The 576,716-nt window shown below is 44.2% G+C and overlaps 1 protein-coding gene across 4 annotated transcripts; it reads right to left on the reverse strand.

Annotated features, from left to right (window-relative positions):
- Positions 1–97,565: 97,565 nt before the first annotated feature.
- On the reverse strand, positions 97,566–450,618 carry LEMD1 (LEM domain containing 1). 4 transcript variants are annotated; one of them, XM_069238551.1, is made up of 10 exons: positions 450,570–450,618; positions 281,101–281,218; positions 260,872–260,994; positions 221,112–221,194; positions 212,940–213,050; positions 195,544–195,627; positions 159,011–159,094; positions 157,566–157,658; positions 157,030–157,103; positions 97,566–98,858 (listed from the first exon to the last, which is right to left on the reverse strand). In XM_069238551.1, the coding sequence occupies exons 2-10, from the start codon at positions 281,177–281,179 to the stop codon at positions 98,591–98,593; spliced, it is 999 nt and encodes a 332-aa protein (XP_069094652.1). In that variant the 5' UTR covers positions 281,180–281,218; positions 450,570–450,618; the 3' UTR covers positions 97,566–98,590. The 4 variants fall into 4 exon arrangements, with proteins under 4 accessions (XP_069094652.1, XP_069094650.1, XP_069094648.1 ...); XM_069238549.1 differs by having other exon boundaries at positions 450,521–450,608; XM_069238547.1 differs by lacking the exon at positions 450,570–450,618 and adding an exon at positions 353,527–353,802.
- Between the last annotated feature and the right edge of the window lie 126,098 nt (positions 450,619–576,716).

Genomic DNA, 576,716 nt, shown 5'->3' on the forward strand with positions numbered 1-576,716 from the left:
GCACAATATATGCTATGGGTGGCAAAGTAAAGGTCTTTCTGAATTGCTTTTGCTGCAAATCATTGTATTGCTGTGCAAGAGTAAAAGAAAGAATCCAATGAATCTAAAATGTCTTTGCAAATGCTCGAACAAATGGTCAAAGGAGGACAGGGTAGACATGACATGATAGGTAATCTGGGCAAAGCCAGGGGTGTGACAGGGGGGCGCCACCCCACCTAGAGGTTAGTCCTGTTCAGTTGTGGTCATTTAGGACAATGGGAATTAGATTGTTTTGTTTAAATGTGAATCAAACTTAAAAGATCATTCCAAACGAGCGTTGTTCTCCTCCTTCTCACAGAATCAATAACCTATATTTTAGGACAACCCAAAGGGAGCCAAAAGCTCAGCGAATGCTTTAATCCCTGTAGATCAGAAGATGCCTTGTATATGATGTGCCCGTAAAGGAAACCTACCACATGTCTTGTTGATAGTGGTGTTAGCAGGTTTCTTCCATAAACAATTCTAAACCTCCCTCACTACTTCTCTTGGGTGAAATAATAGGTGCAATTAGCATGTCTATCACAGGTGTACCCTCCACAGTACTGATCTTGTGTCTTTCTCTTTGACTGCAATTACAGACGAACATGCATTTCCCTTGAGTCCTGCCTCACCTGCCAACCACCTGAGGCGAGACCTCTGTGTAAATTGAATTGTACTATATTTTGCACTAGTGATGGTGTCTTGTTTCAATATCTCGAGTGGATATGAAAGGGCTGTCCTAGCTTTCTTGCCTGAAGATATAGATTAATGTGAAGCTGACAATACTGTGAAAACTAGAGTCAATGTCTGATGTCCTTGATCAAGTGAATTCTACTTAAGGGTCAGAACATGCTAATAGTGTAAGGTGCTTTCTAACCGCAGAACCTTCTAAGATCAGTGTTAACCATACAAAAAAGCTTCCATGCGTACGACAGTCACACTTGAATCCCGGGACAGAGGCGGGGATCCACCCGGTTATTTCTGCCATGATAAAACTACAGATTGTACTCTCAACTCTTGAGTATTTTTAATACTCCAATTTTACTAATAAAAAAGCCTGTTAAAGAAATCTATCATTTAACTTAAGATTCAGGTGCTACAAATGCCATTATATTGCCAAGTGTTCCTGCTGTATCACCTCCTGCTACCATTCTGCGATGCATACAAGTGGCTGTGGCAACCTTTTTTGTTAACTGTTGTAAACGTGTGTTCTGTGGCATAATCAAGCAACCCTAATTTGAATACAGAGGACAACGCCTGTTTCTGAAATACAAAATGATTGTTCTGCCTCCTTGGGCAAAGTATCAGGAGAGTCATTTTTAACAAACTCTTGCAGTGGTTTGACAATGTTAGCAACACCCAAAACCCACTGTCTGCAGTGCCCCAACATCCCCCAAAAGAGTTCATACATGGGAGATGATAACACATCTTTGGGTAGCTTTCGGATGGCTTTGAGTCAGTGGGTAGACAGGTGTCATTTACCACTGAGATCTTGTGATCTAAGTTGCAAACAAGGGGAGGCCTAAACTGCAACCTCTTTAAATGCTTTTATGTCCCCAATTCGCTCAGAAGGCACAGAGAATTAATTGTGTATTGGTTCAGTCAGCAAGACGCAATGAGCAACTCATCAACATGGTGAACTAGCTTAGTGCATTCTGGGAAGCAGAGGGTGTCAGGATTTTTCTTGAGTGCCTATGAGAAGATAGAAGCAGACTGCAGGCAATCAAGGCCATGTGAGATGTCCCCTAGGGAATTGGAAAGTGGAAAGATATTGGCTATAATGGTGTGTGGAAATACAGAACCATTCACATTATTTTGCTATGAGAGAGACTGCTTTGCTTTCAATGTGTTAATACAACATCATGGCGACCAAAAGAAATCGATTACTTATTACCCTTTTTCCCTTAATATTTCCTTTTCCCTTGACACTGCTGCCTTGCTTATGTAAAGTGACTACTGCTGCCAATTTAGTTGAAGCTTCTGAAATCATTGCATTAGGATCGCCTCTTACTGTTGCTGTATCTCATGCGGTGGCTGCACTATTATCGACTGGGAAAAACTCAGCACCTTTCCATGTCCAGGTTGTCAAGATAGGAAATGCTGTTGCTATCCGCTTCTTCTATAGTGTTGGTATAAAGTCCTGTGTTGAATCTTGGTTTCCTTTTCCCTACAGCTCTTGATGAGGAACCTCATGATTGTAGCCTGACAACTGCCTACTTGCTCAAACTTCGCATTGAGCAAGATAATGCATCTTCACCAAACTGTGATCTTGTATATTATGGTACTGGTCGCTGTCTTCAAAATGAGAAAGGAGTTTTGGTTGCCAGTTATGCTGCTTGTACAGTACATGAAATCATAGAGAGTTGAATTTTACTGCATGGGTATTCTGCCCAAGTAGGTGAATTTGTAGCCCTTACCCGTGCTTACATCCTAGCTGTTCAAAAGACTGTAATCAACCATTTTCACGGATTCTAAGTATGCGTTTAGAATGGCCCACAATTTAATTCTCTTCGGGGCAGCAAGGGTTCCTTGTCGTTGCAGGCTCCAATATGAAAAACAGTTTTTTTTGTCAATAGTTTGCTCGATGCTCTACCTGCCTAGTTGCCTTTCAAAGTTGCTGTTGTCAAATGTGCTGCACATTAATCCACTCAGGAAGAAGATTCTAAACTGCTAAATAGGCTGTATTGTCTCTTAAATCTGAAGTTGCTCTCTACATATTCCAGGTTGCTGAGCACCTTATGCCCACTCCAAATGATCTCGCTGAATTGCTAGTGTGCGCCCCTGACAGTTGAAGGAATACATGGCTAAAATACAAATGAAAAAGAGATTGAGATGGAGCGTAGTGGAAGAAACAGAAAAAGGTAGTCTCTCCAAGAGAAGTGTTCCTACATTTAGTCCTGTTATTCCATGGTGTTAAATATGTCAGCTTAAACGCCATGATATGTGCCAGATGTACCCCCTCCCCTGGTTTGCTCACTATTTCCCCTCCATTGCCCAACAGTACAGTCACACCTGTGCCAATGTTTAAATGCCAGTAAATGTGTCAGGACACCCCTGCTTACCACCTTTCTCCCTGGGGTCCTATGTCAGCATACAAATACATTTAATTCAGATGTCATCATGTTGTTCTTATGTTTGTTCTAGTTTTAGTGTGCATGTTCTCTAGATGGGTTGAAGCCAGCCTTTGTGCCCAGGCTGATGCTATCACTGTCGCCAGGAAATTCCTCACAGATTTTGTCCAGAGGTTCGGAATCCCACTTTGGATGGGTGAGTGACAAAGGAACCCACCTTCACCCTGGTTACAAGTGTGCTGTTTTGGGTGCAGGTATTCCAGAAAACCAGAATTCATGATTCTTGCCAGTTCCCCTCCATCAAAAAATGGCTATTAAGATTTTTCTCCCCAGAAAGACCAGGGGCCAGATGTAGCAAAGGGTTTTACTCATTTTGTGTCTATGGGAAAATGTGTTCGTAAATATGGCCCCAGGTCCTTTACTGTGCATTTTTCAGCATTCTGGGAATAAAAATGCCGACATACTCAGCCTCCTCTGTGCAGGGGAAAATAGACAGTGGGAGGGGCATGAGAGGGCACTTGTCTGGGGTAGGAGCCACGCTTTTGTCTCTCAAAGGGGAAGCTTCGTCTGCCTGAGTCAGACAAGTGCTGGACTGAGCTGTTGACTGCAATTCCTGCAGCAACAAATTGAGGTCTGGTGTTTCCGTGCTCCAAATTATAGGATCCATAGTTTACAGACCCAAAAACACGGGCCCAGAGACACTCTGAACTGCGGGAGGTTTACTTTCACCGACTGTGATTGCTCCAGATGTTATATCCCAACTCGTAATGAGCGCGTTATGTCCTCTGTAGTTCAGGAACTGTGTAATGCTTTAGGGATTAAACAGCATTCTCACTGCGCTTTTCTCTCAAAATCCTCTTGGAAGGTTGAACATTACATCGGGACTCTGAAAAACAAAATATTCATGATTTTTTGCAGAAACTTGGCTTAAGAACCTGATTGTCTACATTTGGTACCATGGTCAATTCAAGCCACCTCTCGTCAAAAGACTTATGGGGGGCTATTCACAAAATTAACTTACACTTGTGAGTAATTAACACGTGTAATTTATTCTTATACTTTTGAGCAACTACTACTAGCTTGGTCTATTCACCAAATCCGAGTGTAAAGTTACTCAAAAGTGTAGATTTACATATCTACACCCCCTTGAAAAACAGCGTGGAGCGAAATTTACAAATGTATATTACTACTGAAAAAAATACAGTACTAGGCCCAGCACCACACATGGCCTAAAACTGGTAACCTCCTACAGAAAATAACAGGCTCAGGGGCTTATATTTGAGCCCCGTAGGAAATGATGTTAAAGTAAATTATTTAAAATAGTTAAAAATATAATTAATTATAACTTAATGTTAAAAAATATGTCAATTAGTACACATTTATTATTTTATTATATAATATTTTAATAACCATTTTTGAATTGAGAGAGTACCGCAACAATAAATGTTATACCATTTATATATTACTTTTATTCAATTCTATATATCACTATATCTCTATAGATCACTTTTAAAAATTATTAATTCATAATAAAAATATATATTTTATATTAGAAAAGTATTTTTAATTTAAGCTTAGAAAAATAATTTATTTCATATATTTGCATTAAATTATATATGTTATTCAAAATTAAAGGGCTCATTACAAATCTGGCGGTCCGACTGTTGGATTACTAAACTTGCGGGGTGAGGCAGCCATCATACCGGTGGCCTCAACATCGTCGTGTTTTGATATTTCCACCGGGCTCACCAGCAGACAGTGCGCATTCCGAGGGTGCTGGCAGGGTTCCCCTGTGGCCCCTTGCAGTAGCTTTCTGCCAGCCTTTTAATGGTGGTGAAACTGCCATGAAAAGGCTGGTGGAAAGTGGACTTGTGATCAGCATGGTGGTGCTGCAATGGCCACTGCCATGGCTGACCACGACTCTGACCACCGCTTCCCCATCAGGATTTGTGTTCCTGGCGGTGGCGGCGGTCCGACTGTCAGGGTTGTAAATTGGCGGTTGGACTGCCAGGAGTGCGGCCATCTGACCGCCGCAGTGAGTTTGGCGGTCCTAAGACTGCCAAACTCGTAATGAGGCCCTAAGTCAATAGTGCTGAAAATATTTTCCTTTAGTTCTACATTTAAAATAAAAATATAAAATTAATGTATTTTATTATTCAACATAAAATATTTTTACAAATGTTTCCAGGGTTAGTAAACTTTTAAAATGTTCCCTGTACTTTACTATTCACAGAGCTCAACCACCAGAATGGAGATTTCTCTCTATGGTAAAATATAGCAAAAATTTGCTATTCTTTACAATACGGAGATCTCTGCCAATACTGCAGAGATAACCCTGAGGTAAATATTGGGAACTCTTCCCTATATTTTACCATATGGCAATCTCTGCCCCAACTGTGGAGTCTACCTGTGATAAAGAATAGGGAAAAACAAAATAAAGTTTATTAAACTTACAAGAAATTAATAAAAATATTTGTATGGTAAATATTATTGTAAATTAATTTGATACAACTATTTTAAATGTAGAACAACAGATAAAAACACCACAACACTAAAATTATTTTCGAATTACAAATACATTAAACTAAATATACTAAATGTAATTCTTTTTATTTTTATGAAGGTTAAATAAAAAAAAAAAATCCCACCTATGGTAAAAAACTAATATTTTATTCGGCATTAAAGATTATTAAATGTGTTTTATAGAATTAAAAGTAATTTAATTTTATTCTATTCAAATTTAATTTTAAATTAATATTCATACAAAAGAGGTTAATATATTTTATCGTTAAATAATACTTGTGTATTATTTTTATATCTTAGTTTACCTTAAATTATAATTATTTATTTACATTTTTTACTAGTTTAAATAATGAAAATTAATTTAGCATTATTTCCTATGGGTTTTATTTGAAGCCCCCACCTTCACTGATTTTTAAGACAGGGTGTTAGAGTACCAATGAACTGAATATGTGCTCCTGGACATAATTAATCACTGAGAATGAGTAATTTACTACAGTTCTGGGTCCCTTTATGGCTGTAGTAAATTTAGAAGGGCAATTTGTGGACAACAGTGGGCTTACTCATTTGTGGATGTGTATACATCCCTCCCTAAACCTCTACCTAACTCCCCCTTAACCCCTCCTTACTCCTCCCTAAACCCCCCTTCTTTAATATTAAAGTATTCCCCTTTTCCAGACACTCCCCCTGTTACTCCCACATTTACTAATGAAACCTATAATTATGCGTTCAAAGACTCTGCAGTCAGGGTGGAGATCCCAACATAGAAAAACATAGGAGAAGCGGAATCTCCACACATAGGTTTGTAGCGAAGTTGATTTCTTACCCATGCTTTATCCGGCCACCCATCCAGTGTCCCCATGTTTACTTGAGTTGCTCTTGAATGAGAATGTAACTCTAGAGTACAGCAAACAACTGATTTGCTGTCACAACAGCTTCTGCTCCCAAGTTAAAGCTACATCGCCCACTAGACCATCAGAAGCCTGCTATGTACAGAGGCTGGGTCCATGTGAGGGCTCATCAATAAAATGTAATCCAGCAATCTGGCGGGAAGGCCCATACCAGAACCTGTCCACCACAAACATCATTGTCAAATGCCACTGACTACTTGTCTGAACCACACATCACACTCAAAATGTAGGACCAAACTGAGAGACACTGGACCTGCAATCCAAAGTACATCTTAGTCTGTAAGCTAATGTGCTCCTGTATCTGTTGCTTGAAGGGACACATCATCTGAAATCTGAGGTGTGCCTTCATCTGCTCTGGCAAATTGCAGACTTACTGCCCCCACAACTCATAGTGCCCTTGCTCCTGCCATTGTGCTGCAGCAACGTCATCAGAATGCAGAGTGCTGCCCACACTGCAGTCTACAATCTGGGTAATGGGAAGCCTCCCTGCTAACTTATCCCTGTTTTTTGCTGACCCCCTTCACCGCGCTGCCTGGTCAGATGGCTCACGATGTGGCTGTGTCATAAGGAAGGGGTGGGTGGTGGGCATGAATTAATCAACTGTACTGAGCCTCCTGCCCACCTCCAGAACAAATGTTTAATCTATATCAACAACACATTTTTTCACATTTTAGAGCATTGCAAGTAGAATATAAAACTTCCTTATGTTCAATCTGTACTTATCTGCCTATTGCCTCTAATGGAGGAGTGCCACAGGTTCCAGACCACTTCAATGAAGAACAGTGCCGCTAACTGCACGCACATGAACATTTCATTCTTGAATGTGACAATGTCAACACTCCTGTCCCACTCTTAAAAAAACATCTGCACTTACCTGATCAACAGATCTTGCTATCCACTTTGTGAACACTGCTTATAGACCAGGTTGTGAAACTGGAAACGGTCTTCATGGGGTATAGTAAGTGTGATGAGTCCCTTTCAGTAGTTATTGAATGAACCTTCTCTTACTCTCATGTGGTGCAATTGTGAAGTAATTTTCATAAGTCTGACTGTAGCAAATGGGAAACTCTGGCCGGCTGGACCTGTGATTCACAGGCTATTAATTTTTCTTTTTACCAAACCCTTTCTGGTAAGTTGCATATTACCAGTTTTACCTGATTTTATTATAGCAATGCATTAGTATCTGATTTGTATCTATGGGCCATATACTACAGGTACAATATATAGCCTATGATGCCACCAACCATCCTCCTGGAGGGTGTTGCCAGGCCTGAGAGATGATGACGACCTCTCTGTTCTCTCTTTCTTTTCCCTTTTTAGGTCAAGCGTGTGAGCGCTTTTCGACTTGTAAGTATTCTGTAGGCTTTTAACCCTGCCCATCTTGCACCCATCATTTTCACTTGTTCGTGGGCTCGCCTTTCAAAAATCCCTTGATGTCTTTGGTAAATGCTTCATGTTTGTCCCGCCTTGGGTCAGTTTTGTTACCACACAGCAGAGGGACCCTGTTACATGAGTTATTTCACGGTTGCTGATATACTTCAGTGTGGGTGAACTATTTTTTTTTGTCTCTCCCCTTCGTGCTCCATGGCGGCCATGATCCTCATTGCACGAACAGCTCAGAACACTGCTAACTTCAGCGGCAGTATTGAAGAGCTGGTCACATTGTTCACACTGTTACCTAATCAGAGTCATTTCTTTTGGCTTTCCCCTTCATGCTCTATAGCTTTTACAAAAACACTTGTAATTGATAAATGCTTTACATAAAAACACAGAAATCCTCAAAGCAGCTCTCCTGACACAGCATGAGAGCCGATACTACAATATTCACTACACTCTGGCAACTCACAACATAATACTTTGCAGGCCATTACTTTTAGAAAACATAAACTTGGGCCACCACCAAAACCTTCAGGACAATGTGCTCTTTCTGTTGGCATCATCGCTGGGTCTCCACACTAGGTTAGTGGGGACCCAAAAATTATAACCCCTCCGACTGTTGTGTCTTTTTAGACTCTTTCATGGCTGGAACATTTGTTTTACAGCTGGGAGTAGTTTGTGTTTAAGGGCCTTCTTTGTAATATCATTGCAGTAGGCTTGTTAGCTCAGCTCAGAAAATGTGCAAGGCACTATGCCCTCTAGGGACTAAATATATGGTTACAGTTCATTACTTTCTGCCATTTTCTTTTCATGTGATTATGCTCTCTAGGGGCTAACTATGTGGTTACATGACCATGTTTCTTACAAACCCTATTTTCATTGTGGTGTCCTCTAGGGGTTGTTCTAAGCATTACAGTCAACATATCAACATAATACAATATTCGCAACATGGAATCTCGCCCCATAATGCTTTGCAGGGCATTACTTTTACAAAACGTTTTTGCTCATAACGCAGCCTGTGGTGGCCCTAGGACAATGGGACCACCATCAAAACATTCACCATAATGTTTGGGTCCCCATAATAGGTTAGTAGGGGGCCCAAAATATTAACCCCTCCCACCATTCAGTGTCTTTTTAAGTTCTTTCATGGCTGTAACTTTTGTTTTGCAGCTGGCAGTAATTTTGTTTTCAGGGCCTTGTTTGTTATATCATTGCAGTAGGCCTGCTAGCCTTCAAAATGTGTAATGCACTACAATGCATTAATTTCTGCCATTCTCTTTTCATATGGTTATGCCCTCTAGGGACTAACTATATGGTTACATGACAATGTTTCTTACAAGTACTATTTTTATTGTGGTGTCCTCTAGGAGCCTTTATGAGCATTACAGTCAACATACTACACTGTTCCCAGGTACAAAAACTCACCCCATAATGCTTTGCAGGACATTACATTTACAAAACATTTTTGCTCATAACTCAACATGTGGGGACCACCTTCAAAACATTCACCGCAATGTACTCTTTCTGTCTACATCATCTCGGGGTCCCCCACTAGGTTAGTGGCTATCCCAAAATAATAACCCCTCACAACCCCATCACCCTAGCATTCAGTGTCTTTTTAAGTGCTCTTATAGTTGTAACTTTTGTTTTACAGCTGGGAGTAGTTTGTGTTTTAAAGGCCTTGTTTGTAAATTCATTGCAGTAGGCCTAATAGCCCTAAAAATGTGTAGTGCGCTATGCCATCTAGGGGCTAAATCTATGATTATAGTGCATTACTTTCGGACATTTTCTTTTTTATGTGGTTATGCCCTTTAGAGGCTAACTGTATGGTTACATGACCATGTTTCTTACATGTGCTGTTTCATTGTGGTGTCCTCTAGGGGCTGTTCTGAGCATTACAGTCTAATACAAAAGTTTATTTCTGATAAAGGTTTTTATTGGGTATACATGACAATTGTATATATTCTATTAATCTCTCCTTATTGCAGTTATGGTCATGATTCAGGCCAACTTAACATCCTTATTACACTATGACTGTTAGAACACTCTTGATATGTTTGGGTGACCCTTCTAGTTTATTTCTCTTGTTACTCCTCCGTAGCTGTCTTGTGTCTTTTTTTGGTAATTGTCTTAGCCCCTCAGCAACTCTGATATTGGGGTGGTGAAAGTGGCATTCTATTGGAATTAGCATGGCCGATTTAAATTAGGATGCTAAATGGCAACATTTTCATTGTTGGCTGCAGATAAAGAAGAAGGCAAATGGAAGTGCTTCAGTTATATGCACGGCCACTGGAATTATGTGGCAGGAAAAGACCAAAATATGAGGCAGGGTTGACCAATTTATGTGGCAATAAAAGTCCAGTTAAGAATTTACAACTGCAATAAATCTAACTCAGGCAAATGCGAGACCTATTGCATTGCAAATGCTTGTTACCCCTGGGGTCTATCCATGCACTGCGTTACAACACAGATACAAATTGGACCATAAGAGGGAGGGTTGGGATGGCATCAGTATCCACTGCCACAATTTCTTACACACTGCATAATACACATTGCAATGGGTTGCTCCTCCTACTGTTCCTAATGTTGACTCCAGAGCATATACTACAGTTGAAGCAAGAGTGTAACTCTAAAGGTAGCACCCAACAGTTCTGAGAATGTCTCTAGTCACCTCAGTAAAAGTCATAGTCAGTGGGGTGCTGCGACATAGACCACTCTGCAGATAATAGATATTGGTAGCCATTAACAGGTCTCTTTTCACAGGTCTGTTAAATCCATGGTTCTGCGCATCTGCATGCTTGTTTGTGGTGCCATAGGCTAAGCAGGCTCTGCTAGACACGCACAACACCAAAAACCTTCACACCTGACCAGCCTGCACTTATACACTTTTCTATCAATCCACCTTATGTTTAAGTGTACTGCCCTCACATTACCACCTCAAATTCACATATGTGTAGCACAAAAAAATTATTTAAGAGTTATATACTACCCATGTATGCCACATGACAGACACACACTCTTCCTTCAGTAGATCTCCAGGGGAGTAGCCTGCCACCCATCCTCCTGTTCTTTGTGCCTCATCATGGAATTACAATACAAAACGATACTGCCTACAGCTGCCTTTTTCTCACAAACCCTGTGCTTTCTTTAGAGAGTGGCTTCAAGATTTCTGAGTCCTGCAGAGGTATTTCACTTATTTGTGCTGCCCGCCAGTGCAGCACAAGGGACTACTGGACTGAGAGTGCTCCTAAAGTATGCTCATAGCTGTAGTTAATGATGGCTTCTGGCCCTTACCTCTGAGGTAATGTCTGTGAGCTCCAACACCAGCCTTTCTGGAGATTGACGTGGTGGCTGTTGATCTGACAATGCTTGGGTATAGGCCATTTTACCTATACCCCTGGAAGATGGCATAATGATTCACCCCTTTAAAATGTGTGCTTCCTTTCCACCAAGTGGTGGGTGTGTGAATGTGCTTGTGTGTGTTAGTATGGAGATTGTGTGTAGAATAAATGATGTCCTCTGTGAAGAAACATTGCATTTCACACAAGCTAGTAGCTTTCAGCATCAGGATTGAGGCCAAATCTCCATGGTCTTTGTAGGAGCCTTGTGGGTCTGCACCTCCGATACCCTGTTGGTGTTTCTACTTTGTCTATTTTCTGGACAGCAATGTTCAGTTACCTAAAAGACATGACTAAACTTATGTACAGGCCTTCTTCCAAATCTGCTAAGCAACAGCTCAACTCCATCACAGATATATGACCTATGGCACCTCAATAAACCTGCTGCTGATAGTTGTACTGGCTGGTCTCTTCAATCTAAGATGTTTGGGAATAAGACAGTGAGAGCCTGCCCTCTGCTCTGTTTTGCTAAGATTAGGGAATTTGGAAAATGGAACAAAGTACTGAATACTGTTTTTTTTCCCCCAGAATCAGTAGTTTGTGTTGGACTTAATTTGAAGATGAGTGCAGACAATGGAGCCGGAACTCTGAGTTGCTATTTCTGCTCCCTTGCCATAGGCTGGCGCAATGAATAGATCCAGATGAAGAGACCTCGCTGCTGTGCTCTGGTTAATTGAAAGAACTGCGTAAAGTAGCAACGTGCTCCGATCTTGGAGGGCAGATCAAGGCCTAGCATACGCAGACCCGCAAACAGGAAGGCTCCAAGAGAGACAGCCAGGCCCCATAAGCACCAGTGACCCATGTAAGCTGGACCAAGTCTGAGGAACTTTAAGGACATTTGAATAACAAGAGTCTCGAGCAAATACCTGGACACCTTAGAACTGACTTGCACGTGAGCCTGCAGGGCATTTCGATCTGACCTTTGTGTGCCTGCTCCAGCTCTTTGCAGAAGTTTAATCAACTGCTTTTGAATTTGTGCGAGTCTGTTACACCTTTATTTGAGCCTGATATAAAGGATATGGTATAGGTAAGAAAGTCATTAAATTGTACGATAATCTGTACCACCTTACCCTGTGTTTTCCTCATTGGGCTCAACATTGTGAATCCTATACTTTTGCTCTCCTCCCCTTCCGTCTCGCCACCCTCAGCAGATCACAAGCATCTACTGGACTTGAGTGCTCCCAAAGAGAAACCACTGCTATAGACAAGGATGGCTAGTGGTGCTCACAAGGCTCTGGAGAGATTGCAGGTTGGTGACAGTTGATTTCACTGTGCCTCTGGAAGTGGGTCTACAGGTCCCTTAATTTATCCATATACATATTACGTTCCTTGTCCCTTGGCTGGAGCTGGGCACCCTGAATAAAAAGTACTGGAGGCACTGTAAAGCCACTGATGGCATGTGCCACCACAGTTCAAGGCCCAATTGCATCCCATCTCTAAACCACTGTACCGGATAGTAATAGCAAATCCAGTGGCATCGAGATTCTAAGCCCTATAAAACATTGATCACAGCCAGCCTTTACTATGAAACAGTCCTTAGAACGTGGCAACAACAAAATACAGTTCTTCTCTAGAAACCAGTTGGGACAATTGACCTGTGGTTAGCAGTATTTTGAACACCCCAGCAACTTGAGATTCATCCAGTTGCTCTTCACCTACCAGCGGCACACTGTTGTCTTGTTTGGGATTCATTTCACTTTCAAGTGGTTGTTTAGGTCACTACGTGCATTACCTTTGCAGCATTGATTAAAGGTTACTGAGCTGCCCTCTTTAAAACAGTTGCAAATGGAACTAGGACTAAAGGCAGATGTATTGTGGCAGCTCACGTAGATGAGTTTTCATACCTTGGCTGTAGAACTAGGACCCACACAAGGCAAGGAGACATCCCTAGTGACCTGCATTTAAAGCAGTGACCATAATTGCAATTGTGAATTGATATACCTTTTATTACCGCTGTGTAGTCAACTCTATGTATTTCATTATGAGACTGGCAATTCCTGACAACAAAACACACAACAATAAGTATGTCAATATACATGTGCACTAGGGTTTCTCTCGCTGTGTTGGATAACTACCAAGCTCTGTCACTACACACTCTTGTGGAAAATGAATTATAATTTCTACTTAACTTCTGTAGTTTGTAGAACTGCAAACCTGCTAATACTGGAAAGTTTCTGCTGTTTCATAATCATAGCAAATATATGTGCTCACTAAAATTATAATACTTTGCACACAACATCCATAAATACATACGCAATAATACACTTAAGGAACTATACCTGCTTCTTCACAAGGTAACCTTGGTAGAAAAAGCCCACTTTTAACAGTTCACATAAATATTCAATAGAATAGTAAAACGTTTATTTTTATCAACAGCACAACTTCATGACACTTCTCTGTAAAACAATTGCACATTCAAAGCCATCTTCAAGGAAGCAACGGCAGCAATGGCTCTTTGCAAGGATAACTGGTATCCATGCAGCAAGGTCGTGCCCGAGCAGTATTGCAGCCCGATTGCCTAGCACAAGACATCATGAGTATCCAGGAGCGTTAAACCCGATAATCCAAGATGGCTAAGGATTCTCTAGAACACACAAGAGTTTGTGGTCTGATGGGAAATGTAGTTCATTGCCAGCATGTGTCCTCCACGCATTCACAGCCTAGGTTTAAAAAGCACCTGCACTCCATGATGACCACCAGCTTTTCCTTCATTTGGAGTACTGCCTTCATATGTATGATTTACACTGAGGTAGTAGCTCTTCATGACAAATACTTGCTTTAACAGTGTCATCTCTCTCCTATGACTTTGAGAACTACTAAAGGAGCTGAACTAAAAGTTCTATCAGTAAGTACCAATCTTGAGATATTCAGGGTGGATTTGCAAAAACCAAGGATATGTTTAATGAAGGAACAACATGCATTCAATATAATCTTTTGTTTGAGGCCAGTGCAGATGGCGGCAGATCAATTATTTGGCTAAATCAAGACATGGCCCACCATTAGAGGATCTTCCAGTACTGAGTCCTACCACAGTTTGAGCAGATCAATTCAATAATCAACATTTTCAATAATTTCAATTTTTACATCATGCGCAAAAGGCCATGCCAGACTAGTATCTGTCATCAGGTGGTGAAGTCAGAGGTACTGCCTCTTCAGCTTCAGTGACCTACCATCAATCTCCAGAATCAACACAGACATCTTGGTATAACACAGCATCTCTCTGCCTCCAACCCATGTAGCAAAAACCCTGCTTACCATGCAAATGTACTTATTGGCTCCCTCAGGCGAGCCTCACTAGGATCAATCTTATCTCTGGATGTGGAATCTGGAAATTTTATTTTCACACCCTTTGTAGTTCACAGATCTCCTCAGCCAAGGAAAGACCAATATAAGGATCAGGTCTCTTGTCATTTCAGCTATCGCCTGTACAACCTAGGAGTCACTGTGAGACCCTCTTTCTGCCATTAGCCATACTTGCATCACATGAATTTAAGGGAAATGGACCAACTGTGCAAATGGCTCCCAAAATAGCCAAGCTATTACACAGCTTTGTGTTATTCTCATGTTTGTTCTCGAGATGACCTCTGATGACATTGATCTAGCCTCAGAACTCAGCCTGCACCAACACTTGTGCTAGCAGTTAACAGTTTCTACTTAGTAGTGATGCTGATGCTTCGTCGCTGCTTGGCGCCATGATTTGGCTAAATAAACCCCTTTTAATATTCATATTTGTCGTGCTTTAACAAGTGCCCATCTCTATTGTGACCTCTGCTATCCCCACCTCCCAAGCCTGTTTAGGAGTCTTTAACCTAGGTGATGACACTTGTGCAATTGCATTCACAGATTGAAACTATGCCACGTCGGAGAAAGCCCCTCTCCTCTGTAGCTACTCTCACCAGATTAGTTGGCTGTTTGCTGGTCCAAGGGACACCATGGGGACTTTGGAAGGCTCTAGGAAGACTTCATTTATACCTCTCAAATGTTGAGATTTCGAGCAGATTGAGAAGAAGTGGTTTTGGAGGGTGATGTCAGTAAAATCAATGCCTATATTTTTCAAGGGTGATTGACGTCTATGGGAGGCATTAGTCTTGTTTGGGAGGGGAATAGAAGTTCATTGAGGGTAACACTCTTTAAAAATATGTGTGATACTCACATCCCACCTTGTAAAACATTATGTTCCACTTTTTGATTGTGTTGAATCATATATTGTTTCATCATTTCTGCATGCTTGTAGTGTCTCAGCCTTCACTAAAGCACCTGAAAGGGGCAGGGCCAGTAGTAGGACTTTTGGGGCCCCAGGTAAAAGGAAAGATGTGAGGCCCCTGTAATTTGCATTTGACATCATAAGAAGTGACATCAGAGAAAGTGACATCGCACAAATTGGCATCATAGGACTATTAATCTCCTAGGCATCGCTGAAGCAGTGGCGGCTCCTCCGTTTGGGCGGAGGAGCATGACCCCCCCCAGTAGCAGCAGCTGCAAAACCTTTACCAGAAAACATTGTTTTGTATGGTTTTCTGGTAAAGGGGGCAGGGCCACAGGGGTGACGTGCAAGGAGGGGGAGTGCACAGCACTTCCCCTCAGAGCTCATGTGTGTTTGGCCGTCCGACTCAGGCCGGCCAAACATACATGAGCACAGGGCTCTCTGAGCCTGCACAGGCTCCCAGTCTGCCTGGGAGCATCCAACCTGGGCGCTGCCAGCCAATCCTGACGCTGCTCTGAGAAATTCTCTGAGCAGCGTCAGGATTGGCGCAGGGCAGACAGCGAGGAAGCAGCGGAGCGCAGCATCAGAGAAGGTAATTTTTTTTTTTTTTTTATTTCATATTTATTTCCTCCCGATCACCACTAATCCTTTGGGTTCTGGAGTAGCATGCCACTTGCCGAAAAGCGCTTCAATGCCTTGTCAGGTTTAGTAAACGCTATATAACTACAATTATAATTAGGTTTTGTCTTGAGACTATTGTGGAACAGCTCAGATTCTTAGCTAGAAACTGGAATGTAATCACTTACTCAACCCAGGAGAATTGGTCATATATGTTCGTCGAGTCATTAAGAAGTTCATGCATCAGGGGGGAACATGGTGCCCTGCTGCCCTCCGAAATGCTTGTTTGCTCACCGTAGTTGAGGGACCTCCTGGCCTCGCAGAACGCCATGAATGCACCCTTGTCAGATAAAATTCCATTTGCAGAGGGATTCCTCCACGGGGCGTGGATCTCCGCCTCGCTCCCCGCCCTTACTGTTGCAGTGGTTCCAGGCAGCCTGGCTGGTCCGTCGGGGCAGAAGTTCGGTGGCCAGGCTGAGATTCTGGGGCAGCCTGGGCAGAGTCAGCACAGACTCCTTGCTGGCTCTGCTTTGGCTGGGAGGAAAGCTGCCTGCAGAGCCTCTTCCTGGTGGCGGAAATCAGGTTCATTTCTACGCACTCCGGGATACTCGGGCTGAATATGTCTGCATGACCCCCCAGACGACCAGCCAAGGCCCGGGGCCAGGACAAGGCAACAGGGGCAGAAATCTTGTCTATACAAGCCCATTTTGGACCATCTGGGTCCAGCACCTGCCTCAAATCACTCATTGTCGAGCACTGTGGCAAGAAGTAAGCAAACTGCTAAAAGTAAGCCCCCTAATTTACCCACCACACCACGAAGGAGGGGCCCCTTCTCAAAGTAAGCAAGCACCATCAACAAAAACTATTAAGGAAACAGGGGTACTGCAAGCCTACTACCTGGAGAGTGAAAATAAGCCCTTGCTTAGATCTTTCTTCAAGGTACATAACACTCAAGACCATACCAGGCTCCCTAACCAACAGGACATGTCAACCTCCATACCAAATACGGAGTCTATCTCGGCAGGAGCACTTTCAACATCTTGATCTACTACAGAGCTCTGCTAATCAGGAGGTAGGACCCCACGAATATGGGAGGGGCCCCTGTATTGTTACATGAGGCAGGGAATGTACAGAGTAGTATAACCCACACCAAAATTATACTACAGTCATTATCAGAAGAGATGAGAGATACGTTTGCAACATCGGAATCCAACCAAGCTAAAATCCAGGGATTATGTGACTTTCTTGACGCAAAAATTACTAATCTGACAGACAGACTAGGGGCTATGGAATCCTCCCTCGGAGCATTGCAGGCAGAGGTGGCATTTAATAGGCACAAAGTTCAAGCTTTAAAGTGCAGCAAGAAAGACCTGAGAGATAAACTAGAATCCCTGGAAAATAACTGTAGCCAGAATAATCTTAGATTTTTGAATATCCCAGAAGGAGTAGAAAGTGATAAAATCAAAGACTGCCATAACTTGAATTAAAGAACATATCCCTACAGTAGCCTCCATCAATCTTGACCTGGAAATACAGAGGGTCCATCGGGATCCCTTTAGGAAGAATCCTAATAGGGATAAACCCAGGAAGGTTTTGGTCAACTTTGCCTCATACCGAGTAAAGGAGCAGATCCTCACAGAAGCTCTTAAAGTTCGGGACTTCAAGCATGAGGGCTGGACTTTTTTAATAAGATCAGATATTTCCAGGGTAACTCGAGATCGACATTGGAAATGGGGAAATACATGCAGGAGCTTAAGTCTTTAGGTGCTACTCCGCAACTGAGATTCCCCACTACCTTGAGAATAATGTGGAGAAACAAAATGCATAATATTAGGGATCCCCAAGAAGTTGTGGCATTAATTGAACAGATATAAGGGGGGAGCTAGCTGGCTTCGGAGAGGCTGAGCTCAAGGGTAGGATGTATTACCCAGTTATGGTTAAAAGGAGGGCTCCACAGGGAGGGTTGGAGGAAGGGTACCTCAGGGAATAGGGGGGCATGAAGTAAAATGAATTGGTTCTTTTGGGTAAGTTTTCACAGGGTGGGGAGCATGTGGGAAAATAAAAATAAAAAAAGAAGAGTCCTCATTTTTAAACACAACTTTTTGGTTGGACAGGAAGCAAGCACTAGAAATAGGAATAGGATGAAGGGGTCCGGGGTCGGTCTTAAACTTAACATTCTAACTTGGAATGTAATTGGACTTATGGTAAGTAGCAGGAGAAGGAGAAGTTTAGTATTTGTAAGACTATCAGACAATCAGATTAGGGACACATTTAAGACATGAGTGGGCGAACATTCTCAAGGGGCAAAGATGGATTACCCAGTTTGTTTGTACTAACCAAACCTGTAATGTGAAAGGGGTGGCAATTATTGTAAAAAATATGGTCCAAGGTCGTTTAACAGATGTAAGGGCAGACCCTAGGGGAGGTGAGTGATTGCGAATATTAGATTAGAAGGGGTCGAGTATACCTTGGTCTCCTATTATGCCCCCAATATGGATGACCCAGTCCCTCTTATGGAACTTTCATAACCAGCTGTCAGATGCTAGGAGCCTGATAATAGTTGGGGGGGAGGGACTATAATGTATTGCTAAATCCTACTTTAGATAGGTCCACCTCTAGACCAACAGCTAGCACAATCAGGACGAGAAATTGTCTATGTAACATAATAAAGAATGTGGGGCTGATAGCTCCCTAGCGAACTAGAGTGGGGCAGATTAGGAGCTCACTTTTCGAAAATAAAAAATATAGACAAGCTTCTAGGATCGATTTCTTCTTGATAGAAGCAAGGCTTAGAAATAAGTTAGTAGGGGCCCCCAACCAGCCTAGCCACCTTTCGGATCACTCAGCCGTACAACTCGAGCTTTTACTAACTTGCCCTCATACACGTACCAGATGGACACTTGACAGGTCACTCCTGGGCGAGGAAGAGATTATAAGTCCGTTAAAAAGGGACTCAAAGGACTTTTTTTTAGATTAATGAAGGTTCGGTGCCGATAAGCATAGTATGGGAAGCATATAAGGCCTTTATTTGTGGGAAGTTGATTAGTTATGCAGCTTTTAGGGCAAAAAGAACCAAAGCCACAGTGGAGACTCTGGAGGGTAAGCTCTGTAAATTACAGGCTCGTATGGATATCTCTAAGGATCCGATAACACAAGCTGACCTGCAGAACCAAATTGAGGAAGCTAAAAACTCACTCGAGGTATTCCTGGAGTCAATAGTAAGGAGTAAATAGGAAGCTAGTGAATTAGCACATTTTGAGTATGGTGAAGGCTGTGGGAGGTTACTAGCTTGGAAAACCAGGTCTGACAATACCAGAAATACTATTGAAGAAATAATGATCGACGAGTCGGGTAGTATGTCTCTAGAAGATCGAGATATTGAAGGGGCCTTCATTAAGTTTTTCACTGAACTTTACAGAAAAGACATATCGACCTCAGAGGAGGAGATTGAAAACTATTTGAGAGTAGATACTCTCCCTAGGCTAGAATAAGATAAGAATCAGATTCTCAGTCAACGGTTTCAAATAGGGGAAGTAGACAATATTATTGCTGGATTAAAAAATGGTAAGGCACCGGGCCTAGATGGAAAACCAGCCGAATTATATAAAGCTCTGAAAGAAGAAGTTAGCCCAGTTTTAACTCAGCTGATGAACTCAGTGTTTATAGAGACTTTCCCGGTTTCATGGAACGAAGCTACTATAACTAATATTAAAACCACAGAAAGATGCTAGAAGGTGTGAGTCGTATAGACCTATCTTATTGCTTAATAACGACTATAAAAATTTTGCACAAGTGCTTGCCAGGAGACTGGATAAAGTGATTGGTGGTCTAGTACATAACAATCAGAAAGGCTTTATGAGAGATAGGCATTTAGGAGATTTGATCCAGGACCTGGTTTCCGCAATTGACATTGCTACTACTACTAACTCTCCTTTTGCCATCCTGACAATTGATGCAGCAAAGGCATTCGATAGAGTGAGCTGGCCTTTTTTGCAGGCAGTAATGAAGCAAAACAATTTAGGAGACAATTTCCTTAAGGCTGTTAAAGCAATTTACAAACCACCTACAGCCAGGATTCTTGTTAATGGTAATCTTTCGCCACACTTCGAAATTGAACGGGGAACACAACAGCGATGTCCACTCTCTCCACTCCTTTTTAACTTATGTATGGAACCGCTGGCTAGGAGAATTAAACTAGATCAGAGAATAGTAGCCTTTCAGTATCAAAGATAGGTTATGAAGGAAGCTTTATATGCAGACAATCTTTTGATTTACACACAGGACTTTCAAAGATCCTTTGCAGCATTTTTAGAGATCATAACAGGTTTTGGGAAAATTTCCGGCTATTTAGTCAATACTGGTAAGTCAGAGCTAATGACCTGGAATGGCTCACAGGACAATACTTTAGAGAAAGATGAAATTCGATATCTAGGGGTAAAGGTGGTTAAGAACTTGGCAGAGATGGCCCAGGCGAACCTTTCAAATCTTTTGAAGGAAACAAATAGACTTCTTCATCAATGGTGCCATCTACAACTCTTTATTTTAGGTAGAACAAACTTAATAAAAATGGTGGTACTGCCTAAATTTACCTTTATTTTGAATGCTTTGCCCGTACTTTTTTAACCTGACTGGCTATGGAAATTGCAAGGGGAAATAATCAGCTTTATTTGGTCACAAAATAATCCAAGAATTGCTTGGAAAAATTTGAGGAAAAAGAAGCTTGATGGAGGAATTGCACTCCCAGACGTTCAGCTATATTATTGGGCTTTTCAACTGAAAAACATCAGACCGCTATTGTTCAAGGGATATAAACCCTACTGATTACAGACTTTAACAGAAGGTTTCCGGGAGCAGGCCCCAAACTTTCTCTATAAATTTGGTCATCCAAGGTACAGCAAAAAGTAAGATTAATAGTTCTTAATACGGCCTGTCGGATATGGTTTTTAGTGAGAAGAAAATTAGGAATTCCATATTACAGCGAGTTGACTCCAATCTAGGGCTTGCCCGGTACACTGATATGTATACAGTATGCACTAGCTATCCCATTAATAGAGGCGGGAATCTCACAATGAGAACAAGTAGCTATGGGGGGGTTCTGCAATTTCATGGGAGTCCCTATCAGACGTGACAAATGCCAGGATATTTAGGTTTAAATATCTTCAAATCAAAAGTTGATTACAAGGAGAACCTGAGGTAGGGCTTGTCACGGACTGGGAAAGTGCAATAATAGATACTCAGAAATTAAAGAAAAAAGTTTCAAAATGGTACTGATCATTAATACAAGCAGAAGATGCTTCTCTTCCACTACAGGTTGATGTTTGGAAATCCGACCTGCCGGACCTTGACCTCTCTCATCATTGGCAGGTATCAATAACTAAACTGGTCTGTGGTGAAATCTGCACCCCTAAGGAGGAGGCCTACTAGACTCCCCGAAAGTTTGCTAAAATTGGACGTCACAGGAAGAGTAACTGCCTGAAGTGCGACCTAGAAAATGCGGATGACATACATTTTTGGTGGCAGTGCCCAGAAATTCTAACTTTCTGGAAGAAAGTGGGTAAGACGATTTCAATCATTACAAACAGACAAATAGAGGTAAGCCTATCAATGATTGTATTTGGACCATATTCGAGGGGTTTGGTAGGAGCTCACATGATAAACTGGAGAAACTTTTGGCTCATCTTATCTTTTACCTGGTGTTATTAGCTCGTCGGGAAATATGTATTAAGTGGATATCTAGATCTTCCCCTACTCATACAGACTGGCTGTTGTTGGTGAAGAGAATCTCTGACCTGATTGCAGTAACAGTTCAGTCAAATGCCATGTAATGTGGGAACCCTTCCTAGCTTTCTACATAAATAATTCTTCTAACCTTAGACTGGGGGATGCATAACACGACTATGTCTCTGATATTTGATTAGGTAAAAGTCCAATGATTGAACATTCAGACTCAACACAGAGGAGGTGAGGGTATGGGACTTTTTCTCCCCTTTCCCCCTCACACCGCCATTCCTTAGGTTGATGAGGTTACCTCTCTGGTGTCAACTTTCTGGTTAAGGGTCAGACCAGAGTTGAGACACAATTTAGGCTTCTCCTGTCTTTTGTAATAAAATGAGGACTTCATTTAAGAAAATAAAATAAAAAGAACTTCATGCATCACATTGCTGCTGGGATGTTATTAAAGAACTCTTGTTTTGGTGTTTAACTAAGGGGGATTGCTGTGACGGACAGGGAATGCATTATGGGTGTGTCAGCAAGTGGGACTGAAAATAGGGAGTCAGACTTTGTTTTTGGGTGCTTGCAGAGGGCTGCAACATGTTTGTCATACCGGGAGGCTAGCACTGGCTGACAGAGTTCACAAAGTTGCTTTTCCCTGTAGGTTTCTTAAAGAAGGCATTGAAGGTACATTGTTATACAGTTAACTTTGGACACCTTGCCTATTGTTCCAAACACAATTTACATCTCAAGCTCAGCTCATGGCACTATAAGGCTGTCTCTTGAAGCTTACACTCGGAAACAAAGCATGCTAAAATTGATCATTACTAGTGTAACATTCACATAGCAGTTGGGTGTCACTCAAAATGTCATACATATGATGGGGAGATGCCACACGTAAACACACGGACCATACAGAAATGTCACACATAGGCAAGGGAGTAGCCAGAAAATTAAAAGACTCCCCACTTTGAACCAAAGCTCTCATGACACTAAGCAAGCAAAGTAAGTGATCACAACCATCTCCAGAAGAGCTCTCTTCCATCCAAGCATCTATCCATTCATCCTTCCAGCCACCCGCTTATATTTACCATTTCACCTTTAAATTCTGTCATCCATTCATTCTTTCATCCATCAGTCAGTCTTTTACCATTCAGTCAGTCCATCCATCCGTGTGCCCTTCCATCTCCAAACCTATCCATCCATCTCCAAACCTATTAATCGGTCCACCCACACTTTCACTCATCCATCCCTTCACCCACACTTTCACTCATCCATCCAGCCATCCTTTTGCTCATCCATCCACCCTTTCACACACACACTCACCAATCCACTGATCCAGCCATCAATCCATTTACCATTTCACCTGTCCAGTCATCCTTCCATTTCTCCACCCTCCCTTTTACTCATCTATCCATTCTTTAACTCATCCATCCTTTCATTCATCAATCCACCTTTCACTCATCAGTCCACTCATCCATCCATTTACCTTTTCACTCATCCATCCTTTCACTCAATGATTCAGTCATCCTTTATCTCATCAATCATCCATCCATCCTCCCTCTCACTCATCAATCCATCCATTCACCCTTTCACTTATCACCCATCCTTTTATCCATCCACCCTCTCGTTCACTAATCTATCCATTCTTTCACTCATTTACCTTTTCATTCATATGTGCCTCCATTCACCCTTTCACTCGTCCATCCATTTTCTCACCCATCCATCCCTTCACTTATCCTTTCATTCTTTCACTCATACATCCTTATGCTACTTCTACCATTTCAATCATCTGCCCATTTATTTAACCTTTCACACATCCATTCACCCATCCACTCATAAATCATTTCACTCATGCATCCATCCATCCATCCACCCTTTTACTTCGTCCATCTATCCACTCTTCCTTTCATATATCCATGCATCCGTCCTGCCTTTCACTCCTTGACATCCATGCATCCGTCCTGCCTTACACTCATCTATCATCAATCCTTTCACTCAACCATTCATTCTTTCACTCATCCATCGACCCTTCCATGCATCCATTGACCCTTTCTCTCATCCAGCCTTTTACTCATCCATCCTCTTATCATCTATCTACCCTTTCAGTCATCCATCTATTCACCCTTTCACTTATCCATCCTTTCATTTACTCACCACCTACCCGTTCACATTCATTGTAAGCCTTTGTCTGCGGAGTTGCAGAAAGAAGAGGCCCAACAAGAACTCTACCCCTGCTGTAGCTGCTAACGCAAGGAGGTGAGGGGTTCACGTGCCCCTGCACATGGCAAATTTGAAACCTTAGAAGTCATGAATCTTGCATGATGCACAGTACCAGGACGTGAGGTGACATGGAGTTGTGTTTCTTTTTTCTTTTTTCAGTTTTATGTAGCGTGAACTCGGTCCAAGGTCTTTGGAGCGCTTTACACAAGTACCAGTTACATTTCAAAAGTTCAGATTTTTTTTTTTAGGCATGAGGAGATTTAAGTGATTTGCCTAGAATCACAGGATTTAGAGTTGACCCTAGCACTTGTACCTGGTTCCCCAGTTCCATTAAACCTACTCCCTGTGCTGGAAGGCTCAGGGGAGGGAGTTTCATTCCCCTGGGCAGCACAGCCATAGTGTAGCATTGCGAGGCCAAAGAGCAACGGCCCCTTGCCCTGGGCCTCGTATCTGCAGCTAATGACTGCAAGGCCCAGGGAAAGGGAGCCCATACCTGGACCTTGAGCCTGATGCAGCACTTCAAGGTCCAGGGAAGTGCACTTTGCTAAACTGCAGCCAGTCTGATCTGGCTGATCCCTCCTCTCCTAACCCTCCTCTCCTCACCTGAGAATGTCCCGCTGATACTTGGAACATAGGGGCCTTCAGTTGCTTGGAAACAAAAAACAGAAGCGGCAGATAAGGCTTCATGGCAGGTTTTTAGTAAATATACTGCCTTGCCCTGGACATTGTGAGCCAAGACAATTGTTAGCTTTACTTTTTCCCTTCCCCCCACACCTGCACCACTAGCAGCACCACCACGGCCTTGGACCTAGTGATCGGATGAGGGATGCGGCACTGGAAGAGCAGATGGGCTAACTCTAGTGTGGCATTTCACAGGGAAGTGGAGCCCCATGTTTTCGACCTAAGCGCCGGGCCCTGGGTAGTTGCCCACACTGGCAATGCCCCTCGCCGGTCCTGGAAAGGGGTACATAAAGACTATTTAACACAAAAGCACCCAAGCAGTAGCAGCTTCTCCTGACAGCCAAGGTACTTCTTGAACAGGCATGCTTCTTCCACAGGGCCACCCTCCTGTCTGTCCCTCCAGGGCTATCAACTTACCAGGCCAATTTCAAGACAAAAATGCTGGTCCTAATAATCAACAAGATCCCCAGCACCTCATTCTCCCAAGCACTCATCAGCCATTCCTGCCCCCGCCTCCTACCTGAAAAGAACCTGTGTGAACCATGGTACACAAGATAGAAGTATAGGGCTGTTTCCAGTGAATGGCATCCGTTCACTGTTTTACAGAGGTATGGCATACCCTTTCCCACTTAGCCCAGAGGGACACTCTTCTTTGAGAGTCAAAAAGTAACCTGAGCTCCAAGCCCACAAATGTACATAGGTGAATGATTATATAGTATAGGATACTCATTCCATGCGACCTCCTAGTTTGATTTTTAAAACCTTCTTGATTGCATCCAGTTCATCTGAAAGGGGACTGCCTACTATTTGATCACTGTTCTCAAGCATCAGAGTGGTGAGAATACCACCCCAAGGGCTTGAGGAATGCCTTGATTTGCTTAGTCTTAAAAACGTATTACCCGGTACCTTAAATAGGCTTACAGATGAGAATACATATTACCCGTAACACTATGAAAGAGACAAAATTAATATTATATATTGGTTTGAATATGTGTTTTTATTTAATTATGTTGTGCTTTTAGGTACTATTAATTATTGATCTTAATACTGAGTTCATACGAATTTAATTTGGTGTGCGAGCTATGGTTTTTGCATGACTGCTGTGTGAGTTATGGATTGCATAGTTAGCCATAAACTTGTGGAATTCAGTATTTCTTTTAAATTTTAATTCACAACCATAACTGCACTTTAACTGTGTTCTTAAGTACATCTCTAATGTTTTTGAATGCATTTTATGGTTTTATAACAAAAGCTAACCATAACATCATTTTAATCTTGTTTTGTTCAGGTTTTGATCATAAAACACTTGTAAACAATTTCCTGCTCCCAGTCCAGCATGGGCGGCCAATCCTTGTTGCACACGGCTACAAGGCCTATGTATTTATGCCATGACAGTGAAAATATGTGACCAAATCAACATATAATTCGAAGCAAATGTACTAATAACACACATAAGTACTATGCAAAGGTGAAATTACACTTTATTACCCCAGTATATCAAAACTAACGTGTTTTACCGTTTCACAGATAGCATGTAACAAACACTTTAAACAAAGAAACAACCCCCTTGTAGTCACATTGCCTATTTGATGTGATTTTACGTTACTGCACAAATGTAACCCCTTGCTTTGTTGAAAAAACATTTGTTAAAAAAAATACATATGAAAAATGTTATTGCATCTTTACGTCTCTTTATTTCTCACTTATTTGTTAGGTCTTAGGTTAGGTTTGAATAAAGCCCAGTGCCCCAAAGACAGTGTGTCCCAGCAAGTCATAGGTACATATGTCAATATAGTCAACTCAGCCTTTCAACTCAAGTTTTCAAAATTCGTAGGAGTGAGAATTAATGAGAATACTGATGCTTCTACAGGAATCGATAATACACATCTTTGGACATCATCCATGAAGCCAAAGATATTCACGTGATGAGCAGACATTTTAAATGTAAAAAACCTTAGCAATTTGCGTGTTATGGTTAGAGTTAGCTCAAGTAACTAGAACTCGTGCCCCAAGGTAACTATAACTCGCGCCCCTGGTGTGCAAATTTTTCTCATCAAAAGTTTTACTGCAAATATTACATTGATACTATCAATTAAGTTATCAAAGATGTCATGAGTGCCGTAATTTGAGGGGTAATTACCAGTGCATGGTGAGGGTGAGAGTTATAGTTACCTTAGGGCAGGAGTTATAGTTACTTGAGGTTATTTTAATGATAACAAATGAATTTCTATGGTTTTGTACGTTTAAAATGTGACCCTATCTATAACGTCCCTATAACCATTGTTTTTTTTCATTGAATTTCTATGTTTTTTTTAACGTAAAGTAATTTTAATTATTATACGTTAATCCAACCACGGCCATGCGCTGAAGTGGTCGGCTGCATCAACCTGCCTGTGGGCAGTTCCTGTGGCCAACCCTCCTAACCAACCCCAGGCTGCACACTGCCTTTGGCCATGCACAGCGAGAGTTGGCCACAGGTCAGCATGGCTCCCTCCCCTGGCCAATTTCGCCCCTTGGAACCCCATCCCCTGGGGCCCGGCGTTAATATATGTATTTTTTGGGGGGAGGAAGGGACCACATAACCCCCCTCCCTGGGCCGATCTTGGCCTCAAGGACCCCATCCACCAGGGACGAGGCCTTCTAAAAACTTTTTGGGGGACACGTGACCACCCTCTCCTGCCGGATTTTAGCCCCTGGGACCCAATCCCCGAGGTCCCAACATTGATATATATATATTTTTCTTGTTGGGGAGGGGAGAAATGCTGCCCCCTCCCTGGTTCAATCTCAGCCCGGTGGTCCCATCCCCTCTAACATTTCAATTAGCCCTGGGGGTTCGAAACTGACCCCCCCTATCTTATTTTAATTTAGTCCCTAGTAGGTGTGGTCTCCGAGGTTGTGGGGGCTGGGCAGCCCCCCTACATTTAATTTGATGTTAGCCCCGGGGAGCTGGTGGTTCCCGGGGCTGTTGGGGTTTTGGGCACCCTCCGCACTTCATTATATATTTTGCTCCAGGGAGGTGGTGGTCCTTGGGGCTGTGGGGGGTGGGCTGCCTCCAGCATCTAATCAGATATTAGCCCCGGGGGAGGTGGCATTCTCCAGAGCTGTGGCGTGGGGGCAGGCGTCCCCCCCACATTTGATTATGTCTTCTGCCCCAAGGCAGCTCCCCCGCATATAATACTGTGTTTGACCCGGGGAAGGTGGCAGTCCCTGGAGTAATTTCAATGCCCCCTGGACCTGGCACACCCAGGTGTCCGAGGTTTCAAAAAAAAAAAAATTCACCAGATCTGACATGGCTCCCGCTGAAATTTTTTAACAAATACTTTTTTGCTCTGGGGGGCAGGTCCCTCAGGGACCTCAGCACCAGAGCTAAGGGGTCAGGCTGTATCTACCCTGGCCCCTTAAATTTTTTAAAATCTTTTTTTCTGGGACTCTAAAGCCGAGTCTCAATATGGCTGCCAACACTCCCTTGTTGAAGTGTTGTCAGCCAGTCAGATCTCAGTACGAGATCGGGAGGGTTTTTTGAGCCTTCTCCTCCCTATATATACAAATTTGTTTTTTATTTCATTTCTCAAAAACTACAGAATTGATTTACACCAAACAAGAAGAGCACTTTTTTTACCAATAGCTATCTTTCAACCACATCTGGTGTAATTCCATCCAGTGGTTCGGGCGCTATTCCTGTTCAAACTCCCTATGGAAAAATGCATGGGGAAATAGCCTTTTGGGACCTCTCCCTCCCTTTTTCTCGCCCCTGCTTGAAAGATCACCCTGAAACTTTCCAGACAGCAGCAGTGAATGTTGTATTTTTGGGGGAATTTTTGGGAATATTTACCAAACAGTATCATCACTGTGCCACTGGATTCAAGCTAGCCTGGCTGATGAAGGGTGATACCCTGAAACCGGTCCCAGGATAAATGTTTCTGGTCCAGGGAGTACCTGGCCTGGCAGTTTGGCTGAACTGTTCCCATGGGGAACAGGGCCAAGACTGATTTGTATATGGTTGTGTCCAAACTGGCGTTGCATGGTGAGCAAAGGGACGATGGATTAAGTGTTTGAAAAGTTTCAATGCTCTGTCTATCATCCTTTTGTGTTTTTCATCAAACAGCACCAAAGTTATTAGCAAAACCAAAAACACTTTTTCTATAGAAACCAGGTCCTAACTATACCTAGTGGCGAAAGCCACTAGGTAATATATATATATATATATAATATATATATATATATATATATATATATATATATATATATTACCTAGTGGCTTATATATATATATATATATATATATATATATATATATATATATATATATATTACCTAGTGGCTTTCGCCACTATATATATATATATATATATATATATATATATATATATATATATATATGTTGAATAATTGGATAGGGGCAATGACTCATGAGAGGAGAAGCCTCCAGTGGGTAGGAATACCCTCCCCTATATGAACAATGTTAATAATTAGCATATTATACTCAGTGTACCTGCATATTTGATTTATGCCATGGCTGTTTTCATTGGTATTACTGATTATCTAAACTCATTTTTATCGTTGGGACTTGATGGAATGTTGTTGTTAGAGTGAAATAGTCCGCAAAAAAGACAGGATTATGGTAGGGCAACATTGTGATGTGCACACTAAGTAGCATTAACCTCGGAAACCCTAGCAACATGTTATGATTGCCCCTGAGTCTCCCATATCTCACAATAAATCATTGGCCTTGGGCTGAATAGGGCCCTTTGAAGGTTTGGTGGCCTCTAGAAGGGTTGGGGTCCCCAGTTCCGCAGGGGCCAGCGTCACTCCCCGGGTGCTACAAAAGAACATCATAGAAATGAGTGTGGGAGGTCTCAACGCAGAGCTGGTGACAAACTCCAGAGGGCGCAGATTAACACCTGAAAGGGAAGGCGGACATTTCTGGTGAAAGAATGAACGGTTTACATTTTGGCCTATTTTTAGAAGATTTATAATGTTTGCAAATGTGAATAACATAGAAAGTCACCACATCTGTGCAGTGTCTAAACAGCAGCGAAGCGAGAGATAACTGAAAGGCATTTGGCAGTAATGCACTAACCAAGCCACACACTGTGCACCAGAACAGTTCTGCACATCTACGGTAATGTGAACCACGAAAATCAGGCCACAAGATATCTGCATGACGACAGCCAGGACACAAGCAATGTGCACTGGCCCGTCCCAGCTAGAATGAATGTACATCATTAAAGTGTACCACGACAGCCAGGCCACAGGTAATGTGGACAGCTATTGCGCACTTAATAACCAAGCCACAGGTAACGTGCATCAAGCCAGCCCAGTTAGTTACATGTACTGTGCACAACGACACCCTAACAGGAACAAAACAACAGCAGATGCTCGGATTTTGTGGCGTCCAGAAGCCGGGGTCTAAGCACCACGGAAGGTATAAATGACCTATCTCTAATAACATAGGGCCAAAGAAGAAAAATACATTCCCATCTGTGTTGTGATCCACCCACAAAATACTCCAGTGATTAATGTATAAGCCTCTTGTGACTGGTCTCCAGACAGTGCCATGCTAACATCCTTTATTCGCTGTTGTCAATAATTGAGGCCTGCCCCCTGGGCAAATTAGCCATTACAGTAGCTCCTACGGCTGTCGTAGTGGGTTTGTCCCAGTGCCCCCCTTGGCACCACCCCTTGCATTAGGTTCTAAAGGCACCTTGGCTTAACCCTCTAGTCTTAGAACCAGAGGTATTTGAGCTGCGACATGTAACCAGTCTAACAGGCCCACAGGTAATAGTATAGGTTTTTGGGAGTGGGCCAACAGTAGTGACTAACAGAGTGACCAGTGATCAAGGTGTACCATTTGAAAGGCAGGGTACATTGGTTTTACTTCCATCATTTTCAGGGAGAAATGCTACACCATGGTGAGGTTTGAGATCATGCAGTATATTTTGGTGTTTTATTATTGTGTTATTCTACCCTAGGGTTATTTGAAAGAATTACAAGCTCATTGGAGACCAGCATTAAATGTCAATTTGATGATCTCTGACTTCCCAAGCTTGGCGCACATTGTGCTAAGACCGGGGTGATATATAAGTGTAAATCCCACTAACTAATATTACCTTGGAGGAATTTGCACAGGAAAAACAGGTTGAAAAAAGGGAAAGTATGACATTTTAAAACCAAAAATCGCATGTTATCCCTCATTCCACCCTCTGAAACTCAACCACATTGGTCATTGACTGGAACAAGATAAAGTCCTAGAGGGTGCACAGAGCCATTTTCGCCTTTTCAAGTTCGTTACAAATGTGAAGCTTTGAAGCAGGTTGGGCTAGGACTTTGATTGTGATGGGAAATGAAGTGAAATTTGAATTTAGGTGGGTGCCACATCAGCTGACTCTTGATGGACTCTTGATCTGGATTCAGGAGCAACCACAGACCGAAACCGCACTCCTAGCAGCCACAGATGACATCCGCACTCTACTGGACCACGGTGAGACAGCTGCCCTCATCCTCCTTGACCTCTCCGCCACCTTTGACACCATCTCCCACAACACCTTGTGCACCAGACTACACGACGCCGGCATCTGCGGCAACGCCTTGGAATGGATCCACTCCTTACTCATCTGCCGAACCCAGAGAGAGGATCCCACCTTTCACCTCGAAGCCGACGGAAACCAATTGCGGAGTTCTCCAGGATTCCTCCCTGAGCCCCACCCTCTAACATAGACATGGCCCTGATCACCGGGATTGTCAGGCACCATGGGCTCAACATCATCTTATACACCGACGACACCCAGCTCATTCTCTCCCTCACCAACGAACCATCAACTGCCAAAAAGAACTTTCACAACAGAATGAAGGCTATTGCTGACTGGGTGAGGGACAGCTGCCTCAAGCTCAACTCTGACAAGACAGAGATCCTCATCCTGGGGCCCACCACTTCCGCCTGGGATGACTCCTGGTAGCCCAGTTGCCTCGGAACTTCCCCAACTCTGACCGATTACGCCCATAACCTCGGCATCATCCTTGACGCAACACTGTCCATGGCCCGCCAAGTCAACGCCATCTCCTCTTCATCCTTCCACATCCTTCACCTGCTCCGGAAGATCTTCAAGTGTATCCCCTTTGATATAAAGAGAACAGTCACCCAGGCACTCGTCAGCAGCAAGCTCGACTATGTCAATGCACTCTATGCCGGAATCAACAACAAAAAATCCAAGCAAGACTCCAGAGAATTCAGAACTCCATGGCCAGACTGATCCTGGACATGTCCCACCACAGCCACATCCACACCTCCATCCACCTGAGAGACCTACAATGGCTCCCCATCAACAAACGCATCACCTTCAAACTCCTGACCCATGTACACAAGGTCCTCCACAATGTCGGACCTGCCTACCTCAACCACTGCCTCTCCTTCTACACCTACTCCAGGCAACTCCACTCAGTGCAACTGGCCTTGGCTACCATCCCCAGGATCTGGAAGAACATGGCTGGAGAAAGATCCTTCTCCTACCTCACCGTGCAGACCTGGAACACGATGCATCTCAACCTCAGGCAGTCCCCATCGCTGACTCCGTTTAGGAAGGAAGTCAAGACCTGGCTCTTCGACTGACCCACGTCCCCTGCTAGTGTCTTGAGATTCCTTGGGTGATAAGTTGCGCTCTAGAAATGTCGCTGATTGATTGACAATTAATGGCACTTAGTATGTTTTCAATCACTTTAGGTTAGTAACATTTCTGCAAACTGAATGGAACTTAATAACTTATTTAAGGAGAAGCCTGGGGGACCGTCATTTCTCCCACCTGTCTTCTTCTTCTTTCTCTCCCTACTGTCCTTATCTGTCAGTGTCTTCTCCCCTCCTTTTCTCTCTTCTGATTGTCGTTTTCCCTTTCATTGCCTTCTGTCACTCTCCTTAGCTCCTTAAATTGCCACACTTCCCATAACATTTCCTTCCAAGTGCAGCCGTATGACACTGCGAAAGTAGTTGCGACAGTTTAAGACTTCTTAATCCAGGTACTTGGTGCAGGGAAAGATCCAGCCCTGCAGCACCTTTACTCATGAGCATTGGAACACACTCTACCATAGCGTACCTGTTGGTCCTGAAGAGGTATTACTTTTATCTTTATCCGAATTACGGCAGCACTACTGCCTTCTGCGTAAAAGTACGGCACCCCCTATTGAGAGGTAGGCGTAAAGTTTCATTTATAGTTTAGCCGTCCCCCTGCCACCCCGTTCTCCCCCCAATGAAGTGCTGGCACTTTCCTTTAGAAAGTATTTCATCTCCTGCTCAGGTGTGCCTGTAATGTCCCATTAAATCAGTGACTCACAAGAATATGAGTTTTGCCTTGCTCGGGGACTGGAGATCAATACCAATAAAACAAAGCTGATGTTTAATCCCCATAAGTCGTTTAGGAAGACCATTGTTTTGGCAGAGGGGTGAGGGGGGTACCTCTTGATAGGGTGGACTACTTTAATTAATTAGGGGTTATGTTCAGTGGACGCATGTTCTGAAAATCCCATATTAACAAAGCTGCCTTAAAGCTCAAACAACTCACGGTGGCATTATGTAAAGAATGTTGCGCCTCATATTCCAAACCTATTTCACCTGCACTTCACGTTTATGGGACTAAGGTTTTGAGTTTGATCCTTTGTGGGTTGGAGTTATGGGTTTTTTCTAATACAGAGTTGCTAACCAGTGCTGAAAATAAATTCATACGCCACCTTGCTTCCCTCCCTCCAACTAACCCCTGTATCCGCTTTTCCAGGACATGGAAGTAAGAAGCCTTGCTGGCAAGGCCAAGCTACGCCCTATGTTATATTGGCGCCAGCTATGGACAACTCCAGAACTTGCTCACTGTGCAACAGGCCTCCAAGATGTAATAGCCACTGGTCAATCCCATAAAGTTCCCTGGCCTGCGAACATTAAAGAGTCGTTCCAGCTCCTTGGACTGACGATCTTTAGTAGCATCCTGCAACTACCAGCTTCCAGTGTGCAAACTCACTGAAGATGTCTTATTGGGCAGCCAAAGCAATAAATTACTCTAGAAAAGCTGCGTCTTTCAAGCTGGTCAACGACTTCCTTGATTTCAAACCTTTGAGTATGTATGAGATATACTGGGACCAGGTGATTGTCTCTATAGAAAGGCAGCTATATTTCCACTTTAGAGTGGGCACCCTACTACTTAGAGCACTTACAACTAAGTGGTCCAATGGGACCACTGATGGATGCCCTGTCTGCACTTCCACAGAGAAGAAAGTAGCACATGTATTTTTTGTCTGCCCATCCTATGCCCGCCTACTCAAATCCTGGCCAGCTCCTATATGTAGACACATAGGTGTCTGTAGCCACTCTGCTGCACTTTGCATCCTGCAGTATGACTGCAGCCTTACGTTTGACATTCCAGTAGCCAAGTTTTTGGGCACCATGTAGACACTCCGCAGGAAGCTATTACCCCCTCCTGTTAGATCACGTTGATCAGTTTGTTTTACTCTGTACGATTGCAATGTCATTGGCCTCCCCGTATCAAAATGTACTTCTTTGTGTAGGCTTTTGATATTTAATCCTTTTTTGTACTAACTTCGGATTCAAACTACAAAAAACATGAATTTGTTATGCCATAGATGTACTGGTTTGTCTATTTATGATGTAGTTTATCTGCACTTGTACTTTTATAGCCCTGGTGGCCGAAAGAAAGTTATTTTGACTGACTGACAAACTCACAATAACTTCTGGGAATGGAAATTGCTAATTAGAGCAACATAGATGCAATAATCAAGTCCGCTAAAGTTATAGAATTGACATCCAAAGATGTACACTAAAATAGTGGAACAAAGAAAAATATGCAGATCAAAAACAAGAGGATAGCTGCAATTCATTCTTTGTCCTCAAAGTATAATCCGGGAGCAGGATTTGTTGATGATGCTTGGATAGGAAAAGATCAGACAGATGCGATGAAACAGTTAAATGAATAAGACAATCAATCTCGTAGGCACGGGCGGGAAAAATACAAACAATAATCATCAACATTTTTTATGGGATGGATAGTGCCCACCTCCGTTTCTTTAACAAAATTAGTGCTTTCCATCGCGTATTCTGAGAAAAACGGAGGCTCATATTATGTTTGCATTAATAAGTGATAATGAAGTATGGATAGAGGCTTGTTTTACAGTAGAAAGTGAGAAGTGCAGAATCAAAAAAACAATCAGGAGCTCTAAGGATGTTGATTGCACAGGCCCCAACTAGAAGGCTTTAGAAGACGTGACTCCTCATCCCAAAGGAAAACCCGTTAATCCCAGCCAAACTCATTATCCATTTAACAGATATCACCAAATTTGGGAAACAAACGTGACCCTAAGGGTTTCTGAACGAATTTCAGAGTTGGGAGGAGGACGTTCTAAGAGAACTTGTGCAAGCTTCATATTCCTGTAAGTGTCTTAAATCACAGACTTTTTCATGATCAGGAAGAATTAATAATTTGCAAACTAAGGTGGTCATTACAACCTTGGCGGACGGTGTTAAAGCGGCGGTAAGCCCGCCAACAGGCCGGCAGTAAAAATTTTGCAATTATGACCGTGGCGGAAAGCGCCAACAAAGACAGCCACTTTAACACTCCGACCGCCACGGCGGTACAAACAAACAGCGCGGCGGTCACCGCCAACAGACAGGCGGAATACAATGTACCGCCCACAGTATCACAACCTACCAATCCGCCACCTTTTCCGGGGCGGATTCACCGCGGATAAAAACACAGCGGAAACAGCCATTTCAAAGGGAAAACGCTCACCTCTACACACTCCACGAGGAAGGAGGGCACCATGGAGCCAGAACTTCATATTCTGCCAGCACTAGTTTTCTTGCTCTTCTATGAGGATCATCAACGCCGGCGGCGAAGACCACGATGAGTACTGCACCTACGACATAGGGGAGGGGGGAGGCAAAAACACAGGGACACACACACTCAACACCCCAACCCCCACCCGACCCTCACCCACTACAACACACACACCAATGCTTATCTATACATTACAGTAACACCCCCCAACTCCCCCTGAAGAATGCAAAGACAAAAGGAAATGAGTGGAACCATTGTAATATATCAAAATACAGTAAGCACATATATACATATATATATATATACACAATAAACAAAATATACACCACGATTAGTAGTGTAGGTATTGCAGCATTCATAGTCCGTGGACCACTGGGCCCAAAATGCATGGGCGAGGCCCACACAAGATACCCGATCCAAACGGAGAGAACACTGCAGGGGCATCAGATAGAAATACAACAGGCACCTCAGGGGGAAGGGAAGGGGGGGCACCTCAGCCGGATGAGTGCACCACGCCAGATCCACGAGGGGGCTCCATGCCCATTGATGTATCCTGGGGAGTGCAAAGCCACAGTCTCTGAAGTCTCTATAGTGGGTGGGCTGCCCACTGTTCAATCCTGGGGAGTGCAAAGCCACAGTCTCTGAAGTCTCTACAGTGGGTGGGTTGCCCACTGTTCAATCTTGGGGAGTGCAAAGCCACAGCCTCTCAAGTCTCTACAGTGGGTGGGTTGCCCACTGCTTCATCCTGGGGAGTGCAAAGCCACAGTCTCTCAAGTCTCTACAGTGGGTGGGTTGCCCACTGTACCATCCTGGGGAGTGCAAAGCCACAGTCTCTCAAGTGGATGCACGTCTCCACTGGTTCTGGAGGGGGACTGGTGCCCAGAGTGCTTCATCCTGTGCAGGACAGACGGAGTGGATGCATGTCTCCACTGGTTCTGGAGGGGGACTGGTGCCCAGAGTGCTTCATCCTGTGCAGGACAGACGGAGTGGATGCATGTCTCCACTGGTTCTGGAGGGGAACTGGTGCCCAGAGTGCTTCATACTGTGCAGGACAGATGGAGTGGATGCATGTCTCCACTGGTTCTGGAGGGGGACTGGTGCCCAGAGTGCAGCACTCACCCCGTGACGGTCCCAGTTGCGTCACTGCCCCTACAGCAAATGGGCTAGCGGTGCTTTCCATGGCAGTCTTTGCCCTGTTCAGCAGTCCTTGGCCTCTTCAGCAGTGCTTGAGTTGCCAGTGTCAGACCTTTTTCAGCGGTGCTTTCCATGGCGGTCTTTGCCCTGTTCAGCGGTCCTTGACCTGTTCAGCGGTGCTTGAGTTGCCAGTGTCAGACCTGTTCAGCGGTGCTTTCCATGGCGGTCTTTGCCCTGTTCAGCGGTGCTTGAGTTGCCAGTGTCTGACCTGTTCAGCGGTCCTTGCCAAGGCGGTCCTTCATTGCCCAGCAGGGCTGTGACTGGCGGTCCTTCATGGGTCAGCTGGGTTGCGGCTTGCGGGGCCCTCCTGGCCAGCTGGGCTGTGGCTGGCGGTGGCCTCCTGGGCAGTGACGATGGGGCTGGCGGTGGCCTCCTGGGCAGTGACGATGGGGCTGGCGGTGGCCTCCTGGGCTGTGACTCTGGCGGTGGCCTCCTGGGCTGTAACTCTGGCGGTGGCCTCCTGGGCAGTGACTCTGGCGGTGGCCTCCTGGGCAGTGACTCTGGTGGTGGCCTCCTGGGCAGTGACTCTGGCGGTGGCTTCCTGGGCAGTGACTTTTGCGGTGGCTTCCTGGGTAGTGACGATGGGGCTGGCGGTGGCCTCCTGGGCTGTGACGATGGGGCTGGCGGTGGCCTCCTGGGCAGTGACGATGGGGCTGGCGGTGGCCTCCTGGGCAGTGACTCTGGCGGTGGCCTCCTGGGCAGTGACTCTGGCGGTGGCTTCCTGGGCAGTGACTTTGGCGGTGGCCTCCTGGGCAGTGACGATGGGGCTGGCGGGGGCATCCTGGGCAGCAGCGATGATGGCGGTCTTCTCCGCTGTGCTGCTCCTCCCAGACTTTGGAGATTTCTTCTGCCCCTTCCCCACCTTGGGAGGAGTCACAGCTGAGTGGACACTCCCCCCGGGACCCCTGTGAGTGGCTTGGCTGGCTGGAGTCTTCCCCCTCTGCTGCCGGGCACTGTCCAACTTCTGGTGCTTCACGGGGGGACTGGCTGTGCTGTGGCTCTGTGCCAGCCTGGCTGGCCTGGTGGCCAGTGCACTCCACATACCTGTAACAACAGGCACCACTGGTCCTGGAGATGTTTTGGCTGGGGTGCTAGTATGGGACCTATGAGTTGGACGGGGGGGTGGTGGGAAATAGGTTAAGGGTGGACAGGAAAAGTTTTTGGGAGACACTGGGACGGGTAGCCGGAGGGGGTTTGGAAGTGGAGGAAGAGGTGGTGGTTGTAGGAGGTGTAACTTTTGTGGATTTGGGTGCAGGTGCATGGGCTGGAGGCTGTTGTGAGGTGAATGGCTGTTGGGTGGGTGGGTGCCTGCGTTTGTGTATCTTCGGAGGGGGCGTCACAGACACACTGGGAGAGGACACAGGGGACGTGGAAATGGTAGTGGGGGAGGTGAGTGCATGTGAGCGGGGTGTGTTGGTGGGTGTGCTGGTGCGGGACATAGTGGCTGTAGTGGTAGTGCATGCAGGTGTGAGTGTAGACGAGACTGGGAGGGAGACGAGGAGGAGGGGGACACAGTGGAGGCGGTGGATGTTGGTGTGTCTGTATGAGTGTGATGCTTGCGTGAGTGCCTGTGGGATGTGTGGTGCTTATGTTTGCCTGAGCTTCCCTTGTGTGTTGAGGTGTGTGCAGGCTGGTCTGATGGTGTGCTTGGGATAGGCAGAGGTACAGGGGATTGGGTCTGGGTGGAGGAAGTTGGAAGGGGGAGGCTAGACACAGGGAAAATGGCTGCCATCAGTGCTGAGGCCAGTGTTTGAAGGGTTCGATGAAGGGCAGCCTGACCAGAATGAATGCCCACCAGGAATGCATTTGTGTGTTGCAACTCCCTTTCTACACCCTGGATGGCATTCAAAATGGTAGACTGCCCAACAGTGAGGGACCTGAGGAGGTCAATGGCCTCCTCCCTGAGGGCAGCAGAGGTGACAGGGGCAGGGGCTGAGGTGCCTGGGGCGAAGGTGATGCCCACCCTCCTGGGTGAGCGGGCACGGGCGAAGGCTGAGGGGCTGCTGGGAGGGCGGTGCTGGTAGGGGGGGTGGGGGCTGTACCTGTAGAAGTGGGGGGCACAGATGTTGCAGCCACCACAAGGGAGCTCCCGTCGGAGGATGAGTCCGTGTCGCTGGTTGCAGATCCTGTGACCGCCGTGGTGCTCCCCTCGCCCTCCGTCCCACTGGTGTATTCTGAGTCTGTAGGTTGGCCCTCCATGGCCATGTGGGATGCAGCTCCCTCATGCTCCGGTGCCACTGTACCTCCGCCTGATGATGCTAATGCACACAAGAACAGGGAGACCACAAAAAGGGGGGGGGGACGACAGAAGAAAGACCGGTTGAGTGCATGGCTTACCGCTACCGTTGGCGGACAATACAGACACAGCAGCCCCCTGCACTACATCGCGCTGTTGGGCTTTACAGATGCAATTTCTGGGAAATGGCCTACAAGGCTATGGACGACATCTGCACACATATATGACACAGGGGCATGAATACCTGTACTTGGCACTCTACAGAGGTGGGGTGGGGTGCCACATGGCCTGCCTTACGGAGGGGCCTTGCCTACGGAACTCGCCCTGGCCTAGGGAAACCCACAGCCCTCCTCCCCCACCCAGACACCTTCACTGCGTGCAAAGTCCGCTGAAGGATAGAGTACTCACCCCCTTGTGTCTGCTGTGATGCCCTCAAGCGCCCATCCAACTCAGGGTAGGCCACAGCCAGGATCCTGAACATCAGGGGGGTCATGGTTCGACAGGCACCCCTCCCACGTTGGGAGGCCATCCCCAGCTGAGCCTCTGCCGTCTTCTTGCTCCAGCGGCGAATGTCCTCCCATCTTTTACGGCAGTGGGTTCTCCGTCTGTGGTGGACCCCCAGGGTCCGGACGTCCTTGGCGATGGGCGCTGACCTACATGACATGTACAGGGGAAGAAGAGAATTCATTACCAACTGCACCGTCAAAGTGAGTGGCCCACATCCCTACCCTTGCCATATGGCACATGCATTCACAGTCCTTCATGCACGCAGAACTGTGCCCCCTTCCATCTTACAACCAGCCCTCTCCAAACAGGCATAGCCCATACAACATGCTCCCTGTGTACTTACCTGTTGGTCTGGAGGACCGTAGAGTAGCGTGTACTGGGGGAGGACCCCGTCGACGAGCTTCTCCAACTCCTCTGCAGTGAAGGCAGGGGCCCTTTCCCCAGACGCATGAGCCATTGTCTCTTCCAGACCGAGGTCACAGCAGCACTTGCAGTGTAGGTCCTCTCCTGTCGAAGATCAGGTATCGAGTGATTCAACAGTCAGAAAAAGGTGGTCACGTCCGCTGCGGTCACGTCCGCGGCGGTGCGTACGATCACCGCCGGCGTACATCGTCATTGGCTCCTGGGACCCATAGGGTCCAATGTTAACCAATGCAGCATTGCGCTGCGGTCTTCGAACGCCTACCGCAACGGTGTACAACGCCAGCGCAGTTACCTCACATCCCATTGTCCCAGTTTAGAGGTCAGGCAGCTGCCATTTCAGGGGCCCACATGGCCTAATTACCAACTGCGTCACACATACCTACGCCTTGTCTCACAACACAAATACAGGCCACATTTTGTGTATGAATGGTGTTCTGTGTAGACTGTGGGTACATACCTGTGAGTTGTTTGACTCTGTGGTCGCTGTTGTCCTTCATAGGCACCGTCCGCTGGGACATGGGAGGAGATGGCGGCATCCTCCGGTGTACCGACCGCTGGTGGACCTGTCGACAATGGAGGAAAGAAGTTTGATCATCACCTACAGGTTTGACCGTGCCACAATTCAGGAACTGTGTACACAGTTGGAGCCTGACCTGATGTCAGCAATCCGCCATCCCACAGAAATCCCCCCTCAAGTGCAGGTGGTATCAGTGCTCCATTTCCTTGCAAGTGGGTCATTTCAAACAACAGTGGCCATGGCATCAGGGATGTCCCAGCCTATGTTTTCCAACGTGTTGTCCAGAGTGTTGTCTGCCCTGCTGAAACACATGCAAAGCTATATCGTTTTCTCTCAAGTGGAGGACTTGCCTACAGTGAAAGGTGACTTCTATGCCATGGGACATATCCCCAACATCATAGGTGCCATTGATGGGACCCACGTAGCTTTGGTCCCCCCCCACAGGAGTGAACAGGTGTACAGGAACCGGAAGAGTTATCATTCCATGAATGTACAGATGGTATGTTTGGCAGACCAGTACATCTCCCAGGTAAATGCTATGTTCCCTGGCTCCGTGCATGACGCCTACATCCTGCGGAATAGCAGCATCCCTTATGTGATGGGTCAACTCCAGAGGCACCGGGTGTGGCTATTAGGGGACTCTGGTTACCCCAACCTGTCATGGCTACTGACCCTAGTGAGGAATCCCAGGACGAGGGCAGAGGAACGCTACAATGAGGCCCATGGGTGGACTAGGAGGGTGATCGAACGCACCTTCGGCCTCCTGAAGGCCAGGTTCAGGTGCCTCAATATGACAGGTGGATCCCTATTCTACGCACCAAAGAAGGTGTGCCAGATCATCGTGGCCTGCTGTATGCTTCACAACTTGGTTTTGCGACGACAGGTGCCTTTTCTGCAGGAGGATGGTCCAGATGGCGGTGTTTTGGCAGCTGTGGAGCCTGTGGACAGTGATGAGGAGGAATCAGAGGAAGAAGACATTGACAACAGGGACTCAGTCATCCAGCAATATTTCCAGTGACACACAGGTGAGAAAACATTCCTGCCTACTACAAGTACTTTAACACTTCTACCTCTATCCTGTCTGTCGATTTCACTCAGGGTATGGTCACTGAGTTGTCATTTTCTCTTACGGTTTCACAGGTGTGGTTTCCAACGTGTGTCATCTGCTTAGATTCCTCATGGACTTGAGCTGTGTGACATGGGTATGTTGACATTACATTTGAAAAAGCATTGTGTCACTGTCATTGCTAATACACAATTTCGAAATCACAGACTGACTCCAGATTGTTTTGTGCTTCAAGGGTGTTTATTGAAGTGCTCAATATTGGAGGGGGTTGTAAAATGGTGAGGGGGGATGGTGGAGGAATGTCCATGGCAGAGTCCAGTCTATTAGTCTCACAGGTGCATTGCCCATATGGGCATAGGAAGTGGAGCTGGGGCAGTTCCAATATAGACAGGATTACAAAGTGGGACAGTGGTTTGACAATCAGGGTGGTCTCATTTCTTGGCGGGGGTCTTGGCATCGTGCTCTGTCTTGTTCCTGGATCTCAGGGACCGCTTGCGGGGTGGTTCTCCGTCTGCAGGTGGTGGGGTGCTGGTGTGGTGGTCCTGTTGCGGTGCCTCCTGTCCACTAGCGTCGGCGGAGGTGGTGGGCAGTTCATCGTCCATGCTAGTGTTAGGGGCCCCTTGTAGTGCCAGTGTCCCTCCTGGTGTTAAGTATTTCCTTCAGCACCCCTACGATGGTGCCCAGGGCAGAGCTGATGGTTCTGAGTTCCTCCCTGAACCCCAAATACTGTTCCTCCTGCATGCGCTGGGTCTCCTGAAACTTGGCCAGGACCGATGCCATCGTCTCCTGGGAGTGGTGGTAGGCTCCCATGATGGAGGAGAGGGCCTCGTGGAGAGTGGGTTCCCTTAGCCTGTCCGCCCCCTGTCGCACAGCAGCCCTCCCAGTTCCCCTGTGTTCCTGTACCTCCGTCCCCTGGACTGCCACTGCCCCCAGGTCCCTGTTGTTGTTGGGGTGGTGGGTTATCCTGGGTTCCCTGTAGTGGTGGACACACAGCTGATTGACGTGGGTGCTGTGCTGGTGTTACCAGAGGGTGGAAGGCCTGTGGTGGGCTGTGCCTGTGTGAGGGGAACCGACTGTCCCAAAGCCCATGATGGTCCGGGCTGGTCATCTGGATTCAGTTGAACAGAGCTGCTGTCATCACTGTGGGCCTCTTCTGTGGGTGGGGTGGAGATGTCTGGACCCTCCTGTCTGGTGACGTTGGGTAGTGGTCCTGCAGGGGTGTAAAAGCATGATTATTGCATCTGTGTTTGTCACGGTGTGCAATGGGTGGGTGACCGTGTACCCCAGTGCTAGCATTCCTGTGTGGGGGCTTGTGTGATGATGGTTGAGGGGGGTGTTATGGGCATGTGCAGTGGGCATGCTTTAGTGATGGGTGTCCATGCTTTGTTGTGTCATGCAGGGCTTGGTGTTGGGACGTGTGGTTTGTGTTATTAGTACATTTGTGAGTAGTTGGAGTGATAGGGGAGGGGGCGAGGGTGTGGGTCTGCAGGCATGCAGGTAGGGTGGGGGATATGATAGTTAAAGGTTTGACTGACCAGAGTCCATTCCTCCACCGACTCCTGCGAGGCCCTCAGGATGCAAAATCGCCAAGACCTGCTCCTCCCATGTTGTTAGTTGTGGGGGAGGAGGTGGGGGTCCGCCGCCAGTCCGCTGTACCACCAGGTGGTGTCTTGAGACCACGGAATGCACCTTCCCCCGTAGGTCGTCCACCTCTTCCTGATGTCGTCCCGATTTCTTGGGTGCTGTCCCACTGCGTTGACCCTGTCGACTATTCTTCGCCATAGCTCCATCTTCCTAGCTATGGAGGTGTGCTGCACCTGTGATCCGAATAGCTGTTACTCTACCCGGACAATTTCCTCCACCATGACCCTGAGCTCCTCCTCCGAGAACCTGGGGTGTCTTTGCCGTGCCATGGGGTGGTGTGGGTGATGTGTGGGGTGGTGTGGTGTGTGTGGTGATAAGTGTGGTGATATGTAGTGGTGTGTGGTGTTTTGTGCGTGGAAGTTGTGTGGGTGATGGTGTTGAGTGCCTGTGGCTGCTAGTTTGTGGATGGTGGTGTCTCTCTCTGGCCTTCTTTCTGAATTTTTGGTAGTAGGGGTTTGTGGGTGATGTGGTTGTGTGTTTTATATTGTATTGGGTGTGGTGTGTGTATGTGTATCAGGTGTATGTATTTAGAATTGTCCAATGTGGCGGTGTTTTGTAAGAGTGTGTGTATTTTGAGCGTGGCGGTGTGTACCACCAATGGAATACCGCGGTTGAAAGACCGCCGCGTGGATTCGTGGGTCGTGATAGTGTGGGCGTATTTCTGTTGGCATGACGGTGAATGTTTTGTTTTCGCCAGTTTATCACTGACCTTTGGTGTGGCGGACTTGTGTGGGTGTCTGAATTTTGTCGGATTTCGAGATGTGGGTCATAATAGCTGTGGCGGAATTCTGCGTCCGCAGCGGTGTGTTGGCGGTCTTCTGCACGGCGGTAAGCGGCTTTTACCGCCAATGTTGTAATGACCACCTAAGTCATTGTCTTGTATGCCTCAAAAGTCATCCTGAAGGAGTGAAACGTGTGCCATAAATGTCCAAAGTCCTGATGCTTAAACTCTTTATAAGAAGTAAGATCTTAATAAGATGGTACGTTTCGAAGACAAAGCTCTTAAAGAAAAACTCATTATCAATCCAGTTGTTGAGCCGTTGAAAAACCAAATTGTCTTCCCATTTTAAGGAGTATTAAGGATGAGGAAGAAGGATAAATGGATACCTCTGAGTAACGCATGCACTAAAAGAAGTGACCCAGTAGGTTTACCATTCACTAAAAGCTTGATTTAGATATTGGCGGAGAGGTTACTCCATCACAATGGTGATGGATAGCCTGCCTGCTGAAATTTAGATTTTGGCTGACGGGATACCCATCACCATTGTGATGGAGTAACCCCCCTACCAATATCTAAATCAGGCCATAAGTCACCTTCCAATGATATTAATGATTTATGTGTATTTATTGTACGTTTGAAGAAACTGGCCGAAAAAGTTACATGTTGAAATAGGACAGATAAGGTAACACCCAGCATCTAGAGTCTGCAAAAGAGCGCAGGAGATGTTGTCCTTTGTGCTATTGGGTCGCAGTGCAAGCTGTTAAAAGTCCACTTGGCTAATTTGAAGGCTGTGCCCTGCAGGCTTTGGAAACAAGTGGACTATGAAGGGGGGACTGGGCACAAGGATTGGTCCAAGCATCAAACGCTACACTCATATTCTGCAGAACATGCCCAAAGGTAATGTTCTGCTGGCAGCGAGATTGGGCACAGAAAAAGTAGACAAAGGCTATGCCCTGTACTTTGGGCAGGGGTCTAAAGACATTATGAGAATTACTAAAAAAGTATATTAAAATTAAAGGGTGGCGAATGCCCCCTTCATATGTGCCTGTGAAACTGACATCGACTTTTTGTTGTCCTAATTGGCATGATACACTGAGGCTTATACCTGTCCATAGAAATTCCAAGGTCACAAACCTGTTCCGCGAAAAGCAGGTGCACACCAAGGGCCATAATTACAAGCAGCTTGCACTGCTGTTGCGTCACTTTTTTTTGATGCACCAATGGGGTAGGCTGCAGACCACGCAAAGCCATTCTGCAGCACACAAACAAAGAGGGATACATCTTTTGTGATTGTTTTTGTGCAGGGAGGTGTCCCTTCCTGCACAAAAACAATCATCCCGGCAACACAGACACCCTTCCACCATGGTGGTAGGGTGCCTGCGTTGGCGCATGCCAGCCCATTGTGTGCCCGTGCAGGTGAAAAGGAAAGTAATGTGCTGTATATTGCAGGTAAAGCACATTCCTGCCCTTTTCTTTTGACACAAGACAGCGCAGCAAGAAGGTTTGCGGTGCTGCCCTGTGTCAAAAGATTGTAAAAATGCTCCCAAATTTTGCCTCTGTGATCACATGGGACTACTGTCTATGCCCTAGGTTGTTGACCTGAAGCAGTGGTGGAAGCATGCCCATCTTTGGGAACATATTATACTGAACATACCTTTGTTCGTGGTTCAAGTAGACTGAAATGACAACTGGTGCTAATTGTGTCAGGGTATAGGAACTCAGTCCACCTATACTATTGGGAAATGTTGGCACTAGCTCACAGTGCCCCATCTGAACCTCTAAACACACTGGGATACAGGATGGGTTTTACAACGACAAACATGACTACTCAGATTCCCAAGGAAATCGTGGAAATAGAGTTAGCCTTTCGTTGCCACTCAGCGTACCCAAGATTAGACACAAAAAGAATGTGAAAATGTTTAACACATTTATTGCAACAATCTGATTGTTTCATAAAAACACATGATTAGGCAAATGAGACACAGCATGGTAACCAGCATTACCAAGGTGACAAAAAAGATAAACAGTTCAACCATGGCTTTGTGATTGTGTTGGGACACTCCCATACCTTCACCACTTACAATGCTGAGAGCATAGTGAGAGCACCCTCTGCCAGCTGAGCTGCATCTTGGGCACTGCATGCCACGTTCCAGGATAAGGCTAGTGGAAGTGCTCCTCTAACACATATGGAGCAGAATCAGTTTTTATAATACAAGCATCATCCGTGTCACCCTGTGTCAGAGGTGCAAGCTTGATGTCTACAAATGCAGAACTGTCTCCAAGGACAATCAAAATGTTTAGACATTATGTTCTGTGTGTTCAGCTTTGTATTGAGTGTACAGACCTCACTAGGAACAAGCAACATGTACAATGATTTTGCAGTACATTATCACAAACAAAAGGCCATGTCTGGTTACTGACATAAAAGAAATGCCAAGTTAAAAATGTGCATTTGAAAAACAGACTCTAAGCAGGCCCTAGCATGCTTAACTGCAAGGCTCAAGTCTGCTCGCAACTTAATTATACACCTGCAGTGACTGCAGATCAAGGTAAGCCAGCAGGTAGGAAAGAGTGGTGGGCAGTCTAGGACACACAGGGTGGGGGAACTGCTTCAAAAGCCTTCTAAGTCTGTAGGAGTGGGGTGATTGAAGGGGCTGGAGCACCATTGAAAGGGTGCAGAGATGTAAAGATGGGGTGGGGGGGAATCCACATGGATTCTCCTAAGGAAGGCGTGGTGGAGAGTGAGGAGACCAAGGAAGGTGGAGGGCACAAAAAGAGAATGCCATATATGAGGTAGACTATGCCGCTAGGTTGTCACCTCTAGAAAAAACTAAGCACAGGATATGGAAACACGAGTATGTGGACATGTTCAAGCTGTTGCACAGGGACATCCAAGCTAAAGAGGTGTCCAAGGAAGAGTAGTGTGAATTGGAAAGGAAGCCAAGGGTTCCTATTACAACAGAGAACTGGGATTTGGCATTTTTGATCTATGCCAGCATTTATTGTGAAAAATATCTGGACAGGGCAATTGCTTTATTTATGTGTATGGACAATATTAGGAATGCCTAAATGTATTTTGGGAGCTTTGCCTGGCTCAGTTATGACGAGGAATTTAGGGCTAGGGTTAGCTTGAATCCAGAAAAACCTTGGGGGATATTGATTCTGAGTTGTGGATGCAGTGGATGTCCTCCACACAATCTACTGCCTCCACCCATACGGTGAGTGGCCTACCTATTGACTACAAGCCCTTTCAGTCACATCCCGCTCAGCAAGGAGTGGGTACTGGGGGTTAGGAACATTTTTGCAGGGAATAATTCAGGGGTATGCTGGAATTTTAACAGGGGATTTTGCAACAGAAACCTGTGTAAATTCAAGCATAAGTGTTCTAAATGTGGGAGCCGGCATGCCATCACACAATCATTCGCCTTGGCCAGCCCTAAGCAGTGGAGGGCAGGTAAGGGTAGACGACAACAGGGCCCTATTGGTCCGAAGGGCTCCTATTCGAGTTAAGTTGGACGCACTATAACCAGGGCTGATGTAATTCCTGGACAGAGAGGTGTCTGTGACATTTGAATGGGGTTTTCAGGAAGGCTTTCGGGTAAGTTATCACGGTCAGAGAGGACGTAGGTGGGCCGACATTTTGCAGTCAGCCAAAGAATTGCCAGAAGTGGTGGAAGCAAAGTTGCATAAGGAGGTGTTAAAGGCAGCAGGATTGCAGGCCCATTTTATGATTGGCCTTTGTCTGACTTAATATCCCCATTGGGGGTGGTACCCAAGAAACAGGAGGGAGAGTACAGGTTGAGACACCATTTGTCCTGGTCTGAGGGGGCGTCCACCAATGATTTCCTAGGCATGGAAAATACCAGGGTGGTATATGCCGCAGTGGATCATGCTATCAGCCTGATCAGGTTGTGTGGGGCAGGGTTGATACTGGCAAAGTGTGACATTAAGTCAGCATTTCGTTTGCTGCCAATACATCCTGAGAATTTTCCGTTACTGGGCATGCAGTTTGGTCATGCCATTTATATTGACAGGGTCTTACCAATGGGATGTGCACTTTTTTGAAGCCTTCAGCTCCTTTCTGCAGCGGGTATAGAGCGGGTATAAAGATGTAACACACTATCTGGATGATTTTTTGTTTGTCAGGAGACAATGATTCTGAGGAATGTCAACAGGCTGTGAATCAATTTGACGGTTTTTGGCATACCTCTGCCACCTGAAAAAACTGACAGCCCAATGTGCTTCTCACTTTTTTGGGTATTGAATTGGATACGGTTGAAATGGTTGCAAGGTTACCACGGAAGAAGGTGTAGGAGATGCAGACTTTTTTGGAGGAGCTGATAGGGAAGAGACGTTTGGAACTTCATAAAGTGCAGAAATTGTTGGGTTTGTTGAATTTTGCTTTTAGAATAGTGCAGGGAAGGTGTACTTTCTGTAGACGGCTGGGCATGGCCATGTCTGGCACAACACTACCTCACTACCTCATCACAGGGTACGGGTGTCCATGGAGGTCAGGGCAGATTTGACAGTTTGGCATTCCTTTCTTCATGACTTCAATGGTGTGTCTATGTGGTTTTATGAGAACAGAATAGTGTGGCAGGTCCAAATATTTGCGGATGCTTCAGGTGCGCATGGACTTGGTCTATTTTAGAATGTAAGGTGGTGTACAGAGAGTTGGCTCCCAATGGATACAACAATGGTGCAGCATAGCCTTTTTGGAGTTGTTTCATTTGCTGGGGGCACTGGCAGTGTGGGGCGCTGAGTTGATTAACAGGACAGTAATGCTTCATGTGGATAGCATGTCGGTGGTTGAACTGGTGAATCGACAGAGGGCGGGGTATCTGAGAGTTCTTCACCTACTGCACCATTTCCTGTTGGTGTGCTTGAGAAACAATAGTGTCTTTAAGGCTAAGCACGTGCTGGAAGAGAACAATTCTATAGCTGACTTGTCTCGTTCACAGTGGCACTGCTTTTGCAGATTGGCAGCCGGAGCAGAGGACGAGAATACTCCAGTCCCTACGTAAGTCTGGGAGTAGGAAGCATGACAGTGCTTAGGCTGGTGAAGATGTCCTTAGTGGAATCTACCAAGAAGAGTTATCAGCAGGCGTGGAAGCAAATTCAGGCATTTAATGGTGAGTCAGTGAGGACTTTGAGTCAGGACCACAGCAACAGGGAAGGAGGGGTCATACATTTTGTTTTGTATTCGATGGATGAAGATTTGTCACATACTATAATTGCAGTCAATTTGGCTGGTTTGTCATTTTATGGCAAACCTTTTTGGGGTTTTGATCAAGCCACCAGTGAGATCTTGGCCAAGATGCTTAATGGCTAGTCTAAAGAGAGTGATATCAAGGGAAGAGTGAGGGACACCATTACTTTCAAGCTGCTGGGTGAGATTTTGGAGTGTTTGCAGGACTGCTGTCACCATGAGTTTGAAGTGGCATTGTTTCGACTGTGCTTGATTTGGATGTTTTTTGGGGAATTCCTGGTGTCTAAAATGCTGGGCTTAGGTCAGGAGGAGGGGGTGCGGCATGATGAAATATGTCTGGAACAGGGGAGGGTGGGCATTTGGTTATGAAAATCAAAAATAGATCAAACAAGGAGAAGGGGATGGATTTGGTTAGAGGAAGAACTTTGCACAATGATTTGCCCTGTGAAGGAATGGTGAAAATTTCAGGTCTGGCCGGGTCAAAGGCAGGAGGCAGTTTCTTGCAACAAGGGTGGTAACAGGTCACAGCGTTTCAGCTGTTGTCTGTTCTGTGTAAGGCCTTGGCACAGCTGGGTTTTTGACAGGTGATGGGGGAGCTATTTGTGAAGTAGCATATACAGACAACTAATATATTTTTCTCCTTTTGAGAGACCCTCTGAGTCCCAAGACAGTTACGTGGATAGTGGGGCACTTGTTCATCCACTGGGCAGCACAATATGCAGAGTGACAGATCTATGGATGGACTCTTGGATTGCCTAGCAGCAGACATAAGGTGCTATGGTGGGGAAAGGGTGGGATGCTGCCGTTCTTGGCTACCATGGTGTCTAAATGGGGATGCCCGGACATGCTGGTGATACACTTGGGGGAGAATGACTTGGTGCAATTGTCTGGCTTGACATTTCTTGCAACATGTGCAGAGATACTTGACAAATTTAAAGCCCAGTTTGGCTGGCACATGTTTGGTATGCACAGAATTTGTGGCGCATAGCAGTTGGAGTGGAGCAGTGAAACAGGCAGCCATCAATAAGCCGAGAAGGAAAGTCAACAGAAGTATGGGGGGTTTTTGTTCAAAGAAAGATATCAAAGTGATGGCGCCTAGGGTTATAAGGGAGGAGAAACAGGGACTTTTCTGCTCTGATGGGTGCATCTGTCAGACCTGAGTTATGCTTATTACATTGGTGGAACTGAGAGAATTTTTGAGGAAATTGTGGAACGAACTAGTGTGGAGTGTCTGGGATTGAATGTGTTGCAGTAGTAAGAACGGGGAAAAGAAATGTGGGGGGTGGGGCAGAAAAACACCCTCTGGGGTTTTTCTGGGTGACTGCTGTAGTTGGGGGGTGGGAGGAGGAGGTAAGAGTCAGATGCAGGCAGATCCACACCCTCTGGGAAGTAAGGATGAAGTACAGGTGAATAAAGAGATTTGGGTAGGATGTCTGGAGCAGGAGAAAGAGATGGTGTTTGGAGTTCGTTTGGTTAAGGAAGTGACGAGGACGTAAGGAATGGGGGGAATTGTGTGAGAGTAAGGTGCAAAGAAAGCATGGATCTTTATGGAAAAGAAATGGGGTAGAGGACAAAGGGAGTACAGGTTCAAGATGTTTAATGTTTCAAGAAATGCTGTCTGGTTATATGTTACAATGTTTTTGCAATGTTTATGATATAATAATAAATGTCCTTTTGCACAATGTTTGGAGTCTGGAGTGTGACTGCCTCACGAATACCGGCCCTCACTTATCACACAGGTTTAAAATCCCTGCACGAAGTAATATTAGATTCTTCTAAGGCGCCTGCTGAAGGAACGTCTCACAGAACTTTGCTACTCGGAAGGCTTGCCAGCGCGCCACACTAATGAGCACACCAAGTTCCAAGAGGCTTGCAATGATTCTGAAGTAGTACATTTAAGTCTCCCACCAGCCACTCTGCTATCTTATTAGCTCTTCCTGGGGAGGAATGCATTTGCATTTAAATGGGCATGCATGGGAATTGGGCCAAAAAGAATGGCTCATTACCACAAAATCACGAGCAACACTCTTCCTAAATTCACACATGCACATTCAAGCTTGTTAATACTTTATTAATGTAAACTTCATCTTGTTTTAAGGAACTATCATTAGACATATTTTTATTTGTACATTAATAAACACTTAAAATTCGGAATAAGGATGTAGATTATAATCCCATCACAATGATAGTAAACTAGGCCTATAGGCGAATGTTGAATGCACACAGTTAAATGTTATGGCTTTTAAAAGAGCATTGCCTGCCTGTTCCCCCTGCCAAAATACCTCAAATTGTTCACCTGACACAACAGAATGCTAAAATGAAGCGATCCTGGGCAGCAGGTGCAGTGACACCCAGACTCATGGATGTAAATAGCCCTCGAAACCTCTGTTATGATGGCGTTTAATACTGTAACTGGTGGAAAGGGGCAATGGAGCATTTTTCTTGTTTGTGATAGGACCAGTGGCACCCTTGCTAACCACCTGGACATGTGGGTATTGTGAAAATATCCACCCTTCTTGTGGTTCTTTACAATGGTTGTGTCAGGGCCTTTATGGAGAGGAGGAAGGGCGCAGTAGAAATGATGTACTGGCACAAAGAGAAAAGTGGTAAGGACAGTCATGGATTGACCGACTGATACCAGCAGGGCACTGGATTGGCCGTTCAAAAAAGAAGGTACTCTGTACCGTCTGTGACACAGAGATAAGAGCAGACCAACTCAAGAAACAGACCACCAGTGTAAGTGTTTTATCCTCAACCGTCTAACTTCACTCCCGCCTTAAGCTGACCTGAAGAGGAAGGGGAGAGTGTCCGCTGAGCCTCACAATAAGAGACGCAAAATTGTGCTTTGAGATTCTTATTTAATATATGTCAAGCCCAGAGGCTAGCTTTATGCATTAGAGGCCATCTTTATGAGATTGTGGCACAGCACAGCAAGTCACCTTGCTTCCCCTCGTGACAGGCAAAAGGCAGGAATGTGGTGTAAACAATAGGGTGCATTCCTACCTTTGTCCCTGCACTGGTGCCATTCTGGCAGCCTAGCACCAACGAAGACACCCTTGCACCATGGCGCAAGGGTGCCTGCTTTGTAAGCAGAGGATTGTTTTTGGAAGGGGAACCCCCTGAGACATTTTCCTCTTTCTAGGTGTGCTGCAGAATGCAGTACACACAGATAGAGGAAAAAAGAGGAGAAATAAAGATATTTCTCCTCATTACGCCTTAGCTGAGAAGGCATACATTTTGGTGCATTCCATGGTCTACCAACTGTGGTAAATCTGGGAATGCATCAAAATCCACGGATATTGTGTGGAACACCCACACAACACCCATGGAACACCTCCCTGGGGCAGAGTAGCTCAACAGAGCAATTTGTGTTGCATTACATTACTCCAGATTTATGAAGCTACACAGGGCCACGCAAGGTGGCCTTGTGTGGCTTCATAACCCAAATTTTTGAGTTGCGTTGTGCATGCACCATGTTGCGTGGTGCAAGTGCGATGCAACGGGGTTCATAAATTTGACACTAGGTGCTTCAATGCTACATTCTCTGCTGAAAAGGTAAGGTTGGTTTACTGCTGAAATGTTATAAAGTGGGCAAGTAAGGTTGGGCAAGTAAGGTTGGGTATGGGGTCAGTTAACTCTTTAGTACCTAAAATTCAATAGACAGCACTTGGATCATTACCAATAAAGATCTGACCAATATGGCTTGAATGGAGGATAATAGGAGACATTCCAGATATAGCAGGAGTTTCTGCCAACTTTAGAAATTTGTATGTTATTTGGACAAAACTCTGTGTGGTATTGGAGAAGTAGACACATAGAAAAGAATGAAGCCCGGATTTAGGTGTAGAGAGAGAGGATTACTTGTGGAATATACTGTGCAGAAATTGGATTTGCCCAACCGCTTTTTTGAGAGGGCGGGGGCACAGACAGGGGCTACTGGGCCTAAACCATGGTGGCCAAGTTTGTTTGCCACTGGTGCTCTGGGGTCTGTCCTGCTATGGCTGTGCCAATTACTAGTCAATAGACACAGTAACACAGAAACCTGTCATCGAGCCCAGTGTTCACCTTTTATGGAAAAAGTACTGTAATCACACACCATAACTAAATATCACACATGATGGAGAGTGCAATACAGGGTGGTAATCAGCTACACTTAAGAGTGAAGCACATAGCCTCCTTACCCCTCAATCAATCAATCAAAGAAATTTGTAGAGCGCGCTAGTCACCAGTAAGGGTCTCAAGGCGCAGTAAGTGGGGGGGTGGTGGGGGGGGGGCAGGGATGGGCGGGCCAGGGAAGGTCACTGGTCGAACAGCCAAGTCTTGAGGTTCTTTCTGAAGACTAGCTCCTCTCTCTTTCCTGCTTTGTTGAATTTGTCTCTATAGTTTCAAGTGCTGTACAGGGTTGGCTACAGGTAAATATAAAGCATACTGGATAGTGCTTAATTTGTAAACATATAAGTGCCAGGCCCCTCGTCAGGAGTACACTGCATCTTGCAGCACTCATTGCCTCCGCCTGTGCTACCAATGACCGTGTCAACACAACTACTAACCATCACGCTGCTACAAGTGTGACAATTCAGACTACTCTAGGGCACCCAAAGCTATAAGACTGACTTGGGTGGCAAGTATTAGTCATTTTTAAGGTATGCTGACTTAACAACTGTTGTTGTGCTTATTTCAAAATTGGACAAACACAACTGCCATGTGTCAGACTGTAATAAGTGCCAGTGTTGAAAATTAAGTGCTGGCGCTGAGCACTGTAAAGTACTGACTCAATATAAGCACTGATAGTGGAGTGTTTAAAAAGATGAAAGTGATACAGCAGTCTTACCCATTCATGTCTCTGCCCCTGTATGCAAGCTAGGCTCTCATTTACCTGGTCTTGATTGTGTTGCAGTTTAGGCTGTATGTCGGGCACAGGAACAGCTGGCACCCTTACGGTGATGGTCCTCTCTTCATAGAGGCCTCAGAGGCAGACTTCCTCAGGTCAAGGTTGCAGAGTGGACACGCTGGGCAGGTCAAACCAATCTTTGGCAGAGGTGGCCCTTACGGCAGGCTGCAGGCCATAGCAGTTGTTCTCACCTCGTTGAGTTTCCTCACAATAATGTCTTTGTGGCAGGTGCAGCCCCCAGGCTTACTGTGGCTCCCTGCTTCAGTAGTGGTGTGACTTTCCTTTTCTCTGCCAGAAGCAGCCATACAAATATCTAGAGCCCACGCTCGGCTGTCAGTTAAAACAGGAATCATCACTTTGGTGCAATCATGATACAGTAAACTCTTGAACTGCCGGAGAGACCGAGGGGCCCTGTTCAGCATCGGTGACTCTTATCTCACTCGGTCAGCCTTCTCTGGGTGCTCCATATGCAGAGAAAATCCTTGGTTTATCCTTCTTCAGGTCTAGGTGCATTTTTCCATCTGTCAGCAGATAGGCAGGCTTCTAGGTTGCTTGGGCAGATTCTCAGCTCTTCCAGCAAAACCTGCAGAGTTCCAGTAATGTCTCTGTCACCTCAACAAGGCTGGCTGTCAGCAAACACCAGCACTGATTATACAGCAGTGCTTAACAAATTCTATGGCGCACCCCATTAATTGATCATGAATAATTTGGGGCTCAAACAAAGTGGGGTGGTTTGGATCCCACTGTTATACACATTTTCCAGACAGATGTGGATCCAATATCTAAAGTTTCAGAAGTGGTTTGGGCTAGTTCTCTTCTGAATGTTATTTTCAGACTGCTCTCCAGACATGGCCTTTGAATGAAGTGATGGTTCTTACGGTAGATAGCAATGGGGGGTTGGCTGCAAGCAAGAGTATCCAAGGAATGGGCACAATGAAGTGTGGGCTCTCTGTACCTGGCACTCATCAGCCTTCCTGAAGCACTAATCAAACAGAAAAAAGGGTAGGCCCTGCCTAGAAACTTCTTCACCTTGAACAACATAAACTTCAGTCCAATCCGTCACCTCTAGCAGAAACAAAATGGCAGTGCAGATGAAGAACTAGCAGTCCTTTTCTAACTTGGTCATCATGGACTTTCGAAAGGAAGCCCTTTCTCTGCCCTTCAGTGAGAGAAATGTATGCAATACACTTCGACTGTTTGGGAAAGCACTTCTCACCCCTCAAATTGTGCTATGCTTAACCAAGATCAATCCAAATGGATTACACTGGTCTCAGTAATATGACACACAAAGTCCTACTATCACACATGTCCAACACGTGCTGCACACACACCCAACAAACACACTGAATGCAGGCACAAGGTTCTGGGTTTCATATCGAAACAGAACTTTACACGAGAGGTCAGTAGAACACACTGACACAGAGAAAAAGTTCTAGTTGCACTTCAGATTCATAAGGCACAGCATGCTCCCACCACCACTCTACATAATATACAGGGCACACCAGTAATTCAGTGCCTACTATGAGGACACAGTTGATCTGTCCATCTAGGTCACAACAGATGTCCTGGACTTCACTTTCTAAGGCACAGGCCTAGGCCTCCTCACATATTAGATCAGTGTGACACCAAGGCCAAAATAAAAGTCAGAATACCACTTTTACATGCAGTTGGGCACTCAGGGCAAGGGTACACATCATTTTACTTTGTAGGGGTCGTTCCCATCATTACATGATTTTCAACTGTATTTGACCCACAAGAGGTAATCTATGGACTATACAGGATTCCAGCTTGCATATCGGCTTTGGCATTAATGTCAAATTGTGTTGGACCTGCTGGCAGGTTGAGACGGTAAGAAGATGTATTTTATGGATCTAGAAAATAGTGACCTCCCACCCTTCTCAGGATCTGCACAAAACATCCCATGCGGAACCCAAATCAGAAGAACATTTTATTTTGGAAAGGATTGTGCAGATTCAAATGGAAAAAAAAGTTATTAAGAAAGCAAAAATGCATATTCAGTGGCAAATCTGACCTAGTCATAAGTACTATTGCTGCATCTGTAATATATATATTTATTCCACATATGAATGTATATGTGAGTGCATGTGTAAAATATGCTCTGTTCGATACAAGACGAAAACTCTTGGAGGATCTAGAAGTTGGTTGCACATAAAGCATTGGTAACATTTGCCGTGATTTGTAAAATGTTATGATTTCCGTATTTCTCCAGTGTAAGTTGGAGTTTAACCACTAACCACCTTATTTGGTGTTGGAGGAATGGTTTTAAAATGGATCATATCTTACCACCTGATTTGGTGTTGGCGGAATGGTTGATTGAAATGGCTCAAATCTTACCTGGATTACTGTTGAAAAGTGAATACTTACTGTCCCTGTTCAAACTGCTTAACAGCTCCGTTTAGGGCCCCTCAAGAATCTATTCTAGCTTCTCTCATTTTCAACTGATAAGTGGAACCTCAAGGTTAGTTACTACATAAATTGGGCCTCCCATACCATTGGTTTGCAGATACTAACCAACACTCTTTTTTGATTATATCAAAGACTGCATGTCCTATCTAGCTAATATTCCTTTCATTGATTACATGATAGATTACCTATCTACAATCCAGGAAAATAAAAATAAACAGCAATTAAAGCCGAACCAAAACGAAACAGAATGATTTCTAGTCACATACCTACAAATGACTACTAAAAATAAAATAGCACACTTTCTTACAAGACAATCCAAACAGTTAACAAAACCAGGTCTCCTGAGGCATAGCAGATTAAAATTAGACGCTCACACCAACGCTGTGTGAAAGCTACCCACTATCAGCTAAGCTTCCTGTCAGTGGAGAGATCCGTACCAACTCAGCATCTTAATCAATTAGTTCAGGCCTTGGTATTCAGAGTGGAAAATGGGGGGTCTCTAATAATCGGTCTCCCTGACATTAAGAAAGCCACCTTAAAAGAAACCCTTAACACAACTGCTAGGCTGTTCAGTAGCACAAACCACTGATCACGTATGCCTGCATTATTCTAGCTCAACAGGCTTCCATTCAAAGCCAGTGGCACTTCCAGATCAGTCTGCGCCATCTTTAAAATGTAGAATTTGAAGGCACCCTATCACCTAAACACACGAAACAGGACTAAAATGCTATTTTGAAGCACAAAATAAATTGTATTTAGGAACCCTGCACTGTGAAAGGACTGCAACACTATCTTGGTCTTCCTCTGAACAGCCTGCTCTCTGGGATGCGATAGGACAAATGTTTTGTATCCTTCAAACCTGCCTGAATATCCACACACTCCTCTAATATCTTTCAGCGAACTGAAATGTATTCATCTGCCTCTGATTACTACACCATCTCAGGAGAACAAATGTAAGATTTGCAAATCGTGTCTTCAGTTTTTACTTTTCCTTCTGTATATATTAGAGACATGCAAATGTCTTTGCATACATGCTTGTTTTCTGTGTATTTATATGTAACAAATGAAAGGAGAACAGTGTCTCTGTTAGAAATGGGGTTCCTAGTTGGCAGTCGGTTTGCACCCTGTCCAATTACGGACCCTTACTCTAGTCAGGATAAGGGAGATACGTGCTCAGATAACCCCTGCTCACCTCCTTGGTAGCTTGGCAGGAGCAGTCAGGCTTATCTCAGAAGCAATGTGTAAAGCATTTGCACATAACACACAGTAATACAGTGAAAACACTACAAAAGTACAACACACAAGTTTTAGAAAAAATACCCAATATTTATCTATGTAAAACAAGACCAAAAAACAATAAAACAACATACAGTGCTAAAGATATGAAGTTTGTAAGATTTAACTTAAAAATACAGTTCCTTGAAGTCGATAGCTCCACCTGGGGCTATCACGGTATCACGATCAACAAAACCAACAGGTCAGGCCGGCCGCGGTGTCACAGGCCAGCTACGGTGTCAGGAAGACCTGCAAACAGTACCTTTGGATTTGCAGGGCATTGTGATCCTCGCAGTGAGTTGTCTTGGTGACGGCATTGAGCCCCCAATAGTCCACACTGAACCGAAGTTCTGGTGTGGCACCAGGTGCAGTAGCCTTGGGTACCAAACCCACAGGGCTGGACCAAGGGCTGCTGGAGCGCTCAATCACCACTAAAGCCAACGTCTTGGAGAACTCCTCCTTGATGCTGGCCTTCATTCTGTCAGTCAACCTGTAAACCTTGTTTTTCAAAGGAAAACTGTCCCCAGTGTCTACATCATGCATGCACCTGGAGTGAATGAGAACAGAGTAGGTGGCAAAGTGTCCTAGTCACTGGTGGCACTCACTCTGCTGCTCCAGAGTCAAAGAAGGGGAGAGGACAACGCCTTCTACTGATCCATCCTGCTCCTTGGCAGACAGGATGTCTGGGAGAGGTTCACTCTCCTCTTCCGCCCCATCATCTGTAGCCAGAAGCCTGGTTAACTCAGACCTCTCAAAGTGGAGCTTGAGGCGTTCACATGTAGAACCCTCAAGGGGTTCCTTGGAGTCTGCAAGTCCACCAAGTAGATGACATCGCTCTTGTACTCCTTCACCTCAAATGGCCTTGACCACCTGACCTGCAGAGTACAAGGCTTGACGGGGGCCATGACCCACACTTTCTGGTCAGGCTGCAACTCAACCAAAGTGGTATTCTGGTTGTACCAGCATTTCGTGTCCTCCTGGCTTGCCTCTAGGTTCTCTTGTGAGAGTTTCCTGAAGCAGGCAGTCTGGTTTCTGAAGGCCAGCATGTAGCTAAATACATCCTGGGGTGGCTTCCTAAGAGCTTGCTACCAGCCCTCTTTCACCAGACTCAGAGGTCCTCTGACCGGGTGCTCATACAACAGCTCAAAAGGGCTAAAGCCAATCCCCTTCTGTGGTACTTCCCGATAGGCTCAGAGAAGGCATGGTAAGAGGACATCCCACTTACGTCTCCTGGAGTCTGACAGACCCCAATCATGCCTTACAGGGTTCGGTTCAATCTCTCAACCAACCTGTTACTTTGGGGGTGGTAAGGAGGGATGAACTTGTAGTTCATTCCACATTCCGTCCACATGGTCTTTATGTACATAGACATAAACATGCTATCCCGGTCAGATGCCACCTCCTAGGGGGAAATCCACTTGGGTAAAGATCTTATCATTGCCAGGGCCACAACAGGCGCCTTCACTGTCCTCAAGAGGGATAGCTTCCGGGTACCGGGTGGCATGGTCCACCAAGACCAGGATGAACCTGTTGCCTAGGTCCAAAGGCCCTACTATGTCAATGCCCACCCACTCGAAAGGAGTGCTCATGACAGGAAAGGGATGGATGGGGGGGGGGAGGCTTTGCATTTCACTCCACTTTAGCTACTTGCTTGGCAAGTCTGACAATTTCTACAGAACACATCAACATTTTTTCTCATTTGGGGCCAGTAGAAGTGGGTGACAAGCCTGTCAAAGATCTTGCCCTGCCCCAAATGTCCTGCCAGAGACACATCATGAGCCAAACCCAGTAGGAAGGCTCTGAAGCGATGGGGTACCTCCAGCACACGGGCTGCCGTAGGTTCAGCAGCCTTGGGCCTGCTATACAGGAAATCATTCTCCCAATAGATCAGGTGATCTTAGGGCTCAGCGCTAGCTGACTGGTCCTCAGCCTGCTGCCTAAGACCTATGAGAGTAGGACATACCTTCTGCTCTGAGCAGAAGTCCTCCCTGGTGAGGCCCCCTTCTTGCTGCCAGTGGGTCAGTTCAGGTAGGTCTTCCGGTTCAGCCACTTGTTCCACTGTAGGTGCCGGGGTGTCCCCCTCGAGGTCAGTCTCCTCCCAGAACGTGGGAACTTCTGGGGTGGGTTTCCTGCACCCCTTGCCCTTTGTCTTGGCAGTCACCTGGGCCACTGTTTCAGGCTCCAGGTCTGTCTGATCACCCTGTCTGGCTGCCATGGATGAGTGGTCACACACGCCCACTCTGGCAACCTCAACATCCTCAAGTGCAGCCTGAGCTCCACCTCCTTCCAGGCGGAAGTTTCTAGGTCATTGCCCAGTAGACAGTCAACTGGCATGGGGGGACTCACAGCTACCTTCAAGGAACCTGAGACCCCCCCACACTCAAAGGGAACCAGTGCCACCATACATTGGTGCTCCAAGTTGTGCACTGCAACTATTTGGTGGAAAACACCAAGGACTATCTGCTCTTCAGGCACAAGGTGACACCGGACTGTGGTCACATTGGCTCCAGTATCTCTCAGAGCTTCTACCCTCTGCCCATTAATGGTCACCTGCTGCCTGTATTTTTTTGTGTTTTCAGGCATTATTTTTCTCTGGACCATCTCACCGTCCTCTAGTGAGACAAGGGTCATCTCTGTGGGTTCCCCACACCCACCTGGGGCCAATGCCTCCCCAAGCGCTACACTGGCTAACCCCTTGGTCTGCCACCTGCTGGGTGGCTGTGTCCACTTGGGACATTTGGGATCCCCCTTCATGTGACCCACCTGGCCACAAGCAAAGCACTTACGGGGTCCCGCCTCTGCAGGCCTCCCTGAAGAGGCTCATGGTTTCTTATCTCCTGGGGGGTGGGAGTTCTTACCAGGGTTACTAGATTGGGGCCCCTTGGAAGACTCCTTTTGTTTACCCTTGCCCCCCCTCCTCCCACGCTGTTGCTGGGAACACTGCCCACCCTTGGCAGAATCTCTCCCATTCACCCTCTTGTGGACTCTGGTACTCACCCAGCGGTCTACCTCCATAGCAAGCTTCCTGGGGTCAGTCACTTACTATCAGTCAAGTGCTGGTGCAGCTCTGCAAAACACAGACTAGACAAGTGCCCCCATGCAATAAAGTTGTACAACCCCTGAAGATCTGTATCATTACTGCCCTTCACCCAACCATCCAGTGCTCTGCAGAAAAAATCTACACATTCTAACCAGGTCTGGGGATCAGTTTTCTTACTCTGTCTAAACTGATCCCTGTACTTGTCAGGAGTGAGACCATACCTAGTGAGAAGGACCTCCTTCATGTCAGCATAGGTGAGGTTGTACCCCTTACCCAAAGCTTGCAAAGTGTCTGTCCACTCCTCTGAGAAATGGTTCCATAAATCTCCTCCCCATTTCTTCTCAAGGACCCCATTCACATGGATAGATACCTTATATCCCAGAAACACCTCTGGATGTCATCTCTCTTCTTGTCCTCTCTTCCCTCATTATTGGGAATGTGTACTATTCTATCTGACTGCACTGAGGTATTGCTGCCACTGTCATTGCTGGATCTAGCATTGCTGAAGCGCTTCGACGCCTCGTCAGGGGTAGTAAGCGCTATATAAATACGATTACAATACAATACAATCTACTTCTCTGATCCAGCTCCTTTACTCTGAGCTCGTGGTCCAATAGCATATTCTCCTCTATGGCTCGCTGCTCCCTCTGAGCCTCCATTTTTAATCTCTCTAATTCTATCTGATGCCTCCTGGTTTCTTTCCTGTCCTCCAACTCCCCTGGAGTCAGGCTTTTTGATCCACCATTGCTGCTTGACCCAGGGGGTACCTCCCCCCTAGCAGCTCCTGCGCCCTCAGCACATCTTCTCTAGGACTTGGGTCCACAGACTCCCCCATTGGATCCAAAGACTGCCCACTGGCAGTTCTGGCTGCTACCCAGGCACTCAGCGCCTTTTGTAGCTCCTCCTTCTTGGTGAGACATCTGACTTGGACTTTGAGGTTTTTGCAAACTGCCTCCAGTTCCTTCATGGTGTAGGTTTCCAACCTGTCCTCCTCAAAAAACAAATCCTAGGATGTCACTGATGATGCCTTTGACTGAGACATGATGTTGTTGGCGTTCACTTGAACTCAAGATCAAAAATAGGTCAAAGAGAAAAAAAATCCAAAAACAAAATTCTGTACCTGGCACGTAGTGGTATGTGATTATGGTAGTAGTGTACACCCATCACTGTAGGTCAAGTGCAAATGCAATTCCTATCACCACCGCTGACAACCAATGTTAGAAATGAGGTCTCTAGTTGGCAGTCAGTTTGCACCCTGTCTAAGTAGGGACCCTCCCTCTAGTCCAAATAAGGGAGATACCCGCTCAGATAACCCCTGCTTGCCCCCTTGGTAGCTTGGCACGAGCAGTCAGGCTTATCTCAGAAACAATGTGTAAAGCATGTGCACATAACACACAGTGATACAGTGAAAACACTACAAAGGACATCACACCAATTTTAGAAAAATACCCAATATTTATCTACATAAAACAAGACCAAAACGAGAGAAATCTTACATACAGTGCTAAAGACATTACGTTTGCAAGATTTAACTTAAAAATACAGTTCCTTGAAGTCCATAGCTCCACCTGGGGCTATCACGGCGTCATGATCAACAAAACCAATAGTTCAGGCCGGCCGTGGTGTAGTGGGCCAGCTACGGTGTCAGGAAGACCCGCAAACAGTACCTTTGGAGTTGCAGGGCGTCGTGATCCTCACGGTGAGCTCTGGAGAGCGGCATCGCTGGCGTCAGTTGCAGAGTTGGTGCGGGGGTCACCGGGCCTTTGAAGTCACATGCATTGCAGATCCAGGGATCCAGGCTGATGAAGTCTGGAGCTCTGGTGTCGGACTGAGGTGTGAAGCAGGACGATGCGACGTGCCGTGCCTACAGATCACGGTGCAGGCAGCGGCTCAGTGATGGCGTCCAGTGGTGTCGGTGATACCAGAGTTGTGGTGTGAAGCGGGTGGTGCGATGTGTGGTGTCACCAGGTCACGGTGCAGGTAGCAGCATTATTGTTGCTGAAGCGCTGTCGGTAGGCCCAAGTCGGTGGCATGGGACAGCTCCAGATGCTGTCTACGGGTCACCTGAAGCTGACAGGGACGTCTGTTGATGAGACTGGAGTCGATGGTGCTGCCGTTGGTGGACCGGGCTGTTGTGCGACACGAGACAGGACGCTGCTTCATGCTTCTCAAGAGCGGTGTCTCCAGGCCATGGTGCAGCATTGGTGTCAGCAGGATCAGCGTCGTCAGGGATGTCAAGGCTGCGATGTGAGCAGGCAATGCAAGAGCATCAGCTCAGTGAAGTCGTCTGATGACAGCGTTGGTGAGACCAGGGAGTGGGGCAGTGCGGCTCTGTATGGTGTCAGCAGGTCATGCAGGCCAACGGCATCGTTGACAGCATCGCTTTGGTTTTTCTCCTTAAACAGCACAAAACACACAGTTCCCAGTGCTGTAGGAAGATGAAACTGAATTGTTTGATATCCCTGAAACGTCCAACAGGAGGCAAGCTCTACTCCAAGCCCTTGGAGAATTTTCTCGAGCAGGATACACAGCATCTTTTAAGGCAGAGGCAGCAACTGCAGGCCAATCCAGCAAAGAAACAGCAAAGGGACAGTACTCCCCCTCCAGCTCTTCAACTCTTTTCCTTGGCAGAGGTTCCTCTTGATTCTAGAAAAATTCTAAAAGTCTGAGATTTTGGGTCCAATACTTATACCCCTTTCGGCCTTTGAAGTTGGCAAACTTCAAAGGAAACTCTCAATTGTTTGCAAGATCCTTCCTTGTCCAGGCCAGGCCCCACACACACACACCAGGGGGTTGGAGACTACATTGTGTGAGGGAATGCATAGTCCTTTCAGGTGTAAGTGACCACTCCTCCCTCCACTCTAGCTCAGATGGCTCATCAGGATATGCAGGCTGCACCCCAGCTCCCTTTGTGTCATTGACTAGAGTAGAGATGTAAACAGCCCACCTGCCAAGTTGACCTAGACAGGGAATCCACAAACAGGCAGAGTCACAGGATGGTATAAGCAAGAAAATGCCTACTTTCTAAAAGTTGCATTTTCAAACTAATAATGTAAAAAACAACTTCACTAAAAGATGTATTTTTAATTTGTGAGTTCAGAGACCCCAACCTCCACATTTCTATCTGCTCTCAAAGGGTATCTGCACTTTAAAGTTATTTAAAAGCAGCCCCCATGTTAACCGATGAGAGAGATAGGCCTTTCAACAGTGAAGACTGAATTTAGCAGTATTTCACTGTTAGGACATGTAACACACATCAGTACATGTCCCACCTTTAACATACACTGCACCCTATCCATGGGACTACCAAGGAGTGCTTTACATGTATTAAAAGGGAAGGTTTAAGCCTGGCAAGTGGGTATACTTGCCGAGTCGAATTGGCACTTTAAAACTGCACACACATACACTGCAGTGGCAGGTCTGAGACATGTTTACAGGGCTACTCATGTGGGTGGCACAATCAGTGCTGCAGAACTACTGCAATTGATGTACAGGCCCTGGGCACCTCTAGTGTACTTTACTAGGGACTTACCAGTAAATCAAATATGCCAATAATGGATAAACCAATCAACAGTACAGTTTATATAGGGAACACTTGCACTTTAGCAATGATTAGCAGCAGTAAAGTGCACAAAGACAATCGTGGCTCACCGCTGGTGGAAGGCAAGTGCGTCTCCATCACTTGGCAACACAGGTGGCTGCCCACACTAAAGCTGCTGCAAAGTCCTGATAAGACAGGCTGCAGGTTGCGATTGAGCCGCTAGAGGAGTCTGGATAAGAGGATGGCAGGCTGCTACGAAACCGCTCAAAAGTCTTGATGAAAATGAGTTGGCAGGCTGCAACAAAGCTGCCACGAAATCTTGATGAAATGAGTGGCAGGCTGCAACAAAGCCACGCTTGAGGTCTTTGATGTACCGAAGACCTGTCATAGAACTGGGGGGGAAGTCGGCAAGCCCCTGGAGTGGCTCTGGGGGGATTGCTCATTCTTGGGTTGCAGAGCAGAGATCAGCAGACAGCATGGCAGCTCAGCAAGGCAAACTGTCAAGCACAGCAAAGTGGTGACTCTCCAGCACTGCAGTCTTTACTCCAGCAGTTTTTCCTCAAGCCAAGAAGTGTATTGATTTTAGTGGGTCAGAGACCTAGTACTTACACCAAAAAGTGCCTTTGATGTGGGGGATGACTTCAAAGGGTTTTTGTGAAGTGCACAAGTCTCCCTTTCAACTCAGTCCCGAATACAGACTATCAGTGTGGGACGGGCAATCAGCCCCTTTGTTTGGGCTCGTCCACCACCCTTTGAGATGTAAGTGGGAGCCCTTACCAACCTCCTCCCCAGGAAAACCCATCAGTATACAGATGAATGCAGATGCAGTTGAGTATCCTGTGTTGTGGGTGTCTGAAGGGAATGCACAAGTGTAGCTGTCACCTAGCTCTGGCTAGAGGTGTATTAAAGACAGGCTATGGGCACACAAGACGGAGGGGGCAGAGTAATGCCCACTTTCTAAAGTGGCATTTCTAAAATAGTAATAATAAATCCGGCTTTACCAGTAAAGAGGATTTATCGTTACCATTCCAATGATACTAAACATGATACAGCTACTCCTCTCCGATCAGGGATTACAGCTTAAAAGTATTATAAGGATTTCCCAATGCTGGCCTATGAGGGAGACGGGACTCACAGTAATGAAAAATGACTTTGGGAGTTGTACACGTCCTGCTGTTTGCCTACTTGGCACCCTGCCCTAAGGCTACCTGGGGGCTACTTTAGGGGTGACATATATAGGAAAAGGGGAGTTGAAGGCTCGGCAATAGGGTTTGAATGCCAAGTTGAGATGGCAATGAGACTGCACACATTCAGGACTGCAGTGGCAGGCCTGATAAATGTTTACAGGGCTACTTAAGTGGCTGGCACAATCAGTGCTTCAGGCCCACTAGTAGCATTCAATTTACAGGCCCAGGGTATGTGGTTTACTACTTTACAAGGGACTTATATGTAAATTAAATATGCCAGTTGTGGATACACCAATGTTACCCTGTTTTAGGGGATAAGCACTTGCACGTTACCACTGCTAACCAGTGCTCAGAGTCCTAAGGCCAACAAAAAGTTACAGCATCAAAACACGAGGTAAATACAAAAAGTCTGGGGTAAGACCACCATAAGGATGCCAGGTCTAACACATCCCCTGTAAGCTCCTAGTAGTTACACTGTAGTCGCTGTACAACCATTTTAAGTCTCTTGTATCTTTAGCTTCCTAATGGTGTGTGCTACTGTACACGACCGACAGCCACCACAGCAGGTATAGAAACTTACACTTTAAGATAATGTTTTGCATTAGTGGTGGCTTGAGGAATGATTTTACATTTTTACAGTTTTGTTTACCCAATAAACTTTTTTCTTTAGACTTCCTACATAGGTAAAGGTGAAAAAAGTGTTACACTGTAGCTAATTATAATTGTAATTGGTGTTCGCTTGCTTACATTTTGTGTAAGGCCCTTCACTGTTTAGCATCATAGATATATATATTTCTTTTGTACATTCATTTGTGAAGAGCACTGCATGACATTCCGTTTTATTAAAATGTTTCAAATATTATTGTATTAGGTCTAAATCTGCTGTTATGGGCAGAATTTGTGTAGCAATAGTTTCCTTTAGCGCCTGCAAAGTAACACGTTTGCATCCTGGTGATGTGAGTTGTTTATTACCAGGTTGTCTAGTTCACAGGCATAGCAATGACCTTAGGAATTGTAAAATAAAAAACTATGCATTTAATTTTGTGCAGTGCACAGTCAGAACCGTACCTAGTTTAGGTGCTTCACTTTAGAACATAAGCATATTTTCTAGAGGGAAGCATGCAAGGAAGCTGCAGGGGGAGCAGCTTTGAAGCAGCTGCTCCATGTTTCACTGCAGGCGGCATTGAGTGCCTGCACCAGCCTGGAAGGAGATGTCTGGGAAGTCCACAGGACCTCCTTCACCCCCTCCAGAGCGCTGCCATCAGGGGGGCACACTGACAGTGCACCACCTTTTTGTGGTGCACTGTCAGTGCGCCTCCTGATGGCTTCTTTACCTTTGTTTCAACATCTATAATTCGGCGTGGGCACGGAGGCAAAGAGGTTCTTTCATTTGCACAGGGCCACACCCCATGCAAATGAGAGAACACCCTCTGATGATAGAGCTGGTGCTATATGCGCCAGCACTACCTGAATTACAGGAGGGCCCGCACAAGCGTTTGAGGCCCCATCTGTAATACCAAAGTGCTCCGGGGGTGCGCAAAGTGGGCACAAATACCAGTTGCGCCCTGCTAGGGGCACTTTCTATAATACAGCCCCAGGTATGTAAATGCTTGGTACATATTTCCTACAAGTAACTCGACAAGGTGTCAAACTCAAAATTGTGCCTTGATCCTTCCCCAACTCCCCCACCCCCGCAACATATGATGAGAGTACCCTTAATCTCCCATATCTCACAGTTATTCAATGACCTTGGGCTAAGTGCCTCCCCTCCCCCCTGACTTCCCTCACCCCTCCCAAAAGTTGGGACACTGCAGACACACAGACAACTGCCTTATCCTTGAGATTAGTCCAGGTAGTTATCTTTTAGCTGTTCGGTGTGGAGGGAGTCCCTCAACTGAACCTTTAACCAAGTAACATGGGAATGTAGTTATTTTGTTCTTTTAATGCTGTTTAAAACACAAGCACCTGCCACCAAACCAGTAACCCTTAAAATCATCCACTTTTACTTTAATAATTGAAAATTGCTCAATTTATTTCAATTTCTGCCACTTTAGGTATTTTCAAAACTTGAAAACTCTTACCTCTTGAAAATAGAGTAATGACTTTTAAAAAGTGCAATTGAAATAAAAAGTTAATTTCACATTTTGATTTGTGATTATATTTTATCCTTTTGGAAAGCCCTCTATCAGTCAGGGAGTCACTTCAAATCGCTGATAAAACATAACCTGATCAGTGCAATCCCCAGCCTTAAATGGTCTCAAATTTTAATGATAAAAACTGCATTGGAATTCATATGTACTAAAATATGCTACTTATTCTCCCCATCACCTGAAGTGTACTATTTAATGTAACGTGGACTTCCAGGACAATGTTTGGCATTGAATTAACCCTAGTGTTTCTGCTTAGACCTAAAGGCAGCTTTTGATTGTGTACCAAAAACCCGCCTATGGGAGAAAATGAAAGGTTGGGGCTTACCCTGCAGCCTTCTTAATGCAATGATGGACATGTATACAGGCACTTGGGTGCAAGTAAAAATCGGAGAGGGTGGCCACCTCACCAACAGAATATCAACAGCAAAAGGATTAAAACAAGGGTGTGTATTAGTTCCCACGTTGTTCAATTTATATCTTGCAGATCTAGCTGAGGCTCTTGCACCTGTAAATAGCCACCCACCAGTATTGGCTGGGAAAGGAATAGCATGGCTACAGTATGCAGACGACATACTTTCACTCAGCCAAAAACTTGTCGGACTACAGCATAGCATTGATGCGCTTTATACATACATAACAATGCAAGGTCTGGAACTGAACTTGAGTAAAACTAAGGACGTCCACCTAGTCGATAAGAAGTTTAAATCTGCTTCATGGTTCATAAATGGAACCCGGGTGGAGTCTGCCCCCACATACAAATATTTGGGATTTACTATGGATCGCCTCTTGACTTTCAAGCCACGGCTGGCTGTTGCTCAAGCTAAAGCCATCTCATTGACCTACGGCTTTAAAGTACTGAAACAAAAATTGAGCTGCCTGTCGCACACTCACTTGCTTTGTCATGGCAGCTCGGCTAATGCCCACCGTCACATATGGAGCCCTAAATCATGCTGGGGAAGAAGGCAGTTTATTTCAACCAAGTCCAGACAAAGGCTTACAAAACGTTTTTTAGGATACCACGACCAGCATCTCCAGCCCAGGTCCGCCTAGAATTGGGTCTGTAAAACTAAAGAATTTCAGAGTAAATGTGCCTTCACCAAGTTTTGCTGGAGAATGCGTGCAGCAGAGATCGGTACCTTAAATAACCTATGTTGGATGGAAATTGAGGAGCAACAGCGTCAAAACGATAAAGTCACCTGTGGTCATCATTTAAACAACTGTATTAAAGCACTAGATTTGCTAGAAGCCTGGGAGCGGAACCTGGGCAAAACGGAGTTTTATCGGAAGGCAAATGCTGTCACTAAGATGAAATCTTTAATTTCTGACAAACAAACTGACAAGAAGACAGCATGCCCGAACTGTAATAAAATCATACAAAACATTATGGGCCCAGGAATATCTAGCAGCATCCTTCAACCAGTCGCTGAAACATTAGTTCATGCTTTTTCGATTTAGGCTGACAGAAACGAAAGACATGGTCCCTTCATGGAGACATCAAGATCCGACACATTTCTGTCGACTGTGTAGGTACAGACAGGAATCATTAGAACACATCTTTTGCGTGTGCCCGGCTTTGCCAGGCCTCAGGACGTTGTATCTGAAAAACATCTTTAGGACATTGAATATACACTCATGTAGGCCGCCCATCATCAGTTGGCTTAGTGGTCTCTCAATTCCGTTTTCTTGTCGAGGGACCAAATTCATGGTACAGGCCCAGAAAGAATTAGAGAATAAAGTCTAGCAAGCCGAGAGTGCATGGTTTACCAATTTCTGTCAGAAAAGCTCCCAAATGGTTATCTTCAGCCAGAAATAAGTCACAGGTATAACCTAGTGTTAATTACTTTAGGATATTCCCTGAGTCTCACTTTCAGCACCAGGACACAACGTAGTTTTAACATGGGAGTAAGAAAATCCTAAATTTAAGATCAAGAGTAAGGTTGAAATCAGTGCAGCAGGTTTTAGTCATGCACAATTATTACCATGACAATATTTAGTTTAAAACAAGTAATATATGTTTTTATGAGTTTCTATTTAATATAGAGAGTATGCTAAATTTATGTATGTCTGAATTTGAGATGGTTTTAACTAACTGTGTCAATAAACTTAAACTTGAAACTGCTTATTTCTAATTAGCACAAAAGGGGGAGATTTGTCAGATTCCACTCTGTTACCCTCTGGGCCAGAAATGCCAAGCAAGTAAGTTAAAACAAGCATTGGCAGCTTAACTTCTGTGCAACACGGCTTATAGTAAAAAAAGATTTTACACAGGCAAAGCCTATTGGTTTTGCCAGTGCTCGTTTTATGGTGCACTGTTTACAATATGTAGCCTTATTTTTAAACACAAGTCCTTGACCTGATCTAAAGTAACCCATGACAGTAGGCACATTCAAATTGAGTTTTCGAGTAATGGAATATATATATTTTTTTTTACTAATTCGTAAATATGTTTTTGCAAGCATATACGTTAAACGTGGCCCTTTTTGCAGCTCAGTAAGCCTTTGATTACCTATCACTACCGCCTATTCAGCCAGATTGAGCTGCATGCAGAGTATTTCTGGTCTGCACCGAGGGTCTGTGTGCTGAGTATCTTAGGGCCAGATGTAGGTTTTTACCCATTCTGTGTCTATGGGAAAAAGTGTTCGTACATATGGCCCTTAGTGCATACGGTTGCATGTTCCTCTGTGGTAGTATGTGGCAGCTTCCCACAACAAGCATTGGCAAAACCAATACGTCTCACCTCTACAAGAACTATTGGCTTTGGTAATGTGTTTTGCCATGTTGTACACCAGTGTGGCTGCTGTCCAGCATGGCTAATAAATAGTGGCGTGGAGTGTCATAGTGGAGCGGGAGAGTAGAATGTTGTAGAGTGGATTTATAGGAGTGTCAAAGAGTGGAGTAGGTGTCAGAGGGGAGTAGAGTTCAGTAGTTCAGTGGCAGAAAGTGTTGTGTAGTGGAGTCAGTGGAATAGGGTGGGGTGGGTTGAAGTGGATTGAGGTACTGGGGTGGATTGGGTTGGAGTGGAGAAGAGTGGGGTGGATTGGAGTGGGGTAGAGTGGTTTGGACTGGAGTGGGGGTGGAATGGAATGGAGTGGGGTGGATTGAAATGGGGTGAGCTGGATTGGATTGGGATGAATTTGAGTGGGGTAGAATAGCTTGGATTGAGGTTGGTAGTTTGAATTGGAGAGATAGGGCAAGGGGTGGACTGGGTTGGAGTGGGGTGGATTAGATTGGAGTGGGGTGGATTGGATTCAATGGATTGGACCAGAGTGGGGTGGATTGGACTAGGGCGGGTGGACTGGATTGGAGTGGGGTGGATTGAAATGGGGTAGATTGGATTGGAGTGGGGTGGATTGGATTGAATTGAAGTGGGGTGGACTGGATTGGATTGGGATAGAGTGAGGTGGATTCGAGTAGCGTGTGGTGGACTGAAGTGAGTGGTTTGGGGTGGAGACAGGTAGATTGGAGTGGGGTGGATTGAAATGGGATGGGTGGATTAAGTATGGTGGGCCGCAGTGGGATGGTTTGGGCTGGAGTGGAGGTGGGGTGAGGTGGATTGGACTGGGGTATATTGGATTGGACTGGAATGGATTGGCGCACGTGGATTGGAGTGGGGTGGATTGTATTGAGGGGGTGGTTTGGAGTAGGCTGGGGGATGGATTGGAGTGGGGTGGGGTGGATTGGATTGGGGTGGTTGGATTGTAGTGGGGTGGATTAGAGTGAACTGGATTGGCACCAGGTGGTTTGGAGTGGAGTGAGGTAGGCTGAATGGATTAGATTAGAGTGTGGTGTACTGAAATGGGGTGGGTGGATTAGATTGGAGTGGGGTAGATTGCATTGAGGTGAGGTGGATTGGACTGGCGTGGGGTGAATTGGATTGGAGATGGGTGGACTGTAGTGGGGTGATCCCATTGGGGTGGAGGTGGATTGGATTGAGTGAGGTGGATTAGATTGAGTGGGGTGAATTGGATTGAGTGGGGTGAATTGGAATGGGGTGGATTGGATAGGAGTGGTTTGGATTAGATTGGTATGGGATGGACTTGATTGGGATGGGTTGGAATGGATTAAGGCTGGATTGGGGTGAGGTGGAAGGGAGTGGAGTGAAGTGGATTGGAATGGGGTGAATTGGGTGGGTTGAATTAGAGTGGGGTAGATTGGATTGGGGTGGATTAACTGGAGAGGGGTGGACAGGATTGAAGTGGGGTAGATTAAAGTGGGTAGGAGTGGGGTGGATTGGACTAGAGCATGGTGGATTCATGTGGATTGATTGGACGAGTGGGGTGGAGTAAAGTAGATTGTATTAGTGTGGGTGTATTGGGTAGCAGCGGACTTGATTGGAATGGGTTGTATTGAAGTAGAGTGGGGTGGATTGGAATCAGTGGGATGGATTGGAGGGAGTGTGTTGGATTGGAGTGGGGTGGATTGAGGTGGGGTAGATTTGATTGGGGTGAGGTATGTCTGATTGGAGTGGGTAGATTGGCTGGGGTGGATTGGATTAGTGTGAGGTGGATTGGATTGGTGTGGGGTTGATTGTGATTGAGGCGAGTTGGCTGAATTGGGATGGAGTAGGGTGGATTGGATTGGAATGGGGCAAAGTGGAGTGGGGCAGATTGGTTTGGATTGAAGTGGGTTGTTTGGGATTGGAGTGGTAGCAGGGTGGGGTGGGGCAGACTGAAATGGACTGGAGTGGGGACGGATATGAGTGGGACAGATTGTTTTGGATTAGAGTGGGGCAGGCTAGAGTGGAGCAGATTGTTTTTGATTGGAGTGGGGCAGAGTGTATTATGGTGGGTGGCAATGGGGTGGATTAGATTGGAATGGGGTGGATTGGGATGAAGTGGGGTGGATTGGATTGGGGTGAGATGGATTGGAGTGGGACATTGTTTTAAATTGGAGTGGGGCACATTGCAGTGGGGTGGATGGTAATGGGACAAATTATTTTGGATTGGAGTGGGACAGACTGAAGTGGGGCGGATTGGAGTAGGCCAGATCGTTTTAGATTGGAGTGGAGAGAACTGGAGTGGGGCATATTATATTGGAGTTGGGTGAGTTTGAAAGGACTGGAGTGAGTGGTTTGGATTGGAGTGGGGTGGATTGGGGTGGATTCTAGTGGGGTGATTGGGGTGTACTGCACGATTATGTGTTAAAGCATCATTTTAGAAATTACATATAATAAAGAAACAGTGTTGCTATTTTGAGAACAGCACCCACGAGCAAAAACAAAAGAAAAAATGAGCGTAAAGTGAGAAAAGGCGACTTGGCAAAATGAAAGTAAGTTAGCTATAAAGAAAAAAAAAACCTTTGCAATGTGGTTTGTCTTGCAGGGCATGTTTTTGCCAGTCACAAGCCTTCTGTTTGCAGGGCATTAGAAGGCAAAAAGAACAAAATAGTACCTCAATCATGTCGGGAGGAGCAGACAGGCAAAGATTAAGTTGAATCAATCAGTGCTTAGTCCCTGCTCCACGGACAGGAATGGAAATGACACTAGGTATGCATTGACGAATTACTAGGCTGTGAAGAAAAGTGCAAGGCAAGTCTACAAATGGTAAGTGACAGGTGGGCTCTGAGCCCTTAACTGTACACAACAGTCTTGCAAGCGAGACGCATGTGCTAGCGCATGCCCTCGCAGGCTCGACCCTAAAAACTAGTGTTGCATAGGCACAATACTCTCTGTGTTTGCTCATTGCTGCTATTTAAATCAGTGCAACACAAACTTGCATGAATTCTGATAATGTCTGACTGATTACTTGAAAATTGGTGACTGCAATAGCCAATGTCAACCCAGACATACGTCTGTGAGGATTGTTAATTTAGAATTTGATAGCAGTCGTGAGTTTCAACATACAGCAGTCTTGACGGAATTTTGTCTGACACCAGGCAGAATCTCTGCACAGAATTCCTTCAATTACAAGTTATATCCCCTTACATTGCGTAATAGCTATGTGGAAGAAAAGTTACTGCTTGAAATTCAGCACAGTATTCACAATTCTAAGGGATTTATTGCAGGGATTTTTCCACCTGCTCTGAGAATGGAGTAAATGCCTACAGGACCCCTGGGGGTGGTGTGGAGAGTCTTGAGAGAAGCTCTCAAAACTGGCCAGATCCTCCCACTCCTAAAGAGACATACACTACACCCTGATGACCTTACTGACAACTAGGTACTCACTCGTCTACCATTCATCAGCTAGATCATTGAAAAAGCAGTCTATGTTTAACTCCTACAAGTCTATCAGTCTGGCTTCAGATCACACTGCAGAACAGAGATGGCCACTTTACACAACACAGACGATGGTCTCTCGAACACAGACGAAGATAACCCCTGCCTCCTTATATTGCTGAAACTCTCAGCTGCATTATACACAGTCGACGATCCCACCCTCATAGGCATCCTCGAGTCGCAAATGGGATTCGCTGAGAATGGCCTTCTCTGGTCCTCTTACCTTTCCAACCGAAAACAGTTTGTTTACATGCACACCTCTAGGGCACAAAAGATTCCTATCACATGTAGAGTCCCAAAGGGTTCCATTGTTTCTCCTGTCACCTGGAGCCATTTGGGACTCTACTCACAGATAACAGCACCAAGATTCACCAATAGGTTGATGATGTACAACTCAACTTGAAAGTCTCCACTGCTTCAGATACTCAAAGCCTCAAACACTACTTGCATATGAGCCAGACCTGAATGTTCAGTGTCTACCTGAAGTTTAACCCCAGCAAGACAGAATTCCTACTATGTGCCAAGAACAACAAACAAGATACAGTACAAACATGGCTCAATGACTTGAACCTTGTCAGTTGGAAACCCCAGCTCTCCTGGAATGCCAAGTCACCTGTACTACTTTTGGACACCAACCTCTCTCTCAAGCAATACATTGCCAAAAACACAAAGATGGACTGGTACCAGTTATTGCTTCGAAAGAAAGTCAAACCGTTTCTTCTAGAAAGGTAATTCAGAACTGCTGTTCAAGGGCTTGCACTCTTGCATCTGGATGGTGGTAATGTGCTACCCTATGGATCCTCATACTCCACACAGGCACCTCTTAGGGGCATTTTGTACACTGCAGCACATTTCATCCAGCACCTGAAGAAATATGGTTACTTCATATCTCTCCTCCCTCCCAACCTGATGGAACTTCATTGGTCCCCTTGCTGGCCCACACCATCTTCAGAACTAGCTGCATAAGTTACAAAGCCACCACAACCAGCACCCCTCCTTATCTTGCAGACACTCTCTGGTGGTTTTCGGCACACCTGCAGCAAGGACGCCATCAGACTACAGACTGTGGGCTTGATTACAAGTAAAGGTGCTATTTATCACACCTGAGAAATAACATTACCATGGAGTTTGTTATTTATTGGGTGTGATAAATAGCACCTATTACGAGTTTCTGGGGAACAACATGCGGATCTTGATGTTTAATGCACCAAAATCTGCATGAAATGGTAATTAATGTATGGTTTTAGCCTGTTAAATTTTGGCTGGTTTGACCTGCCAAAATTTAAGGAAGGTTGAGATATTTAATGTATCCAATGATTATATAATGTGTTAAATACATTCAAACTTGTAAATTCAACCCATGCATAAACAGGAGTTCACTTATAGGTTGAAATATTACAAAGAACTCATAATCAGGCCCTAAGAAGTCTAAAAACGTTTTGTTTTTTTTTAAACCAAGGCAACAGGCCTTTTGCATCTGTGCATCGAGAATCTGGAACAACATCCCAGGACCACACCATTGCTGCTTCAGTCCCTAAATTGAAGAGTTGAAGACTCACCTCTTTAAAGAATACTACATTACAATGCATTTGTGTTGAATTTTTCCTGCTCTGCAGAGTCATCCCCAAGCGTTTTGTCTTCCCTCCAATTTTTGCTGAATTTGTCTTTTGTTTCCTTAGGACTCTGCATTCCTTACCACTACTAACCGGTGTTAAAGTGCTTGTGCTCTTTCCTTTAAACATAGTAAAATGGCTTACCCCCAGTTGCCACATTTACTTTACTTGTAAGTTTTAGTATAGTTGCACTACATGTACCCAGTGTCTGTAAATGAAATGCTACTAGTGGGTCTGTAGCACTTCTTATGCCACCCACTTAAGTAGCCTTTTAAACATGTCTCAGGCCTGCCACTGAAGCCTGTATGTGCAGTTGTTAACGACCAATTTGACGTGGTAAAATAAACCTTTCGCCAGGCCCATGCCTTCCTTTTTAATATATCAGTCCTAGGGATGAAGTGGGTTTAAACAGTTGGACATGTACTTTTAAATTTTACATGTCTGGCAACAATGGGTTCCTAAATTTGTTTTTTTCACTACTGCAAGGTATAACTCTCTGCTATGATGACATTGGGCTACCTTATTACATTTAGTAAGTGATAACTCCTTATTGGGAGCATTTGGGAAAGACATGTTTGGTGTCTGAGGAATTGTAACTTAAACCTCTTTTTAATGGCATAGTGGGATTTTAAGTCACAATTCTAAAAATGTTACTTTTAGAAAGTGGCCATCTTCTTCTCCTAACCATTTGGAGCCTGTTTCTGGGTCACATGATTAGGCATATTTGGCAGTTGGCTTTTGTGTATTCCTCCCAAACAGGATCACAATAGAGGGTGTGGATGTTGGCAAGATGGGTCATCTGTGGCAAGATAGGGGGTGGAGCTGTCACCTACCACAACTGCTCTTCAAAGGCACTGGCTCAGCTCACACACAAAGGACATCACACTAGCCTATTCTGCCCCCTGATAGACTAGGATGAGAGCAGGGAGGCAGGAAATTCCACAGACCTCTGTAGGCCCAGGAACTTCCCCCATTTCAAAGTAGGCACCAGGTATAAAAAGGGGACCCTGAGATAAACTAATTACACTCATAGACCTGTGGATACTACAGAAGAAGGACCTCCTGCTGCTTGAGATCTACCCTGCTTACTGAGAATGGAGACTGGACTAGCTGACTGACCACCTACTCTGAGCTACAGTGACACAACAAGCTCTTGAAGCCTCTCTGCAACTGCTCGCCTGACCTGCTGCAGCCAGACCTGCCTGAGCCTTGCTGGCCTCTGCTGGAGAGAATTCCTGATCACCAAGTGTTGTCTTCCAGTTCATGGACCCTGGGTGCAGCCTTAGATGAACTCATCCTTGAAGAAAAGTGGAAAGTTTTGGGCTCTTTGCGAACATGAATGGGCCCGTTTGCTCAAAGATTTTGCTGCCGACACCATGATGCTCCTGTGACCCCCGATTCTTTGCACTACAGCAACCACCAGCGATGACAGGCAATGCAAGATCTGTACTCATACTACAGCATCAACAGCCTGTGGAGACCTCCAACACAAATCGCCAGCAACATCCTTCCACGACGCCCAACAGGATCTTCACAATACGTGACACCTGGTGTGCTCTTCGAGCTACGACAACCATATAAGATACTGTCCCCCATCCTTGCGGCCTCCTCCACCACAAACTTTGTGCAGGACATTTTGAAAATAACTCTTTCAGTGGGATTAACCTGGTCCCTGTATCAAGCCAGCGCTCCTTCGTGGTCAGCTTGAAATTGTGACTTTCACTCAGTCTCACTCGACCAGATAACTGTGAATGGCACTTTCTGCTTTTAGGAGCTATACTTACCTGAAATTGTATATCTCCAGTTCAACTGATTTTTGGCATTTTGGTGTAAATTTATTACATTATACTCTATTTTTCTAAATTGGAGTGGGATTTTTCAATACACATTCCTCTAAGTTAAACTTGATTACTTTCATGCTCAGCTACCAGAGGGTTAAGCACAGCTTAATTTAGTTACTTTTTAAGATTCACCTGGATGAGAATTGTGGCTGTTGCTTAAGTAGGTTTTCACTCCGCCTCAACCAACAACCCAATTTTTCTCAAAAAACCATCAACATCACAGTCTACTTTGCTGTAAGTCACTGAATTAGGCTTGCCTTTGACCACGTACAGAGTTCTGCAGCCTTTTGGCTAGGTGTGGGCTATAAAAATAAGATATGCATACATACACAGGTGCAGTTCCTAAATTGTAATAGAATGAGTGCCGGTACCCAAAACTCTACTCTCAAACCTGCAGCCAGTGCATTAAAATGCCAGTGCACTGAATGCCAAGGCTGCATAGTCCTGAATCCATATCATGCCTCTTTAATCAACTGCGAGATACTCCCTGCCCCCTTTATCTCACTCTCACAGGCTCCGGCTGCCTGTATTCCATCTTTCACTTCCTCCGTCTTTCCGACTTCTTTTTGTGTTTCCTGTTCTCTGTAATGTAAGATGCAGAAAAAATAACTGTTGGTCCTCAAAAATAAGTGCTGGTGGACAAATTAAGCACTGCACGTGAGGAGGGCTTTACCAAAGTCATTTTACTGGATAGGTTTTCCAACCAGTAAAATTGTGCCCAGTATTCTCACACCTTGGAAATCTGGGTGCGGAGGCACCGAGCCACTAATAATACCATGGAGCAGAACTACACACTATAACACTATAACTTGTATTCAGGGCCAAGAAATCGGTGTTGTATTATGGTGGACAAGGGAATCATTCGAAGTCATCGTTTCTGAAAATAGACATGGAGATGTTTGTCCAAGTAGAGACAAATCGAATTGAATTCGAATGTTCATGTAGTACAAGGCTTTCCAAATACAATTTAAAGAAACAGGTGTATACAATAATGCTAACACAAATCTACTTGTGTTGTGTACTCAGTGATTATATGAATAACAAAGTATCCTGACATACGCTAACACTGTCTCATCATAATCAAGTAGTCAATCATTACTGACACATATGTCAATGTAAATGGAGTCCACTCTTACATTTTAAAGTCCTTCTTCTCTGAAGAATAAGCCTTTATTAGATGAAGATCTTGTTACTGTATGTATAACAAACAGATTTGTGTTTGCATTGGTGCATACGCCCGTTTCTTTGAATTTAATTTATTTGTAAATCTTTATACATACGTGAGCTTTCGAACTAAATTCCATTTGTCAGTACTTGGACACACAATTCGTGATCTATTTTCACAAATGAAGACTTCGTATTATTCCTTTACTTTAGTTCATACCCAAGCTCGCAAGGGATTGCTGGGTTGCCCTTTTCTGTGACAGTATTATGGTGGATGGAGCAGGATTTATTATGATGCTGTCCTGTCCGCACACTTTCTCCAATGGTGCACGGATAATGTACAAACATTGGAGGGGCACATCCCTTGGTGATCTCAGTGACTCGTGCCCAAGCCACACGGACGTGCAGTGCATACTTTATGACATTTACACACACATCCATAGTGTTATTTTGATCAGCAGTCGTTTAGTAGAGTGATGGGCAGTTACATGGGAAAGGGTGCTGGTCAAGAAATATCATCAGTTAGTGAGTGAGGCTGAAGGCTACTTGAGGAATATCCAGTAGGAAATGAGGTCATTTATAAAGAAGGCTGTCAAAGCGCCTTTGTGAAAGCAAAGAGAAAAGGTGACCCTTCAGAAAAGGAGGACTGGTCGCTTTCTGGAGTGGACAGTGCTTCTCTGGGTGGGGGTTAGGGGAGAGGCAACTGAGGCCAATATTAGGGATATATAAGAGAACAAGGAAACACCTAGAGAAACACACGTCGGAATAAGTAACACAAAACACAATGAATGAGGTAAAGTGTTAGAATTAATAACCTTGTACAGCCAGGTAGGCCCGGCAGCTCATGAAAAAAGGACAACCTTGGCACACTAAAGAATAGTGTGTGACCCACCACCCAAGAGATCTAGAATGGGCCTATACCTTCGGCTTATGAAGACATTAGATTGAATTATGATTGTCTCGATGGAAACAATGCTGAAAGATGTTCTAGATGGCTGCATGACAGAGCAGTCCAGTATGAGTTAGGCGAGATATTCTCAGGTAGAAGAAATGGTAAACAGTGCTGACATTCATCATATTAGAAGTGCAGACTGATAGTCACTGGAACACGCGAGGAAGTACATATAGAAACAGATCAGCAAGACCACTAAGAGACTAGGAACATTAGGATCGCAAATCTTTAAGACCATATTAGCTTTCTTTTTTGCTTCAGTAGAGACCCATGCAAGGCACTAGAAAAGTATTTCTAACACTGGCATTCGTTTATTGGACGTGGTAGGTAGCACACAGGTTTTCTGTGGCCAAGGAAGCACACGTCAAAGTACAAGTGGACATCACCTTTTTAAGGACCGGGATTAAACAAATTTCCTTGCTTTGTAATGCAAACTGCTTTGTTTACAGACAGCACTTCAGAAAATGGCACCACAGGAGCAGGTTGCCGATGATATTTTGGGGGTATTGTTAAGACAGATAATGCTATTTGCATACTTTTGAGTGGCATGCTCTGGTGCTCTGTGATTCACTGGTAGTAAGCAGCGGGTACCTCTGTGTATCTGACTTTTTCCCTTCGTGCACACGACAATCATGTGGATGACTCAGCTCTTTATGTATCACTGGCATGAGACCAGAGAGCATGGCTCATGGATTTCAGAGGTGCACCAAAAGAGTATCCCTCACAGTATAGTCCACTAACCAGGGTACAAAAGACGGACAGTAGTAGCAGTGATTCCAAAATAGAAGAGATTGGTCTTTTTTTTTTTTTTTTTTTTTTTAAGTGAGCCAGGCTCCTGTGACTACAGGATCGGTGACTACTACCCCCCTTTGAAGTGAAGGGACAGCCGAGAACTCTTCCAGTTTCCTTCAGACCTGTGGATACAGATGATGTTGTAAAGTGGCTAGGGTGAGCAGACTGATCCCACTTTCTATCTTTGATTCACATCCTCTATGAGGCAACACACAGCTCCACCCTGCAACCTGGTGCATCAGCAGATCAAAGCCTACAGTTGGAACAGCTCCTGTAAGACACCAACCTCCGGTAAACCACACGATACGTGGTCTCTTGGAATCTGCCTTAGTATTTATTCTGGTTTGGCAGACACAGACAGAGCACCTAGGCCTGTGTGCAGGATTCTCTTTACCTAGGGCAGGGCCACACAGTATCAGTGAGCTCCAGGGCTGTGACATGACAATAAGGACTGTGTCCATGTTGGAAACAAGGTTTGAGGTCCTGATCTCTGCTAGAAGTACAGTTTGAGTCAGTCTTAAAGGAATGTCATTGCTAAAGAAGGCATACTTATAGAATTTACCTGCTGAAGAAGCTATCCATAAGAGATTACAGCCCACCAGCTTATAACATGAGGAGCTGCGTGTGTGACCAAACATTAAAACACAAACTCACTGAGATGGCGTGGGGTGTATTAGCCTGACCAGGAACATCATGAGACCCTAGGATTCTTACTATTGTATTATGTGATCCAGTTGACCTCAACATGGCCTTCAGCTTGCTCAGTACTTTCTACTTGGCCTATCGTCACACAGGGCAACTACCCACATCAAAGAATTATCACAACCCTTGTCAGGGTGAACCCTCCAAGTCACTAAACTAACCTGTGCTCAATCAGTCGGTACAGAGTAGACAGGCTTAATTTTTGGGCAATGTGTAAAGCATTTATTAATGACTAAAACAGTAATAAAGTCAAAATGCAAAACAATAAAAATCCCAAAATAAATTAGAAAAATAGAGTACAATTTTATAAACAGAAAGACACTAACATTTCAAACAAAATGGGACCCAGACAAAATATCTAAAGTTTTAAGGAGGAATAGTTCAAAGTGCCATGGTATTCAATGGTCAGGGTAGACAGGGACTTAGTAACATTTTTGACTAGGACAAACTTGGTTGGTATATACAATCTGTGCTCTGTCACAGCCAGCCTTAAATTGCATCTTTCTAATTTAAGCATTTTTACCACAATCCACCAAAGAAGTACGCTTCTAAATCCCTCCGCCCCTAGGACTGCAAAAACGTAGAAACTCAGCATGTCAGGCAGAGGAGAACTGCAGGGTCTAGTCCAGATCCAGTTGGCAATGGTCAGCTGGGCATGTGCAGGAAAGGTCTCTTGTAGCTTGCATCCCTGTAGCTTGAACAGGAGGCCAGCCTTATGACCTCTGGAGTCAATTTCTTTCTCCGGGGTACAAAAGGGAGCAGGCCCAGTCCTTTAGGGCTCCTCTCAGGACAGACACAGCAGGTCCAGTCGTCTTGCTTTTCTTTTCTTGGGTCCATCAGTGTGCTGAAATGTGAGCCTGGAGGTGCCACAAGCATTCCTGGCACTTGCTACTGAGTGGAAATAACTGCTAGGAACACCCTAACCAATGGGGTAAAAGTTCCCAGGGTCAGCCTTACCCACTTTGGGCATTTCCAAGATGGCGAAGGATACTGCACACACTCACCTTTGGCTCTGAGGACAGGGAATGTGTGTAGGGATTGTACCATGGTAATCGTAGGGTCCTCTTACATCTAACACAAATTCAATTTGAGGGAGCCACTGTGCCCCCTAATAAACCCAAAGACAGCAGTCTGGTAGGACAAACTAAGGGGTTTCCAGCAGCCAGATAGGAGATACACAAGAACTGTTATGGCATCTTGTACTCTTGCTCTGAAGTGCCCCCAATGGTTATGTGTGAACCCAGCAAACCTGCCAAGCAGGATTTGGTACTGTAATTTCAAACGGTCTGCCAGCAGCCCCCACTCTGCATATTTTGTGAGGTTCAGATCAGTTATCTTTGCCCTTTCAGGTCTACTTGTCAATCACAATTACCTATTTTGCAGCCCATATGAGGAATAGTTCAATTATTTTTCTGGCTAGTCAGATTCCTGAGATACAGTATTAATAGTTTAAACTGCACTGTAGCTTTTATAAATGACAGCTAGGTCTGCCACAGTTAAAGATATATATATATATATATACACACACACATATAGCACTTGGATGTAAGGACATGTTAACATTACAATTCTACTAGTCCTATTTTTAAATATCGTGCATCCTGCCTTGTGGACCACAAGGTCTAAACAGGTTGACCTATGAATGTTTAAAGGGGCAGTTTTGACCTGTCAAAAAAGTTTATTTTGAAAAGTCAAATTGTGGTTTTTACACTGCTACAGTAATGATACACTGGCATGGCTGAAGACACGCTTTATACTGTCACTGCAGCTGATGGCACAATAGGTGCTGCAGTCCACTAGTGTGATTTAACTTATAGGCCGGGGGTACACTTTGTACCACATCCTAGTGATTTATAGCTAGGCTAATATGCCAAGTAGGATTATACGAACTTGATCATGTTGAACAGAAGAGCACAGGCACTTCACCATAAGTTAGAAGGGATGAAGTGCAGTGAGTTATCCAGCCAGCAAAAAATAGTTAAGGCAAAACTCTGAAGGGATATCACACAGAGTATGGTCATTTCCTACACCCTACAAATAAAATCCAAACATACGAGCAGTTAAAGAGATACAACTACCTTTAAATTAAGTTTTAGTGCACATTTGCAGCAACTGTCTTCAATTGACAGCACTGTAGGTGGCTTGAATACAGGAAAACATTACTGCAACCAGCAGAAACAAAGAGGACCGAGTCTTTCTTTTCAGTAATTTTGCATCATTTTTGCAGAGCAATCTGCAGTATGAGGAAAACTGGTAACTGGTGAGGTCAGTTATCTTAAACCTATCTCTTAGTGTCATTTCTTGAACAAACTGAGATATTTGCAGATTTCTTTTTCCAGCGCATTCCACCCATGGCCAGTAAAGTGTTTAGTTGAAAAGCAAGCTGAACTTTTTTTTTTTTTTTTTAAGTACTATATTGGTTGGGTATTGCAACTATTTCACCTGAAACCACATGACCAAATGTTCTCAGTTATCACAATAGGGTGTAGTGCTAACATCCATTCTTGACATAAAATATCAATTCATCAAAAGAGACTTGCAAGTCAAAATTTCATTTGAGATACATTATCTAACTTTCCCGCCCGTAACCTATATCCAATTGATTACAGGAACTTGGGGACACTGAGACTTATCTATTGCTGTAGAAGCTGGTTTGATAAGCTGTGCTAAGATTACATTCAAGACTAACATTTACGGATTCAGAGATTTTATTCATATTTTATAGAGGTTATAGATGCTGAAGTTAGGATATCTCACAGGTCTTTCAATACTTCTCATAGGTGGATATCATGTTTTTGATGACGTTTCGAGAATATGTATAATGTATTATCCAGGAAGACTGTATAATATAACATGATGCTATTGTGCTCTGCTGGGGCTCTATGTTGTTGTGTCACTGCTTTTCTTTTAAGCTCCCTGCCGAGTGTGTAGCATTAATTGAGCTAATGCTGAAATGCTAGCCTCTGTGCCTCTAATTAAAATATATTCTGCACTAACACTCATTTGGAGAATCAATACTTATTCGATGTTCTCTAAAAACAAAAAAGAAAGAAAAATAGTCTTAGTACAAACGCTTTTAAATGCCATTTTTAGGATACTATATTGTCCGAGCTATATTCCATCACTTCCTTTTGCCCTTATAAAAAATGACCCAATAATTACAAATTAGGGTGATCCCACTTGAGAACAGCAGTCCCAAACTGCTAGGCATGGTTTACTCATCACAAACAAGAAACCTTAAAGAAGTTTCTGCCTCCAGCTGTCAGTGGGGCAGCACTGAGGTCAATGTCTGGATAATCTATACAAGACAGGGTTACAGTAAAACACATCTAGAACAAATACTTGTCCCTGCTGTGTAAACAACTATATGGAAATAAGCTCTGAGCTGCAATCTATTACTTTCTTAGCAATGTATTGTACTGAAGGATTTATATATGGGAAAACATACCCCCATGCCATACGGTAAAAACATACTGCAAGTCACTGAGGAGTTACATGACCATTTATAGAAATAAGACCACGGGCAGAGTACCAATAAAAGGTAATATGACTGATGTGTCTTGCCTTTTAATGTGAGGCATGGGGGTATTTTATTCTATAAAAAAACATGGTCAAACCATCACCAGTCCCACAAGCTGACTAAATACTTGGTTTCTATTCTTTTGTATGAAAGCGATTGCTTGTATGCTTCATGTCTGTGCACACACACTGAGTATGTAGTGTGAAATTAAACCGCAAACAGTAGTTATTTGTTGCAAAATATTATGTTCAATACTAGTTTAATGCAAGCTAGAATATTAACTTTTGTAGCTCAGCATGTGTAGAAACATGCAGAAAGAGCATTCCTTTCCGCAAATGACTTATACTGTCAAAAACGAAACATGCTGCCTTAAGTATTTTTTTTCTTCTGCTGATCACTATTCATTTGAGAAAAACAGACCAGATGAAAGAAAAGCCAGTGCCAGTTTTTATTGTTTATACTGCATCAGTAATTATGCTCTGTGACCCGCCTTTTACCTTGGCAGCTGGTTTTGGCAGGAGACATTAGAAGTCACAACTCAACTATAATGACTTATTACAGTTGAGCAGCTACTTCATTTTATTACAGATGACTAGATATGATCCAGCTAGACTAGAATAAGAAAATTAGAGATGGTTATTTATACAGAGCGTGCAGCCTCCCATGTTTTCAGTAGTGTTTACTACACTTATGAGGGGTGATAAAGTACTTGTCTACATGGATAGCATGCTACACTGAAGTTTATGCCGTTGGGAGAGTTTTGTGTTTTTATTGAGCCTATATGGTACGTGTTTCCATGTCATAGGTAAAGTACACAGTGCAGTATTTAGGAAATGGTGTGTGAGACAGACATTGTGACATTAAAAGGTTAATTAGCTTAGGCAGTATTGAGGAGTGAAAATGCATGCCCGAAACCCATGTACCATGTTGAGACAGCAGATCTTGTGATGCTGTTTTTTCCGGTTCCTAATGAAAACACCTGTATGTGCTGCCAAGGTGCTATGTTTTCTGTACCAGGCCGAGGAATATGGTTCCAGGGAGACATACTGTTGACGTTGTGCTGACCCCGAAAGAGGTTGGGGAGTAGGGTGAAGGCCCAGGGAGAATGACTGATTGGTAACTGAGAGGAAGAGGCGAGTAGGAGGATCCCGGGTTAGTAAAAACACTGAAAATACCATTGGTCCAATGGTGCAGGAAAGGAACATGATGCTGTGCAAGCCAGCTATTAGTGTATAAAAGGAGGGGTATAGGTGCCTTGGGGAAGCTCACAGATAGAGCCGTTTACATTTGCCCTGTTGGACTAATCTCAGAGAGAGTGGACGAGAGGTTGGACTGGGCTTTCCAGTGCCAGCTGCTAAAGTTGTAATTGAAAGGCAAAGGGCCAGGTTCTCCTACTTTGTTTTGATTTATAGAATTATTACAGTTGATTTACTGCATTGCAATTGATTCAAGACTGTTCTTTTTCCCTATTGTTGTGCTAGCATTGCACTATACATATATATGTAAACTTTCTGCTACTGTTCAGCCACCATTGCCAATATACATGCTTGTGCTATTGTTTTATTAAAGTCACACTGCATGAGCTACATGTTTGTTGCTCCTTACTGTCTCTTTTGATTTGTACTCAATTGATATTGCTTGGGTTGGTTGCCAGCAACCTGTCTAACACATCCACAGAGGCAGGTTTATGTTAGAGGATGCTGCTCTTAGCATTGTGGCAAGTGAAATGAGTGTGAGGGATAGACATGCAATATTATAGGTTTCGAGACATACTGTCAGTATTATGTAGCCCTGCAGGTCCCCATTGTCTGGTAGATCTTTATACAGTATGCCTGCATTGTAGCCAGCCTCTCAATTGGCTTTAGGATGGCTAGCTACAGCGACCTGGGTTAGACGCTAGCTCAAAGAGCCATTCTGAAGCTGCTCCATGACAAGTCTACCTGTGATAAAACAGGACTGGTGTATATCACATAGCCTGTCTTGGTTACAAGTGACTATGTGACCCTTGGGTGTTAAAGAGAGCAGCAGGCCTAAAGGCGGTATGTGTGTCCAGTGGTGACAATCCCATTATCAGAGACCGTAGGGTACATTACATCAGGGAACAACTATCTTTCTCTCCCCCCCCTCCCCCTCCAACACCTCCTAGACCTCTTATGGGCTGTACTGAAGAGACTATGCCATCTCCTAGAGAGCTTATTGGCTGCACCAAAGAGCAACTATCCCACACCTCCAAGAGATCTTATGAGCTCTACCCAAAGTGACATTTCCTGACCTCCTAGAGATTATATTGGCTGTACCCAAAATAAACTATCTTCCACCTCAGAGGTATCTTATGGGCTACAGCCTAGAGCGACTCTCCACTACCTTATATAGATTATGTGGTCTCGAGCTACTATCTTCCACTACCTAGAGATCATATAGCTGTACCCAAGAGCAACAATCTGTACCATTAGGTAACCTAGCCTTTAAGGATTGCTCCTTTTGGGGTATGACCGGATTGATTTGGCATCCAGTCAGTCCACTTTACTAAGAGTAGAGCACACAAAACGTCATGGAAGAAAGACTTCCTAGGTTTCAATTGAAGTTAATAGAGAAATAATCCCCACCCTTTATTTTACATATTTTAAAAACCTTCCCATTGTAGGTTTCCAAATATTGCCATGTATTAATTTATGTCTCATTGAAGTAACATGAGCACTAACATCAAGGCCACATCGTCAGAAGAATGGAGCACGAATTAACATATCAAAGTAAAAACTACCATCTGTGAATTGTTAAATGCAAAACGTGTGATTTCCAGCGAGTGCCGTTTGCGTTTTGAAAGATCAGTCAGGTGCACCAGGAGTTGGGAAAAGTGTAGAGACAGCACGCATTTAAAGCATTCCACTGGCCTCTCCCACCCCTAAAATCCCCCATTAACTTCCCCACGTCTCGCATTCAGCGTCTCTAGAGAGTTGTTACAGCATAGTACACCTTTGGCATACCGCTCGACCTTTCAGGGCCGCTTGGAGGATGAGCGCCAGGCCACCAGACCTTTAATTCCAGCAATATCACAGGATGTTAAATCACACAACCTTTGATATCATTAAGTGATATGCAGAGGTTCTCATGTTTTACCAACATACATTAAGAAATAAACTCCTGTGCCATGAGTATTCAGTAAAAAAGCCAACACATCGTTTGTTACCCTCAAACCATTCATCACACTTTACTACTTTCCATTAAAAGTCCTCGTAAATATAAACTTTAGAATATAAACGTACCAGACTTTTAGTAACAGTTGTCAAATGTATGCACGATACTTGTTGCGTTTTATTTAGGGGTATCAAAATGCAAACATCCTCACAGAAGTGAATACCAACTGCAGCCCTTGAAATTAAATGACTTAAGTGTTTGTTACATAAAAGCAGGATGGGGCTATGATATTTGGTATAAGGGTGAGCGGCCGACTTTAAAACCTAGTGACAAATTAAAATCCACGAATTCTGAGAAATCACAATCCGTCAGTGCCTATATTGTGAACTCTGTGTATATCAAGTGAGGAGTAACCTTTTTGAAATATGTTTCAGATAAATAATCATGTTCTTCCACCAAATATGATGCAGTCGTGCTATTTAAGACCAGCACAAGGATCTTTTCCGTATTGTTGAAGTGGGTGTAACCGTCTGTCACAGCCTGGAGCGAAGCTTCAGAATCTAAGTGAATAGCGCTTGGAACTTCCTGTCTCTGGCTGGCTGCTGGTTTTTGGATTCGCCTCAGGTCAAGAGCTCCTGGAAGGCAGACAGTCATGTGCATACCTTCACATGCATAATCACTCAGGCAACAGCTCGATCAATCGTTAAATATTTGTAAAGCGCAGCTGGTCACCTGTGAGGGTCTAAAGGCGCAGGGGTGGGGCCAGGGGAGTGGGGCAGGGAGGTTGAGGGTTAAGGGGGCCTCATCCGAAGAGCAACATCTTGAGGTTCTTCCTGAAGATGGTGAGCGACCAGTTTTGTGCAAGGGGAGGTTGTTCCAGCTCTTTGCTGCAGTGTAGGTGAAGGCTCATTCTCCGGCGGTGGCTTTGCAGATGTGAGGTATGGTGGCCAGGGCCATCTGGGCAGAGCAGATGATCTGGCAGGGGTGTGGAAGGCGATGCAGTGGTTAAGGTAGGCTGGTCCTGTATTGTGTATGGCCTTGTATGTGTGGGTGAGAAGCTAAGAAGGTGATTCGCTTCTCGACTGGTAGCCAGTGGAGGGTCCTGAAGTGTTGGGAGATGTGTTCTCGGCAAGGGAGGTCCAGAATGAGTCTGGCGGTGTTCTGGATGATGTTTTTTGATGTTTCTAGTTGAGGTGCCGGCGTAGAGGGTGTTGCCGTAGTGAAGCTTGCCAGTGAATAAGGTGTGGGTGACTGTCCTGCGACAGTCTGCTGGGATCCATCTGAAGATCTTCCGAAGTTTGCGGAGTGTGTGCCAGCAGGCGGAAGCGACCGAGTTTACCTGGCGGGTCATGGATAGGGAGGAGTCGAGGATGATTCCTAAGTTGCAGGCGTGCACAGACAGGGCGGGGGTGGGAGGGTGGGTGCTGAGGGATGTGGGCCACCATGAGTTGTCCCAAGCTGACGTGGCGTTTCCAAAGATGATGAGCTCAGTCTGGTCTGAGTTGAGCTTGAGGCAGCTTTCTCTCATCCAGGTAGCGACAGCTTCCATTCCTGAGGGGAAGTTCCTTTTGGCCGTGCCCAGGTCTTCGGTGAGTTGCGTGTCATCAGCATATGACATGATGTTCGTACCGTGGCAGCGAGAGGGGTCATGTACACGTTGAACAGTGTGGGAGCAGGCAGTTGATGAGGTTGTTGGTATCTTTGTGTGCGGCGAGTACCTTCGGCTTGTTGAGGCTGGCGCTGCAGTTGCAGTTCCTGCAGGTGAAAGGTCTGAGTGTCTTTGGGGGCGATGGTGCAGCAGTTGCTGAGACATCCGGTGTTGAGGCGGAGGAGTGAGGCAGATGCCATGCCTTGAGTCATTATAGCTGGGGAAAGGGCTTGTGGGTGAAAGAAAGGTAATGCAGCTGGTCACATCAAATCCAAGGGGACAGCATCTTAGTGTTGCTCCCCTGTTAGATAGGATGGGCAGTGTTTCCCAAAAATGTTACTGTAGGTACAGAGTGACCCCTCTCTCATTGTCTCACAGCATGAGGAGTGGGCAGGATGAGGCCATGGGGTCTTATAAGGGGGCAGCAAGTATGACAGAGCCATTTTTTGTGGTCAGTGTTCACTGTTTTTAGTTCCAAATGACAATCATAGAACCTTCAAATGTATTGTGTGCGAGGTTTCATTACATTGAATTATCAGGATTATGAAAATTACCCTGCGTCTCCAAGGCACACTCCGGCCTGGACCCGTACATTCATTAGCCTAGCAAAACTGTGTAACAGGGCTGATCACTTCTTGTCGCAGACCTGTCAAATTCAATAAAAAATTCACCGTGCGAAGGGGAGATGGGCCTTGTACTGAGAAGTACATAAGTGGTACTTTTGCCCCAAGTCCCCCCAACTCCAAAAATCAATAAATGCTTGTTGAGGCTGCTGCTGATGACATGGTGTGCTTTCACACCATTAATGGACGTCGGCACTTCAAAGCCTCAGAAAATGGGCTGAAAACCACAGCTTACAGTGGTTTTCAGATCGTTTTCCATGCCATAATGTGATATCGGCTCCTTACTGGGTGACCAAGTGATGGGAGCCAATATAGTGTGTCACACAATGTCATCATGCAGAAGTCAATCATATAGGTAATGATCAAATCACTTAACCAGGGCACTACCCTGGGCCTTGGTGGATGGGGAAACCACAGGCTCTCGAAAAATGAACTCTCCTTGGTGGGAACCCCAGGAATAGAGTGGGCCATCCTGCATCAGCCATTAATGGGAAATTTATAAGTATGACACATTTATGTAATCTGTCTGGGTGGAGCTACATAACATCCTATGAAGAGGTCCCTACAGCATACCATGAGATACTCATACCACCTGAAGGCTGTTGAGGCACTCACAAATCTGGTCAGAAATCATCCCAAGTATGGAATTTAGCTATCAAGGAGGAGGATTCACCTCGCTATGAGGAAGTTTATGAATTATTCTGAAGTTTGGCTTCATTAGACAGCGACTCCTGAGTAGGAAGTTCCTGTGAAAACTGAGAATCAGATGTAATGAATGTGACAAATAAAAATGGCTATTTTCCTACTTAATGCTCTGGACGTCATCACAAATGGCCTAGATGCGCATAATATGAAGGTGCTAGCACCGATGGGGCAGCCTTCAATCTTCTAATCAGCTATCTTACAGGCTGGAGGAGCTGCAAGGCAAAATTAAAGATTTCTACTATGGCTTTACTATGACAAAGGCCTCCGGAGAGTGGATCTTGGCGCAAAAATGAAATTCCCCAGGTCATTGGCTGTCATTGAGCCAGCTCCCTAATCCCTCAAGGGACAGCTGGAATCCTGAGCAACTGTGAAAACAGTCCTGTGTGTCGCTCTGACTAGTTAGGAGTCCTACAAAGAAAAATAGGGTTGGAACCTACATTAAGTGAATGAGCTCTAAAGGACTGCAATGGATTGATGTTGATACCACCATACTCAGGATGGGTCAGCTGTTCAGTTACCTCGTCACTGACACCTGGATAGGCCATAAGCAAACCTCATCTGTGTAATCAAACGTGCAAGAGAATTTCACTCAGAGTTGCCAGTGTCCTCTATTGTGTCGTGTGCACAGTATTTGACAGATCACCTTTGTGGATCCTCCAAGGGCTAGAATTAGTGCTCAGGGTTACACTGCCAAAGGCTGGTAAGTTAAAAGGTATACCTTTGGCAAATGATGTACAACCATGGCTCACCCGGTGTGCGAGTGCGTATATATCTGTAAATGCCAGACTGTTTGTTGTATGACAGTGTAGAAATCACTGAAATGTTTTTTTCAGTGTTAAGCGAGAAAGGGGATGCCTGCTTTGGGATCACAGCTCAATATCGGTTTATTCAGAGATTTTAGGCCAGCTACCCTAGCTCTCTGCCACTGAGCTATCCTACCAACAGGGCCACTGGAAAGGAATGAGACTGTAACCATAACATTTTTTGTATAATTAAAGATTTGACGCATATTCCATCCTCTGCTGCATAGTCTGCAGATTTTAACCAAAAATATGTTTCTAGATCAAACAGTTGAAAGGTTTCTGAAAACACAGCAACACGTGTTGCCATGTAGTGGAAGGCTCTTTGCAAATTTTGACTAGTCACCTTACTCTTGCTTATTGCTATGTGTTAAACTGGTTCTAATGAGGTGCAACCAATGCTCAGGCAGTGTTAACAATGACTAAATAATGAAGTAATACCATCATAAAATATGCAGCATTATGCCTCATCATTTTCTTGATGCAGAATTTCTTCAACCCTGCCACATAATTTGGTGCTTTCCTGTGGCATAATCCCAGTGGCCCTGCCTATCAACCAACAAAGATGTGAGCACTCAAAGATTCCCAGCAACTTGTGTAGCAAGTCATAAATATCCAACCTACGTTGATGCTCAGGACATCTGCTGATAGGGTAGCTGGCAAATCAATCAGTTTGTGATACAGGGCTAATGGTGATGTTAGGGCCATTCAAATTGCGGCTGTGGTTATAATAGGGCCTTGTTTTGGCCAAATAAGTCACATCACCTACTTTTAGCTCACCAATTAAGTGGCTCAGAAATTTAACAGGAGAGCAGCAGGAAAAAAATAAATAAAAAAATAAATAAAAATAAGAATTAACGACCTTAGGGTCCATTAACATTTGGAAAAGATGATTATTCTGATTCTTTTAAGGTTGCAACAGAGGTCTCGAGCCAGCAGGAACAAATAGGAATCACGATAAATACAAAATGATTGGAAAACAGGGCATAGATCCAAAACTACAAGGGTGGTATGTCATTAGAAAATAAGGACAAAGCCAACAAGTCAACATTAGGTAAGGATTGGTTACGCTGGTTGCGTGTAAATTACTTCATATAACCCAGAGGCTGTCTCAAAGCAGTGGGAGGAGGAGAGTCTAGGAGGGATAAGAGGTAAAGGAATTGAGGGAGGAACCTGCTCCTGAAACATACGATTTCTAAAAACTCTTCTCTCACACTGCTTAGTGGATCAATAGGGCAGAACGGACAGCCAACTTTTGATGTCTGCTTAGTTACACAAGAAGGTGGGAGTAGAAGAGGGGAGGAAGGGGCCAGAAAGCTATGGAACGAAAGAAGAAATGAGAACAAAACAGACAGGGGCAATGCATTGGAGATAGTAACAAGCCTCAGTAGCCTGGAGAAGATAAGGGTCAGAGACCACAAGAGAGGGTAAAGCTGCTTCTATCAAGTAGCAATGTGACCTGCCATCGGATTACTAATCAAGGTAGCTAATTGGAGTCATGGTGATCCAAGGGTATTAGGAGACCTACCACATCCTACCCCCTGTAACAGTAGCTGTAATAAGAGCGCAATGAGCTGCCTCCTCCTCAATATATCTACATGCAGGGTCAGCAAGCGAGAGGGAATTGGTGGGATGTGGACTCACCTTAGTAGGCACATGTTAGAACCCCTTGCAGAGAGTCAAGAAGGAACTACTGGGCCCATCCAGTTTGAGGCCTTTTACTCCCAATGTCCCAGAGACAGATCTACTATGGATCCTGAGCAACAAGGCCATTTACAACTTCTGCACTTGACTCTCAGTAATGGCCAAGGTTGAGCAGTCCATGGGTCTCACTGGGCGGAGATGGGGTGGAGGGGGTGTACTCTGGCACAGTCTTCAATGCTTGGTGATGACCCACTGATCATACGATTCACAGTTCTTAGGGACTGCCTGATCCTCAGCAATCCTTGATAGCAGCCTCTCCTTGCATATGGGGTTGCTGTACAGTTACCAGCCAAGGCGCCGGCCCTCACCACATGGTAGTCTGTACCACAGCTGCCCCACCTCGCAAACAAGGAAGTCGCAACTGGTGCCATGCAAACTTCATTCGGCCCGCACTCCACTCCACTCACGGCTATCTTAATGGGAGCCTACATTATGGCATACAGGGGGTGCAGATGAAAATCTGGAAACAGCCAAAGACCTGATTGGTGCAGCAGCTGTCTCCTCAAACCTTGCACCAGGAGTGCACTCGGTTGGGGTCCAAACTGGACATCACTCCCTCCAACACTCTCCTCTCCCTCTCAGGGTACACTGGTCTTGGCAAGCAGGCAGACGCTGGTGCTTGAGAGCAGGTGGTTTTAGTTTCCTTGGGTGATGTCCTCTCACCCATCAGGGAGACTAGCAGGTGTTGGCCCCCAGCCCTGGTTTAGGCAGAAGTCTTGCAGAGCTTTCCTGGGTCTTTGAAGTTTTATATTGGGGTTCTGCTTCTTTTGAAGTACATCCTTCTCTCTCTAGTCCTATTGAAAGGCTATCAGTCACAGCAAGCGAAACTACGAAGCTGATTGTCCCACAACACAGGCCACTGGAGTGACATGTCACATTTGGATGTCAGCTACAGTGACGTGCATCAAAAGGATAATCCCAGGCTCCCAGCCCTACTCTTCATGATTCCCATATCAGCCCTGTCTCCTTCATGAGATGTGTCCCGGCCCCTTCTCTTGTGATCCCTCACCTGGGCCTCTGGGATGCTTGAAGAGAACTGAACACGGCAATCAAAGCTTACACCTACTCCAATCTGCCCACTCTTAAATTGATTATGTACTTATGTTAGTAAGCAAAGCCCTGCTTGGTCTCATTCAGACCACAGAAATCGGACCCAAATCAGTCTCCAACCACGCACCAGTCAGACAAGCTAGGCATGGGAAAGAGCACACCAACAGTAACCTGAAGATTACGCCCATCCCTTCTTAGGGACCCCATTACTAAGAGTGAAATAGGGCAATGGAGAGAGGAATATTTTGACCATAACAAAAGGGGGGGATGGGGGCTGGAAAAGGTCCCTGTTCCAGGAGTATGGGATGCATTTAAAGCAGTCATCTATGGCCACTGCATAGCAGTAGCTGCTGAACATACAAGCTTTGGAGGTAGAGATCGAAGGGCTCTTATAAAAGAGTGGATACAGAAGCCTTCCCATCGTAATACCTGCGGGCTCACTCACAATGCTCAGAGACCAGTTGCACATGCACTATACCTAAATAGAAGAGTTATCCTTGTTACACCTTAAAGGTGTCTGATCCTCTCGGAAGACAGCCGATTAGCCTGAAATCCAACAGGACTCCCGGGCCAAACGGGCTAATTCTATAAAACATACTAAACCCAGTTAATCCTGGAAATCACTGACCTCTTCAACCATTGCGCTGCAGAGAAGGTTGCCCAAACAATGGGAGAGGCAAAGGTGACAGTGATTCTGAAACCCCAAAATACCATAAACACTGCACATCCTATCACCCTATAGCACCATTAAATACTGACACTAAATTATAAAACAGAGTTTGGCAACCAGACTTAACACAGTGCTCCACACTTTGATAACCACAACCAATGCAGTTCTATTAAGAACGCCAGGCCTATGATAATATCCGAATTTCCATCCTCCTGACAGAGAAGGTCTCTCTCAAGAGTATACCAGCTGTACTGCTGTCAGACGCAGAGAAGGCCTTTGGCAGGGTGGACTGGACTTTTACGGCTCATGCTAAAAAATGGGCCTGGGACCCACATTCTTGCAGATTATTTTCACCATTTATCACGAGCGGGGCACGGAAGGGGTAGGGCAGGGCACAGGTGGGAATAACATTTTTATTTATGAAATAAAAAAATAAAAACATACATGCACAGTGAGGGGAAGGCTGTGCACACCCTCTCACTGCTAGTCACCCCTGTGGGCCCGCCCCTTTAAAAGAAAACAATAAAGTTGATCATTTTCTTTTAAAGGTTTTGCAGCTGCTGTTGTGGTGGGAGTGAGGGGGGGTGGGTGGGACGACACTTCTCCCGATATGGAGCAGCAACCCCTGCCAATTATTCCTAATCAGTCACCAGACTTACTTTGAATGGCTACCTTTCTAGGCACTTCCAACGAAAGAGGCACCAGGTAGGGCTGCCTCGTATCACCACTCCTTTTCTGCCCTTTTCGTAAAGCCCCTGCTGTGCCTTGTACAATAGAGACAGTTACAGTGATCACATTTGTACCAAGGAAGTTTTGTATCTCCTATGTTGATGGTGTGCTTTGGACCTTGGGTTCTTCCGATACCTCGATTCCGGCATTGGTAGAACTTGAGAATTTCAGACTCATCGTAAATCTTACAGCCAGAAACCTTCTCAAAGGCCTCAACTCGACCCTTATTCTCAAAAACGAGAATGTGTGTGTGTGGGGGGGGGGGGGGGAAAGGGGGCTATTCACAGCTATCTTGCCCCCCACCATTGGTTACAGCCATCACAAAAAACCTCTTCTGCTCTGCTTAGAACCCCCATTCCTGAAACATTCAACAAAAACTAATGGCATTTATATGGAAGGGCAAAGCCTGGAGTCTCCCGCAGATACTTATAACACAACCTAAAGTGACTGGGTTGCCTGTCAGTCCCTAGCATTCCACATTATTGTCCAGCACTGCAACTAAGAGCAGTGGTGGTTTGGTCTACCATGTTTTCAGACTAACTGGTGGGAGTTGGACCCTGTCATAGTCCGATGACTTCTTTGGGATTTACTGTGGGTTGGGTGGCCCATCTTACCAGACCTGTAGCCATAATATTGAGACTATGGGAAAAATGTTAGCGCATGAGGACTGGTGTTCTATCCATCCCCATACAATCCCATTCACTACAAACTGGCACTCTAGACGGTCACAACTTTGTGACTGGGAGTGAGAAAGGGTGTAAAATGACTGCAGACATGTTTGACGCCCCAACGCTGAAGAATTTTCAGCAATGCAAAATTGCATACGGCCTACCTGACACTGAGGGACTACGATATGTCCAGATTAAACACTGGGTAGCTCACCCTAATATCCATTTGGGAACCAATAGAGCAAAAACTCCATTCCAATTATAATTTTCGAAACTTGTTAGCACCATCTCAACATTGTACAAACTTCTGCTGACAATACCCCACAATTGAAACATGACAATTGAGTGGGAAAAGGTTCTGGCACCACAGGTGACATCGAAAGGGTGGAGTTGGATACAAAGGGCCATCCATTCCTCACCCTCATTATTGGGATGGGAGATCCACTGCAAGGTATGGTAGGCACTACACTCCTCCCAAAGGTTGTATTGCATGTACCACAAGGCTTCTCCTAGGTGTTGGTGTGTTAAGGGAAGATTTTGATATATGGTGGGAAAGCTCAGTGCTCCAACCATTCCGAGAAAAGGTCTCTATAAATTTCTTGAGAAAGTCCTAATCTTTGTGAGATCTTCGAAGCCAGAGGCAATGCTTCTTGGCCTTAAGCCCCCCCTCTCCCCAGGCTCGCGCATTTGTCCAAAGATGAGTGGCACATGTGCCTGCAATGCCTAGATGCCGTGACCATAGTCCATCATTGGCACAAACCAAACTGCCCGCAACTCACACTTGTATCATACTTTAGCTATGGAACAGTTAGCCAGCAACATGCACGGACCTCACCTAGCTTTCTAAGCTAAATGGATGCAGCTAGTGCAACAACTGAGCAAGGGACTGCTTAGTCTGGTCCTCCCATTGGGATGGAGGGTGCTAGACATTTCACTGATACACATGGGGCGAGTTCATCTTTTTTTTCTTGCTACTGCTGACAAGAGCATAGGTGGGACTAAGTGGAACATCTCCATTCATGAGATGGCTCAACAGTTCTATTCTCTTTGTATGAACACAGTGGGCAGGGTCAACCTTCTGCAGTTGAGGAGGGCAGAAGCAGGGACTAAGCAATCAGGTAGACATTAGGAATGGTGCAGACAATGGGAGCCTTTGTTGTGGAATAATGCTATGCACCTTCTATAACCATCTTAAGCAGGCTGCGCACGTTGCTGACCACGACTTGTTTTTGGATTCTGTCTGATTCTTTATACTGCACTCAAATTACATTCATATGTTACATTAAAACTGATAGCATGTCAAATTAATCACCTTATTGTCAATGGAACACACTTAATTTAAGGGCGTTCTCATTCATTGCTTTTTTTTTTTTTTTTACATCCGCTTTCGCTCATACGCACTCCACTCAGATTTAGTCTGACAAAAAAAAATGAAGAATAAAACAACATATGAAAAACAAATCTTTATTCAAACCTTTCAATAGAGGCGGTTGAAATAACAGTCACTGGTTTAAAATATCAACAGCTTTAGTTGTCTGCAAATAGAACAAAATACTTTTATTTTTTGCAAAAGGAGTACACACTGTCTCTTTCCTTCACTACTTTGGCGGTGTGCTCTACATGTACACAAGCACACACATCTGTTTATCCACAGCAGCAGAAGTGACCCCATTTGTTAGCAGAAGCAGTAGATTTACACACCTTACCCCAAAAAATTTAGTAAAGTGCCATCAATCACAGGTGCTCCCGTTTCCTGCTGCAATGTTTATAGAAAAAAAGTCATCCTTTCACATACACATTGTGTTTGGGCCAAATGCACTGGTTTTGAACAAAGGTATTGGTGTGTGCGCATGACTGCCAAAAGTGTGCAGTTCAAACAGCAGCCACCAAAGAGGTATTCCATAGCGAAAGGTAAGAAGGAAACATGAAGGCCAAAGAGTACGCTTCAGGATATAGACCGGTCTGCTGAACTTTGTGGTTCACATACATTTTGTGTCCTAGTGTCATGAAAAAATGCTGAAGACATGCATGCACCATGCTCTTCTCTTCAGATTAATGCAATATAAATATTAAATAAAAAATGCAACCAAGTTAAGAGAAAGGGTATAAGACTATAAATAAAGGGATGGCCCCAGGCTGGAACAGGATATCTTTGAGGTGGCATCAGGTTAGGTGTTATTCACAGGGACAGCTATTCCTTTTACTATCAGAACTGTATTGCAGGACCGCATGTATTTCTAACCCTGGAAAAAGTCAGCAACACCTAAAAAAAATATGCTTTTGCTCTCAGCTGCTAGATTAAAGAAGTCATATAACATAAAAACTCATCTATGGAAAAAATAGCAAGCAAATTTGGATTTCTGAGTGCAACTTTCCTTAGTTAAGAAATGTAAACTTATTTTTGTCCACAACCTTTAGTGCAGGCAGAGTCCTTGGCACGCGGCACGCCACTCTGCGCCTCCCCCGGTGCATTTCACTGAGGTTGGTGCACTTCCACTTTCTCAACAAAGGCATGAAACGGGTTTTCAGGGTTGTGCTCCATGGTGAAAAATACCAAAGCAAGGAAAGCCACAAAAGCAAACAGTGCCACGTGCACGTACAGCGGGACCGCCTTGCCCGGCAGGACTTTCGTTGTTTGCGCCTTCGCCTGCTCCACCAGCTTCGCCTGGGTCAGGATGTCATCATACTTGAACTGGATGGGCCGTCCAGCTGCACCTTTGATGGGCTTTCTTCGGGTAGCACTGCAAAGATAAAGCATGATTTATCTTTGAAAAATCAGAAGGCTTAATCTTAATGGACAAAACAATAAATGAATCTGCAACTCTTGGTCATTACACTCAGTCCTTTACAGCTAGTTAGAAATTGTTTGAAAATTAAGAAAGGCCATAAAAAGAAACAAATTAATTCAGGCACTTACAGGAATGGGAGCATTAAAAGTGCTAGCGTCTTTCCTCCCCATAAGTCACCACCACCACCACCACCACACCTAGTTCCTATATGATTTTTCCTCATTCTTAGCTGTCTGGGAGTTTTTTTTTTTTTGTTAACAGCTTTTAACATTCAGGTTGGGACAAATGGATAGGTTTTACTAGCTTTAACGCACACAAATTATACAGATGTTCGACTGAAAGCCACATCCTTTGTGTAAGATGCACCCAGACAGTAATGCGTCAGAAAGCATGAGAGGTAACGCACACCACTGCTCTACAAAGCCATTCAATGGGAACAGCTCTCTAAAATGATACTGCCATTTCTCTGGTGGAAAACGCATGAGTGCTGTAAGGAACCCCAACACCCCGTAATATAAGACACTGCAATGCAAAAGATTATCCACCCAGAAAAATTGCCTTTAGGAGCTGTAGTGACTGGAGAAGCCCCACCATTTGTTGCAAGCAAATGATGACCTATTTCAAACATCTTTTGTCCTCTGCACATTCAAGTTTAGATCTACAGAGGCATTCAGACTAGTGTTCATCCAGTGAAGCAGATTAGGATCTAAAATGAAAATACATGAAGAGTAATTTCTGTACATTTTGTTGTGCTGTACAGACATTTAAACATTAAATATAATCTAGAACAGATGTGAGTGTGCAACCTGTTCCAAAAAAGCATGGTTCCATTATATTTGATTGTTACATTACAACTCCCCCAACAATTCAAAAATCAGTCTTTTCGAGTGGATCAATGTCGGGGACAGTACTGAATAAAAAATTCAACTAAACTGTTTGCAATGGTGGAAGGACGCATCAGAATGACAAGTTTGTTCCTGTGGAACATAATGTAAGACTTTTTGTAATGCAATGGCTTGAGCTCATTTGTCTTCTTTGCAGATCTGAGTGACACTAAGAAGGGATACTTGTAAGTTGGAATGTTCACATCACTGGAGGCCAAAGTTATGTAAAGTCTCTAAGGCCCAACCCCATCTTAACTAGGCATCCACTCCATCCTAGCTCATGGATGGTGCCATCTTCCCAGTCTTTAACGGACAATGCCTTATTCGCTGTTTTTGCAGAATCATGGTCATGTCTAACTTTTAACACCACTGTTACCAGACCGTTTCTTTCTAGGAACGGTGATACTGTCAAGTTCTTTGACCAATGACCCATACAAGATCTAACGCGACAGTCATCTGTGCAAAATGTGGATTTCCCATCAGGTCAAGAATAAATAAGAATAAATAAGAAAAGATAGACATATAATCCAAATAATGTCTGAATTGATGTCCTTTTGCTCTATATGTCGATAAGGAGATAAACGCATACCTTGACGTCCATAATCTATGTCAGAAATGGCAATCTCCGATAAGATTTAGAATATAAGGACTGTCACTTGACCACATGGGGAGAGAGTTATTTAATCCAGATTAGTGCCTGTAGTTATGCCAGAAAACAGTCTCACCTACTGCCAGCACACTTCACATTTCGCAGAAGATGCATCGTGCCTGAAGCTGAGAAAGCCAAGTCCAGGAGAAAGACCGACTGACTGCTACTCGTAGTATTCATGGTTACCACCTATTGGAAACAAGGGAGCACCTATTCCCGTAGGTTCATCAAGAGTAACTCATTAAAAGGTAATCCCCATTCTGTACATTTTCTAACTTTTATTCCAATTATAAATTGAATCCATTTTATCATGGCAAAACCTATCATTATAGGGGCCCAATTGTAGGGACACAGTTACTCAATATTTCAAAGCCCAAGGTGTCACAGATGGGATAGAGGAGGGGGGAGCTTGCAGTTTTTTTTTTTCCATAGTAGCTGCACATCCAGCGTATGCCTTTGAGACTTTTTAACCCCGGGTGGAGTTCAAACCCACTGAAGCTGCCTCAAGGCAGTTTTAGGAATACTCAGTGGTAGATCCACCTGTACAATACAGTGCTCATTAGGAATTGGAAATCCATTTAGCATATCAAGAACACCAAAATTGGTTTCGTAGCCAATTGCCATACACACACAGATATCTTTGCCTGCGGCCTCTTAGCAATGAGGGGGCTATGTGGCCAGTTTTGGCTGGCTTCACTCCCTTCCTTGCCATGAAGCATTATTCCATGCAGAGGTAATATGGGTCTTAAATTAATGAATTGCCCTATGAAGGAAACTCGTACAGTTTATGCAATGTACTCTGAGCTCCAGACCTGCTGTCATAGCAAGACCTGCTGCTCCCACACAAACACAAGCCATTAGTCAACAGACTTAACACAGTCATGGGCAAAGCACCTGTGAAGCGTGATGAAAAATGGCATTCTGGATTGGCCGCAAGACCAACCAGCTAGAAGCAGTGCCTCCATATGCTACTCCAAGACAAATGCACTATACTGATTGTCTTCATCTTAGGATGGTCCCTCCCACAGAAGTGGGACTGCCGGGAAAGCATTTTTTCCATGCATTTATATCAGTACGCATGGCACACTCATCGGCAACTCTCCCAGAACTGCTCCAGCTCTGCAGTTAGGAAGGAAGTTAATAGAAAAAGTCTCTATAGTTTCCTCCATCATTCACAGTAACCAAGGGAGAGGCCTCAGTTCTGGCTATATGTCAGACTGGAAGCAGTTTCAGTTCAGGACCATGAATGGGAATTACCAAAAATAATTGTGGAAGTTTATACCTCCATAAGTAGAGATACCTTAGATACTAGACTAGTTAAGCCACACTTAATGGAACCCTCAGTATCATTTTTAGGTTTTAAGGAGAAAGCTGCAACCGAACAGAAGAAAAAACAAAAAGACAAAGATAAGACAGCTTGGATCACCCGCTTCTCAGGAATCCAGCATGGATGGTTAGAACTTAAGACCGCAAAAGGATTACAAAACACGATCAGTATCGTATTCTGATAGCAGTTCTTCACATTTTTTTTCAGGACACTGAAGGTAAAGGGACAGAAAGGGGAGCCAATCAGTACAGAAGAAAAGAGGAGCACAGCAGGAAAAGTGAAGGACGACGCAAGGCTGACATCACCATAAAGAGGTTAGAGAAAGGATTGGACTATAGAACCCCAGTGAAAAAAGTTCCAGGACTTTAAGAAACATGGTGATTCAACTTCGAGCCCCATTTAGAAACAGGATTTGGGTGATGGTGCTTCTAGACAGCGGCACAGTCACAATAGTACATCAGACGTTTCAAGGGTTTCTGGATGCAAATCTAACGGAGGACTTCAAACAGACTCCAGATCAACATTTAAATCCTCCTTATAGGGTTCACAACCTTGAAGGGGACATACCACAGATAATCAAAACACTTTTCTGGACTCAACTATATGATGATTATGACATTATCCTAGCAGAAGACTGGCCTCCAGCCTTCATTAGGGAAACCCCACAGGGGAAGGAAGTGATAAGGGTAGGCTTATCCCCAATAGCACCTGAAAATATCAGGGACATTTATGCTGGGGAATGGGCCTCAAGACAGGCTCTTATACAGAAATCAAGTGGGGTGGGATAAACTCTAGTCCACATGTCTTTTCCCCTATGTAGTGAACCAAAACCTAAAACACAATATCCTTCAAACCTAGAAGCAAAATGTGTTATTAAAGAAATATTAAAACAATTTCAGTATCAAGGCTTAATAAATCCATGAACATCGTGAATACGTCCATCCAGGAAAAGGCCCCTTTTTCCAGTTTGTAAGCCAGACAGATCCTATAGAATAGTTTTAAGACTATAGAAATTTGAATTTGCATACCGAACAGGTGCAGTGCAAAATACACACAGTGCAGGTGTAAGGACGAACTTGGTGTGGAAAAAATACAACCAGACCCTGGATATCTCCAATGGGTTTTTCCAGTCAGAATCTAGTGTCTGAAAGTGAGTATCTAACTCCTTTCAGTTTCAACTGAGTGTAAGTCTCATTCAGACCATTGCCTATGGGCTATCAGTATAGCGCTGGCTTTTTTTTGGCATACATGGAGATCTTACAACCAGATCCTGGGATATTGTCATACACCGATACCTACTTAACTAACAATGACTTGAATCTACACCTTACTAAGGTAGACAGTTGACTATTTTATCACATGGTTATAAAATTAATTTTAAGAAATCAAAGATTACCTACCTGATGGTGACCTTCCTTGGATATGAATTATCCAATGAGACCCAAGGTTTACCTCAGGACTTTCTCCAGAAGTGTGCTACCTTGCAGTCTCTGGGTACACTGAAAACATTTGTAATCCCTGTTGGGATTTCTCAACTTTGGACAGACTTATTTGCCTCCCTACATGTGAAACCTCTGTATGACCTGATTCCTTCCAAGCTTTCCTCTAACCAGTGGTTGAGTGCACATAGTGATATCTTCTGTGCTCTACAAGCACACATGCTTGAGATAAAATATTTACAAATTAAGGACAACAAAACCAACCTAGTTATCACAGTAATACCTAGCCACTATGGTTACACATATATGACCTACAATGAAGAACATACTTTCACCACTGCCTACAAGTCTCACTAGTATTCACTGGCTGAAGCATGAATCACTTCAGTTGAAACATCCTGACAACTGTACAAACAGCTATCCTAAAAGGTGCCCTTTGGAACAAATAAACAAATCATTGTTTCTCCCGAACCAGCACTAAAGGCAGCCACAAAGGCAACCATTTCCAATGCTCGCACCCTACACCCAAAATGGGTACAGTGGGCCTCTTCCTTGAGTGCAGTGGATGCAAAGTTTCAGTATAATCCCTCTCTTCGTACTCAAGGTTTTCTCCCAAATAAAAAGGACACTGTTCCAAAATCAGACACTTTACCTGTCGAGTCTTACCAGAGTATTTTGTTCTTTTACCATGATGGCTCTGTGCAATCTGTGGTAGGAATCAAATATAAGTACTACATGGCCTGCACAGCAGCGCAAGGTGTAGTGAAGGACGATGAGCTCACCCCACAATGGATGCACACCAAACTCTTCGGTGACAGTAGAGCACAACATGCAGAGTACCATGTCCTGCTTCTTGCATTACAAAAAGCAGACTCATCAGTTTCCACTCTTATTGTGTCTGAGTCCTCCTGTGTGCAAGGCTACAATGCTGTTTTCCAACATTGAATCCTTATATCCATTCAGCTGCCAAAGGGAAAGCCTATAAAGAATAAACAGCTTTCGAGTAAGGAAGCTGTCTCACAAGACAAGTTTCCATAGGCCTATGTGACGCATGCTTTGGGTCTGTAAGAGTAGTGATATTCACACTAAAGGGAACTGTGAAGTTGACAAAGCGGCAAAAGCTGCAATCCAGACTGCCAGAGTAGCAGTCTTATCTGGATCTCGAAAGAAGATCAACACCGATATACTGACAGTTCTAAATGCAACTAAGCAGGCTGGAAATCCTCCGGCAGGTTTTCCGCCCAAATACTACTACGCCCTTAATTCAGATAACATTGTGGTGGCTACTATACCAGAAGTGGGAGACCGTAATACCTAAATCTGTCTAGACTAGAATTAATCAAAGAAGCACGAGGGGTTGGCTTCTGCACACACAGAACTAAATGTAACCGTGGCAATACTACAGCAATGTTACTCGTGACCGAATCTATAAAAACAAACTAGGGACTATGCTAGACAATGTGATTTGTCAGCAAATTAAACCCTCTACAGTCAAGATCTTCACCAGTTCCCCTCATGATCTCAAACACCCCCTTCGGGTTGATTTATTTATACTACATTGGTTCCTTAATCTCACAATTTATATAAATATATATCGTTAGTTATTGATTCATGCTCTCAATTCCTATGGGCTTGGCCACAGAGAAATGCAAACGTTCGTCATAAAAGATATGCAGTGTCTTGTGTCAATGGGGGCAGTTCATTTATTTCACTAAGATAACTGTCCTGCATTTGCCTCAAAGGCTTACAGGGATTACACTTCTGCTCTGAGAGCGTGGCTCCAATTCAGCAACCCATTCATAGCTGAATTGGTCAGCATTGTAGAGGGGGCCAAAGGGATGATTAAAAAAGCTTTCAATGCTAGTTCTGAAGTTCAGGTCTTAGTTGGTATCAAAATCTGTATGGAGTTCAGAGAAAGCTGAATAACTTGCCTAGACAAGTATTGGGAGGAGGTACTCCATATGCGGTCCTCTTTGGAGTTCATATGTATGTGCCTGGTTTACATAATTCTGGGAAGGTGGCCGATAAAGATAAATTTGACTTGGAGAAACGTCAACTTGGAGAAACTCCAAGAAGTCAGAAACAAGCTGTTTAACACAAACCACTCTGATGTTGCCATTGGGAACAGAAGGTTCATAGTGCTGCCCACAGGTGGGTTCCCAAAGTTGGGGACCCAGACCGGGAGAAAAAACACACCAAGAAAGCTTTTGAACCATCCTACAGACCACATGTCATTGTTCTTGTGGTAAAAGGCAACAGAACTGTTATCCTGCCTCCTCCACCTGGATGAAGAAGAAACAGACAAGTGTATCGGCCACGTTAAAAACACTGGGGCCAGTGGTTCTTTACATTCGGACTGCAAGACTCCAGCAGGAATCCTCTGCAGCCTCCACTTCAACTTCTCACTGAAGAAACTGCATCTGGACCCTCCAGGAAATCTACAAACTGCAACTAAGAAGCAAGACACCTTCAACAACATTGTATCTTCAGCTCTTGCCAGCAACTGCAACAGCTTCCCGGTTGTGCATCCTCAGAGGACTGCCAGTCTTCAGCCTACACCAGAAGAGCGAAGGAATCTCAATTGGGGTGAAGGAGTCATTCCCCTGCTTCAGGAGGGACTTACTGCAACGTTGACTGGCTGCGTGGATCCCCTCTCCTGCTGAGCTGCGTGGATACTGCATCACGAGTGGTGGACTGAAGTGGCCCCGATGGTCCTGACGTCCCACTGTCCAACTTTGGTGAGGTAAGAGCTTGCCTTCCCACGCAGTTGCCAAGGCTTGTTGGACTCCTTCCTTGAAGTCCTTTGTGCATCTTACGGCTCCTGCCCCCAGCACTTTATCCTGCAACGGCCATCCTCCTGAGTGGTTCTCCGGTGGCGTGGGAGCATTTGTTGTAGTGCTGCGTGGGCCTTGATTTGCACCTTTTGTCCCAATACTGTGGGACTCCTGTGCGCGCTGCCTGGTCCTTCCTGGTCCCGGGCAGCACCATTTTCTGCTACCCACAAGATTTGCGCGTGGCAAGGCTTGTTGGTGGACTCCAGCGATGCAAACTAGACTGCAATCCTCCATCCGGCATCGGACATCACTTGCACCAACCAGGAACCAGACTCCATCTTCTTGGGTACAATACTGACTGTTTCACCAGTGGCTCTTCTTTTGCATCTTCATCCAGGTTAGCAGGGGCTCCTGTTCTCCCTGGATCTTCTGTGCTTCTTGGACTTGGTCCCAGTCTTCCACAGGTCCTCAGGTCCAGGAATCAACTGTTGGCATCTTGCAGTCTCTTCTGGTTCTGGCATAATCCTTTTCGTTTGTGTCTCCTGGGAAAGCCTCTGTGTTTTACTCCTGCTTTCCTGGGCACTGGGGTGGGTTCTAGTACTTACCCTTGGGGTTTTCTAGTACTCCCAGCACCCCTCTACACACTACACTTGGCTAGGTGGGAAACCGACATTTGCATTCCACTTTTAGTACATTTCTAACTATTGTGATTTTCACTAATTGCACTGTTTTAACTGTTTTTATGCCCATATCTGCATACTTGTGTATATAGTGTGTATTACTTACCTCATAAGGGAGTATAGTACTGTGTGACTACAGTGGTATTGTATTGCATGAGCTTTTCATTTCTCCTAGATAAGCCTTGGCTGCTCATCCACAGCTACTTCTAGAGTTTGGCTTCTAGCCACTGCCTCCATTTCACTAATAAGGGATAATTGGACCTGGTTAAGGTGCAAGTATCTTAGGTACCCACTACAAACCAGGCAGCCTCCTACAATGGGTTTTAGAAACCGCTGCTGAGTTAACGATAGAAGTCTGGAGAGCTCCAGTACAGATCAAGCAACCAAAATAATTGGTATAAGACTCAGAAAAGATGGATCTGATAGAAAGAGGTGTCTTTGAATTAAGGAACCTTTTTCCAACATCAAATTACAGGTGCACAAAGGGAGAGATTAAGGGTTTTGTGGCTACAGTTTTTTTTTTAGTAAAACAGAAGGACAGAGGTTGGCGTCCTGTCAAACTTGAGGGATTTGAACACGTTTTTGATCTACAGGCACATCAAGAAGGAGGGAATCCATCTATTGAGAGGAATTTTGCCGTGAAATGATTGGTTGGTGAAGTTAGATCTAAAAGACGCATATTTCACAATACCTATGGCAGAGGACAGCAGAGATTCCTATGTTTCAAATGGAGGGGGGTTCTCTATCAATTCCTATGCCCCCTTTGTCAGTCTATCCTCAGCTCCATGGTGTTTCACCAGAGTGATACGTCTACTGGTAGCCTTCCTCAGAGAAAGGCGTGTCTGGTTAATAATTTATTTAAAGGGTATTTTACTGTCTCAGGACAAGTCAGAACTTTTGAAACTTTTGTCATGGATAATCAAACTTCTGGAGAGCTTGGGCATTTTGTTAAACTCAGAAAAATCCATCACAGTTCCAACTCAAGAGTCTAGAATTCTTAGGATTTCAGGTAAATACAGTATTATCATCTCATATGTTTCTTCCACACAAGAAGGTGACAAAGATAAGGAAGGAAATACAAGCAGTATTGCTTAAAAGAGGTGCTCATTTTAAGGGACCTTGCAAGGATTTCGGGACTACTGTCATTGACCATCTCACTGGGACCTTTACATTGCACAGGCTTTCAGAGACTGCAAGCCTTGAGTCTGATAAGAGGTTTATGGTATGTGGACTGTCTTTGCCTATCAGCAGACAGACACTCAGGATTATTTGGAATTGTGGTTAAAAAAAATTAAAAAAAAAGTAGAAACGTGGAGTTTAGGAATATTCCCAAACTTGTACTGGAGTCCGATGCAAGCAGTTTAGGTTAGGGAGCTCATCTGGACAGTTTGGAAACTGGTGGAAGATGGTCCAGGGAGGAACAGTCACTCCACAAACTGTCTAGAAATGTTGGCAGCTCTGAATGCATTGAAGAGTTTCAAAGATGTGCTAAGGAGCACTGTTACATTGATCCGCTTAGACAATTTAACAGCAGTTTCACATGTGAACTGATTGGGTGGTTTGAAGTCAAAGGTTCTGGCAGACCTGGCAAGGCCAATTTGATATTTTTGTTGGGATCACAATAATTGTGTTGAGAAGTATTTATTTCAGGTTGACAGAATGTAAGGGCAGATTGAAATTACAGGTTCCTCAAGGACTTCAGCAATTGGAAACTGAATCCAGAGGTTTTCAGTCTGATTCAGAGACTATGGGGTCTGATTCAAGTAGATTTGTTTGTGAGCAGGCTGACTTCAGGTACGCAGATATTTCAGCTGGCGGCCGGATATGCAGGCAATAGCAGTAGACGCTTTCTGCAGGATTAGGGAAGAAAAGGTCGTTATGCCTTTCCCCTCTTTTCAATGATCCAGAGGGTTTTGATGAAATAAGGTCGGAAGGTAGCAACATTATTCTGGTGACTCCTTTTTGGAAATCACAGATTTAGTTCCCACATGTGATGGAGCTTGCAGTAGCTATACCTCATTTGATTTCAGTATCTTTGGGTCTTCGAATGGGTTCATATGGAGAAGATTAACCTTGTTTGGAAGATTAAGAGTTCTAACATATTCAGGCCTTTCAGGAAGAGCTAAAGAGTTAATGGATGAATCTTGGGCCCCAGGAACTAAGAAGAGGTACAAAGGTACCTGGAAGAAGTGATGAAGTTGGTGTATGGGGAGGGGTTTCAATCCCGTGGAAGCGCCTGTAGCTGAGGTAGCTATTTACTTTGCAGATTTATACAATTCAGGCCTCAAATACAGAACTATTAATTGTTATAGATGTTAAATTCTGCTGGTCATGCGTTAGTTATTAGTTTTGCAGTTGGAAGTGACCTTTTGATCAGAAGGGTCATGAAAGGTGTAAGATTAAGGAGACCTAGAGCACATTATGAATCTGTATGGGATGTCAGCTTAATATTCAAGCTTTTTATTTCTTGGCCAGGTAATTACCGTTCGCATAGACAGATCTCTGCGAAGCTAGCTACTTTCATCTGTTTGATTTCTTTTACAGGGGTTTCCGATGTCAAGGCATTGGAGATTTTGAACAGATCCTATTCTCCTGAGGGGTACACTTCGATATATGGAAGAGGACAAAACCTATGTCCGATTCCATCTTTTACCCTTATTAGCGTGACTGTGAGAAACTATGTGTTGTGAAAATGCATGAGAGCCTATGAGTACAGATCATCAGAGACCAGACTACATGGTGAAGATCAGCTATTATTGTCTTATGTTAAGCCTTTCAAAGCAGTTTCTACTGCTATGTTAGCTAAATGGGTGTGAGTAAGTATGAGAGACGCAAGTGTGGATCTTTCAAGATTTGGTGCCCACTCTTCAAGAGGTGCCATGGATTGTAAGGTCTTCTGGTCCGGTGGGTTGCTACCAAAAATTCTTAAAACTTCAGATTGGTCAAATGCTAATATTTTTGCAAACTTCTATTTGAGGCCAGTAGAACATGTAAGCAATGTAGTGCTAGAAGGCTTTAAACATGCATAATGGTAGACACCGGTCTTGTAAAAAAAATAAAAAAAAACACAAAAAAAAAGGCGATTCTCCAATTATGTAGAGAGAATCTTGATTTCATTGAAGACAACGGAGGCTATGGTTATCCCACCCTCACCCTATGAGAGAAAAGAAGTTAAGAAGTAAAAAAAATATATATATATATTTTAAGTAAAGTTTCGTAGCGGTAATTCAATTACACAATGTGTTGAGTTATCGTTGGGTCTCAGTTATAGCTCAGTGCTTGTTGACATTCCAAATTCCATTCACGCTCCGTGCTTGCTGAATGTTTTGGTGGAATGGAAGGTGGGCGGTTAAGACTGAAGCAGAGAAAAGAGTGGGTTGAAGGAGGTGTGATAACGACACTCTGGATCATCCTGTTTGTCAAACTTAGATTTTGGACCACACAATTTTGTACTGGCGACGAAGTGCTGTGGACAGGAATATCTTCCATGCATGCAGTCGGACTCTCATTCAAGCTGTGGCAGTGCTTGCAGGAGCGGAGGAGTTTAGCGTCCTTCGAGCCTCAGATCTTCGGAACCCTGACTTAAAGTTCCTTTTTCTGAACACCCTGGCAGATCTTACGACCGGACAATGGAGTTTGGGGTTGCGCTTGGGGACCTTGCAAGCGCAATTATCTTGCACATAAAGGTTGCGGGAAGTGACAGAAGTGGAAAAAGATTTTAACTGGCAATTCAAGTTGTATAACTTGGTAGTCATGCAGCATTCCATAATTCCACCACCTGTTTTTACTGCGGACACTGCTTCTTGTGAAGCAGATTGGGAATTATGGAAAGAAGGTTTTGAAGCTCACCTTGACACCCTGGATGGTGATTCTTTTACACATAAAAAAAATTACATTCTTCAGAACTGTTTGGGACCTGAAGGCCGAAAATGTTTAAAACATACAGCAGAAAGAGGTTCAGTTAGAAGGCGAAGGAGACAGGAATTGATGAATTTGCTTCTGCTATTAGATCCATGGATTCTAGGTTTAAAGCTTGCAAGAATGTCTTAATAGAGGCATAAGTTTTACAAAAGAGCTCAAATATCTGGTGAACCTGTTGCATGTTTTGTGGGTGCTTTAAGAGTACTTGCTGTCATGTGTGAGTTTAAGGCATGTGAAGACGAAATGATACGTGATCAACTGGTAGAGAAAACTAATAGTAAAAAGGTACAAGAAGCACTGCTGTCCACCCCGAAATTAACTCTTGAAAAAGCGGTTGAAATTGCTACTAGAATAGAACACAACTGTGTATACGCAACAAATGAATATTTCAGATGAAAAAGTATTCTCAGAGTGTGACATTTGTGAAAGGGAAGATAAAAAGGTAAAGGGAAAGAAAGGTCTGAAACTGTATCCAAAAAAAGAGAATTTTAGGAAATTAGAGTGTTATAGGTGTGGTAGTGTGTTTTATTTAGGCAATGCAAATGTGTGCCCAGCAATGGATAAGAAATGTTCCAAATGTATGAAAAAGGGCATTTTGCCAGGGTATGTAGGTCTAAAGGCAGTTGCACCTTGTAAAGTCCTAGGAGTAATCAAGGACGGAACATCGGTAATGAGGCACCGACTAGTGACGAAGATAAAATTTTGACCATCATTGATGTATGCGAGTCACAGGAAGGAAATGTATGTAGTATAACATCCAACAAGGACAAGAGACCTTTTTGTGACCTACTTATTAATGGGAAGGGTGTGAGTGATGGCTGATCCGCGTTCACCCTTCATCTTGTCGAGTCAAAAAAAAAAAAAAAAAAAAAAGAGAATGTTTTAATCACATTTGCCTTAAAGATTCTTGCATTAAACCTGTAGGTTATGGAGGAAAACCAATAGATGTTGTGGGGGAATATCAAGCAGAATTCAATTGTCAAGGCAGTATTGCGAAAGGTGTGGTGTATGTTGCAAAGGATGACACGTGTTTGTTGGGATGGAATGATCAAAAGAATCTAGGGATTTTACTCGATCCTAACAATCCTGCACAGGTAATTCTAAGTAAGGATTATAAGCGCGTGCTTTCGATTAAAAAAAATATATGGAAAGATGAGTTTTCGGAAGTGTTCCAGGAAGGATTTGGGAAATTCAAAGATTTTTCTCATAAGATCAATTTGAGGGCAGATGCTACTCCAAAAATACATAGGGTGCTTAGAGTTCCTTCAGGCTTAAGAGGGGAGTTAAGAAAGGAGCTGGACAAATTGTGTCAACAAGGAGTAATAGAAAGAATTGAATCTTCTGATTGGGTTGCTCTCATCGTTATAGCTTGTAAGGCCAATGAATCCATTTGCATGTGTGTGGACTTGCATGATTTGAACGGGCAAATTTGGGTTGACAGTCATCCTTTACCAAACATTTCTGAGATGTTGTCTACCTTGAAAGAAGCCAGTAGATTCAGTTTGTTGGATATGGCTTCGGCATACCATCAGATCAATCTACATCCGGAATCTAGGCACCTAACTGCCTTGATTACTCCTGAGGGTTTGTTTCAATGTAAATGTATGGCGTTTGGATTGGCTTCTGCCTCTGCTGTGTTCCAGAGGGTGGTGGATAATTTGTTTAACAGTATTGATGGAATTGTGGCGTTCCAAGATGTCGTCTTGATTCGGATTCTTTCCAAAAATGTACATGAGAGGTTGAGACGAGCATTATCCATTTTAAAAGAAAAGGGGGTCACACTCAGTGAGGACAAATGCAGATTTAATGTAACTTGTATTGATCATTTGGGGTACAAGATATCAGAGCATGGGGTAGAACCTAAGGCTAGCTTGGTTAAGGCCATTGATGATTTCCAATCTCCAGAAAACAAGGATCAAGCAAGGTCTTATGGGATTGATGGAATTCTATAGTAGATTTATTCCTAACAGTGCTGAGAAGTCATTTAATAGGAGAAATCTGTTAAAGAAAAAGGTCAGGTTTGAATGGGACTTGAATTGTGAACACGAATTCCAACTAATAAAAGATGAAGTAGCTCAGGCAATTCCGTTAAAACCATTCAACCCCAAAGATGAAACCATCATTATGATGGATGCCAGTCAAAGGGGCTTAGGTGCGGTTTTGTTGCAACAGAAACTGGGTAAGGATGAAGTAATTGCGTTTGCCTCTCGCAGTCGGAGAGGTGCAGAACCTACTTACTCGACGATAGAAATAGAAGCCCTTGCGTGCTGGTGAAGTATTATGCATTTTAAGGCTTACTTGTGGGACAAGTGTTTTACAGTTCGGATGGATCACAAACCCTTAGAGCAATTATTTTCCACAAAAAGAAGGGGAACATGCTTCTCCTAGACTGGCATGTGGCAATACAGACTGCAAGTGTATGATTATTGCATTGAGTATGTACCTGGTGGTAGAAACTTGTTAGCAGATTGTCTCTCTGCTTCCCAGTGTAACCATGAGCAGTGAAGATGAAGTAGGATCAAGGGAGGATGATGTAGTATGCTCTGTAGAGAGCTGTCTGGAAGGTGTGGGGATGGAAGATGATTGGAAGGATGCGTGTGATGCAGATGAGCAGGTATGTGAGATTAAATGTGGTTTATCACAAGGATGGACAAAGTTGAAACATAATGAGAAAATAAGTGAAGCTTAAAAGCAGATTTTTTTAAAGAATTATCAGTGGTAAATCATATTTTGATGCGTTTAAATGTATTGGTTGTGCCAGGAAGTTTGAGGAACAGGATATTAACTTTAGCTCATGAACGGCAAATTGGTATGCGTGCTATGAAAAGGAGAACTCTGGGAGAATATTTGGTGGCCAGTATTGGATAAAAGTGTGGAGCACTTTGTGAGGGATTGTTTAATGTGCGCTGTGAGCGATAAATCTCAAGTCACATTACCTACTCCAGTTGAGGAGATAAGTGTACCAGACAAAACGTGGAGCAAGATTGCCATTGACATTATTGGTCCCATGGTGCTGTCAAATGGTGTGATGGAATATGGGTTGGTACTTATGGATTTTTACAGCCGTTGGCCTGAACTCAAGTTTGTGAAGGTGCCTAAAACTACTAAGGTTATTGAATTCTCTGAGTCAGTTTTTGAAGGGAGGAATACCAGATGAAATCTTGACTTATAATGGTTGTCAGTTTATGTCAGCTCAACTAGCTAACTATGTGGCATTCATGGGCATCAAGCACACAAAAACTTCATTGTATCATCCTAGAAGCAATGTCTGGTGGAACGATTCAATAGAGTCATTAAGGATAATGTAGTTAGCTAAAGCAAGGGGTTTAAATTGCAAGTTGGAGCTCAAGAAATTGTTGTGGGCTCTGCACATTACATCCAATGCGGATACAAAAGGTGTCACTGTGTGTTATTGAGGGGCAGGGTTCTGGCAACTAAGTTAGCAAGACAATGAATGGGAGAGTTTGTCATTGACAGAGAACTGGTTGACAAGGTGGGTGAAAGAGGGGTGCAGGTTCTGAATAGGTATATTGAGAGTCCAAGAAAGAGAATTTTTGTGAAGGAGGGGGATTATGTGAAGGTTAAGTGTCTGGAAAATTCAGAAAGGTGAATCAACGTTTTTGTCAACTAAAATGGTTGTAAGAATGTTTAAAAATTGTGTTAAATTGGATGATGGAAAGTGGTCGAACAAGGAAAAGTTGTCAATTGCAATGCATGACAATAGCAAAGGAAAAATAAATGGAACAACCTTGACAACGAAGAAGAGGCAAAAGTAATTCCAAGAAAAAGGAAATTGCAGAGAAAGTATGAAGATTATATACTTAATGTGCCCAGGAAAACCCAATGTATATCTTCTGTTATGTCACTGTGTCTCAATGGAATATGTATAGGTTGTAATATTAGTATTCTATGTTTAGGTATTGGTATTATTGTAGTAAGGGATTTGAAGTATTGTGGAAGTTTAATATGATTTTAGTTGTTTTTTGTGTTAAGGGGAAGGATGTGTTGGGTCTCAGTTATAGCTCAGTACTTGTTCACATTCAACAAGCACTGAGCGTGAATGGAATTTGGAATTTAATGGTGGAATGGAAGGTGGGTGGTTAGGACTGAAGCAGAGAAGAGGTCGGGTGGAAGGAGGTGTGATGATAACGCTCTGGATCATCCTGTTTGCCAATAAACCTACGGTTTTTGGACCACACAACTTTGTAGTTATGTTTGTGGATGAATTTTGTTTTTTTTTTTTTGTTAGCCTTCGTTGTCTTTAATTCTCTCTGCATAATAATTTGAGAATAGCCATTTACCAACAGGTCAAGGATAAATTACCAATATAGACAAATAATCAACATAATGTAGTGAAAAATAACATCTTTTTGGCTTATAGGTCCATAAGGAGATGTCAGAAACACACATTGATGCTCATAATCTATGTCAGACATTCTAACCTCTGTTAAGATTTAGGATACAAGGACTGTCACTCGACCACCTTTTTTTTGGAGGGGGGTGTCCAGTGGGGCTGAAAGGTCCTTCGCCCACATTATCGGCCATGATTCTGCCAGAAAAGGTCTCGCCTACTGCCAGTGCACTTCGCCACAATACATCTCACCTTAAGCTTGAAGCTGATAAAGCTAAGTATTGGAGGAAGACCAACTGACTGCTACTGCAATGAGTCTTAGCCCTTCATGGAAAACAGTCTTCATGCCTCCGTTGATACGGCAGTTTTTGCTGCCAACAAGGTATGCAGTGCACCTTTTCTTCCTAAGAAACTTTGGACTACAAGTTGCTCTGCCTTTCATGCTCTCATAGTATAGAAGTAGGCATTTGGGTGTAAGGTTCTAGATGACATTTTAATGACAATCCAACAAGCTAGACATTTTAATTGTATTCTTGTTACTGTTTCCATGGTGACCCTGATCCCCTCATGGGATTATCAGTAACCCAAAAGCAATCCATCTATGTCAATTACACATTGAAAAGTGTCTTATGGGGCTACAATAACTTGTCTTTCACATTCATCGCTGGTGCTTTGAACCAAGTTCACCCGTGTCACCCGTGGCTGGGAAAGGACTTCTTGTAGAATCACACCAAAGTCGTAACTTAAATAACAAAAGGCTCTAATGGTTTGTGCATATGCAATGCCAAGACTAGACTTAAGTCCACACCAAGGTTAAGTCTTCCAAATGGGAGGATGAAGATGAGACCAACGTTTATAGTATTTCACCAGTGCATTCCTCAAAGAGAGGACTTCAAAAGTTGTATTTAGGTAAACAGCAATGGCGTACCTAATTCATGTCCTGGACAAAGAAAACGAAAACCTTTAAAGCATTAATATTTCTCACCTAAGCATAGGGACAAGGTCTTAACCATCTATGTTTTTTTTACATTTCTCTTTAGCTCACATTTCATTCTAGTTAACACAAGCACCAACATAAAGAGAAACAAATGCTGTGACAGTGTTGTCGGGAGAAGTGGCGTAGTCATTGCCAACATGCCAATGGAGATCAAGTTGGCCAAAAGACCATGGAGGAAAAGTGGTTGCAGTGAGCAGAGGTAAGGAAGTTGACAAAAGTAGTAAGGACAATCAGTGGTGTAGAGAGGTAAAAAAAAATTGAAGGCAAATGAGTGTTTGAGAGAGTAATTCTTACTGCCTTATCATTAGGGTCCATAAGAAACAGATCGCTTGAGCTGTCAGGTGACAGCTGGATGAGGAGAAATAATATGCTCTATCTTTCTTTATAAAGGGGAGATGAAAATTGGGACAGACTAGAGAAAAAAAAAAATTAAAGAGCAAGGAAAGTCATAAGTACTTCAGAGGGGCTTTTGATTAAAAAGGAGGACAGAGGACCATTTTTTGGTTAGAAGAGGATGAAACATCACGGAGGGCATGGAGGTCACCCTAGAAGAATTTTACTGATGAGGGAGGATGTCAGTAGATGACTAGGAGATGCCAGGAGAAGCCATATCCAGGCTAAAACCAATTAGAGCAATTAAGTAGGACTCCTAACAAAGCATACCATATTTTGAGATTTATGCACCTTTCAATACCCAAAAACTGAAAAACAAGACCCCCAGGCAGCCAGTCAGGAAGGGTGGGTAGGTGGGTGGGTATTAGGAGAATGGAAAGGGAAACACACCATTAAAATAAACACTGCTCTTTCATCACCCCAATAAGAGCAGATACAACTACCCCAGAGAGACATCTCGGAGTCAAGAAAATGCAAATCACAGTCTATAGAAAGACCCAACAGTTTCCCAAAGTGTGAAAATATCTTAGTTATGGGTTCCACTTTGAGCCAGAAACAATGTCTTTTTGACAGCAAATACAGTTTTCTGCATCAAGGTGTCCATGCTCATATCTGGAAACAGCAGACTAGTGAACTCAGCAGAACTCTTTGCCGAACCACCACTTTCAAAATTCATTCCCCAAGTTAATGGCCCTCGCCATTGGACCATTCCTAGTTACCAATTTAAGCTTACTTAAAGAGCTTTTGTAACCTCCAAGAACAGAGTGTTTCTTCACAGCATGTTAATCATTCAGGGTCCTATGAATCCCTTGCATCTCCTCCTGAAGCAAACTGTCAATGATTGCGCCCTAAAGTTGTCCAAAACCTCAAACCTGGCTTCTATTCCAGTGTCAGCCATGTGGTTCTGAAACGCAACTGATCTTTAGGCCAAGGACTTAATTTCCACCTTATAGTACTCTTGAGAATCTAGGCAGGCTGCGGATTTTCAAAAAGACTACCCTCTCTCCACTCTAGCAGTAAGGCCCTCAGATTTGCCATCTACAGCCCTGACCGTCTCAGCAATATACTAAGTTGTACTCACACCCAGGTCAGTGTGGAATGTTTCAATGGACATAAGCAGGGGCCCGTCACCCTGTGTTCTGAGGCACTGCAGGTGTCATGCTCATACAAGTCTTCAGGGACACAGCGCCACAAGGCTTAATAAAAAAATAAAAAAATCCTCCGTAAGGCTTATTCTTCATTCTCGGCCATCACTCAGCTAGAAAGCATCAAAAGTCAGATACAGAAAGGCAACCCCTGTTAATCAGCAGGCCATTCTTTTGTTCCAGGCATCAACAAGTGCTCTCCCACCCAGGGTGCTGCAGGGGTTCAGCAGACCCATTTCCTCATGACCGGGCCCACCTTCCAAATGGAGCTTGTAAAACGGGCTCAGGGCAGGGAGAATTTTATGTCAACAGGCTACCTCAGTATTACCACTAGTCTCAACAATCACCTCAACCCATCAGTCACATGCCTCAATCTCTTTTGCAGTACCTCTGCAGACCACCAATACAGTCAACTGGTAAGGGACTATACTCCCATTTTAGTCATCCCTAGCATCCATGACCTTACTTCACATCTAGGACAGCAGGTTAAGATGAGATACAGAGCCCGCTAAAAGAGCCAGAGATCACAGCAGCCATCTTTGGGGTTGGCTTGCACAAGTAGCTTGAAAGAACCTCTTGTAACAAGGATGACATGCAGTGGACAGTTGAGGACCAACAGCCCATGAGATTGAGCAGATGAGAATTGGTAACCAGAATGTAGCATAAAACAAGACTTTGGCTTAGTTCTACAAAGTTTGCTTTCATACCCACAGATGATGGGAGTGAACTTAGTTCAATGCACCGGCGATTAAATGTGAAAGGCAGGTTATTGTAGCCCGCAGGACCCCCTCCCACCCAATACACAGATGAAGTGGCGTCAGTGCTCTTGGGTTACTAACAGTCCCCAAACAGGGATTTAGGGACTCAGTGGTATTTTGAGCCAGAGTTCTTTCTTTACAATAACTCACACACAAATTACATTTAGAAAATGACACTAACTAAAAAGTGTTAATTTCAACATCCTCATCATGTTGCTTGGGATAGTTAAAATAACCACACAGAACAACATTAAAAACAGCACAAATGCATGCTGTGAATGAGAATAAAATGTCACTTTCTACCATATGTAAAATGTCATCTAGCAACCTAACACCTACTTTTACGCGCTACACTAGGAGAGCATGGAAAATTGTGATATGCATCCAGAGTTTTAGGGAGAATCCACTAACTGCATACCGATTTACAGTCAAACATTGTAGTTATCAGCAGTTGGGAGCCAGTTTTCTTCCCCTCCCCGCTAGGTAGAGAAGTGGGGGGGGGACCACCCCAATTCATTCCAGAGGGGCAGAAAAACTATTGCTGGTTTTGTTGTATGGGTTGGGCCCAGATTCCTTGGCGGGTCAACCCACCTCGTTTTTCATACATGCTTTCCTGGTGTCTAATAGGCTTTCAGCCCCCACTGGGAGGTAGTTTAGCAGTAAACACTCATCCGTCCCACTGGGGTGGCAGGCTCATTCTCAGGGGCACCATCCCCACCCCTCCCACTAAAAAAAAATCTGTTCTGGTGTTTAGTCCCTCCCCACCCACTGGAAAGGAAAAATATCCTTCTTACCCGACAAACGAAATGGTACTCAATGGGCCAAGCTATGTCCCCAAGCATCGATTGAAGTGAAGGTAAAATGAGCAGATTGGCTCATATCACTTTCAAGTTAATGGCGTCAGCACTCCATGCATGCTGAGCATGATTATTAAAAAATAATGAAGATACAAAAACAAAAAAAATAAATAAAACCTGAAAAACAGCCTCTGGCTGCAGGGGAATCTCTTCTCCAGCAGCCAGAACAAACACTAAAAAGGGAATGTCTCTGCTGACAGCACCAGAGGAATTATCTGTCCTGGCTGCTTTGATGTGACCTCCACATCAACAGCACCTGTGGCCAAGAGCACTCCTGATATGGAAGTCACATCATTAGTACCCAAGCAGTTACGATTTATGAAAAAGCACTTCAAGATAGCCGTTGCCTGTGTATCCATGATATTTTTTCCATAATGATTTACATAAAGTATTCCAGAGATGTTTGAGTCACATAGGGCTCTGCATAAGGACTATAGACCTTCGTTCAATTTCCGGAGTTAAAAAGATCATTCTCCAAATATTTTCTGCAACATATACTAATGGGAACGTGGTGGAAAGTTCAGAAGCAACCACTAAAACCAAATAAGCTCTGTAATAAGAATCTGTGTGTCTGACCTGTAACTTAATGTAATAAACATACACACAGACCTCCATTACATATACATTGTCAGATGAACAAGGTTCTAACCACTGGAACCACAATTTGATCGGCTAAAATGCATGACTTGATTTGTCTGCTAAACATGGTCAGTGAAACCAAAACCAAACAGTCTGGCGCCAATTAAATGTAACCCCTTTCAATAATTTGCTTCACTTTTCTTTTGTCAAGGATGTTAACTTTTACTAAATGAGGCTGAGGCACTAATAACAAATGGGAATTCCTAAAAAGGAAAAAAAAATTTAAATAAGTTATTTATTGATTTTAAACATTAGTACCATACCAACCATGTACAGCATTATTAGGAGTTTATTACATACTAATCACAGAGCGTATGATCAGCAACAACACAAACAAAACAAGATAACATCAATTTTGTGTGTTAATTGAATCCCATTCCTTACAGACATCAGAAAGGGGTTATGCGAGTCGTGTGTAGGATTTCAAGTGGAGCAACAGTACATATCAATATTACTCTGCTGAACCCTCAAACAATACGATGTGACTGCCCAGTATGCAGCAGTGTCAGTGGAGGCTAGCCCAACACAAATCAGAGGAGATTATAGTAGGGGAAGCAATTGCAATTGCACCAGCTAAAGTCATTCTCACATGGAGTGGCTTCTAATTATATGTAGTGTTCACATAGGTACTTCACTGGAGAGTTATCCATTTTAGGCTGTTGCAGAAAACTTTGATTTAGTGACCATGCTAATTGTTGAATATTGGGCTGTTAGCTATGTGGCCATCACAAGTAACAGATTCACATTATGTCCTCAGTGGAAACCAAATATCCCATTGTAGCACTTGACCCTCACAGGGTAGTGAAGCGGAGCAGTCCAAGGCCTACGCATGGGAGGTGGTGTGGACTACTAATCACCAATCACTTGCAAGCAATAACACTAAAATTATTTTGCAGTCGTTATGTTTTCTTTAGAAAAAGAAGTACATTTTACACACACACCTAAATAATATGCAATAATTTACAAATATATATTGGCAGATGGAACATACCATAGATGACATTGTGTAATCACCGGTGACAGACTAGAGGGCTCACCCAAACATATCAAGTGAGTTTCAACAGTTGTTTTGTAATAAACATCACTTTTGCACAAGTCATTATTACAAATGCTGAACCAATAAACCATGATCAATCATTATGATAGCCTTATAAAACATTTATCAGAAATAAATCTTGTATTTGTTTCATGCATCAGGCATCAACTGTAATGGTAAAAACAACCCATGGAGGGCATCAGTGTGACAAAGTATTGTGGAAAAGCAGCCACTACCTATATCAGGGCCCTCCTAAACCACGGTAGAACAGCAGTCCACATCCTCTTGGACCGGTCAGCCACTCTCTAAACTGTTTCCCACCACATCCTGATCCACAGACTCCACTAAATCAGAATCCAGGGAGATGCCCTCAAATGGATCATCTCATACCGCTGCAGAAGAATCCAGAGAATCAGTTTCCCACCATTCACCTCATAACCCAAGAAGATCATTTGTGGTGTCTCACAAGGATCGTCGCTCAGCCCCATCCTCAACACGTACAAGATTCCCCCTCGTCAATAGTCAGATTGCACAGACTCAACATCATCTCCTATGGTGCCAACACCCAGCCCATCCTTCTGCTGTCAGAAGACCCCCTCTACCACCAGAACCATCTTACACAGATATATGATGATCACCGACAGCTTGAAGGACAACTGTCTGAAGCTCAACATGGACAAGAAAAGTCCTCATTTTTGGGAACACCTTGCCAATGGACAATACTTGGTGGCCTACTGAACTCTGCCTTTACACCACCCAGACAGACCCTGCCCGCAACAGCGGCATTAATTTGGACAGCAAGTTATCTATGCAGATACAGGTAGATACAGTATCGTCTGCCTGCTTCCACACCCTACACATGCTCTGTAAGCTCTTCAGGTGGCTCCCAATCAACATCAGAAGGTCAGTCATTCAAGCTGTCCTCAACCAGCAGGCTGGACTACAGCAACGCTTTACATAGGAATCACTGCGCGCCTCCTGAGGAGACTACAGACAATACAAAACTCAGCAACAAGACTCATCCTTGACCTCCTCAGATGGACTCGCATCACCCTGCATCTCAAAAAGCTACACTGGCTCCCGATCCAGAAGAAATGCCAGCTCAAGATGCTGACGCACGCATACAAAGCCCTGCACAAAAAAAGTTCAGCATACATCAAACGAATCACCTACCATCAACCGACCAGACACCTGCAATCCGCTTCCCTCTTCCTCACAGATACGCAGATCCAACAGCAGAGGACACTCCTCCCACCTGGCAGCCAAAGCCTGGAACCACCTTCACCCCTGCACCTCAATTCAGAAAAAGACACAAGGCTGCTTAAATGAACAGATCACCGCAAAACAGCTACCAACTCCAGGGCCTTGAGACCCTCACGGGTGCTGCGCTTTATAAACCCTGATCGACTCTTTGCATTGCAACCATACAGGGAGCCTCTAGAGGGCATAACCTCATGAACCTTGTATTCATAAATATTTAGGTCTTCCAGGTCCTCTTGGAAGCCATCATACACAAGGACCTCAGGGGGAGAAGCTCCAGCTATGGGAGAACTTGAAAATTAGTAAAGGTGATCATTTTTATCCCCCAACTTCCAAACTTAGGGTGGGGGCCAAACAATACCCTGGAAAGAAAGGCTGTATTGATTGATTTGGTGGTGGTCCCATCGTCCTGGTACCACCACAGGCAGAGATATGGGTGAAAATACCTTTAGTCTGAAAGGCCCCACAAAGCATTGTGGGGCAATTTCTCCGGAGGCAGTTAATAGCTGAAAAGCAGTTCTCCAGTTGTGCTGTGTAGATCCACATTGATATTTTTCTTTTTTGTTTTCAAACAGCCTCGTGGTGTTTGTTTTTCCAAATCAGGGTGCCTGGGTCCCTGCTTTGGAAGTTCAAACCCCCCAACCCCCTCCCCCCCCCAGCTGCCTTCGCTGGCAGCACAATCGCGTGCTGCAGCAGGATCCAGCAGCCTTCACTTGTGTCTGGCCACTACAGTGGGCAAGTGTTCACTTGTGTGGCTGCCTTCTGCTCACGCCAGACGCGGCATGGGGGAATGGGGAGAGCTGACCACATCCTCCTACTCAATTCAAGGCCCAGAGATAAGGTCCTGGGCCCCTTCCACCTCCTGAGGGAGAGAAATGACACTCCCCCAATCCTATAGATCATGGGGAAGCCAGACAGCACTTCCCCGCATCAGAGAGCGGGGGTGGCGGGGAGGGGGAAGGGCATGGGGTCCTGGCCCTCTTTAGCCTAAATACACCTGAGGGATGGGGTCCCCAGGCAAATTAGAAAAACCGGGAGTGGTCCCACTCACACCCTCTTCTCCAACATGCATCACAGCTTCCTTCCGCCGTCCCCTCGGCTCTAGTCCACCCCGGGGGAAAAGGATTAAACCGGGAGCAGAGCCCCACATGCTCAGAGGTAGGAAAGTAGGTCAAACACCACTAAACTTCATAATTACATAACTTTGGCCTCGTTCAGCTGAATTGGACAATCCAATCCTGGGCTCACTTTACTCCCGGTGGCGAGCAGAGGCAGTTGCATCAACCCTCCTTACCTCCCAAGCAGTGCTGCCCTCAAAAAGCTGGTCCTCCTGGTCCTTCTCGTAACCCCCCCACCCGAGGGGGTTGGCACCATTTATTTGGGTACTTTCCTTTGTTCAGTGGGTTTGGGCAGGTCCATCCCTGGTACAGTGCGACAGCTGGGTGATTGATACAAATCATTCTGCCCCACCTCTTTCCTCATAAGACGCTGGGAGAAATACTTCTAATTGCTTCTTTTGTGTGGGGGTGGCCTCTGGTTCTGCTGCTGGAGAAAATGTAATTGCTGGGCACAGCAGGGCCTGGGCTCTGATTCTGAGCTGAGCAGGGAAAATATGGAAACTAGATATACAATTATCAATTTGGGAGTTACAAATTTGGTTTTCTCGCACAGGTTACACTCCAATTCAAGATGTCAATGGTCTCTGTAGGCCAAGGGGAAGTGAAACTACATTGTAAGGCAGTTCCCTACCTATATGTATAATGGAATGGGGTGTCACTATAGTTTTTTTTTTACCGTTTTATCAAGTTTAATCAAACAGTACAATATCACATACAGTGCAGGTTGTCAGAGGCACATTTGTACTCTTCAGATGTACATATTATCAACAGCTTCAGATATGAATACCTTCAAAGTGACATCATTATAGAGCATAAATTGGCTGGAGTAGGTAAGTGAAGAAACCAGGCCCATAAGCAGCATAGCAATGGGAAAACATCACATTATCTCACCTGGTGGTCCCATGTTTACTTATAGTATCACCGAAGACAGTCACCCTGCTACATCAGATTCGCTCTCAATCCGAATTTCTGGTAAAATTAGCCAACAACTGTGCCCAAAGCCTGATCTCTTCTGACGCCCTATAATCAGATAGGGTCATTCTTGGGTGCTGCTTTTCAGCTGCTCTCCACTCCAACAAGTCCCCCAACCATCAAGAAACCTGTTGAGTTCCCGTTCCCAGCCAATGAATGGCCAACTGGCATTTCACCAAGACAAGGGCTAGTTGGGTGAACTTACATAGGATTTTCCAGCCTTTGATCTTGTTTACAGCTTCCAATAAACATGCAAGGTATGTCAAGGGGATCACCAGTCGAGTAGCTCCCTCAATATGCGGCACCACTTAGCTTGGGGCTGTGTAGGAGTCCAGAGCGTCTGGAGCCAAGTGCAGGAATGTGGCAGTGGCACCTACTGACAGGATCTATCCTGTTTAACTTGTGGGGTGTAACAAAGGTGTGATGTAGGAAGTGGAAGTGCAGCAATCTATACCACCCCCCAATCTCTCTTAAGTGCTGCCAGCACCACTCTGCTGAGTTTTCCCACCCACTTTAGGGAGCTCAACAAGCTGTCTAACTTCTTGAAAAACCTCAGCTCATGTGGGAAAAGTGAGTTTTGGACTCGATATAGACAGCACAGGCGGAAAACAATTTTTGCAATGCCTGCTCATCACAGAGAGGGAGCCTGTTCCAGAATGCAATTTAACAGGAGACCCTGTACTATCCTATCCACATTTCTGAGCTTATGTTCTGTTTCGGTATGTGTGACTCATATCCCCAGGTACCTGAAACTTCCCAGCAGAGCCCCATGTCTGGAAGCTGATCGATGGGTTTCCCCAACTATCCCCTCCAGTGGGGAGGGGAGTGATATGTGAAGGGTCAGTTCTAAGCTGGAGATCGCACCAAACTCTCTCAGTAATTGCATTAGGAGCGGCATTGACTTGGCTGGGGACTGAACATGTACTAATGCGTTATCCACATACAGAGACACGATGTGTGCAACATCACCCACATGAATTCCCCAGCGTTTCAAGTCACTGTGTAGCAATAATGCAAGCGGTGTGATTGCAATCACAAAGAGAAGCAATAGGAGACAACCCTGTCTGGTTCCCCCATCAACCTGTCATGGCTCGGAAAACGTCACCTCCCACCCTGATATGAATAAAGGGCCCAGTGTATAGAAGCTGCACCCAGATGCAATACTTAGGCCCCAATCCCATGACCCTAAATACTGCCATCAGATAATCCCATTCCACTGTGTCAAACACTTTCTTGAGTTTGAGGGAGACTAACATCTCCTCATCTCTGTAGACAGTGTCAAGGAGAACATGTGCCAGTCTGTATAGAATGTGAGAGGTGCTTCGTGCAGGAATAAAGCCACACTAGTCATCATTTATCAGTTATGGGATCACTGCCTGTAGACGAGATGCTAGGAGTTTAGATTATATCTTAAGGTCTGAATTGAGCATGGTCAAAGATCTCTAGGAGGAGGGTTCCATGGATTGTTACCCGGCTTTAACATGAGGCAGGGGTGTCACTATAGTTAAAACTGTAAAGCACACTGACTGTCCCCAATAGTGCACATTACCCTCATGAACCTATTCAAGGGAAATACCTAATCCTGCAAAGTCCTCATTACACCAGGCTACCTGTGGGCTGTTACCGGGCTGTGCACAGTCTCCCACGTGCAGCCCGCACATGCTCAATTTGTTTGCCATATGATCACCGTGAGACACCGGTAGTGAGGCTCACCCACAGTAAAAAGTCCAACAACCAAGGCAGAACCCAGCGTAACTCTAATGCAGAGCAAATTGTGGAGGCAGTGCAATATCTCCTAGGTTTCAAACAGATTTTGTGTGTCTTAGTGCCCAATATGCCAGGAACTGGCCCACCGGCACTTGCATTCACTGCCTCAATTTATCAAATGTTAAGGATTTGTGATTATCATATAGGCCACCCAGTGTAGTTATGTTTACACTGTTTCAGCTCGTCCTGCCTAATGTGGACCCTATTTTACATAGCTTAGGATTTATACACAAAGGGAGCTTGGGAGAATGTTCTACCGCTGGTTTGGTGTGAAAAATACATTTTTCCAGCAATACTTGGCCACAAGCTATGCTTTATGTCTGGGATCCATCACTTCAGACACTAATGCTTCCCGGACTTGGACAAATGTACATTCTGCCATCTTGGTGTTCCCCATCTACCCAGCACCCCACTGAAATTGCATCACATGGTGAAAATTTCTGTATTTGGGGGCAGCCAACCAATGGCAACTTGAACAATGCTATTTTGTTTCTGCAGCCTTCCTTCCCAGACCGTGTCTAGAAGCATCTTATTGAATTCCCTGAAAAAACTGCCAGCGAGCACCAGCACACGGGGAGGGTTTGATCATGAATATATATTAAAACACTGTCTGCAAGCAGCAGTAGGATGTGCGCAAAGACAGTTAGTCACTCCTTTGATCAGTTCCTCCACAGGTCCATGTCCTAGATGGACAACAGGTGGGGCCGATGGCACCCCTGCCATGTCTCGCTCTGCACCCTCCAATCCTTGGAGATAACTTAATTGCAAGGGTCTGAAATGCCAAGGTTATGTACAACACTCACTCACCCTATGAACTCCGTTTTGAAACCAATTTCCTCCATAACCACATGTAAAAATCTCAATTTACAGTATCAAAGTTTTTTCCCTGTTGATTACAACCACTGCCAGATCACTGGCACTCTGCAAAGGGTTACAGATCAGATGAGTCTGCAGATATTTTGTGATGTATCCCTACCTGGAATTAAGCCGGATTGGGCAGGACAGGATTTCCAGCAGAGGGGGAGACCTTGGATTCACTAGCAGTTTAGCTAAATATTTATAATCTAGGTTTAGTATAGAAAAAGGGAATTAAGATCCCACATCCAGGGGGTCCCTCCAAAGCTTCAATAGTGCAATAATGGATTCTTTCATAGTGGAGGGTAGAGAGTTTGCTTCCCTAAATGGTTGAAACACTTTCAACAGCCAAGGTGCTGCCAAGGCCATAAGCACAGCACAGAGTAATAGCGGTAAGCCATTAACTCCACTGCAGTTTTAATTTCTTTGATTGTTGGGGCATAGTCCAGCTACAGTACTTGCTACTGTATTATCTGTGCCAACCAAGCACTACTAACGTATGTTTTTTGGTCCTCTAGGTCATGTGTACTAATCTGTTCATATAGCTTAGAATAGTAAGCACACAGGGTCTTGTTAACGCCAACCTGGGTGTTAACAATAGGGTTATCTACTACTGTAAATAAGGTATAGATTGTGCTCGATCATATCCTGCCAGCCTTGCTGCATTTAATAGTTTTTTTTTTTTTTAGTTAATTACGCCTTGCAGTGATTGAGTCCTGATATATCTAAGGATTCCCTATAACCCTTTATTTGCCTTTAGGTGGGGGTGTTTTGTCACATCATTATTAGTCGATGTTATAAATAGTAAATATACAAGTGCAGGTACTCACTATTTAGAATACTTACCTGAGCATGAGAAGTGCAAGCGCTCTCCCATTTAAATGTATTGCAGCAGTGCTGAGAAGTGCAGGCACTATCCCTTCCAAATTGAAGTGCAGACAAGCAGTACCAGACAGTATCTGGCCATGAAAAGCACTGGGAATAGCTTAAGTTTCTAGTACCTTAACCATATTTTCTAGATTTATTATTACCCTCTCCAAACACCTTCTGTACTCCACGACTCATTCCTAGGCATGTACCCCTTATGGTCACCTTTACTGTTTTCCATTCAGTGGTAGGATCACTGGTTGTGCCTGTGCTTTCCTCAAACTGTATGATCGTTGCCCAGAACGTTCCTTAGTACAATATATCTAGCAATGCTGCAGGCGTTACATTCAATTCTAGTTATGTTTACGCACCATGTCATCAACAGTTTAAGAGGATCATAGTTTTAAAGAGTTTTACCTAAATATTTGAAGTGTAGGAACATAATCAAATTGTGGGTTACTCAAACATATCAATGCTCCTATGAAGCGCACACATGCCTGAACAGCAAGAGTACTCCAACTCCTCAGGGTGCAATATGCAAGATATGTAGCAGGCCCCAATTATTCAGCCATCCAGAAAACTCAGACACCAGATGAGTCGCATAAGTATGTGGAAGCTACAGTAATGACCAATCCTTATCTGTTTACGACACAATTGAAATTGCCCCCTTAAACGTTAAGCATTCTGGGTCATGCATGAGCAGTCTGGCCATGGGGTCCAGGAAGTATGGTGGTGTGATATTCGTCGGTGCAGATACGTTCATCAGTCTAATTGATTGTCCATCCAATTAGCCCTAAAATTGTGAATTTACCCTGCCACTCACAAAAAATGTTTGGCGAGCTAAAAGGAGTTAGCAACCAAATAAGTAGTTGGAAGAATGTACAGTGCCAAATGCATATCCTCTTCACCGCCGTCAGAGTTAGTCTATTTCAATTCTCTTAAGGTGCGTCTCCTGCAAAGCAATATTAAATGAATGCCTTTTCTTTTGATGTAGGCATATTTTCTAAGCAGTTTTGTGGATGCCACAACCTTCTTAGGGTTCTAGATAAACTACTTTTGAGTAGCCGTGATCTACAATGGTCTAATAATAAAATTTAAGAATGGTTCCAAACTAAAGGGTTCGGAGCTCAGATCCTATTCTCATCCCAAATTGAAATCTATTGGAGGACGATAGAATCACCCATAACTATATCCCCACTGGCCTCTATTCACATACTCCTGATAATTAGTATTCAGGAGCACTGGAATTATGCGATTGTGCAGTCGCTGCATTTTTCGCATAGTTCTAGATTTGGAACCGAATCCATCATTGGCAGCATAATCTGCAGTTTTTAACAAAAAATGCTATTTCTAGCACAAACGATTCAACGGTCACTAAAAGGCAGTGACATGCTGCCGCGGTGAATGCTCTTTGCAAAGTCACATGTCTGTTGCTTATTGCTGTATTGGGGTATTAAATTGGTTCTAATCAGGTGCAACCAATGTCAAAACAGCGTTAACAAGTGTAATAAGTAATAAAAAATAGCAAAATAATGTAATACTATCAAAAAATGGGATGCATTACACTGCACAATTTGCTTGTTCTTGCCACATAATTTACTCAACCCTTCCTCATAATTTGTCCCTACACGGTCGCATAGTTCCAGTGGCCCTGCTAATACTGAACTAAGAATACCCTTAAGAGTTTACATCCCCAGGGACTCGTGCCAACCTACTGACACCCATAGTAATCTAAGTAATAACGTAAAACCACTTATATCTAAGACATGGGTAAGATGTTAAGGGGCAAGGCTTTAACGCCCAGCACATTCCACAGGTGATGTGCTGTAGTGTCGGCTTCCCTCCAGCCACTCCTATTGTACTTTCCTACTGATAAATCATCCTGAAGTACATAAGTGAATTTTACAGTGTTAACTAGACAAAACGTTACTCGATAGATCAACCCAATGGTCAAATAAGCGTCTCCCTAAGGGAGACTAGGAAGATATAGAATGGCACCTTTTTCGCATTAACTAATTATCCAGGGCAACAAGTGGACGTGGGCCCTCTCAGAGATGCAGTGTTATGGCAATCCCTGCTGTGCAAACTTGTCCACTAGCCATGTTTCAACAAAGGCCACCATTTTGTGGCCCTTTCCCCGTTCTGGCAATCAGACAATCCTTAAGTTAATGAGGCAGGACCTCCTCGCCGCATCTTCGGCTCTGGCTTCCAGAGTGTGGATTTTACTTTGTATGGCAGACATTTGTCACTGAACCCCCATTAATGCTGGTTGTAGTTTGAGGCTTTTCTCAACTATTCAAATTTTTCCGTTGGTCGGCTCTTAAACTGAGCTCCACAGCTATTGCGTCAATCTTTTTCTCCTACACTTACCTGGATTCCCCGATTGTGATCAGGTGCTATTAAGCATATCTGGTCCTGCCATCGGCTGCTGCCAGGGTGTTACTCAGCAGCTACCCCTCAGCTGCAGAGCTATCAGGTTTCATCATTATGTGCCTCCCCATCTTTATTGTCTAATTAATTTCTCCGGATAATAAGGGTCAATTCATGGAGTAGATCCTCTTATGCGAAGGCAACCCAAGACGACCCCCAATCGTTGTCAGTGTCAACCCCAAAGCTCTGAGGTCAGAGAATCTCAATCGAGGCAGGTTCAAGGTTCAAAGACTGGTCAATTGTTCATATCCAACTGGAAATTACTCTGCACGTCTGTGTGCGCTCTCCTCCCCTGCAATGCTGCTTCCTAGGTCCACACCAGCATGGCTTTTCGTGAACCACAAGGAAAAACTAAAGCTATGTTTTTGCCTTATCACATGTTCTAGTAGGTCAGGATCACTCACATACACAAAAGTGGACGTCAATGTGTCTAACCTCTGGCAATAGCTTGAGGTGGCAGTTCACGCTGGACTGCTCCTACTGGAGCACAGTAAAGACTGATTTGCATACGTCCGAGTCCAAACTAAGGTGCCAAAATGAGCAAAAGAATAATAGTTTGGAATGCTACCCTGAGCGTCTACCAGTGGTTAGACAAATTGTAAGCATTCCTCCTCCCATCACCTTTTGTGTGTTTGTCGTCAGGATTACTACCATACTTCCCACAATGCTTCCGACTGGAACAAAGTGATGGAAGAGAAATAAGGATGACCATTCTTTCTTGCAAACATGGGAGAGCCCACACTTGACAAGGTACACTTTGAACATTTAGAGGCAAACATTGTCATAAGTTTAAGCACCCAAATGAAAAACAAAACAATAAAGGACTTTGTTGCACAAGGCTATAAATAGACTGAGAAGAAAGATTCTTTAGAAGAAAACTTGATTTCCACGATTCACCCCTATGTAATGTAATGCACCATGCTGACTGGAAATAATCTAGATACTTATATTTTCCAGTTACTCAAAATGCCAGAGGCAAACGGCTAACCTCAAAATGAAACCAAGGTAGGCAAGGCTGAGGAAGCCCCGTGAGCATAGGAACAGCCAGAAAAATTGCTTCTGCAACAAAACAAAAAAACACAAATATGGTAAGGTAGATAGAGCCAGGAGACTCACTTTTACCTCCAAGAGAAAAAAACATTTATACGCATTGTGAGCACAGCAGGTCAAAAATACGGAAAAATGCCAGCTGCAGGAGATAAAAATAATATCTAGACTGCCATAAGATTTCAAACGTTGGAGACTTAATATGAAAAAGGGTGAAAAAAAAAAAAAAAAAAAATGCTTGCAGAGAAGAAAGGATTTGATAGCAATGATCACATTCGACTGCTTGACTCCATTTAAAAATAAATAAAATAGAATAATAGCAGCTACAACTCACTAGTTTGAAGATGTTGGAGACCATAAACCAGAGCTCCTCAAAGGGGAATCCTAAAAAGCAGATCAACACTGAGCTACTACAAAGATTGATAAGAGGAGGGGAAAACAGTCTTCAATAGGTCTGTGGGGAAGGGAGGTAGATCTTTCAAATATCAACACAAATAGATTTATCATCGCCTCACTTGTTATTGAAAATAAACACCTTTGTAGACATTTTGAATATTAGAAAATCTGCATTTAGTTTGGCTCGCTCAATGTACATCCATTGCAACGCTTCTGTGAAACAGACGCTGCTGAGTGGCAGATGTTTTTGTAGTAAAAAAGGGTAGAAAAGCCTTCTTGGAAACTGAAAACAAACGAACAAGAAATCCTACACCGGATACAGAAAGTTAAATTCAATAGGCACTAGCAAACTGCTTCTCCAGTTATCGAAAAACTGGAACTAGTAAACGGTTGACAATGATTGGCAACTGACAGATGCCGAAAGAAAAGCCTTTAAAATGACAAGATCGGATAAATGGAATAAAAAATAGCTAGATTGCATGATAAACTAATAAAACGCACCTGCAAAGTATTCCACAATTAATGGCATATTTACTAGTCATTAACTCTGTAAAGTAAAGCCAATACTAGAATTTACCGCTCGACACACTTGAGCATTTCCTGGGCTGCTCTAGAGAAAGGTATGTAGCCAGTCGCACACAGGTTCGGTAGGGGTCGATCTTTCATGTTTTTGGCACTTATAGCACAAACGCACATCCTTGCTCCAACCTCTTTGCAATATGGTCCCAGAACAGAAAGCCATCATTACTTCAGATGGATACAATTTGCAGAGGATGCTGAAAGGCAGGTCTTGCCCACTCATGTCTTGCCAAAGAGGAGAAAATCCAAACCTGATCTAGAAAATACAGTTGAAGCGGTCCTGCAAGCTCTGCTGAGTGGAACATTTTGATCCTTAGCCATCAAAGACCTCTATTTTTGAGTTGAGGAAAACTAGGTTGTGTGTAGCTGAGAAGGCTCTTCAGTCACCGTATGACACTCATGAGGTTGAGATTGTTGGCATGAACTGCAACAAACAACAAGGTCTTATAGAGCACAACAGCTGCTCCGAGGAGTATTCGGCGCTGAAGACTACAGAAAGAGGAGAGAATCATGCCGGATCAAATATTCTAGTCTTAAGATTGTTCTTAAAAAATGATTCCAAAGATTCAGAGCGGCGCTCAGAAGGAAGTTTGTTCTAAGCAAGAGCTGACAAAAAACAAAGCGAGGCACCCCTTCTCATAAGCCTTACCCTATGGACCTCAGCCTAAGGCACACTAGAAAAACGTAATTCCCTCACAGGGCAATAGAGATTATTTCTGGCTTTCAGGAATGGATGACCAGAGTGGAAGAAAGTTCTGTGCATCAGAACCGGTGCTTTAAAAGGAATCCGCATCTTAACTGGGAGCCAATGAAGATAGCTTAGACAGGGGATATTGAAGTTCTGAATGGGAGTTTGAGGATGAGCCCCTGTGTTCCACACAATCTGAATTAAATAAATAACACCGACGTTGTCCAGCCGACAGGTAATTAAGGTGTGGACAACAGCATTTCTTGCAGACAGAGAAAGGAGATGCAGGACGTTCTTTAGTGTCCAGAGCAGACTGAAGCACGTTCAAACCACGGCTGAAACTTGGGGCTTGGAAAAAAAAAAAAAAAAAAAAAAAAAAAAGGTTTTTCAAATGTAACTACCTGATTTTTACCATTTCTGATTGAGGCGGCGGTGCAGGTGAGCTGTCAAGCCAGAGGTTAGACCACTTACATGGAGGGAGCAGCCCGTATAAAGGGACCTCTGAATTGATGCATAGTAATCATCTTATGTGCAACACTGATAAGACAAACACTGCCGAAAGGCAGGGCTTAAGAAGATCAGAGTATATCTCGTCCACCTTGAAGAGAATCTGCTTCTTGTCCACATAGTAAATTACCTTCCTTACAAAAGACCCTGCAAGCTTTGCTTAAAGGGCAAGGTAAATATTAAGGAGTGGGGTCCATTGGAGATCCCTGTGGCACTCCCACCGAAAGAGCCTTGGAACCTGAAGAAAAAGGGGCCACCCTGACCACTTCCTCTCTGTTCTGCACAAAGGAGTTCAGGAACTCCAAAGCGAGCCCCACCAGATCAATGGCCTGCAAGCATTGAAGAAGCAAGAAGTGTGAATGTATCAAATGCCGCCAAGAGATTCAATTCTAGCACCTTGCCACCCTCTTCTAATAAGCACTTTATACAGGGAGTGCAGAATTATTAGGCAAGTTGTATTTTTGAGGATTAATTTTATTATTGAACAACAACCATGTTCTCAATGAACCCAAAAAACTCATTAATATCAAAGCTGAATATTTTTGGAAGTAGTTTTTAGTTTGTTTTTAGTTTTAGCTATGTTAGGGGGATATCTGTGTGTGCAGGTGACTATTACTGTGCATAATTATTAGGCAACTTAACAAAAAAAATATATACCCATTTCAATTATTTATTATTACCAGTGAAACCAATATAACATCTCAACATTCACAAATATACATTTCTGACATTCAAAAACAAAACAAAAACAAATCAGTGACCAATATAGCCACCTTTCTTTGCAAGGACACTCAAAAGCCTGCCATCCATGGATTCTGTCAGTGTTTTGATCTGTTCACCATCAACATTGCGTGCAGAAGCAACCACAGCCTCCCAGACACTGTTCAGAGAGGTGTACTGTTTTCCCTCCTTGTAAATCTCACATTTGATGATGGACCACAGGTTCTCAATGGGGTTCAGATCAGGTGAACAAGGAGGCCATGTCATTAGATTTCCTTCTTTTATACCCTTTCTTGCCAGCCACGCTGTGGAGTACTTGGACGCGTGTGATGGAGCATTGTCCTGCATGAAAATCATGTTTTTCTTGAAGGATGCAGACTTCTTCCTGCACCACTGCTTGAAGAAGGTGTCTTCCAGGAACTGGCAGTAGGACTGGGAGTTGAGCTTGACTCCATCCTCAACCCGAAAAGGCCCCACAAGCTCATCTTTGATGATACCAGCCCAAACCAGTACTCCACCTCCACCTTGCTGGCGTCTGAGTCGGACTGGAGCTCTCTGCCCTTTACCAATCCAGCCACGGGCCCATCCATCTGGCCCATCAAGACTCACTCTCATTTCATCAGTCCATAAAACCTTAGAAAAATCAGTCTTGAGATATTTATTGGCCCAGTCTTGACGTTTCAGCTTGTGTGTCTTGTTCAGTGGTGGTCGTCTTTCAGCCTTTCTTACCTTGGCCATGTCTCTAAGTATTGCACACCTTGTGCTTTTGGGCACTCCAGTGATGTTGCAGCTCTGAAATATGGCCAAACTGGTGGCAAGTGGCAGCTGCACGCTTGACTTTTCTCAGTTCATGGGCAGTTATTTTGCGCCTTGGTTTTTCCACACGCTTCTTGCGACCCTGTTGACTATTTTGAATGAAACGCTTGATTGTTCGATGATCACGCTTCAGAAGCTTCGCAATTTTAAGAGTGCTGCATCCCTCTGCAAGATATCTCACTATTTTTGACTTTTCTGAGCCTGTCAAGTCCTTCTTTTGACCCATTTTGCCAAAGGAAAGGAAGTTGCCTAATAATTATGCACACCTGATATAGGGTGTTGATGTCATTAGACCACACCCCTTCTCATTACAGAGATGCACATCACCTAATATGCTTAATTGGTAGAAGGCTTTCGAGCCTATACAGCTTGGAGTAAGACAACATGCATAAAGAGGATGATGTGGTCAAAATACTCATTTGCCTAATAATTCTGCACTCCCTGTATGTTCTGTCACCTCCAGTAGAATAGTTTTAGTGCTTAAAGTAGGGCAGAAACCCGACTGACTGTGGTGCAGGAGATAATTAGTCTCCAGATAATTAGAAAGCTGCTGATTAATAGATTTCTCCAAAATACTGGTTAAAGCTGGCAACAACGAAATACGTCTATAATTAGTCAAGACATTAGGATCAATGGAGGTGGTTTTTTTTTTTTTTTTTTAAGCGGGAGTAATTTAGCCTGCTTCCAAATTTAGAGAACTGTGGCAGTAGAGAGACGCCTTTAGCAGTTTATTCACGGGATTAAATCACACCCACCAACTTGACCAGCAGATCAGTGGGAGATCCCGATTTCACATCATAGACAGACTGAGTCAAAGGAGACCAATTTAAATTGAAGCAGCAAGCTTTTCCTGCAGCACGCCATAGGGCCTGCAAGTTCGCAACAGGAGCACTGCATACATTAGTTTGTATTTTCAGGATTTTATCCTGAAAGAAGCTAGACAGTCTTTCAGCCTCCTGAGAAGGACTACCTCTATCATAGGTTGTCAATGCAAACTTTTTTTTTTTTTAGCAATTTTATAAGTTGAGGCTTATTTCTCTGTGGCCTCAATTTTCCTACTGAGAAAATACATTTTACTAGGTTTGACTGCTGCATGGTATTTCCTCAGGGCAGCCCTATAGGCAGCTTAATTCTCTACCTTATAATGCCCGTGCCAACGTATCTCTGCCCTCTTTTTCTTTTCAGTTACCAAGGCCTTGGTGAACCAAGGGGCCGAAAGATCACTCCTGCATGATTTACAGGCATTAAGTGGGGATCCCCAATTAATTGCCAAAATGAGCCAGCTAGTCACAGCAGTGGCATCAGGTCGTATGAAATAATTGGAATGGAGCTGGAAAGTACATTCGCAAACTCATCAGGCTTAATTGGCTTAAGCCCGGATACAAATTCAGGGCCTCCCTAAGGGTTCACTCTATTAAGAGTGAAAACAGACCATTGAAATTTAATTAGAAAATGATCTGACCAGGGCGCTAGAAGAGTCCAACAACTACAGTTAGGCGTTAGAAAGAAGAGAAAAAAACAAAATCAGTCGTTTGACCCATCTGATGGTTGGGGCGTGTGACGAACTGAACCAAATTGTAGGATAGCATTTTTATCAAGCAAAGTAGCTGCCGCTTCCTCTAAGACCGTTTGCATGGATATTAAAATCACTGAATACAAGTTAGAGATCTGAAGTGAGCCGTTGCCTTAACAATATATATGGCAATCAACATACTGGCTAAAGACTGTTGGGGAGACCAGGACAAACAGAAACCCAGAAAATGTCATCTCCTTTAAACAATGTAACTACACAGAGAGGAAAAGTAAACTTTTCCATGCATACCTAACATACCATTGGGTTTGTCAAAAGACTTCATACTTTGGGCAAAGTATCCTCCAGACTTCTAGAAGAACAAGTTACTTACCATAGGTAACACTATGTGGTGAACACTGAGTAAACAGGCTTTCTGATAGTTTCAGCCTCATTTTTCCTGTCCCTATGTAGACTACTAGCTGCTGTTTTTTTTTATTTTTTTTATCCAGAGCACTGAAGCCTGCTAACCAGACCATCAAGCCCTCCGAGACAGAGCCTCAAAAACATTTACCTGCAAGTAAGTGCAGATCTCTAATTTGGGACCTCTTCAGATAGACAAGAGTCCACTCCACAGAACAGAGAGGAGATAGGGCTGTTAGGAATCCGAGGTTGGATAGAGTATTTACCAATAAGTGCATTACCGAGGGCAAGAAACTTCTTCTGATGTATACTTCCAACTGCAATTTCCTTATCTTTAGAATCAATACCAAAGCATACCACTTCCCCCCTCCCCCCCCCCCCCACCTCCCCAACCCACCCAAGGAGGTGGATCTGTAAAATGGCTCAAATCAATAAATCCTGGAGGACAGATTGGGCGAAACACCCTTCCGACAGACAGGCTGTTAATGCCATTTGATCATATGCACTGACGCACATGTTGCATCCTAACAAATATCGAGGGCAGGTACTATTCGTGCCTAATGAGCCTTCAGTCCTTACTGAAGCCTCTTTTTGGCCAGTGCATAGCAGACCTTAATGCAGAGGACTATCTACCTGGACAAAGTTATTTTCTACACTGCCTTGCTTTTCTTTGAGAGTCACAGAAAGAGGTGATCGTCCCCCAGTGGTCTTCAGTGCAATGAATGTAACCTCTCAATGCTATTTTGGGGTCCTAAAGATGGAGTTTCTCTTCCTATTCAGAGGATGCGGTAGAGCAGCGAGTAAGAAAGTGCAATGGATGGTCTGACAGGACCTTTGGCAGAAAGGCCACTCTGGTCCTCAGCACCAGTTTATCCTGAAAGAAGGGGCTGTAGGGCGGTTGGACTGAAAGAGCCTGAAGCTCACTCATATGACTGAAGATGGTCTTACTCTTCACAATACCTTAATCTGAGTCAGGAGACACCAGTGAATGGGCTGCAAAGGGGTTCACATACGAAAAGTGAGGACCAAATTGAGATCATTTTGTTGCATCATAAGGGGTTTGGGAGGAAACAGGAGGTAAACCTTTAAGAAATCGCACAACTGGTGATTCAGTAAACGCAAAAAGGCCAAAAAGGCCAAAACAGACGACGTTTAAAAGTGCCCACTCTTAGGTCCATGTTGGGCTAAAGACAAAAACAAATACATCCAACAGTCTGGCCTGCAACGGGTCTGTATTACGGGTGCCACACAAAGCCACAAACTTGTCTCAGCTCCTGGCATAAACAATCTTTGTAGACTTGGCTGGAAGGATATCATCCACTACTTCAGGGGAGAGATAGAATGCAGTCAATGGTCACTGCTCTCTCTCCCTACGCATGCAGATAGAGATTGTGCAGGTGTAGATGCAAGACCCTGTCCTGCTGCTTTGACAGAAGTTTCTTCTAAAGCAGCGCCTGATTGAAGGACAGATTCTCAGGGCTAAAAGATCCAGGTGGCACAGTCTCTTGGAGCAATTCAGAACCACTAAGATGACTTGAAAGAGGTCATTCCTAAACATCTTCAGAACTCTGAGCAGGGTAGGTAGCATAGGAAAGACATACAGAAGACCCATGATCCACTAGGCTGAATGGGTCTCCGATCATGAGCCTTTGATGTAACTCACTCATAGCATAGTAAAGGCACGCAGGAGACCTGTGCTCCATCCTAGGCTGAATGGGTCCCAGACAGTGAGTCTTCGTTGGAACTAAGTGTGCCAAGTGCTGACCCAGCGTGTTCACAGCAGTGTCAAAAATATGCAAGGCGCTGCCAGCTGAGTTCGTCTGCTCAGGTGTTTAAGATCCCGCCAGGTGTTGAACGACTAGGGAAATGCCTAAACGATTTGGCCACTTTGTGGCTCAAGGCCTCCTACCTGCAGTTGCATTACCACATGTTGGTGGTGTGGTCTGTGAGGATCCAACGCCAAGCCAATGGCCAGCAACTCTAGAGACCTGAGTCCTCTGATCTTCACCTCCGCAGATGATCCCAAACCCAGGAATGATGTCTGTCACCACAATCAGCTCTCAGTGGGGTAGGAAGGGGTGTCTCCCCACTCGTCCAATTGCAGTCAAGCAGTCACCACTGCAGACCTCACAGGCTCCTCGGAAACCTGAACTGAATCAGACAGGCTCCTCAGGTGCTCGGCCCATAGGGAAAGACCTGTATACCAGACCTCCAAAGATATGCGGTGACCATCACCATCACTTTCATTAACACCAGAGGGACACTGGTGAGGCCCAGGGGAACATGCAAACTGCAAATGTTTCTCTCCCACATTGAACCACAAGTAGCACCTGTGGGCCAGGAGAATAGGAACATGAAAATATGCATCCTGATGGTCCAACGCTACGATCCAGTCTCCTGCGCTCAAAGCATACAGAACCTGGACCAGCGTGGGCATCTTGAATTTGTCTATCCGCAGGAAGAAACTGAGAGGGTTTGAGATCTAAAATGAAGGTGGCCTCTGCCTTTTTTCAGCATTAGGTAATAGCAAGAATAACACCAATTTCTGAGGTAGGGACCCTCTCAGGGGCTCCATTTCACCATAAGAACTTGTACTTACAGTAGCAAAATGGACAAGTATTCCTCCAGAAGCCATCTGATGAGGGTGGAAGATGCAGCAGGTCTGAAAGGAATTGCAGGGCCTGACCATCATTAACTAAATGCAGGACCCACGTGTTATATGTTGTTGTTTCCTCCCCTGGAGGAAATGACTAAGGGCCTGATTGTGACTTTGGTGGAGAGGGTAAATCCGTCCCAAATGTGACGGATATCTCGCCCGCCCTATTAAGAGTCCATAGGATATAATACTCGTAATTTGGTGGGTGGGATATCTATCACATTTGGGACAGATTAACCCTCTCTGCCAAAAGTCTGAATCAGGCCCCAAGGCTGCCTCCACAAGGTGGTCATATTCTTATGAAGGGAAACTTAAGTGGCTCAGAGGCTGCGGGTGAACAGGCGGGACACTAGGAGACTTGCTGTCACTGCAGACCTGTATGCAGTTTACTGGATCTCCCAACCCAGACCCGGAAACATGATGGACCCTTGCTGAAGTAGCTGGCCAAGGCATTGCCTGTATGCAAAACCACTGAAAAAGGGTTGGGGATAGTGCCTTGTGGGCATAAAGAGAGGGGGACTGCTGTAACTTTGCTTTTCTTTAGGAGCCATAGTGCAGAATAGGCCAAAAAAGGGAAACCTGTGAAAAGGCAAATCCATGAGAATGACCTGGGATTAATCCTGCTAGTAGATATCTGAACTTCATTATCAAGTGAATGACCTGGATAGATACCTGAAAATCCAGGCTTACAGGAATAGGGTGCTGTGTCAGAAGGCAGGGTCACTCGGAACAAATCTGTAGTGCTATGCTGTCTATTCGCAGGTGGACAAGTTAGTCCAGGATCTCATGAGTGTTAGTCAGGGGTTTCTTGAATGGCAGGAGGTGCTCTGTTGATATGTTCTATTAAGTTGAAAACGAATGCCATTACTGAATTTTTGCAGCCACGCAGACAACTAAGTCTAGGATTTCAGCTGCTCATCAGATGACTGCAGTAAACAAGTCAGTCTCTTCTGTTGACGGGCACTGGTAGAACCCAATCTGTCTAAGTATCCAATCCACTGGCTGCTCGGAGGTCTAAATAGAAATTGTCAATGCAGGGATAATTCATCAACACCATCTTCATCATCACCAAAAGCTGGATGACTTTGTTCAGAGTTGGATTCAAAAACTTGCTTGATCACTTGAGGCTGGCTCCAGGCAAACGTACGGTATCGCCAGAATCAGAATTAACTGGTAAAGGGGACACCCAGGATGAGATCTTGGTAAAGGTCAAGCGAGATCTGGGTGAGAGCCAGACACGACCACAGGAATGGCATTATTGGTGGTGGTATTGATGTGGAAGGAAACAGCAAGGATCTCAGCGCTAGGTATGGAGTCAACTCCATAGACTGAGTTGAACCTGAAACAGGTTCTGGAGGCACAGATGGTAAAGAGGATGGATCGGTTGACGATAACCTGACTGGAGCCTCTGTGGACCAATGGGGTCCAAAAGCACTACACAGTGAGGTTGCAGGGTGCCAAGGATTAGCAACATGGCTCACTTGAAAGCTAGCTCCATATTTGTATACAAAGGCATGGAAAGAAAAGAGCGGATACTTGTGCACTAGTGTGGCACGTATATGCAGCTCCGACATCACTTCCAGGGTGGAACAAGGTAAATTGAGTCACATGACGGCACCTCCCAGTATGTAGGGGCTATGCTGAAAAATCTTGGCATCTAGTCTGGCACCTGGGGATGTTGTAAAGGTTGGGTATCTGCAATTGTAGGTATATATCCGAAATGATGGCCCCATAATTTATTTTCTCCCAATGTTCCTACTGACCTCTGGAGGACCTAAAACAATACAGTCTTTTTTGATGAGCTTAAAGGGGGTGGCACCAGTGGTGAAACGGGGAGTGAACCTGAACTCTATCACTATTAAATATATCACTCCTCTAAGCCATTCCTTTGCTTTAGGTATTTTAACCCATCCTTCAAGAACTACTGAAGTAGCCTATATTTCACTGGCTGGTACAATGTGCACCTTTAGAAATTCCATTTTTTTCTCAAAAACGCCTCCATTTACTTGCAAGTCAGTTGGGTTCTATTTTTCATGGAGAGCACCTTAGGACTGATTTTCAGTGAAAAGACTTGACAAAAACCTAACCTCTGACTCAATGTTTAGCTCATGCACTCACCATTCCTGTCTCTGGCCATCTGGAAAACAAATCCTTTAAAAACAAAACAAACTTGGGGATGTAATTAAGTCTGCCCTGGAGTCAGAACTAGAGGCCAGTTCCAAGGGTTCAAATGGCAATGGGCATGGCTCCGCAGATCCACTAGTAACTGGGGGACTCTACAACTCATTAGCCAGAGAGTGCTGGAAGAGTGACAACTATGCTGAATGGCCTCCTTATAGTCATCAAACTGCTGTGGCATCATTGAAAGGCCCAGGGAACTCTGAGGGCATCAGGATCAACTGTGGGATCAGCTCTCAATTGAGACCTAGGAGCAAGATAAAGTGCACCCTGATGCCTTCTCTTTAGCTAGAGTAGCAGGATTTGCTCAAGTTCTGCTTCTCCTTAGGTTTCCTCTTAGACATTTACTTTGACATACCTGATGATTTAAACTGCAAAGAAGACCTGTCATAGGCTCAGCCTTTGAGAGTGGAAACAGGTCCATACCATCAGTGGACCAGGACACGGGGTCTATGACTTCTTTTCATGGTCAGTGACATACAGCTTCACTTTATGGTATCAGATTGCCTTTGGGTGAATGAGGGCACATTCACCACACAACTTGAAGTTGTGTTCTGAGCTCAAACACTAAAGGCACACCTTGTGCGGGTCCAACATTCACAGCATAGTTTGATCCCTGTAGTTTTAGGTGGGGACATCGTTACATTGCACATTAGGATGCAATCTGAAGAATTTGTCAAAGCGACGAAAAGGGAGAGGAGCTGGAAAACGCAGAAAGAAAGGCACTGATGTGGACGTGAAGGAGTGGCCCTTCTATGAAACTTTGCTTTATCTCTCCTGGGCAGAATGAAATCAACGCAGAACCACAACTCATCGCCTAGCAGTGCACAGAAACACTGCTATGAAAACGATTAGATGCAGTCTGGCTCTTGCAGAGTATTCTAAAGTTAAGGAATCCACAATGAAAACTATGCATCAGAAAAATATATACAAGTATGGGTAAGCTATAGTAAGCCTGACGACTAGATATTTGTTAGAATATTATGCCCACGAGTGTTGTAAGAGGATAAATACTGTCTTCCCACTAAAACCACAGAGCAGAAGCTCTATGTCTGTTATGGATTTAATATGGAACATAATCTCTTTGAAGAATCTGTATGTGGGCACATTTCCCCTCACATACGTATATATGGGCCAAACAACTTGCATCCTTTCCAACAAACTTCAGATTGAAAGGGATGTTTGGCAGTTCAGATAAGTGTGAAATATTTTTTTATGACTATAGACATTTCCTTTTTTTGACAGCTTAGAGTGGACCTTTACGGTCTGTCCCAAATGTTGAACCACACCTCCTCCGAAATCCCTCCTTTACCCAGTGTACAATGCAATTATGATTCTTGATTGGTTAGGAGTTTTCCAACATGATTTAGAGATCAGAAGAACGCTTTTAGTGCGAGGCTGAGAGAAAAACGATCCTCTGGGAGTCAACTTCTCCACTGATGTCCCTTGTGTTTGCCCACTATAGTAACGGAGGTGAAATTTGTCATCCTGTATGAATTGGAACAGTATAATGCAGTCATTTCTGCTCATTTCTGCTCATGGTAGCTCCATTCAGCTGTAGGTCCCCAACTAACAAACCCCTCCTCCATATACTGGAACCTGGGTCTGTGACCCCCGGTCTGAAATTAGGATTTAAAACTAAGTTCAACGCATTTCTAATGTTCCTCAGCTCACTTATGAGACGAGCCAACTTATGTCAGGCCCTAATTGCTTAAACTGGGCTTCCAAGTTAGTTATGGCAATGGAAGCAAGGTAAATGTGTCCACATATACTATAAACTCCTCATGTTATCGATTTGCCCATATCCCACAATTACTCACATAGTTTTGAATCCGACAGAGTCCTGCAAAGCTGGGTCAGAGTGCTATATCACTGATGGACACAAACCACCACTGACACCTAGATATAAATTGGTTTACAAGAGCATCACAGGGGCATGATTATACTGGACTTGGGAACCTATTTCAGTAGAAGGTAGTAGCTGTCAATTAGGAAGAACTATATTCTAGTCTACAAATTGCAAACATTGGGGACAAACGTGTAATCTATCACCTAGGTGTTACACTTGCTAGACACTGAGATCCAAGTTCTCCTTGCCCTCATGCAGTGCAGGTGTGGAGTTTTGAGTGTGGAACCGTGTCGTGAGACAGATGATTTGCTAACTAAAAATTACAATCCTCCAGTAATTTTCACCATTGGAAAAGTCTGCCACAATTGGAAAAAAGGTTTTGACAGAGCCCGTTTTTAGGTTGAGCATAGCAGCGCGTAAGTGCTGCTTTTCTACCTGTTGTAATCTATTCTGTGGACTTTAACCACGCCCATCACTTTCATTTGTTCCCGGGCCGGTCTTTCAAAAATCCCTTGATGTCATTGGTAAATGCTTTACATTTGTCCTACCCTGAGGCTGTTTTGTTACCGCCTGGGAGACTGACCCTGTTACATGGATTAGTGCACGATCAGCAATCTAGTGCACCGTCATGAAGCTATTTCTTCTTTTCCTCATTGTTTAGCTCATTGCAGTAGGTTTCTTCATCTTCTTTGGTTTCAGGCATCTGGCTGTTTCTTTGCAACGTCTTTAGTGTATTTTTGTAGTTTTATGTAGCATGAACTCGACACAAAGGTATTGGAGCGCTTCATTTATTTTTTTGCAGTCTGGGAATAGCACATTATTTTCATTATAGCGCTTGGTAATGCAGGTTCTGCCATTTCATAGCACTCCAAAGCAGGTGCCATTCTTAAGAAGAAGAAAAAAAAAAAATCAACTAGAATTCATTTACATTGACCTTGCAGAGGTGAAAAAGCTATGTCAGGTTTGTAATCTGTGACATTCTCGGTGCATTAACCAACTGACTTGAGTAGAGATTAACACTAGGCAATAGCACATGCACTTGATAGCCTCCAGAGGGTCACCAAGAACATAGGTTAGTTCTAGGCAAGAAGATCGCTAAAGGTGTGAAAAGGAGCAGTGACTCCAGATCAAAGCACTTCACTGCCTCAAGCTTGATGGCAAAAAACATCTAGCCTTTGGATGTAAATTGGGCCTCTTCAAATAGAAAACTTGATACAAAGGTATTACAGCACTTTACATGAGGACCGGTTACATTACACAAAAACACAATTATTTTTGTTAGCAAGGTGAGATGAAGTGATTTGCCCAGAATCACAGGATGTTGAGCCAGCTCCGAAACTCGAACCATGGGTCTGCAACTCTGGCCCTTACGCCACATCCTCTACCCTAGGATTCTTTGTCTGGTGCGTGTTAGGGCAGTCTGGGAATAATTATTTTTTTTTTTTTTTTTTTTTTTTTTTTTTAATATAGCCGTTGGTAATGCAGGTTCTGCAATTTCATAGCGCTGCAAAGCAGGTGCCATTCCTAACCAAATTGCTATAATTCATTTGCAGTTTTCTCTTTGTATATAGTCAATGTTTTTAAAAGTTAGGCTGGTATTGCCAATGTAGAAAAATAATGCCTTTAAAAGTTCAACATATAGAAATATATGGCTGCCCCCTTTTCTTTGCTCTCAACTCTTTTGACTCCCTGATTCGCCGAGTTAAATGCCATGAAGGTGCCTCTTTATGGCTTGTTTGGTGCTATAAAAGTTTAGGTAAACACACTTGAAAGGGTTGCAACCCTAGGGTATCATGGCCAGTCTAAGAATGAGACAAAAACACTCCCAAGGTGGCAGCCTTGTTGTGTCCTCTCTCTCCTGCAGCATCAGGCCTGGGAGGGCTGCTGTGGCACCTGGCAAACATGCATTATACTCCAAACCAAAACACATAGGTAAAAGACATTGTCATTTACAACGCTAATAGCTCTATCTCACAAATGCAAGACCTATTGTATTACAAATGCTTGTTGTCTTTGTTCCCATTATATAAGGAAAATAAAGTGATAAATAGCATGCAAATTACCCATTCAGTCCAGTGATTCTCCCTTCTTTCCAAGAAAGGTGAAAAATAAATACCGTGGTAGCGTCTCACCACCAGTCTTATGTACGTGGGCTAGAAAACTAGAACTGGGGAGGGTACCGATATGAGCAGGGCTTGCTTTAAATCAAGACTAATCTACTGGAGGTGTAACCATCGTAAATGTAAGTTGTAAAAAAAAAAAAAAAAAATGCCTTGTGATTGGGGAGTTAAATCCCTGCTCATTCAATGCCGCAATGGTGACTGGTTCTATATTGGTGTATGGTTAACACTACTGTAGGTGACCCACCAGAGGACCCAGAATGGTAGGAGTCTATCAACCCTTTTTTTTAAGCTTTAATGTAAGCACATGAGAAAACCTGTCTTGTAATAACGAATATTCATCCCTGTTTGATTGCAGTAAACATTGCTCTGTGTTTTATGGCTCAAACTAAACATGTGTACACATATATATATATCAAAACTCAGATCTACGTATGTGTGGATATGTGTATAACACTGCCAACTGCCTCAGTGTAGTTCTAGTTACGTCAAAATTTCATATGAAGCGTTTTTTGATTTGCTAAAAAGGGTTTTTCAAAAACATTGTTTTTTCATGTAAATTCCCATAGGAAATTTTGGGAAACTATCAACAAAAAAAATGAACAGAATTATAACAAATTCTGCAGAAACCTAACTCTCTACTCTGTGATTTTTGTGAACTGGTGGAAATCAGTTCACCCATTTGAGAAATATGCATATAAAGAGGAGCTCAGGATGATCATGAAAGAGTTAAAAATAGGTATATCTGAGTGGCTGGACCAGCTGGAGTAACAGTTCTTCCAGGATAAAGTCAAATTTTTAAAAAAAACAGAGTGATCCGATTGGCCAAGAGAACTTTCCATCCTCATCCACTAAAGGTCCTTTGAGACCTACAGGACCAGTAGGAGCAATCTGACTGGCCACTGGCCTGCAGCCAAAGCCCAGGGCACGCACGGTCATAGGGTGTTGGGGGGGGGGTGATTTGTGATTGTTAACCCACAGCAGATTGAGTGCTGGGCCTGGCCATATGCCAGGCCCTGCAGCCAACTCTTTGCTGGGCACAGACAATATTACTTTATATACAGATAGAGGAATGTGCCCCCCTCTCCAAGCCTCAGAGGCCCCAGGGCCCCATTCCCCAGGGCCAGTGCATTTTTGTTGGGGAAGGAGGTGTGCAGGGTTCGGGGCTCCCTTCCCCGAAGATCAGCTCCCGTGATCTCATCCACCCCAAGTGCACAACCGCAGTGACACTGACTAGCGCTCACTTTAGGCCTAAAAGATAAGCCAACTGCCCTACCACTGAGCAAGAACAGCATGATTAAATACTCCAGTACATCAAGACAACAACCACTTGCTCAGTTACTCGCTACATAAGGAGTCTTAAGACTTTACTCGAATTACACCAATGACAAACTGACCTAATATATAATAAATAAAGTCACTTACTCAGTGTACATCTGTTCGTGGCATGAGAGACTGCAGATTCACATGCTGTGCATTATACTGCCATCTAGTGTTGGGCTCTCAGTGTTACAAGTTGTTTTTCTTCGAAGAAGTCTTTGAGTCACGAGACCGAGTGACTCCTTCCTTTCGGCTCCATTGAACATGGGCGTCGACTCCATCTTAGATTGTTTTCCCCGCAGAGGGTGAGGTAGGAGTTGTGAGTATACTAGGAGGTGCCCATGCAATGGAGTAGTTATGTATGTACCTAATGTCTATTAAAATAATATTTATTTACATATTTACAATTTTCATTCTACTCAAAAACGGCTACAGGCTACCGGGGAGGTGGGAGGGCGCATGTGAATCTGCAGCATCTCAAGCCACGAACAGATGTACACTGGGTAAGTGGCATTTTCCGTTCAGTGGCATGTGTAGCTGCAAATACACATGCTGTGCATGGACTACCAAGCAGTAATCTCCCCAAAAAGTGGTGGCTTAGCCTGTAGGAGTTGAAGTTGTCTGAAATGTTCTTAATACAGCCTGTCCTACTGTGGCTTGTTGCGTTGCTAACACATCTACACCGTAATGCTTAGTAAATGTATGAGGCATAGACCAGGTAGCTGCCTTACAAATTTCTGCCATAAGTATATTCCCAAGAAAAGCCATTGTGGTGCCTTTCTTTCTAGTGGAATGTGCTCTTGGTGTAATAGGCAATTCTCTTTTTGCTTTAATAGAGCAAGTTTGAATACATTTAACTATCCATCTGGCGATGCCTTGTTTGGATATAGGATTACCTGCATGAGGTTTTTGGAAAGCTACAAATAATTGTTTTGTTTTACGAAATTCTTTCGTTCTGTCAATGTAATACATTAGTGCTCTTTTTATGTCTAATGTATGCAAGCCCCTTTCAGCTACTGAGTCTGGTTGTGAAGGAAGACTGAGTTCCGCAGTTTGGTTGAGGTGGAATGGTGAAATGGTGAAATGACTTTTGGTAAGAATTTTGGATTGGTATAGAGAACCACTATGTTTATATATTTGTATAAAGGGTTCTTGAATAGTAAATGCTTGTATTTCACTTACTTTTCTAAGTGATGTGATAGCTATTAGAAAGGCTACTTTCCAAGTCAGATATTGCATTTGACAAGAATGCATGGGTTCAAATGGTGGGCCCATGAGTCGTGTTAATACAATATTAAGGTTCCATGAAGGTACTGGTGGTGTTCTTGGGGGTATGATTCTTTTTAGTCCCTCCATAAATGCTTTAATGACTGGGATTCTAAAAAGTGATGTTGTATGTGTAATCTGCAGATAGACCGATATTGCAGTGAGATATATTTTAATGGAAGAGAATGCTAGATTAGACTTTTGAAAGTGTAATAAATAGCTTACAATGTCCTTTGTGGAAGCATGTAGTGGTTGAATTTGATTAGTGTGGCAGTAGCATACAAATCTTTTCCACTTGTTTGCGTAACAATGTCTTGTTGTAGGTTTTCTCGCTTGTTTAATGACATCCATACACTCTTGTGTAAGATTTAAATGTCCGAATTCTAAAACTTCAGGAGCCAGATTGCTAGATTGAGCGATGCTGGATTCAGGTGTCTGATCTGTTGTTTGTGTTGAGTTAACAGATCTGGTCTGTTTGGCAGTTTGATATGAGGCACTACTGACAGGTCTAGTAGTGTTGTGTACCAAGGTTGTCGTGCCCAAGTTGGTGCCATTAGTATTAGTTTGAGTTTGTTTTGACTCAATTTGTTTACAAGATACGGAAGGAGTGGGATAGGGGGAAAAGCGTAAGCAAATATCCCTGACCAACTCATCCATAACGCATTGCCCTTGGAGTGAGGCTGTGGGTACCTGGATGCGAAGTTTTGGCATTTTGCGTTTTCTTCTGTTGCGAATAGGTCTATTTGTGGCGTTCCCCAGGTTTGGAAGTAGGTTTGTAGTATCTGGGGATGAATTTCCCATTTGTGGGTCTGTTGGTGATCCCGACTGAGATTGTCGGCTAACTGGTTTTGAATTCCTGGTATGTATTGCACTATTAGGCGAATGTGATTGTGAATCGCCCAATGCCAAATCTTTTGTGCTAAGAGACACAACTGTGGAGTGTGTCCCACCCTGTTTAAGTAATACATTGTTGTCATGTTGTCTGTTTTGACAAGAATGTGTTTGTGGGCTATTAGTGGTTGAAATGCTTTCAACGCTTGAAACACTGCTAATAGTTCTAACTGATTTATATTAAGTCGTTTCTGCTGAGTGTCCCATTGTCCCTGGATGCTTTGTTGGTTGAGGTGTGCTCCCCACCCTATAATGGAAGCATCTGTTGTGATCACGTATTGAGGCACTGGGTCTTGGAAAGGCCGCCCTTGGTTTAAATTTATAGTATTCCACCATTGAAGCGAGGTGTATGTTTGGCAGTCTAGCAACACAAGATCTTGAAGCTGACCCTGTGCTTGTGACCATTGTGTTGCTAGGCACGGTTGTAAGGGCTGCATGTGTAATCTTGAGTTTGGGACAATGGCTATGCATGAGGACATCATGCCTAGTAGTTTCATCACTAATTTTACCTGAAAACAATGGTTTGGGTGCATGCTTTGTATTACGTTTTGGAATGCTTGTACCCTTTGTGGACTTGGAGTGGCAATCCCATTTTTTGTGTTGATTGTTGCTCCTAAGTATTGTTGTATTTGACACGGCTGCAAGTGTGATTTTTGGTAGTTTAGTGAGAACCCTAGTTTGTGAAGGGTTTGTATGACGTATTTTGTGTGTTGAAGACACTGTTCCTGCGTGTTGGTTTTGACTAACCAATCGTCTAGATACGGGAATACAGGTATGTGCTGTCTTCTGATGTGGGCTGCTACTACTGCAAGGCATTTTGTAAATACCCTTGGTGCTGTTATCCCGAATGGTAACACTTTGAATTGGTAACGTACTCCTTGGATTACAAACCGCAAGTATTTCCTGTGTGAAGGACGTATGGGTATATGGAAATGCGCATCTTTGAGATCTAATGTTGTCATGTAGTCTTGTTGTTTGAGCAAGGGGATTACGTCTTGAAGTGTTACCATGTGAAAGTGATCTGATTTGATGTAAAGATTTAGTGTTCTGAGATCTAAGATGGGTCTCAGAGTTTTGTCCTTTTTTGGTATCAGAAAATACAGGGAATAAACACCTGTTCCTTTCTGATGGTTGGGTACCAGTTCTATTGCATCCTTTTGCAACAACGCTTGGACTTCTAGGTGTAATAGATCTAAGTGCTGTTTAGACATGTTGTGTGTTCTTGGAGGCACATTTGGTGGTAATTGTAGGAATTCTATGCAATAACCATGTTGGATAATGGCTAGGACCCACAAGTCTTATTTCTTCCCAGGTTTGGTAAAAATCTGAGTCTCGCCCCCCACTGGTGTTGTGTTGGGGATTTGTGACACTGAAGTCACTGTTTATTTTGAGGGGTCTTTGGGCCTTTCCACCTCTGTATTGTCCCCGAAAGCCTCCTCTTTGATACTGGCCCTGGTATGTGGGTCTGCTTTGTGAGGTTGAGGGTTCTGTGCTTTGGGCACAAAACCCCCCTCTAAATTGTGTCTTCCTAAATGTGCCTCTGCTCTGTGGGGAGTAGAGTGCGCCCATGGCTTTGGCCGTATCCGTGTCCTCCTTTAGCTTCTCTATAGATGTGTCTACCTCCGGCCCAAACAACTGCTGTCCATTAAAAGGCATATTAAGTGCAGCCTGTTGGATTTCTGGCTTAAATCCGGAGGTGCGTAGCCATGCGTGTCTCCGAATAGTGACCGCTGTATTCACAGTTCTTGCGGCTGTTGCCGATAGTATCTGGTTGTTTGAGATATTTTGGCCCTCTTCCACCACTTGTTGTGCACACTTTTGGAACTCTTTGGGCAGATGTTCTGTAAAGTGCTGCATTTCATCCCAGTGAGCCCTGTCATATCTTGACAATAAAGCCTGGGAATTGGCAATGCGCCACTGATTGGCCGCTCGTGCTGCAACTCTTTTCCCCGCTGCATCAAACTTTCGACTTTGTTGAGTGGTGGTGCATCTCTAGAGGTGTGTGAATTAGCCCTTTTGCGTGCTGCGCCTACTACTACTGAGTCAGGTGTCAGTTGTTGTGTGATGTATACAGGGTCTGTAGGGGGAGGCTTGTACTTCTCCACCCTAGGTGTGATGGCTCTGCCTTTGACGGGTTCTTGAAATACTTGTTTCGCGTGTTTCAACATCCCTGGTAACATCGGGAGACTTTGTCGTCGACACACAGTCAGTACCAAAGTATTAAATAAAAAGTAATCCTCAATGGGTTAAGCGTGCAGTGCCACATTGTGAAAAGCCGCTGCTCTGGACACCACTTGCGTGTAGGCAGTACTGTCCTCAGGTGGTGATGGCCTCGCTGGGTAGCAGTCTGGACTATTGGTGCATCATATAGATCCCAGGCATCTGGGTCATCCTGGCTCATCCCGGTGTGCGTTGGAGATTGCATCATAGGTGGGGGTCGCAATTGGTGATGGTTGCGGTGAGCGGTGTGGTGATGGCGAAATCGGTAGTGGAGTTACTTCTTTTGCCTCCTTTGATTTCAGTTGTTTCTCTGTCTTTGAAAGCAAGTTTTCCTTTCATCCTTATAGGAGGGAGAGTTCTTATTTTCCCTGTTTCCTTCTGAATATGGAGCCTTCTTTGGGTATAATCAGGCTCCTCTGCTTCTAGCTCTTGTCCAAATCTATGGCCCTGTAGTTGTTCTGAAAGGCCTTGTTCTTCAGAGTAGGAAGTTGTTTTCGGCTCCGAAGCTGGGTGTTTCGGTACTGAAAGTTTTGACATTCTTTTTCGGCTCCGAAGCCACTTTTAGGTTTCGGTTTGCCGATCTCTCGGTGCTGACTTATCTTGGAGCCGGTCTCCCGGTGTCGAGGCTGGTCTGAGCCAGGTTCTTGGTATAGAGTATGCTGCGTGCCGGTATCTCGACCGGAGCCGGAAGACTTCGACACGTGCGTGCCCTTTTTCGGTGCCGATGGTTGGTCACCAATTGTACGGGTTAAGCCATGGCCTGCCGGCGGTGGCGTCCCCTGGGCCTTTATGATCTTGGCGTGAGTTTTGGTCGGGGCTGGTTTACTCACGGTTTTCGGCGCCTGCTCTGTTTTGGGCTCGTCCGAGTCAGCGATAGAGAAAGTCTCCTCTTCCTCGACGTCGCGGTGTCCTGACGGCGCCAATGCCATTTGAAGCCTTCGAGCTCTCCAGTCCCGTAGCGTTTTCTTCGACCGAAACGCCCGACAGGCCTCGCAGGTATCCTCTTTGTGTTCGGGGGACAAACAAATTACAGACCAGATGTTGATCTGTGTAAGGATACTTGTTGTGGCATTCGGGGCAGAAGCGGAATGGGGTCCGTTCCATTAGCCTTGAAGACGCACGCAGTCGGGCCGACTAGGCCCCGCCGGGGAATCGAAGCCCCGAAGGGCTACCGGAGCTCTTCTTGATTCGGTGTCGATCTGCGTTAACTAACCCGATACCGAACGTTAACAATACCGTCTAATTTTCCGAGATTTAACTAACTTTCCGAACCGAAACATGGAGCGAAGAGGAACACGTCCGAACTCGATGGCGGAAAGAAAACAATCTAAGGTGGAGTCGACACCCATGCGCAATGGAGCCAAAATGGGAGGAGTCCCTCGATCTCGTGACTCGAAAAGACTTCTTCGTAGAAAAACAACTTGTAACACTCCGAGCCGAACACTAGATGGCGGGATATGCATAGCATGTGTATCTGCAGCTACACATGCCATCGAACATATATATATATATATATATATATATAAATAATCACCCAAATCTACTCAAAAAAGGTAACAAAAGTCAGTCTCACTAATAAGGCCAATGAAGACCTCTTAGAAATATCTGAAGCAAATAAAAGTTCACATATTACTGTATACATCCATTTAATCGCCATTACAAGTTCTCAGAGAATGTCTTTCCTAAACCAGATGCCATCGCTGCTATTGATGCTGCACGTCGCCTTGACGCGGACCCCGTCTTGATGTCCCTACGGAGTCTGAGCTAGAGACCTCATTCCAAGGTAACAGGGGCTGGGGTACTCTTCTCATGGACATGGCATTGGCAGATTAGGTTGAGTATACCTTGCTCTCTTTTAGGTTACAGATTAGGTTTACATTATTAGGGTACTAGGACAGATAGCACATCTCATGTCATTTCATGATATTGCAAGATGGTGGGGGTATTTATATTAATGACTCGTCTTTACAATTCTGTTTCTTGCACTGTTCATTATTATCCTAATCATTGCAGCCCATGCAACTTATCACAGATTGCAGTTTTGTTAAATAAAAAAACTTATTGAAACCTCACTGCATCTTCTACATTGCCTGTGTTTGATTGAGACATGTTGTTCACATGCGAAAGGGGTAATCTCCGTTTAACCACAACACGCCCTGAGATGTCACTCTTGAGCCCATGCGTAAAGGCTGCCACAAATCACCTTTTACCGTTTGGGTTTTTGGTGAGGTGCTGCTTGTGAGCCGGGAGAATTGGGACGACAGTTGCGACTTGTTGTAGGATCGGCATAGTTGCCTACAAACCTAAGTACTGTCATCCTTATACCAGCAGTCTTGCCTTTAGTAAGAGTCAAACTACGACAGGAATTCACCTAGAAAACCTCACTCTGGTCAAAACAGTTTCTTTCCCTCCATCAGCAACAGGCAAAATCACCGTTAAATGCCATCTGCATGACTGCAGATGTAATCACTTCAAATGACTTAGATCTTCTATTCCTGAACGAATCAGGTTTGAATTAATCCTCAACCTGTCCTGGACATACTAGTTCCTAAATTCTCCATCACCTGCCTGGACAAAAAAATAAATAAAAGACGAAATAGATGTGGGAGTAAAAGAAATAAAGGCATTGTGAAGCCCCTCCCCCCCCCCCCCCCATGTTCCTGCTCAGTATACAATCTTCTAATGCTTCTCTATCACTGTAAAAACCATTGATCCTGACCCAATAAAATGTAAATTGTATTTACCTCGAATCAAGAGACAAAATCATTTTAAACCAGACTGAACCAGTCACAAACTCCCAATCAAGTTAGGCAACAAAAATTCTAAAAGACTTAACTCTCCACTGGAGCGAGTAAACCGAATGCCACACATCCCTATTGACCAAGTTTCTACACAACAATCGTAATTAACACTGCTCAACTTCCATCCTCCACAAAATACCTAGTCATTATAAAAGAAGATTCGACACAGACCCTCTAGCCTGGTCACCCCACATCCTCACCCCTGTCTCTCCACTCCTTGAAACCGACCAAGGCTGGGCAACCCAGAAGACAAACAATGGTAAGGGACCCGAGGAACCTGGGTACATCCCATCTCAGAGGTAAGCAGCGGTGCTTCACTGTTCTCCTCAAGATTGGAAGCTAATTAACTCAATCATTACAACAAGAGTACAATTGAGGTTATGACAAAACTCCACAATCTCTTAAAAGATAGACCTTTAAGTGATCAGAAAAATGATTTCCATAGGAACTGAATGATGCCAGGAAAACACTTGAAACCTAAGAATGAATTTAGCATTAAAACCCTTAGCCAACAAATCCACTTCATTGTGAGCTGAAAGGAGTAAATATAAAATACTTTTTAAAAGTGAAACCTTCACATATACAAAGAGAAATACAATGAGCCCAACCTGCCTCAAAATACTTTTTGAAATTGTGATGAAACACCCTTACCAAGCAGGAAAGCCCACAAAACCTTTAAAGATTAACAAGCAAGGTAATCAACTCACATATATAAACATCTTTTGACTGGTTTCTAACCTCCCATTCTAGACGAGCGTTTTAGGAATTTCTGTAGTTAAGGATAATCTTTTTTGATGAAGAGATGCAGCTCGGTTTTCAGCACAGACTAGAACGTTAAAAATATTAAGTGCCTCGATATTCTTGACAAATGTGCCTCACGCCACTTTAGCCTTTTAGGCCAACAGATGTGACCTTTATAAAGATCCTCCATGAGAAACTGGAGGATGAATGGCACTGTTCAAGAAGTCGTCCTCTTGTTTGGAACATCGAAGCCAGTGCAGTAAAATGGCTAACCTCTCCAACATCATGTTTAATTAATAATGCATCTCGCAGGGCCAGGTGTTCTCTCGGACACTTCCCAATCTACACATGTGAGCCTTCATCCTCAGCAACTAAGGAATATAATTCCATTTCTATGATGACACTGCTCCACGTGAGAAAAACCTCTTCAGGATATGTTAATTGTGTGGCCTAGTTACTGGTGAATACCTAAGAGTTGTTACATTACCACCTGAAACGTAACCCTCCTACATCTAAATTTCTTCTGGGTTACCCTGCTCAACTGTTTGATCCCAGTTCAAAAGAGGCTCAGCTTACTAGAGACACCAGACAGCGATTCCACAAAACCACATGGCAGCTACCTTAAACACCTCACTCTAAGTGCACATGAATTACATACAAAAGGGACACATCTGTTACTTAGACACCCCTGTTGAATTGCACGTCATGTAGTACATAACTATTTTAAACTAATCCAATCAATTGTGATTTTCAGACTTCTATGAAATGCCCCACTAAATGGAATATGCAACATACATCTTCAACCTTAAAGCTGCTTTTCATACCGCTGCCAGAGTGGCCACAGGCATCAGAAAGGTTGACCAAGTACCACTAAATCTAATGTTGCTGAAGTAGCTCCCTGGTGAGCAAAGAACAATCTTCAAAATTTGCCTACATCACACACTGTTGTATTTTTAGCACTTCGAACCACCATCAAAACCACTACTAAGGAAAAAACTAACCATCTCCGGTGTTTAATGAAATCTTAGAAGCTGTGACAAATTGCTCTTAGTAATACCAAGATTTAAGAAAACAAAAACCTTGGGACCCGAGGATCTGAACTCCATTCCCCCATCTAATGGACGTATTTTCCCTGCATCTTGTAAAGCAAAGCTGAAGGATGCCCCCTTGCTTAGTCTTCTAAAATGTATTGTTTAGGCAGTATTTGGCTTATGTGTTGACGTGTAGTCTTTCAGCTGTTAATTCTAAGAAATGGTTAGTAAGTGAAGCACTCTGCCATACACTGGGATTTCATCTTGCTCTAGACAAATCAATAGACAGTTTTGCAAATATTCAGCTATAGCTGACAGATGAACATGAATGTAAGTATAATCCAGGCCTGCCTTTTGAAGCCCAAGCAAACACTGAACAATGACAGATTCCAAAGAGTTTATAGGTTCCAAAATATTAGGCACAGTTAAACTATAGAGTCTGGGTCTGCTGCCATTTAAGGCCTTCCTGGGAGATCCCTGGATGCAGTACCCATTGAGGACACAAATGGTGTTAATGCATCAGGATAGCTGAACTCACCTTAATGTAACTGGCCTGGAAGGCAGCAACCAAGTACTAGAGTAGTAATCTATCAAGTGAAATCATATTGTCATACACTCCTGAGTAGAGATTTACGCCATTGTGATAATTACCTACATCATGCTCCACCATATGTCTGAGGATGGTGACTCACACAATTACAATTTGTGGGATAGGAAGAGGTCCAGTGGTATGACCCTATATGTTACGAATTTCCACTTAAGGTTCAAATGGGTATTCAATAATATCTTAATCAATGAAAAACACCCAACAAAATACCTGGGGTTTCCCAGAAACTGATCATATATGCATAATGCCTCTAATGATTAGGCTACCCTCCATGTCTGGTCTGCAGCGGGGTTGGTTATACGAGGTTGCCTCATAGGGATTATATACCACCTGTTAAGTATTTTAGAGGAATTCTCCCTTTCTTGGATGCATATTGAGACATTTGCTGACTTTCGACCATATATGTTTCTGTTAAAGCAATAATCTATCCCCTATCCTCCTAGTATGATGATTATTTTTTGGGTTTAGTTTATCTGTCCAATACTCTTTGGGAAAGTCTGTGAAATGTAAATACTTTAATAAACACATTTATCAGGCAAATGCAGGTTTACAATTGGAATACATTTGTTGCATGTATTACAATAGCAGTGTTCATACGACAAAAAGGTAAGAAAAAAGGGCAACCCGGACAATATTACCTTAGTCCTAAGGGATTCGGGGTAGAAGGAACATATCGGCCTGCTAGGTCATCCTTCTGTAAAAAGTCATCCGCCTGCAAATATAATGGGATCATGTCAATTTTGTGAAATAGAGCATCTTTGATCGATCTTACTAGCTTTCTGCAGAAAGCCATTACGCTGTGCCTGAAACCTCCAAATACATGGTACACTTCTCAAAGAATATGGTGCTCATTAAATAATTTGTGCTCATGTGTCATTTTGTGGTTTGCCAATCAAGTCCAAGACTAATTAAAAGAAAACTGCCCCAGAGTAAAGAATTTTGAATTACCAAATGATTATTCTTCAAGTATGGAGAAATCGAGGAAATTAACTTGAGTACTGCCGTCATAAAAAAAGTAATTCATCCCCATGGATTGTCACCAAATAGTGGTTCGAAGCTCATTCATGATTAACAAAACTCTGGAAAATCTGATACTGTCACCAGCACAACCACCACCATGTGCAGTTGGACCCACAATCCATGGCCAAGGAAAAGAACAGAAAGAGCTAATTGCCTGTAATCGAATCTGTCTGGCAAACACGCAAGCTTTTGGGGTGTTGGTTGGCGTTCGATAGGTCATTGTGTTCTTGTCAACCATGAGGGCATCCTGTTGAACACAAACATGAATCAGAAACAGAACTTGATGGCGGGTGAACCAGACATGCCAAATAAAGGGCATCAAAGTAATAAAGACAGTGAAATAGCCGAAAAGGTGAGGGTGAAGTGAGAAGGGATAGGATGTTTTTGGGGTGGTGGGGCGAGGGGTGGTGCTGCCTTTGGCACCAATCAAATTGAATCTGCCATTAGTAGGGCAAGCTGTCACTCCTATAACAGAAAGACAGGTGAGAGATAAAGAATATATGGGCTGTAGCATTCCCAGTTGTGACAAAAGAGAACATCTTATAAAATGTATGAGTAGCAGAGGGGGTCGTAGATCCCAAAAGACCCAGGTCTTGAGGTATTTTCTGAAAGCAGATTCAGACTCGATAAACCTTAAGTAGCTGGGAAGAGAGTTCCAGGCCTTGGTCCCCCAAGACCATGAATGGTTTGCCCCCTCTCGTTTTTAGTCTAAAATAAGAGCTGTTAATTTCCTGAAGTTGGATGCAGTTTTACAGTTTAAGTGAGAACGGAACTGAAAGGGTTCTACTTCCCAGCATCTATTAGTCTCTGCAGTTTAGTGTACTCTGCAATGACAGCTACTGGTGCAACATGCAATCAAGTACATTGATGGAGACCAATGTCACTTCATGTACTCTAATGTGGCCATTTACACTCAACTTGTACTATTGGGTGCAAAAATACATCCAAAAGAAATTGAGTTGCAGGGGTGCGCCTTCTGCTTCTGGATCAGATTTACAAGCTGGGCTTCACATGCAGAAGACATCTGCGCCCAAGTTGCTTACTTTATCACCACTAGTGCCAAAATATGCATGGGCAAGTATCACTGCTTAGTATGTGGAAGTACTTGAGAGCCCATAGACTAGAGTGAACTTTGTGCTCAACTCTCCAAATCAATTAGTACAGCAAATAGGCCCAAATTGTGATAGAGCCCGCTGTAGTACTTGCCCATGGGCTTACCTAACCACCTAAGAGCATGTATAACGTGTCATGGATAGAAGGTAACTGCCAAAATAGAAGTTCAATTATGGCCGTTTCTGCTTCAAGGGTTATCTCATGAGGGACACCTTTAGCAGAACACAAACTTTAAGGTGAAGGCAAGGTCTGCTTTACAAGCCTGGTCACTAGCCTACTCTTCAGGGTTTATTCAGATTCAGTTGAAGTGGCCACCTTGAAAGGTCCAACAATTAGCATTTAAGATAATAGTTCCCATACAAGGCCACCCAGTGCCAAGACGTTAAGCAAAGTCAGCTGTAGGAAAAATAAAAGGCCCCGATTACACGTTTAGTAACTTTCCTTCACACATGTAAAATGTAGAAAAGGAAAGGTTGCAAAGCGAACCTTAGCACAGTAGCTACTGCGAATCCCACTCCCCGGTGTTTTCTGGAGTCCCCCTGCGTGGCACACTGAGGGTCTTTGATCCATCTGTTAAGTGCCCAAAACAAGACAATCACGGATGGAGAAACATTCAAATATGCAAACACAGCTTTCCCCAGGTCTTAATTAGAGCATTAAGCAAATTAAAAGCAAGTTACTCAAAAGGAAAAAACAATCAGTGTCAAAATAACCTTGCATTAACAGAAAATGAACGCCCGAATTTGCAATTTTCAGCCATTAAGAAAATACAACATTCCCATTAAGATCACGTTGGTGCATTTCAAATGACTTACAAATCCACAGGAGTCTAAAAGCATCATTATCCTCTGCATCAAACTGCCTGCATAGAATTACCACTACAAATGCATATTTATAGCGAATACTTAATGTAACATATTCAAAGCTTCCCCGGCCAATGCCATCTTAGACAATGCATCTTGCAAAGAACATTATCAAAAGGCTTCGGACTCCATGAAACTCCTTACTTGTGGCGTCATGTTCTGTTACAGTATGTGCAGCAGGCCCACCATGATACGATGCCATTGAAGGTGGGAAAATGTTCTGATGGGTAGGCAAACTGATTTGAAGGACGTTTTATGTGCCTTTTTCTTTCTTTTTTTTTTTGTTTTGGAGAAAGAAGACTTAAGCTACTGTGAGGAAACCTACCCTTATGAGAGTGCGTACACTATTACTTCTATCCTATACCCACTACTCTGGGACCACGGGTGGAGAATGCTGGGTTCAGGCTGACTGGAGGGGGTCTTCGTGGATTTTCGAAGGAGTCGGGAACAGTACCTGAAGTCATTAGCAGGTCCACAAAGGACCCGTAGCGGAAACCTGGGCTAATCTAGTCTTTTTAGGATTCCCTGGACAAGGGATGTCATATTTTGCACTTTTGTTTTAGGTAGACCAGTCGGTTTTCAAGAAGCCCAAGTGATAATGTCTCATCTGTGTAACAGTTCAGGCCCTTCACAAGTAGTACTGTAGGGGTTACCAAATGACGTTATAACCTTTACTTCATTTCAAACCACGACACTCAACAGGGCTTCTTCAGAGCACATGCTTGTCAATATGTAAAAGTTATCTCAAGTTAAACTTAATACCCAGTGTCAGTCTCAACACTTTCTATCATCAAGGTTGCAAAACCACCACAACATGCAAGTGGGTCTAACCCTTCTTCTGAGGTTTGCAAGTTCTTCAGTCAGTTGTACAACACTAGGGAGGGAAGCATACTGCATGGAATTCAATTTGTGACTAAAAGCAATCAGTAGCTTCTCAAAAGACAACATTCTTGGTTTCTCTGTCTCAATACAACAAACATTATCAAAAGTAGCCAAGAATGGGATCCTGGGCCACGTTATATAGGAAGTTTTAATCAGCCTGCAAGTTAGGGAAATGGAGACTACCGTAGCGAAGCTGAGCAAAATCAACTGCCTTAAAGATAACAAAACAATACATTTCTAAAGCGCACAGCTACCGCAAGGAGGTGTCCCGGCGCTAGCAGAAGAGGTCACTGCATGATACCAAGAAGGCAGCCATGTTTATCAACTTAATACCAGAAGCAAAAAGAAGCATTTTTAGATTTTTTCTAAACGCTGTATCAGGACCGCGTTTTCAGAGCAAGTGGAAGTGCATTCCAAAGCCTGATAGCCACAAAGGCGAAGGATATGCCGCCCCTTCTGTCTTCAAATATACGCAGTGTTTGGAACAGTTTAATACTGTTGTACCGAAATCAGCACACCTGAGAAGAAAACTTCAAGCAGTGCCTAAGATATAGGCGACTCTTTTGATTGAATATCCTAAAAGCTAGGGTGAGGTCTTAAACTGGATCCTTCTGTTCACCGGAAGCCAGTGATATTGGCCTAAATAACTTGACACCGAAACCCTGGGGGGAAATTTACAGATCAGCCAGGCAGCAGTGTTCTAGATGGTTTGGTGACAGTGAATGAGAAAAGCCAGGAGCCTCAAGTATATGCTGTTGCAATAGTCCAGCTTTGAAGAAAACAAAGCATGGACAATCGTTTTACGATGTTCGACTGGAATGAGGTAGAGCATCCGTCTCAGAGATATTACAATGAAAAAACAAGAGGCAGCTATTGCTTTAATCTGATGCTCAAAACAAACTCACAGATGGAACATTTTCCTGAAAAGCCAGGAGGGGTTGAGTATCATCTGCATATAATACAACTCTCACTCTTCAAGGCTCGACAATTGTAGCCAAAGGGGACATGTAAATATTAAAATGAATTGGGCTAAGACCCGAACGCTGAGGAAATCTGCAACCTAGAGGTTTCACTGCAGAGGTAAAAGGAGTAAGGAAAACAGCCTGCGTATGACTGCTAATGAAGGACTGAAGCCATAGCAGGGCATGGTCTCTGATGCTGATTATTTTCAACCTTTCAAGCAAAATAGCATTTGAGAAAGTATCAAATGCTGCAGAAAGATCTACAGGCATTACCATGACTGGAGTGTTTAGAACCAAGTTTACATATTCAGAGACCTCAAGAAGAGCAGTCTCAGTGCTGTGCCCTGAGCAACATCCTGAGTGTGAGTCATGAAGCAAATGGATAGTCTCCAGAAAATGAGTGACCTGCCTGTTAACGTTTCTTCCAGATGTTTGGCAGCTGTAGGAAGACGGAAGATAGGTCTAAAATTACTGAGAATTTTAGGATCAGCGGATGGCTTCTTAAATAGAGAGAGCAGAAGAGCCTGCTTCCAACCAGAGGGGACAAAAGCCTGGGCAAAGGAATCATTGAGTCATCTATTCAAAATTGGATTCACCACCAGTTTGAGAACAACCAGGGGGGGGCAAGGGTCAAGCGGAGAACCTGACTTGCATTTGACAAGATCCTTAAAGGATTCTTCAAGGGATATGGGGACAAAACAAGACAGCATGGGAACAGTAGAGGATGAAATCCTTCGCGAAATAGAGATCGGTGCAGGGAATTGATCATAAATTACTTGAATTTAACTATTAAAAAAAGTTTGAAAGGCCTTTGCAAAGTTCCACCAAGGGAGTAGGAGTATCTTTGGAAGCTGTAGGTGAAAGAAAGGGGTTAATGACCTTGAACAGTTCACAAGGTAGATTATCAGCTTCAGAAGTGGATGTAGCAATATATGTTTTTTTGACCCGTCCTAACTGCTGCATGATACCTTTAAGGGCAGCCTAATATATCAGTTTTTTTTCCTTATCTGTAGACTCCATTGCCTTTCTCATATTTGGCAATGAGATATGTCTGCTTTAAGATCATTGGAAAAGCAAGGTCCTGATGGCTGAGATCTCCTGAAGTGGGATTTCATAGGTGCAATGGTGTCCATGGCATCCTCAATCCAGTTGTTAAAAAGGCCTCTTGTTCAAAATCACCAGTTAGGTCCAAAGTGACAAACTGGAGGGCCTCTGTAAGAAGCGAAGCATTAACCCTATGCCAAGGTATTTGTAATCAAACAAGGCAAGATGTGAGGCATTGGAGTTATAATCTTAAATGCATCTAAAATTAATCGCGACATGATCAGACCAGACTTACCACTAAAACATCTTTAACCAGTAAAGGGTTGGCCAGGGTGCTATCAAGAGTATGGCCAGCTATGTGAGTGGTCACCTTAATGAATTGCTCAAGATTAACTCTCCAAGGCGCTTTTGAATTGCCGTGCAGGTTGTGACAAACTTAAGTGTTACAGTAATTAGGGGGTAAGTGCGCGCTCGCTCTGTTGCCTAATAATTCACTAGAAGACCCTTCACTATATCATCTTCTAAATATACTGAGCCACAGGCGTCTGCACACTTCTGTCTTTCAAACTGTATACGCCCCTCTCTCCAGTAATCTCACTCTCAGCTAATGACACAAGAGGAAAATTATAAATGGATAACGTTGCACTTAAGAGTGGCAAAGAAAGACTGGCACCACAAATTGTGAAGAAAACGATGGATAAGGTGTGCTGGCATTACTATAGAGGATAGGTTTTGTTTAATATATTGGCAGGCTCCTATTCATTCACAACATCTAAGAATCCATTACCAGTCACAAAACTGGAATATGGAAGCTATGTACACCTAAGTCAGGTGTAAAGAAAAAGTTACTTGCCTTTGGCGATATTTCTGGTGGATATATTTTCCCATAGATTCCTCAATTTATGAATAGCCTCAAGGTGACCGACTAGATCCAAAGCTTTTTTTCCTCTAGCAATAGATCTATAAACATAATCCAGGTAGTGCCACAAGGCTTCATCTACCCCAGATGTGAGGAAATCATGTTACAGTTGGCACTGATTTCTGACCTAGCCGCAGTTCCTACAGCTTTTTCTAAGCCGCAATGAGGCATGTGGAGTGGAACCAAAAGTATTCACGACAGCAACTCTCAAATCAATCAATATTTTTGCATACCTTGGGATCTGATTAATCACATCACTAATGGGATAAAGGAAGGTAGAGCGCAATTTGCATGAATAGATTGTATCCACCAAGGTATGTAAGAAGATACTACATGGCTGGGGTCCATTCTATGGAATGTCGTCCCCCTTCCCCCCCACACCATTATTAGGGGAAGAGGAAAGTCGATGTAAGAGTGATGACCTGGTCCATGCTGAAGGTAGATGAAACTTTTTGCAAGAGAGAAGGACAGTTACTAAGCACCAGTTTTTCTGGGTAAAAGTGAAGTGACTTGACCGAAAAGGTCAACAGTTCACCAACTGTTTCAGCAAAAGGTATTGCCACCAAGAACATTGTTTTTAATGTCAGCAAACATACTGGAGAACAGTGAATGGTTCAAAAGGCAGAGGCCATGAGAAGTGTTACAACCAGAATCAAATACCACAGTGCAACAATAAACAGCATGCTGGGGAACAAATACAGCAAACCACAGCAATACAGCATTTAGAAAATGCACCACCGTGGGTGAATTAACAGATGGTTGTTGGCATGTGAAACCAGACAAAGCAGCCAAATAACCACTAATGGTGGCAACCTCAAAACCTTGCTGTAGAAGGGATAGCAGAAGGTGCAGTATATAAGATTGGCTGAACCAAAAAGAGTTGACGACTCAACCATACTACATGTGAAAGCAAGCTGTTCTGTGTGGAAGAAAAGACTGAATGCAGAGTCCCCATAGATTAGTGTACCAAATGCTGCTGGCCCAGTCTGGGGTGTTAAGGATTTGCTTAGCGAGTCCTTCCCACATCTTCTGTGTGACTTTTGATAGAGGAGGGATTGGGAGGAATAAGTAAAGCAGACCATATGACCAGCCCAATCTGACAAGTAATGGGGTTGGGCCCTTGTAAAGTGGAGAAGAGGCTGCGCCACAGTACAATATATACAACAAGGAAAATGCCTCTCCACTAGCATCAATGCATTTTCAAATGAAGTGAACAAGAGATTTAGGGCCCGATTTATAACTCGGCAGACAGGTTACTCCATCACAATGGTGACAGATGTCCCATCTTTCAAAATCTAAATCCTATTGTATACAATTTTGGTGGACAGGGCATCAGTCATCGCTGTGTAACCTGGCCGCCAAGTCCTAAATCAAGCCCTTAAGTCAGTGCCAATAACATGAATTGCTAAGTAACAGCAGATTTTGCTGCATTTTATAGTATCCTTTTTAAAACCCCAAATGGAGCACCATTTTAATATTCAATACATTATGTAGGCACACTAACACCCTCATTATTCATCAATTACAAATCAAGTGCTTACACCCAGGTGACCAGTAGTGCATGCATCCCAAAAAATAAAACAAAAACATAGTGAAACAATACTATGTGGTCATACACATATCGGTCTCTCAGATATATCACTTCATAACACCACTCTCAATGCAGAATAGAACAAGGTACAGACAATGACGTTCAAGAGGTCCCAGCAACTCATCCCTTTTGCCCTTTAATCAAAGTCCTTCCAAGGGAAATTTTAGTCTAAATTAATTGGCCTGGATACAGTCAACACGTTTCCGCCTCAGTTGGTTAGAGGTCTCCTCAGGACTTGGGCTGATGTGACATTACTACAAAGCGATGTAGAAACACCTTTTAATGAGTGGAATACAAACTCAATTAACTCCAAGTTCAATTAGTATCTCTTACTCACTTATTGTAGGAAAAGCATATCATATACTTGAGATGGGGTGAGAAAAGTTTAATCAGTTCGCTAGTAATGGGGTGTAATGAGACATTGTCTGAAGGGCAGTTAGAAGCAGCTTCCATAGGACTTTCATGCATACTATCTGGCACAACTAACGTAATTCAGTTAAAAATAGAAGCAATAGAATTATTTTGCAAAATTAAGCACCAGGTCTTTCTCCCCCCCCACAGGGAGAAAGTGGTGGGATTACGTGGAGGGGAAAAAAAAAAAAAATACACGAACAACACCCCTTCATGCCTCAGAATTCACAAGTGCCACCAAAAGTCCTAGCCCTTGAAACTGGGGTGAAGGCTTTCCTTACAAAGTTGGAACAAAAATCAAGATGCTACATGCCTAACCCTTTTTCAACCTTTGATCCAGGCCATGTAAGAATTAAAAGAGAAAAGTAATATCGTAATTAAATCCACAGACAAAGGAATAGTGATAGTCATTCAGAATAAGGCTGAAAGAATGAAACAAGTATTTGATAATAACAATTACCAGAAACTGGAGCATGATCCAAGTAAAGAATTGGCTGCAACAATCAACCTTATTTTGGAACATAGCGAATTTGAAAGCTGGCTAGGACTAAATGAACTGGAATATTTGAAAAATAAAAATCAAAGAATCCCAAAAAACCCTTATAAAAGCCTATATAAACATTGCATCTAGACCAAACCCAAAGAAGGTCAACCTCTGCATGGGAATGAGATGGGAGTTCTGGGTTTTAATGGTAAAGTCCAAGCCACAAGAAGGGTCAAAGGGTGCTGAAGAGGTTCCCCAACTAGCACACATGCCTTCTCCAGCCAGTTGTGCAAGCATGAAAATATATAGCCTTCTGATCTCCTTAGATAAGTAGTCACTGCAGCCAATATTTTGGTGACGCCCAGTGAACTGAAACTGCTGGGATCCTTTAGTGAATCAAACTTAATTTTCAACAGGGGAATCCTGGAAATCCAAGAACAACCAATATCTATCATTGAGGGCAAGCAAAAACCAAGCTCAGGGACAGCATTCTGAACTTGTCTGGTTAAACAGAGGTTTAAGAAAGTGTAGGTCCGGGATCGGTCCAAGGGCTGTCCTAGAAGTAAAGGGAGAAAAATCCAGTGCTTTTTGCTTCCAAGGACCCCATTTGTACTGCCCATTGTTCAAAAGTGTAAGACCGAGGTATGTGCTGCAGGGCATGTCTTGGCAGAAAGGCAGTCCAGTGGGAGGAGATTAAGGGAAGCTCAGATCTAGCAGATAGTGTGGAGCACCCAGTGATCCATCATAATAGTCTCAAAGTTGTGGCAGAGTTGGAGAACCTACCTTTTAATGGAAGAGGGTGGTGACGAGAGGAAGGAGTCAAGGCAGAGACCGGAACTGCTGTTAGTGGTGATGATGAGGTTGGTTTGGTCCATCCTGCCCTGAAAGAAGTGATCTAGCAGCTGGGAAGGTCTAGAGTAGACCATCTCGAAAGGCTGCCATTTTTGTAAAAGTTGCCCCTGTTAGAAACCCATATTCAAGGATGCTGTTGGTGGAATGGCTTTCCTGGGCAGGCCAGGTATGTGAATGTGATGGTGCAACTGTTCTTAAAATAGTCCAGAGAGGAGTTAGTTTTCTCTTAAACGAGCTGTTTATCATTAAATGGTATGTACATGAGGGCCACCTGTACATCTCCTGGGAAGACTAAAGTAAATTCATGCCTGCTGGCACAGAGTATTTATTGTAGCCATGGATTGAAACACTATCAGAAGAAGCCAGGGCACATTTCAAGATCTGTATGAAGAAATCCAGACCATCCCAGACTATCAGAGAAAGACTGTGTTCAAGACTGCTGATTAGCATTATTTTCACCAATTCCTATAAAGCATGTACCTAAAAAGCGGTTGGTACTGGCAGTGCAGATAGCTCCTCTTACAGAAGTGTATGTTATGCCCATAGAGTTAAATCTTTTTGATTCATGGTCTGGCGCAGCTGTAGGCAACCTGCCACTAAACTCTGGTGAGAGGTGAGCAGACAAGAATTTGGGATGGGGAGGCACAATTGTAGATCACAATGAGATTGGTTTGTTAACTAATGGGCCCACAAAGGACTTCAATCACAGGGGGCCAGAACTGGATCCAAGAAGGACTCACTGAAAGTAAGCAAGTATTGCAAAACTGCTGAGAGCAGCTGTAAAATTTCAATTAGAAGGCTGGACCTCTTTTTAAAAATGTTTTAAAGCAGCGGGCAAGGGCAATTCTGCAGCTTTTCGAAACAGAGGACAAAGAACAGATTTCCTTTGAGGGAGGTCTAGAAGGATAAGGCCCGTCTCTTCCTGGAAATATGTCTAGCCTACTAACCTTTTGTAAAACTATAAATAGTTCAGAATTATAAGAAAAGGGAGGACCTCTGAATCATCGTACTCCACAAGCCCATACGCCCTCTTGGACATTTCCAGTACTTTGGAATCTGATTCATAAATTTCCACCATCTGGGGAAATCTCTGGGCCCGAGGTAGGTGTTCTGCCACACCACATCAAAGCATGCACATACTTTCTTTGGTCACCCAGATCATGTCTGCATACAAACGGTTAAAGCAGGAACGAAATCTGCTCTGAGCAGCACAAGAATCATAGAATGTTTCTAAGGCACAAGGATCGGGCCTTAGTAGTTAGGCACTACTGCACAGCATGTTAGGCTGTGAAATCAGGCAGAGTCTAGGTCAGAGTTGCCAGAATCACCAGTCATTAAGGATCAGGATTACCTTTGATTAGTGGCCCAGAGGGACAAGGACCTTTCCTAAAGATAAGATATGCAGCACAGCCTGCCGGAAAACCTTGATCAAAGAGCAGCTGGCCAACGGTGTCAAATTCAGTCTTCATCTTTATTTTTCAAACACCACTCTGCTCTGGTGATAAGGAAGAGACCAGAGTCTAAAATGGCATTGAGCTGACAAATAGTCCCACAGAAAAGACTTCTTTCTGTGGTACTTTTGAGTTTTTCGGGAGGATCCCTTGGGTGACTCAGTGGACTATCTGGGCACTTACCGGAAAGAGTGAAGGGACTGCTCCGGTGCCTTTCTGGGGCCCAAATCAAAAACCTGACCTCATTCTCTGATGATGGTGACGATGAAAATGTATAAAGCGCACAGCTACTCCTCAGTGTCCTGGTGCTAAGACTCACCGGTAACAATATTTAGCTTTGAGAAAAGAGCCATGTTTTCAACCTCTTTTTGAAGATTGATTCAGATTCAACTAGGAGGAGGGCCAGGGAGAGTTTGTTCCAGGCAGAGGGACCCAAATATGAAAAAGATCAGCCACCTGCTCTGGAGCAGCATATCTTGGGAACCTTGGCTAATGCCCAGTTAGAGGAACACCGATTCCTAACAGGGAGATGCACTCAAATTCTGGATGTGAGATAACAAGGACTAGTTAGATGCAGGGCTCAATGGGTGAGTACGAGGGCATCAAACAAGAACCATTTCCTCACCGGGGGCCAGTGAAGACAATTATGTTTTAAAGAGGAAACCCAAGTTCTCATTACAAACTTGAAGAGCAAACAAGTTGCTGCGTTTTGCACCACCTGCAATCAGGGAGGTTAGGTAAAGCTAATTTTACTAATCCAGCCTGGATGTGATGAGTGCTTGAATAACTGTTTTCCTGGCTGCTAGAGAGGAAATTAAGAAACTTTTCAATATACAGAGAAGGCCAAAGCAGGACCTAACACAGCATTGGCTCAGTCCTGGACGGACAGGAGTTTTGTCAAACTTGACCCCTATCTTCTTGACCACTTCTGACTGCGGGCCTAAAGGAGCACCCTCCACCCAAAAAGTCTGCCAAACTGAAGGTAAGTTGTGGTCATAGAAGAGACCTTCGGTATTATCCACATTAACTGGATGTGCCTTAACCATCTTAAGAGTAAAGACAACAGTTAAGCAAGGTCCGATTAAATCAGGGCAATATCTTCTTTCCTGAAGAAGAGCAGCTGTGTGTTGTCCGCATAGAAAAGTACTTTGACACCAAAGGATTGCGCCTGGTATGCCAGTTGAATGAGATAGATGTTAACAGTGTGGGGCTAAGGGCCAAGCCCTGGGGAGCCCCTACTGTTAAGTCTTTTGTTTCTGAAGAGAACATGGGGGTCCAAACCTCCTGCCCTCTGTATTTGAAGAAAGAGTCCAGCAATTTCAATGCTAATCCCTCAAGTCTGATAGTGTGAAGGTGGGAGAGGAGCCTAGAGTGATAGATTTTCTTTGAAGCACCTGAAGTCAAAGTCACAGGTGGGAGAGGGGGAGGCCATAGTCCGATCCAAAACAGCACACACATCAAATCCACATGCCAGCATCTTTCTGACATCTACAAAGCTTGCACCCCAAACAAGTAAGGAGGCACCCAAGTTTGTCACTGCCAGTTGCTGAGGAATTTCAGAAGTCAAGCACCGATGAGATCTTCACACATGGTTGAAGCCTGGATAACAGGAACTGACCTCAGCTTGACAGTCAGTCAAACAGATTAAAGCAGTGAGGCACAACCGGGCAGCACTGAAGAGCTGCAGTAGTAAAATGTTTAAGTCAGGCATCTGAAGGATATTCATAACGTGAGGCGTCCCGGGTAAGAAATATCCATCATAAGCAAACGGTTTGTAAAAAGCATGACGCTGTGAAACTTGCATCTAGAGAATCGGGTTAAAAGCAGGTATGATAATCCATGAGAATGCGATAGAGATCTCAAATGAGTACATGTCTTAGTAAATTCAGAAAAACGCCCTAGCTCTAACGAAATGACAATTCCATGTAATGGTCAAGAACCCTGGGACATCGCGTCAGTGCTCTTAGGTCTTAAACTGAAAGAGGAACTTATGATACAAGGCTAAGTTGTTGAGTATCACAAAACGGAACAAATTTAGGCTTCCAGTCTGTCAGTGACTGCAAACTACATGTGCGATCTACAAATTAGCAAGAGTTGCAGCAACTTAAAGTGAATATACCATACTGTATTCTAGACACATATTGTGGCCCATTCTGTCCCACTTGCTAACACTGAAAATACATCTGTAAGTGTGTGTCGCCAAAGTTTTACTTTACCGGGTCAAACTGTAGCACTAATCTCAAATATTTGACGGGGGCATTGGGAAGAAAAAACATATACTTAATAGTATACCATTCTGATAATGATGCAAGGAATGCCGTGTCTTCTCATGGAACCTGGCGACAACAGCTCAAACCCAAGAAGCCATTTCCGTTCCAACGAAAGATAGTTTAATTTTGCTCTGGCCCGTTTAAGCATTGCAGTGCTAATGAAACGCCAATAAATAACCACCACTGCATCAAACCTGCAGCGCGGCAGCTGCTGTTTTCAGTGGCTTTCGGACAATGTACTTTCCACTTTCTTTGGGCTTTCCCACCCACTGCCTGTGTTTTGAGAGCTGAACACCGCAGCTGCGTATGACCTTTGGAACATTCATACTTTCAGTTTGATATACAGCCGCAAAAATTTCAATTCTCCTCTAACTCATGCTTTTCTTCTTTTTTGCCGGCCTCTATGCTGAAGCCAGGGCTAACAAGCTGTTGCTAGGAAACCGAGGTAAGCCGTTCTCTTCGCAGAGAAGCCACTGCCCTGGGATGCCAAGTGCTTTTGAATGACTTTCAATTCTAGGATTTCCAGCTGAGATTGTTGATTCCTCTCTTTAGTTTGAGACCTGATCGGTGGTGAGAAGCTCCCTTAGAAGTCTGACCAAGATTCCACCAACTATGCTCAGGAAACTTCAAAGGACCGGTCTACCTATACGGAGCCACTATTCTCAGGGCTGGATAATAGTGAGAATCTGAGTACACAGCACTTCAACCTCTGAAAAAGTAATTCATACAACTCATGACAGGCATTGAAAGGGTGCATACTCTTCTCCAAAATATCATATTTGACATGGAGCCCCCTAACAGAATGTATAATCTACACACATTTGAGGGAATGTATGATGGAACAACTAATGCAGGAACCACGCATGCCTAACAATGCGGTCGGAACAATGATCACGTTGTTTCCACAAATGCCTTTACAATGATTTTTCGTTGTAAAAGCATGCCTAGTAAAGACGTGTGGAAACAGCATGCGTGGTTCTAGCATGCCACCACCCCACCTGCCCTAAGGCCCAGAAGTACCCCCACTCCTAATACTAAAACTATCCGACCCCCCCCCAACCCCTGCCCCCACCCCTAAAAACAAAACTAACCTGACCCCCTCCTAAAAGCAAAACTACCTCGATCCCCCACACCAAGCCCTTAATCTACCCCACCCCCAAAAACTAACCCCCAACCCCACTTCCCTGACCGCATCCTCTCCCACTCCACTCTGCCTTTTTCTCTGCCTTAACCATGCATATGCATTGTTCAGCACATGCGTGGGTAAGGCAGAGAAAAAGGCAGTCACTGTTCTGGCAAGCCTGGTTACGCTTGCATTGTTCATGGCATCATTCTTCCAGAGTCATCGCTGAGGATATTTCCCTTGGAATATTAGTGTGTGGGTGAAAGGGAAGGTTACTTATAATCACACTTCATCCCAGGTATTTTAATAATATAAACATCCTTTAATGATAAAGGGGATCAACAGGAACCCTACAACACTTCTGAAATAACAAATTTCCTGTTTTTCATATTTTATAAAGAGGGTTTATTACCTTCATGACCATTCCAATATTGATAGTCCTTGCTTACCCTTTCTCACAAATGGCTGCCTGTGCCAGAAAGCAAGATGATAAAAACTTCTAAATAGCATACTGTCATGCTGAAAGAATTCAGGATCATCATTTCCAAGGAGCTGCTCAGTGCAGGCGACCTGAGCCTTGCACCACCAGGTCACTCAGTTTCTGACATGCTAGGGTATGGGACTCCATGATGAGGGGACTGCTGAGTGAGGGGGTTGTGAAGGAGAAGTGAGTAATATCTTCCGAGAACTGGAATTACAAGGAACGCACTCTTTCTTACTGGGTTGTCCAGCTCCGCTAGAGATCCAACTAGTGGCAAATCTGATTTTACAACGGTTAATGCTGGGGAGAGAAGGCTATCAGAATGTGGCGTTATTATTTTGGAGACTTGCTTCGTACGAGGTATTCCAGGCCTCTTTTTTTAGGAATTTTTTCCTGTTTTTTTACGGCCTTCTTATACTCATGTCTGAGTGTGGGAATCTCATTCTTACTTATGCTCTGATTGTGTAGGGTTCTTTTAAGTTTTTTTATAGGCCCGTGTGCATTCAGTATCAAACCACCCTTTTTTTCCGGAATCCTGACATTCACGTTTACAGTAAGTGAGTTTTTAATTCCCGCTGTGATTACAGTAAGAGCTCTAATACATTCCTGTGGACATATTGTCAGTGAGGCAGATCTCAACCTTTTTAATGCAATCACTCAGCAGCTGTTTCATAAACCCTATTGGATCAATCTGAGACCACCGTAGGAAGTATCCATTTCTTGCACCCAATTCTATGTTGATAATATTATCCATAGTTTCTTTATGTTTCTTTTTATCTAAAGACAATGCGAGATGTATACTGTGAGGATAGTGATCCCTGAGTGCAATGTCATACATTTGGTACTCAGATGCACCATAGACAAAGTGATTAGATATTAGAATGAAGTCTATTGTAGTATTTACACATCTGTCGTTAAATGGGTTTAATCTGTAATTTATTATTGTGTAATCCATTTGAAAGGGAGAAGTCAAATTTAAACATTGTATCGTTCAGTATGCTACCGTATGAATTATGGCTAAAATTAAGTTGATCATTTCCTCCTACATATAGACAAGCTTTCTCAGCTAATTGTGTGCGTAAGTGTGTGTTAAAATCGCCTTCCCATACAATCAGTATCTCTTTCTGCATAGAATTACATACACACTCCAGGTCATGCTGTAATTGTCTAATATGTGTAGAATTTTGTGTGGAGAAGCATTGTTGTAAAAGTTAATAACCAGCAGGAGTGTATTTTTTAATTCACATAAAATTGGCTGGTAAAAGACATTTGAAGTTAAACTAATCACCTTTATCTAGTCAAGCTTGTTAGAAATATAAGTACACAGAACTCTATTATTGGTAGGGACAGTATCATTACTGTAAGTTCTACTCTGTGCAAGTAAAAGCTCTTTTTTAATTGATCCTGGCTCCTATTACCTTGGTAAAAATAACCTAAAGGAAGAAATGAGATACCATGATTAAATGCCTGTCGGGAACCTATACCTCTCAGGATATCTTCCACCAATTTTGGGGTTTTAAACGAAAGTACCACAGTCTCCATTTGTGTTTTCTGGCTTCTGCCCACCCATTTGATTCTCCTAACCATTTTTATTTCATCAAATAGTGTGCAGGTCATACCAGGTTTCAGGCAGGATCCTATCCAATTTAAAGATAGGATTCTCAATGCCGTCCGTGTTTCCCGGTTTTTGCTAGATATAGTAGGGACATTTGCAAGAACTACTGCATAAGGGGACGCTGCGGGAGGTAAGTGTATTATGTCACTTGATGACAATATTGTGACCGGAGGGGAATAGGGTGTTTTCTGAATCTCCAAACCCTTTGTGTGTACCATCATGGCTTCATTTACACTGCTAGTACCCCCTACATGTGTGGAAGATTCTATGTGGCACTGATTAGCTAAAGATGTAATCAGTGAAGATTGTCGCTCTGTAGCCGAGCGCCAGTTTAAATCAATTGCGCCACTAGATTGAGGGGTTAAACGAATTGGATAGGTTATTCGTGCCTTCACTAAATTAAGAATAGACTCCACTTGAATAAGGTGTTTTAACAGTGTACCAAAGGAAGTTTTAACTGTATGTTCCAGAGCTCTGATGATATCTGGAGTGTTTGCTTGTGCATTTACTGTAATTCCAGTTATCTTCTGGTGGGGTTTCGTAGTGACAGTTTTAATTTGGGGCTGTCCAGAAGGTTGGGTACCTGTGTTACCCTGATTGCCACTTTCGGCTATCTGAGAGCTTAAAACACTTCCTCTTTGAGATACTCTGGGTTTCCTAATGCATTTGGGTGGCGGCGAGGAGTCTTTGGCCTCAAGTATAGACTTGTTTATATGTTGGATACACCCATTTGGGCCCTTGTCCTGATCCCTGCTATCTATTACCTTTAGCTGATGTGGGGGGGAATGGTCTTATAGGTGAGGATTTTTTGTGAAAGGATAAGACAGCGAAAGGGCCCCTCTGTGTTGATATCCTTTCCACAACGTTTGTGATCTGCTTATCAATAGCCCCCATTGCTCCGGAGATATATTTTAGTATTGAAGTATGATCTTTATAGTGAGATGTATCTTTTACACCTAATTGCTTCCTCTTACCCATCTCTAGCTTTCAATCCTACACTCAGCTCAGTTGATATTGCTTATGAACGCTTCTTACTAACTGAAGCTCCTATTCGTACACAATAGCGAAAATTCAATCTATACAGACTAAAACGTAAAAGATAGAACTGTGAGGCCTATTGAATTATGTAAGATTGTATAAAATTATAAAAATATAATAATTTAAAACTTAAGTTCAACAGTCAGGGGCGGCCAGACAACAAAGTCACTCTGGTGCGTCCCGCCAAGTTTAAATTTTTAGCGTGATGTTTATAAGCTAGGATTGGCCCATACTACGGAATACCTGTCCAAACGGCCACCGAGAAACAGATGCACCAGCCAGGGGTCCTGCAGGAAGATACTGGGGACACACCTGGTCCCACTCTTTCTTTCCCAGTAGGCCGAAATTTAGGGGGGTAGCCCAGCCTCATCCAGGCGATGGACGGGCCCGCCCTAGGCCCGGGCTTTGTCCGGGAGCGTCCCGCAGAGTGGGAGGGCAGGCATCGCTTTAAGCGTGTTCGGAGCAAGTCTGGCCCCGCCCCCAGTCTCCTTGTTGCCGGGGCTTGGCTCCCCCCGGTTTGGCAGCGCGTTAGTCTTTCCCCCTTAATAGGAGGATAATAAGGGTGATCACAATTATATCTCACAACTTATATTTTTAAGGTGCCTGTACATGTAAGTAACCCAAATCCAAAATCATTCCATTTTCAACCATCTACAAGCCAAGAGGAAAGCTAAAGTCAGAGCCTATTTTTAAAGTTCCCTTAAAGAATGTAAACTCCTTTCTACACCTAGCAACAAAATATCAGACATTTTCTCTTATGTAGCTGCATAGCAAAATTATTTCCAGAGACACAAGCTATTGCTAGAACAAATGTATGCAAAATAGTTTTGGGACTTGGCTCTCCGTTCAGCAATGGAATGAATTGATATAAAACAATTCCTCCTTGGTGGATAGGAAGATCTGCTAGAAAGCATCAGAAAATTGTTTTGCAGCCAAAGCAGAAGATGAGCGACAAGGCCAGCAGTAAGGAATGTGAATTAGCCCAGAGGTAGAAAAACTGAATTTTAAAGAGTCCAGTGTGCTAAAGAAATGCTTAAAAAATTCCCCAATCAGTACAAAAGGAGGACATTTCTCAAGAACTTTTCCCCTAATCTCAGGTGGAACACTAAATTTGGATTGCATGTGGTGAGTTGGAAGTTGTTAAAAAAAAAAAAAAAAAAAAAAAAAAAAACACAGTTGGTGGAAATGTCTGAATGATTTCACATGTGTGGAGTGTGATAGTCTCCCAACACGGTCTCCCTGCATTTATCTCTTCTTCGAAGATGGGAAGCGATTCTGAAACTATTGTTTGAGACCAATACTGTGTTGATTAGATTGGTTCCACTGAGAATTAGGCAATTCCTCCTTGCATCTTTGCATAAAATAATGCAGTGGATTTTTCAACTGAACAGTGTTTTTTTTTTTTTTAAACATTTTTTTTATTTTTTTAATCTTTATTTATATTTTAATGCGGGCACTTACAACATAACAATGTATTCATCTTGTTGCAAACATATCAATCACTTGATGTACTTTAAGAGGTCGCATACATTAAACAGTACTACACATTTCCACCTTACCCCGAAACATCGGGTTGTTAATCTAGCCACACTTACTACATATGTTCATGAGATTCAATTTTACTACGCCCCATCAGAATGTCTCTCCTGTTTCTGGTTCCCTTGTTTCCTTTCCAGCAAGGTAGCGGCTATAGGCCTCCCAGTATTTCTTCGACCTAGTGGCAGGGGGGGAGCATCTTGTTATGGTTGTCTGACTGTGTTACAATATGCCATATCTCTATGCCACTCTTTTACTGTAGGGACTGGGCCACGATCCCATCGCATTGCTATCCGCTGTTTGGCCAATAGGAACCCCATCGCCACTAGCCTGCGACTATGCACTGCTAATTGTTTATCCCAGCCCAAAAGTGCTGTCAGCGGCTCACAGGTCATCTGCACTCCAGCAATATTGTTTAGTTCTCGTGTCACTGCCCTCCAAAATTGCTGCACCCCCACACACCCAAGACCTGTGTAAGAATCCAGCCCGTTCCTCTCCACATCTGGGACAATTATCTGTCTCTCGTAAACCATATTGATAGAGTCGCAGGGGGGTATAATAGACTATTCAGATATTTAAAATGTATTAGACGGTGTCTGCCGTTCAGGGATATAGAACGCGTTCTAGAGCAGCAGTAGTGCCACTGTGCGCCCGAGATCTGCACCTCCAGCTCTCTCGGCCATCCCAGACGGGCTCTCGATAACTCGTGCTCCCTCGACCTCTGAACATGTGCATAGAGACAAGAAATCAGTCGGTGAGGCTGTTTTCCCCAACAGTACCACCGAGAGATCAAGTACCTTCGGGGGCTCTTGCACACCGTCTCCCAATAATTCTGTCAGAGCGTGTCTCACCCTGTGATACTGATATCGGTGCAAGGAAGTTGGGGTCTCTGTGTCCCTCGCTATTACGTCCCAAGTCTTCACTATGCCCTCTTCGAAGATGTCCCCCATCTTGTCAATGCCTATTTCACGCATGGATTGCACCAAACTACGGTCTCTCCCAGGAGGGAACCAGGCACAGCATTCTACCACGACATGTGAAGAATATAATAATCCCAGTCCCTGCTTGCTAATGAGTTCGTGCCATGCACGCGTAACCGAATTTATGAATGCAAATTCCTTATTTCGTCTATGGGGGTATGGAACAACCTACTACTCAGCTGCTCTGGGGCAGCCAACTCCCTCTCAATCCTTAGCCACAGGGCCTCTCCTGTCCCATGAATCCAGTCCTGCGCCACTGCTGCATGCGCTACTATGTAATATATCTCAAGGTCTGGGGCGCCCAGGCCCCCCTATCTCATATGGGAGCATCAGAGTTCACCAATTCATGCGCGGTACCTTGTTCGCCCATGCCAATTTAATTAATAACATTTTCAAAGCGGAAAAATATGTCTTCGGCAGGACTATCGGTATATTTTGAAACAGGAATAAAAAGCGCGGCAAAACCACCATTTTCATCAGCGCTATGCGTCCAAGTAATGACAACAGTAGTTTTATCCACCTCTCCACATCCAACGACAATTTTTTCAATGCAGTTTCAAAATTATCCTCTATCACTCTCTTAGGGTCAGTATGCACCTGTATCCCTAAATATCTGACAGTGTTCGTCTCCCACCCTAGTGGGAAGTCCACGTCGACCTGCATTGTTACTGGAGTCAAGGGAAACACAATGGACTTATTCCAATTTATTACTAGCCCTGACAGAGCCAAATTTTATGATTTCCCGAAGTATTGGGGCAACATTACGCTCAGGATTTTTGATGTACAATAGAGTATCGTCTGCATACGTAGACAAAACCAGGGTGTAATTTTGAAATCTGAGACCCCGGTGTCCATGGTACTCTCTTAATGCGCACACCAGGTGTTCCGCCACCAATGCATATAACAGGGGAGACAACAGGCAACCCTGTCTGGTACCCCTCGTAACCCCAAACGATTCAGTCACCGTACCGTTGGCGCAAACTTTGGCTCGGGGGTCACAATACAATGTAAAGATCAGTTGAAGGAAGGTGTCGCCTACCCCAAATCTGCGCTAAGTCGCCCTCAAAAACTCCCATTCTACCGAGTCGAACGCCTTTTCGGCATCCAGGAAGACTGCCACTGCCCTCAATTCTGGGTTAATATTTTGGATTGTGCCAAATAATGTGCGAAGATTCATGGACAGATTGCGGCCAGGGACAAAACCAGCCTGCTCAGGCCGAATCAGATGTGGCAACACTCCAGCCAAGCGATCAGCCAAAATCCGGCCGAAATTTTTTACGTCTACATTTAACGGTGACAATGGCCTATAGGAGGAGCAGTTTTCACGGGGTTTACCCGGTTTGAGCAGGGTGATTATCATTGCTTCTCTCATTGATGGGGGCATGCTACCTTTCTCTACCATTTCATCATATACTTCTTTTAACTTTGGGAGGAATAGGTGTTGATATGCTTTGTAGAAGTACACTGTCAGCCCGTCTGGACCAGGAGCCTTTCCCTCAGCCATACCCCCCAGCACCTTCGTAATCTTGCCTAGAGTCAAAGGTGCACTGAGAGCCTCCCTATCCTCCTGTGTCAGTCTTGGCATAGTGATGTGTGAGGTAGTCCGCTATTGCCTCAGAGTTTGAGTCAACCCTGGAAGTGTATAATGATTGATAGTATTCTTGGAATCTATCAGCTATATGTTCAGGATCTCTTATTTCCTCTCCCCCCTCAGACTGTATGATTTCAATTGTATTTTTGCCTCGCTGGGGACGTACCAAACTCGCCAGCACTGCCCCCGGTCTTTCTCCCTCCCCGTATACTCGGGCTGTGGTGCATTTACCCAGGTGTTGTATATCTGTATGAGCTGTCTCTTGGTATTCTTGTATCTTAGCGTGAATTTGGTTCAACACGTTGGCGTCTGCAGTGTCACTGTGGTCTTGCTCCAGTTGTGATAAGTCGCTTTCTAGTAGTTGGAGCCGCCGCCTTATCAATCGAAGCACCCCGCATGTTTGGCTATGGTAATCCCTCTAATGTACACCTTAAAGGTTTCCCATACCATGCCTACCTCAGGGACAGATCCCTCATTAATCCAAAAGAACTCTGATCTGAGGCCAATTCGGCATTAAAGACAGTATCTAAAAGTGAAAAGGGAGCCATTATCGTTTCAGTTGTCAACAGTATTGGTACTGGGGAGTGGTCTGAATATGTTAGAGGCCAAGGAGCTTCCAGGGTCAGGTTGCTCAGCAATCGGCAGGCCACTAGCCAAAAATCTATACGCGTATGCAGATTGCGCGCAGCTGAATAGTGTGTATAGCCTCCTCTCTCAGGGTGTCTCTCGCCACACATCTACCATACCCAGTTCGGCGGCTAGACGCAATGTCTGTCTGTCTGTCTGTCTCCCCCCCCTCCCCGACCTGTCCAGTGCTGGGTCTAATGTACAGTTGAAGTAACCGCACCAGGGTTGTGGTTGCCCTCCCAGGAGTCTGCCTTGAACGCCAATTCTCGATAAAATAGGGGGTCATCATAATTGGGGCCGTATATGCCTGTCAGTAAGAATGTGAATGTTCGCACAGTACAATGTGCCACCACATATCGCCCTCCTGGGTCCGCTGCCACCAAGGAGAGACCAATATCAGTTTCTTTTGATGCCCAGATCAGTACACCCCTGGAGTGTGAGGTGTATCCTGCCGCAACAAATTGTCCCTGCAATCTCTGGGACGTAAGCATAGGGCTATTTGGGGCCAAGTGGGTGTCCTGCAAAACTGCTATATCTACCTTATGATTACGTAGATACGCTATTACCTTACGAGTCTTCCCCGCGTCATTGAGGCCCCGAACGTTCCAGGTGATCAATCGAAGCTGTTTGCGATTTTTATTTATGTTGGGGGGGGGGGGGGGGGGGGGGGAGGGTGTGTGTGTAGAGGTTTGTCTTCTCTATTATAGTGCAGTACAATATTAATCCTACCTGTGTTGTAAATTTGCAACTCTATATCTTTGTGTAATAGTATGTACTCAAATAAGTGTCCCCAAACAACCCACTGCCAACCCGCCCACCTCCCACGATAGGCAATACCCCCAACTAGGCCATCTTAGCCATCCCTTACCCAACTTCGTCACTCCCCTCCACCCGCCCAGAACGACACTTCCCTTTTTCTGGGGTATAAGTGGGGCACACATCAGGGCGGATGTTACCCTGCCTTGTCTGTGTGTTAGCGTGCCGGCCACCTATGCTAGTGAGTAATCATGTCACTTTTTGCTCCCATAATGCGGCCAGATTGTTCAGTAACGTACAGTACATGTGATCTCTCTGTTCCATTGTATCACAAAAACTCCATCTTCTGCAGGTTTGATAGTGTATCGAAAATGACAGTGGTAGTGGAAACACCACCCTCTTATCGCTACCTACATGTCCTCGTCTGCGGCAGCTTCCACACCGTTGTTCGCCTTCCTGCGCTTCATAAATTGTTCCAGTTTTTTAGGGTCTGTGAAAAAAAAAAAATCAGACTTCCACCCACGTCAACTCTCAATTTTGCTGGGTAGAGCATTCTGTACTCCAGGTGCATGGACCGTAATTGTTTTTTCCCCTCAACTAATTTTCTCCTCGCCTCCTGTACCTGTACTGTAAAATCCGGGTATATCGACAACGTCGCGCCCTCATATTGCAATTGTTTAAGTTCTCTTGCGTGGCGTAGGGCAGCATCGCGGTCCCTAAAGTTCAATAACCTAGCAATGATGGGTGCGGGGCCCCCGGAGGCGGGCGAGCTGCTAAGGATCTGTGCGCTCTCTACTACAAAATAGGTCCGAAAAGGTAGTACGAACCAGTAGTAGCACCAGTAATTGTTCAATGTAGCTTTCCATGTTGGTAATCGCAGTGGACTCCGCCAGGCCCACTATTCGTAGATTATTCCTTCTGGACCGGGCTTCCATGTCCTCCACCTTTAGCTTGAGCGCTCCCAGTTCTTTGCTGAGTTTCATTTGGCCGCCTGTTAGTTCTGTTTGCCAGTCTTCAGTCGGAGACACCCTATTCTCCACATGATCTAATCGCTCCGTGTGCTTATCTATGCGTTCAGACATTCTGTCCATTCGGTATGTGAGGGCGTTGATCTTCCCGTCTATCTGATTAAGACTGTGCTGCATTGAAACTAGGAGCTGCCTTAAGTCCTGTTCCTCCCCTGCTGTGCCCTCCGGGCCTTTCTCTGAGTCCGTCACTGTTCCGTCTCCCGCTGGGCCCTGCGTCTTCCGTCGCTCAAATTGCAGCCAGGCTTGCGTTTTATCTGTCTTGCCCATGTTTTAGGTGTTGTGGAGATTCTCCTCACGGTTCCAAAAGGCCCGCGCCACCAGCGCACCCCGCCCCGCGATGGTTGGTGCTGCGCGCTGATAATTACTGATGTTGGTTGCAATCACCTCGTTTCACTCAGTTGTGCGCTGAAAGTGCTACGTTTGTTGATCAGTCTCTTTAATGTTCCAGTCGCGTTGAAACAAAGTGCGCCAACAGCGGGGCCCTCCCACGGCACCAGAGGCCTCCAGGGCCCGCCAGCCCAGATGCTACACCATCTATCCCAGCGTTCTCCGTCGCCCTTAATGCGCAGCTTCTAACTTTCCCCAAAAGGCCTTCTTTGACTTGAGGAGGAAGGGGGTGCCCACCTGCATCCACGCACTGTGTTTCTCAAGCGCACTCGTGCCACCGGTGCACTCTCGCAACGCTTGCTGGTCCTCCTCACCGCCCTCCGTCACACGGTGTCAGAGGTTCGCCACTGGGGCCACCCGCCGCCGCGGGGCTCGAGAGCCACTCCGCCTCCCCCTGCCGCTCCGGGCTCTTGTCTCCGACCATCCTTCCCCTGGGGCCGCACCCGTCCGCTCATGCGGCCCTCCACGCGTCCAGCTCTCAGCTGGCTGCCAGCGCGTCTCGCATTACAGGGCTCCCGTTCATCCTTTTTTTCCCCCGGAGAAAAAGGGCATCCGCACGTGCCCCCTCCTCGTAGTTGTCCTTGGCACCACACCTGGTGGTATAATTTGAATGCGACATGTAGGATTATGGACGGATTTTACGGTGGCTGGCAGAGCTTCACTACAACGTGGCCATCTTGTAGCCGGGCAAGCTCCGCCCCCTTTTTAAACATTTGTATTATTTTTGATACATGTCATAGTATTATACATTGGGTATTTCACATCTCTCTCCTGCCTTTCCCAGCCAAGGTAATAAAGACCGTCAACAAACAGCTGACCACCTTCCTGGAAAACAACAACCTGCTCGACCCTTCACAAACCGGATTCCGAACCAAACACAGCACGGAAACCGCCCTCATCTCAGTCAGACGACATCAGAACCCTGATGGACAACGGTGAAACAGTCGCCCTCATTCTCCTCGACCTTTCGGCTGCCTTCGACACCGTCTGTCACCGCACCCTAATCACCCGCCTCCGCTCCACCGGGATCCAAGGCCAGGCCCTGGACTGGATCGCCTCCTTCCTCTCAAACCGTTCCCAAAGAGTTTTCCTCCCTCCGTTTCGCTCAGTACCCACCGAGATCATCTGCGGCGTACCCCAAGGCTCATCACTCAGCCCGACACTCTTCAATGTCTACATGAGCCCCCTCGCCAACATCGTACGCAAGCACGACATCATCATCACCTCCTACGCCGACGACACCCAACTTATACTCTCCCTCACTAAGGACCCCGCCAGCGCCAAGACCAACCTACAAGAGGGTATGAAGGACGTCGCAGATTGGATGAGGCTCAGCCGCCTAAAGCTGAACTCTGAAAAAACGGAAGTCCTCATCCTCGGCAACACCCCGTCCGCCTGGGACGACTCCTGGTGGCCCACAGCCCTCGGCACCGCACCGGCCCCCGCAGACCACGCCCGCAACCTCGGCTTCATCTTGGACCCTCTTCTCACCATGACCAAGCAAGTCAACGCTGTGTCCTCCGCCTGCTTCCTCACTCTCCGCATGCTCCGCAAGATCTTCCGCTGGATCCCCGCCGACACTAGAAAAACCGTGACCCACGCCCTCGTCACGAGCCGCCTGGACTACGGCAACACCCTCTACGCTGGAACTCCAAAATCGCCTGCAACGCATTCAAAACGCCTCGGCCCGCCTCATCCTCGATGTACCCCGCAACAGCCACATCTCCGCACACCTGAGACACCTGCATTGGCTCCCAGTCAGCAAAAGGATCACCTTTCAACTTCTCACCCACGCACACAAAGCCCTCCACGACAAGGGACCGAAATACCTCAACCGACACCTCAGCTTCTACGTCCCCACCCGCCTCCTCTGTTCCTCTGGCCTCGCACTCGCTTCCGTCCCTCGCATCCGCCACTCCACGGCAGGTGGGAGATCTTTCTCCTTCCTGGCGGCAAGGACCTGGAACTCCCTCCCCACCAGCCTCAGGACCACTCCGCTTTCCGGAGACTCCTAAAGACCTGGCTTTTCGAGCAGCAGTAACCCCCTCTTTCCCCTAGCGCCTTGAGACCCGCACGGGTGAGTAGCGCTCTTTATAAATGTTAATGATTTGATTTGATTTGTATTCTCCTTAGTACATAATACACAGCATTGTGAACTCGGTAGCGCTATTTTACATTATTTACCATATGTGTACTCACTTTTGTTGGTACAATACACTGTATTTATACATAAGTTTATACATTGTAACCCTAATTAACTCAAAGCTTTTAACATTCATCTCCTTCTCTCTATTTCCTTACTTGACATCTTGTTCTTGTAGGGGGACCTTGGCATTGGTGTAGCATAGTTCGATTATTAGTCTTTACCTCAGTGTTCTTGTTCTACATATTTATGGAATTCTTATCAATTACTTATGTCTAGTGGCATTGTTTCAATGTCATGTTTCCACTTGCAACAAACCACTAGCGTTAGTAGTCATATTTTTCCAGTTGCAGCGGCTAGCCATGAGTACTTCTATATTTTAACCTGGACCCCTTCCCCTTCACACGCTGTTATGAAGGTGTCCAACAACTCATCCCAGTCTAGAGCCACCGGCAAGCTTCAGTTCTCTACTCTTCCTTTCTGAGGGAGGCACTCTCTGCTCTTCCCCATTCTATCACTTCCATACTCCATTGTGTCACCGAGGGGGCTAGTGTGGCCTTCCAGCGCCTGGTCAGTAGGCGTTTTGCCAATAACAGTGCTAGGCTTATCAGTTGTGTGAGCACTTTCCCTTTTCTTGAGCGTGGGCGTAGCCCAAGCAATTTCAACTGAACAGTGTTGACGTCGTGGAAAGAAAGGAAGAAATAGAGGCCAAGAATATGGCCTTGATCACCAGATGAATTATGTGCAAGTCTTCCCCCCCCCCCACAGTCAAAAGTGAGATTAATGATACTCACAAATAACCTTCTCACATCTGCGCTAGAAAGAATCCAGTAGGAGTCTCTGAAGGAGTCGGAACGTGAAAGGCAGATTCTTTCAGAAGGCTGCACTCCAGAGGTCACCAACAGATTCCTATACCTGCTTCAAAAAGGGAAAATGCTATGCTATTTATAGCACATACTGCTGTACATTTAGTTGCTGTGCATACTCCTGCCATCTAGTGCTGGGCTCTGATGTATGCAAACTGATTGTCTTCAAAGAAGTCTTTCAAGTCACAAGTGATAGTGACTCCTATTACTGATAATGGGCACCAGCTCCATTGCTATATTGATTGTTCTGCACAGCAGGTGACGCTGAAATGGAGCAGATAAAAAGAGAATGAACATGCAAAAAAGCAAGAAGGAAAGATATCTGCAACAAGCTGAGGTTTGAGGAGGCTGGGTGGGCACATGTGAATATACAGCACCATGGCCACAAACAAATGCTTACAGAGTAAATAACATTTTCAGTTTGTGGCATGTGTTGCTGTAGATATACATGCTGTGCACAGACTGTAGAGCAGTTGTCCCGTAAGAGGTGGCTAGCCAGATGATGCTGCAGAGGACTGGAAAAATGTACATAAAACAGTCTGGCAAAGGTTAGCTTGTTGGCAAGCTAACACATCTACACAGTAGTTCTCCGTGAAAGTGTGTGAGGTGGGCATGGTAGCTGCTTTACATATGTCAGCTACAGGGCAGTTACCTAGGAAAGCCCTTTTGCAGAAAGAGTGAGTACTCAGTGGGGTGGGCAATCATCTCTTGGCATTAGACGCTGCAGGATGGAATGCGTTTACTAACCACTAGGCTATGCCTGCTTGGTAAAGAGCATGGCTTTTGCCTGGTTTTAATCGAGGCAAAAAGCTTCTGTGTTCCGTGGAAGGGTTTTGTTCCATCAATGTAATACCAGAGGGCTCTCTTAATGTCTTAGCTTGTGAAGTACCATCTCTGCTACAGAATTTGGGTGTGGGCAGAAAACGAACAGTTTGATGGTTTGATTAAAATTGAGGGAGGATACTACCTTAGAGGGAAATTTTGGATTTGTTCAAAGGACAACTCAATTGTTGTGCACCTGAAGGGCTGCTCTAGGGTGTGAACTTGAAATTCACTAAAGTGCCTGAAAGAGCTTTAGGCCACTAGAAAGGCCACCTTCCAAGATCGAAACTGTGGTGGGTTCTATGAAGGTGGAACCCTTGGTATAATGACCCGGTTAAGTTCTTCCATAAAGGCCTTAACAGGAATCCTGAAGTAAGAAAGGTGGCCCCAGTTCTGCTGGAGGCAGCAACTGCAGCTAAGTGCAGTGGCACAGATGTGTAGGCGAGCTGGACACTTGCAAATGAAGCAGGTAGCAGATTTCTTTTTTGGACTGCTTACTTGAGGGAAAGTGTGTTTAGGGAGACAATGGCAAAATCTACTCTTTTTGGCTGCATAGCAGTCCTCTGTTGTGGGTCTGCGAGGACCCTCAAGGATGGTCATACACTCAGTAGGGAGACTGAGGTAGCTGAACTCTAGAACTTCAGTAGCCAAATCACAAAATTGAGCTGCCTGGGGCTTGGGGTGCCTGACTGTGCCCTGCTTCTGGATGAGAAGGTCTGGTTGGTTGGGTAGTTTGTCACAGTGCACTAGGGAGAAGTAGAGAAGGGTGGTGAGCCAGGGTTTCCTGGCCCACATAGAAGCAACCAAGATCAGAGGAAGGGATGTTTGCTGAAACTTCAGAACCAAGAATCAAAGGAATTGGAGAGGTGGAACAACATCCCAGACCACTTCATCCATAGTGCTTTATCATGGAATCAGGTTGTGGGAACCTGGTTCCAAAGGTTGGGCATTTAGTATTTTTGGCAGTGGTAAAGAGGTGTATATTAAGGAACTCCCAACGACAGAAGTACAGGAGTAAGACTTGCGGATGGAGCTAACTCATGGGCTTGTTGCTGCATCCTGCTTAGCACGCCTGCAAAGTCCACCTCTTGGCAAATTGGCCACAACCAAATGCCTTGAGCTAATGCGGACAACTGTGGAGAGTGAGTGTTGCACTGTTTCTGGAGGTAGTACATTGAGGCCATGTTGTCTGTATGGATAAGGACCCCCTTGTGCTGAATGTGGTAGAACACAGCTGAGTCCTAACTGGATGCCAACAGCTCTAAGTGGTTGATGTGGAATGTCAGTTGGTGCAATGTCCGCATGCCGTGAATGGTCAAGTCCTGTTAATGCGCCCCTAACCTGCTTAGGGAAACATCTGTTGAAATGGTCACTTGCAGCACTGGGTCGAGAAATAGCAAGCCCTGCAACATACTGTTGCTGTTTCACCACTGCAGAGAGTGATAGGCGCTGGATCAAATCAACATTAGATGGTCCCAATAATACAGTACTTGTGACCATTGTGCCACTAGGCACTCCTGAAATGGACGCATTTATAAGTTTGCATGGGGAACTATGGCAATTCAGGAGGCCAGCATGCAGAGGAGGTACATGGCCGTCCTGACACTTATTTGTCAATCTGGCTGAAAAAGGGGCAGTAACAACTGGAAAGCCTAGATCCGTGCAGGACTGGGATAAGCTTTTGTGATGACTGAGTTGAGAACTGCCCTAGAAATGAATGAACCTGAATGGGTGGACGATAGGATTTTACTGTATTGATGGTGAAGCTTAGATTGTGCAAGGGGTCTATGATGGCCTGGGTATGAGCCAAGCACTATTCGTTTGTGCTCTTGATCAGCCAGTTGTCCAAGTAAGGGAGCACATGGACGCCACTCCTCCTTAGGTGAGCGGCTACCACGGCAAAACACTTAACATGCTGGAGGCCGTGGTAAACCAGAGGAGTTGAAGTTTGAGCTGAAAATGATGGCCCCTTGTCACGAACCAGAGATACCGGCGATGTGCATGATGGATTGAGGTGTGAAAGCAGGCATCCTTCAGGTCCAGTGCGGTCATAAAGTCGCCTTGCTGTAGGAAATGGTTGACATCCGCGGGAGTGACCAAGTGGAAGTGCTCTGATAGGATGTATTTGTTGAGGGGTCTGAGGTGGAGTATAGGCTTGGAGTGTACAGGGAGTACACTCCTTTGCCATGCTGTTGTGGTGGCACAAGTTCTACGGCTCCCCCTTGCAATCAAGAGCCTTTACTACCTCCTCAAGGAGGTGCACATGTTCTGGGAAGCATGGTCTGTGGTATGGGAGCCAAGTGTTTGGAGGGGGTCTTCTTCCGACTGGTGTAGCATGATCTGGGTGTTGGGGAGTTTGGGGGAGGAAGGGGAAGGGATGTGATGCCCCAATGGGTTGCTGAGTGGTGACCCACTTACCCGTCGCATCCATCTTCCTGCTCTCCTTGCCTGATGTATGTGCGTCACTGCTGCCTTGGACACTGGTACACTTATGTGCCATATGGAGCACGAGGGAGTTCTCACTTGATGTATGCAGTGTCTGAGGGGAGAGGATTTATACTTGTTGTCTATCCTATGGATGACCACCCTGGCTTTAATGAACTCCTTGAATAGTTCAGGAATGGTTTTGAGCTGGGTGGAGGCCAGTGCCTCACAATGAAATCCTCGTCCTCCTGGACATTACTTCTTACCATGAGGTTCTGCATAGGGACGCCTCCTTTTACAAAAGGAAAAGATGCATAGTGTCATAAGTGGGGATGGTAAGCAGGGCAAAAGTCGGTCAGTGTGCTTACAGGGGTCAACATCATCATCCCACATGTCATCATGCGGCAGAGGGTCAAAAGGAGTATTGTGGGGGTGCAGTGGATATCATGGAAACCCCCTCCCCATGTAAGGGTGCGAGAAACCCTCTGGTGATACAGAAGGAGGCTCCTTGTGGCCGAGGTGATAAAGAGGAGAGGAGGCAGAGAGTAAGGAAGAGGAGGAGGAGGGATGAGGCAGACAGGAAGGAAGAGGAGGCGGGCTAGTGCCACGATCCTAGTGCTTCTTAGTCTTGGCAGTGGTTCAGGCTCCAGGGCAAGAACTCCTTCAAAAGTCAGTTTCCCCTGACAGGAACAGGGGCCTTAGCCTTTGGCAGAGGGTGAGAGGATCCTAGCAGTTTGTAGATGGATGAGTTTCTGCTTCTGCCTGGCATCTAGTTTTTCCTTGTAGGCTAGTCCTTGGATGAAGTGGAGGAGGATAGGTCTGTGGGCACCGGGTGCTTCAACATCAAAGCTGGTTTCTGACTCACTGGTGTGGAGGTAGGTTTAAGGGCTGACAAAGTCTTTAGAGCCAAAGATGGCCCAGAGGATGTCTTCGATGCCACCGTGTAAGGTGTTATCAGTGCTGGAAGTCAGGTCTTCTGTGGCTGTTTCAGTGCCGGAGACCAGCTCAGCGTTGGATCAGAGGCATGTTTGGTGCCAACCATTGCCATCAGGCAATGAAAGACTGGAAGCCTGACACTGGTCTTCAGGGCTTGATGCTAGCCCTCCTCAAAGGCAGTGCTTGGCCTCACTTTGGTGACCAGCAGGTGGAGGAGGGAGGGATGACATACTCCTGGTCGATATCTTCCGTGGCTGAACCTTGAGAGCCTGGGGTTCTTTGGTTTCGGACTCCAGGTGGGAGCTTGACTCCGGGCTGCAAAGCAGAGGCTGCTTTGCCGAGGGCCCAATCTGTGGATCCTCCCCAACCTCTTGATCCTCGAAAAGTTTGGTGTGTCATCTCCCTGCTACTGCATCATTGATCGTCAAGTGAGGTGTCAATAACCAAGTGTCTTTTTAGAGTGGAAGGCGAGGCAGGCAGAGCTGGAAGTCTCATTGTGGTTTGAGACCAGACAAAGGTTGCAAACCTGGTGACTGTCTGTCCAGGGAGACTTCTCTCAACACTGTTCCATTCCAGACTGAACATTTTCGGGAAAGATGGAGTAGGCTCCAAAAGGGGCAGCAGCCAGGAGCGTGCCATCAAGCAGTTCTAAGCTGCTGAGCCCGACAAATGTTGCAGGAAAACTGAAAGGCTACTGGATGCATCAACTGTTAAACAGGTCTGGAGAACACAAACAGGCCCGAAGACAGATCATCACCATAAGATATCAACACAGAGCTCAGGGGAGACAAAGCCAAACCCAACGGCAAAGAAAAAACATTCTAGCAATGGAGCGAATGCCCATGCACATTTCAAGTAATAGGGGTCACTAAAATGTGCTATTCGAAAGACTACAAAGAAAAACAACTTGCACATGTTTGAGCGCATGACTAGATGGCAGAAAAATGCATAGCATTTGTTGTGTATCTATGGATACTCATGGCACGAAACAATGTTTTAGGCAGACTACATACACAGACCGATTCCAATTTATAATCAAATGGCGCTGAAGAACGAAGTTCAAAGATATTTCAAGTGTCACTGCAACCACCACCCTAAGGTCACATACGAGAGGAAGAAAATAAGCGTGCAGAGAAAACACTGTCTGCTCTGAGGTGGTAAAACAGATGCCTGTGGGATGGACTCAGGAATGACCTTTGTTTTCAGGAGAGTCACCGGTCTTAGAGTGTTGCTAACGCAACAGTTGCTCTCTAGACAAATGAGCAAGACAGATTTGAGCAGCCAATTGCCTAGGTAGAGTATACAAAAATCACAATGGGATAGAAAATGCTAGGTTGATAGGACTTCGAGAACTGCCAGAAACACTTTGGGAGTTTGGTTCTGGCTAAAGGGCAGACATCTACATAGATCACCTTCAAGTGTAAATACCAAAACAGCCAACAGAGGTAATAACCAATACACACATACCTTTTCTTTATTTAACACTACTGCCACAACAGCGGCCTGCACCGCAAAACTGGATAACATATTATAGTCCAAAGAACTGAGCACGGTAGAGCCGGGCCTAGCCTGTGACTGACTGTTGCGTAATCACCTATAATAACGCTAGAAGTGGTTTTGGAAGAGTAAGCGTGCATAAAAGGCCCGTAGCTGCAGTTGAAGAAAGAACTAATTACAATGACTGCACTGATTTCAGTACGACTAGACCAAATACATTTTGTGGGTTGATTAAAAAGTACGAGTGTGATAGTGGTCTTGTTGTGGACTCGTACAAATGAAGTTACATATGCATTTATATGAGGGGCGTCTTTCCAGGAGTGCTCTCCTTTGTATCAAAAATTCGAACGCAAAGGCCCTCACGAGAAGAAAAAAAAAAAGAGCTTTGTGAAACCTTCCTAATGGAAATCATCAATGTTTACTCCTGCTCTTCTTGTAAGGTAGCTCCTGGAACACTCTTTGATGGGACTATTCCATTGTCTGGCCCACTCTCCGCCACCCAAATAAGGCTTTTTTCTGACTTTTTTTTTTTTTTTTACATTCGAGTGTACCATTTTCAGCTATCCATCTTAGTCTGTTCCCCTTGCGGCTATCTGTCTGTGGTAGTATAGGAGGGGGACATAGGGTGCTTGTTTTGAACCATGGCTATAAGCTTCTTTATGCTCACCAGCACTGACCACACATATACATTATGGGCAGGAGTGTTGGAGGCGCGAGAGTCACAAGTTCACCGCTGGTATTATAGGAAAAAGATGGATAAGATTTTTCAAGAATTACAAATTTGCACTGCAGGTGCAGTCGTGCCCAGCCGGGTCAACAATAGCCCTTTCCCCACAAATCTAAGTGCGCATCAAAGCATTAGGATGAGAAGAATGTACTGGCAGGTTATTTGGTAGTCTGAATCCTCATGCGGTGTATTTTTGCTTGTAATTTTCTTATTTATACCGTTCCAGCTAATAAAAGCTTTATAAACAAACAAAAAGAAAGTTGTGTTGATTAGAATGATATAGGTCTATTATTAAACAGTCTTACAACCAGTTTCTGAAAATCAATGGTTAGCAAGATAAAAACTCAAAAGACCAGAGTCAACCTACAATTAAGACCTCAGTCACTAAAGAGTGGAGTGGTAGTAGGGTCTCAAACCTTTCAAGAGGAAAAAGGGAAACATTTTATATTACCTTTTGCATAAAAGTGGAGCACAAATTTCTTTATAGTGAAGTCTTTTTGGGTGCTACTTCTTTGAACTGTTCACTTCTGCTACAAGTTTAAACTCTCTCGAATACTTTTTTTTTTTTCCTTATCACATGGCTGTTGATCATCTGGGGCCCCGGTTACCTTTGTCATTAACTTCTTAGCAGAAATGGCATGCAGTGGCTTAGGATATTTTTCCGTAAACAACTATCAATCCTCAATTTCCGCGGCTCATTGTCTTACTGAGGGAAAACCGAATGGCTAACATCCTTTGGTAAGTAATTATGAGAGGCACTCGTCTATCTAATCCTCTCATCCCAAAATATTCCAACCTATGGGATGTTAATATCATTCTAAAATTCCTCCAGAGATAACTCGCCAATTCACACCTGTCTAGTAAGAAACAGTCAGCTAAACAGACTACCTTGTTATGTTTGGTGCCATGTAGGAGAGTGTCAGATGTTAGAGCCTTGACATTTCAGGCAGTGTTTACATGATAGCATCACCTTTTCTATATCCTGAAGGACTAAAACCTTCTCTAGACATTACTTATCCCAGCTTTCCAGATAATCCAAAACCACTTGTTTGAAAGAGTATGTAGATCGTACCAGGGAATTCAGTCAGCGTAATGGTGGTCAACACCTCATCGCTCTTCAGAAACTACTCCATCCTGTGTCTTCTGCCACTCTGGCTTGGTAGGAGAAATGGATTCTCTCAGAAGGAGGCACAGATACCTCAAAGTTTGGCACCCATTTAGCAAGAGATGTTATGGCAGAAAATCTTTTAGCCTTGGTTCTCACCTTCAAGGCATAATGAGAGCAGCAAACTGTTCTATAGATTCTACATTCAAACCCTTTTATTACAAACCAATTTTAGATGTGGCTTCTGTAGTCCTGAAACAGCTTTGAACAAGCATGAGCCGAAGCCTCTGGTCCTTACATAGAGTACATTTTTTTTTCCAGCTAATGCATCAAGAATTTTCAATTCTATTAAGGACAGGGAGGCAAGGATTATTCCACCCCATCATGTCACAACATACAAATTCCATGCAATTGTATTTGATTATGCTGTTGATGTTTTCCCTCCCTCCTGTATACATTGTTGTGGTTTTAGCAATGACCTTTTTCCTGAAAGCCCAGGTGTTACAATGCCTTTTTCTTAGTCTTTCTTCAGATTCTGATCAGAAGAATGGGTAACTGAGGTATGAGTCTCGTCACACCTTTAAGCTCCAGACCCGGTTGGTCCTTCAATGACTTCAAGTTTGTTCTGCCTGGTTTTGCTGTGGTTTCTACAGAAGGCGATAGAGGATTGATTCAATATGGACGTGAAAGTTCCTCAGCGGTTAGGCAAAGAAAGAGGACAAATTATGGCACCAACAAGTTTATATACTTCTTATGGGAAATTAACTTTCAAAGTTTAATTTTCAATAGTTTACTGTTGTCTGGTATGTAATAAATACCAAAGGAGAAGCATAATCCTCGCCTGTGAAAATTCTTGACATGTTACCTAGAAACATTTTTAGTCGCTGAGCTTCTGATTGTCGATGTTATGTTCAAAAGCAGTTCATTGCGTCTCCTGTGTTTTGAATTAATACATGTTTTTTCTGCAACATAATTGCACTGTTAACCAATAACTATAATGGGTGAGTATGTGCTATTTTAGAATAACAATGCAATTTGTTAACTGTGCAAGTAACATTTCAGTTCTGCCGTTACATAAAGATGTGCTATACAAACTACATGCTCTTTTTGTTCACAACATTATAAAAATACATGCATTTTGTAGAGGAGCCAGCGTTTTCTCACTTTTAGTAGACATGCTGCTTTTTGCTTAGAGAGGGTTAAATGCTCAAGGTCCAGTCTGTATTTAGGGCCTATTTACTATTATCTGAATAAACTAGCCTTGCAAATTTGGCAATCAATTTCTGAAAGGCATATTGCTTTTTATTGATTACATTTTTTGGTATCACCTCTTCCCTTGATTCTAATGGCTTTTGTTTTCTATAATTAAACTATTATTTAACAAACCTACAACATTTGAGAACTGTAAAGCCTTTTTGGGCAGGCTTAATGATCTTAAATGATCTTTAATATTTAGGATTCTGCATTTCCTGCCTATTGACCCTTCAAAATTAGGGGCGGGGTGTCAGTTTATGGAGGAAAATGCAGGCAATGAGTAATGCTAGGCGGCTTATTAATGGATAATTAGACCTTTAAGCTGGAGAATCCTGTGTGCATTAAAGTGGTGGTCGAAGGTGATGGCAGTGCAGTTCAGAAGATTGGAAGGGTGAATGTAAATAGGGTGGTATGTCTTACATGGTGTGATCTGCGATGGTTGTGTGTTTCTCAGATTTTTCGTATTGTGTTATGGTATTGTGTTTTGAGTGTTGTATAATACGTGGTCAATAGCATGTTACAGTCTGCTGATGAATGTCTATCCTATTGTTGATTTATTTCCCTCAACACTATTTTATGTAAAACTATTGAGTTATGGAGATACAGAGTTTTGGAGAACATACGTTAAATATAGTTAGTCTCTGTGGAATTTTAAAAGTGGAGCTGAGATTTGAGTTTATGAAATCCTTAATAGTCTAGTTGTGAGTGAGCACTAAGAGAGGAAAAGTGGTGGTCATTCTGTGCACAAGGGTAAACTGTACTGATTGCAAGTTAGGGCAATGTGGTCAAAACCTAGCTAGGCGTGTATGTGATTGGGTAGTACCTAGAAGAATTACTTCCTTCTTGTGGTGAGTGATTTCAGTCCTGTTTCCCAATATACAGATTTTAGTTTATGAACCAATGTGTTTGAAGATACAGTTTGTGATCACACTGGTGTTTGATTTAACGGTAAAGTGTGAAGTTTGAAATTACAATTGGTGTGGATCTGGGTAAATCTAAAGAGAATTCAGACAGAAAGGCAAACTTCTCCACCAGTGGTACGTCGGGTTCTTGAGATGTTTGTAAATTCTGGTATGGTTACTTGCTTATGGCTTAAAGAGTGGCACAAAACTACTGAGAATGACAACGTTACAATTTCCTGAGAATAGTACACTTGAATTAAAGAAACTTGCTTATTCAAAACTGAGATGTAGATTGACAGGAAACTCCAACTAAGCCCTGTTTAGTTTGACACAAAGCATGAATATGATTTCGTAGCCAATCTGAAGGCACAGCAGAAACGTATTAGTAAAAAGCACTCCTGTAATCCCACTTCATAAATATATTGTAAGTACATTCATAACTGTGGAGGCACAATACCCTGAAAATCTGTCAACAACTAACATTAGCAGCACAGTGGTTTTGAGATCTTCCTCTTGAGTGGTAGTTTGTGAGGCTAAACTTGATCTTCATTTACTACAAGACCCTTTCTACCACAGTGTGATCTCAGACACCCAAAGACTAAACTCACCTGAACACTTGTATCTATATGAATGCAAACTTAGGGTAACCAAGGGCCTCATTTAGATGTCGGCAGACGGGATACTCCGTCACAACGGTGACGGATATCCCATCCGCCGAAATACAAATCCAATTATTTCCTATGGCATTTATATATTTGGCGAACAGGATATCAGTACCTCTTCTGATGGAGGAACCAGTCCACTGACCTCTAAATCAGGCCCCAAGAGAAGAATGTTTAGATAGCTTACTGAGGTGCAATTTCAGAATAGCAGTGGTAGACCATAAGGGAATCCACAAAAGGAAATTGTTTTACAAACTGAAGCCAGGAAACAAAATAAAATAGAAAATCAGTTTCTCATTGTCAAAAAGATTAGAAGACTAGCTGACCTCTGGGCTGATACAGTAGAAACTATAACAGATCTCAGACCACCTAAATGACAGAAGGAAAACTAACACTGTGCCCAACAAGGTCCCAACACTGGGTTGGCTCCGAGCACATGCAACATTGTATACAACGTGTACACACCTCTCGGTCTTCAAGGCTCACAGAAATTAGCAATAAAGGAGATTAATGACCAAGCACCATAAAATGTGAAGAAATGCTGCCATTTTCTCTGTTAGCAAACAGAGTAGCACAACTAAAATATGTTGCATCCCATGAAGGACAAGCAACTACAGATAACATGGAAACACTGACCACCTTCAACAACTTGTGTTTACAGAAACCTATTTGGTTATGTAGCTATACAATGACTGCTCAGTAAATTCATTACGAGCCTCAAACCTCCCTTTAAAGGTCACAACATGTGTCAGTAGCATAATTAACAAGTGTTATCATATGTGGTACTTTCCTGCTCCACCATCCTAGTGACACTGAATGAAGAGTCAAATGCTGTGTTGGACTTGCTGGCTTCAGATGGAGGACTGAACGGTGTCTGAAATAAAAGAAGAATAGTTATAGTCCAAAATAAATGTAATTCAATCCTTTTTGCACATAGCAGGCTCTGCTCCGTTTTTACCAACACAGAGAGGAAAGTTCCTATTATGCAGGACAATGTCCAAGACTGAGACCAAATATATGCTCTGCAGATATATCCCAGTCTTACAGTCTAGCACCCTCCCTTCAGGTAAAACCCCCCCTCAAGACATTTTTAGTTAACGCTCCCATCACCATAACCACCTTTCTTGAAAGTTTGTTGTTAATTTACAGCAGGCAGATAATCAATGTCCATTCAGGCCATCTCCCCTGGCCTGCACAAGCTCAGGCAGGCAGTTGAGAACCCCAGAGGGCAAGGCGGTTATCAATATAGGTTATTTGGTGGCTTTTTATGTTGTAGGTGCTTTTCAGTTCTTAAAATTCACATTAAGGGCGTTTGCTGAGGGCGCTGCCTGAAGAATGTGTATGGCACTGCAGATGCAGGATGATGGACACAGTTTTAAGGAGGAAAATAATGTAGTTAGTGCGAGTACCAGGCCTCTCAGCTCACAAAGGTCATTATGCTCTTTTACATTGAAGAAAACAAGTGTATGAGTGAAGACCTATGACTTTAGGGCACAGGGTGCTGGCATTTGAGGAGTTCGACAAGGGAACTGCTATAGTAAGTCAATGGGCAGGATTTCACAGTGAAAAATTGAAAGAGAAAAATTGGAGGAAGAATTAGGCACACTGTCTCCTCCACTCCACCAACCCCCCCCCCCCACCAAACAGCTCACCAAGACTAAAATCTAATCACATTTGATGAAGATGTGTCCTTAAACCTGGTATTAGATTGCCAGTATACCTTGGACACAAATGGAGACTCATTAAGGGCAGCAGTGTAAGACACAGCTCTCCTGACATTACCCTAGTTGGCCAGACATTTTATTAAAAAAAAAAAAAAAAAAAAAAAAAGTTTAAGCCTGGGAGCTCAGGGGTTAAAACTCAAAGATGTGATTGGCACAGGGTTTCTATCCAATAGTATATTGATTGTCCCATCAGCAAGGGACACAGCAGAGTACTTGGTTTCTGTTTGAACTAGATATGCAATACTATGGATGGGTGGCTCCAAACTTAACCAAAATAGTTTCAATCAGATCTAAACAAGGGTCTAAAAAGTTAGAGTAGATCAGCAGAAGCTACTCGAGATGGGAATACTCAGTATACACTCAACGGGCATAGAGGACTACACTTGAAGATAAAACGGATGTTCAGAACTAGGAAGGGGTATTTCTCAAATAAGACTAAAGAGTCAGACAATTCTGAAAAAGATATTTAAATTGTGTAATAAACTAGCGAATTCAGACGCACTGACCTCCAATATTCTTGCATGTCAGAAGCTCTGCAATAATCTTTTTTTGGATATAAAAATAAAATAAAAAAAATAAAATAAAAAAAAGGATACCAGATATCTATACAGCAATTCACTTTGAGGGCCGTGCAAAGAGACCCATTGAGAGGAGACCGACTTCAACTATGAAGAGTGGACTAGGCTATCCCCATGCTAGTTGATTGGGCGCACTTTTAGATCTATATCCAATGCATCTCGCAAGAAAGCTGTGTACAGAATCGGCACAGCCTTTGGTGAGATACACCATCACTCTTAAAACTCAGGGATTGTTACGTATCAATTTATGCAATGGTAGAAAATGTGCTGAAAAGCTGGGGTCGGATCCCTCGGAGCCAACAAACATTAGGCCAATATTACTGTTTGCAGTAGCAGCAAACTTATAACGTGCCGGTGAAAATATATCTGGAGCTTAAGGATTCTTTTTCTTTTGGAGTACACCCAAGTAGGAATCAGCCTTATCATAGCACACAACTGTTCCTAGTAGCTGCCCTGGAGGATCTTGGGTTGATGCCAGATGGTGGCATGTCTGCGCTCTGATATTGCTACTCTTTTGAGCATTTCACACTACCTGTCATTGTCTGAGGAGTTGGGCATTGAGGTTTAGCTTGGAGCTAGATTTGTTCAGTCATCAAGGTCCACTCTCAAAGGATCTGTAGATCTCTTTACAGAGAATGCAAAGCCATTCTTCAGTGGCCTCCTCAATTTCAACATGCCAGTTTAAAGTGTGTTTTAGGCTGCTGGCCAGACTTATTCACTTCCCATGATCACCTTTTTCGAGGTATGCTGATGGTATCCCAATCATCCTGTGCCTTTGCCTTGACCAGATGGATTGTTGAGGGGGTTGAGGGGATGGGGTTAAGGGAGGGGTGTAGTTTCAGCAATGTATGGGGGAGACCTAGGAGTGGATGAGTTCTGTCAAGAGTAACGAATCAGCACCAAGGTAACCAGAAAGGTGGCATGATTTTGAAATCAAACTTAATACTATTACAACTGGACTTACTAAAATGAGACATCCAAAGATTAATATTACGCATGATGCTAGTGGTCTGTTGTCTAGGCAAACAGTTAAACCTGATGTATAAAACTCAAAGTGAACTTGCTGTATGCCTGTCTGTTCACCCAACGAAACCAGTTTAACATTCGTAAAGTCCAATTTGTTCAGGACACCTACTAAGCAAAATACATAAGAAAGAAAACTTATAATCCTGGGCCTACAAGAAAATACCTTTACAAGAATGAGGACAATACAATTAAAAAGCATTTTAGCTACTTGGCTTGTGTCATTCATGGAAGGCATTAGTCCCCTACTAGGTTAGGTGGTGAAATCAAGGACTACATATACACATTTAGGATTTGGGGGAGTGGGACAAGAGAAACAGAAGGCTCCTTTGCAGGGATTTCTTATGTAGGATTATTTAGTAGGTCTAAAGAAAACATTCACTTACATAGGAGCACAGCAATTGTTCTGCGCTCTTTATAGCAGGGTATAGAATGTGAAGCAATGCTGTTGGATTGCCACAATTATTTACACGTACAAACCAGTGACAAGTCGGATCATTTTGGGGGGGAATCCCACTCCTCTTAGCTATTGTTCACTTATTCCATTCGTCTGACCACTGCCAGTGCTGTATCACCGCTAGAAAATGGTTTGAAAACTGTAATCGCTTAAACACGAGTGGGGCATCTCTTCACACAAACGTAAAATGTCCTTTCCTTGAGCTCTGCACTGCCAGCTACCTATGAACCACCGCCTACCAAGCCGAATTCCAGTGCTTTATTTTGGCATGCACTGTTGGAAGCAAATAATGAGAATTGTTGGGACAGCCACATTAGAACTGAAAAGGAGGAAGCGCACCAATAGTAGTGGGATGGTCGTACACCACTTCCTTACTAATTCCTCCCGCTTTTCAGCCTTCCCAACTGGTTGGTGTCCTCTTCAGTCGAAAAATTCTGCAGATAACCAGACTGCAACCAAAATGAAGGTGCAGACCTTACTCGTCAAATGTGCCACCTCCAGGGTGCAAGACTATTGAATCACGCAGGTACTTAATTAAAAAACATTCATGAGGCTTTTGCTCCTGCTGTATAAGCCTGAAGTCTGGTGCCACGTGAACATTCTTATATTACACGATTTGCAGATCCAATTGGCTATCTGCAACCCCATTATTGCTTTCACTAGTTTGCTGAATGGGACAAGATCATGTATGCAATACATGATCACAAATCTTGAACATCTGTGTCTTTGAGGGAGAATCTCATGGCTTTCGAGACAGGATATGAGGTTTTTCTTCAGCAGAGAAAGTATAAACCCTGTGTTGGAATGCCAATAGAAAAGTAGTTTAAACTGAATGAAAAAAACATTTGGAACGAAAGAAGAACTGTTCCAGACTACACACTTCTCTTTATGGAAGGAAAGGCAATGTAATACTTCAAGAAATCTGACTTCAGACTATTAAGGCGGCTCCAATGCCATTAGGCCAAAGTATCAAAAATGTAGCAAAGAGATATAGACCCAAATTACTTCTCTATCAGAGTGGCTAGGTCTAGGACAAAGGGTAGGATCCCACTATACAGCTAGACCTCTGGTGGAATGGTGTAAATTATTTAAGTTATCAAAATGTCTCTTAACTGACTCATCACAGAGAATCAATATCCTGTTCTAGTTAAGATAACCCCTGCAATGGCTATCACATTTGCAGGAATCCGTTCACTAATCCGTAGCAGATAAATACTGTTGGAAATGGCCCTTTTTGCAGGGTCATCGTTCAACTTTTTGCCTCCTTCCTCCTATTTTTTCTGACCTGTTTGTTGGTTTTAGGACTCTGCATACTTTACCACTGCTAACCAGTGCTAAAATGCATATGCTCTCTGTAAATTTTATTGTTGATTGGTTTACCAATGATTGAAATATTTGATTTACTGGTAAGTCCCTAGTGCCTATAAATCAAAAGCTACTAGTGGGCCTGCAGCACTGGTTGTGCCACCCACATGAGTAGCCCTGTAAACATTGCTCAGACCTGCAATTGGTGGAGGGTGCAGAGGATGGGGCAGAGGGGGGAAGAGAGTAGTCGACTTGCCAAGTGCACTGACTTTCCTGGCCTAAACCTTCCCTTTTTATACAGGTAAGGCCCCCCTAAGGTAGGCCCTAGGTAGCCCCATGGGCAGGGTGCAATGTATGTTAAAGATGGGACATATACTTGTGTGTTTTATATGTCCTAACAGTGAAATACTGCCAAATTCAGTTTTCACTCTCACAGGTTAACATGGGGGCTGCCTTTAATTATTATTAAAGGGCAGATTACCTTTGGGAGCTTATAGAAACAATGAGTTTGGGGTCTCCGAACTCACAATTTAAAAATACATCTGTTAGTGCATTTGGTTTTTAGATTCTTAATTTGAAAATGGCACTTTTAGAAAGTAGGCATTTTCTTGCTTAAACCATTCTGTGACTCTGCCTGTATGTGGATTCCCTGTCTGGGTCAGTTTGACAGTTGAGCTGTTTGTGTCACTGTCTAGAAGAGAGGTGCAAAGGTAGCTGGGGTGTAGCCTACATATCCCGATGAACCATCTGTGCTAGAGTGGGGGGGAGGAGTGGTCACTTACACCTGAATGGGCTGTGCCTGCCCTCTCAATGCAGTCTCCAACCCCGTGATGTGTGTCTGGGACCTGGCCTGGGCAAGGCAGGATCTTGTGAACAGACTTTCTTTTTAAGTAGGCCTACTTCAAAGGCAGAAAGGAGAAGAAGTATTGGACCCAAAACCCCTGAAAATTAGTTCACTTCTGGATTCAACCTCTGCCAAGGAGAAGAGCTGAGGAGAAGTGCTGTTCCTGCCTATGACTGTGCTGTGTTGGGCTATCCTGCAGTTGCTGCTTCCGCCTATGAAAAGGGACAAAGACTGGACTTTGTTGTGCATGCCCGCTTGAGAAGAACCTCCAAGGGCTTAAGTTGAGCTTGCCTCCTGTTGTTGAAGTCTCAGGGCCATCAAAGACTTCCTCTGCCAGCACCTGGACTCCCTGGTGAGATTCCTGCCCTGCCAAGTGGTGCCCCCATCCAATCCCTGGGCCCCTGAAAGGTGAAGCTGGTGGAAAAGGACTGACATCCACGCAAAGAACACCGTGCAGGGGAGTGAGGGGGTTGCTACAGAGCCGGCAACCAAGACTGCCACACTTGTGAGGCTCTCGCAACCCAGACACTTAATCCCTCATAATCATGCCCAAAGGGAACTTTAGGAATTGCAGCGCTTGTGAACACCGACCTACGCTGCAGTAGAGGAGATGGAGGGGCCCATGCAACTGGCAGGAGAGAGCAGATCGTGACCTGCTGCTTTGAAGCTGCAGCGCGGCCTTAAGCCTAAGATATTGCCTGGGTGGGGGGGGGGGGGGGGGGAGGGGAGGGAATATTACCAACAGAGCCGCCAGAGCCTTGAGGACTAGATAGAGGGACAGACTCAACACTGGTGTGGCGAGGGCTGTGGAGGGGCTGGGCCTCAACTGCCTGCACAGCCACTGCCAGAGGGGGGGGTAGAGCTTCCAGAGCGAGGGCAGCAGTGAAGCCCCTGGCTGATGACAGGTCCCAGGGCCCGGCAGCCAAAACAGAGCGTCTGGCGCTAATTAACAGCAGAGTGAGGTGTGGCCTACATGAAAGACGGGAGGCCACTGCATATCACCAGCAGGAAAAGCAACGTATACAGCTGGGCCCGGCTGATGGTTGGCAGGAGAGGACTTTATGGCTGATGGTGGGTCCTGCGGCCTGGAGGCAAAGAGAGCTGCTGGCACTACATAACAGCCGAGTGTGGCGCAGCCTATATGTGGGAGGCCACTTCAGGTCATTGCGAACAAAAATGAGGACCTGGAAGCAAGGTCCAGAAGGAACAGTTTACGCATAGTAGGTATACCGGAATCCAAAGATACCAAGCGTAAGTAACAGTATGTGGAACGCTTGCTTACTACATTGTTTGGAGCCGAGGCCTTTTCCAAGATTCTGGTGGTAGAGAGAGCACATAGAGCCCTGGCGACAAGGCCGCCACGGGGGCTCAGCCCAGACCAATAATTGCACACTTGCTAAACTATAGCGACAGGGATATCACACAGACTAGTTCGCGAACGCCACCCTCTGCAGTTCGAAGGTAATGAGATCGATTTACCCAGACTTCACAATAGTAGGGCAGGAAGCTCTCAAAAAAGATACACCACCATTAAGCAGAAACGGAGACAAACAAATATCACTTATGCAATGTTGTAGCCAGCCCGCCTAAACATCTCACATAAGAGAAAATACTTAATTTTTACCTCACCCCAACAGGCTAGTGAGTACCCGAAACACCAGGAGAGGGAATCACCGCAACGTCGCGCGCACGGAATCAGGAATGGCCTCCACCCTATCAGACCAAAACTGAGCTTGCAGGATGCTGACAAAATGACCCACGGTGAAGGAGTGGGGCAGCTCGCCTTTGGAAGACTAGGAAAAGAGCCAGACTTACACACACCACGCCCCCCCACCCCCCCCTTGCAGGAATGAGCGCGCAATCCCTCAGGGGGTTGCTTCTTAGCCAAAGTGAAGCACATCTTAATGCAAAGAAGTACCCTTCGAGAGATGGTACGTGTTTGTACTGCCTTCCCTTTCTTCACACCAACCTATCCAACAAAGTTGACCGTCCACCCGGAAATCTTTAGTACTATTGAGATAGAACACCAACACTCTTTTTGGATCCAAGCGGTGGAGTCTCTCCTCCTCATGAAAAGGATGTGGGGTGTGTGTAAAAAGTAGGCAAGGTGATGGACTGGCCAACATGAAAAAGTGTAACCACTTTGGGAAGGAAGCCTTAGTGCATAACACCACTTTGTCAGGGTGCACAGACAAAAATGGAGGCTTAGAAGAAAGAGCCTGAAGCTCACTCATGCTGCGAGCAGAAGTGATGGCAATAAGAAAAACAGTTTTGAAAGCAAGGAGCCTTAAAGGACAATTATGCATCAGCTCAAAGGGAGTACACATTAAGTACAAGATTGAGGTCACACTGAGACATGATTTACTGAGTGGGAGGAAACAGATGGGTGAGACCCTTAAGAAATCAATTAACAATAGGAGACGTAAAGAGTGAAGACTAATCAGGCAACCTAAGAAAGGCTGAAATAGCTGATAAATACCCTTTAAGGGCACCCAAAGCAGAGCCCTGCTGGGCTAAAGAGAAGGGCAAAAGAACCTCAGACTGAGGAACAGAGGGGAAACAGATCTGTTGGAACACCATGACACAAATTTATGCAAATGACAGGCGTATACCGTTTTGGTGGAGGGACGCCTGGCTGCCAAGATATCAGACTTCAGGTGGAAGGTCAAAAAGCTGTCAACTGCTGCAGCTCAATCTACGCATGAAGGCAGAGATTGGATACATTCAGGTGGAGAACTGTCCCCTGCTGTTGTGACAGACGATCCTCCCGAAGGGGTAATCTGAGTACAGGATTGATGGCTGTGCACAATAGCTCTGGATACCATACTCTTCGTGCCCAGTCCAGAGCCACCAAGATGACTAGGGCCCAGTCGTTCCTGATCTTCTTGAGACCACTGGGCAGAAGTGGTATAGACAGAAAGGTGTAAAGGAGGCCGGAGTTCCACTCAAGACAAAGTGTCTCAGGCGAGTGCAGCCTTGGAAACTCAAACGCCCAATACTGCTGACATTGCACTTCTCTGCGGAGGTGAACAGATCTAACCAAGGCTCTCCCTACTGCTGAAAGACCTTGTGCCACCTCCGGATGGTGACACCATTAGTGATCGCTATGCATCGATGGCTGAGTTGGTCTGCTCTGGTGTTCAGAAAGCCCACCACATGTTGAACCACCAGGGTAATGTCCCGATGTATCAGCCATGTCCAGAGGCATAGTGCCTCTGGACAAAGGGTCCAGGACCCTACTCTGCCCTGTTTGTTGCAATACCACGTGGCAGTAGTGTTGTCTGTGAACACTTGCACTACTTTCCCTTTGCGAGAGGGAAGAAATGCTTTCAACGCAAGCCTGATCGCCTGGAGCTCCAGAAGACAGATATGAAGCCCAGACTCCACCGGAGACCAGAGGCCCTTGATCGCTGCCTCTCCCATGGGGCTGCCCCATTCCAGAAGTGACGCGTCAGTCACTATGGATAGATCTGGTTGGGGGAAGGGAGAGGGATTGTTGACCCAATGCAGATTCAAAAGCCACCAGTGCAGGTCTTTCGCAGTCCCTTCCTAGATCTGGACCATGTCAGAGATGTCCCCGTTGCTGCACCCACTGGAACTTCAAGTCCCACTGTAGAGCCCACATATGCCATCTGGCATGTGTCACTAGAATGATGCAGGAGGCCACGAGGCTCAGCAGCCTCAGTCTCACCAAAACCCAAGACAGAGGTTCAAAGATCACAATTGTAGCCTGAATATCCTAGACTCGCTTTGTGGGAGTATAGGCCCGAAACTGCACTGTGGCCAGAACATCTCCAATGAAAGGGAGTCAGGTGTGACTGCAGCACATCTTTAGTGAACCACAGCGTGTGCAGGAGGTTCGCCATAGTCTGAAGGTGGGAGACTACGTTCTGGGGCGGGACCGCCTTCAACAGCCAGTCAGCAAGGTAGGTGAAGACTGAAACACCAAAACTACACAAATGAGCTGCAACCACTGCCATCATTTTTGTTAACACCCGAGGTGCTCTGGTAAGGCCAAAGGGAAGCACAATAAATAGAAAGTGCTCGTGACCTACCACGAATTGCAGGTAACATCTGTGGTCAGGCAGGATTGGAATATGGAAATAAGCGTCCTGCAAGTCCAACGCTGCCATCCAGTCTTCTGGGTCCAAGGCAGACAGGACCTGAGTCAGGGTGAGCATTCTGAATTTTCTTCTGGAGGAAGGGATTGAGGTCCCGAAGGTCTAGGAAAGGACATAGGCCTTTGTCTTCTTTGGGCAATAGAAGGTTGCAGGAATAACAACCACAACCTACTTCTGGTGCAGGGACCCTCTCGATGGCTCCCTTGGCCAGGATAGCTGCAATTTTCTGGCAGAGAAGTGCTAAATGATCCTCCGGTATACGGCTGACTGATGGAGGCATGGCTGGTGGGGCAGATTCAAAGGGCAGGGAGTAGCCCCTTCGACCGATCTGCAAAACCCACCTGTCCATAGTGATGGATTCCAAGAGGGGTAGGTGATGGTGAATCCTGTCACCAGCTGGAGCAGAATGAGGGGACGGACTAAGAGGGTTTGGAGGCTGGGGCAGAGGTGGACTGGGCAAACCTCTGGTTGCCTGTCCCACAACCACATAGGATTCTGTGTCCCAGGCCACGCAGTGGCTGAACAGCATGGGTGGCATGGTGACTGGGAAAGGGACACGACAGGGAGCCCCTTCCATGGCCATGAAAGGGGTGAAAGGCAGACTGCTGGGGACGAGAGGCAGTGGAAAGGCCGAGGGACCAAGCCGTAGCCATAGTCCTTGAAACTCCAAAGAGATGGGAGTCAAAGGGCATGTCCATAAGAGTCTGTTAGATATCCCCTGAGAAACCAGATTTATGTAACCAGGCGAAGCACCTCACGGCCACCATCGTCGCAACCAATCTACCTAGAGTCTTGGTTGTGTCCAGCCCATATCCGATAGTGAACTTTGCCGCACCTCTCCCATGTGTGACAGCTGGAGATGATAGCACGGGTCTACTCTGGTATCTGCGGCAGGACTTGTGCTACGGTATCTCACGAGTGGGCACAGTTGCCCAAAAGGCATGTGGTGTTAACTAACCGCAGCGCGAGACTGGAGGAAAAAAAAAAACATCGTTCCAAATTGTTCCAGCCTTTGATTCCCTATCCGGGGGTGCAGAAGGGAATGCATCCAAGGATGAGGATGCCTGTATGAGAAGGCTCTCAGGTGTGGGGTGTTGGGACAGGAATTTAGGGCCATTTGGGGCAGGCCGATGGCAGAGTGCGCTAGTCCTGTTTCCAGGGGCCCCTGTGTTGGGTTTGGACCTAGTACCCAAAGGGACATCAGTGAAGGCTTCATTGAATGGAAGAAGAGGCTCAGATGTGGAAGCCCCTGGTTGAACCACCTCCGTCAGGAGATTAGACCTGAGGTGAACAGTAGGCAGCTCAAGGGTGAGGTCCTCAGCAGCTCTACTGACCACCATGGAATAAGTTGCTCCCTCTGTTGTAGCCACGGTAGGAGGAGACAGCATGCCAGTGTCTGGAGTGGTTTCCAGACCACTGGCCTCGCCAAACTCCTGCGCCCAGTCCAAGTTAGGTTCATCCTGGTATTCATAAGAGTCCAGGGACTCCTCCAATCCTTCCCCTAATTCGAACCCAAAAGAATAATGGTCAGAATCCAACCTGGTTTTTCCCCATCAAGGAAGGAGGCCGAGTCAGTGATCAGGTCAACGTCGATGATGTGCACCAGCAACGTCTGGCAGGTCGACAATCAAACCAGCGCCAGGGAAGGTCTCAAGGGTACAACTCGCATTGGTGCAGATCCGAGAGTGGCTCCAGAGGGGACTTCAGTGGCCAGGGCCTCCGGCACAGAACCTGAAGGCCCCCCCTGACCAAACCACTTGGGCCCGAAGGCACCGTATCTGGGGCAGGCCGCCCAACAAAAAAAAAAAACACAAAAAAAAAAAAAGAGGGGCATGGCCTCATAAAACTCGTTTAATTGGGCAGGGGTCACCCCGGCTCCCGGAAAAATCAGGGAAGCGCGGAGCAGATCCAGAAGCAGGCCCCGAAGACTGAGGCCTCAAGCATGGACGCTTTTCCTGCATCAGCCGAGTGACGGGATCTCTTAGACTTCTTCTTACCATGACCTGAAGACTTCAAAGAAGACGAGTGGTGGTGGCTCCACGACTGGTCGAGACCTTCCCCTCAAGCGAGGCCAGGACCTACGCGGAGTCCAGCGCCGGGCTGCCATAAGCTTGAGGGACCGCTCCCTCAAGGCCTTCGGGTGCATGGCCCGGTACTCAGTCAGACTTCAGGTCGTGGTTGCGCTCCAGGCACCACAAACTTCCCGATGCGGATCCGTCACTAACATCATGCGGTGACAGTTCTCACACGGTTTGAAGCCAGTCTTCGGGGAAATCCCTCAACGCACAAAAAAAATAAAAAAAAACGAAAGAGTCTAAGTCGGTCAAAAAGTGACCAAGGGTAGCTCTCTCCAGATTGGCGTGTGGCGCGGAAAGAAAAGAACTGATGTCACTGCACTGAGGCTGTGTCTATGTACATCATCATCACAGTGACTACGACGCCAACGATGCCTGCAGAGTCGACCAACGCCACCTACCAATGCGCAAGGGTATTGCTCTCAGAAAAAAAAAAAAATTCTACGGATCCAGTTTGATGCCTGGTGGAATCTGCAACATACATATATTTATATACACACACACATACACACAGTTAGTGTTGTCAACTAGAATACTTTTTAATGTGGTATTGGGATTGATATCTACTGTGGTCGACTTCTAAAAATATATTTAAAAAAGTAAAGAAATCTGAAAGTTAAATGTTGGATAACTAGATTTACAGGCAAGACACTACTCCAGCATAGGATAATCCATATTCACATGCTCAAATAATAGCAAGCAGTACATTAAAACGTTTATCACTATAAACAAAAGAACACAATATTGAATAGTAGGTGGGAACCAATTTCATTGTACCCTAACAGGTTGTGAAGGACCTCTTGTCCAACTGCAGGTTCTCTCACAACTTCCGTTTCCAAAGAGGAGTGTTTTGTGAACATGTAGGCACTTCCATGTGGCAACTCAAAATGTCCAAAAGTGATACCGTTGTGTAGGGGGCTTTTGCCTCTACCACAGCTTTTGGAGAATGAGTGGTCACTCTTCCCTGAGCTGGGTGGTTGAGTTAGATATGACAAATGATGGCTGCAGCCAATCGCTTCCCCTGGTTGGAAAGATGGCTGTTTCCTGGATGACCAAAAGTCACAGTTGGTCTCAGCCTTAAGACTTTTGTATTTGTCCCTTAGAGCTTCAGGCATCAACGCATGTCAATTGATACAGCAAAATCTCAAACGAATAGGTAGTATTTGAGGGGAAAAAGTCTATAATGAACCTCCAATTAAGTTGAAATTCTGCATCAGCAAAACCCATTTAGGGTTCATTTGACTACATTTAAAGTTTATAAAAAATCAGCTAAATTGAAAAGGCACCCCTTGCCCCAAACCAGCCTTCTAATTCCTGGTGTTGAACCAGCATTTCTTGTTGGCCTTAGTGGCAAAAAGGGCCATTTCTTGACAGCCTCACCAGGGGAACACATTCAGCAGACTCTGATACAACTCCCACTCATGACACTTAGTTGACCTGCTGACTGCCTTGGCCTCGACGTCCAAGGCTTGGTAGGTGTTCTGCAGTCAGAGAAATATCATATGGATTAACTCATCTACAAAGTAGGAGCACCTCCTTCAAAAGTGCCTGCAACTTCCCTTCTTTGGTGGTTGACAAAGGAAATGCAGGCGTGGGCTACCATGATCAACAAAGACGATTCATGCATGCATAGGAGCTAAGTATCCTTCAAAGGAATGTTTGTAGGATGCTACAAAATGGCCATTAGTTCAAGGACATTGATATGTCACGGTTTCCTAGTTTTTGTCAACAAGTCTTGGACGTGGCCCCCTTAGGCTTACGTTGACGTATTTGATGTCAATTCAAAGTGTGGCGCTTTAACTAGAGACCATAGTCCTACTGCAGACTGTATAAAGCAGGAAAATCTTTGCTGATATTTAGAGTATCCAAGGATAATAGAATTGGCAGTATTTTGTCTCCTTCAGCTTCCAATATTGCCGGTCTGTAACCTGCAGAAGATGGGTTTGCAGCCAAACTTCTGGCATCCCAAAAAGACTTCTGATGTCACACTTAGATACATGGGGACTTAGATGTTCTCCGTACCGCCTTTAACCGCTGTATCAGTCAGTTGGAGCATTAAAAAAAAAAAAAAAAAAAAAAAAAAGGACTTAGATGCAATGCTTGATAGAACCTTTGCTCAGTGCTTCCATCTGGAAGGTGATGCTCCTCAACTTACTCTGGTGCTGAAGCAAAGGAGATCGCAATCGAATGTCTACCTAGAGCCAGTACTTGCCATGTTCACAGCTGCAATGATGAAAGAGAAAGATGAGCTCCATCTCCCGCAAAATGATCGCTCATCCACCATCCTGTCTCGAGTGTCATAGGGATACAATTGAAGGGGTGGTGATTGATCAAAGATGAGTGTCTGCCCTTACCTTGAATTGTTTCTCTACACACAGGAACTACTATAAACAATTGTAGCAGGAGTTTTCCTGCTCGTTCCCTCCTCTTTTATGTGATCCCGCATGGCAACAACCTCCTCGTTGTCCCATGGAAGCAAAACAGGCAGTCGGCCCTCTTTACCAGTACCTGGTAGGATGAATCTTAGAGGCTTTTTGAACTAGAGTTAAACCATTACGATATCATCAGATGAAGAACGTAGCTGTGCCTCTGCTATCAGAGGATTGTAGTCCTTTCCTTCATCTTCTGGCTGACATTTTGTCAGAGCGCCTTCCTTTCCTTGGTCCTCATCTTCAAAGTTCATTCTCCACGGTGTCTGCCACAATCTGAGGGGCAGCAGGAGTAGTGGAGGGGCAGATGGCAAAGGTGGTCGCAGTGTAAGATTGTGGTGCTGGTTGAGGTTTTTGAAGAGGAGGAAAACTGGTTTAAACGTTCTGCATCATCCCATTCAAGTACATATTTAGGTTCGCCGAGTCCTGTTATACAGCATATCCTTGTATCAAGTTATAGACTCGTCCCATGAAACCTCCATATCTTGGACCTATTTCAGTGCAGTGCCCTCCTCTTCAAAGTAATGATCTTTGTTGCAAACCTTCCGCCTCCTTCCGAGTCACCCACTATCTCTTTGACCTCCTGAGGACCTCCATGATGCTATGCTATATCATTATGCAAGTATAGAGATCAAGTGTCCTGGGCTACAAACTGGCTCACAGGGGTTTCTCACTCCTATGCCTTTTGCTTCTCTTCCACTGTCTTCTGCCGCGACCACCTCGTGATTCAGAACCAGAGGTGGAGTTTTTACTTTGCTGTTCACTTATTTGTCAGCAGCTGGGACAGTGTAACCCTATAGATGGTGGTAGCAATCAGTTTCTTTGTCATCCGGGATATCCTTTTGTGGTTTGTCAAAGAGGCGGTCGCCAATAACTAATCAGTAGATGACGGGGAGGCCGTCTAGAATGCAGTGGCCATCACAGAGTGAGAGTCGAAGAGGCTGGACCTAACTAGGTAGCCCCATGTGGGGCAGGGCAAGTGTCAACAAACAGAGCCAAAGAAGTGAAAGCTGAATAAGGCATTAACTGAATTCAAACATTAGTTATTGACAAATTAAGTTAATGATGTCCTTTCTGATTAGGTCTCTGGTGATCGGTTCATTGAGAGCAGTTGCCGATTGCAGTTTTGTTGGGAAATGCACAGCTCTTCGAGTTTGGCGATTTCTGAGGTCTGATCTGCTTGTTACTCATCTTTTCAAAAAGGTCCCATGGAACTGGAAGGGAAGTGACCAATATTTTTCACTTAATGCCTTTTTTGTAGGGTGCAAAAGAGAAACTCACCCCTGAAGGTGTCTTACGGTTAGGATGAAGACAGTTAATCCTTTCCTTGTATGGACCATTCTGAACGATCTCTTTATTCCCACATGAGCAAGAATTTCCTCTCATTTGAGGATTCGACCATCAGAGGAAAATGGATTTACTTGGCCAAAGACTAGCAAACAGCCCTTCTGGGGCACACCTCCCAGACAGAGGCTGCTAGAGGGTTTGGTAGGACATTCCCTTGGGAATATTTGTAGGTTGTTAAAAAAAAAAAAAAAAAAAAAACACAGCAACGATCAACACTTTGCGAGATGATGTTTGCTTTTTAACTTTCACATAAAATACGAGGTATAAATATAAGCTCTGGTAGCCCCTAGGAGCACATTCACCTCAATCAGGAACGTTTGAATGTTTTTTCAATAATGTGAATGTGTTATTAAACACATTATTTAGCTTTTCTAGCATATTAATCCCGTACTATTGCAAAGTACTGCTGTGACACTAGGAATGAACGGATAATGTAAATTGATGAAAGATCCAATGCTGGAGCAATGCTGTATTTGGAAATCGCTGCAAACTAACAGAATACGTTTTCCTTTGAGATAGTACTTTGAATACCCAAACAGTCATGTGAGTAAAGGTGAACTTCCTGTAGTCAAAGCTGAAAGACCACAGCAGGGCATCTCATGATTAGTAACGAGGGCATTAAAAGGAGGATCCTTATCTCGCCAACCTTTGCCCAAAATATTTCAGAAGGTTCTAAACTAATGAAAAGGAGAACTCAAGGACTCAACTGCAGATCGATCGCCAGAAACGGTGGACATGTTGAAGAACTTAGTGCTCTCCACCTTTCGACATGTTTTGTGCTTTTTGTGATGTATAAAAGGATTGTCCAAGAAAGGGTTGGATACAGGTTCCCATATCGGAGAAAAACAAGAAAAAAACCTTATCCCCCTCATAAAATGGTACTCTTTGGTGCCACCAACTCAAGGTTTTGATTTGGTGTGGCCAATAGAGCCAGGCCAAATCCAAGAAACACTGGTATAGAAGTAAGTCTGTGGAGGTAGTTTGGCCTGCGGATGGGAGGGATTTGACAAAAGGGTCCCTCTACTTTCCTGCAATGTCTGGTCAACTATAAAGGTGCTCAGTCTGTTGGGTGGCGTTTAAGAGAAAAGCATGTCTCTGCAGAGCTGTAAAACTTATATCCGCCAGCCTATTCAGATCTTCTAAGGGACCCCAGGAATTGAAAGTAGGTATTTTACCACCAATAGGCACTGTGATTTGCAAAGACAGTGTCCGCTCTTCATGGGGCAGCTGAGGGCCCTGGAAACAGGTAGGCAACCGTGACAACTAATGGAAAATGGCAATATTTGTGCTGTTGTGGTTAGCTGGAAATTTCAATTAACCAATCGTGACAGACATTCAGTCACCAAGTCAATAGTCTCCTGCTGTATTGATCTAGCTTCAGCATCATGCCTCGTCCTCAGAAGACTTGGCCGAGGTTTTGCACACAAGTAGTCAATGGAAATTCCCCAAATATGACAGGTGGTTCTTGAGAGATTTAGAGGCTAAGAAAGAAAACATTGCACCCTATGTATTGCTTTAGGTATGTTTTCAATGCCAATCGAACAGAGGCACTTTATTTATGGCCAATAAAAATAAAAAAGAAATCCCACTCTGACACTCCTTCCTGAAAGGGTAGGTCGCAATCATACAGTAAAATGCCAAAGAAGATGGCTGGCAAGAAGCCTTTTGAGGAGTTGACAAAATCCAAACTGAGCTGGGATAATTGGGATACAGACAAGGAGCAGGATACACATGCAGAGAAGGGCGTACTCATGCTCAAATTGACAACATCCTTTAGAAGCATTGTTCCACTACTCCTGCGGTAGAGGCAGTCCTGAAAAGTTTTAAGGAGGAAGAGGAGGATGAAAGTTCACAACAATGTACATTTTTTTTTTTTTTTTTTTTTTTAAACAAAGCTGATTAATTAAATCGGGGGCATAAAAAAATAAAAGAAAACACATGCGAAGAAAGGTTGAGCCAGTGACGAAAGAACAATACTGTTTAGAGTTCCCTCAGATGAGGCAGATCGGAGTCTGGACTGCTTGTAGAGAAATGCAGTCGCTCTAGTTAAAGACTTGTATTCAGGAAGGTGAACAAAGCACTGGATGAAAAGCTTATCCGGATCACACATCAACCCATTCCCCTCACCCCACGTGCACAGAGACTACGAAATCATTTATGGTATTTTTATAACATTCCAGTGAGTTCCCACATTATTCCACCACAAGTGAAAAAAATAAAACGCCGGTGAACTTTTCCCACATATGCAACCCCAGTGATACCCCCAGTGCTTCGTTTATTTACATCTCGATGCGCTGTGCGAGGAGAGTTTGTACAATCGCTGAGTTTTGGGATGGGCGTCAAAGAGGAGCGCCTAGGCACAGGGACCACCACAGTAAGCATTGGACGTTTCTGCTAAGGAAAGTTAACAAGACATTAACTGCACAGAACACTCAAGCAGTCCAGGATAAGCACATACAGTTGTGAGCTATAGTACAATTCAAATAGTCGGATAAAAACAGAACATCTCCCAAGTGCCTCAATCTGCAGAACACAATAGACCACGGACCACAGAGTGGACGTATTTTTTAAAATCTACATTCATTACCTTTCCTCATACGAGAGGGTAAAACACAGTTGCACATTAATAGGAGACGCACGACGTGATAGGGTACCATGAAGTAGAATCAGCAGCTAAACTTAACCTACGACTACGGGCTAAATGTGACGATAACTTTAGCTCTTATTAACCTGTTCCAACTGGCTTCATTTGAACAGGGACCACACTGGCATGGAGCTGCAAAGTAAAATATGGGGCGACAAAGAAGGGAATGTAAGGCATTTGAAAGGTGGGGGGCAAGGGGGCATGGCAATATTTATCTACGAGAGTAGCGGTAGCCGAACAGTTAAGAAAAGGGAAGTAGCACAGTCATACTGGTACAATGGAACCGGAAGTGGCAGCAGAAAAACTTACCTTTGGCAACCTTATTTCTGGTGCATACTACATACTCTCAAATATTCCACATTCGATGCTTCTTCTCCAGGTGCCAAATAAGATCTGCAAATTGTTTCCACAGTAATAGATCTGTAGAACCAGCAGTTAGTACCATAAGGTGGCATCATAAGGGGGTAACCGGAGGGGGTACAATAAGGTTTCAGCTACAGCTTGATCAGGTTCAGATATGATATGGTGCAGAATGGTGTGCTGATGTCAGTACCCGTCTTTTTTTCCGCCACCATCGAAGCACGCAGAGTGTAATTAAAAAAGTATTAAAAACAGCAACTACATTACTGTATAATATTGATATAAATCTTATTCACAGCGCTGATTGTTCAAAGGAGGAACTAGAGCAGTGAGGAATCTGTTTGAAGGCTTAGTTAGTATACACCGTAAATAAAAGGTAACTTTGCCTTCTGTTGACTGCTTCTTCCCGTAGAAGCCTCGCCCTATGAAACAGCCATAAAACAATCCCAATCCCCTTTATGAGTCTGGCTGGAGTATGGGAAGGCATGCAACAATACTAGCTACGTCTGTCACTGTGAGCCTGAGAAGTGGTGCAATAATGCTAACCAAAAGTAAGGTGCTGCCCTACAAATCGCCATCAGGACACTGCAAAAGCAATAGAAGTTGCTAAGGCCCAAATGGAGTGGGCACAAATACCAGTAAGAGTTTCATACTTGGCCAAAGCATAAGTAATGTTTAGACAAAGGGTAACCCAATGCGAGATCATGCACTTGGTTATCACTTTAAACTTCTTGGCTCGAGCAAGTCCCACAGACAGACTCTCTTTGTCCTGTAGTGTGCGGTCGATGTAATACAGATACTACATGCCTGTGATCAAATCTATGCAATCTCTTCTCTCCTCTTCCCTTTCAGAGGTGAGAGGTAAAGGATGGAAAAGCGACCAGCTGGTCCATGTGAAAGGCAGACAATATGCAAGAAGGAAGAGCAGGTTATTGTACCAGTTTATCTGGGCAGCACACAGTGAAAGGTTGCCAGTCCAAAATTGTATTAGTTTTCGTTCAGTGACCCTATGGGCCAAAGCTATCGCCGTTAAGCATACAGTCTTCAATGTCAGGAAATACATTGGTCAATTGTTCGGACAGAGGAAATTAGGAATGTTAAGACTAGATTCAGTTCTCACCGAGGGACGATAATCTGCATGGGAGGGAACAAACTGAGTAAACCTTTCTGAAAATGTACCACCAAGGGTGACAGAGGGCACAGGAAACAGACAAATATAACCTGTTATTCTGGCAATGCCCAAATGCTGCAGAGGAAGGGCTAGCGCAAAGCACAGAACATATCAGCAAGGAAAGAATGGCAAGGGCTCAAACTTCCCTACTTGTAGTTTTTTCAACATGGCAAAAATCTCCCCTTCAGGATTGAGGCAGGTACAAGAGAGCATCTCCTGACAAATGGAAGGCATTCCCTTGAGGAGAAGAGGAAGGCTGAAGGCTGTGTGGATAAATTGGTGTACCCAAGATCCAAAACAAATGTCTCCATACTTGTGACAAAGTGGGAGACCATTCCCTCAACTGGAAATTGGCGATAAAGGATGGGTGCGTGGGTTTGGAGACAGCAGACAAAGGCAGAGTGGAGAGCTGTTGCTGATTTTGGCATTCCTTATGTCGACCCGTACTTCGAAAGGAGAGCTATACATACTGTGACTACACCGGCTGTGAAGGCTGCTCTTGTGGGGAGACTTGTCCCTTAAAGTAGCTCAGAGAGACAGCGCTGTTGGTGAAACTTTCGGTGGCGACACCAGGCTCAGCAAACGAGCCGTGGGGCAACATTTTTTTTTTTAATGTTCCAGGAAGGAATGTACCTTCTATACTGAGGAGCCACTGGCAATCAAAGGGCATGTCCATTTAGGCTGCCGGACATCTCCATTTTAAGTTTGTCAAGGGCCTCCAGTTGTGCCAGTAAATAACATTCAATGATCATTGTGTTGATAAGATAGAGGCACAATCCAAGATCTATTGTGATAAATGAATCTTTAAATGGTCGAGAAGAACAATTACAGTTATTTTGGCAATTCACAGAGCACTGACACATTAGTGAACACAGACATTGGAATAGTACAAAACTAGGCTGCTTGAAGCAAAAACTTATCTGAAGGCACCACATACAGATGTCACATGAATCTGATAAGAACACCTGTGCTCAATATCTTCTGCATGATTTGAATAAAAAATTCTTAGGTTGAGACGGTTGATCTAGATGCTATTGATTTGTTGAGTAAATACTGGGGTGAAGTACCGAGAAGAGCAGACCTGCGTCAATGAGGTGTGGAAAAACAGATACTAGCATGACCATCGGCACCACACATACACCAAGTCACCACATTCAGATAAAGCTGTGGGTGGTGCTTCGTGGCATAACCTGGCAGCACTAGAGAGCTTTTGTTGGGTGAAACAGTTTCTGCATCCAATCTGGCATCAGCATGATATTCATAAGGTGAGAAATCTTCAGGAAGGAGAAATGCAAGTTAGTTACTTACCTGTAACTGTAGTACTTCAGTGTAAGAAGCTGACTCTGTATATGCTACATCAAAATGAGATCTAGCGTGCACAGAGTCCAGGGGTTCCCCAGAGGCTTCTCAGAGGCAAAAATAGATAATTCAGAGGCAAAAATAGATAATACTAATGCTCTATTTGTGGTAGTGTGGTTGAGCAGTTAGGCTTATCAGAGGGGAGTGTTAAGCATTTGTTGTGCACACACAAGCAATAAAGGAAACTCACTCAATGACTTAACTCCAGAACAATAGGATTTTATTTGGAAAAATCGCTTTTGTTAATTTCTAGAACCACAAGATTCAGTTTGCAGGTAAGTACATTAAATGGAAGGTACTTTGCATAGGTAAGTTCAGGACTTTGATTCAAAATTGACAATACATACAGTTTTCTTTAAAATGGCAAAATGCTATTTTAAAAGTGGACAGTGCAATTTTCAACAGTTCCTAGTAAAGCACAGTTTGAGGTAAGTAACAAACTTACAGGTTTAGTCTCCGGGGCATAGGTAGCCCATCATTGGGGGGTTCAAGCTAATCCCAAGCACCCAGCAACACCGGGCCGGTTAGGTGCAGGGGTCAAACAAGAGCCAAAATAACGTGGGCCCCTATGGAGACAGGGGGTACTCCGGTTCCAGTCTGCTTGCAGGTAAGTAGCTGCATTGTCCGAGGGAAGACTGGGGGGGGGGGGGGGGGGGGGGGGGGGGGGCCCAAGTAGGCACCAATCCCACACCCTCAGCGGCAGCCGGGTGCAGAGTGCAAACAGGGCATCGGGTTTTCAATGGAGCTCTGAGGAAACACCGGGAGGGGGGTCACTTAAGTGCTGCAGACAAGGCACAGGGGGGCCTCTCAGGCAAGCCACCGACTGGATAGGGAGGAGGGACTCCTGCTGGTCGTACCTGCACTGGTGGTTGGGTTCTCTCGAGTCTGCGGGCTGCAGGTGCAGTGCTTCTCCAGGTGTCAGATATCTTCTTCCCAGGCAGACACAGTCAGAGGGGTCATTGGGATTCCCTCTGCAGGCATCGTTGAGGGGTGAAGCGGTCGGCCCAGGGTGGATACGCTGTTGGAAGTGCCTGGGGATCCTCTGGCTAGTTGGGCCACCTGGACACAGGCTGTGGGCGTAGGGTGCAGAGTGGTTTAGGACTCGCGCTTATGGAGTGAGGTGGGAGCCCTTTAGAAGTAGTTTTTTCTTCTTTCTTGGGACAGGTCCGCTGTCCAGTTTCTTGGTCCTCTGTGATGCAGGCAGTCCTCTTGAGGCTTTTCAGTGGTCGCTGAACCTGCAGAGCGCGTCGCTTTTCATTTGCAGCTTTTTGAAGCAGGAGACGGACTGGTAGGGCTGGGGCCAAGTCAGTTGTGCCCTTCACTTCTCTGCTGGGTTGTCAGCTCAGCAGTCCTTGTGAATTTGTCAGGAATCTAGTGAGTTGGGTTCAGGGAGGCCCTTAAATCCTAGATTTAGGGGCATGTTAGAGTCAGGGGGCAGTAGCCAATGGCTACTGTCCCTGAGGGTGGCTACACCCTCCTTGTTCCCCCACTCCTTTGGGGAGGGGGGCAGATTCCTATCCCTATTGGTCCCTGTCCTCCAAACCAAGATGGAGGATTCTGCAGGAAGGGGGTCACCTCAGCTCTGGACACCTTAGGGGTAGTCTTGGCTGCAATGGTCACTCCTCCGTTTTCCCTAACTTTCTCGCTGTACTCTGAACTGTTGTGTAGCCACTTTAGTTATAGCTCCATGCACGTTATTGTAACACACTAGGCCGCTGTGCACTTTAACCTAGATATATTTTATTCAGCTTCATCTTATTATTGTTACAATAACCATTTTTACGGTCTTGTTTTATTTCCGTCTATCTTACTGTTTTTGACTAGGCCAGCACTCTGTTCTCAAACAAGACATTCTTGATCACTGTGTGCTTCTTCCAAGGCTACAGCACGCTACATTGCCGGTGAACATGGTAGAAGTTTAGTCTCCAACATTCGTAGAAACACACATCCTTACGTAGGGATATTTTCCCAGAACATCAGCTTTGTTATAAAAACACTACCTTGTCCCTTTCATATTGGAGAGAGATTCCAGCCAGGGAACCACAAATGTATGCTGAATGCTTTGCTACAGATGCGAACGCAGACCGCAGGCCTTTGCTCAGGTATGCGGGGTTGTCTTTCCAGGGGAACCTGAAGGGCAGAATTAGAGCTTAACATGATGTGCTCTATCACAGTGTAGGTAGGAGCGAGTCCATTGATTATAGTGACAATATGATAGCATTGTTTCTATGCTTCACTCTTCTCGTCACAATTTTAATACTGTCATGTCCTGTCGTCCTGGTTATTGCAGCTCATGCTTTGCTATCCAAGATGCAGTTGTTTTATTAAACTCATTATTGAAACCTATACTGCCTCTGTTTGTCATTTATATACGAGACTGAATTGTAAATGAGAAACAGATGAGACCTGAGTGACCACGACTTCCCTGAGAAGCCAAGTATGTCTTGCGCTCGGCGGCCCAATCATCCCTATCCTTGGTTACAGGAGGCACTGCTAGTTAGCCAGCGCAAAACCCGGATTGGAGCAACCGGTGTCACCCGCAGTAGGTTAGACAGTCTCCCACACCACAGGCGATTCTGCTGCTCAAAATCCAGTAGTCTCATTAGACTAATGAGAGCCTAAGCGACACAGCCAAAAGTGGGGCTTTGTTGGGGGGGCGGGGGAGCGGGCATTTCCACTAGCTGGAGTGCCCCAGGGCACTGTAATCCAAGGCTTGAGCCTTTGAGGTTCACCGCCAGGTGTTACAGTTCTTGCAGTGGGTGAAGAACCTTCACCCAGAACAGGCTTTGTCTCTGACCCCCGTGCGGTCAGCAACTCGTCAAAGTGGCAGGCTGGCACAGACTGGTCAGTCCTACACTAGCAGTTGGGCTAACCTACAGGGGGCATCTCTAATATGCCCTTTGTGCGCATTTTTCAATAAATCCCACATTGGCATCAGTGTGGGTTTGTTGTGCTTAGAAGTTCGATACAAAACTTCCCAGAATTCAGAGAAGCCATTATGATGCTGTGGAGTTCGTAATGACAAGCTCCCTGACCATATACTCAATATGGCTACACTGCACTTAAAATGTCTGGAAATGGATTTAGACACAGTAGGGGAATTTTGCTCCTGCAGCTATGCCCTCACCTGCTGTATAGTGCACCCTGCCTTAGGTCTGTAATGCCTGCTAGAGGGGTGACTTACCTATGCCACAGGCAGTGGTTTGTGGGCATGACACCCTGAGAGGGGTGCCATGTCGACTGTCTTTCTCCCCACCAGCGCACACAAGCTTCAAGGCAGTGTGCATGGGTTGAGTGAGGAGGTCCTCAGGGTGGAATAATACATGCTGCAGCTCTTAGAGACCTTCCCTGGCCACAGGGCCCTTGGTACCATGGGTACCTTTTACAAGGGACTTAACTGTGCCAGGGCTGTGCCAATTATGGGAACAAAGGTACAGTTTTAGGGAAAGAACACTGGTGCTGGGGCCTAGTTAGCAGGGTCCCAGCACACTTGCAATCAAAGTTGGCATCAACACTAGGCAAAAAGTGGGGGGTAACCATGCCAACAGTGGCATATTCCTACATTCAGTATTGATATCTTTAATAGATTCACGGGCTACAATTATTACACATCAAAGTGGGAGTCCCACGGTCCCATGATACCATAAATAGTTTATAACATTATAATAGGCTATAATGCCAACGGACAATCACTTGATTAAAACATGTGAATCTATGAAAGATTCAATACTGGAGAACTAAGGAATGTAACAGGGTAAAAGAGGCAAGGACAAGGTGGGTGAAAGAAGTACAAGGGAAAAGAGCACATGGAGATTCAAGAAAGGCAGGCACAAATAGGGGAAAAGCAGGAGCATAGGAGGGTAAAAGAAATTCAGAGAGCATTCAAGAAGGTCAGGGCACAGAACAGCCATGAGTAATGGGACGTTGGTGGCAATGGTAGGCCAGAGGGCATATGGAAGAAATGGTAATAAAAAGGTAGAATTGTGGCCGGTAATTTAGGCAAGGTGCGACACCGAGAAGCAGGGAAAGCTTATCACTGTAGCCCATTCTGTGGCTCACTTCTCCCTTGAAACCAGGCTGCTCGCCTGGAACTTTCTTGGAATGTTCCAAGCAACTGTTAGTGTGTACCATTCCTTCTGTGTTCATCTTTGATCGATCTAGCCACAGAATAAGGACTACAGAAAGACAACTGTTTTAGTTCCAACTGACAAACATTAGTGGCTCATGGGCCAAGATATGAGCATCCCTTTGCATCAAAAACGTAGATGCATCTTACTTCTGCAGTAAAACACACATCAAAATGCACTACAATGAGCACTTAACTGGAAGAGGCAGAAAATAGGAGTCTTACAGCCATCTCTTTTCTAAGCCATAGCAAACAAATTTGACAAAGATAAAAGTAACTACCTAACTTTGATAGATAGCATGTTATTATATGTGGACCAGGTAGTTAGGCAGCTGATTTTTTAAAGTAGATCTGTTCCGACTTTGGTCTACTTTCATCCAGAAGGCCTTTATTTCCAAATATATATGAATTCTGGGAACTGAGCTGTGTGTATGCATTCAGATTCTAAAGTGCCACAGCATTTGAGGCAGGTGCCTAGCTGCTGTGCCAGATGTTGATCAAAAAGCCTCAGCTATTTTAAGCAATGCTATCCTTTGTTCAGATTCTGGTCCGTGGCTCTGGAACACTTTGCTCATTGAGGGCTCTGACTATTTCTAGTCTATTATCATGAGGCTACATTTTATAATTTTTGAAAATTAGAAAATGCTCAAACACTAAAGTCATTTATCCTGATCCAACTTAATCTATGCCAATCTTCCTTTTCTTGGAACAAACATAACAAAATGAGTCAATCTTGAAAAATACCAAGGAAAGTACATAAAAAACAGCTTGACAGTTTGCTTTGCTACAACTTACTTTACTGTGATTGAAAATGCTACTGTTGGAAACATCTGCAAGGGTGGTTTCTCTTGCCTGTTGTGCTCTTCTTTCACGAGGATCTTGGTGAAAAACAAATTTCGGAAAAAAATTAACAGATCGCAGCGCACCATGCTTTCCTGTCACTTTCAAGCCATAATTATGGTAACCAGTAAGTGTATGCAATCCAGAGTTAAATGGTTGTATTAGGTTCTAGGCTCTCTGGTGTAGTCCACAGATCGCCCAAAGTGTACCATTTGTCATTGTAGTGGTAATAATCATAGCATCAAAAAGTGATGAGAGAAATGCTTGTAATAAGTCTAACCACTGGCAATCGCGCTCTGGGTAGCAGTTACGCCCATCATTCTTTAGCCTGCTATGCCACCTCAGTTTGATTTGCATATAGTTGGGGCCAATCTTGACCTCCAATAAGAATATTCCAGCCTGAAAAGCAAGGCCCTCCCTGAAACCAGAACAGAGGCTACCCAAGACAGATTGGGGTTTTTCAGTCGGGTGTAGCTTGTTTCCAGGGGAACAGTGAGCACAATGCAAATCCATGGCAACTAAGGGCATTACATCAAACACACAAAACGTGATGAGGAATGCTTGAAAAAAGTGTTATCACCGACAATCACTTGGGGTAGCATTGGAACCAACTGCTCTCTTCCCCACCTAGCCAAATCAATTTGGACCCAGCCATATGCAAATTATTATTTTGCCTCTAATAATGGATCACTAACCTGGGTGCTTTACCGTTACTGCAACTCTTTGCAGGAATGAGGTTATTTTCCCTTAGTTGAACAAGCCTTAATACATCCTATGGAATCCTTTGAGCGTAAGAGCATAACTTTATGCAGAGGGTAACCCACCTTAATAAAGCTATTGTTTAAGCTTTTTTTTTTTTAACCTTTGATTGCATAAGGGAAACCAAAAAAGCTATCGCCCAGATGGTATCCCTTGGTATGGGAAATTGTAGAAATTAGAGCACAAATAGCATAAAAGAGATTTTTTTTTTTACTTTGAAGAACAGAGTAAAAAACGATAGCAAGATAACCATTGCCAACAGGCAAAACTCTACAGATGCCTACAAAAAGCAACAAAGATCTACCTCAATACCATTTTGTTAGGCAAGAACAAGAAAGACCAGGCATGTGCTAACGCCGCCTACAACCATTTGAATATTCAAGCCGAAGTTATGGCAACCAAAAGAACAGTCTTTAGTCTTAGAAACATCTTAGTGGGTAAGAATACAATGGTGGTACTGGAGACGCCTTTAGAAAAATCAAATCCAAATTATGTTTCCAAGGTCTCCAAACACTTCGGTCGGCAAGGCAAACTGAAGATTCAGAAAAAAGTAGTAATAATGCAAGTCTGAAGCAAACCATGCTCCAAAGAATATGGAGGTCATTTTTAGCCAAGGAAATAAGGAATTCTAGTAAGAGCAGAGTCACAAAATAAATGGCTCCACTTTATGATCAGGAAACTAAGAACAACTTGTCTCATCAGTAGACATAAATGACTTAATGTCAGACTGCAAGCACTACATCAGCCACCTGTTAAAAGAGCTGTTGTTACTATGGTGCCTTTTAGCCTTCACACGTGCAGAGACAAGGTGTAGACATCTACATGCAATACCTCAAACCTCTTCCGATGGAAAGGAAGAACAGTCTTGTATAAAAGCCTTTTGAGCGAGAAACTGCTGAAAATAAGTTATGCATCTGTTTAGTGGAGCATAAGAAATGTATGGAAGGTGACTTGAAAAGAAGGGTGAAATCCTTGTCTGTTCACTTCCACTGAGAATGTCTTTGAACTTGCAAAGGGTCAACAACCATACTAAGAGTGGACTATTAGAAGAGCTGATGAAGGCATTACCATTTTTAATTAGTGGTTGTTGGTATTTAAGTTGTAGCGCACTGAGAGGCATAAGAATATACAGGCGTACGCAACAAAGTACATGCAGTCCCTACATGCCTGTACATCCACATAATTCATTAACCACTAATACCACTACTACTTTTTGCCTTGACCTCCAAGCTGAAGAATCTGCAATCACATGTCCAGTATCTGCTCCCACAGAAGTACTATATCTAATGCACAGCCATTCAACTAAATACACTTTCCTAAGCCAGCAAAACCAAAGTGCAGTCCAGACTGCAAAAACAGCCTCCCACTCCTGCCCTGTTGCTCAATCATTAGCAAAGACACCAATTCTTTAATAAACAGAGATTTGGAGAGGAGAGTCAGAAAGCCCGAAGGGAAACTAGGAGGCAATCCTGTTGACCCACTTGAAAGAAACTCAACTGCATAACAATGTAGATGTTCCCTTAAGGCACAAGTTGCAGACAGAATGCAAAGTGCCTTATAGGAGAGATTTGCTCAATGGGATGTGCAATGAACTCCTGGCCAACACCAACTTCAAATTAACCAGAAATGACAAATAGCAGCAGCCTCACAAGTCACACCTGGCCACTCTATGCCACAATTCATAGAGTTACAAAAGCAACTGCGGCTATATTCTTGGCTTCTATTCTATTCTTTTCTCTTGCATTTGATGTCAAAGGGGCGCATTGCCATATTTGCTATAATTTATAAGTTCACAATAAGGAACATAACTGGAGGCTTCAAGGGTCTTAGCCGATATGGGACTTAACTTTCTTGCAGAGAGCATATAAACTACATCTTTCAGGGATATTGGGGGGCAGTGGTTGGTTAAGGCACCGGTGTCCAGCGAAAGAGATTAGTCTAATTCGGTCTAGTACATGAAACAAGCAGAAGGCATGCCTGCCACTAAGAATCAGTATCATACTAAAATGCGTCTCATGGAGAAGCTGCCTCCAGCGAAGGTGTGGCCCAGTGTGTGCTCAGTGACCAAGGATCAGGGCATCCTGCAAGAGATTACTTCCTACTGAGTGGGTGCTTTAATTTGGAGCCTTAAAGTGAAAGTAAACTGAACAAGCATTTGAAATGCAACCGGTCGCACGTTTGCTCGTGTTAGAGCTGATAGCGTTGTAAACTCCTAGCCTGACTTTTCCCTGGTAATGAAACCTATCGGCAAAAGTGCATTTATGTACGTAACCCGAAAAAGTGCAATTAACTGTGTAACAGGGCCGATATTATGTAAAGTGCTCGACTTCTGCCAAGCGAGATCGCGCTGGGAAAATAGAGAAAAAGTAGTCCACGAGCCGGACAGAACACAGCGAGCCTCGCATGTTTTCTGTTGACACGCTCGAGGTGGGCTATCCACCAGAAAAGGCATGACATGTGCATGCCTTCCACTAATGAAATCAAGCACATTTTAACAGGCAAGCCCAAAAGCCAATGACTGACACTGACGTGGACAGGGCTCCGAGACCTTTTTAATTATTAAAGCGTCTTGCTTAGCGAAATGCATGCGCAAGCGCATGCGACGCAGGCTCGACCCTAAAAATGACCCGTGCTGTGGCATAACTGCATTAAAAAGGACTGGAAATTCAGTGCTTCCTCCAGGAGGATTGTCCCATAGGCCCTCAGGAGGATTTATAAATATGCTTATTTGCCTGGTGGTACCCACATTTGCAGTGGCACCACCAGGAGAGTCTGTTACCTTTGGAAGGTCTGTCAAGAGTGGCAGCCTCCTTTCGAGTTCCACCCTCCCACTCACCTCGCCATGTCAATCCCCTCCTATCCACATGGAGCTCAACAATTTTGGTGAGTGTCACCCTAAGTACACGTACAGAACCAAATGTAGGTGATTCGCACAGCTTACCGGCAAGTAAAAACAAGAGGACCCATGCGTGGCGCATTCCCACGAAAATAGCACTACATCGAAATTTGAAAGGAGATTGAAAAGATATGAAAAGAACGGTGAACGCTACGAGAAAAATCTTGACGAAAGTGAATTGCATATATAAAGATAAGGCATTGTTCTGATGTCCTGAGGAGGCCGTAAATTCAAAGGCTGAAACGCTTCGACTACACTTTTTTTGAGTAATGGTTCTCAAACTATGGAACAATGAGACAACGAAAATGGGATTGTAGCGTATATAAATGTCAGGAACAAAGAACCTAGGAAAAGCGATGCCAAACATCATCACCTCATATCACAAGACTGCTTGCTTGGAAAAAGTTTAGCACCTCATATTTGGAAAGTTTTCAGTGCAAAAGAGACATTTTAGAAAATCATCAGAAGATGGGTTGCCAAATGGCATTTGTTTTAGTTAATTTTCTATATTAAGTGTTATAATGTGTATATGTTTGTATATATAGTTTGTGAATAAGGGATTGTATAGTTTGTTATAACCAGTTTGATTTATGAGAATAAGACACAAAAATTTATAAATAATAAGAATGGTAAAGAAAACAACTTTTACCAGTGACTAATTGATTTTTTCACTAAGAATATTAAGATGCATCTATTCCCTCTGTACGTTTATATGTTGGATTGATTTTAGGCCCAGATACAGTCGGGTTAAAAGGGATTCCACAAATTCATTTACACTGCATATTTTGACACCTCTTCAAATGTTAGTGGAAATACATTTAGAGTTGGTGTTTAATTATTGCGTTTGAATATAATGACCCGCTGACAAATCCGGTAGGCCTACTTTTTGCACTAATGCACCCGCCGTGGTGTGTTGAACACATTGGAGGAGGACTGCATTTTTAGAGGATTAGGGCATGCTGGCGCACAACTGGTACACTTATTGGGGTTACTTCACCTGGGTGACATATTTAGTGTGCCCATGCTCTATCCTTATAGTCAAGTGCTAAAAAGTTGTATTTTGTTCCCTGTTTGGGGCTGTGCAGTATAGAGATCCCAGGACACCAGAAGCCAGTTCTTGCAACTGGAACCCAGTACCTCTGACTACCTTGGGGCCCTCCCACCCAGATGTATCAAACTTGTTCCTAAATATGGGCCCTTGCCGACGAATACTGCAGCAGCAAGGCCTTCCTTTTTAAAGGGAAGACCAGATCCACTGACATTGTTTACCCCATCTCATTGGTGACACTGTAGTTAATGAACATGTTTAGATCATGGTATGGCAGCATTAACAACTGAAAGACCCTCTCAAGCATATTTTTCACCCATCAAATTGTCCAGGTATCTTTTGTTGATGGCATTTTGAAGACCACATCGCTCTAAACCACTTTAGATAACACCTCCTATGCAACTAATCAATCAGTTGTCACCTGTAGGAATAACTATGCAGCTTCCTCCATAATTCCTACAAAAATAAACCATGGACGACCTTCTGCAAATGAGTAACGGATGCAAGACCAATAGACAATTTAATTCTTGTGGCTGTTGTTCAGTCTGTTGTAGACCACCACTGATCAACTGGCTGAAACATTCAGCTACGAGCTCTTAGTGTCCATAGCGTCCAAGTATTTCACACCTGCCCTCACTGGCTAGTGATCCAGCACTGGTAGAAGACCTTATCCTTCAGTGCCTACAAAGAGGCAGGTTCTCCAAGCTATACACAGACCTGTACGAACGCTGGTATGAGAGCCAGGGAGAAATGGAAAGCAGACTTTGCTCTGGCAGGAGTATACCTTGAAAAAAGTGAAAAGATTTTTCTTATGAGAGGTAGAGTGCACAGCCTTGCAACAGAATCAGAGAGCCTTACAAAGGTGTCTTTGCTATATACGAAGCTAATGGAGTGACCCAAGATGCCGAGAAATGCTAGCACATTTAGGAATTTTCAGCAATAAACATGCTGTTTCATTTTGAATAATCGGCAACTTTCGAGTCAAGTAGAGAGGGAGACAGACATATAGGGCATTACAGCAGTCCAGTCTACTTGTCACCATTGACTGGATCAGCTGCTAGCTATACTACCTAAGTGGATAAGAGGAAGTATCTTTTTGAGCAGCTTCAGGATCACAAAACAGGGTAATGCGAGTTTCTGAATATGCTCTTCAAAACAGATTTACACGTCAGAAGTGACTCCCAGACTGCAAACCTGTGTGTCTGGACCAGGCAGGTCCCAAAAGAATGGAGCCACCAGGAAGACGACAAGGGAGATACTTTACCAAACACTGAGTTCAGGCAAAGGGAATTAGAACTCATCCATTCTACTACAGCCACCATGCAGATTTTAAAATGATCTTGAAATTTGACTCAGTCTTCTAGTTAGAGAATCAACTGCGTATTGACTGCATGTTATGAGGTCTGCTAAAGAGGACACATTATGAATACAAAAGGTCAGAAGAAGGGCAGACCCCTGTAGCACTCAACATGCGTGGCATTTGACTAATGAGTGACAGAACACTTGTGACTTGGAGTCTTAAAAGGACCTGCACCAGTTCAGAACCATATCTTGCAGACCTGCCAGGTGAAGTCTCCCCAGCAGGATGTTGAGACTGTCAAAAGCTGCTGATAGATCTAACAGAATTAGGGCTGCCGATCCACCAAAAGCTAGTATCATGCAGATGTCATTACAAGCGGCTATTAAAATAGGTTTCAGACCCATCTGATTACAGAGACTGAGTGAATCTCATTGAGAAGGATGTTACTCTCAATGTGCTGGGGGAGTTAACTGCTTTCTGGGATTTTAGCCATGACTGGGAGTAGGGAAATAAGGGAAAGGTTAGCAAAAATGATTACATCCCGAGAAGGCTTTTTCAGAAGTGAATTTAACAATGGGGTCATACAAAACGACGGGACCGAACCAGTTTTCAGCAACTGATTGCAGAAGTAATCAATGGGAAGATCGATTGCACAATCGTGTTAAAAAACCTTAGCCAATAAGGGGTCAAGAGAGGAGCCAGACCTGGACGAAAGCTTAGTTTTAACTTTCACCAGGGGTATCAGGTCAAACGTTGACCAGATCTTTAGGTCTGAACAGATTAAATCAGAGCGAGGAAAGGACAAGGCAGCAGAGAGAATTCTTATTTTGAAAGAAGTCGGCCATTTCCTTACAGAATTGTTGACGTCTGAACTTTCGGGATAAAAGTGTCCCGTACGTTAAGGAAATGTAGAGAGCAAATAGTTTAATGGAATTTTGGGCTAACAATGTGGTTCTGATAATATTTTGCACGTGCAGAAAGTACAATCCCTTCATACATTTTTAATTCACTTTTGTAGAACAATGTAGCAGACTGAATATATGCAGGGCTACAAGCTCTCTAGCTTTTTACATTTACTTTTGGCTAGACTCAGATTATCTGAGTAATAAGGGACAGAGAGAGTGCCACGATAAGAGTTGCCCATTTTCTTGGGTAGTGTCCCATTAAGAGCATCAGTGATCCATTTATTGCGAGATTCAGTAGATGTGTTGACCGAGTTGTAGGGCCAGCTGTAAAGCCACAAATGTATCACTTAATTTCGCCTAGTCCAGATTAACTAAAACCGATACTTAGTATTTGCTTTACTTAAAGAACCGTTTGATCTGTCAACCTCTCTGCACATCGTGACGGTGATAGCTTTATGGTCAATCCATGTAAAGTTCAGACATTGACAATTATTAATCAAGCCATTTTTTGCATAGATCTAGTCTAAAGTATGTTCTCCCAGAAGGGTGGTCTTATGTACATGTAGAGCGACATGATCGGTAAATAAAATACTAGGAAGCACAATTGCATCAGTATCTGAAGTTATATCTATATGCATATTAAAATCACCCAAGATAATCATATTGTCAGTGTCCAGGAAGGCTGAGGAAATGACCTCTTGGAGGGAGGATAAAAAAAATGCTCTTAGGTGGCCCTGTGAATCTGTACAGCAATAGAAATCTCAAAGAGTGCTTAAAGGAAGTTGGGAGCATAACAGAGCATCTCAGCCTTAAAAAGGGGCAGGGTGCTCCAAGAGGATAGCAACAATTCCTCTTTGTAGATCACTGCTAAACCTCCACCAACAGACTGGGGGTGGTTAGCTGCACAAATTGTAACCCCAGGTAATTGCTGTCTCTACATCAGGTCCCAAGTAGTCTAAGCCAGGTTTCAGTCAAAAACAGGAGGTACATTTTTCGAAACGACTGAATATTTCGAACATATGCTTTACTCAAGGGCTGGAAATTAACATGGGCACAAACCAAATTGTTGTGGCCATTTTTGGGACTTGTTAGACTGGGACCAGGGAAGGAGGACAGGGAACAACGCTTGCAGCCGAATATCGCAGTAACAGCATCTGCTTGTTGCTTACCATGTTTTGTGTTTGGGTCATACAGTAGTTATACTGACTCAGCCCTCCGGCATGTGTACAAGTGTGTATACATGTTCTCACATACTCTTACCCTGCTACATAGCAGCGGACCTTATTTTCAAAAGCCTCCAGTGATGAAGCTTGATGCGTCATTGTAATAGTAGGTTTGTGTCCTGCGGGTGACGGTCAATAAATGTTTAGGTATTTTGCACGTCATTGTGAAAATATTCCCTTAACCTTTAACACGGAGTCCAAGTTTCAGGCTTACCCGACTCTTCCACGTGTAAAGTTTATCTGCATATGCGATAACAGATTTTCTAAGATGAGTACAGAAAAAAATTCTAAGACTTTATTCAATACAAGTAGGCGGTTATTACATGCATCTTTATTTATTAATGAAGCCCTGAGCAGGGCTAAAAAAATAATTCAGGCTATTGTGACATGTCATTACACAAGACTACTGGACCAGTCCATCATTCGCTTTACTTCTGCAAACAGACAAGTAATAGAAGACTTCAGCCAGTCGAAAACACTTCCCGAGATGAGCCTGGTCAGAAGTGCCATACCAGTTTGTACTAGGAGCCTAGAAGGGAGCACAGAAAGAAGAGGCTGTAAGGTCAAAAAAGTCCAGAGAGACGAGAAACAAACTCCTCTTCGAGTGCTAGCAAGTGCCAATAAAACATTTGAAGTTTAAGAGTACCAAAACCGAACACCTCCAAACAAAAAAGTGCACAGAGGATCATACAAGTGATTGCTAAGCACATCCAGAATCATACTCAATGTCTTTAATACATTCTTAAAATGTAAATTTTCAAGATCGAGATCAGAACAAAATCTTAAGTCAACACTAGGAAGCATACATTACATGGACGTTCAAAGCTCCCTAGTGAGCCTTGGAACAATATGATCCACCTCATTCAGAGAGAAGGTTAGAACGGTGGAGGAAAGGGAACAGTCCGTTGCCCAGAGGTTCTCCTCCAGCCTAAGACCAGCACAAAAGTCTGAAGCCATGACCTTTCCACCTCCGAGTAGTTGGACGGTCTGGTTTAGCTAACATTCCTGGATATAGCCGACAACTCACATTGAAGATGAAACCAGTAAATAATTGTACATAACTGACCACAATCAACTATCTGGGCATTCTTGGCCTCTAATTAGTAGTGGAGACTTTACACAGAACGTCTGGATAGCATAAACCAGCCAGAAAGAGCAGGCAAAGAAACAACCAGTTTCAGGGAGATGTCCCCGACGAACAGGTCAGATTAAACAACTCACTCGTCCAGCAATCCAGGATGGAGAATAGAGCCCAAATAGAGGAACAGAGGTTTAGGATCTTTCATTCTAAGGGGAGAGGTGTACAGCGAAAGCAGAGAGGTAGACTGTGGTAGCGCTGTAGGACAATAATTAGGAGAAAAGGTCACTTAGAACATTCATTAGTAAGCAAGGAAAGGGAGGAAGGGGAATCCCATACCATCCCCAGTAACATCAGATTGCCAAGGAAGACAGGCAGGTATGTCGTTTTGTAGCATTTTGTGAAATGTCTGCCCCATCATGCAGATCCTGAGGCTAGTCATGCAAACAGAACTTAATCACCTGGGAGTCTAAAGCATTTTCAAGCAAAAGCAAAGAAGGACCGAGAGAAGATGTCCATCATCCACTCCAGAAGACTAAAACCAGTCTTGGGAAACCATACTCCTGTATTCATGAATATTTAAGTGCATGAGGATCCTTAGGATGAGGAAGAACGGAAGGGAGGATGAGGTGACAGAGGGCGGGGAGGGCGGGGAGGGGGGGGGGGGGGGGCTTAGGGCTTTGCAGGGAGACTAATGCTGCATTTTCAGTCCAGTTTGGAAGTAAAGTACCTGTGGGCAAGGCCTCAAAGCTCGGATGCCAACTCACAAATTTCAGAAGCAGATGAGCTAATACACCAACAGGTGCGCACTCAAGGGACCTTAGTCTATTCACCTCAAAGTCTTTATCATTCAACTGCTCGAGTCCCAAAGGCATTTTGAGTAGTAGGCTGTTGTTGAATTGGAAAGCAGTAGGAGATTGCAATTAGGATTTCCTTTAGCAGTGTTCTGAAAGATTCATTGTAAGAATTGAAAGCTCCTTTGAGAATGCATCTTCGACTTCGTTCACACCTACATGCAGGACAAGTTAACATGTAGTCCATTCTGTCAAGGAGGCCGCAAAGGTGCTTTTGCTAGGTCAACCTGATGCAAATGTACCAGAAAGATGTTCCAAGGAAATATTGTGAAGGTGTCACTTTGCTGACGCAGACAACCCTAGGACATCATCCAAGCAACCACTACAGTCCAGACAGCTCTCAGACTCGATAACGGTCCAAGGAGGATTCAAAATGGCACTGATGTGCCTGACCTCCGTCATGGCAAACCACAAACACTGACAGGCAATTCAGGTTACTGGTAATATATTCAGAGCAGTCAGCACCACAGAAGTAGTGGCTGATTTTTCATTGCTACGTCACATTAGCTGGGTGGGGGAGGAAAGATCTCTTGAACTAAGTCAGTACCAGACTGATGCACTTAGTCAGAGCCCCCAGGGTAAGCAAGTCCACTCAAAACCTTCTCACCAGATCAATATTTTTGGTGATTGGCAGCTTCATAATACACAAGGACATGGCCGCTGTGAACACCCTAATGAGTCTGTGACTCACAGGGTTCAGAGGAGATTTTTAGGTTCGGCAGAAACCCTAGATTTTGGTAAAGTAAAATCATAATTTTGAGACTGCTTCTTGGAATACGTGTTAATCATTAAGATGTCGTCCAGGTAAAAAAAAAAAAAAAAAAAAAAAAGGCAGAAGCCAGGAGGCAGAAGGTAGGCATTCTCTATCTTCAGGGGCTTGATGAAATACGCTGGATGGTGGAAGAAAGGTGTAAGTCAGGCATCACAACAACCACAACTTGACATCTTCCCCTATCTGTTGAACTTCTGAAACCAGTGATGGCCATTCAAGAAAAAAAAAAAAACTGCATTTTTGAGATCAAACAGATCTAGTCTTTCCCAGTACTATCGTCTCTCACAAATTATGGATGATTAATTCCTTCACAAGGTGACTATAAATGGCTCAGTTACTGAGGGCCTTACCTTTTTTTTCCTTTTTAATGGCCAAGAAAATTCTAGAGCTCCAACTAGGAACAGAACGTGCAAAGTCACCCTGTAAATGAGAAGTGACAATGGCTGCATTGCAAACCCTTTTTCCAAAGTCCTGGTCCACAACGGCACACTCTTTGCAGAAAATAATAGTGAACAGATGGCAGATGCAGAATGGAAGGTCCAAGTGTCTTTGTGATAACTTGACACTATTGAGGACAAAAAAAGCTGAAAGGCCATTCCGTCATAAGGAGGGTTCAGAAGGAAGTAATAACCTGGCAACTGTTTTTCCCACCATGAAATAAGAAGGAATAAGCATAGTGCTTTCTACAGGTCCCAACATTAGACTAGATGACAGAGGAACTAGCCCCACTGTTTGGACAAACGTGCCCAGACATTTAAGCAATTTAAAATAAATGTTTGGCTTTAGGAATAGGTGTTTAATTTCAGACTGGACTTTAACTTAAACTTTTGTTTAGGTGTGTCTACACCTAAAACATCTAATACCTCTCTAAAGAGCAGGTCATACATGTCCAGATTGTCTTGGAACAATAACTCATGAGCAAATTCAGCAAACTAGGGTCTGTTGGCATCTTCCAGGAAGAAGTGTTTGTGCTGAGGTCAGCCAGAACCACCTCTCTGGAGCAAACAGTCACTTACACAAGGGAGCCAACTAGGAGCAGAACAGTCGAGTCATGTTAAGGACCCAGTTGAACAAGTTACTTACCTTCAGTAACCCTCTTTCTGGTGGCTACTATAACCACAGATTACTCACTTTAGAATATCTCCCTGTGCCAGACTCGATACAATTTGTGCATTTTTAGCAATCCTCCTGTGTTTTGACAAATGACACTTTGCAGCTCTGCAGTGACTGTACCGCCACAGGAGTAGCAGAGTGGAACTGCATAAGCATCACCCCAGTGTACTATTATCAGTTTACTAATCTTTCATCTTCCGGTCTTCAGACGTAAAGAACTCACATTATAGATGATAATGTGCCAAAATACAATTTGGAACCTACCTAGGATATTCAGGAGTCCACTCCGCAGAACAGTAAGGTGGTAAGGCAGTGACAAATTTATTGTTAGATCAAGAATCCGCTAGAAAGCGTTACAAGGCAAATAACATCTTGTGATAGATACCACTAACTGCAGATTACTCACCTTCACAATATATAGATATCCTCCAAAGGCAGAGGGAAGGAGTTGTGGACTCTGATTAGAAAGTCTTATAGGATCAAAATGGCAAAACAAACTTCCTGTCTGATCAGACTGCTGAGGCTGTAGTCTTTTGTGAATGTAAGACCCCTAGTCCAGAAGACATGCCCCCTGCCAATGTGCTCAAATTATTGAAAGTGCTCATAAACCATCCTGAATCGTGCGTCGCACCTGAGACAGGGATGTGTAAATGTGTGACCTGCGGGTCCAGGTTTCCGGGATCCAAGGCAGAAAGAAACTGAGCCAGCATGAGCATAAATAATTAACCCTTTGTGCATGAAGGCATTGACCCAAACCCAAAATAGGATGAAGACCTCTGCCCTTCTTTGGCACAAGTTACTTGAGTGAATAACATCCAGTCTCTACTTTCGAAGCTGGTCAGATAATTGGTACATATGCTGCCCCAGACCATTGGGACCTAAAAAGGACTGGAAGGTCTGTTGCGCAGGTGGCATAGACTGATGATCTTGATATGTCAAACTCCTGACATATCCAGGAAAAAGGAAATAATTGCTGAGGGGTAGTGGAGAAGGCAAGTGCTATTGCTGGACAGTGCTGAATGGCAAAAGCCATGACACACTGTTTGGGCCTAACAGGCAAATACATCAAAAGACATGTCCATTAAGGACTCCTGGACTTAGTCTGAGAATCCTTTGGATATCATCTATGGGTGGTGCCGGAGCACCACATATATACCAATAACACTTAAACAATCAGTGGTGTCTAGCCCCGATCGGATGACAAACGTAGCTGCATCCCTGCCATCCTGAATGGTTTGGGCCAAGGAAGCCTGCAAGACTTCTGGAACTGCAGGTAACATCTTACCAACCATGTTCCAAAGTGCACTGGTGTAATATCCAAGGAAGCAGCTTGACCTACCTCAAGGGAAGCCTGGCAGAGAACATTCTCTAGTCAAACATTTCCATTTGTATGGACTGTGAGGAGTGGTCGTTGGAAAGGCATTAGAGTTGGCTCTGCTGGTGGACACCTCCACCACAAAACTCAGGATTTGGATCCAGAGTTAAAAACTTAGAATGTCCTATGGCGACCTGTTGATTGACCAGAGGGCCAGAAATATGGGTTTGTGCGTCTGTAGGGCATCAGTTAAAAGAAGTTTGGTCTTTGCCTGGCCAGGCTGAAGGAACTTAGTGAGGACATCAGTTTTTACCTTCACAGTGGAGAGATTAAGCCAAGAACTTTAGCAGTCCTCCTAATCATAGAGGCGACAGACATACTTTCTTCTGTAGCTGGTCTGCGAGGAAAACTAACCCAATATCAGTTGAAGAATCCAATGTACTGACATCTTGGAAAGAAAGGAACGGATGTCAACCCACACAGGTGATGCTTATATGCAGCTGCAATCATCCCTTCTGAAGTGGAATGTGGTAGAAGCAACACTGCATGGCACTAACTGCACAGTGGTAAAACACCTCAAAAGTGGTACACAGGAGCACAGTGTAGGAAGCTGGCTCTGTATATACTATGTCAAAAAGAGATAGTGTGCACAGAGTCCAGGGGTTCCCCCAAGAGGCTTGACAGAGGCAATAATAGATAATACTAGAGCTCTATTTGTGGCAGTGTGGTCGAGCAGTTAGGCTTGGGGGTAGTGGTAAGCATTTGTTGTACTCACAGGAGATAAAAGAACACACACGCAATGACTTAACTCCAAGCCAATAGGTTTTTATATAAAAAAATATTTTGTTAATTTATTTCTAGGACCACAAGATTAATTTAGCAGGTAAGTACATTAAATGAAAGATACTTTGCACAGTAATACTTAGGTCTTTGAATAAAATCAATATTGTACACAGTTTGTCAAAATGGCAAAAAGCTATTTTAAAAGTGGACACTACTTACTTCCCCCAGAAACTGTTGAAAATTGCAAAGTACAGTTTCTGAGGTAAGTACCACACTTACAGGTTCAGTTTCCAGGGCATAGGTAGCCCACCATTAAGGGTTCAAGGCAACCCCAAACACCCAGCACCAGTAACGCAGGGACGGTCAGGTGCAGAGGTCAAATAGGAGGCAAAATAACGTGGGCGCCTATGGAGACAGGGGCTACTCTGGTTCCAGTCTGCTTGCAGGGAAGTACCTATGCTGTCAGAGGACAGACTGGGGGGGCGAGGGGGGGTTTGGAGTACTGGAAGAGCCCCAAGTAGGCACAAAAACCACACCCTCAGCAGCACGGGGCAGCCGGGGGCAGGTTTGGATTCTCAATAGAACTCTATGGAGGGACCCAGGGGTCACTTGGGCGCGGCACGCAGGGCACAGGGGGGCCCCTCTGGCAAGCCACTGACTGGGCAAGGTTGAGGGCTGCCTGCTGGTCGTTGCTGCACTGTTTATGGGTTTCTCACAGGCCTGAGGGCTACCGGTGCAGTGCTTCTCCAGGCGTCTGACATCTTCGTCCCGGGCAGTCGCAGTCAGGGTGGTCCTCGGGATTCCCTCTGCAGGAATCGTCATGGGGGTGCAGAGGTTGGCCTAGGGTGGACATGCCTCAGAGTCGCCTGGGGTGTCCTCTATGGATAGTTGGTTTCTCTGGACATGGGTTGGGGGCATCTGGTGCGGAGTAGTTGGACTTGCGCTTCTGGCGTGAGGTGAGTCCCGTTGGTTTCTTGGTCTTTTCTTTGGACCAGTCCGCTGTCCATGGGAGTTTCTTGGTCCTCTGATGCAGGAAGTCCCCTGGAGGCTTTTCAGGGGTCGCAAGTCCTGCCGAACGTGTTGCTTCTTTTCTTCCAGCTTTACGAAGCAGGAGATGGGCCGGTAGGGCTGGGGCAGTCAGTGTCTCTTCTCTGCGGGGTTTTCAGCTCAGCAGTCCTTTCTTGAGGTCCTCAGGAATCTGAAAAGATGAGTTCAGGGTCACCCCTAAATACTAAATTTAGGGGTGTGTTAGGGTCAGAGGGCAGTAGCCAATGGCTACTTTCCCAGAAGGTGGCTACACCCACCTTGTGCCCACTTCCTATTGGGGGGGGGGGGGGGGGGGGGGAGATGGGGGCATCCCTATCCCTATTGGTCCTAATCCTCCAAAGCAAGATGGAGAATTTCACAAGGAGGGGGTCACTTCAGCTCTGGACACCTTACGGGTGGTCCTGGCTGAGGGGGTGACTCCTCCTTGGTTTTCTCATTATCCCTCGGGACTTGTCTGGGGCACTAACACCAGGCTTGAACCTTTGTGGCTCACCGCCTTGTGTTACAGTTCCTGCAGGGGGAAGTGTGAAGCACCTCCACCCACGACAGGCTTTGTTTGACCACAGAGTGTACAAAGGTACTCACCCCATGTGGTCAGAAACTCGTCTGGAAGTGGCAGGCTGGCACGGACCGGTCAGCCTTGCACTAGCAGTTGGGCTAACATACAGGAGGCATCTCGGATATGCCCTCTATGTACATTTTTCAATAAATCCCTCACTGGCATCAGTGTGGGTTTATTGTGCTGAGAAGTTTGATACCAAACTTCCCAGTATTCACTGTAGCCATTATGACAAACTCCCAGACCATAAGCTCATGCAGCTATGATACTGCACCCTGCTTTAGGGCTGTAAGGCCTGCTAAGGGGGAGGGGGGGGGGGGGGGGGGAGAAACTTACCTATGCCATAGGCAGTGGTTTGTGGGCATGGCACTGAGGGGAGTGCCATGTCGTCTGTCTTCTCCCCACTAGCACACACAAGCTGCAAAGCAGTGCACATGTACCGAGTGAGGGGTCCCTGATGTGCAGCATACATGCTGCAGCCCTTCGGGACCTTCCCTGGCCACAGGGCCCTTGGTACCAGGGGTACCTTTTAGCTGTGTGCCAGGGCTGTGCCAATTGTGGAAACAAAAGGTACAGTTCTAGGGAAAGTTCTAGGGAAAGAACACTGGTGCTGGGGCCTGGTTAGCAGGGTCCTAGTACACTTCCAATCAAAGCTGGCAACAACACTAGGCAAAAGGTGGGGGGTGACCATGAGAACAGTGGCATTTTCCTACACACTGCTTTTGAGTTTTCTGGATACAGACTGGCACCTAGGGATATTTATAACATGAGGAATCTGCAGATAAAAGTATTCCGGGGGGGGGGGGGGGCGGGGTGACCTGAGTCCAAGCAGAATGGCTGCCTGAGCAGTCTGCTCCGCACCGGATCATCGGATTCTACATGCACCAATCAGACAAATATGCGTGGTGATGGCTTAAGGTCTTATGCACATTTATGGGGATCAGCATGAGTTATAATCCAGAGGGCAGATTTTAAATGTTCTGCTACGGGGCTAATCAAGACAACATGGCGGCCGTTAATGGAGCAACGTGACCGAACACAGGCAAAGACGGACACCATTAGGGCTAGCAGAAGAGAAAGAATCTTTAAATCTCCAATTGTGCAACCTCTTGGAGGACCACTTCTGCGTTTGTTGCCTGTTGAACTTACAACTGATGACCTCTAGTTTCCCAGATTGCTCTACATCGCTGCAACCTCTGCGTCTCACAATCCTGCTCCGCTGCATGTTCATCTCTCTCCCGCTTCAGATTTGGGTAGAGTTTTAATCATGTTTTACCTTCAATCTCAACGTTTACAAGTGAGCCCTGTGTCTACACCCAATTTCTACACCGAAACAAGGATTGTACATATGTCTTCACAAGATGGCAGCCATCCCTTTATCTTCGTGCCTCGTTCTTTTGGGGGCTTACAACTTTGAATGAGCTGGTTCTTTACTACCTCTCCATCTAATTTATGACTACCTTATTTTAATGCTGGATTTTATATTTTTTGCTGTAATGCTAGTGTCCAATTCATGGAAACCTGCGCTGCTATCCCTCACAAATGTCTACATTAAGTAAATGATTCATACGTTAACGTGTGAGCTTGTTGAAAAGGACTCTTGCGACTGCTACCTCACCAAGTCACTGTGTCCTACAGCTGTTCTTGTGCAAATTAGGTGGTAAATAACTTTTTTTAAAAAAAACTTTTTTTTAATGACAGATTACTTCCCAAATCTATTGTTAATATCACACATTTGTATATATTGCTGGTCGTTTTATGTCACTTTGTCTCTCCCAACTAGAACTTTTTGATAACCATTTTTTGCGATCCAATTATGCTCTTTGTAACATTACTTTACAAATATGGAGGATCAGAAACCCAAAGCTCTAAAAAGTACAGTAAGGATCCTAAAGGCTCCAAAGCAAATCTAATACGTCTAAAAGCAGATCTGCCTCTACCAGACTCTCCGATTAAGAGAGCAGGGTGCTAGTCTTGACTATCTTACAGCACTTGGGTGCACTCCACAACTTGGCTCAAGAGACTAAAACAGATACTATGCACCAAGACATACAAGTATTGTGATCCGACTTCAGAAAGCTTGCGAGGAAGCAGGATTGGGATGCATAAGTCTTCTCTACCTCAGCTAAGAAATTGAGTGACAATCTACAATATAGAGCTAAAATTCTTTCTAGAGAACTATCCGAACTGGAAGATCGTAATAGGAGGGGAAATCTGCTCTTTGGTTTGTCGGAGAATGCTGAAAATGAGGCAATATCCTGTGCTGAATTCCTTGAAACCTGGATACCTTGCACTTTAAGCATCTCGTTTGATGGAGACTACGAAATTGAAAGGGCTCAGAGTTACTATGGTTAAACCACAATTACAAGCTACTCTAACCCTCGGGCTATGTTTTTTCATCACAGATACACAGAAGCAATATTGGCACACGTGAGGAAAGTACAAAATGTTCAGCAGAATGGCTCCAACATCAGTATAGCCCTAGAGTATTCAAGAGAGTTTCTCTCAGAAAGGGATTTCGCGCATTACTTCAAAGACAGAGACCACTCCATCCTTTTTGGCTTTGCTGGCCAAGCCAGATTTCATATCACTGTTAAAGGGAAGAATATCTTCTTTACAGAGCCAGCTGCTCTACACAACTTTAGAATCCTCGTTTGACTGATATGGTGGCCTGCGTTTTATGATCTTTATAAAATGGTTGAGCTTTGGTTTATAAATGCTCTATACAGTAATCTTACCTGATCTTTCGCTGATTGCTTATATTATGCTTACTCAATGGTACGGTCCTTTATTCTGGGATGTCACCTAGATTTGTACTGTATGGTGGGGTGGACCTTCATTTCAACAGTTTTTCTGCTGCATTTTTCCTCTTTTGCCATAAACTATTACTGTTTACTTATGAGGCGGGGAAATGGTTTGATGAATGTCTTACCATTCAGTATTTTGTGTTGATCTGCTTTATAATTGTGTTTTAGTATAGTTAGGTTGCCACAATAGGTGATTTAGTACTCATGAACGCTGTTTTGAATTCTCTGTTTTAATGCCTATATGAGGAACTGTTGTAACTAAATTGCTCTAACCTTCTTCAATGTTTATTGGATTGTTTTTCGTTTCTCGTCATGAAGAAAGGATGCGTATTTAATATATATGTTAGATTTAACTGTTCATGATGCGATTTGAATATCGTTCTCTTAAATGGGATTTCCGGTGGGACCTTGACTGACTCAAGTCGCCCTGCTTGTGGCCTTACCGTCCCTAATCAACAGGGGGTGGATAATGTGTACTCGGCACATTTCAGGGGTTGGGTGTGTAAACATCAGGGAAATGGCTTCCCTTTGGTTACATTTTTATCTATTTGGTTTTCTTTGATTTTTTTCTTGCTGTTTTCTTAAATCGCCATTTTCTCTTTTCTTCAGGCTACTCCTCTGGCATGCTGGCTATCAATGTATTGCTTTCCACCAGGCCCGCGCCTCAGTTTGCTCGATGCTTAGCTATATTTATACTTTCCGAACATTTAAACACAAACACAATCTTATTTTTAGCTGAGGATACCTTCATCATCCTCAAATGTATTAGAAGTCACTTCTGAATGGTTATTGTTGCCACAGTAGTGTTAAGACTTCCCCTATTAAGAAGTATCCATCAGAAAGTTAACTGTAGTATGAGGTCACTCATCCTCTTGAAGCAGATATGGCCTTTGGGGTGGATTTCGATACGGTCCTCTTTGAGGTCAGTTATTATTTGTTTGGCCACACAGGGATTTCAAGGTCAGAGTCTCTTAAAGTTGCACTTTAGAGTGAAATGGCACACCATCAAGTGTGTTTTGTTTGTTTGTTCCTTGTGCAGGACTTTCATTGCTGATGGTGCTGAAATCAAAACCCAAGGTCATCAACATACTTTTGCTTCAGTGTTCTCTCTGCAGTGTGTAGGGTGTCTGAGATACAATGACTTTGGTGGGTGTTCTTTAGTGTACTGTACTGAAGTATCACCTCTGAAAGAGGTCTGTTGGCAATAGGCTCCAAACCTCATTGTACATGTAAAGTTTCCAAATAAAAATATTCAACACCTTCATTGCTTTTGTCTTCTTGAAACGCTTCAGTATTCAACCTGCCCTATCATGGCATTTTGAGCCAATATGCATTCCTTTCTTAATTTGTCAGCCAATGCCTTAACTCCTGGGCTTCCTGGGAGAGAGCCAGTGACCTTGTACCTCTTTGCTTGTTTATGTAATGCATACTGGTTGTACTGTCTGTACGTACCGCCGCTGAAGATCCTTGTATGCAAGGTAAGAGCCTGGAGGGAGAGAAACACAACTTTGAGTTCTAGGCAGTTTATATGCATGGACCTTTGGGTGGAAGACCATTTCCCCTGGATTTGCAGGTCCTAGAGATGTGCACCTCAACCTTCCAAGGAGGCAACTGTTATGGCGAAGTCTGGCATTAGTGGCAAAACCATGAGGTCCCTCAATCATGGTATTTATAGAGCGCGCTACTCACCCGTGAGGGTCTCAAGGCGCTGGGGGAAGGAGGGGGGGGGGGGGTCACTGCTGCTCGGAGAGCCAGGTCTTGAGATGCTTCCGGAAGCCGAGGTGATCCTGGGTAGTCCTGAGGTGGGTAGGGAGGGAATTCCACGTCTTGGCTGCCAGGTAGGAGAAGGATTTCCCTCCAGCGTTGGTTCGGGGGATGCGAGGGACGGTGGCAAGAGCGAGGCTGGTAGAGCGAAGAGGACGGGTGGGGGTGTAGAAGGTGAGGCGACTGTTGAGGTATTCGGGGCCCTTGTGTAGGGCTTTGTGTGGGTGAGGAGCCTGAAGGTGATCCTTTTGTTGACGGGTAGCCAGTGCAGGTGCTTTAGGTGGGCGGAGATGTGGCTGTGGCGGGGTACATTGAGGATGAGGCGTGCAGAGGTGTTTTGTATGCCCTGAAGACGTTTCTGAAGTTTTGCGGTGGTTCCTGCATATAGGGTGTTTCCGTAGTCCAGGCGACTTGTGACGAGGGCGTGGGTTACAGTTTTTCTGGTGTCGGCGGGGATCCAGCGGAAGATCTTACAGAGCATGCGAAGTGTGTGGAAGCAAGAGGACGAGACACTGTTGACTTGCTTGGTCATGGTGAGAAGGGGTTCCCGGATGAATCCGAGGTTGCGTGTGTGGTCTGAAGGGGTTGGAGCGGTGCCCAGGGCCGTGGGCCACTAGGAGTCGTCCCAGGCGGACGGGGAGTTTCCGAGGATGAGGACTTCTGTTTTGTCTGAGTTCAGTTTCAGGCGGCTAAGCTTCATCCATTCTGCGATGTCTTTCATTCCATCCTGCAGGTTGGCTTTGGCGGTGGCTCGGTCTTTAGTGAGGGAGAGTATCAGCTGTGTGTCGTCAGCGTAGGAGATGATGTTGATGTGTTTGCGAGCGATGTCGGCGAGGGGGCTCATGTAGACATTGAAGAGAGTAGGGCTGAGCGAGGAGCCTTGTGGGACGCCGCAGATCTCGGTGAGTTCCGAGCGGAAGGGCGGGAGGTAGACTCTTTGGGATCGGTCCGAGAGGAAAGATGATCCAGTCCAGGGCCTGTCCTTTGATACCGGTGGAGCGGAGGCGGGTTATTAGGGTGCGGTGGCAGACTGTGTCGAAGGCAGCCGAGAGGTCGAGGAGGATGAGGGCGGTTGTTTCTCCGTCGTCTAGTAGTGTTCGAATGTCGTCGGTGACTGCGATGAGGGCGGTTTCTGTGCTGTGCTTGGCCCTAAAGCCGGACTGCGAGGGGTCGAGCAGGTTGTCGTCATCAAGGAAGTTGGTCAGTTGCTTGTTGACGGCCTTCTCGATGACCTTGGCCGGGAAGGGGAGGAGCGAGATGGGGCGGAAGTTCTTCAGGTCGTTGGGGTCCGCTGTAGGTTTCTTTAGGAGAGCATTGACTTCCGCGTGTTTCCAGCTCTCTGGGAAGGTGGCAGATGCAAACGAGCTGTTGAAGATTTGAGGAGTGTGGGACCACCACCTCAAAGCTTGGACCATTCTTGGAGTTATTTTGATGAGGTTGAACGACCCTTCGGTCTGAATCCATGGCTGTTGTAGTTCCCTTTGCAAACATCTCATCTTTAGGCATACTAAAGGGACATTTCTTGTTGAAGACATCTTCCCTAGCAATGACTTGCATAGAAGTACTGAAGTGGATTTTCTTTTGTAAATCTTGAGGGCCAGATGAGTCAATCTTTGCTGTCTTTCCAGGGAAAGAAATGTATTGTCAAATTGTATCTAGGGTGGAGCCTAGAAACAATATATTTTTGCTGTACATTACTTTTGACGGTTTAGTGTGAGCCCCAGTTTGTGAAACGATGCAATACAAGTCTGTGCAGATGACTGCAAAGGTGTTCACGCTTTTAGCAGCCAGTCGTCCAGGTAGGGGAATACTCGATGACCGTGTTTTAGGAGGATGACTGCAACTGGGGTGAGGCATTTGGTGAAAATGCTGGGAGTTGATTTGAGGCTGAATGGGATGACTCTGAACTGGTAATGGGTGCCAGCTACGATGAAGCAGAGGTATTTGCAATGCTTTGGATGTATGGGAATGTGGAAATATGCATCCTGCACATCAGGGGTAGTCATCTGTGATTTTAGGTGATGCAGGATGTCTGATACAGTGACCATGCAGAACGATTGCTTCCTTAGAAACTTGAGCGTCCTAAAAAAATTGTTGCGCTTTCAAACACCCAGAATGGGTCTTCACCCTCCTGATTTCTTTTGGACAAGGAAAAGAACAAGTAGAAACCTGTGCCCTTCTGGGTGAAGGGTACCTGCTAGATTGCACCCTTGGCGAGCATGATGAGGGCCTCTTTTTTCAGTAAGTAAAGATGAGGGGGGTTGGTGCGCACCTCTGTGGCATATTTGGCACTCTTTCTAAACTCTAGGATATGACCATAGATGAAAAGATCTAGTACGTGCTTGTCTGCAGTTATTTCCAACCACTGGTGAAGATGGTTTGAGATGTTTGCACCCACTGGATGAAGGTGATGGTAGGTGGCACTTGGATGAGGTCACTGCTTACGGGAGACGCCCCTTAACTGGGTGGACTGTTTACATTGTGCATTCTGTTTGGTATGTGACGCTGATGGTGGTGGCCGGAATGGCTGCTGCTAGTGGGCAGACTTATATTGCGATTGAAAGGGCTGGTATCTTCCCCTGTAGGTAGAGAAACCCTTACTGCGTGCTCCTCAAAGGGGAAGTTTGCAGAATTGCAGTGCGCCCAATGATTTTGCAGTATCCGTATTGGTGGCGAGTAACGAGTCATCGATTTGTTTCCCAAATAGTCTCTCCATCATATGCCATGTCCAGTATTTTTGATCGTACTTCTGGCCTAAACAATGTAGATTTTAGCCAGCCTTGCCTCCGTAAAACTGATGCTCCTGCTGATTGCCAGAAGCCAGTGGAAGCAATGGCCATCACACAATCAATGATTTCAGAGTGTGTTCCCCTTCTTGTAATAGTTTCCTTGCTTCTGTCTTCAGACACTAGATCAATCAAGGTGCTAATGTCTGACCACATCTGCCCATCGTAACGGTCCAAGATGGCTAAAGAATTGGCAGCACAAATTGTAATGGCAGACATAGTGGAGAAGCGTTTCCCGAAGTTAGTTAAGCTCCTGCGCCCTCTGTCAGGTAGAAGGATTTTTTGAGCATCGCTGCGCCACATGAGACCATGGAATCTGCTTTAGGATGCCCGGTTAGGCAAGCAGAGGAATCCTAAGGGGGCTTGTATTTCTTTTTGATAGGTGGAATCACTGCTGCTGAGTTCGGCATCAGTGTAATACCCTCTTCCCAAATATAATCAATTATTTGGATAACGAACAGACTTTTGTGCCTGTTCTTTTAAGTCGTAAAGGAAATGATCGGACTACTTCACCGAAACAGGCAAGTCAAACATCGCTGCATCTCTTTCCATCAAATTATGAAAGCCTAAGATGTTCTCAGGAGGGCAATCTGAAGGATGCGGTGCTAGTGGTGATTAAGTAGGGAGCAAGTAGTAAACCCACTCATCACAAGGTGAACGGACTTCTTGGAGCTCACCCTCTTCACAGTCATCTTTAGAGGAGGATGGATCATCTGTTTGATCTGCAATATTGGAGGCTGGTGTCATTCTTGGCATCACTGGGGGGGGGGGGCAGTCGATGAGGGAATGTAAGCATGGGGTGACAACATGGTGGTCGATGGTGCTGTCATCAACGGCAGTCTTGTCAATTGTGGTGCAGTCGGCGATGGTCTCATCAACGGTGATGTCATTGCCCGAGGCTTCATTGATGAGGAAATCTTTATCTATGGCCGAAGCAGTCGTCATCATTAATCTGATCAACGAGATCGTGGTAACCGTCACTGTAGCGATAGACGACAGTGTTGCCATCTCGTCAATGGTGCCTTTACATGGCTTTTTGGCCTAGTCGTCGACAGTTCGGATGCGGACGGTCTAAGGACTTAGTAGCTGGAGTAGTAGGCTCAGAGGAAGTTGTTAGAGTAATTTTGAGATTTAATTTTTTTAGTATCTTTCAGAGACCCATGATAGGAAGTCTTTTGGGCCTTCCTCAGATGTCCCCTGGTCGTGGGACCTTTCTCTTGTGAGACTTAACAGAGGTGTTACTTTCACCGGAGGATGCATTTCTCTGTGGTTTGACCTTTTGAAGCCATAACAGAAGTCTTGCCTGTCTCTCAATGTCTTTGATGAAAAGGTGCAACACACCTTAGTCCTCCACTTTGTGCTGAGGATAAGGGCAGTAGAGGCATCCACATATAATCTTTTTCTCCACATGATTTGCAGGATGTATAGAGTCCTTTCATTGAAGTATCAGACATTTTTAACACATTCAAGATAGAATTATGAAAAAAATCTGAGGCACGCTGAGTAAGACTCCCTTCACACGATGTGTGATAGGAAATCTGAGAGTCTGGAGATTCTGTTGTGAGGGTTCTAAAGGATGCCGTCGTCTGATTGGCTGGACTTCAGGTCTTTTCAAATTATGACAAGCTGTAAAAGTGAACACGTACATTGTTTTATATGTAAATATTTCTTTATAATGCTATTTAATTTTACTGTGGGACTCCCACTGACAGGTAATGGTTCAAGGATGTGAATCTATGAATGATCCAACATTGGAGAACAAGTCATTTCTCGCATGCTGCAGCAATTATGTGATGGCAACAGAGTGTACTGAACAGAAATTTGCAATAGGTGTATGCTACAAACAAAATATTTCCAACTATAAAAAGTTAAAGCCTAAAAAAAAGGCACGCTGATCTTTTCAAGCATTGGTACTCCCTATAATATATAAATCAAGAAAATGCACAAGGGTTTAAAAAAAATACATGGAATATCAAGCAGGAGCAAGCATGTTGTCCAGCATTTTGATGAAATTATTTGGATGCTCCAATCCATTTTCTGTAGTTTGGGAACATTTTGCAGCTCCTTCTGTAGGAAAGGGTGACCGACATATGAAAGATAGGGACTTTAGCATGTTCAAGGGTTTTTACATCACCCTGCTCATCACGCCTGAGAAGCAGGAATCTAAAAAGGCTGTGGGGAAGTGTGGACCTATAGATTAGTTGCTTTGTTAAAAGGAATTGCAACGGTGGAACCAGATGCTGACCAAGTTCCCCATTTTCTAGAGCACTCTAAGACCTCCCCCCCCCCCCACACCTTCTGGGCCTACGCCATACTCTTCAGACAGAAATGGCAGATGCAATGATGAATCTCGCAGTGAACACTAATAAAGCAGCTGTAGCTGGGCTGACAATGAGCTATTGTTGGTGATTATCATAGCTCAAGGGTGTGGTGTTGCCATTTCAACCCAATCAATTGCCATTGCCTTCTGCATTCAGTTATGTGGGCTGAGGTCCTGCACCACATCTTTGAGGCAACAGGTTACTTGGTGAGGAAAACACACAAACCTCCCCATCCATCTTGCAGATGCTGAGACACCAACAACTTGGAGACACCTGCTCCTTACTGTGTTTATGCTCAGTCTGAAGTGGAGATGAGTGGATACATCTGCATATTATCTGACTTGTTCGGCAGGCACAAGACAGTACAGCTCACAATGCTTAATGTGGAACTACAGTTGCAAGAATACTGAAACATTTACCAACATGTTTAAAATCTTTCCTTATAAGATAGATTTGAAAGACTGGGTTTCTTCAAACATTCTAAGAGCAACAAGGAAAGAGTCCATATGGGGCAAAATTAGGACTTACCCATGCACAAGAGGCTGGCGAATGAAAGGCAAAGTACACAGGAATGCAGAATTATGGAATTGACTTTAGAAAATAACACTCCTCTAAAGGACTTGCTGCTGAAGATCTAGAAAGCAGCTAGAGAGCAGGAAGAAGCAAACACACCGAGTTCTTTTTTCTTCTCAAATGCAACGTACTTTGAATACAGTAAAATGTAGCCCTTAGGGGCAGGGATAAAAAGCTAGTAGTCTTTCAAGAAACAAAGAATCCCGATCAGTCATACATTATGGTCTTTTATACTCAACCTCCACTGAAGTTACATCTGTACAAGAAGTCTGGCAGAAGAAAATTTGCTAGAAATGTTCTCTCTGGGACTGTTGAGTAATGACAGTTGCCAAGTGGATTGTGAGATTAGCAGCCATCAGTCTGCACTAGCCCTCACAAAGATAAGAGGCACAGACTCTGGATATTTCTGTAGTAGAACATTATGCAAATTACAGGGCCCTTTTTCTTCAAATGCCAAAATGCTAATTTTGTGATGCCAACCTTCATCTTTTCTTCTGAGGGGCAGCTCTCCCAGATGCAATATGCACACACTATTAGACCCATTGTGGCAGATTAAGGATGATCACTGGAGACATTAATCTCAAAAGAGAAAGCATTTAGCTGCAGAGTTGTGATAGATCCTTTCCAGTATGTAAGAAGTGAGTGGTCTTGTCAATATCTTCCACTTAAGTCTGGCACAACTGGAGGTTTCCCACTGACGTTTGCTGAGAAGAGGGAGATGGTTTCCTTTTTGTTTCTCTCGTTACTGGAATCTCTGGAAACTGCCATTAAGCTGTCTATTTGTAGGTGTGTTTTCTGCATAGTCATCCCAAATTCTGCATCTTTTTCAGGACCCTGTTTTGCTGAACCTAAAACTTTATGCACTGGTAATCTTGCTAAACAAGATTAGAATGCTTGTATTCCCCCTGTAAACAGTTAAATTGACTTATGACCCTGATTGGCATATTTAACTTCCCTATACGTCATTGCATATGGTGCAGAAAATGTACCTGGAAGTTAAATATCACCTGTGGAGTGCTGCACCTACTGTGCCATCTTCAGGGCTGCCACATAAAACAGGACTTCAGGCCTTCCACATATAGCCTGACTGCTGCAATTTAAACCTGTGACTGGTCAAAAAAAAAAAAAAAAAAATTAGACAGGAAAAGACCTGGTTTTTAAATATTGAAAAGTCACCTTAAATAGGCCTTGTAGCTCACAAGGGAGGTTATATTGTATTTATAAGTGAGACATGTTGAAGATTAATGTCACCATTGGCCTACAGTGACATGGCCCCAAACACCATTTTCAATGCACAGGCCTGACTGAACAATACAGAAAACCAGAGTACAGATTCAAATATTTATATTGCTATCTTGGGCTCGTGTTCAGCTAGGAAACTAACTAAACTATTTTCAATGCAAATTAAAAATCCAACTTCGTCATCGATTCTATTTCAGGACCGGAGGCTCAGATTGTGCTATCTCCTTTACTGACCCAAAAACAGCAGCCAATGAAAATACTGAAAAAACATTAACTACACATCCCATGATGCTCAGTCTAGTGTCACATGGCCCAATCACCACTCGTGCCCTCTGTCCATATAAGCCATGACCCTCTATATCACTTCCTCTTTCTTTGCTGCTCCGCAGCAGATAAGTGACAGCGCTCCAGCACTGAGTCCGCCTGGTCTCCAAAGAGATGAGTGCCAAAGGGCCTGTCCTTTAAAGATTGCTGGACATCCTCCGAAAAGCCAGACATCCACAACCAGGTGTGGCACCTCAATGCCACCGTTGATGCAACCAATTTGCCCTGTGAGTCTGTTGTATCCAGTCCACAACGTATCATGAACTTGCCTGCATCCTTCCCATCCGGCATGGCTTGGGAGAGAACATTCCTGGCCTCTTCTGGAACTTGAGGCAGCACTTGTGCAACCGTATCCCAGAGAGTATGGGAACAGGGGCCCAAAAGGACCACAGCACTAGACTGGCAGAAAAAAACATCTTCCCTAAATCGTCCAGTTTTTTTAAAAAATTCCCTGTCTGGGGGAGCAGGAGGGCATGCACCAGAGGAAGATGAAGCCGGGATGATGAGGCTCTCAGGTGTAGGGTGTTGGGTAAGGAAATTTAGGTCATTTGGTGCAGGCCAATGGCGGCAGGCAATCATCCTATTCACAGGAGCCCCTGTGCTGTGCTTGGCCCAGGTCCCTAATAGGATGTCCGTAGGTGCTTTGTTGAAGGAAAGAAGGGGTTCTGAATTGGAGGCCCCAGGCTGAAGCACTTCGGTCAGGTTAGGCCTGACCTCCACAGAAGGAAGCTCGAGGTTCAAAAACCTCAGCAGCACTTCTCACCACCATAGAATATGATGCGCTCTGTCCTCCGTAGCCACGGTTCGGGGAGAAAACATAGTGTCAGGTGAGGTTTCCAACCCACTGGCATCACCCAAATCCTCTACCCAGTCCAGTTCAGGCTCAAGCTGGTCGTCTAAAGGGGCCAGCGATCCCTCTACACTATCCCCATATCCATACCCATAGAAATGGGGTTCAGGATCAGCCATGGGCACAGCAGAGCCCACTGAAAACTGAATTGGCGTGGAGCGATGTTGTGCCGGCTCTGGCTCATTGGTAATAAGTATAGGGTTGATGTTGATTGTGGACCCAATCAAAGCAGGGAGCGTCAACGTCTCACCAGACACCAGGGAAGGTGGCGTTGGCATGACTGGCATTGGGACAGATCCAGAAGCGGATCCTGAGGTGCTCTCCGGAGTCGGGACCGAAGTCGCTGACTTGGAACTCGAGGGGGCCCTCACAGACTCCCCTGGGCCTGAAGGTGCCATGGGTGGGTTGGGCTGCCCAAATATGAGGCGCACGGCCTCACAGAACTCTAAGTTGGGCCGGGTTAGCACCGGCTCCCAGAATATCGGGGTGGCGCGGAGCAGACTCAGAAGCTCTGTAGACTGAGGCCTAGAGTGTTGACGCTCTTCTTGTGTCGCTTGAACGGGTTGACGACTTCTTACCCGAATGTCCAGATGACTTGGACGAAGATGAATGTTGATGACTCCGCAACCGGTCTCCTGCCCTTCCTCTCGAACGGGAACGCGAACGACGTGGAGTAGAATGTCAGGCCGCCATGAGCTTTAGGGACCGCTCCCTCAAAGCTTTCGGGTTCATGGCCCGACACTCTAGCATGACTTCGGGTCGTAGTCGCGCTCCAAACACCAGAGGCACACAAGGTGTGGATCAGTCACCAACATCATGCGGTGACAGGAGTCGCAGGGTTTAAGTCCAGTTTTACGTGACATTCCTCAACGCAAACCAGAACTCGTCAAAAATGAATGACAAAATGTTGTAGTTAGTAAAAATAAAAAAAGAAATGCCTGTGGTAGCTCTTCTCCAGATCTGCGCGTAGGCTGGTACAGAAAGAAAAGAACTGATGTCAGCACGCCGGGGTGGCGCCAATGAGACAGACAGACAGAGAGAGAGAGACAGAGACACAGAGAGACACACACAGACCTAGACATATATACACACACATATATACACATACAAATACACATACACATTTTTTCATTCCCAGTCAGATAGAAAGAACTGTGCAATACGTTCATTTTTAAAGTCGTAATATTCAAAGTGTACAACAGGCTGCTGTAAAATATGCAGAAGATAAAGGGCCAGATATCCTACAAATGGATTTGATAAAAGGGAATGCTAACTGCGCACCAACTTTATCCGAATCCATTGTTTTTTTTTTTGCAAGCCAACCTCTGTTCTAATTGGTCGGTTTGCAAAAATCTGATTAGTAGAGGGTTCAATATCTCAAATATTAATGAGGTAGGAAGGAAATTGAAATTGACTAGGTTTCTGAGCCATCACAGGGATGGTGGTGTACTGAAGTCAGAAAACCATCATGTCTGCGATTGCTTTTAAATAGTTATATATGGAAAATGTCACTTACCCAGTGTACATCTGTTCGTGGCATTAGTCGCTGCAGATTCACATGCTGTGCACATCCCGCCATCTGGTGTTGGGCTCGGAGTGTTACAAGTTGTTTTTCTTCGAAGAAGTCTTTTCGAGTCACGAGACCGAGGGACTCCTCCCATTTCGACTCCATTGCGCATGGGCGTCGACTCCATCTTAGATTGTTTTGCCCGCAGAGGGTGAGGTAGGAGTTGTGTATGCTAGTAATAGTGCCCATGCAATGGAGTGAATGCGTATGTACATAATAAAGTTAAGTAATATATTTTCAAATGTACAAATGTTTAAGATCTACTTCTAAACAGCTACAGGCTCCCGGGGAGGCGGGTGGGCGCATGTGAATCTGCAGCGATTAATGCCACGAACAGATGTACACTGGGTAAGTGACATTTTCCGTTCGATGGCATGTGTAGCTGCAGATACACATGCTGTGCATAGACTAGTAAGCAGTTATCTCCCCAAAAAGCGGTGGATCAGCCTGTAGGAGTTGAAGTAGTTTGAAATAATGTTCTTAATACAGCTTGACCTACTGTTGCTTGTTGTGCAGTTAGCACATCTAAACAGTAGTGCTTGGTAAATGTATGAGGCGTAGACCATGTTGCTGCCTTACATATTTCGTTCATTGGAATATTTCCTAGAAAGGCCATGGTAGCACCTTTCTTTCTGGTTGAGTGTGCCTTTGGTGTAATAGGCAGTTCTCTTTTAGCTTTAAGATAGCAGGTTTGAATGCACTTAACTATCCATCTAGCAATGCCTTGTTTTGAAATTGGATTTCCTGTATGAGGTTTTAGAAAGGCGATAAATAGTTGTTTTGTCTTTCGAATTAGTTTTGTTCTGTCGATGTAGTACATTAGTGCTCTTTTGATGTCTAATGTACGTAGTGCTCTTTCGGCTACAGAATCTGGCTGTGGGAAGAACACTGGTAATTCTACCGTTTGATTTAAGTGGAACGGTGAGATTACTTTTGGTAAAAATTTAGGATTGGTCCGTAGAACAACTTTATTTTTGTGTATTTGAATAAATGGTTCTTGAATGGTAAATGCTTGAATTTCACTCACTCTTCTTAGAGATGTGATGGCAATTAAAAATGCAACTTTCCACGTTAAGTATTGCATTTCACAAGAGTGCATGGGCTCAAAAGGTGGACCCATGAGTCGTGTTAGGACAATGTTGAGGTTCCATGAAGGAACTGGTGGTGTTCTTGGTGGTATAATTCTCTTTAGGCCTTCCATAAACGCCCTTATGACTGGTATCCTAAACAATGAAATTGAGTGCGTAATTTGTAGGTAAGCAGAAATTGCCGTAAGATGTATTTTAATGGAAGAGAAAGCTAGGTTAGATTTTTGCAAATGTAGTAAGTATCCTACTATTTCTTTTGCAGATGCGTGTAAAGGTTGAATTTGATTATTATGGCAGTAATAAACAAATCTTTTCCACTTATTTGCATAACAGTGTCTAGTGGTAGGTTTTCTAGCCTGTTTTATGACCTCCATACATTCCTGTGTGAGGTCTAAGTGCCCGAATTTTAGGATTTCAGGAGCCAAATTGCTAGATTCAGCGATGATGGATTTGGATGTCTGATCCGTTGTTTGTGTTGTGTTAACAGATCTGGTCTGTTTGGCAGTTTGATATGAGGTACTACTGAAAGGTCTAGTAGTGTTGTGTACCAAGGTTGCCTTGCCCATGTTGGTGCTATTAGTATGAGTTTGAGTTTGTTTTGACTCAACTTGTTTACTAGATATGGAAGAAGTGGGAGAGGGGGAAAAGCGTACGCAAATATCCCTGACCAGTTCATCCATAGTGCATTGCCCTGAGACTGACGTTGTGGGTACCTGGATGCGAAGTTTTGGCATTTTGAGTTTTCTTTTGTTGCAAATAGATCTATTTGTGGCGTTCCCCACATTCTGAAGTAATTGTTCAGTATTTGGGGGTGAATTTCCCATTCGTGGATCTGTTGGTGATCCCGAGAGAGATGGTCTGCTAATTGATTCTGAATTCCTGGAATAAATTGTGCTATTAGGCGAATGTGGTTGTGAATCGCCCAATGCCATATTTTTTGTGTTAGGAGACACAACTGTGTCGAGTGTGTTCCTCCCTGTTTGTTTAGGTAATACATTGTTGTCATGTTGTCTGTTTTGACAAGAGTGTATTTGTGGGTTATTATGGGTTGAAATGCTTTCAGAGCTAGAAATACCGCTAACAGTTCTAAGTGGTTTATATGAAACTGTTTTTGGTGAATGTCCCATTGTCCTTGGATGCTGTGCTGATTGAGGTGTGCTCCCCACCCTGTCATGGATGCATCTGTCGTTATTACGCATTGTGGCACTGGGTCTTGGAAAGGCCGCCCTTGGTTTAAATTTATACTGTTCCACCATTGAAGCGAGATGTATGTTTGGCGGTCTATCAACACCAGATCTAGAAGTTGACCCTGTGCCTGTGACCACTGTGATGCTAGGCACTGTTGTAAGGGCCGCATGTGCAACCTTGCGTTTGGGACAATGGCTATGCATGAGGACATCATGCCTAGGAGTTTCATTACTAATTTGACCTGTATCTTTTGGTTTGGATACATGGCTTGTATGACATTTTGGAATGTTTGTACTCTTTGTGGACTTGAGTGGCAATTCCTTTTACTGTGTTGATTGTTGCTCCTAGGTATTGCTGTGTTTGACACGGCAGAAGGTGTGACTGAGTAATTGATTGAGAAACCTAGTTTGTGTAGGGTTTGTATGACGTAATTTGTGTGTTGTGAACACTGTTTTTGCGTGTTGGTTTTGATTAACCAATCGTCTAGGTACGGGAACACATGTATTTGCTGCCTTCTGATATGTGCAGCTACTACTGCTAGACATTTTGTAAAAACTCTTGGCACAGTTGTTATTCCGAATGGCAACACTTTGAATTGGTAATGTATCCCTTGGAATACAAACCTTAGGTACTTCTTGTGTGAAGGATGTATTGGTATATGGAAATATGCATCCTTTAGATCCAGTGTTGTCATGTAGTCTTGTTGTTTGAGAAGTGGGATTACTTCTTGTAATGTAACCATGTGAAAATGGTCTGATTTGATGTATGTATTTACTATTCTGAGATCTAGTATGGGTCTTAGAGTTTTGTCTTTTTTGGGTATCAGAAAGTACAGTGAGTAAACTCCTGTGTTTAGTTCTTGTTTTGGTACTAACTCTATTGCTTCTTTTTGGAGCAATGCTTGAACTTCTAGTCCTAGAAGATTTATATGTTGTTTTGACATTGTGTGTTTTCTGTGGAATGTTTGGAGGGAATTTGATAAATTCTATGCAATAACCATGCTGGATAATTGCTAAGACCCAAGTGTCTGTTGTTATTTCCTCCCAATGTTTGTAAAACTTGGTTAGTCTCCCCCCCCACAGGTGTTGTGTTGGGGATTTGTGACCTTGAAGTAACTGTTTGTTTGGAGGAGTTTTGGGACTTTGGAACTTTCCTCTGTTCCTTTGAAATTGTCCCCCTCTATATTGTCCCCGAAAACCTCCCCGCTGATACTGGCTCTGGTAAGTGGGTTTTGTTTGTGAGGCTGTGGCTTCTGTGGTTTGCCCTCGAACCCCCCCTCGAAATTGTGTCTTTCGAAATGTGCCTCTGCTCTGTGGGGAGTAGAGCGCGCCCATGGCTTTGGCCGTGTCAGTGTCTTTAAGTTTTTCGATCGCACTGTCCTCCTCCGGCCCAAACAACTGCTGTCCGTTGAATGGTATATTCAGCACAGCTTGCTGTATCTCTGGTTTAAATCCTGATGTACGCAGCCATGCATGTCTCCTTATTGTTACAGCTGTGTTGACAGTTCTAGCAGCTGTGTCTGCAGCATCCATTGCTGACCGTATCTGATTATTTGAGATACCCTGTCCTTCTACTTCTTGCTGCGCTCTTTTGGAACTCCTTGGGTAAATGTTCAATAAGGTGTTGCATCTCATCCCAATGGGCCCTATCATATCTGGCTAGTAAAGCTTGCGAATTTGCAATACGCCACTGGTTTGCTGCCTGTGCCGCCACCCTTTTGCCTGCAGCATCGAATTTTCGACTTTCTTTATCTGGAGGTGGTGCATCTCCTGAAGTAGGAGAGTTGGCTCTTTTGCGCGCTGCTCCCACTACAACAGAGTCTGGTGTTAGCGGTTGTGTAATGTACACTGGGTCTGTTGGTTGCGATTTATATTTTTTATCTACTCTTGGAGTAATGGCTCTCCCTTTAACAGGCTCCTCAAACACTTGTTTGGAGTGTTTTAGAGTTCCGGGTAGCATAGGAAGACTCTGATATTGGCTGTGTGTGGACGACAGTGTATTAAAAAGAAAGTCGTCTTCAATGGGCTCTGAATGAAGGCTGACATTATGAAATGCAGCTGCTCTTGACACCACTTGTGCGTAGCCTGTACTATCCTCTGGTGGCGATGGTTTAGCAGGATAGCATTCTGGACTATTGTCTGACACTGGTGCGTCATAAAGGTCCCATGCGTCAGGGTCATCTTGGCTCATTCCTGTATGAGTTGGGGATTGCATCATTGGTGGAGTGGCTACCGGTGATGGTTGCGGAGAGTGATGTGGGGATGGTGGTGGTGTTACTTGTTTAGCCACCTTTGCGTGTGGCTGTTTGTCTTTGTCTTGGAAGGCAAGCTTGCGTTTCATTTTGACTGGAGGAAGAGTGCTGATTTTCCCTGTATCTTTTTGAATAAAGAGCCGTCTTTGTGTGTGATCTGGCTCTATTGCCTGTAATTCCTGTCCAAATCTATGTGTTTTCATTTGTGTGGACAGTCCTTGCTCCTCAGTGTAGGAACTTGTTTTCGGTTCCGAGGCCGGATATTTCGGAACCAAAACCTTTTCGGCTGCTTTTTTCGGCTCAGACTGAACCTTTTTTTACTTTCGGCGTCGTGCTCTCTCGGTGCCGAATCTTCTCTGAGCCACTATCTCGGGCCCGAGATTGCTGTGTGCCGGTATCTCTACCGGAGTCGGATGACTTCGACACCAGCTCGCCCTTTTTCGGTGCCGATGAACGGTCACCTACTTTTCGGGTTAAGCCTTGGCCTGTTGGCGGTGGCGTCCCCTGGGCTTTAGCGCTTTTCTCATGAGTTTGTTTTCGACGTCTTACTCACGGTTTTCGGCGTTTCCTCGGGATCGATCTCCTCAGAGTCCGACTCCTGGGTGGAGAATGTTTCTTCCTCCTCCTCGAAACGCTCTTGTCCTGTCGGCACCGACGCCATTTGCAGTCTTCTTGCTCTTCGGTCCCCGAGTGTCTTCCTGGACCGAAACGCTCGACAGGCCTCACAAGTATCCTCCTTGTGTTCTGGTGACAAACACAAGTTACAGACCAGATGTTGATCTGTATATGGATACTTGTTATGGCATTTTGGACAGAAGCGGAATGGGGTCCGTTCCATCAGCCTTGAAGAGACACGTGGCCGGGCCGACCAGGCCCCGACGGGGATGGAAGAAAACCCCAAAGGGCCACCGGAGCTCTTCTTAATTCGGTGTCGATCTGTTGTAACTAACCCGATACCGAACGCAAACAATACCGACGATTTTTCCGAGATTCTAACTAACTTTCCGACCCGAAACACGGAGCGAATAGGAACACGTCCGAACCCGATGGCGGAAAAAAAACAATCTAAGATGGAGTCGACGCCCATGCGCAATGGAGTCGAAATGGGAGGAGTCCCTCGGTCTCGTGACTCGAAAAGACTTCTTCGAAGAAAAACAACTTGTAACACTCCGAGCCCAACACCAGATGGCGGGATGTGCACAGCATGTGTATCTGCAGCTAAACATGCCATCGAATATATATATATATATATATAAAAAAAAACCATTCACAAAGGAGGAGGGGTCTCTTGCAGATCCCTACCACTTCCTTTCAGTACTCAGTAAAGTATTAATGTTTTGCAAACTAATTTTGGTCCCAAAACATTATAAAAGGCTTTCTTGCAGCCACAAATGACCAGAATCTGCGACTCGGACCCTTTGCAAATGTTAAAAGGCGGTGTGTAACTGGAGGTTGGTGTTTAGCTAAAACAAGTGGTTTCAAAATATATATTTTATGAATAAGCAATCACTGTTCTTTGTACGGACCATGTTTACACCTTTTCATAAGAAGGGTACCACCAAAACTCAACTGGTAACTACTCAACATCACTCCTGCAAAGGAATACATCTGTCATAATGAAGTCTCAGATGACAACACCAATAAAAGGCCTACACGGACTCCGAATAGCCTCTAAATCTGCACATTAACCAATAGCACAACTTACGTTTGTTTCTCTTAGATGCAGGCACCCTGGCAAGAAGATGTACGTTTTTGTTTACCACAGCTTGTCATTGGAAATGTGTTACCAAGGGACAATTTGAGCATTAGCATCTCCCCTGTTCACCATCTTTTCAAAATATAACCACCAACTATCACATCTGCAAAGTCCACCATTTTAAAATAAAATGTGAATAGTTAAACCATTTATTCAGTTCACCACCCATCACAAAATAAAAGGCCACATAACTACTCAATGTCACTAACCGGAGGCGTCACAAAGTTGCAGCAAAAAATGCAATAGTGTGCCACAAACGTTTTTGTGCAGCGAAAGTTCCTGGTCCATGCCACCATTTTCATGGGGAACATGTCCACATCCTGCCTAAAAAGCATGTCTAGGTACACACAAAACGTCTGACCTTGAAAAGGATCGAGCAGGACCAAATCAGCAATAAGCTGGCGATACACTAGAATTGTGGAGGATCCTGCTAAGTAAATTTTAGTGTTAGATGTGTGAAGACAGTAGTAATTTCCATAGTACACCCCACACACAGCCTCAGTTCTCAGAGGCCAGGTTTAGCATGGTTAAAGGCTTTGGCCATGTTATAATTGCCCTGACACTGTCTTTTTGGCCTACTTGCAGTAATGCAAACAGGAACTAATGAATTGTGGGTAGGCCAGTGCCTGGGAACGTTTATCCCACTGACTATAGAGTGCCCAGGAGTCATCCTCACCCACTTGCTAGTGTCAATCATGAATGTGGCACATCAAGGCATCCTCACCAAACATTTTCTGGACCTACAGAAAATAAAAGCACTATATCCGCTATATGTGACCTGAGAATAGCCCTGGAGGGCTGGACATGCTCCCTCTTGTACTCAGGACAAAGAAGTGGACTCCAAGAGGTAGTTGGCTGACGACCTGTATGGCTCCAGGGACACAACAACCTGCAAGGAGTCTTTACTATGATGTCCCCAGCTGACCAGTGACAACTGGACCTGGACAGGACTTTGTTGTTGGACTCTGCCCAACACCCTGTTAGCATCTACATGTCTTCCCTTGAGGTTCTTGGGGCTTTAGAAGGGTAATCCTGTAGTTTTTTTTAGGCACCAGAAAAAAAGTTTGAAAATATTTCCTCCAGAATTCCAGGGAGACCAGCTGGGAAGAGTATCCAAGCTGCAGTTTCACAGTGTTGGATTGTATTTTACCTTTTCAGAGCTGCCGAAGGTCTCTGCAAAACAACAAAGTCTCACTGAGTTGGGACCTAAATGATGATCAAGAAATCCTGAAAGCACCCGAGCGTCAATGAGACTAGCCTGCTTCAGGTATCCAGGCTTCGTTCCACAAGGGTGGCTGCAGTTCAGCAGTGGAGAGGATTCTTCTTCCAAAAAAGTGACAGACTATCTGAAGTGGGAGTTGGAAAGGAAGGTAAAACTACCAGTGTTGTATTGGCAGGCAACAGCTGTCAAAATGAGCCATAGCAGATGTATCACAAATGAGTCTTGAAAAGAATGGGACAGCGATGGAAGATTTCCCTCTTCAAGCCCCTTTGGTACAAAAGACCAAATTCAGACAAGAGAAGTTTCACAGAACACTGAAAACCCAGAAATGCTTTTTAGTTTTCCCCCTTATATAAAGGTATTTGAAAAGACCACCTCACTAAGATATGAGCGTTATTTACAGTAAAAAGACACCAAAAATGTTGAAGTGAATCAATGCACAAGACTACTGGCATGGAAAGAAAATACAGATGTAACTGGCCAAAGATCAGTGTTTGCGATCTGTACTGCACATTGGAAAAACTGTACGACTGATTGCTCTGCATTCTCCATCTACGGTGCTCGTTGACTGCATAACAGTGATGTTTTCCTCCAAGTGGCTGTACGCCTAAGGAAATGTTTTCTTAATTGTTCCAACCTTTAAAAGTAAAAAAATGAATTTGGGCGGCAATGATGCATTACGTGTTTTAGCCCCACTTTTAGGGCCAAGCACGCACAAGCGCTCAGGCCCCTTTTCTGATCTCTCTGTGGGCGTTCAATCACGCCCAAGTCACAACCAAAAGTTTTGTTGGTTCATGGGCTTGCCTTTAAAAATTCACTTGATTTCATTTGTGAAAGGCATGCATATGCCATGCCTTTAGCCATCCGAGAGCACTGGTAAACTACTGAAAACATACAAAGCTCCATGTTTTCCACATGGCTTCTGGACTACTTTCTTATTTCCTACGCAGTGTGATCTTGCTGGGCAGTAGGGAATGACATCGATCCTGCTACATAGATAATTGCGTAACTGCCAATACGTTTGACTGCAAGCAAACTTTTGTAAAACTGTATTACTTTTCATTTTCAATTTATGTGGCAAGAAAAGTCCGGTTAGGATTTACAACACTAATCGCTCTAAATCGAACAAATGCTAGACCCATTGCATTGCAACTGCTGGTTTTTATCTTTCTAGTTTTATGTAAATCTACACGCACATCCTATTAAAAAGAAAAATTTTGCTTTTACATAGGATTGATGGCGATATTTATGAATACTGATGCATAAACTAAACTCACAGCAACGCTTTAGCGTAACTGTTAGGAAAACAGACCATATCAAATAAATAACTTGGCAAACTATTGAGAGTTCTACATTTTTCCAGATATTCCCCAGTTCAATGTCAATACACTTTAAAAAAAACAAAAAAAAACAAGCACTGGCACACCCAGTATGCCTCGTCTTTGGGACCCATTGGCTTTGTCAATTGGTTTTGTTGGTGCTGTACAGCACAATGACGTTGTATAGCACGGTAGCACTTGTCATTCCACTAACACATGCATCAGGACACATGGCGCGACAATTGTACCATCTGCTTTAAATATTTTATTTACTATTACAAAATGGCAGACACCATATGAATCTGGGAGTGGTGGAGAATTCAGTACTGCGAAAGCATCAATAAAGGGGAAACAAAAACTGTTCATGTTATGGGTGGAGATAATGGAGGAGACAATGGGGGAAGAAAAGGGAAAAGCAGCACACAAGGGCAGGGGTTGGGGGGGGGGGGGCATAAGGAGGAGGTGAGAACATCACAGAAGCACACAGGCAAGAGAATGCCACATGGGGCACATGGTGGGGGACAGAATCAAAAGGGAGAGCACAACACAAGGTGCAGGAGTAGGGGGAGAGGGGGTTGAGCAGCACATGTGTAACAGCTGGAAAACACATGCACTCATGTAATGCTTAAGCAAAAAGAAAGTAGTCCTTGAAAGTGACTAGTCGAAGGGCAAGGGATAAAGAGGTTTTACGCCAAGGGATGGACAACCACAAAATGAAGGCAAGCCAAGGAAGAAGCAAACATAACAGTGAAAATAAAGCCAACCAATGATAAGCAAAGGGTGGGCTTTATGGCCCCTGATATAAAAAACAAAACCAAAAAAAATTAAAGGTGAAATGTGCAAAGATCGTAGTCTCCGCGTATATCTGCGCATGTCCCTCACCCATCATGTATTAAAAAAAATGCTGATGCATGTTAAGGCTTTGATTAAATGATTTGTCACCAGGACATTTTTTACAATATGGCAATACGCTCATTACTAAGTGCTGCAAACTTGAGTTTCTACCTTCCTCTTCACTGTCCGAATACTGCTCCATATCTCCGTTCCCATTCTGCCTTGTCTGTGGCACTGGCGGACCCTGATCCAGCAGCTGTTTGAGCTTCTTCTCGTATACACAGCGTGTGGTGGCTAAAGGACATCAAATAAGTAATGCACATTAAATTAAATGGAAACAAGTGAATAAATACAATTCCAAATATATTTACAATTACTTAAAGCACCAGAGAGTCAGAGATCAAGTAACCTTTCCTTTAATCAGGCACGTTTCTAGCAATTGTATACACATACTTGGAAAACAAATATTTACAACCTATCTGTTCAGTTGGTTTCAAAGTGCACAAAAATGGTCAACGACCTTCTGAGGCGGCACATAAATCACAATTCTGAAACAGTTAAGATCCCTTTTCTTTGTGGAAAAAGAATAAGATAAGATGGCAAAGTAACTTCCTTTGGAAAGAACATGTCATTCTAACGAAGACTAGTGAAGAGAAAGGAACAGTCAACTGTGAGCACCAATGGAGATCAGAAAGCATAACTATCATGCAAGAAGGTCAATTGCACGTAACATAAAATAGGTTTCCTGTATCATAGTGAAGGCCAATCAGACATTACTGTACTTTGAGGAACCTCTGTAGCCTGTGCCTTGGACAAACTGTGGGGATTTCGTTCTTGTCTAGCTTACAATCATTGTCAGATCTCCCTGAAACAAGAAAAGTGACCAAAAAATGGTTCTGACTTATTAGTCAGACTGGTCCCCACATCTACACTAGTGATGGTGCTTTCTGTGTTGAGTTCAGGGGTCTCTGGATATGACAGCTATCCTGGCCAAGGATTCTATACTACTCCTCTTAAGTAGGAATGGATGAAAATATAATTTAGAAAATGGTATGCTTGTGACTGGACTCATGTTCTTACCACTGCTCCACGTATATAGCTCAGTGAGAACTGACTCACGTGAGCCAGTGCTCTCCATTAAGGCAGAACTCTGAAGGGGCACCGAATTCAGAGAAAGCTTGTGTGTGGAACTTCATGTTGCATCTCCCTTGAAAGCCAAGAACAGTCTGGGTTATTTAATAGCTCCTCAGTTGCATTCGGTTTGGAATACTGAGAGCTGAACTGCCCTGGAGAAGAGACACTGCCCTGACCAGAGGACAAAACTACTGACCATCTGAACTGAGGCCTGCATAGTAGCAAAGTCGTCCTGCAACACAGCTGTGATGATCTGAACTCAAGAAGGATCTATGACCAGCACCAGAATATAAATAGATCAAAGGACCAACTTAGGGGGAACCAGTGTTACCCAGGAATCAGTGCTTCCAATTTCCCAGGCAGAGAGAGAATGGTTTACTCTTTTGACCACAATATTGGTCGTGGCTAAACCAATCTTTTGAACAGTCTCCATATCAAGTATAGCTCTGAAGATTTCACTGTTTCACAGTTGTTTTTTTGCCGGTAGGTGTTCCCAGTCTTGTGGTCCTTGTAGCCAAGAAATTGCAATTGTAACCAACACTTACAAAATATGGTCCTCTAGAGTTGAGGTGCCCTCAAGAGCCTACTGTGGGTGATATTCCACTTCTTTGCATCCATGCCTTCACTGAAGATTGTTTGGATCAGCTGGAGTAGACAGTTGCCCCTTCTGAACCATGTTCTGTACTTTAATGTTCTAAATTAGGAAACTGAGGGAATAGATTCCCAGTGGTACTCTTGCTACTTAAGTAGGACTGGTAAGCCAGTTTATCCTTGCTAGTCAATCTCGTTTTGTGGGTTAGATTCTCAGATTTCTGGAGATTGGCTTTTGGTCAACATCGCAGCAGACTGAGCCACTAAGCGAACTCCTTTGCACCCAGAGCTGTAGAGACACTAAGCCACAGGGCAAGCATATTGCAGGACACTAGACTGTGCCTGGCATGGTGATGTATGGTGAAACAGAATCCATAATAGAACAGAGCCCAGGTGACTTGCTAAGAATTTGTTGCGCCACTGTCTACAGAGGTTAGAGCTCCCATAGGAAGAGCATTGTTTTGCTAATAACTAGGGTGCTGTTTGATGACTTCATGAAACTTATAAAAAAAAAAAGAAATGTTAAGTGGGGTGCTAAGAAGAAGGAGTCCCAAAACATTGATTTCCCATGTTAATTCCCATTTGGGAAGCAAAATGACTCAATGGTATTACACCAAATTTGACAAAAAGTTAGAAGTTTACTCAGAAAGCGTGCATTTCATTACTTGGTGTAAAATCTGTTCGACCACTTGAGAAATTTGTGTTTAAACTGTTCTTGACCACCTCTAGCTGCTTTAAAGAGTGATATCTAGACTGTTGGTGTTCAGACATGCTCTGATTGGCCATTTTGAAAGGGTCCAGTCAAACCAGATTGCCTGATCTCAACTTGATCAACACGTTGTGGCAGCCATTAGATGACTAATTGACATGATCCCTGCGTCCTGAAAATTATTTTAATTAGTGAGTACACCCTGACCCGCCCAGGGGCATGTAGGGGGTGACAAGGGCTCCTTCTCCTAACCTTCCCCATTTGACCCCTTGAAAGGGACTTCTAGGAATGCCAGCTTTAGAGGGTCACAAAAGGCAGGCATAAACAAAGGGTGATATATTTTAGTCCCAATATAAATCATTTGCTGGTGGCATTATACCAATTTTAGGGATTGTGGCATATCCTAAAGCGATTTTAGCATGTGAAAAATGCTGACCCCACCCAGGCTGGGATTTGATGAAGCATGTTTGAATGAAAAGTGTTCTCTCGATTTTCTGAGGTTATGAAAGGTGCACCAGCATCTAAAATAACATTTTCATTAGGTTCACGCTAGCTTTCTCAACCACGCAAAAATAAAGTTTGATATTCTGAACAAAACATGTACCTCTAACAGCAGCAGCAATGTGTCATAACTCCCCACTAATATACAGCAGTTTTACAGTGGTCTAATGACAAACTAGAACACCAACATTCAGTTTGTATAACAAAGTGCAGCACATCTGAAGCCATCTTGAGAGAATCAAAGCATTTCCTTTAGGAATTAACAAAGTGAGAGGGTTCTTTTTGTTATGGGACTTCCATATGTAAACAAGATTTTCCAATTCTTTTAGGGACATGGAATGATTGTGCATTTTCTCTTGCTTTAATAAACAGCAGCCATGTAACAAACTATAAAGGAATCATACATTACAAAGAACTAAAATGACCATGATTCTTTGGTTAAAAAAACTACACTTCCCTTGACAATTTAGTAAAACAAATAGTATATCAGGTGTCAGTATAAGTACTCAAATAACTGTGGATCCGCCTCTTATTTCTGAGAGTAGACCATAAACATGCCTTGTATTGATAATATCACTCTGTCTTTTGATCTGATGCTGAAAGATAGAAGAAATCAGTAATGCATAGAAATGTTAAGTTCAAGGGCAGTGGTTCCCAATCTGTGCGCCGCGGCTCCCTGGTGTGCCATCAAAACTAGCCAGGGGCGCCGCACACAGTTTGGGAACCACTGAGCTATTTATTGCCCTTGGGCCAGTTCGTACAAAATAAAACTACTCAGTTGTAGCAGCTCTTTTTTAATTTTGTCCTTGTGCGCCCTCAGGTGGTTAAACACAACTAAAGTGATTCTACATTTCACACTATTTAAACAGTTACGTTATAACTACATAAAAATGAGACCTGCCCATTTTACTAGGGTTACCGTCAACCAATATTTTCCCCTTACTAAAAAACCCTATGCATGCTGTAATTAAACAACTGTTAAATTTTTTTTTTACAGTTATATATAGAATTACAATACCTTCATTGGCGTCATCCCAATTCTTTTCAGGGAGAAAAATGGATGTACTCCCTAGGCCAGGCTTACATCCCCCACCCGCCAACAAAAAGTAACATAAAGGGGAGCCGCAGCCAGTGGCCAATAGATCAAGGGAGCCGTGGGTCGAAAATGTTTGGGAACCACTGTTCAAGGGGAAAGCATCATTAACCAATAACAAACAGATATGCATTTGTTAAACTTTAACCGCAACTGTATCTGAACAGACGAGATGATCATTGCCTCCATGTCCTTAACGGAAATAAAAAAATCTTGTTCACAAAATGTTTGATTCTTTGCTTTCAAAATAAAATGTAAAAAAATAAATAAAAAAAAAACACACGTTTTGTACTGTAAAGTTTAGGTACCATTTCTCCAAGGCACCATTTTGTAAAGTGTGCGGATGCATAGTAGTATTTCCCAAAAATATCCATAATTTGGGGGAGGGGGGGGGGGAGTGGGGGTGTCTGTGAAACCATTTTGAAGAAGGTTATGGGAAGCATGAAAATAAACAAGCACTGGCAAAGCTAACTGATCCGACATCGGTTGTCAGTCTTTTGGTTTTGTCAATGCATGTCTTGTTTTGAAATGGCCTTTGTAACAATATTGTTGTGAGAGCTGCCAGGCCCTCACCCATTGAAAATCATTGGCAAAAAGCAAAAAAGGTTTTTCTCAAAAAGTTAAACTACCGTAGGTCCTGGCACTGAACAAAACTACTTTGTATGCCAACAAGCGCCAAGATGTTATTTTCGGTGTGTTTGGGAAGCTGTGCGTTGATGGCCTTTGATGACCTTGGCTGGATACGGCAGTAGTGAAATGCGGTGGTGGTTTTTGAGATCCAGAAGGTCGGCCTTGTCGTCCACCCCCCCCCCCCCCCCCCCCACCATGAGTGGCAGATTTCAGCATGCTTCCAGTTTTTGGGGAAGATAGCCAGATCCTGGTGGACAGAGGTCGTGCCATATGCAAATGACTCAGATGCTTACAGGAACGTAGCCAGAAGTATATTTTTAGGGGGCTTGTCCCCTGGCTATGAGCAAACATTAAAGCTGTGCTATTTAGGTGCATCCTACCCCAATTACTGGTTATATTACTAAATATTAACCCCAAGAATATCAGTGTAAGAATATTGAGGGCAGACTATCGAAAGGTAAGTGCATATAGGGAAGTATAGATTTACTAATTCTAATTCCACATCTACATAAAATGAAGATATTTGAGTAGGTACGTACAGGTGGAGTAAGGCAATTTACTGACTTGCCTGTCAATTTATTGGATTTGATATCCTGTCCTCAATATTCTGTTCCTTTGATATTCCACTTTAGATAATCTGCATGCACACTGTAGGATTCTATGTGGGGGAATAGGTGGCTTTTTTAAAGTCAATATTTAAGCACACTATCAACTTTCTACAATCCATCTTTAAATCTCATCACGTAGATTGAATTTAAGGTAGATGGGTGTAGAGTAGCTCACAACTTTGTATATTTTCTAAACTGTTTTGTGAAATGCAGAGCATATGAAATTCCATACCTCAAGCACCACTGTCCCATACCTCAACTCAGAAATTGGATGTCCAGCCTCCAGTCAAGATTTTATTGTCGGAGGATGACCTACCTGGGACACTATGCATCAGGAAATCACCACATTTGGAAGGGTCGAAAGGATCAATTAGGAAACTTCAGATTCATCAAGTGCTGAGCGTCCCCAACTTCGTAATGGACGTTTAAATTTAACTTATTATTAATTTAAAATTACTTTACAGAAAGCTTAGAGCATAGCCATCAAGAATATTTTTGAAAGTTGGTGGCAAACAGTATTTTAAACATTCCAAGGCAGCAACAATATTGAACACTAAATAGAAGTTAGATGGGAAGTTTTACAAGGGAAGTTTTACAAGGGAAGTTTTGAAGGTCCCACAATTAATTTGACTGAGATTGTGACAAAAAGATGGACAGTTCCATTACATTTGCTCAAAAGCACCAGTGAACAGCATGGACTTGAAGGCACCAACTTTATCACATACCCTTCACAGTTACAGGATGTGCAAAAGGTGCTGTACAAATGGAGACCTTTGTTAGACCGCAACCAGCAATAGGTAGGCATGGGAAAGCATGGGTAATTGTGAGAGTCCAGGATGGATCCATTTCAGGCTTGTGGACTAGCTGAGGACGTGTTACATCTCCAGTTATAGAAGCCATAAATGAGTTGACAGCACTGCCTATAAGGCCAGAGTGGCGACTTCATGGTTTGCTTCTACCACATAGTATCCTGCTCTGTGATAACATCTGAAACTACTTGCATAGTACCTTCCATTTGGATGGTACAGAGTCCTCCACTTCCAGAATTATGGACATTCTCCACTCTTTCACATGCAGTAGTCTCCTTGCATAGGATTGAATCCCCAAGGTGCCATCCTTGATGTGGCCAACGTTGATTGGACGAGAACACACTGAGTGGTGAATATAGAAAGCATGGAAGTCTGTCGTGCACTAGCAATGGAAAATATTTACTTGCAGAGGGATTGTTCTGCATTACTATAGGTACAGATAAAAGTCAAACTTAATGTTCTATGCCAGTTAAGAGACTGCCATATTTAAATGTACACTAGAAAGCAAAATCACCTAAATAGACATCTCAGTGACAGTACCAGCAAATGGAGATATAGTTGATATGCATTAAAAGAGGAACCATCCTAATTTTTCAACAAGGATATATTAACAAACAACAAGAGTGTGCCAATGTTAAGCAATTTCCAAAATGCAATGTGGATCAAGTAACAATGGTTAGACTCTATTAGGACTTTAAAGACCACTATGCAAATTAATTTTTGGGTCTTACACGAAGATCCCTTTTGGAAGCTGAAGTGCAAAATTGCACGTTGAAATCATATTGGGCCAGGTGTATGGCCAAAACATGAAAATGAATTAAATCCTCTTAAAATCTCCAGTCACCTTTTCTCCATGTGTATCTAGCTATTATTTTGTCCCCTTAGGCTCTCTATTACTTCCTCTATTCTCTGCCAATCTGTCCCCACTGCCTCTCAATCTTTTCCCCACTACCTATTTCCATTTACTGCTGCATCCACCTTCCCATTCCGGTCTGTCTTGGCCTCATGGTTTTTGCTGTTCTCTCCTTTCGTTCCCTCAGTCTTCTCTTTTCTAGAACCTCTTCTCTCGATTTTCTCTATTCTCTCGCTAGCCCTCTTCTCCGTAGACCATGTTTGATAACTGAAACATTCTCTTGACTTTGCATGGCCATTAGCAGCACCTGCCACCTTTCTTTGGCCACTGTACTTTTCGCTGTTACTCAGTCCCAGAAGCCTACCATCCTGTGGGGCCTCTTGGGAATGCAGAATCCCTAGGTTAGTGCAATATAACCCATCACATTATTGCAGCTTGTTGTCAATTCTTGTTGGACCAGACATCTAGCCACATGGGTGTGGCAGGTTTTAACTGCTTGATGGCAGGCAATGACCCGTTGATGTTCACCACATTACCTTCACAGTGAGGTGGACTTCAACAGGTCTTCCACAGTTCTGGAAAATCTCAAATAAAAGTTGGAATGCAAGGGAAATGCTTTCCACGAGTCCAGAGATTGATTTTTTTGTTTTATTGTATTGCACAGCACGTGTGTGCAGACATTACACAGCAAACCAAAGTGAAAGCAGACCTCGCTAATGCAATCTGCATGATTCAGAAACGTTTACCACACAGCATTTCTACAATAATCCTGATAAGAATACCACCCCATTTTATGTGATTGGTCAATTGCCGGTCAAAGAAAAGTCTACCTATGACCTGTAAGGAAGAAGGAAACATCAAGATTGCCATGCAAATTGGCCCATTCTGGTGGCATGGGAAGCTGTGTTATTTAGGCTAGGGAGTGGTCAGCACCCAGTAACCTGACAGGTCTAAACATTTCTGAAAACAGGGTTCATAGGGTAGTCTGGGGTGATGGGCTTGCGTGGATCTGAAAATCTTTTCTTACCCTGAATGCCCGTCAAATACCAAACATTGGCTAAATCACAGATTTTCCTCATACTTAGCTGAAGGAAAATTCCAGAATCTGTGAGGATCCGTACAATTCCTACTACCCAGTGTTCTCACACTTCTCCCACTTAAAATGCTACCCCAAGAGGTCACCACATATTATGCATTTAGTACATTAAATAGACATTCATTTGCTATGAACTGAAATTAGATAAAGATGTCGATACACTTCAAAAGCAGAAATCGTACTACACAAATCTTGGTTTACAATATATAAAAACCAAAAAATGTTAGTCGAGAGTCCGCAGAGATGCCTAGAGAGACCAGCTCCAGAGACTTATGGTTTCCACATTACATTGTTCAAGAAGATGATCCTCAGCGAGTTGAACCTGGTAGGGTTATCTAGATATTAAACCATTTTTGAAAATCAGATGGTCCATCATAGCATCTGTGTGACATTGCAGGTTATACTGGATTCATAAGGTATTTGCAGCAGTCTGAAGCAGGTACATTAACCTAACAAACTATTTTCCTCCTGCAAACAAAACAAAGATCTCTAGACAGATACATTATTTCACCAGGCTATATTTCACAACAGGCCAATGTAGGCTGGAGCAATGTCAGTCAGCTGTTAGTTGTACCTTCCTTGTGACGATTCCAAAATAGGCTCGTCAACGTACCATGCCATATTGAAACCTGGTGTTTCCAGACTGGGCATTGCTTCTGAATGGCTGGTAAGTTTGCGTAGCGACAACCACTTCTATAGCAGTAACAAGGAAAGTTCATGAAAGTTTCAGGCTGATTAACAGCACGACCCAATGACCTGTATAGTTGTACAATCTTCACACAGTAAATTATTTTTTGACACATCATATGCAAAAGATTAAAAGGGAATTCTGCTAATGTCCACTGCTTTCTTAGCCTCTCAACTGTGACTGAACTGGTCTTGATACCACCTTTCACATTAGCTCTTCACACTCAACACTGTGGCACCCATCAGAGGTCCATCATATCCCAGTTATTATTCAACAGATAGCTAACACCCCCTTACCAAAACCAATTAAATGATTCAACTTCACCTGTTACAGCTATGCAAATCATTTTTGTTTTTTAAATGGATATCCTGAGAGACCTTTACTCTTTAAAACCGGATGACTGCCTGAATCAGAAACACATGGATGATGAATAATCATCTGAAGCTAAATACATTTCTGGCCCATGCTAATACTAATGCTATAACACTCCGAGGTCGGCAGCCAATTTTAAACTTACACCTCTTGTATTCTCATATCTGCTATGAGAGTTGTCCATCACCAGCAGTGAACAGCCAATAAACCAGCTTTCAGAGAATGAACTGGCATGGAATAACTGAAGAGATTTGTCACACACTTCGGGTCAATTGGAGGACTTTTCTAGTCCAAATATCTGCATACTGTGGCCACTTGTTTAGATTTCACAACAATACCCATATGGGATGATAATGCACATTCGAGCAGCTACCACCACTTCTCTCGCCATCCATCCATTCATCCATGCCAGTTCAGGCTCACAACTATACACAAACTTTCTGTATCTGCAGAACTTTTGAATGCTGCCAGCTTACTCTAGCCCATAAACTGTACATCAGTATGCCTCACACATCATCCATCACACTGCTACGAAATGTGCCCCATAGCGGAACCGCACCTCAGTGGTAAACACAACATGAAAACACTTCCCACATAGGATTACAAAACAAAGATAACTGCATGCCACCCTTTGTAGTGTAGCTTGCTGAAGATGTACGTAAGCACACCAGTGCCACACAAAGGAGTTTTAAGCGCAATACAAATGCTGCAATACAATACTTAACATTTTTGTACATCACCAAGATTTGTCTTGATCTTATTAAAACCTTTGTTTCCTTCACACTTCCTTCACAGAATTACAAAACATATGTGCATCATTTATGCTTTCACAGCTGCTAAGTGGAAAAATCTGTACAGCTCATTTATAGGTGTTTACATGTTTTTATGTAGTAGAAACAAATTGACATCCTGCAGCCTCTTTTCACACTCACTGTATGCACGACCTCTGGAATTATGTGATATTGTGGCCACTGCATTTGACACATAAGTAGGAATTTGGCGCATTTTTCACTTATAATCTGCAGATAATGCAGCACATGATGTTTTAACCAAAAAACATGGTGTTCCTAGGTCAAACGGGTTAAATGTTACTAAAATGCTTGCTGCTGCAAAGTGGAAGGTCCTTCACAAAGGTTGACTGGTCCTCTGCAGTTATTTATAGGTGTATTTGGATGCAGTACCGATACTGATGTGAAACCTTTGCTCGGACAGTGCTAACATGCATCACAATGACAAAATGAAAGTAATTCTAGCACAAAAGGTGCAACATTAAGACACATAATTTGTGTTTTCTGGCTACATAATGTAGTTTACCTGGTTGCATAATCTGGGCCTCCCTGCCACATAATTCCAGTGGCACTGCATGTACCCAAGTGAAACTGCCACATAGTTCACTTTACAGTTTAAACTGAGTTTGCCTCTGTCATTTGGGGGTGGGAGGGACAAGATAAATATAGGCTGCCCCGGCACTCAAGTGCCCACCTCCCCCCTGTGGCTACGGCCCTGGCCAATTACCACCGTTAGACCTGATCCAGACCAGGCACAACATTAATTTAAGCACTGTTCAAGAGAAATTGCTTGCTGGATGACTTCAAATTCTCTAGCTAAACAGTGACAAATCTGGGATCGCACTGTTTAGTAAGGCACTTGTATTTGTGGTCACCAGACTGGTGGGCATCCGATCTTGGACCTGCCCCTCTCCCGAAGCAGGTGAAGGGGAATTTAGGAGTAAAAATTGATTGGGAGTGATCTATAAGAGACCTGTCAATACTATACGCAGCACATGCTTCTCCACAAAAAAAAAAAAAAAAAGGCTTCCCTTGTTTACCTTCCACCTCCAGAAAATCTTTAGTCCAGGGGCTGATTACAAGTCGCATGGACTATGGTATTGTATTGTTGGCGGCAGCTAATGCAGTCTTGTTGGCCAAACTACAGGTTGTGCAAAATACCGCTGCCAGACTAATTTCTAATATGCTGGCCAGGTCATCTTCTGCTCCTATCCTCAAAAAGCTGCACTGGCTTCCTATTAAAACAAACAAAAAAAACAAAAAATCAAAGAAAGAAAGAAAAGTGCAGTCTAAACTTTGTTGTCTGACTCACAAGGTCTTGTATCAGGCGTGGAGCTGTAGAGGGTAAAACACCTCCTTTTACCTAATGATTTTCTTTGCATCTCTTTTGTGGGTTGTTAATGGATTGTGATGTAGTCTTCTCAGAGGTGCATCTTCAACTCATTTAGTTACAGATCTTGGATGCATAGATGGGAAAGGCCTGCTGTCGTTTTCTTTTATTTCCCCACTTAGTCTGCAGTTTGATGTCCTGATGCAGATGTGCCAAGAACCACAAAAATGACAATCTTCTCTGCAAGATAAGTGGAGGTGCTGGTCATGATGACTTTGTTAATGGTGCAGCTGGTTTTGAAGATGGTGCAGGCTGGGTATGGCAGCCAACAGAGTTCCATCAGGATGGGGGTGATGTGATCACATTTCTTCTTCCCCTGGGTGAAATATGCCGATTTCGCAGGATGCCCTTACAGGCCACCAGTGTGAAGTCTGGGAGACCATGGAGGAGGTAGTAACCACCATCCAGATGCAGTAGCACAAGGGCCTTACTGCAATTCTGCAGTCTATCTGGAATAAATAGTTACATTTTCTTCAGACGAGAGAGCGGATACCATGCAGATCTTGACAATATGTTCCTGGAGGATCAGGTTTCTGTTCAATGTGAATCCAAGTGACCTGGCATTTAGTGAACATTGGGGTTTAAAGCCAAAGTTCAGGTCACCGTGCAAGGTTCTTATTGTTTATTGTTCTCGGCAAATTACAAAAATTCTGTCTTCGTTGGGTTGGCTGCAGGCAGATGATAGACATACAGGTCTGGATGATAAGCAGGTAGTGCCTGAGGCAGTGGATGTCTGAAGCAGAGGAGACTTTGAAGTAGAGTTGCGCATCATCAGCATACTGGTGAATCTTGATGAGGTTATTTGCAAGTAGGACATCAAAAGGCTCGGTGTATAGATTTAAGAACCAAAAAGGCCTGAACCTCTAACTCAGCAAACAGATGTAATAGCCAACAAAATACCTGATTTTAGAGTAAATCATACAGGGTGACCGTGCATGGGCATTCATGGAAAGGAAATCAAGAAAGAAAATAAAGTTCACATCTCACTAATATTTCACACAGTTGTAGGAAACAATTGAGAAAACTTTGAAAGCAAGCCAACACTAACAATTTAAAAAGGAAAGGCTGCTCAGGAAGACAACTGTGGATCGAGTTGCCAGGTAACATTTAACTGTCCCCATCATCAGACTGTGCTACACAAGCAACAATTCAAACCTCAAGATGTCAGACAAGAGATGCAAAACGATTAAAGCCTTTTGACTGGCGCCACTGCCCAAACTTGCTCCAGTAGCCTGTATAAATACATATGGTGTCAGACTTCCTGGCTGACAAATGACTTCTGCAATCTCATTTGGAAGCGAGAAATAGTCTGTCTGGCACTGCTCTAGCACAGAGTCTGGGGACTGTGTGGCCATAATTTTGGATGTAGCTCCCACCCATTATCCTCCAGTAAGATGTCAGAGGGCATCCTTTCTCACTGCTGGAGCATGCTAGATGAGCTACTACTGGGAAGAATCCCCATCACTATTCTATGTCCATAGCATCCAACATAGAATGCACAGCCCCACACTGCATTGTTTGCCGATATAATGAATGTTAATGGTGTTGTCCAACTGAGTGTGGATGTTACCCTCTGAGATGGAAGAGAGAAAGGCCTTTAGGTAAGTAAGACCACCTGCAGCTTCTGTTCATTAATGTGTAGACACTGCCCAGACAGATTAAAGGCCCCACGCAGACATGATGCCCTGATGAGCACCCCAGTGAGGCGGTACCCATGATCACTAGTCTACCTACAGAGAAAGGGCAGCCCCACAGAAAGTTGGTGTTTATCCATCGGTGAAGATACCAAAGCACCCAGTGGAAGATATGCAACTGAGCCAAGAGACACCCTTGGTGTTGCAGCCATTGCACCTCAAACACAGGTGCAGGGCTCTTATCCAAACACCTCCTGTGAGGCACCAGCAGGATGCATAAGGCTTAGCAAGTGCAAGACCTACAGGACAGGAATCTGAGCTTGTGTCAGATATCAGAATAATGGGCTGAATATCTGTGATTGTTAGAGGAAGAGAACGGCAGCAGAGGAGTAGGAAAGACCTTTAAAAGGACAGTGTTGAGCATCACCCAATTAAAGTATGACTACGCGGGCAAGACTTCTGGATATGGATGGTAAAGTGTGGGCCATGGACAAGGACATTGTTAACTGTCTCCGGCGCTGGGTGCTCTGTTTTCACCAGCCAGCCATCCAAATACAATAATGTGGAGCCTAGATCGCTGCAGTGACACTCAACTACTGCCATCACCTTTGCAAACACATGTGGAGTGGTCCAAACGGGAGGACTGCAAACTGACATGCGTTGAAGCTCAAACATCAACATCAAGCAGGGACTGCAGACAGGGAGAAATAAGAGCCCTGGAGGTCTGAGGACGTCAATCCCATGAATTCAGTACATAAAGACAGGGCTCTGGGACAGAATCTTTAAACTGTCAAGTCAGATGAATAGGCTGCGATCTAGGATAGGCATCAGGCCTCAGTCTTTTAGGGCCCATGAAAAGGGAGAAAAATCCTGTGCCCCTCTTCCAGACCCAATCTGTGGTCTTTTCAAACAAGGCAAGGACTTCTGTCTCTAGCACTCAGGTGTGATCCAGCAAGAATGCTCAAAAGAAGGTGGGTGATCTGAAGGAGAGGATGGTAAAGGAAAAGTGCACCAATAGCAGATTAGTTGGATCACCCAGTGTTCATGATTTTCCATCAGTGTGTGGAAAAACTGGTGACCCTCTCTCCCACTAGAAGGCGATCTTGTGGGGAAAGAATCAGAGGGGTCTGAAGTAACAGCATGAGGTAGGATTGGGGGGGGGGGGGGCGGGGGGGTTGTTTCTGGATTTGCAGCTGACCACGCCTAGAGCCATCCCTGGCTTTGAAATCATTAGCCTAGTTGTGGTACTTGGATGGAATGAGTTGGTTTATTCTGTCAAAGCTGCATAGTTGACCCACAACTACATAACTTCAAGTACTGATGGTGGAATTGCCATCCAGTGGCACCCCTGCCCAGGGAAGGAGCCACAGCTCTACTTTTCTTGAAGTGCTCCACAGAGGAGTCTGATGGAAAACAGGTATATGGTGAGAAGGCAAAGGCCTTGTCTGTACAGATACACTAACTCCTGAAAACCAAGTGGACCAATCCTAGCATGTCAACAGTGCAAAAGCAGTACCTACAGACAGCACACTATGTGCAAGCTCATAGCCACACTTTAGAAACCACTCAGAATTATTCAGGCAAACCTCATCAGAGTATGGCTTATTTATTTGATCTGGCAGACTGAACTACTTTTGCCGGTACTGATAAGACATGAACGTACTGGCCTAAAGGGCAGGTGACATATGGAGGGGCCAAACTGCCAAAGGCAAAATTTACTACCAAGGCATCATGTTTCTTTGATTTCTTTTCAGTCAAACCGCCATAGGAAAGGCATTGCGATTCTGCGTTATTGACTGTTTTAACAACCAGATTCTGTGGTGGTGGTGGATGGGAGGACAAAAAGTGCAATCATCTGCAGCGGGTCTATAATGCCTGTAATCTGCTTGTGGATTGCTAAACATGGTAAATCTGCCATGCAGTCATGATGGGATCACAGAGGGTCTCATTAAACAGAAGTAAAGGCTCAGCCTTTACTGCAAAAGGTTGCAATATTTGTCAGAATGTTTTAAGTATTTCCACAGAAAGTAAGGTTAGCTCCAAAGCTTCCAAACGACAGCCTTAAGAGAATAATCCTTTTTGAAGGAGGGCCAAAGGCATAAGAAATGTCACCTTCTGGTGAAGTATCAAGGTCTTTGGCTTTTTCAGGCCTGGTGTTAGCCAAGATATTTTGTAAAAAAAAAAAAAAAAAAAAAAAAAAATTAAAAAAAAAAAAAATGTCAATTTATTTTTGTAAGTCATACATAGCCATATATAGGGATCTTTGGTCTATACCAATTGATCTGTTTAATGGTCATTCACATTTTGATTCCACCCACCACAATACTGAAAATGAAAAGTTGACATAAGCGAGTCAATTCAAAGTGCCACAGCCGCCGTGCAAGAGTTAATGGCTCCCTGCGTGAATGTCTAGAAAGGATTGTGGCTGGGATGAAAGGCAAACCGAAATCGGAGAAGGGACCATCACATGCTGTAACAGGAGAAAACATGACGTAGTGTGTGAAGGCCAACAAAATTGTCCTTAGTGAAATCACCTGGGAGGGAACTCCGCACACAAAGGAGGGACATGTCACAAAATGCACCAATAAAAATTAAGCATTTAAGACTAGCACAACAGAGAATGAATAGCAGCAGTGGAAGTGACTGAAAGCCCAGAGCGATTATAACTAGCCAGAGCACTTGTGCGCTCGACCCTAAAAACTAGCCGTCTTCAGTGCCAGAGACGGCAACCCAATCTGCCTTACTTTTTCACTATTTTTTGGTGCCACTGGAACCCATATCTATATTTGCTTACGATGTTTATTGCAAGTTAAACTGTTTAAAAAAAATAAAATACCGAAGTCCTCAAAACTAGAAGATTGTTTTTATTTACAGGGCTGACAGGCTGCATTTTGCATCTCTATCCAATGACAAACCTCGCACTCATGATGAATCTGTATGCAGCTGTCACTGGAGTTCTTTCGAAAGTTCATAAATGGCAATTAATGAAAATACTTATGAACTCAATATAATGTTTTGATATTTTCTGTGCCTGTAGTTAGGGTGGAAAACTTAATAGGTAAGATTTTAGTTCGATCCCAGCCACAACTTTATTCAATGCACGAACTTTATAAATGCCAGTAACATACTACAATTCCACCAGAAAACGATGTATTCTAATTTGGCTGTTTGGGTGCCTTATCGCACCTGAAATGCTTCATCTACTCTTTTTAAATTCAATTTTAAGTTGGTAAAATACCCTACTTGGTGGTGCTCGAGGAGCGTGGTGTTGAAGTCCCACCTATCCGGTATACGCCATGACATGACCCTGTTGCTGCAAAAGTACAACATTTTGTTTCGCTTACAGTGCAGCCGAAATCAAGAGCTGTTTTCTGGCAGCAGCCAGATCAAGACATACTGAGAATCTGCATGGTTAGTAAGTCATAATGATTATTTCTTTATCATATAAATTCAGGATGCTACGGAGCGCCATGTCTATCTTCACTTGCAATATTTAAGACCGTATTTTCAAAGAAACTGATAAATATAAGAAAGCTATTATTTACAATGATGAACGGATTAATTGGCTGTGTGAAGGTAAGACAAACATCGCAACACACCTTGTATTACAAGTGATGTTTGTATCTCCAGTTATTCCAAATGTCCATACATAGCAAGTATGCAAGACTTCTTTACTAGATACACAGTAACAAATGGGAGTCTTCAGGAGTTTTGTGCCGTAAGTGATTAGGATGGTTATCTTTAAACTTCAACCTTTGTAGTTGGTGCCGGTCTACTGCTGCCTCACCCTCTTCTCTCCATTTGGTTTCCCAGCATCTGCTGGTACCCCAGCACAGGGTCCAACAATCCTGGCGCTGCTTTCATGCTAAACGTCACATTCAAGCTGCATCAGGATTGGTCTGAGCAGCAGTCACTGCCACCCAGACACAGCCTGGGGGTCTGTGCAGTTTCTCCAGCCTGGAAAAACCAAAGTGCAAAAGTGTGTTCGGCTGGCCTCAGACTGCCGCCAAACACACAAGTGCACTTAGGTGCACTCTGTACTCCTACCCCTCCCATCTCCCGTGGCCCACCCCCACCCCTCTCTGTACTGCTGGCAGAGCCAGCAGATGAAAAAACAATAGTTGCACTATTATATTTTTCATCTCCATCTTGGCCCGGGGGACGATGCTCCTTCCACATAGCGAAGAAACGGCGTCTGGCCACGCCACATCACCCTTTCGGACAAAAGTGTTCAACACATTTTCGGAAACCTATTGGTGACGTAGTGGACCTTTTATTTACTGCGATGAGAGGCTGAGCTTTGTGCACAACAACAGTAAACACCAATATAATCCATCTATGAACATGTGTACAGGACCCCATGTCGCACAATGTCTGTGACATAAGCGATTATTTGCAAGGTTTGTTTTTCAGGCACAGCCAGGACGTTTATTTTCCATACGTGATCTTTGCAGACCGTGGTAATAAAATTTATTTTAAACCTGATAAAATTGGAGTCCGTTTGGTGACACTAAGTGCTTTTCATCGCCTAAAACGTTCCATCTAAACTTATTGCCTTTCTTTGTGGAAGAAGGTCCTACTTGCTGCAGGTATTGCACTTGCTGGAGTCTATGTTCTGCACTACACATATCGGCTTTAAAAGCAGAGATGATGCTGCACCTATTTTGACACTCTCCACCATGATGCAATCGAACCTCTGGAGCAGGATCCGTAGATTTAGCCATCAGTCAAACCAGATTCATCTATTGTGTAACCACAGCACCGTGAGAATTGTAGAATCAACTTGCATGCAGCACTCAAAGAACCTGATTTCAGCTATTCTTACGGGAACCCATAGGCAAAGCACTTTGTTCCATTTCCTACATAGGTCTCTAAAGGCATCTCATTCCAGTCCTACAGTACCTCCTGCTGTTCCTTTCTGCTCTCAACTAGGGATGAGCAAACAATTACGCTCACCAGCAGAGTTTGCAGAGTTCTGTCCACTCTACGTTCCACTTGAACCATGGAGGTTCCAGCAAAACTCAACCAACCGCCAGATGGCAGAGTTGCTCACATGCGTTTTACCAACATTAGGTTTGCGAGCAAGAATGTCTACCCTAGTGCAATTTTGGGGCACTAGAACGCCTCCTGGCATGATTTCTCAATGTGGACAGTTGCGGCAGGTCACTACCACTGGCGTTGAGAAAGCACCCACTCCTGTTGAGAAAGCGGCCGCTCAAGTAGAAAATCTACACAAGCGGCAGGAAGAAGCAGCACCCTCTGGTGCGCAGCGGGGTGCCATTTTCACTGATTCTACTGCGCGGGACAAGCTCTCAATGCTAAAAATCAGCACGAGCAGCATGACATACCAAAATGACAACGCTCACGGAACTCTGGAATCTTGCAGAGTTTAGGTAGTAACTGTGGAATTCTGCGAAGTGAAACTCTGCAAGTTCCCCCACCCAGGCCCACTCTCCGCACCCTTCCATCCTTACACCACCTACTGCTTTTCTAGTCTTGTGCTCAAGCCCTCTATCCTGAACTACAGAACCTCCATCACCACCACACTTCTCACTACTAGCACTACCACAGTCACCAACATCAGTATTATATGCATAGCAATGCACCATTACTACACGAGTCCTATCCTCACAGCTATCAGTTACTACCACTATAATCACCATTTCCACTAATGCCAACATTACCATCACTGATACCCCTACAACCACTATCACAACGACTCTCTCCAACTTCACTACTACAACCACTGACAGCAATACCATAGAGAGTACTATAACTATCACCGCAAATATAATGACCACCTCTATCATCATCACCACTATCACCAATACTACCATAATTACCACTTCTACCACTACCACAATGTTCAAGTGTTTGCCTGTGACTTAAAGGGGGGTTAAAGGGGAGAAGCTGACCAGCCCCACTTGCAACTGAATATCTTATGTTCTACTGTCACTCAAAGGGGCTAATGACCTCCTCACATTGTGAGTGCAGCCAGCTTGGAGCCAGTGCAGGCGAGTCCTGGATATTTAATGCACTTCAAAGCATTTTCTAGAAGTGTCTTCACCTTCCAGAACTGGGGCACCAGGGTATGAAAAGGGGCCCTCAGACAAGTCTTCAGTACACTTCTGGACCTGTAGAAACACTGCCAGGAAAAAAGGACTGCTGTCCTTCTGGAACAACTGCTGCCCTGAAAGGCTGCTGCCTGGTGGCAAGGACTAGATCTTCAACTGTCCCATGACCTCCAGAGTGACTCAAGGGCTAGGTTGATGGCCTATAGTTTAGAGCCACGGGGGGAGGGCGGGATTACTCCATCTCGAACCCACACCTGGACCCAGCCTGAGTGAGTCCTGACTCTCCAAGTGGTGCCCCTCCAGTCCTGGACCCTTGGATGTGGTGCTAAAGGTGCTGAGATGACCAAACTCCAAAACTGAGGACTTGGACAAAATTTGGTCCAACAGAGCTCCGAGAACCAGGATGAGACCAGGACCAACCTGCTCGCCTATCCGTCTGAAGTGCATTGCCAAACTGATTTCACGGCTTCTCCCGCTACCTCCTTCTCCGCAGCAGCAAAACCTTTTCAGCAGTCCTTCGCCAAAGGAGTATCCTGGCCTTGTGGAAGCGTCTTTCAAGTACAGCCCTCTGCCTAGTCATGCTATACGTTTTCAGCTTCCACTTCGGAGTCTAAGTTTGAATGTAGAAATCTTCACCACAGCTTCGATCCAAGGCTATCCGATGATACTCCCTCTTTGGAAACTCCAGAAGCCTTGCCGCGCTGAACATTACCTTCCTAGACACTTTCACAGAAACCTATTCAAGTCCAAAAGGTATCCGCTGACTGGGCCCAATCCTCTTCTTGTATCTGAGCCGCCCTCCATCACGGTCAGCCATATTTTTCAACTTTGATCCAGTCTCGTGCAACTAGATGTCCACAGTTGGCACTCTGATCTTTTAGGCTTTTTTTTTAATTAATTTTTTTTTAAACCCAAAGTTAGAAAAAAAAAAATCATCTCCAAGGCTACTGATTGGATTTTTTTGTTTTGGTGTCAAATTAATTAAAATGTACTTTTTTCTAAATTGGTTAGGGATTTTTCTTGTGTTGTGTTTTCATTTTATCACTGTGTGTGCTGCATAATACATTACACAGTGCCACTAAGTTAAGCGTGACTGCTTTTTGTGCCAAGCTACTCAGGATTAAACACTGGTTAATTTAGTGACTTTTTATGGATCGCCCTACAAGGGACTGAGGCTGTTACTTGACCAGATCACATACACCTCAGTCAACCAACAACCCAATTCCCCACAGCATCAGTACACAATAAACAATGTATAGAAAACCATGAACTTTAAAGCTTGTATTTCCATAATTTCTCTTGGTTTCGTAAGATCCCAGGTCACCAATAAACAATAAAACCTTTATGTCTATCTTCAGTCTCATTTGTGGCCATATCTGGAATTCTGCCAAATGCAAAAAACATTCAGATAACTGGAAAACATTGCATACGTAAGATGGGTCCAGGCATCGCCCCATGTTTGATTAACTGATCCTTAAGTTCAGCGTCGCTCAGGTTCTGTACATCCATCTTGCTTATGATTTTTTTGTTCTCTCTCTGCGACTTAACCTTTGAGGAAAAAGACAAAGTGCAGTCAGAAAACAAGAATTTACAGGCCCCTTAATGAAGATATGCTCAAGTCATCATATGACATGGTGCTAGTCTGAGTTGGAGATATTTATAAGCATATTACCCAATTACCATACTGGTGTTTTGAGGTTTTTCTGCAAAGCCTCATTTTGGGATTTGTGAAAAACAAAAGCATTAATACATACATTTCTAACCAACTACTGCACATTAAACATTCTATATGCATTAATGCATGGACTAGTAGTCTATATAACTTGACAATACAATTCTATTGACTTCTATAAAAGAAACGTTTTTGCTATACTTTTCAGCCTTCTTTTGCATCAGATTTTCTGAAAGGGAGCAAAGCAGGTGGCCATCTTTAACAATACGTATTTACAATCTACTATAGCAAAGCAACCAGCAAGCCATTTAATTTATAATGCAATCAGAAGAAAACTTGAGCTCATTTCACCCTGGGTTCAAATGCGTCTATCATAAAAGGAACATGTTAATTCATTGCAGAAGGTTCCTAGCTTACAATCCACCAAGAAATCATCCTCTGTCACTGCAATGTACACGAGCACCACAGCAATATAATGTGCATGTAGGACTATGATATCAAGGAACTCCTTCCTTAGACAATTTAAGTTCCTTGAACTCTCAAAAAGACCATCACGGTCACAAAACACCCAGTAAACGGTCAGACTTAGAAAAGTAGATGTAATGGGTGTGGAGCTGTGGACGCCAACATGGTGGGGGGGGGGGGGGGGGGGGGGTAAGAAGGGGGGGGTCGCTGTTCTGTGAGCTCCTGGCCCACGTTCACTAGCAGTGGTGCTGGACTGCAGTCTCCCTACAGAGAGCCCTCTTTCGACGGCCTGCATCAGGAGAAGAGTGCAGGTGAGCTGGGCTGGCTGTGGAACAGACCCTCAGGGAGGCCAGGCTGGCAAAGGCACCCTGACAAGACCTCCCACACTGCTGTGATGCTTCAGTCCACGTGGAGAAGCCTGCCCTGAGGGAAATGGGGTGGGTAGGGTAAGAATCGTAATGTAGAGACTGAAGCAGACCCGGCAAGTAAGTAAACTTAATAAAGTTTATTTGCTATCAAGAAACCACCCTGTAGAAATACAGTCCCGCAGCTCCTCCACCACAGCTTCTCAGAAACACCACGTTTTTTTTTCCCAGCCGCTTCCTTGCTGAGAACGTTCTCAAATTGAACGTCTCTCGTCAACCCGGTTCGCAAGAGCGGCACGCACCTAAATAAAAGTACAGCGCGCCAAAATCGCGAGCCGGAAAACTGAAGGAATACAACATGGGTTTTCCTCTTCCAAAAAAAAAATTAAATAAGTACACAACATTGGAATGCTATATTAACATACAACTTAAAACATCGCACTAATACAAATTATACATACACTATTCAATACTGTTCGGAACTTACAAAGGGTTTTAAACATCGAAACAAAAAAAACAAATGGACAACGTAAAGCTATGGGAAGCACAGTACTATCAAATTTAGAACAACATTCTCATACAATAAAACAGGGATAATAAATCACAAGACACTAAAGTTCACACCTAACATGTGTACTACACGTACAAAGGTGAAAACATCACCGCTCCGATTCATCTACATCTGGAAGGCTTACGTCTTACACGAGTATTCCTGCGTACCATGGAGAAATCATCACACACCTTGCCGGCACCATATCGTTCTTTGCACACATCATATTGAATATCACAATTTTTATGACTATCAACTTGGCTGCCTAAAAAGCTCGTATTGGCTGGTGAACGAACCTTCACAACCTTAGACTTATTCCACCAATGACCACCCTCAACCCTGACAGCATTTCCACAGGCCTTATTGACTAAAACAGGAGAAGAAAACTTTGAGTCACCTTTCTTGATAAAACGCCCAAGCTTGATTTTAACAAAATCTCCAGCATTCACAGACAAATCAGACACTTTCCTCCTTTCATCATAGTGGAATTTCTGTGAAGTTTGAGCTCTGGCTACATTTTCTCTTACAAAATGATCTAAGCCCTGAACACACACCTCTTGTTTCAACAACTTTAACATCCACGCAGGCTTAAACTCAGTGGCTGGTTTACTTCCACGTAATTAGGATGGAGAAACCAGAGTGGAAGATTGGGGTGTGATCCTATAGAACCACAACATTGACTGAGTAGCTGAGTAAATATCAACTTTGTTCTGTGTGGCCCATTTTATACTATCACTCAGGACCCGGTTAAAGCGTTCTACAAGACCATTAGTTTGTGGATGAAACAAATAACTTTTTAGATGTTTAATACCACTACTCCTGAAAAAATGTCTTCATTGGAAACAAATTGAACCCCATTATCAGAAACAATACACTTGGGGAAACCTTCCCTCATGCATACATCTCTAATGAATTTCTCTACAGCTTTTGAATTGGGTTCACTAATGAATCTAACTTCTGGCCATTTTGAGTAATAATCTAACAGAACTAAAGCTCAGAATTTGAAGGCAGGGTGTAAAAGTGACCAATCAAATCAATACCTACTTTCACCCAGGGTCTCTCAGGCAGTTCAATAGGCATTAAAGGTGGCACACATGTTTTAAAAGGATTTTATTGCTAGATGTGCATATAACAACCCTTGACTACATCATCCACTTCTCTATCCATTTGGGGCCACCAGAAAAAGGAACGTACCCTACGTTTAGTGAAAGTCAAACCTAAATGTCCCTCGTGGGCTTTCGTTATGATTTGTTGTTTGAAAATGTGAGGGGGTATCAATTTTTCTGATCTCATAACCAATTCACACTCAAACGATAATTCTTCATTAATTTTGAAAACCGGTTGAATACCTGGTTCTAGTGATTTCTCCCTAGGCCAGCCTTCGCTGATAAACTTGGAAACAGTTATCAAAACAGGGTCATTGTCTGTAGCAGAAATCCATTCTGCCTCAGAAAATGGACCTGCATCATCCAGTTCTAGAGACGCAATTATGCAACTTTCATCATCACATTCATTTTTCAAAACATGAGGCGAGGAACTGTAGGAAACCTAGACAGATAATCAGCTCGCGCATTTTTACCACTAGAAATGTGGTAAATATCAAATTGAAATTGAAGACGACGAGCTGAGAACCTTGCAATCCTGGGTGAACAATTCCTCACATTTCTCCCACGAAGTATAAAAATGAGAGGTTTGTGATCTGTTCAGAGAAAAAAACTTTGTACCCCAGAGATACGTGCAAAATTTCTCTATCGCCCACCAGCAGGCTAAGAGCTCCTTTTCAATTACTAAATAAAGGCATTCTGACTCTCTTAAGACTCTGGAAGCAAATCCTACAGTGTTTTCACCTTCAGGGATTCGTTGGGAAAGAACTACACCTAAACCAACATTACTGGCATCAACGGTGAGTACAGACTTCAGTTCTGGATTAAACGGCTTCAGCAACACGCATTTGGAAAGCTGATGTTTAATCCACTCAAATGCTTCAACACAATCACGATTCCAGTCAAAATCTACTTTAGCTTTAAGCAGGTTTGAGATCGACCTGACTCTGGAAGCAAAGTCCCTTATAAACCGTGAATAGAATTCACAAAGACCTAAAAACCTTTTAACACCGCTTTGATCAGCGGGAGGAGGCGCTTCGAGAATGTTCTGGATTAAACCTGGTTTGGGACGGACGCCCGAACAAGAAATCACATGGCCCAAGTATTCAACCTTTTCCTTGAGAAATTCACACTTTTCCCTTTTTAACACAACACCTCGTTGTTGAAAAATAGAGAGAACTTGTCTGAGTGTGACATCATGGGATTGACGATCTGGCCCAAATATTAAAACATCATATTGTAAAATGGCTATCAATGCCTTTAAGTAGATTTTCCATAAACTGGAAAACTGACGCAGCGGATGCTAAACCGAAATGTAACCGGCAACACTGATAGGTACCCCACGGGCAAACAAAAGCTGGAAAGTTCCTGGATTCAGGTTCCAATTCAATTTGGTGATCGGCAGATGCTAGATCTAATTTAGTAAAGAACTTCGCACCGGCACCTAGAGCTAACAAATCATTGATTTTCAGCAATGGATGGGAATCAATCCAAATCTTTGTTCAGAGCACGCAAGTCTATGAACACTCTAAGCTCACCATTTTTTTTTCTAGCGACTACTAAAGGAGAAAGCCACAGTGAAGACTCAATTTGTTCAATAATACCTGACTTAGTTAAAGAAATCAATTCCTTTTCCAAATCTTCACGTGCGCTAAATGGTACTCCCCTCATCTTGTGTTTAATGGCTAGAGCACCATCTTTTACTTTTATTCTATGTTTAAAACCTTTAAGTTTTCCCATGTTCTCCGGAAAAGACTTTGGGAAAATCGTTTAATAAAATTTTCTACTACATCTGAATCTTATAGCAAGAACTTGTTCGTGTGCACCAGGTTTTAATATCATACCAAACAGTCCTTGGTGAAACCAACCAAGGATATTTAGGCCCTTGACAGCTACATAAATTTTGCCAGTAATAACTCTTCCTTTGAATTTCAACACGTCTTCAAAATATCCCATCCACTCAATTTTCAGTCCTTCATATGACACAGAAGGTCTGTCTGGAGGTTGAAGAACTATTGTTCCACGTAGCTTGAAAAAAGTTCCTTTGTGATCATTGTAATACGTGCACCAGAATCAACTAACAGACGAAGAACTTTGTCTCCAACACCCAATTCCACATATGGATCGACACAGTCGGAAGGTTCGCGCCACTTGACAACATCAACCACCAAAACCATGTCTTGAATATCTGAGATAAGATAATTTTCTGGAACCTCCTGGGCTTCTTCTTTGACAACCCCAACATTAGTTTTCTTAAGACTGGAGCTTTGACAAACCTTAGCAAAATGGCCCACTTTGTTGCACAATCTGCAAGAGACGAACTTGGCTGGGCAAGGTTTACTTCCTTTTTTGTGGAAGCTGATTCCACATCAGAAACAAAATGTTGGACACAGAATATATATTTTTTTTTTTTGAGTTGCCGTTTCTCAAGGAGGTATCCGTTTTTTTTTTTTTTTTAATGACAGAACACTCCTTAGTGTACACAGGACAGACATGATCTTGAGGTCTGTCTTCAAATGCCTTCACTGATCGTACAGATGTTCCAATACTTTTAGCAATTCTGATACATTCGTTAAGGCTTGGGTTCCCCAAAGTCAAGAGTTTCTGACGTATGTTTTTGTCCAAACAGTGGCAAATAAATTGGTCTCTTATTAGCTAATCACTAAAGTTTTCAAATTCATATTCTGCTATCAATGTCCTTAAAGCTGATCTATACGTATCAATGTCTTCATTAGATTTCTGTGTACGTTTGAAGAATTTGTGTCTTACGACAACTCGGAGGCTCATTGAACCTCATTTCCATTTTTTTTTTTTTTTACCGCTTCTTGGAATTCATCAAGTTCTTTGTCTTGCTGTAATTGTAGGTCTGGCAGACGTTTAAACGTAGATCTCCCCTCAAAGCCAAGCGAGTGTAGTAAAATAATTTTTTTCCTTTCAGGTCTTAATCTTATAGCTCCTAATGCCACCAAATATGTTTCAAATGCATTAAACCAATGTTTCCATTTAATTGGTGGTTCAACAGGAGTCTCCAGGAAAAGTGGTGGTGGTGTAACAGCCTGCATGCTGATTCCAGTGAAACTGTGCTGTGTTTGTAAACTGTCAATTTGACTGAAATCAGAAATATTATAAAAACCTTCCAAAGAGTATGATCAATTGATTAGTATTCTTTTGGAGATAGAAAATGGCGTTAGGTTTGATCCACAACAGTTCCAGTAGTAAGGTTAGCGTTCTAGATGTTGAAATGCCAGTAGCTCTTCCTTATCCGTGGGTTTGTTGTGTGGATGGTTTCCCTCATCGCCACAATGTAGAGACTGAAGCAGACCCGGCAAGTAAGTAAACTAAGTAAAGTTTATTTGCTATCAAGAAACCACCCTGCAGAAATACAATCCCGCAGCTCCTCCACCGCAGCTTCTCACAAACACCACGGTTTTCTTTCCCAGCCGTTTCCTTGCCGAGAACGTTCTCAAATTGAACGTCTATTGTCAACCCGGTTCGCGAGAGCGGCGCACGCCTAAATAAAAAGTACAGCACGCCGAAGTCGTGAGCCGGATAACTAAAGGAATACTACACATTCTTTGAGGGCCATACCGCAGGCCGTGCTCCTGGCGCTGTAGTGCAGCCCCTTAAGCCACAGAACCACAGACACTGGTGCCCCTTCCCCCGCCAATGCAATGCAAGGGGGCCCACAGAGTTCTGCTGAGGAGGCCTGGACACAATTGTGACGAGGGCCTGATCACAGTTGGGCACATCCATGCCAGCCTGGGAGCCCACCCGGGGCCCAGATCACTAAAGCTCGGGCTTTGAGGGACAATGCAGGGGCCTGTTCGGCCAAGGGCAGGGTATCAGTGTCCCTCTGTGTGTTTGACCCTGACCCACAGTGGAGCAAACGCTGCACGTGATCAGGTAAGAGCAGAGGAATGCAGGCTGACATCCTCAACTCTACACTGGACTACTTTGTGGGTGTGGATTGCTGGGGACCACCTAGCAGATACCAGGGAGAGCCCTTCACCACTACGGGGCGCGACAAGCTCTCCCCCACAGCCCCCTTCCTCAGGCCCATCAAGAAGAAAAAAAAAAAAAAAAAAAAAAAAAAGACAGATTTGTCGTCCCAGATGGAAGAGAAGGGGCTCAGGGCAGGGACAGACCGACTGCCTGCCCAGATACCAGGAGGGGGACAGGGGGATAACTTATCTTGTCCAAGTTTCATTGAGGTTAGGAGCTCTGGGAGGGGGCTTGTGAACTCTTTGCCACCTTCCACCAAGATAGGGACAGTGTTCAGACTGCAGATGCTTCCAGTTGGGGGATGTGTATGCAGGGAGGGGAGTTGGGGGACAAAGTTAATTTGTGATGTTGTCTGTTCTGTTTTTTTCTAATGCACAACATCCAGTGGACATGCTTCTTACTCCTGCACACCCAGCAGACCCACCATTGACCATGCACAGATTGACAAGGACAGAACCACTGGGGACCCTCCAAGAATCTGGATGATTCACACTAAGCCCTGCTGACTACCACTCAGCAGACTATATCCCAGATCATGGTGTTCATGACAACGTGGAAATGTGAACGCACTCCTGGACCACATAAACCAGGAGCCTGTGCTACAATTCATCTGCAGTGACACGGTCCAGTCACAGATTCAGCAGGGTGGCGATCCTTATACATAGCGCTCTGCCACTGGTGATTTCTACCGTCTCCCAGGATGCCCTGGGGAGCATTGTTCTGGTTGAGGGCATGCTGGAAATGGTCCCTCTGTTGCCTTATAAGTGTGTACGTTCCCCCACAGCTGACCACTCCCATACTGACATTCCTTAGAGACTTGATACAGTCTCCCCTACAGTCAATTTTGTAGGCGGAAGGAAGAGCTTAATAACCTCCAGCGGATGCCTGGGACCCCACTATCCCTAGGGAAGGGAAGGAACTGGCCAGCTTGACTGCAAGCCTGAGGCTATTGATGCCTGGCCGACTGGAAACCCCACAGCAAGGGAATATACACACGCCTCTGCCACACACAACTCATCATGCAGACTTTTTTTTTTTTTTTAACCCTAGCCACCAACCTCCTACATATGCAGGGATCTCATATCCTTGCCTGGGGCATATCAGACCATGCCCCGGTCACTCTTCAGGTGAGACGCTAGGAGGAAATGGGATAAATAGCTACAGTGCCTAAATGCCTGGCTCCTCACTGACCAGAAGCTGGTCTGTATCTTGGAGATGGACCTGAAAGCACACCTTGACATTAACCAGGGTACAGCAGAGTCCCCACCCCCGGATAGTATGTGAGGCATGTACGGCTACTATGCAGGGATATGTTAATTCCCATCTGAGACACAAGGCCAAAGAGACTGTGCAACTACAGACATCCATTCTACAGCTTGAAACTCCAGGTGGGGGTAACCAGATGAAGCAGTTTATAGAGTTGTCAAATGGCCCGAAGAGAACAGGCCTGTGACAGCTGTGCCTGGACCAGACCTGCAGATATTGGTAGGCTTGGTCTGGGCAGGTCTATACATGGGGAAACAAGTCAAGTAAGTTGTTACACTCACTTGCCAGCAAAGAGTTGACCTCCAGGGTGGTCCCACCATAGCATTTGTGAGCTATTATGTGGATCTCTAGGCTGGACCAGGCCCCCACATGAAACCCACTAATTGTGGAGATCCCAGTCCCAGCTGACCCGTGAGACAGGCACCTGACTGACGGGGCGCTCTGAGATACTCTATCAGAACTTGGCACTAACAAAACCACGGGCCTGGAAGAGTCACCTCCCCCCCCACCCCCCCCAACAGAATACTACTGCAGACTATGACAAATTACCTTACCTCCTATTCTGGCTATGTTCCAATAAACCACTGCTCAGTCGTTTTCACTTGGAGTTTGTCCTAGCCACCATAGTAGTCCTGCCAACACCCAACCACAAATGCATCTACTACCAGCCCATCTCCCTCAATCACGGAGGTTAAATTACATGCAAAATGACTGGCATGTGATTGATCCAAGAGCTCAACCGCCTGGTCAACCCAAACCAATGTGGATTAATTGCCCGCTGCAGCACCAGACACTATTTGCAGGGTGCATCTTGTTGTGGCCTGGTTTAAAACAGTATAATGCGCAATGGCCCTGAAAAGGGCTTCGACTCACTAGACTGGACGTTCGTCCACAAAGTAATGGTCAAGATGGGATTGGGACCTAAATTTCAGGGCTTTGTCCGTATGCTTTATAGAAGGTCACAGGCACAAGGGTAAATAAACAGAGGGGTCTCCCCTAGATTCCCAATCTGCCAGGGCTGCCTCTTCACCTTGGCCACTGAACCTTTAGGTGTGTGGATAAGATGAGACGCCCAGACCTGGGCGTTAGACTGGGGTAGGGCACTGAAGGACAGAATAGCCCTATGCACCGACTATGTCCTACTGTTCTTGGTTAATCCAAGGTATACTGGACCCCCGCATCATTTCCATCATGGATGCCTTCGGTGTAGCTTCAGAATGATGGTGAACTGGCCCAAATCTCTCAATTCCTCTTGGGGGAGACAGTGATGATGAATCATGGCAACTGTCCTATCAATGTGGCTACTGTTTTAAATACCTTGGAATTCATATGACTTGGAAGCCAGATTTTGCCAGGAACCTCAAACATCCATCCCTTACCCACACAATCCAGGTCGATTTAGTTAGGTGGTCCAAACTACCACTCAACATAATGAGTAGGGTGACCCTATATAAAATGATCCTTCCGCACTTGCTCTCGGGCCTCCAAAACCTCCCTTTTCTTATCCCTGACCAGTGGTTTACAGCCATCACCACTAAAGCAAGGAAATTCTTATGGGCCAACAAATTTCCCAGGATCTCCTTCAACAAATCCATTTTCTCCACATATGACAGGGTTTTAGCGACGAGACGTCAGTCTTTATTACTGGGCAGCATACACCATACAGTGAACGTCTGAGTGTGTGGAGGGTGTGTGGACACTCTTCAGGAGAAGGTCTCCCTAATGGGACTAGACAAAACTCTGGGCATGGTCTACAGGACACCAATCACCCAGTCACTCTCTGAAATTACCAGAATGGTCTTCCATTCCTGGAGGGCTGTGCTGGACAGGCTGGGACCACCGGTTGAAGCTGGAGACCCCTGCTATGGTATGGGAGGTGGAGTAGTCAAATGGCAAGCCTGGAAGGATTAAGGGGGTGGGACAATGGCATATCCAGGCTGAGCGACACCTAGCGGTGTGACCTCATGCAATCTTTTTAATATTCAGACCGAACTCTTCAATAAATCACAATTCTACTGTTACTTTCAACTCCACCACACTAGATCCAATTACCGGGCAGTGAAGGCAAAGTCACCAATCTACAATCCCCTGGAGGTCAGGCTACAGATGGTTCCACTAGCCAGAGGAGGAACCAGTGGCAGCCGGCAGTTTTAGGAGGGAGGTGGGCGGGCGGGCAGCGCACACACACACACACACACACACACACACACACACACACACATCCATTAACACTCATAACATTCAAACATGCATGCACCAAACATTCATTTTAAAAGATCACACACACAGACTTACCTTGTCTCGGAGGTCCCATGAAGCCTGGGACTGCTGCCTTCCAGTCCCAGCCTTGTCACAGAGTGGGATGGGGTCAGTGAGACTGCTGACCCCACCCCACTCTGTGACGAAGTGTCAATGATTGACACTCGCCCTGGGTGCTTCAGGGCTTTAAACTGAAGCACCCAGGTCAAAGTAAATGGGTGACGCTTTCCTCGTCACCAGGCGAGGGCCTCAAGGCACCTTTGATGAGCCAAGGAGGTCACGCCCATAGGAGCTGTGACGTCCTCAGCCCAGTAAAGTTCAGCTCAGGCATCCAGGAGTCTGCGCAAATCGTGCATGTCTGCCTGACCTGAACAGGTAGAGCGTCTGTCAGGCTGACCTTTGTTCAGCCTGACAGACACTCTTTATGAGGGGCAAAAGGTGGAGGAGCGTGGCCCCTCTGCCCTAAAGGATGGGCCGAGCCTGGGAAGAATCTCTGTTCTACAGAGCCCTAGTGAATCATTCTCTTTGTACATGTGCTTAAATGAGAAATTTAAAGGATGGCTGGGAACACTGAAGGAGGCAGGAGGGAGGCATGCATGGCATCACAGCCATTTTGGCATGGCTTTGCCTCATCCAACTGAATTATTTACAGTACACATACTACATACCCAAACACATTTGGACAGTCTGACAACTCCCAGTTCCCACTTGCACCAGGTGCAGAAGGCCTTGGTGATTTTTACCACATGGTCTGGGAATGTTCCATCATAAACCGATACTAAAAAAAGCCATCTTGACGACGTTGTCGGAGGTTCTGGGCCTCAGTGTCAAGGTGTCCCCCGTTTTGTACTGCTCGGCTTGTGGAAGACCTGGGCGGCCTAAATGGGGAAATCGCACCCTGGTGGAAATGGGGACATAAGAGCAATGTAACCAAATACTGGAAATCTCCATGGGGCCGCTGCTGCGGGAATGGAGGTTAGACATGGACCTCTCAGCCAAAGTGGAAGAGCTGAATTTCCTGGCAAGAGGCTGCCCCTAAAGCATTCCAACATATGTGGGAAGTGGTGGTCATACTAGGGATTAAACAGTTCAAGAGTCATAGGGGCAGGGGAATGAGGGCCAGTGGGAATTTAAGGATGTCCCTTTTGGGATCCCCTGCGAGGACCCGCAAGGTGGTCAATCTTGCTCTGTTGCTAAAACTACAAATATTTTTAGCGAAATAAAGCACACATAATAAGAAGGTGAAGTAGAGAAGCAATTTATAGAGTTAAATCCTCACAGACTACTTTAACAGATACAGACACTCTTAGGATACACTCCTTCAGTAAGAAATAGCGTAATTAAAAGGTCTATTTTCAAAACCGTTTTAGGGACCACAGTTTCCCTGAAAGAAAAAGCTCAAGGGTTTAAAAAACACTTTTCATTTTATAAAGTACATTTAAGGACTACCTTTGCTTATTGTAAACCCCCGATTTTCTTGTGTAACTGTGCCCTCATTTTTGACCTCCACTGACTGTGGTTTGATGTTCAGACTGGACTAGTTCTGCAGTACTCTGCACCTCCCTAGCTTGTTACATTTATCAGATAGGACCAGGTCACATCTGGTTTCTAGAAAAAGTATCCTATCATTCAGCTAAGGTACTTTTATATTACACAAGGGATGCAGGTTCTAGGCAGACTAAGCTGGAAGTAACAGGAATGAATTCTAAAACAGGAAATGAGTTGGGGAGGTGCAAGTGGCTGATACAGGAGTAACTCACTTGCCCTGTATTCTTCACGATATTCCAAGTTGAAGCAGCTGGGAGCATTCCTAATCAAGCGCCTACAAAGCCAAAAGTCTAGCTTTAATGTGGAAACTCATGTAAACACAGGCATTCAGAAAAGCACTTACCCATGTTGCATGCTCATATGCTAGGGAAAAAAAAAAAAAGACTAAATTCTATTAAGAATTCATATAAGAGATAAGGGACAGTGCATTGCAAATGGCACAATGGTGTGTTCTTTTCAGACATAAAAAAATAATACCTCACATTTTAGAAGAAGTAGTTCTTGAAGGTGTAATTATACACCAATTAGCCAAAAGAATGGGGTGAGTAATTCTCTTCTGGGTGGAGCCAAAGTCCATTTTTTTTTTTATGTGGTAAAGAATTGGTAACAAGTTTTACCAGCATAGGTGGCGTATGTGCATCCGTGCATTGTCCTCCTTGTTTTGGTCCCCCTTTTTTTAGGTCGAGCCTAGGCAGCAGATGCGCGGTCTCTTCGAGACATGCTATAATCCACTCACGGGCTTTCATCCACCCAGTAGCTTTTTATTTGGTGAGTAGTTCAAAAAGGCTTCTTTACTATTGGGTTATTTATCTTTAATTCTGCCTAGTGCTCATTTGTTTCCTCCCATGGAGCAGAGACTAACTACCTGTATTGTTCCACTGTCATTCTTATCTGTTTCCCTGCACTATTTATCCCTCCATCCCCCCCCCCCCCATATTAGCCCCCCTCGGAGGTTACTGGTCTGCTTCTTTATTGGTTGTGTTTGGAACTCTGTCATGAACAGCCCTGCACTGCTTTTATTTGTTGTTTTATTTGGCATCCCAAAATCGCTATGCTGTTCACTCGTATTGTTATGAACTTTGTTTGATAAACAGCCTTGCACTGCATTTTGTTCACAAAGACCATATCTTTACCACACAGACTCAAACTTGGCTCCCCTGCTGCACGGTCGGCAGTTCTGGCTGTTACACCACATCCTCCATCCTGCCCCCATCTCTTCTACTCAGTTCAGACTGCCCCCTCCCCACATCCACTGCTGTTACAGATAAACCCTATTGTATCTTTTGCTGCCATCTACAGTTCTTATACCTTATTTTTTAACTCGAGTGCGACAACAAATTAGTAAATAAATATATATTAAAGCTCATTGTGTCTCGTACTCCTTAGAGGAAGTACATCCAGCTGCAATGCAGAAACCTCCCTCTGTGCATCCCACCCCCACTCCCTCCCCTCCTTCAGCAGTCACGGCTGGGTCACTTTTCCACCGCTCCTCACAGACCTCCCCTCAACGGGTCTTCCCTCAATGCTTCAGGTTAAACTTCGGTTTCATTTCCATGAACAGTCGCTAATGCAGCTCCCTGGACAACCCTATTGCAGCAGGTGTAGTGGCACAGGAGCCAAAAGCTCTAGAAAACCAACACCAATTACTGTATATTTTACTACTAGCAAGCCGTCTGGAATGCTTTTGTTAGTTCTTTTGTAACTACTGCACCCAAAGTAACACATAGCCTAAAATATTACTGCAATAGAAGCTGTAACCTATTGGACTTTTTTTTTTTTATCTACCTACTTCTTAGATTACATTCAACCCATTTGGCACATTTTTTGTATGGTCCTTAAATGCTTCTGAATTTGAACACACTAACACCTTGGCAAGGGCATTCTCCATTCTATAACATTAGCAATTCAGCCTTTGTGACCACTATATAAATATTTATAACTTACAATATGGCATTCCGTACCAAGTATTTGCAAAGCCAAAAGGTCTTGCCCATGCAAGATCTATTGGCTTTGTCAATATTGTTAGCCATTTAATACAGCAGCACTAGCTAAGCGCAAAAAAGCACTATAATGTGGACAACGCTGGCTGTGTCATGCAGCTTTTTTACATTGCTTTCAGCCATTTGCAACATGGCTAAGAAACATTAGCAAAGCCAATACATCTCACATAGGCAAGATCTATTGGCTTTGCCAACGCTCTAACCCTTTGCTCAAATTGCACAACTGCTCACCCAGCTACAACTTGCAACAAAACAACGCATTATCACATAGGTGATCCTATTGCATTTACCAATGCCATACCCATTTGCCTTGCTTTCTAATGCACTATCCTCACCTAACTTAACTTCAGATCTTCACACCGTTTCTTTCCTGTGCCTTTTCAAATTTTCAGTCCCTCAAACATATGCTTTCTTCCTTCTTAGGGTCTCTTTTGCATACACAAAGTGCCCTCTTTACTGAGACAGGAGGGAGATGTGTGCTGGACTCTGGGGTCTAACCAGCAGGGGAGCTGAAACAGACCTGTATGCGCAACTGACGGCACGACGGGGGGTTGGATGAGTGCCACAGATGTGGGTATTAGTGTTTGTGAGATACCATGTGTATGTCAGAGATAGTGCTGGAGGAGTGAGTGAAAATGAAACAGTGAGAATAAGTTAGATTAAGTTTGAGTGAGAATTAGTGTGGCAGTGAGAGTGGGGGTTAGTGTGTGAGCAAATGTAAGTGAGCGAAGGTCAGTGAGTTTGAGCTCATATGCTAGTTTATCAGTGAAAGTGAGTGAATGAGTGACGAGGGAGTGAAACTAAATACAACCGAGAGAATAAAGACCAAATGAGAATTCGAGAGGGGGAGAAAGTAGCAGTGTGAGAGACTGAAGAAGTGATAGTGAGAAGTGGTAGTGAGAATCAGTGTGTGAGTGAATTGCAAATCAGCATGAGTGAGTGAAGTTTGCTAGTCTGCTGCTGGCCCCAGCATACTAATAGGAATTACTGGTATACAAGACAAATATGATAAATTACTTCTGGCATACAGGTGGGAATACTCATTCGAGTGGATAAAAAGCACATCGCAGGGAGTGTCGGAGACAAGGGCTTAGGGGTGTCAGACAGCCATGACAAAACCATTGCCCTTTACATACTAGGGGATTTTTTTGTTGTTGTTGTTATGTGGATAACCCGTAGTATACGGCTGCAATGAATAGCAACATTCTGGCACTTACTTATTGTATGTAAATCTTTGCTTAATGAGGCACCCAGAACAATATGATAGCCCCTAGCATACTAGAGGTAATTTCTTAGGTAAGGGTCACTAACCCATGCGATATGGATGAAGTAATTGGCAAAGCATGGCACTGGTATATTGTGTGTATTTCTTGGCATAAGAGGGCAACCCACACATGTGGGAGTCACTCCCTAATCATGATTGGCATCAAGCGTATGGAATTGGCACACAATGAAAGTACTGGAATATTTAATGAGTATTATATATATATATATATATACACACACACATACATACACATACAAAAACCAGATGTATGTGAACATAGTGTTTTAAAATACACTGACTATTTTTTTTAAGTTTCCTAGGAGGATAAGTCATTTCCTCATGCATACCCTCCTAGAAGAACTCTGGCTTCCTCCCTCCCCAGAAATCAATGAAACATCCACTTCCAAAGATCACCAGCTGCTACTGCTTGCAAGCAGCTTTGCCGTCAGGCCATACACAACAATGCAAAACAAGCTCCAAGTGAAGTGGCAAGAATCCGCATTTAACTTCTTTACCAGTTGCATTTTTTTTTTGCAGCCAAAATCATCTAGTCTGGTTAGTTTACCAGCTGTACAGAGCTGCTAAATATTTCTAGCACCAGTATTAATAGCCAACAGTCGACACGTTTTGCTCCAGCAGAACATTACCTATGCCATTTTCCAAGGTTGATAATCTATGTAGCATTTTTAGTGAAATGTACGCTCTAAATGGAAAAAAGAGAAGGAGGCATATCTATCATGCACCTAATTATAACCGCATTTCGAAAGACTTGTGGTTCTTCTGCCAGTGAAAACTGCCATCACATGCTTGTCATGCAAGCAAGTACAGGTAAACGTGTGTTATAGAAAGAGAAATGTGCAGTTATAGAAACGGGTCGATCTGATGTGCATTACTATGTGCCAATTACACACTATGGGCCAGATGTAGCAAAGGGTTTTTCCCATTCTGTGTCAATGGGAAAATGTGTTAGTACATATGGCTCTATGTTCCTACCTGGGTGTTATGAGCGTCAAGACCCAAAGCGTAAGTCGAAGTGGGACAGTATGCAAAGAAAAACTAATACAGCTCTGTTGTGAGGAGATTTACTGTAATATGATCAGGTGAGTGTGTACCTAAATCAACCGAAATTCTATCATGTTACACACGTTATAAACAAGTGTCCTGGGATAATATTTAGACTGCAAATCATAGGTGAGTTACCACTGTTAACTTGTACAATCCTAGTGCTGTTTAGGTCTAGAAGTAGCAAGCCACAGCACGATCCCGTCTGTTGGAATAACAGGTATGCGTAGCGTGTCACAATATTTAAATGATTTGCAACGGCTGTCAGCAATAAAAGATCTGCAAGTAAGCTGGCGTCGTTTACCACTCTAAACTGGTGCCCTCTTGATCAGTATGAGGTGCACAGTCGTAATCGATCTTGGCATTGCATCAGTAAATATATGGAAACCATGTTGTCAGGCCACATCTTGAGTGGGTTCTTATGGTCAGAGAATCTAGTAATTTATGAATAATTTGTGTTTTAGAACGGATGATGTAAGAGTGAAATCCTGGGGGGGTAGCAGTCAGGCAAAGTCTGGTCATGTATGGTAGTTTGATCGGAATCACAAGACGGAAGGGCGGGGAGAAGAGGGGTATTTTAACAGTCAGGCGGGGTGTTTTATTATTCGACTTTCGCAATAAGTTAGCATTACAGTGTCACCACTTACTCTCCTCCCACATACTAAAGGCGGGTGACTTGGCTGGAAACGTTTAAAAGCTGGTTTTAATAGGAACCTGTAGAAGAAATTACTAGCAGTATAGCCGGTGATCAATAAATACGTTTGCAAGTGCTGAAAGTAGTCTCGAGGCAAGCAGTCATGATACAACAGCTGTGAGATTAGTTACGTATATGTTCTATAAAAATGCATTCACGTACCTTAAACTGACGAAGACTAGGCTCCTCATCTACAGCCCTCGAGTAAGGAGCATGACAGCTGTGTCTGGCAAGAATAGTAAAAAGTATGAAGAGGTAAAGTAGGACGAAAAGAATCTTAAAAGATAACGGTTGGACGAAAAAGCACAAAAAGGCAGACTCAAATCAGATGAGACTGTTGTCTTGAATGGCAACATGTAACCCTCGTCGTAAATTATTGCCTTTGTTAGAGAGGAAAATGTGCATTGAATTAGCTAGGCGTCCCTCTGTTCTGAGGACCCGCACAACTTTCCCTCCCGGTTACCACTTTCTTCACCTTCAATTTCGATATTGTTTCAGCTGCAAGGCCATACAATACATAAAGAAAAATCACTGCAAACATTATGAAAGATCGATAGTTTCATGGAGCACACTGCTGCCCGGAATGTGTCCTGGCAGTGGGCACTGGGACAATAGCAGTTGGTCTACAGGACGGACAATTGAGAGAACAGGTACGCCTTCAATGGCGTTCGGGACTAACAAGTAATGGGATATTGATCGCAGAGAAAGAGCTAGTTCCAGAGGAAGATTGTGAGCAACTGGAAGAAAGCAAAAAGCTTCGACGATTCCCCTTACTTACAAGTAAGCCAATGTACATTACATAAGTGATGCGAGATGGGCTCAACTACCTTCATTCCCATTAACAGACTAGCTGCAGCGTTTTCAAAAACTTGCAGTCCTAGGAAGCCTGAATTGCAGTAATCGAGTTCGATAAGCTTGATGCTTTGATTATAGTCTTCCAGCAGTATTTGGGAATGATGTGAAAAGCTTTCTTCAGAACTCTTAATAGGAACATGCAGAAGAAAGTTGACTTAGAAATATGCGCCTGGAGAGATATGCCCCTGTTGAAAATGACACCAACTATCTCACATTTGTAGGTTTCTGCAGTGGTGGGCCAAGGGCCGTTGGCTACCACGCCTTGAAAAAAAATACGTTTTGGATGAGTAAGGTCAGAGTTCTCATATCCATTTAGCAGTTTTGTAAAACTGCTTCGGGGGTTGACAGATCACCTTGCAGACCTGATAAACCATCACCTGGATAGGCGAAATTAAAAAAGATTAAGAGTGGATAGTGGCAGCACGATTAGAAAGAGGGTGAGACTCAATATACAGTCTTGGAGAACATCACAATGGCAACGTCTAAAATCTGAGTTAAGCAGGTGTGACTGGGAAAAGAACACTTGGGTTCCAGTGGAAAGGGAAGATTGAAACCAATCACGGACATGGCCTCCCAAAGTCACATTGCCCAGCTTTTATGTGGGAATGTGGTGGGTGACCATGTGGAAGGCAGCAGAGCAGTTGAGAACTATCAAAGTAGATGAATTTCCTGCGTCAAGACAAAGCTGTATCTCCAAGAACTGTAAGGAGTATAGATTGCCTACTAAAACCCAAGCAAAACCCTGAGATTAGAAAGTTACAATAGAACATTATGGAAAAAGAAAAAAAGAAAAATAGGCAGGGTGACTATAGAAGTAATTTGGGTAATTACAAGGAAGATTTACTGATATTTTCTGTTACTAGTCCTCATGGTCGCTTCTTGTGATTCATCATGCAGATACAATGCATGTGGCAATGGGGAAGGAAAATGCTTGCCATTATCCCGACAAAATGTAGTTTCATAGCTCTTCAACCATAGGTTGAGTAACCACCTTCTTGAAGACCACGTTTTTGTACAACAAAGCATAAAATGGCTGGTTTCTGGCACTCCTAGATAACATTTGCAAAGGCCAAGTTTTCTTTGTTAGGTGGCCAAGTGTAAGGAAGGGCAACCGCAGGTTAGAGTTAAACATGAAGTTTACATTCTTTGAAGTTGTCCTAAAATAAAACCAGGTAGGGTTCGGAGGCAGTGATTGGCTTTTTCTCCAGATGATCAGGTAGCAAGGGACCTCCTCTAGTACTGCTGGATTTGTTTGAGAAGCCAGTAGCTAGTTTTTAATCACCATTGTGCAGGACAATCTCGTTGTAAACGAATCATCCTAGAAGTCACATATGCTACTGAGTGCAAGTTTATTGTCCACATAAACAGACGTTTTTCAGTGTCCCCCTTCAGGCCCATGATAACTTATATAGCTACTGTGCTAGCTAGCAGGTTTCGCACAGCCTTGACAAAAACAGGCCTGCCTTTCGCAGGATTTCATCACAGATACTGTTCAGCCCTGGCTCATAGAGATGCCTGGTCAAAGGTGCAGCACAGTTTAACAGATTTTCACATCTTGGAGCTCAGTCGCTACATGGAAGCCCATTAAATCTGTGCTGTTTTGAGACGCCACACCTTTCAACCCCAGGACTGATTTCAGAGAGCTTCCACCTATATGTGTTCTCACAGTTCCATTCTAGTTTACAATCTATGCTCTTTTACAGTCTGGTCCATGTTAGCTTATGATCAAAACTTATGCCTAGATATCTTAAGTGTAGAGACTCATTCAAGCATTATTCCATCTGCTGTAAAATGTGCATTGCAAAGCACTTCAATAAAGTATGGACTGCTACCTCAGTCTGTGTTACAGTTAAGAGAAGGATCACTACTTTTGTTTCCCAATTTATGGGTTTCCAAACTTAGGGCAACATGTTATTTATTCTCACCATCTATACGTATATTAAAAAAAAAAAAAAAAAGTTTGTTGGGATGGAAAAGTCACCTGCAAGGTGATGGACGTGCAACCCTGCCCAGAGTTCCCCAGCTGCAGCAATATCTGAATCCTATAGAGGTTTTTTTGCCCCGGGCAAACAGACCATTACATGTGGACCATAACCTAGGCCTGGTGCATGGATTGTGGTTTTGTTTGTCCGGGAGGGGAACACAAAGAGAAGGAACCATCTCAGACAGATTTGTGGATTGCCTGCATTCCTGAATGTTGCATTAGGGGTCTCTGTCTCTCTCGTCATCTGTCCCCCCTCAGAAGGAAGAGCCTGACTCTTGTGCACTTCTACAGGGTTCTTGGATTCTGAAAATGTCACTGGTCAGTAGGGCCTGGTTACATCTCAGGAAGGAGATGAATAGGGCTGGGAGCATTAACATTTTCATAGCAAACATCTGTGAGGCTGACATTTAGATGTGATCCTTTAGTTACTCCCATGGCCTGTGTTGTGGAGCTAATATGCTTGAAGTCACTCCTGCTGTGAGGTAGGACACAGGAATGGGCACTTCAAAGAAAAAAACCTTCCACCCAGAGCCTACTGGACATTTGTTGTAACTTCTGCATTGGCTTATCCTTACAGGCTGCTCTAAAGCAATGCTTGTTCTCCCCTCACTCTAGCAATACAGACAAAGATACTAACCCAGTCCTTCCTGGTGCTCTCATTTGCTTGAGAGACTTAACACTCCATGGGACATCTGACATAATTAGTATTAAGAAACAGTTAAATATTAGAAAGAAAAAAAAAAAAAAAAAAAAACATCACCCAGTTCAGTGAAAAAATGCAGGAAGCATAATTAAAGAGTACGGGCTAAACTGAGTGAATGTGAATCAACTGTTGTGTTTAGTGGTACCAATGAAGTAAGAGACCGATTGGTTGAAAGGCCGGCATGGCCAAACCAGGCCCCAGGAAAGGATGGAGTTCTGAACATGGTAAAGTATGCATTGCTGAACGACATTGCAAATGAGTGCCCAGTGTGAATGGACTGGATCAAGATTTGGAATTGCAAACAAATAAGGGCAATTCACCTGTAGACTATTTAGATAGGAGGACAATGTGTTTGAGAGATACTTGGGCACTGCTCATACAACCAAGATTGTAAAGGAAACTGTAGGTCCTGACTCTGTACATGGAGTGAGGAGTCAACTGATGACATTAGATGGAATACCAAGTAAATAACATAACTGACCACTGCAAACACAGAGGGCTTCGAAGGAGAGGGAAAAAAAGAAAAAAAAAAAAAAAAGGACATTAAGGAAAATGAGCCCTCCTCAGTGTTCGGGACAGTGTTGCGATGAATGCAGGGATTCAATGGGGCATGGAAAAGGAAGAGTTTTTGGGAGGGAAAGAGGAGAAGCCATGGGCTCAGACGGGTCATGTTTTGCCTGTGGTAAACTGGGGTGTTGGAAAAGTTTGCCCCAGTGGTGTTACAAATGTACCAGTCTGGCTGACATGTCCGAATTTAACCAAATTACACAGAATGCTTATCATGAATTTTAGTACAATCCAAGAGCTTCTAACTGTCCCCTCAACAACCAGATACATGTAGACAGGAAAGATCCCTATGTTGGTTACATGATAAATGGTAAACACATCACATCTCATTGATACTCATGCCAGACGCTTTGCTTTGAAAACCTGTGTTCTTTCTTCACTAACCCTTGCTTGTCCAAATATGCACTTGGTATTCCAAACCAGCATGCTCCACACCCATTTCCAACTCCCCTTTCCATCATGCTTAGAACTAAGTAAGGAAGGAAGCAAGCTTATCTGTATTGGTGCCAACTCACCAGCCAATCTGTTTGGTCAGGATATGCTTTGTGAACGTAACTTCACTACGCTCCATATTCCTGAATGAGTCTACCTCAATATACACCAGAGCACTGCAAGAATGAGGTGCTGGCACTAATTGTCAACCTATTGTAAACAGTGCTGAATTTCCACCTGCCTAACATATTTACTTTTCCAGATGCCTTACACATTTTAGTCCACAGGGTCCAACAATGTGGGATTTCTTTCTTTAGTAGGGCCGGGGAAAATCAGAATCAACTCGCAAGAGAAACAGCCTTTAATAACTCGGTACCCCCATAAAACCAGAGGCAGGAATTCGTACAGTCATTGCAGACCTAATAAAACAGGATGCTTAGTTACAATTGTTGGCGGGTGTAATATACAGATCTTTCCCATGAAAAAGCAGGAAATACCAATGTGTATAAATTTGTCTAAGATCTGCTGGCCATCAATGTGGTTATCTTTAGTTTCACTGTGGGCTCTAAACAGGCTACCATCCCTTACGGTTTCCCCGCAAACACCCAATGGTTTACCATAGTGGTGCTCTTTTTTGCCTTCTTTGCCGACTCCATACATAAAAGGTTCTTTCTGCATTCTCATTCGGAGGATATAGACTCTTGGCAATGCCTCCTTCAAAGACTTACAGAATCCCAATCCATTCTCTCCCATGGTTGAAAGAAGGCTATGGATTCTCCGGTCCTTCACTGGAGTCTACTACTGTGCAATAACTCAGACATCGAGTACCATCTCTCACACCAGCGAATCAAAGCCATTTCTAAGTTGCCCCATAGAGAGACCATCCCCCAGATGCAAGCATTCTTAGATATAGCCAAATACTGCAGACAATAGATTCTGGGTTTTGCCACTGTGGCACAGCGTTTGCAAGATTGAGTCAGAAAAGACATCCTAAGCTCTTGTAGTGGTCTAACCAGTTCAAAAACACATTTGTACAAATAAAACAAGCCCCAACATCTATACTTGCTTAGGGCCTCCTCGATTAAGCTAAATATTTTATTTTGTTTTGCCAAGAAAGAAATGCGTTCGCCCTTTGAGTATTGGTACAGGACAACGTGATTAGAAAGTCCGCAGCCTATTCTTCTGCATTGTACCCATTCGTGACCAAGCTCTATCCACATCTGATCCGTGGATGCTGGTGCCCACCTTGTTGAACCTCTGAAAATGGTGTACAAGTGACTACTCTAATAGCTGCTGTGCTTCATGCGGTTTCTCTGCTCTTCACTGTGATGCAACACATTTCCACTGATAGATTGTCTTAATATGAAACTCGTCAGCCTCTCATGTCTGCCTCGTTTGTTATCCCACTTAGAACACAGAATCTGATGTCCTCCAGTGTGTAAGGAGAACCTCATGACGCACATGTAACTAAGCCCCAAATTTATTTACATGACGCTCATACCAAACTGTGAATTAATGTATTTTGTTCATGACTCGTGTCTCAGAAATGACCAAGGCATTCTGGCGGTGGGTTGTGCTGTATGTACTGTACTTAAAATTGTTGAAAGCCCACATACTCTCAATGTTAAGTCTGCTTAAGTTGCTGAACTCATTGTATTCTTGCAGAGTGAGACTGCACTTTGAGGTGGGTTCAAAGAATGCTGCATTTGAGTGACTCATGACTTTGGACTCTGGCTGTAAATGCTATTTTTGACATCTGTTGAAACAACTATTAAGAATGATCTATATGTACAGAACTTATTGAATGCAAATGTGCACCAGGAATCCAGAGGGAGTCTGGTGAGGCAGCTGAGGGCAAGTGGCTTGCAACAGACTGAAGATGCGGTCCTTCAATACTGCAGACAGCAGACAGCTTAAGCACAACCTTTACAGTTTCCTCTCTCAGGTTCAAGCTGCCTTGTCCAAGTGTTCAACTCAAATCTGCATTCCCTCCAGCCTGGTGACAGGATCTTCACCTGGATTCAGAGGAAGACCGCTCTGTCACACCTATCTAGTGTTGTCCATCACCAACACAGCCATCAAGTGTTGTGGTCTGGAAACAAATCCCCCTTTTCCCAGTATTCGGTAGAAACTGCAATGGGTAGGAGTCTCTGGACTGCATCAAGCCCTGTGATGGTGCCCTCTACTGGAACTAGTCCTCTTGCTGCCTTCCACTGGAACAGACCTCCAGTGCCCACGTTCCTCCTCCTCCGTTCTAACACAGCTGCGCCCATTTCCCCCACTGTTACCACCTCCACCTGAGGTATGAGACTGTCTCCTGGATACTTGATTCATCTGCAGGTCCAGCCTGCTATATCTGCTGCTGCAGTCAGTTTCTGGCTTTCGGTGGGATATATCACTGGGGTGGAATGGGGAGTTATCATGAAGCCCAACTGCACTGTTGTCCTTGAGAGCCGCCACTCTGTATGAAAATAACTCCTATCTACTGTTTTAGAAACTTTGCCAAATGATTCATCTTATCTGCTGGATCTGCATAGACTAGCACACGGATATCTTGGGGAGGAAGCTTGTCTTTGATTGGCGTATACTTATGCAAAATGTGTTCTATCATGGGCACAGAATGCCCACGCCCCCTCCCCTCTTGACACCCATCCACCCACCTCTCCCCACAGTCTTCTCAGGGACTTGAAGAGTAATCCTATAAGTCGCTATAACCCTGATGTTACTCAATTGACCATCTCTGAAAAGATGCAGATTTGTGAAGCATGAAAAAAAATCGCTAATTGGAGCATTTTTGTGGTAATGTGATGCTCTCGACTTTACACTAGGAAGCAACCCTCTATGTACAAAGTCTTCCTATTGGTATGGCATTTCACAAACATCTATGTCAAAGAAACTATGCATTGCTCAAGAATGGAGTAGGGTCTGTTGGCACTTGACTACATCGTTTTCCCTACCAGACACTGTTGTTCACTCGCTCCAACAGCAGTAGAGGCTCCGTGAGCAATCTACTACAAACTCATCTGGGGTTATGTTTCGGAACTATGGCATACGAGAGGCCACCCGAGAGATTAAATCCAATGTAAATATATTGGAAAAGACCATCTGAGAGATTATCAAATATAAAAGGATATGGAGGAATGCTTGCAATAAGGTTAACCACTGGCAATCAGGCACAGCAGCCTTGCAACAAATCATTCCTTTGCCTACCATGCCACATCAGTTTGGAGCCAGCAATATGCATATCAGTCTTGACCCAGCTCCAGTAGGGAACAGTCCCTGACCAAACTGCCAGGCCAGGGTCCTCCATGAACTGAACACAAGACAGATTTCACACTGATTGGGGGGGGGGGGGGGGGGGGGGGGGGGGGGGGGGAGGGGTTCTTCAGTCAGGGGTACCTTGGTTACAGGGCACAGTGAGCAAGGGACCCTCATTTGGACATACCCATGGCCAATTAATGAGTTACAGCAAACACACACAAAGGGATCGATAGAATGTTTGCAATAAGTCTAAACACAAGCACAGAATCCAAAATGCTTTAAAAAAAAAAATTATGCCAACTATGGGTTCATTTCCTGTATATATTGGTAAGAGACTTTATTGTAATCCTAGGTGAGAAACGAGATAGGTCAATTCAACCATCCTACTACAGAATGTTCAAATTAGGGGTAGGTTTAAAGAATCTTTGTTCAGAGGAATACAAGTAATAGGTGAAGGGAAAGAGCAGGCAACAGAGGGTACATCGTTTAGTTGGTCAGACATATTTTGGGAGACCAGTTAATTTATTCGTAAGGATAACTAACTCATCTTTTAATTAAGGTGTGCCATCACCAATTCACCTGGTAGAACTACAGCTCCAACTTAAAGGGTTGTGAAAAGAATAGGGTCTTGATGGGCTTTGAATAGATTGCTGAAAGCAATGACAAGACTAGCAATAGAAACACAAAGTTTATTGAAGGAGGTGTCAACTGTAAATGTGAATATCATTCAATCTAGGAAAGCAATGATGCAAGGACATTACAAAAAAATCTTCAAGCCACTATCTCAGAGGAGGACAGCAAAGAGAAGGAAACTTTTATATGCCACAATTAGTAAGAAACGCAAGGTAAGCAAATTAAGAAACTTGATATGGTGAGGAAGCGGAGCAATTCTTTCATGGAAAACTAAGACAGGCAAAGCCTATAATAACGTTAAAGGTATCAAGGCAGAAAAAAGTGAAAGCCTAAACACATCTAGCACAGAGTTAAGGGAGTTTTTGGCCATATAAGAAGAAACCTTATTCCCACAATTGGACGACATGGATTGGTACATGACAGGATATAACAAAACCAATTAAAAATCAGAGAAAGTAGACTACCTAGAAGGTGAATATTTCAACTAATAAGTTCTCAAAATTATTAGCGATCAGAAGTATCGCGAAGCTGCAGGTCTAGTGGAAGCCGGGCAGAGATTTATAAACTTGAATGGAGTCGTAGCACCAGTGACAGTGCAGTTTAACAAAACATTGTGAATAACCACTTCCTTCTACCTTGTGGTCCAAAGCTGCTATACGCAAATTCCTTAAACATGAGAAGTGCCCACAATATTGTGGTAATTAACCACCAAGCTGAGGGCACAACCTAGAAAGTTAGGTTGCTGAACTTAGATCAAAAACAGTTAATTAGTATTTTAACCAAATGTCTACAGAAAGCAACAATACATAATTCATGAAGATCAGAAAGGCTTCTTTAAAGAAAGAATCTTGGGGGATTAAACTCAAGACTTAACAGCCACTATTGATACAGTGGAGGATAATGAACTATCATTAATCATTTGTATGCATATGCAGCCAAAGCCTTTCATTCAAAAAAAGGCAAGTATTGATGGGCAACTAAGATTGGACTTGGAGCAAGATTTATACAGGCAGTTACAATGGGGTACCAAAGTCCAACCTCCAAAATATTAGTTACCAATGAACTAACCCAGGCAATTGAGATCAAGCAAGGAAACGGGCAGGGCTGCCTGCTTTCTCCACCACTCTTCAATCTCTACAATGCACCACTTGCATGCAAAATTAGAAGTGCACCTGTGAACATGCATTCCAATATAGGGGATTATGGAGAAAGGTATTGCTGATGATTTGTCAGTTTTTACAAACAATCTAGAAACTAGTATCACCAAGTTAGAAGACTTAGCAGGTTATTCTAAGACATTTGGCTACAAGATCAGCAATGAAAAATCATCTGATACTAGGATATGAAATACTAGTTATACTGGGCCAAAGATTATGGAAGATAAGATATTTAGCAGTAATATTACCAAATCGAAGAAAAACTGCCCAAGTCAATTTAAAACGGTTACAGAAGACATAAAAGTGATATATATATATATATATACACACATATATACACACATACATACACACACAAAACAAAGTTCCGGCATTTCCCAGCTACATTCACCATAGCTGGGGCGGTGCGAGGCGTGGATGCCGGCAGTAGCTTCACAATAACAGTGAAAGTACAGCAGTCGCAGATACTTGAAAACTCGCACTCCAAAGCTTGTTGTATGCAAAGATTAATTTAATGACATTGCATTTCGATCTCGAAGAGATCTTTCTCAGTCAATACACACACTGAGTGCACCACCACCCTTTAAAACAAATAGAATTTATTATTCAAAATTGCAAAAAAGACCATACCCCATTTACAAATCCAACCTTCAGTAATGTGAAACTTAACAGAACAGGTAGAATATTGATTTTTGACTTCTATTTGTAAATTGGTCCGCCTGGTGGATTTTAATTCACAACACTTTTACTCTTCTGCGCGGGTCCCACAGGGTTAACTTTTTAAACATTTTTGGCTCCCCTCGGTTAGACCTGATAAAAACCTTCTGTTTCACCCCCCCCCATCCCCTCTCCCGACGTCATACGCAGACTATACCCAGATTGCCTCCCTAGCTAATGATGTCAAGGGTACAGGGTCCAGATGTTGTGATCACATGTTGGCAGTTAACTTCTGGATGGACAAGAACTGCCTAAAGGTCATCTCTGGATAGACTGAGGTCTTATTGTTCAGAACTGCAACCTCCTTCTGGATCCCGACCTGCTGGCCACAGGAAATTAGTTCCTTACGGACTCCTGTGAGAAAAGGCTCGCAGCCTTGGAGTATTGCTGGATAATAAACTCACCTATATAAATCATGTCTATGCAGTGACCTCCTCGGCCTTCTTTACTCTGAAGATCATAAAAAAGATTACCTTTCATTCTAGTGCACCTCCAAAAAGCAGTTGTCACATAATCGGTTAATGCAAAGATGGACTACTGCAATGGCATATTTTCCAGCCCCCGCCCCCCCCCCCCCCCCAAAAAAAAAAAAAAAATGAATGAACAAACTACAAACTTTGCAAAATGCAGCAGCCAGACTCCTTTTAAGCTTCCTAAATACCATTAGGCAGCCAGTTGCATTAAAAAAAAAAAAAAAAAAAAACTCTGCACTGGCTTCCTGTAAGAAAGAATCACGTTCAATGCACTCTGCATCACCTCAAACCACTTCATGGCTTGGGCTCAGCTTTCCTACAAAAAGGTTTTAAAAAGGTACACCCCAGGCAGGGCCCTGCGCTCGGCCACAGACAAATTCGCAGTGCACCTTAGATTTAAGGAAGCTTGGAACAAGCTCCCATTGTATATCGAGGAGGCACCAAATCTACCCTTCAGGAAGGCTCTGAAAACCTGTCTATTTAACACACTGCATGTAGTCCATGGGTCCATTTGCCTCACTGAATGTTGATTAAGCCAGCGCCAAGACACCTTCGGGTAATCGAGCACTTCAGAAAAGCGTTTAACATAAATTTGTAATTAGTGGAAGGGAAAAGAGTAGTAGTACAAGAATGGCTACAGGAACGGCTGATGGCATTCCGAAGAACAGCCACACTAGAAACAACTTCAAATTAGAGAAGTATGGCTATGGTCTTTCAATGGACGCCATGGGCAGAATATATTGGGCAACAACTCAGATTCTTCATGCATACAAACAGCAAGACAGATAAACAGCACAGATTCTCCCCCTCCCTGCCCCCCCCCTTCAGATAATTTTGTGAGCTAGAGCTTCAACGCCTCATAAGGGGGGGGGAGTAAGCACTATATAAATGCAATTTTAAGTAAACTTCTCTGGTGTAGAAGAGGACTATTCAAAAAATGTTTTCTTCAAAAACTCTAAACGAAGTAGTGCGAGTTTAGAATATTCATGATTCTATGTGCTTGCAAATGGCTGAGATTGTGCTCTCAGATTCAGGTTTGCTATCATTTGCCTTTACTTTTTGTAAGGACTCACTGATCTCCCTTTGAACAAGGAGATTCTCTTACTCGGAGGCCTCCGTCAATGCTTTGTTTGCAGTCAGCTAGTTTTGTAAAGAATACAGATGGTTTCTCAAGGTTCACCAGGATTGTGGAGAAGTTGCAGCTTCAGGTTAATGGACTCAAAGATTTGGCCACAACTGCCTCTATTGTTTCCATTCATTTCTTGATGATGATGATAACTTGGGTGGCCATTTCATGTAGGATCATCTGGATGTTAACTGTTGGGGTTGAGCAGCTTAATGCTACTGAGCTGTGCCCAATGTTCTGCGGATGGACTTCAGACTCAGTATAGGCTGTGTAGGATGCTTCTTGCTTCGGGTGTATGGTTGGCATGGGGGTATTTTTCTGTTGCCTGGTAGTAAGAAAGGTAGGTACAGTCAATCAAGGAGAAACCCAGAATTCAAACTCCTTCCTCATTCAAGTGTGAGAAGAGGCTATCATTCTGTACTGCATCTGGGTTTTCAACCCCTAATGAATGCTTCGCCAGCACCTGGTTCCACATCCTGGAAACCAACAGAAGTTATGCTGGAGCAGAATAAAGGATAAGAGTCAGGTTTATAGGCTTGCAATGTATTTCCACCAGCACAGTTGTATATTATTTTGTGCCTTCTAGACTCACGAGCCACTGATAAATTAGGCGGACAGTAACTGTAGCGAATCTTGCAGTACAATACATTCTCTGTGGCTTGGTCAGTTCTAGTGGGCTTCTTCTGATTCAAATCAAAACTAGCATTATTTTGACTTGCTTAAGTAATATATCGTTCTCTTTGGGACAAATACACAGTGAGCTGTAGTTGTTTTTTTAAAGTAGCTGTTGATTTTCATAGAGGCAGGTTGTGACAGGTTGGTGAGTATTACAGGTAGGACATGGAGTTTGGGTACAGTTCGAGAGGGATGTCCCACTCCACACACCCTTTCCAAAATTACCTTCATTAGCTCAGTCTCCAAACTGTTTACAGTATTTTCAGGTTCAATACTGTGCACAGCCTCTGCCACCATTTTACAGGCTCTAAGCCTAATCAACCTCAAACTTATATCTTTCAATACATAGCGTCACCAATGCAAGTGGCAGGCTCAGTCTGGATTCTTTTTACAGTCACAGATCTCCATGTACACCGTCATGTCATTCTTGCTAGTTCTACTAGTCTCAGTCTTTGAGAGATGGATGACTAGGTATGAATGCATGGCAGCGTACAGCAGATGGTTTATAAAAGTTGCTGTTATGCACTTATAAATAAAAAAGGTAAATATTACATATAGAGGTTGCAGTGCACAGTAAATGAACCAACATACAAGTAAAAAAAAAATTGATAGTCGGTCTCCTTCCTAGTAATGCTCTATTGCACCCAGGGCAACTGCTGAGACAGTGTCAAATAAAGATTAGACAATTGTGCAACCCACTTAAGTAGCACCATAAAAAATTTCCCAGGCCTGCCACTGTAACCTGAATGCAGTGTAAATGGTCATGTTGACTTGGCATTTAAAACCTCTGGCCAAGCCTTAAACTACCCTTTTATTCGATACACGCCACCCCAAAGATACGCCCTATGTAGCCCACAGAGCAGGGTGCTGTGTAATTAAAAGGTAGGACATGTTCTTTTAAGTGGGACATGTCCTAATAGGGGAAAAATGAAATGAATTTGGGAGTTTCCACTATTGTGAGGTGTACTGCTCCCATAGGATAACATGGAGGATTCCACATTACATTTAATAAGCAGTAATTAATAAATGAAAGAAGGTAGATATGCCATCTAGGCTACCTATAAGCTTGCAATGATAAACACTCTTTAATGGTAAGTCAAAATCATCATTACAAGTTTGAAAATTCCACTTTTAGAAAGTTGGAATTTTCCGGTCCTTCACCCTCTATGCCTGCAGCCTGATGTAGGTCACAGCTGAGCTGAGGACAGCCCCACTTGCACCTGAATAGGCTGTGGCCTGCCATCACACAATAGGCTTGAGGACCCTGTATTGTCAGAGCAGCTAGAAAACTCCCAGAACTTCAAAAGCGTTTTTGGGAAACCTGTTCCCCACCTTCTAGGAGCAGGGCACCGGGGTATTAAAATAGGGCTTTCAGAATTACTCTTCAGTTCACTACTGGTCCAGAGGAAGGACTGAGGACTGCCTGCTACTGTGACTTGCTGTGCACTCTGCCAGACTGCTGCTGTAGCTGGAAGGACTGCTTTGCTGCGTGGAGCCTGCCTTAAGCCCTCATGACCATCCCTGCATCTTCACCTGCACCCAGGACTGCCAGACGCGACTAAGGGCTCGTTTTCAGGCCTCCTGTTCAGAGCCACAGGGACATAACAGGCTCCTACCACTGTGAAACCACACCTGGACACAACCTAGGTGAGTCCTGAACCCTTCCTCACCCCCTCACCAAGAGGTCTCCCTCCATTCCTAGACCCTTGGTTGTGGTGCTGAAGGAAGCCAAATGTCCATTGTTGGTGCTTTTATCTTTTATGCACTATTTGTAAAGCTTAAACTTAACACGTTCATAACTCTGGCTCACACTCCAGTCAACCAACAACCCAGTTTCTCACAGTAATTAACAGATGCTGTAGCAGTGAAGAGCATTGAGCTACTCCCACAGTCTTGTGTCACTATGCACTTTAACTCCGAAGAAGCGGAGGAGCTGGTAGAAGCCACTTCTGAAATCTGGTATTCCTTCAAATGCATGGAAATTAAACTTTCTCTCAGTATGGTGCATGGAGAAATATGTTCTGCAAAGATGTTCATGTATTCTTGTTTTACAAGGTCTTGTGGTAGTTCTTATACAGGGTTGGTTGCATAGACAAAACGATACATAAACATATGTGAAGCTGCATTGTTTTAATGTATGGATCAGGCATCGTTTTTGGTGACTTTTGCAAACACATCATACTGGAGACGTGTAGTAGTGGATGGGCTTATCGGTACCAGATTACTGTTGTACTGTAAAGTTGTGATTTTCTTTAAGTTCAGAGGGAAAGAGTTCATTCATTCTCCGGAGTATCACAGAAATAAAGTTATCCAAAGTAACTTTAAGGGGAGGGATTAGCAAGAACTGGAGAAGTTCATTCAGTATCTTTCTCAAGTCTGTGTTTCCAAATAGATGGTTATGAACCTCATTTCTTTTGGTGTAGATGCTACCCATAAATGAGTTTCATACTGGTACATTCATGCTTTTTATGTAGGTCGTGGCTATAGTGTTGTTTAAAATTAAGTACTGCTTTTTTGGCTTCATGTTTAAATACTAAGCTCTCTGTACAGAGAGGTCATTCAAATAACCGCCCTTTTGGGATATTCTATATTCGATTACCAGGATGTGTAGAGCTGTATTTAGGTAAACATAGGAAAATGCCTCTTTTTGCATAATCACTTCATTTGTTTGGGCTGATGCAGCATTTATTTATTTGAAACTTATTCTGGTGAATTTGGATTTTCAATAAACATTTTGGAAAAAATACTTTTAGAAATGTATGTTTTCCCTCCCTAAAGTCTGTAGACTCCCATTTGCATTAGCTTCAGCTGTCATCTGGCAGATGACTAGCCCCCTTGATGAGATGTGAACTTGCTCCCACAGCTAGACAGATTCCTTGAGAGTGGGAAGGCACTCCATTTCTCTGGCAGGATGACCATCTAGACCATGCCCAGGAAGTGGATTAATGTCAAAGATGCCTACTATGTCACAGGCAAATGTTAGCTGACATTTGGACATGGCCCTCTCTTGTCCATTTTGTTAGGTGAGCACCACTGCCAGTGAGAAAGAAGCTGTCCCTAGTACTGGTCTAAGGCGAGCACAGGGGAGGACTTGCTCATTTCCCTGGTCATCTCTGTGGGGCCACAGGAGCTCTGCATAGGGGAGAAGATGGGAGACCTGAAAGACTAGTCCTGCTTTCACTTTTATAAAGGACAAAGACGAATTGGACTCCAAGGGCTGACCTTCTGTTAAGTTACAGGTACATAACAAGCTACTAGAAGCCTTTTTCCTGAAGAGCACAGTCGATCAGTTCCAACTGAACTTGTCTAAGATCTGGCTGACAGTTTTTGCTGGAATGTTTCTTGCCCCCTTGCCACTCTTCAAGTGCTGTTTCTAAAATTATGGGACCCTTGGCTGTGTCAAAAGCAGACTCCTAAAATTCTGAAAAACATGGGCCTTGCCATTTTTGGGGCTTCAAAGACACCCCTTCACCCCCAACCAAGGGCCCGGATAACCCTGCCAAATCAATCTGAGGAACATGTGATGCTAGTGAGCCCATCTGGTTGCTCTTGCTCAGCTTTTCTGCAGCAGCAAATCTGTTTCAGTAGGATGTTGCAGAGAGATTTTTCCGGCCTCAGACCCCTGTTCAGTTACAGATTGCAGTCTTGCCTAATGGTGGAATCTGAACTCCAAATAAATATGTAACCAAGACAGAATATAGAAATCTTCACTGGGTGAAGGTGCCAAAAGTAGAGCTGGCAATGGACCCTCCTTGGCCACAAATGTTGAACTTTGCCTGCTTGGAACTTCCCTGACAAAAATGAACAGCTTCACCAAGACCTCATTAGACTGTTACCGAGTGTCAGTGCTTCATAGAGCCCTTCTCGGTACAGCCTCCAGCCTCACCCCACAAATGATTTTTCACCTCTGTTTCAAAGTCTGAAGGTAAAACTTCCATCCGGGACAAATGTGGCTTCTGGAGCCCAACCAACCTCCACTGCGGTTGGCCATAAATGGTGGTTGACCATGATTGGCAAAACTTTAAAAATTCTTATCGGAGGTTACAGTTATTGGATTTTTGTCATTAAGTTCATTAAATTATTCTCAATTTCTTACATTGGAGTGGGATTTTTATTGTATTTGCAACTTTGTATCTGTTTTGTAACTTCTAAATGATGTACACATTTTCTTAAATTAAGCCTGTCTGCACTGTGCAATAGCTACCAGGGGCTGAGCTCAAATTTAATGTACTGAAACATTTACTGGACCTAACAAAATTAGTGACGGTTGCTTGAGGTGGACCACCATTCCAGACATAACTTTTTACATACATTTTGGTCAAGACAATTGGGTTAGTTATGCTGTTACAACTAGTTAATTGTATATTGTAATTCTTGTTAAATAGTGGTTCAAAGCAGATTCATTACCTTGTCATATCCGAGTATATCTTAAGTGTACTGGCCAGAGACCACAAGACGGACACACAATCTAGGACAACTCCATCCCATTTCCCCAGGCATTTTAGATAGCCTATGAACATACGTTGATGCCAACTTTGCTTCCAAGGCATTTTTGCATTTCTAGGTAGTGTCACATGAGAAGTAGTTTTAGTTAAACCAACTTCAGTCACTTCAAAGATCATGTCGACGATCTTGTGTTTTAAAGGATACAACAGAAGTTAATCTACATCTGTGAGGTGTTGGGGCACAAAAATCCCTTGCATGACTCAACAGCATGCTCCCTTGCCTTTGTTGAGCTCCTCATAGGTTACTATAAAATATTGTATGTAGAATATATATATACAAAAATATTAAATTCCCTCAGAACACTGCAACTGTGCAGGTCCACTGAGGGAACCCATCTCGGAGGGCTGAGGTCACAACAACATGCACATCTTAATGGGAAGAGGGGGCTTCTGCCCTTTCTACCCAGCCTGCAGTAGACTAACTCTTCCCCTCTCTCTCCATTGGATGATGGTCATCCTGTAATAGTGGGCACTGATACCAAGCAACAGAGGAGGAGAGGGGACTTTTCTCCCAATGCACCAATGAAGTGCTAGCACAGTGAGTACGAAGATGAATAGGACTCCTACCTCCTCTGGCGCCCACCTATTGGAATGATGTAAGAAGCTAGGCCTCAGCTTAACTAAGTTGAAGGACCTTGGAGCAAGCCACAAACACCCCAAGGGATAGACAGACCCAGCTGGTCAATTTAATTAAAAAAATAAAAAAAAGGCACCAGTGGCAAATTAAGCTGTGCAGGACAATGAGGAGCTCTAGTAATGACATAGGCTATGTCTGTGGTGGGGAAGGTTATTTACCATTGCTACCCATGGCATAGCTACTGCTGCACTCCAAATGGATGACCAAGTTACTACCTTTGAATACTAACTCTGCAGAGGAACTTTTGTCAGAGCCTCAGATTACACCAGCAGTTGTTTGTAACTCAAGCAGTTTTGAGACAGAGCCCATCATAAAACAATGTTTAGTTTGAGCTTTAGAAAAAAAGATTTACAGGCAGGTGGTGAGTTAGGGGAGCAAGAAGAGAAAACTAAGTCCTATAAACAACTTTGGACCACAGAACAAAAGTCCTTTGAAGTCTCCAGGGATATTTCTCTTGGGCTCTCCACCGTAAGAATGGTTTCTAAAAGGCTAAGGCCGCAATACTTAAGTATCAAATATATTAGGCTTACTGCAATAGCTCTGATGTGTGCTCGCTTCTCAGCAGCCCTTCATGAAAGGGATAGCAACTCAATGGATATGAGCAGAGGCGGTTGAGACCTTTTGAAAAACCTTGGGCCCAAAACCCATTACTCAAAGGCTAACTGAAATTCCCAATTCACAAAATGGAGACTGCAGGTTGTCTAACTAGACCAACTTAAAGTTCCAGCTACTACTCAAAAGAAGCTACCAGGCATCGGATGGTCTCTGGCTAACTACTGATTCAAGGAATACTAAATCAGTTTCCAAATACATACCAAAAACAGCTTCCTCAGAAGAGGAGGATGGGAAACTCTAAAGCTCCAATCTCACAAGCTAAAGAAACTGGGACACCAACTGTTTAGATTCTCGCTGGAGAAACAGAGTTTAACACAGCATTTTGAATTGCACTAGCTCCTTCATGATTCATAAAAGAAACCTTATTGTGGAGGTTAATTCTAGGGCACGGTCAAAGATAAAAACACAAGGTGGTAGTTTTCATTCAATTTTATTCTAGTCTGAAAATTCGGCTACACACTGGTAGCCACACCACGTTTGTCCAGTGTTTAGCTCCGTCTAGCAGAACTCTGGTTTAGAAGGATGTAAATATGGATTTCCTACACTTACCAGATGCTACAGCACTATCTTCTCAAGTTCACCATCTGAAAAAGATGTCATGTCGGAACAGGGACCTTCTTCCATGTACAGATCCACTGCTGCAAGAAGTCAATAAATTGACTGCAGGGAGAGAATACCATAGTTTAAAAAACATTGGTAATGCAACAGGAACCATAGCACAAGGATTCACCTGTACCAGTAGACTGACCTGAAGTAAGCAGTTTCGTGAGTGAGGGGCAACATAGCATAGCAAGCATAAGCTTAAAATCGAAGACATGGACTCTTCACCTGGGCTAGCGACCACTCTTGCAGGTTAAAAAGGACACTGACTATTTGTCAATTGCCATGTTTCATGGCAAATTGAGGACTGTCATGTTATTGCTCAATAATTCTACAGTTTCTGCCAAACATTTATAAAGGATTGTCAGCCTCCAGATCTCCCTACAGCCTCATGTGGACCTTACTCTTGCCAGAATTCACATAAAAAACGAAGTCAGTTTTTGACCAGGTGAGCCAAGCCAAAATGTAATGAACCTACTGAAAATGGTTTTAAATGCATGACCCCTTAAACACCAGGGCATCATTAGAAAACTGTAAAATCCAATCTCAGGATGGCAGTGGCAGCTCTGCCACACAATGTTAGGGAAGCTTCAGTTTATCCTTTCAGCAATCTGCAAAAATTGTAGTGAAAAAGCCGATGTTCAGTCTCATCTCCCCACCCCACCCTACAGCAAACAGATGGTCATTCTACGAGAGTATAGTGTTGGCAAGCCTCAAAGTCCTGGAACGTATACTGGATTAAAGATTTAAAATGCCTACTGGTCTGTTAACTGAAACAGACTATTTCAGGCAACATTTACTGTTTTCAGAAACAGTTTGTAGATGAATTTAGGAAACTTCACAAGATTGTGATGAAATTTACTGCTGATAAACTATTGGCCAGGAATAAAATACAAATTGGTTTTGGTTAGGACTGCCCGCTAGTTTTAGTACAGTTAATACCCTGAATCAAAATTAATGTTTGTAGTATTTGTTCTCCTCATGCCCCTTTTCCACCCAACAGACTAAGACAACAGCAATTAGACAACCTCTCGCTAGACAGTGTTGACCTCGGATCCGTTTAAAATGTCTGTCTAGACTAATTTGCCATTTTAGCATGTTCAGTTTGGCTTGTACAATCTTGAACACTGATTAAACTGCTGTGGGAATCTTTAATTGTGTTAAAACCTTATTAGGAACATGCCAGCTCGTTTTTTTAACTAGTAGGCATTCTAAATTGTTTTATCTTTGCACTGTTGCTTGCCCTGCATTTAACTCACTTTTGCTCTCCCTTTGCACATTTCTTTAAGGGGCAACTACGCAGCCTGTGAGAGCTCACATGGTTTCGATTACTATTTCTCCCCGACTGCCATCTTGCTGAGGCCGCCGGGAAAGTAGGTTAGCGGTGCACCACTCACTATACCCAATATGCCCAACTCCCTATAAAAAATAACTAAGTTTCACAGATGCGCGCAGCATGCGCACCAAAGGCAAGCTAGTCTGCCCCTGTGCCACAACCACTGGTCAATTTTCAATCCAGAAGTTCTCCAGACAGCAGCTTTTACAAATTATTAATCCAGGTTGGACAACCTTGTGCAGCTTGTTTTATTTTTGTAATTAGCTGGAACGCATCAATGTAAAAACTGCCACTTAGTATAATGGAGCGGCATCAGATTGCATAATATCATACCCATCTCCAAGTTTACTGACCATGCTACTACCACTTCTGCTGTCATTTCCAGCACCAACTGCATCCTGAAACTCTTGGTCATCAAGCATAAATATGAACTCCGATTTTCTTTATGCCCATTTGCTGGAGATTGTTTATCACCAAGACTTGGGTGGATGAAGCCTCTGGTCCTGCTTTTCAATCCGCGGTCCCAACAAGTTATGCTATTGATGTAGTGTTTAACACCGGTGGTATTTCAACTAAATCAAGTGATTGCAAGATTTAAAGGATATAATGTTATAATGTAGGCCACAGACTAATAGAATACATTGAAACAATACTAAATTTCTGATTAATGAATTAAAAAGGTGTTCAAAGATGAAAGAAATGTAGTTCCAACGTATCTAAGGAAATGCATTAACAGTTCTTTTCCATTTAAAATGAACGTAACATGCATATTATTGAAGCTTTACTAACGAGTTTACGTTTGCATACTAAAAGTGTGTTTATTAAAACATATTAAATATATTACTTTAATTTATTTGTGTTAGCCTAAGTGAGGCCTGATAGATTTGTAATTTGTGACTGCGCAGGAAATGCGGATTCATTTTCATAACATGAGCTTTCTTTCCCATGAGAATACTAGCTTTGGTAATAGGCCCTATTGTTTAGGCACAGAGAAACAAAATGTAAGTGTCCTTGGAATAAGAACATCCTGAGCCGATGGGCTGTTGAATTTTAAAAATGTTTCAATCCCATGTGGAACTACATAAAGGAGGTTCCCATTTCCAGGCCTGGGAATCAAAGTAATTGTTCCAACCTAAAGCCGTATGAGCAGTTACTATTGAAAGATGCCCTTTCAACAGAATATGGACTGGTTTTCGGAGCAAGTCAAACGGTTTTAAAAACTTTTATAGATCGTTGATCAGTTGGACTTTGGTCAGTTCTTCAGATTCCCCAGATGCTCTGCAGATTTTAAGTCATCCTGCGTTCCAAAAATTTTGCAGATGAAGAATCCCATTAGCTGAGCCCCTTAAGAAGGTATTTTCCTCTGCTTTTCCCCTTTGAGACCTAAAGGGTTTTAATCCTAACCCCTCCCAGAAGACTTGACCAGTCTTCTGATATGCAGACACTTTCCCTTTTTACCTATCTTTGGCCCATTTTAGTTAGTATTATTTTGCCAGAGATTTCCTTTCCCCAAATTATTTTTCCTTTTTGCGCTTATGGTCTTTTGCACGCATGCGTTTCGCCCCACACATGCTAGTTCTGAAAGGTAGGGTTTTCCCTGCACCCAGCTAAATTAGGACTCCGCTAAACTGAGTTGACTGATGATTGCTAATTCTAAGCAATGCTTAATTTCTGTAGCACAGATATTTCTTTTAAAGATGCATATGTTTTTTGTTTGAATGTGCAGTTTTATTGATTTTAATTCATTTGAACTTATTTCATCAGCTTGGGCAACCCTTTGTGATTATGTATCTTTATATTATGTACTTGTGAATAGTCTGCATGATTCGGAGCTTGAGTTTGTAATAAACCCCTTAACTTTGGCCGTGGCCACAGAGGTCAGGGTGCATAATTTAATTTGGTTGTATTGAAATTATGTTAAGGGTTCTACCACACCCCATTGCAGGGTGCAAAGATTCATCCACACCAAAGAGTATGGATTCCTGCAAGGATGAAAATGCTACAGCAGTTCTGGTAGCAGACGATGATTTGTCCCACAAGGGGGAGAACCATTCCTGTTTAGTGTTAGGGATTTAGGATTGACCTATGATTGCCTAGTCCAAAAATTGCCCACCCCAAATTTTGTTCCATGGTCCATTCCGAAGACTGATGAAGTTCTAGAGTTGTCCGTACAAGTGAAGGATGTGTGAGTATTAATAGGGTTTTGCACTTGCATTGCTTTTGCCTTGAAGATTGCGGTGAAGTGTGATGTTGTGAAGTGTTTTGCGGAGTTGTTGCAATTGAAGGGATTGTGGCCCTTTTGATTTAAAAAAGGGTCCACGGTTGTTGCTGCTAACGGGTTTGTTGTGACATAAGATCCCAGGATAACAGTGTAGAAGACACTTGGCTAATTTATGGTCTGCAGTGAGGCACTTGTCATGAGATGTCATTGACATGGCCTAAAGTATTTTCCTTTAGTGAGTGAGAGGAGTTGTTGGTATTAAGTGAATCCTGAGTTCACATGAAGGATCAGTATCGACCAGAGTGAGAATTGCTGGTCACGTTTCACTTGTTGTGTAATTGTGAAAGCTACAGCCGGAAACTGTATCCTACCCTATTGTGTGCAGACAGGCATTAGAAGTCTGATGGAGCAATTGTGAGAGAGAATTGCGACGCAACTGCAGCTGATTAAAAGGAGTGAGTGATGTAAGTTGGTGCCGCGCTGGTATAGGTCAGTTGGTGTGAAGCCGCACTGGTATTGGTGGACAGTATTGTGTTGCTATGGGTTCAGAAATCAGGGAGAAAACCATTTGTGGAATTGAAATTACTTCCTGATTCAATCGAAAGTTATGGTCATTAATTAAATTTGATTATAAATGACATTTTTCAAAGCTTTGAAGAGTGCGTTGAGGAGAATGATTTATTCCAGTTAGAGAGGGTATAGATCCACCAGCCGCAGTAACTCCAGACTATTATGTGCCATCTGCAAAATGGGTTTTCTGCAGGTTTATGGCTTGAACAGTGGAGCAAAATTACTGAAAACGAAGGTGATATAGCATTTCCCAGTTAAGAAAAACTTTTAATCTGAGAATTTTAGGCAACTTGAGGCGAATAATATATGAACTGAAACAGTCTCCAAGACCCGCACAGTTTGAAGCCATTAGCATTTGGGAACTCATAGCAAGAGAAAAACGGCAACTAAATACGAGAACAAAATGCAGAAGTGATTAAGACACTTGCAAAAGCTAGATGGGGTGTAAAGCAGAAAATGTGGAGATCAGAAATACGAGAGTTAGCATGTTTCCAGCTATTTCAAACAAAGAAGTTGCAGGCACAAAACCAAAGAGAGAAAGGCAGAACAGACAACAGAAACCAAGGCTAAAAAGACAGTAACATATGACAGTGATTCTGATGAGTTTGTAAATCGTACGCCTCCTTATCATTCAGTTGACAGGATGAAGTGGCGCAGCACAAAATGTAACTGAGTGTGCCAACTGCCCCAGTAGTACAGACTTCGAAACAGATAGTTCCAGGAAAACCTACAAATTCAGTGACCCAATTTCCCATAGTTTATCAATCAGTTCCAACTGTAGATGCAGTTCAATCTATACAGAGTCCAGTGGTAAACCAAGTTGTACCAAATTCTAATGCAAATCAAACAGTGCAGTCATCTTGTGTGAATCATCCTATGCAAAACTGTACCCTGCATCAACCCATTTAGTTCAGTCAATGTCAAATGTTACCCCAGAGTCAAACAGTACAAAGCTACAACACAGTCCTGGCAGGACAGAGTGTAGGAATGACAATTCCTCAGAACCAGACAAGTCATATTGGTCCACATGCATTAACAGTTCCTGTGACTATAGGTCCTACTGTATGCTGGAAGCAATGGCCATTCAATGAGTGTTCCAACAGTTCATGAAACACCATCAAATTCAACTAGGATATCACCAATCGGTATGCAGAGATCAGTATATTATAATTCAGAAATGGAGAGGTCCACATCTCTAAGACCGTTAACCCCAATCAGAATTACAGATTCAAGTCTAACAACAAGTCAGACAGGATTAGTCAGAAAGGATTTACTCCAGATGTGAGGTTCTCAGGGAAATCCACTTCCTTTCATGTCCAGAACATGTAATGCAGCACTCCACACGGAGAAATACATTTCAACATGCCAGAGACCATGTCACATTTTAATGCCCGATCCAGCAGAATATGGGACAGCCTAGAGCAAAAGTACCACAGAGAAATATTAGTTTGCATGGTTTCACAGCACAGCATTTAACAGATTGGTGTGAGAAGGTAGCCTCTTTCTAGCATTGTCACCCCCACTTTTGGCCTGTTTGTGAGTATGTCAGTGCGTTTTTACTGTCTCACTGGGATCCTTCTAGCCAGGACCCCAGTGCTCAGTTTGTGGCCTGAATGTGTATACCTGTGTATAGTGCCTAACTGTCACTGAGGCTCAGCTAATCAGAACCTCCGTGCTTATGCTCTCTCCGCCTTTAAATTTGTCACTATAGGCTAGCGACCACTTTTACCAATTTCAACTGGCATACTGGAACACCAATTCCCTAGTATATGGTACCTAGGTACTTGGGGTTCCAGGAGATCCCTATGGGCTGCAGCATTTCTTTTGCCACCCATAGGGAGCCCAGACAAACCTTTACACAGGACTGCCACTGCAGCCTGAGTAAAATAACGCACACATTATTTCACAGCCATTTTCACTGCACTTAAGTAACTTATAAGTCACCTATATGTCTAACAGTAACTTTGCATGTAACCTTCAGCAAGTGAAGAAGTGTGAGGCACCCTTGCAATAGCAAAGGAGCCCCCACATCGTTCAGGGCCATTTCCCCAGACTTTGTGAGTGCTGGGACACCATTACACATGTGCACTACATATAGGACAATACCTATGTGTAGCTTCACAATGGTAACTCCAAATATGGCCATGTAACATGTCTAAGATCATGGAATTGTCCCCCATTCCAAACCTGGTATTGGGAGTCAATTCCATGCATCCCTGGGGCTCCACTATGGACCCCGGGCACTGCCAAACCAGCTCTCTGGGGTTCTCTCTGCAACTACCGCTGCTGCCACCCCACAGACAGGGTTCTGCCCTCCTGGGGTCTAGGCAGCCCAGTCCCAAGAAGGCAGAACAAAATTTCCTCTGAGAGAGGGTGTTACACGCTGTCCCTTTGGAAATCGGTGTTTCAGGCTGGGGAGGGGTAGCCTCTCCCAGCCTCTGGAAATGCTTTGAAGGGCACATATGGTGCCCTCCTTTCATAAGCCAGTCTACACCGGTTTAGGGAACCCCCCAGTCCCTGCTCTGGCACAAAACTGGACAATGGAAAGGGGAGTGACCACTCCCCTGTCCATCACCACCCCAGGGGTGGTGCCCAGAGCTCCTCCAGTGTGTCCCAGACCTCTGCCATCTTGTTTCCAAAGGTGTGAGGGCACTCTGGAGGCCTGAGTGGCCGGTGCTTACCTGACTAGGTGGCCAATCCTCCTCAGGGCTATTTAGGGTCTCTCCAGCAGGCCTTTCCCCAGATAACGACTTGCAAGAAATCACCAGAGTTCCTCTACACCTCTCTTCGACTTCTGCCAAGGATCGACCGCTGACTGTTGCAGTTTTGCAGGCGTCCTGGAGCAAAGTAGCAAGAAGACTACAGGTGACATTGTAGCACCTAATCCTGCCAGCTTTCAACTGTTTCCTGGTGGTGCATGCTTTAGGGGCTGCCTGCCTTCATCCTGCACTGGAAGCCACGAAGAAATCTCCAGTGGGTCGACTGAATCTACCCCCTGCTTAGGCGGGCACCAATCTTCAGCTTCACCAGTACTCTGGGACCCCTCTCATCCTGACTAGCGTGGCTCCTGGAACACAGGCGGTGGACCCCAAGTGACCCAGACTGTCCAACTGTCCAAATTTGGAGGTGGTAAGTCCTTGCCTCCCCTCTCCAGACAGTAATCCTGTGCACCGCGTGAACTGCACCTACAAGGGCTTCTGTGCACATTTCCACAAAATCCTGCATGCACAGCCAAGCCTAGGTCCCCAGCACTCTGGGAGCTGAGCATCGCAGGACAGAGTTGATCGGTGTCGCAGGACCCTCTTCTGCAGTGTTGAGACCACTGCCGTGTTCAGACTTCTTGAACCCGTGTTCAAGGACTTCTGCGGGTACTTCCTGCTTGGGCTCTCTACGTTGCTGAGGGCCCCCTCTGTCTCCTCTCCCAAGTGGAGACATCCTGGTCCTTCCTGGGCAGCACCCTTTTTCTCTAACCGCGACTCTTGCAGCTAGCAAGGTTTGTTTGTGGTATTTTGCCAAGGAAACAACTCTGCATCTTCCAGCACGCCATGGGACACCTTCTGCACAAAGGAGAAGTTCCTAGCATCTTTTGTTGTTGCAGAATCTTCAGCTTCTTCCATACGGAGGCAGCCATTTTGCACCTTCATCCGGGGTTTAGTGGGCTCCTGCCCCCCCGGACACTTTCACGACTCTTTGGCTTGGTCCCCTTTCTTTGCAGGTCCTCAGGTCCAGGAATCCGTCTTCAGTGCTTTGCAGTCTGTTGCGGTCTTTGAAAAATCCCTTATCACGACTTTAGTGTGCTTCTGGGGAAATAGTAGTACTTTACTCCTACTTTCCAGGGTCTGGGGTGGGGTATCTAGGACACCCTTAGTGTTTTTCACTCCCAGCGACCCTCTACACACTACACTAGCCTAGGGGTCCATTCGTGGTTCGCATTCCACTCTTAGTATATGATTTGTGTTGCCCCTAAGCCTATTGCATTCTACAGTGTTTGTACTACTTTGACTGTTTTACTTACCTGATTTTGGTTTGTGTGTATATTTTGTGTATTGTACTTATCTCCTAAGGGAGTATATCCTCAGATATTTTTGGCACATTGTCACTAAAATAAAGTACTTTCATTTTTAGTAACGGAGTATTGTCTTTCTTAGGATATAGTACCTATATGATAAGTGGTATAGTAGGAGGTTTGCATGTCTCCTAGTTCAGCCTTGGCTGCTCTGCTATAGCTACCTCTATCAGCCTAAGCTGCTAGAACACTACTACTCTACTAATAAGGGATAACTGGACCTGGCACATTGGTACCCACTATAAGCCCGGCCAGCCTCCTAAAATTGGTTAAATATTTTGAGTCCATAAGCAATAATAAATAGCAACACAAGAAGAGAGGAGACCCCGGAGAAAGAGCAATCAGTGAATGTCTCCAGATTAGAAGTAAATGAAATGATTTTAGGCACATTAGGCATTGCCCAATTGCAAGGACATAACACGCAGAAAAGGCATGAGAGACTAGCAGAAAAACCTAAGAAATAGGATGCCGAATTAGAGAAATCAAAATCCCTGAAAAGAAATTATAGATTGGAACTCAGTACAAAAGACATACCCAACATGAGAGCTCCTGGAATGAAACGCCAAATTAAAGAATTATTTACGTATATTCAGACATGGGGAGCCTTAGATAAGTGGGAAGGCAGATGGGCAAAGACAAAATACCAGAAGAAAGCAAAGGCAAATATGCCTCCAGCAGGAGCATATCAAGCCGAAGACAATGTGAAAATGATGCCCATGAGGGAAATACCAGGTGGAGGTTATATTCATATACCCTGGAGTAGAATTGACATTTTGTCATTCACAAATGATTACCTGAGCTTGAGAGAGAAACCAGTGGAGTGGTACAAGCAGACAGATTTGTGAAACTTTCAAATTGCGTGTGGGAAGATTTGAATATGTTTGACATAGTAGTTCCAAATGATTTACGGAATGCATGTAAAGTGCATGCTGACTGGCCGGACTGTGGACCTCCAAGAGATCCTGTTTCGGTGTTATCTGAAGAGGTGATGAAAGTATTAAGGTAATTGAGTTCCTGAAAGAAAGGGTCTCAGAGTTGTCATTGACAGGCAGAAAACTGACAGGACATCAGAGGAGTTTAAAGAGGTGATTCATGCTTATTATGAACTATTGTTGCAAGCTTTCAAACAGCAAAGTGGTACATAGACAATTGAGACAAAAGATACAAGTCATTTTGTGTTCAGGTTTGGCCAAGGATTGAAGGCAGACAGTGACCTGATTCAGCAGCACCCGATTTGTTGGCAGAACAGACTGATGAGATCCTGTGGTATGCAAAATACTGCATTGATGAATTGGAACGGAGGGAGAATAAAATGAAGGAAAAAGTAATGGTGATGCAATTGAAGGCTGCACAGTAAGTTATTCAGAGCCTTCAGATACTGGTAAATACTAGTGGAATGCAAGGTATGCCACAGCAAGTGAAATGTTCAGCCCAGGAGGCAGGAGACGTGGAGTTAATGTACATCAGAATGGAAATGTTCATGTTCAGACATTGAAGAGAACTAATCCTCTTCATGCTTGCGAATATTTAGGAACTTGGATGAGGGAGGTCTCTATTATAAATGTGAATAATCATGTATAGAATGTCGGTGTTGCTAATGCAAAAGGCAATAACCTAGTTCAATTTCATAGAGTTCAAAAGCCCAGAGTATAAATTGTGACTGTGCCCCCAGGACAGCAGATACAAGTACAACAAGCATAGATGGCTCACCAGCAAATGGTTGTGCCCCAGCAGAATATGAATCCGATTGCAAATGCTAATCCGATAGCATCACAATTTCCCAGATAGACCTGAGTGAAGAGGAACTTTTAGAATTTCTTCAAATTGATAGGTCAGATGAGGATTGCACATCAGCTGCATCCTTTGAAGTAGATCAACATGGTACCTATGTAAATGCCAACTTTATGGGACATGACGTGTCATTGTTGGTTGACACTGGAGCTACACGTTCCACAGTAAGAAAAGCAGAAATGACAAATTTGCCCCCTTCAAGAAACATACTTCAGGTTGAGAGTGTTGCAAATAATCAGTTAATCAACCATGCAAAAGAACGTCCCTGTAAAAATAGGTCCATTTGAAGATGAGCACCAATTGGTTTACCATTCAAGTCATGTAAGCCTACTTGGCCGTGAGCTACTGTGCAAGTTAAACTGCTCTATTGGTCAGGGTTTGTTGCTCCCCATCGCACAGCTCCACCTGCTGCCCCTTGCACAGTAGAATCACCTGTTCAAAGCCCTTCTCCACCCACAGGCTCCTGCTTGTGGCTCATCCCTGGTGGTGGTCCGGTGAGTGTCTGTCTCCATTTCACTGGCTTTTACTATTCTGTGCCTCATTTCCTTTACTTCAATGCCTTTGCTTTTGACCCTTTGCCTTTCATTGCTCTCTCCCCTTTCACTCTCGTCTCCTCCAGCCGCTGCCCTGTCCCTGTGGCCTGCCCCACCACCAAACGCCGTTCCCCACCTCCAAGCTGACCAGCCCCCTCTTAATGGCAGCCCCTGCGCAGCCCACCACTGGTGCACAAAAGGCAAGCCAGACTGCGCCTGGACCATGCCCAGTGCCACAGACCCTGGTTAACGCACTATCCAACGGTATAACACCAGTGCCCTCAACACTAGTGGATCTACCACCTGCCATCATGCTTCACCCAATGACACAGAAGGCTTGTTCACCTGCTGCAACTGCACCTTCACCTGCACTGGCCTCCGCATAACAGACCCAACCACCATGTGCCCACCTGGACATCTCAGCTGTACACTACTTAACATCCACTCCCTCGTCAAACACGCTGTGGAGATATGGGACCTGCTCGACTCAATCTCTCCACATGTCGCCTTTCTCATTGAAACCTGAATTATCCCCCACCTCAGACCCAGACATCACCACCACTATCTCAGACGGCTACAATATCATCCACAAAGACCAGGAGGAGGCGTTGCCATCGTTCACAAAAAAAAAAAAAAAAAAAAAAAAAAAAAACACCCTCCACCTCAGACAACCACTTTACTGGCATGGAACACCTCAATTTCAGATCCTGACCAATCTGAACACCACCCTCTGCTGCACCCTCATCTACAGATCACCTGGATTTCCACCCCCCATTCAGCGAATCCACAGCTGACTTAATCGCCCTCCACGCCCTCACTTCAGCAGACTAAATCCTCCTCGGCAACCTCAATTTCCACTTGGTCAACCTCAGTGACCACAATACCTCATCCCTACTAGAGAACCTCACCACCCTGGGACTCAAACAACTTGTCAACTCCAACCCATTCAGCAGGACATACCCTCGACCCAGTCTTCTCTGCTGACGACAACATCTCCATCTCACACACTTCCTAACTCCACTCGTTTAACCACTACTGCGTCCATTTCTCCTGCACCAAGACCACCCGACACACCCACCACCACCCCTGCAGAAACTGGAGCAAAGTCTCCGAAGACCAACTCGCTGCGGCCCTTCACAACACCCTAGACACCACGAATGCCAACACTTCAGCCTGCAAACTCCACCAATGGATCTCCAACTGCGCCAGCACTCTGCCCCCCCGCCCCCCCTTCCGTTAGGAAACCCTCAAACACCACAAGAAAAAAAACAGCTGGTTTTCCTCTGACTTCCAAGAAAGTGCACCTGCAGACCACTCAAGAGAAAGTGGAGAAGTAGCAAGAACACAGCAGACCATAAATCCCATCACCACCTCAGCAGAACAGAAAGAAAATTGGCCATTGAATAATGCATCAAGGCCAACGCACAGAACAGCAAGGAACTTTTCACCGTTATCAAAGAATTCACTAAACCCAGCACACACACACCAGAGATCCCCCACCTCCCAAGACCACTGCGACAACCTTGCCACTTTTTTCACTGCAAGATCAAAGACATCTATGATGGACTTGCAACCCAAGACCCACCCTGGCCCAGAGCCATCAGACCCTTGCCCCCACCACATCTTCAACCGAGCTGGCACCACCATCGCCCCCGAACTATGCCACACCATCAAAGCGATCCATCGAATCCACCACCTTCCCGGAAGGCTGGAAACACGCCAAGATCAACCATCTACTGAAGAAGCCCTTTGCCGACCCAACAGATCTGAAAAACTACAGACCCATCCCTACTCCCTTGCCCAGCCAAGGTTATCGAGAAGGGCATCAACACCCATCTCACTGACTTCTGAGACTAATCACATCCTGGACCCCGCCCAATCTGGATTCAGGAGCAACGATGGTACCCAGACTGCACTCCTTACGGGAATGGATGACATCCGCACCCTCCTGAACTGAGGTGAAACAGCAGCCCTCATCCTCCTGGACCTCTCTGCCACTTTTGACACGGTCTCCCACACCACCCTCTGCACCAGAGTAAATGACGCCAGCATCTGCAGCAAAGCCCTTGAGTGGATCTGCTCCTTCCTCACCAGCCAAACCCAGAGGCCGACTCCCACCATTCACCTCGAAAGACAGACCAGCTGCAGAGTTCCCCCAGGGATCCTCTCAGAGCCCCACCCTCTTCAATATCTACATGGCTCAGCTCACCAACATAGTCAGAAACCATGCTTCCAGTCTCCTGCGCAAACACCAAACTGATCCTCTCTCTCACCAACGAGCCATCGGTCGCCAAGAACAACTTCCACAACAGAATGAAGGCAGTCACCGCCTGGATGAAAGACAGCTGTCTCAAGCTCAACTACAACAAAAGCCAGGTCCTCATCCAGTGCTCCACCCCCTCCTCCTGGGAGGACTCCTGGTAGCTCTGCCCCACCCACACCCACCGACCACACACAAACAACCTTGGCATCATCCTCAATTCCTTGCTCTCAATGGACCACCAAGTCAATGCGGTCCCATCCTTGTGCTTCCACATGTGCAGCCTGGACCGAAAGCTCTTCAAATGGATCACCAAGGAAAGAAGAACAGTCACCCAGGCACTCATCAGCAGCAAGCTTGACTACAGCAACGCACTCTTTGCCAGCACCACCAAGAAACTAAAAACGAGACTCCAGAACACCACAGCTAGGCTAATCTTGGACATTCCTCCCCCCCTGCTGCCCCCCCCCCCACCCACCAGCCCCCCAACTCAACAACATCACCGCCCAAAAGACCCCTCAGCTTGCTCCAGGTCAACAAAAGAATCCCCTTGAAGCTCCACGCATGCTAACAAAGCCCTACATGACATCGGACCTTCCTACCTCAACCACCGCCTCTCCTACACGCCCTCCAGACAAATCCGTTCAGCAGGCACATGCCACCATCCCAAGAATCTGCAAGAACTCAGCTGGAGGAAGATCCTACTCATGCCTCGCAGACCTGGAATGTGCTTCCTATCAACCTCAGGCAATCTCCCTCGCTGATCCAGTTCAGGAAGGACCTCACGACCTGGCTCTTTGACTGATTTCCTCTAGGTGATAAATTGTGTTCTATAAGTACCATGATTGATTGAATGATTAGTTGCACAACCTGTGGAATAGAAATCCAAACAATTGAAAATGTGCCCTGTAAAACTGTGAAAGAGTACCAGAGTGTCACACTGTACCCAATGCGGACATGTAATGATTTGCCCGAAAAATTACAAGACACAGTGACACCTGAGGTTAGGGATTATAGGAAAAGATATAGGACTCAAAGGAGTTGAGCTTATTAAAATAACAGTGATGCCAAATGCAGTGTACCCAAAGACACCACCATATAATACGACAAGAGAATTGCAGGAATTACGCCCCTAATAAAAAGTCTAATTGAACAAGGTGTCCTGAAAGATTTTAGGAAGCCCATGTATTTCTCCAATTCTAGGACTGCGGAAGCCCAGTGGAAAGTACTGCATAGTCCAAGACCTGAGACAAGTGAACCAGATTGTCGTTCCATGTTGTCCGGTGGCACTGAATCCTCCAGTGATTTTATTTCAGATTCCCTATAAAGCAGGATGGTTTACTGCAATTGACCTGTGCCAAACATTCTTTTTTATACCATTGCTGAAGGAAAGCCAGTTTCTCTTCTTGAATCAAACACTGAGAAGCAGACAGGAGAGATACAATTACTCTCTTGAATCATTTAGGAGAAAATGGACAATGTTTTCCGTGCAAAATTACAGTATTGCAAGAATGGAATTCTATATGTAGGTAACATTAAGAAAGGTGCAAGGAAGGTGTCCCAAGAACTGCACAATCATGCCAATGAATCCCTCTCTTACACAAAAAGAATGTTTCTGGGAATGGTTGGCTACTGTTGCCAGTGGAAACCAAACTTTTCCCTTTTAGCCAAGCCTCTACAGAGGCTGACACACAAAGATACGTCTGATCCAGTGCCATTGAATGACAACTGCGTGCGTGCTTTCACTGAGCTAAGAAAAAGCCTATGCCAAACCAAAGCTCTGGGGGTTCCTTATTATAAACAAATGTTTTTGCTTTGTTGAGAGGAATGGATGTGCTGTCTTAGTTTTGACATCTCCATGGAAATGCCATCAGGCCTGTGGGTTATTTTTCTGCTACACTTGATCCTTTAGCATCAGCGCTGCCTGGTTGTTTGAAGGCAGTTGCTGCTGTTAGCAGCAGCATCGAACAGTGCACAGGCATTGTTATGGGCCATCCCCTGAATGTTTTTAATTCCCATTTAGTGGAAATTTTGTTGACCCGCACAAAGACACAGTACTTAACAAGTGCACGTTTGACCTACTATGAGCAGATTATACTTACATCTTCTAATGTTAACATAAAACACTAATATTTTGAACCCAGCTACTCTTTTCCCCAATCCTGTTAGACATGCTCAACCTCATCCTCTCTGTCAACATTTTTGTCAGCCTCAGACAGACATGCTGACTGGCGAAAGAAAGTGCATCCACAACTCTGAAGTGGCCAGACGCAGTGCCTCTTGTCTTGATGAGAATGAGAAAGACGTTGTCATCCCGCTCATTAAATTATTATGGGGAGAGGCATAAGAATGCCAGCAGTACCAGCAAATGCGCTTTTGAACATTACACAACTTAGTACTGGATTATTGTTAAGCACCGGCTGACGTGGTTCGTTCTGCGTCTCATCAGGTTGAAGAACCTACAGCAGCCACAGCAGGAGCTTTGTCATGACATGTCCCAGTGACTGGTCACGATTAAAAAGCATGTGAGGAAGCTTTACTTGGAACTGTATTGGAAAGGCCCTCACTAGGTGGTTCTAGTGACAACTGCAGCAGTAAAGTGCTTGTCTCCTGAGCTGGGTACATGCGAGCAATACTCACAAAGTTCCAGGTCCCCTTGATGATTCAGCATCTGTTCCAGAAGGGTCAGTTACAGTGAGTGAGAAGGATCAGGTTAGCCAAGCTGTAGGGAATGGACAAGTGGCGGTTGCAGCACAGACCCTCTCTGATAGGGTTCTGAGCGAATTGACAACAGTAGATTGTACAGAAGAGTCAACAAGAGTCAGTTGACTCATGCAGGCTCGGATACTGAAGGATCAGTTGTGCTGGAAAGGAGTTGTGCCCGGAGACTACTGGCCTAAGACGCATTCAGTACCAGCTGTACAAGTGCCTTCGACAATTGCAAAGGAGACCGAAGAGTCAAAGTCAGTGACAGTGATGCAGAAGGCGGAGTAAACAGAAAACCAAAGAGAAAGTGCAAAGTCTAAAATACTCCGCCTCTGAACTGACGTATTTTGCTGCCAATGACTGGGAGCAGGAGCACTTCTTGTGACAACAATTTAAATCCAGTTAACATTCTTGTAATTGAAATTGTGATGGGGCTCTCTCAATGCCTCTTGATGAAAAGAGACTACACTTTGGAAGTGATTAGGAGTTGTCTTTAGAGAACTTTGACCTTTTAGTAAAAGTTCTTGAACATCTGCAAGTAGAGAAAATTGCTTGATGAACTTTATAGAAGATCAAGGAACTTTGTGAATACACTGCATAAAAAAAAATTAAAAAAAAATTGATTATTGATTTGTTCACAAATACAAAGGACTGAAGAGCGTAATACATTACAGCTGCTTTGCATTGGTTTGTTTTTTACTTGTTTTTGAATTTGGATTTTTGGTCTGAATTTGGTTTAATCGCAATAGATGTAGCAAATGTAAATACCTATGCATAGGTTTAATAGTAGGGACAGTAAATTATAGTTATATTTATATTCATTGGATTGAGTTTGCCCCTGGAAAGTGATCCAGAGAAAGTTATATCCACAAATGCCCCATATTTAGCAAATCCCATTGCAAAACACGATCCCATGTATACAGATGAGAAATTCTTACACCTTGATGGTTCTAGAGGCGGCTTGTCTTCCAATGCGCATAATAAGCTTTTTTATCAATTTATAGATGTCAGTGAGGAAATCACATCACATTTTAGCCCTAACCTATGACATTTCCTGTAGTCTGCTACTGACATTGTTGTATCAGCAGGAGTATTATCAATACACCTATTCCAATTATGACCTAGTGTTTTCAATTGTTCCCATTATTAAACATTTGAATTGCATTGGCAAAGTTAAAGCCATTGACAGAGATTTTTGTACCTACATTGCCATCTGGAACAGTTTATGCCCATAAGAATAATTTGACCTGCATACTTAGCCCAGCAGATAAAGAGTTCATTGGACAAGTTGAGGAGAGAAGAACAATGAAATCCAAAATAAATAAATAAATAAATAAAAAGTTTAGTTTTACAGACTTGGGAAAAAGACGCAACACATTCACTGACTGGATGTCAAAGATTCCTGACCTTAGATTGGCAACCTGTAGGGAAATTATGTGTATACAGACCTAGATCAAAGACTGACGCCCTTTTGTAGGACCCAGTGAGTGCAGAAATGTATTTTTGTATAAAAGTGTTTTTTTGACTTCCAGGCTGAATGGACAAGATCCCGCCATACGAGGTGTCTATTTCATATCTGGAAAAAATGCATATTACAAACTGCCAAAAGGCTGGTATGGTACATGTTATCTGGGAGTAGTTTTTCCAAAGGTAAATCATGTGGACTATTTTAATGATAGACTGGAATGAGAAACCCAATTGCAGAGTTAAAAGAGGAGCTAGTGCTTCAAAGATTGTGGAAGGTATTTTTGGTGCCATAATTCCATCAGTAAGTGTCATCTTGAATGATAGCAAGATTAGAAAGTGTTCAGTGATAGAGAAGTTATCTACATACACTACAGGTGCCATATTGTTAATGGACATGGAAATGGTTGCTATCAGATTAATGGTTTTACAAAATCACCCTGCGTTAGACATTCTTCTTGCAAAAGAAAGGGGAGTTTGCAAACTGTTACAGGTGCAACATGTTGTACTTATATTTGGGACAATAAAAGAAAATAAAAATAAAAATACACTGCAAACATGACAGACCTGAAAAAGGATTTGACAGCAACCTGTACATGGGAAGCTATTGGCAGTGGTGTTTGTCATTGGTAGGTTAGCGGTGCAGCGTTCACAATGCTCAATGCCCCCAACTACCAATAAAATTCATGACGTTTGCGGACTCGTGCAGTGGGTGCACCAAAGGTAAGCCCGTCTGCACCCTATGCCACAACCCCTGGTAAAATTTCCATCCATAGAGCACCTTTTACAACTTAATGTAGGTAGGGACGTCTTGTGCAGCATGTTTGATTTCTGTAATGAGCCGGAACGCCAATGTGAAAACTGCCACTTAGTACGAAGTCCTAATTTGCTCCATAAATCTCATACCCAACTCCAAGTTTATGGACCATGCTACCACCACTTCTGCTGACATTTCCAGCACTAACAGCATCCTGCTAAACACTCTGTCAGTAATCAAGCATAAATACGAACCCTGAATATCTCGATTTCTATTTGCCGGAGATTGTTTTTCTCACCAAGACTTGGGTGGATAAAGCCTCTGGTCCTGATTTTGCATTCTCAAAGTCATCAGTATGTGACAGTTTATGCCTTGGGTTAAAATCAAAAGCACCAATGGTTTTAAATGTAGAAATTGCACTGACGTGTTTTATTACTGTGCATTCATTTACACTGTAGTGTTCGACATAGCTGGTATGTCAACTAAATCAAGTTAATGATACAATGTTATCATGTAAGCCATAGACCGAATATATTGAAAATATTGAATTTCTAATGATAAATGAATTAACAATGCATGCAAAAATGTAAAAAATGTACTCCCCCATCATCTCTAATGAAATGCATTAACAGAGTACTTATCCATGTAAAATTAATGTAACATGCATATTACTGAATCATTAACATCGAGTTAATAAGTTTGCATACTAAGAGAGTGTTTATTAAAACAGGTTATTTACATGTGTTACTTAAAAGTATTGCTTTAATTTACTGTGTTCGAACAAGGAAGGCCTGTTAGGTTTGTAATATGCAGGACATGTGGATTCATTTTCTTAATGTGATCTTTTTCAGATTTCAGTTGAGAAGACTAGCTTTGGTAATAGGGCATATTGTTTAAGCAGAGAGAAGATTTAACAGTTTGCTTGGAATTAGAACATCCCGAGCCAATGGATTGTTGAATTATACAAATGTTTCAATCCTGTGTGGAACTACATGGATGGATGAGGTTCCCATGACCAGACCTGGAAATTTAACCAATTGTTTCAACCTGGAGTCATGTGATAGATTACTATTGGATGATGTCCCTTCAAATTTGATTTGCTTTGAAAGCCAGTCCATATTACGCTGATCAGTTGGACTGGTCAATTCTTCAGATTCCCCTGATGCTTTGCAAATGTCAGTTCTTCTGCATTCTTGAACTTTTGCTGATCGGAAATCCTGTATGCCGAGCGCCTTGAAGAGGTATTGTCCTCCCGGCTTCCCCCTCCCTACAAGATGCCCTTTGGGACTTAGATTTTTATCCTAACCAGTTTCAGAAGACTCTTAACCGACCTTCTGATATGCTCATGCTTTCCCTTTTTACCCATCTTTTGCCCACTTTAGATAGCATTTCTCCAGAGATTCTTTTTCCAAATTTTTTGGTCCTTATTGCGCTTGGTCTTTTGCCTGCATGGGTTTCGCCCCACACATACTAGTCCTTAATTCGGTCTTAGTAGGGATTTCCCTGTACCCAGCTAAACTGAATTGACCGATTGCTAATTCTGAGAAACGCCTAATTTATGTATTACAGATATTTCTTTTGATGATACATATGTTTAGTTTGATTGATATTAATTCATTTGAACTTTTGTCACCTTGGGCAACCCTTGGTGATTATGTATCTTTATAATTTGGTCTTGCGAACTGTCTACATGACTTCGGGCTTGAGTTTGTAATAAACCCCAACTTTTTGACTGGAGTTTTCCTTCTGTGGCCACATATGCCAATGAGCATAATTTAATTGGGTTGTATTGAAATTGTGTTAATGGTTCTACCTCACCCTGTTCCAGGCTCCAAATGATTTATCCATCTCAAAGAGCATTGATTCCTGCAAAGAATGAAAACGATATAGCACTATCTAGCGACATGACTGAGTCTCCAAACGAGATGGCAGGCAGGCTTGTGACAGTCTTTTGCGGGCATCTGGAGATCACATCATGCTAGTCAGTAACTGAATGGAATTGAGAAGCACTCATTTTTAAATAAACAATTTTGTTTCTAACACTTTTATATAGACCAACCGGCCTCAAGTACCCTTCCTAAAAATCGGTCAATGACCTTCTTGAATCCTGTATGTCGTTCTCAAACTTCACTATTTTAGGTGATTTTAATCTGAATCTTGAGAATTCCACTAATAAAAAAAAATAAAAAGACAACAACTTATCTACATTCTCAGCTCCTCTGACTATAATTGATAAAATACTGCCACGCTTTTAGCAGGGCATATTTTGGATGGCATTTTTTTCAAGAAACCAAGACTTGCAGCTAAATGTGTTACTCCCACTCACCTCATCAGATAACGGTCAGCAGGTTTAGTGTAAAACTCCTTCCCTTATACATTTGAGCACATACAGCTACAAAAGCCATTAAATATCGTTCCTGGAACAAAATTACGAAAAATAAACTTAGCACTATTTTAGATGCCTCACAACCCTCTTTGGTAAGTGATCGTGACCTTGACACAGTAAGCGATTCTAACTGGATTGACCAAGTACACAATCATCCCTTCCAAAACCATCCGCACCTTACCTCTTTTCAAATTTAAGATAAACAAAAGATGCTGTAGGGAGGAAAATAAGGAGAGGAAAAATTATAATTCTGATGGACGAGATAAATACAAGCAATGTATTTCGCAGATTATTCTTGCAAAACACTATTACATTGCTAAAATTAATTCTGCAACAAGTTCAGCCAAGGAACTCGAATACAGTCAAGACCCTTTCAAATCCCTATCAAGACCAACCCCATACCTCACAGTCAATCTTTAATGACCAACTTGACACATTTTTCCACACTAAGGTAGCGGAATTTCATTACGAATTTGACACTAGTCAACACTAATCTACTCAACAATAAAACTGAAATTCTAGGAACCAATAAAAAACAGCTTAATGTTAGGTTATGTTAAAAGATACTTCTATAATGCAGTGACTCAGCCCAGGAGGAGTATCCCAGCATGTTAGCTCAGTAACTAGGTGACAGAAGGCAGCAATATTCTTAGAACAGAAACGTTTATTAGTTTCCTCAAGCTCAGAACACTGACTGATATAAATAGTAAGGGCATTCCAACATAAAGAAAAGATAGGAAATCTACCTCCCATTCTCGACTTAAATCTGGGAACTGTAAGGAGATAGTGGTCGCAGGAAGGCAAAGTTCTGCTACGACAATAGGGAACAAGTCTCAAAGATAAATAGGGAGGTCCCTTGCCATTAAGAGCCGTGTGTGATGCAACAAATTTTGAAAGTTATCCTTTTCCTCACCTGAAGTCAATAAAGGGCTTGCAGTAGAGCCAAAGTGGATGATCTAGCAGGAGCATTATATATAAGGGGAGCCACTGTGTTCTCTACTACCTGTAGCCTGGTAATCAAGGGCTCAATTATGGAGGCAAACATTGTGTTACCATAGTCTACGCAACTAAAAATCAAAGCCTGGACTAGGGTCTTCGAGGTAGAGAGAAGAAACGAGGGGGGAGGGGAGGAAACCAGTCTCAGATGAAGTAGATTAAAACATATGGCTGTGGTTTTCTGAACCTGAGCGTCGATAGAAAGAGTGGTCCAGATAAACTTCCAAATTTGTAACAGTAGCTATAGGGTTGGGAGGTGTGCCAAGTTCCGGAGGCCACAAAATGGGGCTCTAGTTATTAGCTGCCTTACCAAACAGCATAATCGCTGTTTTACTTACATTGAGTTTGACCTAGTTCAAGGTCATCCATTCTGCAATAGTCTTAAGGGCCGAGCCAAAGAATTACTTTACTTTGGAGAGCTCTCCATTAAAGGATAGCAGTAATTGAGTATAGCCAGCATAAGAAGAGATTTCCAAACCACACTGACTAACTTTGCCAAGGAAGCTACATAAATATTAAATAGTGTAGGGCTGAGACAGGAGCCCATAGGCACGCATTTATCCAAAAGCAGGGTGCGTGACTTAAGAGCCTACAGAGACCGTTTGCATTCTATTGAAAAGGAAGCCCTCTAACCACTGAAGTGCAAGCCCCTAGATGCCACACTCCCTTCGTCTTAACAAAAGTCGGGAGTGCGATACCATATCAAAGGCTGCAGGCAAATCCGGTAAAACTAACATGGTGGAACTGTTAGAATACAGGGAATGTCTGATGTGGTCCGTCACGGACACAAGGGAGGCCTCAGTACTGTTAAGAGGGCAAAAGCCCAACTGAGGGGTCCAAAAGCTGATTTATTTCCAAGTATTCCATTTATCAAGCCTTCTAGTAATTTACCTAGTAACGGTAGTAAGTAAATTGGTTGACAGTTGTGTAAATCGTCAGGAGGCTGATTAGTTTTCTTCTGGATTGGGATCACCTGCACTGCTTTCCAAGCTGCATAAAGCTTAATGAGTTTTCCCTGTTGAAAGAAGAAGGGATTACAAAAATGTATAGGAATTACTAAGTCTGCAGCGCTTTGCAACGCTTGCCGTTCCGCCTCCCCCCCCAAACTTTTGCATGAAATAGATACGGTAGGGAGCAGGTCCTCTTACTAACCTTCTAAACTGTATTCTTCTGAAAGGTCGATTTCCTAGGATTTGGAAAAAGACATCTTTCCACTGATAAAAGAAACTTTCTCTTTATCCTTATGAAACTAAAAGTTACTGTCCTAGTCTATGCCTGCTTAAATAAGAGACATTTGACACAACCAAATTTGGACAGGGGCGGAGGGGGGCAGGGGTAAATGAGAACCACTACGGAGTCTGCCCAATATAGTTGCCACCAAAGAAATCAGATCAATAGTCAATAATGGAGGAACGGATGCAGTTATCCTGTTGATTTTATCCACAGTCTGACACTGTCAGTCACACCGTTCTAACTGACTGCCTAGCCGCCATAGAAGGATCGGCACTTAAATGGTATTGTTCCTTTCTTCTTAAGAAAAGTATTTATGGGAGAGTTTACATCGCAACCCTTCTCCCTACCTTGTGGCATCCCGCAGGGGTCATCTTTGAGCCCCACCCTTTCTAATGTTTATGTTGCCCCCCCGGCCACATTGGATGTGCTCATTTGTATTTCCCAACAATCGCTCATGCAGATAATAAGCAAAAAGCGGTGTCAATCTCGACGGATACTACTGACACTGCCAAGGCAGTAACAACTGCATGACGGAGGTTGCAAACTAGATGGGACAGAACAATTGAATCAGTATCAATCAGCAAATGCTGATAGTAAACTACCTACAGAAAACTATGGACATCGGCTGATTCGGAACAGTCTCTACCAAAGTATGAAAATTTAGTCACACAACCACATGTCCAATTAGTACTCACTCGACTTCATTCCATTTCAACCAGATAGGCAGCTACACAACTGACAAAGAATACACTCAACTTTTCACACTTTACACAAATCTGCTTCCTGCAAAGGAAACAGAACTCAAAATTCTTCCACCAAGCTCTCCATCTATCTAATGCATTTCTGTGCCTATTCATGCGAATATGAGATTATATATAAAAAAAAAATAATAATAATAAGACACTTACTGGCGGGTTCCCAGTAGGTAATTATAGTTAGGACCTAGTTTCCATAGGAAAAGCGTTTGACTGGGCTATTTCTTTGGCACAGTTTAACAAATCTTCACAAACTTTTTCAGCAAAAAAGTGTTTTGTTGTGCATGGAAACTTTCAGGGTGATCCATCATGCAAGGGGCAAGTAAAAGAAAAAAAAAGAAAAAAGAGGGGGGTAGGATTGTCAAAAAAAAGTTTGTTTTCCATGGTAATTCCCATAGAGATTTTAGACATGGCTGCAGCTCGACCTGCTAAACGGAACTACACCGAAATTGGAACGAATGTAGCTCTTGGTCCAGAAAGCATGTTTTTTTTTTAATTTATTTTTTATTTGGTGCAAATTCGTTCAGCATTCTGAGACAACCTAACAGCTGCTTCACAGCCTCACCACGCTCCACCAAAGGACCCTTCACCCACCTACACTGCTGTTTTTCCTGCAACACCACCCTCCTGCACACACTAACAACCGCACTGCACCCACAAAGAAGACTACAGACTCCAGTCATCCTGCTAAACGCCCGCAGCTCCTTATGCAAACATGCCACGGACATCTGGTACACCATCACCACCCATGATCCGGATGTCACCATCACTGAAACATACCTAACACCCTCTTCAAACCCCAACAGTCATGGCCACCCCCTACGGCTACAAGATAATACACAGTACACACCAACAAACCTGGCCGGGGCATCGCCATCAACTTCAAGGAAACCATTCAATGCACCCACAGAGATGACCCAATGCCCCACATGGAGCACCTCAACGTCTTACTCTAGATTGATGCCAGCACCATTATGAGAGGCACCCTCAAATACATACCCCTGGGACTATGCCCAGCCTTCCGTGACCCTCCCCCCAATAGACTCCAACCACTAGGTCATCTCAATTTCCACCTTAACGACCCCCCACGCAGCAAACTCCACTTCTCTCAGAGAGCCTCAGCAACATCTGCCTCACCCAACTGGTCAAACCCACACACAAATCCGGACACACATTGGACAACATCTTTACTTCTAGCAACAGAAATCAATTTTACCCCTGTGACTGAACTCACCTGGACCAACCACATCATCGTCCACTTTACCATCTCCAATTCCCAGCACAACAAATGCAAGCACCTCAGCACCTCCAAACAAAGCTGGGGCAAGGTAACCAAGACACTATTGGCACGGACCCTAGGCACTGCATAACCCGAGCCCACGTCAGACCTCAACCAGGCTGTCCAAAACTTCACCACCTGGATCACCAAAGACTTACCCCGCTGAAACCAGTTAAAACCAACACCTCCAAGCCTGCAAGATGGTACACTCTGGAGCTCAAAAGCACCAAACGTGACTGCCACAGACTTCAGAATCATCAAGAAATTCTCTAACCTAAAAGCCACAGAGACCACCACGTACCCATCAGTGAATTCTGCGACACCCTCTTAGTCTACTTCCATAGCAAGATCACAACCATATACAACAATGTAGCCCACCCAACCCTTCACCTCCAGCTAAACATCTTTCAAGCAGCCAACACCAGCCACACAATAACCCTCTGGTTCCCAATTACCACACAGACCAACCCAGCTATCATGTCATCAATCCACTCCTGGGCACCCACCAACCCCTGCCCCCAATGGCTTTTCAACATAGGAGCCAACACTATTAGTACAGTACTAACTTGATCCTAAACACCTCCATCTCCATGGCAACCCGGATGAATGGAAGCATACAGAAATCAGACCCCTCCTAAAGAAACCCTCTGCCAACCCCAGCGACCTCAGAAACTAGACCGCTCTCCCTGCTCCTCTTCCCTGCCGAAATGCTAAAGAAAACCATCAACACCACAAGACTACCTCAAACAAAACCACCTTGAACACCTCCCAATCAGGATTCCTGGCAAACCACAGCACCAAGACTGAACTGATTGCTGCTACAGATGACATCAGGACCCCCATTGACTGAGGAAAGTCGGCAGCTCTGATCCTTCCGGACCGCTCTACAGCATTCAATATAGTCTCCAACCACTCTCAGACTCCACAACATAGGCATTCAACAAAACACCCTTAAGTGGGTCACCTTTCCCCCTCAGGCTGCACAAACAGCATCCACCTTCCTCCCTTCACTTCTACACAAAAGAACATAACCTGTGGCATACCCAAAGGATCCACCCTCAGTCCAACCCTGTTCAATATCTACATGACCGTCACCCTCTCACGCAGACATTGTCAGATCCTACAGACTCTATTGTCTCCTACATCAACTTCACTCACCTATTCTTCACTCACCTATTCTTCACTCACCTATTCTTCACTCACCTATTCTTCACTCACCTATTCTTCACTCACCTATTCTTCACTCACCTATTCTTCACTCACCTATTCTTCACTCACCTATTCTTCACTCACCTATTCTTCACTCACCTAAGACCTCCACAACGCCAAAGCAAACTTCCACAGTGCCATGGCCAACGTAGCAACATGGATGAAAAACTGCTGCCTCAAAACAAACCGTGACAAAACAGAAGTCCTGCTCTTCGGGAAGAACACCTCCGTATGGGACCACAGCTGGTGACCAGCAGAATTCAGACCAGCTCTCACCATAAGACCATGCACAAAACCATGGCACCTTCAACTGCAAACAATCCATGAATTAACAAGTAAACTCAGTCGCCTCTTCCTGCTTCCACGTCCTCTGTATCTTCTGCCAGATCTTCAAATGAAACCCTACGGACACCAGAAAAACAGTCACGTACGCCCCAATCACCAGCCGCCTAGACTATGGCAACGCTCTTCTCCAGAGTGTCCTCCCAGGTACAAAAGACTCCAGACTCTACAGAATACCACAGCCAGATTCATCCTCAATCTCCCCAAGCATCACCTCACACCTCAGGAACCTCCACTGGCTTCCCATCCAGACGAGATGCCAATTCAAAAGGCTCACACTTGCATACAGGGTTCTCCACAACCTAGGGCCATCCTACATCAACCATGGACTGAGCTTCTACATGACACGCAGTTTCTCTCTCCCTCCTGCTGTCCTTCCTTCCCTCCGAACAGCTCCCTCCCTAGCAGACTTCAGAAGGAGACTCAATATGTGGCTTTTCGACTGAAGCACAGCACCCAGATACCTCTAGGGGTGATAGTGCTGTGCCTTACAAATGCTATTATTAACAATAAGAAAATTAGGACCGTTTTAAGTGATTTTTGAAATATCTTCCTCTATTTCATTAAAACATTCTGACATGTGGACTGAAGCATGCATTTTCAACACCATCAGCAGACTGCCAGTTAACTCTGGTGATCAGGTGTTTACTACAGTGTTCTAACGAGCAACTAGAGTGCTAACGTTCTGAATCTATGCCTAGGACAGAAGTGTGCAAAACACTTAATTTCTTGTGGTTTTATATAGCTAGAACCGCGGGTACTGGAGTGCTTTACATAGGCATTGGTTACATTACACAAGGACACATTTCTTTTGGGCTTTAGGTATGAGGAGATTAAGACCCTGGTTTAGATTTCAGCAGAGGGGTTACTCTGTTACAATGGTGACGGATACCCCAACCACCGAAATCTAAATATAATAGGCAACAATTGGATATATATTTCGGCAGACAGGATATCAGTCACCGCTGTGACGGAGTATCCCCGTCTGCTGAAATCGAGATCAGGCCCCAAGTGATTTGCCCAGAATCACAGGATGTTGATCAGACACCAAAACTCTAACCCGGTTCACCATTTGCAAAGTCTGCAGCTCTGGCCGTAATACCACATTCTCTCCCCTAACTGCAACATATAAATCAAGTGATCAACTGGATTTAAAAAAAAGAAAATTAAAAAAACACAAGATGGCAAATTTAAAAGTGCTCTGTTGCTATTTGAGAACCTGGAAGGTATGTCCTCATTTCTTTTTTTTTAGAGCACCAACCATAATTTCTATGGGCATAAGACCTTCATTTTTATAACTGCTGAAGGAAATGCTTTAGGTATTACAATTTTGATTACATCAAGAGGACATCATGCATGCCACAGTTTTCTAATAAATACATAATGTTAGCATGTAGTTGTTCATTAGAAGACTGTGGGGAGGCAGATCTCAGGGATACAGGGAGGAGGATGCACAAGCAACAAGCTGATCATGCTGGGCAGGCGAGGGGGGGGTGAGGGGGCAGCACAACAAACCATGGAGGGCAGGGCAAAGGGGGGCACAGGCAACAAGCCAAACATGCAGGACAAGCAGGAGAGGATGTGGCAAAATAAAAAAACTGACCATTGGGGGCAGAAAGAAGAGGCAGTTGCAGTACAACCATGCATACCAAAAGACCAGATTCAGGCAGGAGATTTTTTATTTTTTATTAAAGCCCAGAACGGCTGTCTCTTTTTCAATGTAAAAACTATGGGGAAAATTAATTCCTCAGGTTTTTTTTCCCCCAAAAAAATCTCCCTCTTACCAAGTTCAAAATGTTGGCAAGTATGGTACACTGAATCACTGAGGGCAGGAGGAATTGAGACATGGACTCAAAGAACAGAGGGCAGGAGGGAGATGGACAGGCATCAAACTGACCCATCAGGGCAGGTGTCAGGGGTTGCAGCAGCATAATACACCACAGGGCAAGCAGGCGGCAGCGCAGCACAACGGACCATGGAAAGCAATAGGGAGGGGACAGGGCTATGCACATGGACAGAGAGCAGAGGGTAGAGAGGTAAAGGCAGCAAGCTCACAATACCAGACAGATGGGAGGGACAGTTGCAGCATAACAGACCATGAAGGCTGGGAGGGAGCAGGGGCATGACAAAAGACCAGACAATGTAGGAGGAGTGGATAGGGCCCTGCACATGGAAAATGGAGGGCAAGCGAGATGGACACCAAGCACAATACACCACAGAGGGCAACATTAGGACCATAATGCCTTACACACAAACAATGGAGGGAAAGGTGGGGTGGGGGGCAGGGGCAACAAGCTGACTACACAGGGCAGGTGGGAGGGGCTGAGGTAGCACAGAAGGCCATGCATGGCAAGCAGGAGGGTTTGAGGCAACACAACCGCCATGGTGGGCAAAAGTTAAGGGGCAGGGCCATGCACAAAGGACCATGGAGGTCAGAAGGGGTGGTTAGGGGCTGGAGAAAGACAGGGGAAGGGCCTTCACAACAGACCATACGGGGTAGGCAGGAAGAGCAGTTGCAGCATAACAGAGCGTAGAGGGCAGATTGGAGTGGCAGCAAAATGGACAGGAAGGAGGAAATAGGAACACTGAACTCAGACAGGCAGGGTGGAGGTGGCAGGGACAGATGCAGTCATCTGAACATGCTAGGCTGGTGGGAGGGGCAGTGGCAGCTCAACAGAACACTCAGTAGATTGGAGGGGCAGTGGCAGGTCCATGGAACATGGTGGGCAAAAAGGAGGGCACAGGGGCAAGCACACAGACTGAGGGCAGGGGAAGAAGGGTAAAGGCAACAAGGTAAGCAAAGGGGCTAAGCAGGAGAGCAATGGCGGGGCATAGAATTGGTCAATGTAGGGCAGGAACATCAAGCTAAATGGAGGGTAGTGGCAGCACATTTGACCATGCAGGGCAGGAGAGAATGGGCTGGTGCATGGACTGACAGAGGGTAGGGAGGAGGTGGATGGGGTTGCAAGCTAACTGTTCAGAGCAAGCGGGAAGGGCAGCGGCAGAACAACGGCCACGCAGGTCTGTAGTGAGGGGGCATGACTTGGACAATGGATGGCAGGAGCAGCTACAGGGTTGTGGAATTCCTATCGCCCGACGCCCGGGACATCTTGTTTGAGGTCAAGGGCAACAAGTTTTTATGTTTACTTTGTCCTTGGGACAAGTAGGCCCAACCCCCTGCAGCACAAACCCTTTGGCTGCCTGTTTACAGAGAGTTGAACTCTCTGCAGTTGAGGTAATGTGTTTCCAAAAGATAATGCTGTTCGAACTTGTATTTATGGTTCATTATTTGAAAGACTTCATTATTAGGGTGCGTGCTGTAAATAAATGTTTTAAGGTCACACTTCACTACTGACGTTGGTGCCAGTACAAAAAAAAAACGTGTACACACATTTTTGAAAAGTTTAGGCTAAGAGGCTAAGTATAATGCTCCCAGAATGCTCTGATTATATGCAAATGAAGTGTCATTTAGTAAAATGTGTTGATGCATGCTAGTATTTCCCAAAAACATTTCTAATGGAAAATCAGTGTAACCATTTTCAACATGATTATGGGAAGCATGAAAATAAACAAACACTGACAAAGCCAACTGATCTGACATATTTTTATAAGTCTTTTAGTTTCATCAATGCGTGTCTTATTTTGACATGGCTTTTGTAACACTTTATTGTTGTGGGAGCTACCAGGCCCTCAACATTGTAACAAACATTGGCAAAAAAAACCCAAAAAGTTTTTGAACTCTTAAAGCACACGTTGCCACCAGCGGCATAACAAAGGCCCCGCAGCCACCCTCCAGGGGGCCCCGTCAGCACAGCACCTGCCCTGAGTGAGTCTGGAGAGGGGGCTCCTCCATGTTCTTTGCAAAGGGGCACCCTCCAGTTTCGTTACGTCACTGATTGCCACTGTAGTGCCTGACACTGAACAAAACTACTTTGTGTGGCAATATGCTCCTTGTGGAAGAGCAGAATGCGATCACTCACAGTAAAGCCAGCCGAAAGAGAGAGAAATAGAAGTTTAATAAAAACAAAATGTCTTTGTTAACACCAGACCTAATTAGGGACCAAGACCCACATGTAGGTAGCTTTTTGCATGTCGCAAACAGCGACTTTCGCTGTTTGCGACATGCAAAAAGCACATTGCGATGCAAAACCAAGTTTTGCGATTCAGTAACCTGGTTACCGAATCACAAAACAGGTTTGCGACTCGCAATTAGTAAGGGGTGTTCCCTTCCTAATTGCAACTCGCAGTGCAATGTAGGATTGTTTTGTGACCGCGAACGCGGGCGCAAACCAATCGCAGTTTGCACCCATTTCAAATGGGTGCTAACACTTTCGCAAAAGTGAAGGGATCTCCATGGGACCCCTTCCCCATTGTGAATGTCACTGTAAAAAAAAATTCAGAGCAGGCAGTGGTCCTGCTCTGAAAAAATGAAACGAAAACGTTTCATTTTTCGTTTTTGTTATGCATCTCGTTTTCCTTTAAGGAAAACGGGCTGCATTACAAAAAAAAAACAAAAAAAAACTGCTTTATTGAAAAGCAGTCACAGACATGGTGGTCTGCGGTCTCCAGCAGGCCACCATTCGTGAGGGGATCGCAAATTGCGACCCACCTCATGATTATTCATGATGTGGGCATTTGCGAAGCCCTTGCGAATCACAGATGGTGTCAAGGACACCATCCTACATTCGGATTTGCGACTCGCAATTTGCAAGTCACAAATCTGAACCTACCTACTTGTGGCCCCAAATTCTTAAAGAAAGTCACAAAAGTGCACCCATGGTATATGTCGTACCCCTATAAAATATTTGTGAACTGTATTTTAGCGTGGGTAAATACAATGTGTAGATTTGCTCATGTGAAAATCTATTGAGCATCTGCAAGTTCATTTTCCCTCCAGCCACTTTCTTCCCAACCCTGGAAGAAGTTCTAATTCTGCCATTGTCAGGAGTAAATGTCCAACCTTTCTTATTATGGGAAAATATCAGAGAGAAGCTGGTAAAAATCTTTAAAACATGCAGGTTAGTAGGTTTGCAGACTCAAAGGCATTCCAGCCCTGGAACTATTGCTTACTGCTTCCTCCAGCCCCAGTATGCAGATCTGCAGAAAGGTGGCAAAATAAGGAAATTGCTACAGTAGGGATTGAAACTCCAAGTATTCAAGCCCTACTATGGTAGTAGCCCTGGTATAATCAGAGAGGCTATTAATTGCTGCCATAATTTGTCGCCACACTACATGGCACCAAAGGGACAAGTAGATCTTTTTACAGGACAAGTAGATTTGAGAAGCAACCTGTCCCCTGGACAAGTAGATATTTTAATAAATTCCACACCCCTGAGCTAGCAGCCCAATAGGAAGGTAGGAATAGAGTAGTTTTGAAAGTGTGTTAATTAAGGATTTGTGAAAGTCTATTTATTTGGCAACATTAGGAAGATGTGTTTATTCCTGTTTTTCACCCATAGGTCAAAGAGTGAGCTAATTGGATGACAAATATTTAAATGAATTTGAGGATTTGTTAGAATTAATGGTAAACTCCGAGGATAATATTGGAAAACTGATTATAAAACATAGCCCTTTCTAAAATCACTAGATTATTATTATTACTGATTTGTTTGTTCCATTTTACCACACCAGGTTAAGAAAAATGGGTTTTATATGTGGATTGCTAATCACGGGTGATAAGGAGAGGAAGAAAAAAAATTTTAAAAAAAAATGATCCATAGAATAAATGGGTCTCATTTACATTATATTTACCCATTAATTTGCTTTGTCCATTTAGAAGTGATTCGTCCCTTGGACCATAGAGTAGCAAAAGATTCTCTGGATGAGGATAGGAATTTGGTGAGGATTAGTGATTTCATGTGTGTAGGACATATTGGATGCAGGTGAGTGGAGATTTTTTGATAATGATTGGTGTGCTGGAAATCTTTTCCAAGTAAGCATTGGTATATTGATTGGTCTACATTGGTTGTTTCCATGTTAATTTTTAATAAAGGAATAAGGGTTTGTTTTTTACGGTATGTTATAACAGGTTTTTATACCGTTTAGGCAACATTGGTAGGATTTGATTTGGGGATTAAATATATATTTTTTTTTTTTTAATGGATTGTTTGACTATTGAGAGGATAGGTAATTTGGGAATTTATGTTTGTTTATTCCTTAGTTCTGTATAGATACAAAAAGGAATACGCTGGGAACATATGAAATTGTCCTGAAGAAGGTGGTGGTAGGACTATGAAAGACCACCGAAACGTGTCGACCCAAGTTGGATTGCTGGACCCATTGGAACTGGCTAATATAGATCAGAGACCGGATGTATTAATCAATTAGCCAGTGGATACCATATTTGGAACAGCAAAAGATCATATAGTAGGAATGATGTCGTGTGTTGTCTCCCATTTTATTTGTTTTGTATTAGTTTTATTGGTTTTTAGTGCTGGGACGGTTTGGTCCCTTTACTAGGTTGTTTTTGCATTTGTATGGGATTATTTATTAAATACATTTCTAGATATTCCTTTATTAAGACTGATCACTGGAGTGTCTGAATGTTTGAAGTAGTGTTCAGTGGTGGACAGTTCTTGCTCCCCCTAGGGAACTTTTTTTGGGGGGTTTCGCCACTGCAAAAAAGCATTTTTGGGAAGAAAAAAAAAATGTTTGCTGCGAAATCACAGCGGATTGGCGAATCCACTGCAAAAGTTTTTTAAAAAGCGTGGTGGAGCAGTCACAGGTCCTACAGGGTTGGGCACCTCTGGAGATAGCAGGAGCTGGGCCTGGGGGTTGTGGCCCCCCCAGGGCCATTAAAGGCTTGGGGGTGGGGGGGAGGGGAAGAGGAAGGGAAAGGCAAATCCCCCCCACTTTAAATTATGTTTACTGCCCGCATAGGTGGTAGTCCTCTGGGGCGAGTGTGAACCCTCTCCCCCCACATCATTCCTTCTTAGCCCCTGGGGAGGTGGTGATCCATGGGGCATATTTAAGCCCTAGGAGGGGACTCTCCACCGCCCCCCTTTACTAAATAAAGCACCAGGGTGGGTGGGTGGTGGTGGTCCCTGGGGCTCAAAGTGGCCAATGGAGAGGGGTTTGTGCTTCCCTCCTCCCACTTTTTTTTTTTTTTTTTTTTAATACAGCCACGGGGGGTGGTGGCCCCTGGACCTAAAAAGAGCCCTAGGAGGAGGGACACATTTGTCCCCCTCCTTCATTTTTACAAATACCTTCATTCCTCCAGGGCTGCTTATTTTTTTTAAATAAAAAGAAAGAGGTTTTACTTTGGAGTTACCGGGGAAGGGCACCAACACTAAGGATAAAGGGTCAAGGTATTTCTACTACCTTGCCCCCTTTTCTTTTTTTATCTTTTACTTTGGGACTCTGTTGGCAGCCGTTTCGGGACTGACTTGACACTTCCTGGTTCCTGGCCAAATCTCAAACTACTGGACGGCTTTACTCCAAATATCAAAAATTTGAAACCTTTCTGTTAACTGCGGTGTAATTCCGTTCAGCGATTCAGTCTGGAGTCAATTCTCAAATCCCTATGGGAAATTGCTTAGGGAAAGTGTGTTTTGGGACCCCCCCCTCCTACTCCTTTTTCTCGATCCCCGCTTGACGAATCACCACAAAACTTTTAAGACAGTAGCTGAAGTGACTGTTCTAATTTTGAAATTGTGTGAAGATTTGTCAAACGGCACCAAAGTTATTGGCAAAACAAAAGACGCTTTTCCCATGGAAACTAGGTCCTACCTACTGGCTACTGCCAGTAGGTGATATATATACACACACACACATCTCCAATACAGTACTGTCACAAAATAAAGCTTTTGTCAACTTTGTGTTCTGGGAATTGAGGCCCCCATTACTGCACATGCTATAGCAAATTGCATTAGTCCTCACAGTAGTGTAAATTAAAATAAACTTGAGGTAAACCGGGAAACCGTTCCCACTGCTGCCGCAGGTTGCTCTGAGCAACAGGGCATAAAGGTTAAAGGGTTGGTCAATTTCCACACAGTTCTGTGCTCTGTACTTCACCACCAACCACCTCACTCCCAACATCATCCCCAGCAGCCTTCCAGCTGCTTTGGCCCTGCCTTAGGCTCCACCACTCCAAGTAAGTAAACCATAATGTGACACTGGCAAACTCACTAAAGGACTGCCTGAAAACTAAAACCTAATAGAAAGAGAAATAGGACAAAGTAACCATGTACAGGGTTCAATGCCACTGCCTTAATGTACAGCAGTGATTCCCAACCTGTGGTCCGCGGACCCCCAGGGGTCCGTGACACATTCCCAGGGGGTCCGCAGGCCTGGACTGGGAGGAAGGCACTTCTCTAGCTGGGGCCTCCGTGTGCGCGTTTTCATATTTATTACTTCCTTTGTTGAGTAGTTTTAAACGCACTGCAAAGCTCCTTGTACTGCAAAAATAAAAGCGTCAAGCTAACTCAAGTGATTAAGTATCTGCTGGAGAGAGATGGGAGTTTTGTGCAGTGGCAGTTTTGACTCAAAGGTAGCACAGATGGTTAATATGCCTGCTGCAAAGAATGTGTAAACAGTATTTTATGTGCATGGCACAGTGGGTTACTGCTTTTGTCAGAGATTCTTTTGTTACTATGCAGTTCATAATCTTAATCTAGCACAGTGAGAGCACAAATAGCTGCAGGCAAACCTCATGACACAAATTAGAAAGTTTATTTTTTTGTAATAGTCTCTCATTTTCCTTATGCTGCTAAAAAAAGGTTTGCTTGTGTAGAAATACATTCTTATTGCTAACGCAGTGTTTAATTTGCGCTTGTTGTTTCCGGTGCTGAGCACCGGCACTTATTTTTAAGGGCAGGGGCTTATTCTTCTGCCTCAAGCATTTGCTGTGCGCAAAAGACACATATGGGAAAGACGGGGGAAGGGAAAAATGAAAAAGCATCACAAAGGGAGAAAGTAGAAATCTGCTAGAGTGAGCTGAAGTGGCAGGGAGTGGCTTTATATGGATTGAAGAGTCACGAGATGGCTTCAGGATTATGCTGTCTCAGTATTCCGTGTACCCACATTTAATTGCAGGAACCGCGTGTTTAAGAGGAGGGCTTTGGGCACCGGCACATTTTTATTTATAAATAAGGCACTGTGCTAACGTCATCGCTAATCACTGTGCTGTGTTCTGAATCCTAAATTTGTACCTCTCCGGACCAAGCACTTAGAAAATGCCTACCAGTGTGGATGACATGTGAATCCTACACCTTGTAGTCCCCTGTAAAGTGCTCTGACACCCTACAGTGGTATGAGAGGTGCTATAAAACAAATTAAGTACATGTGACAGAGAGGCTAGGGAAAGATGAGTGGCCCTCATGGATTACTTCCTTTCCCCTTCACTTATGTGAAAAAGCTTTCAGATCTTGCATATCTAAAAAATAAAAACAGAAATCACTCCAGAAATGTAGAATCTGACCTGAGGATTCACCTTTCCTAAATAAAACCAAACATTGAAAAGGTAGTTGCCGAGATGCAGCGCCAGCCTTCCCAATAAAATGTTTCGATTTTTGCATATTTTTTCAATATAAAAGAAGTTTCTCTTTAGTAATTTGAGTATTCGTTTGGTGTGTACTTGTTATATTTTTTGCGAATTACTGTTTAAATGTTTGAAAATTAAATCAGACAAATTGCTGGAGGTTCCCGGCTTCCAGTAATTTTTCATTGGGGGTCCTCAGGAGTCAAAAGGTTGGGAACCACTAATGTACTGGCACTAACTACAAGCAATGGCAAACCATAAACACAAAAGCCAGTGGGTGACATTCACTGTTTATACTTCTTGTTGTATTTTTTAGGAAGAATGGATGACAAGTCCATTTGTAGGTTTACCTAAAGTAGATGAAAAATCTTGCACAAAAAAAGAAAAACAAACATAAACCAACACTTAAATTATCATGTAATCTCACTCCACTAGTTTATAGGTCAATTTCATAAACTGTTAAGTTTTAAACACCAGAATAATTTTCATTAAGCAAACCCCTTTCAATTAACTAACCTACCTCTAAACCCTCATATTAGGGATGCTGGTTAGCAGTATAAGGGTGGGATAGTCAAGTTAGCAAAGGCACACAATAAAAAAATAAATAAAAAAAACAGGCTGCCACAGAGCTAGAATATTGCTACCACACGGCTTGCACAAACGGCACATCAAGTCTCACGGTTATTCAAAGAAAATATAAAATTAAAATCCTAAACTCTGAAACACACAGATGTCCAGGGGTTGATGTTTTAGACAGGGCGAGGCACATGGAGAAGAAAGGACCTCCCCTTGTAAATGTAAGGCACTGCCTTCGGCATATTTTTGCTGCTTGGGGAGTATGCGGAAATAGCCAACAAACATTTCTGGATTTGTATCTCAAAAGCTCCAAATACGTTGTAAGCACTAAAAAAAAAAACTTCTTGCTGGAAACATTAATTCTGGACCAGCATTGCTGGGATAGTCACAAGAAAGTTTAACTGCAGAGCCTTCGTATCTGGGGGCTAGCCTCTACAGCCTACGTTAAAAAAATAAGACACTGAATTTCACAGCCATAACCGGAATTTGTTAAAAGGCAAGCCCCTACAATTAACCAAGCACAAGCGATAAAGCCAACAAACGGCACTTTATGGCTAGGGAAAGAAGGAAAAAAAAAAAAAAAAAAAGCCTATTAAGTGCTTTCTTTATAAGGAACACGTCAATTTGCTCTCCAAATGGGAACCGCAATACGTATTACGCGCCGTTTTGGTTTATTTCTTCAATAACAAGCAGTGTTAAACCTACCGTGGCACAAGATATCTCGTCTTCGTCCTCGTCGCTAGAGAAATCAATTGCCCTCTGCTTCAGAGGAACATATTTCAAGTACATTTGCAAATAAACGTCTTTCTTTTGATCGCCTTCTGGCAGGGGCACGTGGTGCGCAATTAACTGATCCCTTAATTTCTCTTTGGTGAAGTGTGCAGGGTCTTCCAGGTACAGGGGCATAACTGCAATATAGTGAAGAGGCACGCAGAGACTGGCATCCGATTCTAGCACCGCTCCACGAAATCTGTACCCCTAGAAAAGGCGAACAGCTGTCTGTGCTGTAATGTATACTTCACTGGAGCATGTATACCTTCCAAAGTCAACGCTGTGAAGGTCAAAGACACGTGTATAGAACAAGCGAGCAGGAACAAATTGGATGCCGTTATAAGCGTTACAGTGAGACCGAAAAGAATGCGTTTTTCTTTGGGATACCTGAACTTTAAATAGCAAAACTGTTTCCACAAGGTAAACAGTCAGTTTTCTATAAAATCTGGAAACAACTCTTCGGTCCTTTAGTCAGTCTCTTTGCAACACCCAACCGTGCGTGTTTTGAAGGCAGAGCTTTCTCTTCTCGCTACTCGGAAGCCCTTCTTCCAGCCTAAAGAGCTACCGAAAACCACGCATGTTTTGTAAAACTTGAAACCTTCTTGTTGGATTCCTGTCCTTGTCCCCGTCTACATAGCCTTCTGGCTCTGCTCAGTTTTGCGCTCTGAAGGTTAAATAAACCTAAAAAACTGTGTGTGCGAAAGTGACTTTGAAGTGTAGTTTACACCCCATGTTATGCAGTCCTGGTAGCTAAAAGGTTTCCTGGCTATGTTATACGAATCGGCAAAGAATAAAACCTATTTCATAGAATAAAAAATGCCGAACATTGTTTTATGTAACATACGCAAGGAATTTAAGCCTGGGCTGCAGAAGGTCTCGGTCTTAAGCACCATCATTTCATAGAACCAGGAGTAGTTTCTATGCTAATGAGTTTCCCTTTTCATTATGTACTGAGCGCAAGATACTTTAAAATGATAAGTGTAGTAAGGTTTTATGCGCCCTGGACGTGCATGGTGTTTGTTTGCTAGAGATGAAATTGGCCAACACAAGATTCATCAAAGAACAGGCATGATCAATCAATAGTTTTGGCTTTACGTATAGGGATACGGTTTTTTTCCAGCGTTGCTAACAATACAGGACCAGCATGAGTGAATGAAAGTTTCCTTCTCCCTTTCTCTTTTTGGTCCCTTTATTTAGCTCCCTACCTTTCCCTCTCTGCAGATGCCTTCTTTCCAGTGTATGGTAGTCTAGGAGTTAAGCTGTGAATGGGATGGTGTCTAAAGCTACAGGTTCGAATGTGCCCATATGTGCTCTTATGTACATACACCTTTGGAGAAGGAGTGTGGGCATGATGTTCGTGTGCACAAGATTTGTGTTCATATGTCTCGTAAATGAATGCATACAATTAGGATACATACTCAAGTAAGAGGTTGACTACACCTGTAATCAGGTTATAGAAAACAAAATGGTAGCATGTTGTGTAGTAATCGCTTCCCTTACATACCTCGGCCAGGTGTGGCTAGTTGCTGGAGCACAGTAGAGGATGTAGGGCATGATATAGGACCATGGTAGGCACTGGAGTACAGTGACTGAGCATCAGTCATTCGCACAGGCAGGCTTCCGAGTTGCACAGCAAATAAACTGAGCACATTGGAGAGAGGCCATGGTGCAGCATATAAGCAACACAAAGGGTGTTTCCACCATCCTCAAAAAGTGGGTAGGAACGGGACAAGACTATAAACATTTGCTACTGGGATACCCTGCTAAGTTTATTTTGAGGCAAGTTAGACATTCATGCAAGGCTGCTGAAAAAAAATCTAACCCCTGGGGAGCCATAACCACATACAACCTCCTTTCTGCCACACTGGAGACCAGCAAATTAGAAAAAAAGACTTAAGGACTTATTTACCGTTTGGCAAATTACTTCATCGAAAAATGTGACCGAGGTTAAACATTTCCTGTTGCATTATAGTCTGTCATTATTGGCACTCTAAGTTCAGGAGGTGGGAACTCTGGCAGACAGTGTACTCACCAAAACATGGCAAACTCCAAGTATGTTTTTATAAAGAAAGGTACACTTTTCCAAACGACAACCAACCTATTTAATGTATAGGAAAGCGAGAGCGAATGAAGTCCGAGATACAGAAGGTATCAGGAGAGCCCTCAAGCACCCATTAGGGTGACATGTTACATCATTGGGCTATCTCCTCGTCAGACCGGTGCTGCAATGTCTGGCGGACCACCCACAGATAGGGATGGTACTCAACCGAAGGCAATTTGCAAGGTGGAGGTCTGGAATGAAAACGGACTAAAAAGATAAGAAAGGATGTGTGAGTGAAGGAGAGTGAGGATAAAATAAAATTGGCTCCGAGCCTAAAACATCATTTTAATGAATCAGAGGAAAGGTTCAGGCCAAGATTAAAAACAGAGTCTTGGCGGGAATAATGTCCTGCTATACTCTATAAAGAAAGAAGGGTAGTACGCCTAATCCTGTCTATTTATGGTCAACATGTTTTGCGTCTTTTTTGGTCAACAAATGATCCAGTGACGCTTCGTCAGGACTCGGAAAACTACTTCTCCTATTCAAAAAAATATATATAATCATGAAGTGCTGGAGTGTCACTTACAAGTTGGAGACAATTTGTCAAAGTCAGTTGGTCAATCAGTCGCCCATCCCAAATTCGAGAGCGCTCCCTAGGATCGCGCAAGCCTCAACCAAGGAGGTATTATTGTCAGATCTCCGTGGTCGCGTGTAAACTGCCCCGTGCTGCGCGCCTGTAGCCAAGTATGGCCTAAAGTCTGAATGTAGGTCTTTGCTTCTTTAGGCATTGTTTTTGCTGCCTCCCCGATTCAATCTCAGTAGCTATGAAACCAAGTTTTGTCCCGGTTGGAACTTTTGCTACTGAAACCTCAAGAGCAAAAGATTAACTTATCAAACACTGAGAAACCCTCACCAGCAGCCTGGCTTCCCCCACAGGAGTTAATCAATGGATATATATATTATATAAAAAAAGAAATTCCAGAGCCCTACAACAAAACTTGAACCCTGCAAACCGCAAGGCTCATCTGAACCCAGCTCCATCACAGTTGGCCAGGAACTGCACCTAGTTTCTCAAATGAAACAATCTACTTTAAAGGGTACTGTGTGCTTTTTGCCTAAAACCAAACTTAAGCTTTCACATCTCCACCAATATTATTTAAACTATGTTATGTCCTTTTAATTATTTTTTTCCATGAACATTCTGAATTGCCCCAGTCTTCCTGGGCACCAGAGTGCATCTGGCATACAATGCCAGTCACTGTTTTCTGGAGCCAGACCGACACCATTTCATGTCTATGTAATGACCTACCCAACTTATTTTCCTGTAACATCTCCAAATTATGAGAGTTTTTTTTCCAATTAAAACTGGTGGCACTGGCTGGCTTTCTGCAGCCAGGCCCATCTCCCACCACTGGCTTTTTTTTTTTCCTGTGATGGTGGTGGCAAAGGTCAGTCAACTGATCACCGAAATCAGTCTCAAAGGACAAAGGCCTACTTCTTATTCTACAAGGCGGGGAGCTAGCTATTTTTTTTCTAAATCAAATGTATTAAGTATATCTTCGATTTTCCTTTTCTACTGGGCAGCACCCTAGAACGTAGAAAAAGGGCATAATCGCACTACTAATCAAAGTAAACAGGTCACGATCCATCCTATCACAACATTGCTGCCGGTTTCAGCTAAAATTACAGAAAAATTGCTTCAATAAGTACTCTTGGATAAATGCTAGGCGTGTTTTCAGCAAGCATGGGAGCTTGCACTGTTCTGTACACACTCCAGACAAGGGAGACAAAACATTTGGCCCGCCAAACAGTTGAAACAGTCAACTCGAACATTCATTCTTCTTAGTGCTGTGGGACTTTCAGGCTCTGTGCTGAAAGTTTTCCACCTTACATCAGAAACCAGCCTGTATCTTACTCCTTTTTGCCTTCAGGAGATGTTGCCTACGGATTTAATCAGGTTTCATCAATATTCTGCCCTTTCCCATTCCCATTTGTATATCCAGGCCATAGCACTGCATTTTCTTTTTAACATGCAGTTCTGTACTGATGACACCTAACTGCTATTGATATTTGACCAATCTTATGGTAACGCAGTTGGTCATCTTAAAGCCACCTTCTTGGATACAGAATTGGATGAAAACTAGTTTTTGGAAATTAAATAGCAAAAACAATATAAGCATTTATTAATTAGTGAAGATCACTCATGCTGGTCGCCTGACCCGACTTTCTCATCTAGGCCCCCTTCTGACTCAATCACCTCAGCCGAGAACATAAGGGGGTTCGGGTGTCTTATGTTACACATCTGGAAGATGTGGTCCTCGGGCCTTGTATAGCTCAAGCACAAGGAAAATCCTTTCCCATATCCCCTACTCAACCCCCTCACGAAAACACTCCTGCAGTCAACTTGTGTCCTCACTCATCTAGATGCCTGTAATGCAAATTAAATGTGTTTTTGCCAGAGTAAGTATATCCTAGGCACAACATCTACAGAACTTGGCAGTGAGGCTGGTGTTTGGCCTGCGCAGATTTGATCATGTCTCCAATGCTTGCTGCTCTTTATGCTGGCTTCACGGCATGTCAATGGCCCAGGTAAGGCCTCAGCCTCACCCACCACGCATTTATCTATTGGGCACAACCAAATTATATAGGCCCCTCCAAGAACTCCCGTTCAGCAAGTATTTGTTGAAAATTCCCTCCATTAAATGCATCCACTGCAGGTCGTACACATTCAGCGCTGTTGAACCCAAACTGTAGAATTATAATCCATTAGAACTGCCTGGCATAGTCACTTCTAAAGCCTGCCCAAAGAACAAAAACACATCTATGCTACTAAGTTAGTGGCAGTGTCCCTTTTCAGTTGATCTGTAGAGTCCAGATACATTCAGAAGAAAATGCACTCGCCAAATAGCTCCTAAAAGGTGGTTTGGCGTTCCCTCCAAAACCTATGCAGAAGATTGTGTAATCGGGGAAGACAGATTGACTTTAAAGATATCACACTTTGCCAATGTTAAAAACCAGTTGCCCTTTTGTAGTCAGTCCAGTGATGGTGGAAAGAGGACATTGTTCCTTTCTAGTAAGGATGCCACTGCCAGAATATTTAAAGGCGCTTCTTCCATCCCCTCCATTGGAAAGTGACTTCCCATGAGTGCCACTTTTTTTGTGGCAAAACGGCACTTGGGACGAAATCTGCATGTTTAACTGGAGCTGAATGTTTGCAAAGGTTTGCCTTTACCCAGTTGTCAGCCTCTGTCTTCAACTGCTAAAACAGGGTTTATCTACCAGTCTTCATGGGCATTCCTGTAACAGTGCTCAAATTCTTTGCTCCCCCCTCCCATGGCTAGACTGGCAGTCCACCAAAATCGCATGCATAGACCAGGAAATAAAAATGTTCTCATCAAGGGGCAAATATTTTACAAAAAGTCAGTCAACTAATATGACCTCATACACACAAAGTACTGTTCATGGATCTATGGGTGTCTAATAGGCCTAATTTGTAACTTCAAGTCTGTGCCCTTAGGCTCAGACAGTCTGTAAAGGCATGCAAAGACACTCTGCAAACAGGTCTAAATAATCCAAATTTTTCAGGAAGCAACATGCTATAGTCAATGCTAAATTGATAAACATACCCCTTGCCGGAACCCTCCCCTACCAACGACCATAGGGGTCTTTTTCAGACTCTAAAGCTATGTTCCTTGTTGACTTCATATGACACTAATGTCCCACCGTATGTCCCGTACAATGCGTTAGTACACCAAACTCCCATTTTGGCACTCTATAGCAAACTCCTGTGCTCTCCTACCTCGGTAAGTTGGCAAGCACCCTTTGCTCGGCTATTATATTCATTGCTTAGACTCACTGCCTGTGTTGTGGAGCACCCAAGATTAGGCCAGGTGGCAAACATATGTATTAAATCCCACCTTAGTCAATGTTTATAGATCCTGAAAGCCTGGGTACTGAAGAGTGTCATTCTCAGCAGTGAAGAAGCCGAATTTGGTCCCACCCTCTCAGAGGTATCCTTTGATATTTAGGAACTGAAGAATGAACTTTCAAAAGGTGGCTTTGGTACTAGCTTGGGCAATGGTTTAATTCTCTAGAAGGCCTTGTTCAACAAACTATGTGGTGCATTGTATGTGGAAGTAGCATCTTGTGTGTGGATTAGTTGTTTTGGCATGTTTTATGCAGCTGCTTTGGCCCCCAAGTAACACTTGTATCTGTACCATGAAAGGAGCCTTGCTGAACTCCAACTGGATAGGTCTGGCAAAAGGCCTATCAATCTCCTTCAGGGGAATTTCACTTGAGCCAATCTAACCTAGGTTACTGATATCCGCCACAGTTATTACGAAAGAAAAACACTGCATAGCTCCCGCTCTACCAAACTTTATATGAAAAGTTAAGGACAAAAATAAAAGAAGGACTTTCAGATCACCCAGCTACCACAGTGTGCAAATGTCAGCACCATCTTGGAATGTCTAAAATAGCCCATAAGCTGTACCAAAATTGATCTTACAATTACAAAATTATCCACATCATTTACCCTTTGTACATTAATTCAATTCCTATATAATACTCCAAATAGCCTACATATTGCATAAAATATTAAATATCATTAGTAACCCAAATGGTCAAGACAATTTTATGGATTCATTAAATATATTATATTAAATATAAATATTACATATTACTAATATCCAAAATGGTCCTAAACAATTTTTAAAAGAACAGAATGTTCACTGGACAACATTCTATTCCTAAAATATCCACATTAGTTTCTCTCATTGACCTTTGAATAGTTCTAATCATTTGACTGACCTTCATATTAAATATTCAAGTATTTTAAATGCTATAAATATCAAAAGATAATCCAAGACTGTAAAGTATGATATATATATATCGGATAACATTGTATTCCTAAACACAAATACACTTTAGTACACGAGTATACCTTGACAGCCCTATAGATATTCAACAATTCCTATGCATGTGTACAAATGTGCCTCTTACTCCATACCACGTTAAAACACCACCCACACTGTCACATCTATCACAAAAAATATATATACATACATATATTTTTTTTTATGAAGTAGAACTTTTACTTGTCAACTTTCTATTTTGAACCGTATACTGACAAGACAGACTAAATATGGATTAAACTGAGTGTCATTAAACAACTTCGTGTCAATTTTATTTGTGAGCTGTACTCTTCTCCAAGCAGAAACTCCAAACAGGCTGTTGGAGAAATAGCTCAAGGAGTTTAACAATCTATCCTTAACGAATGGGTTGATTTACTAGCTGGCAGGCCATGAGCTGGATTCTGTCAAAACCCTCCGAACCTTCCGTTCACCTGAAAATTGTAAATTCAGCGCTATCAATTGGGGAATAGTAACATCTGTCATTTATAGCGCAAGTAGTGCTCGGTAAGAGAATGTATTGGAGATGACAGACCCCAGTTGCAAAGCAGGTGAACGGGAGGCTGGACTCCACAAAGCGTTGAGAGGTAATGCAACTGTGCCCTTTTGCTCAGTAGGACGTGCATGCTTCCGGAGATTCACCTTCCAGAACAGGTTGCAATAAAGCAACACTAACCACTAGTGTCATAAATTTGCCAAGCGTCCCTTATCTAAAATGCAAACAGCTTATGTCCCATTCCAAGTCCAGCGTCTGCCTTGCTTTAGGTACCTTCCACGTCAAGGAAAAGTTTCTTGGTGATCCGAAACAGACAAGTAGTCTCTAGATAATAATTTTTAAACAGAAGAGGCTTCGTGTGCGTCACCACTTAACCCATAAAAGGCACATCTTGAAGCCAGCGGTGATCGCCATACGTGGCAGAGGAAGGTATTTTTTTTTTTTTATAAACACGTCATAAATTTCCTTAAGTAAAGGAAGAAAGTAAAGGAACAGTGAGACAGCAACCGGACAAATGTCAATTCCTTAAATGCGCCATGAACAGGGAAAACCCGTACTGGCAATGGACGGTTGGTAATGCACAAGTAGGGTAGGAGCAGGCTTCACAAGTAAATAGTCGTGCATGAGAAGCTCTCAACTAAGAATTTAATAAGTTGAGACAAAATGCTTAACAACATTACATGCCCTATATAAAAACACACTTGTCTCATTTGAGGAAACGTCTTGGCAAATACTCTGGTAATTTACTTTTAAGCATTCACTAAAAATTACAAAATATTACTTTAAATAAACCAGAATATATTAACAGTCAAGTGCCCAAGTTGCTGAGAATCAATAAGACCTTCACAGTCTTAACTTCACTTGAGCACAGTTTAATTCTTGGACAAATCACTTCATTTTACTATACCAGTTCCCCCAATCTGCTAAAAGGGGCTAAAATTGCCCTTTGAGTTTGTGCCCATCCAGAAACATTCATTTTTAAGAGATTTTTTCCACCTGTCTCGAAACTATTATTCCCACACCCCAGAAAAAAGTTGGACATCTACTCTGATGAAGGGTAAGCATATTTAAAAAAAAAAAAAAAAAAAAAAAAAAAAAAAAAAAAAGATAGGAAGGGACCACCACCTCCAAAAATAAGTTTACACAAGTGTATCTGCACATGCAGTAGGGGTTCTCATGAGCCCATATGTATGTGTTTATGCAAAAATGGACTCGCAAACTTTTGCTAGGAGTATGGTTTCCATGCTTGCTTCTGTAATCTTGTGAATTCTGAAAGTTGTATAATCTGCAATAATGCAAGGTCTTAGAACAGCGAATGTCCAATTAATATTAGGAATAGGGTGTATATATATATATATATATATACATATATATATATATACACATATACATATACACACACACACACACACATATACATACACACACACACACACACACCCCCCCCCAACATAAGTTCTCTTCTGCAGAGAATTTATGTTGGAATTCAGTAAATGGATAGCCGGATCCGCCCGCTTTTGCGGGGAGTGAATTTCGAAATAAAAGGCACGGGATTTCCCAACCATGAGACTTTACAATAGTATAAACACAGCAAACCGGGCAGGGGATGTGAGTGGGACATGGGTGACAATACCATTCACTGGTTGTTCAGCGTTAATGAGGCACTCAGGCGACGTGGAGAAAAATACATCGAACTGGCTTATTGCAACTTTGAAAGTCGCACTTTCATGGCATGTATATTAGGATGAACTGCATCGTGCTAGGATAACGGTGATTACTAACCACTGTAGTTTGAAATTTAAAGATTGCATGAATACAACTAATGAAGAAACTTAACCATTGACATTACAACAGTAAAGATATAAAGGATGGAAGAATAAGGTGAAATAGGAAAGCTGATTAATGCAGCACCATGTAATTTGAACGCACCCTTGAAAACATGAAGTATTGATGAATTAATGTCAGTGGTGTTTGTGGAAATTTATCGTAAAAGGATGTATGTTTTGGCAACGGTAGAAATTAGTATTTACATACACAGTGGCTTTGAAAAAATGCAAAATGGATATTGACTTTGTAAACATGAAAGTATTGCACTTTGGAAATGCGTTTTTGGAGATTGATAATGCGACTTTGTAACTTAAAGGCCAAAGTATAAAAGGGTGGTCTTTGCTACCACGTGGTTATTTTCAAATTTCGACCAATCAAGTACCTATGATTAAGGCTTGTATGAAACAGCCGAAACGCATCAGGAAAAGAAAGCTTGATGTATTGTTGGATATTGGGGAATAAAGTGCCTCCTTTGGCTGCAATCATGTGAAACGGCGTATCTGTTTGGAGAAAGGTGTTGGAGATAAAAAAATATATATATTTTTATTTTTTAAAGCAAGTTATTTATAATGTTGCCTCAAAGGTTAACATGGCTTCATTATTTTTGAAATTCTGGAACGCATAAATCATGTTTTATTAACTAGTGCTGTAGAGAAATGGTATTTATAAACCCTAACAAAACTGCCTGCTTTAAAAAAAAAAAAAAAAAAAAAAAAAAATACTATTTGGGTTGCTTTTATTTTGAAAACAATAACCAACCTTACATTTATTCAGCCACGTGTATTTGCTTATAATTGGGGAGCATTTTAAATAGCTCCAACTGGTTACATTTTGCAAACAAGTATACAGGTTTTTGTATTGGAATAAGTGTCCATAACACCAGCTGAACTTGCATCACAACGAATTTCCTAGGCATGTCGACCTTAATAGTAAATGATCTGCAGTATCATGTGAACCGTGTATACAATTTTAAACCTAAATGTGTGGAAGCATATATTCCCTTAGCAGCAATCTACTTTCCAATAACTTACTGCACACTGGAAGCCAAAGGCTGGTACTGCAAGACTCTGCATCCACTTTTCCACTGGACAAGATAAACATGAAACTTGTTGCCCTTTAACCCCAAACAATATATCCTGAGTGGTGGGTTATAGGACTTCCAAATGCTTGGTGTTGGGTTTTCAGCTAGGAAAGACTATGGTGGCGAAAATGCATACCTCAAAAGAAAATGAGTTACTTACCTGTAACTGTAGTTCTCCAGTATTGGAGAATTTCATAGATTCACATGCTTGAATCATTCCCCATCGTCGAGATGGGAGCCCCCCGGTATAATTATGTAATTAGTGTTAGAATAGATTAATACAAGGGCCCTTGGCCTCTTTAATTTAATAGTCTATCAGTCATTTTAAGAAAAAGGACCAAACTTGAGCATCCACCAATCAGACACCACCACCCTCTAGAACCCTCCTGAGAGAAGATCCAGCACCTCAGATTTTCCAAACACAAGTGCGTGTAACAGAGAGAGATCTATCTATCTATCTATCATGAGCTTCTACAGGGAGGCGGGTGGGTCGCATGTGAATCTATGAAAAAGATTCCAATACTGGAGAACTACAGTTACAGGTAAGTAACTAATTTTCTTACTCCAGTATTGAACTTTCATAGATTCACATGCTTGAATCAGAGTAGCGAGCAGTACCTATGCACATTGGAACATTGTAGCCATGTAAGTCACAGAACACATGCATATTATATATATATATATATATATATATATATATATATATATATATATATATATATATATATATATATATATATATATAAAGCACCAACGTTGCCAGACATCCGAGGCTGCTACTTCAGTAGCGTTCCAGGTGTGGACCTAGCCATCCACATATTATTGCCAACAATCATCCTGTTACATGCAGAGAGTTCCCGGACACCAAGTGGAGATCCAAAAACTTTATTCACCAATGCTTCCTCCCAGAACAACGCGTTTCAGCCGTAGCCTTGATCACGTAACAATTGAGTGTTTCACAACCAACTATATACCACACCCAACATGCACATAAGGACAACAATAAAAGAAGGACTATCAGATCACCCAGCTATTACATAGTGTGCAAATGTCGGCCCCATCTTGGAGTGTCTAAAAAAGCCCATACGCTGTATCAAAATCAATCTTACAATTGCAGAATTATCCACATCATTTACTCTCTTTATATATTGATTACATTTCTATATGGTCCTCCAAATGACCTACATATTACATATAAAATATTAAATATTGAATAATAATTATTAATAACCCAAAAGGTCAAAACAATTCTTTGCATTCATTAAATATGCAATATTAAATATTATTAATATCCAAAGTGGTCCAAACCCGTTTTCAAAAGAGCATTCTGTACACTGGATAACGTTCTGTTCCTAAAATATCAACATTAGTTTCTCTCATTGACCTATGTATAATTATAGTCATTTGACTGACCTTCATATTAAATATTAAAATATTCTAAATGCTGTTAATATCAGAAGATAATCCAAAGCTGTAAAATATGATATATATCGGATAACATTGTGTTCCTAAGCACATAAATGCCCATTAGTATACAAATATAGTATAGTTAATATATGGTAGGTTTGTATACTAATGGGCGATGGTAGGGGTTTGGACTTCTCCCAGTTGATGGTGAGGCCTAAGCTGTTGAGTAAGGAAACGCACTTTTTTGTTGATCTGCACGCTCCTGTGTAGGTGTCCGCTTTTATCAGCCAATCGTCGAGATATGGGAATATCTGATGTTTTCTCCTCTTGAGGAAGGCTGCAATTGACGCTAGGCACTTGGTAAATATCCTGGGAGCTGACTTTAGGCCAAAAGGGAGGACACTAAATTGAAAATGGCTTCCGGCTACCATGAATCACAGGTACTATCTGTGAGTTGGGTGAACGGGAATTTAGAAATATGCATCCTTCAGGTCTAGTGTAGACATAAAATCTCCCGGGCTCAGTCGCAGAAGGACATCCTGTAGGCTTATCATGCGGAACGACTTTTTTCAAGTAGACGTTAAATTCTCTGAGGTCAAGAATCTGCCTCCAGTCCTTCCACTTTTTGCGAATGAGAAAGAACCTGGAATAAAACCCCATTTCCTCGCTGTGATAGAGGTACCTTCTCTATTGCTCCTTTAAGGACATCTTGTTGATCTCTTTTGAGCTGTTTGATACTTTGATGAAGGTCTGCGAGGAGGATTGGGAGGAGGCATTTGGACAAACTCAGAAGTGTGGCCCCGTTTCACTAATTGCAGGACCCACTTGTTTGATGTGATGACTTGCCATTGTTTGGTTTTAGGCGGAAAGATATCCCTGTATTTCAGAGGAGGAGATTCGGATGCAGCTGGAGCCCTTGGTGTATCAGGCTCTGCGAGTCAAGACCTTAGCAGGGCGAGTTGAGCCTCCCCTAGATCAAGATCTGCCGTAAGCAGCTTGTGGCGGTTGTCTTTGTGGGTAGTATTGACAGAACTGCTGAGAGGAGGAAGGATAGGTTGAGTATCTGTATTGCCGATAGCCTCCCCTATATGAAGGCAGTCCACGTCCTCTGGTTCGAAAGGAAGGCAGAGTTCACAATGATTTCACATATCCATGTCAGATTTAATAGATTGCATAGCCTCAATGTGTTTCCCAAACAATGCCTGGACATCGAAAGGTAGGTCTAAAACTTTATTCTGGACCTCAGGCCGGAATGAAGTAGCTCTTAGCCAGCCTTGCCTCCTAAGGACAGCCACACCTGCGAGCTGGCGAAATGCAGTCGTAGCTATGTCCATAGAACAGTCTATCAGTTCAGCTGACGTATGCCCTCCTTCATGCAAGGTCTTCCTCGTCTGATTTTACATCCTCTGGCAACTGGTCAATATGCGGGGCGATGTCTGCCCATAGCTGTCTGTCATATCTGGCTAACACCGCCAGGGAGTGAGCAGCTTTTATAATGAGGCTAGCCATTGAACCTCTTTCCAATATTGTCCAACAGTCTACCCTCTTTATCCGGAGGTGCGGAAATCAGCGCAGAGGGTTTTTTGGACATTCTTTGTGCTGCCTGAGCAACCACTGAGTCTGGATGAGGGTGACCAGTTAGAGATGCTGGGGCACCCTCCGGTGCTTTGTATTTTTTGTCTAGTCGGGGCAGCACCGCCGTGACCGTAGCAGGGTTGTGCATAACTTTCAACCCCTCTTCCCATAAGCAGTTGACTAATGGTCTAGAACGCACAGATGTCTGGAACAGCTCTTTAAAATCATATAAGAAGCAATCTGTTTGCTTGGGCGGCATTGGCAGAGCAAATCATTTAGCCGCTCTCTCCAGAAGATTATGGAATCCCCTGATGTCATCTGGCGGGGAATCCACCTTCGGCTGAGAAGGAGAAGCCGGGATAATATATTCATCCCACTCCGACTGAGTGTCCAGGAGCTCCCCTTCTTGATCACCTTCAGACATATCAGTGTCCTGCAGTATAGTCATATCCGGCGTGGCCACATTGGCTAGTTGCAATGAGGTTGGCCTCTGACGTAGAGTGGTAACCCCTGAAACAGGCGACGGAGGAGGTACACAATAAGCCTGGGGATACACTGCAGAGCAGCAGTCAGGTAGGGAGGAAAGTACGGATATGCTTCAAAGCTTGAGACCGTGATGGACCGTGCTTCTCAGTTAAAAAAAAAAAAAAGTATCAATAACGTGCACTTCAATCACAGTCTGTGGTTTCATTATTTTGCAGAAGCTATTGCTTCTTGCTGAAATTATAAAAGATGTGCTTGAGCAAGCGCTGATTTAATATGCATAATAGATTGTGGTTTTGAGACTATATAAGACACTGTCTTATGTTACAGTTGGGAGTGCAGTTTTACAGAACTGATCGGACCTCCTGGCCGTAATTGATAAAAACCTATACTATATTGCCAACTGAAAGGGTGTTGCTTCTTTATTTGTTCTACGACATAAGCCAGAAAGCCCACCTCCCATTCCCAGACTGCTGCCGAAGGACAAAGGAGACGCTGACTGGCCAGACGGAATAGAATACTGCAAAGAAATCAGGTGAGCTTACACCGCGTTTTAAAACTAAAGTGCATATTCAAAACAGGCAAGCGGGGTCTCTAGAGGTTGCTATCCTAAAGGGAAAGGAGGCCTTAAAATTTTAATTGCATAATCCTTCAGCAATCATAGTATGGAAGGAAAAGGAAATTAATACATGATTTAGGTGTTCTTTTTTCACAATGCAATGTTATGTTTAGAGAAATGACATGTGGCGATTTCGCGGTTAGACCAGAAGACTAGCTAGTGTGACTCCCCTTTGAAATAAAAGGGAGAAATAGGCAATTCTGTATTACCCAGGGGACAGCTCTTGGAAGGGACATACCTTTGGGGGAATGGCCAGCAGATATCCCAATTCAATCCAGAGGGCTAGAGTAGAAATAGCGAGATGGACCGGGTAACAGGTGTGAAGTTTCATGTGGTAAAGAGGTGGACATTTGCTCTGCACTGGCAATCCTTACTCTGACTAAGTCAGACACCACGTTTCCAAGTTCCCAGATTTAAGATACTCTGGAAGGAGTCTTAAAGGGAGAGTGACAGAGGCTGAAGCATCAGTTGGACGTTTAGGTAAGGGGACAACAAATGATTGATGTCAGATGACTTTGCCCTGAGCACAGTCAGACCCTTGGTTGAGAACCTGAAAAGTGCAGTAGTTGAAAGTACATATCCTACATGAAAGGAGGATGGCAAAGATTATGAAATACTGTAATCATAAGGGGCAAGATATAGAGAAGTGGCAGGGTGTCCCAGACGGTTGTCATACAGTCTGAAATAAGAAAGAGTGGAAGATCTTTGCCATATTTTTGATATTCCAAAAGAAATCCCTGAAGAGTCCTGGAAGTAGGGAAACATTATTTCAGATAAAAATACAGGGAACAAAAATAAAATAAGTCAAGGGTAAAGATCAATATTTCTCTATGAGGGAGATTAATTCACCTGTTTCTTGCCACAGTGAATCTTCAAATTTAATATTTCAATGAGTCCACGGAGAACTCGTGTCACGTAACACCCCTCGGTCTGAAACAATACCAGTCACGTAATTTAGAAGCCCTTCTTGATGCATTTCTCACAGACCGTCACAATTCATACGTTTAAAAGATTAGTTTGAGACCACATCCGAGCACCGCAAATAGTTATTTACATCCATGATAATGTTGTAACATGTATTGCATCAGGCACCAATTCACTTAGACCTCCCACAAATGCACCTGCCCCAGATATAACCATGGAAGAAGTGTTACAGACTAGAGAGACGTATGGCTGATGTTCACAGATTTAGTCTTGCGACAATATACGTGAAGTCTGGTAACACTAACTGAGATCAACATGTGGATTCTATGACCATAGGTTAGCGATATTCATAAAGACATAAATGTCAGTAAAGGAGGTGATGTCCAAAAGGGGAACAAGACAGTGGACAAATATACAGAGGATTAAAGGTGGCACTTCGAATACACATGGGAAACACATCCTTAGGGGACCACGGAGACCCCTCTGGAACATATGATAAAAACTTTCCCCTCAGACAAGATGATACAGAAGTATTGTAAACAAGGGCACAAAGATACCAAGGGCCACGCTCACCCGTGGCCAAAGGAAGGGACGTTTGACGAAGACATAACTGAACATACACTGATTTATCATTGCTCCAAGTATAAAATAAAGGAGACAGAATAGGGAAGACCCACTCCCCAGTCATTATGGCGGGCACCCTGTGAGAGAAAAAATAAAAATAAAAAAATAAGTGAAACCAACAGCACCCAAACCAGCATTGACACCTCTCTCTCCCCCCCCCCCCCCCCCCCCAGAGAAGCCTTCAGGGGAGCCCCTGCCTTATGGTCTTTATCCTTTCTGCCAGCTGTAGAGTACCAGGATTCTGTTTGAGTTACACCTAAAGATGAGACAAGAATCACAGGGAGCACAGACGGCTTAGGACTGCACCCCTACAACTCCTCGGGCAGGTCCAGAACCAGACCAATAAACCAATTGCAGCATACTGTGAGAGAGACAGAATGATCTAGAAGTCCTGCCCTCCTTCAAGGACAAGGAACTATGGGACATTTTGTTCTTAGGCTGGGAGGCACTCCTGCAGAGACTCAGTCAGCTGAGGAATGGATAAGAGAAGAAAGATGGGAAAGGGACGTAGAAACGCCACAATATAGTGAACCCCGAATGAGTTACAAGACGTAGCAGGGGCAGAGGAAGAAGAGGAGTTGGAACAAAGGCCTAACAGGGGTGCAGATGAACAGAAAACTAACCGGAGATCATATACATTTTTCACCCGCATCCTACACGGGGTTACTAACGGCTGCTAGAGACAACTCAGACATGAGGAGGAAGTCAATCCTAAATGAGAGTTGGTCAGATTTAACCCTCAGAGATAACAGAACAAAAAGGAGAGTAGTTACTATTGACAACCCTTCTCGGATGAATTTGCAAGGTAGACTTGGGGGGAGGGGGCAAGAGATAGGCATGGCACCGACAAGGGTCTTTAAAATCCTTCGACTTAGCAACTGAAAAAGTTTGTTTAGGGCAGGGACAGAGGGACAGGGTGACCCGGACTGGAACTACCTCTATGCAAGAGTTCCTTGCGATCTGGGAGCAGTATGCAATAGACAAAAACTGAAGTGATCCAAAGTAATAGACCAGATCCGAGGCTAGGCCAAAGGCCAGTAAATCCTCAACCAATAACTCAGTTATCCCTCATTTTCAAGGGTGGGCAAGTATCCACATATGTCCCATGGCCACAGATGGATAAAGAATTTAAAGAGCACTACCCCAGTCGGCTGAGGGAGCGGGAAAATGGATAGGATGCTTTGAAAAACACTGCCGGGGAGAAACTCACCCTGGGCGATGTTAAAAGCTTGCGAAGTTCTCTAGTGGGAGATTAAGTAAATACCATTTTTGCAAGAGCAGAGTTCCCTCACATAACACGGATACACAGTTTGACGGGTCATCCTTCAAAAATATCAGTCAATATGTTTGGGATGCGCTCTGATGGACACACCCAGACAGACCAGACGCTGGAGCCCTTACGGCAGAGAGCATAAAACCAACTGAGGACACTGCACAATTAGTCACCAGAATGAAAGAACTATGGGTACAGGAAGTAGGATGTTACTGGGAAAACACGAAAGGAATGCAATTTTGTTTTAAAATGTATTGAAACTGGGCCTTCCCACAGATATACAAGCAAGCCGAGAGAGTAGCGGGAATAGAGGCTAAACTGTGGTCAGAAACAAGCCCATATAATACATTATTTTAAGTGACAACAAGGGCAGGAGAGGACAGAACCCGCAAAGAGGCCACTGCTAAGTTGGTACAACAGAAACTTTAAAAACCAAGTGGAGAAGAGTCACTCGTACACTACAAACAGCTGTCCCAGCGCCAGTGCAGATACAGGAACCAGGAGGGCAGTCAGCAAGTAACATGGGAAAGGGACGAGGAGGTTTTTCGGAAGGCCAATGGCCAGTGCAAGACGGAGATAAAGTAGAACAGCAGTGTTATTGTGGTAATACAGGTAATTTTGCAAGGAAATGTAGAAAAAAAAAAAAAAAAACAATGAGCAAGAGCAAGGACTGATCACCCTGCAGGGCAGATGAGGCCACAACAGATGCAATGGGCACCCAAATAAGAAACACAGGGACCCCTGCAGGTACTTCAAGATCAGTGGACAGCACAACAGGGGCCAATACCACAGAGTGGTCCCCAGATTCAAGAGGACCAACACAAGTCGAGATGGGAGAAGTAATGGTACAAGGGGGGCAATCCCTTTTGCACACAACCCCAAATGTTCGGCAGGACACCGACCAACAATAATACTCAAGGAAAGTGCCCAGAGGCAACCACTATGTGTCCAATACTATAGGTAACACACTGGTCAAATGAGGATCCTACTATGACAGTAGCAATTGAAGGTCACCCCTATAGTTTTCTAATAAACACTGGGGCCACCAAATCATGTATAAAGGAAGGAACACTACCACTTTCTCACAAGTCAATGGACACAGGAGTTTTCTGGGGCTGTCAGGAGAGTTCCTTAAGCTAAATCAGTGAGCAAGACTGTAGGAGACACAAATGGAAAGACTACTGTTATATTCCCCAGAGGCACCTGTCAACCTTCTCGAAAGAGATCTAATAAGTTTAATATGACCATCTCTCTTGTGGAAGATGGGTCAATGGTATGTTACATACCTGGTATTACACCAGGTAGTATGCAGTCACTCATAGCTCATCAGGACTTGGGACAACAGGTCCAAGCAATTCCTATTGATACAGAGAACGTTTTGCGTGGCATATATGTTTTAATAGCGCACACACACACACACCAGCGCTACTGGGGAAGACAGTACAGATACCAAAAGAACTATTGTTCAGATCAGACAGGCCTGTGGATCCTACAGCAGTATTTGCAATGGATACCACCATTAGAGTACAGATGCAATACAGGACAGTGCCAAAACATGCACAAGACAGTACAATAAGAGAAAATGATTTGGCAATGGAACCAGAAAGTCTGTGGACAAAGGGGCCACACAACGTGGGACTGATTAAAAGGAACTGGGCCTGTAAAAATAACACAGAGACTGGTGACAATACTGCCCGGGGTATGTCAGTATCCCGTGTCCAAAGAAGCAGAAGAAGACATCTTTCCCACAAGTTAGGCATTACTTGAGCAGGGAGTAATATGAGAACTGCACCATGCATACACTGATTTTTACGATAAAGAAGAAAAGAGGGGGGGGAATACTTGGAGGAGTCCGGATTACCGTTCTCTGAACAATTTAGCACTACCAGAGTTTCCATTGGTACCAGACCCGTCAGTCATAATGACGAACACGTCCTACGGATGCTACCCACTTTTCAGTGATATATCTGAAAAATGCATTTTTCAGCATTCCATTGCACCCAGACAGTTAACACTTAACAGGTTTTACGTACAGACAAACTCAATATTGTTGTAGACCGCTCCCACAAGGCTAGTGTGAATCCCAGAGTAACTTTAACAGGACAATGAAAAAGGATTTAGCAAAAGTAAAATGCATGATCACACTTTTACAGTATGTGTAAGGCATGGTATGAAGCCCCACTGAAAACAAATGTAGAGATGACACTGTATCCCTTTTCTGCAAGCATGCAAAGGAGACAAAGTGGACAAAGACAAATTGCAATATATGCTGATAGAAGTCCACTATTTTAGGCAGATAGTGTCCAAAGACAGAAGGAGGGCGACACCCGAGAGCAGAAAGCATCAGAAACATGAACAAGCCCACCACCACAAGGCAAATGCAGCAGTTCCTAGGACTCTGCAATTACGTGAGACAGTGGGTATTTGACTATGCCGCCCTGACTGCACCATTTCGGACCACTCTAAAAGAGTCCCATACCAACGAGAACAAAATAAATTAGACTGATGAAAGAGCATTTTGTAAGCTAAAGAAATCAATCACAAACGCTCCAGTGTTAAGTACACCCGACTAGAGTAAAAGATTCTACCTCTTCTGACACTGTAATGGAATGCCAATGACAGCAGCATGGACTCAAGACATCCATGGGACAAGCAAATTGCCTACCACAGTGGGCTGCTAGATCCAGTCCTAAAAAGTCACTAGCCATGTCAACAAGCACTGCCTACAGCAGCATTTGCAGTCCAGAAAAGCACCACCATAGTAATGGGAGAACCTTTAACACTGTATGTACAGCGTGCAGCATTTGCTATCTTACAAAGGCAAGAGTACCCTTACAACTCGGAGAGCATCTGGATACGAAGTAATACTTTCACACAGTTAATCCAGCGATATTCTTTGCATACCCAATTACGGACGATGAACAAGTACATGACTGTGTTAAATACATACTAGATAAAAGGAAGTAAGGTGGGAGAAGGCCCCATCCCAGGGAGCATTTTGCTCTGTTGACGGGTCCCCTTTCATAGATCAGGAAACTGGGTTTAGACATTCTTGAGCAGCAGTTGTATCAGACAATCCCTGCTGTACAACTCATACATTGCAAATAAGTAGTCAGATGCCTCTTCATTCCCATCTTTCAGCACAGGCTGCAGAATTAGTGGCCATTGAAGCGTTACAGCAAGCAGAGTGATTAGAGGGCACCATTTACACACATTCAGCATATGTCACTAGTAATGTACATTCTAGCATTCACAGATGGGAAAGGAGGGGATTTCTTAAATCTGGTGGATCCCCTGTGATCCACAAAGATGTGTCACGATTGATAAACGCTTTAACTCTTCCAACCAAAATAGAGATAAAATGTTCAGCGCACACCAATCAGCAAGACCTTAACTCCATGGGTAATGCTCTGGCAGACTGGGCAGCAAAAGAAGCAGCTAAAGCATCCCCAATCTATAATGATTACAATGAACACACATTAGGAAAGGTGACAAGCAGGCAACAGGATGCTACTGAATAACTAGTCCTAAATACAGAGACAGCACATTCACATTTTCGCAAACTGCACGAAAAAGCACTACCTCATGAAAGGGAGCTTGGGTAACAACAAGGCTGCACACAGTCACCAACAGATTTTATTTACAGGCGAGAGCACAGGCAAGCCATTAATGCCAAAAAGCCCTGCTGTACACGGCTCTTGAGCAACTACATCTCCCAGCACACAGTGTAAAGGAATACCTTCTTGATATACTACAGGTTAGATTGTGTCAGATAATTGTGGAATAAAACAATCACTATGTATATTGCAGTGTGCACAGTATGCCAACAGTATAGCCCTAAGCCTATATTAAAAGTGATCACCTCAATACCACACCCAACAGATCCATGTAAAAATGTGCATCTAGACTTTGTAGACTTGATTGAGAGATCTAACAATTACAGGCACATCACAGTAGTAGTTTGTCCATTTTCAAGATCGATAGAGGCAGGACCATGTGTACACAATGATGCTAAAGCAACAGCAGAAGCCAATGTTTTAATAAGAGAAGTAATACCCAGGTGGGGAATTGCAGAAGCGATTTGCTCAGACAACGGCACACTTGGTTAATGCAATGTTCCAGCACATTTGCACCTCCCTAGAAATAAAGCATAAGTTGTCATTGGTTTATCATCCCCAAAGTAATGGTATAGTGGACCACCTCAATGGCCACCTAAAAATGAAATAAGCAAACTGTGCGCTATGTTACAAAAGTGGCTGTATTGCCTACCTCTAGCTTTATACAGCATCAGAAATCAGCCAGGAAGAGACCACCATTTGACCCCGCACCAGCATCCCATACCGAGACCCTTAACGATAGCTGTCTTATGGGCATCTGTCTTGTGCTGCGCTAAGGTTTTGAGGGATGAAAGGAGCTATTTATCTCAGTTAGAGAAGTCTGCCAAGTTCTACTCTAAACAGGTATTGTGAAAGGGGAAGTGCACCACTGCAGCCCAGAAGACCAGTCCAATATCCGCTGGCCAACAAGTATCACAGAAAAGGGATCTTTGAATTTCGTGCCCCGCCATGTCCACAGAGTTGCAGATATACGATGAGTACTCTCACTGCAGTGAAAGTGGATGTCAGAAAACCATGGATACACTTGTTGAACATTCGACTGGTCCCTGCTTTGTGCCAAGCATCACCATCCTCAGAGGAAGAGTTGGAGGAGGAAAGAGAAACAAGTGTAACCCATCTTTCAAAGTGCGAGAAGAGTATTTTTTCGACTGCTACCAGACAGTTATGTATTTCTGCTCTACTTTTTTATGTCTTCTTATGTGGACGACTGCATTACAATGGTATTTTATTCCACATATGGCACTATGTCAGCGTATCACGCGCTTGCAGAAAGCAGCAAGGAGCATAGTAATACATCCGAAAGTATCCACGCTAGCTTACTAGATAATATGTGGTACCCGCACATGACTGAGATACGCATGTAGACTTCTAGTGATTCATGTTTTGGTTGTTCCTTGATTTCACATGCCATTGACTCACAGGTTAAACTCATCCAAAAAGGTTCTCCCGAATATTACCGTGTCTATTACACCTTTTCCTTTGCAGAATAAGAGTGCAGATGCAGTCCCTGCAAGTAAAACAGGGACCACTCCTAGTAAACATCATTCAACATGAGAAAGTTAGTTAACATAATGAACGTCCTGACAGAATGCATAGAACTAGTGAAGCGAGAATTGCCAAGACAGGAATTATGAGGTACAAGGATGAAATCCGGAGAGCTAAAATATTGCCACAGGGATTTGCAGGGGTATCCCAACCTACACTTTACTGTAAAAACTACTGCCATACCTCAACCACATGATGTTCAAAAGAGAATATATTGCAGAGTAAAGGGATCAGTATACGTTCATGGTCACTAGCACCATAGCGCTACATTTGGATGCAAGGCCCTTTCCTTAAGAAAGGGAACCAGAGTGATAATATCACACAACAAAAGTGTCAGGCAGTATGGGATGAAAACATATTTAGACTAACTTGGGTAGAAACACCTACAACTCAGAGTAGGTAGAAAACCCATTATTTGTTCTTTGTTTCGGGGAGTGGATACGGCCTGGTGGGAAACAACTTAAATTGCATCACCACACGGTATAATGCTGACATGCAATGGGGTACCGCCAGTTTAATGGACTACTACTGGCACTGTGGAGAGTGGCTATATATATACACACACACACACACCTTCCTTCAGGTTGGACCAGCCTCTGTTCTTTGGTCACCGTGCACATCCCCTCCTTGGTGATTCCAGGAGTGGACATTTCAAGATTAGATGACCATCCTAGGAGCCATACAACTACCTTGCTGCACAATCATCGGAGGAAGAGCTGCTGATTATTTTGGCACTACAACCTGGAAAGATGTCCCACAGGATGTTCAACAATGCTCAGATGGTCTTTGGAGGCATCTTTTCATTCGTCCAACCAAAAAAGGGACTACACATTGGTTGCAAACAACTCATTCATAAAGATGATCAATGCCACTGAAAATGGCTTTAATGCAGTCAAAGAAGAGTTGCGAGCTATTCGAGTAATGCTCATGTTGTGTAGCTATTTTAGTTATAGCTCCATGCATGTTATTTTAACACACTAGGCCGCTGTGTCCTTTAACCTAGATCTATTTTTTTCAGCTTCGTCTTATTATTGTTACAATAACCATTTTTATGGTCTTGTTTCATTTCCGACTAACTGTTTGTGCCTAGGCCAGCACTCTGTTCTCAAACAAGACATTCTTGATCACTCTGTGCTTCTTCCAAGGCTACAGCACGGTACATTGCCGGTGAACGTGGTAGAAGTTTAGTCTCCAACATTCATAGAAAATACACATCTTTACGAAGGGACATTTTCTTGGAATGTCAGATGTCTTTTTATAAAATACTTCCTTGTCCCTTAGACGTTAGAGGGAGAGTCCAGCCAGGGAACCACGACTGTATGCTGATTGCTTCGCTACAGATGCTAACGCAGACGCAGGCCTTAGCTCAGGTATGGGGATCAATGTCTTCCCAGGGGAACCTGAAGGGCAGAATTAGAACTTAACATGCTGTGGTCAATCATAACCTAGGTAGGAATTAGTCAAATCGATTATAGTGACAATATGACAGCGTTGTCTCAATTTTAATATTGTCATGTTGTGTCATCCTGGTTATTGCAGCTCATGCTTTGCTATCCAAGATGTAGTTGTTTTATTAAATTCATTATTGAAACATATACTGCTTCTTTGTCATTTATATACGAGATTGAATTTTAAATGAGAAAAAAAATGGATGAGACCTGAGTGACCACAACTTCCCTGAGAAGCCAAGTATGTCATGCGCTCGGCTGCCCAATCATCACTATCTTTTGGTGGGGATGAGGCACGGATAGTTAGCTGGAGCAAAAACCCAGATTGGAGCGTCAGGTGTCAACCGCAGTGGGTCAGACTTAGGTGGTCATTATGAATACGGCAGAAACAACCACCGTGTTCATGCTGGCGGTCAAAACAGTGACCGCCAGCAACCCCGGAACCCCGCAGGCCAGATTATGAACTTTTCTGAGAGCCGATTTCCGCCCACAGAAAGGCTCGGCCGGGGGAGATTGACGGCAGCTCCACATGGCGCCGCCGTCAATGCCTCTGTGCGGCAGTTGCACCAGTCGCACAGATCACTGCCCGAAAATCGGGAGCCTGGCAGTGGGTGACTGCTGCCGCCCGTCACCATGTACATAATGTGGTGGTTCGGCTTCAGCCGCCACGGTGGGCCAAACCGCCATGTTCAAAATGAGTGCCTTAGACTCCCACACTGCGAGCAATTCTGTCGCTCAAAGTCCAGTAGTCTCATTAGAATAATGACAGCCTACTCGACATGGCGCCGCCAACATTTGATCAGGCTCTAATTTTCAGGTCCTCCAGAGTATCTCTGTCTCATCATATATAATGATGTCTCAACACTGTATACAGAGATGTCCGTGGTACTGAGGATTTCCACCCCAGCTACGTAGGCTATCCTATTTGCAGCTGGAGGTTGTTCAAGCTTGAACTTTAAAAAAAGGAAAACCCTATTTGGTGTGCCTTCTCTGAACTTAGTCTATAATGGCGAATCCACAGCAGGTACAAATAGCAGTTAACATGAGACAATCTCTAACTACACATTTATTAGCAGATGGCTGAACGTCCCAGGGGGGTCCAGTCACATTTGTGGTGGATGCCGATGCAGCTTATAGAACAGAACCTTTTTAGTCTTGGGTCACTTTTCCAGCAGTTGATGGGAACACAAATACATTTCATCACTATGCACTTGCAAATGCACCTGGACAATACAGAGCATATGCATATTTAGAAACACCTTTCTTATCAAGAACATAATTGGCTTGAGGGCGCACTACCCCACACTATTACCAGTAAGGTTCGGTCCTCTAAGTAATGATGATGATCCTACCGGGCCTTCATTGGCCACTCATACACCACACCCTGAAATTGCAAATTTAGCAGTGGCTGAGGTTCATTGTTTATATACTGAATTAACTGCGATATATAGACGATTACTACAATTCGCAATGCAAACATTAAATATAAACCCAGCACAGGCTGCTCCAGCACATCCACAAACGCCAGGTATAAATCCTGCGACTGTACATTCAATAATGGGTAAAGTACCCACCAAACCGGAGGAAACTCCGTTTTGGTTAGCACGAAAGATCAATGCGCTGGAGGCAGTATTTCCCCATACAGGACTTCAGGATAAACATAGAATCTTGAGGATGTGCTTGCCTTTTGGGATGGTCCCTACAGTGGATAACGAATACCTGGGGCACGGTATTTGCAGCGCTCTATACAACCGCAGACGGTACACCGACACTTGTCAATTTACAAGAGGTGTTGAAGCAAATTCAAGATGAATAAGGGGCTGCCCCAGCCCTATATTTGGGGATGCAACTGATGGGCAATTTTGCCACAGTATCTTCAATCATTTTAAGTAACCTTAAAGAGGAAGCAGTCGCACTCGCAGAGCGCATGCGGCTCCGTGACATTCCGCAACAGGATCAGGAACGCGAGCTGCCCAAGATAATTGCAGAGATCTATTCTAGCATTGGCCGAGACAGTTTAGGGGCCAGACCATCAAAACCACAATTTCAGGGCAAATCGAATAAAGATTTTCACAAGCAAGCACCTGAGGGTGATAAACACTGGGATTAAAAAAAAGAAAAAAAAAAAAAAGAAGAGGGGAGAATCTCCGCGTACGGAGACCCCACAGAACTGATATAATCTCAGAAATCGAGATAATATAAAAACGCCTGATAGATATCAACATACTGATACACACCAATCTCGTTCCTTCCAGGACTCATCAGAAAAACAAAATGAGAGAGGGTAGGCGATCAGAGCGAAGGTTAGAGTACATGAAACCGAGACAGGAATCACAACGTTCCTCAGAGGTTTCTGTTAAAAAGGAAGCAAAACCGGCCCAACAAAAACCGCAATTCAAAAAGAAGAAAAAAATAATAGTGTCAGCAGTCACAGTCCGACATGCCACTCAGGAAGAGGGTCCTCTTGAACAAGAATTGGGCTCTAGCACGGCTAGACAGCACAGCAGAGGTCACATTAGTTCGCCGGAGTCTAAGAGCACCCGGAGGTGAAAGCAACTGATGACTTTCGACAAGTAGAAACAGTGGACATGCACGTTTCCACGCCTGACTGGGTGTATAAAGTAACGCTACAGTTAGGAGACACTGAGCGCATAAAAGACGCAATCTTTTGGGACCGCGTGGTAAACATATGAGGTTTTGATGGGCGAACAAGATTGGCCACCTGAATTTGTCCGTACCTGCCCATATGGGGAAGACGTGATTAAGCCTTCCTTCTCGCCCCTTGTTCCAGAGGACCTCGCTGAATCCTAGGCCATTGATTGGGCTTTGGCACAGGAACCTGCATTATACCGAAACCACGTAGGATGGGATAGAAAATCCCCCTACCATGTAATTCCAATTAAAAACAAACACCAACCACAACCTCAGTATCCTATAAAACACGAAGCAAAAGCACCTGTGAGAGAAACACACAATTAGAGTACTAGGGCGTAATTGAGCCCTGAGTCTCCAATGAATAATCCATTATTCCCAGTAGCCAAACCAGACCATTCATATAGAATAGTCTTAGACTACAGACACTTAAAAAACAGTCACACGCACTTATGCTATACATAACACAGCACTAATGAACAATATAGTGCATAAAAAAATTCAAAATGCTGGACATTGCCAGTGGCTTTGTTTCTGCCAGGATATAGCACCTGAGAGTAGAGACTTAAGTTTCAGCGCACTAGGCTCTCAGAAAAAATTGTCATTTACGTCAGGGGTACAAGAACATTCCAGGACTGTTTGCAGCTCGTGTGACAGCAATTTTGCACAAGATTGATTCTTAAGCATTGTCCTATGTAGATATCTATCTCACCGATGATGAGTTACAACAAGATTTAAGATGGGTAGCCTGCATTGTTGTGGGATTTGCTGAATTTGGCTAGAAATTCAACTTAAAAAAAACAAAGATTGCCTTCCTCAGCGTCCGGTTTCTGGGATAGGAGCTGTCAAGTGAAGGAAACAGCCTAGCGCCACAATTCTTAGAGAAATGCACAGTTACAACCACCAAATACGATTAAAAAACTCCAATCTCTATTAGGTTTCCTAAATTTTGGCAGAACTTACATTCCAGATTATGCTACATGCATAAAACCTTTATATGATCAGATACGTCCCGATTTTTCAAGTAAATTCTGGGCAATTTAACATACATGCATTCTTCGAGATTTGCAAACAGACATACTTGCAGCATAACATTTACACACAAGGGACAACAAGACACATTTGGTCATCAGAGTAATAGCTGGTGCCATCGGTTTCACCTATGTGACATTTAATGAAGGTGAAACAGTCCCAATTGCATACAAATCACACTTCTATTCAGAGGCAGAACAACGCTTCTCTCCCACAGATAAAATTCTCACTGCTGTACAGATGGCTGTCATTAAAGAAAGACCTCTTGCCCAAGGAAAAAGCATGGTCATTTCTCCAATTCCAGCCCTTGAGGCGGTTACAAAAGCCAGCGTTCCGAATGCAAAAGCATTACATCCCTGTTGGATACAATGGGCTAAGTCTTTGACAGCCACTGATGTAGACTACATTTTAGATCCAAAATTACAAAGACAAGAATTTCTACTGTATGAAAAAGTGTACCCAGTTCCAGCAAGTACATTGCCTATTAAACAATCAGAGTAATGTACACCGATGGCTCAGCACAACCTGCAATTGGCACAAAAAAAAAACAATATTCGGCTGCTTGCGCGCTACATGGAGGGCAATACATTTTGTCCTCTACATACCTTTACGCAAACCCTAGGGGATTGCACAGCACAGTTGGCAGAGCTAAAGGCTCTGCTGATGGCACTAAAGCACACGGATCCTGCACAGCCTACGCTGATTGTTTGTGATTCATATTATTGTGTCCAGTCCTTTAATGAATACCTGCATTATTGGTACCAGAATGGGTTCAGAGATTCCGAAGGTAATACCATAAAACACAGACTTCTGTGGGGGAAAGTAGCAGATCTGAAAGAGACACTACCAAATGTCCATGTTGTACATACACTTGGACACCAGCACGTTGGGATACACGTTGCTGGAAATACATTGACTGATGAAGCCGCAAAGTCAGCAGTGGCTGTGGCTGCTGAAGCTGCAGTGACTGAGTTCAAAACCGGACGCAGACATATTGGCTGCTGTAACGGCTACGGCTGATGGTACGCCCTATCCTAAAGGACTTCCCAACAAATATTCCTAACGGACGGGAGGTATGCTGAACGCGGAGGTTACAATACCAGGCGTAGGGGTACGAGACAGTCCCAATAGATATACAAGATCACAATTGATTAAAGCAGCACATGAGGGGGTGGCATCTGCCCATGCTGGTGTGGCGGCTACAATTTTGATCTTGCAGGCCCATTATTGGTGGCCAGGTCTCTGCAAAGAGACCAAGCAGTATGTCCTTTGTTGTGACATCTGTCAACAAATTAAAGTTTCTACTGCCAAACGCCCGCCGCAGACACCCCTCCTGATTTCAAACAAACCATTATAATGTGTGTACTTAGACCACTGTGGTCCCCTAACACCTGACAGTGCATACAAGTATATTTTAGTCGCTGTTGATTCATGCTCCAGATTCTTATGGGTGTGGCCATAACGCTCGGACAGTTATTAAAGACTTGCGAGTCTTTATCGGTACATATGAGGTTACCACTTTCCACTCTGACCAGGGCCTGGCTTTCGCCTCAAGGGCATTCAAGGACACCATGGCTTTGTTGGGGGTCCAACTCCAGTACTCGTCTCCATTTCATCCCGAGGGAAATAGTGTTGTAGAGTGATTAAACCATAATTTAAAGCAATCCTTCACAGCCAGAGTCTTAGGTACAGGTTGTAGTTGGCTTAACCTCCTGTATGGAGTCCAGAGAGCACTTAATCTGCCTGTTCGGAACTCAAATGTATGTTCCTGATCTTGATGGTCCTGGCGTGGAGGCAGCAGAAACGCCTTTTGACATAAATGAACATGTCACTGTCTTACAGAAATTGCAACAGTTCCGTGACGACAATTCTTATATCAGTGCTGCCTCCACAGAAATCAAGGATGTGCCTGTAACACCTACCGGCTGGATTCCCAAAGTCTGGGATCTGCCACCATTGGCGGTGGTCAAAGAAAATCGTTTTGTCCCCATTGACAATGTCAAATTACACCATGTGGCCGATCCTGCACAGCTGACCAAGAGAAACAACCAGTAGTTCCTGAATCCCTCCAACTACTGGTCATGAAGTTCCTCTAGAAGTTGTTTATACCAACACCAACACCTCTCCGAGCTTCGGGAGGGTGGAAGATGATCTTTCATTGGTTCCACTAACATCACACAATATTGAAAAGGTTGACCGAGTTGACTCAACTCCAACACAGACGGATGGTGCTATCTATAGTATGCCACCACAGGAAACACCAACTCCACCACTGACCATGGCTCCACCCTTTGCACAAACTGCTTCTGGATATTTTGCCGACTTCAATGATGACCTCAGACTCAATCGCCTCTTCGACAGCTGATTTGTCAAGAGCACGCAAGCTAAAAAACTGTCTTAAAGAAAAGTATTTTGTTTTTCAATGTAACTATCTATGGCTCTCTGACTGTTGTAGCCTTTCTACTCTGGATTGGTTTTGTCATTACCTTTTTCTTATTAATACATGGTCATTTCCTTCCTGAAAAATCAGGAGTTGAATTGGTGGAGGAGGTTTAAAAACATTTTTCATCACATAAGGTCCGAAGAGACTTATCATTTGTGAACATTTCCGCAGTACCAATTGATGTGATTGTTTGGGACAAAGTAATATTTGATATATATGGTCCCACGGAAGTAATTCAAATACCATATGGGTTCAAATTATCAATGCATTACATTGTAATACCAGGCATTGTTTCTGATGATTGGGATGTGAAAACAGTTGATTCTGATGACTGAATTGCAGTATTATACAGTCTTTGAGAACGAGGTGTTTATCAATCTAAAGAGCATTATGGTGATATGTTTTGCTATAATTATTATGGACATCATTTCATACATAGAGCGAGCAGCCCCAAAACTGTTTAATTATACACAATGGGAACATTGTCAGACTCCACCACAGGGGAGTTCCAAAACATAATCTGAAAAGTTTACATATTTTTCTGGCCACAATGTAAAAAAATGCTGAGTCATATTTTAGGGTACCACCTACTAAAGATATACATATATTAATGACGAATACGAAATATATATTCAGAATATTTTGTTTCCCCGGTTGTCTACAGAAGGCTATGAATAATGGCTGAAGTCAATCGATCTGAAAAGTGTATGGGGAACAACAAATTGGCAAATTAGGGGAAGGAAGCTTTGTTTAGAGCATGCCTTATTCTAGTACAAATTATATTTTTAAATCAAACGGTACAACAAACAAGTTGTCTAGGCTTAGCTAAATTTAAGGATTTAAACATGCCCAGTATACCTGCCCCTGCAAAATGTTATAAATGGCAAGAATATACAAATGCAACTGAAGATCAGCTCGACGAATGGGTCCTGAATGGTACATTTAATGTTTCACTGACACGTCCTGGCGGGTGGTTATTGTGGCCAATAGATACCAATGGGTGTCATCAACGTTTTATCAACTCCTCTGGGTTTTTTAGAACTAGTAGGCCGGACCCTCGCTATATATCATCCGAACAAGTGGGTATAGTTACGACATATAGTGTAGGAAAATTGTGCCAGCAATGTTTAAAATCATCCTCACTAGATGCGGTTAGAGAACACCTCAGTCTTGTGTCTAATATCACTGACTTACAGGACTTCCTGTTAGGCCCCAGAAAACACTCTTCTTGTATGAAGTATATAATGAAATTTGGAAGTTTTCCCAACAAGAAGCAGCTGCCCGGTTAAGGCAAATAGACCAGGAAAATTTAAAGAAATCATTAGCTGTTGTGGATAAAAGGATTAGTACCCTGCCCAACCGGATATATATTTTAAATAATATGGTCTCTTCTGCTGTTGACATTATACAAACAGATATGTCCTCTTTACACCATTGACAGAGTCAGCTAAAGGTCCATTATGCAGTTGGGTTGGACACTTCAAACATTGAAGGTAGGTCGCGTTCCCTGGCAGCATGTCAGTTCAAGGGAGATATTTTCTTCCTTTAATTTAACGCGACAACAACTGATGGCTAAGAAGGAAGCGACTTATGTCATGCTTAACATTGAGAAATTAGAAAAGTTGCCTTTTACTGTGGCTGAAATACCATCTACTGAGTGGTTAATACGTGGGGTCATTAATCTGCCTATTTCAACACTTCAATTCACCTCCTGTTTAAAACACATTCCGGTAGGCAGATATGAAAAGCTGGGAGATAGTTACATCCATGAGGTGTTGGAGCTTCCCTTCTCGTACAAATGCTTCAGTGGCATGAAAGAAGTCTCTTAGCGGTAGTGAATGCGAGACTTCAGTCAGCATTGGTCGGTTTGTTAACAGCTGTCATTGCATGGGGTGTGTAACGCCTCTGCTGCAAACTTGGCTTGTTATCTGAAGGGAGTGCCTGTCCCCGTGATTAGACATATGTTCCACGTGCTTTCAAATGGAAGCTACGTCCTCCTCAATGGTGAGGACCGTTGTGGCATGCGGGCCGGAATAGTTTACGTTGTTTCGGTCTCTAAGGTAGTTACATGCTGCAGGAACATATGTCCCCTCCCCCCCCCCCCCACACCACTAAAATTAAAGAGGTAGCGGACATTTGGCCTCACATTGTGTCTTATCCAGGTGACTGGTTGACACCTGTTCGGTATAAGTCAATAAGGACGCTCAATGAAGGACCACACGCCAATTATAAATACAATTTAGCTTTACTAGAATTTCAGGTAAATGTATGCATTTAGCACGCCAACAATAGTAGAATAAGAATAGCAATGAAAAGCATCTATTTATATAGGAGTACACTACAAAGAGTATATACATATATATATATATATATATATATATATATATATATATATATACACACATACACATACACACACACGCAAGGAGTTCCTTGACAGATATAAGCTTTGATTAACTGTATACCAAAATGCATCACACTACGATGTTCAGGACGCAAAATAGGAGTTGAATACTTCAGATAAGCTTTGATTTACTGCACACCAAAATGCATGTTTCAATTACTGCAGCAGGCTCACACTACTATGTTCAGAAAGCAAAATATAAACAAGCTGAATACTTCAGATTATAAACAGTGCAAGCATAATAATCATAATAGAAGAGCAGAGAAACAAGGGCCTTTCATCCCTGTGTGGAACTTAACTTCGTTCACGAAATGTCTGGGAAGCCCTCTACCGCCTGCTTGGACCTCTCCCCCTCTCAAGCATCACGGTCTCTAAACAGCCAACAGGGAGGCAGCACTGGATCTGAAGATGGCAGCTTTCACAACCCCATCTGCGAGCCTCAAATCCCTCACCCGCACTTCAGTGCTTAAATAACTCGAAGCTTGGATTCTATCTCTTGCTGGCATTTTCTAGCTATGTTATCAGCACTTGTCTCTTGGCTGCTCAGCCCTTCCCCGGCCTTTGTTTTCACTCCATCATTCATTCATTCCACGTTGTTCGGGGGTTTAAGCAGGCACCACGCTCATCTACACTGCTCAAGCAAATTAACCCTTCGCGTCACAATGTCTTCCGCACCTTTCCCTATACTGATAACTCCACCCCTTAGATGAGCGCGATGCATGCGAAACAGATATCATTTACTTTGACATTCTGCTAGCTAGGTTGCTACAAATATTTGTTATTCTAAGCGCCTGCATCTTAGTATAAAGCTGTTTTGTGCACACATATAGTCTACAAAGTATATAGTCAACACAAACAATCAATAACCAAGTTAGCGGATGCAACACTATATTTAGCGTCTTCATAGCTCCTAATGCCCAGCCTAAGAAGATGTCATACCAATGATGCTCAGTTATTTGCTGGATGCGTGAAGCAGTGTGCATAAGCTGTTTAGCGTTTATGGTCAGGTGTGTGGCTGCATCCTTGGTGTATTTAGCTGCCATATCCATTTTAGCAAAGGTAACTTGTGCGTAGTGCCCGATTGCCTCTAATCTGGGTAGCTTAACAACAAGCGAGATGTTCCACTCTAACTGCGCTCGCATTTGCGTCTGTAATGTGGTTATGGTGAACTTAGTCGGTCGGTTCAAGATGTGAGTGTTTATGTCAATAATGCTGGTAATATTGCACACACATTACTTGCTCTCCGGTGGTTTGTATAAATCCGTTACATAACATGCTTTCTGTCTCTATCTGATATAAGTCTGTGCCATTAATAGGAGGTAACCATTCACATTCGCCTGGTATTGTGTGGAGACATGGATCTAGCACCCGTCCAGTGTGGGTACATACCCACCCCTTAGACCAATCTGCACATCTAGTGGGATCTACAGTGTGATTTGTTTGATCAATCCACTTTGTCAGTGTGAGGTATCCACCATTCTTTACCTATCACTACAGGGAGCAATATAAAGGGGCACCATGTCAGGAGGAAGATCACTTCTAACTATATCAAAAAGAGCATAACACATTTCTTCCTCACAGCGAAACTGTATGGGCTTTACCCATATTTCCTCAGGCAAATGCAATTGTCTCCAATATTCACCCTGAAGCTGTCCCCATTCTGCTTTAAAGTCTGCATAGTGTTTATTAACAATGCTTTGCCACAGTATGCACTGGATGCCCTTAGTCACAGTTTGTGTGTTTTGAAAGCTTTCGTCGGAATTGTTCATAAGTGAAATTATTATGCCATTGCCAATCGCGATACAACCCACGCAGGACTTTCCATACTTCTTGTGAGTGTGTGGGTCCCCATCGAAAAATTACTTTATAGCCTCTCCTGTACTATATCCTTTAGAAGATAGCTTATTCCTAATGGCTTCAACATCAAAAGAATTCAGGGCCCCAACCCCAATTCCGGTGGCCCCAGCTATCAAGGACCCTAGATCTCTTCTAATGCGTAACTTTGGCAAGGGCCATGACTGTGGTGTCCATGGTGCACATAATGGATCATACTTTGAGCCATTCCCCTTGGCAATATTTATCTGTAATACAATACGATTAATTATGCTCGCATGCAAAGCTTGCTTACATCCTATTCTATATCAAACTATGGAAGTTGCTGACCATGCGTCTTTCAGTTCGATAAAACATGAAGGCTGGTGGTTTGGACTATCGAACTCTTTTGGTTCCATTGTTCATTGTAACAACTACCATATGTCCTGGTAAAATAATTGGTTTGTCAGATCGATCATAAGGTTTACACAGGTATGCCTGTGCTGGTGTAAAAAGTACAATGGTATCACAATATCTACATATCATGTTTAGCGTATAATTCAAAGCCTGTACTGTTGCAAATGTCGGATTTGCTGTCCAGTTACCTTCACGTTGCAAAGTGAAACATTTCTCTGATCAGTAGTTACGTTATTGGCTTGTGATGCACAAGTGACATGAAGGTCCGTAACGACATTCTCTGCTACATTCGGTTTGACCGCAAACAGGAACTACATCATCGACGCGTGGGGCAAGTCTCACTGCAGGCACAAAATACAGGTACATTAAAGTTCTTTAACCCCTTCTGTGCCCAGGACGTAATGGTTACGTCCTGAGGCACAGTGCTAGTGTGCCCAGGACGTAACCATTACGTCCTGGGGACAGAGCCCAGAGGGAGCGCTAGTGCTCCCTCTGTGGGGTTCCCCCCCACCCCCCAAGGCAGGGATGGAAGGGGAAGCCCTTCCCCTTCCACCCCCGTGACATCAGCGCGCAAGCGCGCGCTGATTGTTACAAGGCCTCCTCTCTTCCGATCACGTGGAGGAGGCCGAAAAACTTCAAAGGGAAGGAAAGTTATTTCCTTCCCTTTGAAGTCTCTCTCAGCGTTTTGGCAGCCGGATTGCTGTCAAAACGTCCACTAGACACCAGGGATGTTTATTTTCAAATGAAATTGGCATGAGGGAGCAACCCCTTGGGCAAGGGTCGGTCCCATAGGGGGCAAATTATATTTAGCCCATTTCTACCCCCCCTTGGGGGCAGATTGGCCTATTTTTGTGAGGCCAATCTGCCCCAAGGGGGGACAGAAACCACTAGACACCAGGGAGTTTTTTCTTTTTTTTTCCCCCTCGAATTTCATGCACGGGCAGTGACCCAGTAGGCAAGGGTCGCTCCCAGGTGGTGGGGTGGGGGTTCATGGGTTCGATTTGGGGGACAAATTATTTTAGGCCATTTCTGCCCCCCACCCCCCCCCCCCCGGGGGCAGATCGGCCTATTGTTTGGGGGGGGGGGGCAGAAACCTCTAGGCGCCAGGGCAAATTTTTTTTTTTTTTTTTTTTTTTTTTTTTTTTTTAGAGATGGGGAGCTACCCATTAGGCAAGGGTCACTCCCCTGGGGGGGGGGGGGGGGGGGGGAAATTGTATTTAGACCATTTCTGATTTTAGGTCAATCTGCCCCCAACTAGGCACCGGGTTTTGTTTTGTTTTTTGCGCCAATGTCACGCAAAGGGAGCGACCTCGTAGGCAAGGGTCGCTCCCAGGGGGGGGGGGGGGGCATATTTATTTTAGGCCATTTTTTTGGGTCGAATTTTGAGGTTTGCAAAGGATTCTGGGTAACAGAACCTGGTCAGAGCCCCAAAAGGCACCCCATCTTGGATTCCCCTTGGTGTCTAGTTTTCAAAAATGCGCTGGTTTGCTAGGATTCCCCAGGTGCCGGCTGAGCTAGAGGCCAAAATCCACAGGTAGGCACTTTGCAAAAAACACCTCTGTTTTCTGTGAAAAAACGTGATGTGTCCACGTTGTGTTTTGAGCCATTTCCTGTCGCGGGTGCTAGGCCTACCCACACAAGTGAAGTACCATTTTTATCGGTAGACTTGGGGGAAACACAGAATAGCAAAACAAGTGTTATTGCCCCTTGTCTTTCTCTACATTTTTTCCTTCCAAATATAAGAGTGTGTAAAAAAGACGTCTATTTGAGAAATGCCCTGTAATTCACATGCTAGTATGGGCACCCCGGTATTCAGAGATGTGCAAATAACCACTGCTTCTCAACACCTTATCTTGGGGCCATTTTGGAAATACAAAGGTTTTCTTGATACCTATTGTTCACTCTTTATATTTCAGCAAATGAATTGCTGTATACCCAGTATAGAATAAAAACCCATTGCAAGGTGCAGCTCATTTATTGGCTCTGGGTAGTTCGAGTTCTTGATGAACCTACAAGCCCTATATATCCCCGCAACCAGAAGAGTCCAGCTGATGTAACGGTATATTCCTTTAAAAAAATCTGACATTGCAGGAAAAAGTTAGAGTAAAACGTGGAGAAAATAGCTGGTTTTTTCACCTCAATTTCAATATTGTTTTTATTTCAGCTGTTATTTTTCTGTACGAAACCCTTGTAGGATCTACACAAATGACCCCTTGCTGAATTCAGAATTTTGTCTACTTTTCGGAAATGTTTAGCTTTCTGGGATCCAGCATTGGTTTCTCACCCATTTTGGTCACTTACTGGAAGGAGGCTGAAAGCACAAACAAATTGTAAAAATGGGGTATGTCCCAGTAAAATGTCAAAATTGGGTTTTCCAATTCAAGTCTGCCTGTTCCTGAAACCCTTTGTTGGTGCCATTTTCAGGGGGAAAAAATACCACGAGCTGCATTCTGCAGCCCTTTTTTCCCTTTTATTTAAAAAAAATAAATTTTCACTGTATTTTGGCTAATTTCTTGGTCTCCTTCAGGGGAACCCACAAAGTCTGGGTACCTCTAGAATCCCTAGGATGTTGGGGAAAAAAAAAAAAAAAAAGAAGAAGAAGGACACAAATTTGGTGTGGGTAGCTTATGTGAACAAAAGGTTGAGGACCAAAGTGCCCCAAATAGCCAAAAAAAGGCTTGGCACAGGAGGGGGAAAAGGCCTGGCAGCGAAGGGGTTAAAAGTACAATATACGTACTCCCCACCCATTGACTCAATAGCTCTCCTGCCTCTGGCTTTTTCCCTGGATAGTTCACCCATACTTTTCTTCCTGTGCTTCCAAATCCTCCCTCACCTCTCTGGGTATTATCGGGGGCAGATCTTTCTTCAATGTGTGGGGTGTACACTTGTTCACAAATCAATTGTGCCAGTCTTTCATGTGCTGATTACTTTTTTAGCTATTCTTTCAACAATCCGTTTTATCTCTCAATCATCGCTACAGCTGGTGGATAATAACTAAGGTGCAAAATCCACCGAATTCCCTGTTTCTGCGCCCAGCCCGGCACTGTTTTCCCTGAAAAGTGTGTGCCCCTATCTGTTTGGATCTCATCAGGTGTCCCATAATGTTTTATCAGGTAGTTTAGCCCTCGCAAAGTGGACTTTTGGTCTGCAGACTTACAGGGCATACCCAACATAAGGCCAGAGTAGGTGTCCACCATGGTCAATACGTAGCTTTTTCCTCCTTTTGGTAGCGGCCAGATATAGTCCAATTGCCACACCGTAGTAGCTGCAGTTCCTCTTCTGATATGGACGCTAGGCTTCTTTTGCAAGGGCATTTGTCTAATCTGGTTCCATGTGGGGCACTCCTTTACTGCTTTTTGCACTTGTTCTTTAGTGACTGGAATTTGTCATTGCTGTGCCCATGCATAAGTGTGATTCTCTCCTAAATGTCCGGATATTGCATGTGCCCTGTTTGCTAAAGCAGCTTCAGCTTCCTCATTGATGACCACCGTTCGTGTTTTGTCCATATGATCTGCGGGGTTGTTGAACAGAGATGCAAGTGAGGTATCCGATGGGCAACGGGCATCCACATGTCCCACATAGATTTTACATTTTTGCCCTTTCTCCCACATCTCTTCCCATAGCTTCTTACCTCCTGAAATGGGGGTGCCTTTGATTTTCCATCCATCCTTGCACCAAGTTGGGGCCCAGCTTACTAGTCCTTGGTAAGTGGCCCAACTGTCAGTGTACACAAATGTTTTCTCTCCAATGGGGGCTTGTTCGATAACTGCTGCTACCCCCTGCAGTTCTGCAAGCTGGCTTAATTCATTATCCCCTCCTCGCAGCAACCTAGTTTGTGGCAAGCTGGGATGCGACTGTTTGCCATTGTCTTTTTCCTTGATAGTACCGGGCGGTACCATCTGTGAACCATGCATTTTGCTGTTCTTCTTCAGTGAGTCGTTCAAAAGGCGGGGCTGTCTTAAATGGTGAGGGTTCCATTTCAGAGGGCTCTGGCGCAGGGGCCATTACCTGCAAGTCCACTGGCCCTAGCGTATCTTCGACACTCCTGCTGGTCTCGGTTTTGCCCTTTGCTGCAGATATCATTTCCACTTCACGATGGTAAACTCCTGCACTCTGCCTACTTTAGTGCCAACCCCTCCTTCGCTTGTCCAACCTATTAAGGGGACACTCTTTTTCCCCGCGTTTGCCATAGGATCCACATCACTACATCATCCTGTACTATCATTTCCAGCTCAATCGGGTCTCCTTCTGTGATGGGACCTAACGTAAGAGGATTCTTTAATGCATCTTTTGCTACAGTGTCCCACAATCTCATTAACCATTTAAACAAAGGCTCTGCAGGCATCTGCCTAAACATATGGGTTATCTCCAACAACTCACTCTGCGTATAATCTCTCACCAAACGAGAATTCTGTATTTCCCCACCATTCACTCCCTTTGATTTGTGTTGCACAAGTGGGCGAACCTCCATTACACTTCCTCTTCCACCTACACTTCCTTCTCCACTTTCAACTCCACCTAGTTCTGTCACATATATTTCCACCTAATCCTCCCAATTCCAGTCATTATTATTTGAGACTGTTCCATCCCAAGTATATGGATCCCAATTTTCTTTGCGTACCAGTGCCCTCACTTGCACAGTTGAGGGCATTTTAGGCTTCTGCCTACTCTTCTGTTTGCGTACCAGTGCCCTCACTTGCACAGTTGAGGGCATTTTAGGCTTCTGCCTACTCTTCTGTTTTGCTACTCATACTGCTAATGCGGTGCACCTTGCTTCCATTTGATCACCCAGAGTCACTGCACTTTCTATGGTCTCTTTCATAAGAGACTGCCTCTCCTGCAAGGCTGCAACCTCATCCCGCAGTTTTGTCTTCCTGTATACCATACAGAGCGCAGACAGGAAAAGCCATCCCACTTGCCCTGCCGCTTTCAGCTCCAACTTCGCCCCTCTTAGTTTCACACTCCCGTCCGCATCTTCCACTAAGAGAGGAGTCACTTTCTCATCTAGTGCTTCCCATAAAACCGGCGATGCCCACCGGTTCAGGAGTCCTGCCACACCAGAGAACGGGTCAGTTGCTAACCACCCGGGAATGGATCTGGCTTCTGCCCCATGCTGCCTTCCGCTCTCTGCCCTGTTTTTCTTACGTCCCCAAAGAGGCATTATTGACTTATACCCCCAGTCCTGGTACCAAAATGTCTTATCCAGGTGACTGGTTGACACCTGTTAGGTATAAGTCAATAAGGACGCTCAGTGAAGGACCACACGCCAATTATGAATACAATTTAGCTCTACTATAATTTCAGGTAAATGTATGCATTTAGCACATCAACAATAGTAGAATAAGAATAGCAATGCAAAGCATCTATTTATATACGAGTACACTACAAAGAGCATCTATGCATATATATATATATATATATAAATATATATATATATATATATATATATATATATATAAATAAATATATAAGCAAGGAGCTCATTGACAGATATAAGCTTTGATTAACTGTAAACCAAAATGCATCACACTACGATGTTCAGGAAGCAAAATATAAATGAGTTGAATACTTCAGATAAGCTTTGATTTACTGCACACCAAAATGCATGTTTCAATTACTGCAGCAGGCTCACACTACAATGTTCAGAAAGCAAAATATAAACAAGCTGAATACTTCAGATTATAAACAGTGCAAGCATAATAATCAATCATAATAGAAGAGCAGAGAAACAAGGGCCTTTCATCCCTGTGTGGAACTTAACTTTGTTCACGAAATGTCTGGGAAGCCCTCTACCGCCTGCTTGGACCTCTCCCCCTCTCAAGCATCACGGTCTGTAAACAACAAACAGTGAGGCAGCACTGGGACCTCTCCCCCTCTCAAGCATCACGGTCTCTAAACAGCCAACAGGGAGGCAGCACTGGATCTGAAGATGGCAGCTTTCACAACCCCATCTGCGAGCCTCAAATCCCTCACCCGCACTTCAGTGCTTAAATAACTCGAAGCTTGGATTCTATCTCTTGCTGGCATTTTCTAGCTATGTTATCAGCACTTGTCTCTTGGCTGCTCAGCCCTTCCCCGGCCTTTGTTTTCACTCCATCATTCATTCCACGTTGTTCGGGGGTTTAAGCATATAAATGAGCTGAATACTTCAGATTATAAACAGTGCAAGCATAATAAGCAATCATAATAAAAGAGCAGAGAAACAAGGGCCTTTCATACCTGTGTGTGACTTAACTTAGTTCACGAAATGCTAGGAAGCCCTCTACCGCCCGCTTGGACCTCTCCCCCTCTCAAGCATCACGGTCTCTAAACAACAAACAGTGAGGCAGCACTGGGTCTGAAGATGACAGCTTTCACAACCCCATCTGCGAGCTTCAAATCCCTCACCTGCACTTCAGTGCTTAAATAACTCAAAGCTTGGATTCTCTTTCTGGCATTTTCTAGCTATGTTATCAGCACTGGTCTCTTGGCTGCTCAGCCCTTCCCCAGCCTTTGTTTTCTTCCATCTTCTCCCTGCACTCTCGTTCTCAAGGTTGAGACGGAGTTTCCTACACAAACAAGCTTGAAAATAACATCATGAACTTTTCCACGTTGTTCGGGGGTTTCAGCAGGCATCACGCTCATCTACACTGCTCAAGCTAATTAACCCTTCGCTTCACAATGTCTTCTGCACCTTTCCCTATACTGATCACATTGCTACTTCAAATGTAAATTTTGCCAAGTTGAGCAGACTCAAGGCTTTACTGTTTCAAAAGCATGTGGCCCTTACATCTGCACGCGAGACCTATGCACTTCAGGTGGCAAGGTCGTCAGCAGATACAGTCCGTATTAAACACGGAGTTTCGGAGACACTTTGGTGAACTTGTGGGATGAATATTCAATCGCACATTTCTTCAAAGCTATTGGTACTGGTTTCAATCACACCTTCTCCTCCATATTCGGTTTGATACCATCAGCAACTCAGTCAATTTTCTCTAGCATTTTCAGGGGATTTCCGATAACTTTGGCTTTATTAGCTGGCATCTTGCTGTTGCTATTTTTTATGCGCAACGGCTGTCCTGCCGCAACAAGGAGGAATGAAGGCGCTTCCCATCAGCGCAGCTGTGTCATGAACGAATGATGCAGTATTTTGGAGCAACTGGAGTGTGGCTGGTCTTTCTTTTTCTTTCTTTGTATTGGGTTTATTCATTTTTTTTTTGTGGTTTCTTTTCGGTTTTGTTCTTGTCTCTTTATTGTTGTCTATCTCATGGTTGTCTGGTCTTTAATGTTTAGTCAATTTATCTAAGTTTTTTTTTTATATAATAATTTGTTTATCATAGGTATTTAAATGAGAATTGCAATTGTCCCCCCTGGGATAATTATTGATATTTAAATCAGCTCTGTGCCCTGATGAAGGTGAGTGTCCTGTTTAGGTCACTTCACCGAAACGTACGTCGGCACTTGCACACTGGGACCAAGATTTCGGATTGGATAGATGTTCCACCACAGCTATAAAATAAATTAATTTAAGAGACTTTACATCAATGTACAAAAGAAATATTGTTTTTTGTCTATACTGGATTTGCAGTTTATAATTTTGATTAATATTACTAGGAGAAACATTGTTGCTTTTCTGTTTTCGTTTGACTCATCTTGGTACTTAGGTGTATTTTTAGAGTGTGATTGAGCTAGTATGATTGTGCTAGTATGATTGTGAATTTCTCATGGTTTTTAATATATGGGGTGGATTTAATCATGTTTTTCAGTAAGTTGTTCTATTCCTTTATTATTCGATTAGATTCAATATATATTCTTCAGATATCATTTAATAAATTGTATTTACTATTTGTTGCTTGTATATGTATTGTTTTCTGTCTGGTTTTGTTTTGTCTTTTGTGATTAGCTCTGTATTTTGAGCTGAATGGGGATTCTGGTTTTTCTGGAACCCATAGCATTAAGTTGGGTTGCTTTCTTCTTTATTTGTGTGGCTGGTCTTTGTCACTTAGACCGGTCTTGCATTGTGTGCAGCCCGTGTTCTGGTGCCTCTGGTTCTCTTTCGAACACGCACTGGAAGTATGTCTTTCTACTCGGCGCTTGCCTGCATTGGACGCTGATCTGTTGATGTTCTCGCTGAGGGTTCATTACCGGACATGCGCTTCGAGGTTGCATTTGCTACAAGAAGCTACTTATGAGTTACCATTCTCGGAGAACGACTCCTCACTGGGCACACCACGGAATGCCACCTCGGCTGAGGCTACAGAACACAACTGCTCCTTGATCCTTCTTGGCGAATACTTTCCGACTCGGACGTCGGCCGAAGAGGAAGATCTCCTATTCTCCACAACTCAGGAATCAATTGGAACTTTTCAAAATTGACTTGCCCTTTTCTATATGCTCATGTTTCAAATTGTCATGTTGGATGCTCGTGTGTCCCATCGACTTGTCATTGACATGACTTTTATTATATATCTATCTCTCTTAGGTTGAGCTTTTTAGAAATTAATTTATATATATCTTTGGCTTCAAACCACTTTTAACCGACAAGGGGAGGGTGTTGTGTAGCCACTTTAGTTATAGCTCCTTGCACGTTATTTTAACACACTAGGCCGCTGTGCACTCTAACCTAGATATATTTTATTCAGCTTTGTCTTATTATTGTTACAATAACTATTTTTACAGTCTTGTTTTATTTCCGTCTATCTAACTGTTTTTTCCTGGGCCAGCACTCTGTTCTCAAACAAGACATTCTTGATCACTCTGTGCTTCTTCCAAGGCTACAGCACAGTACATTGCCATTGAACGTGGTAGAAGTTTAGTCTCCAACATTCGTAGAAAATACACATCTTTACATAGGGACATTTTCTTGGAATGTCAGCTGTGTTATTATAAAAACACTTCCTTGTCCCTTACACGTTAGAGGGAGATTCCAGCCAGGGAACCACGACTATGCTGATTGCCGAATGCTTCGCTACAGATGCTAACGCAGACTGCAGGCCTTTGCTCAGGTATGGGGGGGGGTCAATGTCTTCCCAGGGGAACCTGAAGGGCAGAATTAGAGCTTAACACGCAGTGCTCAATCATAACCTAGGTAGGAATTAGTCCATCGATTATAGTGACAATATGATAGTGTTGTTTCTATACTTCACTCTTCTTGACACAATTTTAATACTGTCATGTTGTGTCAGCCTGGTTATTGCAGCTCACGCATTGCTATCCAAGATGCAGTGGTTTATTAAATTCATTACTGAAACATATACTGCTTCTGTTTGCCATTTATATAGGAGACTGAATTGTAAATGAGAAAAATGGATGAGACATGAGTGACCATGACTTCCCTGAGAAGCCAAGTATGTCATGCGCACGGCCGCCCAATCATCACTATCTTTTGGTGGGGATGAGGCACTGCTAGTTAGCCGGAGCAAAAACCTGGATTGGAGTGACAGGTGTCACCCACAGTGGGTATGACTTAGTCTCCCGCACCGCGAGCAATTCTGCCGCTCAAAATCCAGTAGTCTCGTTAGAATAAGGAGAGCCTACGCGACAATGTGGTGGACGTTATGACTTATGGAGGGGGGGAGTTTGTGCCAAAATTGGGACTGCCTGTTGTACTGGTGTCCCAGATATGATGTGCACAAGGGAACATTAACAGAGACCATACCAACTCTGCATACCTTGCAAAAGAAGATGGTGGACGAGGGGGGTACCCCCGAGGAGTGTTTCTCAGGGTGGTTCACTTGGATACCATCCTTGATGTCAGGACTATTTAAGGCCTTTTCGACCATCCTTGTGGCAGCACTCTTGATGTATTGTATCTTCCAGTTAGTGACATGATGTTGCAAGAGGGTTAGCCAGAAGTTGGGAGGGATGTTTACCACTAGATTGGTAAATAAAATGTTTGACGTTGCGAACATATACACATTCAGGGACACAGGCAAAAGGGAAGATGAGGAAAAAGTTGAAAGATCAACTAAGGCGGGGGGGGGGGAATGTTATAGTGAGTGTAAAAAAAGAGAAGGCCCACTCTTGCTAATGAACGCAGCAGCTGAAAGAAGTGCAGAATTGTATGTGGTCAAGGACAAACACAAACCCTGTTTATGATGTCAGAATAGAAAGCAAGAATAGAGTGGGAACCTGGAGGGAAGGCAGACATGAGTTCTAGTAGATAGAAAAATGTAATTATTAACAGCCGAAATGGAAGGTCACGTCTCTGAGAAAGAATATAGATCACAGCAAACACGAAGGAACAAGATAAGCCTATGTTCACACATTGCAGAGCAGCAGATGTGTAGAGAGGAAAGTACTGATATGCTTCAAAGCTTGAGAAAGTGAAGAAAACTGTGCATCAGTTCAAAAACGTATCACTAACAGGCACACTGCAATCACAGTCTAACTGTGGTTACATTTTTTTTGCAGAAACTATTTTTTCTTGCTGAAATTATAGAAGATAACATGCTTGAGCAAGCGCTGATTTCATATGCATAAAATCGTTTTGGTTCGGAGACAATATAAGACAATGTCTTATGTTGCAGTTCCATTTCAGTTGTACGGAGCTGATCTGACCACCCTCCCGTGTTCGATATAAAAATATATATATATATATATTATATATATATATATATATATATATATATATATATATATATTTTTTTTTTTTTTTTTTTAAACCTATACTAGATTGCCAACTGGAATTGTGTTGCTTCTTTATTTCTTCTCTGACAACAACAAGGTCCTTCCTGAACTTTTGAAGTGATGGTGAGGCTCTGCGGTGCAGGTGGAGGGTGTTCCAAGTCTAAGCCGCCATGTGGGAGAAGGAGCGGCCTCCGTTGTTAGCCTGACAGATGCGCTGGCTAGATGCCAGGGAGAAGGGTCTGGAACAGAGTTTTCCAGTCTGTTGATGGAAAGTCACTCGATTGTTGAGGAATGCTGGTCCTTCATTGCGTAGTACCTTGTAAGTGTGGGTGAGCAGCTTGAACTGGCATCTTTTTGTGACTGGTAGCCAATGGAGGTTTGAGGTGAGGGGTGATAAGCGTCTGTCTGGGGAGGAAGAGGGCGAGTCTGGAGTTTCTGCATGAGTTAGGCCGTGATTCCTGCGTAGAGAGTCTGCTGGTGACAACTTGCGTGGCAGATCGCCTTGGGTTGGGTAGGAGCCATCTGAAGACATTTGATCATTCGGAGGGTGAGACCGTAGGCAAAGTAGACCGTGCTGACCAGTTTCCTCATGGATAGCTGGCTGTCGAGGATGATGCAGAGACTGCAGGTGTGTTTGGAAGGTTTGGGGGGGGGGGGGGGGGGTAGGGGAGAAGGGCCTAGCTCAGGTGGCCACCATTCATACAGGCAACTGAATACATTTCCAAAGAACAGTCTGTCTAGGACATGAAATGCTTGCTCTTTTAAGACGGAGCTCACCCATTCTAAGTCTTTCCCCGAAACTCCGGCCTTTCCCACCATCTTTAGAATTATAACAGTGCGTCACAGTATCAAAAGGTTGTACTAAAATACTTAAGTACAATAGCCACCATCAGCTCCTGGTCAAGTCTTTTAGCTTCCTCTATCACCAACAGGAGGGCGGTCTCTGTACTTTGCTTGGGATGCAGGGGTGAACTGGGTTCGAAGAAATCGGACAGGTATCTGTTTATGTTTTTCTGCCTCTTTAAGGAGGCCTGCAAGTAGGGAGATTGGACAAAGTTCCCTTAGTAGGCCAGATCAAGATTAGGTTTCTTTAGATCAGCTCGGACCATTGTGCGTTTCCAAAAAGGGGGAACCTACCTGTCCAAAGCAAGGTTAACTATCTGTAACAAAATAGTAAATATAAAAGCTGATTCCAAACCAAGACTTCTCGGAGGTGCTGAATCAAGGAGATCTGGCTTTGGAGGATATTTGACCTTTCTAAAGAGTGCCATGAATTATTCTAGAGAGAGTAGACTAAATGGGGAGAGGGTGGGTAGATATCAGTCCGCCCTATTTGATAAACTTGAATTATTATTCTCAATCTCTTGAAATGACCTTTAGATGGCCTTATGTTACACATCGTCATTAGAAGGTTCGCCAACTAGGGCATTGGTGGTTGGTTCCAGCTTTGTATTTTTTACCTGACCAGGATACAGGTAAGATGTTGGGCACTTTTCATCTAAGAGTTGCATTTTCGATTGCAACTACACCTAACCTGCCAATCATCTTCGTTTTAGAAAGACAGAAAATCTCAATTTGCATCAAGTTACTTTGCAAACCTGAGCAACTGGGAGGTACTTTCTTCTCTAGTGTTGAGATTGCTTATACTCTGGAAATTATGTCAGAAATGTTTCTTATATTTACACACAGTGAGCAAAACAATCCTAGTCCAATACAGACTGCTGAAAATACTAAATATTGGCTGAAGTCCAACCTTATAACCACACATCTAACTGTGTAAGATTCAGTTGAGATTATAGCATTTAGAAGCCTACATTCCAGTCATATTAAAAATAAATAAAATAAATGGTGAGTGAACGTCCACCATATGCTATATTAAATCTCATTAAGACTTGGGCTTAATTCATTGTGTTAATAAAGGAGATTGCTCTTAACTTGTATTAATTTAGCAAAGGATATTACACATTTCCTTATTCCTCCTAAAGCTGTTCCTGATACATTACTAATTTTTTACTTTGATTTATTACTGAATGTTTTTTTGCATAGGTAGTTGTCAACATGTTTTCCAAACTAGCAATATAAGGCATTCACTTACTTGGAACCCCTATGGGTTTCAACGGTGATTACTTCCTCTTCCACATACTGAAAAATGATAACAGATACAAGCTCAGTTTAAATTTGAGCCTTCATCCAACAAACCTTGTGCTTCTATTCAAGTAAATGGACCCAAGCCAAGCTCCTGATTTCTAGTTTCTCCCACAACAATAATCTAAAAGCAAATAAAAGGCTCACTTAAAGTCAATGCACGCAGCCAAAAGCTGCCTTTTACCTCCCAGCAAGTGTGAGGCAGGTGTCTGTGGTTGATTAACCACCAAATATCGTCAGATTGGGAAGTAGTTAAAGGTAATTCCTCGAACCAGTCTGCAAATCTTTTAAAAATGTTTTTCAAAATATTCATCTTTATACTGTTGAATATAAAATGTTTTAAAAAATTTGACTTTTGCACCTGTATCTAACAAGGTGTTTAGCATTCACTTTTCTGTGGGTTGTGCCCATGTTTTGAAGACTGACTTCTACTCTAAGCAAAAGGCATCATGTAGTTCTTAACCCCTTGGGCGCCAAGGACGTAATGGTTACGTCTGGTGGCGCGGCACTGAGTTGTCACGGACATAACCATTACGTCCTAGTACTGGCCTTCGGGGGATCTCTCCCCCCTCCCTCAATGGCAGGGCTGGAAGGGGAATCGGTTCCCCTTCCTCCCCAACCCCCCCAGTGATGTCTGATGAGGACAGAATGTGATCGCGTGCGGACCTCAGAGGTCACCTCCCATCGCGCTGAAAGCACGCTTCCAGCACAATGCAGAAGAGACATTCTCAGCATTTCTCTTCCGCTTGGGAGGAGGGGGCAGGCAGAGGGATGAAAGGAAAGGCCTTTCCTTTCATGTCTCTGCAAGCATTTCTGCTGCCCAATCGCGATGTGATAAGGCAGCAGAAATGCCCACTAGACACTAGTAATTTTTTTTTTTTTTTACTTACTCATAAGGGGAGATTTTTAGACCTTTTCTGCCCCCCATCCCACTGGGGACAGATCCACCTATTATAATTAGGCTGATCTGTCCCCATGGGGGGCAGAAACCCCTAGACACTAGGGATACATTTTTTTGTTTACTTTATGTTTCTATGTATGGGGAGCGACCCCTTAGGCAAGGGTCTCTCTCCTGGGGGTATTTAGCCCATTACAGCCCCCGGGGCGAGGGCTGCACTTTATGGCCTTTGGGACACTGCCATGTAGAAAACTCCACAAGACCTAGACACATCTGAAAACTAGACTCCCCCAGATGTTTAGAGTGGTGTGCTTCACATGCACCCCGCACCATTTTCTTACCCACAATGCCCAGCAAACCTCCAACTTTGCTGGAAATCACATTTTTTCCACATTTTTGTGATGGACCCTTCTGGAATCTGCAGGAATCTGCAAAATTCCTACCACCCACCATTGTCTCATCTATACCAATAAAAATGTTGCCCCACTTGTCAGCCTAAAAATGTTTCCCCCTACCCCCAAACTGCCCTTTTGACCCGCTTTGGTTCCCCCTCAATTTCAACATGTTTTTGGCTCTTCCCTGTCACAGGCACTTGGCCCACCTACACAAGGGAGTTATAATTTTTACCGGTAGGCTGAGGGGGGAACGTTGGGTGGTAGGAAATTTGTCCTGGTGCAGTGATCCCACACAGAAATGTGGGGGAAATGATTTTTTTAAGCTAAATTTGAGGTTTGCTGAGGATTGTGGGTAAGAAAATATTGGGGTATCCACGCAAGTCACACCTCCCTGGATTCCCTCGGAATGTTTGGGGTTGGTAGGTTTCCCTGTAAGGCTGCTGAGCCTGAACAGGTAGTTTAGTATTTGATCATTTTAATGTGTTCACAGTGTTTTGGAGCATTTCCTTTTTCGGGCACTAGGCCTTCCCACACAAGTTAGGGACCATCTTTAACAGGAGACTTGGGGGGGAACGCTGGGTGGAAGGACATTTGTGGCACCTCTCAGATTCCAGAACTTGGTCACCAAAATGTGAGGGGAAAAAAAAAAAAAAAAAGTGCTTTTTTAAGCCACATTAAGGTTTGCAAAGGATTCTGGTTAACAGAACATGGTGAGATCCCCACAAGTCACCCCATCTTGGATTCCCCTAGGTGTCTAGTTTTCAAAATTGTGCAGGTTTGGTAGGTTTAACTAGGTGCCGGCTGAGCTAGAGGCCAAAATCTACAGCTAGGCACTTTACAAAAAACAAGTCAGATTTCAATGTAAAAATGTGATGTGTCCATGTTGCGTTTCCTGTCGCGAGCGTTAGGCCAACCCACGCAAGTGAGGTACCATTTTTATCAGGAGACTTGGGAGAACACAGAATAGCAAAACAAGTGTTATTGCCCCTTGTCTTTCTGTACATTTTTCCTTCCAAATATAACAGTGTGTTAAAAAAAAAAAAAAATCTATTTGAGAAATGCCCTGTAATTCACATGCTAATATGTGCACCCCGGAATTCACATATGTGCAAATAACCACTGCTTCTGAACACCTTATCTTGTGCCCATTTTGGAAATACAATGGTTTTCTTTATATCTTCTTTTCACTCTCTATATTTCAGCAAATGAATTGCTGTCTACCCGGTATGGAATGAAAACCCAATGCAAGGAGCAGGCTCATTTATTGGCTCTTGGTACCTAGGGTTCTTGATGAACCTACAATCCCCTATATATCCCAGCAACCAGAAGAGTCCAACAGATGTAACGGTATATTCCTTTAAAAAAAAATCTGACATCGCAGGAAAAAGTTACAAAAGAGAACATGGAAAAAAATGGCTGTTTGTCTCACTTTAATTTCAATATTTTTATTTTTTATTTCAGCTGTTATTTTCTGCAGGAAACCCTTGTAGGATCTACACAAATTACCCCTTGCTGAATTCAGAATGTTGTCTACTTTTCAGAAATGTTTAGCTGTCTGGGATCCAGCATTGGTTTCACACCCATTTCTGTCACTAACTGGAAGGAGGCTTGAAAAATAAAAAAATAAAAAAATAGTAAAAATGGTGCATGTCCCAGTAAAATGCCAAAATTGTGTTGAAAAATGTGGTTTTCTGATTCAAATCTGCCTGTTCCTGAAAGCTGGTGATTTTAGCACCACAAACCCTTTCTTGGTGCCATTTTCAGGGAAAATGCCACAAGCCTTCTGCAGCCCTTTTTTGAAGAAAATATAAAAATAAATTGTTTTTGTATTTTGGCTAATTTCTCAGTCTCCTTCAGGGCAACCCACAAAGTCTGGGTACCTCTAGAATCTCTAGGATGTGGGGGGGGGGGGGGGGGGGGGGGGGGGGGGTGGTGAAGGGGAGAAAAAAAAAAAAAAAAAAAGAACGATGCAAATTTGGCGTGGGTAGCTTACGTGGCCAAATAGTTATGAGGGCCTGAGCACGAACTGCCCCAAACAGCCAAAAAAAGTGTTCGCACCTGAGGGGGGGCGGGAGGGGAGGTTCTGGCAGCAAAGTGGTTTAGGACCACTTCAAAATGAAGGTGCCCCACTTTGGCCTTCTAGAAACATTAACAGGAAATAATACGGTCTACTTCCTTCCTCCCTTTTAAGGCTCTAATATAGTGATTGTTCTAGCTATACAAACCATATCTACATGTGGTCCTGATTGACTGGGCTACATTACATAATATGCTACTAAGGTTTTGGAAACTGTCAGTAACCTTTTGTTTTTGCTTATAAAGCATAGGACACATTATTCTAGCATAGCTGTCCCACTAGTTCATTTCCGTCACAAATAAATATCATTAAGTGTATTCTTAGAATGTTTAATCCTCTGTTCCTAATCACCACATTTCAGTGTACTTAATTGCTTTCCCATTAAGTTTTTATAAAACTAAATACAAATTGCTTTGGTTGATGATTTCTCCTCTTCATGAAACACTTGCATTAGTCTAATCATCCTTAGCAATAATAGACTTGACTTTTTATATTCATATAATCAGATAATCCTCCATGCACTCCTTAGTAGTTATTTATATTGTATACTACCAGTTTTAGTAATTTTCTTCAGTACAGTTTGCCTTCAGTCTTGCTAACATTAGTGTTAGTTCAACATGGCAAACTGTCTATTGGTCAAATAGAGATAGAAAAACTGTAAGATTTCTTTATCTGGCCTTTTATCCATTTAGTAATATATTCCATCCACAGGTGCCAGATCACCGATGACTGACATACAAAATAGATATTTCTCTTCATAAACAATATTTCTGGCGACGTTCGATTTTACTGGTCAGTCCTTACCTGAAAAAACACCCCCATTCCTCACTGCCACTCCCTAAAAGGGAAAGAATGGTGGCAATGAGGAATCAGTGAAGATAGTATTCACTAGAAATAGTTACCAAAAGATACGTGAATTTCTTCTGATAGATATTTCTTCCTACAGATTCCTCACCTTTGAATAAATCTGAAAGCAGTGCCCACTAGGAGATGGGACAGATTATGCTGCTCAGAGTAGCAAATCACACAGAACACCTCTAGCAAAGCAGCCATAATTTTTCACTTGAGCCACCAAGCAATAATGTAGTGTGTAGCTAAACTGCCATGAAGACCAATTTGCCAAGAAGAAATATAACCTACTGGGATGGTCCTTGCCAGGGTAGCAGAATCTGCCTTCGTCCTTGTGGAATATGCACCAATGCCTAATGGAGAATCCATGCCAAGGCATAATAGCTATACCCAAATAACCCAATAAGAAATAAGCTTAATCACAGGTTACCCTTTATCACCCCATCAAAATGCTTGTCATCCACTAGATCAAACGGTTTGATCAGTGTAGTAGTCAGTTTGCTTAGGGTCCAGTTGGTGCACATTGCACGTGTGTGTGTTTGCGTGAGTGATATTAATCTGATGGAAAAAAGGGAGAGAATCGCCCATGTATAAGTCAGACATCACCATTCCTTTTTATTTTAAAACCATCTTTATTGGATTTCATTACAATCAGTACAGTGGGCATAGCATTCCACAAGTATATTTTGACAACATTATTGGCATTATGCCACAGCCCCATATCTATAAACAGATGGCAACTGGGGAAAAGCGTGTTACAACAATTCAATAAACCATTTTACTTTGAGCCATTCCAAGTATGGATGTGAAAAGAAAAACCTGTAATGTGTATTTTGACATGCAGACTACCCCCAAGATCCTGGTGGTTTGGTAAGTCCTGCTAAGTCTAGCCATATATGGCTAAGTGTATTTGCTCTGCCCCGGTCAACACAGGGGAAAGAGTGTCAGGGGTTTTGGGGAGTGGGGTGAGGTGGGATGTCTGCACTCCTCCTGAAATGAGTCAGACAGGCTGCTGCAGCATGTGCAGGCCTTGAAAAATCTACTCACTATGGCAAGTTCCATTTTAGCAGGTCAAGCTATTTTTAGGACCCACTTGCCCCTCATGGCGAGTTGACAAAGAACAGGTGTTCTGCTCAGTCAGAAAGTGAAGGAGCAATAAAGATGCTCTAAACCTTGTTCTTATCTGATCACATTTGCTCTGTGTTCAGAGACAGAGTTCCAGGATTTTGTAAGGTGAACTGTCGGACCTGTTGTACAAAGAGCGTGAAATGAAAGGCTATCGGGTGTCAGTTACTTAAATGTGTGTTAGGAAAAACCTAAGTCAACTATAAAAACAATTTAAAATATATTTCAGTAGTTGTGAAAGCCCATTTTCTGAACTTGTGTGAAGAAAACAAATATTTTAATAAGACAAAAATAAATCAGAACACTTCACTTGGTGATGTGGAAAGGATAAATGTTTTCTGAAACCAAGTTTTTGCAGATTATTCTTAATATAGATCAGTAAAGCTGCTAGCCAGTGGGAAGGTTTTTTGACATTTCTTGGAAATGTACTGTCTGTAAATGACAATGTGCTACCACATCATGCTTTCGTAATATATTTATTAAACGTGAGTGCTTAAATATAAACTGAGTAACACTCCTGTCCTGGGTCATGAGCCCCATATATGTGGGCTAGATTCTTACTATACTTGGAGCAAACATTTAGTCTATTTAAGCAAGCAAAAATGTTGGTACAGCAGAAATGCTTAGCTCACATATTTGAAGGTGCACTCGTACTCTAAACTAAAATATTTGCCTAGGATCACACAATTTGGGACCCGTTTACAGATGATGTACATTACAGTTAGGTCGAATAGATTATTGAAATTACTTGCTCTGCAGGACTAGTAACATTTTATTTTAGGATTTTGAGGCCTGATGTGGTTGATCAGTCCATGGTGAGGTGAGCACATTACTATAGTAATCCCTGGCACCAAATGGAACTACTCTGAATATGGATGTGCTTTTTGTGAAAAAAAGAACATAATGCAGTCACACACTGAAATCTATGAAGTTAGTTAATTCACTGCTCCCTCCTGTAGTGCTGGAACAAAAATGCGAATGACAGACCAATGCATGGAGAGCTGGCTAAAAGCCCCTATAAAGGAAGGATATTATGCAAATAATTTTACAGAAGAAGTCAAAAGACCTTGGCTAACACCTAATTTAGAAAGTAGACCCACAGACTCCAATCTAAGCCCCTCATGTCTTTTGGGAGTGTTCAGTTAGTATTTAACTACTCCAGTGCCGCAGGACCATGGCACAAGGTCCTCACCTTGCTCTCACCATTGCTGGTGGTGCTCCAGATACCATGCACATTCAAGCAGGAGGGCTGCAGTGGAGCATTTCAAGCCCACATGCATACCTCTTAACTAAACAGATGACAACACAATCACAGGTTACTGGTGAGTCAGTCAGGACCTAGGCAGGTCGAGGCCATGAGTGGTACCAGCAGACGTTACAGTTCTGAGGAGCACAGGACTAGCATAATTCAAGGAGCAGCAACGCTTTTCTTCAGTGCAGCACATCGAGCTCACAGTAAGAAGGCAAGAAGCCCCAGGCTCTGTTCAGCTCCTGCATTGTCCCTCTTGGTCAGGGTTGACTGCTGACAGCGCTCAAACTTGTGATCTTTGGCACAATGAGTCAGGTTCAAACTGGGGGAGTGCAGAGAGACTCAGCTAGACTTCTCTGGGCAGGATTCTTCCAGCCAGAGTTCATTCCCATCTACTTATTTGCAGGACAAGTACACTCATTTCCAAGGCAGACCGCGGCTCTACTTAGGTAAGTATTTGAAAACGTTCAGGTGATGTCCTCAATTCTGGAAGACCGTTTGCTAATGATCTGAGCCCTGGATTTCAAGAGTTTCCCCTACCACGCTGCGGGGTGTCATCTCATTGGTCAGCAAAAAAATCCTAGAACCATTTAAGGAAGTTTCAAGATATTGCCTTTACTACTTTTCCAGAGAGGGAATTTTGATTGCACTTTAACCGTGCTAGAACCTGTCTGAGACAATTCATTCAGTTTCTTTATCTCTGAAGTATAACAATTTTTGTCTTCAAGTGATGCCACAGATGGGAGCAATTAGTAGGGTCTCCAGGGAGACCACCAAAAAAAATTAATTAAAAAAAAAGTACAATGATGAGTGAAGTACTGGGGTTCATAGACAGACTTTTGAAGTAGCAAAAAGCAGGTGTCTAAAAGTTCAGTCTGACAATGGTGGAGCGTGGCCGGGTACAAGGAGTCATGCAGACCCGCTGACAGTACCTTGGTTGTGTCATTGCTCGGGGACGATGCATTGAACAAAAAGGGGATGTGTCGCTATTGCAGGTGATGCGTCGTTTCCAAGTTGGGCAACGTCGTTGATGCCAAGAAGTGATGTGCACTGGTTTGGCGGCATTGGTGCTGCGTCGGCCAAGTCAAGGCTGCGCTGTAAGTCAGGGTCGTTGCGTCACCCAGTAGGCGAGCAGTGTCAGCTTCTTCAGTGCAGGCATTGGTGAGGCGTCATTTCTGCAGCAGGATGGGTTGGTTCCAATTGATGAACCAAGTCAGTACGTTGGTTCTGATTGATGCATTTGCGTCAATGCGTCAGTTTCTTGGGTTGCAGCACCAACCACTCACTTCCAAGGTCCCAAACTGTATTTTGCACTACTTGGCAAAGCAGGACTCCCAGCAGAGAAGCCCATGTGCTAGTAACAAGTACAGGAAAAGTCTTTGATATCCCCGAGACATCAGACACAGGAAGCAAGGTCAGTCAGGCCCTTGGAGAAACTTTAAGAGTTGCAGGATGTAGAGTGCTAAGCTCACTCCTCTCACTCTCGGGTAAGAAGCAGCAGAAAGCCAGCCAGCATAGCAAATAGCAAAGTGCCAGTCCCTCCTGGCAGGGCAGCAGTCCTTCCCGACAGAATGTCCTCAAACCAGAAGTGTTCTGAGTATATGGCGTCAGAGTTCCAGTACTTCAACCCAAAAAGGCCTTTGATGTTGGGGGGTGACTTCAAAGGAATTTTAAGTGCAAAGGATCTCTTTCAACCCAGCCCGGTCTCCAGACTACCAGTAGGGGTTAAATCAGCCCTTTGTGTGAGGGTAGGACACAACCTATCCAGCCTTCCCGTGTTGTGGCTGCCCAGAGAATGCACAAAGTGTAGCTGTCACCCAAACCTAGATGTGTATTTAGAGACAGGCAAAAGGCACAGAATGGTTAAAGTAAGAAAAAAGCAACTTTCTAAAAGTGGCATTTTCAGACCTGCAATAAAAATAAAAAATAAACCTTTACAAAAAGATGTGTTCTTAAATTGTGAGTTCAGAGACACCAAACTCCATATTTCCATCTTCCCCAGTTGGGAATTACATTAAAAGATGTTTTACGGTAACCTCAATGTTATCCTATGGTATAGATGGTCCATAGTGAAAAGCGAATTTCAGAGCGTTTTCCACTGTCTGGACATGTTTAACTTAAAAGCACATATCCAACATTTCAAATACTCTGCACCTTGCCCTTGGGGGCCACCTAGGGCTTACCTTAGGGATGTCCTACATGTAATAAAAAGGAAGGTTTGGGCCTGGCAAGTTCGAAATGGCAGTTTAAAACTGCCCACACTGGTTCTGCAGTGACAGGTCCGAGACATGTTTGAAAGGCTACTGTAGTAGGTGGCGCAAGCAGTGCTGCAGGCCAAGTAGTAGCATTTAATTAATGGGCCCTGGGCACATGTAGTGCACTTTACTAGGAACTTATCAGTAAATCAAATATGCCAGTCATGGAGCGACCCAATGAATTCCATTTTAAACACAGAGCACATGCACTTTTTAACACTTGTCAAAAGTGAAAAAGTGCGCAGACTCCTAAAGTCCGCAAAAACAAAGTTCAGCGCAGAACAGGAGGTCAGAAAGCAAAAAATAAAAAGTCAGTGGAAACCACACCAAATGTCAGGTTTAACAGCAGGCCTTAACATAATGTTGTATCCTGCACCACAAAGGAGGCTGTTGCCTCAACCTCCCACATTCATCTATCTGATTGGGAGTTATCAGGAAGAAACAATCAGAAAGGCCAATGCTACATTTCTATAGGAAGCCCTACCGCCATTCTACAATACTTCAATATTTGTAGCTTCATAAAAGCAATCTACACATTTATGAGGGTTAACGTTATCCTCCATGATCCCTCTGCTACAAAGATCATTAGTGGGATTGTGTTATGTCTTACATATCTTTGTAGGATTCTCACCCACAGGCACGACCTGTGACATGAATCATTGGATCCTCACCCACTGCACCTAGTGTGAGTGGGTGGGTTTGATCCAATTTGTTAGCAGAGCACTAAACTAAGAGGGAGGTACTGTGTGATTATAAAATTTAAATTGCTTTCTGGATCCTCTTGTGTTTTAGTCTGAGGTCCTTTGGCAAGGTTAAAAGCAGAAGGATTCAACTGGGTATAATGGCCCAAAACATCAGTGGGTCGACATGTTTCAGCCTCTCTATATGCCTCTGATGGTCAGCAGGCTTTCTTCAGTACCTATGTGAATTTAATTCCAACAATATATCACTTTGTATTACCCATTATCTCAATTCATTGGTGGTGTGACCCTATCACATATACAAGTATGATGCATGCACGCTAATACAGACCACTGCAGACTTTCACTCTGTATTATCTAGTATTAGGATGCCACATCAGCTGCTTGGAGAGGGACTTTAAGCTCTAGCTTGCTTTGCTCCAAGAGGAGCCTGGAAACTGCTGTTTCCCGCAATTGCTTTATTAGCCTTTGAAGTGCCTCGACATATCCCACGGTGCGGGACGCCACATGAACTGCTTGTAGAGGAACTCCAGGCTCTAGCTTGCTTTGCTCCAGGAGGAACCTGGGAACTGCCACTTCCTGCATTTGTGCTTTAAAGCCCCTCGACCTATCCCACTGCCCCACATCAGCTACTTCGACAGGGACTCCAAGCTCCAGCTTGCTCTGCTCCAAGAGGGGTGTGGAAACCGCCACTTACCACATTTGCTGCCATTAGAGCTTCAAAGCTCCTCGACCTATTCCATGTCGCAGGACACAACAGGGTCACGCCAGGGCACCCATCATCGCAAGGAAGATGTGGGGTGGGGACCCCACCTTGGCCCTGCAGCAAAGGTACTGTGGTGTTCCATCTTTTACTGGTTGATAAACGCCAAATGGCATCTCAGTGGAGTAACAACATGCTTAACACTCTTGTTTTCAAACTCCTTGGCAAAATGAGCAACAAACTAAACCGGTGGAAACGTACTGACTTAACATTTAGTAAGTGTTGAGCCAATTTAAATACCATTGTTACAGCACAATTTAATTGAGTACTGCTTTTGTTGGGTTGGGGGGGGGGGGGGGGGGGGAAAGAGAAGGTCTCCATGGCTCAATTACTGCATTACCAAAAGAACCAGGCATTAGGATTTGCAGATGTTTATGATTACTACCTGTAGCATGACTATTCCACCACTCAGACGTATATGGTTAATGTGTCCAAGTTAACACCATGAACGAGGCATAAAGGGGAAGATTCCATAAAAATTTAAGCCATCCATTGGATATGACCCGTAAGAGGGTACAGGTCTGTTATCCGAGATGACACTAATGACCAAAAGGTGCACTTCATCTATTCAGGTGACTTATTGCATAGAACTTACTATGTCATATGAGTGCTTGGCGTCGCTCGATGTAAGACCTCTGGGGTTTGACATACAGTTTAAATATCACCCCACAGGCACTAGCATGCCCAACACCGCTTGGGATCTTACCTCACTGGCAGTGGTTAACTGTTTTGGGAGAGACAGAATGACTGGGCTCCTGGAGTCCTGACAATCACCTCTTATTCTGTTTCTCCCTCCCCTCAATGCCCCCTTAAGGTCTTCCAGGCACATCTTTATCTGCATGAGACTATCTCTGTTGATATTGCTCTGGGACCTGTAAATGGGGTTCATGTCTCTCCCAGTATGTGGGATGATCAATCTAACACTTTGAGAAGGGCTCTTGATTGTGGTGTGCTAACGCATGTGTCAGATGTACATTCTTCCACGGCTACATGCATAGCTGTTCCTCTTCCAAGTCCAGTGGCGCGCACTACTGATATAATGAAAAAGACCCTGTTAGTTTCATGGAATGTGGCAGAACTTCATTTCAAACTATCTTTTCCTGACTGGAACGACTTTATAGCAGTTTTGACTTCTGCCTGATCCAGGTAATTGTATCCTTGCACTCACTAACCCAAAGGGCAGCTGTCGGGTGGTTTATTAATCTGGGTCAAAATCTAACTAAAGTGTTCAATAAGTAAGATGCCCATAAACAGCCAGGACATTCTAGGAATCAGAGTAAAAAGTAGTTTTAACAACCCTGTTGATATTTATCACGTCTATGCAAGAGGAGTCAAGGGAGGTTGAGTCACCCATACAACAAACCCTTGAGGACCATATGGATAAGAGGCCACCTCTCCATCATTTAATTGTAGCAGACTACTTTAATACTACTTTTGAGCCCCTGTATAGGGGGAGGATGTTAGCCTTGCTGATCAGTAAGATGGACTGTGGGCAATCCCTCGATTGGACATAGCCCTGGTTAAAAAGTGGGCGCAAGCAGCGCTCCAGCTAAAGGCCTCTACATTAGAATATTGGCTGAGGGCTACTAATGGAGGAACCAAAGGCGACGAGCACGGAGCCACTACAAATCATAGGTATAACCCTGCAAGCAGATTCGATTACGTATTAACTAATCTCAAAATGTGGCACATCGTAGATGATATGGAGGGTCAGGAAGACAGTGACCATAATCCATTGTGTCTCACTTTACCATCGCTGTGTGAATCTTGGCCAAGTGACACGCCCATACTGTCAAACGCAAGAGGTTCGCCTCACTAACAATAGGCGTCGCCTTAAGTGCCATCTGGAGCACTTTAAACGGACACTTTTTCCTCAAATACACTTAGACATACATTTAGCTATAACTAAGTTAGTTGCTATTCAAACCAGCGATGGCGAAAGGCATGAAGGAAAATGTATAAGCAAACTCAAAATAGATCAAAAAAAGAATGGGATGACAAAAGTGGACGTGATGTTAAAGACGCCTGTGAAGGAAAAGACTCCTACAAATTCTAGGCCTAGGTTACCTGGGTGGATATGGGTCAGCCTTACAACCGGACAACTCAATTCCACCCTTTGTCTCGGTTAATCATTTTAGAACTTAACATTCATGATTCCCAGCTAGAGCCTTTGGAATTCCCACTTCGAATTGGTCTCATCACCACGATCAGTTTAACTCGGGTGAAATTTGCACCTCGATTGATGCTACTGTTTGCGGAAAAGCACCCGGTCCGGCTGGAATTCCAAGTGACTTATTCAAATATGAAAAAGATAACTGGGCAAAATACATCTTGGCATTGGCTAACGTGCCATCTTCGGGTGCGCCAATCCACGGTTCATGGAAAAGCAGAGGTTGTGCAGTTTTTAAAAAGGGGGACAGGAACTCGCCTACCAATTTTAGGCCAATAATTCTTACTGATGCAATCCAGAATGTATTCTGTCGTGTGGTCGTGGCAAAGGTAAAGGACTGGATAGATGAAAAAGGGAAACTATCAGGCAGGCTTTAGAGCTAAACCTAGCACTTAAACCAGGTATTTTGTTTTATGCTCTTGTATTGGAAAACTGTTTTAACCGTCGAGGGCAGCCTTTAGGTTGCGTTCGTGGTTTTGAAATCTGCTTTCGACCTGGTCCTGCGCCACAAACTATGGCATGTATTGCAGGATATCGTAATGCCGTTGAATATTCCTGCCATAATTATCCGCCTGCATGAAAGTAACCTTGGGACAATTCGGTGGAGTGAACAGGGACAACAGACTTACCCAATTATAATTAAAAATTTTTTTTTTTTTTTTAAATTGTCTGCCAGGATTGTGTACTAGCCCATACATTGTTTATATTATATTTAAATGAGGTAGTGCACTTTCTTTCCATCCACCCGGCTGACGCTCTATTGGAAAGTCAAAAATGTAAACACTTCTCTTTGCAGACAACACTATTGGTGGATAAAACACCCGGAGATCTCCAATTACTATTACATCATTTTGAAGAGTTGTGTTGTCTGTGGATTGGACATGAATGCCACCAAAATTAAGTACATGTCGATAAATCTGCGTAAATCATAGGGGAAAGCTTTTTTTGTGGAGAGGCTCATGAAAGAGTGGACACCTTTGAGTACTTAGGAATCAAATTGGCAGTAAATATGGCATGGCTGACTCACGTAGACAAAATGGTCATAAAAGCATAGACAAATCGGTGCTCTGTTGAAAGAGCATAGTGCTTCTTCTAGTAAGCCAGTGGCTGTTTCACTTCAGATCCATGATTCAAAGGCTGTGGGGACAGCCCTATAGGGGGCCGAACTTTGGGGTATCTCAATAATTGCAGGGTTGCGTAGGAATGAACACAAGTTTAAGATATCTAGTGCATTTGCCACCTAGCACGCCACTACCCTTTAAAACTTGATATGGGTAGAAATTCCATCGAGGATACAGCTAGGCTACACCCGCTATTATATTGGAGGAGGCTCATGCTAACAATAAAAGAAACTGGCTCCCTACGCGGAAGCATTCCTGAAAGTAATAAATAAAAAAAATATAATTAAAAAAAAAAAAAAAAAAACACACACACAATAATAATAATAATAATAATAATAATAATAATAATAATGTTAGAAAGTTGCTAACTTATTGCACGGAACACTAGTCTTCCAGAGTGCATTCCCTCGAAGGCTCAGCCCAAGAAATGCTATTGGGCCTGGGTAGCGGAGATCAAGATATTATCTTCCCTTACAAATTTGTTTTTAGATTTTAAGTCTGTTCTGCGCACTTGAGCCCTGCGGGGAACTTTATTAGTTTCCAGGGAAACAAAACTGTACATCCAATTTAGATTTAACTCACTACCCAAAAAAAAAGAGTCTGCAAAATGGTCAATTGTGCAGCATTCATTCTTTGCCCTGGATGTAAATCTGCAATTGAACCTGTAGCATGTGTTCAATGTGCTTGCTGTGCACTCAGGCCGGCACTCAAGGAGGATTAAGCCAGTCTGTCGGCAACTGGGTACGCGTTGTCACACATCTGCATTAAGGATATTAACCCCTTCGCTGCCAGGCCTTTTCCCCCTCCTGTGCCGAGCCTTTTTTTGGCTATTTGGTGCAGTTCGCGCTTAGGCCCTCATAACTTTTTGTTCACATAAGCTACCCACGCCAAATTTGAGTCCTTTTTTTTCCCCCCCCCAACATCCTAGGGATTCTAGAAGTACCCAGACTTTGTGGGTTCCCCAGAAGGAGGCCAAGAAATTAGCCAAAATACAGGGAAAATTTCGTTTTTTTTAAAAAAAAAATGGGAAAAAGGGGCTGCAGAAGAAGGCTTGTGTTTTTTCCCTGAAAATGGCATCAAAGGGTTTGCGGTGCTAAAATTACCAGCTTTCCAGCTTTCAGGAACAGGCAGACTTGAATCAGAAAACCCAATTTTTAAACACAATTTTGGCATTTTACTGGGACATACCCCATTTTTACGATTTTTTGTGCTTTCAGCCTCCTTCCAGTCAGTGACAGAAATGGGCATGAAACCAATGCTGGATCCCAGAAACCGCAACATTTCTGAAAAGTAGACAAAATTCTGAATTCAGCAAGGGGTAAATTGTGTAGATCCTACAATGGTTTCCTACAGAAAACAACAACTGAAAAAGAAAAATATTGAAATTGAGGTGAAATAAACAGCAATTTTTCTCTACGTTTTACTCTAACTTTTTCCTGCAATGTCAGATTTTCAAAAGCAATATACCGTTACGTCTGCTGGACTCCTCTGGTTGCGGGGATATATAGGGCTTGTAGGTTCATCAAGAACCCTAGGTACCCAGAGCCAATAAATGAGCTGCAGCGAGTTTTCATTCTATACCGGGTATACAGCAATTCATTTGCTGAAATATAAAGAGTGAAAAATAACTATCAAGAAAACCTTTGTATTTTCAAAAAGGGCACAAGATAAGGTGTTGAGGAGCAGTGGTTATTTGCACATCTCTGAATTCCGGGGTGACCAAACTAGCATGTGAATTACAGGGCATTTCTCAAATAGATGTCTTTTTTACACTCTATTTGGAAGGAAAAAATGTAGAGAAAGACAAGGGGCAATAACACTTGTTTTGCTAATCTATGTTCCCCCAAGTCTCCCGATAAAAAGGATACCTCACTTGTGTGGGTAGGCCTAGCGCCCGCGACAGGAAAACGCCCCAATACGCAACATGGACACATCACATTTGTTTTAAACAAAAACAGAGCTGTTTTTTGTAAAGTGCCTACCTGTAGATTTTGGCCTCTAGCTCAGCTGGCACCTAGGGAAACCTACCAAACCTGTGCATTTTTTAAAACTAGAGACCTAGGGGAATCCAAGATGGGGTGACTTGTGGGGCTCTGACCAGGTTCTGTTACCCAGAATCCTTTGCAAACCTCAAACTTTGGCTAAAAAAACAAAACGCATTTTCCTCAAATTTTGGTGACAGATAGTTCTGGAATCAGAGAGGAGCCACAAATTTCCTTCCACCCAGCGTTCCCCTAAGTCTCCCGATAAAAATGATACCTCACTTGTGTGGGTAGGCCTAGCGCCCACGACAGGAAATGCCCCAAAACGCAACGTGGACACATCACATTTTTTGAAAGAAAACAGTGCCTACCTGTGGATTTTGGCCTCTAGCTCAGCCGGCCCAAAGGTCGCTCCCCTTGCGTGACGGCGCAAAAAAAAGATCCCTGGTGCCTAGTGGTTTAAAATCGGCCGATCTGCCCCCAAAGAGGACAGAAATGGCCTGCTGAAGAATATTACCCTACCAATCCCTGGGTCCCCCCTTTCCCTTCCCACTGCATATTAGATGGCTGGAATCATACTCCCTTGCTTCCTGGCATCCCTAGTCCACTCTGCACTCCCACTACCAGTCTACTGCTGATGCCCCCACTAACTGCAGAGACTGCCAACATGCTCTCCTTACTCATCCCCACAACCACTGTAGGCTCCCCCTCCCCCACATCCTAGTTTGCAGATTATATGGCTGACCTTAGCCCCCCACACCTCTGCAGCAAACTGGAGTTTCTAGCACCACTGCTATAATGTTCCTCCTTTGCGGAGACATTCCCGTGGCTCCTGCCCAATCCATTTCAGGATACATAGTGTGCACATAACTGGGTAGCCCCCTATCAGCGTCCTGGGCTTAGCAGCAGCCATAAGTCTAGACACTTTATAAAAATGCAAAAAAGTAGTACTCTTGTATCTTAACTCTAGATGTGCTGATATACCCTTGCTATTGGAAACCCATCTCACGTGTTCCGAGGCGGAGAAACTCCAGCATTAATGGGCAGGCAAGCTTATCCACAGCAGCAGCCTACTGACACCCGGGGATGGGACCACAGTGTCCCGGAAATGCGGTGCAGCCATTCTTTTGCACAAATCACTTCCAAGCGCAGTGCTTCAAACTTACAGCAACCCAAAGGACTGATACACATTTGTCAAGCTGCAAATTAGCAGCAGGGTGCTTTGCATGGACTTGATTTATACCACACATGGGCTAAAGAATCAGTTCTTTCTGCAGCTCAATCACCTGCGGACAGATAGGTGCCATCCGTTTGCTCAAGAGAGGAGGGGGGCAGCGGGTGACTGGAATTTGGTGCGAGACAAGATACATCAAACTGGCCCCATTAACACATTCAACAGTGCGGACAGGGCCCCCATTAGACATCCTGGCAGACCATGGTCCTCCTCATGTCTGGCATCTCCATCCTACATTGGGAATATACTAGATTTCACCAGTACATGGCACCGAATCGAGGCTGGATTACTTTCTTGCATCGCACCCACTGGTCATCTTGATATGTGATACCATGATCTTAAAAGGAGCACGCACCATTCTGTGAACCTCCCATCGGCTGAAATGGGGCTTGCAACGCTGATTCGTAAATCCAGGTTCCTCAACCTCTCCCACTATAAACAAATGACCGGTAGGACCAGCTCAAATCCCATCTTAACCCCTGCCATGACCTCACCAAGGGCTCTGTGACCTCAGCCCAAACATTGTGGGCAGCGGCCAAAGCGACCATTAGAGGGCAACTGATAAGCAATGCTGCAGTAATCAACAGGCAAAAGGTAGACCATCAGTGCGCCCTTAGAGGGAGCCGTAGCTGATCTAACATACCAATAGACAGACTGTCCCTCACCTGCCATCAGACTTCACCGTATTAAGGCTCGCAGGGATCTCAACACACTCTCTACTTCCAAGGCAGAAAATGCCCTGCCAAAATTGAAGTACTGCTACTGTGAACAGAGCGAGCATGCAGGTAGGTAGGTAGGCTCCTTGCAGAGCAGCTGAAGCAGAGGGAAGCAGGGATTGCATCATCAGCCACCGCAAGAAATTGCAAACATGTTCGCAGACTACTACTGGGGCCTTTTTTTACCCCCAAAGTAATCATGGATTCAGCACGTAGGGACACTTTCTTCAGCAAAATTCACCTGTCAGGCAGAACGAGGCAGGAGGGGAGCTACTACAGGGTAAATTCACCAAAGAGAGAGAATGAATTGTAAATGTGCGGATATACCCTTGCTATTGGACACCCATCTCACATGTTAAGAGGCGGAGAAACTCCAGGGTTATTGGACGGGCAAGCTTATCCACAGCAGTTGCCTACTGCCACCCAGGGATGGGACCATAGTGTCCTGGAAATGCAGTGCAGCCGTTCTTTTGCGCCAATCGATTCCAAGCGCAGTGCTTCAAACTTACAGCGACCCACAGGACTGATACGTGTTTGTCAAGCTGCAAATGAGCAGCAGGGTGCTTTGCATTGACTTTATCTATACTACACATGGGCTAAAGCATCAGTTCTTCCTGCAGTTCAATCACCTGCGGACGGAGATCAATGTCATCTGTTTGCTCATGGGGAGTGACTGGAATTTGGTGTGAGACAAGATACTGCATCGCACTGGCCCCATCAACGCATTCAACAGTGCGGACAGGGCCCCCCATGAGACATCCTGGCAGACTGTCGAAATACCGCTACTGTGAACAGAGTGAGCAGGAAGGTAGGCTCCTTGCAGAGCAGCTGAAGCAGAGGGAAGCAGGGGCTGCATCACCAGCCACTGCAAGAAATTGCAAACACGTTCATAGGCTACTACTGGGGCCTTTATACCCCCCCAACATAGTCATGGATTCAGCACGTAGGGGCACTTCCTTCAGCAAAATTCACTTGTCATGCTGAACGAAGGGAAGGGAGCTAAATTCACCAAAGAAGATATAGCCCAAGTTCTCTAACCTCCCATATCATAAGACCACCAGGGAAGACTGCTTCCAGGTCAAAATTTACAACTGGACGATGGAGAGGTGGTTGACTCCCTGTATAATGCTTTCAAGGAGATGGAACAAATCGGAACCCTGAGATCCCTCTCCAACAAGGTCCTTTTCATGATCCTTCACAAGCCGGGGATGGACCCTCTCCTTTGCAACTGACACTTTTCTCTCCTCAAAGAGGATATCAAGATACAGTTCAGGATGTTGGCAGCAGACAAACTAGTTGTAAGGAAATGGCTCCCTGTTGCAGTTACCCCCCACTTTTTGCCGGATACTGACTTGACTGAGAAGTGTGCTGGGACCCTGCTAACCAGGCCCCAGCACCAGTGTTCTTTCACCTACAATGTACCATTGTCTCCACAATTGGCACAACCCTGGCACCCAGGTAAGTCCCTTGTAACTGGTACCCCTGGTACCAAGGGCCCTGATGCCAGGGAAGGTCTCTAAGGGCTGCAGCATGTCTTATGCCACCCTAGGGACCCCTCACTCAGCACAGACACTGCTTGCCAGCTTGTGTGTACTGGTGGGGAGAAAATGACCAAGTCAACATGGCACTCCCCTCAGGGTGCAATTCCAACCTCACACTGCCTATGGCATAGGTAAGTCACCCCTCTAGCAGGCCTTACAGCCCTAAGGCAGGGTGCACTATACCACAGGTGAGGGCATAGGTGCATGAGCACTATGCCCCTACAGTGTCTAAGCAAAACCTTAGACAATGTAAGTGCAGGGTAGCCATAAGAGTATATGGTCTGGGAGTCTGTCAAAAACTAACTCCACAGCTCCATAATGGCTACACTGAATACTGGGAGGTTTGGTATAAAACTTCTCAGAATAATAAACCCACACTGATGTCAGTGTTGGATTTATTAAAAAATGCACACAAAGGGCATCTTAGAGGTGCCCCCGGTATTTTACCCAATTGTTCAGTGCAGGACTGACTTGTCTGTGCCAGCCTGCTGCTGAGAGACGAGTTCCTGACCCCATGTGGTGAGAGCCTTTGTGCTCTGAGGACAGAAACAAAGCCTGCTCTGGGTGGAGGTGCTTCACACCTCCCCCCTGCAGGAACTGTAACACCTAGCAGTGAGCCTCAAAGGCTCAGGCTTCTTGTTACAATGCCCCAGGGCACTCCAGCTAGTGGAGATGCCCGCCCCCTGGACACAGCCCCGACTTTTGGCGGCAAGTCCAGGAGAGATAATGAGAAAAACAAGGAGTCGTCACTGGCCAGTCAGGACAGCCCCTAAGGTGTCCTGAGCTGAGGTGACAGACTTTTAGAAATCCTCCATCTTGCAGATGGAGGATTCCCCCAATAGGATTAGGGATGTGACCCCCTGTGCCTCCTCCCTGAGGGGACACAAAGAGGGTGTAGCCACCCTCCGGGCTAGTAGCCATTGGCTACTGCCCTCCCAGACCTAAACACACCCCTAAATTCAGTATTTAGGGGCTCCCCAGAACCTAGGAAACTAGATTCCTGCAACCCAAGAAGAAGAGGACTGCTGAACTGAAAAACCTGCAGAGAAGACGGAGACACCAACTGCTTTGGCCCCAGCTCTACCGGCCTGTCTCCCCACTTCTAAAGACACTGCTCCAGCGACGCGTTCCAGGGTCCAGCAACCTCTGAAGCATCAGAGGACTACCATGCACCTAGAAGGACCAAGAACTCCAGAGGACAGCGGCTCTGTTCCCCAAAGACTTCAACTTTGCAACAAAGGAGCAACTTTGAAACACACGTTTCCCGCCGGAAGCGTGAGACTTTGCACTCTGTTCTCCACAATTCGAGCCGGGGGTGTCGGGTGCAAACACGAGAGGGACGACTCCCCGGCGACTACGAGACCGTGAGTAGTCAGAGTTGACCCCTCTGAGCCCCCACAGCGACACCTGCAGAGGGAATCCCGAGGCTCCCCCTGACCGCGACTGCCTGCTTCAAAGACCCGACGCCTGGTAAAGACTCTGCACCCGCAGCCCCCAGGACCTGAAGGATCCGACCTCCAGTGCAGGAGCGACCCCCAGGTGGCCCTCTCCCTTGCCCAGGTTGTGGATACCACGAGGAGGCCTCCCCCGCCCCCTTGCCTGCATCACTGAAGAGACCCCTTGGTCTCCCATTGATTTCTATTGCAAACCCGACACCTGTTTACACACTGCACCCGGCCGCCCCCGTGCTGCTGAGGGTGTACTTTGTGGGGACTTGTCCCCCCCCCGGTGCCCTACAAAACCCCCCTGGTCTGCCCTCCGAAGACACGGGTACTTACCTGCTGGCAGACTGGAACCGGGGAACCCCCTTCTCCATTGAAGCCTATGTGTTTTGGGCACCACTTTGACCTCTGCACCTGACCGGCCCGAGCTGCTGGGGTGGTAACTTTGGGGTTACTCTGAACCCCCAACAGTGGGCTACCTTGGACCCAAACTTGAACCCTGTAGGTGGTTTACTTACCTGCAAAAACTAACAAACACTTACCTCCCCAGGAACTGTTGAAAATTGCACTGTCTAGTTTTAAAATAGCTATACGTCATTTATGTGAAAACTGTATATGCTATTTTGCTCATTCAAAGTTCCTAATGTTCCTACATGACATACCTTTCATTTGAAGTATTACTTGTAAATCTTGAACCTGTGGTTCTTAAAATAAACTAAGAAAAGATATTTTTCTATACAAAAACCTATTGGCCTGGAAGTGTCCGAGTGTGTGTTCCTCAATCATTGCCTGTGTGTGTACAAAAAATGCTTAACACTACCCTCTGATAAGCCTACTGCTCGACCACACTACCACAAAATAGAGCATTAGAAGTAGCTCTTTTTGCCACTATCTTACCTCTAGGGGAACCCTTGGACTCTGTGCATGCTATTTCTTACTTTGAAATAGTACATACAGAGCCAACTTCCTCCACTAGTCATTCCCTCTTTTGTCCCATTGCCCTGCCCCCCCTCCCCCAAACACACAAGTACGTTTAGTCTCTGGACGATCTTCCCGCAATCACCTCCATATGCTGGTTGCCCAAAGATTAGCCATCGGAAGGATTATCCCTATCACTCAATGCTGAGAAGGCCTTCAACAAAATTGAATGGGGCTACCTTTTTGCAACACTACACTAATTTGGTCTTTGGGCCGTTTCATTGCCAAAATCCGCTGGCTTTGATTCCTTTGTGAAAAGGAATTTTAAATGCCTTTCTTCGCTGCAACAATCATTTAGCATTAGTGCCTCCATTTGTAAAGTGCTTTTCTGGTAGTTTTCCAAGTGTGCCTCAGACAGCTCTGCTTCAAGGTCTTGTCTGGCTAGTTTCCTGTAACTACTTTTGGGAAACATCTGGTGGAGATAACTCATTCCAAAGCAAGGCTATGGGTAAAAGGTTATCAGAAGAGACTCCGACTTGCACGCTAGTGCTCAAACTGGTTGGAACTTGTCTGTGTAACCGAAGTTTTTGTCTGACTAGGTATAAAAGCTGTGTGAAATTGTATATTGTTGTCACTCTGCCTGTGTGCCTGCTTTAGACACATTGGTATTTGTACCCGCTGCAACAAATTAAATCTTAGACTCTACTACTCCGGCTCTTTACATTCTTTTTATAGACTGACTCTTATCTTACAAGTGAGAGGACAGGAGATAGAAGAGCCCGGTTTCACAAATGGTGGCCCTTACAGGGACTCGACGTGTGGAATCTGACAGGTGTTGACACTGTGGAAGAGGCGAAGCAACTTGAGACCGTGGATTGTGGGGGGCCCTGCACAGGAGACTTGTTTCTTGCACCTGCCATCCAAAGTCCCAGAAAGCTGTACCTCTGCAACAGGGACTCCCCCGGCTGAGTCTCCAACCCAGTAACTGATCCGGAAGGGAGGTTTGCCTGAATGCAGAGACCTGGACCTTCACAAACAATTGAGGGAGGTTCTTCTGAACTAAATAAATGTTTTATTGGATTAATGGATAAATGATTGATTGAAGGCAGGTCTGATTGGTATATTGGTAAGAGTTGTTCTAGTGATTCATTCGGCTTTCAGAAGGAACAATGAGTAAACTCAAGAAATACATTTCTCTTTGATGTCGTTTCCGGCTCCATGTCTGGATGAGTCTATACCTGTCCTGGTGGAAGGGAGTCTGGCATGGATTACAGTAAAAAAAATATGGAATGGACCTACATTGTGGAGTAAGTTAGAGAATAAATATACAGATGAAAATAAGGAATTACAGTGGCCACTAGATGGCTCATTTGATCTTGATAAGCTTCTCTACTTATAGGAAATGTTATTCAAGACAAGCCATGTGGGACAGTTATTAGATGTGGGCGAAACATTCTAGGCAATTTGCAGTGAAAGAAAAGACTACGAGAAAGAGAAGAGAAAGAGAAGAGAAAAACTATGTGGCAAACGTGCAGGGAATATGACCAACAGAAAAGGTCAGAAGGGATGGAACAGATGGATAGGGACTTTAGAATGTCCTGTATTAAAATGTATGCCACAAGAGCACAGAAAGGCAAAGAGGATGAACACATGGAAGTTCTGTTAAACAATCCTCCATTTGCACCTACTGCTCTGGTGCCTGCACCACCAGCACATCCTCCTCCACCGCCTCAACTGGGACCGTAACAGGGCCAACAACAAGTTGTCCCTTCCCCAGTAATTGTTCATGCGCCAGTCCTGCATTCTGTTCGGTCTTCCAACATTTTGTCCTTACCACAATTGTACACTCCACCCCAGGGATCGCACGCATCCAGTAACATGCCCTTGGTGTCAGTGTCTGCAGGTGCTTTCCTTTCACTAATGACCAAGCTGACAAAAATCTCTGGAATGCACTTCAGTTCAAAGACGACATTTATTATTATTTCACCAAGAGGTTCCTAAAAAAGGAGGTTAACAGATTGAAAGCACAATTTCAAAAATAGTCACTGCAATGAAATGAAAATATACCAAAATGATTCTCAACTGCAATGTACACAGCAAATATATGTAGTTATGATTATGCAAAGCAAACAAAAAGTGAAAATTCATCACCGTAGGGCCTGCCAAGCTTTTAATCTCATGTCAGCAAGAAGATGACCCCGTTCAACTGCAAGAAAGACATCTCCACCCTCACGGGACATATGTCAGGCATTTGACGTCTACTCCTGACTGAGGTCTTGGAAATTCCACTGCTACTGAGCAGGGCCACCTTTTTATATCTTAAAGAACTGGAGAGGGCTTTCTGGAAACACCCCTCCCATACAAAAAGAAATATTCAAACATGCTGGCTAATGTAGGTCCGAGTTGAAAGAAACCGGTTGAACTGGCCAGTCTCCCAAATTGTCTCTCTCAAGTCCAAACCGTTCCCTAGCACTAAATGACGTAAGTTTGGTACATTCTTATTGTGCTGACAAACTGTTTAGTGATATGTCCTAGCTCTTCGGTGAGAAAGAATACGAAAACAAGCACAGTATACAATTGTTTTGCTTTACTTTTGACTAAGCCAAGATATACACACTGAAAAGATTCTCTATAATGCACTTCTTAATCTGAAGAAGACATTTATTATAGCTTTTTGCAAGGTTCGTGAAGGAAGGTGTGAATAGTAAAAAGTGTCCTTTCAAAATGTGCAACAACAATGTAAGACCATGTATAAAGAATCTTCAATCTATAAAACAGCAGATATATACATGCAAGGATACAAACACTTCTATTGCTATATATATTCATATGCAATGCAAAGCAAATAATTAATACAAATTCATCACCATAGGGCCTGTCAGATGCTTCACCTTTCTCATGCCAGCAAGATGAACCCGTTCAACTTAGAGAAAGATCCTCACCCTCCAAGAAAAATGTCAGGCATCTGATGTCCAATCCTGATCGAGGTGTCTCGGAATTAATCGCTACTGAGCAGGGCAACCTTTTTTTTTTTTTTTTTTTTTTTAATAGCTTAAACAACCATGGAAAGAGCCTTCTAAAAGATACACTCACCCCACCCCCACCCCAGATGGAAATATTTAAAAATGCTGGCTAGTTTAGGTAAACCTTGAAAGGAATGCATCGGGAGCTGGCCACCTTCCCAAGGCACACCTCCCAAAGTGAAACTGTTCTCTTGCCTATGATAAACACCAGCTTATCGTTCGGACTGCTTACCTCCTACATATCATGTACCAGTCCTAGCTCTTCGGTAAGAAGGGAAACACGCAGAAATAGAAAAACACATTGCATAACATATTTGCACAGAAAAATACTTTAACGTGGCGGTGAAGCTAAGCTGAACACAAAATGGAGTCTATAACAAGTGATCACTAAAGTGATAATAGGCAGCTAAGCCAGGTGCAAAGCGGTGTGACACGACAGTGGTCAACATGCAAATAACAATGTAGAAAACCACAGACGGCTTTAACATAGCAATGTCTAACGCTACGATAAAGTCAATAGGCAGCTAAACTGAATACAAAATGTAATCTGCAATTGGTGAACACTGAACAAAAAATAAGATGGAATAATGGTGCTCAGGATAGCTTACAAAAGGCCCAGGACACGGTTGGGTGGGGGAAGAGGGTAAAGGGGTCTGGGAGTCAGGGGCAGTCCACAATCTCTCTATGCAGAGGACATGCTTCTCATGCTCTCTGCACTTCCCTCCCGGTGCTGCTGGATATTACCTCTGCCTTCGCTGCAACGATACAAGGTCAATTAGGAGGAAAAGCATGACAACCACAACATCCATCAGCAGACATCTGTCTCAGTGGACAGCGTCCCACCTCAAGCATCTAGGAATTTATGACAAACAGGGTTTGCACCCCATGGTGAGGGATAACACTGAACCACTCTTAAGAGGGCGAGACTGGAATCTGATAAGAGGTTGCAGTTAAAACTGTCACTGTAGGGTGGGATGCAGGAAGTGAAAATGATGTTCCTGCACTTCACCTACGTGCTTTGTATGCTTCTATTGTTGACTCTTCAAGATGTTGAGGTCCGTAGACAAGGGAAGCAAAAACGTAATCTAAGGAAACAGCAATATCTTGCGTGAAAATTGGCAAACTTACTGCTCACAGGTCATGTGGGAGCTTTGGGGCTCCTCCCCGTTGAAAACTACAGCACTGCATCTGGCACAGCTTGCCTACATGCAGCCCTACCTACGCTTCAGACCCTGCATTATGTGTCACGACTGAGAACCGCATAATAGAAAGCCCACCAGGGATACACTCCTTGTAAAATCCAGTACTTCCACCCCCTGGACCGATGATCCTGGCCATGACCAAGACTTTAATACAGGGGGCCTCTGTCAGTGGACACCAACCTTCACATCATAGGGCGATGCTATGATGCAAAACCAACATCCGTAAATGAGGGGAAATCCTTAACTCGAGTCCGAGGTAAAGAAGGAAAACTCTACCTGAATCAGGTAATAGCTCCAGGGGGGGTGGCGTCCTTAAAAACAGAGGCACTCCATGCAAAATTCCAGCAGTCCCGCCACCAGCAATGGAAATATATACAGCTACAACAATGCCTCACTTGCACACTGGGCACCTAATCTTACGCCAACCTGCAATCTCCGGTGCTTACCCATCTTACCATCTGGGAGGCAACGCAAGCGTGTTACGTCAGGCCTTCATAACCACTTATACTCTCAAACTAAAGTTGAGGAATTGAGCTTCAAATGGCAAGAGAGACTTCAGCTGGATTATAAGGCAGGGGACTTGGCCAGAATACTGGTCAACCTGAACTGCAGCGAGAGATGCTACGATGAAGTTCTGCCTCTTTAAAAAAATTGCATGAATGGGCCTGGATGCCTATGAAACCTAAGGTGGTGGGGTTGTTGAATCACTAATCACTGGTTCTACTCCAGGACATGGCTGATGCCCCCCTCACTGACATCACAAGTGGCAATTGCTCAACACGGTACTCCTAGCAGTCAAGCTCTTTATCCTTCGCCACTGGCGCTCTCCACACCCACCCACCAAGAATGCCTCAGATGTACAAAGTGGCAGCCCTTCCTGCGGGTCAACCTTAAATTATCCATAGATTCCATGACGGCAACAGCCCGAGTCCCTCCCCCTCCACCCCCACCCCCCCCTTTCCCCACCACCCACACAACCTAGCATGGGCAACCATGCAGCAGCACCACTACCTTGCCGGTGAATGGTGTATTCAACCAAGAGCTGTACTGCACCACTACCCTGTGCTCCATTTCCCCATTCTGCCTGTGCATCTTGCCCCCCCCCCCCCCCCCCTTGGACTCCTTTGTCCTATTTTGCTTCTTCTTTGTCCTATTGTGCTTCTTCTTTTGTTTATTTCTCCTCTATTATCTTTGATTATATGTTATACCAACATGTGTGCGCTACCTGGTCCCACTTGCAGTGTCACAGGGCCAGATTTAGAGTTTGGAGGACAGGTTACTCAGTTACAAACGTGATGGTTATCCCACCCGCCATATTACAATCTCCATGGGTTATTATGGGATCGTAATACAGCGGATGGGATATACGTCACGCTTGTGACCAAGTAACCCCCTCCACCAAACTAAATCAGGCCCATAGTATTGTGGTAATTGCTTTCTGTTCTTAAAATCCTTAATAACCAGTTACAACACACACAAAAAAGGATTGGAAGGGCACATATACTATTAGAGATACAGAAGTATCCAATATATCCACCCAATCAGAGAGATCTCCCGGATGCTGAACTATAGCCACGTGAGGCAACACTGAAGGGACCTTGTTCTCCATAGGACATGCACCTCCAGGAAGATTTGAGGGGACCTCAAGCCCAACAGAGGGATTTCTTTCAGAACCAGAAAAGGCACTGAAAAGACTATGCAGCTAGTATCAAGAATTGCTTTAAAGAAGGCCAGGCAGAGTTGGAACTATGGGCAGCTTCTGCTCATTGAAGGAAATCTTAGACCAGGGGTCCCCAACCTTTCCTGTAGTGAAAGCTACTTCTGATCATTGAAAATCATGAGCTACTGAAGGCAAGGCAACTCGCACATGGTTAGACATCCCCATGCCCAGCTTCATTAACTTTAAGCCCAATGTCCAAGGAGCCAGATCCTATTCTCTGAGCAAAATACTTGGACTAGGGGCACCATGGAAGGGCAGTCATGTGTGCCAGAGCATGGTCTTTGGAGAATTATTAACATGTATGCATTGAATGGGATGTGTGCATGTGTGACCAAGACACTGTTGAATGAACTTGCTTAATTGAAAGTGGAGGAAAAGATTAAGACTTAATTTTACACAGAAATATTTTTGTTCACTTTTAAATTCTTGCATTTTAATAAAAAATACTATTTTCCAATTCTGAATAGGTCAGTGTCTACTGGCCCCTAGGAGCAAGTGGCTTGCTGTTTGTAAATACAACTATATGACATGTGAAAAAAAAAAAAATAAAAGTTATTGGAATTGTTAACTTTGTTTAATTCCCTTCCTTTTTAAAGCCATTCAGAAACATAATTTGCCCTCATGTTGCAAAATTAAGTTGGCAAGGACTACATTTATGTAATAGTTAAATACCGCAGTGTCCAGTTCTTAACCTCTGTGTCCCCAGCCTGGATCACAAATCAGACAGAGCACTGCTCATTATGAAGCCCTGCTATCTGCAGCCAGATTATATTCATGTAAAATAAACACAACCTTCCCTAAAAACTTTAAAAGCAAAATGTGACCCTGTGCTTACTTAAAAATGAACTCAAGGCTGCAAGCTACTCTGAAGGTGTCTGCGAGCTACTGTTAGCTTGCAATCAACTATGGTAGCAGGCGGACGTCTTAGACAATAGACAAACAAACCTGGGAAAACCCGCCTAGACAAACCAATATTTTAAGTACAGAAATGCATGGATTCTACTTTCGGATGCAGGCCACGACCAGCCAATCATGAAGATTGAAAAGCTGCGAGACGAAAGGTAGCACTGCTGCAAAACTAAGATTGTTTCTGTGATCCTGGAGGAATGGGATGTGAAAATGGGAGCCCTGGAGATCCAGGGGCATGATGCAATTCATTGCATTCATGGCGAACAGTGCCATATTCAAAGACAGCATTTTGAATTTGTTCTGGCAAATATTCAGGATCCTAAAATCCAGAGTGGGCTTAAGTGGAACAGAAAGCAGAGTAAAACATCCTGCTCCTCTCCCCTCCAGACGAACCACTTCTATGGCAACCAACAGCAAAAAAGCCAATGCTTCTGCTTCAACAATAAAGATATAGTCTCGCAACACTTCCTGGAAGAAGGGTGTCTAGAGGAGTGGCCACAAAGGAACAGTCGTAGGCTTTGTGGATCAAGCGAAGCATGCACAGTCTGAGGCAGTGGGTTGCAACTCAGTCAGAAAATGAGAAACACACACAGCCCACCCACCAACCCCAAATGGAAGCTGATGGTGGAGGGAGGATAAGAAAGCAGCTTTGTGGCAGAAGCAGGAGGGGAATGGGGTTGTCTCAACTGTAAGTAGTCTTTCAACACTACTCCTATTTAAGGAGACGAACTACAGCTGAGCCTGTACCAGATTGGAAGGTTGTCTTTTACAAGGCTCAGCTCTTAAAGTTGCAAAAGTGATAGTACTGTGGCAATGTCAACTCTGGAGAGCATAGCACACCACAGATGTTCTTAAACAGCTCGAATGTGTGACCTTCTGTTCACTGTAGAGCCTCTCACTATGAAATTGCATATACATTAGAGCAGCCTGGACGCCTCCAGAGAACGTTGTCGAACCAATTACAGTATGGCCATGCATAGTTACTGCAGTCACTACAGACCTGTCACATCTACTAATCATAACCATAATACACCAGCTCCCACAAGACGTTGTCAAACTACCCAAGGAGGCAATTGAAATTGGAAATGGAGTAGGCCAGGCTACCCGACACTTTGCATCCCATGCTGTCAACATCTACAGAACTAAAGGTTGGTTGGAGAGGTGTTGAGGTTCATATTCAACCACCTTGCTTTCTGAAGAATGGTGGTCTGGCAAGAACTTTGTCACATGGTGCAGGTCTGATGTCTAAACCACCAGACCCCCTAAAAAAAAAAAAAAGACGTTTCCCATGTAGCAGGCATTGCTCTAGCAAGGCCTTGCTAAAGGCAAAGGCGGGTTCAGAGCTGCAGAAAACTGCTTTAGGGTTTCTGTGAGAAGGTTGAATTTGTGATTAGTAGACAGGAGGGGCAATTCTAGTACTGGCAATGCTTCATGCACAACAGCAGTTAACAAATGAACTTTCTCAGACGGAGGACCCAAAGAATAAGGAATATCCCCTTTAGGGGCATATTAAGGCATCTAGCATTTTGAAGGTTCGAGGAAAGCACAGCATTGTTATACTATGAAAGCAGAAGGTTATCAGCCTCTGAATAGTCTTCCTCATTGTGTCAGAATTTCAAGTATCAAGTGCATCTGACTGAGAGTAGTTCTTCCATGCATGCGACTCCCTTGGCTTTGGGTAGAGGGTCTGCAAGATGCTGGGTCTCAAAGTAGGGTTTAACTTTCTTTTGCTACCTGAATGATCTCTGGTTTAGTGCGCTGAGATGGCACCAGAGAATATGCCGAAAGCAATGTTGATGTCTTAGAAGGACGTGGGTTACGTAGAGGCAGCTGTTAAGGCCACAGGCTGTAAGGGCCAAGAGTGAGGCAGCTTTAGAGCCAGAGCTGCTAGAATTGCCAGGCCTGAAGGATCTGGCCTACAGTTAGAAACTAAAAACAAAAACAAAAAAAGAACAAAAAAAAAAACAAAAAAACAAAAAAAAAGACTCAGCAGGAATAGCAGCTGTCCTAAAAAGCTGCAACTTGGCCTGCTGAAAAACCTCACCCGGAGGTGGATCTGTGGACAGAGTCAGACGATACAAGTGAAGCTTCAAAACTAATAAGCTCCCAGAAGATGAAAATGCAGGTGTCAGAACTTTGCTGCGGACTCTGAACTTTTTTTCCCCTTTATTGCTAGGTTCTTAATTACAATTAGATCAAATACTCAAGAATCGTTTTTCAAGAATATAAAAAAAAAGGGAGAAAAAAAATACCAAAACACACTTAAAGTTAAACAATATGTAATTCACTTGCATATGGTTCTCTTATGAAGACCAGGTCCTGTTAAAATCATTTAAAGCCCTGATATGATTTGTATACGTTTTTCCAGGGAGCAAACTTTGAATACATTTATTAACTCCTTAATAAAAAGGCAGCAAGTGCTTGTATTCCCAAAATGAATTAACCAGCAACGCTTTACTGCTTTGGCTATAATGACCAAGTAGCTAGAGTAGCCTAGCAATATAGAAATTTATTTTGTGTTTACCTAAACTTCTAAACAATTTGAAATAAACCTACAAGGTTTAACTGCAGTTTGGCAAAAGCCCAGATCATATGCACCCAGTTTCTATCTTTGGGACACCATGGGCATTTTAAAGCAGTCTTAAGATTGCGCTAGTGTTGATAAACTAGAGTGCAATAAATGAACAATTTTGCACCAAGTTGCATTCTCTTATAATTACCTCTGAAAAGCCATCAACCTGTGCTCACATAACTATTTCCAAGTCTAGTCTCACTTTTGAAATATGTGATCCTAGAATAAACAGAGATATATATATATATATATATATATATATATTACACACACACTATTTTTTTATCCCTGGTTGGGATATACAGTCTTTAAAAAGGGGTCTTCCTATATCTGTAGATCAGTGGCATTAGCTTTGACTTCTGAGGACCCCCAGGTAATCAAGGTAATCATCACTTGAACCCAGGGACTCCCACTGAATCATTATTTGAATCTGGGGACCTCAGCCTAAGCATTTTTGATGATCCGAACTACAAAACAATACACAAAAACATACATAAACATTCAAACAAATAGACAAGTAAGGAATTCTTTTATTTAAGTTCACAAAGAAATATTTTTTTTAAAAGCACATTTTCACTGGAAGGTTGGAGTTTTTTTTATTCAATTGACACCACTCCTCGTTTATACTATATTCTTTTTGATATACTTGCACTACTCCTACCAATCAATCTGAGGATATTAACTGAATTTAGTCTCCAAGTTATTTTCAATTGTATGTTTTGCTTCTAATATATATATAAATCCAAACTCTTCAGAAGGGGAAACGCACGCTCAGGAATTCAAAAGTAGAAGTGTTTATTCAACACACAATGCGTTTCGGCTGACAGGCAGCCTTGATCACGTGTATAGTTCAACCAATGTGCTTCCCTTTAAATACCATCTTGACAACACCATAAAAACAGGACTAAGTAATTTTTTTTCTAGTACAAATAAATATCCTAAAAAGGATGACATGAGCACGACTGATTCAATTGGATAAATATATATGTACACAGCTACATAAATTATTTCACTAAAATTACCACCAACTTATTAAATAGTAGAAGCGCTATAAATATATATAAATATGATTGTACATTATTCATATCAGTATACATATAAAATTCACCATAAATATAAGTGTAGTTATACGTATAAATACTGCTATAGTTACAGTAAAAAAGCATTTGTAAAAAGAAATTTAATTTTTACAAAAAGAGTATCATTTTTTAAAGTATCACTAGAGTAAAAAAATATATATATATATTTTATTTCATTCTGCTTAGTACATAACATATATATTTTTGTTATATCTTCTACAATTAGTGCTATACTCCCAAGATATTGAACAATATCAATGCTTTCATAGGAAACACTTCATCCAAAGTCATAACGAAAAACTTGTCACTTTGTGTAATCAATAACCATGTAAAAGAATAAGTACTACTAAATTCAGAAATCAAGAAACTATCCAGACTCAAACCATTCTGTGAAAACATAAAAGTAAAATAAGTTACAAAAACTACTGCTGCTCATAATATGAAAAATCACTACTATAATTCCTCATAAACTTACTGAATTCATTAATCATCACACAAGTGAGTATTGAGTTCTTCTCCAATATTCAATCCTCTCGGTGTCTTAGTTTCTAAATCCACAATATGTTTGGATTCTTTTTTCCGTAGCGTTAGCTCTCTATTACCACCTCTGTGGTGTGCTGGCACATGTTCGATACCAAAATAGGATAATAAGGTGATATCAGAATTGTGGAAATCTTGAAAGTGTCTGGCTACAGGGTAATGTGGATCCTTTGATGTAATCGCACGCATATGTTCAAGAATACGTTTTACAGCATGTTTCGTACTGCCTACATACCAAAGACAGCAAGGGCATTCTAATATATAGATAGTAAAAGGAGTACTACATGTCAAGAACTGTTTAATTTGTCTCTTCATTCCTGGTTTACTAATGGGGTATTCTTTCCTAATCACACTGTTGCGGCAAGCTTTGCAATGTCCACATGGAAAAAAATCCCTGTAAATTATGTTCTTTTATTTGGGAGATAGAGGTGACATCATTTGATCTCAACATATCATGAAGATTACGTCCTCTTCTATAAGTGATCAGAGGCCACTTCTGAATCTCTTTACCTATAACAGGATCACATTTCAAGATATTCCAATGTTTTGAGAAGATCTTTTTGATCTAGGTAGTATCCTCATTATAGGTTAAGATCAACCTGATGTTTTCACTGTTCTCATTTTCCACTCTGGCCGTATTATCAAAGAGGGTCTGAATTCTTTCTACCTTCTTACTTTTTTCTGTAGCCTTTTTAATTACCCAATCCAGGTAGCCTCTTTGTTTAAACCTTATTATCATCTCTCTCTTTTCTTGTTCGAATGCCTCATCTGTATGGCTTATTCTTTTAGCTCTCAATAGTTCACCATAGGGGATACTCCATTTCAATTTATCAGGATGTCCACTAGTAGCATGTAATAAACTATTTCCGGCTGTGGTTTTACGGAAAAGTTCAGTGTGGATCATCTGGTCTTTGATCTTAACTTTAGTATCCAGAAATTCAATCGAAGAGCGGCTGATGTTGTACGTTAGTCTGATGTTATAATCATTTTCATTAAGTTTTTTAATAAATCGTTTAGCCTCACTCTCAGATCCTTTCCAAATTATGAAAAGGTCATCAATATATCTGAGCCACAATGTGGCCTGATTTATTTCTGGATAATTATCTTCATTTTTAAAGATTTCTTCCCATAAACCTAAAAACAGACAGGCAAAACTGGGAGCAGAGCAAGTTCCCATTGCAGTCCCAAGTACTTGCTTGTAGAGCTTGCCGTCAAATAAAAAGATATTGTTAGTCAGGCAATATTTTATCATATCGATAATCATATCGGTATGTGCCAAATATCTAAGAGACCTTGTATGCAAGAAATGTTTGCATGCTCGTATACCTTTTTCATGATCGATGATAGTATATAAGGAGTTCACATCCAAGGAAGTAAGTAAAAAATAATCTTCTTCCCAAATAATACCCTCCAATTTACCTAAAAAATCTTTAGTGTCTTGAACATAAGAGGGTAGACTCAAACTCTCAAGAAAAAGTCCACATATTTGGACACATTTTCTAATACATTACCACATGAGGAGACTATAGGTCTCCCTGGGGGATTATCTCTGTCTTCGTGAATTTTAGGGAGGATGTATAAAGGTAACTTAGGAAAGTCCTTTTTTAGGAAACAATACTCCTCCCAAAACAGAAGGCCCTTATCTTTCCACTCGGTTAGGAGATTCCAAATTCCTGTGATGCTGTTTATATATACATCTCTAGTCACACCCTTATAAAATTGAGTGTCACTCAATTGTCGCATAACCTCATCAACATATTTTTGTTTTTTCCAAAGTACTATGTTACCTCCCTTATCAGCCGGAGAGATGATAGTATCACCATCTTCTGCCAATAGTCTGATAGTTTCGCTCTGTTTAGATGTCATATTGTTATTCTGTCTGGGTTTAAACCAAGTTCAATGTCGAAAATGTGTCAATCCTTGGACTACAATGTCATAAAAGGTGTCAATATTGTCATGATTCATATTTGGGGAAAAAGTCGACTTAGGTTTAAAACCAGAGTGAACTGTACAATCGTATACAATACCCAAATCATCTTAAGTCTGATACAAACTCTTTTCATCAATCTGGACACCTTGATCTTGTTCCAATTCGTGAAGGGTTACTAGAGTATCAACATCACTAATAGATAAAGCATGTTTATTACTGTCATTGAGCATTGACGATTCTAAGCAATTGTCAGTATTTCCTTTCAATTTAAACCACTTTTTTAGTTTTAATTTTCTGATAAATTTGAACAGATCTATTCGAGTTTCTGCATAGTTAAATCGTACAGTAGGACAGAAAGAGAGGCCTAGGCATGTTTTTTTATCTTCATCAGTTAACTGATAATCTGATAAATTGATAATAGTTTTATTCACCATCTCATGATCCATTATGTCGATACATTGGAGCCTCTTGCTGTTTTTCCCATTAACTCCAGACTTTGATCTCTTCTTGTTACACACACACAAATATATATATATATATATATATATATATATACACACACACACACACACACACACACACACGTTATTAATCTGTTATTTAATTTCCTGAGCAGACTGATTTCCTGAGGAGGCTTCGCTGACCCCCCCCCCCCCCCACCCCTGGGGTCCCTGGACCACAGGTAATTCTGGTGATCTAGATATGGTGTTACACACCTAATACAAAACTTGATACCAGCCTCCGAGTTGAATAGTTTATTTACAAAGTCCAAGGATATAGTGCTACCAATCAACAGCCAATCCCCAACTTTACCCAAGCAAAATGTTAGGAATTGTTAAATGACGATACAACTGTTGCCTTTTTAGTCAGTGGGTAATAGTATTCATCACCTTTAACTACATTAAGAAAATAAATCAGAAACATTATCTTTCAGAAAGTTTTTTAGATGTGGATAAACCATTAAATAGGCAGCCTGATAACTATTAGAATTTGGGACAGCCAATCCTCCTTCCCCTCCTCGTGGGAGCTACAGTTTCTTCAAACTAATTCAAGGGGAACCTTTTTCTACAAGAAACTATATTAATCTTAACTCCAAATTGTTACAAAAATCCTCCAACCAAATAAAATGGAGCGAAGAAAAATGAAAAACAAGGATATTCATTTTTATATTTGCTTCATTTTTCTTAGAAAACAATTGTATGCTCTTAGAGGATTGTAGCTTAATTTGTTGATATCTTCGAAATTAGCAGATATAAATTCTTAAATATGTCTTAGATGTCTTGTCATAATTTAGGGCTAAAACAAACTGAGCAAGCTGGAGAAGTTAAAAGAACCTCTGTTTATCTTATTCGATCCCCATCTTGCCCTATCCTATGTTGGAAAGGGCAAAGCAACTATTCTAGGGTATGTTTATTAGCATATGTATGTAAATATACACCAAAGTCATCTGCATAAATATTTACGCTTTGGTGATCCAGAGATGACAGGTTTGGTCACTTCTGCACCTCATATTGCTACTGCCAAAGATTCAATATATGTGAATAAGATTGCTGATAGAGGGCCACTGTTTGGTGCCTCAGAAATTGTAATCTACCCTATTCCTTTTCCATTCAGTATTAGTGAAGCTGAAGCACCTTCATATAGAGCAGAAACTGTCCTAATAATCTGGAACAGTGAACCAATCTCCTGTGGGAGTCTAAAAAGAATACTCCAACAGAGCAAATCAAACGCCCTTCCTGCATCTAAAAATATCAAGGCTGTTTAAGGCTTGGTGGAAGTGACATAATCTGCAGCTTCTATTAGACACTGAGTAATTGCCTACAGTTGGCATCCTGGTTTATATCCACTATATGCATTGCTTTTAATTTGGATAATATTTTATTAACTATATTTATCAGTTATATGGCGATATAATTTAAGCAATTAGATTTCCTTTGTGAAAGGAAGATAGCACCTTGCTTCCTATAAATAATTAAATAACTGTGCCCCAAGGGCCATGGATTTCTTCAAGAATTTAATGCCACTCTGCAGGAAAACCATCCTTTCCAGATGCTTTAACTTTGGGGGGGGGGGCTTTTAATAAACTAGTGCTATTTCATCTCACTGGAAATGGTGCATTAGCTTAGACTGAAATTAAAGAAACGATTCCCCATTGAGTTAAGAACTGTGAGATATGTCCCTCAGATGCAAAAGCCTGTTCAAAGAATATGTCCTGAAATGTTCCGAGAAAACAGCTTCTATCTGGGAAGGTTCTGTGATAAAGGGATTCACCTTGACATTTAATATTTTATTTATAATATTAGATGTGGTGCAAGTTTTAATACACCAGGACAATAGTTAACCAGTAGGTCCTCCATCTTCATACATTTGCTGCTATACCACCAGAGAGTTTACCAGTTCTTTGATAGATCTCGTTTAAAATTGTCATTTCTAATCTCCCATTTAAAATGGTTATGTCTATTTAGACAATTTGGATTGGATTCTGCCTGTTTGGGGTTTAGTCACCAACACCAATAATTCCGGTTTCTGGATTTTATTTAAATGTGCAGAAAAGCCTATCACCTCCCCTCACAGGGTTGTTTGCAGGCCTCCCAAAAGTTTTCTATCAAAGCAGTAACTGATTTCCTCAAGAAGAATTTCATTTTATTTTTTATTACCTTAATAAAGTCAACATTTATAACTAAGGTTCTGTCAAATTTCCACATGGGAGTAGGTTTTAATCCTGGCATAAGTGGTTGACTTAGAGTGCTGTATGGGCAGAGAAACAATTAGGGAAAAAAATGACCAAGACATTTTTCAAATCTATGGAGATTAAATTTTATCAGCAAAGCTGAATGGAATCTCTTTGAGAAAAATGTTAAGTATTGCAGTACACTTTGCAGAGCGCTCCATGGATCTGGGTGTCCCAGCTCAATTTTAACAAAGTACGTGGCTCTAGCAAATAATGATTTTCACTGCATCCTATTATGTTTGGAGGTATAGAGTGCAACAGACAGAAGAATGTTAATGTCAACCCCTATTAAACTTACTTTCTGGAAGTCTACCAAAAAGGTAATTAATTCATAGACTGATTTGGGTTATCTTCCAGAGGGCCATAGAAGGACACAATAGTTATCTTTTGATGGTGAAGTTGAGGAACTACAGCCGCCAACCTACCAGCATCATCCTGTGTATTTTTTTAGAATAACCATACAAAACTTAGTGAAGTTAAGACAGCTCTGCTGCACCCACGAGTGGCTACCTGAATAAAAGGGTAACCATGACTGTTTTTTCAACTGCCTCTTGCAGTAAGAGCATGGAGTATTTTTCTCAGTTAGGCAGGACATACTGCTTCATTTTTTTCTATTATTGAGGCAGTTAATGTTTATGGAGAAAACTTAACGCAACCATAATTATATGAGAGAATGTTTGGTCCTATAATTAAGACGGATTGGTCTTCCAGCAGCCCCTCACTTTCAGTGAACTTCTACCCTCTCTCACTGTAGGACCATCCCTTCCCAAACACAGTGCAACAGTGAACGGAACAGACTAACACCCTTCAGCCTCCCAAAAAGCAGTGGATATCACACATTGCAATATTATTTAGAATATTACTCAGAATAATGTAAGCTAACTTAGAAAAAAACATCTTTATCAGTTAGAATTAGTAATCCTGTTCCTTTCATGCTTCTCTAAGACATTCCTGAGCAGAGTCAATTTCTGGAAGAAGAAAAAAATCCTAAATCAGTCCTTCACTAACACTTTAAGCTGACTGCATAAGCATGACGGGCACCTTCAGTTTTGAAGAGGAGTAATACCAAAGTCGCCTCTGCATTTACAGTAGTCAAAGGACATAGCTGAATAGACCTGAAAATTAATTTGCTATTTTGAAATCAGCTATCTTATTGCTGTAGCCAAAGTGTATTCCTTTATATAGAAGCCTCCAAAGCTCCCCAGCACTGCTCTTGCATGAAAGTTATTTGGATTTGCTGAAAATTAAACATGATGTGCTTTGGCAATTGACAAATCTCTTGCAGACAGGTAAGACATGAGAGCACCCCAGCTCCTCAACAGCTTTTAACATTGATGAGTTCTCTTCTTGCTTTTCAGGTATTCCTGCAAATCTCACTCGATATCCATTCTGTTTTCCTTATCTTCCATTTTTCAAGTAAATCGATCTTTGAGTTATGAGATGCACTTTTAAAGTTAAGTTTCTGTCACCAATATCCGACACCCTTCTTGCTGGTCTTCTATCTGAAGACCACAAAGCTGGCTAATTTCTAATCTGTTTTTTTGCATTAAGTCTGTGGTGGTATGATGCTATGGATGACTGGTTTAGTTTGAATTTTAAATCTAACAAGATAGCTTGGATCAAGAACTCAATAGCTGGGTTCCAGGCTTTAGACAAAGGAAGTCTTCCCCTGGAGATCTCCTCCTACCCAAGCTGTTGATTGGTGATTCATAAGTCGAGTAGCAATCTCTGCAAGAGTAATATGATTGCCAGTTTTAAGATTACTCTTCCCCTCCATGGAGAAAAATGTCTTATTAGGGATCTCTGGGCAAATTTCAACAGGGTTGAAAAGAATAGTTCTAACTATTGGTGCTCTAGATATTGTTGCTCTGTATTGCCCGAAGAGGAAGTTCTAGTTGTAAAAACAGAACACACCTTAACGAAAGGTCATTTTTCGAAGTTGCATCAGTATTAATTAGATCATTCACAAAGATGTTAACGAGTTTCTTCTCTAAAGTGTTTGTTCCTTCTTGATTTTGACAATGGTGTGCAGGTTTTTTTCAGGAAACAACCCAAGATGTGATACATAACTGATGGTTTGGTCCAAATTATGTTACTGAGACAGTGATCATTATCTGTGCAGCATGCAATCTCAGGGGCTTTGGCGATAGGAGCAGGGTCTTTCCCAATTGGGGCTAAATTCAATTTAGTTTCCCAACTGAGTATTCATTGCAGTGTAGTGAATCCTAGCTTGTTTTAGCGGGATAACAGGAGTTAGCTTAGCCGTAGGCTTGTAAACTTGTGCCCCCGTCACCCAGTGACTTTTAACCTACTTAGCTTGCTCCGTCATAGTCCATTTAATTATTTATTTCCTTTAAAATGGCGGCCTTGTTTATAGTTAGGCCACTTGTTATGGGTTCTATTATCAGTGTCATTGCGCCAAGGCGTCAAGATCAAGCACGAAAGACAAACATACAGTAGGCATTCACACTTCGGGATTTTCCCTCTCTATACTTTCGAGGGATTGTTGATATTAATTGCCGTCCCAAGCATGCCCGTTATCTATTGTTATGAATAACACTTATGTCAGGGGACCTTGTAGATCTGTATAAATACAACACACTTTTAGACAGATAATCAGAGGGATTCGACCAGAGGGCATTGCCACCATCGCTGATACCGATGCTGCAGTCATCTTGACACTGATCCAGTCTTCGTGTCCCTGCGGAGTCTGAGATAGAGACCTCATTCCAAGGTAACAAGGGTTGGGGGCTCCTCTCATGGACACGGTTTTGGCAGATTAGGTTTAACGAACCCAGCTCTTCCTTTTTAGGTAGGAGGTTAGACCTACTCTCCTTAGGGTATTAGGGCTTATTCCATCTTTTACATATACATATATTTCTTTCATATATTGCATAATGGTGGGGGTCTTTATAACAATGACTCTCCTCTTTACAATACTGTTGCTTGGTGTATTCATTATCCTAATCATTGCAGTTCATGCAACTTATCACAAATTGCAGTTATGTTGAATAAAAACTATTATAACTTTTGTGCATCTGTGTTATTGCCTTTGTTTGTATGAGACATAATAAATCTGTGAGAAAAGGGTAATTTCCGTTTAACCACGACAACCCTGAGATATTGTATTTTGAGTCCATGCGTAAGCGACTGCTACAAATCACCTTTTACTATTGTGTTTTTGGTGAGGTACTGCTAGTAAGCCGGTAAGGTTTGGACAACAGTTACAAATAGTTGTAGGAAGAGACTTAGTCACCTACAAACGAAAGTACTGTCATCCTGAGACCAGCAGTCTTGCTCAGAGCAAGAGTCTAAACTACGACAGCAGGGGAGCTGTCAGTTGCATTATTCAGCTCTTTATTTTCAAGGCTCATTAGGTCGGACCTACTAGATCTTGCATGCACCGTCTGTTGAGAGGCATTTTGTGGCTTACCAAGAAAACACAGGAGCTTAAAGCACACCACTCCTCATCACTGGCTGGCTTTCCTGTTACTCCCATTTGTCTACCTCTTATTCATGTTCCAACTTGCCAATCTCGTGTTTGTCCTTTCCATGGAGCATTACCTCTTGACCATCTCTTTGGCTGGCATCTGTGCTTCCGCAGCTCAATGTTCAAGTGCTACTTTTTGGGTTTTGCCTAGACAACGCATGCAAGGCTGCAGTGAAATCTCTAGCAAACAAAATGTTTTACCTAAAACAGGCTTAGAGCCTGCCCCATACTTACTGTTACTTACTACTGGTTGGCTCCCATCTCGCTCTTGTTTTCTTGCTTCCCATTCGTCAGGGCCAGATCACCCATGCCGCTTGGATCAAATAAAGCTTCTAGTTACTGCAGCCAGTGTCCTTTCACTGGCAGCACCTTGTAGATGTACCTTTTCACCTGTATTTGTACTCTAGCACTCCTTAAGAGTATGTGTTTGCACGCCCTCTCTACCCCTCCCCAACCCTACCACCCCCTCTTCTGTCATTGATTGCCCTGTCCCTCCAACCCACTTTCGCTTTGCTGTTGCTGGTCATCCCTGCCACCCACTCTTGCATTCTTTTTTGCACCCCCCACCCAGTCTCAAAAGAAAGTGCTATGATGGCCGGCGCTGGGCTCGCTAAAGAGTTTTGTTATGTATAAGATCTTTTGGGCGTCGGGGAGGGTGGCAAAGATAGGATTCACCGTATCTTGCAGAAGAACTTGAGCCTTTTTGGCCCCTTAGCTCAAGTTTAGGCAACAGAACCCATGATCACCTTATCAGGCCATACCTTGCCAAGATTATGGTGTGTTTTGAGTACATACACTGTCTGTCGTGCAGCAGCGTCTGAGCACAAGGGAATGTTGAGTTGTATTTCATTTGTGTGTAATGGTCCTCTAATGTTTGTATAATTGGTTGGACTCTTCCAAAAAAAAAAAAAAAAAAAAAAAAAATCATCCTGATGGAAACACTCCTTTATTTTGGATGTTAGTAACTAATAAGAGCACAACAGATCTCAGCGGGAATCTGGCAAGATGGGCAAAGATTCCCCCTGGGGTAACTGTGCTCTTTAGTGGAAGCATTTCATTGCTCATTTATAAGGTCTACGAGCACAATATCAATGTAAATATTTTTGGTACAACAAATTTTGATTTGTTGGGCCTTGATTTAATAATTTGCGAGTGGCAAGTCTTCCACTTAAGATATAGGTTTTGAAACCTTTGGGAAACCTAAAATAAAATCTTTGGTACGATTTGTGTTACCTGTATATCGCTTGAAAGGTGTTCTTGGACATGCTAAGCAGCATGTGGGTTTCAACGGTAGGATATTGTGCTTTGAAAGTGCTCGGCAAAGCAGCATAAGATTTCTGCTACATAGGTAAATTAAGCTCCAGACATCCCAGAAGGATAAGACTATTTCAGCTCTGTCAGAAACCCTTCGGAGATCAAATTGAAAACTACATCTACTCACTGCAATGAAAACATATGTTACAAATAAACACTAATTTTAAAAAACAGTCTTGAAAAAAAGTAAGCAAAAAGAATTTTAAGGCAAAACAAAGCGATTCTTGGAAGACTATGGTAGGGAGGACGACAATTATTAATGACTTGTTGTCTTTGATCATCTATAGCAGAAAAGGGGACGTGGTCATTCAATTCAGTGATTTCTAAAAATGGAATACGAGGAAATTACCTTAGTTTTGGACCCACAGAAGTGCCCCCGCCAAATAAATCACTGTTGAATGACTGTTTCCCAAAATAATGTTTAGAAGCAGAACCCATCAATGATGGGTGACCTTTTCCAAGGGCTAAGGGAAACAAAGGCAGTCAGTTCATCACTCAAACGGCTACCTCCAGAAATAGAATGGCAAAGGGGTATGGAACCGTTCTGGCCCTCCATGCACAACGATATTAAACGCTTACGGCTATATTACCAAAACAGCACTGTAATCCAAGTGAAAATTATAAAAATAAATCCATCTTAAATTCCAATTACCGGGTTTCTACTTCAATGCCATTTTTATGACAGGGTCCGTTTGAGGGGAAAAAAAGTGACATGCCAAAAAAGTGCAAGAGAAGACTACAAATGTTTCCGAATTAATATCGGGCATGACACACGAAAATAAATTATGCTGCAAGTCACATCGAAATGCCAAGCAAGTCCATATTATCGACGTATTAACCACGGGTCTTTAGGATTCGCAGGTACAACAATTCACCGAATTTGCACATAGCCGTGCCATTAAAGTCAGCTATTATTTCTACATGATCTATGCACGTTTGTATAGTAGTAACTCATCTGAAAAGTAAGCAAAAATAGTTAAAGCAAAAATGAAAACTTATAAAAATGTACAGTGATAAATTATTCAAGACCTTCGCAACCAGCTCAAAGTACCTGAACTGGTGAGAGGGGCAGGCAGTTTATTTTTCACTCCTAGTCGCAAGCATCCGGTAATCTAGCCCCACCACTTGGACAATTCCATTATAAACCAGTAGTACATACCTATTATAGTAATATGGTTTACAATTCCATTCATGTATTGAATACGATAACCTCTTTGTTCTCGCTTCCTCTGTTCTACTTGTGTATTTTGTTACCCGTCACTTTTCTATTTTATCTTTTTCTTTATTCCGATCCATACGCAACTGCAATTTGTTAAAGCACACAGGGGACTGTGCTGCATTATACTGTGAAATTTCCGAGTTAATTAGGCATATTACTATTAGGCTGTCAACCTAGTTTCAGAAATTGTGGCCTCTCCCCTTTGCACGGGCCCTTGGTAGACTAAAATGTAGTCGATCTATGCCGTGAAAAAGCAGAGTACACATGCTCATAAGAGGAACTTGCAAAGGTGTGGGCCTTTACCATGTATAGAAGAACGGGCTTGTTTATGACTAATGTGATCTACAAATCTAGATCAAGCCGAAAGTCTCCAAAGTCAGAGTGAATTACAAAACTTATCAGTAAAGGAGTAAACCCGAAGAATTCGTGTATATGTAGTAGTATTTTACGATTACAATATTCAAATGCCTGACCTGCTCGATATAGTCTATCCATTGAATTGTGTTTTACACGCTCATCATCCACCCATTGAGTGATCAAGGATTCATTTAGCCGTCTCGTTCAGAAGACGAAAACTTTACTTTCGTTTTGATCATAAAACGCAGAAGCCATTTTAGGAAATGGCAACTCCTTTATGTCCCATGATAACTTCAGTGTAATACGAGAATCGGCATGACTTAATTCCTTCTGGGTCCGCCCCCCCAACCTCCTCTGGGAAGTAAGCCTCTACTTTCCTTTCCCCACAATTTCAAACACATCCCGGGCCTCCCCAACTCTCCTGCTGACCTGATAAAAGAATGGACGTACACGACACAACGAGACACTCTGGAAATCGGTCGGATGTTGCCTTTGTGGCACACTGTTCACCCGCGCCCCTTACTCCCTACTTGCCAGCCAACCAGCAACAGCTAGTCCACGGTGAACGATGTGGCTACTAGGCGACATGACAGCACAAAGAAAGGTGTCACCAGCTGAGGAGAGCATGGCAACAGACACTCAGTACGGGAAGCAGTTTTTATTAATTAGATAATCTCTGCGTTGATTTCTATTGAGTAAACACCGCGCGTTCCCATGAATGTTGTAACTTCATTAAAGGAAGCATCACGTTAAAATCAATGGCAGGTGGAGGAGGGCGGACATCAAACATATGGTAGGGGGGAGGTGGGGAAAGAAAGCGCTATTTAGATATTGCGTGGGTTGAGCCTGAAGCAATTTATTGCATTTGTGTGCTGCAGCATTAAAATATCGGGTTAATCCCTGACGAGGCAACAAAGTGCTGAACCGAATTAAACGTGCTAAAAAAAAAAAAAAAAAAAGAAGTCCACAGCCGCGAAAATGTAGTTTTTTAAACCCGTTTCCATTTTCACAAGATACGATAAGATGAGTGGCTGTGGTGTGCGTGCGCCCATTCCATACATGGCAATAGTCTCTATTCAGACGGGAGAGAACCGTTTTTGTTTTTGGCAAAAATGCCCTTTAAATTGTTTGTCTTCCACCTGACATTGCCTCTGCTTCAATAGAAGTCAAAGAAGGAAATATTTTCTCCAAGTTATTATGATTATTATTATTTTAAATCGCTCACTTTGCTCGCCTTAAATGTTGGAATGCATACCATACTTTAATTTTAGAAGGAAAAAAAAACAGTTCCCCTACTTTATATGAGAAAAACCTTCACAGGACTTAAATTCAGACGGCTGAAATGCTTCAGCTGAAGTGTAAAGGGAGCCTCCTGTTCTGTGAAACCGAGGGAGGTACAGACAGCTAAGCAAGCCTTCTTGCCAGGTTTCCCTGAAAGAAATGTAAATGTGTGCAACTAGTCAATCTGCAAATGTAAAGGATGCTTGGAAGGCAGTATTGGCAAAAATTGATGAAAACTTGACGCTTCAGGACGACACATTTATTCTTTTTGAAAGGGGGGAGTGGTGTCACTCTCCTGTGGGTGGCACCACAGCATAGTCCTAAATAATACAGCTACCCACACTGCTTATCCATCATTGTAGCACTTTAGGGTCTTTTGTATTGTGGTCTCTTGGTCCACCCACAAGAGTGGCATACCGTTCTCATCCTGTGACATGTGGGAAACCCAGGGTAATAAGAAATTTGTGGCTCACAGATTTTGTCACAGGAAGGTGAGAGAAATATATTTTGTAACCAAAGTTTGAGGGCTCTAGGCAAAATTACCCAGTGAGAGCCACAAGTCACACGCCCTCTAGATTTCCCCCATTTCTCTAGTTTTCAAGAAAACATGTGGTTGTTAGGTTCCCCAAGGTGACGGCTGCGTTAGGGGCCGAAATCCACAGCTACCAACTTTGCTAATTTGGAAAATAATTAGTCAGTTTTGACTGCAAAATGTGATGTGTGCATTTTCTATTTAAGGCGGTTTCCTTTGGGGGCACTAGGCCTACCCACACAAGTGAGGTACCATTTCTATAGGAAGACGTGGAAGCATTTATTACCAATTGATTTTACTGCCTTTTTGCCTTCCAAACATAAGCCAGTGTGTAAGAAAGTAGGCATTTTGAAAAATACCCTCTAAATCATATGATAGAACAGGTACCCCCAAATTCAGATTTATAACCACTGCTCCTAAACTCATAAAATACATAGGTTTTCTTGATACTCATTTTCACTCCACATATTTCACCATATGAATTGGGTCTATACTTGATAAACAAGTAAATTCCATTATACAGTGCAGCTCAGTTCTTGGCTCAGAGTACCTCCGGTTCTTGGAGAACCTACACACTATACAGAATTGCAACTAGATGGGTCTAGCAGATTTAATGGTGTATTGTTTTTGAAAAAAAAAAAAAAAAAAAAAAAAACAATAAAAAGTTACATGAAAACATCACAAGCGGCTGTTTTTTCCCCTACTCATTTATAATATTTATTTATTTCAACAGTTAGTTTCATTGTGAAGACTTTAAAGGATCTAGACATGACCACCTACTGAATTTGGAAATCAGTCGACTTTTCAGAAATCTATAGCCTCCTCGATCATCCATGGGTTTCACACTGGTTTCCACCACAAACTGGAAGTTGGTCGATAGTACAAAAAGATAGGAGAAATGGGCCAGCTCTATGAAAAGTGTCAAAACTAAGGTAAATAATTAGGTTTTGTGATTCATCTCTGCGTGTTCCTGACTTTGGCACAACAAAACAACTTTTGATGCTATTTTTATGAATGAAATCCCAAGCATTTAGGGGTTTAAGTGGGAGGTTTCATAATGTACAATAGTATGTTTCCCACTGATTAACATAACTTTCATTTGAGCTGTGTGTTATTTCATATGTAATTTCCTGAAGGTGAAAGATCAAAAAAAAAAAAAAGTTACAGATTATCTTGGTTTTTGCCAGGCCTTTGACCACACCCCCACGTTCACTCATCCCACCCCCATTTTGCACAGCATCACAGTTCCCTTACTTTTTTGTGCACTTCAATTCCTGGGAAAGATGAGAACTATTGCATACGTTTAAAACCAACTTGGTTAACTTATGGGCATCACGGCTGTAGCTACACTGGGTCTGTATGTAAAGAAAAGAAAAAAAAAAAAAAAAAAAAAAAAAAAACTTTCACAAGAAATTTGCCCAAGGCTACTTTCACAGCTGGTTGAGCATGCCGAGCCCATAGGAACTCTCCAAATTTACCACCAATGTGATAAACGCAGTAACTTACCTGAAACAGGTTAAAAAAATAAAATAAAAATCCACTTTCTTAGAATTAAAATTATAGTCCGCAAAGTAAATTTAAACTACTCAAAACACAGAGCACAGTAGAATATTCCAACACGAACCACTATTAAACATTCCTCATGAAGCTTGGAGAGGTGCACAGGTCACACCCTCGAAAACAATTATTTTGTTTTTTTTCTTCTTTAAATAATGGGATAGAAACTTGAAAGCACACTTATTTAGTGGAAAAATGAACACGATTGCACATTATTCTAATCGGTGACAGGTTGCTCAAGTTATTGGTGGTGTCCATGTCAGGTCCATGAGCTGCATAGAGTCCAGAGCACTTGAAGGTATGCGGGATAAAAAAAAAAATCAAGAGCATGTCATTTCTGTGTAGAATATGAGGACACTTTCACTCCCAAACTTTCACTCTCCTTGTAATGACTGATGAGAACAAGATGGACTAAGGGTAATGAAGATTACTGGTAAGTAACCAGGACATTTCTCGCCAGTTCAAATAAACGCATGTCTGAACTTCGTAGCAGAATCTACCTTCAGACCTGGGTTTTAGAGACCATGGAGGCAGAAAGTAGCAGCCATGCTGAATGTCATAAGGATGCTGCATTTCCAGCTGCAGACTTTGTACACCAATTATTGTAATGGGGGGGGGGAGGGACGTCAATCAGGAAAGATTATATGTTGGCATCCTTCTCGAACAAAAAGAACTAGTGTTAGCAACGCAGACACAGCAGATGGAGTAACTGAGCACATTCTAAATAACCTTAAAAAAAAAAAACTACAGAATGCCTATTGTGCTCAGCAGTCACGTGGTATAAAGAAAAGTATGGCAATTGTGATACTAAGTACTATGGGGAAGGCATCAGCGAGGTTGAGTGCAGGGTCAGATGTGGTTAAATACAACAAACTATCCTGTGACTATTTTGTTGGCCTTTCAACTACAAGTGCATAGAAAATACACTGACAATGTGCAAGTTATTCGTTTATAAAATGTAGCACAAGCAGTATAGGATCGTTTGTATACAGCATAGTCTGTCGCAAAAAGTGCAAAAGGTTTGTGCTTAAATATTTAGAGTGCTTTCAAAAGTTATGTTTTTTATGTAAATATGCTGACTGTACCTAGAGCAAAAAAAATGTTCTTATAGGTGTCTTTTAAAATGACATCACAGATTCCACCATTTAGGCATACATTAGTCCAAGCAGCCTTCAGATTGTAGGATTAAAAAATTGCACACATTTACTGTTTTCTTTTTTTTTTAGGTAGCTGGTACCCTGGCAAGTAGGCTTGTTTCTTATTTCGCTGCCTCTCACTAAAGTTGAGGAGAAATCCCGCCCCCCCCCCCCCCCGTCTTCAACCCATGGCACGTCTGTTTTTATATTAAGAAAAAGGTATAAGAACTGTTTTACTCAGACTAATAAAAATTGAGAACGCCGTTCTTCCGCTACTTCGACCGGACTTTACTGCATACGTGAGGCAGCCGTAACACCAGACTGCTCTTCCAGGCCGGAGGAAACCTGTCCTGCTAGTTCAGGCTGGGCATTTTTTATTTAAAATAGGATCAAAAGTGGTTTGCAGAAGACCGTTCTCTAATAGAGAGGCGTAGTAGTTGAAAATGACGGTTTGGAGCGCATCTGCCCGACCGCACTGCGTGAGATTAACTCGAGCATACCTCCCATCACTTCGTTGTTTGCTGCAAGAATGAACCACGGCTACAAGATTAACTTCGGTTCACAGCGTGATACTGCAAGAAACGTCTATGGAAGGATTGCCACTTGGCTTGTATTTTATTCAACGGACCAGCAATTTCACTAGTATAAAATAACTGGGAAAATTGTTAACATTTGGGATTACGTTTCCATTTGAAGGATAAACTCTAGGCAAAAAAAAAAAAAAAACACCACACACAAATGGAAGAGAAAAACACATCACGAGTATTTAGGAGTTATAGAAACTATCCCTAAAAGATTTTAAAGCAAATAAAGTCAACATTGTGTCAAAAAGCATACAGTGGATTAAAAAAGAATATCCTTCATATATCTTCTCCTGACCCATCTAGAGCCTTAAAAACACAAACGAAGAGTGTTTTTATATGACATAGGTGGCAATCCTGGTGGGGGGAAAGTGAACATGCATAGCATTTTAAATAAAGCGCACAGTCACTCAGTGCCTCTTCAAACACTAGTACAATTGGTCACTGTAAACTAAACTTGACGACAACCTTAATACAAAAAGGACGACTAAACGGCTCCATAGCACCAGCACATTGTTTGCAGTCATACGTTTTGCTTTTCAAAGGCAACGATGGGATGCTTATTACGTGAATTGGTTCACTAGGATAGACCAATAACACAAGTCCCAGAATGCATTATTTTATGAAAGGAAAGGGATGGTACGAAAAGCGCTGCGCGTAAGATACGTGTCATCCGAAAAAGAGCCAGGGAGCCAGTCAGTCGGTTGACATACTATTCTGGTATTACTAGTTTTGTTACTAACGTTATAAACCGGAACCCGAAAGCAAACGACACACATATGCTAGAGATCTCAACATTACAACGGCTTGCCACCTGCCTGCAACATTGCACGCAATTCAAAGCATCACATGCGAAGCACGTAAAAGCCGGCCAAGTTCACAGGTGCAAACACAAAAATGTCACAAACATGTAAGGTAACCATGTCCGCTACTTACACGGACGGTCTGTAAATTCAGCCCCAACTTCCGTTACTGATCAATTTACCTACGCCATTTGTCCCAAATTTCAGTACTTCCGGGCCACATACAAGCCAATCCCATAGAACTACATATTCAGAGTGTCGTCTCCGAGTAGGAGGGACTCATAATATGTGACGTTTTCTATGATTGGAGTATTTTACTAGCAACTCATCCAGTCCTAGAACGCTGCACAGATGTTCTAAGTCATCATTGGCTATGGAGTCCGCACGTGTATTTTCAATGTCAATGTGTAAACACTATCTAGCCGTCGTATGCCCGGTAATTTTGAGCAGCTTGGACTTCGCTACCAGGCCTTTTTCCCTCCTGTGCCGAGCCTTTTTTTTTGGCTATTTGGGGCAGTTCGTGTTTAGGCCCTCATAACGTTTTGTACACATAAGCTATCCACACCAAATTAGCGTCATTTTTTTCCCCAACATCCTATGGATTCTAGGGGTACCCAGAGTTTGGGGTTCCCCTGAAGGAGACCAGGAAATTAGCCAAAATACAGCAAAAGTTTCGTTTTAAAAAAAAACAAAATGGGGAAAAAAGGGCTGCAGAAGGCGGCTTGTGTTTTTTTACTCTGATAATGGCATCAACAAAGGGTTATGGTGCTAAAATCACCATCTTCCCAGCTTTCGGGAACAGGCAGACTTGAATCAGAAAACCACTTTTTTCAACACAATTTTGGCATTTTACTGGGACATACCCCATTTTTACTATTTTGTGTTCTTTGAGCCTCCTTCCAGTTAGTGACAGAAATGGATGTGAAACAAACGCTGGATCCCAGAAAGCCTAACATTTCTGAAAAGTAGACACAATTCTGAATTCAGCAAGGGGTAATTTGTGTAGATCCTACAAGGGTTTCCTATAGAAAATAACAGCTGAAATAAAACAATATTGTAATTGAGGTGACAAAAGCAGCCATTCTTCTCCACGTTTTACTCTGTAACTCTTTCCTGCAATGTCAGATTTTCAAGAGCAATATACCGTTACGTCTGCTAGTCTCTTCTGGTTGTGGCGATATATAGGGCTTGTAGGTTCATCAAGAACTCTAGGTACCCAGAGCCAATAAAGGAGCTGCACCTTGCAACTGGTTTTCATTGTATACCGGGCAGACAGCAATTAATTTGGTGAAATATAAAAAGTGAGAAATAGGTATCAAGAAAACCTTTGTATTTCCAAAATGGGCACAAGATAAGGTGTTGAGAAGGAGTGGTTATTTGAACATCTCTGAATTCCGGGGTGCCCATACTAGCATGTGAATTACAGAGCATTTCTCAAATAGATGTCTTTTTTACACATTGTCTTACATTTGGAAGGAAAAATTGTAGAGAAAGACAAGGGGCAATAACACTTGTTTTGCTATTCTGTGTTGCCCCAAGTCTCCCAATAAAAATGGTACCTCACTTGTGTGGTTAGGCCTAATGCTCGCGACAGGAAATGCAACATGGACACATCACATTTTTACATTGAAATCTGACGTGTTTTTTGCAAAGTGCCTAGCTGTAGATTTTGGCCTGTAGCTCAGCCGGCACCTAGGGAAACCTACCACACCTGCACATTTTTGAAAACTAGACACCTAGGGGAATCCAAGATTGGGTGACTTGTGGGTCTCTCACCAGGTTCTGTTACCCAGAATCCTTTGCAAACCTCAACATTTTGGCAAAAAAACACCTTTTCCTCACATTTCAGTGACAGAGAGTTCTTGAATCTGAGTGGAGCTACAAATTTCATTCCACCCAGCGTTCCCCCAAGTCTCCAGATAAAAATGGTACCTCACTTGTGTGGATAGGCCTAGCGCCTGCAACAGGAAATGCCCCAAAACACAACGTGGACACATCACATTTTCCCAAGGAAAACAGAGCTGTTTTTTGCAAAGTGCCTGGGTGTGGATTTTGGCCTCTAGCTCAGCAGGCACCTAGGGAAACCTACCAAACCTGTGCATTTCTGAAAACTAGACACCTAGGGGAATCCAAGATGGGGTGACTTGAGGGGCTCTCACTAGGTTCTGATACCCATAATCCTTTGCAAACCTCAAAATTTAGGCAAAAAACACTTTTCCTCACATTTCAGTGACAGAAAGTTCTGGAATCTGAGAGGAGCCACAAATTTCCTTCCACCCAGCGTTCACCTAAGTCTTCCGATAGAAATTGTACCTCACTTGTGTAGGTAGGCCTACCACCCGCAATGGGAAATACCCCAAAACACAAGGTGGACACATCACATTTTCCAGAAGAAAACAGAGCTGTTTTTTGCAAAGTGCCTAGCTGTGGACTTTGGCCTCTAGCTCAGCCATCACCTAGGGAAACCTACCAAACCTGTGCATTTTTGAAAAACAGACACCTAGGGGAATCCGAGATGGGGTGACTTGTGGGGCTCTCACCAGGTTCTGTTACCCAGAATCCTTTGCCAGCCTCAAACGTTTGGCAAAAAAAAACACCTTTTCCTCACATTTCATTGACAGAAAGTTCTGGAATCTGAGAGGAGCCACAAATTTCCTTCCACCCAGCGTTCCCCCAAGTCTCCCAATAAAAATGGTACCTCACTTGTATAGGTAGGGCTAGCGCCCGCAACAGAAAATGCCCCAAAACACAACGTGGACACATCACATTTTCCCAAAGAAAACAGAGCTGTTTTTTGCAAAGTGCCTAGCTGTGGATTTTAGCCTCTAGCTCAGCCGGCACCTAGGGAAACCTACCAAACCTGCACATTTTTGAAAACTAGACACCGAGGTGAATCCGAGATGGGGTGACTTGTGGGGCTCTCACCAGGTTCTGTTACCCAGAATCCTTTGCAAACCTCACAATTTGGGCAACAAAACACTTTTTAATCACATTTCAGTGACAGAAAGTTCTGGAATCTGAGAGGAGCCACAAATTTCCTTCCACCTCGCGTTCCCCCAAGTCTCCTGATAAAAATGGTACCTCACTTGTGTAGGTAGGCTTGGGGTCTGCAAAAGGAAATGCCCCAAAACACAAGGTGGACACATCATATTTTCCCAAAGAAAACAGACCTGTTTTTTGCAAAGTGCCTAGCTGTGGATTTTGGCCTCTAGCTCAGCCGGCACCTAGGGGAACCTACCAAACCTGCACATTTGTGAAAACTAGACACCTCGGGGAATCTAAGATGGGGTGACTTGTGGGGCTCTCGCCAGGTTCTGTTACCAGAATCCTTATCAACCATCTAAATTTGGCAAAAAAAAACACTTTTTCCTCACATTTCGGTGACAGAAAGTTCTGGAATCCGAGAGGAGCCACAAATTTCCTTCCACCCAGGATTCCCCCAAGTCTTCTGATAAAAATGGTACCTCACTTTTGTGGGTAGGCCTACTGCCCGCAGAAGGAAATGTCCCAAAACACTATCTGGACACATCAAAATGATCAAATACAAAACTACCTGTTTTTGCGGGGGAGGGCGCTCCTGCACTTTTGGTCCTGGGCTCAGCAGCCATCTAGGGAAACCTACCAAACCCAGACATTTCTGAAAACTCGACACCTGAGGGAGTCCAGGGAGGTGTGGCTTGCGTGGATCCCCCAATGTTTTCTTACCCAGAATCCTCAGCAAACCTCAAATTTAGCTAAAAAAATCAAATTTTCCCACATTTCTGTGTGGGATCACCGCACCGGGACACATTTCCTACCACCCAACGTTCCCCTCATTCTCCCGGTAAAAATAATACCTCACTTGTGTAGGTGGGCCAAGTGCTTGTGACAGGGAAGAGCCAAAACCATGTCAAAATTGAGGGGGAACCAAAGCGGGTCCAAAAGGGCAGTTTGAGAAAAAAAAAATGTAGGCTGACAAGTGCAGCAGAATCTTTATTGGTATATTTGAGACAATGCAGGGTGGTAGGAATTTTGTGGATTCCTGTAGATTCCGGAAGGTTCCATCACAAAAATGTGGGGAAAATGTGTGATTTCCTGCAAAGTTGGAGGTTGCAGGGCATTGTGGGTAAGAAAATGGTGCAGGGTGCATGTGAAGCACAACACCCTGGAATCACCCAGAAGTATTAGTTTTCAGATGTGTCTAGGTCTTGTGGATTTTTCTACATGGCAGCGTCCCAAAGTCCATAAAGTGCAGACCTCACCATTCCAAGTGGGACTTGGAATGGTGAGAGTTAGCCAAGCTCTCATGGCCCAAATGTAAAACCAAAAACCAAAATAATCAAATGTCCTCTTGCTTGCCATGGGATAAGATGTTTTAGTGTGTGGGGGGGGAGAGCTGAATGACTGTTACCCCCTTTAGTTGGGGTGGGGGCATAACCAGGCCCATACTGGTTGGTAGCCACCACCCCACTATTTTTTTTAAAATTCCCTGGCATCTAGTAGACTTTCTGTGTGTGGATCAGGGGTTATTGCCCCATCTGCCCGCTGGTGGGAAGAACAACTATGGCCCCATTTATTTGGGGAGGGTGTATGGCCATACCCCCACCCTCTTATTTTGAAAAAAAAATCTTCCCTGGTCTTTGGTGGGCTTTCTGCCCCCCTGGGGGGCAAATGGGCCTTCCAAAAATAGTCCAATCTGCCCCTAAGGGGATAGATATGGCCAACAGTAATGTACCCCCATGGGGTGGGACCCTTGCACATGGGACTGCCCCCCCCCAAACAAAGCACACACATACACACACACCAATCCCTGGTGCCTAAGTGGTTTCTGCCCCCCTGGGGGCAGATCGGCCTAATAGAAATACGCCCATCTGCCCCCAAGGGGAGCAGGAATGGCCTAATATAAATTTACCCCTCAGGGGAGAGACCCTTGCCTAAGGGGTCGCTCCCCTTGCGTGAAATTTACCCCCCAAAAAATCCCTGGTGCCTAGTGGTTTCCGCCTCCTTTGGGGGCAGATTGGCATAGTAAAAATAGGCCGATCTGCCCCCAAGAGGGGCAGAAATGGCCTAAAATAAATCCCCCCCCCCAGGGAAACGACCCTTGCCTAAGGGGTCGCTCCCCTTGCGTGAAATTGACACAAAAAATAAAGGTCCGTGGTGTCTAGTGGTTTCTGCCCCCTTTGGGGGCAGATTGGCCTAACAAAAATTGGCTGATCTGAAATGGTCTAAATACAATTTGCCCCACAGGGGAGCGACCCTTGCCTAAGGGGTCGCTCCCCATATATAAAAAAAAAAAGTAAACATAAACAAAAAATATCCCTGGTGTCTAGGGGTTTCTGACCCCCCCGGGGGCAGATCGGCCTAATTATAATAAGCCGATCTGCCCCCAGGGGGGCAGAAAAGGCCTAAAAATATGTTTCCCCCTTGGGGAGTGGCCCTTGCCCAAGGGGCAGCTTCCCTAATGCGGAAGTGTAAAAAAAAATCCCTGGTGTCTAGTGGTTTCTGTTTGGCCTAATAAAAATAGGCCGATCTTCCCCCAAGTGGGGCAGAAATGGCCTAAATACAATTTTCCCCACAGACGAGCGACTCTTGCCTAAGGGTTTGCTCCCCATTTGTAAAACAAACAAAAAAAATCCCTGGTGCCTAATGGTTTCTGCACCCAAGGGGGGCAGAAATGTCCTAAAATAAATGTGCCCTCCCGGGCAGCAACCCTTGCCTAAGTGGTCGCTCCCCTTGTGTGAAATTCACCTTAAAAAAACCTCCCTGGTGTCTACTGGTTTCTGTCCCCAGGGGAGACAAACATGACCTAAATATGATTTGCTCCCTAGGGGAGTGACCCATGCCTTAGGGGTCGCTCCCCACCGCAAAAAAAACGGGAAAAAAATGATCCCTGGCGCCTAGATATTTCTTCCCCCCCGGGGGCAGATCCGCCTAATAACAATAGGCCGATCTGCCCCCAGGAGGGGCAGAAAAGGTCTTGAAAATAATACGCCCACACCTGACAAATCATCAAACCAACAAGGATGTGCATTTCATTACATCTTCTTTCCCTTTTGCAAACAACAGTATTCTACTTTAGAATACATTAATAAAGAAATAAATCTTTATACTTAGTAGGTACAGAAACATTGTGTGATGACCTGCAAGCTTTATTGTGAGAGTGAAGACTTTCATTAGCAACCTGTGATGTGCCTGCAGCAGATGGATGTTTTTTTGTAGCACTCAAGTGTGAATCTAATATTTCATTGCCATGCTCAGAAACGCATCATTGTGAGAAGCATTATGTGATGACTAATGAGGAACTTCTGAATCATTGACTTTATCAAAAATTTGTTTATGATTAAAAAATAAATGAGATGTTTCTTGTAAAACATCTTCCTGGATATTTTTGTTGTCCAAAATCTTTTTTGTCTGTTCATGAGAAAGTTTAACTACACATCTTCTACTCCACCACCCCTTTTTATCCAATAACAAAGAATCTTTAGATACTTTCAATATGCAAACTGGTGAAGAATAAATGTATGCTCCTTTTTTTTAACTCTGACAGGACATTTGATTAATACCCAATCACCTAATAAGAAATTCTGTTCCCTTACTTGATGCACAGTATCAAAATGAGTTTTCTGCAAATGTTGTTTAATCTTTGAGTTAATTCTCATGTTATTTTAGTCTAAGCATGCATAAAATTTTGGTTTACTGCTAAGTTTTTAATCAACCATTACTAACAGTAATCTTTGTTCAGGGGGTAACATATCACATGGACCTGCTAAATCCAATGCAATTTTGTTCTAATACCCAACAGGAATAGGAACACAGTGTAAAGGTGTGTGTGAAGTTTTCCAATGTCTATCGGGTAACACACATGTTTCACATTTGTCAATCCACTGAGATACATTTTTATCCATTGATGGTCACCAAAAATATTCTTTTAAGATTCTGGAAGTACCTCCGATACCTAGATGCCCTTTATATGCAAACTCAATTAATCTACTGCGTAAAGATAAAGGTGGAATACAAAATGTGCACGCATCAAAACTCCCTCTGCTAAAGAAAGTTCTGCTCAAATTTGAGCGAAAGGTTCTAAAGAATCAGGTAAAGAGCGTTCTTTTGGCCACCATTCTCTTACAAAATCCATTGCTTTCTGCAAAACTACGTCTGTTTGAGATGCATCCACACAGTCTTTATATTGAATACCTCCTACAGAGTCCAAAACATCGTCTGTGTTTGCCACAATAAATTCTATGTCTTCATTTTTATCATCTTGACTGACAATTTGTAATGGCATTCTGGAAAGACAGTCCGCCCTGACATTTCGGTCCCCAGAAATATATTTAATTACAAAATTGAACTCTTGCAGGTGAGAAATCAGCCTAACCAATCTTGAAGAAGCTTTGCCTGTTCCGTTGCCATTCAACAAATGTAATAAAGGTTTATGATCTGTAAACAATTCAAATTGAGTACCCCATATAAATGTTATGAACTTTTCAACAGCCCAAGAACAAGCAAGAACTTCTTTCACAATTGTACTATAGTGAAGCTCTGCCTGCTTCAAATTCCTGGAAGCAAATCCAAAAGTACGTTTCTCCCCTGAGACCCATTGACAAAGGACGGCACCCAATCCTTGTTGGCTAGCATCAACTGTGATAATACATTTATGTCCTGAAATATATGATGATAAAACTGGCGCCCTGTATAATCAACTGTTTGACATCATTGAAAGCTTTAACACAAGAATTGTCCCAAACAAAAGATGTGCCATTTTTGAGCAATGAATGAAGAGGTTGTATTACTTAAGCATAACCTGGTACAAACAGAGAATAATATTCTGTCATACCCAGAAATGACCTAAGTGTATCGTTGTCTTTTAGTGGGGAGACTTCAGTGATGGCTTGAGTAAGTGAAAACTTAGGCTTAATGCCTTCAGAAGAAATAGAATGACCTAGATAATCCAACTTATTTGTTAGAAATGTACACTTTTTAAGACCTAAAGTGATGCCAACTTTTTTGAAAACATTCAAAACCTTTCTTAAGGTATCTAGATGTTGGAAACAGACTTTGAAAAAATAAGTACATCATCTTGGTAAGCTTGGATGCCATCAATTCCTTTTAAAATGTGATCTGTAAGTTTTTAAAAGACGCTGGCAGCAGAAGCCAGACAGAAAGGTAACCATAAAAACGTATATGCTCCAAATGGAGTCACAAACGTAGTAGGATCGGTTGACTCTGGTGATAAAGGGATTTAGTGATATGCAGACTTCAAGTCCAATAAGCTAAAAACAATTGCAGCACCAATATGTGCAATAAAATCCTGAATCTTTGGTAGAGTGTGGCAATCAACAATGATATTCTTGTTAAGAGATCTTAGGTCAGCACATAAACAAATTTCACCACTCTTTTTGCACTCTACTACAATGGGACTGACCCATTCAGAAGCATCAGTGGTAGTAATTACACCTTCAAGGATCAGTTTGTCCAATTATTTTTAAAATCATCTATCACACTTAACGGAATAGCTCTGACTTTATGTGCTATAGGAATAACATTCTGTTTCAATGTTATCACATGCTCAAACTTGTCTATTTTTCCAATTTTATAATTAAAAACACCTTGAAAGTCATCTAGCAATGTTTTTAAATCAATATTGTCAATAGTGTCATATATGAAAGAAATCTGAGTGTCATTGACTTGTACATGTTTGTCAGAACCAGGAACAAGTTTTTTTGTTTGTTAGTTCCTGCCAGCCCAAAATGTTTTTGCCGCTGAGAGCAAAATATATTTTGGAAGTGATTTGTCTACCCAAACATGATAAGGTCTCAATGAAAAATCCTAACATATCAATATCATTGTAACCATAAGCCTTGAGAGACATGTCAGTTTTGTACAAGTGAAACTTTTCAGACCACTGAGCGTAATAAAGTTGATCTGAAATAATAGAAACTGGTGCACCAGAATCAGCCATCATATTCAATGTATAGCAGTTAGCAATGGTCACTTGACAAAAGGTGCCTTTATATGTGAAACTTGCTTGAATAGGATCAGCAGATCCCACGGTTAGAACCATTTTATCAAAATCATTCTGGAGAGGGACAATATCATCATACATTTGAACACTACTAACTTGAAGTACACTCTTACCTCTACAAACAGATTGGAAATGACCAATTTTGTGACATTTAATGCATTTTTTGCCTAAGGCTGGATATTTAGGACTATTGCCTACATGCGAAGTAGAACCACATCTGAAGCATACTAAAGTGGCCTTTTTATATACAGGTTTGATAACCTTATTTTTGAATTCAAGCACATTATTAGAATCAGAATTTTGAAGGGAATCAACCACTCAGTAACTAGGTGAATCATTTGAAATACATTTAGATGACACCATCGCTCTTTCACTTCCTTTTGCCATATCAATTACTTCAGAAAGAGAAGGATCCCTACAGCTTAAGATCCTCTCTTGTATTTGTAGAGAAGCAACTGTACACAAACTGATCTCTGATGTAAGTATCCAGCGCTGGACCAAAATTGCAATTTGCAGCCAAATTTTTAAGGGCAGAAATGTACTCCTCCACAGTCTCATCCACATGCTTGTTTTCCTTTCATGAAATTAAAATCCTCCAACATTACATTGGGCTCTTCCAATTTTTTTTTATTTAGCCTTTCAATTGTCTCTGTATAGACAGTCCAATTATCTTCTTCACCAGATATGGATGCCACAATGGGTAAGTTATCAAAGTCTGTTGACCTTCAGTGCCAAGATAACCAAAAAGTACTGCTAGTTGTCTCTTAGGAGTATAGTTCTCAGCATCAGTAGCGATTAAATAATTCTCAAACGAGTGAAACCAAATTCTCCAAGGTATTTTAGATTTCCCAGGTAGTGGTAGAAATGAAGAAAGTTGACCAAGTTGTTGTGCTGAAGCTATGAAAACCAAAATTCTGATAGAAATATATAGAAATATTTTTAATGACTGAATTGCCACCTACCAGGAATGTAGTGCCTCCTAAAAGAGAAGATCTGCCTGGTTTTGTAGAGTGTAGTAGGTAAGCACAAAAAAATTGTGTGGAACATTAAGCAACTGTATTCAAATATTGCATTAAGTTCTGTCACAAAAATGGCCTTGAAAAATTGATCCCAATGTAAGATGGCCGCCACACTAAGAGGAGACATCAGACGCCTAAAATAAGCAGAATAACAAACAAAACTTATGACGGTTTAATCTAATAAAGTATCCGTCAATTGCTTCAAAAGAAAATTCCCCCAAATCCAATATGGCCGCCATATTTGACATCAGACGTAGCTTACGTCAAAATCAATGAGTGTGGAGCAGCACGAGGCAGAAATACGAAGAGACGTGATGCAAAAATTAAAAATATCTGGAAGTTCACCTCACCTAGCCATAGTGAATAAAGAGATAAGCAGCCTCCAAGAATCCAATGGCTGGTCACGTTCAGCAAGGAAATAGGCTGTAGCAGCTGGAAATGCAGAAGAAATCCAAAAGAAGAGCTGGTGGGCTCCTGGATAAAGGTAAATACCTCCCTCAGCTCGTCGACAGATGAAAATAGTGGTTAAATTAACACTCAGAGGTGAGAGGTTGACCTTTACTATAAGATTTCTTTCTTATGTAGGAAAGAGCCCACAGTATAGCGTCCTCTTCCTGTGCCTTCCAACCGCAACCTTGTACGTCTCGTTCAGAATGCACAGGTCGTTGACAGCCACGAGTAAGCCAAGTTTCAAATGAATACACACAAAGGTGGTATTATGTAGAACTTTAAACACAAACAATTCCATTACACGCACACGCCTGACAAATCATCAAAACAACATGGATGGATATTTTTTTTAACAGACACTTTCTTGCAAGCAAAATCAAGCGATGAAGGTGAGGTGTTGTATATTATTCAGTAAGTTGATGTCATACTTAAGAATGTAGAATGTCGAATGTGGGGTTAGGTTTGTAGTATTTGTAGTGTTGGTGTACTACACTGTCTGCGCGGGCGCTAGCGCAGAAATAATATGCTGACACGAGGTATATTTTAATGTGGGGTCAGTGGCTTCTCTTCATCGGCTTGTCCCTACTGACCCTGCCCACTTTATTTTATAAACTTCAACATGTGACCGTTAGGGCAACACATTCACATGCAAACAAGGAGGGGAGTCAGAGTGGCTTCCGTCAGATTAAAATTTTATGTTAATGGTAGTGCCTCGCGACCAGTTACATCACTGGCACGACACTACATTTCTCCCAAAAACAAATAACATGAGGTAACTGAGGATCACGAGCTAGGTGGGGCATCAGTTCACACCAGATGGTCTTGCAATCTCTGAGATGGAGCGGGATTGCCACCTAAGCTGTATTTGGTACGAGTAGACCTGTCTGTCCTTGGATATCGCTCTGGGACACCCGCAGATGTCGAAATAGTTGCAGCGGGTTTCGGACTTGGACTAGACACTGACTGAGGGGTTGAGAGACTGTTGTCTGAGTCAGGCATGGACATCTGATCAATATCAGGCAACAGCAGGTCAGATTCTTCTCCACAGTGCGGCTGTGAGGAATGAAATCTCTTGAACATGGAAATGTTCCTGGTGACGGTGGAAGTCCCTCAACCATGGATCCACACCTGCGCAAACTGTCCAGGGATTTTTGTCAAATGGTAGGTTGAACTTACTCCCATGAGAGTGTCCCTTGAGCAGCACCTTATCTCCAACGTGTAAGTCAGAGGCTCTCTCACAACGCTTACGGTTGGCTTTTCGATTCACACTGACACATCTCTGGTGGACCTGACACTCATCAATGGCTCCAGGTACCCACTGCCGGTGATGAGGAATGGAATCCACCACTGCTCGACCTAAGGAGATATTCCCGGGAGTCTGGCCAGTAGTGGAATGGGGAGTCTGTCGGTAGTTCCGCAGAAAGGAATATATGGCAAATTCACTTGACTGTCCACTGGCTGCAGCAATTTGTATGACTTTATTCAATGTCCGCATGAATCTCTCGACCTCCCCATTCACCTGGGGCCATCGTGGCATGATCCGTCTGTGTTGGATGCCAGTGGTCTCAAAGTAAGAAACAAGCTCCCTACTCTGAAATGGGGGGCCATTGTTAGTTTTTATTTCAGAGATGAGGCATTAGGTGGCCAAGATCTTCTCAATCCAGGGAATAACGACTTCAGTCGTAAAAGAGGGGATGATTTCCACTTCGGGATACTTGGAGAAATCATCAATCATTACCATGTTGTATTGGCCATCCAGTAGACTCCCAAAATCGAGATTGGCTGAAACCCATGGTTTACGTGGGCCTAGTTCTGTCTCAACCGGGACAGGCCAGCTGGGTTCCCCAGAGGCTTGGCACCATTCGCACAACTGCTCCGTACTCTCCAGGTGCTCGTCCATTAGGGGAAACCACACCTTCTCCCACAGTCGACTCTTCATTTTCACCATGCCTTGGTGTCCATTGTGTGCCAACTGTACCACCCGGTCAGTGAGGGAGGATGGAATTACTAACTGGTAGCCTTTCAGCAAGAACCCATTGGGGTCCACTGACAGTTCATTGCGAACATGATATAAGCTCTTCATTATTCGCTTGGAGGCAGGTGTGAGCGAGGATAGTTGCTTCCTCACAGCAATCCACTGATTGGAACAGATCGCCTGCAAAGCTTTTTGAAGGCAGTTATCTTGCACGGTGGCTTGAATTATGTCAGTTGACACAGATAACGGTCAGGACCTGTCAGACACATACCTTACATACTCCTCGGTTTCACGAGCTTCGTGGATCTCACTGGCGGTGGCAGCTCGCGGATGACGAGACAAGTAGTCAGCCGGATTATCCGACCCTGGTCGGTATTCCAAACAACATCTATGGTCCTGCAATTGGAGCATCCACTTCTCTATCCGCGGCGGGGTTCAACGCGGTCCAGTTGAAGAGGGGAATGAGGGGCTTATGGTCAGTGCTGACGAGGAATGGTTGGCCATATAAATAAAGGTGAAAATGTTTGCAGCCCCAGTGCACAGCTATGGCCTCTTTCTCAATTTGTCAGTACCGTTGCTCGGTGTCGGTCAATGGCCGCCTTGCAAATGCCACTGGTGACCACTCATCATTGCCTTGTTTTTTGGAGCAGCACGGACCCTAGGCCTTTTGGGCCAGCATCAACTGCAATTTTTGTGTCCTTGCGGGGCTCAAAATATTGTAGAATGGTGTCACTGGACAAAGCATCCTTGTGGCTTCAAACGCAGTTTGTTGGGCTGAACCGCATACCCAAGGGTCTGAAGACTTTGTCAGGTTTCTGAGTGGCTGCGTCAAAGAGGAAAGGTCCTTAATGAAACGGCTGTAGTAGTTGACCATTCAGAGAAAGCTTGGGACTTCAGTCACATTGGGGATGGGGACGCATGCTTAATGTCTTGCACCTTCTCAGGATCTGGCGCCACGCCATCTGCTGAGAATATGTAACCGGAAAAACTGGATCCTGTTGGTGAGAAACTCACACTTTCGATGGTGAGGGTCAGAATGGATTCTTTGATTCTTTGTAACAACTGTTTGAGCCTGGTATTATGCTCTGTGATGGTAGCTGCATGGATTAAGATGTCATCACTGACGTTGATAGTGCCAGGCAGATCTGCTAAGAGTTTGTGAATGGCATTTTGGAAAACTTCGGCAGCGCCAGAGATGCTGAAATTTAGGCCCTCATTAGGACCTTGGCTGTATATACCGCCTACCGCTGTGGTGACGGCCGCCAAAAGACCGTCGCCGTGGCTACCAGCCAACCGCCGTATCATGACCACAGCCAGATTTCCAACAAAAGGATGGCGAAATCCAGCTGTGGCCATGACGGCGGATGGCGGTAAGGTGGCGCTGCTGCCACCAACAGTGCCACACCAGTAGACCTCTGCCGGCCGTATTATGAGAATTAATACGGCCTGGCAGTGTTCTGCTGGCGGACCCTGCTGCTGGCAGCAGCATCTCGTCCCATCTCCTGCCGGAGAACCCCCTCGATCCAGGTAAGTGGGTGCTTTGACAAGGGAATGGGGTGTTGTGTGTGGGGGTGTGTGTGTATGTCTGTGCGTGCTTGTACGTGGGTGTGTATTGCGTGTTGTATGTGTGTGCATGTTTGGGGGTGTGCGTGCATGTATGTGGGTGTGTGTTGCATGTTGTATGTGTGTGCATGTTTGGGGGGTGTGCATGTATGTTGAGTTGTGTGAATGCGTGTCTGCATGTAGGTATGTGTGTGTGGATGTGTGTGTGAATGGATGTGTGCATGCGTGGATGAATGTTGGAATGAGTGTGTGTATGTGTGTGTGTGTGAAGGGAGGGGTGTGTATGAAGCGGGGTCCGGAGGGGAAGGGGGGTTGAGGGAAACCTGGGGAGGGGGCGGGAAGACCTCTATCAGTGACAGGGGAGGAATGCCCTGTCACTGATAGTGCCTACCGCCATGGTTTTCGTGGTGGTAAGGCTGCCACGAAAACCATGGCGGTAGGCGGGGTCATAATCCCGCAGGCAGGCAAGTGACGGCCGCCATGCTGGAGATTGAAGTCTCCAGCCCGGCGGTAGTTGCCGCCATGGCGGTCGGTGTGGTCATAATATGGAGGAAAGTACCACCAGCCTATTGACAGTACTTTCCTCCATATTACTGCCGACCGCCGGGGTCAAAATGACCCCCTTAGTCTTTTGTAACGCCGTAACCCAACATGCGTTGAGAATGTGGTTATATAGCGTGACTCCTTGGCTAGAACCAACTGGTGGTACCATGAGCACAAGTCCAGGTTTGAGAACCAACAGGATCCACTTAGTTCACCTTTCAAGTCATCGATCATGGGGGTCAGATGTCTTTTGCACTAGATAGCGATGTTGGGGAGACGTACTTCTCCTGGCTGTTTGGGCCTCCGCGCCACAACTATTGGAGATATCCACGGTGTTGGTCCGGTGACTCGTTCTATGATGCTGGCTGCTTCAAGTTGATCCAACTCTTTCTCCACCTCTGGTCTGAGGTGAAATGCAATGTGTCGTGCCGGAGCGCCACCAGCTGCACGGTCTTGTCGATGTGTAGTTTCACCTCTCTGTGATGCAAACATCCTATTCGTGGTGGAACTGGTGCGAGAGTTTAGTCACAAATCTTGATGTATGCCAAAAGCAAAGGTTCAGACACCTAAATCTGCTGCTGTTTAGCACCGTAATAGCATCCCATGCCCTTCTTCAGCCACATATACTTGCACGTGGACTGACTGAGGCTGGATGGGCGCCTACCTTGATTTGGCACTGTAACTTGGACAATTGGGCCGCATTGCCGATGGTGAACAAGGAATGGATGGCATGTTCCTCAGAGTCATCGTCATCCATGTCACTGCCTCTCTCGGACCTGGTTGTGGTGGCATTGACAGAGGCGTTTCCTGGTCAAGGTTTGCTCACCCTGCATACCTTCACAAAGTGATTGAGCTTCCAGCTACCTGCACATTTCTTTCCTTGAGTGGGGCAGTCACATGGTCGGTGTGATGGTCCCCCACAGTAACCACACAGCTTTGATGGAGGCCTGCTGTTTCGGGGTCTAGCTTTGTTAGGAGGTAATGCCACTGTGTTAACTGGCTCTTCTGTGATTGGTCTCTGGAGTGCGGCCTCCATACGTGAGGTTCGGCCTTGGACTACTCTTTAGTGCGTCCCATCATGAGGATGTCAGGTTGGGACCTCCCCGATTCCTCAAGGATTCTCTCTTGCAGCTTTGCTGACGCGCGCCCCTGGATCACTTGGCCCCTGATCTCTTCAGTCTCATCTGTGAACCCACACGTGCTGGCTAGGTCTTTGAGCCTCATATGGAATGAACTGATTGATTTTTCTGCTTGCTGTCTGGCTTGCCTGCACACAAAGAATTGTAATCTGTGTTGGCCATCGGTTCGAAATGCATGCTTAGGGCAGCTATCAGGGTTAAATGCATTTTGGGGATGGCCTCCGGAAGGTTTTTGGGTATTGTGTAGAAGTCTTGTCCCCAAGGTGTAAGATCATGGCTCTCTTTTGTGGGTTTTTGACTTTGGTGGCCTCGAAAAATAGTAAGACTCTGTTGACCCTGTCCTTCCATCGCGGGGCTCGTGCAGATGGGGCCCCTTCTATGACAAAAGGCTCAATTGGAGGGATGGCAGACATTTTGAGTCGGAGCAGGTAATGTATGATGTGGCTGTCTCTAGTTTGCAGGGCGCGAGGTGGGGAAACACTTGCTTCCCTCTCACAGTACTTCTGTTACTCGCAGTTTGAAACGAGTACTTTTTGTTCTGTTGTGCCGCACCCTCAATGCAATGTCTATGTGGTGTGGTCTTGTATGTGATATTTAGTGGTACAATATTCAGCAACTAGTGTTCTTTCTTGTTTCCACATATATATTTTAATTTGGTTTTTCTTTATTATTATTTCCTGTTGTTTTCTTTTTTTTTTTCTTTCAGTGATATACAGCACTATGGTATATGGATTGGAACACTCAAGGCTTATGCCTTATATATTTTCATTTTCCTCTCTTTTCTGCTTGTGTGTCCTTTAAGACAGTTACAGTACCTTCTGGGGGAGCACACGGGGCAGGATGAAAAGGTTTCAGCCAACTTTGCACACCTTCTAGTTCCAGCACGCCTGTCTCACTGAGTGGCAGCGTAGAGCAGCGAGGCTCCAGCTTCTGGAGCTGACGAGGGGGAGGCGAGGCTTTGCAGGCAGGCAATCGTGCTGGAGCACGTGCTGAAAGAAAAGCACGTCGCTCTTCAGTGCCGCTCTGAGTACTTACCACGGACCGGCAGGGGACTCCGAGGCCTCCCACGACGGTCGGACTTCAGGAGAGGCATTGCCATGTGTTGGACTTTTGGCCATACGCAGGGTCATCCCCAGTCTTTTTGCCTCCTTCCTCCTGGTTTTTCTGACCTCTCGCTGTTGGCTCTAGGACTCTGAGCACTTTATCACTGCTGACCAGTGCTAAAGTGCAGGTGCTCTCCCATCTAAAGTTGGTATGATTGGCTTATACCTAATTGGCATATTTAATTTACCTATAAGTCCCTTGTACAGTGGTATCTCTATACCCAGGGCCTGTAACTTAAATACTACTAGTGGGCCTGCAGCGCTGCTTGCGCCACCCACTGAAGTAGACTTTCAAACCTGTCTCAGGCCTGCTAGCGCAGGGTCTGTGTGCGCAGTTTTCTGCCACAGGGACCTGGCATCTAAACTTACTTGCCAGGCCCAGAACTCCCCTTTTACTACATGTAAGTCACCCCTAAGGTACGCCCTAGCTAGCCCTATGGGCAGGGTGCCATGTATGTAGAAAGGCAGGACATGTGCCATATTCCATGGCCTGTCCTGGTAGTGACAAACAGCCTAACTGGTGTCTCACTACTGTGAGTGCTGTCTTCTCATAGGATTGCATTAGAAATGCCCTGCCTTATGTGTAAGGGGTATTGTCTGATTTATGAGGGGTAGCGTAGGCGTGTTTGGTATGGTTGTGATGGTGATAATAAATGCTGCTTACTGGTGTGGGTGTATTTTTTATTACTATCACAGAAATGCCACTTCTAGAAAGTGCGCATTTATCTGTGCTTATGACTCTGGTGTTTTGCAGCTTGACTCCAATCCACGTCTGGGCAGAGTGACAGTTGGGGCTTTATGCATACTTTTCAGACAGCCTGTACACAGGGAGGGTGGAGGTGTCACAGAGGTGCATCTGCATACTGAATAGTCTTCCTGGGCTGAGAGAAGGGAGAGGCGGGGCACACCTGTTTTTGTAAAGACTGTGCCCTGGCCTCACACAATAGGGTCGTTAACCCCCGCTGATGTTTGGAGCCTGTGCTGAAAGGAGAGAGGGGGCACTCCCAGAACCAGTTGTAACTGGCTGGAACCTCCTCTCCCTACCATTGTAAAACACTGTAAGAACTGACTATAAGTACAGGGGAATTTCCCCCACAATTTGAACATTCTTGGAACTTGAAACTGGACACAGAACGCTGATGAATGGACTCACCAGGAAACCGCCTTGGACTGCTGCTGGTGTGGTGACCTGTGACCTGCCTGGTCACTAGGAGGAACTGCCACCATCTGCACCCCTTGTGCTGGCCTGTAGCTGGGCCCACCAGCCCTGTACCTTTTCCTTGCTTATTGTTCTCAGGAGCAGGGTGCTGTGGCCCCTGACCCCTGCACCGATCTTCTATAGTGTTGCCTTAGCACTTGGGAAAAGCGCTCTTTCTGATAATTGCTGCGGAAGATCACCGCCGCAGCCCGGGCCTCAGATTGGCCTTGGCGCTTTAAAAACGCCTAATGGATGCTCCCCGGATCACCGCCGCAGCCCGGAGAAGTTAATTTAGTAAAGCGCGAGTGTTGCACGTTTACCAGTGCCCCCAGGGCACGAAGACAACCTTCTTTTTTTCATCAGGAGCCAGCGCGCTCCTAGCGGTGCCCCCGGGGTAGGGATCGCTCTGAGGAGCGCCCCCGGGGCACCGGCAGGCCCCACCTTGGGCCACGACGTCATCGGGACTCCGAGGGAGAGGAGGACACCTCTCCCTCGCTTGCGGGAGTCCCGGAGGACTCACCTGCCACTACGGGCCGGGCGGCAGCCTCACCGGAGGCTCACCCTGGCCGCCAGCTCACTTGTTGGCCCCCTTGTGGGCCAGTTTCATTTTATTTGGGAGTCTCCCCCGTGTAAGGGCCAGTAGAGGCCCGGGGAGACCCCAGGAGTTTGCGGGTCACCAGAGGGGCCCGTTTTTCAACCAGGAGGGGGTGCGTGGCGCCCCCCTCCCTCTTCAACGATTTCCCTGACCTGGGCCCCCCTCGAGAGGGCCGGTGGAGGCCTAGGGGGGCCCCCAGTGTTTACGGTCCCCAGAGGGGCCCGTTCTTGGCATCAAGGAGGTGCGTGCCGCCCTCCTCTGACCCCAGGAGATCAGGGAGGCCCCTGTTTTGCGCAGAGGAGCGCCGGGGGCCCCATTGTTCGTTATAGGCACTGGAAGTGCCTCTTCATCAAGACATGTACTTTTAAAAGGACCAATATAACTATAATTGAAGTTCTTTCAACAGACTTTGCTAATTGTGATATATTGCCTACCTGTTCTATGATGCTTTTACATATATGTGCAAATGTTCCTTTCATGGGCATGACTTGCTAATAGGTTCCCCTAACTTGCCATAGATTTTCTAATGTTCCTACTATGGGTGTTTTATGATATTCTTATGACAAGTGTTCTAATGTGATAACGTGTTTCCTGACTACTGCTTATGTTGCAGAATACTGAGTAACCTGTGTGTTATGTGTGACTACTGCTAGTTTTCAGAGTAACTAATGTGTAACGTTCTGACAACTGCTAAGGTAGCAGGATAGTACTGTTATGTAATGTTGGTCTAATAATTACGTTGTGTACAATACAGTATATTTTCATATAATCTGGTGTTGTGTTTCCTTTGTGGTGGGGATATTGCGTCACATGTGTGTGTGTGTTGTGCAGACGCTTTACACATTGCCTCCAGGTTAAGCCTGACTGCTCGTGCCAAGCTACCAAGGGGGTGAACAGGGGTTTTCTTGGACGTGTAACTCCCTTGCCCTGACTACAGTGGGTAAGTTCTGCCTGGCTGAGGTGCATACCCTAGCCAACCAGAAACCCCATTTCTAAAACCGTGGAAACGCACGTGGCACGAGCACCACTTGTAAGCTGTGGCCACCACGGCGTGTTGGACCACGGTAGGGTGCGACTCCCTTGTCGCCAAAATGTAGTGTTGGTGCACTACACTGGCTGCGCGGGCGCTAGTGCAGAAATAATGTGCTGACACAAGGTATATTTTAACATGGCATCAGCGGCTTCTTTCATCGGCTTGTCCCTACTGACCCCCGCCCACTGACCACACTTCATTTTATAAACTTTAACATGTGACCGTTCACACATTCACATGCAAGCACGCAGGGGAGTCAGAGCGGCTCCCCTCAGATTACATTTTTACAGATAATGGTAGTGCCCCGTGACCAGTTACATCACTGGCGCGACACTACCGTATTAGAACTTAGAATGTGAAGCAGTTGGCTCAAAGTGTGGAGAGAGCGAGGAGCGGTAGTGATGAGCCTTCTTGTAGTGTTCTCTTGTAAATAAACTAGTATTAAGTTGATTATTATTGTCAGTATATACATCTTTCTTCACAACACAAGGGAACCAAATAAATATTATAATATACCGAGAATCCTATACCTCCCGTTGTATACCAGCGCCACCTTGTGGCCTTTGATAAACACTACTTGGGGTGTACCTAACAAAGTGAGGAACAAGAATTAATAGTTCAGGACACTGCTTTTTGTGTTTGACAATCTCAGGTAATGTGGGAAAATGACCGGCTACGCAAGATGCCTAACACGTGGCAGGCCTGCTGTCCCAACACTTTTACAATGAAATACAAGCCCCCGGTGTAAAAGCTGAACGGAGTAAACAGGTACTTTTTATTGATTATATTTAAGCATCAAGAGCACATAGAGAAATGAAGTTTTAACGTTACACAGCTGTCTGTACCATACCAAGTGCAGAGTGGACAGTGTCTGGGGCTAGATGTAGGAGAAGAGAGTGGGAAAGAAGACAATGGTGTATAGACACACACCAGTAAAACAATTAAACCACAGTATAACGCATCTTTACAATTACAGGAGGAATTAATCCTGAAGAATTCTCCACGAATGAGCTCTAATCCTCGAAGAAAGCTTAACCGTATCAGCAAGAGTTCCTTAGTCTGGGTTACATGCATGAGGTTACCTTTTGGGCTGGCATTATCATTCACACAAGGACACACTTGGTCACCATGGACAATGTTACCATTTTGTTTATCAGATATAGATGTGGAAGGCACAATCTCAGTATCTGGGTAATAAAACCCAACATTACAATCTGACTCCCATTAATCACCATATCATTCCCTTCCTTCATCACAGTTGGTAACTCTGCTGATGCTCCAACACTTGCCATTTTGTGTGATAACACTTCCACACTTCCTCTGTTCAACTTCACAATTTTCATAGAATTCGATAAGCTAGATTTTCTGTTCCATAGTCTTCTACGGTCTCATCGTATGCATACAGCCTTTTTCAACTTCAGATCTGGCAACATTGCCTTCTGTGTGGTGTGATATCTCTGCTTGGCCTCCAACTGCTTTCTTTAAACTCTCTTCCTGATGTGATTGTGATCCACACGTACACTATTACCAGAACTGTTGGGACATTTTGTCACAACCACCTTGGGCAAACTCCAGAGGAATTAACCCTGCCTGTCAGTAACTTATAAGACATGCTACCAGTAGTGGAGTAAGACTTATGCGGTATGCCCACAACCTCTTGTTGATCACAGTATAAACAGGAATTCTGATTTGGAAATCAATGTGAACGCAGTCCTTTAGATAACAATTTCATCTTTCCACAAGGCCATTGCATTGTGGGTCATAAAAAACTATCCTGATGCGCCCAATGTCATTGGAGCTGAGAAATCTCATTGGATGAGAACTGACCATCATTGTTGTTGGCTATGCTCTTAGGGTACTCATTTCTGCTATATATTTCACTCATGAAGTTTAGGATCTCATCCATAGAAACTCTCTCCAGAAAGATCACTTCTGGCCACTTAGTGAAATAATCGACCATAACAATGACAAATTGCATATGACTTGGTAGTCCCTTGAAGGGACCTTCCATATCGAAAGTTGGCTTCTGCCATGGAGATGAAGGCCAAGAGCTTGGCTGTCTGGGAGGTTAAATGCTCCTGACATTTTTTGTCACAAGTGGCACACTCCTCACAGTTCCTTACAAAATAGTGTGCATTGCGGTTTATTCCTGGCCACCAAACCTGGGACCTGAAGGATTTCTTTAAGACAGACATGCTCTTGTGGCCCAGGTTTTGGGACCTCATAATGAGCTTTCTGCCACCCTTAGGAGGCACACACTTGTCACCTCCGAACAGGATCTCATTCATCAAACTAACTTCATCAGAATGGAGTGCAACTCTCCCTTTAAGTGCGTGACCGGTGGCCACCCAGGAAGAGTGTACTCTTTGGTTTTAATCAGGGCAGTATCCTCTTTGTAGCATTGAACCTCATTTCTTCTGTTAATGGTGCATTTTGAAGGCCACAAACCTCACTCACCTTCACAATCACACCCACAACATTCTCATCATTGCCATCATCCCCTTCACTATCTGAATTTGGGCAGGGTGAGCAAGATAAAAATATCAGCAAATTTGTTACTTTGCCCTAGTACGCGTACGCCCCCTGAAGTAGTAATCTTGCAGTTTCGAGCACAGCCTTGAAATCCATGCTGTAGACTTTAATTCCACTCCTGGTGATAAGATATGAACAAGCAGTTTGTGGTCTGTTTGTAAGACAAACTTGTCACCCCCCATTAAAATGTCTAAAGTGATTCACAGCTCAAACACAAACCAGCATTTCTCATTCAATAACTGTGTACTGTCTTTCAACTGAGTTGAGTGTTCTGGTGGCTGTGGAGAGATGGGCATAAATAATGCTTTGGAGGCTTTCTGGATGCATTTTTCCATATGATTACTTCACTGTCGGGGGCCACACTGAAAAAAACAGGTCTTCTGTTAGATGATTAAAAGAAATCTGAACAAGCTCTCAGTGTTAGTGTTGAGTGACTTGGTTTTTAATGATGTCTTTCTTTATTCCTCTTTTAAGGGTCTTCATAGTCAGTCAGGTAAGTATAGGTTCCTTATACAGCTTTCCCAATTATCCTTCCTTCTCTTACCTGTTTTGCCTTTTTTAATACTCCCCCCCCCCCCACTGTCCCCTGCCATGCAATTCCTCAGTTATACTGAGGCGATTGAGGAAAGTGCCCCATGATATAAGGAAAGAGAAACACTTTTTCCAGCAGTTTTAATGTAATTGGTCCCCCAGTTTAGTTCTGGACTTCCTCTACAGTCCGTGTACAGTATTGGTGAAGTTAGAGATCCCTTCCATTCAAGTACATTATTGCAAAGGAATCAATTATACCTCATGAAAGAAACAGAATGGCACTAGAGTGCCCGTCTCATGATAGGAAAGTTAAAAAACAGTATCAGTTAAATACCCAGGCTTATCCTTTATGTCCTTGCAGCGGGACTCACCCCAGATACGCCACAGCACTGGTGGGCTGTAGAGAGACAACTGGTGCTCCTCAGTGGCGTCCATTACTCCTCTGATTATGTGTTCTCTTCCGGCTCACTTTCATCTCTTCCTTCTGTTCCCTCTTTCTTGGGCTCCTTCTGACCGATGGCTTCTCACCAGGCTGTTCTATCTCTTGAATCCCCTTCTACAGCCTTTGTCCTTCTCTCTCCTCTTTCCTGTCTGCGTTCTCCTCTTGTCTTCTCCTCTCATTTGTTTGTTGCTTTCTCCATAAAACCCTCCTCCCCAGCCTGCCAAGACAAATGTTCTTTTAGATTTCCCAGTCATGTGTGTGATGAAGCCAGTTAGGAGCTTTGTCCAATCACAAATAAGGCTTCAGTTGCCTTTTTCGTCAACACAATGGGTCAGACCCATTCAGAGGATTCCATTGAGTGCCCTCGGGTCCACACACAAGCGGAGGCGTCCATTGCTTTTTTCATCAACACAATGGACCAAACCCCTTCGGAGGATTCTTTTCCTCAATTATCCCTTGAGAGAGGAGATCATTTAGAAGGTTTTGTAGGTCCTTTCTTATTTAAGGAGAAATTCATCTCTGTTTTGCCTGACGAGCACAGCCCCTTGCCTTAGTTTAATGTTATGTACAAATCCCATTAGTTTTGCAAACCTGTCACTGAAAGCCTTGGGAAACTTGTGAATGAGTCTGAAGCTTAAATCATCCGCCTGAATCGCCAAGACTGGATCAGGAGCGTAAGGATTCAGGGCCATTTGCAAGAGATTTTGGTCCTTTTAGCCCACCACCCATACACCGTTGTGGGTCACATCTATATTGATTAATGCTTGTTTTTCCCCAAACGTGGCCCCAGTAAAAAATTAACCATGAAATCTAAGTGTTCTCCCATGAAAGACGGGTGCTGTTATGTCAGAGCTCAATAGTGCGCCAACTAGAGGTGAATACTTCATATTGAAAACGTCACACGTTATTCTAGTGAATCAACTTATAGCCGAACCTGACTTCGCACTAAAGAAGGAACATGGCAAAACATGATTTTGTAACACAAAAAGGCTATATCTCATTTATTATAGAGGACAATTACTGGAGTATATGAATGATAACCAAGGAGATATGTGATAAGATATGACACTAGTATTTTAAAAAATGAAAAAGAAAAACTAAAGAAAAATCTAAATAAGTAAAAAAAAAACTGGATTCATGAGTAGCCATTCACTTATGCTTTCATAAGAGCACGAGGCATGCATAAAACTCTAATCTCAGTCCATGATAAAGCTTAGTCGTACAAAAAGAGTCAATACAAAGTTAAGAAACACTCCAAAAAGTTACAAATTCTAAAACAGAATTGTTCATGGGGAGGCGTGTAAAGTGACTGTAGTGCATCAGAGGTTGATCAAGTAGACAGTTTATAAAGATGGGCCTCAGTCATTTGTGACAATACAATTGTCGCGTGGGCTCTCATTATCCTAAATGAGACTACTGGATTTCTAGGCAGCAGGATCGATAACGTGTGGGGGACTGAGTCTGACCCACGTGTAAGGAACTCTGTCACCCTAAATCCGTTTTTTGCTCCGGCTAACTAGCAGTGCCTCATTTCTCCCACGGGGAAGAAATGATTAGGCAGCCGAGCGCATGACATCTTTGGAACTTCTCAGGAAAGTCGTGGTCACTCAGATCCAAACCAACTCTCTCATTTACAATATGATCTCATATACAAATGACAAAGACAGTATAAGTTTTATATAATGTTTTAATAAAACGACTGTATTTTAGATAATAAGGCGTGAGCCGCAATAACTAGAACAATACAACACAGTAGGATTGAAATAGTCACCAGGAGAGTAAAACATAAGAACAAAGCTATCATAGTGCCTAAGAGTTTCTACTCTCCCTCTGCTTGTTCTATTTAGAGCACAGCATGTTAAGCTTCTAGCTTGCCTTTCCGAATCACTGGGGCAACATCAGCCCTCATACCTGACCAAAGGCCTGTGATCTGGTTCAGCATCTGCAACGAGGCAGTCAGCGTCTAGTTGTGGTTCCCTGGTCGGAATCTCCCTCTTGCGTGTATTGGGACAAGGAAGTGATTTTATAACTAACATGTCATCGTGATCACAAAATGTCCCTACGCAGGAATGCCAAATCTAAACTCCTACCACGTCTATCGGCAATGTACCAGACTGTATCCTTGACTGAAGCACAGAGTGAATATGTTATGGAGAACTCCAGTGCTGAAGTAGGCAAAACAGTGTGATATGAATAAAAAAACAACACCGTAGAACTGGCTATTTGAAAAATAACAGTACGAAGCCTAATAAAAAGCATTTAGAGCAAAGTGCACAGAGGCTCTAAGCTGCCAGCAAATGAATAAAACACATCCAGGGCAAAGTGCACAAAGGCCTAAAGCCTGAAGCTAATGCGCAAAGGATACGTAAAACTAACCACACTACACCCTCCCCTTGTCGGTAGCAAGTGGTTCCAATAATATAAAAGTATGCCCCAAATACAAACAATACATAAAACTATATAAATATATATATTTCGACAAGGTCAGAAGACAACAAAGTCATAAATTTAGGAAACATGTGACAATAAAGCCAAATTCAATAGAGTGTTAATTTTGCAGGACAGAAAAAAATCCAATTGTCAGACAGAAGCAATAGAACGTAGGAGCTCCTCCACTTCGATATATGTTAATATTGGAAGATCCACGCCACAAAGTACCATGGAGCAGGTGTGTTCCAAAGCCCCAAAACCATCCAGGGCGGCACCCCGTGCAGGGCCTAGGAAAGAGACAACACCATCTTCCTCCAGGAAGGGAATCTCATAAACCGCCTCACGAAGCAAACGCAACCATAGTGCCCAAGTCTGGGAATGAGCCCTAATCGGGAACATCAACAGATCAGTTTCGACCACTGGATGGCACTGCAGTGAGAGACAGAAAGCCAGTGCATGTTCAAACGAGCACCAAAGGCACCGAAACACGGGTTGCACACAATCCAAAACTGGTCGGAATGATAGAGCCAGTCACACTCCAAATGTCCCAGGAGTGTTGCTCCAAAATGCTGCATCATGCGTTCACGACACAGCTGCGCTGACGGGAGCAGCAATATAGGATCTCGTCGTGGCGGGACAGCCATTGTGAAAAAATAGCAACAATAGCAAAACTCCAGCCAACAAAGCCAAAGTAATCGGGAAACCCCCAAAAATGCTTCCGAAAATAGAGTGTATAGCCGGAGGTATCAAACCGAATATGGAAGAGAAGGTGTGAGCAAAACCAACACCAACGGCTTTGAAAAAATGTGCAATACCAGCAGTGCTGGATGCATTAAATATACGTCCCACAAGTTCACCGAAGTGACTAGGAAAGTTAGTATTCAAAAGGGACTGTATCTCCGCCGATGACCTTGCCACCTGAAGTGCGTAGGTCTCGCTAGCAGATGTAAGTGCCACATGCTTTTGAAACAATAAAGCTTTTAGTCGACTCAACTTGTCGAAATTAACCTTGGAAGTAGCAATATGAGGCCAGATGTCCGCTACCTCCCTAATTTGAGTGGGGGAAAATAACACATTCCCGCAGCACGTAACGGCCTTGTTGACAACGACAACATAAACTATTCCGGCACGCATGCCACAGCAGCGTTCGCTGTTAAGAACAATGTAACTGCCGTTAGAAAGCACCTGGAAAGTGTTTTTAATAACCGGGACTGGAACTCCCTTCAGATAACAAGCTAAGTTAGCAATCGAAGCGTTACACGCCCCGTGCAAGGACAGCTGTTTACAAACCATGGAATGGCTGACAGAAGCTTTGCATTCGCTACCGCTAAGAAAAACCTCCCTCAAACCATTAACACATCTGTATTGAAAGGGAAGCTCCCACACCTCGTGTATGTAACTGTCTCCCAATAGTTCATATCTACCCACCGGAATGTGCTTCAAACAAGAAGTAAATTGCAGAGTGGAGAAAGACAAATTAATGACCCCATGAATCAACCACTCAGCTAACGGAATCTCAGCCACCGTGAAAGGCAGTTTCTCCAATTTCTCAATATTCAACATAACATATGTCGCTTCCTTTTTAGCCATCAGCTGTTGTTGACGAGTCAAATTAAAGGAGACAAAGATCTCTCTGGCAAGAATGTGCTGCCATGGAACGCGACCTGCCTTCAAGGTCTGAAGAGTCCAACCCAGCTGCATGATGGACCGCGTCTGACTCTGCCCATGATATAAAGAAGACATGTCCGATTTAATAATGTCAATAGCAGAGGAAACAATGCTGTCAATCGTGTAAACACGGTCAGAAAGGGTGTGCATGCCATTATCAACAACAGACAAAGTCTGCATCAGGTTTTCCTGGTCAATCTGCCTCAACCGGGCTGCACCCTCCTGTTGTGAAAGCTTCCAAATCTCATTATAAACTTCGTTTAAGAACCTTTTCTTCCGTGGTACCTTGGGACCTGACAAAAAATCTTGTAAATCAGTATCATTAGACAGTAACGTGAGATGTGACTTAACTGCATCCAGCGTGGATGACTTCAACCATTGCTGACAAAGCTTCCCCACGCTGTATGTAGTTATAATATCAGCATGTTCTGGTGAAATGTAACGAGGGTCTGCCCTACTAGTCCTGAACCCCCCTGAAGAGGTGACAAAACGTTGATGACACTTATTAGTGTCTATAGGCCATAATAACCACCCGCCCGGATGTATCGATGAAGTGTTAAGCGTACCATTCTGGACCCAATGTGTAAATTCACTAAAAGTAGCATTCACATAGTGCTGCCAGTTGTTTAATTTGGAAGGGACAGGTATACTAGGCAAATTTAACTCTCTAATTGTCGCCAAGCCCAAACAGCTAGTCTGTTGTACTGTGTCATTGAGGAAAATCATCTGCACAGGGATAATACATGCTCTAAATAATGTGTCCCTGCCTTGCATCTGGCAATTTTTCTTACCCCAAACACTTTTCAAGTCAACAGTCTTAAACCAGTATTCATACCCCTCGACCGAAAGTTTAGATACAAACAAATTTGAATACAGTAATTTAGTATCGGTCAATAACATTTGCTTATTAGAATACGGAGTAACTTTAAAATAGTAAGACCTAGCATTTCGTTGATTATGCCCAGAAAAATATGCAAATTTATCATAATACGTTTTCGAACTCCCTTGTGGAGGAGTCAAGCAATGTTCCCATTGCACATAATTAAATATGGACTTAGGGCTACTAGCTTTATGAATAAAGTGGTGTCCATAATAGTTGTAGCAAAACATGTCACCATGATTATCTCTAAATTGGTAAGCATCTTCATCGTCATAGACAGTATAATATTGCAAATCTGTTAGCATAGAATCTACTGTCTTCACATCCCAATCATCAGAAACAATGCCTGGTATAACAATATCATTCATTGATAACTTGAGGACATACGGTATTTGAATCAATTCAGTGGGACCATATATATCAAACATTACTTTATCCTACACAATCCCATCCGGAATCGGTATTGCAGAAATGTTTACATTGGACAAGTCTCTTCGAACCATATGAGACGAAAAATGTGGTTTTAACACAGTCTCCACGTGCTCAATGTCAGATCGATCAGGAAGAAAATGACCATGTATTACTAGAAAAAAAGTAACCACAAATCCCAACCATAAAAAAAGAGTCATTACAGCCATAAAAAGCCACAAATAGTTCTAAGGAAAAACAAAATATGTGGGTTTAAGCCAACCCAGCAGCTTACGTGGACCTCGGACAGAAGATATCGAGGACGAGGAGCTGGACACTGCATCATCAGCGTCGTTGAAGCAGCCAGAGGCAGTTCTTGCAAAAGGTGCAACTGTGAACAAAGAAGCAGATGGAGGCTCTCTCCTAGGCACGCTATAAACCACATGTTCAGAAACATCAGTAGAACGTACAGCAACTTGATCAAAAGATTCCATATTAATCGTCCTCTGTGGAACAATCGCAAGATCATCATCCACCCTCCCCAAGCTCGGAGAGGAAACAGCGTCGGTGTAAATCACCTGCAGCGGGACTTCTTCCCCAGTAGTGAGAGGGATTCCAGAACTACTGGGTGTCCCTCTTGGTCTGCTGTGCAGAATCGGCCACATGTTGTAACTTGACATTATCAATGGAAACAAAGCGATTTCCTTTGGCCCCTTGCAGCGGCGGTAAAATCACAGTTCTCGTGCCGCTAACCCCTAACACAGGGACAGGTGCTCGATAAGAAGGACCAAATTCTTTCTTTACTGCGACCTTTTCACGCACTAGATCCCCAATCCTGGGTATCCAACCAGTAGGAGTTACTGGCTCATCCTTAATTCCTGAGGAGGCAGCACTTGCAGAAGAGTTATCTCCACGGAATTGTTGTAAATGCTGCAAAACAGTGACACGATCATTTATGTCAAAGGGCGTATCCGCCGCCTCCACACCAGGACCATCTAGATCAGGAACATACATTCGTGTTCCAAACAGGCACTCATATGAAGTACGACCCCCCAGTGACCTTCTAGGCAAGTTATTAAGTGCTCTCTGTACTCCATACAGGTGGGCTAGCCAACCACGACCCGTACCTATAACTCTGGCCGTTAAGGATTGCTTTAAATCACGATTTAAACGCTCCACGACAGAATTTCCCTCGGGAAGAAATGGAGACGAGAATTGGAGTTGGACCCCCAAAGAAGTCATGGTGTCCCTGAATGCCTTAGAGGCAAAAGCAGGGCCCTGGTCTGAATGAAAAGCCGCAACTGCAAATGTATCGACAAAGATGCGCAAATCTTTAATAACAGTTCGAGCGTCAGCCGAGCGTTGTGGCCATACCCACACAAATCTGGAGCACGAATCTACAGCAACCAATATATATTTGTATGCACTATCTGGTGTCAGCGGACCACAATGATCCAAGTACACACACTGTAAAGGTTTATTTGAAATCAGAAGGGGCGTCTGCTGCGGGCGTCTAGCTTGACGAAGCTTTAATTTGTTGACAAACGTCACAACAAAGGACATACTGCTTTGTCTCTTTATAGAGACCAGGCCACCAGTAACGAGCCTGTAAAAGTGAAATCGTGGCAGCCACACCAGCATGTGCAGATGCCACCCCCTCATGTGCTGCAGAAATTAATCGAGGTCTCCTAATTTTATTCTATGTTTATCCTGAGGTCCCGTATGGGGAAATACTGCTTCCAGCGTATTAATTTTTTGTGCCAGCCAAAATGGAGTCTCCTCACGTTTAGCCGGTACTTTACCCATAACTGAGTGTACAGTGGCTGGATTAATACCCGGAACCACTGCTTGTGGGGGCGCCGGAGCAGCACGCGCTGCATTAGTATTTAAGGTCTGCATTACAAACTGAACTAATCGTCTATATGTAGCCGTTAAGTCTGTATATAAACGACAAACTTCAACCACTGGCAACTGAGCAGCCGCAGGATGAGGTGTATATGTAGCCAATAAAGGCCAGGTAGGACCATCATTACTTAGTGGACCTAACCCAACTTGTGCTACTGTGTGTGGGAGGGCGCCATCAAGCCAATTATGGTGTTCTTGATAAGATAAAGGTATCTCTAAGTATGCGTAAGCCCTGTACTGTCCAGGGACATTCGCAACAGTGTATTCGTGAAAAGTATTTGTACCCCCATCAACTGCCGGAAATACGACCCAAGAATAAAAAAGTTCTGTTCTATAGGCTGCATGGGTGTCCACCACAAAAGTGACCGGACCCCCCTGGACCATCAGTCCATGTGCTACCAGATGTCCTGTGAGCGGGTGACGCATATTGATTGCTATATTCACTACATTAGGATTCGCCATTTGTTAAAAAAAATAACAGCTCTAGGTCAGAGAAGGCATACCAATATCGGGGTTTTTCCTTTCAAAGTTCAAGCTTGAACAACCAACCACTAAGCAATAGGATGTACCTATCCCGTGGTGGCGAAAACTCTCAGCCCCACGGACGTCTCCGCGTATGGAACCGAGGAGTCAAAATATATATGAGACCGAGAGAGTCAGTCGGACCTAAATATTAGAGCCAGACCAAACGTTGGCGGCGCCATGTCGCGTGGGCTCTCATTATCCTAAATGAGACTACTGGATTTCTAGGCAGCAGGATCGATAACGGTGTGGGGGACTGAGTCTGACCCACGTGTAAGGAACTCTGTCACCCTAAATCCGGTTTTTGCTCCGGCTAACTAGCAGTGCCTCATTTCTCCCACGGGGAAGAAATGATTAGGCAGCCGAGCGCATGACATCTTTGGAACTTCTCAGGGAAGTCGTGGTCACTCAGATCCAAACCAACTCTCTCATTTACAATATGATCTCATATACAAATGACAAAGACAGTATAAGTTTTATATAATGTTTTAATAAAACGACTGTATTTTAGATAATAAGGCGTGAGCCGCAATAACCAGAACAATACAACACAGTAGGATTGAAATAGTCACCAGGAGAGTAAAACATAAGAACAAAGCTAACATAGTGCCTAACAGTTTCTACTCTCTCTCTGCTTGTTCTATTTAGAGCACAGCATGATAAGCTTCTAGCTTGCCTTTCCGAATCACTGGGGAGACATCAGCCCTCATACCTGAGCAAAGGCCTGTGATCTGGTTCAGCATCTGCAACGAGGCAGTCAGCGTCTAGTTGTGGTTCCCTGGTCGGAATCTCCCTCTTGCGTGTATTGGGACAAGGAAGTGATTTTATAACTAACATGTCATTGTGATCACAAAATGTCCCTACGCAGGAATGCCAAATCTAAACTCCTACCACGTCTATCGGCAATGTAACAGACTGTATCCTTGACTGAAGCACAGAGTGAATATGTTATGGAGAACTCCAGTGCTGAAGTAGGCAAAACAGTGTGATATGAATAAAAAAACAACACCGTAGAACTGGCTATTTGAAAAATAACAGTACGAAGCCTAATAAAAAGCATTTAGAGCAAAGTGCACAGAGGCTCTAAGCTGCCAGCAAATGAATAAAACACATCCAGGGCAAAGTGCACAAAGGCCTAAAGCCTGAAGCTAATGCTCAAAGGATACGTAAAACTAACCACACTACACAATGAGAGAGACAGACACACGAATAATACATGATTTAAATCTTGAAACCCAAATTGACATAGGTTACAAACTGGGAAGCAACCGTACCATTTCGCCTTAAAAGAATTCAACGGAATCAAGCCCCACCTTAACATAATCCAGAAACGCTGTACACTATGGTGCAAGTTCCAAGTATGGTTGCGCTCTACTTATTATAAAAGAATAAATTATGTTTAGCAAGCCCTTTCTATTTTGGCATGCCTCCATATCTAAGCGAACATTTAAAGCCCAAGCGGCTTGCTTGAGAATGGCTTTTAGTTGTGTGCCTGTTAGTGTGAGTGCCAGATTCAGCTCAATTTGCAGCTGATTGACTGCGAAAAGAAAGTTTCTATAAACTAGAGATTTCTCTTTTTTATCAATTAAGATTTCTTTCTTCATGAACGCTCTTAAGGAGGGCTCATTACATCTCTCTAAGCAGGATATCCAGTGTACTAACCCAGCCAAACCCTGGACAAATGCACTTCTCAAGCCAAACTCCAGTCTTAGGGCTGCCCCAGACAATGCAGAATTAACAGAGGCGATTTTTCTCAATATGCACCTCTCCATCATATTTAGGAAACCACATTTATCAATCTCAATTGGCTCCAAACCATACAGTAAAGAAGCAGTGATTTTTGCTCTATGGACGTCTAGTAAATAAGAGAGGTGCCTACAGCCAGTAACCCTATACAGTGCTCCCAGGCCCTTGGTCTCAGTCTGGGCTTTATTCTTATTATTTTCAGTATGAGCCAAATCACTGAGATTACCACACATTATCTTGCCCAAAAACGTGTAGGAATTGAACCTTTCTAACTTACCGTTGCCCAAGGCCCAGGGAAAGTTTGGACACTTGAGTTCTCCCTTACCATGAAAGCACAGAGTTTTACTCATCATGGTGTTAATCTTAAAATGATGACTGGCCGCATATTGATGTAAAACCTGCAGAATTTAAGCCCTTAGGAGTAAGGTCCAGAATTATGATGTCATCACCATACAAGAGGCAGGCCAATGGTTTCATCACCATACAAGAGGCAGGCCAATGGTTTACCGCCTATGGAAGGGGCTATGCCATCGCCCTGTAGTAAGCATGTAGGGAGATTAGAGATGTAAAGAGACAGAAGTACCGGTGCAAGTAGGCACCCTTGTTTGACGCAGTTTTGAGTTGGTGTTTTCTTAGAAAGGCCCGATCCCCCCTAAAAGGACTCTAGACAGGTGGAAGAATGAAGAGCATTAACTAGGTGCAGCAGTGTCCTAGGCGTACCCATTTTTTATAGCTTTCTCCACAGCGAAGGTCTGTCCACTTTATCGAGCGCTGTGGAGAAGTCTATAAAAACTGCATAGGCCATTCCTACTCTCAGCTTTACATATTTTTCAGTAATTAACTGAAGAGTCTTTGTTATCCAGAGTTCCATGATTTCTCCGAAAACCAGTTTAGTCCATTGGAATTCAGCCCATTCAGTTAGCTAGGTCAGGAAACTTTTCATGAAAACTTTGCCCACTGCATCAAGGAGGACTCTCTAGTGATAATTCTCAGGAGACTTATGGTCACCTTCTAAAAGAGTGGGACAATAATACTACCAGACCAAGAGGGAATGATTCTTCTGGTCCTGTAGCAGTTATTTAAAACAGAGTGCACCATTTTACTCCAAATTAATGATTCTTTGTTTTAAAACTCAGATGGGTACTTCATCGTGTCCCATTGCAGAACAAGAATGCATCCCTCAAATGGCAAACTCAATTTCTTTTTCTGAGGGAGAATTGTGCGTGTAGAGAAGAGATTCAGGGATATTAAAACTTCTCTCCACATCATTTGCCACATACAATTTAGATATAGATGCAACCCAGTTAACTTCCCCGAAAGGGATAGGAAGGGATCTAACTCTAGTCCTGCATGCCTCTGCAATTACAGATCAAAAGGATCTCATCAGACCACTAGCTACTGCCATTGTTAAGTCCACCCATATCCGATCAAATTCCTCTCTTTTCAGGCAGACTTTAAGCCCCTGCTTTCTGCTCTTTAATAAGGATACCATGGCTGCCCTTTCTGTGGAAAATACCAGATGTTGTTTTCTCACTAAGGCATTTATATCCCAGAGGAACTTGAAGAGGGGTTGGTTTAAATCTGATCTTAGCTAGGCTTTAATTCATCCCTTCTATGAGCTGCTTCATAAACAGTGAGAAGCTTTCTAATTCAAAACCTGCCCAGACATTTAGGTTTTCCAAGGTAGATTGTAATTTGCTCTTCAATGCTACAATTGACTGTGACCTTCCTATTCTTTTATTGATTTTAGAAGCCCCTCCATCGGGGCCCCAGGGGTCCGAATGGGACAAGTTCAATCACAAAGAAAACAACATCAAGCTATGGTCGCTAAGGGGAGCGTCTACAACTTTTAGGTCCCCCAATAGGAAAAATGAAGAGTGGGTAGCTATCATGTAGTCCAGAAGAGCACCTCCCCGGGGGCATTTATGTGTATAGTGTGCCGGCATGTCTGACTACAGTCTCCCATTTTCAATGGTACAGTCATTGTTTTTCAAGAGATCAAGTAGGAGTAACCCTTTCTTATCTGTTCTTAACTTAGTGGGGAAAACAATGGGGGGGATTCGTAGGGCTCCCTCTTTTTCAACATCTCGTAATTGGTTTAACGCATGATTGGATATTTTGCAATTTAGATCCCCAACTAGGATCATGTGTGGGACAAGGTGCTTTTCCAAATATTTTAAGATTAGAAGGGAATCCTTCTGAATTAGCCCATCACAGGATGAATCAGGAGGAATATATCAGCACTTATCAAAATGAGGGGAGGGTCACCCTGCACCCCACTAGGATAAGGTTACAACCAAAAATAGATCAGAAGGATCTCTATAGCAGTCATATTTCCACTTTTATCTATTAGAAAAGAATAGCTACTCCCCCCTTAACATGCCCCCTCCTAGAGGGCAGAGTTTTACAATCCAGGTTGAAATAATCTACACAGTGAAATATTTTCTCACACCATGTCTCCTGGAGGCAGATTACATCCAGTTTCAGAGCACTTAAGAGTTTCAACTTATCACTATTATGCTTTATTCCCGCTGCGTGCCAGGAGACAATCCTTAACTCATTGCTAATTATCAAGAGGCAGGGAATGTTTAGAAGTACTAGCACAGTTTAAGACTCCTGGTAAATAGTTCCAACTTTGCGTATCATCATAGGAGCTTTGATCTGAGGAGCGCAAGACCTCCCTAAATGTACCCCATCTGCCATCCTTTTTAAAGTGTATTAGCAAACTCTGGGTAGCTGCCACCCTGTCACCCCACCATAACGGAGGGGAAGCCACTCGCTTATCTTAATACCTACTCTGGAGAAAGTTCATGCTTATGGCCCATTCTCCCTGCTCATCCCATACTAGTATAATGTCGATCCCCCTACATTCCAAGCTTTCAACATTTTGAAGGATCATTGTTATAATAACTTTAGAGTAAAAAGATACCCTTGATTTGCACACTAACTCCCCCCCCCCACAAAAGTGGGCAAAAATACCAAGTTAATATCCCTACTTTGGATTTGATTTAAAGATTCAGGGACTCATTGCAACCCTGGTGGTCGGTGATAAAGCAGCGGTAATACCGTCAACAGGCCGGCGGTAACCAAAATGGAATCATGACCACGGCCGAAACCACTCAAACAGCCAGCCACTTTAACACACCGACCGCCACGGCAGAATCAACAAGCACCATGGCGGTAACCGCCAACAGCCAGACGGAAGACAATGTACCGCCCACACTATTATGACCGGCCTATCGCCACCTTTTCCGGGGCGGTACCAACGACATCAAAAGCCTGGCGGAAACACTGCACAGAAGTCAAAGGACTCACCTGTGGAGACTCAGGGAACAACCGCGACGCCATGGAGCCCGAGCTGCAAATATTTCCGATGCTCGTCTACCTTCTGCTGCATTATTAACATCAACGCCGGCGATGACGACAACGGTGAGTACTGCCGTCTAGCACACAAGGGAGGAAAAAGAGAGTGACACACACACGCAACACCCTCACCCCCAACACTATACACACATACAGCTGCACAAACATTACATATTCACCCCGTAACCCTCAGGAATAATTCAAGGACCAAATGATTTGAAAAAAGTGAGTGTAATACGATAAAATAAGTGCATCAAAATACAAACGTATATACATATTTACAAATGCTGGGACACTGCCCAGTCCTCAATGTCCGTGGGCCACAGGGCCACAACACATAGACCAAGGTCCCACCTCACTCCTGCAACAACACAGAAAGAACACTGCAGGGGCAACAGGTCAAAAATACACAGGCACCTCAGGGGGACAGGGAATGGGGGGCACCTCAGCCGGCAGATTGTACAACACCACTGGTCCTAGAGGGGGCTACATGCCCTGTGCGATGTCCTGGGGAGTGCGAGGCCACAGTCTCTCAAGTGGGTGGTTTGCCCACTGACTTGTCCTGGGGAGTGCAAGGCCACAGTCTCTCAAGTGGGTGGTTTGCCCACTGCTTGGTCCTGGGGAATGCAAGACCACAGTCTCTCAAGTGGGTTTTTTGCCCACTGCTTGGTCCTGGGGAATGCAAGGCCACAGTCTCTCAAGTGGGTGGTTTGCCCACTGACTTACTTGTCCCGGGGAGTGCAAGCCCACAGTCTCTCTAGTGGGGGGATACTTCCACTGGTTCTGGAGGGGGCATAGTGCCCAGTGTGCTTCATCCTGGGAAGGATGGGGTGAGTGAATGGCTTCTTTCACTGGTTCTGGAGGGGGCATTGTGGCCAGTGTGCTTCATCCTGGGAAGGATGGGATGAGTTGATGGCTTCTCCATTGGTTCTGGAGGGGGCATGGTGCCCAGTGTGCTTCATCCTGGGAAGGATGGGATGAGAGGATGGCTTCTCCACTGGTTCTGGAGGGGGCATTGTGCCCAGTGGGCCTCATCCTGGGAAGGATGGGGTGAGTGGATGGCATAGTGCCCAGTGTGCTTCATCCTGGGAAGGATGGGTGAGTGGATGGCTTCTCCCACTGGTTCTGGAGGGGACATTGTGCCCTGTAATGCAGATCTTGGGGAGTGCAAGGTCACAGTCTCTCACCTGGGTGTCAGACCCACAGGATTTGCAGGGGCCAGGATGCACAACAGCCCATGGAGGCAGGACTACACACTGTCCGCCGGTGGTGACGGCTGCTCAGTGGTAGCAGTGGCGGTGCTGGTGTCGGGGCTGGCAGTGATGGGGGGGGCTCCAGCCTATCCCCTGCAGCCTCGGACGTCTGCCCACTGGGGCTGCTGGCAGTGGTGCTGGCGGCGGTGCTGGCAGTGGTGGAGGGAGGCTCCAGCCCATCCCCTGCAGCCTTGGACGGCTGCCCACTGGGGCTGCTGACAGTGGTGCTGGTGGCGGTGCTGGCAGTGGCTGAGGTAGGCTCCTTCCCATCTCCTGCAGCCTCAGACGGCTGCCCACTAGGGCTGCTGCTGCTGGTAGTGGTGCTAGTGGCGGTGCTGGCAGTGGTGGGGGGAGGCTCCAGCCCTTCCCTTGCAACCTTGGATGGCTGAACCACCATGGTTGGTGGTGGAGGCTCCGAATGGGTCCCAGCACCAGGCCTCCTGTCCTTCCTACCTTCTGGTGCAGGCCCCTTTCCCTTCCTGTCAGCAGCCGGGGATTGCCACTTGCCCTTCCCTATAGCAGCTGATGGTGCCTCCTTGCCCTTCCTAGACACTGCTAGTGGTGCCTCCTTGCCCTTCTCTGTAGCAGCTAGCGGTGCCTCCTTGCCCTTCCTAGACGCTGCAGGTGATGCCATATTGCCCTTCCTAGATGCTGCTGGTGGTGCCTTCTTGCCCTTCCCTGTAGCAGCTGGTGCAGGCACCCTTTAAGTGTGGCTGCCTGGTGCACGGGATCCTCTCCCACCTGCAGTAGCTGTTGACAATACTGTGGCCGTGGACTGGGTTGCTGAGGTGCTTGCCTGGGTTCTGACCACCCTGGCCCGACATGAAGGATGGGTGGGGAGTGATAGGGAAGAGGTCAAGGGTGGAGAGGAGAAGCTTCGTAGGGACATTGGGGCAGGAAGAGGGTGAAGGTTTGGGAGTAGAGGAAGAGGAAGTGGTTGTAGGAGGTGTCTGCTGATTTTGGGTGCAGGTGCATGGGCTGGATGCTGTTGTGAGGTGGATGACTGTTGGGTGTCTGAGTGCTTGCGTTTGTGTACTTCGGGAGGAGGGGGCACAGACACATTGGGAGAGGACACAAGGGACGTGTGCATGGATGTGGGGGTGGTGACTGCCAGTGAGGGGTGTGTACTGGTAGGTGTGCTGGTGATGGAGGTAGTGGATGAGGATGTAGTGCATGCAGGTGTGAGTGGAGACGCTACTGGGAGGGAGGAGGATGTCGTGGAGGAGGGGGCCACATTGTAGGCAGTGGATGTTTGTATGTTTGCATCTGGATGGTGTTTGTGTGAGAGCCTGTGGGATGATGTGTGGTGCTTGTGTTTGCCTGAACCACTCCTGTGTGTTGTCCTGGGTGCATGCTGGTATGCCTGTGTGCTCGGGATAGGTTGGGGTTGAGGTGAATGGGACTGGGTATAGGAAGTTGGAAGGGGGAGGCTAGAAACAGGGACAATGGCTGCCATCAGGGAGGAGGCCAGAGCCTGGATTGATCTATGTTGGGCCGCCATGCCAGAGTGAATGCCCTCCAGGAATGCATTTGTTTGTTGCAAATGGGCTGCCAGCCCCTGGATGACATTCACAATGGTTGACTGCCCAACAGAGATGGATCGCAGAAGGTCAATAGCCTCCTCACTCAGGGCAGCAGGGCTAACTGGGGCAGGGCCTGATGTACCTAGGGCGAAGGAGATGCCCACCCTCCTGGGTGAGTGGGCACGGGAAACATGCTGAGGGGCTGCTGGGAGGGCGGTGCTGGTACGAGGTGTGGCGGCTGTACCTGTAGTTGGGGTGGCACAGAGGTGTCCGCCACCACCAGGGAGTTTCCATCGGAGGAGGTATCACTGTCAGAACTGTCCCCTCCGGTCTCCTCTGTGGTGCTCCCCACGCCCTCCGTCCCACTGGTGCCCTCACCGACGGTGGATTCGGCTTCCTGGGCCCAGTGGGATGCAGCTCTCCCCATTGCCGGTGCCTCTGCTCTTCTGCCAGATGATGCTGATGCACATAAGGACAGGGTGACAACACAAAAAATGGGGGAGAGACAAAGGGTACACTTGGTCAATGGGGGAAACAACACCACCTTTGGCATACATAACACGTACGCACAGGGAACAGGCCTATGCACTAGGCAATGCACTAACAGTCACAATGCTAGTCACCAGCCCATGGACAGGAATACCTAATGCAAATTGCAGCATACCTGAGACCCACAGACCTCTGCCCAGTAGGGGATGCCTACTACCTTGGTTGGAGGAGGTTTACATCAGACCTTGCCCAACATGGGACCTATCCTGCAATGTCCGGCCTGGCCTAGGGGCACCCACAGGCCCACATCCCCCACCCAGATGCCACCTCACCACGTGCAAGTAGTATATTGGGGCACTGTACTCACCCCCTTGTGGCTGCTGTGATGCCCCCAAGCGCCATCCAGCTCCGGATAGGCCACCGCCAGTATGCAGGCCATTAGGGCGGTCAGGGTTCGACGGGCACCCCTTCCTCGTTGGGAGGCCATACCCAGCTGGGCCTCTGCCGTCTTCCGTGCCCAGCATCTCAGGTCCTCCCACTGTTTCCGACAGTGGGTGCTCCGCCTGCCGTAGACCCCCAGGGTCCGCACGTCCTTGGCACACCATATACCCTTTTTTTCATGGGCGCTGTCCTGCAGAGAAATACACATTGGAAAAGGTATCAGTCTGCCTGTTACACTCATGGCCCACCATAGCCCTCACATCCCCTTATGCACAGATATGGCCAACCATACATGCAGCACGCTGCCCAGGGCCCTTCCACCACCTCCCCCCTACACCAGGCCCTCACACACAGCACTCCATGCATTCATGCCCCATGCATCGTGCTCACAGTGTACTCACCTGTTGGTCTGGAGGCCCATACAGAATTTGGTACTTGGGTAGGACCCCATCCACCAGTCTCTCCAACTCTGTAGCAGTGAAGGCAGGGGCCCTTTCCCCAGTGACACGAGCCATGGTCGGTTCCAGACACAGGTCCCCTCCTGTTGAAGGTCAGGTAGCAAGTGAGTGAACAGATAGAAAATGGCGGTCACGTCCGTAGTGGTGCATACTGTCACCACCGGCGCACATCACCATTGGCCACTGTAACCCATAGGGCACAATGGTATCCAATGAGGAGTTCTCGACCGCCTCCCGTAACAGCGCACAACGTCAGCGGAATTAACTCATTCCCACCTGTCCCTCCATACAGGACAGGTGGACGCCATTTAAGGGGGGGGGAGGCCATGGCACCTAACTGCGTCACAGTACACAGAGGCACCATTTGGGCCTATCCAACAATATACTGTTACAGTCACAACATGCAATGGAGTGTAGTGTTTGGAAACATAGAATACTGACCAGCTACTCATCGTTTTGCCCCCTAGATTGCAACCGCTGTGGATGAATAGGAGATGGAGACATCCCTCCGTGTACAGGCCCCTGGTGGACTTGGCAACCTTGGAGGACCTTTAGACTGGACAGGGTCACAATCACAGAGCTGTGTGTCCAATTGGAGCCTGACCTGATATCTGCTATCCGTCAGCCCACCGGGATCCCCCCTCTTGTGCAACTGCGACCAGTGCTCCATTTCCTGGCAACTGGCTCCTTCCAAATGACAGTGAGCTTGGCAGCAGGACTGTCTCAGCCAATGTTCTCAATAGTGCTGACCAGGGTGTTATCTGCCCTGATTAAACACATGCACAGCTACATCGTTTTTCCCCAGGTGGAGGATTTGGCCACAGTGAAAGCTGATTTCCATGCAATGGGACATATTCCTAACATTATTGAGGCTATTGATGGTATACATATTGCATTTGTTCCCCCCGAAGAAATGAACTGGTGTTCAGAAATGGAAAAAGCTTTCACTCCATGAATGGGCAGATAGTGTTCCTGGTGGACCAGTACATCTCCCATGGCAATGCAAAGTATCCTGGGTCTGTGCATGATGACTTTATCCTGAGGAATAGCAGCATCCCATATGTGATGGCTGAACACCAGAGGCACCGGGTGTGGCTAATAGGTGAGCCTTGGTTTCCACCCAGTGAATGTTGGTGTATGGGTATAGTGTGGGTGCAAAGGGTGAGTGTGTGGCTAACAGTTGTCCCTCGATATTTGCAGGTGACTCTGGTTACTCCAACCTCTCATGGCTACTGAGCCCTGTGAGGAATCCCAGGACAAGGGCAGAGGAACGTTACAATGAGGCACATGGGCAAACAAGAAGAATCATAAAGAGAATATTCGGCCTCCTGAAGGCCAGGTTTCATTGCCTCGATCTAACAGGTGGATCCCTGTACTACTCACCCAAAAAGGTCTGCCAGATCATCGTGGCAAGCTGAATGTTGCACAACCTTGCCTTACGTCGCCAGGTGCCTTTTCTGCAGGACGTTGAGGCTGGGAATGGCCGTGTGGCAGCAGTGGACCCTGTGGACAGTGAAGATGAGGAGGCAGAGGATGAGGATGAGGACAAAAGAAGTGAAATAATACAACAATACTTCCAATGACACACAGGTAAGACACTTTAACTTCACTTTTCATTGACAGTTTTGTGTTTGACATTGTCCCTGGCAGGCTGCTTTTCCCACTTCTATGACCACTTACTGTACCGTTTGGCATCTCTATTTGCAGATATTTGTGTCCCACTATCGCTCCTGGTGTGTTGACTGCAGCCAACTACAGGTCATTCCTATGTATACATTACTGTACTGTATGTATTGCAGTGTTTAAAGCTTGTTAAACGAATACATAGTTAAATCATTTGACAGACTCCATACTTGCATTTTTTCAAATGGTGTTTATTTCAGTGCTAATAAGTAGAGGGGGATGTGCAATGGGCTGGGGTGGTGATGGAGGAAAGTCCAGGATTGAGTCCAGTCTATTTGTATCAAAGGTGCAGTGTCCAAGGGGACATAGGAAGGGGAGCAATGGCAGTTCAAGGTGGACAGGGTGACAGAATGGGATACAAGGGTGACAATCTGGAGAGTCTTATTTCCTGACTGGGGTCTTGGCAATAGTCTCTGGCTTCTGCCTGGATCTCAGGGACCGTTTGCGGGGTGGTTCTCCTTCTGCAGTGGCAGGGGTGCTGGTGGCCTGTTGTTCCTGTGGCTGGCCTCCTGTCCATTTAGCGGCAGTGGAGGTGGAGGGCTGTTCATCGGTGTGGCTAGTGGTAGGGGCCCACTGGTGTGCCACTGCCTCCCTCATAGTGTTGGACATGTCTGCCAGCACCCCTGCAATGGTGACCTGGGTGGTGTTGATGTCCTTCAAGTCCTCCATGATCCCCAGGTACTGTCCCTCCTGCAGCCACTGGTTCTCCAGCATCTTGTCCAGTATCTGGCCCATCGTCTCCTGGGAATGGTGGTATGCTTCCACGATCTTGGTGAGTGCCTCCTGGAGAGTCGGTTCCCTTGGCCTGTCCTCCCCCTGTCGCACAGCAGTCCTCCCAGCTTCCCTGTTGTCCTGTGTCTTTGTCCCCTTAACCGTGTGCCCACTGCCACTGACCCCAGGTCCCTGATCGTCCTGTGTTTGTGTGGTGGCCTGGGGTCCCTGTAGTGGTGGAAACACTGCTGATTGACGTGTCCTGGAACAGAGGCATGGGCCCGCTGGGTGGGTACTGTGCTGGTGTTTCCTGAGGGGGGAGGCTCTGTGGTGGTATGGGACTGTGCCAGGGTTACCAACTGTCCGGAGATCCCTGATGGGCCAGGTTGGTCATCCAGATCCAGGCATCCAGAGCTGCTGTCATCACTGTGGGCCTCTTCTGGGGGGGGACTGGATGTTGCTGGCACCTCCTCTCTGGTGACGTTGACTGGTGGACCTGTGGGGATGTAAATGCAATGTTATTGTTTCTGCGTGTGACATCTTGTGCATGGGTGTGTTGCCCTCTATGGTTGTTAGTGCCCTGGCAGCTTTGCCTTGTGTGAGTAGTTATTTAGTGGGCTTGCTGTTTCCCTCTAGTGTGCATGCAGTGGTGATAGTTGTCCATGCAGGTCTGTGAGTGGTGTCCATGCATTGGTGTTGCATGCAGGGTTTGGTATTGGGATGAGTGGACTGTGATGGTGGGGTGGTTGGGAGGTGGTGGAGTGATGGGGTGATGGGAGTGAGCGTAATGGTGGGGGTATGTGATGGCATGCAGGTGGGGGGGTGAAAGTAATGAAGATTTGACTTACCAGAGTCCAGTCCTCCTGCTACTCCTGCCAGGCCCTCATGATGCATGATTGGCAAGACTTGTGCCTCCCATGTTGTAAGTCGTGGGGGAGGAGGTGGGGTCCACCGCCAGTCCTCCGTACAGCTATTTGGTGTCTTGCTGCCACGAGTGCACCTTCCCCCGTAGGTCGTTCCACCTCTTCCCGATGTCATCCCTTGTTCTGGGGTGCTGTCCCACAGCATTGACCCTGTCCACGATTGTCTGCCATAGCTCCATCTTCCTAGCAATGGATGTCTGCTGCACCTGTGATCCGAATAGCTATGGCTCTACCCGGATGATTTCCTCCACCATGACCCTTCCTCCTCCTCTGAGAACCTGGGGTGTCGTTGTGGTGCCATGGGGGTAGTGTGAGTGGTGTGGGTGAGGGTGTGTGGGTGATGTGTTGGGGTGTGTGATATAAGGCACATGGATGGTGTATAGGTGGTGGTGGTGTGTGGCAGTGATCTTGTCTGTGGTCTTGCTATCTCTCTTGTGGCACTTGTTTGTATTCTTAAAGGGTTGTGGGTTATGCGGGTGTGTGTTTTATAGTGGTGTGAGTATGTGGGTGTGGTGTTTGTTTGGGTATAAGGTGTGTGTTTTTTTAATTGTCCAATGTAGTGTTGTTTTGTATGTGTGTGTGTATTTTGAGCACAGCGGTATGTCCCGCCAATGGTTTACCGCTATTCAATGTCCGCTGCGGTGATTCGTGGGTCATAATGTTGTGGGCGTAGTTCTCTTGGCGTAACAGTGTGGGTTTTGCTACTGCCAGTTTATCACTGACTTTTGGGTGGCGGACCTGTGTGTGTGGCTGTATAGTGACGGATTGCTATGTGTGTGTCATGATATGGGTAGTGGTAATCCGCTGCAGCAGCGGTATGTTGGCAGCAGTCAGCATGGCGGTAAGCGGTACTTACTGCCAATGTCATAATGAGGGCCTCAATGTCTAAAAGGCAGGCAAAGAGGGCAGATCTACTCAAAATTAGATCAGAGTCGAAAGGTGAAATAAAATCCAAGCAAGAAGGGTTGCCTCTTTGCTGGATGTGAGTTGTGTCTACCACTGGAGACCTGGATGGTAGGATTCCATTTGCTCTTCTGGACCTCAAAGGTATCGCTGCCGGGTTCACAGAAGATATTGGAATGTGATTTGAAGATTGGAAATGCCTGTTTTATTTTGTGGCAATTTTTATGCACACACCTACTGTCTGAGCGACCCTCTATGGCCCAGTCAAAGATATATCTTATGCAGTCAGTTGGGCTTTCCAGTGTGGTGAGTTTTTTATTATTGGTTCTACAAAACGGCGATCCTGCCTGAGTCCCAAAATCCATTTGTATCCTTACATTTTTGTGTGCCTGATTTATCGTGGAGGGGGCGACTACCTCTGACGGGGTTATATAATCTGCTTAAATACCCTTAGCTTTCTTTCTATCAATCAGTTCTTTCAATGTGGCATTGACTGTGTCCAAGACGGAGTCCAAACCCCCAACAAAGGTTTGCAACAGTATTAGAATGGAGGAAAGAAGCCCCTCCAGACAAAGCAGGGAGGTCGAAAGCTTTACTTCTTGTTCCAGGGGCTGGCATGATGGTATCACAAACTCCTCCAAATCTGGCATCATAGATAGTTGAGACAGTAGAGAGAAAAGCTTTGAAGGAGTGCTGCTGAAAAGTTGCAGGCCAGTAGGTGGTACAGAAGGTGGGGAATCCCGTGGATGAGAGATGGGCTCCTTGTTGCAGTGCTATGATTTCTACATAAGGCAAGGCCAATATCTAGTAATGTGAGATCCTCATCTAAGAAGCATGAGGCTTCTGCTCTGAGAGACTGAAGGGAGGGGGTCACAAGCGGTCCAAGGAGAGGACGAAGTAGGCGCACGGCGAGCGTCCCCTTTGATGTATGTGTGACTATAAGGGGACACTCCCCCTCCTGGATACCAGAGGCTAGCTGCCTCTAAGAAAAGGGCCGCCTCAAGGTAATTCCTTGGGTAATGTAGATCATTCTTTTTTCATTTTCTCACTCTTTGATTTCCCCATAGAGTATTTTCCTCCAACGTGAGACGTAGGGATCCTAGGCCCTGACGAATGCCCCGAGACCTTCATTGGCTCACTTTTGAGGGCAGAAACATGTTGGCTAGTAATTAGTTAGGTGACCCTGTGAGTCCTTGTCCTCACAGAGGTGTCCCAACCCCCCTTTTTAACTACACCAGTCAGACACCACCATTAAATTTGTTGCTCTTCACAGGTGTCTGCTTAGGTGTTTTTAGTTTTTCAGTAGATTAGCTGGATCCCGATCTTTCCAGAAACAAGTTTATTTACGCACTCCCTCCTGTTCCTTTAACAGTGAGGTTGAGTCCGCCCAGGTGGCACTGTCCTACCTGGGTGGGTCTAGGTGGTCAAATGATGAAGCATGACACTATATAGTGTGTGAGACCACCTAGTCCGTAAAAGGAAATTCCCTTTCTTCCCACCCCTCGCTGTTCCACTCGGTAATTTCCAACTGACATTCCACTGACTTTACCCTTCCAAATAGGAATACATACAACCCAGGACTACGCTAATATCCGCGACGTCCGCTTCTAGAGAACCCCGTACTTTCGTGTGTACTTTGAAGGGAGGGGGTCCCAGGTATCGCTCATAAAGAGCCCTCTTTGCTTCTATGGCCGGGTTCTGCCTGGTGGGGTGCGGATAGTATGTTTTCGCCCTGACTCAGTACTTTTGGACAGGCCACCACGAGGTTAAATCCACAGATTATGGCACTGTTGTTCCCTGGATGTCCCGTAGGTGACCCATATTAACTTCTCTTGGCGGTTTCTCTTATTCCCAAAGAGAAAAAATGTAGTTCTTACTTTTCAGAGCTGCGATCAGTGGTGTCCTATTGCGTAAGGTTTTGTCTTATTTATTTAGTCGTTGTGCAGGCCCTTCCCATCAACAGGCGGCCAGATCTTAATTGTTTGCCATCATTCTTTTAGCGTTTGTGTTATCTCCATCTTCGTTTCTGCTGTTTAGAGGAGACCAAACAGGGCTCCCCAAGAAGTCTTCAAATGGGCAGTCTGGAAGATGTTTGTATAAAAAGGTAAAAGGAAGTTAGAGTTGTTTCCAGGGTGCTGGATGCCAACTAAAATTATCTGCTGTTGGACTCCTAGCATGCCCACTTCAGGCACCCGATGCACTGCCCCCTGGTGAGACCCCCCCTAGTGGTGGGTACTGGCCGAGTGAACACACCTTCCACTCCCTTCTCTCCTTTTTGTGAATCTTTCTTAATTAACCCGGCTAAACTCTGTCCTCTGAACAACACCAGGGCACAGCAGAAAAGACTGGCAGGAGCTGGAGCGGCTGGTGCGGCGAGATTGAAGTTGCTGAGGTGTCTGTCGACTAGGATAATACCAAGAAGGGGTATTAAGAAGACCCCAGACTTCCTCCAGGCTTCCTCACATTGCCAGGATAACTGGTGTAAGACAGGTTTATAGCAGGGGCGAGGCAGGGTCATGCAGTGGTCAAAGGCACGGCTCAGTCCAGCGGGGGAGCTCACCCGGGCTGCAAGCCACACCCAAACCTAGTTTGGCCGCTCTGCAGACCTCGGCGCTCTACCAAGCAGTGGGTCCTAATCACGTGCCACTGCTGGGCCTAGTCAAGATGAGCTGGGTCACCACTCCAGTGCCTATTGGCAATGGCAGCATTACAGTAGTGCAGGGAAGTAGGAGGAATTGCGGCAGTCAGACATGGGAGGTGAAAAAAGATGCTAGCTGCTCCCGGCAAGTGGGGGAATAGCCTCTGCAAGGCTAACTACAGCAGTGGCAGTGGTGATGAGACCAGCCGCTCAACATGAGGGTGTGTTGACGGGGATCGGAGCTGAGGCTCAGAGGCCAGAGGCAGGGCTGTAGCAAAATGAAATGCATGGAGCTGGGGACAACCCAAGCCAAAAGTAGCGGACAACGGGCAGTGGCCCGTGCCAACCGCCCCATCTACTGCTTAGCCCCAGCCTCATCCGACAACCCCAAAATCACAACCCCGCTCACGTGTTCCTCCTTGCTGCTTCTTCTATTCTGCTATTCCTTCCGTAGTCCAGTACCGCTGCGGCTGCTGTGAGCATGCATGCTCCTCCTTCAGCGGCAACTCACGGTGTTGGCTTTCTGACAGTCGAATCACATCTGGATTTATGAGTTTTTGTGGAACAAGTTGTACTGAAGATTAATTTGCAATCTCCCTCGAAAGCATACCTTCTTATGAATATAATCAATGCCTGATGTAATAACTAAACAACTATAGACTGTGTCCATTAGGACACCACAAAAAGCTTAATACCTTTGGGAAACAAACACTTACTAAAGTTGATTAATAATTTAATCAAGAGGAGGAGTTGACCACTCATAAGAGTGTTTTACGTTTCCTCTGATAAACAGTGGATTTGAAAGGTAAAAGGTATTAACAAGCAGGATTAAGCTAGTTGGACCTGAATCTGTATGCACAAGCTATTATTGAATAAGGCCAACCAGAATTCACCAGAATCTCTAGTTCATTGGTTAATACTTGCCAAGTACGCATTGGGGTCTATCTACCTCTCCTCCAGACTTGTTTCCAATTCCTTTAGCAATACCATTCCCATTGGCATTGTCTCAGGCTCAGAGAAATCATTTCTGTAACAGTAAATATCAGCCAGTGTTTGTGAAACCCTAGGTCACTGTGGATGACTGCCTTCTCTGTACACCTTGTTGAAATGTCCTGCGTGCCTACAGATATGACAATCCTTTCCCAAAACAGGGCTGTTTTTATACAAGGCAATGTGTGAATAGCTTCCACAATGGAAACAGGAAGCCTTTGTGTTGTTATTCCTTTGCTAGCTTAACTCACACTTAATGGGTATGTTGACCGCAATGCACACTTCATTGACCTTGCTGGTCGGTCGCTCATCATTGACCCTGCGTACCTAGGAGACCGACTGCTCCATTGCCTTGGCCGACTTGATTATTTCATAGGTGTGGGATCCACTATGGCCCACAATTTTTCAATTTTTCTTGTATTCATTTGCCATTAGTTTTGACCATTAATTTGTCATGAATCATTTCAAATGTAGACATTCCAAAATCGCAAGTAGTCGATAACCCTTTTAATGCTGAAATTAAGTCATCAAATGATTCTCCTTCATTCTGCCTCCTAGTGTAGAAGTGGTAATGTTCAAGCGGTATACTTAGGGTGGGTTGGAATCTCTTTTCAAGCTTGATCAATGCTTCTTCAAAGTCTTTAAAATCCTCTTCATCTTCATGTTCATCAACTTTAGGTAACCTTTAACATATTTCTTGCCATTCTGACCCAAAGCAAAGTAAAAGGATTCTCTTCCTTTGTTCTACAGACACCATGTCAGCTTCAATTGCCACTAATTATGTTTGGAATTCTTCCTGACATTGTTTCCAGGGAACAGAGATGTCCCCTTTATTTTGTGAACATTTTTTGAGGCGGTTTGAACTGCATAGTAGTATTGTGTTAACAAAGGCTGACAGAAAGGTGGTGATAGGGATGAACAAGCAAAAAAATCCAAGTAATGCCACCAATCAACAACACATGAGGGAATATTTATAAGAAACTTGGTGGGAAAAAAAGGTTTACTGAACAAATCCAAAGTATCCATGGAGATGTGTGAAATAACTGTTGGGCCTGTCTTGAGGTGATTGCTTGCTGTCAGTGGTCTTCAGATGCAGAGTGGGATTCTCTGCGCTTGTTCCTGGATCGTTTATTCCAGAGCCCAGTGTTGTGGATGCTGAACCTAGAAAAGAAGAGATCAAGAAGATTAGCATCATAGAAGGCGGTAATGCGCTGCATGTGCTTGAAAGGCTTCTTACTGATTACCTTTGATGGTTTTAGTTGCCAGATGTTCAGACGGGCAGCGTGCACTAGAAGGGCATGTTATCAGTGCCGTTGTTTACCTCAGTACTTGCTGCCTGCCGAATAATAATGCTCATTGTTGTTAGCTTGCAATGACATTGCAGATTTTAGTGCGTGTTGGACAATTGTTATTTTAACGATGTACTGTGAACATGTTTGTTATAGTTGAGGTTTTATGTTGCATTTTTGTGATACTAATCATTGCCTATGATAAAGACCACTCGGAGCTTGGCACACGCTAGTTTCAAAACGTGAACCAAGGTCTGTTATTTCCGTGTTCAGTTGTCACTGTAATATAACAGTGATGGCACCAGTTACATACAAGAGTGAGCTTTAGTATATTGACCTTTATGTTCTCAGTGTGGTTAAAAGATTGTGTTCTTTCCGATACTAACACTCTGATTAATCCATGAATATTTGAGAAATCTAAATACTAAAGAATTGATTTTTATTCTTTATCATCTGTTATATGTCTATGATTGTGAGTGTTACTGTGTTTTAGAAAGTCTCATCAAGACCCAATTAGCAAGACATACAATGTATTCCTGGAACACTTTAGGTAGGTCTTCCATTGGGGCCACACTGACTTGAGAACAGGGTGGGAATACGTGTAGATAGTATAGACAGCTAAATATTGTATCTGATTGCAGGTTCCATACTGTTTCTTGAAGATCCCTAGAGAGAGCGGAGAGCCATCAAAAGTGGGAAAGGGGACCCTTTCAGGTACACCTAGTTTGTGGGAATTGGCGAAGAGTCGTTTTAGTATATTGGTTACCTGGAAAGTGTGATTTGACAAATGTTTTATTTATCATAGGAGATATCTGCTCTTTGTAGACCACCACTAGCCATCCTGATCCTGCCAGGCGATGTCCGTGTTCTCTTTCTCTCTCATCCATCCCATTTCCCCCGGAACGTTCCCGTGCCCATTACGTACAAGTATGTGGGAGGCACATAATGTCTACGTGGAGCTGGGAAAAAGCAACTTGGGTCAGCATTGTGTCTCCATGGGACGGACAGGTTATAGTGCTTGACAGTGACTTGGAGCGACTAGGTAAAGAGTTAACAATAAGAAGGTTGTGTCTGAGAGAGCAAATACAGTCAGTATGACGGCACTCCGATGTATGTTGTGCAGCTAGCAGGAGGTTGAAGCGGTATGACCAAGTTCTAGAGCCCTCTTAAGGCAGGCCTGGAAGATGGAAACGTGGTGAAGCTTTGCGAGCCTGAGTGGTGATGAGAGTAAGTTCACTAAGCACAGCAATGAGGTAAAGGGCTGTCCCTGAACCGAGGCAGGCCATATTCCATCACAGGCTTATCAGCTCTCACTGTCACAACCCTAACTTTTAAACAAGATCACAAAATTTGCCTTTATTTTTTTACTGTATGATCATAATGAGAATGACAGTATTTTTACTTTGTGGTGAATCTATTGTTTTAGTTGAATACTACCATGTCTTTAGAGTTGCATGTTAGTTGGTGAGTGATATTAATAGTGTAGTGCTATGCTAATTCTGAAGTTTTGTGGTTCTGTTTTATTGTCTGTAGCCTGTCCCAGTTTTTTATTTTGAAAATCTTGTCACGCTCGAACAGAGATCACAGGCTCACAGATGCATCTCTCACATATGGAACGCCAAATCTGGGAGCTCCAACCTTTTATTACCTCTGCCCACATCACACAGTTTCAGCCATTTGGGACAGACCCTGTGGGATAACCTGGGACCCACCCTCTCAGTGGTCGAACTCCTGGATCCTCCCCAAACATTACTTTCTACCCAACATATTAATCATTCAAATCAAATGAACCAATACTTCAAAACGTAATCCACCATTTCTCTAATCCTCACCTTACAGTTGTGGTAGAACACAATAAGGCCCGCTTAGTTCCTCCATTTTAAAATGCACATTTTTTAAACTTAGTATTTATTTTCTGATGGTGACCTTTTGCATAGCTTTTCACTCATGCGATAATGTACAGAAAAATCATTGTACACGCAGCTTGTCTCTTGAATGTGTTGCTGCCATTTAGTCTGTACACTCCATACAAGACTAAGCACACAGAATGTGATGCCCTGGTATTGTGATTGTCTGTGGAGACAGCTCCTCACTTGCAGACTTTTCATAGCATCAAGCCAGCACCTCTGACACAGGTGACATGAACAGTGCTTGTATTATAAAAACTGCCTTTATCCAAAATGATCTGGATGATGGTATTCCCATTATACTCCTGATAGTGTAGGTAGTAACAGATAGGAGTGTACCAACATAATAAAATGATCATGGTTGAACTGTCCTTCTTTTTCACCATTTTAACATTGGTTACCATGTTTTGTCTAGTTTACCTAATAATCGCAGCTCATGGTTTTTACACAAGAATAAGATTGTTGCAATAAATGTTCTAAAAAGGATCTCTACATCTTTCTTGTGTCTCATCTTGGGTACACAGTGTGACAACAAAAGTGTAAATCTGTTTCCACAATTTCCTTTGAAATCTGAGTAGTCATGTTCGAGGCTGCAGATATCATCTGGTAATCTGGTGTGTTTAGGGGTTCTGATGGTGCACTGTGAGCTAGCTAGAAACTGTCTGAATATTTCGTGGACTGTGTCCCCATACACTGATGTTTAAGTTGACCAGATACACAGTCGTACTTAATTTGTAGGAACCGTATAACACTTTTCAGAATCACAATAACATATGAAGGGGGCCGGGTGAGCCCTTAGGTTGTATTAAGCATGATCTCCTCAGGATGAGACTAGAGGGGGGCTCAGCTCCAACTCCAGGAATAGCCGTGTCTACCTTAGGACTCAATGCAGTTTCTGTCCCATTCTTATGCTGTTGCACCGATGACACTCCAGGGACCCAGCTGCAACCTCCATGGTGGAATGTCTTTTCAGAGGTGTCTGACAAACAGCTATTCTGTGACAGCCACCCTTCTGCATTTAAGACTTTAGGTGTTCCATTTTAGACGTAATGACTATTGAGTTATATGTTAGTGATCTCCTTTACACATTGACAGGCTATCACCATTGTGCCGTGCTTGTGCACTACTCACCACAGGAAGGCAAAAACAGAAGTCGAAACTTGCTGCTTGTGTGATAGTTGAGCACTAGCACCACATCTTGCACCTTCAGGTCTTTACCTTTTACCTGCCTCTGCTTAATAGCCTTATAATTCCTCTTTGTGCATTTTTTTTAACACCTGCTCTGTATCTAGCAGCATGGTGAGGAATGACGTCCATACAAACTCGACAGATGCACACCTGGCTCAGAGACCTGTCCATGGTCACATAGGGTGCCACTGGATACACTTGGAAAAAAGAATGCATGGCACAATTCTATGGCTGGTGATTTTCGTGTGCACACTGTTCGGAGATTTGAAATAATCTGACACCTACAGACCCTGGAACGGCAGTCCATTATCAGTCGTGAGTTCCTGTAACAGACCATGTATGGCAATCACTTTTCTACCTTTGGTATCCTTTCACTGACTGACATACTTATACCAAAGGCCATGCTTGGCTGAGGGATTGGTGGGGGGATGGGTGTTTACAATTCCTCTAAACCCATCTCCCAATCCATCTACCTTTAAAAACCTTTTACGACTGTTGCCTTACTTGTACTACAACCCTTAAAACCCTAATGACCCTTCACTACTCTGTATTTATACCCACCCCTGAATTAGCCTTCCCTACCCCTGCCTTCAACCCTACCTTGAACTCTAAAACATTTTACTACCCCATTCTCTTATTCTACCGTGAACCCCCTTGTTACCCCATATCTATTCCTGTGCCCTTATAACCCCTTACTACCCATTAATCCCTGAACCCCAAAAACTGCTTACAATTACTTACTACCTCACACTCTTACCTGTCTCCGAACCCCAGAGACCCTTACAACCCCGTACCCTTAACCATTCCTCAACCAGAATAACCCCTTAACATACCTTACCATTACCCACCCGGAACCACAGAAACTCCTTACTACCCCCTACATCCCTAAACTCAAAAAAGAAAAACTTACATCCCTGTACTGTAACCCATACTTGAACCCTCAAAATGCTTTACTGCCCCCTGCCCTTACCCATCCCTAAAGCCTAAAAACTCTTACATCCTTTAATTCCCTTGGAAGCACAGTTACCTGGGTGGAAAATTCCCATGTTTTAAAGAAAATGACATGTGTAGTACTTGCCTAGGTTAAAATGCTACTTTGTAAAAAGTAACACTTGGTAAAGGCTGCATTGTGAAAACATTATACCCAACCAGCATGTACCGGCTGTCAGAGAGGCTGCCAAAATCCACATTAGCTTGGGTACACAGGGCACTGGGGTCTTCTGAGATAAGAGGAGCTGGATAATCAGGGCTCCCCTGGTTAATAAGGTGTATCTTCACCACAGTCTCCAGTAGCTCATCTTGCTGGGTAAATCACAATTTATTCCTGAATTGGTCCATGATTTTCACCATCCCTTAGTGTCCCCCCATGAGTAAGATGGATTACCTGCATGGCAAGACACCTCAGTATTGGTAACCTGTGGCCCCAGAAAAGACAGCCTTCTGCGGCAACTGCTAATTCATGTTGGATGTTGTAGAGAGAGTTTAGCACTTGCTGGGCTTCCAGAGTCCTGTGTGAGATGTGGTTATTCACAGCTGCCCAATTTCCAGTCCACACAGTTGTGAGGGCCATCTGTAGGTAGTCATTAAAATCTCTAGCTTCCAGATTCATGGCCAGAGTTATCAGCAATGGTGAGATCTCTCAACCTCATACCAAACATATTCTTTGATTTCTTAGGCTGCTTTTTCTACTTCCAGCATGGTTGCTGGGAAAGTAGTCTGCCAGTGTCTGGGAGCCATGCTTGTATACAACTTTGAATGATTATTCTTGTAGCTGGTGCACCCATTTCTTGAACCTCGGGGTAGGCCATGATGATTTGCCTTGAAACACCCCGACCTGAGGTTTGTGATCTGTGTGCACCACAAACTAATGTCCATTTAGGTACCAATACATTGCCATAGCTTTCTACTGTATCTGTGAGTAAGTGCTGCATTGGCATACACACCCTTGTTTTGGTGTAATCGGACAACACAGTCTCAAATTCTCTGTAGCACCTTTCAAAGTCTTATATGATGTTTTTCCAGCAACGGCGCATGCTCTCAAATTTCATCACTTACATTGATGTCGCCCTGCAGTCCTGACAGCACCTCCAGGATAGTATTTTGAAATACCTGCATCACACTTGGTATCCAAAGGTTCAGACATTTGTATCTGATGAGGCCCAGATGAGTTGAAAAAGTTGTTCTGTACTGCGACTTTGAGTCTAACATGATCTGATAATACCCAGACTGAAGATTCATTTTCTGGTTAGTTCACTCGCAGTGTCATCGGCTATAGAGGTGAACTGTCTTTCCTGTTTAATTGAGTTGTTTGGGAGGTGCATGTCCACACAAAGTCTTACATTAGCAGGCTGGTTGGGTTTACGAGTCACAACAAATAAGGATACCTACATAGTGGATCCCTCCTCCACCTTTTCAATAATAACAGTGTCCTCCAGCTTCTGCAGCTCAGTCTCCACCTTCAGCCAGAGGTGGAATGCCACCCTTTGGTGCCATAGAGCATTGGGCTGCATTGAGTGGTCAATGTGTAGTTTGACTGTCTTTCATTTTAGGCACCCTATCCCTTGGAAGAGCTCTTGGAATTCTTCAAGAACACTGTCTAATTCAGTAACATGTACTTTGAAAGTGAATTGTACAGTTGAAGCTTCTCTGTGGTCTGGCAGCTGAGTAACATGTTCACCCCAACTTGGGTGGCATACACTTTGGTGGAGTGGTAATCTTTTCATGGGTAATGTTCATGACAAGCAAGCCAACTAAGGGCAATATCTGAGAATGTCTGCTTGTGTAAACTCTGATGCTCGCTGGTCGGAGGATTGGTTGGGTGCTGAGTGTCTCACAGTTCTGTTTGGCCGTCACATTGATGGATGCTCCCATATCAATGATTGGTGGTCAGATGCTTGTCCCGACCAGATTTGACACTTTGGAAGAGAGAATATCAACTGCAAATACTGTGTGCACCATGCCTTCCTCTTTGTTATCATCCATGCGGTCCTGTCCAGTTTTGCTTGGGGGAATGGCAACAGAATTCACTTTTTTCCCCCCTGAAGTTGCCTTTGGGTTGTAGATGAATTTGGCAGACTCTCACGAAAGTGATTCATCTTTCCACTCGATGCATATTTCATACGCTGGTCTGGTAGACTCCTTAAAGGGAGCCACCACAATACCTGTAGTGGCACCTTGATGGGTTTGTGCAGAACTGCTTAAACTTACCATGCTCTTGCTTTTGACAGTTCTTTCTAGCGCCCCCAATGTTAGCATGGCATACAGGGACTTTCCTGGATCCTGGAGCAACTGCTTACTCAGAGGCCCTTCCTGTACGACTTGGCCTCAGATCTTCTCTGTCTTGTATTTGAAGGTGCACATCCTTGCCACCTCCTAGAGCCACTTATAAAAGTATCTGTAGACTTCTGTGGTTCTTTCTACACCAGCAGGAATGATTCGTAACCTGTGTAGATCATGAGTTCAAAATGGTTTCTGAGGGTATTGATGATGAAAGCATACAGGAATGGTGAGGGGGTGGATTCTAGAAGAGTATGTGACCGTTAATAGATGTCTTCATGTGCCATGTGTAGCATTCCTGGCAGCAATGTACATCTCCTGTTTCTCAACCCACAGTTTCCACTTGGGTGCTTGCCCTTATGTTGATCCTGACATGATAGGAGTCTGAATTGGTAGGTTGGTTGCCATATGCCAGCCTGCATGTCTTCTCTTTGCTGTGTCTTTCTCTGTGTTGGCAGCAGTCCTAGTAACAACATGTCCTACTTATGTTAATGACTCTTGAGTTGCCCATCTAGGTTCAGGGGCTACCTTTCAGTCTAGTCCCTTTTCTGTTACAAAAGTTTGTGACCTGGCAGCAGTCTTGCACATCGGCTGCCCCACTATGCTGCTTATTTTCCATTTTGGGCCTGTGTCTCAGTTGCAGTACTTCTGTGATCACTAGGCGCTGTATACTACTGTTGCAACACCTGCTCACCAGGATTTGGTACTTAGAGTCTTGCTGTAGGTATGTCTGCTCACACTGATGATAAGTGCTCAGGCCAACTGCCCTGAAGCTTGCACATGCTGCATGTGCTGTGCCCCTAAGGCCTAGTGGTCCTTGAATTGACAGATGCCTGCTCCAACATGGCAGGTCACCACCCTCTCTCCACAAACAAGCTGTCTGGTAAGACTGCTGCAGCAGCTCCCTCTGCCACCAGGCCACGGTGAAACCCCATACTCAGAACGTGGGGCATTCAACACAGCTGCAAGGTGCAGAAGACATGAGGGCCTGGAGGTCGCATGCGGGATGGAAGAACCGCAGCTGCACAGGGAGTACAGAAGAGGATTTGCGCCCTCTGTTGTGGTCCACAAATATGTGGTTTTGTGGAATGTGTGGTGGGAAAGATGAATAGGGACTATAAAGAGTTGCAGAGGCATCTCTCACGTTGGAACGCCAAGTCTTGGAGCTTCATCTCTTTAGTAACATTACCCATGTCACCTAATCTCAACCATTTGTAATACACCGTAATGGGATAACCTGGCCCCGCCTTCTGAGCGTTACAAACCTGGTGTGGGGCCTTCTCAACTACTACAGTTGGGTAAGGTGCAACGGCCAGCCCAATAAAGGACTCGCCGTCCTGGCCGTTGCCGACACATTTCTGTGACTCAGGCTTGACTGACAAACGTCGTTTGGCCTGGGCCCTCGAAGGGTATGGTTTGGCATATCTTTACAGTATATCTATTATTTACAATTGCATAGTTGCCAACCTGCCAGCTGGCTTATGTGTGACATTTCCTTGTTTGTAGCGTTCGTTTGTATGGCATTTCCGGGCTACATGTGTGACTCTTTGAGTGATACTTCACAGCAAGCTAAACAAGGAAATTGTGCCCATATTGTAAGGTCAATTGAAAATAGCAAATTTTGCATAAAAAGGATGTAAAGAGCATAATAAATCAGTCAGGCCTCACCAAACATGCCTGTTGAGTTCACTAACTAACATCCTTCACTTACAGGACATTTGTGGAAAACGTAGCTGTCCCATAAATACCTCTGTTAATGTTGAATGTCCCACTTTCTGTATCATACCACTGGCTTTATGACCCCTCAGACCAGGGTTAGCTGTGGCAATTTTAGGAGTACCAAATGGTGGGCCAGAGGTAGGGTGACCAGCAGGCATGGAGGCAAATTCTGGACACTGTAAAAATTCCGGCCAAAGGGTCAACATTCGAGACAAAATTTTAGAATAAAAGTTTCATTTTACAGACACAGACACATCTGAGGAGGGCAAGAAATAATATAAAATAAAGTAAATAGATGGCCTACACAAGTACCAGTCAGAATTGGGTTATGTTCTTTGGTTTGTTCTTTACACAGCAGTGTTGATGAAACAACCATGGGTAACTGTGCTTATGTACAGATTAAAAACAGTTAACATATGTACACTAGGTAAAATCTGACAGCTGACATGAGGGGTAATAGTTACAGGTTTCTGTCCTTTTACCATGAATGATAACAGAAGCAGGGCTCTGTTGCTGAGAGTGGACGTCGAGCTAATAGTCAATAGCACTTCTAATTTTCGTTTTTCTGTTTGAAAGTGTACTTTTTATCAGAGATGCCAGACTTTAGAAGTTCTGAAATTCTAAGCATGAATATTTCACATTAGCCTAAATCTGTAGTTCCTTCTTAACAAGTTCAGCATCGCACCTATCACCTTAAAATGGACCAGAGGTGGTAACAGGCAGGACTCCAATCCAGGGATTTAATTATATTTATTTCAACCGTGCAACACCAAATCTAGTCAAAGGCAGGAATAGTCTCCCACTGGCACAGCATCTGCTACTGTCTGTGTCACATTCAAGCTTTCTTGTGATGCTAGCAGCTCCCCCAGGTTCCAGGCTACATCGTAGGACTCATCTGCCTAAACAATTCGATGCAGAAAGTTCTACTGATTGAAAGGACTAATCCTGGATATGACGTGAAGAGTATGGCTACATGGCATTTATCATGGTTCTAAGCCTTCATAGGTTTTGGTAGCTAAAGAAGTTTTAAAACAGGTTTATACGATTTGCCAACACCACATAATTTTGTCAAGTGGGGAAGGCTATGCTCAACCGATTGGCCACATCTCCTAATATCAGACACAACATCTAAAATTCTACTTTAATGAGGAAATAAAACAAATAAACATGTTTAAGGAGGGAGGATCTTCCCATTTATTGGCCTTTTGGCCCAGCCTCGAACTTTGACACTGCACTGTTTGTGCTCAAATACTCTTAATTTCCATCTCCTGGGAGAAATTAATATTTGGCATGAAATGACTAAGACACAAGCAGTTTAGTTGATGCCTTGGTCACAGACAAGTCACGTGCTAGGCCAAAATTAATTCCACTTGAGTTTAACATATGTCTAGCTCAGACATGAATACTAGCACTTAACATTTTAATGGCTGAATTATGTCTGCATTAGATATTTATAGAAAATATGCCCTCTCTGCTGCATCTCCTCACATTTTTCACATTTTGCTGGGCCCTGTATTGTTTTGCTGGTATACCTCTAATTGCCATATTCCCTTGTCTCTAAGCCCCTAGTATATGATACAAAGTGTACCCAAGACCTTTATGTTAAATGTCACTAGTGGACTGCAGCAAACATTGTGTCACCCACTAAAGTGACAGTGCAGACATGAGTACAGGACTACTGCAGTTTTAAACTGCAAGTTCGACCTGTCAAAATTACCCCGTTTGACAGGGCGAAACCTTCTTATTATATATTTATAAGTCACCCTTATGTTGGCCTTATTGCCCATAAGGTAGGGTGCATGTTATTTAAAAGTAGTACATGCAGGATTCTAATGTTAAGCATATCCTTACAGTAAAAAAGCTCTATAACTAGTTGTACTGTAGCAAAACTGGGTGTTCCATAGGAAAATACTGGGTTACATTATTATATTTAATAATACTAAGTTTGGTTCGTAAACATAAAAAATAATGAAACAACTGATTTTAAGAGTAATAAAAAATCCAGTTTGATGGTGAAGCTGGATTTTTGATAACTGTCAAGGAAAAGGTATTTTTATAAAGTTACTTATTCCCTGTTTAAAGCGTGGGGAGGCCCATTTCCATTTGCTCTCCCACTTCGGCCAACAAGTAATTACCATTTGAATAAGTGTGAAATGCTTGTCAGAGCAAACAATAGGCTGACCTGAATGGGCAGAGATGACCTCTATGAACCTGACAAAATATGCAGGGTAGAGCTGGCATTAAAGTGTAAACTCCTGCTTAAATGCCAAATTGTGATTGACAAGCCTGTGTGGTTGTACAAATAGCATTTGGGGCACAGTTTGAAGGGTGAGAACAAGATGCCAGACATTTCTTGGGTATCCACTGCCTCGTTGTTAAAGTACCTGCTTCAAACTGGATTTTAGTGTTAGATGATGGAGGGCACCAGGGTTACAATAGTACATACCCCACAAGCATCCCCCCAGATCCCCTGTTTAATGAAGCCGAAGACTTCCGCCATCTTGAAAATGGCCAAAGTGGGTAGGGTTGGCCCCAGGAATTTTTACTTCATTGGTTAGAGCGTGCCAAGGAGTCATTCTCATGCACTACCTTTTGTCAGGCATAAATGTGGCATCTCCAGGCACTTGCATCAGAAGACCTGAGGAAGATCAGAAAAGATCTGAACCTGCCGTTTGCAACTTGAGAAGAGCCCTGGAAAGACTGGACCTGTTTTCTCTTGTATCCAGGACAAAGACGTGGACTTGACTGACCTACTGTTTAAGCTACATGGACACAACAAGCTACAAGAGGGCTTTTCCTGCAGCTGACCAGTGGCTGCGGGACCTGGACTAGGCCATGCTTGTTAGCCTCTGCCTGACACCCTGTGAGTCTCTAAGTGCCTTCCCTGAGGGGATTTAGAAGTGTCGTTCTGTGGTGGTTTGGGAATTAAATGACTAAAGTCCGATGGAAAAATCTTTGACCAGGTTTAACCTGGTTGGTTTATCTGACCCGTGCTCCAGCATCAAATTGCACCTAAGTTCCTGTCTACCACAATCATTGATTATCATTGGCACTTTATCTTTCCTGGTGTTAATCCGGCTTAAAACTTTAAAAACCCTCTTATTTTGGTGACATTTTGTTTATTAAATGTTACTCTATTTTTCTAATTCAGTTTGAGATTTTTATTGTGTTGCATTTCAACCTTAGTACTGTTTTGGGACTGCATAAATAGTGTACACATTGCATTTAAGTTAAGTCTGCCTGCTCTGTGCCAAAGCTACGGGGGGAGGGGTTGCTTAGTGACTTTAACGGTTCACCCTGACCAGGGTTGTGAATATTCCTTGATGTGGGGAGTCACCCGCCTCAATTAATAATCCAATTTCTTACTATATGATTACCCCATGTACACATAAGTATGCTCACAGGACAATTCACATTGCATTATGGTACTCAGAGGACCCAGTATTGGTGACACATTGGAAAGGCTATTGAAGACAATGTATAATCCAATCAATAAAACTGGCACACACACAGAAATTTCAAATTTGTAAAAAGCTTGAAGAAAGGCTAGCAATATTACAGATAATTCTCCTAGAGAACATTAAAGAGTGTAATTAGTATTTTTTCTCCATCCATCAGTTTCCTCTTCTAGTTTCCTGTTTGTAAAGATATGTAAATAAATCTCTGCTTATTTTGAGGTGAAAATCGTGTTTATGTTGTTCTGTTAACAATGAGGATCCTTTATTAACAACAGATACTGAGGTGTTTTCTATCTCTCTTAGTTCCCACCTATTCTTACACAGTAAACTACTGCAAACGCCTGGCACATGTGCGTATGATTGTGTCTTGTCTGTCCTGTGCATATATTCAGCCTGGGCTATATATTATAGACCTGCAGATCTTCTTCCTGTGCTGTATCTTTGACTTCGAGCATCAGGGCCTCTTCTGTGGAAAGAAGCACTGGATATTACAAGGCGTAAAAGGCCTACAGCATGTACTTCAATAGCAATTACCGGCCCATTTTTCTTCTCCCTTATCCCTCCAGGGTCCTAGAATAAGTGAATTCCCAGCTCTATGCTTTCGTAGAATGCAACAATGTTCTGAATAACTTGCAAGCTGGCTTCTTTCCTATGCACAGCATTGAAAAAGCTATACTTGATGCCACAGACAATGTTCATATGATTCTGGATACAGAAGGGAGTGCAGTGCTAACTCTTTTAGATCTTAGCACAGCCTCTGACAACCTCTCCCACGCTGTACTCCGGCAAATGCTTTGTTCTGCCAGCATTTGATAAAATGCACTGGGCTCTTCTTTCTTGAAAGGTCGCATTCAATTGACAGTATGGTCACCATTTCGTATCAATGTAGCCTCTAGTATGTGGGGCACTATAAGGTTTTTAACTGAGCCCTGCGCTTTCTAATATGTACCATTCCTGCCTGACCGACCTAATTCAGGAATATGCTTTATTTAGAATGTCCCATGCAAAGATGCACAGATTGTGGTGTCTTCTGCAGCACAACTAAATGGAAATTAAACTGAACTGGCTATCTTTGGGGCTGCCTCCATTAAAAGGTCCTCCTCTTGATGGGCTCTAAACTGAACAAGACCTCTTCTCGTAGATAGTCTGTAAAATAAACAAGCATTTCCAATGCAATGGCTCCCGTGTATACTCGAGTTAAAGCTATTAGCGTTGTAAACTACTAACTGGACTTTTCTTGCCACATAAACTGAAAAGTAAAACAGTTTCACATAGGTGAGCCAACGGCGCTATGAACACAAAGCAAACACACAAAAGGAAACAGAAGTTCGCTCACAGTGAAACGTATCAGAAAAAGTGCAATTATCCATTGAACCGGCAAAAGTGCAAATATCCATGTAACAGGGTTGACATGGAGCCTCGTATGTGTTCAGTATTTGGCCGGTGCGCTCGAGGCAGGCTAAAGACCAGAAAAGGCATGACGTATGCATGCCTTTCATTAGTTAAATCAAGCTAATTTCAAAAGGCAAGCCCACGAACCAACCAAACTGATGGGCTTGACATGGGCATGGTTAAAAGCCCACAGAGAGATTACACCAGGGATGGAGCGCTTTGCGCTCGACCCTAAAAACTAGGAGTGTTTATGGATACCTCTCTCTCTGTTACAAAACAAATCAACATTCATGTTTCTCTTGCTTTTCCTACTTCTCTATGTTGAGTAAAATACTCCATCTGTTGCCCTCAGAGTGTTGCTGTGCAGTGCTGTTCAGTGGTCCAAAACTTATCATGCCCACATTACTGTAACATTTTATATCTCGGTTCGCCCAAAGAGCATTACATCACATACAACTAATTCAGAATCTTTCTGCAAGGCTCATATTTATGATTCCTTTGCAAAGTTCCGCTTCCTCATCTAAGAGACATGTATTCATTACCTCGCCCCCCTCAGAAGCCACCCAAGACAGACCAACATCAGGAAACCTCCTTGGTTCACAGACGCCCTCAAAGAATCCAAGAAAAGCTGCCATACCCTCAAAAAAACCTGGCGCAAAGAACACACCGCAGAAAACATGTCAGCCCTCAAGATCGCCACCCGCGAACACCACCAGCTGATCCGCTCCACCAAAAGGGCATCTTTCAAAGAGAGACTGGACAAGAACACCCACAACAGCAAAGAACTCTTCAACATCGTCAAAGAGCTCTCCAATCCCAACACCAGCTCCACCTCCATCACGCCCTCACAAGAACTCTGCAACTCCCTCGCTACTTTCTTCCACCGAAAGATCACCGACCTACACGACAGCTTCGGACCACAGATCCCACAGACCACCACGGAACTCACAGCCCCAACCATCACCCTCAACGCCTGGACACCCATCAGCTCCGAAGAGACTAGAACCACCATGAACACCATCCACTCCGGCGCCCCCGCGGACCCGTGCCCCCATCACATCTTCAACAAAGCCGACGCCATTATCGCCCCCTATCTCCAGAGCATCATTAACAGCTTGTTTGCATCTGCCACCTTCCCCGAGAGCAGGAAACACGCGGAAGTCAATGCTCTCCTGAAAAAACCTACGGCGGACCCCAACGACCTGAAGAACTTCCACCCCATCTCGCTCCTCCCCTTCCCGGCCAAGGTCATTGAGAAGGCCGTCAACAAGCAACTGACCAACTTCCTCGAAGACAACAACTTGCTCGACCCCTCCCAGTCTGGCTTTCGGGCCAACCACAGCACGGAAACCGCCCTCATCGCAGTCACCGACGGCATCAGAACCCTGTTGGACAACAGAGAAACAACCGCCCTCATCCTCCTTGACCTCTCGGCTGCCTTCGACACCGTCTGCCACCGCACCCTAATAACCCGCCTCCGCTCCACCGGTATCCAAGGACAGGACCTGGACTGGATCATCTCGTTCCTCTCGGACCGATCCCAAAGAGTCTACCTCCCGCCCTTCCGCTCAGAACCCACCAAGATCCTCTGCGGCGTCCCACAAAGCTACTCACTCAGCCCTACTCTCTTCACTATCTACATGAGCCCCCTCGCCAACATCGCTCGCAAACACAACATAAACATCATCTCCTACGCCGACGACACCCAGCTGATACTCTCCCTCACCAAAGACCCAGCCACCGCCAAAGCCAACCTGCAGGATGGAATGAAAGACGTCGCACAATGGATGAAACTCAGCCGCCTGAAGCTGAACTCTGACAAGACGGAAGTCCTCATCCTCGGAAACTCCCCGTCCGCCTGGGATGACTCTTGGTGGCCCACGGCCCTGGGCACCGCACCATCCCCTTCAGACCACGCACGCAACCTCGGATTCATCCTGGACCCCCTTCTCACCATGACCAAGCAAGTCAACGCCGTCTCGTCCTCTTGCTTCCACACCCTCCGCATGCTCCGAAAGATCTTCCGCTGGATCCCTGCCGACACCAGAAAAACTGTGACCCACGCCCTCGTCACAAGTCGCCTGGACTACGGAAACACCCTATACACAGGAACCACCGCAAAACTTCAGAAACGTCTTCAGCGCATACAAAACGCCTCTGCACGCCTCATCCTCGACGTACCACGCCACAGCCACATGTCCGCCCACCTGAAACACCTGCACTGGCTACCCATCAACAAAAGGATCACCTTCAGGCTCCTCACCCACGCACACAAAGCCCTCCACAACAAGGGCCCAGAATACCTCAACAGTCGCCTCGCCTTCTACACGCCCACCGGTCAACTTCGCTCAACCAGCCTCACCCTCGCCGCCGTCCCTCGCATCCGCAGAACTACCGCTGGAGGTAAATCCTTCTCCTACCTGGCAGCCAAGACGTGGAATTCCCTCCCTGTCCACCTCAGGATTACCCAGGACCACCTCGCCTTCAGGAAGCGCCTCAAGACCTGGCTCTTCGAGCAGCAGTGACCCCCCCCCCCCCCACCTAGCGCCTTGAGACCCTCACGGGTGAGTAGCGCGCTCTATAAATGCCTTGATTGATTGATTGATATAAATCAGCGGCTGAATTTTAAGGCCTTGTGAATAGTTCTCAGAGCCTGCCATAACTGAGCTTCTGTGGGTGTTAAACTCAGCTAAGTTTTCTCTGTTAACAGTGTCTGGTATTTCCTGGGCTATACATGGCGGGAGACCCTTCACATATGGAGCCTTTCAGCAGGGGAACACTCTTCTTCATCTTTCGTCAGAAAATGATTATTTAAAATTTTTCAGTGCCTGGTAAACTGGTTATTTTTTTAGTCAATCTGATTGCTCAGCTTAGTGCCAGGACACGCTTTTTTGGGCAGCTGCTCACGCTTTACAAATACTCATCATCATCATCATCATCATTCTTATGGGAACTTTCCGACATAAGAGGGCATAATTATCCAACTCAAACCACCTACTCCAGCCCACCATTCCCGACAGTTAGATCGTGCATCTGTTCACAAAGGAAAACAGATGATGGGTGAAACTGGTTACAGGTTGCTGCTGCTCAACCTACTTGGGTATCATGCCGCTGTGTTAAAAGTATAAGGGAGCATTGCAATCGATGCAACAGACCATGCTTCCACCTAGATTCACCTTGGCTTCTAATCTGAGCCTACAAACCTCTCTGTTTCAGAGGTCTGTAGTATTTCAGTATTTCAGGCCTTATGGCCTTTTGCAGCTTAGTCCCATCAATAAGGGAAGGGAGATAGAGAAGGAGGAGAGAAAGAAAAAAAAAGAAAGACGAAAGAAAGAAAAAAGAAAGATGTGGGAAAGACATAAAAAGAGAGAACTGACTTGAGCCATTGTTAATAACCAAGTGAAGAGACATATGTTCTTATGCACTGTTAACATTTTGGATAAACGCTTTCCCTTACAGGACTGATTATGGACAACACACATTTGCCAAAAATAACAACCTGTCTGTGTAAATAACAGGCAGGTCACCCTAGCAAGGGGTTGCAGTTGCTACACCCGATTCACACTATGCACCAAGCCGCAGGACCTTCAGTACATAACCTCTGTTTAACCATCGGCTGGGTGGATAGGCTCTTCCTGACACAAAGTAATGGATTTAAACACTTTCTCCTGTCCCCGTGTAGTGCTGGCAAGATCCATTATAATTGTTCAGCACTTTAGAAGAATTTCCGTCTTTTAACCTCAAAGTTAATATAGCCACATTATTTTTACCATTGTCTGCTGTGGTGAGTGCCATGGGCATCTTCATGCTATTGGCCAGCAGTAATCAGCATGATACACAGTCGCCTCTATGTCGAAGTGCTGCTCGAATTCCTACTACAATCAACCGGTTCACACAATGAAAACCACAACAGGTATACATTTTTGCTTTTATTTTCATTAATACGTGTACAAATCTGTGTATTTCCCTATGGCTTGTATCCAGCTTATCGCTAGAGTCAACCCATTCTTCTGTCCGTGGAGTGGCAATATAAAGAGATAATCTTTGTGCTCCGGAACTAAGCCTACGAATGAATTTGTGTGAATCGTCCAACTCTGGATGAACATTTTGCAGTATGTAGGGATCTTTCACCTGTCATATATGTATATAAATATGTATATACCGTTAGTTTCGTATACATTATTTTGTAATTAGTCATTTTGCAGCTACTGCCTTTGCATCATATACTATGCTAAATTACATTTGATTTTTAAGGTGCAACTAAAACATCCACTTTAGCTTTGGACCTGTATTATTTGTTGTTTTGTTTTAAAGATAGTTTTCCCTGTCTCAACTGCATTGATGCTGCCAACACAGACTTGTGGGACAGTCAGAGTTGAGGAGCTCTTGCTCTCGCAACATTATCTCTTCCCTGACACTGTCCTGTTTACCAGTGAGCACAATGGCAGCTACAAGACCATATATCTGTGACCTGGAGCACAGAAAGATGGTGACGCTGTCTTCCCTTGTTGGGCCGCAGCCATTCCCTAATAGAGGCCCCAGGGTGGTGTTTCACCACCATACTGGCTTGCCACACAGCCACTGAACAAGTGGTGGCAGCCCAACTCTCATCTGTAAGTGCTGGCCCTTGAATTGATAAACCCAAGACTTGCGGGTGTCGTGCTGTCAGCTGACCATCCACTGCTCATCGCGTCGATGCATGGCAAACTACCAGATCCGTTAGTCTAACCTGAGATGCAGGACGGCACTGGAGTTTCCATTTGGTATGTGCCACCACCCCTACCAAGTGTGCCTCATCCGGGTGTAGACTAACACATTCTGGGCATTTCCTTGCATTACCTCAAGGTTCCAGAGTGTTCATGCAGATCAGTTCTTAACAGCTGAGAGCATTGTCACAAGAATTTATATTCTTTCCATTCCTCAGTTTGAGCAGCTGCCCCCTGTGAAACATATAACCAGCCTGGATGGAGTTTGGCTCATTTTGATGGATGGCCCCGCCCATACTAAGGTCTGGCATCCAAACTAGCCTCTTTCAGCTCCCGCTGAGAGGGGTGGGCCTAGTCTGCAACTGGCAGCCTTAAACAGTCTGCTTTCGTGTTTCAGCCTGCCACTCCAGAGCCTTGACCCAATGTGAGAGCAGGAGTGGACTGATCCCATCTGGCATGTGTGTCATGCCCAGACCTCTTGGAAGGTTTTGTGATTCTCTATTTAATTTTAATGAAAATAGAAGAAGTGCTGAAGTAAGTCTGAGCGGAACAGAGCGTTTCCAACCAGCCCTGGTAGTGGACCTGCCTTGTGCTTGTGCACTCGCTCTTCAGTGAGAGCAGCATCTGCATGCAGGCTGATGATCAGTTCCCGAGGCCCACAGGCAGAGCCGCAAAACAGTGGGCACCCGCTGTGTAAGTGTTCTGTCACTGTGTGTGGCAAGTAATCGTCCTAGAAAGGATTGGGCCGCTGATGCTGAGTTAAGTAACCTCCGCACAGTAAGAGTTAGACATTCAACTAAACTGCTATGCATTCCTCTTACTCCCTCTGAACGTCTGTAACCATAAAAATCATTTCCTATGCTTCAGCCGGGAATTATTTTTTGATAACCTAAAACCTATCATCAAAAGTCAATGATATTCTCAGTAACTGTACTTTTCAGAAATGTTTTCACCACATGTCGCACTACACAGCTCACGGTCTCTCACCTTCATGAAAGGTTAAAAAGTGCACAATGCTTCTGTAGTGCGGGGCTGTTCAAAAAGTAAAAACCTATGAACAGACTGTGATGCTGTACTAATTAGTGAGCCCATGTGATGAGGGTTTAATGCATTTAGTGCTTGCCTCGAGCCAATCCACTGACCCCCCTGCCCAGAATTTGATATAAACAAACATTATCCTCCTCTCCAGCTACTTCAATCCAAGGCAGATAAAATGACGACTCTCGAGACCAGGCAAGGCACCAAAATCAGTCTGAAACTGAAAGGAATTTGCTGACAAAGGGTGCACAGATAGAAAATATCCAGTGCTAACAAAACAGTTTGAAATTGTATATTTCTTAGAAATTATCAATTATGTTGGACTTCCAAGTTGCATTCTGCAATTCATTGCTTTTCGAGGGTGGCACTCACTTTGGAAAGGAATCAAATAAGAGAGAAAAAGAGACCCTATGCGAGAGGAGGAATAGTACTAGGGGGTAATGGACAAAAAGAGAATACTCGAGGGTGATGAAAGAGACGAATTGATTTAAGGAAGACCGAATCTGTGGGCATGGTGTAGAGAGATGGCCTCTGAATGGGACTCGGAAGCGTTCAGTTGCATGTCCCTTGATTGTGCAGTACTAAAAAATCTATAAATGTTAAATACTTACGCTAGTAAATCTTATCAATATAGTATTTAATCACTACAACAAGTGATGTACTTCAGGTCCCTGACAAGGGAAAATTGACTATGTGGGTTACTGTGAGTGTAATATACCACCCCCTGTAATCTTACTGAAGAAAACTCAGTTTAAAATCTAAATTTGTAATCTTTGAGTAGTATGGGTCACAATACCTCGACTGTATTTAACCCCTACGAAAGGTTTACTGAGCATTAGTTTTGTATTTAGGACTCTATTTAACCCCTATGGAAGGTTTACTTCGCATTAGTTTTGTATTTATTCTTGTGTATTTTTAAGATGGGCATTTTATTGAGGTACTCATTTTATGATCTATGTGTTTTGTACACATGCACATACAGTAGCGGTATTGTCCATTTTGTCAGATTTTTTTGCTATTCTGGAAGCAGGGACGCCTTACAGGGAAACAAATGTTGGCTGCCCGTAACCACTGGTACTTAAGGAATACAGGCCCTCAATACAACCATGGTGGTCGGTGATAAAGTGGCAGTAATACCGCAAACAGGCCGGCGGTAAGAAATATGAAATTATGACCACGGCGGAAACCGCTCAGACAGACAGCCACTTTAACACACCGACCGCCAGGGCGAAATCAACAGGCACCACGGCGGTAACCGCCAACAGCCAGGCAGAAGACAAAGTACTGTCCACAGTAATATGACCCACCTATCCGCCACCTTTTCCAGGGTGGTACCAATGACATCAAAAGCCTGGCGAAAACACTGCACAGAAGGGAAACAACTCACCTCTGGACCCTCAAGGAAGAACCACGCTACCATGGAGCCAGAGTTGCATGTCTTCCCCATGCTCTTCTACCTTCTGCTTCACTATGAACACCAACGCCGGCGAAGAAGACCACAGTGAGTACTGCCGCCTAGCACAAGGCCACAGTCTCTCAAGTGGGTGATTTGCCCACTGACTTGTTCTGGGGTTTGCAAGGCCACAGTCTATCACGTGGGTGATTTGCCCACATGCTCTGGAGGGGGCAACATGTCCTGTGCTTGGTCCTAGGGAGTGCAAGGCCACAGTATCTCAAGTGGGTGATTTGCCCACATGCTCTGGAGGGGGTAACATGCCCTGTGCTTGGTCCTGGGGAGTGCAAGGCCACAATCTCTCGATTGGGTGGTTTTCCCACATGCTCTGGAGGAGGCAACATGCCCTGTGCTTAGTCCTGGGGAGTGCAAGGCCACAGTCTCTCAAGTGGGTGATTTGCCCACTGACTTGTCCTGGGGAGTGCAAGGCCATAGTCTCTCTAGTGGGTGATTACTTCCACTGGTTCTGGGGGGGGTCATTGTGCCCAGTGAGTCTCATCCTGGGAAGGATGGGGTGAGTGGATGGCTTCTCCACTGGTTCTGGAGGGGGCATTGTGCCCAGTTAGCTTCAAACTGTTTGGGATGGGGTGAGTGGATGGCTTCTTCCACTGGTTCTGGAGGGGGCATTGTGCCCAGTGAGCTTCATCCTGGGAAGAATGGGGTGAGTGGATGGCCTCTCCACTGGTTCTGGAGGGCGCATTGTGACCAGTGAGCTTCATCCTGTGGAGGATGGGGAGAGTGGATGGCTTCTCCACTGGTTCTGGAGGGGGCATTGTGCTCAGTGAGCTTCATCCTGGGAAGGATGGAGTGGATGGATGGCTCCTCCACTGGTTCTGGATGGGACATTGTGCCCAGTGATGCATATCTTGGGGAGTGCAAGGTCACAGTTACTCACTTGGGTGTCAGACCCACAGAATTTGCAAGGGCCAGACCGCACAGCAGCCCATGGATGCAGGACTACACACTGTCCGCTGGCGGTGATGGCTGCTCATTGGTGGCAGTGGCGGTGCTGGTGTCAGTGCCGGCAGTGGTGGGGGGAGGCTCCAGCCCTTCCCCTGCAGCCTCGGACGGCTGCCCACTGGGGCTGCTGCTGCTGGCAGTGGTGCTGGTGGCTGTGCTAGCAGTTGTGGAGGGAGGCTCCAGCCAATCCCCTGCAGCCTCTGTCGGCTGAACCACCATGGTTGGTGGTGGGGGCTCCGACTGAGTCCCAGCACCAGGCCTCTTGTCCTTTTTGCCTGCTGGTGCCCAGCCCCTGGATGGCATTCACAATGGTTGACTGCCCAACAGAGATGGATCGCAGGAGGTCAAAAGTCTCCTCACTCAGGGCAGCAGGGCTAACTGGGGCAGGGCCTGAAGTGCCTTCGGCGAAGGAGATGCCCACCCTCCAGGGTAGGGCATGGGAAACACGCTGAGGGGCTGCTGGGAGGGCGGTGCTCTTTACAGGGGGTGGTGGCTGTAGCTGGGGTGGGTACTGAGGTGTCCGCCACCACCAGTGAGCTTCCATCGGAGGAGGAATCCCCTCCTGTCTCTGCCGTGGTGCTCCCCTTGCCCTTCCCACTGGTGCCCTCACTGTCGGTGGATTCGGCTCCCTCCGTCACTGGGGCCTCAGCTCCTCCGCCAGAAGATGCTAATGCACATTAGGACAGGGTGACAAAACAAAAAAGGGGGGGCGAGACAAAGGATACACTTGGTCAATGACGCAAACAACACCAACATTGGCGTACACAACACACACACACAGGGAACAGCCCTACGCACTATGCAATGTACACCAGTCACAATGCTAGTCACCAGCCCATGGATAGCGACACCTAACGCCACTTGCAGCATACCTGAGACCCACAGACTCCTGCCCAGTAGTGGATGCCTACTAGCTTGGTTGGAGGTATTTTACATCAGAACCCTGCCCAACATGGGACCTATGCTGCAATGTCAGGCCTGGCCTAGGGGCACCCACAGGCGCACATCTTCCACCCAGATACCACCTCACCATGCGCAAGTTGTATATTGGGGCACTGTACTCAACCCCTTGTGACTGCTGTGATGCCCCAAGCACCCATCCAGCTCCGGATAGGCGCTGCCAGTATGCAGGCTATCAGGGGGGTCAGGGTTCGACGGGCACCCCTTCCTCGTTGGGAGGCCATCCCCAGCTGGGCCTCCAGCATCTTCTGTGCCCAGCATCTCGAGTCCTCCCACCGTTTGCGACAGTGTGTGTTCCGCCTGCCATAGACCCCCAGGGTCCCCACATCCTTGGCGATGGTACGCCATATACCCTTTTTCTGATGGGCGCTGACCTGCAGGGAAATGGACACAGTGAAAAATATTAGTCTGACCGTCCTGCCTGTTACACTCATGGCCCACCATGCCCCTTCCCATCTCCATTAGCACAGACATGGCCCACCATACATGCAGCACGCTGCCCAGTGCCCTTCCACCAACTCCCCCTACATGAGGCTTTCACACACAGCACTCCATGCATTCATGCCCCATGCATCATACTCACAGTGTACTCACCTGTTGGTCTGGAGGCCCATACAACATTCGGTACTAGGGTAGGACCCCATTCACCAGTCTCTCCAACTCTGCCGAGGTGAAGGCAGGGGCCCTTTCCCCAGTGTCACGAGCCATGGTCAGTTCCAGACACAGGTCACAGCAGCATTTGCAGTGTAGGTTCTCTCCTGTTGAAGGTCAGGTAGCAAGTGAGTGAACAGATAGAAAATGGCAGTCACGTCCACGACGGTGCATACCGTCACCTCTGGCATACATCACCATTGCCCACTTCAACCCATAGGGCCCAATGTTAACCAATGAGGAGTTGCACGGCGGTTTTCGAATGCCTCCTGCAATGGGGCACAACGTCAGCGGAATTACCTAATTGCCACCTGTCCCTCCAAACAGGACAGGCGGACGCCATTTCAGATGGGTGGGGGGCAGGCCATGGCTCCTAACTGCGTCACAGTACACCTATGCACCATTTGGGCCTCTCCAACAAAATACTGTTACAATCACGACATGCACTGAAGTGTAGTTGTTGGAAATAAGAGATACTAACCAGCTCCTCACCATTTTGCCCCATAGGTTGCAACCACTGCGAGTGAATAGGAGATGGAGACATACCCCCGTGTACAGACCCCTGGTGGACTTGGCAACAATGGAGGACAGGCACATTATCCTCACCTATAGACAGGACAGGGCCACAATCACAGAGCTGTGTGCCCAATTGAAGCCTGACCTGATATCTGCTATCCGTCACCCGACTGGGATCCCCCCTCTTATGCAAGTGCTATCAGTGCTCCCTTTCCTGGAAACTGGCTCCCTCCAAGTGACAGTGGGCTTGGCAGCAGAAATGTCTCAGCCAATGTTCTCAATAGTACTGACCAGAGTGTTGTCTGCCCTGATTAAACACACGCGCAGCTACATTGTTTTCCCCCAGGTGGAGGATTTGGCCACAGTGAAAGCTTACTTCTATGCAATGGGACATATCCCCAGCATTATTGGGGCAATTGATGGTACACACATATAGCATTCCCCCCCCTGCGAAATTAACAGGTGCTCAGAAATCGAAAGAGCTTTCACTCCATGAATGTGCATATGGTGTGCCTGGCGGACCAGTACATCTCCTGCGTCAATGCAAAATATCCTGGGTCTGTGCATGATACGTTTATCCTGAGGAATAGCAGCATCCCATATGTGATGGCTCAACTCCAGAGACACAGGGTGTGGCTAATAGGTGAGCCCTGGTTCCCACCCAGTTTGTGTTGGTGTATGGGTATGGTGTGGGCCCTAAGGGTTGGTGTGTGGCTAACAGTTGTCCCTCAATATTTGCAGGTGACTCTGGTTACCCCAACCTCTCATGGCTACTGACCCCTGTGAGGAATCCCAGGACAAGGGCAGAGGAACGTTACAATGAGGCACCTGGGCGAACAAGAAGAATTATAAAGAGGACCTTCGGCCTCCTGAAGGCCAGGTTTTGTTGCCTCCATCTAACAGGTGGATCCCTGTACTACTCACCCAAGAAGGTGTGCCAGATCATCGTGGCTTGCTGTATGTTGCACAACCTTGCCTTACGTTGCCAGGTGCCTTTTCAGCATGAGGATGAGGCTGGAGATGGCCATGTGGCAGCAGTGGACCCTGTGGACAGTGAAGATGAGGAGGCAGAGGATGAGGACAACAGAAGTGCAATAATTTGTCAATACTTCCAATGACACACAGGTAAGATGTAACTTCACATTTAATTGACATTTTTGTGTTTGATATTATCACTGGCAGGATGTTTTTCCCACTTCTATGGCCCCTCGCTGTAGCCTTTGGCATCTCTATTTGCAGATATTGGTGCCCCACTGTTGCTCCTGGTGTGTTGACTGCAGCCAACTACAGGTCATTCCTATGTTTACATTTCTGTACAGTTGATTTTCAATGTTTAAACCTTGCTGAACTAATACATACTTAAATCATTTGACATACTCCACACTTGTATTTTTTCAAAGGGTGTTTATTTAAGTGCTAAGAGGTAGAAGGGGGTGTGCAATGGGCTGGGGTGATGATGGAGGAAAGTCCAGGGTATAGTTCCAGTCTATTTGTATCACAGGTGCATTGTCCAAGGGGGCACAGGAAGGGGAGCAATGGCAGTTCAAGGTTGACAGGGTGACAGAGTGGGACACAAGCGTGACAATCAGGAGAGTCTTATTGCCTGGTGGGGGTCTTGGCAATAGTCTCTGGCTTCTGCCTGGATCACAGGGAGCGTTTGCGGGGTGGTTCTGCTTCTGCAGGGGGAGGGGTGCTGGTGGCCTTTTGGTCCTGAGGTGGGGCCTCCTGCCCACTAGCGGCAGTGGAGGTGGAGGGCTGTTCATTGGTTTGGCTAGTGGCAGAGGCCCGGTGGGGTGCCACTGCCTCCCTCATAATGTTGGCCATGTCTGCCAGTACCCCTGCAATGGAGACCAGGGTGGTGTTAATGTTCTGCAATTCCTCCCTGATCCCCCGTACTGTCCCTCCTGCAGCCGCATGTTCTCCTGCAACTTGTCCAGTATCTGGCCCATCGTCTCCTGGGAATGGTGGTATGCTCCCAGGATCGCGGTGAGTGCCTCCTGGAGAGTCGGTTCCGGGGGCCTGTCCTCCCCTGTCGCACTGCAGTCCTCCTAGCTTCCCTGTTGTCCTGTGCCTCTGTCCCCTGAACCGTGTGCCCACCGCCACTGACACCAGGTCCCTGATCGTCCTGTGTTTGTGGGGTGGCCTGGAGTCCCTGTAGTGGTGGACACACTGCTGATTGACGTGTCCTGGGGACAGAGGTATGCACCCGCTGGGTGGGTGCTGTGGTGGTGTTCCCTGAGGGGGGAGGCTCTGTGGTGGTGTGAGAGTGTGCCTGGGTAACCGGCTGTCCAGAGATCCCTGATGGGCCAGGTTGGTCATCCAGATCCAGGCGAGCAGAGATGCTGTCATCACTGTGGGCCTCTTCTTGGGGGGGGACTGGATGTTGCTGGCACCTCTTCTCTGGTGACATTGGCTGTGGGACCTGTGGGGATGTAAATGCAGTGTTATTGTTTCTGCGTGTGACATCATGTGAATGGGTGTTTTGCCCTCTATGGTTGTTGTTGCCCTGGCAGATTTGCCTTTGAGTGAGTAGCTATTTGTTGGGCTAGGTGATTCTCGCCAGTGTGCATGCAGTGGTGATTGGTGTCCATGCAGGTCTGTGAGGGGTGTCCATGCATTGGGGTTACATTCAGTGCTTGATATTGGGATGAGTGGGTTGTGATGGTGGGGTATGTGGGAGGTGGTGCACTAATGGGAGTGAGGGAAGGGGTGGGGGTTTGTGATGGCATGCAGGTAGGGGGGTGATAGTAGTAAAGAGTTGACTTACCAGAGTCCAGTCCTCCTCCTACTCCTGCCAGGCCCTCAGGATGCATGATTGCCAAGACCTGCTCTTCCCATGTTGTTAGTTGTGGGGGAGGTGGGGGTCCACCGCCAGTCCTCTGTACAGATAGTTGGTGTCTTGCTCCTGTGGAACGTACCTTTCTCTGAAGGCCGTTCCACCTCTTCCTGATGTCGTCCCTTGTCCTGGGGTGCTGTCCCACGGCATTGACCCTGTCCACGATTCTCCACCGTAGCTCCATATTCCTAGCAATGGATGTCTGCTGCACCTGTGTTCCAAATAGCTGTGGCTCTACCCGGTTGATTTCCTCCACCATGACCCTCAGCTCCATCTCAGAGAATCTGGGGTGTCGGTGTGGTGCCATAGGTGTAGTGTGAGTGGTGAGGGTGAGGGTGTGTGGGTGATGTGTTGGGGTGTGTGATGTAAAGTGCGTGGATGGTGTATAGGTGATGATGTTATGTGGCTCTGGTTGTGTGGGTGTTCTTGCTGTCTCTCTCTGGTATCAATTCTTTCTAGTCGTGAAGGGTTGTGGGTAGTGTGGGTGTGTGTTTTATAGTGGTGTGGGTGTGTGGGTGTGGTATGTGTATGGGTGTCAGGTGTGTGTACTTTGAACTGTCCATTGTGGTGGTGTTTTGTTTGAGTGTGTGTATTTTGAGCGCGGTGGTATGTACTGCCAATGGTTTACTGCCATTGAATGTCCGCTGCGGTGATTTGTGGGTCATAATGCTGTGGGCGTAGTTCTGTTGGTTTAACGGTGTGAGTTTGGATATAGCTAGTTTATCACTAACCTTTGGGCTGGGGGACTTGTGTGTGTGGCTGTATAGTGACAGATTGGTATGTGTGTGTGTCATAATATGGTTGGTGGATATCCGTTGCGGCAGCGTTATGTTGGTGGCAGTCGGCATGGTGGTAAGCAGGATTTACCACCAATGTCATAATGAGGGCCACAAGTTTCTTCACACAGAAGGATTAAAATCCAGTAGTGTTGGATAATGAAGCAGTTATGGAACTGAGTCAGAATACTTTTTCAATAATCACCATACTCAATGCTTAATTTGTAAAATAATAAGTGCCAGGGCCCAAAGTTTTGCTCCAGTTTTGCTTTCAAATGTCAGGTTGCAGAATACCGAGACTGCACAGTCGCGATTTTATCTCATGCCTCCTTAATCGACCGTCGGACACTGCCTGACCCTTTATTTCTCTCCTGCCGGTTCTTTTTCACCCATGCATTCTCCCTTTGTCACTGTTTTCTTACTTTCTCTTTCTCTTCCTCCTTTCCCCATGGTGTGGTTACACTCTCTTGCTCTGGGTCAAGGTCTGATGAGGTGAAATGAGTGCCACTCCTCAAAAATGAGTGCCTGTGGGCCCCACCTGGAACCTCCGGTTCAAATTAAGCATGGACCATACATTTGTTTATGAGAAGGAAAATCATTTACCAAGGACAAGGACACTTGGACAGCCCTAAATATGGAGAACCGATGACTGTGGGACATATACTCCTGAATATTTTTCATATGAGAAAAGGTACATTATGTTTTCTACTGCTATTTCCATGCTTTTCTGTCTTTCGGTGTAGGAATAAGTAACAAAAAATAAACGTACCTGTCAATGTCGATTTTACTGCCCCCAGAACACTGGATGTTTGGTTCCGATTTTTAAGCCATGATTCAGTTACTTCGACTCAAGACAGGTAAACGTGCGTGCCTTTTTAGACTATGCTAGGCAGCAAAATACCTGACTCTGCAAGGAGTTCCGTGAGATGTGGTGGTCAAAAAGTCTATTTTAAGGCGTTGATAGTAACTGTACACGCTTAAACTATATTCTAACAGAAACAAACCAGTGTGAAATATCACATTTCGTAAACAAATGCCAATTATGTTGGACCTCCAAGTTGCATTATGCAATACATTGCTTTATGAGGGCAGGCACTCACTATGGAAAGGAATCAGGGAAGAAAAAGAGAGACCCTGTGTGAGATGAGGAAAGAGTACTAGGAGTTGGATTCAAAAGATAATACTAGATCCTGGTCAAGGAGGGCAAATTAACATTAGGAGAACCGCATTTGACGGCACGGTGTACAGAAAGGGCCTCTGAATGGGATTCAGAAGAGTTCTGGGCATTAGGAGGCAAGAGCGCTTGAGAAGGGGTAAGTAACAAAAGTGCATGAGGCTCTTGGGTTCCAGAGTGTACCTGATAGAGATACAGGAGAGGGAGAAAGAGTATTTCAAGGAATGAAGGAGTCAGAGTGCCTAACCAATGAAGGAATCTGTGCTAGGATGATGGTAAAGGAAGGAGCTGCTGAAGGAGCTTTACGAGAGGAGGTTCACAGCCTAATACCCAAGGGAGTGCTGGACCATGTCTGGAGAATCTGGAGGAACATCATTGACGAGGGTCAAGGAGCGAGAGAGCGAGGGTGCTTCTTGGGTGTGCAGGTGAGGTAGAGGCTGTCACTATTGGCGTAGAGAGTCCCTATGAGGGACGGAAGTAGCAGAGTGTCTCAAGTAGTGTGGGGGAAATGAACTTAAGTTTCCATGGAAGATGAGAATGTGCCAGAAATTAAGTAGGTTTAGAGCCCTTGCACAGGGAATTGTTTAAAACTATATAAAAAAATAACAATAAATGTCATTTGGGAAAAAAGCGGTCTGTGCTCACATACCCAATTTGCTTTACTCTGCTCACAAGTAAAGTGTCACTCAAAGCTTCACATCTCGAACTTAGAATTGTCACACATAACCACTTTCCAAACACAAAAATGTCACACTGCAGGCTGAAAACTTGGAAGCCCTGGGATACCAGCAGACCAATTTCACAGCCGTGCTAAGTGTTACTCATCTAGTATTAGACGGACACAATTTTACTTAAATCACTCCATCACAAAAAGCAACCTAGGTTGAAATTTACCTGGTTGTTCTTTCACGATTTCAACCTATATATTTTGCTGTTGAGCTCACACCCCACCCTTTATCCTGGTGGGCCACTTGTGAGACTCTTAATGTTGAGCTCCATGATGGTGTGATGTTTGTGCTCCCTAGTTCGCTGGCACTTCCTATTGGGGACTGTTCATCACTGAGTATACAGCAGATGTGCAAGAGCATGCATAGGATGAAATGCTGCCCAGCCTTTCACCTTGCTGACTACAAAGCTGACAGTTGGAAGTCTTGGCCTGTGGTGGCTGTGCAGAGATAGCAGCATTGCAGATAGGACGTAGTGGCTTCACGATCTAAGCGCAGGTGCTGCAGGTTAAATCTGAATTCATTTGCCGCAACTCACAATTTCAGGCAGCAAAAGTCTCCTGTAATGTCATGCAGGGGAACACTGTGATATCCTACTTTCCTTGAATTCCTAGATGGCATGCACTGTTCCACCACTCTGGCAGGTGTGCTTGCTCTGTGCTGCCCTCATCTGTTTCAGACTGACACCGGTAGGGCTAAGCTACTACCAGACCTCTAACATACTGATGCGATTGCTGTGGCACAAATCTATTCAAGCATGTCTATTCATGCCTGCACCTACTCCCTGCTGATGTCAGAGGGCAGACCTTAGAGCAAGAGCCTGTCCACAGTGTGGACTATGGCGCTGAGATCTATACTCATATAATTACTTCATTGATGCAATGGCATCTGAGATCAGCTTCACTTGCCTGTCTTTGCAGGTATCTTAAATCTCATAGGTCAAGCAGACACTGTTCTTCAAACGCTACTGGAGGTGGATGTTGTATTTAGTCAGCTGGGCGAGCACAACGTACCTTTCTGCTTCTCGGGAGGGTTAATATTAGAGCTTGTCTGTCATCTAGAAGGTGGTGCCTATATTAGACCAAGTACCTATGATTGCAGAGGTGCCCATTTCCATGTGTAACACATTAGTCCAGCATTCTGATCAACTTTGCAGGCTGGGACTCCTGGGCTGATTCCTCCATTTTAAAGTCAAACCTCAAATCACATAATGTAACGTGCTGTTAGCTAAAAGCCATGATCAGCAGTGTCACCTATGACCAAGACCAACTTGGCAGATGAGAAGTAGGAACCTGGTTTGCTTTATCTACTGATAGTTATGCATACATGAATTTTGAAAGTATTCTGTTTACTTGCCTTTGTTTATGGATGGAATCTGAACAATACAGAAAAAACACAGAGAAGACCTTAGTCAATCGGTTTCCATTTCTGACTGTCAGTCCTGGGACAGACAGACCGTAAAATCTAGCTATTAAATCCCCCTAGACCCGTTCCTGAGCGGCAAGCGAGAGGGCAGACCAATGAAAGAGCATTAAAGGGAGGTGTAAAGGGAGAAGCAAGCCGATGGAAATCTACTCATCTTTTCTGAGCCAGCACCCATTCCTTGTCACATCCTGCAGAGCAAATGAGGTGTAGAGTAGGTTGGGGTTACAGGGCTCCTAGCGGGAAGACGGGGCATGTTTTGCAATTCTTCATGAAGCATGAAGTCTTCAGGAGCACTGCAGTTGCTTCATAGCTTACTAGAGACCACTACTTTGCACAAACGGGAATAGCTCTTTAAATGTATCTCATAACATTTTCAGTTTCATTTAGCTGTGATATGTCATTCAAACGCACATACAACCACACTGTAAACGTGGAAATGGCATTCATAAGAACTCCGAAAAATGGCAGGTGTGCAGCATGTAGCTGTCCCCTATAAATCTGGATGGTTGGCGAGAAGCAATCTGTTTCAAATCCTTTCTCTAGTTCACGTGTTCTGTACCTTTCCTTTATGCACTTCGCTCACTGTGCTGTTCTCTGTCAGTGATCTGTTTCTCCTGCAGCAAACGCTGAGGTACACCTACGTGTCAAATTAGCTTATGTTTACATATAATTTAACAATGAATGTTGATGAGATGTCTGTTGTAGAAATGAACCTGCACACCCAGTTTAAACCCACAATATGTCATAACGTGCTGCTGGAAAATACCTATTTGAGACATGATGGGATGCATGTAATACTGCTCTGGAGGGGCTGGTTGAAAAGACTGTTCTAGCGGATTGTGGATGGTCAGACACTGTGGTTACCTCACCTGTAAATTTTCTCCCTGGCTTGAATCCGTGCACAGAGCCTAATGGATCAGGCTTAGTCAGACAAATCATGATGAACATCTAAAGTTGGGAGATAGGTGAATTGCTCATAACTTCCAAATCTCAGTGGCCATCTTTTATCCCTAAGTATTAACTCACTCTATACTCTGCTCCAATGGACAGTCCAATTGATAGGGCAATGTGGTGTGGGTAAGGGGGAGAACCTTGGATTTAGACCAATTGATGCCAAGGTCTGGCTAGTGCTCATATGTACTGTATTTTCATATAATTGACACAACGTGTATGCGTGTTCCCACACATAAAGCACCACGTCAAACGATATGGCTAAAGGGCATTGAGGAAAACACAGGGCAGCTGTAGCATATCGTTACCTTATTATGCACACCAAGGACTCTAGGGCCAGCGCAAACAAAAGTGGGGAAAGGGGACACCCTTGCCTCGTTCCTCTTTATACCCCCAGTGGACTAGATGTATATCTGCTGATCCGCACGCAAGCTAAGGGATTGGTATTCAGTATTTGTACCCACCGGAGGAATATCGTAAAGATCACAATGCGCCGGAGTACTGTAAACAAGTAGGACCATTTTATAGAATCAAATGCCTTAGCGGCATCCAATAATACGAATCCAGCTTGCATGGAGGGGTCTAGACATCGAAGTAGTGCAAAGACAGTGTGCAGGTTATAAGCTGTGGATCTGTGTGGGATGAAACCAGACTTGTCTGGCAACACCATGTTAGTGAGAAGTGGCTGGAGGAGGACCACAAGTATTTTGTCCAATATTTTGGCATCTATGTTAATTAGGGACAGTGGTCTGTAAGATTCACATTTCTCGGGTGGTTTATCTGGCTTGAGTAGCGTGATAATGAGGGCTTCTTTGGGGGGAGTGTAGCTATTGTTGTCCATAGGCCTCCTCATAAACAGTGAAGAGATGCAAGCCAGTATATCTGTAATTTTTCTATAAAATTCGCCTGTGAGGCTGTCTACACCTGGAGCTTTACAATTAAGCAAAGAACAAATTTCCTCTTTGACTTTGTCTACGGTGAGGAGTTGCAACAGGTATTTTCGTTCACCTCCTGAGAGCCATGCTAGTGCTGTGTCCTCTAGGTAATCTGTGATGTTTGCTGCTGAGGCAGTGCTACGCTGTCTGGATAATTTAGTGTAGTACTCTATGAACGTAGCTAGAATGGTGGGTGTGTCTTGACCACTTGTGCCTTCTCGTGCAGTTTGTGATGTACGTGTGTCTGTTGCTCTTTAATCTTGTTCGCTAGGTGTCTACCAGGTCTGTCTCCCTCCCCATAGGATCTCACTACATGACGTTTAGTGAGATGATGCACTTCCTGTGCCTCCATATCTTTATATGTTGTGATATGTTCACATATTGCTGCTAAAGTGTGGGGGCTTTGAGTGGTCTTGTATTGGGCTTCAATGTCCTGTATAGTGTGTTCTGTTTTTTTGCAGTTGTGTGCATATGTCATGTAACACCCCTGTCTGCATGCTAATGCATATTTTCCTGATGTGGACTTTAAACGCCTCCCAAAGAGTGGCAGCTCTTTCCACTAAGCCTACATTATTATTAAAATAATCATGAATGGCTGTACGTAGTCCATCCTTAAACACGGGATCATGTAAAGCTGTTGGTCGGAACTGCCATGTAAAGGGCACAAGGATGTGTGCCAGCAGTTTCCTCACTAATCACACCGGTGCATGATCAGATAATGTTCTTGGCATGTGTTGGATTTGAGTCGTCCAGGCGTTGACCTCCCTGGTTACCAGCCAGTAGTCTAATCTGGACCACGTACCATGAACAGAGGAGAGGAACGTTCCTTCCCTGCCTCTTGGATTTCTTAGTCTCCATAGATCCACTAGGCCAGTACCTTCCATTACCTTCCGCAACACTCAGACAGAGTTTTTGCCTTGCCAATTCCCGGCATCCGACTGATCGCAGCTTGGATCCAGATACGTGTTTATGTACCCCACTCTCCAAGATAATGGATACAGGTTGTGGCATATGTAATCAGCGCCAAAGAAAAGTGTAAAATTCTGGGTCCACTGTATTTGGCCCAGGCGTCGCTATTATGGTGACTAGGGTACTGCATAGTCTGACTTGTATTAGTATGAATCACCCCTGTTCGTCAGTTTCTGAGTGGTTAAGTGTGAATGGAACCCCCTACTTTATGAGGATTACTACTCCACCACAAGAACTTCCAATAAGTTCTCTTCCTCAAAGACATCTCAGAGCATGGTCTCCACAAAGCAGTCCATCTGCCCTGTATACATGGATTCCGGCACACCCTAATTCTCAAATTATTGTGGTGCGATCGCGCCTTCAAGTCTTCATTCTTGGCGCAGATCACTGCCAGGACTTTTTCCATGTTGTGGCATTTCGAGGTGACAGACTGTAAGTAATTTTCAGCGTTAGAGATTCACTGTTCTGCAGCCGTGAGTCTTGCAGTTTGTCTGTCTAATTTTCCCACCATATGGTCATTGCGAAGATTTAGCACATCCATTTTGCCGTCTATCGATTGATGACTCTGCTGCATAGCTGCTGAGGTGTTCTCTAGAGAGTCTTCCCTCGAGGGCTGTGGGTCCTGGGCTGAGTATGCTTGGTAGTCTGTTGGAGACCTGGTGCTTTTTCAAGACTCAAACGTAAGGCACAATTGGTTCTTGTCCACCTTTCCCATCTTGAGATCAGGTGTGCCGTTTATAGCCAGGGAAGGGGTTTCAAAGGTGCCTCCCTGCTCAGATCTCACCACCTGGAAGTCAAACAAGGAGGGTCTGACCTGATCTATACCATTATCCATGCACTTTACTGAACCCCTGTCGCTTCCACTCTTCTGAGCATAGGTCTTTAGTGTACTGTCATAGCAGGGCTGCAGATGTGCCCCTTGTTCTCAGTGCTCAATCAGTGTCCCAGCGCCGGACAATAGAGTTCGCGCCACCAGCATGTGACCACTGCAGCTATTTGATTGCCCTCGCTGAGCACTTCTGCTAGTAGTTTCCCTTTGCCGCCGAAATATGTCTCCCCGTCTCCAAGTCCAGTGTCACCAGAGTCTGCAAATGGCTGTATCGGCTTTGCATTCTAGTTTGTTCATGGGTCCCTAGCTGTGCCATCGACACAGGGCCTACAGCCTCAGCTTAAAGGGGGAACACTGGCAGTGTGCTCACTCATGATTTCGTTTCTTATGTACCAATCCGGGTGGGGGTGTAGGGGATAGACCTCGATGTACCATGCGCTTCGGAGTATAGTCCATGGGATTGATCTCACCTGGTGTCGCCGATGCTGTCGGTGCGGGTCGAGCACGGCAGCCTATCTTGTCCCCCAGTGCAGGGCCTCATAGAGCTCAGCGGCCTTCTCTCCCAGGCCTGGGGCAAAGCCTCCTCTATCTGTCACTGTCTCCCACTCATATCCGGCTCTGCTGCAGCTCCCAATTGTCCCCGCAGGGAGACAGACACCATCATCGCCTGTCCAAGGATGGGTGGGGCGACAGTTTCTCTGCTCCTCCGCCACAAGTCGGGCCGGTTCACCGATGGGCTTCCCTCCTCCAGCCCTGCACACTGGTGACTGAGGTGGAGACAGCCATCCTCAGTGCACCGCCAGTATCACAGACCTGAAGGGGGACTACAGTAGTCACTGCAGCGGGCTGCGATCAAAGGCACCAGCGGGGGCCAAGCACTGTCACACTGACGCTCACCAGTCTGATCTTCCTGTTGCCCTCACCCGCAGATCGCCCTGTTTCATGTGCCTGCTATTTTGGGCCATCCAGGGGTGCTCCCGGAGCCACGCGTTGTTTGTTTTTTAGGCTCTGTGTGGCTTTCCGCATTGGCTTTTCGGGGCGATTAGGTTCCTAATAGTATCCTGTACACGATAGCACCAGGTGTATAGGTCGATGATCGCCAACTGGTCGGATTGTGAGTGGATGTTGAGTTCTAGCCGGCAGAGCTGCACTAAATTGCGGCCAGCTTGCCGTGGGTTCTCTAGCGCCCCCCACCAAAGATATATTGACTTTGTGTATTCCTAGAGTATTTCTTGAAACAATAGAGTGTATATTTGCAGATTGTAAATTGCAAAGAAGGGATGGTGAAGACATAGTTGATTTAAGTAGAAAGACTCAAGACAATAAAAATATTATTAAAATGAGCATAAAATATTTTAGGATATTTTCAGTAGCAGGTAAGATAATTTATGTTTAGTGTTCCTTGGAGTGAATTTAAAGTCACAGTGTCTACATAGAAAATAAAAGTTATAATGATTGCAACTGCTTGTTAGCAAACATCAGTAATATGTCTCTTCTTACGTTATTGTTGTGCCATAGTTAATTAAGAAAATCGATACATATGAAAACAAAAGTTAAAAGAGTTTGAGACTCAGAAGCCAGATTTCCTACTTGACTAGTGTCTCTTTCCCTTTCCCACTCTTCTTTCCTCAGTAGGTCACATTAAGAGTAATTGTTCAGGGTTAGCTCATAGGGTGCCCTAGTGCAAGACAGAGTGTACATCACTGCTGCTAGATCATCAAGCCCAGATTAGTAGTCCACATTTTTACCAGACAAGTGACTTCTACCTTCAGGATATTATTTCAAAGATGTATTGATCTGCTTTACTTCAAGAATTCAGGGTAAGGAGGTATCAAACATCACTTAGTCTATATTTTTGTGTGTGTCGAGTGCCAGCGACTCAAAGGAAAACGTACTTGAAACAAATTTTTATGAATCTGAGGATTTGCACGCGCAGGCAAACAGTAATCAAATGGTTAAGTGGCGCCTCAACTCCTCCGGCGTGTAGAGGTGTAAACATTTTAATGCCGCTTTTTAAAGAAATGCAAAGCAAATAATCCAACATACTCAAACAATTCAAAACCATGTGCGTTATGTACATAATCTTAAACAAAGAAAAACGAGGTAAAACAAGGCATCTGGCATGGATGAATTTGGAAACAACTGTTGTCATTCTAAAACGTATCTTTTCATGGCTCCAGATATGATATTAAAGACAAATCTAGAAGAACTGATTGGTGAATACTTGATATATGGGAGGGCTCTGCAAAAGGAGCAAATCTCTGTAAAGTAAGTGGGATCTGCTGTTGCTGTTGCATTTGGGGTCTGTTATATATGCTAGTGCTGGATGGTGACTCACAGCTGTTGATGGAATTTTGTTCTGTGTACTCGGTTTTTAAAATCTGGATGTGGTACACTCAACTGCAGGTGTAACCTGCCATCTTAGGCAGTTCTTTGAGGATACAGATAGTGATTCTCCACCTGAGAAGGGATATCTGTGACTGACTAGCCATCTTGTAGGTTTTTGGTTACCTGTAGTAAACAGCAGGGGAAACATGTATCATGTGTGTGTAGGTCAAATGTGTTAAGAGAATGCAGATGCTTATGTTATGACCTGGACTATGTGAAGGTTATTGTTCCTGTAGGAAGATCATAGGCCAGATGAGGTGGGATAGTTTTGACAAACAGACACATTGCATCACTGACCACTGTACAGAATATGTTGTTCCTAGTTTACCAACAGAGGCACAATATTAATGTTTTCCTACCAGGCAGAAGTACCAGAACTGCAGTACGCCACAATGAATTTGAATTTCATCTTCAGGTCAGTCTGACTATTGCTTTCTGTCTTCTGACTTGCAGTATTTATTCAGTTAAGTGGCTGTCTAGTATGCTGTGCCTGCAATAGAACCACCATAGTGACAACTAAATCAGCTTGGTAGACCATCTGGAAGATCATTACATACGCTTGAACCCTTGCTGACTAGTAAGTTCTGCCTTAAATTGGAAATCTTACTGTGACAGCTACATTAGCTGTCACACTGCTAGTACCCTCTTGGCCTAATTTGTAAACGTGGTTAGGAAACCTGTACAAAGCAAGGTTTAGCGTAACATCATGGACATTTCAGTTGTCTGTGGAAGTGAGTCAGGTTTGCAGGTACATGAAACTTGATAACAACACAATAACAAGAATTTGCAATGCAATAGGTCTCGCATTTGCTTGAGTTAGAGCTACTGGTGTTGTAAATGCATAACTGGGCCTTCCTTGCCACATAAATTGGTCAACCCTGCTGCATAATTTGGTTCTCTCTGCCACATAATTCCAGTGGCCCTGCATATAACTAAAGCACTTCCATTTGGCTTCTTATTCTATCTGTAGTAAAAAAAGAAAATATTGCAATTATTTATTATAGTTACTTATAATATTATTTTGTGGTCTCCCCCAACCTAGTGTGGGGACCCAGAGATGACCTAGACAGAAAGAACACATTGTGCTGAACATTTTGATGGTGGTCTCCCTGTTTTAAGACCACCACAACGTGAGTTATGGGCAAAAACATTTTGTAAAAGGAATGCCCCACAAGCATTTTGGGGCGAGTTTCCGAGTGCAGCAAATATTGTAGCTTGACTGGCACAAGCGCTACATCAAACAAATTATTAATTATCATCACCCAAGCAGGATCTTGTTTATACTTATTTGTTTATGACGGAAGAGTTGAATAAGATGTTTACCAGTTAATTCAGTACCGCTTCCTGAGCCTGCCATTCCGAAGACCCCAGCCAATGTGAGGTGCTGTGTGTGCCTGTGTCTGTTTCACAGATGTTACATCAGAGGCCCTAGATTCACTCTTTTTAGAGGGGATGTACATAAATTAGTTGAGAGACAGTCATACCCTTGTCAGTTGATGCATCCTATCAGAGTTTCACATCGCCTGACACAGGTTTCTTTCACAGGTGTGTTTTATCACAGAATTTGTCATAGTATAGATATAGCATAACACTGCAGGCATCTGTGAACAAATATTTTGCATCTACAAACCTTACTTTCAGCCCTGTAACTCACAGCTGAATGACAAGTGGCAGGACAGCCGAGAGCCTAGATGAATCTGTAAGCGGTGCCGCAGCCAAAGACCACCTATTTGGAGCCTGCCTCACAGTCTTTCCAAGTCTCATAGCGACGGCAGTCACCAAAATATATAACGACTGCAGAGCTGCGCACACATCAGAGGTTGTTCCAGGACACTGGGGTCACAGTGAGTGACAGACATGGCAGGCCCAGCCACTGAAAATGTGACCCCCAAACATCAGTAACCAGGTGGCTATACCCAACCTGACTGCAAGAGAACGGGAGGAAAACAGTTACTGAGGGGGGAAGGCAGGGATGAACAGGAGGCCACCATGCTGTGTGAGAAAGCACAGCAGCCGTGAAACTGCCAAGAGCGAGCGTGTGAATAAAGCCCTATGGAAGGGGCTATTGGAGGAGGGGGATAGAAGAAATACTACATGGCCACTAATTAAGGGGAATTAATCTGTAATTGAGCGGTGCTCCTCTGCTACAAATGGAAGTGATGTTTCGGGTGCACCACCCAATTAGGAGCCAGCAAAGAAGAGTGACCCATAGTCAACCTATGGGAAGCAGCAGACGGGATCACCCAGTGTAGTACACTACTCTTTTGGTTTTCAACCCAAAAAATCTTGTAGAGCATTTATCAGAGGACTAGAGACCTGTTCTTCTGAGCAAAAAAACATACCAGGTCAACAGAAATGAAAAGGCTGCCACATGGACGTCATGCCAGTGACTTTCGATCCAACACTAAAACTGATTTGGAAAGGCTGCTCTCAAGACACGTGCGGCACAATCAAATAAATCCTAGTGCTATCCAAATGAATTCTGACAGGTATGTGGTGATGTGAATGTTTGTTCCGAAGACAGCAGCTGCTGCTGTCCGCACACCACCATTTCAAGTCTCTCTTGGTAGCCTCAACATCAACATTGTACAAGAAGCCGGTTCTGGGTTCTGATTCTAATTTATAGCCATAAGTCTTTGGATATCACACCTCCTGAAACAAGCACAAGGAATCACTTGAACAAAGGCCACAATTATGCAGAAAGCTGTCTGAAACCACAAAGCTACCCTCACTATTATTCTGCCAGAAAATTATTAACGGAGGTTGAGAATGTAGAGGAGACCATGGCATTCGTCTACTGAGAAGACAAAGTAAAACCAGACTAAAATCAGTCAAAAGCACCAGTGACCATAAATACAAGTCCTCACCAGCAACTCCATTTAGGCCAAATGACAATGGTCAGGAGAAGGTGGGTGTCTGAAACCAGACAGAGAAGACCAATGACCATGTGTGGTGCACCTCCAAGGCTGCAAGGGAGAGCTTCTTGCCAAAACAGGAAGGGTGATGCTGAACAAAAAGGAAATGGCTTCTGTATAATATGGCCCTGCAGTTGGCAAAAAACAAATCGCAGGATATCAGTGGATGGGCTGGTTGTGTCTGTCATGAAAGAATGAGGCTAGTTCTGCAACTTTTTGGGAACAGGTTTTGAGGAAATGGTAACCAGATACTACCCCAGTCTAACGATTAGTAATGTTCATAAGTATGGATGCTGAAAAAAGACCTCCAAAAGGAAAAAAGAAGGACCAGATGAGCCACACATGTGAATCACTCTCTTCTAACCTTTACTAACACATCCTCAGCAGGTGTTTGTACATGGTATAAACTAGATTTGTTGATGAAGAGAGGGTGGTATTGTTCCAAACAAGCTTCTTGCACATGATGATCTGGTGGCTAGAATATCAACTACAAAACTGAGGGATTCATTACACGTCTTCTGGTCACACTTTGTAGTTGCCAGCATCCATTGTCATTTGACCTCAAAATGCAGAGGAGTAAAGATGAAGGCAACTGTTCTTAACCCTCAACTGAGGGTTCTAGTCCAGTTTCCTAAGGAAACCCACTCCAGACTAAACTGGGGTGTATGAGCGACCACATGCCCTAATTTTGTGTTTCTTTACCACTATATAGGAGGTAAAAGGCTTATGGCAATTTTTTAACATCCAGCTGGACCAGTATGCCTGGATGCAAATCAATCCCTCCTCTCATTACCTCAACGATTATACCTCCTCAAGCTACAGCATTAACCTTACCATTACACAGACTCTACCTCATCAGCAAATGTATAACACTAACTTACCAATAATGAGTCACCACATTTTTTATTAGAATAATGTGCCTTTGCATGCCTCCTTCCAAGTGGCTCTTCTTCACTTTACATTTTTGCTCTCCAAAATATCTATGCAAACATAAAAGATAAATGAAACTCAAAGACAAAGCTCTGACCTGGAAACTAAATATTAGCTGGAACTGTAGTTTTTTGCATGAATGTCTTTTTAAGTAATCTTATAGTAATGGGTATATTAAAAAGGAAACGTTCTACCCCAGTCTACATTTACAAAAAACACACCATTATTCCTCCTTCACAAACAACTAAATAGTAAAGCACGCACAAACATCTTTAGAAGTTGGACAATACTCATTTGGTTTCATCACAAATGGTGACATCCTTGAAACCATGACTGCAATACCTAAGGGCTCATCTACTGCTACTCCAGTGAAAAAATTCAGACACCAAAAAACACACATTATGGAGAAGTCAATTCAGAACAATGGTGTAAAACTTCCCTTGTGCATTCATTTTTTGCATGGCTATGCGGACTCAAACACTCACTTAAGCAGACAACGATCATTTATAGGGTTACCAATCGACACCCTGTCACTAGGACATCTCATCTTACCCAATTTTAAGCTTTCATTTACCATTGTGTGACTTTTGATCTTGATTTTGTTTAACTGAACACAAGGAGCTGTCATATCTGAAAACAATGACAGGGTTATAATAATTATGTCCTCTTAACATGGAGTCTTAAGATGCAGTCATAAATCAACCCTAGTACCATAGACTTGGATGACTTTGACATCGCAATAACATTCCTGAAGAGTTTTTTTTTTACTAAATCCCAAACAGAAAAAGTCCCTATCAATAAAATAAAAGCATGGAAAAAAACACTGGCTTCGTGGATGACAAAACAAGAATTCAAAAAGAGATGCATTCTCTGATGTTTATTTCCAGCAAACTTTGAAGGACTACAATCTCCAACAAAGTATCCTATTTTTGGGTGGGTATACGTTTACAATTAAACAAATAAAACACGTTCAGTCTTGATATGATGGGATCGTGTATCAACTAGAGGATGCTAAAAGACAAAACAAATTCCGATATATGTCTCTATGTTCCATGCCTCAAATGGCAGAAGTGAGGTTAAAATATTTAACATCCTGGTAGAAAATGATCACTTGTACCACCTGTAATTTTCCACTTTCACTTATATTGTTTTGTCATTGCAAAAACAGTGGAAAGATCAGTTTCCTGAACTCAAGGAGTGCCTAATTCTATAACTACTGAAAGTTTGCTAGAAAAAATACAATAGGGCTCATGATATCAAACGGGTTAGAAGAAACTCCAGTACAGCTTTTACAAAAACGTGCTTTTTTCATAATGGAGGACTCATTCATTTAATTAGTTTGCAGTCTGAAGCTGAAAATGTCGCCGTACAGGCGTTTGTCAACCTGGAATCACATCTAAACAAGCATTTTTGCCTCCTATTTTAATAAAGCTATAATGAAATTAGCAGAGCAGCCTGAGAAGATTTATGGCCCCAATAAAGGAGATAGGCAATTCACGGTGGGCAATGTCAAGAGTGCTGGCAGTGAGGGGCCCTGGAGAGAGAGACTCTCTGCGATGTGAGGGCATATTATGGCTTTTGTGAGCAGTGAGCTAAATGACCGGGTGTTTGTTTAGTAAAATAAGCTTCTTTTAGGACCCAGAGGTAAACAAGGACAGCACTGGAAAAAAGCCAAAACAAATGTCAGCGACATGGGAGGAGGTGGGTGGAACAGAATGCTGCAATAAAACACAGGAAGCTACCAGCCTAAACCACCCACAGTGAAAGGGGAGCACCAAAGAAATTTCAAAAATAGTCTGTCACAGCAACAGATAAAGAAACCAAAGTGGAACAATACAGTAGTTAGTCATTGCTCTGAAACAGTAAAAGGAGGAGGGGGAAAGTAAGAACTCACCACTAGTGAGCAAGAATTATTAAAGGACACTGCAACCAACAAATGAAATTGCTTTACACCCACAGTACAAGTATACTTAAGTATGTACCAGGTCAAATGCTTATGCTTGACCTAAGAAAATGCCATACTCTGGGTCAAGACATAAAACAACTGTTGCATCACTAAAAGTTAAGACAGAAAACAACTGTTGCATCACTAAAAGACCAGAAGCAGCTTAAGTAAGCTAATGCTTACTTAATAGTCATTAATAATAGTTATTATAATAGTTATTAATAATAATTGCTTAATAGTTTGAGTTTTTATACTTTAGATGTATTGCAAGTTGCATCTTGTTTATTATCAGTTATATTTAATCTTTGTACATGTCTTGCATTAGTTGCACTAATTTTTCAGGCTTTCTAGTTGAACTCACACTGTTAGTGATCTGTTATCAGTGCAATTATATGCTGGTTGCACTTTTGAAGGACACACTTCAAGTCTTCTGCTTCCCATGGGGGATAGTCATTGTCTAGTGTTCACCTAGGATGTTAACACCCTTAATTCAAGGGATGCTGACATCATTTGACCTCTGACGAAAATATGCCTCCTGAGACAAAGATCACAGATGTAGGTAGAACATTGTTGTGTAAATGATTGTCACACACCCATGTTTTGCACTGTGAGCAATTTACATTTGCATTATGAGCAACTAGTAAACAAATAGATATTTTTGCAATTCATGGCTTGATTTGATTAATGGAGTGAGTTGGCAGTGAACATTGCCTATATTTTCTTGGTATTTTTTCATACATTTATTTAATGCGTTTTCAAACCGTAGACAACACACAATAAAAAATCCAGTAAATATAGACTCCATAAAATCCTATTAGAGAAGTTTGACAAAATCCATAAACAAAGCAGTGGGCAATCAGACAAGTGACCAGCGCAGCAGCAAATAACAGTAGAATCGGTTCACTACTCATACTGTATTAGCATTTGCTCTCCACAACACCCACCTGCACACACACTGGGATATCATACCATATTACCTTACAGATGCAGTAAGGGATCTCTGAAGCAGTGTGATATCATTTATTAAACTATGCAGTGGGGACTATATTTTGGCTAGTTGGCTGTAAGCAAAGCTGAGCAGTGCTAGTCCAATTGTTCACTCTAATAAATCATGTCCATTAACAAGTTTTGAGCATTGATGGAAGATTCCTACCCCAAACACATGCCACCCTGCTTTTGGCCAACAGGACTGCCTTAGACGCCAGGGGACAAATACCCTCGGCACTTCAAGCATTAATGACAACTGATTGAATATATCAACCCAATAATTTTGTCCCATAGGGCAATACCAGGTGGAGTACATAAGATTTGCATTGGGCCACGGCACCTAATGATTCAACCACCAGGCCTGTCTCTTTAGAAACTCAAGGGTACTATACAGTTTGTGCATGAATTTAAAACGGAGTAACTGCAATCTCTTGTTAGGTTGAGATTGCTCCTGTTTGTACACCCGGTACAGCCAGACCTTATCTGGAAGGGTAGCTTGCAGATCCAATTCCAATTTCTCTATGGCACAGGGGATCATGAGAGGGGTTTCAATCTGTATTGATGTTTTAAGCTTAGTAGTTATCTGTTTGCTGGTGTTGAGGGTAAGAAGTAATGATTGTGTTTTGCATATTTTTATGATGTGTAGTCCTTTTGCCTTATCCTGTCTGATTGAGCACCTTATTGCAATAAATTTAAAGTGGACAGCATTGATTACCAAGACAGAATGGTCTTAGCCTGCAGCTCTCACCTGTTTACACCAGATCCAGATGAAGATGTGCTTGGAATAGTTGCCTGTGACATGTGCTTTGATCTGAACTGCTGAACCCTGGCAAGTAATCACCCCTCTTTGTTTTTGCAATTTTGATACCTTATTTTCTTGTCAACTGGGAACGTACTTAATACTTAACCTTGTGTTCTTTCTTTTTAAACTTCAGTCACAGCAGAAGATTTAAGATTGTGAGCATCACATCTCCTACCACACTTTACTGTGGGTTCAGTCTGTCTAAAGTAATTTACTCTGACTCATCAGTTGCATAGAAAGCCTGTGAAGGACGAGTTGAGAGCCCCTGAGGTTTCAGCATCCTCAAAATACTTTGGAATTAAAAGAAGAACCAGATAGAAGGTTGGATCTGATATGAAATTCTGTTAATTCCCTTAAATCTGCTGCAGGCATGAGCATGTGCGGTTAAGGTTTTAAAGTTGTTCTTGAGCATTGCATAACCTATTTGGAAAATAAGTTTAGTTTTTACGTGACCTCTTACTTAACTGTGATAGAACCTTGGGCTAGGTGTACTAACATTAGGAATACTGATTTCCTGATTGCAGTTCTCTCCGAATCGCAATTAGGAAATCATTGTTCCTAATGTATGAAACTTCTTTGAGTTTAATTGGCGATTCCTAGTTAGTCGCCAATAGACCTATCTCTTGCTATTAATGAGGTAGGTCGCAATTTGCAACCAATTAGGAATTGTGCCATCAAAGGGATGGTGCCCTGCTGGGCTCAGCGACCATCATGTCTGTGATTGCTTTTTAATAAAGCAATCTTTTTTTTAATGCAGCCCATTTTACTTCAAGGAAAACGGGAGGCACTTAAAAAGAAAAAATGAAACTTTGCGGTTTCATTTTTTTATCAGTAGGCGGTGATCTGGGAGATCCACTGCCAGCTTTTAAAAAATATCCCTTGGAGACCCCTTCCCTTTTGCGAATGGTTTACCACCAGTTTGAAACTGGTGGTAAAGTATTACTGTTTTGGGACTGGAATTCAGTCGCAAAAAAGTAATACATACCATAATGATTCAGTATTTGGAAGGGACGCTCTAAACACCCCCTTCCAAATACTGAATCACAAAAGCAAAATGTGATTCGAAAACAAGTAATTGAATTGCATTTGACCTTTTGTACATTAGAAAAGCACTTTTCCTACGGGCCGTTGGGGTCTGGAAGAATGCTTTGTACAGCTGGCCCCTTGTTGTTTAAGAAAGGTGATCTTTGCAAAAGATGTTGCTGTCGTAAACCTTTCTTGGTATGCGCAGCTTGAATACTTGTCAGGTGAATACGATCTATGTGCTTCAGTTGTATAAGTAATACTGGAACTGATGTCCTGTGTGCACAGCAATGGCTATTTGCCTTTTCTAAAGTTGGCATTTGACGTTCCCAGTCTAAAAAATAAATGGTCATACTCTCATTGCAAGGACGTAATGCAGCAGCTAAGAGTATATTTTCTCAAATTAAATAAGAAGAGGACAGGATGTTGGGGCTTAGCTAGAGATGTAAGTTATTATGAAAGCTATGCTTCAAAATCTCTTACTTTTCCCTTGACAACAAAATATTTGAAGTCTGCCAAGTCAGACAAATGCACACTGGAATAAAAGCAGTATACTGACATGAACTTTATGCTACAAACTCTCTTCCTTTTCCCTTGAAAACGTAACTTCTGAAGTCTGTCAACTCTGACAAAAGCACGCTATAATAAATGCATTATACTCCTGGCAGTGAGCTAGCACATTACAAGAGAGCTACTTGCTCAGTTATAATTTTCATTTGTTGAATTTAAAGGTGATATATACTAAAAGTAAATGTAAGGCACATGCCTACTAGTATTCATTAGAACTGACCTCTTGCATAACAACTGAAACTGCATCGACAGCTAACCAACTCTCAATGTTCCTTCTTTTGGGCTGTGTCTTGAACTTGTTTCCCTCTCCTAATCAGCCATTCCTGTAGACTTCAGTTGGTGAGCAGAGGGTTCTGATACAGGAAACCTTCGTCATCTTCACAAATAGAATGAAATTCTAGTGGCTGACTTCTGTGGTATCACCTGCCACAAACACTTGGGGCCATATTTATACTTTTTGACGCAAAACTGCACTAATGCAGTTTTGCGCCAACAATTTTTACGCCGGCTAACCCCATTCCAACGCGCCAGCCGGGCGTCATATTTATGGAGTGACGCTAGCCGGCGCTGCTGCCTGGTGAGCGTAAAAAAAAATGACACGAACCGGGCAGCGCTGGCGTAGGGAATAATGGGGGTTGTGCATCAAAAAATGGTGCAAGTCAGGTTAGAGTAAAAACTTTTGACGAAAACCTGACTCGCGTCATTTTATGATGCACAACCACCATGGAAATGACTCCTGTCTTAGCAAAGACAGGAGTCATGCCCCAATGGCCATGCCCAGGGGACTTCTGTCCCCTGGGCATGGCCATTGGGCACAGTGGCATGTAGGGGGGCCCAAGTTAGGCCCCCATATGCCACTTAATTTTTTAAAAAAAAATACTTACCTCTACTTACCTGAGATGGGTCCCCCCATCCATGGTTGTCCTCCAGGGGTGGGCGAGGGTGTCAGGGGGTGTCCCTGGGGGCATGGGAGGGCACCTCTGGGCTCCTACCGAGGCCACAGATCCCTTAACGCCTGCCCTGAGCAGGCGTTAAAAAATGACGCAAATGCGGCTGCACGTCATTTTTTAAGGCCAGCCCCCTCCCGTGCGTCATTTTTGCACGGGAGTTTAAATAAGGCGCAAAGGCCTTAGAGTCATTTTTAGCGTGGAAACGCCTACCCTGCATCTCATTAACGCAAGGTAGGTGTCCACGCAAAAAAATTACGCAAACTCCAAGAATTTTGACGCTAGACGGGTCTAGCGTCAAAGTATAAATATGGAGTTAGCTTTACGTCGGATTTGCGTTAAAAAAAAACGACGCAAATCTGGCGCAAACAGAGTATAAATATGCCCCTTGATTTCACCCTGCTCAGACTCCATGGTTGGCACATTTGTGCTTTTTTCAGTTGATGTAAAAGACACAATCCAATAGTTCATATTGTTTATAAACTATACGCCCAGCCTTTATAGCCTGAATGTTGGTCTCTGAACCATGGACCTTGATTCACCAAAATGACAGGGGTAGGCGGAATTGATATCCAACAACCTTTGACCTTAATGACATCACAGGAAGAGACAGCATATGACTCCTGAACCTGAATTGTCCCAAGATGGCACGTCATATGACTCTAGCATCCCAACAATTGACATCAATGCAGTTCCATAATAACTGCATGATTAATTTAATAGCATAACACAGACAAATGTTTTTTTAGATACCACCTAAATTAGTCCGCTGACTTGATCTTTAAAAGTCCCTGAATGGTAGTGCATGAAAGCGAAAAGAGTAAGCCAGACTTCTTCAATGGGGTTCGTTACCTGGGGAAAAAAATCAGAAGAATGGGTGATATAGTGCATTTTAAAGCCAATTTTCATATAAATTTGCTAAAATTCGCTAGGTGCTGAAAGAGCACTTATTAAATATTTAAATCCTTTCCTGGTTTGCCAAGCCAAGTGAAACCTGATGTTCCCTAGGCGTTGACCTAATTTGTTTCAAATTGTACTATGGGTTCACTCCATATGTCATAATTTACCGCCATCCTGCCAGGGCCACCATTTCACCATGGGTGGTCCCTTATACCAAAAATAACATCAAATATGCCTGTGCTAGTATTTTGCAATTTATGCTGCTCATATACCATAGGCGACCCTTATGCCAAAAGTTACTTCAGTATGTGCCGGCAACCATTTTGTCATAGTTGCCATCCTCACATAAGCAAATGTATTCCACTTTTATGCCAAGAACTACCTCCATCGTGCTAGCGCTATTACCAACATTTTGCCACCACTGAAACCAAACGGACTGTCATGCAAACACTTAGCATCAGCAGGCTAGATTACGGCAACACTTTCTACTCCGGAATCTCCAAACAACACCTACACAGTCTCCAGACTACCCAGAACACCACTGCAAGACTCATACTCAACCTCCCACGCTGCACCCACATCACACTGCACCACAGGAAGCTTCACTGGCTCCCCATTCATAAGTGCAGCCAATTCAAACTTTTCACACACACATACAAAGCCCTACACATCATAGGACCAAAACACATGAACCGTTGCATACACTTTCACCAACCCACCAGACACCTACATTTTGCCACACTTTCACTTGCACACATTACCAGCATCTGCAAAAGCATAACTGGAGGGCTGTCATTCTCCTGCATCGCACCTAAGACATGGAACAACCTCCCACAACACATTAGAGCCTCCTCCTCGCTTCTTGAGTTCTACAAGAAGCTGAAGACCTGGCTCTTCATGTAAGTACCCTGGGACCACAAACTTACACACCTGCGCAAGCACATGAATCCTCTCTTGGGTGATTAGTGCTCTATACAATTCAATATAACATAACACATGCTCTAAATTGTTCTCAGGTATGTCAGTATTTTTCCATGGGTGTTCTATATGTCATTAATTAGCTCTTTTATGCCAGTGTCTAGTATTTTACCTATATTGCCCTTTATGGTAACAATTATCCAGTGTGCCAGTCTGTTGTCACATCTGTCTGTCATGCTAAGAATTCCCTCAAGTATGCTAGAGCTTGTATTTGGCTCGACAATAATTACCTTCAGTAAGCCAAGGCCAATGGCAAACTTAAAAGCATCACATCACATTCTCATTCTTACTCACATCACTCACTCACCCTCATTGTCTCACTCATACTTATTCTCAATCATACACCCTTAGACCCACTGACACTTATTCATTTATCTCTCACTTACATTCACTCTTAATCTTAATCACTTTATCAGTCACTCAATCTCACACAACCTCACTCATTGTTCACTTAGTATAATGAAAAATAGGAAGTAAATAATGAATGCAGATTCGCCCCTGTGTCCTTGGCACTGATTTTGCCATCTTTGAGGCCAGAGTCACAAAGGCATTGCTAAGTGTCCCAAGGTACAAGCAAGGGCTCACAGCTGTGACCTCTGGTGACCCCCTAGATGACGTGAGGTCATGACACTAAGGGCAACAGTGAAGGAAAAGATGTGCAAGGTTGCCAAGAGACAACTTCCTTCAATCAATCTTTGCCTTATTGAACAATTTTCATGCTGCAATTTTTAAAGCTGCTCTGCACTTGTACAACAATGCACATTCCTGACCCGCACTCCTCCTGCAAGTGAGGCTTTGTGCCTCCACCTGAGAGGCCATTCCCAGTTCTCTCAGCCCTGCCTTCAACGGAGCTTCGCTGTGAGCAGCATCGAAAAAACAGAACGTTTTTCCTTAACTGGAGCGCGTGTTGCAAGGAAGAATTTGTTGACAACAGAAAGCCTGTGAGTTTGGTGACTTGGGTTCATTAGCACCCAGTTTCCCATCTGTTCTTGCCTCTGCTTTTCATCCTGTCAGTCTAGGGGAAGCAAGACAGTGCTAGGTGTGGCAATGGACAAACCAAGGGTCACAGGTGCGACCCCTAAATGACGTCCATGCTCTGATGAACTCTGTTAACAGATTTGTCTAGGTCAGCTAGCTCAGTGTCGTTGAAAAACCTAAGCACTGTTTCCTGGATCAGTAATACTGTGGGAGTCAGAATGCTGTGATCTCACATTTCCCTATTTACCTGTCATGTCTGCTGTCCAGTATTTATGTCTATAAATTTGACCTTGCCAAGAATTTTTACAGTCATTTTCTAGAATCTGACCATATGGGAAATGGTCACCTTGCACATATGCATATTGGAAACTAACCAATTATGTACACATCTTCAAGAGCTAATGAGGTCAACAACCCACATGCCTACAAAAAACAAGCACACGAACTAATAAAATGCTCTACTTTTTCGTCATGCTCAGGTAATAACCCTACTTGGATGAGGCAAACTTGCTACCTCAGTCAAAAATTGTAGAATGTTCAGTGTACAGTGTCACTCAATGCAACGCGACAGAAATTGATTTCTGTATTTTCACTGGTTTCGAATTCACGTCCCGCAATGGTCGCCATAGTATGATTCTCTGTAACTCTATGTAATTTACAGTCTAGTTTCAAACAATCTGCCTCCACAGCCGAATGTGTCACTAGGCTGTCTCTTTCTCTTCAACGTTAGTGAGTGGCGCAATCCAAGAGAATTTATTGAGGATGGTGCTACCTCTTGGGTGACCTTTGATCAAGTTTGCTTGTGAAGTTGTGATGAAGGTATGTGGTGGTAAGTAATACCTCTGTTGAAAAAGCAACATAGAGTGCACCTCACCGAATCTTGTTTTTGCAGTAAGTTGCATGAAACTTTTAATTATCTGGATAAAGTGCTCAGTTTTATGAATGACGGAGACCCACAAAAGCATTCTCCTGTAATGCATGTCTTGAGATTCTATAAACCTTTAATATTTTGATCCTTTAAAAAAAGGGGGGGGGCTTAAGGTTGTCCCTGTACTGCCAATGACCATCTTCGAGGTTAGGTATTACAGCATCTGTTCACATGGTATCGTCCACCAGGGTGACAGGTGTGTTCCTTCGCAGTTGTTAGCAATTGTCTTTAATGAGGTGCAACATAAGTACCAGCAGTTATTGTCTCCATGGGTATTCTGCAAAGTCCTTTTCATATTGCTAGAGTTGCCCAGCCCCTATCAAAAGTAAGCAACATGCTTTCCATTTGCAAAATGTCACAGACTCTTGAAAACAGTCTTTTTTTTAATCTTTCACCAGGCTAGTGTTTCCTGTATGCTCCATTTGAACATTGTGAATGGTGAGCATTACAGCACAAGGGCCACTTAAAATCCATGCCTCCTCTGATATGGCTAATATCATGCACATGTTCATACTAGTACAAAGCTCTCTTCTTGCCCCATAGTGCAATGCTAGCTCCTGCACCAGCTTTCTCACTAGTCACTGTTGATTGTCTCTCTATAACAATATTATAGTATAACGTAGTTGGCTTTGTAGTGCTACAACTGTATATTTTCATGTAAAAAATCTCCATAATGGATTCTTTGAAATGTACGTAAAGGGACCATCTGGCCATCTAAACCTCCTATCTGCCAATTCATAATATCTTCCCTCTTACACATTCAGTTACACACATTCTGCCAGACACCTTGGCATCTTTGTCAGTCCTACAATAAACGTTGCATCCCATATCACACCCTTAGCAATGACTGTCAGGCATCCATTCCTCAATATCTGCAAAACCCATCCACACATCCCCTTCTGCACAACCACACCACCACTCTGCGCACTTGCCCTGAGCACATTGAACTGCCTTGAAACCTAGTCGGTCTCACCCTACACTTGCTCCTTCCACTGGACATAGTAATAATTTTTCCATGTAGAATTCTTTATAACCTTTCTAGGTACAGTCCAATGTCCTACAAATGTCACGAAATTGGCTGGTTATATGTTAATACTGGGCTACCTATAAAATAAGGATTCTGTTTATTTAAGCCTATCTAAAATGCTTGTTTGCCAGCTTGCAGCCTTTGCTCAACAACCCCACATCTCCTGCCGTCCCTGTGCTTCTTCTGATTATGTTCTCTTGAACTTTTAGGGACATACCAATGGAATCAACTCCCTTCCCAACTACGCTCCATCTCTTTTTTCCCAATTTCATAACCATTTTAAAGTATCACATACTTGTGTTTGAAAGTGACCATACCTAATAATTACTGTCTCTCTCTCTTGTACTTCTAAACCCCCTCATTACTTCCTGATGTAAATATGTTGCCTAGTCAAATATTAAATTATATAGCCTGTTTATTGTCAATGTTATCTTGTTTACATTTGACTCTCAATCAACATCCTTTATGATTAACAAAAATAATTGATTCGCTATCACCTAAACTGTATTTGACCTTTTGTGCTGTGGATCTGTTGATATGAGTAACATCTCTTGTCAAAATGTGTATCTCTTGCCTGAGTGGAGATTAATTCTTCTAGGGACAGAACCACCGTAGGAAGTCAATCCTATGAAGGTGTTTCAGGTTATGAGTACCTTTTATACATACACCTTTATATATATGTAACTTTTGGGTGGTTATACTTGGGACTAGGAATGCAGGAAGTCCATAGGTGCCAAAATGTGTTACCTTGGAGCGAATAATTCAATAATCAGAGATTAATGAATGTATCTAGTCATACTTAAATCCAGTTGAGAAGTTAAAGGATTAAAAATCTCATAGCTAATAGGAGGAAAGAGATACTTGAACCATCAGTGGGAAGAGAGACACAGGGCCTGATTTAAAGGTTTGCGGATGGCTTACTCTGTCACAAACGTGACGGACATCCCGTCCACTGTATTACGATCTCCATGGGAAATAATGGAATCATAATACAACTCTAAATCACGCCCTCAGTCTGCTTGTAGATTCACCAGTGATTACTAGAGTAAAATATTTATTTTAGTAATGCAGTAAAAAATGAACTCTAATGTAAGAATGGCCTAATTCATGTAAGCATGGATTGGCATGACTTACCAAGTGACAGCGTGCTGGAATGCTGCGGTTGTCATTTTTTGTGATAGACAAATATGTTTGTTTATGTACCTTTCCAGTACCTGAATAGTTGCATCTCAGATGGCCTGAATGTAAACCAAGCAGCTTAAAAACATGGCACACTGTTGTGTGGCTTCTGCTGAAACCCGGGCCGGACTTTTTTGCAGTAAGATTCCAGGGATTTTATGTGACATCTGTCACAGTATTCTATGCAAAAAGGTGTGATCACTTTTCCCTGTGAGATCTAAAATGAATGTGCAATGCAATACACACAATAGCAATTGTTTGTTTCAAAAGTATACAATGAGCAATTTAAAAAAGGGACTTTTGAAGGCAAACGCTTAACAAGTTTTGTTATTTTTAGTTTCCGAAAAATAATGGTGACAATTGCATAGACAAAGACAATTAGTCGTGTAGAGGTCACCAGCACAACTGAAATGAATAAAACAAGACTCATGGCTTATATTGTTTTCACAACTATTTTAGTATTCTAGCAGCAAAATGTAACTATATCACACATTTTGTAAAGATGCACTAGATTAAATTGAAAGCAGTGAAGGTTTTGACTCCCTGCATAATGCCAGTGCTTATAAATGAGTCCATGAAGCAGAAATTAAGGATTCAAAAACTGAACAAGAGCCATCAGTTTTAGACAGTGAATCTTAAATGCAATCAAACAAATGACTTTCTGTTATTTGTGTGTATAGACATGGTGTAGAAACGAGTGTTACAGTAATCTTTCTTTGATGTGAAAATTCAAAACATTTATTAGGACATGCTTGAAAAGAGTTGTGAATAATGTTGTCGTGAACATAATAGAGCAGTCATTATGTTTTCTTCCTGTACTAGAAATCTCTTCATTCGGCATTAGGGAAATCCCATCGCAGTCCTTTTTTACTGAAACTTGGTGCCACTGTTGATTGATCACAGAAGACTTGTGATGTCTCTCAGCCTGCAGCATTTCCCAGGGAGGAAGTAACACATTCAGATAAAGCACAGTAGAAAACATAACTAGATGTATCAAAGAAATTTGCATTCGTAAACAGTGCGAATCTGTAAAATCCACAGTTTACGAATGCAAAATTGCCTTTCACGATGTATGAAAGGCATCCACAGTGCAAATTTAAGGAATCTCTAAAATAGTGATTCCTCAAAATTGCGAGTAGATAATTTGAATCGCACAGTGTGATTCGCAAATATCGAATCGCAATTCAATGTATCAAGCATTCGCTAATTGCGATTAGTCGCAAAATGGGTTTTCGCATGTGCAGTTTACCACAAATTGAAATCAGGTGGTAAACAGGTGCAACCTATAGAAAGAGGCCCAAATTGCATCAGCCCTTTTCCACAATGACTGCATTCTACGTCATGGTGAGGAGGATGAGGATCCGGGCAGGTTTGAGAAGAGGGAGGAGGAGACAGGAGCGCATTTTATAGAGTGCGCATTACCCTATTTGAACAGACAAAGGAGGAGTTTATTGATACGTACAGGCTAAACTCAGCCATAATACTTGACTTGATAGCTGATTTACAACCCCTACTGCAGCAAAACACACATAGAACCAATGCCATACCCACTCATGTGCAGGTATTATGCTCCCTGCACATCTTAGCCTCAGGAAGCTATCAAGGGATCATAGCAGCAGCTGGAGGTGTGTCACAGTTTCGGGCGGGGTGATCAGGATTCTGGTTGGGACACCCCTTGAGGTCACAGAATATCCCAAAGAGGTAGTGTAATGGGGCAGAAGAGCAGCTAAAGGCATACACGGGAAAGGACAGCTATGGACAGGCACAGGAAACAGGAAAGTAAAAGCAGAGCAACCTCATTGTGAACAAACAAGAAACAGATTACTAATGGACAAACACACTGGGTTTACCACTAAGGTTGTACACAGGGTAGAGCTCAGAACTTCCCACAGCAACAGGGAATGTCAATGCCTCTGTGCAGATTGCTCTTACAGATAGTCACCCCGCAATACCCCATAGAAAGGAGGCAGCAGAAGGGATTCTGTCTCTGGACCCTTAGAGCACAAACAATGATTGTACTTACATACACAGGACAAGCCCGTGTGGGTCCAGCTGGAAATACAGTGGCAATTCCTGGAAAAACAGCAATAGCACACTGTCACTGTTAGGCATTAAAGACTACGTGTAACACTAAACAAAGGTTGGGGGCTGGAATTGCCTCCTGGAAACCAGGAGCCAACCCCAGTACAAAGGAAAACACTTATACACAGGTAAAGACTGATAGTACACTTACCAGACACACATACCCAAGAGGAAACGGAAACAGAAGGAACAAACTAGGAGGCAGAGGCAGGAACTAGGAACAGGCTCAGACTGAAGCAAAGGCAGGAATAGGACTGGAAAACAGAGCGCAAGCTTCTGGCTGGAACAAACAGAAACAGGAATGGGAAACAGGGAGCTGGCTGGAACAAGCAAGGGCAGGACTTGAATTCAGGGAGAAGGAATAAGCAGTAAACAGGACTGGTAAACAGAGAGCAGGTTCAGGCTGAAACAAGGCGGGAACAGGATTGAGAAACAAGGAGTAGGCTCTGGAAAAACAAACAGGTACAAGGCTAAGAGATAGGGAGCAGACTCTGGCTGGAACAATCAGGAATAGGGCAGAGAAACAGGTAACAGGATCAAGCTGAAACAGAACAGGAACAAGACTGGAACACCATCGGATAAGGGGTCTATAACACAAAGAAATCGAACTCCAATGCACGATGAGGATCTTGAGATCCTGCTATAAGCAGTTCCAATCTGCAGCAAACCCCAGGTGGAATCCCATGACTGGGCTGCACAGGAGAGGTCTCAGGTGTGGGTAGTTTCAGATACTCGCAAGTCCTGGAGGAGAGGATCTGGTGAAAAGGAGCAACTGGACTTCTCCCATAGAAAACAATGTAGAACAGAATCCAGGCTTTCCTGACTACCAGGCTGTGCATTATAGGATTTGCAATCCCAGGAAGCAAATGTAATTCTACAAAAGCATACCATAGTGAAAAGAGAAACAAACGGGAGTCAGCAAGGGACTCTAGATAAGTGTTCAAGGTGATTCCCAGGCTACCGACAGTCCCTTTACAGCACCCCCTAGAAATGGGATGACAGAGTCGTAAGAAGGTGTCTCTCAAAGTGCGCTTTCACGCTTCTTTAATGCATTCCTAAATGCCATGCTAACCAAAATCCATCTGCACATAAAATTCCCCAACACTCCCCTGGAATTGCAGAAAACAAAATTTGATTTCTACCAGGAAGCCAAATTTCCACATGTCATTGGCTGTATTGATGGGACACATGTAGCTATCTGTCCACCATCTGACACAGAGTATGTTTGTCAGAACAGAAAGAGTACACATTCCATGAACATACAAGTCATATGCAATGCCTCCAACGTAATAACAGATCTTGTTGCCAGATACCCAGGTAGCACACATGATTCCTACATCTTCAGGCACAGTGGAATACATACAAGACTTCTTGCTGGAGAGTTTGGTGAAGGATTCCTACTTGGTAATGTAACAGTTGACAATGTTGCATAACGTCTATGTGATGTCACAGAGAACAATAACTCATTTTACTCTCCGGTCATTCTAGGAGACAGTGCATATGCAGTGCGGTCCTTCATCTTGACACCCTGTCTCAATCCTGCCAAGCCAAGTGAAAGAAGGTACAATGCAGCACACAGGAGGACACGTAGCGTGATAGGGAGGACATTTGGCCTGTTGAAGAGTTGTTTCCGATGCCTGCACAAGAGGGGGGGCGCACTGCAATACAGTCTGGAAAACACCTGCAAAATTGTGGCCACATGTGCTATGTTGCACAACATCGCAATGGTGAGAGGCATACCAGTGGAACCCACAGAGCCTGACTCTGATGAGGATGGCGATCCCTTGCAACCCCTTCACCCAGCAGACAGAATCAGTGCAGCAGAGGGCAGACAAAGATGTGCTGAGATCACACGCAACTGTTTCTGATGTAAGTAATGACAACTCCACGTCTACTTTCATTTACTGCTGTAGGTAGCACATTTATTGCCATGAATTCAGGTAATATTTGTGTGAATAGGACACAGGTATACAGTATACACAATCAGGTCCCAGTTACAGTGTGACACTATTAACATCATAGTATCACCGCATTGCTACATGATATGCAAGTCCCTTGTTCTTCTCCACATTACTTTTTACGTCCACGCACTCCACTTCAGTGCTCAGTGGTCTCAGTGGCACCTCTTGTTGAGGGTTCAGAGACAGTACTGTGTCTGGAACTGCAACACCTACGATCCATCACAGGGGCTGTGAGACTGCTGAGGCTAAAGAGTTCCTCACTATCCCCACCACCCAGTTTGCTGTTTGTAGCACTCCGGGCTGTCTGCATTGTCTCCAATACATTGGTGATTTGCACCAATCCTTGTGCAACGTACCGACTGCAATGTGCCATGTCCACTTTCATGCCCACAGCATGTTGTGACACCAAAGCAGTTGTTGTAGTGAGCTGATTGGCAGATCTGCTGAACCCATCCAACCTGCCCATCAATTGGTGATGGCGCCTATGGTGGGTGACATGCTCCTGCTGCATTACACTGCAGAGTTCCCTAATGGCATTTGTCATCTCCCTTACGTGTTCTGCTGCAGCTTGCTGTACCTCATGCAGCTTGAACATGTTGTTATTGAGAGACTCCAACTGCTTGTGCATTGATCCTATGTTGTCATTGATAGACCCCCAACTGCCTGTGCATTGATCCCATCTTGTCATTGATAGACACCAACTGCCTGTGCAATGATCCCATGTTGTGATTGATTGGCATCAACTGCCTGTGCATTGATCTCATGTGTTTACATTGCAGGCGCTGCACTTTCAGCATGGATGCCTCAAGGCCACCAAACAGTGATGGTCCCTCACCTTCCTGTGTGCACTGTCTGCCTTCTTCGCGACGCCTCCTGAGGGGAGTGGACTGACGCTGGGACAGGGACTGCTCTCTGTTGGTGACTCTAACCTCTGGAGGTCGTGTGGGTACGCCTTCGGGCAATTCATCGGAGTCCAGGTTAAACTCAGGGAGGGGTAGCACTCTTGCCCTGCGTCTAGTTGGTGCTTGTATGATGGACTCACTGATGTTTGAATCGGACTGTGGCTGACTTTCGTCATTCCCCCCATTTCCACTTTCTGCTGTGTTAGGACCCGTTACCCGTTATGTTAGGACATCTGCAACAACAATGCACAGCATGGCATTCTTGGATATGTTACTTAAATTATACAAATTTACCCTGGCATAGTATCTATAATTGTCTGTTGTGCGAATTATCTGTTTGGTTTTACAGTATCTTGCTGTGTTGTATGTAATATGAGGCATGGATTACTTATCGCTGTGCATAGTGCTGTTGCTGTTTTCTAAGGGGCATTTGTACATTCACATATGGTGATTCAAATCATTACTGCCCTTACCTTTGCTGGTGCGGGGTGTGCCTGAGGTGTCAATGTTAGTGACGCCACTAACAGCTTCAGGCAGCAGTGTTGGCTCCACCATGTCTTCCATCGGGGTGGACGGTGTCTGGTGGGTGATTTTAAGAAATCGCCAAAATGTTTTGCGATTGTGTTGCTACATTGCATTTTGTGAACCCCAGTAAGCGATTCGCTAAAAATCGCTATTTGGTATTCGCTAATGCGAACCTTGATACATCTAGCCAAACATGTTTAAAATTATCTGGGTTAAATGGTTTCAAAAGTGCAAAGCACATTCCAGCCAAATGTGCATTAATAGAAGAGGTGTGACAAAAGTATAGAACCAAAAAATGTACAGTGAATTCAGTGGCGTGAAGTCTGGATGTGTGTGCTGTCAATGTGAGCACTTTAAAAGTAAGGGCTCCGAATCCCTTTATCACTGGGCTATCTTCTTTTTTGCAGGAATACCACCCACTTGAGTATGGAAATTTACTGAACTTGTATATGTTGACTTTGATTGTTGGAACTATTTTAAAATGAATATTAACTCATAAGTAATTTAAGTAACCTCTCCTTGGACATGATCAAACCACTAAGATGCCCTTCCTCTCTACATTTGAAGAGTGATTTGTTTAGGACACCATTTCTTATTCTTCCAATGTTAACATAACCTTCTCAAGATATTAGTCTATTTTCTACAGTTTAGAAAATGCAGGGTGATTTACAGTTTCATTTTAGGCAACCTCATTTATTCCTATAACTCTGATACTCGCTACATGTCCAAAACCACAGATAACATTAACTGCAGATCTGGTTGTGCTAGGAATTCCTAAGATGTTTATAGTTAAAGACCGTGGCGGTCATTACAACATTGGCGGTAAAAGGCGCTTGCCGCCGTGCAGGAGACCGCCAACACACCGCCGCGGCCGCGGAATTCCGCCACAGCTCTTATGACCCACATCTCGGAATCCGCCAAAAGTCAGACACCCACACAAGTCCGCCACACCAAAGGTCAGTGATAAACTGGTGAAAACAAAACCTCCACCGTCACGCCAACAGAAATACGCCCGGTAGGAAGTTGGCTCTGTATGTACTATTTCAAAGTAATTTAGTAAAAAATAGCTCAAATTTAAAAAATCAGTTTCTAATGACAATTTTTGGAATTTAGTCGTGTGATCAGGTATTGGCTGAGTAGTCCAGCAAATGCAAAGTCTTGTACCCCACCGCTGATCCACCAATGTAGGAAGTTGGCTCTGTATGTACTATTTCAAAGTAAGAAATAGCATGCACAGAGTCCAAGGGTTCCCCTTGGAGGTAAGATAGTGGCAAAAAGAGATAATTCTAATGCTCTATTTTGTGGTAGTGTGGTCGAGCAGTAGGCTTATCAGAGGGCAGTGTTAAGCATTTGTTGTACACACACAGGCAATAAATGGGGAACACACACTCAAAAGACAATTCCAGGCCAATGGGTTTTTATATAGAAAAATATATTTTCTTAGTTTATTTTAAGAACCACAGGTTCAAGATTTACAAACAATACTTTAAATGAAAGGTATTTCACTTAGGAACTTTAGGAACTTCGAATTAGCAAAATAGCATATACAGTTTTCACACAAATGGCAATAAGCTATTTTAAAACTGGACACAGTGCAATTTTCAACAGTTCCTGGGGGAGGTAAGTGTTTGTTAGTTTTGCAGGTAAGTAAACCACCTACAGGGTTCAAAGTTGGGTCCAAGGTAGCCCACCGTTGGGGGTTCAGGGCAACCCCAAAGTTACCACACCAGCAGCTCAGGGCCGGTCAGGTGCAGAGGTCAAAGTGGTGCCCAAAACGCATAGGCTTCAATGGAGAAAGGGGTGCCCCGGTTCCAGTCTGCCAGCAGGTAAGTACCCGTGTCTTCGGAGGGCAGACCAGGGGGGTGTTTTGTAGAGCACCGGGGGGGACACAAGTCAGCACAAAAAGTACACCCTCAGCGGCACGGGGCGGCCAGGTGCAGTGTGCAGACAGGCGTCGGGTTTGCAATGACGTTCAATGGAAGACCAAGGGGTCTCTTCAGCGATGCAGGCAGGCAAGGGGGGGGCTCCTCGGGGTAGCCACCACCTGGGCAAGGTCGCTCCTGCACTGGAGGTCGGATCCTTCAGGTCCTGGGGGCTGCGGGTGCAGTGTCCTTACCAGGCGTCGGGTCTTTGAAGCAGGCAGTCGCGGTCAGGGGGAGCCTCTGGATTCCCTCTGCAGGCGTCGCTGTGGGGGCTCAGGTGGGTCAACTCTGGCTACTCACATGTTCGCAGTCGCCGGGGAGTCCTCCCTGTAGCATTGTTTCTCCACAAGTCGAGCCGGGGGCGTCGGGTGCAGAGTGCAAAGTCTCACGTTTCCGGCGGGAACCGTGTGTTGTTTCAAAGTTGCTTCTTTGTTGCAAAGATGTTTCTTTCTTGGAGCAGAGCTGCTGTCCTCTGGAGTTCTTGGTCCTTTTTGATGCAGGGTAGTCCTCTGAGGCTTCAGAGGTTGCTGGACCCTGTGGAACGCGCCGCTGGAGCAGTTCTTTTGAAGTGGGGAGACAGGCCGGTAGAGCTGGGGCCAAAGCAGTTGGTGTCTCCGTCTTCTCTGCAGGTTTTTCAGCTCAGCAGTCCTTCTTCGTTTTAGGTTGCAGGAATCTATCTTGCTGTGTTCTGGGAGCCCCTAAATACTCGATTTAGGGGTGTGTTTAGGTCTGGGGGTTAGTAGCCAATGGCTACTAGCCCTGAGGGTGGCTACACCCTCTTTGTGCTTCCTCCCTGAGGGGAAGGGGGCACATCCCTATTCTTATTGGGGGAATCCTCCATCTGCAAGATGGAGGATTTTTAAAGGTCAGAGTCACCTCAGCTCAGCACACCTTAGGGGCTGTCCTGACTGGCCAGTGACTCCTCCTTGTTTTTCTCACTATCTCCTCCGGCCTTGCCGCCAAAAGTGGGGCTGTGGCCGGAGGGGGCGGGCAACTCCACTAGCTGGAGTGCCCTGGGGTGCTGTAACAAAGGGGTGAGCCTTTGAGGCTCACCGCCAGGTGTTACAGTTCCTGCAGGGGGAGGTGAGAAGCACCTCCACCCAGTACAGGCTTTGTTACTAGCCACAGAGTGACAAAGGCACTCTCCCCATATGGCCAGCAACATGTCTGGTGTGTGTCAGGCTGCTAAAACTAGTCAGCCCACACTGGTAGTCGGGTGTGGTTTCAGGGGGCATCTTTAAGATGCCCTCTGGGGTGTATTTTACAATAAAATGTACACTGGCATCAGTGTGCATTTATTGTGCTGAGAAGTTTGATACCAAACTTCCCAGTTTTCAGTGTAGCCATTATAGTGCTGTGGAGTTCGTGTATGACAGACTCCCAGACCACATACTCTTATGGCTACCCTGCACTTACAATGTCTAAGGTTTTGCTTAGACACTGTAGGGGCATAGTGCTCATGCACTTATGCCCTCACCTATGGTATAGTGCACCCTGCCTTAGGGCTGTAAGGCCTGCTAGAGAGGTGACTTATCTATACCTATAGGCAGTGTGAGGTTGGCATGGCACCCTGAGGGGAGTGCCATGTCGACTTAGTCATTTTATCCCCACCAGCACACACAAGCTGGCAAGCAGCGTGTCTGTGCTGAGTGAGGGGTCTGCAGGGTGGCATAAGACATGCTGCAGCCCTTAGAGACCTTCCCTGGCATCAGGGCCCTTGGTACCAGGGGTACCAGTTACAAGGGACTTACCTGGGTGCCAGGGTGTGCCAATTGTGGAAACAAAGGTACAGGTTAGGGAAAGAACACTGGTGCTGGGGCCTGGTTAGCAGGCCTCAGCACACTTTCAAATCATAACTTGGCATCAGCAAAGGCAAAAAGTCAGGGGGTAACCATGCCAAGGAGGCATTTCCTTACATGCCCACACTATCATAACACACAAATCCACGCGGCGGTCTTTCAACCGCGGTATACCATTGGCGGTACACACCGCCGCGCTCAAAATACACACACTCTTACAAAACACAGCCACATTGGACAATTCAAAATACACACACCTGATACACTTACACACACCACTCCCACACATCCAATACAATATAAAACACACACCCACATCACCCACAAACCCCTACTACCAAAAATTCCAAAAGAAGGCCAGAGAGAGACACCACCAGCAAGAACAACAGCATCCACAGGCACACAACACCATCACCCACACAACTTCCACGCACCTGACACAACACACCTCCACATATCACCACACTTATCACCACACACTCCACCCCACACATTACCTACACCACCCCATGGCACGGCAAAGACACCCCAGGTTCTCGGAGGAGGAGCTCAGGGTCATGGTGGAGGAAATCGTCCGGGTAGAGCCACAGCTATTCGGATCACAGGTGCAGCACACCTCCATAGCTAGGAAGATGGAGCTATGGCGAAGAATAGTGGACAGGGTCAACGCAGTGGGACAGCATCCAAGAAATCAGGAGGACATCAGGAAGAGGTGGAACAACCTACGGGGGAAGGTGCGTTCCGTGGTCTCAAGACACCACCTGGCGGTTCAGCGGACTGGCGGCGGACCCCCACCTCCTCCCCTACAACTAACAACATGGGAGGAGCAGGTCTTGGCGATTCTGCATCCTGAGGGCCTCGCAGGAGTAGGTGGAGGAATGGACTCTGGTAAGACAAAGTTTTACTATTACATCCCCCACCCTACCTGCATGCTGTCACATACCCCCACCCTCACCCCCAGCACCCCAACTCCTCACATATGTCCCAACATCACAACCCACACATCCCAACACCAAGCCCTGCATGCAACAACAAAGCATGGACATCCATCATCAGAGCATGCCCACTGCACATACCCATACACCCCCCTAAACCATCATCACACAAGCTCCCACACAGGAATGCTAGCACTGGGGTACACGGTCACCCACCCATTGCACACCATTACACACACAGATTTAATAAACATCCTTTTATACCCCTGCAGGACCCCTACCCAACGTCACCGGACAGGAGGGTCCACACATGTCCACACCACCAACAGAAGAGGCCCACAGTGATGACAGCACCTCTGTCCAACTGGATCTAGATGAACAGCCCGGACCATCGGGGACCTCTGGACAGTTGGTTCCCCTCACAGAGGCACAGGCCACCACAGACCTTCCCCCCTCTGGAAACACCAGCACAGCACCCACCCAGCGGGCCCATACCTCCGTTCCCAGGACACGTCAATCAGCTGTGTGTCCACCACTACAGGCAACCCAGGATAACCCACCACCCCAACAACAACAGGGACCTGGAGTCAGTGGTAGTGGGTACACGGTCCAGGGGACGGAGGCCCAGGAACACAGGGGAACTGGGAGGGCTGCTGTGCGACAGGGGGCGGACAGGCCAAGGAAACCCACTCTCCACGAGGCCCTCTCCTCCATCATGGGAGCCTACCACCACTCCCAGGAGACAATGGCAACGGTAATGGCCAAGTTTCAGGAGACCCAGCGCATGCAGGAGGAACAGTATATGGGCTTCAGGGAGGAACCCAGAACCATCAGCTCCATCCTGGGCACCATCGTAGGGGTGCTGAAGGAAGTACTCAACACCAGGAGGGACACTGTGGCACTACAAGGGGCCCCTGACACTAGCATGGACAATGAACTGCCCACCACCTCTGCCGGCGCTAGTGGACAGGACGCCCCGCCACAGGACCACCACACCAGCACCCCACCCCCTGCAGAGGGAGAACCACCCCGCAAACGGTCCCTGAGATCCAGGACAAAGACAGAGAACGATGCCAAGACCCCCGCCAAGAAATGAGACCACCCTGATTGTTATCCTACTGTCCCACTTTGTCACCCTGTCCATAATTAAACTGCCCCAGATCCACTTCCTATGCCCATATGGGCAATGCACCTGTGAGACTAATAGACTGGACTCTGCCATGGACACTCCTCCGCCATCACCCCTCACCATTTCACTACCCCCTCCAATATTGAGCATTTAAATAAACACACCTAAAGCACCAAATGATCTGGAGTCTGTCTGTGATTTCGAAATAGTGTATTAGCAATTACAGTGACAAAATGTTTTTTAAATAGTAATGTCAACATACCTATGTCACACAGCTGTAATCCATGAGGAATCTAAGCAGATGTCACACAGTGGGACCCACATCTGTGAAATCGTAAGGGAAAGTGACAACTCAGTGACCATACACTGGGTGAAAACGACAGACAGGAGAGAGGTAGTAGTGTCAAAGTACATGTAGTAGGCAGGTTTGTATTCCTACCTGTGTCTCACTGGAAATATTGCAGGATCACTGAGTCCCTGTTGTGCATGTCTTCTTCCTCTGCTTCCTCCTCATCACTGTCCACAGGCTCCACAGCTGCAACAACACCGCCATCTGGACCATCCTCCTGCAGAAAAGGCACCTGTCGTCGCAAAGCCAAGTTGTGAAGCATACAGCAGGCCACGATGATCTGCCACACCTTCTTTGGTGAATAGAATAGGTATCCACCTGTCATATGGAGGCACCTGAACCTGGCCTTCAGGAGGCCGAAGGTCCGCTCGATCACCCTCCTAGTTCGCCCATGGGCCTCATTGTAGCGTTCCTCTGCCCTTGTCCTGGGATTCCTCACTGGGGTCACTTGCCATGACAGGTTGGGGTAACCAGAGTCACCTGCAAATGGCGAGGGACAACTGTTAGACACACACTAACCTGGAGGGATAGCCCCAGACCCAGACAACCATTCCCACTGACTTGCTTCCAGGTGCTCACCTAATAGCCACACATGGTGCCTCTGGAGTTGTCCCATCACATAAGGGATGCTGCTATTCCGCAGGATGTAGGCGTCATGCACTGAGCCAGGGAACATGGAATTCACATGGGAGATGTACTGGTCTGCCAAACATACCATCTGTACATTCATAGAATGATAACTCTTCCGGTTTCTGTACACCTGTTCACTCCTGTGGGGGGGGGGGCAAAGCCACATGGGTCCCATCAATGGCACCTTTGATGTTGGGGATATGTCCCTGGGCATAGAAATCACCTTTCACTGTAGGCAAATCCTCCACCTGAGGAAAAACGATGTAGCTCTGCATGTGTTTCAGAAGGGCAGACAACACTCTGGACAATACGTTGGAAAACATAGGCTGGGACATCCCTGATGCCATGGCCACTGTTGTTTGAAATGACCCACTTGCAAGGAAATGGAGCACTGACAGCACCTGCACTTGAGGGGGGATTCCTGTGAGATGGCGGATTGCTGACATCAGGTCTGGCTGCAACTGGGTACACAGTTCCTGGATTGTGGCACGGTCAAGCCTGTAGGTGAATATCAAATGTCGCTCCTCCATTGTCGACAGGTCCACCAACGGTCGGTACACCGGAGGATGCCGCCATCTCCTCACATGTCCCAGCGGACGGTGCCTATGAAGGACAACAGCGAGCACAGAGTCAAACAACTCAGAGGTACGTACCCACAGTTTACCCAGAACACCAATCATACACAAAAAGTGGCCTGTATGTGTGTTGAATCTAGGCCTAGGTATGTGTGACGCAGTTGAAAATGAAGCCATGTGGGCCCACGAAATGGTGGCTGCCTGACTTCTAAAGTGGGACAATGGGATGTGAGGTAACTGCGCTGGCGTTGTACACCGTCGCGGTAGGCGGTCGAAGACCGTGGCGCAATGCTGCATTGGCTAACATTGGACCCTATGGGTCCCAGGAGCCAATGACGATGTACGCCGGCAGTGACGGTATGCACCGCTGCGGACGTGACCGCCATTTTCTATCTGTTCAATCACTCGATACCTGATCTTCGACAGGAGAGGACCTACACTGCAAGTGCTGCTGTGACCTCGGTCTGGAAGAGACAATGGCTCGTGCGTCTGGGGAAAGGGCCCCTGCCTTCACATCAGAGGAGTTGGAGAAGCTCGTGGATGGGGTCCTCCCCCAGTACACGCTACTCTACGGTCCTCCAGACAAACAGGTAAGTACACAGGGAGCATGTTGTATGGGCTATGCCTGTGTGGAGAGGCCTGGATGTAAGAAGGAAGGGGGAAGAGTGCTGCATGCATGAAAGACGGTGAATGCATGTGCCACATGGCAAGGGTAGGGATGGGGGCCAATCACTTTGGCGGTGCAGTTGGTAATGACTTCTCTTCTTCCCTGTACATTTCATGTAGGTCAGCGCCCACCAGAAGAAAGATATTTGGCATGCCATCGCCAAGGAAGTCCGGACCCTGGGGGTCTACCACAGGCAGGGCACCCACTGCCGGAAAAGATGGGAGGACATTCGCCGCTGGAGCAAGAAGACAGCAAAGGCTCACCTTGGGATGGCCTCCCAACGTGGGAGGGGTGCCCGTCGCACCATGACCCCCTGATTTTCAGGATCCTGGCGGTGGCCTACCCGGAGTTGGATGGGTGCTTGAGGGCATCACAGCAGACACAAGGGGGTGAGTACACTCTCATTCTGCTGACTTTGCGTGCAGTGGAGGTGTCTGGGTGGGGGAGGAGGGCTGTGGGTTTCCCTAGGCCAGGGCGAGTTCCGTAGGCAAGGCCCCTCCGTAAGGCAGGCCATGTGGCACCCCACCCCACCTCTGTAGAGTGCCAAGTACACCTACTCATGCCCCTGTGTCATCTATGTGTTCAGATGTTGTCCATAGCCTTGTAGGCCATTTCCCAGGAATTGAACAGTGGAGCCCAAGAGCGCAGCGTAGTGCAGGGGGCTTCTGTGTCTGTCGTGTCCGCCAACGGTAGCGGTAATCCATGCACTCAACATGTCTTTCTTCTGTCGTCCCCCCCCTTTTTGTGGTCTCCCTGTTCTTGTGTGCATTAGCATCATCAGGCGGAGGAGCAGTTGCACCGGAGCAGGAGGGAGCTGCATCCCACATGGCCCTGGATGGCGAGACTACGGACTCGGAATTCACCAGTGGGACGGAGGGCGAGGGGAGCTCCACGGCGGGGACAGGAGCTGACACCAGCGACACAGACTCGTCCTCTGATGGGAGCTCCCTTGTGGTGGCGGCAACATCTGTGCCCCCCGCATCTACAGGTACAGCCGCCACCCCCCATACCAGCACCGCCCTCCCAGCAGCCCCTCAGCCTTCGCCCTGTGCCCGCTCACCCAGGAGGGTGGGCATCACCTTCGCCCCAGGCACCTCAGGCCCTGCCCCAGTCACCCCTGCTGCCCTCAGTGAGGAGGCCATTGACCTCCTCAGGTCCCTCACTGTTGGGCAGTCTACCATTTTGGATGCCATCCAGGGTGTAGAAAGGCAGTTGCAACAAACTAATGCATTCCTGGAGGGCATTCATTCTGGTCAGGCGGCCCTTCACCGAGCTTTTTCAAACTCTGGCCTCAGCACTGATGGCAGCCATTGTCCCCGTCTCTAGCCTCCCCCCTCCAACTTCCTCCACCCACACCCAATCCCCTGTACCCCAGCCTATCCCAAGCACACCATCAGACCAGCCTGCGCACACCTCAACACACAAGGGAAGGTCAGGCAAACATAAGCACCACACATCCCGCAGGCACTCACGCAAGCAACACACACATGCAGACACACCAACATCCACTGCCTCCACTGTGTCCCCCTCCTCATCGTCTCCCTCCTCCCTCCCAGTCTCGTCTACACTCACACCTGCATGCACTCCCTCTCCAGCACACCCACCACCACACCCCGCTCACGTGCAGTCACCACCCCCACTACCATTCACACGTCCCCTGTGTCCTCTCCCAGTGTGTCTGTGACGCCCCCTCCCACGATACACAAATGCAGGCACACACCCACCCAACAGCCATCCACCTCACGACAGCCTCCAGCGCATGCACCTTCACCCAAAGTCAGCAAACAAACACCTCCTACAACCACCACCTCGTCCTCCACTTGCAAACCCCCTCCAGCTACCCGTCCCAGTGTGTCCCAAAAACTTTTCCTGTCCACCGGTATGTGGAGTGCACCGGCCACCAGGACAGCCAGTGTGGCACGGAGCCACAGCACAGACAGTCCCCCACCTGTGAAGCATCAGAAGTTGGCCAGTGCCCGGCGGGAGAGGGGGAAGACTCCGGCCACCAAAGCCGCTCCCATGGGTCACGGTGGGAGTGTGGAGTCAGCTGTGACACCTTCCAAGGTGGGGAAGGGCCACAAGAAACCCAGCAAGTCTGGGAAGAGCTGCACGGCGGAGAAGACCGTCATCATCCCCGCTGCCCAGGAGGCCACCGCCAGCCCAGCTGCCCAGGAGGCCACCGCCAGCCCCAGCACAGCTGCCCAGGAGGCCACCGCCAGCCCCAGCACAGCTGCCCAGGAGGCCACTGCCAGCACCAGCCCAGCTGCCCAGGAGGCCACCGCCAGCCCCAGCCCAGCTGCCCAGGAGGCCACCGCCAGCCCCAGCACAGCTGCCCAAGAGGCCGCCGCCAGCCCCAGCCCAGCTGCCCAGGAGGCCACCGCCAGCCCCAGCCCAGCTGCCAAGGAGGCCACCGCCAGCACCAGCCCAGCTGCCCAGGAGGCCACCGCCAGCCCCAGCCCAGCTGCCCAGGAGGCCACCGCCAGCCCCAGCACAGCTGCCCAAGAGGCCACCGCCAGCCCCAGCCCAGCTGCCCAGGAAGCCACCGCCAGCCCAGCTGCCCAGGAGGCCACCGCCAGCCCCAGCCCAGCTGCCCATGAGGCCACCGACAGCCCCAGCACAGTTGCCCCGGAGGCCACCGCCAGCCCCAGCACAGCTGCCCAGGAGGCCACCGCCAGCCCCAGCACAGCTGCCCAGGAGGCCACCGCCAGCAAAAGCCCCGCTGGGCCATGAAGGACCGCCAGCAAAAGCCCCGCTGGGCCATGAAGGACTGCCAGCAAAAGCACCGCTGGGCCATGAAGGACTGCCGTCTCAAGCACCGCTGAACATGGCACCGCCAACTCAAGCACCGCTGAACAGGGCACCGCCAACTCAAGCACCGCTAGCCCATGAGCGGCAGGGGCACTGACGCAACTGGGTCCGTCACGGGGTGAGTAATGCACTCTGGGCACCAGTCCCCCTCCAGAACCAGTAGAGAGATCCATCCACTACCTCTGTCCTTCACAGGATGAAGCACTCTGGGCACCAGTCCCCCTCCAGAACCAGTGGAGACTGTCATCCACTACCTCTGTCCTTCACAGGATGAAGCACTCTGGGCACCAGTCCCCCTCCAGAACCAGTGGAGACTGGGCACCAGTCCCCCTCCAGAACCAGTGGAGACTGTCATCCACTACCTCTGTCCTTCACAGGATGAAGCACTCTGGGCACCAGTCCCCCTCCAGAACTGGTGGAGACTGTCATTCATTAGTGTGTGTGTTGTAGTAGGTGAGGGTGGGGGTGTTGCGTGTGTGTGTCCCTGTTTTTTCCCTCCCCCCTCCCCTGTGTCATAGGTGCAGTACTCACCGTGGTCTTCACCGCCGGCATTCGTGCTCCTGGTAGAGGAGCAGGAAGACTATCGTAGGTAGGATTTGGAGTTCCGGTTCCATGGTGTCCTCGTTCCTCGTGGAGTGTGTTGAGGTGAGCGTTTTCCCTTCGAAATTCCTGTTTCCGTCGTGTTTTTATCCGCGGTGAATCCGGCCCGGAAAAGGTGGCGGATTGGCCTGTCATAATAGTGTGGGCAGTACTTTGTCTCCCGCCTGTCTGTTGGCGGTGTCCGCCGCGCTGTTTGTTTGTACCGCCGTGGCGGTCGGAGTGTTAAAGTGGCTGTCTTTGTTGGCGGTTTCCGCCACGGTCGTAATTGCTATTTTTTTACCGCCGGCCTGTTGGCGGTTTTACCGCCGCTTTAACACTGTCCGCCAGGGTTGTAATGACCACCCGTGTATTTATTTCTGTGACATCAACACTCTGTGTTTGGTGCACCTCTGTTATCAGTTATGTCATATGTTTATTTTTTATTTCTTTGTGATTATTCATATAATTATCTATCCAAACACAACAACCATTTGCTCCTGGAAAGGTGGCAGGGTCATGACTGTACAGACACCAGTTGAAGCAAGTAGTTCAGGTGTCACCGCAAAGTCTCCATCTTTTGCTCATAGCTCTTCAGGGAAATGAGTGGTGGCACTTCTGCTGAGTTATGACCACATAAAGGATACAAGTGAGATCACTTCAGATCTGGTACTAGTAGCCATTTTAAATCTCCACACCCTAGCTGCTTGAGCTTAAGGTTCCAAAATCCAGCAGTCATGTTTCTTATGCTCCAGATTTACCTAAAATCCATAAGATTCCAACGATGCCTAACCTATGGTGAATGGACAGAATCTCCAGAACATCTTCAGGTAGAAAGACCTGCAAGAGAAATAAGAAGGGAAGGGATGGTGAAACTGCATTATTTGAAATTGTGTGTCAATTTAAAAAAGACATTTCAAAAGCTCAGACTCTGAATCAGATCGACCTTGTTAAAGAGAAAAAAGGATGTCTGCGATAAAAGGGTAATTTTTATAAAGAATAAGTGCCTGATTTGAAGTTTGACTGACTTTATCATAAACATGACAGACATCCCATCCCCAGTTTTACAAGCGCCATGGGAGATAATGCACTTATAATATGGAGGATGTGATATCCATCACACATTTGACAGAGTATCCCATCCTCCAAAATCTAAACAAGGCCCTAAGTTAGAAGCATAAACATTGAGTGTATTGTGAGAATCAACCATTGCATACATCAAAGGACAAGGAGAAACTTTAAAACCATAGCTATCAAAGTCTTTTGAAAGAAACTTTACAGGGAAATTAAACTTGGTGCATTCATGTTTTACGAATGCAAATATTCAGTGGCATGGAAAGTTATCTTCTGACGTTTATCAAGGAGAGATGATTTAACTCAAAATAGACAACAATTCCAAGTGGAGAGAGGCTTTGGGAGTATTTCATGCAGGTAATCTTATAGAAATATTTTAGGGCTAAATCATCTTTTAGTGAATGACTGTAATGAGCAAAAAGGTAAAGAATAATACATTTGAGTAATATATGATTTTGATATGCGACAGGAATCAGAAAAAACCCTGAATCAAGCATGTTGGTGATCAGAGTTTACAGTAGTGGGTGAGCCCAGTGCATCATCAATCAGAAAAGTATATCCAATAGAATAAATCTGAAGACCTTTAATATCACTTATGCTGTCACCCGTGGAAGACTGGCCCCTTTGCTCCAAAAGGTTCCAACCTGTTTTAAAATTTCAAGAGTGCAGAGGATGTACTTTGTATAGGCAGGTGAATCCATCTTTTTACCTGCAGCTTTGATCAAAACGCAGGTCAGTCCACACAGGGGTTTGTTTTACATACTTAATTTTTGAGGGTCCTGACCTGACACAGGATGAGAGGACACATGATGTAGCAAACATGTCAGACCTTCAGGGTCTAAGTTTCGATGAGGACACTGTCCAAGTGATTCTCCAAACCCCGTTGATCTTAGGGGAGGACAATAGTTGTCCTTCTGGCTGTTCAAAGGAAGATTGGGACTGGTTATCTTCTTTGAAAAAAGAACCAATCAAAACAGTTTTACATGGCACAGTAATGACGGAAAATCTGAGGGCCAACATTGCCCCCAATGGCCTGATAGTCACCAATGTACCACTCATCTTTTTACAAGACCTACAATTTAGGAATGACTGGGCACAGATACATTGGAAGTATACACAAGATTGGCTGGTTCTGATCATAAATACTTCAAAAAGACTGGCTGATTCCATCAATATCCAGATCTCCACGATGGAGATGTCCATTAAGGCAACTATTCAACTTGCCCAGTTAAAATCCCATCTAGCAGAAATCAATTCGGAACTTAACAAACTTAACAAAACTAAGGCACACCTTACCTGTCAGAAAATTACCAAATTACAGAAAGATATAAAAAAAATTCAGTAGAGAAAGTATACCCCTAAACAAAGGAGGATTATCATCATGAAGGAGGGTCAGGGTCTTCAGATGAATTGGGAATCCTTCCCTGTAAACCACGTTCTCATCACTACAGTTCTAGCTCGGATGATTGGAGTAGTGACGAGAAACGGAAGAAAAACCTAAATCGCCAGTTTGCTCAAATTAATATAGCACCCACATTTCCCTACCCACAATTCCCAATATAGAACCAACCTTCACATCCTTCCTTCCAACCCCACCCACAAACACCGTTCAATCCTTTTTTAGGAAGAGGCCGGGGCAGAGGAAGAAATAGAGGAAGGGGCAAGAACTTGCATTGGGCACCAGAAGAACCACAGATGATAACCAGGAGTTGCAGCAGAGCATCGGGAAAGAAGACCTAGTCGTCAACCTGTCTGTCAAAATACTAACTCCTACTGACTAACAGTTTTAAACAAAGGTTTAGGCTTTGTCCCCACTAATGAAAGAAGACTTATTTTGTCTTAATTGTGAGATAACTGCCCTTTTACAGATAATTCGCCTGCATTTTTTCTTTAAAGACCGCCCCATGACTACTTTGAAGGGGATACGAATTTGAGGAAGCCGCCCACCTTTATGCCCCCTCCCAGCATGGTACCTATTCGTGTCTTAACTTTTGAGAAAGCAGTCCACGATGAGATTGGCCTATTACAACCCAGACAGCCTTTCCAAAACGTATACAATAATGAAAGACAAGCTATCCGCTCCTTGTCCCAAGATCCAGATATTACTATCAAACCTTCAGATAAAGGGGGAGCTATTGAAGTCCTAGACACTGCATTTTACAGAGAGGAATGCATGAGATTACTGAGTGACACCGCATATTATGAACATATTGGCCCTCATTATGACCCTGGTGAACGGCGGTATTTTGGAGAAAAGTACTGCCAACAGGCTGGCAGTACCTTTCCCCAAAATATGACATTGGCGGTTTGGCTCAAGCCAAACCGCCAATGTACCACTCCGTCCACCAGGGCAGTAATAGCTGCCGGGCTGGAGACTTCAGTGTCCAGCCAGGCAGCCGTCACTGTTTCACCCGCGGGATTATGACTCCACCTACTTCCATGGATTTCATTGCTTCTGTACCGCCAACTAAACCATGGCGGTAGGCACACACACACTCCCCAGTGCCCTCCCCCTCCCAACCCTCCAGACATACACGCATCCATACCCACATTCATCCACGCATGCATACATCCATTCACACACACATCCACACACACTTACATTCATACAAGCATCCACGCATTCACACAACACAACATACATGCACACTCACATCTACACATGCACACACATACCACACGCAACGCACACCCACATTCCACACACAAACATACACCCACACACCCCCACACACCACCCCCACCTGTCGGAGCACCCAACTTACCTGATTTCAGGGGGTCCTCCGGCAGGAGACGGGACGGGGCACTGCTGCCAGCAGCAGCGTCCGCCAACAGAACACCACCAGGCTGTATCATGGGTCATGATAAGGTCTGAGGAGGTCTACTGGCGTGGCGCTGCTATTGACAGCAGCATCACCTTACCGCCGCCATCGCTGTCGCCAGAATTCCGCCATCCTTCTGGCGGTATTCCAGCTATGGTCATAATAAAACGGTCAGCTGGTCGCCACGGTGACGGCGTTTTGGCGGCCATCACCGTGGCGGTAGGCAGTTTTTACCGCCAATGTCATAATGAGGGTCATAGTGCCCAACCCTACACAAAGGTTACAACAAACTATTCGCAGCAGGCTAGAGGAAGCAGTAAATGCAGGATGGATTACACATCAAGAAGCAGAGTTGTTGGACATCAAAGAACCTCAGATCCCCTACTTCTACTGTTTCTCCAAAATACACAAAGGGACCCTTCCCCCCGGCCGCCTGATAGTCTCAGGGATAGGATCTATACTGGAACCTTTGTCCAAATTCTGTGACTTTTTTCTCCAACCTATTGTCCAACAGACTTCCACCTTTCTTAAGGACACAAAAGACACTCTGATACTGTTAGACCACATCAATGCTAGTGGAACTACGGATATGCTGATATGCCTGAATGTTGAGGCACTATACGCTAATATACCACAGGATGATAGTTTAGAAGCTGTTGAGGAGATCTTCACTTCCAATACTTGGCCTTAGTAGACCCCTATAAGCCTTGTCTTAGAATGCGCCAGCTTAGCTTTGAAAGAGAATTTCTTTCAATTTGAAGATGATTTATATCATCAGATACAAGGGACTTTCATGGGCAGCACCTTTGCTCCCTGTGTAGCCTGTCTCTACATGTACCCTTTTGAAAAATGCCACATTCTAGAACCTACACAACCCTTCTTTTCTAACATCCGATTATGGCGAAGATATATAGATGACATTCTGATTGTATGGAAGGGTGAAATAGATGAGGCTAATAGATGTGTGAGCTGGGTGAATACCCTAGTCCAACATTTACATTTTAGCGCCACCACTTCTGACAAGGAAGTAGCACTCTTGGACTTGCGTATCATATTGAAAGATGGAATTCTACATTCTTCCATCTTTCATAAACAGACTGATAAAAACAGTTTACTATTATTTGACAGCCACCATCCCAAATCCTTGAGGACTAACTTACCTTTTGGTAAATTCTTAAGATTAAGGTGTAACTGTAGCGACATTGCTAACTTTCATACGCGTTCTGTCACGCTCAGTCAGAAATTAAGGGACCAACATTACCCCCCTTGGGTCATTGCACAGGCTAAAAAAAGAGCCTGCAATATACCTAGGGAGGTTTTATTGACTGACTCTATAGAAGACCTACAGACTAGATCAACTTGTGTGACTACCCTCACACCTCTTAGCAATTGTGTATAAAAGATTCTCAACAAGAAATGGCCGATACTGACCAGTACCGGAGAGTCTTTAGATAAACCATTATTTGCTTTTAAGAGGACACAAAACATTAGGGACCTAATAGTACACACCAGACCAAGACAAAAAAAGACCATGGACACCACTTTGCTACAACCGTGGCTGAAGGTGAAAGGACACCACCAATGTGGGCGTTGCAATGTTTGTCCCCTATCCATCAATTCTACAAAATTAGATCTAGGGGAGGCCTACAAGTGGCAGTTGCCTAAGCACGTGAACTGTCGCACCAAAAATTTTATTTAGATGATTCTATGTCCCTGCGACCTACTCCACATAGGAATGACCATCAGGATGGTTAAGATACACATTAACGAACACTGTAGCACAATAAGATGTCAACGAGCTTCAACAAAGTTGACAATACATTATATTGAACATAAGCACACACCGGATGACAAGAAATGGGTCATTTTGGAGAGTGTTACGGATAATAGAGAATGCACTAACAGACTTTTCGAGAAACAACAACGTTGGGTGCACAAATTAAGGACCCTTATTAGTGGCCTCAATGACGATGTTCCCTGGTTTGAACTGGTATGACTCTGTCATAAACTTTTTTTTTCTCACATTAGATCTACTATTTTGAGGAAATATATGTAGTAGATTCTCTCAGTTACCAGTACTTGCATCATAACACCTTGATCTTTGTACATTATTATGTACCACATGCATTCACTTTGTCTGTTTATGTGGTTTTGGTAGGCGAGTAGACCCACAACAGAATTTTTATTTTTGATCCATGATCCTCACTTCAAGATTAAGGCTACCACCCTGGAGATTGATTGCAATGTTTCTCTTTGCCCTAACTAACTTTTCTATCTTTTATATTTATTATTCCCCTCATCTCCACATTTTTTTCTCTGGTGAAATGAAGCAGGCATAAATTATTGTGAATTTAATATGCACCTACCAATATGACAAGGTACTTTCGAGAAGATTCTTTATGAAAGCGCTTGGAAATATTCAGCTCCACTCCCCTTTCCATGATGGCGGCCGCTACCATGGATGGCCGACTCCAGTCCTATTTCCATTTTCATGCTTTGTAGTATGCAGCCTCCCCCTCAAGAAGCCATGTTCTCTGCACCAGTGTCAGTTCCGGGTTCGCGGAGCAGGGGTAGGTGCAAACGGACGCCTTGATCCACACTCAAGTAAGTACCTTCCTTCTGAGCCGCGCGTTATCATGGCATTTGGGGACTTCTTATATTATGATCTCCATTCTTTGCTATTGGTTTGAATTTACGGCTTGTTTGTCACCCGTTTATGGGTGTGATGGATACCTGCATATTTATTATGTATGTGTCTTTTACCCTGAGCCATGCATTATTACGGCACCCGGCGACATGTCATATTGTGACCACCATTCGTTGCTATTGATGTGTACTTACTGCATGATTATCACCCGACTATGAGTTTGACCGATACCTGCATATTCATGGTGGGAACTGTCACTTACCATTCAAAGGATCACTTAATTCTTGGCACAATTGATTTACCCATACTTACTTTGCATTACAAATTTTTACCTTGGTGGTAGCTGTCATCTGTCTAATAAAAGAATCAATCAATCAATCAGGAATTTGTAAAGTGCACTACTCACCTGTGAGGGTCTCAAGGCGCTGAGGGGGGGGGGGAAGAAAGGGGTGCGGTGCTGCTACTGCTCGAACAGCCAGGTCTTGAGAAGTTTCCTGAAGGTAAGGAGGTCTTTGGTCTGATGCAGGTGGGTGGGAAGAGTGTTCTAAGTTTTGGCGGCGAGGTGAGAGAATGATCTGCCGCCGGTTGTAGTTCTGCGGACGCGTGGGATGGTTGCGAGGTCGGTGGAGCAGAGATGCTGGGTGGGGGTGTAGAAGGAGAGCTGTCTGTTGAGGTATTCTGGTCCGGTGTTGTGCAGTGCTTTGTGAGCGTGGGTGAGGAGTTTGAAGGTGATTCTTTTGTTGACTGGGAGCCAGTGCAGGTTTCTCAGGTGGTCTGTGATGTGGCGGTATATTTTTGTGATACATTTGATAAACACCACCCGAGGTCTATTTAACATGTATTTGCATCACTTTCATATTACTGCCATGTTTTTGGTAATAATAGCCATGATCTGACTCCCAACCATCCATTAATAGGACATATTTTTGTCTATATGTGGTCTTTATACATGTCCCTTGGTGGGGGCTGTCAACCAGTAGCAGAGTGGGACACCTGTATTCATTAATACACCCTGACACTCTAGGAGTTGTAGCCTTGCTATCAGATACTCTTACCAATACTGAGTAACATTATCCTCTTTAAACGTCCCACCTATACAGTATATGGTGTGGATGTTTATTATAAATGTTGTAACAGATCGTATGGTGATGACTGATAGAAACCATCACCTATAAACTATAACATGCACTTGGGACAGCACTTTATATGATTTAACGCTAGACCCTAGGTTATTTTTT

Source organism: Pleurodeles waltl, chromosome 6 (assembly GCF_031143425.1).
Source record: "Pleurodeles waltl isolate 20211129_DDA chromosome 6, aPleWal1.hap1.20221129, whole genome shotgun sequence".
NCBI classification, from domain to species: Eukaryota; Metazoa; Chordata; class Amphibia; order Caudata; family Salamandridae; genus Pleurodeles; species Pleurodeles waltl.

Excerpts from the sequence above, each read along its gene's own strand:
- LEMD1 (XM_069238547.1), bottom strand. The coding sequence starts at position 353,727 with ATGCCCCTGTACCTGGAAGACCCTGCACACTTCACCAAAGAGAAATTA. Across the intron at positions 221,195-260,871 it reads TTCGGACAGTGAAGAGGAAG|ATCCTCGTGAAAGAAGAGCA; the intron begins GTAGAAACTCAA and ends TTTTTCACCAAG. Across the intron at positions 157,659-159,010 it reads GCAGTAGCTACTGTGCTAAG|GATGCCCTCATGGTTGACAA; the intron begins GTTCGCTTTGCA and ends TGTGTTCAACAG.